The following is a 576716-nucleotide window of genomic DNA, read 5'->3' as shown; positions in this document are numbered from 1 at the left end:
AGAGGACACAAGCAGTGTACTGGCAAAGGTAAATTAATAACAACATCTAACATTTTGGAGTATTTAAATGCCACCTCCTATTCTGAATAGTTTATGTTCATTATCTCTTTAAATTCTTACTATCACCCTGTGAGGCAAACGCTATGATTAAACCCATTTTTCAGCTAAGTTAAGTGGGTCACTGAGAGGTTTAGTTACTTGTACAGGGTCACAGCATAGGGCAGAACCTGGAGTCTCAACCTGTAATTATACTGCTTCCCAAGCAATACTAAGTTACAGAAAAAAAAGATGCATATTTTAAAATATATATGGTAGTATATGGTAGTAGATTCAATATATATGGTAGTAGATTGGTAGCAACAACCAAAAGTGAAATTCAGAACTAAAGTAACATCTTATAAGTTTAACTAGTTTACTTTAAGCCATTTTAAATAATACTGATGGACATTTTTTAGGACAATAGAACTAGCAATCAAATTGTACATAAAAATATTATACATGTATATTTTGTAGAAGAGTCATAGTTTTTATTCTAGAAGAGCATACATGTTCACCTAACCTTTTATACACTCTCTGTAGCAAGTGCCAAATAGAACCAGATGTAAGAAAACTACACGATCAAAGTTTGAAGAAATAGAATTCTTAAATAATATACACAAGAAAAGACAGAACACAGCTGTATGCTGTTGCAAAAGAAATGAGCACGCAAGAATAGTTTTTTTCACTCTTACTTTATTATGGTTATCAACCTTGTAAAATGAGATTCAGCACTCCACCTTAGTATTTATTTTCTTGCTAGAATTATACCAGATGGAAGAATTTTGTGTAATTGAAAACATTGGTTGGTATGTCCTTGTGTTAAGATGTATTATTACTAATATAATTCTACTTCTTTTGTATCTCAACAAATATTATTTTTTCTTTTTATGTCATGCCATGTAACCCTTTTTCTATTGTTATGTCATACTACATAACCCTTTCAAAATAGCCCTTTCATATATTCTTTACATGTCTTTTCAAAACCAAGCCACTATGAGTCATATGTCAATATTGAATACCAAAAAGGATAACCCAAAATGTAGTCACGTAACCTAACCAATCCACCAAGCAAGAAATCAAGGATATAGTAAAATGGGAAAGGCCTGCTATTAGATTCTTAAATAAATATTTATGGAAAACAGTTTGGGGCAAGAAGCTTCCAGAGGCTCAAAAGGAATGCTATAAGGAGACATTAACCTTAACCTCATTCAATAGAGTCCAAAGGAATATGACAAATTGAGCAGTCAATGCGTCAACTGAGGGGTGCAGAAAGTAGAAGTGGGGGTATAAATGGAAGTGCCTCAGAGAGCAAAAATACAGAATCACAAATCATAGCTTCTTTAAACTTCAGATGCAAAGGAAGAACAACCTTTGTAAGTTCAACAGTGCTGAAAGATTGTTGGGCATGCATTGTCTTTACGTAATTCCCATGCACATACAAGGAAAGCAGTAGGCAAAGGATTCATATGTGTGTTTGTAATCATGGAAGGCTACAGATAGATTTATTAATATCTTTAACCTAAAAATGTCTTACCAATATTTTCCAACAGACAGGACTATACTACATCTAACATTAGCAAACATAAACAAATAATCCGTACAACACCAATGATGGTCAATGCTCAGGTATTCAGACTTTATGGTATAAATTAATTGACTATGTTTTTGTTTTGTTTGTTCATGTCTTGTCTTCTTTTTCCTCACTACTCCTTTATTTAACATAATTTATTATAGCTTGTATTATTTTCTTATTAACAGCTATGGAGACTCACTAAAACAATAATGAGATGCAATAAATAAAAAAAACATTAAAACTATCCATGTTACTACCCAAAGATAATTACTGTTAAACAACCTGTTATATAGACACATACATACAGTCGAGTTGCTACTATATGTATGTATATATGTATGTATGTACATATGTATGTATGAATAGTCTTATTTCTTACAAGGAGATCATTTTTAATACATTTTTGATCATTTAAAAATGAACAGCATAACATGCACAAATTTCCAAGATAATAAATACAAATCAAAAGCTTTACTCTTTTATAGCTATTATTTTTTTTAAATTTTTTATTGCGGTAACATTGGTTTATAACATTGTATAAATTTCAGGTGTACATCATTATACTTCTATTTCTGCATAGATTACATCATGTTCACCACCCAAATACTAATTACAACCCACTTTTACAGCTATTATAAGCAATAGGTTACAAATTGTTCCTATTGTTAAACATAGTCTAAGCATAATTGCATGGAATTAGAATTGTTAGATCAAGAGACATTTTTATGGCGTTGAGCACACTTTGCCATATTTTTTTGCTCCTTGAAGCACTGCCTTCCAAGTTATCCCCTCACTGGAAGTGTAGTAGAATTATCTTTCCTCTGCACCCTTGGTAACCTCTTAACAATTTTGCCAATACAATACAAGTAAAATATTTTGCTTTAACTTATATTTTTATTATATTTTTTCAAGTATTTATTGACTTGGTTGTTCTCTTTTTGGAATGTTTATTAACGTCCTTCACTCATTTTTAACCTGGAACATTTGTCATTTTTTGTTTTGTTTTGTGAGCATTTTCAGAGATGGGAATTTAGTGTTTAGAATAAATAAAGCAAATGATTTTTCTGGTTAATTGTTTGGATTTTACATTGTTTCTGATTTTTTTTACACACAGACAACCAAAATTAATTTTTATATAGTTAAAATAATGAATATTTTCCTTAATGATTTCTACTTGTACAGTTATTCTTAGAAAAGCTTTGAAAGATGTATATTTATATATATTACTTACCAATTTGCATTAATAATAATAATATATATGTATAGTTGCTCATCAATTTACTCAATTTGCTTAATCATAAATACTCTCCTCAATCACTTGGATTCTTAAGTTCAGCTAAATTTTCACATGCACAATGTTGCCATTCTTTCAATTGTTTACTCACTTCTAATATATATAATCTTGCTGGATATATTATATCCATCTCATTATTACAGCTCTTATTTATTGAACACTTACATTGAACTAGGCTCAAAATTGCTCTAAATTCAATTGAAACTCACCATAAACTAGGAAATATGTAGTAAAATCCCAGTTCACAGATAAGGAAGCACAGAATCAGATTATTTTTAAATAGTTGAATGACGTTTTGATACCATATCTATTTAATTTTGTTTTGTTAACCACTATGAAATGCTGCCTTTTAAGCTGTTTTAGACATTTTTGAAAAAAAATCTGTAAATGCATGAATAAATAAGTAAAATAATTCTAATGATGTGTGCTGTAATTTATTGGATTAAGTCATTATATTTTTCTAGTCTGACACTCTTATCCCCACTCCCCAAACATGAGGAATTGCCTTGGATGGCAGAGCCTAAAGTTCCAGGCTAATTTTTAACTCTTTAATCAAATAAATCTGCCAATAAGATATTGAATTAGAAAGAATTTTCCCCCATTGTATAATTTATCATATACACAATTATTAACAAAAATATTGTAAAACTTCGAGGGCAGATTTTTACATAGAGCCTATCATTCCATAGTGCATAGAGTTTGTAAGCAAACAAGATTTGTCAAATCAGTGAATATGGAAACATTAACTGCTTTGTTGATTTGCCTAGAATACACTATTCTGAGAAAACCAAATTCAGTTTTGATCCTCTACTTTCAGCGCACAGAGGCAGTGTTAAATGAATAAATTAAATAACTCAGTGTTAAATACTAGAAGATCAGTTATTTATTGGAGACTGTTCATCTAATTCCTTTCTCCTTTGTATCTGCAAATCACCATTTCAGTTCCTTTTAAAGCTAACATGAAGTAAACTATCAATGTGGCAGGGCTATATGATAATGTAAAACAGGTGAATTTCAGCCCCATGGGAATTTTCAGTGAGTGAAAAAGGGTTTTATTATCCATCTAGGCAATCATGTGGATGAATGTCAAAATACCTGACTTAAGCTCATAAATGAGAAAAACTAAGTAAACAACTTTATTCCCAATCTCTTTATAGTGATGGAGTAAACTTAAAATGAGTTAATAGATTTGATGCTTCATATCATTTGCCTACACGTGGAAAAAGAAGAGAGACCGTCGTTTAAAAATAATGTTACAGTGGAGGAAGAGCAAAGAGAGCTAAATATTTGGTTATGACCACATGAACATTCTTAAATAGAAATCTGAGTAAGAATAAGCCAAAAAAGCCTGCAAAGGAAGCCTGCATAACACAGGAAGAGAAGCCAGTTTATACTCTACTTGGTTTTAGAATAGTCAGTTACTATTCCTTTGCTTCTTACCTAACTAATAAAGAGATATGGGAAAGGAATTTTAAGTATAAGGAAATTTTAAAATATTTGTATGCAATCCTAAAGGGTTGATATTATTTTTCCAATTATTTTACTGATGAATAAACTGAAGTTCAAAATCAAACAGCCATTAGTGGCAAAATCTCAGCTCATATCCACATTTGTTTAATTTTAAAAATGCTCTGCTACTTGGCCATAAGAATATTTACAAAAGATTCCATAAAAAATACAACTATGAATATTTGCTAGCTACATGCATACTCATTTGAATGACATTACAATAAATGTACCTAAAAGAAGATATATTAGAATGTCTTAAAACATGTTAAAATAAATATGAACAACAAATTAGATTTTTGAAAAGCATCAAATCATCGTAGCAACCTCCAAAACTTGCAGTCCTTTAAATCGTGCTTGCAACTATTATCTACTTCTACATACTAAATATAGTTGCCCCTTCCCAGAGCACTTTATTCTCTAGATGCAAACAAACAAAGATAAAAATAATGCTTTTCCGACCTAAAACTTTGGATAAATACAAAGCACACCAGGAGCTAGGATTGGGTCTTGATCATTTAGCTAGAATTTTGTAAGATTTTAAAAACAAACAAGCATAAAAATAATAGTAAGGGAATCTCCAGAGTTAAAGTATCATATTTTAGGTTTTAGCTGTTGACTTTATGTTATTCTAGATTATACTGTCAGATTTTTATCTTATGAAGGTCAAAGTCAGGGAGAAATATATATATTTTGTGTACATCTAGTCATCTGGTATTATATACTCATGCATAAATCTCATAGAAATATATAGAATGTAAATTATAATCAAAATGTAACTTTGTGTCTTCCATTTTTCCTTCAAAATTTATTTAATTGATAAATCTTTTCTGGCGCCACTGGGTGCAATTTGGGCAGGTCTCATGGCTTTTCTGTTAATTTTTTGGTAATCAAGGGTCCCATATTCACTTTTAATGAAAACAGAGAGGGTCAAATCAGAAATTAAAAATATCCAGTCCAAGATGTCATTTAATACATAAATCTTCATTATAAACAAAGACTTCGGCCTTGCCACAGTTGGTTTCTCTGACGTTTGGAAGGAGAAATGTTTGGCTCTTCTGTCTTCCTGCTCTGCCTACCTCCAAGTGAAGAAGTGAGGAGGAGAAGGGGAAGAAGACACTTCTCATGTCAACTGATCCCTATTTGTTTCTCTTATAAACTAGTGGCGGGCCTGGCAAATGATTAGAATCATCTCTTTCTAGCAGGACACTCTAAAGGTTTTTCTGAGATTCTCCTGGGGCTCTCATGTAGTTCTCTCGACCCAGATAGATAAATCTCTATTTCGGAAAGTGGTTGGCAAATCCTTCCGAAGCCCATAGGAAGGCCTTGTATACCTCTGGCTTCTTGCTGCTTGGGTCGCTTTGCCCCTGTATATGAGTAACCCCATTGGCCAGGACCCGAGAAGACTCCATGCTGGCATTGGCCTTCTAGACCGTGGCTCACTTCTGGGTTACAGGAAACACACATACTTCACTCCAGCAAACTGAGAGTACTGTCTGATTCCAGCCCTGTCATGACTGTCCTGGCCCTGAAACCATGGCAGTGATTCACTCTCTTCATCCTCAAGATTTCCTGGGTCAGAGAGTACCGAAATTATAGTGTTACACACTAAGTTCTTAAGTGATTCAGTTAAAACATCACCTCCTGCTAGGCTTCATGTGACAAAGCTGGCAACTACCCCTTTGGGAGGAGGAGGAAATGTAGCCCATAGAAAAACTTTTTCAGGAAATTCACTCTCTCCTGCAGGCTCTAATCCAGGTTTCACATTCTGGATTTCACTAGGTGGTCTAGGATTCCAGGACCCAGTTCTAGAACATGTCCTCTTAAGTCCTGCATTTGATCTGGCACTTCACCCTGATGTGCAGCTCTATTGAATCTGGTGCCAGGTGGAAACTTCATTTATAACACTGGGTTATGCACAACGCTCACAACTTTAAGAAAGATATATTGTCTAAATGAGTGAGGAAAATACTTTTTTTAAAAAATGAGCTTTGAGCAAATCAAATACGTAGACCTTCATAATGATTTAGACATGGATATCCGTAGAGAGAGTACATTAATAAAACCCACACATACTTTGTATACAAGATATTTGTAGTGAAAATTATGCTTTAAAGAATCAGATAGTGTAAAATCTGCATCAGTGCATTCTAATAGACTTATTTCAGCACAAAACTGTTTAAAAATACAAATGGCCAAAATATTACGTCTCAAGTTCTGAGCTACTTTGAGAATAATATAAAGAAGGAAAAGCACATGCACATATTTTCTTGACATGTTGCTTCAGGCTATGCACAGCAGCTGGTCCAGGTGGACAGTTAGAAGATACCAGCTGAGAGTATTTGAGTCTTCTGGATGTAATGTTATGATGATAATGAGGAAATGATTAGCTAAGCAGAATTGAAATAAGAACCACAACCATTCCCTTACCAACTTTTTCATTCATTTGGATTTTTTTTTTCTGCCAGGAGGGCAAAATAATTGTCATTTAATAGGACTCCAAGGTTTTTACTATAAGTAGCTATTTTTATTCTTTCCTTCTCCAGAACAGTCTCAGAAACATTGTGAATATTGCTGATTCATAGTTTTTCTCTCTCTTTTTCTCTTTTTCACAAACACAAACAAACATCTCTTTGCGCTAACTCTGCTTTGTTTATGTTCTTAATAAATGTCTACAAATTACAATTCCTAGATAAATTTGTGTCTGGTATGTTCTGTGAGTAGGCTGATTCTGAAGCTAAAGGATAGTCAAGAGAGATGAACAGGATGGTGTCCAATGATTAATCTGAGAGAGAGCAGGCAGTTACAAAGCAGACACATGATCAGTGTTACCAGGCTGATGAAAATGGTGCCAGGAGGCGGTGTAACAGCAAATGTTCTAGTCATGATATTAGTGAATGGTTTAATATGTGTCTTACCTATATTGGTCACTCAATCATACACTCTAACAAAGTTTATAGCTCTTAGCAGAAAATATGTATTTTTTATTTTCAGAGGCCCAGCACGGTGTGTTTTCATTTATTCAAATGAAAGCACTAATTTTCGCCAGGCCCTTTTCTAAGCCCTAAGAATATAGCATTGAGCTATCCGAGGCAGTGCCTACACTCTCAGAACTTTTATTTATTGGATAAAAAACGGAGAGATCAGAATTAAGATTTATTGAGAACTTAATAAATGCACTGTGCATTTAACGTGCACCATGTATCTTTGGAGTATCTACTAAGCACTAGGTATACGTGTCTAGAAAATCATGGCTTATAAGAAGTTGAGGTTCTGTGGTCTAAAGCTAGTCTGCTTCCATTAAAATTCTAGTGCCTTTGCATACTCTTCCGTGCCTTAGTTCTTTATTTGTAAAATTGGAATAACCATATTATCAATGTCATGGATTTATTACTAGGACTAAAAGATAAAATACCTGTAAAGAGCTTAGAACACATCAAATAATATTAAATTCTAGCCATGATTTAACATATGGAAGTTTAAAAAAGGTACATACTTATAATACGTATCTTAAAAGAGATGTCTGTAAAATATGAATTAGGGTGTTCAAGAAGGTTGTAGAATATGTAGCAAAAGTCCAAGTTTTTTTGCTTAGTTAAGAAATTGTTTCTGAGGCAATTCTTGCTATTTTCCTGATTAATGGGCATTTCTTGAGTCTACAGATAACCATTCAGAGACAATTGTGTATGGATAGATAGATAGATAGATAGACAGATTCATAGTTGAGATTTTCTCTCTTCTTAAGATCTTCTCCATTTGGAGTCTTCTAGTTTTCTAGAGTAATTTTAAAAATTACTTTCAAACGGAATACTTGGGACATATGTTTTCTGAATATTTTTTTCATTTCCTTAAATTTGTCTGTGCTTACAGGGAAAAAATAACTTGCCCCATATATGATTCTTGGTTTGCAACAGTGTGAAGATGCTAGTCACTGTCTTCAAACTTTTATTGTTTCAAATGTGAAGTTTGATGCCAGAAAGAGAAAGTGAAGAACGATATCAATGTTTTTAGTTTAAGCAATCAAGAGAAGAATAGACTTGCCATTTATTGAGATGAAGAAGAAATTCAGGAGGAGCAAATTGGAGGTTGGTTTTTGTTTTCGATGTGATAAGTTTCAGAAAGCTATCAAACATTTACATGGAGAAGTAAAGTCAGCAGTTGGATATCTGAGCCCAGAATGCATGAGAGACTAAGCGGGAAATATTTGAGAGTTATAAGCCTACAGATAATATTTAAAGCCACGAGACTAGGTGAGATGAGTTAATGAGTGAATGATGATAGAAAAGGTTGAGTTTCAAGAACTGAATCCTGTGGCATATCAACCTTTGGTAATTGGGAAGAAGAAGAGAAAAGGAGAAGTCTGAGGAGAGGTAAGTAGAGGAAACCAAAAGCCAAGTGAATAAAGATTTTCAAGCACGTTATCAAATTCTGTATATAGATCAAATATGATGAGGATAGAGAATTGACCAGTGGATTTATCAACATAGAAATCATTAGTCTCTTTCTCAAGATCAGTTTGGGTAAAGTGCTGGGGGCGAAAGTCTAATTTTAAAGGATTTTAGGAGACAGTCGTAGGAGGGAAACTGGAGACAACCAGTGTAGACAACCCTTTCAAGGGGCGTTGATTCGAAAGAGAACAGAAAATGTGTCCTGGAGATTCCTGTTTGACAAGCTCTTCCTATTCCCTGCTTTCATGTTTCGTTGTGACTGGCATTCACCCAGCCTGCCGCCTGCCGGGGAACAAGCTGGTACTATTTCTCTGGTCCTCCTAATCCGCATTTCATCACAACCAATATTCAGATCTCACACCTCACTATCCTGAGGTGCCATCAGAAATAAACATTTTAGAAAATTTTTTAATTGAAAAATTTGAATTATGAATCGTAGAATTTTTAGAAGTAGAATTTAGAAATCAATTGTTCTAAACCAGTGATTCTCAATATTTTTCCATCACAATGCACACATACAGACGAAATGATTTGTACATCACTTCTGGGAACCACCTTTTTTCCCACTCAGAGGAACAAATAGAAAATTTGCTAATTTATTTGAAAAATAAAAGTAAATGATTTCCAAAGATTAGTAGATTTTGATTAGTAATAAATTCCTTCCTACTCCATAGCTAATCATGACACTCTAAATATGTGTTGACGTAACTGAAGAATTGGTTTGATTAGTGATTATATTTAGGAAGTTAGGAAAATGCAATCTGGAAGGATAAAGCTACCCACTCAAGCCACCTACCTCTGGGAACTAGGACTCAGCTCTCTTAGAGGACAGTGACAGCAAAAGTTGCAGGTAGGTAAATCCCAAAGGAAATTAAGTGAGCTTGAAAGTCGTTTCCTGACTGGAAATTCTTTTTCTCAGAGGGAATTGGGAGCCAAATCTGATTAAGGCAAAAAAGTTTTTCTGAGATCTTTAATCTTTATAAAGTAAAGTAACTGGTAAAGAACTGCTACACCTGGAGAAGGGAATCAGGCCAAAGCTGCATGCTGCAGTTGTGCTAGAAGCTGGAAATATCAGAAGCTAATAGAGTGCCACAGAATTTTTTAAGTCTCAAGGGAGGGTTCACTGTAAAATTATATTTTACAGCTTAATAATAGAGCTTTCTAACTTTCCAAGGGCTTTCACATAAAGTTTTTTTTCATCCCCGTGACAAACTGTGAAACGGCAAATTTTTATTTTCTCCATTTTACTAATAAGAAAATAAGACACACAGAATATTTGAACTATTTGTCTAAGATCACAAAAGCAGAAAATTGTAGAATTGGGATTAAGCCCAGGTCCCCTGATTATAAGTCTAGCACTGTTTTCACTAAATGAAGTTGTAAGTCATAACTGAGAAATGGAAGACTGCCAAGAGATTACATGATTTATATATCAGTTGGTAAGAGTGATCTAGGGACACTATTCATGTCTAAAATTTAATTATGTTCAACTTGTAGCTATTCATCTTACCAACAAACTAAAATGATATATCAATTAAAATTACTGTGCTCTTTCCTTTTCCACTCTGGAAGTCAGGCTATGGCTGACTAAGTAGTTAACAGGGTACTTTGGGTTTTGTGTATTAATAACATAGATGTGAAAGATTTCTCTGCCACCTGTTTCCACACCATTTCACAATTTAACAGCTACATAGCCTTGAGTGCATTAAGTAACCTTGATCCAATTTTCTAATCTTTAAATTAGAGAAAGTTTTAACTACCACAAAACATGGACGTGAATAATAAGGATTAAATATTGAAAAGTGAGTACAATGTTTGTTGTAAATGTTCATCAATAAATGTAAGTGTTTCACTTTGGACCCCCAGCCACATCATAGTAGTCATACTAGTTTAGACTTAAATGGCATATTTTGAAGACTTTGCCTTAATTCAGTCACACAAATGGTGATTCAATTAAGAAGGATAGTATAGAATAACGGAAATTTTAAATTGAGAATTTGAAAAGTTAATGTAGAAGAAACAAAATTTCAAAGTAGGGAAAAAAAGATAAACCAAATAACTGTAATATTAAAATACCTTGAGTAATAAAGGAAAAATTCATGTAATAGCAAATAAGTTATAACTTATTAACCGTAGCTAGGCTAACCCTAACCCTAATCCAAACCCTGTTCATCCTGAATTCCTCTCTTTTTCTCACAACTTCCATCTAATTGTCAGCAAATCCTATCAGGTATAATTTCAAAGTACCTTCCTAAGAGGCCACACCCACCTCGCCACTTTCACTGCGAACAAACTCCTCCCAGCCCCCATCTCTCTGCCTCCTGCCTGGTCCTCCTATTAACTCAACTCCAGCTGCCCTGGCCTCACTGCCCTGCCTCAAAACCCCAGGCTCAGGACTTCAGGGTTGACTTGGCTTTGCACAGTTGTAGAATGCTCCTCCGCAGATGGTTACACAGTACCTCTCCTCCCCTTTTCAGATCCTTGCTTCTCCGTGAGGCCCCCTGATCTCCCTATTTGAAATTGCTGCACCACATTCCCCTATTGTCTGCTTTAATTTTTCTCCGGAGCAATTAGTACCATATTTACATATTTACTTTATTTTCTCCTTTTGCAAGGATGTAAAGTTCTGTGAGGGCAGAGATTTTTGTCTGTTTTTTAACTACTGTATCCCCACAGCATGGAATAGCACTTGCCCAGTAGCAGATAATCAATAAGTATTTTTTGGAACACACTACCCTTTTTAAATAATTTGAAAAAATACATTGATAGAATAATGTAGATCTTTACACATCTAACAGTTCATTTACCTGCTGCATTTTCATATGAAATTCTACCATTAATCATTTTGTGGAAATAATCTTAAAAAAGACCTCTATAGAAAAAAATGATTTTTAAGTAAATTTTTTTTCTCAATATGTATAGTATGTTTATATTTTTGTCTTCTATGAGACAATATTAGCCTGAGATGTTAGATGACACCTTTTTATTTCTGCTTTACTTGGACTTTAGAGGCATTTTCATCTTCTCTCAACATCGTATATTAGTCCTAAACTTATAAACACTATCTAAATTAGAAAGCTATGAAGTTAGTGTACAATTAGCTGCTGTGAGGATGTACCAAAAAGTAAATACCAGTGAACCAATGCCCCAACCTGAGGGCACAAATAACATTTCATAGAGGCTGTTACATGTTTTTATCAATGATAGATTAGACATCATACACATTTGGGTTTCAGAGCCAGGAGCAATGCTTGGCAGAAAACATGTTCAAAATTCAAATTGGTCTTCATTATCTGAAAAAGGATCATAAATAAATGTAATGGAATTAAGTTACAAGGTCACTGTAATACATCTTAGGGGTAAAAAAAGAACTGAACAAAAGGAACAGAAATACAATTCAAGAAAAGCAGCAAAATTGTTTAATCTATACTACACTATTTATTAGTCACTATCACAGAATAGGATATGAAATGAGTAAGCCATGGCACCTACCCTCAACAGCTTCTTTTCCATTGCTAAGAGGCAGAAATAAACAACAAAATAAAATGCAAGTTCAAAATGTCCTTCAGTGCTGAAATAAAGGCATGCAAACAATAGGAACACAGTGGGGAAAAAATAAATATGAATGAGATCATTAATATGTGACCTTCCTCTTAGCTCTAGCACAAGCAGCCATACCATTATCACCCCTACGTCCTTATTCCAAACTACCAGGAGAAGCAAACAGATTGTCTCCATTAAGCCAAAGGGTTGGATATCTGCTGTCCAACTCTGCTCCAATTAGCAATGGGTAAGGAAGGGAAAAATAACAGAAAACAGCACGTTTACAGAGATAAGTTCCTGAAGGTGGATGGTGTGCAATTCTCCCAGAGAAAAGTTTGAGCAAAGCAGAACCCAAGAATACTGAAGCTTGAAAAAGTGCTTCTATATATATATATCTAAGAACGCTGAAGAGAAAGGACAAAGAAGTGAAAGAATTCAAGCCACTTGCTTGCGTTTTCTCCCTTGATGGACACTTAAAAATTTTGTATTACTTATTCAATCAGTACCCTAGTTCAATTCTGCTGCCCACTTGCACAATCAGCAAACTCCTAAGGAGATTCTCAGCCCTTGAGAATGGAAATAAGATGGTTTTTGAGTCATGGAGAGTGTTGAAGGAGACAAACAAATTACTAATTTCAAGAAATTTATTTGAAACTTGAGAACAGCTTCAGTTCTGTTATTGGGCTAATTACTCAGTGAGAGAAGCTTGATAGGGAAGATTCCCGGTTTTGACAGGAACCTCAATGTTATCTATGTAAGTAAATTTCGCCAGAATCAAAGAGCTATTTTTCCTATAAGAGCAAACAAATTCAAGAGACATTAACAATATCTAGTGGAGCTAACCGAAAATAGAGCAAGTAAAAAACGTCAGACCAGTGCTTCTGACATAAAGATCTGGAGTCTATGGTTTTTAAGTATTCATAAAAGAGATATTGGGTATAACAAGTACCAGGTTCAAGTACCTATTTCAAATTCCCCTGTTAGCCTCAGGTAAGTCACTTAGAAATCTCAGCTGAGATGTTCTGCCATTCTGCTCAATCATGAGGAAATGACTAGATAAAACCTCAGTGTCCTTACCAGAACTGTTATTTATGTAAAGAAAAATTAAATGTATCAAATCAATTCTTAGAGTAACAACTTACTCTTTACTATTACTTTAGTTTTTGATTTTATAATAGGAATGCTCCTTTTATGGTTCCAAAAAAATCTTACAACTGCATTTTCCATAAGTCATTTGCAAACGTTTATGTTTGGCAAGTTAACAAGTCACTAGGGAGTTTGTGGATGAGAAAAAACACAACCCTAACAGTAAGTCCATGTTTTTATAAAGAATGCCTGCTGTTTTAAGGTCATAGGCTGTGGAGCTGTGGTTAGTGAAGAAATTAGTCATGAAAACACAGCAGAGCGCAGCAGGGATTTATTATGCATAAACCATTTCCATGTTTTGTTTATTTGAAATAACCTAGATTGTGAAAGTGTTGAAATTTCCTCGTGTCACATAACTTTAGGGGAGTGCCCCTGTCTCCTCCTCAATACATCATGCTGATTGAGATTACTCAGAAGATGTGATCATTGTCCACAACTAAAAGTAAAGCAAGGATTTCAACACATGGGAAATTCCAAATGTACAAACATGAAAGTTATCACACCCATAACAGAATATTCAGTTTGTTTTTCTGAAAATCAGCAAACATGTACATCTGACTTTTAAGATTAAAGTGGATATGGCTCCCTAAACATGAATGGGAAATTATGAATTTGGTACAAGAGGCTTACTTAGAATTTACCAGTCCTAAGTGGGAGAACTTAGAAAACATGTTGAGTATTCCTTGGAGGAATAATTTTGAAGTTCCTGTAATATTTGTAACATACTTTGGAGGAATTGAATGAAGGGCTTACAATTTTTAGAACAAGTTTCAAAAAGCTCTTCAATTTGTCATTTCTTTTGCTCCTTCTACACTCTCCATGGTTCAAGCACATCTCTTTTCCAAGAGAGCCATGTGCTGCCCTGTTTTTTTATTTCAATACCATCTCAGTATACTCAGAGAATGGGCACCTTACCTTAGAGTACATGGTAAAGGATTTGATGTCATATTATCACCTGAAATCATAGTCCTATTTGATATTCTATGAAAGAAAGTATTTCTCACCTGTAACTAATGCATGATAAAAATCTTGAAAGTCTAACCTCTCTTTACATTAGATGGAGTGAGTGTGTTCTGTCAGGTGTGTTTTAACAGACAGCTCCCTCCCCCCAAATTACCCTCTCACCTAGGCGTTGTCTTCTGTTAAAATGCAGAGATTATTCTAAAAATTCCTTTTTAATTTTAGAGAGTGCCCATCCTACAAAGATGGTAACAACAAATTAGGAACACCTTGTAGGAATAAGTTTATATGAATCTCTCCCTTTGAGTCAAGGTTAGGGCACCATGAGGACATGGAAGACTGGAAGGGAAGGAAGATGGAAGCGGGAAAAAAGGTTTAGAAAAGGAAATGGAGATGTAAAATGTTATAAGGCAAGATGATTCATTATAACATCTATTCCTTAATTGAAACACAGTAAAATACATCAATAAATCATGATATATTGATACAGTATCTACTCTATAGCAATGGGGAAAAAAAGCTGATGATATACATGCAATGTATATGAATCTCAAAGAAAAAATGTTAAATAAAAGAAGCCAAAAACAAAAGACTACTTAACTATATGGTTTCATTCATATGAAGACAAAAAAAGAGGTGAAAGTAGTCTATAGTGATAGAATTCAGAAAAATTATTAACTTTGGGAAGGGAGAGGATGACTGGAAGGGGTGGTGCTGTTACCATTCTATATCTACTTAGAATGTTACCCTATATAATGTTATATAAGTATATGTAACTAATTTATCTTAAATACTCTAAGAGCCAAGTATGGCAGACAGACTTCAAGGCGGTCTCCTGTGGTCCATTTATGTCCTTGTATAATTCTCTCTCCTTCGGTGTGGATTGAACCTAGTGACTTGTTTTTAATGAATAAAATGCTGCAAATCACTTCTGTGTTTAGGTTACATAAGATTATGACTTCTGTCTTGCTAGCAGACTCACTCTTTTGCTGACTTTGATAAAACAGATTGCCATGTTGGAGAGGCCCATTGGCAAGAAACTGAGGGTGGCCTCCAGCCAATTGCAAGGAAGGATCTGAGGCCTTCAGTCCAAAAGCCCTAAATTATGCCCAGATTCCTGACCTGTAGAAACTGAGATAGTAAGTGAGTGTTGTTTCAAGATAGTAAGTGTTAGGGCAATTTGTCATGTAGCAATAAATAATATACCGAGCAAAACATGTCTGTAAGCCAAATTAGCCAATGAGCTGCCAATTCCGGATAACTAAAAATTATATAGCAGATAATTTGAAATTATTTCTTTTCTACAATTATGTTCTAATTATTAGAGGTAGGTGTGCAAACAGGGATACTTTTGGTTTGCCTTGGACTAATAATGACTATAAATTTGAAGTCTCCCTGCATCAGATGATTTGGATAGTACTCAGCCTAATTTTCTGAAGTTATTTATCAAATTAACCTGAAGATTGTCTGAAAATATTTCTTTTCTACCACTATGTTCTAATTATTAGAGGTAGGTGCGCAAACAGCGATACTTTTGGTTTGCCTTGGACTAATAATGACTATAAATGTGAAGTTGAAGTCTCCCTGCATCAGATGATTTTGATAGTAGTCAGCCTAATTTTCTGGAGTTCTTTATCAAATTAACCTGAAGATTGTCTGAAATTACTACTCCTTTTATCTTATTTCCCTGGATGTGGGTCTTTCAAATTTTAAAAGCCAGATAATCCTGGGCAAACCAGGACAGATGGTCACCCTGTATAATTTGACTATAAAATCATTTTAGCTGTGTATTTGTTCTTAGAACATAACAGAGGCTTAACACTTGTTATATGAATTAATTTTTAAAATAAATATTTCAAAAATAAATACTTCTGATCTAAACTGAAGAGATTCATGAAAAGAAAGCTATAAAGATTTTTTTCTTTCTTCTCTTTTTTCTTTTCACTTTCTCTCTCTCAGCATGAAACCAAGATATAAGAAATCAGTTATTATGTTTCAATAAAATAAAGCTTTGGGGCCCTATTTTAGAGAATCTGTCAGAATACATTGCTGTTAATGATGATAAAGCCTTGCTGCGATGTCATGAATCAAGTGAGTAAAGGGCAGTTTTGACCAGAGTAGTCATCACCAGTCAGTCTCACTGCAACAATTTCCATTTCAATGACACTTAAGGGAGGAAGGAAGGAAATAATGAGTTCTCCACACAGTTGGTCTTATAGAGGAAATGGCATCTTCCACTGTAAAACTTGTGGAAAAGACTAAGTGACTTTTTTTTAGGATCAACTCCTTTAACACACAATCTCTCTGTCTCTCTGTTTCTGTCTGTCTGTCTGTCTCTCTCTCACACACACACCCAAAAACCTATTTTTAATTCCATATACCTCTTTGTTGGATGTTGTAAATATTGTACATGTAATCTTGAAATAGGTAAAAAGCAAACGTTAATTGTTCAATGATTGCTGTGTATCCTTATTTATGGTTAAAGAAAATACAAAGTAAATCACAAATTAATGACTTTATTTCAATCTTCCATACATGTATGGTTTGCTTATTTAAAGAGTAGTGTATATTACTACATACATTGAAGCTGATGACCTTGTTGGAGAGTTCTAAATAAACCTAACAATGACTATAAATGTGAAGTTGAAGTCCACCTGCATCAGATGATTTTGATAGTACTCAGCCTAATTTTCTGAAGTTATTTATCAAACTAACCTGAAGTTTGTCTGAAATTACTACTCCTTTTATCTCAATATCTTGGGTTGTGACATTAGAAATCCTAGAAAATTAGAAAATGCTGTTAAAATGCAATGAGATCACTTGTAAGAGAACACAGTTAGCCACTAGTATTCCATTCACCCACTAGTACAAACAAATTAATCATAAACTTCTTATTTATACCCTAGAAGAGAACAAAGTTAAAAAATAAGAAAATAAGACAAATGCATTTTGCTGAGGCCAAGAAAAACTTGAAGTATATGTGGCTTCTTTGCTGGAAAATTAGATAAGAAGCACCAAGAATAGTCTAGAAGCTGGTGTGGATGATTCATCCCAAGGGAAGGACAGTATAAAGTATTAAAAATAAGCTGTTTGCATAATATTGTACTTGGATTTTAAGTTTTGTTAATAACTTTCTTCCAATTAGTTCGCCTGTGATATTTATTTATGCATAGGTGGGAAAGCAGAAACATAGTCTTGAATGCTCACATAGAAAAGTTTGAGACGTCCTCATCATGGTGGCATGACAGGATCCCTTTGTCTCCCCCACTTCAATCTACAGCGAGTAAAACATCCATAATGCGACAAAGGATACATTGCCCAACACACCAGGATGCCACACATCAGCACATACAAAGGTAAGCAGATCGGAGCACACTGAGGAGGATAAATGGGAAAACAGCAGAGGCAGAGCTCAGGACCCTAGATCCCCAGCTGCAGTTGGCTGAGCCAGCCACCCTCAGCCCCAGAGAACTGGGTAGGCAGCAGCAGAGATGCTCCAGCCAGTTGGCTGTGGCAACACCTATGACCACAGGAAGCGGGGCAGTAGTGAAGGCAGAGTCCTGTGATCCCGGGGCCCTGGCTGTGGCTTGCAGCCTGGTAGCAGGAGTGGAAATGTGCACAGGACTCCAACTTCCCAACCACAGTAGTGTCCACCGCCACGAGGTAACATACAATAGCTGAGGTGGTGCCCTGCAAACCTGGCTCCCTCCCCACTCTTCCCCTCCCCCTGCCACAATGGCAAAGCTTCTGAACCTCAAGTGATCTTGGACACAGTGGAGGCATCAGCCATCCCCCGCGCTCCCCCCCGCACCCCAAGTGGAGGCCAGCCACCACAGAGACACCAGCAATAACAAGGCATCAGTGACCTCCAACTACTATGACAAGAACACTGGGGACATCCTGAATAGAGGGGGTGGAGGGTGGACCATGCAGATCCTCAAATGTAGCCAGAGGCAGCTCAGGTAAGAGAAACCAAAAACTCATGCTATAATGCCACCTACTGAAAAACAAAAGAAAGACTTCTAATCCCCAAGCCATTGAAAAATTTGAATCAAAATAAAGCTATACTGGGGCCAGCCCTGTGGCCTAGTGGTTAAGTTTGCATGCTCCACTTTGGCTGCCTGGGTTCAGCTCCTAGGTGCGGACCTACACCACTCATCGGCAGCCATGCTGTGGCAGTGACCCACATATAAAATAGAGGAAGACTGGCACAGATGTTAGCTCAGGGTGAATCTTTCTCAGCAAAAAAATAAAATAAAATAAAGCTATGCCTAAATAAGAATCATCTTTGCTATGACAAATGCATCAGCAGAGGATTAACTCAGAAAGTACCACACAAAGCCATGGTAACGAGGTATCACAAAAGGAAAATAACAATTCTCCAGAAACCAAACATAAAGCCATGGAAGATTGTGATCTAACCAATAAAGAATTCAACATAGCCATCATTAAGAAACTCAATGAGCTACAAGAAAATTCAAAAAGGTAGTTCAATGAGGTCAGGAATAAAATCGATGAACAGAAGGAATACTTTACCAAAGAGATTAAAACTCTAAAAAAGTACTGAATAAAAATTCTGGAGCTGAAGAACTCAATAAATGAGAAGAAGAATGCATTAGAAAGCATTGGAAATAAAGCAGATCATATGGAAGAGAGAATTAATTGAGCTTGAAGATAGAAAACTAGAAATGATGCAGATAGAAGAGGAGAGAGAACTAAGACTTAAAAAAATGTAGAAATTCTATGAGAATTATCCGACTGCATTAGAAAAGGCAACATAAGGATAATGGGTATCCCAGAAAAAGAAGAAAGAGAGAAGGGAGCAGAGACCTTTCTTAAAGAAATAATAACCGAGAACTTCCCCAACCTGGAGAAGGAACTAAATATACAAATTCATGGGAAGCTAACAGAACACCCAATTATCTCATTGCAAAAAGACCTTCTCCAGGACACATGATAATAAAACTGCCAAAAATCAATGACAAAGAAAGGTTATTAAAGGCAGCCAGGGGAAAAACAAAAACAATAACCTACAAGGGAACCCCCATTAGGCCATCAGCAGATTTCTCAGCAGAAACCCTACATGCCAGGAGAGGGTGGAATGATATATTCAAAAAATTGAAAGATAAAAACTTTCAGCCAAGAATACTCTATCCAGAAAAGTTACCTTTCAGAATGAAGGTGATATAAAGCCTTTCCCAGACAAACAAAAGCTGAGGGAGTTCATCTCCAATAAACCTGTCTTATAAGAAATGTTGAAAGGAGCCCTCCTACCTGAAACAAAAAGGCAAAGGTATACAAATCTTTGAGAAAAATGATAAATAGACAGACAGAATCAGCAAATTGCAACTTTGTATCAGAATAGGTTAGTAAACAATTACAACATAAATATTAAAGAGAAAGGAAGCATTAAAAATAACTATAACCATTTAAATTTGGTAAGGAACTCACAATACAAAAAGGGATAATTTGTGACAGCAAAAACATAAAAGAGAAGAGGAGGATGGAACTTGCATAGGCAAATGAAGATAAGATGCTATCAGCTGAAAAAGGACTATCTTATCTATGAAACCTTTTATACAAACCTCAAAACAAAAGCACAAAACAAAAATTCTGCATAGAGTCATAAAACATATAAAAAAAGAGGAAACTGAGAAACACTTCACAGAAAAACACTAAACTCAACAACAACAAACACAGCGACATAGAGAATAGATTCATGGTTACCTGAGAAGAAGGGAGGAGAAGGGAGGGCAAAACTCAACAACAACAAACACATAGACATAGAGAATAGATTCATGGTTACCTGAGAAGAAGGGAGGAGAAGGGAGAGCAAAAAAGGGACATTTATATGGGGACAGATGGCAACTGGACTTTGGGTGGTAAACACAATGTAGTCTATATAGAAGTTGAAATACAACGATGTGCACTGGAAATTTATATAATGTTATAAACCAATGTTACCTCAATAAAAAAATTAATTCAACAAAAAAACTTCTTTCTTGGAAATTATAAGCAGGTGGTCATAGAAGGTCAATCTGGAAGAGAAACAGAGGCCAGAGAAAGACAACCATTTCCCCCAAGGACACAGCAGCAAAACAAGAAGCCTGAGTTCTGACTCCAGCCTTAGCCCTCTTTCCACCATCCCAGGCAGCTGCCTTGAATGGGATGAAGTCTCACTCAAAGCCACTATCAACAAGTTCCCCTTTCAAATGAATGAAGAAGGTTCTGAAAGCAGAGGAGTATGTATGTGCAGCAGGAGAGAGGGAGGTGGTTGATAAACATAGTCAATGGAGCTGGGCTCCTCATGAGGTGAAGAGAAAGTAAACAGAATCAGAAACTTCACCCACTTCCTGGTTTGCAGAGTAGTCCCACTCTGAGAATGAGAGAGAGTCTCATTCAGCCACCATGGGGTGTGAAAGGGAGAATGTAGCTCTAGTTATTGCCTCCTCTGATTCTAGTCACTGACTAAGGAGCTGGGAGTCCTTTGTAGTTGGGGACAATGTAAGAATATTGAATGTCCCTGCCAGGCCAATTCAGAGAGGTTTAGTGTCTGATTATATCACCACTCACCACCTGTCTAAAAAAAAAAAAAAAAAGAAAGAAAGAAAACACAAAACTGAAATGGCAGAGAAAAACAGAAGGAAAAAGAAACAATGGAAATATAGAAAACAGATACAGAAAACAGAAATATAGAAACAGAAAACAAAATGGCACTATTAAGTCCTCATATATCAATAATCACCCTAAATGTAAATGGATTGAATTCACCAGTTAAAAGACACAGAGTGGCTGGATGGATTAAAAAACAAGATCCAACAATATGCTGCCTCCAGGAGACCCATCTCAGCTCTAAAGACAAACAGGTTCACAGTGAAGGGATAGAAGATGATAATCCATGCAAATGGCAACCAAAAGAAAGCCGATGTAGCCACACTCATATCAGACAAAATAGACTTCAAACCAACAAAGATAACAAGAGACAAAGATGGACATTATGTAATGATAAAGGGGACAATCCATCAGGAAGATATAACATTCATTAATATATATGCACCTAACACAGGAGCACCAAAATATATAAAGCAATTATTAACAGATCTAAAGGGAGAAATCAACAGCAACACAATAATAGTAGGGGACTTTAATACCCCACTTACATCAATGGATGGATTATTCAGACAGAAAGTCACCAAGAAAACATCAGCCTTAAGTGAAACATTGGACCAGATGCATTTAATAGATACATATAGAACATTTCATCCAAAAGCAGCAGAATACACATTCTTCTCAAGTGCACTTGGAACATTCTCCAAGGTAGACCATATGTTAAGAAACAAAACAAATGCCAATAAATTTAAGAAGACTGAAATCATACCAAGCATCCTTTCTGACCACAATGGTATAAAACTAGACCAACTACAAGAAGAAACCTGTAAAAGTTGCAAATATATACAGACTAACTAACATGCTACTGAACAACTATTGGATCAATGAAGAAATCAAAAAATACCTGGAGACAAATGAAAATGAAAACACAAAGTACCCAAAACTATGGGATGCAGCAAAAGCAGTAATAGAGGGAAGTTTATAGGAATACAGGCCTACCTCAACAAACAAGAAAAATCTCAAATAAACAATGTAACATTACTCCTGAAGGACCAAGAAAAAGAAGAACAAACAAAGCCCAAAGTCAGTAGAAGGAGGGAAATAATAAAAATCAGAGCAGAAATAATTGAAATAGAGACTAAAAAGACAATGGAAAAGATGAATGAACTAAGAGCCGGTTCTTTGAAAAGATAAGCAAAATTGACCAAAAAAACAGAAAAAGAAAAAAAAGACTCACTAAGAACAAAGAGAAAAGGCTTAAATAAACAAAATCAGAAACAAAAGAAGAGAAGTTATAACAGATAACACAGAAATACAAAGGATTACAAGAGAACACTATGAAAAGCTATACATCAACACATTGGATAACAGAAGAAATGGATAAATTATTAGAATCATACAACTTTCCTAAATTAAATGAAGAAGAAATAGAGAATCTGAATAGACCAATCACTAATAAGGAGATTGAAACAGTAATGAAAAACTTGCTAAAAATCAAAAGTCCAGGACCAGATGGCTTCTCTGGAGAATTCTACCAAATATTTAAAGAAGATTTAATACCGATTATTCCCAAAATCTTCAAGAAAGTTGAAGAGGAGGGGAAGCTTCCTAACTCATTATGTGAGGCTAACATTACCCTGATACCAAAACCAGACAAGGACAACAAAAAAAATGAAATATACAGGCCAATATCACTGATGAACACAGATGCAAAAATCCTCAACAAAATATTAGCAAATCAAATACAACAATGTATTAAAAGGATCATACACCATGATCAAGTGGGATTTATTCCAGGGATGCAAGGATGGTTCAACATCCACAAATCAATCAACATGGGTCACCACATTAACAAAATGAAGAATAAAAACCACATGATCATCTCAATAGATGCAGAGAAAGCATTCAACAAGATTCAGAATCAATTTATGTTAAAAACTCTCAGTAAAATGATTATAAAAGAAAAATACCTCAATATAGTAAAGGCCATATACAAGAAACCCACATGTAGCAGCATACTCAATGGTGAAAAACTGAAAGCTAGCCATCTGAGAATAGCAAAAAGACAACGCCGACTCTCACCACTCTTATTCAACAGAGTATTGGAAGTCCTACCCAGAGCAATTAGGCAAGAAAAAGAAATAAAAGGTATCCAAATTGGAAAGGAAGAAGTAAAATTGTCACTATTTTTGGATTACAGGATTTTATATATAGAAAATCTTAAAGAATCCAAAAAAAACCTATTACAAATAATAAATGAATACAGTAAAGTTGCAAGGTACAAAATCAACATACAAAAATCAGTTACATTTCTAAAAAATAACAATGAAATAGCCGAAAGAGAAATCCAGAATACAATGCCATCCACAATTGCAACAAAAAACAAAAAATATTTAGGAACAAATTCAACCAGGGAGGTGAAGGACCTGAACACTGAAAACTATAAGACGTTATTGAAAGAAACTGAAAAAGACACAAAGAATGGAAAGATATTCCATGCTAGAGGATTGGAAGAATTAACATAGTTAAAATGTCCATACATCCTAAAGTAATCTACAGATTCAACGCAATCCGTATCAAAGTCCCAATGACATTTTTCACAAAATAGAACAAAGAATCCTAAAATTTATATGAAATAACAAAAGGCCCCAAACAGCCATCAGAATCCTGAGAAGAAAGAACAAAGCTGGACTTATCACACTCCCTGATTTCAGAATATACTACAAAGCTATAGTAACCAAAACAGCACAGTACTGGTATAAAAACAGACACACAGATCAACAGAACAGAAGCGAGAGCACAGAAATAGACCCACACATCTATGGACAGCTAATTTTCGACAAGGGAGCCAAGAACAAACAATGGAGAAAGGAAAGTCTCTTCAATAAATGGTGTTGGGAAAACTGGACAGCCACATGCAAAAGAAGGAAAGTAGATCGTTATCTTACATTATACACAAAAATGAACTCAAAATGGATTAAAGACTTGAATATAAGATCTGAAACCATAAAACTTCTAGAAGAAAACATAAGCAGTATGCTCTTTGACGGTAGTCTTAGCAATATCTTTTTGAATACCATGTCTCACCAGGCAAGGGAAACAACAAGAAAAAAAAAACAAATGGGATTACATGAAACTAAAAAGCTTCTGCACAGCAAAAGAAACCATCAACACAACAAAAAGACAACCTACCAATTGGGAGAAGATATTTGCAATCATACATCTGATAAGGGGTTAATATCCAAAATATATAAAGAATCATACAACTCAACAACAAAAAAACAAACAACCCAATTAAAAAATGGGCAAAGGATCTGAACGGTCATTTTCCAAAGAAGATATACAGATGGCCAACAGGCACATGAAAAGATGTTCAACTTCACTAATTATTAGGAAAATGCAAATCAAAATTACAATTATCACCTCATGCCCATCACAACGGTAATAATTAACAAGACAAGAAATAACAAGTGTTGGGAGGATGTGGAGAGAAGGGAACCCACATATGCTGCTGATGGGAATGTAAACTGGTGCAGCCACTATGGAAAACAATATCGAGATTCCTCAAAAAATTAAGAATAGAACAACTGTGTAATCCAGTTCGTCCACTTCTGGGTATTTATCCAAAGAACATGAAAACATGAATATGTAAAGATATTTGCACCCCTATATACATTGCAGCATTATTTATAATAGCTAAGACTTGGAAACAACCTAAGGGCCCATCAACAGATGAATGATAAAGAAGATGTGGTATATATATACATATATATATATATTGAATTGAATATTACTCAGCCATAGAAAGATGAAATCTTGCCATTTGTGACAACATTGATGGATCTTGAGGGTATTATGCTCAGTGAAATAAGTCAGACAGAGAAAGACAAATACCATACGATTTCACTCATATGTGGAACATAAAAGAATAAAATAAAATAATACACAAGCACACAGATACAGAGAACAGATTGGTGCTTACCAGAAAGGAAGAAGGGTCGGGGTGAGGGGAAAATGGTGTAAAGGGGGACATTAGTGAGGTGACAGATAGAAACTAGACTTTTGGTGGTGAACATGGTGTCTTATACAGAATTTGAAATACAACGTACCCCTGAAATTTATATAGTGTTATAAAACAATGTTACCTTAATTAAAAAAAGTTCACTTGTAGGGGTTCAGATCTCCTCAAATATAGTTATTGTTTCAACACATCTCCATAATGCCTTGTAAATAAGCATATAACTTCTCCTTTTTCTTTTATTTATTTATTTTTTGTGAGGAAGATCAGCCCTGAGCTAACATCCATGCTAATCCTCCTCTTTTTGCTGAGGAAGACCAGCTCTGAGCTACATCTATTGCCAATCCTCCTCCTTTTTTTTTGTTTCCCCAAAGCCCCAGTAGATAGTTGTATGTCATAGTTGCACATCCTTATAGCTGCTGTATGCGGGACGCGGCCTCAGCATGGCCGGAGAAGTAGTGCGCGCCGGGGATCCGAACCCGGGCCTCCAGTAGCGGAGCGTGCGCACTTAACCGCTAAGCCATGGGGCCGGCCCACTTCTCCTTTTTCTTAACCAAGCAGCATATTCTCTGATCTTTATGGCAATCTGGTGAAGGAAATCATTTCCCTGTCTGAACTAAATTTGTAGAACCCTAGAGTGCACAGGACTAACATCTTAAAAATAGGTTTATATCCCTTGGAGCTGAATAAATGAAAAAAGACCAATGACAGTTACATTTTAGCAGTGGCATATCTATAATAATTCACAATATAACTATCTCACGTAAAAGCTTTTGAGTAACTTCCTTGACGGATTGTGATGCTTAGCTGAACTTAGTGTAAAGATGCCCATGTAGCTTACATCTGTCCTGCTTTTTGAAAAGTAAATGACCACCATCATCAAGAAAGCAGTGGAGCACAGGCTTTAACTGTGTAGCATCGGGAGCCACTCCCCATGTTCCATGTCCAGATCCGTCACTTACCAGCTTCGTGATCTTGGGCAAATTACTTAACCTCCCAATTTCCTCAACTGTGGAAAGAACTATACTCATGGTTAAAACTCTGAATGGATTAAGGTTGCAACTAGTAGGAACTTTTAATTGGACAAAATGACTGAGGGGGGTCAGTTTGTGAAAACTAAAAGAGCGCTCTTCTCAAAGCCTGACAGGTACAATCTTAAATGGAAAGATAGAAGATCTGAAGGAGTGGACAAAGAAATATAGCAGGTTAGAGAATTATATTATGAAAAGAGTAATGAATACAGTTGTTGCATATGGAACTGAGAATTAGATATATCTACTGAATTTTCTAGAGAACTATACTGCCAACAGAATCATCAGCTGAGACTATATGAAATTATGTCTTGAAATAACCATTAGGCAAACCTTCTAAAAGCAGAAAGCAGACTAAGAATGCTGGTCAACCTCCAAATAGCATACGTTACTGCATAGCCACTTCAAAGGTATCTAAAGATAATAATGGAAAAGCAAGCATCTCTGAAAGAGAATGATGAACACGGAAACCACTCTTGGGGAGCAGAATCAGAGGCTTAACAAGAAACATTCTCCATTCCCAAGATGGCAAGCCCTTAAAATATCTGCCCAGAAAGATTTCAGAATTTTCAATGACTAGTTTCCACTGTGTTTCTCTGATTTTTTCTCATTCCCGGTAGGAATGTTTGTTGAATTTTTTCTGTCCCTGTTCCACCATTATGTATCAGGTGTGCTGATGGCAGCACAACTTGTGTTTTTAGTTCAAAGTTCTGTGGTTCAGGAAGAGCCATATGTGACCTGATTGTGAGACTACTAAGCATTACCTCCTCAGGTGGAGACTGCTTTAAATTACTGAAGGATCCTGGACTTTGACCTTGATACTATGACTGAATGGGACCTTTGTCTTTTCTTTGAGGAGACAATGAGTGCATTTGGCATAAAAAAAGAAAAACATGATGATTGATCAGTTGGAAAATATTAGTTCACTGAGTTATGCAGATCTTCCAAAGAATGTTGACACGTTTCCTTACACAATATCAAAAAAATCACATTCTTTAATATGTCCACCAATCCAAACACATCATCTTCAAGTATGGAGAAGCTACCAAGCTCACAGTGGCAGAAAAGTTTTCTCCAAGTTTTAATTTCTGCTTGGAAGTTTAAATTTTATCATGGGCAACAATCACTGCCATTTGTTTCCCTTGAAACAACAGGCTCGCATCATTCATTTGCAAGGAAATATCTACTAAATACCCAAGTCTACATAACCACAGTTTTGTTATAATTTCAGGAAAAAATGATGTTTCATGAAAAAAGTATCTACTTGACCTCACAACTCAATCACACAAATGCTTTTCTTCAAGATAACCTTCGAGGTTTAATATGCAGCAGAAATGATTTGTGTGCGTTGTCAGTTTCATCACACAGAATACTAAAAAGATAGAATCAAGGGTCAAGATTTAATGAAATTTAAAATTTTTGCTGCTTCATTAAGGACATTCTAAAGTGAAATTGACTTGTGTATCTATTTATTTATTTGTTTTCCTGCCCACTCCATTTTCTGGACTTTATTTGATCTGAACTGAGAACACTAAGGTATACCAGCCAGACAGACTGTTAAAGCCAGTCATTAACTTGCCTCTCTCCTGAGAACATGGTGATTGGCACATTAGAGATGGTCATACAAGACCATAAGAGATCAAAAGCCTTAGCTATCCTGAGTTACTAGGAGGAGCTTGCTATTGAGATGGCTGACTTGTTATATTTACATACCCTTTGGGAAGTTATCCCTATTATGAGAATTATCTAATTAGAATATGTGGTATAAAATCTGTCCCTGATTTTAGGTGATATAATCAATGATACCACCTTAGATGTGGAAGACATTCAGGTCAGCCTCAACTCACTCTCCAGGGTTGCTTTTGATGATAGAATTGGCCTAGACTTCTTTGTGGGTCAAGGTGGTATTTTTGCAATCATTAACACATCATGCTATATTGGGATTAAGGCCTTTGGCCAAGTGGAAAGATCAGTACAGAAAATTAAACAGGAAGACATCTGGTTTTCTAAGGAAAACCCTGAGGGTTTATGGCTTTGTTCAACTGATTGGGTCAATGACCCTGGGGCCATGAGTGAGATTAACATTGCAGATTGGTCTCATTCTGCTGCTTGTAGCCAAGTTGCTGGAAGCTTTAGTTAAATGCTGCATGAGACATGTTAAACAGATTTTGTCCCAGTTTCTTTGTTGATCAGATTAATTATTATGGCCAACATAATAAATAAACTAATAATTTTTTTCTTTCTGAGAGGATACTTTGGGAGAGGTAGAGGCAGGGGGAGGCAGCTACCCTAACCCCCCTCCCTGGGGTGAGAGGGTGGTAGTTGCAGGCAGATGTCGGCTGTAGCGGTGGTAAGAAGCCAGATTTGGGGCACTTTGATGATGAACCAGCAGGACTTTCTCATACAGCAAAGGGTGACTCAGGCAGGAAGATGAGTTCTACTCTGGAAAGTTCCTGAGACATTTTTGGGGAGATGGTGGCCCAGGTTAGGACACACCTGGCCTGAAGGCACAGGGCACTGAGTGTTCTGTATCCCCTAATAAGACACCAAACCATTAGGACAGGGAACAAGATGGCCACTGGGCCTCTGGAGATGCAGGGGCAAGAAGGGGCCCCAGTCCCAGCCTTTCCCCTCTGAGGAATGCTGGGCCCACCACCTGGCCCTGCAGGGCAGACTGCTCTGAGGGCTATGCCCCTGCTTCCTTTGCAGGAAAGTCCTTCACAAGCTGCATTTTGGTGTTTCAGAGGTAGACATCTGAAGGTGGTGGCCAACACGCCCAGGTAGACATCTGAAGGTGGTGGCCAACACGCCCAGGGCCATGGAGCCCATCTTGTGTGCACTGAGGGAAAAGGTGGAGGACGGTGCTGTCTGCGAGGACAATACGTTCATAGAGAAATTCACCAGAAGGCAAGATGATGATGTGGAAACAAGGGGAGCAACAGTCTGGAGCAATTCCCCATGAGTCGCTTTCCTTCGAATTTTCTGAGTGAGACACTATTTCCCTTTACTTCAGACTATCTTTTCAAGTATGTTTATATGGTGAAAATCCTTTGAAGATAGAGATATTGACTCCCTTTGGACATAAAAAACTTGATTTTCACAAACTCAGGATTCCTCTCTGTAATGTAAGCCCCTGTATGTGCAGGTATCATCTGGCCCTCTTTGTGTTGCCTTCTGGGAACTGAGACTGGAGGAACCAGTCCAAGCAAATACTAATACTCTGTTTTCTGCTATTGCTGTGAATAATAAGCTGTACTTTGTCTCTGACCCATGAGTCTTGTGTCTTCTCCTACTGAAAACTGTGACTGGCTAACTTGTTAGCTTTCACGCAGAGTGAGAATCTCAGACTTGTCACAGATTGTGGCTGTTATACAGTAGGGCATCATTGATGTCATTTGGTAGGGCAAAGAATAATCACCTCATAATAAGTTAGGTAATATGAAATTGTGCTTGTTGATTTTATTAGCTCTGTTTACCTATCTCATATGAGCAGATTCATGCAGACATGGATTGAAACAAAAACGACTAAATTAAATACATACATTAGCTCAAGCTTTATCATTTGTTTTAATATTTCATATCTCTATTGAATTTTTAAAATTCCTCATTTATTCATTATTAGAAATGTTAAAAAATCTACTATAAGATGTATTTTTGTGATACTTTTTATCTTTCTGTCAGTCTTTCGCTTTAAGCCTGAATTAATTGATATATAGAACTTAAAACTTTTTATATTTAATTGGTGAATTGAGCATTTTATCATTATGCAGTGCCCATCTTTATTTCTTCACTTAAAGTCTGAAATTTGTATGAAATTAATATGTACTATCTTTCTTTTGGTTAGTAATTAACTGGTAAATATAAAAAATATGCATTTATGTATGTTTGTGTATATGTCTGTGTGTAATTATTTTACTGTCAAATTTAGTTTACCCTTATAGATATATTTCTTGGAAGCACCACATTGTATTGGTTTTTGTCCTATTTAGTTCTAGTCTAAAATATTTTTTTTGAGTCATTTATTTGATGTTATTACACATTTACTTGGATTTACTTCCAAAATCTTGTTGCATGCTTTTCTATTTGCCCTTTCTTTTCTATTTCATTTTTTAAATTGTTCCTTCCTTCTTTGTGGTTGATTAAATATTTTTTTCTCTTTTGTTTTTCCCTCTTCTAGTTTAAGTGTTATACATTCTATTTTTATTCTTTTCTTGGTTATCTTAGAAACTTTAACATGCATATTTCACTCATCAACATTTAAAATTTATTAATAATTTTACACTTTATCACACCACTATAAGAATGTTAGAAAACTTCAAGCTATGTTCATTCTACCCCAAATCACATTTTACTTTTTAGTTCTTTCCTAGATTTTAATCTTAAAAAACTTTTTAAATTGTTTACACAGAAAATATTCATTTATCTATGCCCTGATGTTTACCAGTTTCCATATTCATTGTTTGCTCAGCATTGTTCCTTGTACCTCACATCTCCTACTAGGATCCCTTTCTTTTTTTTCCTTTTTTCCTTTTTTTTCCTTTTAGTATTTCTGTTATTGAGAGTCTTTTGTGGTAACCCTTTTCATGTTTTAGTTTTTTCTTGAAATAATTTTACTTTGTTGTGGGAAGTAAATTTTACAATATATTCAATGCTAGATAATGAGTGCTTTATCTCTTCATTTGGAAGATATTTTCCCTCTTCTATCTTACATTGCTGTTGAGACGTCAACAATTGTCATTCATTTCTTTTTATCTAATATATCTTTCTTTTGGGTGGTTTAAAATCTTAAGATATTATCTTTTCCTATGAGATTTGGTATAAATACTATGCTTTTTCTGTGGCTGTTTGTGTATATGTGTGTAATTATCCTGCTTGGGCATTTTTTGACTTCCTACATCAGAATATTGGCATCCCTCATTGATTCTTGAAATTTATCAACCAATACCTTTTTAAATACTGCCTCTCCACCATTTCATGTGTCCAGGCTTTGCAACACTGATTAGGTACTAAAATTTTTCATTGTATTCTCCATGTAATTTAATATCTCCACATTTTCTGTGGCAGGCAGAATTCTATGACAGCCCCAAGATCTCTGTCCCCGGGATTATGCACATTTTGTATAATTCCATGGGATAATCACTGGCACGATCAGGTTATATTATATGGCACAGCTGACTTCAGGAAGACACATTAACCAGAGTGGAACTGATCAAATCAAATAAGCCCTTACAAGGGAATGTGCTCTTCCTAAAGAAGAGATGTAAAGCTTTAGAGATGTTGGACACAAGGGAGATTCTCTGTTGCTGGCTCTGAGAATGGAGGATGCCATGGAACGAAGTATGCAGTGAGGCTTTAGGACGTGAGAGAAACCTAAGGCTGGAAGCCAGCAAGAAAATGGGTACTTCAATTCGTATCTCTGCTAACATCCTAAATGAACTTTGAAGATCTCAAACTCCAGATTAGAACAGAGCTTGCCAATACCTTGATTTCAGCCTAGAGACCTGAGCAGAGAATGTAGTTATGCCAGGACTGGACTTCTGACATACAGACTGTGAGCTAATAAATGAGTGTTGTTTTGAGCCACTAAATTTGTTATTCTGTAATAGAAAGCTAATACATTACCCCTCTTCCTCCTTATATATTTCGGTCTAAATAATTCCATCACAGCTATGTTCTAGCTCACTAATTATCTCTTCAGTTTTGTCTGATCCCTTGCTAATCATGAATGTTGAATTCTTAATATCAGTTATTGTACTTTTTCACTTCAAAAATTATATATATTAAAATATATATATCTCAAGTTATATGATCTCTTACATCTTAGTGATATTTTGAATCTCTTTAAAAACTCATTTCTAAACACAAAAACTTTTCTGTGGAAACGTTGAGGTCGGGATTGAAGATTGGTTCTTCAGAGAAGAACTGCTTGTTCTTCTGCCTGGTGCCTGGGGGTGAGAGTGAGAGAGATTTAAGCTGAATTTTTTGGCTTAAAAACTTGGGGATGATCCTAGATGAAGATTGGCTACTGTTTACAAATTCACAGGGGATTCTATTGCCTCTCCAAAAAATACAAATATTTGAGAAAGACAATCCTCATCACTGCCCTGATGGCAGGATAGGGAGTAGGATGAGGAAGACATAGTCCGAGTTTATCCTTACAAAAGGATACCGACTTTTAGGCTCCAAGTTTTACGGAAGAATTCTCCTATTTGATTCCTCACCTAGCATTTGTTTCCTATCCCCTATGTTCTAACTTGTTAGGTTGTGAAAACACAGGCTTAGATCAACAAACTTGGGAGACTGAGCAAAAACAAAATCAGGTGCATCGGCAATTACTATGAATGAATCCAGACTTGTTGCTTTGTTTATCACTATTGGTTCTGTTTTCTCTTAGTTGCAGGTTTTTGAAGATTCCTCACTTTTCCTTCAGTTTATATTCTTTAAATGTATTTTACCTAGTGTTTTCATAGAGGGTGGGTTACTGCGTTTAATTCATCATTCTGACAGAAACGGAAGTCTCTTTCTGTTCTCTGATATACTTTTTTATTAAAAGAAACTACATTTCTTTGAATATTGTTACTATATTTCTAGGTTTTAGGAAATTCATAAAAGAATCATCTGCAAGCTTTCTATTTCATTCCCGCAATTCATAAACACATATACCAAATATTAACTACATAATATTTTAATACCTCGACAAATGATATTGCTTCTATAAAGCAATATATTTTAGACACTAAGTATGCAATTAAAAATTGTGACACTAAATCCACTACCTAAACCAGTCATTAGTTAATGATGTTGTTCTATCTCAAGGCAGTAGGATACTGTATGTCAAATTGGTATTGCTATATTTTATAGAAGAATATAAAATAATTTTAATAAGAATGAAATTGAATTTAAATGTGATCTTTATGAGAAAAATGAAATTGTGATTATTTTTAATATTATAGTCCTTCAAAACTGTTTGTCCAATCACACAGCAAACAGATGTTTGAAATCTGGAAGATAGAAGAAATGTAGGCAATATGTTAATATATGATTTTAAGGCACTCAGTTAAGCACAGCTTAGCACATTACTTATTCTAGAATGTTGCTAAGTTAATTTATTACTTGTAAGATGACACTTTTTTTTTCCTTTTTAGGGGGGTGGTCTCTAATTTGTAAATAAATAAATGAATTAGACAATTCATATTTTAATAATTAGTAATTAAAATGCAAAACTAGGGTCAAAATATAATGGGCCCTATTCTTACATAACTTTGGAAAAATACTATTTGTATGTTCTCCACATATTGGTAAGTTAATGATTTTATTACTTCTAGATGCCAACTTTATTGATGGAGTATTACCAATTCACATATAAATTGAGAAATATGGATAATTAGCATCTTTAATAAGAAATAATTAAAATATGAACCTATAGTTAAAATACAATGGACCTTATTCTTACCTAATTTTTAGGAAAATTATTTTTCATATATTCTCTATAGGGTTGTTGTCTATGGTGAGTGACTATATATTTTTTTAATTAATGAATTTTACCAAGCCAATTTTCATTACCCTCAGGATGAAAAAAGAGGAAAATTGTTGGAAGCCATATCAAAACATTGGGGAAAAAAAAGAAATTAGTCTCATCCTTGGCCAGATAAGTCAAAAGATTAGTCTCTCTATATTTGCAAAAGCATAGCAGTTAAGTGAGAGAAATTCTGCTTTAAGAATATAGTTATGGTCTTCGGGGCCAGATCCACGGCCTAGTGGTTAAGTTTGGTGTGCTCTACTTCAGCGGCCCAGGTTTGGTTCCTGGGCATGGACCTACACCACTCGTTAGCCGTGCTGTGGCGGTGACCCACATACAAAATAGAGGAAGACTGGCACAGATGTTAGCTCAGGGCGAATCTTCCTCAGCAAAAAAAAAAAGAATATAGTCATGGTCTTGAAACAATACCCTTCCTCTTCAGTGAGAGATAAGAACCAGAAGATTAACAGTCTACAAGCTAAGAATTGAGTTATATGTTGGGTATGCTGGAGGATGTTCCAAAGAGAAGAGCTATAATGATCTACCATAAGGTTAAGAGTATTGTTCAGAATTTTAGAAATGAAGAATGATGAAAAGAGAGTCTAGCTACTTTTGGCCTTCATGATAACATGAGGCTGCCTAGAACATCCTATTTGGAAAAGCTCAGCCTCTGTTGATAAAACACTAAGTCTGGAAGAAAGAATAGTTGTAAGATTGTTCCTGTGACTAATCTGCTGAGGTGAAAGCAGAGAAAGGGAAAGAGTGCAAGAGAATAGAAGGATCCCTCTCAAGATAGGGAAAGTTAAATGAAGAATTAAACAATTGCTTAGAATTGACTGCTTTAGTCAGGAGGTCACAGTTAAAAATGAGGATTCTATTTTCCCCTGATAATTATAGAGCTACCCTTGCAATTATTTGGATTCTGGTAATTTTTATATTCCATTTCAATTTACTCTGTGTCCATAGCCTGAGTAAATAGGTAGGTAGGTAAATACATACATACATACATACATACATCATGCATATGCATACACACACATAGAGAAAGAGTAGAAAAATTGAAAGGCTGAAAAGAGATGTACAAGTACTCTATGATGAGACTTTAAAATATCAAAAGGAAATTAAATAAAAAACTGAAAATTTAGAAGGTTGGCCCAGTGGCATAGTGGTTAAGTTTGCATGCTCCACTTCAGCAACCGGGGTTTGGTTTGCAGGTTCAGATCTTGGGCATGGACCTACACACCACTCATCAAGCCACACTGTGGGGGCATCCCACATATAGAATGGAGGAAGACTGGCACAGATGTTAGCTCAGGGCCAATCTTTCTCACCAAAAAAAAAAAACCCTAAAAATTTAGGTTTTCAAAGTTATAGAACAAATTGTATTCCTAATACTAAATGCTGTCTGTCTCTTTTCTTTTCCACTCTCTCTCTGGGACAGTTTGAGAATCTTTCACGTATTCAAAAGGCATATTTGGACAGCATATTTGCATTTTATTTCCTCATAATTTAGTGGTTTGAATTTACTTTGTTACCCTACATTTGACTTTTATCATAAAGAGTAAATCTATTTCCTGAATTATTTCCCATAATTCTTTAATACCATACAATTTGTGGATATTCAAGAGGTTTAATTCACAAAGATAATAATAAAATTTAAGGTAAATGAAGCAACTCCTCTCATCACATATAATACAGTCGAGTTGAACTCTTAGACAGTAATGGCATTGGATGGTAGATATCAAAACACATTAATATTTTGGAAATATCAGTGCAGTATTAGCATTAGCTTCCTAAAGTTGCATATCAAGAAAAGGCATCAATTGCCAAAGGGCATTTAAATACCTAACCACATAGCTAAAGTCATAATATTTTATCCACATGTTGTATTCCTTTGACTTTTGGCTTTATCTATTACTAAAAATGTCTTCCAGATGCCATCATTATTGTTATAGATCAATTTCACATTTTAACCTATGCTAAAGGAGAAAAATGTTTTAAAATCAAAAGTTAAGGTATGAGCAAACCCTTGGAGAAAATTTAAGAGATTGTATTGCATTTATTTCTAATTTTATACTGATATATAAACTACAAATGCATTAGTTGCTTTTTTGAATTTTTATAAAGCTGTGATGTATGTTTTCACTTGTTTACCATTAAAAATAATTTTACAGGGTTCAAGTATTTTTTATTTTAATTTATTTAACCATCTAGGTGAAGAATAAAAAGTTCTGTTCCTATAAAATTGAAAGCAAAGTAAAGGGAATATTAAGTTGGTATTACACAAAATAGAACATCAAAGATGTGCTATTACTTTACCTTATGCACTATAAGCTACAATTAAATTTATTAGCATTTACTCGTAATAATGCTTGATAGGCTGATACTGTAATTCACATAAGATGACAAGAAAATAATCCTTCTTTTACATTTAGAGAAAACACTAGACATTACACTTATAATAAATATGCCAATAGCTGTTTTTATTTAAACTCTTTGACTTGAATTATTCCCCATATATCTTTTGGCATATACACAATTCTAACATAAAAGACAATGAGTCAGAATACTTTTCATTTATTAGGACTTTCTTTTTAAATAGTGATTTAAAATATTCAGTAAAAAGCACAAACTAAAGTTAATTTTTTTTTTAATTGAAGTATCATTGACTTATAATATTCTATTAGTTTCAGGTGTACATCATAGTGATTCAATATTTATATACATTATGAAATGATCACCATGATAAGTCCAGTTACTACCTGTTGTCATACAAAGTTATTACAATATTATTGACTATACTCCCTATGCTGTACATTACATCCCCGTGACTCATTCATCTTATAACTGGAAGCTTGTACCTCTTAATTCCCTTCACCTATTTTGCCCAACCTGCAACCCATCCCCCCTCTAGTAACCACGAGTTTGTTTAGTGTATCTATGAGTCTGTTTCTGTTTTGCTTTGTTTATTTGTTTTGTTTTTTGGATTCCACATGTAAGTAAAATAACATGGCATTTGTCTTTCTCTGTCTGATTTATTTCACTTAGCATAATACCCTCTGGGTCCATCCATGTTATTACAATGCAAAATTTCATTCTTTTTTATGGCTGAATAATATTCCATTGCATATATATATGTATATACATATATATATATATACACACATATATATATATATGTATATACATATATATATACACACACACCAAATCTTGTTTACCCGTTCATCCACTGATGGACACTTAGGATGCTTCCATAAGTTGGCTATTGTAAATAATGTTGTAATAAACATAGGGGTGCAAATATCTCTTTGAATTAGTGTTTTTGTTTTCTTTGGATAAATACCCAGAAGTGGAATTGCTGGATTGTCACACCACATTAATAAAACAATGGATAAAGATCATATGATCATCTCAATAGATGCAGAAAAATCATCTGACAAAATTCAACATCCATTTATGATAAAAACTCTCAATAAAGTGGGTATAGAAGGAATGTACCTAAACATAATAAAGGCCATATATGACAAGCCCACAGCTAACATCATACTCAACAGTGAAAAGCTAAAAGCTTTTTCTCTAAGATCAGGAACAAGACAGGGATGCCCACTTCCACCACTTTTATTCAACATAGTATTAGAAGTCCTACCCAGAGCAACTGGGCAAGAAAAAGAAATAAAACGTATCCAAATTGGAAAGGAAGAAGTAAAACTGTCACTATTTGCAGATGATATGATACCACATAGAGAAAACCCTAAAGACTTCACAACAAAAACCATTAGAACTAATAAATAAAAAAGTTGCAGGATACAAAATTAATACACAGAAATCAGTTGTGTTTCAATACACTTATAATGAGCTATCAGAAAGAGAAATAAGAAAACAATCCCATTTACAGTTGCAACAAAAAGAGTAAAATACTTAGGGATAAATTTAACCAAAGAAGTGAAAGACCTGTACTCTGAAAACTATAAGACATTGATGAAAGAAATTGAAGATGACACAAAGAAATGGCAAGATACACCATGCTCATGGATTGGAAGAATTAATATTGTTAAAATAGTCATACTACCCAAAGCAATCTACAGATTCAATGCAATCCCCATCAAAATACCAATGGCATTTTTCACACAACTAGAACAAAGAATCCTAAAATTTGTATGGAACCACAAAAGACCTTGAATAGCCAAAGCAATCTTGAGAAAGAAGAACAAAGCTGGAGGTATCATGCTTCCTGATTCAAACTATACTGCAAAGATATAGTAATCAAAACAGTACAGTTTGGGAAGAAACAAGCATATAGATCAATGGAATAAAATAGAGAGCCCAGCAATCAGCCCATGCATATATGGTCAATTGATCTATGACAAAGGAGGCAAGAATATACAATGGGGAAAAGATAGTCTCTTCAATAAAGATAGTCTCTTCAATAAATGGTGATGGAAAAACTGGACAGCTACATACAAAAGAATGAAACTGGAGCACTATCTTAGACCATACACAAAAATAAATTCAAAATGGATTAAAGACTCAAAGGTAAGGCCTGAAACCATAAAACTCCTAGAAGAAAATATAGGCAGTCATGTCTTTGACATCAGTTTTAGCAATATTTTTTTGGACCAGTCTCCTCAGGCAAGGGAAACAAAGGCAAAAATAAGCAAATGGGATTACATCAAACTAAAAAGCTCTTGCACAGCGAAGGAAACCAACAACAAAATGAAAAGGCAATCTACTGAATGGGAGAAGATATTTGCAAATCAAACATCCAATAAGGGGTTAATATCCAAAATGTATAAAGAACTTATACAACTTAATATCAAGAAAACAAACAATCAGATTAAAAAATGGGCAGAGGGGCCAGTCCCAATGGTCTAGTGATTAAGTTTGGTGCACTCGGCTTCAGTGGCCTGGGTTCATTTCTTGGGTGCAGACCTACACCACTCATCTGTCAATGGCCATGCTATGGCAGCAGCTCACATAAAAAATAAAAAGAGGAGGGTTGTCAGTGGGTGTTAGCTCAGGGAGAGTCTTACTCGGCAAACAAAAAATAAAAGGGGCAGAGGATTGAATTGACATTTTTTCAAAGAAGATATACAGATGGCCAACAGGTACATGAAAAGATACTCAATGTCACTAATCATCAGGGAAATACAAATCAAAACTAAAATGAGCTATGACCTTGCACCGGTCAGAATGGCTATTATCAAAAAGACAAAAAATAACAAGTGTTGGCGAGGATGTGGAGAAAAAGGAACCCTCCTATACTGTTGGTGGAAATGTAAATTGGTGCAGCCACTGTGGAAGACAGTACGGAGGCTCCTCAAATAATTAAAACTAGAGCTACCATCTAATTCAAGTTAATTCATTTTTAAAATGGTTAGCTCAAAAAAGTTTTTATTATGTATCTACAAAGTGCCCAGTACTCTGCAAATCTTTGCATAAATTCAAAGAAACATTTGAATAATGACACAAGTTCACCTTTATTGAACATTTAATATTTTCCAGGCACTGTTCTAAGCCCTTTAGATGTATCAACTCAATTGTCATAATAACTCCATGAGGTAGTAACTTTTTCTCATTTTACAGATGAAAATTAATATTTAACTTTTTGTAATTGCTTATTAAGTAAACTAAGTAAATTTACTCTCAGAGAGAAGCCAAGATGGCGGCGTAAGCCAACTCTGAACTCACCTTCTCCCACGGACACAGCCAATTTACAACTACTCTTGGAAAAATTACCCCTGAGAGAGAACTAAAAACTGGATAAGAGGAACTCCTGCAACAAAGGACAATCCTAATCGAGGTGGAAAAGGCAGAAACTCCCTTCTGAAGAGAAAAAACGCCACCTTCACAAGCCGCAGTGCCTCACAGCCGCCAGGAGCAGCCCACAGGTCTGCAGCCCTCCCTGGAGGAGCGGGGCCCTGAGCCGGGAGCGCCCCTGCTGTGGGCATTTTGTGGACCCAGCACAATCGAGACAAGTGGCATAATATCTGACTTTGCCTGCTACTAAAACATTGGGGAGTACCCCCACAAAAGCTGGTTCACAAAGAAATTAAAACTGGCTGTTAAAGGGCCCACGTGCAAACTCACCGGTTTCAGAAAGCAACCTAAAATCACCAGAAAGAAAGGTGCACAGTGCTTTGGGGAAAAGAGACTCACCTGATAGACTCTGAGTGCATCACAGTGAGAGGTGAGACGAGAGGTGAGACCTCTCCAGACACTGGGACATTGGCGGCGGCCATTGTTGTGGCCTGGTGTGGGTATGTTGACACAGACACCATTGGAGTTCTCCCTGAGGCCTGCTAGCCCAGGGTCTGCCCCATGCAATAGAGCACCGATTTAATCCAGCTCAGCCAGGGCAGGTAGCCAACCCTAGGGACTGGCCCCACCCAACAACAAGCCCTCAGGCAACTTATGGGTCTGCATGCATTGGTGACTGGATTATCTGCAGCCTGGCGACTTGAGCCCACTTCAGTGGGGAAGGGCGTGCACACGGAGCTGGAGGAGAGGAGAGGGTGGGGTGGTGGTGGAGTGTGTGGGGTTCCCGCCGTGGAGAGACTGGGTCTACTTCAGGAGGTCAGGGCGCGCACATGGGGCAGGACCGCGTTGACTGTGTGTGTGGACCTGTGGGCGGCGGGGCTTGTCAGCTGCAGAAGACTTGTACTTCTCAAAGACCCACATAGGGGGTTTGCCCCACCATCCAAAGCCTGAAACAATAGGGTGCACCTGTCCCTGAGGCCAGCCTCATCCAGCTGCAATCCTCAGAGAGCTGACAAGAGACCTAAAGGCTGGAGGCTTATAGCAATTGTAAGACCCTGAGCCTAACAACCTGGCACGCTGGGGACATACTCACTTAAAAGAAATACCGAAACACAAATGTGGTATAAGAACTTGCAGCCAACTGAGTGGGGGCTTCCCACACCTGATAAAGAGACTGAAGGGCCCACAACAACTACCAGCAGCTGAGCATTACAACAGCTGGCCAGGAGCATAACTCAGCCTCCCTGGGCACCTACAGGGAGAGCAAACACGTCACAACAGAAGGACACACATAGCCCACATAGGGGTCACTCCTGGAACATTCAGAACTGAGGGAAGCATACTGCAGGCCTCCTAAGGCATCACTTATATAAGGTCACCTATCCAAGAGCAGGAGACATAGCTGATCTACCTAATACACAGACACAAGCACAGGGAAAGAGGCAAAATGAGAAGGCAAAGGAATACATTCCAAGTAAGGGAACAGGACAAAATCCCAGAAAAGGAACTAAGTGAAACAGAAATGAGCAACCCACCTGACAGAAAGTTCAAACAAAGAGTGTTAAGGATGCTCACTGATCTGGGGAGAAGAATAGATGAACTCAGTGAGAATGTCAACAAAGAAATGGAAGATATAAAAAAGAACCAATCAGAAATGAAGAATACAATACTGGAAATGAAAAATTCACTAGAGGGACTCAAAAGCAGAGTAGAGAATACAGAAAAATGGATCTGCGAGCTGGATGAAAGACTAGAAGAAATTACCCAAGGTGAACAGGTAAAAGAAAAAAGAATTAAAAAGAGTGAGGACAGTCTAAGGGACCTCTGGGACAACATCAAGCGCACTAACATCCGTGTTATAGGTGTCCCAGAAGGAGAAGAGCAAGACAAAGGGGCAGAGAATCTATTTGATGAAATAATAGATGAAAACTTCCCTAACCTAAGGAAGGAAACAGACATCCAGGTACAGGAAGCACAGAGAGCACCAAACAAGATAAACCCAAAGAGGCCCACATCAAGACACATCATAATCAAAATGTCCAGAATTAAAGATAAAGAGAAAATCCTAAAAGTCGCAAGAGAAAGACAAGTTACATACAAAGGAAACCCCATAAGGCTATCAGCTGACTTCTCAGCACAAACCTTACAGGCTAGAAGATAGTGGCAAAATATATTTAAAGTGCTAAAAGGAACAAACTTACAGCCAAGAATACTCTACCCAGCAAGGTTATCATTCAAAATGGAAGGAGAGATAAAAAGTCTCCCAGACAAGCAAAAATTAAAGGAGTTAGTCACCAAGAAACCAGTGCTACAAGAAATGTTAAAGGGACTGATTTAAGGGGAAAAGAGAAGATCACAAATAGGAAAAATTATCTATTTCCATGATAAGAGGGTAATGGATACAACTGCACAAAAAGAGGTTAGATATGATATAAAAAACATAAAATGAGGGAGGAAGGGAGTTAAAGAGTAGAGCTTTCAGACAGCGGTCAAACTAAAGAGACCATCAATTCTGTACAGAGGACTACTAAAACACCGAGAAAAAAAAATGTTAAAAAATGGCAGTAAGTACATACTTATCAATAGCTACTTTAAACGTCAATGGACTAAATGCTCCAATTAAAAGGCATAGGGTGGCTGATTGGATAAAAAAACAAGACCCATATGTATGCTGCATACAAGAGACACACTTCAAACCTAAAGACACTCAGAAACTGAAAGTGAAGGGATGGAAAAAGATACCCCAAGCAAATGGCAATGAAAAGAAAGCCAGGGTAGCCATACTCATATCAGACAAAATAGACTTTAAAACAAAAACTGTAAAAAGAGACAAAGAAGAGCATTAGATAATGATCAAGAAAACAATCCAACAAGAGGATATAACACTTGTAAATATCTACGCACCCAACGTAGGAGCACATAAATATATAAAGTAATTATTAACAGACATAAAAAGAGAAATAGACAGTAACCCAATAATAGTAGGGAAATTTAACACTCCACTTACACCAACGGATAGATCATTCAAACAGAAGATCAATAGGGAAACACTGGCGTTAAATGACACACTAGAACAGATGGACCTAGTAGATATATACAGAGCATTCCATCCAAAAACCAAAGAAAACACATTCTTTTCAAATGCACATGGAACATTCTCCAGGATTGATCACATCTTAGGCCACAAAACAAGTCTCCATAAATTTAAGAAGACTGAGATCATACCAAGCATCTTTTCTGACCACAATAGTATGAAACTAGAAATCAACTATAGGAAGAAAATCAGAAAAGCCACAAATATGTGGAGATTAAAGAAAATGCTACTGAGCAATAACTGGGTCAACGAAGAAATCAAAGGAGAAATCAAAAAATAACTGACCTGGTGACAAAAAAAATGAAAATACGACATGCCAGAATTTATGGGATACCTCGAAAGCGGTTCAGGTCGGGTCCCATGACTTAGCAGTTAAGTGTGTGCGTTCTGCTGCTGGCGGCCCGGGTTCGGATCCCAGGCGCGCACTGACGCACCGCTTCTCCAGCCATGCTGTGGCCGCGTCCCACATACAGCAACTAGAAGGATGTGCAGCTATGACATACAACTATCTACTGGGGCTTTGGGGGGAAAAATAAATAAATGAATAAAATTAAAAAAAAAAAAGCGGTTCTAAGAGGGAAGTTTATAGCAATACAGGTCTATCTCAACAAACAAGAAAAATCTCAAATAAACAATCTAAAAATGCACCTAAAGGAACTGGAAAAAGAAGAACAAACAAAGCCCAAAATGAGCAGAAGAAGGGAGATAATAAAAATCAGAGCAGAAATAAATGAAATAGAGACTAAAAATACAATAGAAAAAATGAATAATTCCATGAGCAGGTTCTTTGAAAAGATAAACAAAATTGACAAACCTTTCGCTAGACTCACCAATAGAAACAGAGAGAAGGCTCAAATAAGTAAACTCAGAAATGAAAGAGGAGAAATTACAACAGACACCTCAGAAATACAAAAGATTATAAGAGAATACTATGAAAAGCTATACGCCAGGCCGGCCAGGTGGATTTGCGGTTAAGTGCGCGCGCTCTGCTACTGGCGGCCCGGGTTCAGATCTCAGGTGCGCACCGACGCACCGCTTGTCCGGCCATGCTGAGGCCGTGTCCCACATACAGCAACTAGAAGGATGTGCAACTATGATGTACAGCTATCTACTGGGGGGCTTTGGGGAAAAAAAGGAGGAGGATTGGCAATGGCTGTTAGCTCAGAGACGGTCTTCCTCAGCAAAAAAAGAGGCGCATTAGCACGGATGTTAGCTCAGTCCTGATCTCCCTCACAAAAAAAAAACCCATAAAAAATAACTAGAAAAGTTATATGCCAACAAATTCGACAATCTGGAAGAAATGGATAAATTCTTAGAATCATACAACCTTCCAAAACTGGATCAAGAACAAGTAGAGAATTTGAATAGACCAATCACCAGTAAGGAGATCGAAACAGTAATCACAAACCTCCCCAAAAATAAAAGTCCTGGACCAGATGGCTTCCCTGGTGAATTCTACCAAACATTCAAAGAATACTTAATACCTATCCTTCTCAAACTCTTCCAAAAAATTGAGGAGGGGGGGAAGCTCCTTCACTCATTCTACGAAGCCAACATTACCGATAGCAAAATCAGACAAGGACAACACAAAAAAAAAGAAAATTACAGGCCAATATCACTGATGAACATTGATGCAAAAATCCTCAACAAAATACTAGCAAATCACATACAACAATACGTTAAGAAGATTATACACCATGATCAAGTGGGATTTATTCCAGGGATGCAGGGATGGTTCAACATTCGCAAGTCAATCAACGTAATACACCACATTAATAAAATGAAGAATAAAAAGCACATGATCATCTCAATAGATGCAAATAAAGCAGTTGACAAGATACAGCATGCATTTATGATAACAACTCTGAATAAAATGGGGACAGAAGGAAAGTACCTCAACATAATAAAGACCATATATGACAAACCCACAGCTAATATCATCCTCAATGGTGAAAAACTAAAAGCTATCCCTCTAAGAACAGGAACCAGACAAGGATGCCCACTGTCACCACTCCTATTTAACACATTACTGGAAGTCCTAGCCAGAGAAATCAGGCAAGAAAAAGAAATAAAACGGATCCAAACTAGAAAGGAAGAAGTGAAACTGTCACTATTTGCAGATGACATGATTTCATATATAGAAAACCTTAAAGAATACACCAAAAAACTTTTAGAAGTAATAAACGAATATGGTTAAGTTGCAGGATACAAAATCAACATACAAAAATCAGTTGCATTTCTACACACTAACAACGAAGTAGCAGAAAGAGAAATTAAGAATACAATCCCATTTACAATTGCAACAAAAAGAACAAAATACCTAGGAATAAACTAACCAAAGAGGTGAAAGAGCTGTACACAGAAAACTGTAAAACATTGCTGAAAGAAACTGAAGACACAAAGAAATGGAAAGATATTCCGTGCTCTTGGATTGGAAGAATTAACATAGTTAAGATGGCCATACTTCCTAAAGCAATCTATATATTCAACGTAATCTCTATCAAAGTTCCAACAACATTTCTCACAGAAATAGAACAAAGAATCCTAAAATTTATATGGAACAATAAAAGACTCCGAATAGCTAAAGGAATCCTGAGAAAAAAGAACAAAGCTGGAGGTATCACACTCCCTGATTTCAAATTATACTACAAAGCTATAGTAACCAAAACAGCATGGTACTGGCACAAAAACAGACACACAGATCAAGGGAATACATTCGAAAGCCCAGAAATAAACCCACACATCTATGGACAGCTAATCTTTGACAAAGGAGCCAAGAACATGCAATGGAGAAAAGAAAGTCTCTTCAACACACGGTGTTGGGAAAACTGGACAGCCACATGCAAAAAAATGAAAGTAGACCCTTACCTTATACAATACACAAAAATTAACTCCAAATGGATTAAAGACTTGAATCTAGGACCTTAAACTATGAAACTTCTAGAAGAAAACATAGGCAGTACACTCTTCGACATTGGTCTTAGCAACATATTTTCAAGCACCATGTCTGACCAGCCAAGAGAAACAATAGAAAAAATAAACAAATGGGACACCATCAAACTAAAAAGCTTCTGTACAGCAAAAAAAACCATCAACAAAATGAAAAGACAACCTAACAACTGAGAGAATATATTTGCAAACCATACATCTGATAAGGGGTTAATCTCCAAAATATATAAAGAACTCATGCATCTCAACAACAAAAAAACTAACAACCCAATTAAAAAATGGGCAAAAGATCTGAACAGGCATTTCTCCAAAGATGATGTACAGATGGCCAACAGGCACATGAAAAGATGTTCAACATCATTAGCTATCAGGGAAATGCAAATCTAAACTACACTGAGTTATCACCTCACGCCCGTCAGAATGGCTATAATTAACGAGACAGGAAACAACAAGTGTTGGAGAGGATGTGGAGAGAACGGAACTCTCATACACTTCTAGTGGGAGTGCAAACTGCAGCCACTATGGAAAACAGTATGGAGATTCCTCAAAAAATTAAGGATAGAACTACCATATGCTCCAGCTATTCCACTGCTGGGTATTTATCCAAAGAACTTGAAAACACAGATGTGTAAAGATACATGCACCCCTGTGTTCATTGCAGCGTTATTCACAATAGCCAAGACTTGGAAGCAACCTAAGTGCCCATCAAGGGACGAATGGATAAGGAAGATGTGGTATATATACACAATGGAATACTACTCAGCCATAAGAAATGATGAAATCCAGCCATTTGTGACAACATGGATGGACATTGAGGGTATTACGCAAAGTGAAATAAGTCAGAGGGAGAAGGTCAAATACTGCATGATCTCACTCATTAAGTAGGACATAATAACAACAACAAACACATACAGACAGAGATTAGATTGGTGGTTACCAGAGTGGGAGGGGGGAGGGAGGAGGGCGAAAGGGATAATTCAGCACATGTGTGTGGTGATGGGTTGTAATTAGTATTTGGGTGGTGAACATGATGTAATCTACAGAGAAATAGAAATATAATGATGTACACCTGAAATTTATACAATGTTATAAACCAATGTTACTGTAATAAACAAAAAACTAAAAAAAAAAAAAAAAAGGAAAAAAAAATTCACAATAGATTGGAATGCTGCAAATCATTTGATGCTGCAATCTCATTTCTGAGTATATATCCAAAGGAATTGAACTATGAATCTCAAAGAGATATCTTCACTCACATGTTTGTTGCAGCATTATTCACAATAACTAGGGTATAGAAATAACGTAAATGTCCATCTACAGAAGAGTGCATAAGGAAAATGTGGTATGTGCATATAATGGAAAATTGTTTACCCTCAAAAAAGAAGGAAATCCTGCCATTTATGACAACGTGGACATTATTGTTAATAAAATAAGCCAGATGCAGAAAGACAAACTTTACGTGATCTCACTTATGTATGGAATATAATTAGACACATAGCAGCAGAGAGTAGAATGGTAGTTGTCAGGTGCTAGGCCAGGAGAGGAAATAGGGAAGTGTTCATCAAGGGTACAAAGTTTCAGTCATATGAAATAAGATCTGGAGATCTGTACAACATAGGGCTTATCAATAACAGTACTCTATTGTCTACTTAAAAACGTGCTAAGAGGGTAGATCTTATAAGTGCTCTTACCACATAAGGAAAAAAAACAACAAAGCGGGCAGGAAGAAACTTTTGGAGGTGATAGATGGGTTTCTGGCATTGACAGTGATGATAGTTTCACAGGTGTATACTTATCTCCAAACACATCAAGTTGTATACACTAAATATCTACAACTTTTGGTATGTCAATCATACTTCAATAAAGTGGTTTTAAAAATTATAATTGGAAGTATCTTCAACGTAGAACTAGCTCAGTGGATTTGTCTCAATAAAATGTTTTGCAGCACCAGAAACTAGTGCATTTATCTCCACACCAGGGTTTGTCTTTCACTGGGTACCTTCTATGGCTGGTGATGACCAGCCTGGATTCAGACTCAGTTTTGGATTTGTGGTCTTCATTTTTCTATTTGTCAAGCTCACTCTTCAATCATACACTATCTTAAAGTAATATAAAGTGCATTCGATTAGCTGACGTGTAATACATTATTATCAAATCTTGATTAAAACCTTGAGGATGCTCACCAAAAAAAAAAAATTTACTCTCATATAGTACCTTCGTGCTTTGCTGGCAAAATGGCATTTCAATCCTATTTCAGGTAGAAAAGATCATTAAGTTTGACCTATTTAGGATTTGAGTGAGAGATTGAGATTATAATTGTCATTTTTCCTACAGTCAGGCAAAATTGTACAATTCAAAGTAACAAATTTTTTGTACAAAATGTATGCTAATATTGTACATGGCAGTATTAAAAAGTAAAGAAACATGGAAAACACCTTTTTCCTGCCCTTGATGACGATGGAAAGAAGCTCAAAACAAGCATATGGAACAGTGGGACCTGTGATATGTGGTGGTCTTGTCCAGTAGCAGACTTGTGCAGAGCATTGTAACACTGGGATATCTTTGCAGGTAACCTATCACTAGTAATGGAAAATCCAACAGATCATATGTGGTGACACAGAAAAGTAGTCAGTATGCATTATGAAGAATAGGTGGCCTAGAAGTACTATGATTTCAGTCCCTTAGAGCTCTGGGAAAAACAAGACAAGGCCTCAACTTTGAAGGAACCAGAGTAAGAGGTTAATTACTAAGGCAGGAACTAAAGCATCAGAACATGGCTGAGAGAACTAAGACCTAGATACTATAGGAAAGGACTGCATTGCCGGAAAATCAATCTCAAAACCCAGTTATTAGACACGAGGTCTAAGCTCAGAGTTGGACTCAATATGTAGTGGATTTCATCCTAGGTCACCTGAGATACTGAAATTAGAGCCCCTTAATTACCCAGAAAGGGAGGACCATGATGACAGTGCTGAGCCTGTTGGGGTGTTCAGGTGGTCTCAGATGTGGTAGATGGAGGCAGTCAAATATATATTTATTACTCAAGTCTAAAAGAACTATGAAATTTAGGCTAGCACAGAAATAATGGTTTTCAACGAAATTTTGTATTTTCTCATAATCTGATATGAAACAAAAGTATGTACTTATATAACCAATAGCTCTCTTGCACGGAAATTAAAAAGAATAGAGTTAAGGTAAAACATAGGGTTCATATACACACAATGAGATTACTCTCCTAACTTTTTACATGGTCTCCTACAGATCTGTAGTCTTAATTAGAGGGAATGGGTGGGTTATGGTGGGTTATGGTGGTTTTTTAGCTGCCATTCATTCCCTCCACTTTAATTCACATATTTAAGTGTCAATTCAGTTGAGTAATCATTTAGCAATTGCCAAATATACTTCCAGAATACAAAGTGAATATTGGTAGAAAGAGCCTGGTATTTAGAAGAAGGTTCTTCCTGGTTCTGCCACTTACTATCTAGGTAACAAGTTAGTACCTAGTTGAACAAGTTACATGACTTCTGTAAGACCCAGCTTTCCTGTCTGTTTAATGTTAATCCTAATACCTCTCTCAAAGTTTTTTGTGAAGACTGAACAAGATGATGAGTGCCAAGCAAAAAGCAATGAATGAGAGTACCAACCTTAAGTTTCCAACTCATTAGATCTGACTCTGTTTTCTGATTTACATTAAAATACGTTTTTTGGGCCGGCCCCATGGCTTAGCAGTTAAGTGCGCACACTCCACTACCGGCAGCCCGGGTTCAGATCCCGGGCGCGCACTGACGCACTGCTTCTCTGGCCATGCTGAGGCTGCGTCCCACATATAGCAACTAGAAGGATGTGCAACTATGACATACAACTATCTACTGGGGTTTTGGGGAAAAAAAAGGAGGAGGATTGGCAATAGATATTAGCTCCAAGCCGGTCTTCCTCAGCAAAAAGAGGAGGATTAGCAGGGATGTTAGCTCAGGGCTGATCTTCCTCACAAAAAAAAACACATTTTTTGTTTTTTTGTCTCCCCTCTGTTGGAGTAAACTATCTTATTAACTTCCTTTATTTAAAACATACACTCTATCTCTTAAAAACACTGTCTCTAAACACCTATCTTAGCGCAACCCACATATCCACTTAGTCACCAAAGTCAGTCAAATGCAACTTTGACTTAACATTTGTGAGTTGAATCAGTGTCCCTTCTGTCTTGGCTGCCCATTCCCATTGCTTCTGTCATGGTCCAGGTCACTCATTTAGTCTGTTTAGTGGGTGTCTTTAATTTTTACATCTTCATTCTCTCCTTGTGTTACTGTTTTAAAACATAGCTTATATCATTTCACTCTTGAACATAAGAAACGTCAATTACACCCACTGCCAAGAAAATAAATTCCAGAGTCTTTTACATGGTGTTTGTGGATGTTCAAATTACCCTTTGATCTCAATTTTTCTATATCCTTCTATTAACCTAGATTTCCTAAAGTGCCCTAATCACTCTCTGGCTTTAAGTATGTATAAGTATTCTTATGCCTTTATTGCTATTATCCACCATCTGTCTATTTCCAACTCAAATATCAGCATATCTTTGAAGCTCTCACTGATCTTAGAGTCAACATTTATTTATTCTCCTTCTATAGTCACAAAGAAAAATATTTGAATTAAGAAGTCACTTTATTGTGCCTTACGTTTATTTATTATCAATTCTGCCTTCCATGTTATGTGATATGCTCCTTGAGGATAGGGAGAATCTGAGCAAATTTTTAATTTTTTAAATCTTCCTTCACCCTGCACAACAAGGTAGCCAATCAACATTGGTCAAATGAAATATTATAGATAAGATCAGATGCCTACACATACACCTCACAATGTCTTGCAGTGGTATTCTGGGCCAATGCCACTGTTAAAACAAGAAAAATTAATGAAAAATATAATTATCTTCATGATCTTGACTAGGTAGAGTAAAATAAAGAACTAACCGTGAAAGAAATGATTGATAAATTCTGCTTCATTAAAATTGAGAATTTCTGTTGATGACAAGGCACCATTCAGAGGGTGAAAAGGCATCACTGAGACTTGGAGAGAGTATTTAAGAGTATTCAAAAGACTATTTAACATATAATAAAATATATATGTAAATATATATTATATATATTTATATATGTATAAAAATACGAATATATGTGAATATATTATAAATGTGTATATACAAACATAATCTTCAATAAAGAACCCTTATCCAGAGTATATAAGGAACTTCTACAAATCAGTAATAAAAGACAAACAACCCATTTTTAAAAATGTGCAAAAGACTCAAACAGAAACTTCAGAAAAAAGGATATCCAGGGCCGGCCCCACGGCTTAGTGGTTAGGTGCGTGTGCTCTGCTACTGGCCGCCCGGGTTGGGATCCCGGGTGTGCACCGACGCACCGCTTCTCCAGCCATGCTGAGGCCCCGTCCCACGTACAGCAACTAGAGGGATGTGCAACTGTGACATACAACTATCTACTGGGGCTTTGGGGCGGCGGGGGGGGAAAGGAGGAGGCTTGGCAATAGATGTTAGCTCAGAGCTGGTCTTCCTCAGCAAAAAGAGGAGGATTAGCATGGATGTTAGCTCACGGCTGATCCTCCTCACAAAAAAAAAAAAAAAAAAGAACATATCCAAATGGCTAACCAATATATAAACGTGCTTGCCATTTATTACCACCAACAAAATAAAAATTAAAAATCATTATGATACTATTCTATACACAACAGGAGGCATAAAACCTAAGAGAACAATAATACCAAGTTTTAATGAGGATGTGGAACAACTAGAATGTTCAGACATTGCTGGTGATAATATAACATGATAATATACAGACGCTTTGGAAAACTGTTTGGCCGTACCTACTAAACCTGAACATATGTATATCCCATGACCTGTCAATGGCACTTCTAGGTTTATATCAAACATAAATGAGTACACATACCTATCAATGTACACATACAAGAATGCTCATATCAGCTTCATTCATAATAGCCCAAACATGGAAATAATCCAAATGTTTTTCAATAATCCATGAGTCCATTTCTTTAAAGTTCAAGAATAGGCAATACTAATGTATTGGTGATAAAATTAAGAATTAAGACAAGCGTTTATCTCTTTTGAGGATATATTGATTGAGATGCTGGAAATATCCTACTTCAACCTAGTCGCTGATTACAAAGATGTGTATATACATGTATAAACTCATCATACTATATACTTAAGAAATATGCACATTATTATATGTATATTATACGTCAATATTTTATAGGAAAGACTTCACATGTGAAGTACCTTACAACTTTTCACTGTTATTCACAGCCCTTTCAAAAGCAACATTCACTTTTCACAACAAAAAATTACTATTCTATTATGAGATTCTTAGATAATATACTTAAGCACAAAATTTCAGAAAAATGTTACCCTAATTTAATATAAAAAAGAAAACAAAATTAAAGTAAGATATTTCAAAATGTTAGTATTTGAGCATGATTAACTGGAAGACATATTGAAGTAGTCATGGGCTTGAACCTTTTATGTCTAATCACCATAAATGAAAACACTATCAATGCTAACTAATTTAGCTGTGTGGACAAACACCATGCCTGGCATCGTCTTTAGCGATGTGATTTGCGAAATGGTAAACCCTGGTAAAGTTCCAAACAAAAAAAAGGACAATCTTCCCTTCATTATACGTGATACTTACATTTCTGGAAATTTTAGTGTACATAAAAACTGTGCAAAATCTATTTTGTATTTAAATGGAAAAGAAAAACAAGATCCAGGCTCACATAATTATAAGTAAATTATTTACCCACAAAAATATGACAATGGCAATTTGAAAGTAATGAGGGACTGTGCCAAGCATTTTCAGAAGATAACAAATCTGGCCCATTCAATCTTTAAATGCCACAATGACCTTGTTCACTATAACCATCAGTAGCTCTCCATCTGTACTAAAAAGCCTCCCTAGAGGGTGATGCACCCTACTGAGAATGACTGCTTCACTAAATCAAATGCCTAAGTACTTGGACATTTAAATATTACTGACAAAGGAAAGATTACAAACATTTTGTTAGTATCTGAGTGCCATATGAAGAATCACACAATAAAGAACTTAATGTCATAATAATACCTAATAAAAATTAAAAGTCCATAGTCCTCCTATACTTATTCTCCCAAGAGTAAACTCATAATGCAATATTTGGCATCCAAAAAAGGAATGACTTGAGAGTAGAATAATTTTCTACATATGAAAATTTACAGTTTTAAATAATCTATAGGCTGCAGATAAGCAAATAAAAAATACAAATACATTGGACAGAAAAAAGTGAAAGTATCATGGGACAAGTAAAAATGTATTTCAAGTTTTCTTCCTTGAAATTGTTACTTAATGAGTCTGTTTAGTTAAAAATTTTCATATCACAAAGTTTATCAATAAGAAACAATGAAATTAGATGATGTTATTCTTTACATTTCATGCGAAAAGTTTATTTTTTACAATGTTCATACATTTGAATGCTTAAAAATATTCTACAGAGCTTTTACTTAAACTTTCTGATAAACATTTTACACAAGATATTTTTAAAACCATTTAACTCAACAGTGAAATATTCAAATCCATTTTGACAAACCCATTTCGACATAGAGTTACCTATCACAGTAAATATAGCTGCAAAAGATATTACGTGAAAGGCAGTGAAAGAGCTACTGTATGTCAAACTGTGGCATTATAAAGAAGAAATCAGTTACATAGTACATTTAATATTGGTTCAGACACAAATAGCCCTTTGAATAGGATCTAAAGGTATAACTTTCACTCCACATGTGCATACCACATGAGCAAGTGAAAGAGTGAACAGGGAAGTGTGATGACAGTTCTGTGCCCCAAATCAAATCACTCCAATATGTATTTCTGTAACTGTTATAAATCTAACATTTTCTTTTAACTAGTAGCCCACAAGATATTTAAGCAAATTAGCTTATATATCCAAAAGAAATGTGATTTCTCTATTTGATTTCTCCACATCTTTTTGATATTACCATACAAAGCTGCATGAAAATCACTTTTGCATAATATGCAACCCAAATAACTAACTTAATAATATACTAATTAAGACCATAGATGGTAGTAATATTAAAAGCAATGTATAAAAGCATTCCAATTTTGTATCACTGTCCCTAATACAGTAACTATCTTTACTTTATTTCCAAGAATGCTATAACATTGAATATATACTTATTTCACTTCTTCACACAATTTGACTCTAAGTAAATTAAATTACTCAATTTTACTTCTTATAATTGAATAGGTTTATTTTGCCTTACAATCTGTCACTAAAGATTTGCTTAGTCAGTAAAAGAGATTAAGCATGCCAGCTTCTTTTTTCTGGAATGAAAAACTCTTTAATTCTTTAGTAGATCTTTTAAAACTCTCTAATTGTTATAAACTCAGATTATAGAGCCTTCAATGATTCAACCAGTTGAGTTATCCTTGAGTTTTATAAATTCTATTAGAAGTTGTATTGTGATATAGAACATGAAAAAGGGTTTTCTCTTTACTTCTTTTTTTTACAGTTACTGAATTAGGGGCAGCTCTCAGTTTTAAGTAAAATGTGAAATAGATCAACTGTTTTCTGTACACTAATTTGGCATACTATAAAGGAAAACACTTGCTTATGTCTATGAAATATTTCAATATTTTTCTCACATCATCTAAACTACTAACCATTTTTTATAGATGCTGTTTGACATGACCCTAATGACAAGAATATTGTCCATTTTACTAAGGCTACATAGTGAAATTGAATTATATTGATTGATGTGAATACACACAAAATCACTCACCAAGTAGACCTATTTCAAATTAAAGGAAATGTCTTAGATTTCACTGGCTCTTTATAAATAGTGATGGTACAAAAGAAAACTATCATCATTGATAATCAGTACAAAAGTTGAACTTTGTGACTAAAATAAATCAAATGCATAATTTTCTTAGTGTGTTAAACATGGAAATGTACTAATTACTTTGGACAGTATATAATCAATGTAATTGTTTAGCCTAAATTGATAGGTGTGATATCAGATAATATTCAGCTAATAAGTAAATCTTCCAAATAGGTAAATCTTCCTCTTTCTCTCTCTTTCTCTCTTTATATATATACTCACACACATACATATGTTCTGGTATATATATTGGTATAAACATACGTATTTATATAAAATATACAACTTTATAAAATATGTTTATTTTACATATTCTGAGATAAAATTAATAAAGTTGTTTTAGGGTGATGAAGCTATTTCTCTTATACTATTAATAATTAATTATCTTGTTATTATTAAAGACTCCAAGAAATCATTTTCAATGCCATGGCTGGGAACCAGCCCACACCAGATGTATAATAGGTAAGCGTTGAGAGAGGAGTGCTTTTGAGGACAAGAATATTTTAAAAAGAAGTAACCAAATTAATACTGCAATTTAAAAGTCGAAATTAAGAAATTTCAGACTACATTTATTACCAATTTATCAATTGGATCTGTCACCCAGTATGCTCTAACATCCGCAGTTAATATTTAAAGAAGATATCCTATAGTTTGAAAGTGGCAGGTATATATCCTGAAAAATTTACATGAAGAGATCAGCCTGACTGAAACAGAGAGATTCTCTATTCTAGGTCCACATTGATCATGATTGGAAACTCTGGCGAGAGCTATAAAAACTAACTAAATATAAATGCAAATAAATACATTGGTTGCCAAACAGCATGATTCTCTCAAGCAATACACTCACACATTTGCTTTAATGATTTGCTTCACAAAAGAAAATCAAGAGGGCACCAGAATTCCCTAGCTCCTGCTGCTCTGTTGTGTTTCTTGGCTAATTCACAAGGAAGTGATGACTTACTTTAAGGTGTTTACACCTGGTAAATACAGACTGGAAAATGAATCAGGGGAGCAAAGTATTTCAATTTCTGCCTTTGGAACCAATGAGATTCAAGACAACTTGGAGCCAGCTATACTTCTCTTCAGATCCTACAGGAAATCAAAGGCAGAGCTTCCAGTCCCTTTTGAGTGGAAAATGGACTTCAGAAGGCACTGGTGGAAAATTCAGGACAATCTGATTTAATTCTAGCATTTATGTAACGTGCTTATTTCAAAATTTAAAACTGCGTAAAAGAAGAAACTAGGCCATTTTCACAATCTCCTCCCCCTTGAGAACACAGCCTCAGTAACTATTTGTTGAATAAATGAGTAAATAATACAAGCAACAAAGGAGCCAGAAAGAACTAGTTCTCTCCCATTGACCCTTTCTTTCTTCCATCTCTCCTGCAAATGTCTCCAGAGTTCTAACCTCAGGTTTTTCCTCTTCTAGTTCTCTCCACGAGGGACTTAATATAAATTATTTCCATTACTTCAACTTCTTCTTTTATGGTGATTTCTACCAAATTTAGGTATCAGTCTTGACATTTCTCTTATGTGTCAAATTCAATCGAGTGTTTCTTCTATAACACAATATACATGTGACCAAACACACTTTGTATTCTGCAAAATCATTCACTAAAAATAACAGGGCTTAAGGGAAAACTATGGCTGGAGTATACCACTAAAAAACTGTTACTTTGTACCAGAGCACTAACAAAACAATAATTCTTCCCATAAAAATAGCTAGCAGTTTAACAGAGATGTAAAATTCCCAATAAATAGAGAAATATTCCAGAAAACATAGGATCTAGACTTAAAAATGATGAAGATAATTTTATGGTAGCTTAAGAAGGATTGAGTCTGCTAAATTACAAAGATGTCAAAATAAACAAAGGGAAGAGAGAAGCACTTCTGAGGAAGGGCATGTGGCCTTGAACATGCATGGAGAGCACGGAGTGAATGAACATCACGTTCTGCAGTTAGCTGAGTTCCTGCACATTGTATTGAGGTGCAACTTCTTTGTGTTGGGTAACATTAATGTGCTGGGAAAATCTGCTTATGATTCAAAGCAAATTCTGCATTATAGTCATATATATCCTACTTAAGCAACAGGGAGAAGGCCAATTTGCATTACAGAAGCAATGATTGTAACGGAACAGATAGGATTGCTAACCATTTACGAGAAAGAATTTCCAACTAGATATAGGCTCCTCAAACTCAAATGAGCCCAGGGTGAAACTTACTATCATCCTCTAGACATGCTCTTCCTCTCTATCACTTGCCTGGGATAATGGCATTATTGTCACTTAGGCTTGAAATAGTGCAGCAGCAACAGTGGCAACCACTATTTGAGAATTTTTGGAGTTAGACCAGGGTTGACTCCCAGCCATACAACTGTTCAGTCGTGAGCAAATTATATAATGTTCATAACCAAAATCCACATCTACTAAAGTGAAATTTATAATATAAAAACATTTATGACATAAAACATTTTTATCATTTTTCTTGTTAGCATTAAGTAAAATGATGTTTGAAAACATTTTGACACAATACCTGACACTTAAATGCTGAATAAACCATGGCCATTATTAACAGTATCTTCAACTTCACTTTATTGCTACATGGCTTGAAGTGTGTTGTGTCGTTCACTCTACTTCCATTATCACAACTGTACTATGATCCTCATTATCTGTCTCCCAAACAATTATTAAAAAACGTTTCTAAATTTTCTTGCCATAATGATTTCTACCCTTTCAACGTATATTTTCAGTATTTTTTACATTATCCTTTTTTTAAAAAACAATCTTACCATGGCACTCCCTTGCTCATATTATTTTATACAATAGTAGGATCACATTCTTGATATCAAAATGTGAACTAAATTGCAAATGATATAACTAGATTATGATATTTATGTGTATGATTTTTTACTTTGTAAGTCACTGAAATTAAGAACAATACGTTTTTTCAAATAATCTTTTGTGCTTTTAAAATCAGATTAAAACAACAATTTAAGAATAAGTTATTAAAACATGATTAAGATTTCCAGAGGTCTACTGAGATTTAAACCAGATGATTCTGAAACATGTGCAACTATACTTAGCTACAAGGTTCTGTTTTATCTTTTCATTAATAGTATCAATGATAAGACCCAGTGTTTGAAAACAAAGAATCAACAGGGTTCTGATACTGATTCACGGAAATGTCTTCCACTTTCTCCTCTTCATCTTCTGATTTTGATTCCTTCCAACATATTCACATGCAAGTTTATATACACACATTGTTATATACATATTGTTTCCATCTGGAAAAAATAACTCTCATTATAACACCCAGGAGTATTGGCTCTCTCTAGCATTAGAATTAACCAGGTAAAGTTTAATAAATTACAATGTGGGATACCATCCATGAGCATAACTAGATAAAAGTTGCCTATCTTTTATTCATCCCCTAGGGGCTGACGTGACTTTCAGAAACCACGTTAACCTGTGCTCACTAAGCTTATGTGTTAGCAAACACTTAAGTAGAATTGGAAAGAATCAAGTGAAAAGAAACATCTTTTAAAGTTGAAAAATACATTTATGAGTGAAGTTTTATAATAAGATGAATGGGCAATATGGTTTAAATTAAATTTAGGTATTAATGTTTGTTTTTCAAATATGTGGTCCTTGCAAATGTTTGCTTTGTTGGTAGACATATTTAACATAGACTTACCCCATTATGTATTATATAAATTTATTAGCATGTGCATCTCCATTGATAGACTTTGATTTCTTTAACAGTAATAAATGTTTTAATTATTGTTATGACTAAAACAGAACTTGAAGTAAAGTTGCTATTTAGAAGTGCTTGCTGAAAAAAGAAGTAAATGATTCAATGCCAGAACAAAATTATCTGCTGTCTTAAATGATTGGTATCACAAATTTCAGTATACATGAAACTTTGGCAGAGTTTTCATTTCTTATTTCTTAATATAATTCATTTTCTTATGCAAGTAGGTCTGTCTCCTTTCAGACTGACTGACAGTTAAAAGCAGAAGAGGAAATAGAAATAGGAATCAGCAGTGTGCTAACTAAAGAAAGTCTGGGCTTAAAATCCAAATACACCTGGCGCAAAACAAACGCACTCCACAGTATCTCCATTATGTCCTACCTCCACCCCTAAGGAGGTTATGTTTAAAAACGGCTGCTAAATTATGTGCAATCCAGGGTGTGTGCTGTTATGATTCATCTTTTTCAGAGCCCTGTCAGGCAAACAGGACAAGGAGTGAAAATTACAAGGAAGCAGTACCTGATTTAAATACAGTTTTGTTCAAGACTGCACAGCCAGAAGCTAGACTAGCGTTTGTCACATAGTAGACATTTAATAAATGATTTTTTAAATATTTTCCAGTATCCTCTATGTTAAAGAGAAATAAAAACCTCCTTGGGGACTTCTAGTTTCAGCTCAAACGTGTAAAGAGCTTAGAAGTCACCACTCCCATTCTTATAATAAGTAAAATCTAAACAAACTGAAAGTCAATGACTTTTTGTGGACCCATCAGGGAATTGAATTTGCAAGGCAAACACACCCCACAATCTGTAGAGACGGGCAAATCCAGAAAGTCACAGTGAAGATCTGCTCATCTGGGGCAGAAGGCACCGAAGCTGTACACTGGTAGGAACACTTAATGGTAATTTTGATGGATTGCTGGAGGCTGAGTTTGGACTACCAGAAGGAGAAACTCCCGGGGACCATGGCTATAAGGGTCTTCCCACACTTCCATGAGTCTTTGTTTCAGGAAATTGATCTGGTTCTTATAATGAAGAGCTGGAAAAGACCCTCTGGTAGGTTTGGCAGGTGGGAGGGGAAAAGTAATCATTGTGATTACACCAGAGTCTTCTCCGTAACAAACATCTCCTCTCCAGGGGAAAATAATTTTACCAGATTTTTATTCCACCTGGGGGAAGGGCATTATTCCCATTCTAGCTCCTTCTAGTCTTCCTGCCTCACCCTAGTGGGGAAAATGCTCAGAAACACCAGTGAAGATCACAACCCAAGGACACAGGTCCACTCAAAGACTGCGATTTAATCATATCATAGAACATTTCCCTTCCCCAACCCTTACCATCACACCAACAGGGGTATAGGACAAGAGATACACTGCTATTACCAGATGTAAGACACAAACTATCTTTCAGGAGGATTACCTTTGGAAGCCCAGAAGCACCAAGGGAGATAAAAATAAGGGCAGTAGAGGGACACTGAAGCCTCTGGAAACTATAGCTACAGCAAACATTAGACACAGCCCATTGTTAGCATGGTTAACATAAGACCTCACGTTAAAACCTACTTACCTCAGTTCCTATTACTCAATGCAGCATGTCTGTATTACAAAGCATGCTAAAAGACATTGATAGAAAATACAACCTTTATCATCATAAAGTGACATTCCTTATTTTTGTAATGCCTTTCATCTTAAAGGCAATTTTGTCTGATATTAACATAGCCATATTTTTTTAATTGGTGTTTACATAGTTTAACTTTCTTCTTTTACTTTCAACCTTACTGTATCCTTACATTTAAGTTGGCACACGTTTTTAATATAAATAGCACATATTTTTAATCAAGTCTGAAATACTTTATTTTTAATTGGAGCGATTCTTCTATATGTAATGTAATTAGTGTATATTTAATTTAAATAAAACATCACTATATGTGCATTATATTTTCCCACCCTATATGTTCTGTTCTTTTTGATTGCTAAAGTATTTTTTATCACTCTATTTTCTTTCCTCTATTTGTTGTGGAAGTTGTAAGCATGTTTCTTTTAGCAATAATCTTAGTCATTATGACACATAACAGATGTATTGTTGACTTACAAAGGTCTACTGTTAAACTTGACTTTTTTTCCTTTTTCCAGAAAATATAAGGTCCTTGGAAACACTTTAATTCCATTTATCTCCATACTGATATAGATGGCATGATTATAAGAGTTTTATTTGACATAGTTTAAACCCCACATTATCATTATTTCTTTATACAGTCAATGTTTGTTTATATTTACCCATCTTTATCATTTTCTTTCCTGCTTTCTTCCTTGATACAACTCTGTTCTCCCATTCTGGATAGTTTGCTTATATCTAAGAACATCCTTTAGAATTTCTGTAGTGTTCGTTTGCTAGTAGTAAAATCTCTCAGCTTTTGCTTATCTTAAATTATTTTACTTTGTCTTCATCTTTAAAATACTTACGTGATTTTAAATTATAGATTGGCTATTTCTTTCTGTAACTCGAAACTATCTTTCTACTGTTTTCATCTTCCATTATTGCTTTGAAAATTGTCAGCCTAGCCTCCTCTGAAATAATCTCTCTTTTTTCTCCGGCCCATTTAAGATATTTTCTTTGTGTTATTTTTCTGCAATTTTATTATGATATCTGTAGGCTTGGATTTCTTCTTCTATATCCTGCTAAGGGATGTTTTGGCTTCTTGAATATTCGTGGGCATGAATGTTTTTCATCAGTTCTGGAATGTTCTAAGCCATTATGTCTACAAATATCGATTCTGCCCCCATTTTCTTCTCTCTTTCCATAATCCATTAAATATATATTATACCTTCTTGGTGTATCACTGATGTCTCTTAACCTCTTTTGTATATTATACATCATTTTGTCTTTCTGTATCTTTTGACATATCTTCCAATTCACTAATTCTCTTTTCAGCTGGAATAATATGCTTTTAAACCATCTTTTTATTGTATTTTTCAATATAATTTTATTTGCTATTCATTCAAATATGCAATATTTCTTATTATAATTTCCATCTAAAAATTTAAATTTGGCTTTCACCTCAATAAACATAAAAAGCATAGTTTTTTAAATAATCTGTGTCTAATAAAATAATTCAAACATCTGAAATTATGGGAAGTGTATTTCTGTTGTCTCTTGTTTCTGCTGAGCCTGACTTGTCTTCTTGTTTTCATGGATATCAGTACATTTGATTGTTTGCTAGAACTAGTGCTTGAAAAACGATTTTGAGACATAATTTGAGGACTAAGATGCTTTTTTCCTGAGAGAGGATTTTTGTTTTCTTTTGTCAAGCACCAGAGGGTGCTAGCAGTCCAGGACCAAGGCTGGATTTTGGTTCCTGTACCCAACTCACCAGGTCACACTTTCAGAGTGCAAGAAAAGGAAGTACACTCTTTGACATCGGTCTTAGCAACATATTTTCAAGTACCATGTCTGACCAGGCAAAAGAAACAATAGAAAAAAATAAACAAATGGGAGTACATCAGACTAAAAATCTTCTGCACAGCAAAGGAAACCATCAATAAAACAAAAAGACAACCTAACACTTGGGAGAAGATATTTGCAAACCATATATCTGATAAGAGGTTAATATCCAAAATATATAAAGAATTCATACATCTCAACAACAAAAAAACTAACAACCCAATTAAAAAATGGGCAAAAGACCTGAACAGACATTTCTTCAAAGAAGATATACAGATGGCCAATAGTCACATGAAAAGATGTTCAACATCATTAACTATCAGGGAAATGCAAATCAAAACTACAATGAGATATCACCTCATGCCCGTCAGAATGGCTATAATTAACAAGACAGGAAACTAGTGTTGGAGAGGATGTGGAGAGAAGGGAACTCTCATACACTGCTGGTAGGAGTGCAGCCACTATGGAAAACAGTATGGAGATTCCTCAAAAAATCAAGGATAGAACTACCATATGATCCAGCTATTCCACTGCTGGGTCTTTATCCAAAAAACCTGAAAACACCAATGCTTAAAGATACATGCACCCCTGTGTTCACTGCAGCATTATTTACAATAGCCAAGACATGGAAGCTACCTAAGTGCCCATCAAGGGACGAATGGATGAAGAAGATGTGGTATATATACACAATGGAACACTACTTAGCCATAAAAAAGGATGAAATCTTGCCATTTGTGACGACATGGATGGCCCTTTAGGATATTATGCTAAGTGAAATAAGTCAGAGGGAGAAGGTCAAATACCATATGATCTCACACATAAATAGAAGATAAAAACAACAACAAAGAAATACATAGAGACAGAGATTAGATTGGTGGTTACCAGAGGGGAAGGAGGGAGAGAGGAGGGTGAAAGGGGTGATTAGGCACACGTGTGTGGTGATGGATTGTAATTAGTATTTGGGTGGTGAAGTTGATGTAATCTATGCAGAAATAGAAGTATAAGGATGTATGCTTGAAATTTATACAATGTTATAAACCAATGTTACCACAATAAAAAAAAAAAAGAAAAGAAACTGTGTCACCAAGAGTCCTCCTACTGTTAGTAGCTGACTCCAATTCATGTCCTTCAAGCCTATTAGTCTGCAGAAAAAGTAGCTCCATGTCTATGTTGGCCAAGGCTCCTAAGGAATAAGCAGCCATTGGGGGCTGGGGGTAGAGGGAGAGGTGAGAGAAGGGAGCTCTTAGGAGTACCTGGCCAGCATGGGAAGAAACAGGATGGGGTCCTAACTTGTCACGGCATTTATTCCATGTGATCTCAGTCCGGTTGCTCTTTGCTATCTGATTAACTCTTTAATGTCTTCAAGAAACATTTTAAAGAGGGAGGAGTTGATGCAATTACTTAGTCTGAAGCCAGAAGTCTAATCAGCACTGTTCTTCAAATGACTATTTAATCTCTCACTTCAGATTGACACATTACTGACTGCCATGTGGAGCTGGTCCTTGGCCCTCCTTCATGTAAAACTTCCTGTCCACAAAGCCCCTCCTGATCAGGCCCAGCTCTGTGGGATGAGTGATGTGGGATGAGTGATGTTACCAGATAAAATACAGGATTTCTAGCTAAATTTGTCTTTCATATGAACAATGAAGATTTTAAAAAATATAAATATGACCCAAATATTGCATGGGACATACTTATATTTTAATACTTTTCATTCCTCATATGAAATTCAGATCTAACTGGGTGTCCTTTACTTTTTTGTTTGTTTCTTTGTTTTGTTTTTTTGCCAGAGGAAGATTGGCCCTGAGCTAACATCTGTGCCAATCTTGCTCTATTTCGTATGTGGGATGCCGCCACAGCATGGCTTGACGATCAGTGTGTATGTCTGGGCCCAGAATCCGAACCCACGAACCTGGGGCCACTGAAGCAGAGCGCACAAACTTAACCACTATACCACCGGGCCAGCCCCTGGGTGTCCCTTATTTTTGTTTGCTAAACCCAGCAACCTTAGCGATGGCTGGCAGGATAAAAGTTTGCTCCCATGAGAAGTGTGTTTCTAGGAATCCCAGAAGTTAAACACTTTTTTAAGTTTATTGCAGCAATTAGAGTGAGATCTAGTTATAGGATATGTGTAGGCCCCTCAGCAATACCTGTTTCAAGCGGAATTAAAGAATCTCAGCATATGAGCCTCAGAAATAAACTAATAGAATCTATTTATTAATGTCCCAAATAAAGCATTTTAAGAACTAAAAAGGGCGGACATCATGAAAAAATTGATATAATTTGCTAACGCTAAAATAATTATAAAGCATTCCATGTAGTTTCTGGGAAAATGATATTGAACCACATTTTGAAGTAGACTATATTAAAAGGACTTTAGCAGAATCACCATAAGAATTAATCACAGGAACCCAAATCTTCCTCCTCCAAACCTCTCACCGTTAGGGGCTAATGCTGAAAAAACATGCTCCCTGATACATATGACTCATTTGGAATTTTCCAGTTGTACTTGGTGTCTTGTATCAACTTCTTTGCAAAACATTCCCTTTTCTATACATAGTCATATGCATAATCATTATATCCATTAGTGAAATTATCTTAGATACGAGCATAACATCTGCCAGTCAAACGACTATCTTCTCAAGGAGATATACACATGCAGGAATAATAATTTAGGTTATTAATTCTACTAGGTAGTTTTACTTTGTGATAAATTGGCTAATATCATTTCAATATAGTCATGACTTAAAGGTGATACTTTGATATTTTTGAAATGTATTTTCATTTGTATTTTAAATCTGAGTTTATTTCAAAACTTGTATTTTTTTATTTAGTCTCCCTTTTACCACAGTTATGATGTAATTTCTCTACCAGGAAGATTCTAATCTCTCATTCACTTTGCCTTTCATTCACTCCAGCCTTCGTCTTTGTGTATCATAAAATTAAAGATATTTGCAGCTGGTCTCCATGTCTAGATCACTTATGCAGATTAGAAACAATAAAAGAGCCAAAACCCAGGTAGCTTTTGAACTATTCTCAATATTTTCTAAAAGTCTGACACACTTCCTTTGAAATATATTCTGCTTTGTGTTTTAGAAAGTTATTTTTCTATCGCCATATTTGCCCTTAACAATTCAATTACCCATCTCCCATTTCGTTTAGAATCACTCTTTATAACAAAGATTGAAACCATAATTGAAATGTTGCCCAACATAAAGGAAAAGAGAGCTCAAAAGGAACATAGGTTTAATTTTAGTCCAATTCTTGCTTACAGTTTTTTTTCCATCTGACAAAATCTCTAATTATTCTTCAGTGAATGAGGAAGAAAAGTCTGTTTTGTGTTCTCAAGTACCAGTGCTTGATTATCATTAAGTAATCACAATATTCCTAGAATCCCTTCAAGATGACACTATCTGAAGCTGTATTAGTTAGGATATGGGTTTTAGCTATTATAACAAGAATGCAAATATTATAATAACTTAAGAAAATATCTATTTTTCTCTCATGTCAAAATCTGAATAAGTAGACAAGCCTAATATTTCCCTCCACATTAAGAAGCCCAGCTTCTTCACTTTTTTGTCTACCATCCTCAACAGGTAGCTTTCATTTTCTGTTCAAGAGGGCTGTGCCAGCTCCCACCGTCACACATAGATCCTGGCCACTGCCAAGGGGAGGACATGTCCTTTCACTTTAAGGGCTCAACTCAGAAGCTGTAGCTTTACTGCTCACATGTCATTGGCCAGAATTTAGTCATGTGGACAAACCTAGTTATGAAGGAGTCTGGGAATGTCTTTAACTTGGCAGCCATGTGCACAGCAAAATTAAAAGTATTCTATACCAAATGATGGGGGCGTGGATATTGGGAGACAACAAGCAATCTCTAGTACAGTAGCTATACATCTTTTCTTCATTTGCTTAAATATGTCCAATATTTATTATTTTCTCTTATGTGACTGGTACAGTGCTAGACGGTTGAAAAACAGGGATCACAAAATAAGGCTCCTATTCCCAAATAGATACTGGTCCTGTCTAGTCAGTGAAACAAATATTATTAAAATAAAAATGCAAATAAATTACATTATAGACTAAATTGTATATGTAAAGATTGTGACAGAGAGATTTCATAGAGTCTTAAAGGAAAAGTAAGATTAGCCAGAGAAGAGAGGGAAAAACGTTCCATGCAAAGAGAACAGAATAAGTTAAAGATTTGAGAAAAAAATAAATTTGACTCAAAAACTTAAAGAAGGTTAGTGGGAGCAATAGCAAGAGTGACAATGTAAAGGTTTTTTATTCTTTTCTAAAAAAAAAATGGGAAGGCACTGAGAGATTTTTAAGTATTTCCTCTTTATCATCTGTTAACCTAGTCCACCAGTGGACTTCTGCATTCACCCAGTTAGGACCTTCAAAGATACCCAAACATTTTTAAAGTCTTAACCTCATTTGGTTACTAAATACATAATTTTTCAAGCTTTTACACATCCTTGGATTTTGCTTTTTCATCTTTTATAAATGTTATTTTAAAATATGGTTGTGCTGATCTTTAAACGCCCCCTTCATTTCTATTGACATCATTTGTGATTGTATTATCAGAATATTATTTTTGAGTGGTTATCTCTTGATCTTTTCATTGAGTCATCTGTCTTTGATTTTTTCCAAATTTTGGGACTAAATATGACTATATTTAGAATTCCTTGATTATAATAGTGACATTTTCTCCCAATGTTAATTTCATAAAATGCATATAACTTTCCAGAATATTGGAAAATTTGGGAATTGAGTAGATTACGTTTGAAAATGAAGTGCAAATACAGTGACTTCAATAACTAAAGCTGAGGTAACACGCATTTTCTAGGACATGCCTTTGATTTTCAGTGACAATGAAGGATCTGCATTGGATTATAAATCATAATATTTTATGTAATAAAAGTAATAGTAGAGACCACTGGTCCATTGTGCTCATTTTAAAATTGAGATGACTGAGCTCTATTGAGATGTGTCACTTCCAAAGTCACATGAAGATAAAGGACAACGCTGAAGTCACAATGCAGCTCTCCTGACTCAGTCCAATTCTCCTTCCCCACGTCCCTGAAGCTGCCATGGAGGTTTGGTCCTGCCTCTACCTACTGAGCAATGGTCTGAAATGGACAAGTAGATGAAGGAACGAAGTAAGATATAAAACTTTTGTTGTGTTTTCACTTGCCACAGACACTAATCAAGTGAGTTAAGTAGGTTAGGGCATGGATTAAAGCAAGCAGTTTAAAGGCCAAATTGAAATATTCGGTCCTATTTTGGCATACTCTGTCGCCAAATGACTCTATGTTACACCCTATTGAAATATATACATCGATTATATATATATCAACATATATAATGATGTGTATATATATATACACACACACATATATATCTGAAAGCTTGAATAGATTTACAACAAATACATTTTAAAAGATGTGTGGTTTAAAAATTAACTCAATTTGTAATTTAAAAAATTAAATTGATAATTTGATCCCTGAAAATAGGATAATTATATAATTATATTATGACATAGGCTTAATTAAAAATCACCTTTTTTATGGATAAACAGTCTAGTAATTCTCGTTAGATCTAGTGGCTTATAATATAGGCAGCTGTAGCTTAAGTGAAAGCAGAGTTCCTTATTAATCCTCTGGGATGTACTTGGTCCTCACTTAAGCATCTTGAAGAGGTGATGTAGTGCTCTCATCAAAGCTACAAGGAAAAGGTACAAAATCCAACCTTATTTAAGCAGAAGAATTAAGAGGTAATATAACTAAAGAAAAGTGACAAGAAAAGCTTCTAACAAGCTCTTCAATATTCTAAAATGAGGGTTAAATCCCACCCAGAAGGAACTGTTGTAATGAAAATATTCAAGACTATCTGCAGAGGGTAGTTTAAATGGTTTTAGGACAAATTTTATAAAACGTCTTAAAATGAAGTACCAAAATGTGTGCACACATTTGAAAACAGAACTTTCAAAGCCTCAAATATTTGTGTAAAAATATTTAATGACCATATTTCAAAGATTTCTTTTTCTTCTGTCATTTTTAGATTTATTGTTTTTATCAAAGCTATGAAGAAATATATGACATATCAGGATGGTATGTGTTTTTAAAATAATGAATATTTTAAATTTATAATCTTGGCAATTCATGTTCCTAAATCTGGTTGCAGACAAAAATATGAACAGAAAACATTAATGCAAGAATGCACAAGCAGTGAGGTACTTTCAGCCTAGATTATCAACTCTTCAATCTTGACTATTTTAGCTCTGTCTCCACTTCATGTAGCTAACCCTTCTTTTTCTTCCTAAGGATTCAACATTGAACATACAGTTTTAATAAATGGCATCTGTTTTCTCTTTTTTCTCTCAGTTTCACAAATAGTTTTAAGCTATGAAATATGAACATACCTAGGGACTAGAGATCAACAGCATTAAAATCGTATACTTCTAATACTTATTGAAGTTTTAATTGCTTAACCACTATTTTGGACCAATGCATAACAAATTACTTTGCTATTGACTGACTGAACATATCTCTGGGTAAAAGAAAAAGAAAAAAAATCCAATGAAATTTTATTTTAATTGGCCAACTTTGTAGTTTTTATTTATTTTTTTCCCCCAAAGCCCCAGCAGATAGTTGTATGTCATAGCTGCACATCCTTCCAGTTGCTGTATGTGGGACGCGGCCTCAGCATGGCCGGAGAAGCGGTGCGTCATTGTGCACCCGGGATCCGAACCCAGGTCGCCAGCAGCGGAGCCCACGCACTTAACCGCTAAGCCACGGGGCCGGCCCTGGCCAACTTTAAAATTACACAATAACAATTATTTTAAAATTTTGAAAAACAATAGCCTAGAAAGCTACCTCTGACATTTCTGTGACACATCACAATATTTTTTAAAATTTAGTATATGAAAAGACTGATATTCAATAAATTAATCTTCAATCTAATTAATCTTCCATCAGTATTTATTTTAGTAATAAAAAATATACACTAATACATGAGAAATACATATTACAAAGCTGTAATACGTGTGAATACGTTAACTAACTGATGAGCGTTTTCAATGATTACTCAATATAGTCTAAATACTATGTTTCATCTAATATAAGATGCAGATTTTTTTTTTCATATTTTAACATCTCTGAAATCAGGATGTGTCTTAAAATCACTCCAGCCAGGAAGCAGCTGTGACATGGTTGTCATTGCCTGCCCGAGTGAATCAAAACAAGCAGAAAGGGTACTGGGGCTTGAAGGTCTCAGAGACAATAGAAGAGCCTGCTTTTAAGAAATACTGCATCACCAACCCTCTTAATGCCACACAGCATGATTTACAGAGAAAACCAAAAACACTGACGACTCTGAGTCAAAATATCATTCAGACTTTGAATATGAAAGAGTTACGTAAATACATTATCTAATTTATTTTGCGCGCGCACACACGTGTGTAGAAGGGGGATTTAAAAAATTTTTGTGTAAAAAATCTAGAAGACCTTTTTAAATAAGTATAAAATAAAATATCTAAGTGGTAAAAAAAGCATTATACCATAGCATAATTGACTACATTTTTTTCCTTCCTTAGTGAGAAATAAAATAGTTGTGTTTTGATAAAGGAGACACTTTGGTGCCCACGCCCACAACTCCTTGACCTACTTCTGAATCAGCAGCAGCCATGATAGTGGTTCCTGTGCTCACTGACAATGTCCAACCTAAAGATCCCAGGCTCTATTTTTGGACTAACCCAAGCTAAGACAGATAGTATCTTAGATTTGATTAATTATGGTAAATGAAATGAATGAGTTTTATTTTCTTTTCAAGACAAAAGTAGATACAACAATTTATAGTAAATTAAATAGCTCTGAAAATTACCCATTCAAATTACTCTGTGCTTATAAAATTCCTGTGAACATAAAAATATTAAAGCCAGCTGCAATGAGCTATTATTTCCACCCTTCTAAACGCCAAAAGTGTACTTAATCTCTGACATGTATTACAACCAATATCTCCAATTAATGGAACACAGGAGTGACACATAATTCGAAACACTTGAATTTTAGATAGTAATAGAATACAGATTTTAAAGCGCATTTATATATGTTATAATCACACAGGTTTCCCATGATAAGAAAATGCCTAAAATTGCGAGTCATGTGTAAGAAGCATAAATTTCCAAGCATTGCACATTTTTTTGTATACCTCTACCCTTTCATACTGGCTAAACATGAAAATCAAATACTTCTTCAGACATGCTTACCAGAGAATTTACAGTACACACATTTACCCATCGTAATATGACCAAAAAAACACGTGCTATGCCATTCTCATAATTCTTACTTAAATATTAATATTGACAAATTGTTATTGCACACATATCATGTTCAAAGTAGTATGTACTACAGAAACTTCTAAAAAATTAGTAAGAAGCAGTCATCATAAGCACTCATGTTGCCCACTGTAGACAAATGGCATAAAATCAGCAGAATACAACTCTCAAAATATAAATAAAACATTATAAAAAATCTAAAATGAAGGTCCAATAAAAGAAGAAATCAATCATATCTCTTTAGTAAATTAGGAAAGCCTTTCTGGAGGCTGTGACATTTCAATAGAGGTTTAAAAAAATGAGTTGACACTAGCCATAGGAAGAAGGGAGAAAATTTACGCTAGAAGGACGTAACCTGTAAGCAGGGATCCAAGGATGATAGCAGCATGATGGCTCAGCAAACCAAAAGCTGCTCAGTGTTGCTAAGAAGCGAAGTGAAAGGGACCTTGAAATAGCGATGAGGACCTGTCATGGAGGCCCCGCAGGTGAGGCTGAGGAGCTGGTGTGGCAGTGATGGGCCACAGTGTAGGCGAGGAGGAGTGCTGGGGTGGTACAATATAAAAGATGTCAAGGGAGAGGATGGTTTGAAGAAGAGGAACATGCTAATGTCAAATGCTACAGAAAAAAATGAGGCTGAACATGTCTGACAAAAGGCTTACAACGTCAATATCCTCTGAGAGTTTAACAGACTGTGGAATTTTTAATGCAAGGGACAAAAGAGTGAGAAACCACCAACAGAGAAAACAAATCACTCTTGCAAGAAGTTTTGAGAAGGGAAAAGGAAAAAGGCTAAACGTAGCATTTCTTCATTTCTTAATATTTTGCCAATGGACTTGGTCATTAAGAAGTACCAGCATCCTTTTTAAAAAATAATAAATTATATCTCTGAGCCCTATCAGAGTTTCATTGATGACAGAAAACAATTTGTGCTTCAGTTTGATAGTTATTATATCATTTCTCCAGCACCAAAGACCCTATAAAACAAGTAATTGTAGTTTCCTATAGGATAAAATAAAGAAATAGTCAATAAATGATAGGAGTTAAATCTGACCAATTTTCAAATTTATAACTGCTGAATATTTGGAATTTTCTTTTTTAATAAATTTAATAACAAATAACAAAATAAATAATAGATGTTCATTATAGGAAAAGAAGAAAATATAGATTAAAATAGAAAAAAAAAAAACATTCAAGTATCCAGAGAACAATTTTAACATTTTGAGGTATAGCCTACCAGTTATAGAGAAGAATAAGTGTGCAAGTTTTTTTTGTTTTGTTTTGTTTTTAATTTATTTTTCCCCCAAAGCCCCAGTAGAAAGTTGTATGTCATAGCTGCACATCCCTCTAGTTGCTGTATGTGGGATGCGGCCTCAGCATGGCCAGAGAAGCAGTGCGTTGATGCGCACCCGGGATCCGAACCTGGGCCGCCAGCAGCGGAGCACGCGCACTTAACCGCTAAGCCACGGGGCCGGCCCAGTGTGTGCAAGTTTTTAAACTCTACATCTGTCACTTACTAGTTGTGTCATCCTGTACAAATTATATAATTTCCCAAAATGAAAATATAAATGGAACAATAACGAGTAAGAATGCTATGAAAATTAAATGAATCACACACATAAATTTCTTAAACCAATGCTTGGCACATACTACTCAATGGAGGTTAGTTATTTTGCTTATGAATGTGCATGTTTTGGCACACCTGCATAGCTCACAGGTAAAAAAGGGGATCATATGATACAGATAGTCCATCAAACTATAAATATATTTTTATTTCTACATTTATCAAGACAAAGTGTTGGCAATCTTTTCTACAAAAAGCCAGAAAATAAATATTTTAGGCTTTAAGTGCCATACTGTCTGTATGGCAGCTTCTTAACTCTGCCATTGTAGCATGAACGCAGCCATTGACAATGCTTAATATATATTCACATGACTGTTTTCCGATAAAACTTTATTTATGAAAGCAAGTATTGGGCAAGCTTTGGCCCACAGGCTGTAGACTGCTGATCTCTGACCTGCAACATCATTTTCTGGCTGTGTAATATAATATATGTAATTTATTTAGCCAACATCCAATTCTTTTTTTTTTTTTTGAGGAAGATTAGCCCTGAGCTAACATCTATTGCCAATCTTCCTCCTTTTTTCCTTTTTTTCTCCCCAAAAGCCCCAGTAGATAGTCGTATGTCATAGTTGTACATCCTTCTAGTTGCTCTGTGTGGGACATCACCTCAGCATGGCTTGATGAGTGGTGCGTAGGTCCACGCCTAGGATCCAAACCAGCGAACCCCAGGCCGCTGAAGCAGAGTGTGCAAACTTAACTGCTACACCACCAGGCTGGCTCCCAACATCCAATTCTTGAATATCTAGGGGTTTTTTTCAAAATTTGCTTTCACAAACAACCATGCCCATTCTAGAATGTTTCTTTAGGTTAAGTAGATTATTTCTTTAGGTTAATTCTTACATACATGTGAGAGCTTTTATTATGCACACCTTGCCATTCAGAAAATCTGTACCAAGTTACACTCACACCACAGTGTTCGAAAGGATCACTTTCCTAACACCTTTGTCCAAACTGGACATTTATTTTGGGGGGAATTTTCTTAGATATTTTAATTTTGCTGAATTACCATTATTTAGTTCTTTAAAATCAAAGAAATAAGTATTGATAATCTTTACTTTAAATTTAAATGTTATCTATATAACAGAAATCATTTCTGTTTATTTCTGAGGAAAGAAGCTTCCTTATTTAAATCTATTCTCATTAACTAAAAGTAGAAGAAAGAAAAGGGAAAATGATCTGAAATTCTACTTTCCTATGATAACTCGAGAATGTTTTCTCCAAGAAAAAGTGTCTTTTTATTGATCACACTTGTAAATCCAACACCTAGAACAGTGCCTGGAACGTGGTACCCAATGATATCTGCCAAAGCACTAAAGAACATTAATTTTAGCAATCATTGTTCTGTACATCTCTCAGTACACACATATATACACATAATGTAACAGTTGCTTTAAAAAATATTTGCTTGGATGACTTTTTGCCTCCCAGCAATTATTCCTACTTCCCTTTGCACCCAGGGAACACTGCTGTCGCGGCCTGGTTAAGTGTATTCATATGCACATATTGAGGGCTGTGGTTGTTTAACAAAACCACTTTTCTATTACATAGGATTCTCGCTTTTTCTCTTGGTTTTTGAATGTATCGAAACCAAACATTAATCAGTACTTTTACTCTCCTCCCCAAAAAACACAGAGAACTTAGAACACTTTAACTTCATTTAGTTTCTCTACCTATCCCCACCACATGCTATTGTTGTTTTGAATATCTGTTGCTCATTTAAATTCGCACTATTCACATCTTTCTTGGATCTTTACTCGTTCTTGGCATCTTTCCTCAGGGGTGGATGGTGGGAGTATTTTTACTTCTTGTTCTCCCAATACTGGCACTGTGCACAACCCTAGCAGGCAACATGGACATAGAACACTATATTAACAGTCCTCCAGAGTTCCACTGCTCTGGCCATCGTTCACCCTTGCCCTTGAAAGTATCAGCTTATTCTGTGGAGGATCTCTTATTTGTCTTCCCCTAAGTCTTACCTTCTGGCCCCCCTACTTAGGTCTGCCAAAACTAAAGTCAATATTTAAATGGCCTAGAACCAAAAGAACTTTTTATGCGCTGGGGCTTGTTTTAACTCTCTGGGATTCTGTCTACGTTGATATTTTGGCTTAGTGAAAATTACCATCTTGCCAGCTATTTGATGATTTTAATAAGATTTAAATAAGACGGTACTTACAAAATGCTTCAAATCTATCCTGACTCTTGTCTTCTCTCTTCTTCTCTCCCTTTTTTAACCCCCCCATCTCTAACTATTAGTCATGGCTTGGAGTTTAGTAGCATTAGGTTCTTATCATTTATTAGTTCTTCTTGTGCAATTAGTTTTTCACTTATATTTCAAGAATCTTTATCTACAAGTATAAACCAACATTCATTTTATTATTACTCATTGAAAAAATATTAAATTCCCAAAATATTATAACAATCTTCATGAATCCAGTATCAAAATACATTAAATCTTAAAGAATTATAATATCAGTTTCTTTTAATTTTTTAAGAAGCAAATAACAGGAAATTGGGGTCCCTAAAATGACCCTCATAGTTCCAGTCCCCATCCTCTATTTTCAAAACAGCTACTATCATTAATTTGATATATATATCAGACCAATTTTTTTTTTTACTTTTACTTTTTATAAGCGTTAGCATTGTGTTTTGTATTATATATTATGTAACATTCTTTAATATATTTTTCTTTGCCATTCAACATTATTATTTGAACTCTAGCCATGCTATTATACACAAATCTTACTTATTCATCTTAATTGCTCTAAAGTGTTCCACCACACAAATACACTATAAATTAGACATTCATTTCCTTATTGATGGCATTTGGAATGTTTTCCATTTTTCACTATTGTGTGTAACAAGCTTGCAATAACAAGTCTTCATATGCATATGTGCCAGAATTTCTCTTGGACGTAAACCAAGGAGTGAGTGGCTGGGTCATGGAGGATGCGCATTTTCAACGTCTACAGGTGTCGCCAAACTAGTGTCTGTGGTTCCACCACATGCAGGGCAGGGAAATCTTGTTTCCCCATCCTTGCTTTACCTGACTTAATTTTTGAAAATCTAATGAGTGAGATGCATCTTGTTGAGCATTTTCCATGCTAATTTTTCAGATTTTCTCTTCTGTAACTATCTATTCATCATCTACAGTGAGTTTGGGATTTCTCAATAATCTCCTAGTTATATACACTAAAATCCACTAGTCTATCTTAAATGGATCTTGAATCCGTATATGCTGTCTTAGTCTGTTCAGGCTGCTGTAACAAAATACCACAGACTGGGTAGCTTGTAAACAGCAAAAATTCATTTCTCACTGTTCTGGAGGCTGGGAAGTTCAAGATCAAGCTGCCAGCTTGGTTGCATTCTAGTAAGAGCCCTTTCCTGGTTCATAGCCAGCACCGTGTCACTGTGTCTCACATTGTGGAAGAGGCTAGGGAGATCTGTGCGGTCTCTTTTACAAGAACATTAATCCCATTCACAGGGGCTCCACCTTCATGACCTAAGCAACTTTCAAAGGTCCCACCTCCTAATACTGTCACACTGGGCATTAGAATTTCAACATATGAATTTAGGGGGGGACACAAACATTCAGAGAACAGCACAAGCTTTTGCAATATCATATACTGAATAGTTAGAAAATATCAATTCACTAAGTTATACTGATCTTTTCAATGTCAAAGCATTTCATTATACAATATAAAAAAAAATCATACTCTTAACTTGCCACCGATTATATCAGAAAAGACCTTAACTGTTGAGAAACTCTAGAGTACAAAGTCACAGATACCTGTTCTCCAAAATTCTAATTTTCACTTGAAAGCTTATATGTTATCATTGGCAACAACATCAGCTGTTTTCCCTGAAAGGAGAAGTGTACTTTGCTCATTTTTGAATTTTGCAGAAATGTCTGCCAAATACCCAAGTAAGCCTATCAGTCTTTTTTTTTTAAGTAAAAATTGTGTTCAATGTAAAAATGGCTAGTTATGGCAACTCAATCACAAAAGTGCTTTTTCCCATTACAAATACTGTACTTCACTATAAGCAAAAAGGCTCTATATGTACTTCTTATTCTGTCACACCGAATATTTAAGAGACTTGTGTTCCAGGGATGAGATTTAATAATTTAATATTTTTTACTGCTTCATCAAAGATCTTCTTAGGTGAAAATATTCTTTTTTAAGCACTCATGAATACAATGACAAGTTCATTTGGGACCACTGTAGTTTTACCCATCATAGCTTGAGTATCACCAGTGTAGATATCAACACAGAGAAAAAAGGCAAATCACATGTTAGCACTGTTATGAAAACAGCTTTAGCCTAACAGATCTCCTGATTGTTTCCATGGAACTCCAGGGGTCCATGGAGCATACTGTGAGAATCACTATATTAGAATGACCAACTCTTTTATTAATACTCCTATCAATCTACAAATATGTTGGTTTTCCAGGGAACACACGTTGAGAAAATTAGAAAGTGAGATTCCAGAGAAAAATATCCAGTTGTAGATTGAATCTCCTGATCCTTTAACGGCTTTCCTTCTTAAGAAAACAGTGTTGATAACTTGAATCCCTTGTTCCTAAGGGCTATTTGCTTAAAATTTCTATTTACTTCTCTCTAAGTACTGAGAAAGATTTAGCAACATAAACAAATCACTCACTCAAAGATCTTTAATTTAAAAATCCTACCAACTTACTCTTTTAACATGTATGTCTCCCTTTATACATTTAAGGAAAGTCATATTCCTTTGTTTTCCAAAATTTGCAAAAGGAAAATCAAATGATCTAATAACACTTGCCACATTAGGAGGCCAAATACAATTTTGTCTTGAGACTGTTTATGAGTAAGTTTTATCTTGATCTAGCAAGCTCTTGTTTATAAAAGATTACTTTTACAAAGGACAGAGGTCATTCCCCTAACTCCATTTGCTGGAGTGGGAGGTCAGAAATTCTCTGCAGAGTTCTGGCCGATAGTAGGCACTCACCTATGACATCCTCTCTCTATCACAGGAAACCAATGCCAGCTCAGGCACTTGACTCTTTAGACAACTGACATTTTCAACCGTGAGGCAGGTGGCTGAAAGTTAAAATCCACATCTTGTTTGTACATTGTAAAATAGAAGGAATAAAGGTCAAGGGAAGAATGCTTTAACAGGTCTTAGACTTTCATATCTTGAATTCCATCTCATTGTAATTAAACATATCAGATCATGGTATGTCCTAAGAATGACAGAAAAATAAAATTATAGAACTTTTCAGAATTAAGAAAGAACACGAACCAAGATATCAAACAATATTTTTTCCAGTGGCAATGCTTTCAAGGTAAAATCTTGAATATGAAGTTAAATCTGGCTAATAAATGAATTTATTTCATAGTTTAATGGTGTTACTCCTAGTTAACATTTTAATACCGTGTTTCATTTTTGTTTTGGAATGAAAAAGCACCTTTTTTAAAAATAAACTTTATAAACATATTTTTTAAATTTTATTTCTATAGAGTTGGTTCTTACATTTTAAGGAAAATACAGCTTGAGTAGTTAGGAGAATTACAGAAGCAAATAAAAATACTTGATTATTGTTTTGCCTAGGGGCCAGGTCATCAACTCTAGTTGATTTATCTAAATTGTATATGTCTACTTCATAACAGTTTTGGGTAAAATAATTCTAAACAACTTAATCGTCAGTGTCTTCAACAGAGATTGCTTGGCAGACCACATGGCTTATTCCGAAAATTCTTACTGCTACTGTAAATCCCCCTTTGCCATAAAAATGGTCCCATTTAAATATTATCAAGAATAGTCTACCAAAGCTCCATGCTGGAATCACCACCACCTTCCCTTTTAAAAGATGATCTCCAGGGCCGGCCCCATGGCTTAGCGGTTAAGTGCGCACACTCTGCTACTGGCGGCCCGGGTTCGGATCCTAGGCGTGTACCCACGCATCGCTTGTCCGGCCATGCTGAGGCCGTGTCCCACGTACAGCAACTAGAAGGATGTGCAATTATGACATACAACTATCTACTGGGGCTTTGGGGAAAAAAAAGGAGGAGGATTGGCAATAGATGTTAGCTCAGAGCCGATCTTCCTCAGCAAAAAGAGGAGGATTAGCATGGATGTTAGCTCACGGCTGATCTTCCTCACAAAAAAAAAAAAAAAAAAAGATGATCTCCAAGGACTAGTATTAAGGGAAATATTTATGTTTGTGTTTATGTAGCTAAATGCTTGTGTGTGTCTGTTCAAATCACGGAGTCAGCCAGCTGCTTTCTACACAGGCAGAGACCTGAGATTACCTTATACTCTAGGAGTGGATCTTCTGCATCCTCAAAGGCAATGTTTTTCAAATGTAAAAGAAAAGGAGATGGGAACTCATTAGTGGGTCATGAAATTAACTTAATGGATAGTAACCACATTTTTAATGTGATGTAAAATGTATTAAAGGATGTGGGACATCCTTTAAAAATATTTGAAAAACATCATTCTAATGGGACCATTTTAACAGTCTTTTTAGTTATGTATAATTAGGAAAAGGCAATCATTATCCCAGAATTAGTTAGTAATAGAACCTTTTCATTTCTGTTTCTCTTTTTACATGCAGAATTCTAGAAAAGGAGGTGTGCCCACTGCACAATGTTATTCTTCTGTGTGAGACATGACAGAACTCTAAATTCAGTTTCTTAAATTTGAGGTGGCTTCGAGCCCAGTGCGAAGGGAGGATAGTGAAGAACAAAAACTAAAATCAATTGAAGAAAGTAAGAACAGAGACTGGAGACTGATAAACTGGTTCGAAAAGAAAGAAATGCCTAAGAGCTTATGGGTTAAGCTGGTCTTGGCTTACAGGAGACTGATGTTGGAAGCACCTTTGCCCCTCCACTCTTGTGTATATTCATTTATTCAACACGCATTTACTGAGTGCATAATTTCTGCCCTGACACTGTGCTAGTCTCATTGATGAACAATGCAGATGTCATCACTGTTTACGTGGAGCTTATTCTAGTGGGGAGGATATAGACACTCAACAACTAGGAAAGCAAATAGTAACAAATACGTGAAGAAAAACAAAAAAATTAAGTAGGAGGACAGTGGGAGGAATAGGTGTTATACTGGTAGTCTTGCTTGGCTTTTCTAAAGAAATAATATTTAAGCCAAGAATTTGAAATATGTGAAATCAACCATGAAAAGAAAAAAATTATTTTGGAAAAGGTAGATTGTTGCAGGTAGAGAAGAGTACACAGGCAAAGGCTCTGAGATCACAAGAGTAATGAGGTGGGAGAATTAAAATGAAACCAGTGTGCCTGGAATTTATTGGGAGAGTTGAGAAGGCCTGGAGGGTGACAGTGGCCAGGTCATGCATTCAATACATATCTATCTAGCTTAGTCCCAGGAACTATTCTCAGTGTGAAGATACAGCAATGAGCCAAAAGATCAAGTTCCTCGGGTTCTTCTGATGGAGATGAATATAAAGTAAATAAATAAAATAAAGTGAATCATAATGTCAAGGAGCAATAATTGCATTTATGGAAATAAAGCAGGTTCTAAAGATAGAGAATGATCGGGTTTTACTTAAGAAATGTTATTTAAGGCAGGCCATTCTGAGAAGGTTATATTTAAAAAGAGACATAAATAGAGACAATTATCCATAAAAATATCTATGAAAACAGATTTAATGACAAAGAGTACAGCAAGTGCAAAGGAAATAAGGTAAGTAGAACCTAATTGGAGGGGCAAAAAGAAGGCTAGTGTGGCTAGAATCTAAGAGATAGCCAGGGCCAAATCAGGCATGGCCCTCAAGGCCATAACAAGGACTTGGGTTTTATCTTCAGTGTGTTTGGATGCCCCTGGATGGTTTTAAGCAGAATAGTGAAATGATCTGATTTATATTTTAAAAGGATCACTCGGGTTGCACAATTGAGGATGAACTGAAAGGGAGTAAATGGTCCAGACAACAGATGATGGCAGCTTAGACCATGGTGAGAGTGTGGATGTTAGAAGGAGTGGTCAGACTGGGTATATACTTCAGATGCATAGGGGATAAGATTTTTTCATATATTGATATTAAGTGTGAGAGATAGAATAGGTGATATTACCTAAATTCTAGACTTGAGTAACTGAAAGAAAGGAAGAAAGTGTCATTTAGATTGGAAAAACTTGAGGAGGTTCAGATTTAGGATATGCGTGGATAGGGAAAACAGGAATTCTGCCTAAGATGCCAAGAGGAGATACTGAGTGGTGATTGGGAAATGATTCATGAGTTCAGAGAAGAGGAAAGTACTAGAGACATACCAGAGAAATGTACAGATAGTATTGAATTCACGGGACTGGATGAGGGCAAAAGCCCTCCTTTTCTCCTTATCAGCAAGTTGGGAGGATGAGGAAGCTCCACAAAGAAGCCTGAGAAGGAGCAGCCAATATGGTCAATGGAAAATCAGGAGAATATCAAGCAAACAAAGAAAGCTCTTGCAGAAGGTAGAAATGATTAGCTAAGAAGTCAAACAAGATAAGAATTGAAAATTATTCATTAGATTTGATAAAGTAGAAGTCATTGTTGATAGAAAAAAATTCAATTTCTATTGCTTTCTTAGAGTCATGAGTTTTATTACTAATAGACTCTTAAGGGGAAAGTGAAAACAAAGGGTATTCAAATGCTTGCTGACTCATAAGTAAAGTCAATCCATTGAACTATGAAAGAGGTTAAAGAAAAAAGTCAGTGATATAGATTGTGAGTTAACTATTACAACTTCCTGTAACAAACATATTTACAATCTAAATGAGCAAAATATTTTTACAGGTCATATTTTAACAAAAGTCATTTCTTGTAACAAACCTTAACAGTTTCAGTTTACATTCACAATCTTTAGAAACATTAACATAACCCTTTTAGCATTGCTTGAAAGCTCTGTGCCTTCCTTAGCGAATATACTTAGACAAACTCAACTATATAAAGATATAAAAGATATAATTTTAACTTAAACTATGTGGGGGAAAAATATGCAATGGTTTAATAAATGTTTACCTTATCTACTCAAACCAAATATAGAGGCTAAGTAGTGGCTTTGTCTTCTCCAAGCATCTGTGCCAAGATCTTTCAAATTCTATTCAAGGTTCCTTGATAAAATGTTAACTGAAGTCTGTTGTCTGTGGCTTCAATTGTAATTTGTAGTCAAGGATAAATTAATATCACAGAACTTACAAAAATCTTTTCCATAGTGGAGAGTTTGCCATGAGAACTTTCAGTAGAGCAGTGCAAGCAAAAGCCTAATTGGAGAGGGATCAAAAGAATTGAGAGAAGAGGAAGTAGAGTCAACGATTATATACATCTTTTGAAGAGTTTTGCTTTCAAGAGGAGCAAAAGGAATGTGGGATCAAGGAAGTTTTTGGTTGCTTGTTTTTGCTTTTTAAAATGGAAATATAACAACATGTAATGAATATAATCATGTAAATGGTGATACAAGACAAGGACAGAGTGGCTAAGTGGAACAAAGCCCTTGAGTAGGTAAGACTGGATGGGTTCCAGTGGGCAAGGGGTGAGTTTAACCTTAGCATAGAAGTTTATTTTTGATCAAACAAGACTTTGTAGAAAAGCATAAGGAATTTGGATTTAATGGACTAGAAATCAAGATAAATTTTAAGAACTGATCAGCAAGTGGGATGTCTATTTTGGAAAATTAAGCTATGATGTAGCTTTTAGTAATCACAAGTTCCAGAAAGCCACAACCATGAGAGTGGTTGAGAGAGAGAGCAGAAGAAAATTCCAGTGAAATGGAGAAATAAAGAAAATGAAAGATCAGGTGCTGGATGGGCACGTGAATGTCAATATTGCTAAGAATGGTGTTGCCCAGACGGGAAGAGCATGTTTATAAGACAGAAACTCATTAATAAGTGAAATAACAATGACTATGGTAGGTGACACAAATAAGAGGGTTGAAAGGTTAAGAGAGTGAGTTAACATAGAAATCTCAATCTGACTGGAATGTTTCAAGATGGAGGAGATGAAATGTTATGTAAGACTCCTTCTGGCTATGAAGTCAAGGGTTGATCTTTGAAAAACTAAGTCCAGAGCACAGTGGTGTAAAACAGCTGTAGCCTTGGTGGGCAGATTGGAGCACCTCTGCGCCAAGGTCAGAGATCTGGAATAGCAGGAGCGTGTGGTTATGAATGAGTCCACAGGCCAATGCCGGGTTTTAACAGTGAGAAACGAATTTTGTGATAGACTCATCAGACCACCTGTGGATAGGCAAAGCTATGGAACTATTTGGAGTGAATGGAGACCTCAATAGAGAAACACTTCCTTCCTGTTAATAGAGCAAACGTGATCTTTAGTTATTAATTGATTTAAATAAATGAGCGTATTTCTACTCTGAATATTTTATAACTTGTCAGAATTCTTATGTATAGATATGTACATATATTTATTACTTAAAATATTCACAAGGATCAATAATCCTTGGTGACTACACATCTTTGTCAGAACAGAAGCATATCAATGCTGTGCCAAGCAAAATGGTCAAATATTCACCTCACTATCTGTTATGTCTTTCACCAACATGCCATTCATTATTACTTTGATTTTTATCAGTTAATCGTAAAGAAATATCCCAATTGATGCTTTTGATTTATTTTCCTCAAAGCTTAGGTATTATTTATTTCAATTTAGGACATTTGTTACTGAGAATATTTGTCACTTGTATTTTGTTATGCACGTTCTCTTGGTATATCTTGGGGAAAATATATTATGCATCTGTTATCAACTGCTGTTCCCTTTTCCAGAGAATAACTATTTTTTTTTGCTTTATTTTGACAAACATATCCCCCACGCTTCATTTTAGAATGTTTTACTATCTTGTAATAAGTAATATAGTAATTCCAAATTGAACATAACCTCATTATTTACTAGGAATGATATAATTAAATCTAAAATATTACTCCCTGTCACCATTGGAGGAACAATGCTATTAATCTTACTGGCTTCTAATGTGAGATTTTAAAATTCATTTCACAATCAAGTGTGGACAATTGTGAAGCAGATGTAATTTTGCAGCTTCCAAGGAGAACTTTGAGAATCAAAACTTTGCTCAGCCTCATCTCATTGGTGACATGATGACAATGAAATCAAACAAGAGGACAGAGTTATGGCAAAAACTTAGAGTACTTTATTTCCTCTAGGAAGCATACCTTGCCTCTGCAAACATACAAAGGCTGTTTTCCATATTTTATATATCTCTGTAATTGTTAAGTGTATTATTGTTTAAACTCATCTGTTTGATTTTTCTACATGTCAGGGACAATTTGTATTTTTCAACAAATCACCTGTCACTCACTTGTAGAAGATGCAATAAATCCCTTCCCTCACCCTCTGTTTTCACAATAAATCCTCTGGCCCTGAGTATCTAAAGATTAAGAAACCTAGGGAGGGATCAAGGTACAGGGGCTCAGGAAAGCTAGTACTTGGCCATCCATTTTCCTGAGCTTGTTTTCCGACATGTTGCCTTTAACATTTTAGAAGGGCAGAGCCCTGGCCATGACTCAGAACCCAGACAGGGCTTCTGCTCCTCTCCTGTCAGACATAATTTGTCTCCTAGTTTCCTGCTGTTCTATTCCTTAGAATCAGGTTTGATATTATCCAGTCTTCTTCTCTGGTTCACCCATTTGGATGCGATCTACTGCCCTGACAGCTTAGATCCTCAAATTCTCCCAGTTCTCCTATAGTTTGCCTTCCTTGGCAATAACTCAACTGGAACAATACCAACTTCACTCTTGGCCCCTGTGCTTGGGAAACTTAAGCTTCCTGCTCTCTATAGATGGCTTTTCTGAAATGTGATCCTGGCTTGAGTTGCAGACTTTGTGTTTGTAATTATCTGAAGAGTTTGCCCTCAGTAAGACATGCTACTGGTAAACCATGCAGCAGTCCAGTGGCCTTCTAGATTTGGGTGTATTTCTCTCCAGTTGACACTGTCCTTATTGCTGGGCCAAATTCTTCAGGATGTGTTCTGATGCCTGCCATATAGAGGGCACAAAGAATAACTTTATACTTTTTTTTTTTTTTGGTGAACTTAATTCAGAATTTATATGCTGACTGATAGACAAAGCAGAACTCCTTTTTAAACCTTTAATATATGAGCACCACACCAGTTTATAACAACATCTGCATCTCTCTGCTTCTTTTCTCCACACTTACCCTTTCAACTCTGTAGTCCACAGTATTTCAATGATAATGTTTTCCACAAGGCAACTAATAACGGCTTCTCAGAAAATATAATGGATGGTTTGTAGTTCTTACATGACTTGACTTCTCAGAAGTATTTACCAACATTGGCCATTTTCTCTGTTATGGTCTGAATGTTTGTGCCCCCAGCAAATTCATATGTTTGAATTCTAATGCCCACCATGAAGGTGGGGTCTTTTGGAGGTGATTAGGTCATGAGGGTGGGGCCCTCATAAATGGGATTAGTGCTCTTCTAAAATAGACCCCATAGAACTCCCTAGCCCCTTCTGTCATGTGAGATACAACGAGAAGCCTGCAACCAGGAAGAGAGCCCTCACCCAATGATACTGGCACCCTGATCTCAGACTTCCAGTTTCTAGAACTGTGAGACTAAGCCTTTGTTGCTTATAAGACACTCAGTCTGTGGTATTTTGTTACAGCAGCCCGAACAGACTAAGATGCTCTCTTTTTTAAAAACATTTTTTTCTTCCTTTTTTGGTATATCACAGTCCTAATTTTCTTCCTATTCTTCTGGAATCTCCTTAAAGATACTTTTGCATTTTTCTATGCCTCAATTATTTGGATTCTTAAGAGTTCCACTTGAAGTTCTTTTATATTCAAATTTCATACATACTCTCTGAGCAATCTCATCCATTCCTACTCCTTAAATTGCCATAGCTTTGCTAATGAGTATCTTCTCCCAGACATACTCCATAGGAAATCCATATACACAACCGCATCTGAATACCACCACTTGAGTGTTCACAAGGATCTGTGACTGAACTTAATTTATCTTAACAAAACTGCTTTTCCTCTAGCATTTCTTATCTCAGTAATGGCATTATATGCTAGTTGCCCAAACCAGACACCAGCAGGTAATTATCCTTCTTTTTTACTATCCTGCTCATTAATAAATTACCAAGTCTTGCAAATTTTATTTCTTCAATGCCTGAAATCTGTCTCCTTCCCTTTCCTTGACTTTTGCTCACTGCCAAACCCAGGCCTCCAGCACATTTTGCCTGAATTACTCCAACAGTTTGATAACTGCTTTCCTTTCTAACCAAGTCTATAACCATGTTGACCTTGCAAAATCAATGTAAAACTTCTTGAGTTTTCTGATAATCTCAGGATACAGTCCTTCATCAGGGAAATAAAGGTCCTTCCGGCACGCCTTTCCAGTTTCAACTTAGCACTCTCTACCCTCCTCCAAATTCCAAAGTACTCTATCTTGCTTTCCTGAATACGTACACTATCAAATGTAAACTTTTCAACATGGTGCATGCTCTGCCTGGCACTCACTTCTCCCTTTACAACCAGATATCTTATACACACACACACACACACAAGCACAAACACCCAGGCCTCTCTCACTCCCTCTCACTGTGCTGGTTAACTTCCACTGATCTTTCATGTGTCGACTTGCATCTGACTTTCCTTGAGAAAACATTCCTTGATTCATTAGAGGCCCCTCCTACATGCTAACAAAGTATTCTGTGACGCTTCCTTCTGAGAACTTACTTAAATAATTGTGCTTGTTTTAAATGGTCTTCCAACCAGATTGTCAGCTCAGTGAGGGACGGTGGTACCGTGTCTCACTTCTTCACTCTCCTGTTTCTCGTTTCCAGCTCAGTTACAGACACTTTGAATACTTAACAAAACATTTTTTCTTTTTTTTTAAGTAAATGAAGGAATTGACATACTTACTCAAACAATTAAGATTTATATGAAAGCCCATAAACGTCTTCACTTCTTACTGAGTTAAAAAACCGCAAAGTCCTTAAATTACATTATCCTATAAGACGCTACATGATTTAGCCCTCCCATTATTTACCTTTTGCTTTTTCTCAGTTATTTTCCTAGAATTTTTTCCTTTGCTTGTTCCCAGAGCAACCTCCTTGCCTTTCTTAAATACACCAGGCATTGCCTTTAAGGTGGTCTTATCTGTTGCTGTTCCTTCTGACTGGAATGCTGTTCCTATAGATGTCCACATCCCTTTCTGCCTCAACAACTTAAGATCTCTATGTACAGCTCAGCTTCTCAATGAGGTATTTCCTTGCCCACTATTTCAAATTGCAACTCATCCCCACCAAAACCCACACAAATATATGCAGTGTCTTCGATTTATTTTCTACCTTAACAGTTATCAACCTCTAATTTACTATATTTTGCTTGCATATCTTGTTTATTTTATATATTCTCCCACTTCCTTTAAAATGTAAGCTCTCTGTGGGCAGTGGAATTTGTCTCTTTTTGTTCACTGCCATATCGCTGGTGTCTAGAACATGCTTGCCCTTGTTGAATAAACAAATAAATTAACAATAAATAAATGTGCTAATAAAGTAAGAAACAAGTTGGTAAAACTTTGAATAAATAATTACAGAGTAGTTTTAACCTGTATATAGATATGTTCTTTAATACTTTTAATAATATTCACTTTAAATACAATTTGTGCTATTTCAGGAAACATTGTCACAGGCCACGTTCTAGTTTCTACTATCTCTTGTTTTACTTCCATTAGACAATTTTTATGTCTGTTTTCTATTATCCATAGATCACAGTGAGATGCAAGAAATAGTTTTACTCGTTAGGTTTACTGACATAATGATAAAATACATTCTTAGTAAGCATCATTCTCTGAGACTGATTCATGGTATTGCTGCCCCTTTTTCTGAAAATCTGGCTTACTGATACATAACTTCCTCTAATTAAAAAACATTTTATTAAAAAGGTTTTACATAGGGCCGGCCCCATGGCCTAGCGGTTAAGTTCGCGCTCTCCGCTGCTGGCCGCCCGGGTTCGGATCCCGGGTGCGTATCGACTCACTGCTTCTCCGGCCATGCTGAGGCCGCGTCCCACATACAGCAACTAGAAGGATGTGCAGCTATGACATACAACTATCTACTGCGGCTTTGGGGGAAAAATAAAATAAATAAATAAAATAAAAAGGTTTTACAAAGAAGCAAAAGAAATAACTTACACAAATACTGTATCATGATTTTCCACTTATCTGAATGTCATCAAATTACTTCTAGTAAAATCAGCCATTCATGAATTTGGCTATTTTTAATACAATTTGACATGATTATACTATGTCTGTTAGTGCTGTTAGCAGAATAGAGGCTGAACAGCTTTCTTTTCTTTCTCATAATGAGCATACGGAGTTCATCTCTTGCCTGGGACCTGCTATATGTCCACAAACCATTGTGCGGGGGCCAAAGGAGCCCAGTACCTTTCACTAGTACTAATCTTGCTCTTTGCTCCACAAAAGGCAAGTAAACAGAGCAAAGGGTTTCTAGGTGTTGTTGAAACACAATTTAGCTGAGCAACAGCTTGTTTGAATTCATGTTTACAGCAAATGACACAAAGAATTGGCAGCAAAGGACAACCATATCCCCACTAGCATATACTGTCCTTGAGGAATAACAGGTGTAATGTAGTGTTTCAAACTATGAATGCTCTAATGCATCTGATTTGGTCTAATATGTTATTTAATATGCATTTGCAGTTTGTGGCTCTGAATTCCTTTGACTGCCACAGCCAGTGCCACTCTCCTGCCACATCTGCTTAGCTGATGTTGCTATCAACTTTCCACTGGAGTCAGTGCTACCTCAGGATGGACTTTTCCGGGTGTAGCACAGCGGGTGTGTTCCACTTGACTGCTACTACACGTTCATCAAGAGACGAATGATTAATGATTGGACTCCCAAATGGCTTTAAATATGTGTTTTAAATGGATCTGTCTCTTACCTTTGGCCCTGGCACCTCACAGTCTTATAGCTGTTTAATGAACATGTGTCAGAAGATTCCTGAATCTTTATATGTCCATATGGAGTGTACTACTTAAGTCTGATATCACCTACCTCCTTGCTTAGTATTGAAATGTGTAACATATGCAAATTCCCTCAATAGCCCAAATCATGTAGTCACACTCATGCCCACAAACATTAACATTTGTAATGCTAGAAGTAACTTTGCAGCATGTCAGTCTACTTGGCAGACTCTATACAGAAATTCTTATTTTTCTGCTCTATTTATTTCCTTGTACTGGAGAAAAATTCTGAAATTCAAATTGCAGCTCTGTACTCGTTTTCTCTGAGTATGATCCACAGGCCAACGGCATTAAAATCACCCAGGTACATCATAAAATTTTAGATTTCTGGAATCCACTCAATATTTACTGAATCTCTAGGGTTACAGTCCAAGAATCACTATTTCTTCCTGTGCCAAATTAATCTAAAGTATATAGCAGTTTGGGAAACCTTTGTTTAGAAATGCTTGCTGGAGACTCGACATCAGTTTTTTCCACCAGCTAAGTAAGTTTACAATTGTAACTTTATATTTGCAATCATTTCGAGGTACAACAAAAACTCTCCAAACACATTTTTCTTTATTTCTACAAGAAACTATGCAAAATCATTTTGAAGATTCAAGAGAATATTTTACCAATGAAGGCAGGTTATCTCATGGCCTGTACAATGTGGCAAATTTTATTCTTGATATTTTTTCATAGTCTTCCTTAAGTATTTTCTTTTTCTTCTTTTTTTTTTTTTTTTTGGTGAGGAAGATCAGCCCTGAGCTAACACCCAATGCCAATCCTCCTCTTTTTGCTGAGGAAGATTGGCCCTGGGCTAACATCCGTGCCCATCTTCCTCTACTTTATATGTGATGCCGCCACAGCATGGCTTGACAAGTGGTACGTCAGTGTGCACCCGGGATCCGAACCTGCGAACCCCGGGCCGCCGAAGCGGAGCATGTGCACTCAACCGCTATGCCACTGGGCCGGCCCCAGCCTTAAGTGTTTTCAACGGCTGCAACTGGTCATTTGTGTTGATCACTGCTATAAAAATCAGTTTCTCCAGCTCATGTTCATGTGTGCACACCATTTGAAAACCAGACATGTGCACCTGTATATACCCTGTATACCTTTATTTATACATACATGAGAAAACACATGTGCATACAGATATGTTGATACATTTTACACATATACACGTGTATTTGTATGAAAACCCACACGTGCACACACGTGCATAAATACACCTGTATAAATGCATGTATACACATAAATGAAAACAGACACAAAGCACACACACATATACATGCCCTTGTGTACATAGACATGCACATACATATACTTTTGTGACACCCATACCTTGTACTAGAAACTCTTGAGAATATTATGGAAATCAATGTTTACTTATCATTCATAGTTTTCTTTCTATACTAATTTGTGTGAGTCTTCCATCAATTCTAGAAGACTTTATAGTGCTAGAAATGTCTGTTTATATCTTCCTCATTCTGTTAGCAAAGACCTCTAATGACTTTATAGACTATATATTATACTTTGAAGATGACAATAACTAATACCCTAGCAAATGGATGGATACTAGGAACAAGAAAATAGGGGGCAGAATAGAATGAGGAAGTGAGTCAGTGAACTGGAGGAGTAAACAGAAAGGGAATCAGGATAATGAATTTCAAAATGTACAAGCTTAAAACCAAAAGCAATAGATGTACAGTGGAGTAAAGCTCACAAAGAATTCCTTTAAGTGGAAACTTGGAGAGCGTGGAATTTAACAATTGCACATAACCCTGATTTTTCTCGGAATTAGTTTTCTTTACTTTGGATAATGATTTTTGAAATGTCATTTTTTTTTTACAAATAAATACTCCAAAAAAGATCTTGTCAAATCTCCTCCTTTAAGCATATGCTTATTAATTCATTAAAATAAGAACACTCTTTATGAGTGCATTGTACTGTGTGAATTTATTTTTCTTCCCTCTGACTTTTCTGAACCTAGGGTCAAGAAAAGAAAGAAGTGGCTTCCTATTCCGTCTACTCTTGCTTTACTTTGATGAATTCTTGAAAATATTTGAGCATATGCCTATAAAAACGTTTGAATTCCTAAGTAAAGTACTGAATTTGGGAGATAAAGATCAAGATTTGTTATTCTTCTATAGTATCATAACATTTAAATTTTGGCCAAAAGATTAAGAGCAATCATATATATTAATTAAACTTTAGTCACTGTATTGAAAAATGCTGCTTTTATTTTTGAAAATCAAAAGAAAATCTTTCCTTATTTATATGTAATTTTCTTACTGTACTATTCTTATTTATTAAAAGAAAGCCCGTGGACATGAAAGCTTATAGGAAACTTAAATATAATTAATAAAAATGAAGAAAACTGTGGGCATCAAGAATACTTTCAAATCTATCTCATTGATATAATTCTGAAATTTCAGTAGTCTAATTTAATAAAACTAAGGTAGTCTAAAAAAAACTTAATCTTGCCAGCCTGTGACACTTTTAAAGTGAGTCAAGTACTCAGTTACAAATTGCTATAAATGAAATTTCCATTTCTATTTTTTTCTGCTAGTATGCTATATTTTGATATTTGCATATGCTAAGACCCTTCATACAGGTAATTTCAGAGTTAAATTTCACAATTTATGTTCCAAACTTGGTAGATATGTTTTTTTGTTTTTGTTTTTGTTTTTGCCTGCCTCAGATAACAATGTGGCCAGCAAACAGTAACAGTAACAGAATGCTACTTGGTTAATTTTATTTTGAAGGACCTAGTAGTACCAGGTTATAGATTTTCTTCTTTTAATTTTATATTCTTGGTTTTTTTCCTCATATATTTACCCTAACAGAGTTATTTATTATTTGTCAGGCGGTATTTATAATAAGTACTAGGAAGTCATATAGTAAGACATTTACTTGTAGTAATAAATTTAATCCTCCCAATGGAGAGAATTTCATCCATGGAGGAACTGGGGCTCAGTTAAGTGACTTTCCCCGGGTTATACAGCAACTAATGGGACAGCCAGGATATAAACTGAAGCAGTCTGCCCTGAGAGACTTCTTTTCCTTTCTCCTGTTCTTTCAGCTATTCAAAGTGGACTATAAACTCCACAATACACTGTTATTATTTTGCTTTAAATTGCCATTTAACATTTTGAACCTTACATTTTGAAACAATTTTAGATTTGCAGAAGAGTTGCAAAGAGAGTTCTCTTATACCTTTCATCTGGCTTTCCCTAATGTTAAGATCTTGCACAACTACTGTACAATTATTGAAACTAAGACATTAACTTTGGTATAATATTAACTAAACTACAGATTGTCTTTTTTTCACATTTCACCAGTTTCCCCACTAATATCCTTTTTCTCTTCTGAGATCCAATCCGGGTTCCCACCCTGCATTTGATTCTCCTGTCTGCTTAGTCTCCTCCAATCAGTGACAGTTCCTCAGTAGTTCCTTATCCTTAATGGCGTGGACACTTTCAGAGAGTAATGGCAGGTATGTTGGAGAATGTCTTTCATTTCGTGTGTGTCTGATGTTTTCTCATGATTAATTGAGGTTATGGATTTTGGGAAAAAATACCACAGAGATGATGTCCATTCTTAGGCATCAACTCAGGGGTACCTAACATATATACGACTTATTACTGGTTATGTTAACATTTACCACTTGGTTAAGTTGCTGTCTGCCAAATTTCTTCACTATAAAGTTAGTATTTTTCCCTTTGTAATTAATAAATATTTGGAGTGATATACTTTGAAGCTGTAAAGAAGCCTGTTTTCCTCTTATTTTAGCATGCATTGGTAGATCTTGCCTGCAATAATTACTGTAGAGCTCTAATGGTGATATTATATTTCCCTCATTGCTTCTACATTTTTTAATTGAAATTCTTCTGTAAGGAAGAGTTGTCCCTTATCCCTCCCTATTATCTCTAAATAAATTAAACAATAAGGAAAAAAATGCCCCCACATGTTTATCAGTTTTGGCACTCTCACTCTTTTGCATAGATCCATGTTTCCACCTGCAACAGTTTGTCTTCTGCTGGAAAAAAATCCTTTAACATCTCTTACAGTGTGGTTTTATAGACAACAAATTCTTTCAGCTTTATGGGTCTGAAGAAGTTTTTAATGTGGCCTTCATTTACGAAAGACATCTTCACTAGGCAAAATATTCTGGTTGACGGTTGTATTCTTTCAGTCCTTTACCTATGTTTTTCCCATGGTCTTCTGGCTTGCATAATTCCTGGAGAAAAGTCTACAGTGGTATTTATCTTTATTCCTTCATTCCAGGGGTAAATACTGTACATGTTGTGGGCCACGTACTGTCTCTGCTGCATTTTCTTCTTTAAAAAAAAAGCGTACAAAACATTCTTAGCTTTGGGGCCATACAAAAACAGGCTACAGGTCGGATTTGGCACATGGACCATAGTTTATTTATCCCTGCTTTACATGTCTTTTTCTTTTCCTGCTTTTTTGGTTTTCTCTTTATTATTAGTAGTAGTAGTAATTTAATTATGAATTGCCTTGGCGTAGTTTCCTTCATGTTTCTTCTTGTTTGTTGAACTTCTTGAGTCTGTGGGCTTATATTCATCAAATTTGGAAAAATTTTGTCAATAATTTCTTTAATTGCTTTTCTTACCCTACTCCCTTAATTGGACTATAATTTCACATACATTAGACTATTTAATCTTGCTCCATAAGTCTTTTTCTCTGTATTTTTTTTTTTTTTTTTAGTCTTTTATATCTCTCTGCTTCATTTTGGATAGTTTTTAATACTCTGTTTTCAAGTTAACTAACATTGTTTTTCTGTAGAGTCTAATCTGATACTAATCTTATCTACCGAATTTTTCATTTCAGGTATTTATATTTTTTATTTGTCAGAGATTTTGTTTGGTTATTTTATTTATTTTCCATTTATCTTCTCATGTTCATATTTTCTTTCAAATCTATGAGCATGTTTATATTTATTTTATAGTCTTTGTTGACAATTCCCCCATTCCTGTTTATCTGGTCAATATCTCTTCTGTTTATAAGCCTCATTTTCCTGATTCTTCCTGTGTGTTTAATTTTCTCATGAGATGCTTGTGAATGTCAAGTTGTTAAGTGCTGACATTTGTTGCCTTTCTTTAAAGAATGACAGACATTGTTCTGGTAGGCAGTTAAGTTACTTGTTGATTAATTCAATCATTTCAAAGCTTTTTATGACCTTTTTTTTTTAGGGCAGGTCTAGAGAAGTATTTCCTCTAGAGCTGACTTAGCCTGACTGCTAAGGCATGATCCTTCTGGAGTTTCTACACAGTGTCCCACATATTAATGAGCCTCCACTCTGGATGATTAGGACTTGAATAATTCTCAGTTTTGTGTAATATCTGGGAACTGTTTGGCTTATAACTCCATAATAATTTTTATTTCCTTAGAAGATGTTCTTTGCCTGCCCTTTGAGGTTTTACTCTTAACGTGGGCAGACTGGAATTCTACTAAAAACGCAGGAAGACCCTTATGTAGAGTCCTGGAACTATTTCTCTGTATATCTCTCTCATCTCATGTTTTCTACCTTGTAAATTCTAGCCACCTCAGCATCCTAAAAGCCCAATCCTCATGTTGTCAATGCAGCAAAACTGCTGATCTCTGTTTGGGTTCCCTCTCATCATATTGCATTCCAGAAATTTTCTCCAAGCATAAAGCTACTGTGACTTGTTTTCCTAATTCCAGGATGATAGTCCTGCACTTCCTGCTGTCTACTATCTAAAAATTTTTGTTTCATATAATTTTGCCAGTTTTCTAGTTGCTTATTAAATGAGGATAAGGCCAGGGCCGGCCCTGTGGCTTAGCGGTTAAGTGCGCACGCTCCGCTACTGGTGGCCCAGGTTTGGATCCAGGGCGCGCACCGACGCACCGCTTCTCCAGTCATGCTGAGGCCACGTCCCACATACAGCAACTAGGATGTGCAACTGTGACATACAACTATCCACTGTGGCTTTGGGGAGAAAAAAAGGAGGAGGATTGGCAATAGATGTTAGCTCAGAGCTGGTCTTCCTCAGCAAAAAAAAAGAGGAGGATTAGCATGGATGTTAGCTCAGGGCTGATCCTCCTCACAAAAAAAATAAAATAAAATAAATGAGGATAAGGCCCTATTTTAAGTCTTATTACAGTCTTGTGTCCTAATCATTGGAGAGTTTTGAGCAGAAGAGCGATGTGGCTAATTAAACCTGAGCCTTGCTCCTCAAAAGTGTCCTCTCCCCACCCACGTCAGTGAAATTGCCCACTCTGTTTATGCCCAGGTGCTCCCTGTGACCTTGCTTTCCTTGTTCTTCTGATTACAACTATCATCCAATATTTTATTTCTTTGTGTTAAAGAGAGCTTCAGCCACTCTGCTCTATATTTTTTCATACTCCCTATGTTGAATACATGGAATATGAAATAAGAAACGTATACGATTACTTTTTTATAGTAATCATCATTATAAAAACTCATTATAATGATGAGTTTTTATAGCATCCGTGAAACTGACAGATAATCTCAACATTTATGTATGTGTGCTACGACTGAGTCTGGAAGAACTCAGCTGAAAAGATTTAACACCATCATGTAATGGAATTGTGTCTGGCACTCAGTGATTAATATGTATCTATAGAATGAAGGAATAAATGAATGCCTACAGTCATTTGCAGGTGTTGAAATACTGCCTCTTAGTTACAAACTATAATTTTCTCTGATTTAAAAGTGACCTAATTTTTTGTATATCACATCCCTCTCTCAAGTCTAGTTCTAGAATGAACTGAGTATAAAATTCTTGGTATGTAACCTGGAAGTTATCTGCTCATTAAAGCATCCCATCTTAGTATAGCATAGTATACCTGTTAGTTCAGCTGGACTCTAAAAACAGATTGCTGTGAAAGGGAAGGAAAAGGAGGAACGAGATGAAGAAGGGAAGTGGAGAGAGAGAAGGTTCTTTGGTGGACAAAGTTGCAAGTTTAGATAAAACACGTAAAACTGAATTTTGTTGCCCCACCCACCACTCTGTAAAATTATTTCATTTTCTGAGTTCTGGAGAACATATTTTTCTTTCCCACTTTGAATGCCTCAGAAAGCAGTAATCCCTATAGCCTCAAAGCCAAGCTTTTAAGCACTGACATTTGTCTTTGTGAGTTGAGGTGCTCACAAAATTGCACAGTTAGACACATGAATGAATAGAGACACTCACACTTTCCAACGATAAAGATTAAAGGCAAGCTGATATTCTTTATACTCCCTTATTCAGCCTGAAAGTCTCAGGAATTTTCCAGTTACAAGTTTTATATCCTTGAAGTGGTAAGCATGCTCAGCAAAACATGATTAACTTCTAATATTTCTGTTTTTAGTCTTTCTTGATTATTTAACACATACCAATTTCTTGTCCAAAAAATATTATTTTGCCTCTGTTTAATCAGAAATCAAAAAGTAATGATAAAATTTGCAGGATAAATTGAATGTGAGCTTATTCTCTGTTGAATTGCCAATAAACAAACAATGTTCATTTATTATTACCTGCTGGTCAATTAAGACAGTCATGAAACAGATTTATTTTAAAAACATTATTATTGAGAGAATCCTGGTTCCAAATCTATGCTATTTAATCACTTAGCAGGATCTTTAATTATTTTGCTATAATGATACTGACTTTCAAACATGAAATGTCTTATTTTCATACTAAAAAGAATTTTTTTCAGTTAAAAAACCTTTAATTGTTGGTGGTATGAATTTCATAGAACACATACTTAGATGTCAAAGAAATAATATATATATGAATATACAGACACACATATATAACTGAATTTATAAGTCTTCCTGGTAGCAGAAACCTGAACGTTACCAAATAGTCCCTTTGAACTTTTCCTAGTAAATTTGTGACTATTCACTCCTAGGACCTATTGGGGCTCACAGGGGCTCCTGGTCTTGTGTCCATCAGCCAAATAACTCCATTTAAACATCACTCTATGTTCTCAAAACTACAATTTGAGGAATTTCCTAAGTGTTAATAGTTTCCTGAACACGAAGCTGTGTGTTCTCTCTCTCATTCTGCCCAGAGGTGCAGCAGCCAGAATAACTTTTACTTCAGGAGGGCACTGTCCATGGCCGTCTTTCCTTTCTCACTCTCACTGATCCTCCTCCCAGATTCTTTATGAAGATTTACCAGGTGAGGAAAACTCATTTTAACAGAATATTTATTTTTCTATGCCAGTTATTTAGGTCAGGACCTTAGCTTTTAATGCTTGAAAGACTCCTTATCATGCAACTCCAAAGCCTTTCTTGTCAAGACTATTGTGACTCCCTTGAATTCAAAAGTACATTTTGAAATTTAGAACATACGAGCTGACATTTCTTAAATTCTTTTCTTGCTGTATCTTCCCTTTCTTGAGGCAGTCAACCTAAAATACTTTTACTTTCCCTGAAGCGGGGAGAAGGGTCATGTGGGGAAAAAATTCAAAATTAAAAACACATTGATGAATACTTCAAAATATTTTTCCATTTTGGCTTCAAAGCTCTAATTTTAAAGAATTTGAGAATTATCTCTATAGTCATCTCCAGACATCTTACATAAAAGCCGCTTAGTGGTCTCTTTTGAAAGAGCTGGGGGACCTGGTGCAAATTCTAAGAAACCTAAAGAATCATGACCTCTCCTCTGCCTTTTAAGAAGTAGGAGGAAAAGTTAAAATATTTGAGAGGAGCCAGAAGCCTGTGGTTCTGGTCTCAACTCTGCCAATGACTAGCTGTGCTGCCAAGGACTAATCACTCAAATCTTAGTCTGTGAATTACCCAATAACATTTCTGGAGCATCATCTATGGGTTGGACACTTAATACATGCTATTTGCTTACTTATCACAATTTTAGCACATTCAGAAAGTTTAAGTAATTTGTCTAAGATCTTAGAGGAAGTAACTGGCAAAATTATGATTGAAGGAAGCTATATATTATTCCAAAATAATATTTCCTAATATCTAAAATCCCATCTAGGTCAAAATACTCTCTAATTCTAAGTGGGAGTTGGTAGAAAAGGCTTTAAAAATCAAAGATTTTGTGGGGAGGCTTTAAAGGTCATATATATATATATACATATATATTTTTTTTTACTGTGATCTGTTGGAAAATTTTACCTTTGGATGACAAAACTGGATGCTTGCTGGCCAATACACTTTACCAGAGGTTTTCTCTCTTCTTTGTGCCTCTTATTTTGTATACAGTACCTGTAATTTATTGTGTCTTTTTAAAATTCTTACACACACCAGGCTTGCTAACCTCTCCAAAATTTGTTAATCATATCCATTTTCCTAGCAGTGATTGTCATGGACTCAAAAGAGTGGAATTTATCTCCAGCTATCTCCTCTAGGGCTAACATTCACATTAGCCAATGTGTAATATTTTCTCACCATGCATACTGTCAGGCTGACATCAACAGTAAAATATGTGAATTAATACTTATACAAGCTAACATGATTTTTGCATTATAAAAATGTCATTTTAAAAAGGACAATGTACAATGATAAACAATGTGTGGGCCCGTCTTGGAAACCAAATAATACAAAGGCTTTTCTAGTTCCCTTGGAGAATATATTGATAGAGAGAACTATATTACATTTGCCTTTGCACTGAAATATTGGACTGATTTACAAATGTCAGTGAATTCTTTTCCAGAACTTCTGAATGATGACTTCTTCGCTAATTGATAGCTGGAGAGGTACTGCACATAATTTAATTTCCTTAAACTCAGAGCTCAGAGCTTTGGTAGTTTGCATCTGGAAACAGAGATTTTTTTTTTTTTTATTTAAGTTACAGAAGTGAAAAGTTTAGTTGTGAGTTCTGTCAAAAATAACCCTTTAAAGATCCATGAATCCTTACTTTGTAATTTAATTTTTCAAGCCCATTTTCATTTTTTTGACCAAGGGTTTTCTCATTTCTCTATCCTCACTGTTGCAGTCTGGAAAATAATATGGGGAGGAATCATGGGTCTAGTGCAATACTGGAGAACCCTAGCAAAAGCCCATTCCTCTTACTACACACAAGCTTTAGAGAAATAATAAGCATAATAAAATCCTAAAGTTTGCAAGGAATTTGTGTCCACCTTGAAAAGATATTATGACAGCATAATAGCCCCTAATTTCACAAAAGCACGACTTCCAGTGTCCTTTTAGGTTTCTTCCTCTGCTGCAGTGGTTCTCAAACTCGGCTGCACATTGGAATCACCTAGGGAGTGTTAAAACTATGAGTCTTATAACCAGAGATTCAGATATCATAGGGCATTGCCTGGGCATCTGGGTCACAAAAGCTCCCCCAAGTAATTCTAATGTGGAGCCAAGGCTGAGAATCCCAAACCAGCAGCTGTTTGTAAGTTCTCAAGTCATGCTCACTCAGGTATTTGGGCTGCTGACCCTACCACCCTCCCAGCTGGCTGCCTCACTATCGTTTTGTTGTAGGCAATAAACCAGATGTTATTCCCAAGGCAAAGATGCTCTGTTCTGAGTATGTTGCACCTGGTTTTCTGTTTAAGATACGGCTTACGCATCATTGTTGCTTATGTATCCAGTGTTGCTTTGCCCTGGACATTCCAATAATAGGCTTATAACAGGTATGTTGCTGATTCCACTTTACCCATCCTCCCGGTTTCACTGTAACTTCTATCCAGGACAGGAGAGGGCTGATCTCTTGGTAAGTCAGTGGAAAAGACTTGCTAACTTTTTTTGTTCTCTTTATTTATCATATTAAGCACAAGCCTGGAGGACCCATCTCCTAAAGTTCACTCACAGGGTAAAAAGAATATCTCAGCTATTTAAGGCTTCCACAGAGTCAGAAAGAAGGATTTAAGATAGTAAAAATCTATCTCTTTCCTAGCATTGAGGGATGATTGAAATAGAAAACAGAGAGAGTACGAGGAAAATGAATCTGCTCACTTTCTCTTGGTCTTTGAAGCTCTTTACTGGGGAGACGTGTTAAATGGGTGAGGATCATATTTATTGCAAAGCAAAAGAATTTCAACTCATTTCTGGATTCTGGAAAAAAAGTTACCTCTTTACCAACCTGACACACAGTAACTTGGAAAGCTTGGACAGATTAAAAAACAAAACAAAAAACAAAAAAACATGATGTGGAGCATATAACCACACCTAAGCCCCTGCAGTTCCTGGATGATATGAACTCTGGAGCCTGAAGAACTGCTTTAGGACCTCCATGGAACAGTGTGAGACCTCACAGCAGAGGGTGGAGATGGGCAGTTGAGCCAGGGTCCACAGCTGGCAAGAATTAAGCGGAAACCACATCAACAAGAGAGAAATGCCCAGTAAGTACGTCCTAGTGCCGTTGCCTGAGCAAAATGAACGAACTATGAGTTCATCCACCAGGGACTTCAGCATCAGAGGCCAACATTGCTTGCAAGAATTGACCAATGAACAGCAGACAGCTCACACCCAAGGGTCAGCATGAGAGAGTCGCTTTCCCTCACTCTACAAGAAGATCAAGTCCCTCCACTCCTTCAGGAACACATTCAGATATCATCTAAGATCAGAAGCATGGAAAGGCCTGAGTAATTTTATACAAAATAAACTGAAAGATTGTTGAAATTGTGTGATTCAGACTTAGCTTTCACAGGATCAGGTATTTAGTTTATTTTTCGGATAACAGCTGTGTATGGACTCAGGAGAATCAGATTGATAGTAGGTTTTTTTCCCTTAAAAAAAGCACATTATGCTTTCTCCATATACGATCATGTTGTATCAAGATGGAGCCATATTGAGAAGATAGGGCATCAAACAGGAACACCCTTATAAACCGCCCCTCCCAAACAATTCTGGGTTTCACCCAGCTTTACCCATTTCCTTATCACAATGGGAAACACATCCTGCACCTTATCCGCTGACTCCTAGTATATGCCTTCACTGCCTGGATCTTACTCCTTATCTTCTCTCTCCTATAATTTCATCTTATCCTTTTCTATTGGCGCTTTCACAATAGCTTTTAAACATGTTCCCACAGCCCTCCTTAACTCTACATATTCTCAGTGACTACTCTATTTTTATTTATAGCTAATATAATTGCATTAGTCCATACTCATTGTTTCTACTAGATTTCTCCACCAACATCCTGAAAATATTTTTGCCAAAACTGCTAATGATTGATTTATTCCTAAACCCAAAGACCCTCTGCAGTCTTGTCTTATTTACCCTCTGCAACATGCTCTTTATTTTTTGCATTCTGTGATGTCTTTTTACACGTGGTTTCCTCTATCTCTCTGGCCACTTTGTTTTATTCTCCTTTATTAGCTCCTCTTCTTTTGCCATTCATTATATCTTCACCACTCAAGCTCAATGTACCCATAAAGAAATCATCTTCTGGGATTCCACATCTACTTCCAGAAGTACTAGTGCCACCTCTATCTTCTTGGTTAACCTTTGTAGGGGAGAAAGACTATCCTCTACCCACTCTGGGTCCTTCTGGCTGGGGTACGAATTAAATTGACATGAGACAATAATAGGAGAAAATCAAAACAAAGCTTTATAACGTATACATGGGAGAGACCCAGGAAAAACTGGGTGACTCACCAAAATGGCGGAGGTTCTCATCTTAAATACTATATTCAGCTAAAGACAAAGGAGGATGTTGGGGGGTGGGGGTTTGGGATTTCAGAGGGGAGGAAGGCAATTCACATGGAAACGGAAAAGCAAATGTTTGAGCATGTGTCCCTGAGAGACAGAATTTCGATAAGATGGGCTTGTTGGTGCTTTTCTTATCATACTTATTTTACATTATACTATAGTTGTCTCATAGACAGGCCTTCCTGGAACAGGCCTTCTATCTTAAATTCTTTTAGGCATTTGGGGGAAGGCCAAATGTTCTTCCTGAGTCTTCTGATCCTTTATTGTCTTCAGCTCAAAATAATCTGCACACCACAGTGGCACATCTTGATGCGGCCTGCCCCAAACCCCATCACCTATAATTTGGAGTCATATTTTATGTCTCTTTCTCAAAGACCTCCCCATCTACTTGTTCCATTTGTTCAGAAGCTATCTTATTCAGGCCACCAACATTTTTTTCCTTAAGTGCCGTGAATAACTTCTTATTTGATATTGTTATATCCGCTCTTAATCCCCTTTAGTAAACTTCTACTCTTATCAAAGAGTGGTTGCTCCCAAATGCAAATATAAACATGCTAAACAGTATTCAGATTAAAGAGCAATCTCCTTAATACAAGTTGTGTCATCATCTGTTCTCAGTTATGATGAAATATTTCCACTCTCTGGTCCCACTACACATGATTTTTCTTAAGCCTGAGAGCTCTTCTTGCTCCCTGGCTAATTCCCCCTTAGCCTACAGAACCCATCTCAGGTGGCTCTTCCTCCAAAAAGCCTTCCAAGTGAGTGTACATTAGGCACCTCAGGTGATAAATGTCAATTCCAGGTGTTTTCATAGCACCCAATTTCTGTTTCTAAACCGTTTGCTATAAGATGAATCCAGGTGTGTGTAATAGTCTGCATTTCCCTCACTGAACCATAAACTTTTGAAGGCAAAACACCATCTTATGCATCTTTGCATTCTTATTTCCTGGCAAATTTCATAGGAGCTGAAATAAATGGATATCTAACAAATGAAAGGATAAACAAGTACACATTCCAGGATTCTGTGACCAATTTCACGTACCTGTTACACAATAGTGTGAAACTGAGTGGATGAGAACACGTGTGCTTTTTTTTTTTGTGAGGGAGATCAGCCCTGAGCTAACATCCGTGCTAATCCTCCTCTTTTTGCTGAGGAAGACCGGCTCCGAGCTAACATCTATTGCCAATCCTCCTCCTTTTTTTCTTCCCCAAAGCCCCAGTAGATAGTTGTATGTCATAGCTGCACAGCCTTCTAGTTGCTGTATGTGGGATGCGGCCTCAGCATGGCCAGAGAAGCAGTGCGTCGGTGCGCGCCCGAACCCCGGCCGCCAGTATCGGAGCACACACACTTAACCTAAGCCACCGGGCCAGCCCACACCTGCGCATCTTAACTCATGTTTCTGTGAAGAGAAATACTCCTTCAAATTCAATAAACCCTTACTGAGATATCATCTCCACGTCTTTTTAAGAACGTCAAAGCAGCAGTGGAGCCCTGACTCATGTAGGAGAAAGTCTACATCTTTCTCCAATCTCTACATCAATCTCCAAAGGGATTAATATTTCTTACAACAAACAAAATGAGATAACTGGATCTCCTTAAAACTGTGCTCTTCGTTTGTCCTGATTTTTGTGGTGATTTGACAGTTTCCTTAAGACAGATGGAGAAAAGAAACCCATATTCTGTTGAACTGGATCAGCCCTGCCCCATCTGGTTTGCAGAGCAGACACTGTCTCTAGTTATAGATGAATACACATTGAGAAGGCCACTGTTTGCTTGTTTCTCTCTCTTTCTTTTCTCTCTCTCCTTTCCTTTCCTCTCTCCTCTTCCTTCTCTTCCCTCTCTCTCTCTCTTATTTTACTTTCTCTGCTTCTGGCCTATGGCAACTCCTCTGTCACCTGAGCGCTATCTGTAAATATGTAAATATGTAGGGCAAGAATATTCTACTGTAGAATTTAGACATATTTATGTAGAGCTCTCACTTCATCTGTCAATTAGGTGTAAAGGAGCAGATTGTGAAAGACTGAAATAGTTCAACAATGTAGAAGGGCATGAAAAAAATCAAGTATATCTGGAAGTCACCTGTAAATGCAAATTTTACTATAAAAGGAGCATGTTTTGAGGTATATTAAGTAATAATATATCCTGCTGGTTCTTTAACATCTAAAAGATCATACATCAAAACATCAATGGAATTTTACATAACTTTACATTAGAGTTCTTCAGTCATTGCATGAACGAGGATTTGATCTGTGTAACACTAGAAGCAACAATGAAGTTGAACTGTCCTACAGAGTACACAAACATTCCCTCTTCATATAAAAATGAACACTTTAATAAATTAATTTTCAACTATCCATCAAGAGCCTACTTTACACTCAACATTGTCGAATGGACGGTGGATTTAATTAGTGAGTTAATCCTAAAAATATTTACTGAGTGATTATATATTCAAGACACTGTGCTGAGTGATAGAGATACGTAGGTAAAAAAGACCCAAAATAAGGATTAAATCATAATTAAGAAGACATAGAAGATAGCTGAAATGTTGCTGCCTTAAAAATAATGCATACAATATTTAGACAGATAAATGTAAATGTATTTGAAAAGGAGTCTTCAGTATTCCTGAATACATAAATATAATAGGTATACATAGACATGAGCTTCTAGAAGGAAACAGCCTGGCTTTACTAACGTATTTCTTGAATGGACAGTCATATGAATTAAGATAACTGTAAAATCAAGTAGCTGGAATTCTGTTCCCTATTTGTTTACAAATCCCAGGGGACCAACAACAACAAAACAAAGTGGTGCCATTCACTAATCTTAATCAGATTCCATTTAGGGATTCTATGGTTTTTTATTGATCAAGTACAGCTATTTTAAAGAAAAGGTATGAAACTTTCTTTTAAGCATAATTAGAAGGGGGTCTCCTTTGTGATTTCATTTATCAGTTTACATATAATGCCATTAAACACTGCTATTCCCATTTGAGTATGAGTAACTATACAGCAAATTATTACTTTTAGCTTGCTTAAAAGAAATAATCCTAAGTAGAAGTATTATTGTTTATTTTAGGAATCTGAATAAAATGGTCAGAACAAATCTAGGTGACCATCTTGTGTGCCCTAATTATGTGATTTTTGAAAACTTAAGTGGACGCATCTAAAAAATGGTGATAATATTTATATAATCCTCATACCAATTTGTTAAAAACAAAAGTATATGATTTCTATACACATTAGAATTAGAAGTAAAGACATTTTCTTTATATATATGTATAATAAATGGGTGTAATTTTATACAAAATTAAATACAGGTCCTTGTTAAAGTGGTGGAAAAATATCGCTGTAATTTTAAACTTATTTAAGGTATATTTTTAATTCACTACATTAACACAAGGTTTGAATGAGCAATTATACATGCTTTATTACACACTACATTTTTAGTGACCAGAAATGAGTTTATAATAAGATTATGATACACACATACTATTACCCAAACATAACAAGGATATTTAGCTGAACCTGAAGAACAGCTGCTCTAAAGTTATAGATTTGATTATTCTTTTTCCATAAGAAGAATTTACTGTCTTACTGATTTAATGATATTTTTTTCCATAAGAGTTCTTTACCGGAAGCCCAATTTATATGGTAAATTCACGGTAACTGGATAAGGATATGTTATATGATGGTTGGGGACCAACTCTTGTTTCTAGTAAAGCTGGCTGCACCACTAACTTATTGCATAAATTTGAGCAACTTAAATAACCTCTCTATATCTTATTTTCCTCATTATGGGAATCATAATAGTACCTAATTTACACTGTTGTTGAGGAATACCTAAAGTAAAATATGTAAATCGCCCAGTGGCTGGCAGAGAGGTGACCCTCAACAAATATTAACTATAGATAGCCAAATGCATCAAAATTTATATTAATTTTTTAATGGAGATAAAGCTTAATCAGATGACTAAAGATAATTGAGAGAAGGACCAATTTATGCAATCTGACTTTAGGATTTAATCTGTGTAATCTCTAACTTCAATCCTGTTTCTTGACCCACCATAAATTGAATTTAACTAAAAAAAAATTTCTTTTCAGTAGCAACACAAATGAGGCAACACAATACAACATAAAGAATATGGAATTTGTACATATATTGGGCCTAAATCTTTAATTTAATACATACCAATTTTAGTACTGGAGAAGTCATTTAAAATTTCTGAAGTCATTTAAGATTCAACTCTTCTCTCATAAAATAGAGTGAAAGAAACTCTTGTATTATCTCCCAGAGATATTTAAGGTTTAAATAAGAAATATATATGAGAGGATATATGTCATTGTTGTTATTATTTGTAGTTTTCCACTAAAATGAAAGCTCAATAAATACATACACAAAATAAACACTAATTTCAAAGTCCCTGAAGTATTTTTATGAATTTTATTTTTAGGTAAATTATAATTTTGTATGAATTTAATTAATTTACACAAACAAAATATTTCTAGTTGTGTGGCTTGCTCAGGAAATTACTGGATAAAAATTCTACAGTTTAAACTTTCACAAAAACATTCAGAAATGTAGAGTTCAAAAATGATGTAGGACGTGTATAATTTATGACACTGTGAAGCAAAGTTTTGCTTAAATATAGACGTCATGATTTTCGATTTAGATTTAAAAGAAAAAAATCATTATTTTAATAAATAACTGAAAAGTGATTGAAGTTTTTATAAGGAGGAATCCAAGAAATATATTTACAGGAGGCACTTCACCTGTATGTCATATATAGTCACTGGTTTATTAACTCTAATTTACTGAATGCAAAATCTATTAAAAAGTAGTTTTATTCCAAATTTGTATTAAAAACATATGCTACTGAAAGAAACTACACTAAAATTACACAAGTATGGAAGAAATTAATATTTATTCTTTATTTAAACAAAAGTTTTTTAATAAACCTATTTCACTCAAAATTAAGAATCTTAAAGTACACTTGATACCATTTTTAGAAGATTAATTTCTTCTCTCATTTATAGAATCTGTTTGCTAAAATATTTGAATTTTTGTTGCTTGAATTTTTTAGGCAACACTCTTTTGTCAGTGGCTAGAGCTAGATATATGAAAATATATCTTCAGTAAAATAAATGCCAACAATTTTTTAACTGGGAAAAAGAGAGTGTTCCAGAGGATTTGTGTTATATGAAATATACCAAAACTCAAATTGAGTTATTTTTGAGAAACAGAAAACATTCCCCCGTAACATCCCTCCGTGCTTTTAACATCTTCAAACTTAATTTCTTAAAGAAGGTAGAGGGGTTAACCAGGAAAATAAAAGCAGACCACCATGGCTCAGTCATGAATCTTAACGGACTTTGTATTTCTTTCATCCAAACACCCTTTGATAAAGGAAATGTTGGTATGGGGTCAACTATTTGCAAGAGCAAAGTCAGTACTTTCCCAAGGCCACTTGTTTGATTATTTGTGTCCTAAAGACTCCAAGTTTTCTTTTCTTCTTTAAATTTCACATATTCCTTCCTTCTTTCTTCTCTTCCTTCCTTCCTTCATTAAATAAGTACTTTTTGAGCACTGACATATGTGAGGAAACGTTCTAGATTCTGAAGATACACAGATAAGACACAAAACTTGCTCTAAAGTTATCTCAAGAATTTTTTAAATATTTATAATTGTGTTACAATATTACGATATGAAAGAATTGTATTACAAAATAGTATGTTCAGTGCCCATACCTAAGGGCACTAAGTAAAGACTAAGATAAGGCTTAAAGGCAAGACAATCATTTAATTCATCACCCAAATGGAACAGCTATTCCAGGACAACTGGCTTGTTCCAAGACTGTCTGGAGCAAGGCAAGCCAAGATTTATGATCACCCTATTTAAAGGAGAATAGGATTGGGGGGTAAGTCAGAAGGGGGTGGCTAAGGAAGATTGTGGAATGAACTTGATCCACTTTAAAAAGGACTAAGACCATTCCCTAATGGAACGATACTACCAAAGAAGAGAGAGACTGATACTACCAAAGAAGCGAGAGACTGTAAATATGACATTATTTACAAATACAACAGAAGAGCCTCTAGAGTAGAACTGGTTCATTTTTGGATGAATCCATGAGGAAGAATTCATCTAATTACTGACCTAATAAATGCCTCTGAGAACTCTAAATCTATGCCGTATGTGCTGTTTGTGGCCATTCTGCCTGATGCTCTGCTTCTAAGTTGCAATGCTGAACACTAGTATGTTGCATGTAGACAACACGGTACAACTGGTTTTACCTCAGGGCTGCTAGCAGATATCTGGGAAATCACATTTTGAAGGTATTGTGTTTTTTGATTGTTTTTCCCCTCAGACATAACCTAGCATAAACTCAACTCTACTGTGGAAAAGTAAAGAAGAAAAATTTATTCTGAATCAAAGAATGGAAACTACTTGGAATCTAGGAAACAAAATAAATGGTAATATTATTTATTCTATTAACATCAGCTTTTTGCTTATATGCTAATTTTTAATGACATGAGAGTGTTTGGTATATGTACGTATGATTTACTTTAGAGAAATTTTTGGGAAAAGAAATCTAAAGTTGATAAAACACACATTTGATGAGATAATCAAAATGAGTTACCATTGAATAATAACGGAGTTTTATATTCAAAATTGAGTTCATCAAACATTTTTTTCCCATCTCAGAGCGCCCACACACTATAACAAAGCACAAAAAGAATGTCGGCCATAAGTGGTGCAGGTTACTTCCACTTATATTGCAATGGATACCAGTCAGTTATATGGCACACCTAACCATGAAGGAGCTTGGGAGAAGAAGCCTGGCTGTATGACCAGGAAGAAGAAGAAAGAGTGCTACAGGAGGCTACTTCAGTAATCCAGGAGTAAGGTACAGCAGACTTGGGCCAAGTTGAGTAGAGAAATGGGTAGGAATAAATAAATGGAAAATATTAGAAAAGATTAATTGGTAGAGCTTGGTTATTGGTTCAATATGAGGTTCAAAACAGAAAGGAAGACTTTTGAGACTTAGAGGTTGCAAATACAGCTAGATATTAAATTAAGAATCCTGTTTATCGATAACATGAACTGTCAAGCAAAAGTTCTAAGACCACTTTGGGGAGAGGTACAACACACACACACACACATACAGGTACATATATGTTTACATAATATATATGTGTGTGTGTCTTCTGTTTTAAAAAGAAAATTGTTATGGACAATTATTTTAGTTTATGGATACTGAAGAAGAATAGATGCATTAGTAATGCATTTCTAATAAAGTTGATAATGTTCCTAAAGTTACTTCATTTAAATCCCTTTAATCTAATGCAAAGGTTAAATTTATCCCTTGCAGTCGAGGGATGCAGTAAGTAAATCACAACTGAACCTTGAAATCTTGAATTGCAAAGTTTATATACCTAAGTAATTGTATCTTTAATGAGAAGACACCTTAACTTTAACTCCAAAAATATTTTGGCAAAGCTACTTTCAGCAATGTTATCTCTGGCAAACCACACTTAATTTCAAACTCTTAGACTTTATCTTTGGCAACATATGCCTCAGCTAACCACCCAAGCATGAAGGATTTAACCTCTGGTAGTGTTCGTGGAATATAAATTTTATAACTTCATTGATTTTCAAACACCATGGAAATCCTTTACAGAACCAGTAAATAGTGACAGAAGTGGAAAGAACACTGCATGTTTATTCAGCTTTAATTTCTCCTCTTTTACTGATCTTTTTCTCACTGTCTAAAGAAAGCAACAATACAAAAACTAGAAGGAAAATAAATCCAGTTTCCATAATCATGTAGATTAGAAAACTAGTTATGAGTTTGGTATTTTGTTGTGTGGCTAAATAGTTTTATTAGTTCTGTGAATATTATGGAGTGGAGATAGAAGAACATATCATAATATTAAGAATGTATTTCTATTAATTTGAAAAAGGAAAACCAGAAAGATTGTCCTAAAAATTTATTTATCAGCTCTGATTGTGAAGCCTCTTCTCCTGATGTTGATTGTCTCCACATGGCTATTTATCCTGAGTTTCTTGTGTGAGGGATATCTTGAGTAAGATCCTGTCATTTTTGAATCTTGGACTCTACTCCAAAGCACAGGAGAGACCGTCACCAATAATGCAAAGCACTTAAAACAAAGACAAATTTTTTGAGAAGCCATATCTTAGATTAAATTGATCCTTTCCTATTTCTAGTCTCTCATAGTTTTTTAATGAGGATCTGTAATTTTTAAGAAAAAGTTCACTTGCAGATTATCAAAGACATGCAAATTTAATTGACAGCAAGTTACAATTTTGCCTAAATTTTGAAAAGTCATCCAAAATGCCTAACATTGTTGAGGGTAATATTCAGGTAAATTGCTGCTACATACACTGTTGCTAACAATTTATACTATAGCAAGCTATTTGGGAAATATCCTATCTCCCATCTCTCAGCTCCATAAATAACACTTTTTCTTATTTCATTGAGAACATGTAAATGATCAAACAAGAAACATCCCATATCACGATCTATAAATTTGTCTGCATCTATTGCTGTATTTTGCCTTTTGTTCTGGTCAAAATAGATAAACTCTCTCAGCGTCTTCTATCTAAAACCAACCCCTCCACTGAACTATCGCTCACGTCTTTTCTTATTTAATTCTTCTTTCCCTTGTATCATAAATTTTCCTTTTCTGATCTATCATGACCAACAGCCTACAATCATTCTGAAATTTCTCTATCTTAAGATAATAAAGTCTCCTAGACCCCATATCTTTCTTTAGAAAAAAATCTTCTCTAATTAAAACTGCATTAGAACAAAACTCTTAAAGGAGTTGTCTATACTGCTTATCTCCAATTTCTCACCTCCAAATTTCTCCTCTGCCTAATCCCAAAGTTTTATTCAAAAGGTTTTACTAAAACTAGTCTTGACAAGGTTATCAGTGACCTTTTCTTGCCATTGGATTGTCAATTCTCAGTTCTCTTCTTATTTCACCTATCACCACCATTTGACACTGTTGATACTTCCTCCTTTTGTGAATGATTTTATAAATTGATTTCTACAGTTCTACACTCTACTAGGTTTCCTCTTTCATCAGTGTTTATCTTTTCTTTCTCATTTGTTCACTCGCTCTCTTTTCCACTTTGAAATGCTCGATTTCCCTCTGTCACAGTCTATTCTCTATCTACTCACTTTTATGCCAGTCCAAAGACTTCACAAAACTCCTAAACTTAGAGCTCCCAAATCAAGCCATCCCCTTTAGGTCCAGACATGAATATGTACGTTTCTGCTTGCTTGGCTTGGGAGAGTTGAAGAAAGGGGAGAAGAGAAGTGTGAGAGAAAAAAGAGAGACAGAAACTGGTTAGATGGTACTAGGTAGTCAGAAAGAATAGAGAAAAACTGTTCCCTTTGCTGTGGGACAGGATTTTCTTCTCATTACAAAGATGGTTTGTGTTCCTGGGATGTAATACCTCCCCCCTCCTCTCCCTGAATCATGCATAAGTTTATGCACAAGCACAGTTTTGGGTGAGATATTTGTGAACATTAAGAAAATGGTTGAGTTCCACATCTGGGTCCATGTGAGGCCAAATACAAATTGCACTTGGGGAAAAGTAAGTTAATCTATAAACTGAGCTAATTGAGAAGAAGTAGAAAAATAGATCCAGAAGGGACCGTGATAATGTAGAGTCCTCTTGGGACTTTTCAGAGATGTGGGGAAAGAAACACATAAAATGTGATTTAAACTTTGAGGGGTGGTGATGATAGCTGATTTCCAGATTACACATGTACGTTCCCATCTGGAGGCTATTGTCAACAAGGAGGAGGCATTATATGAAAATCTGATGTGAAATAAATTAGTTTAATAAATAGATAGTTAAATAAATAGAAATTAGTTTCTATTCAATACCTGTGCAAATAAACAGAATCTGAGTACAAAACTCAATAGGGAGAAATAGACATAACTGAAATTTTTTCATTGTGTATGCTTTACCTGGTATATAATAAAATAAGATGTCTTACACAAGACTGAGTGCTAAACATAGTCCTCTGAATAAACATATAAGGTCTCAATCACACTTCATACAAACCTGATTTACATAACTTGAGATACTTCAGATTGATGTTTAAGAGAATATGAAAGTATAAGAGAAATATTTCATGTGAAAAGATTTTAGAACCGAGTATATCTAGAAATTAATCAACTTAAATCAATCTACCTTAAAGTTTGCTTGTATATTATAATTTCATGAATTTTTCATAAGGTAAATGAATGCCAAGTTAATAAAGTGGCCTGTATCTATTTCTTTACTGAAAGTCTTTATCAAAATCACATTTATATGCAATGTATCCAAGTAATGCAGTTGTAAAATAAAATAAAAAAGCTAGATTCCATGTCTTCCTATATTCCTGTCATCCAGAGTACAGCGACCACATCTTACATCCCTTAGTTAATAAAGTACTTTGAGTTGGTGATGTTTACCAACAACAGACTTGAATTTGTAAGCCTGCACTCCAGAGGCTATTACTTCATAGACGTATTGATCTAGATTTTGGTTTGCAGCCAACAAATGCATGGGGATGCCTTGGCTTTACTTTCTGGTTTCAAACCTTTCCACCTCATTTGGGCTTTTCCCATACAAATGGAATTTAATATTAGAATAGCAAAGTAAATCAATCAGACTATCTAATTACTGGTGTAACTAGCTAGCAGACCAGCTAAACAATTTAGAACAAAGTATAAACTAGCTAAAGTTAGGCTCCACTCATACTTTTGTCCAACCATTCTTAATCTCAGTAATTTAATTCTGAATCCTCTCAGGCTTGAGTAAAACTGACTCTCTCTAAATCATTCCTTTTTTTTTTTTTTTGGTGAGGAAGATTGGCCCAGAGCTAACACCTGTTGCCAATCCTCCTCTTTTTGCTTGAGAAAGATTGGCCCTGAGCTAACATCTGTGCCATGCTGTGGGTCACCACCACAGCATGGCTTGATGAGTGATGTGGGTCCATGCCCAGGATCCAAACCCACCAACCCTGGGCCAACAAAGCAGCACACACGGAACTTAACCACTGCGCCACCAGGCTGGTCCCTCTAAATCATTCTTTTTTTTTTTTTTTTGTGAGGAAGATAAGCCCTGAGCTAACATCCATGCCAATCCCCCTCTTTTTGCTGAGGAAGACCTGCCCTGGGCTAACATCCATGCCTATCTTCCTCTACTTTATATGGGATGCCACCACAGCATAGCTTGACAAGCAGTGCGTTGGTGCTCGCCAGGGATCCGAACCCCGGCCGCCAGCAGGGGAGTGCATGCACTTAACTGCTACACCACGGGGCCAGCCCCCTAAATCATTCTTAAAGTCAAGAAAAGTCTGTCATATCTCAGCCCAGATTGGCATCAAGTTTCTAGACTGCTTTTCCCAAACACCTCAACCCTCATTTGCTGTTGTATCATTTGCCTTTTGTGCTCTTTATTGCACTCTAAACCACAGGCATGCGTCACTGAATAATGGGGATACTTTCTGAGAAATGCGTCGTCAGGCGATTTTGTCGTTGTGTGAACATCATAGAGTGTACATACACAAACCTAGATGGTAGAGCCTACTACACACCTAGGCTATATGGTCTAGCCTATTGCTCCTAGGATACAAACCTGTACAGCATGTTACTGTACTGAATACTGTAGGTAATTGTAACAAAATGTAAGTATTTGTGCATCTAAACATATCTAAACATGAAAAGTAAAATATGGTATAAAAGATAAAAAATGGTACACCTGTGTAGGGCACTACCATGAATGGAGCCTGCAGGACCGTAAGTTGCTCTGGGTGAGTCAGTGAGTGAGTGGTGAGGGAATGTGAAGGCCTAGGACATTACTGTACACTGCTGTAGACTTTATAAACACCGTACACTTAGGCTACACTAAATTTATAAAAAAAAAATTTTCTTTCTTCAATAATAAATTAACCTTAGCTTACTGTAACTTTCTTACTTTATAAACTTTTTAATGTTTTTTAACTTTTGGCACTTTTGTAATAACACAGCTTAAAACACAAACACATTGTGCAGCTGCACAAAAAAATTTTTTATATCCTTATTCTATAAGCTTTTTTCTACTTTTAAAATTCTTTGTTTTTTTACTTTTTAAACTTTTTTTGTTAAAAACTAAGACACAAACACACATGAGCCTAGGCCTATACAGGGTCAGGATCATCAACATCACTGTCTTCCACCTCCACATCCTGTCCCATTGGAAGGTCCTCAGGGGCAATAACACGCATGGAGCTGTCATCTCCTATAATAATGTGTTCTTCTGGAATGCCTCCTGAAGGACCTGCCTGAGGCTCTTCTTGAGGAGGTGTCATTCTTTTCAGAAATATATCCATGCTGGTTTGCTTGGTTTGTCCCTTTTTTTCATCATAGATTTGCTTGTAAGCAGATAATGCACCATGAACATTCCTCTCTCTTAATGAAAACCTTTCAGGGCCCATGTTTTCAAACTTTTTAAGGAGCTTGTTGAGGTCTGCACAAGCTTCTTCTAAACCCTTCCCTGTGAATTTTCTTGGAAGTTTTTCTTCTCCTGCAGTTTCCTTTTCTCTTGCTATGACATTATGACAGCTGTGATATCACTAGGTGTTAGGAATTTTTCAGCTCCATTATAACCTTTTTTCATAAACTTATTTCATTTAATTTCCTCTTTTTCTATCTGTGAAATATCATTTTCCTAATAGAATAATATGTCATAACTGTCTTTTAATTATCAGAAGATTAGATGTTTCTATGTGTTTATATAAACCTGTTTCTATATATATAATCAGGTTATTTTTAGTTGTAAGTGAAATAAACCCAACTAAAACTAGCTCAAGCAAGCAAGCAATCTATTGATTCACATAATGGTAGTAAATTCCAAGTTAGAATTAGCCATGGAAAGGACTGGATCCAACAAATGATGTTGTTGGGCTCCTTTTGTCCATTTCTGGAATTTTATCAAATTTGATAAAATTGTGTTAAGAATTTTTGTCTATATTAATGAGGAGTATTGATCTATAGTTTTGTTCCAATATATTTGTCTGACTTGGATTTCAGAATAGCGCTAGCCTTATATAGCATAAGTTAGGAAGCAGCCCTTCCTCTTCAACTTTTAGGAAGAGTTAATGTAGAATTGGTAGTAATTCTTCCTCAAATGTAGAATTCCCCAGCGAAGCCCTCTGAGACTGCAGTTTTCTTTGGAGGATGGGTTTCAACTTCAAATTTAATTCTTAAATAGACGTAGGGCTATTCAGGCTTTCAACTTCTACTCCAAAGAGCTTTCTTAATTTGTATCTTTCTAGCAATTTGTCAATTTCATCTACGTTGTCAAATTTATTGGCAAAAAGTTATTACTAATATTCCCTTATTATTCTTTTAATATCTTTAAAATCTCTAGTGATGTCACCATCTTCATTCCTGATATTGGTAATTTGTGTACTCTCCCAATTTTTTTCCTTTATTAGTCTAGTCATGTGACTAAAGGTTTATCAATATTATCGATCTCAAAGAAACAGCTTTTGGTTTCACTGATTTTTTTCTCTATTATTTTTCTGTTTTCTAATTCTTTGTTTTCCACTTTCATCTTTATTTCCTTCCTCTCACTTTGTGTTTAATTGGCTATTCTCCTTCTGGTCTCTTAAGGCAGAAGCTAAAGTCACTGTTCCGAGACCTTCAGTTTCTTCTACGTAGGCATTTGGTGCTACAAAATTTCCTCTAAATATTACAAATATTACTCCAAATATTCCCACAAATTTTGATATTTTGTGTTTTAATTTTCATTTAGTTCAAAATATTTTCTAATATCTCTTTTGAATTCCTCTTTGGCCTGTAAGTATAAACTAGTATGCTTTTTAGTTCCAAATTTTGCGTAGTTTTCCATATATCTTTGTTATTGATTTGTAAGTTAATCCATTGTGATAACATACTATATTTTATTATTTAAATTATTTTAAATTAATTTAGATTTGTTTTACGGCCCAAAATATGGTGCATCTTGGTAAATGTTCTTTGTGAACTCTGTTTGAAATAGAGGCTCTCTAAATGCTGATTAAGTCAAGTTGGTTAATAAGCGTTTTTCAAGTCTCTATATCCTTACTGATTATTTCTTTACTTGTTCTATCAACTATTCTATTAACTATTGTTAATATCTTCAATTATAATTGTGTATTTCTCCATTACTCCCTGTGGATTTTTTTTTTCAGTTTTTTCTTAGTATATTTTGCAGCATTGTTATTAGGTATATAAACATTTGGAATGATGTTCTCTTTAAAAATTGACCTCTTTATCATTAAAAAGGAAACTTTTTTATCTATGGTATTATTTTTTGCTGTAAAATCTACTTTGTCTGATACTATTACATTTTCTTTAATAATGTTAGCCTAATAAATCTGTCTCCATCCTTTTACTTTGAATTTATTGGTGTCATTTGAAGTGGGTTTATTGTAAGCAGCATATAGTTAAGTCTGATTTTTTCAATCCAGCCTACAATATCTGCCTTCAAATAGTATTTGGACTATACATGAAATGCAACAATTGATATAGTATGGTTTAAATCTATTCCATATTGTTCTCTGCTCTCGTTCTCTATTTTTTTTCTGCTTTCTTTTGGATTAATGAATATTTTTAATTGATTCCATTTATCTCTGTTGTTTATTACCACTAATGTTTTGATATTTTTGCGATTGCTCTAAGGTTTATAGTATACAACTTTAAATTATTACAACCTACATTCAAATGATACTGTACCACTTCCAAACAGTATAAGAAGCTTACACAAGTGAACTTCCATTTCTTCCACCCTAAGCTTTGTACTATTGTTACCATTTATTGTTACATTTTCCTTTTTCGTATGTTAAAACCCCACAGTGCATTGTTACTATTTTTATTTAAACAGTCTATTTTCTTTTAAAAATGTTTAAATATTAAGAAAAAAATTGATTATATTTACCCAGGTAGTTACCAGGGCTCTTCATTCCTTTGTGTGGGTCCAGCTTTCTATCTACTACCATTTCCCTTATGGCCAATAAACTTCCTTTAATATTAATTTTAGTTTAGGTCTTCTGGCAGTGAATTCTTTTGCCTTTTTGATACCCCCATTATTTTTTTATTTTGCCTTCATTTTTGAAATGGGTCTAGAATTTTAAATTGACATTATTTTTCTTTCAGTACTTTGAAAATGTTGTTGCACTGTCTTCTGGGTTGCATTGGTTTCAACAAGATGCCTGCTATAATCCTTATCTTTGCTCCTTGGCATGTAATATGTCTTTTTTTCTCTTGCTGCTTTTAAGTTTCTCTTTATCACTGAATCTAAGCAATTTTATTATTATGTGCTTTGGTGTAGATCTTCATGTTTCTTGAAGTTCGGATTAATTGAGCATCTTGGATCTGTGAGTTTATAAAAATTGGAAAAGTTTCTGCAACTATTTCTACTTTGTTTTCTGTTTTCCCCTTTTTCTCCTCTCCTTTGGGGATGCTAATTACATATACAGTAGAGTGCTTGAAATTTTTCCCAATATATTGCTGCTGTTTTTTTAATTCACTTTTTTCTTTGTGTTTCATTTTGGATAGTTTCTACTGCGATGACTTCAAGTTCACTAATCTTTTCCTCTGTATGTCTAATATGTTCCAATATGTCATTAATCAGATCCAGTGCATTTTTAAATTTCAGACATTGTAATTTCACCTCTAGAAATTTGATTCAGGTCTTCCATATACCTTCCACGTATCTAGTTAACAGGTTTAACATTTCCTCTAGCTTCTAGAAAGTGTGGAATACATTTACAACTGTCATTATGTCGTTGTATACTTGTTCTTTCATCCACTTCATTTATAGGTCAGTTATAAATAACTGATTTTTCTCCTTATTATGGGTTGTATTTTCTTGCTTCTTTGAATGCCTGATAATTTTTATTGGATGCCAGACATTGTGAATTTTACCTTGTTAGGTGTTAATTTTTCTGTATCCCTATAAATACTCTCAAGTATTGTTCTGTGTCATGGGTATATTACACTGAAACAGTTTGATCATTTTGGGTCTTGTTTTTAAATTTTTTTTCATCAGGAACGCAGAGGGGTTTAGCATACCCTATTTTCCCCAGTCCTGAGGCAAAACTCTTCTGGGTACTCCACCCAATTCCCCACGACCTTTAAGGTTTTGTGCTCTGGCTGGCAAGAAGAAGAATATTCTCAGCCCTGTAAAATCCTCAGAGACTGTTCCCTCTAATCTTCAACCAGTTCTTTCCTCCGCCTTTGCTAAGCTTCCTCACACATATGGACTGATGAATATTATTTTTTTCATTTATTTTGTTTCTAGTATTTAGTTGTTTCAGGCTAGATAGTAATTTTGTAACCTATTACTACATCTTAGAAGAATACATGTCTGAACTATATTTTTATGGGCAGTTATGATCCAAATGTGATGTATTTATTTTACTCTGATGTGAAACCAAAGATTCAACTATAGCATAAAGACCAATATATTTAAAGGTCATGAAAAGCAGAGTACATGATGTACAAATTGGAGAATTGGGTCATTTCCCTTATAATGTGACACTACACTGTCATTGAGGAACACATTTAAAATAACATTGAGGAACTGCACTGTGTTACAAATACGACAATAGCCATGTATGCCTTCAAATACCTCTCTTAGAACTGACTCACCATCTCTAGACATCAGTATAAAGAGAGTTATAATTCTCTTAAGGAATAAAAAATTCACACTTTTGAAATTTCACAGAAAAGTTTAAGGCTGAAATATTGTGGGTTCATTTCTCTTAACCTCCATGGTCAAATCTGATGCTTTACTCCAAATCACATTAAGTCTCTAGTTTAAATCCCAGCTCAACCTTATGACCTTGGGACTAAAGTTCTCATCATTTTAAGCTGACAGGATCGGTTTGACTCTTGGTTGAAGGGTCTGAGTATACCCTTGTGCATTCAGGCTGGCATTAGTTATTTTACCAAATGCAGAAGTTCTATAATCCAACTTGTATTTAGCAGTAATGCAAAATTAGCTATTGTCATTAACCAGCTGTCCAAACAAGATTTATCGAAGCTTCAATTTTCTCATTAACCTTCCTATAGAAAAAATTTCCAAATTCGGTGCCATCATTCACATGAATATGCATGTAAAAGTCTGCAGATTTGCGACCCAGAGTGAAATTCTCTGACAGTTTTGATTTGCCTGTGTCAGAACTCCTCTGATAGCTATCAAGCCAGTGTTCAAAGGCCAGCAGAGCCCAGCCATAAATTGTTGGTCTAGGAAATCTCTATCAGCATTACTGCCAAGACTGACACAATCTTGTTTACAGGAAGTCTTCAATTTTCTGTGTTTGGTACAAATATCATTTCAAGAGTCATTTGTCAGTCAATTCTTTCTCTGAAGTGATTTCTGTCCCTTAAGTATTGTCCCTATTTCATTTTTGGATGAAGGTAAGTACATTCTGCCAGGGACAGATTGACTACTCGGCAGCACTAAGCTGAATTGTCCTTGGTTACTATCTGAGGTATCATGTAGAATTTGCCACAGAATAAACCCACCAAAGGATGGGGAGGCTGGAGACCTAAATCCCTACTCTCATCCCTCATTATCTGAAAGTTGTCTTAGAAATATTAATTCCTGCATTTCATGATTGTGCAAGCCCATGGGTGAATGACTTTTTGTGGAGACAGAGTAACTAGACGTGGAACACTGGCAAACATGCGTAGAAATGTCCACCAGGTGGGCCACAGAGAAGGGACATGGTGCCTCACAGTGCCTACTACAGCATATTATTTAGATATATGTAAGTGAAGTCCAGAAGAAACAGCTAAACGGGTGGAAAATACTTGGATCTGGGGAAGAGTACTTATGGAGTTGGGCATTGGGAAGGAAGAGGGGACATTAGGGGACTTCAGTTTTTCACCTTAAGCTCCAGAGAGCAATTTGTCTTTTAAAATTATGCATATGCAATATTTCAATTAAAAATTAAACTGCAAATTGACAAATGCATGAACTATGGACTAAAAATATATTCCTTAAAAGTTGAGCTATTGCAGCATCTACTTAATTTTCCTTTAATATACTTTGCTCCTGTTCTGTTTCCTCCCATTGTTTCAGCTGAGACACAATAATCTAGAAAAGACAGGTTCTTTTTAACTTCATTTTAATAGATGGCTCAGGGTTGAGATCTGCCAAAGATCCGCCCAGGAATCCTGACTCACTGAAGAAGGGTGGAGATTTTCTGACCAAAGGGAGATTGTTTTCTCTTCCACCTCTTCTGAAGCAGCTCCTGCAGCCAACGCTTAAGGCCAGAATCAGATAACAGGAATTCAAGATCTGACTTCACTCTGAGCTACAAGATCCAAGACCTCCAGCATCTGCCCGTTTCACTGAGTTACTAATAGTCTAGGAGGTCAACAATGTTTCTCTGTTTTGCTTTAATGAAGATTAAATGAGAATTGTTGATATCGCATTATGAAGTTTCTTTTTTTTTCTTTTCAAAAGTAAAGTGCATATTTAGTCCTCAAGATTTTTAATTGGTGGCAAAAACCCAAGTACTGAATCCAGGAGTAATTTACCATATTATTATATTGCTCTGCAATATTCTACACATTCTTCTCTGGGTGCAGCTGAGACTATACATTTCCTGAGAACAGGCACTTCACCTTTTTCATCTCTGTGCACCATTTTCTAGCCCCAGAATGTTGGACATTATAATTATTGATAATTAATGTCTAATAATATTAATATCTAATATTTAATATTTGTGTAGGAATAGTAATGTTAATGAATGGCCATGTTTTAAAGACAAGAATCCCAAATTTTTGTCCTCATTATTATATAGGATTCCAAATCTGCATTTTTAACAAAGCCCATTCTTGGCAAAAGATGCCTTAAAATGTGCTTATTATCATTACTTTTATTGTGAAAATTTCAAGCCAGCAGTGCAGCTGGGGAGACGGAGGAAAGAAACTTATTTTGGCCAGGCGGAACTGTTCCACTCCTCACAAATCACACTACAATGGGTGTACCCTGGTTTGCCCAAACTGACAATCACTGCTTTCTAGAAGGATCGCTACTATGTAATTATATTCTCAAATATACTATGTACCATCAATTCCAATATACGTCCTTCAAAGAAGAGACTGAAATAGCTAAACATCTGCTACATGTATATCACATTCACAGAATTCCCAAATTGAAAGTAAATTTAAGAAGCATTAAATCAAACCACTTACTTTTTAAAATTAAATAACCATAGCCCACTCAGAAAAATAAATCTCCCAAGTAAACATGGTGAATCAGGTGCAGATTTAATATTTGAAATGAATCACCTGATTTTTGGTGCTAGTTCTCATTGTAGCCCACTGACTAATTTTTACCTGGATTTAATTGAAATGCATTTACTCACTGATGAAGTTGACATCAAAGCAGACTAAGAAATCTGTGAATTATATTATTCCATTTATAGTGTAAACATAAAATGTCAATTCTGGCTGCTGGAAAAAGCCAAGAAACTGGTAATTTAATAATATATGATTTCTAAAGAGAAATTAGCAATTATTTTATTCAAGAAATGGCAATGAAATAATAGGTAACTGCTTTTCATGAGAATAAAAATAACAATTTTCCTATTACATTCAAAAGATTAGAAATTTTGAAAATAATTTTAAGAAAACGTGTGAAATGCATAATCAGGTGAAGACTGGGTTCAAAGATTCATAATAGAAGTAACATATTTGTGCAACAATTTACATTATAACATACATTCAAGAATATTACCTCCGTTAATCCTTACAAGCCTGGGGGTATTGTTATAATTTCTGTGTTTTTATCACGTAAATAACCAGATTGAGAGCCATAGGTCATTTAACCAATGCAAATGACTGCTAAGAGCCAAGTGGGAACTTAAAGGCAAATTTGCTTACCACAAAATTCTTGTTTTGTGCGTGTGTGTTTGTTTATTATTTGTTTCATTAAGCTACTTCCCAACAGTTAAATTATATTCTGTTGTATAACCATTTCTTAGTTAGAAAAACATCAAGAGGAAAATTAATCAAAATACAAAAATTACTAAAAGTCTGATTTTTTCAATAATGCTCTGTATTTTTTGATTAAAAACCATTCCAAGTAAGCATAACGTCTGCAAAATATAATGAATTTTTAAAAAGTAATATAACATTAAAAGGTATTTAGAAATGCTAGACTAAATATCCCTACTGCCTCTGTCCATTTATTTTCAGATTGAATGATTTCCCATTTCTTTCCTAAAGGTCAAGGGGTTATTTATTTGTAAATATTTAACTACTTTAAAGCAAAAGTTATAACGAAATAGCTAACATATTACGTGATTTTGCCAAAGTACTGAGATTACTCGGTGAATGATATATAATTTATGCGTTTTTTTACCTTTGGAAGATAATTATAGCTCTCATAAGTCACCTATTCAAGAACTTCTTAGTGATTTAAAACAATCATAGAGTAGATAGTAAGTAAAGTACCTGGGAGGTAATCATTAACAAGGTAGGAATTTGTTTTCCATGTGCCATTCAGACTCCAGCAAATAGATACAAGCACACAGAAATCTGTGTATGGAACAGGCAGGAGTCTTGCTGTGAGGAATAGAAACTGACATCCACAAACAAACTAAAAAATAATATATTGTATGGATATCAAGTAGCTCACAGAATTGAGGGACATTTTAGCAAACGGGCAGGCACGAAGAGAGGAGAGATAAAAGGGAGCACAGGCAAGGCCAGGCCCAGGAACAGTCTAAACAATCTGCTGTCCGTCACAGCAGAGGTGACATTTCTGCACTGGGCACTCGCTGCTGTTGCTGGGCTCACAAGATTACCATCGATGCCCACCTCTGTATGCTGTTACCACCACCGCCGCCATGAATAGTTCTGGAACTGTTTCTACATGTTACTATCACAAATTTAAGATCCAAAGCCTCCAGCGAGCATCTAATTAGCCAAGACTAGGCACATGTCCATGCCCTAGTCTGTCACGAGTGGAAGAGGCTGTATCTGTCTCCCTTGGCTTGCTTATTTGGATAAGGAATATTTCTTCTCACCAAGACTCACACCACAGAGTATCCTCTCCAAAACAGAACAAATGTGCAGATGCCTGGTATAAACAAAAAGACCAATGCTTGCAAAGTATATCTGTATTGAGAATTATAGCTGAAACTGCATCAATCTCTACCAAAATAAGAATTGTTTTTCCTATTGGTATTTGTTATATTATTATTTTGGAAGATTTGTAAGCCCTTCTCTTGGTCTATGCCATTCATGAATAACCTTCATTTCTACAAATGCCAATTAAGAAAATATAAAAATGTTCAAAACTCAGTTTTTAATTAAAAATGAAATTAATTTTACTAAACCTTATAGAGAAAATAGAAGTACATTTTTACATGTTTATGGTATGGAAAGATATCAAGAAGAATATTTGTAGTTTTTGAAGCCATTAAATATTATGTATAATTGAGGAACAGCAAAGGACATAAGTATACAGTCATATATATATATATATATATATATATATAGCCCTTCTAACATGTTCATACTGTCACTGACTGGGTGTCTGGAGAAACTCAAAGGTGGGTTTGGAAGCAATTAACTGTTTTTCCAAGTTGTTTCTTTTTCTTTTGTATGTTAAGGAGATGTAACCACCAGCCATCCTGAAACTGACCAAGCCTAGCCACAAGACCTATGTCCATTACCTTTGCCTTATTTTATTTATTTATTTTTTTTGTGAGATAGATCAGCCCTGAGCTAACATCCATGCTAATCCTCCTCTTTTTGCTGAGGAAGACCGGCTCTGAGCTAACATCTATTGCCAATCCTCCTCCTTTCCCCACCCCCAAAGCCCCAGTAGGTAGTTGTACGTCATAGTTGCACGTCATTCTAGTTGCTGTATGTGGGACACAGCCTCAGCATGGCTGGAGAAGCGGTGCATCAGTGCACACCCGGGATCCGAACCCGGGCCGCCAGCAGCGGAGCGCACACACTTAACCGCTAAGCCACGGGGCCGGCCCACTTTTGCCTTATTTTTAATGCAAAGATCTTTCCAGGAGGAGCTTAGACTTCATTATGTGGAAGCGTGTTCTCCAACTGAGCCTGTCCAAGAGAATAACCCGCCTCTCCCTTTTGAATATTCATTCCCCAACCAAATAAAATTTCCTGCTTTCCTTTGTTGGAGGACGCCATGACTTTGGAAATGACTCCTCATGGGCTCCTATTTGCTGCAAATACACTTTACTTTGTGAGACAACTTCCACTGGTGTAGAGTCTTACTTAACTTACCAGGAGGTGAGCCCACTTGGTTCTGTTATCAATACCATGTATGTAGTATTTTGAATTTTCAAAGTGAGTTTATATAGATTATATATTTTCATCATAGAAACTAAGTAGAGAGGAAACTGAGGCTCAAGGACATGACACAGTGTTAACATCAGAGCTTAGATAAGAAAGACTTCATTATATCATTGAGCACACTTTGCTGGAACCTGTGGAAGCAGAGATATAGCAGATGCAATTCTATCTACTTTACCCAAGTTATATCTTCATCTCCTAAGGCTATAGAATGTTCTTTCTCTGAGCATTTCAGAGGAGTTCAAAACGGGTAATCAGAAGGAGCACCAACATGGCCCAATTCCAGCTGTTCCTGGAATTTAGAGGCCTCATTCTGCTATGAACTTTTGCCCCAACTCCAGAAGAAATGAGGTTTGGCATTCCCATGAAGTGACATCCTTCATCAATCCTCAGCCTCTTCCCCCTAGCTGTTCCTATTCAGCTGGAAGTATGTGGGCTTATTAAGAAACTATGTGGTTGCCATGGAGGTTCTTTATTTTTTTTTTATTTTTCCAAATCCCTCTAATTTGAATGACCAAAAGACAACCAGAAATGCTGGGCTTAAAAGCCTCTTGAGGGTTATCACTAGTCTAGATAGGACCATAATTGTCCTCCTCTCTATTCCAGTGAAATTCAGAATTGGGTCTCTGACAGATGCTGAGGATTGGCTGAACCCAATATTCCCAGTCCAGCTCCACACTTGTTTCCTCAATCTCTCTTGCAGCTAGGAATAGCTACCAATCAGATATCAAGTGGAATATGCCTGGAGAGCTGTGTAAAAATAGCTATTTTTCTAAGAGTGAAGAATGTATGGCATATACAAGGAAGAGAAAATTTAGATCTTCCTTTGAAGTTTGAAACAAACTCTCTCTCAAACTAATTTTTATTTAGTTGAAATTGATACCATAATCCTCGATGTAAGCAAACAATCTCTAGGGATGAGGAGTGACTAGTACAACTGAAATGGCGACAGGTTCTACAAGCCAACATCACAGTAAATCATATAAACACCTTGTACTGATACTGTTATTATTGTTATTCAGTTCAGTCAAGAATCTAGGGCTGCTCTAAGGATCAAAGGCATGAATGCATTTGAAAGTTCTTGGAGAACTATAAACTTCTAAATAGAAGGCACAATGCTATTACTATCTTTTCTTCTAATGACCCTTAACCTTTCACACTTCAGCACTTGACTCTACTTTCACCACCAGGGCTTCTCTGAGTAAACATTGATGATTGTTGAATTTCCACTTGCTTTAAGAGTATAGAGCATATCAGTGGCTCTATCTTCCACCTGTATCTAAACCACATGTTGGCAAAACTGTCAACTGGGCAGGGTTTGCTATGGGGAGCTCGCGCTCATCTGCAATCCTGTATTTTATTCCCTGCTAAATCGTTAACTGGAAAATTAAAAGTTTGTTTCATAAGGACATAAGCTGCAAACTTTTCAGAAGTAACACTCAGGACAATAATGAATGATGGTGGCCGACTGATAAGCAGTCAGCCAGTAGCTTCGTGAAATACCTAAGCCACCAGCCCTGCCTTTTAGGGAGCATTGCTGGGGCTTGCTTTGACCCCAGTCATTGAAAATCCCTATTCAACAACCAGGTCCTCACCTTTTGCATTTCCCCTAAGGAGGAAGCAGCCTGTGATTTAAATTCACCATTAAGATGAAGGTTTTCTTTTTCCCAACCTTGCTGCCAATTATTTCGTGGTGGCAGGTTTGGCACATTTGCCAGCCCCACAAGGCGTACAAACGGGTTCTCCATGGAGATGAAATTCCTCATTGTTGCCATTCCAAAAATGTATGCTTTGAAAAGAATGTGCTATGTTCTGTAAATACCTCCCCTACGGACACAAGTTTATATCTTTGCTACTGGAGTTTGAACATTTTCCTTTTTTGTGAGTACAGACACACATAAAGTGACCCCCCGCACTATAAGTGTCTAAGTCTGACACGCCTGCTGGCAGACACAGCTGAACTGACCTTTATTTTTTTCTCTTTTAATGACCCATCAACAGCTGGCCTCCTAAAGGGATGGGCAAGTCCGGTCATATTTTAAGCCAGATAACTTTTCAAAAAATTTGTCAAGTATTTTGCCAAACGCTCAAACTTCTATTTCCTTAAACCCTTGTGTATTTGAAGAAAAAATTTAATCCACGTGTTTGTGAATAACTTGCATTTAACTCATCAAAATATTTTATCAGAAAAATACTATCATCCAAAACAGCATATACATCTTGTTCTTTCAATTAATTTGTTAGTAAAATAAATTTATATATTATCTTATAAAATTTGGTGTGAGGCTCAAATTGCATTTAGTTCAAGGAAGTTCTAGAGTAAAAATAACATATTGACCTGAATGAAACAGGCTTTTTATTCTGAGGGGAGGGAAGTGATACTACGATTCACATATATGGAATTTAAAGCTGCATCCTTCCTTCTTTCTCCCCTTCCTCCCTTCCTCCCTTTCTTTTCTTTTCTCTTTTTCATTCCACGAATGTGGCATTTTCTGTTTGATTTGCTACAGTGCTATATTAGTTACACAATTTCCAGGAGGGCGTTCACGTTCTAGTCCACGTATATTGCACCCTCTAGAGTTGTGTACGGCATAACTGGCCAAGTCCTGCAATCTATCCCCAGAAGAAGCTACTCATATTCTAATTTAGTGTAAAATAATAGTGAATTTTAGTTCAGACTGAAGTTACCTCTCTAATAAATAGTAATATAATTGAACTGACAATAAATGAGTAACAAATTATAACACATATTGTTATAGATCTGGGACTATTTCAAAGGAAGAAAAAAAAATCTCAGCGCAGCTTTTCTGACTATTTCCCTCTGGAAGAATGTGGAGAAAAAGAATAACAGATAGATTATTGACCTCATGCAGGAAACTCTTTTTGTTTCAGGCAAATAAGGAGTTTCACCTTATTGTTCAAACATGTGGTGAAAGAGAAGCCAAGAAATTCCAAAGAAAATCCTTTTAGGCATAGATTGACCTTTGACCACTGAACTGCCTTCAACTGTTCTCAAGGAGAGGGAGAAATAGAATTTCAAGAGTCAGTTCTAGTTGTTTCATAAGAGCTTTCTTTTTCTCAGTGTTTGTTTCCTTTGGCTGGTAGTGCACAGCTTCTTGTGGAAAGTAAATCCCTTGGTGGTGTTTATCTTCCTTGTATGTGTGTGGGACTATTTGGCTCAAAGCAAGTTCAAGCCAAATCAAGGGTTCTGATGGTGATGACCCTGGGCAGCCTTTACCTTGAATGTAAAGAACAGGGTCTCTCAGTTGGACCGGCCCCTCCAGCATTTCCCCAGTGCTGCGTGCAGAAATCCATCACAGAGGAATGTGTCACTTCATTTGACATGGATCCTTGCCCAGAAACTTAGTAAAACCTAAGTCCAAAAATTCATTCAGGAGTGTGTTTGATAAGACATGGGTATTAGTGACTGTGAAAGGAAGATAGGGAAGTTAAGCTTACCTGAAACTGCCTTAATCAACTCTCCCTCAGTTTATGCCTTCCCTATAAATCATATTACAATGCTTAAAGTATTTAAAGTAAAATTAGCAACCACTAGAAGTAATTATGAACCCAGACAATGATACACAGGCTAACGCTGGAAATGGGAGACATGTGAAAGTAAATAAGACACCAGAGTGTTTCATTGGTATAAAAAAAAAAATTCTTTCTAGATTCACAAAATACGACATCATGTGGAAATGAAAGTTCCAACATGGCAATGAAACTATTTCAAATGCATTATAAATTAGGAATACAAAGAAGGGAACATTTTGAATACCACAAATCTACATATGGATTTTTGCATGTGATTGTACATAGGTATGAAAATGAGAAAAGAGACAAAGCTGAACTATTTTAAGATGACTTACCCACAAGTGTAAGAAAAATAAGACTATTACAAGCATAATAATGTAATAATAAAAGGTTTTATGTCATATTCTCCTTTCACTCAGTAAATATTATTTTTGTATAGAAAGTTCATTTTACGTATATTTCGAGTCATGGGTGGGATGGGAGGCACATTATTATACCATATGCAGGATAAGTTTAGAAAACAAAACAACCTGGTAGTTATGAATTGGTTACCAGTAGGTTATACATATTTATGTCTCTTGTCACAATGTATATGTTAGAAGGAGTCAGTAGGTTTTATCCCCTGGCTTTGGATTGTGATATTAACTATTCATGTGATAAACTGTCTTCCTCATTAACAGGAAACAAAGTTCTGATATTTTAGAGTATCTTCCTTGTTCAAACTTGAATAGGTAGTGCAACTGGTTAAGAAATGCGGCAAAGGAAGAACTGAAGAATCTAGGAATTTAATAAGATTTTAAAAAGAGAGCTCTTTGGTCTTCTCAGGAGGAGGGTCTCAGGGATCTGATTTTCATTGTTGTAGTGTTCATGTAATGTCTGCTGCTTGACCTGGTTTGAGCATGGTTCCAGCGAAAAGCAGAATCCCAATGGGACTGGGTGAAAGGAGAACCACTAAGTTATGGCTGATTTTCCCAGACCTAGCTTCTTACAGCCTCTAAAATCTTCATCTGTTTCCTAAATAAAAATTACTGAGGCCAGCCTGGTGATGTAGTGGTTAAGTTAGCATGCTCCACCTCGGTGGCCCAGGGTTCACGGTTTTGGATCCCAGGTGCGGATCTACACACTGCTCATCAAGCCATGCTGTGAGAGCATCACATATACAAAGCATCTCATATACAAAGTAGAAGAAGATTGCCACAGATGTTAGCTCAGGGACAATCTTCCTCACCAAATAAAAAAAAATTACCAATAATGTCTTTAAGAGTAAACACTCTCACTTCATATAACCCTCATTTGCCAAGTTTTTAATATTTATCCAGATAAGCAGTATTCAGAATGAATAAGCACAAAGCTCAAGTATTAAAATGCATTTCCTCTAGACTCTTCATTATGTTCAAATATCTATATAATTATTTCATGTTGTAGAACATTACTGAAACAGATTATATGTTGGCTGGGTTCTAATTTAAATTGAGAGACATCTCAAACTCTACATATAAGCATATTTAAATGTAACATTTTAACTTGTTTAGGTAACATTTACAAGCTCTTGCATTTTTAGGTTTTGGAGAGATTCAGAGTGCCCCGGTTCAATTTACTAGTTTCAATCCTTGAGCAGGTGGCTACATCTTTATACTCAGTTTTCACTTTGCACAGGGAATAATAATGTTAACCATTTATATAATGTTAACCAATGTTAGTTGCAAAGCTAAAATGCATGGATAACAGTGCCAGGCTCAGGCAAGTATTTAAACAGAAAATTGTTTGGTATGATCTGATTAATGTATTACATTATGAGCAAGAAAGTATTGAGGTTTGTGCACATGAATTATAAAATTAAAGTTGACATGGTGAGGGTATTTTCTCATTTAAAAATTATAAAAATGTTTAACAAGATATAAATATGTTGTAGAAGACTTTGAAAGTATAAATTTTTCAAGTTTTAGAACTTTGTGCTGAATAAACAACTTGATTCAAGGGAAGAACTAGTAACCAAACTTACGTTCTGCAATTTGTAAAGTTCTGTCTATGGCACTGGGAATAATCTCTGTTTTAGATATAAATGTGAGTGTACAAGACATCACCTTCAGTGTCCCTCTCCTTCAAGTTTAGAGCGTGACAGGGCAGCCAGGAAAGGATTGTGGAAACATTAAAGTAGGAAAAACTGGCAACTAGATCAAGGTACAAATAGGGGAGGTGGTATTCCTGGCCAGTCGTCTGTAGACACAACTATCTGATGACTTTTGACTTGTAACAAATGGTGTATTTTATAGTGCCTTAGAAGACTACTGAAGTTCATCAATTTGTAGTAGGAAAACTTCTTGAACTACTAGCTATTTTGACTGCTGGATAAAAAAAGTATGCTAGAAAATGTTCCCATGGGAAAGATGGCATGTCAAATAGATCTGAATTTGAATCTTATGTCTCCCATTTGTTATCTGTCACCTTGGGCAAATGGCTTAATCTTGCTTAGCCTATTTTCTCCTTCATAAAAAGGAATAACAATATTAACTCATTGAGTTTTTGTAAAGATTGAATGAGGTAATTTTTATATATATATATATATAAGCACTGAACATGGGTTTTGATACATAGTATGTATTCAGAATATGTTAGTGATTTTATGGTTAGTATTTATCTATTAAATCTGCTAACTTTATGTCTGTTATATTTTCTCTGTTATAAAGTGTGGGGTGATTTCTGAACTCCCTTTGTTAACATAAAAATTTATTCTGGATTTGGCTTCATCATGGTAAGTAAGAGAGAAATAGACTTAAGCCTTGGGGTCCAATACAATCCTCGGCTTGATTTCTCCTAGCCACTGCCTCAAAAGTATAGAAATAGTTCTCCCTCTCTCTCCCTTCAATGTATGTTGCAGAGTTATATTCTTTTTTTTTTTTGAGGTATAATTAACATATAAATTATACTAGTTTCAGGTGTACAACATAATGATTCAATATTTATATATATTGTAAAATGATTACCACAATAGGTCTAGTTAACATCTGTCACCAGAGTTATATTCTTAAAGATGAAGATTTAAATAGCTGAGAACAGGAGTCCATTATTCCCACTATCTACTGTGCCCTTAATGGGAGTGTCTTTTAATCCCCGAAGGAACACAGATAGTAGGTGATGATAATCTGACAATGCTCACAGCAATGAAAAGTTATGAAAAGAGTGACTTGAGCTCACCAAGATTCATTTCTGATGAATTTCTCTGTTTATCTTTCCTTCTGCTTATTTACATTTATTTCTCACTTTCTCTAGCTCTTGATCTCTCTTAGCTGACCATAATATGGAACTGCAATATATTTTAAAACTGTTTAACACATACTTTAATGATATTTTTTATTGCTTTAAATATCAACTGAGTTTAATATATTTCAACTGAATTATGTGCAAATGGCTTTTCTTTCCCTTCGGGCCAGACAATTGAGAGAAAAATATCCCCCCAATCTAGAACACAGGTTTAAAATAATTTTCCAGTGATAAATGATGAGTACTTCTTTGTCTTTACTTTTAAGTGAAAATGTGTGTTTAAGTAGGACACTTCCCATGTTTTCACAGTGTGATTCAGGAGGAAAAATGTGTACTATTTTATCATTTTGTACCACACCTTCATGTTTTAAGATGATTTAAAAAACAAGACATTTTATCTAAAATATAGAACCAGAGGTCTTCAAGCAAAAGAGACCACAGAGGATCTTTGTGTTAACTTTTAGCCTTCAAACAGGTAAATTTCATTATCTCCATATTACAAATGAGGAGCTTGAAAAGTAAAACGTTCAATCTATTGACTCTTGTGCAGTATTGAAAAATAAAGCCACCATATTCTGATACTCCATTATTTTATGATATCTTGATACACACTTGATACTTGAGCATTCAGCCTGAAGTATTCACAATGTATCAGATGGTTTAGTAAATAAAATATCAGCTCTTGGCTGAAACCTACTTGTAGCTGGTCGAATGACGGCTCCCCAAAATGATGTCTACCAGAATATATCTACCAGAATAAATGTGACCTTATTTGGATAAAAGGTCTTTGCAGCTGAATTTAGTTAATGATCTCGAGATGAGATCATATAGGTTTATCCAGACGGGCCCTAAATTCAATGGTAAGTATCTTTATTAGACAGAAGAGGAAAACACACAGCTACAGAAGAGAAGTCCAAGCCAGAGATGCAAAGGAGAAGGCTATGTGAAGATCCAGAGGAAAAGACCACGTAAAGACAGGGGCAGAGATTGAAGTTATGCATCCATAAGCCAAAAAATACCTGGAGCCACCTGCAGGTGGAAGATGCAAGAAAGGCTTCTCCCCTATAGCTGTTGGAGGGAGTGTGGCCCGGCTAACACCTTGATTTCTGACTTCCAGCTTCCAGAACTATGAAAGAATAAATTTCTGTTGTTTGAAACCAAGTTTGTGGTAATTTGTAACAGGAGCCCTAAGAATCTCATACATCCATCATTTGGCTTCTTCAAGTGTGTGCCTGAACAGCTAGATGAACCTTGTTCAAGAAAATCATACAACAGAGCTAACAACTTCTAATTTAAATTCATAGATATTAATAGTCACAAACTTCAAATAGACACTCAATTCTATCCAGAAAATCTAATGTTTCTCAGTTTTCTACACACCAAGAAGAGAGTTCACACCTCCTCTTCAATTATGAAACCTCCTTCATTCCCTCCTTTACCTTTTCTATCTGATTATCTATACCCATCCTTCTTGAAAAGTGGAAGACATTAGACTCAGATTCCTTCATCTGACCACTGGTAAACTTGTGGACCCACTTGTATCAACAGACATTTCATCTTTTCCCAAGTGTGACAATGGAGAAAATGCCCCACAGCCATCACCTTCTACCAAAGAATAATCTGTCCATATGTTCTCAGGACCCACTCTACTCTTGCCTTCCCAATGCATGAGCCTTAGTTTGTCACCTTTTTTTCCAGCATCATCAGACTTTTGATCTCTTCTGAAGAATTCCAATAAGCACACAAACATGTTCTAATATAGGCCAGCTTATAAAAGCCCTTCACTGACCTCATATCTGCCTTCAACTATAATTCTTTGATAGTTTACATAGAAAATATGTTAACATTTGTTCACTTCCCAATCACCTTTAAGGCGCTTCGATCTGGTTCTATCTCCACCACTTTTTCAAAAGCACACATCAAGATCATCAGTAACCTCCACGTCACCTAATCCAAGGACTAATTCCCTATCCTCAGATACTAGACTTTGAGTAACGATTAACGTGGTTGTCCCCTTCCTCCTTTCTTGAAGCTCAATTTTCTCTTAATTTCGTTAACACTATACACTGTTGGTCTTCCTCCTTGCTTTGTGGTTCCTCTTTATCTACTTGAGTTCTTAATTTTGATGCTCTTCATGAAACTCCTAGGTCTTCTCTCACACACAAAAAACTTTTTTTAGACATTCATACTCATGTCTTTAAATTACTGAAAATCTAACTCACAGATTTTTATCTCAAGCTCAGACCTAGTATCTGAGTTGTATTCCATCTATCTACTTGCCTGCTAGATATCTTCACTTAGAAATCTTACAGAACCCCCCACCCAAGTTTTCACTCACTTCCAATTTTCCATACTTCAATAAATGGCACCACTATACATCCAGCTATTAAAACTAAACATAGAGAAGTCATCATAAATTCCAAACTTCCCCTCACCCTCCACATCCCACTTCAGCATAAAATCTTGTTATGATACTTAAAAACTATATTTAAAATTTGTCTAATTCTATTCTTCTCCATTGCCACCTCCCAAACACAGGCCACCACTATCTCTTACTAGACCAAAAGCCTCTGATTGGGCTTCCCATTTCTAATCTTTCCCTCCTCCAATTCATTAAATCATATCATATCTCTGATAAAAGCCTTTCAATTATTTCTTGTTATTCCTAGAATAATATTAAAATTCTTTCCATTGGCTATAGGCGCTCCACTATGTAGGAATTGCCTCTCTCTTTAACTTAACTGCATATGCTACTCTCTCTTCATTCATTGCAATCTAGCCTCATTGGTCTTTTTTCAGGTGTGGAACACATCAAGACATTCCTTCCTCAGGGTATTTGTAATGTTCTTCCATAGCTCTTCTAGCATGAGTTCCTTTTCATCCTCAAGTTATCAGCTTAACTGTTATCTAATCAGAGATGCTTTACTTGACCTACATAGATATCTCTTCATTCTATTATTGTCTTTTGTAGTCTCTTATTTGTTTTCTTAGTGACATTAATAATTTGTAATTGCTTAATTTGAATTTTTTTTACAGTCTCCTGCATTACAGTGAAAACTTTATGATGGTAAGGGAGCATATCTCCTTTGCTAATCATTGAATGCCTCTGAGCACAGTTTCTGATACATAATAAGTCTGCTTTCCAAGGGCATACCATTTATCCACTTTATTACCTTCAGGAATTTCAAACTGCAGAATCATTTAACAAATGATGCTCAAGTGATGAGATAAGTGAACTTCTAAAGTAACACACAAGGGCTTTCTTATTTATTAGTGTATTTATTTTAAAATAACTATTGATTGTCAACCATGTATCCAGAACCATGAGCTCTGGATGAGCTCACAGACTAGTGGACTTCCTCTCAGTACCATGACTTAACACAAATATCATAAACCACTAACTAAGGGAGGAAATTACAGCAAGTGTTAGAGGGGAGCTCACTCAAGCATAGTGACAAGTCTACACTACTGTTTACCAGTGAGGAACTAGAAAAGAAAAAGAAAGCTAGAGATGAGATATGATTTCTTCAGGGATATTTATACGAAGAACGAGTCTATAATCCAAGCCTCTAATATTAGACTCATATGCTTTCCAAATACAACCTTCTGTTTCTTTCATTACTATCATCAGAGATTCCTCATAGTAACATTTTGAATGACAAAAGCAGATTAGAAAACAAAAATCATAAGCCATACATTAGATTGTTCAATGTTTATTATGTACACGATAGTTAATTTTTTCTATCTGAATTCTCCAGTTTGACAGACCTTGGTTTTTGTTGCATATAAGACTACAAGGTAGATTCGGAATATAAGAATCTGTGAATTGAGACTTGGAATTTTTGTTTTAATGTTTTATGAGGGTTCTTAGAGCTTTTGGACTGTGGTGTGACTTCAAAGTGGGGCAGTATAATAAAAAAGAATAAAGGATACAAAAGGATTTGGGGTAAACCAAAGGTACAACTGGTAATGGTACATACTGGTAGTGGTGCAAACTACTTACTTTTCATTTTCAAGTGCCTTCAAGAGCATCAAAAGACAGGTTAAATAAGTTGAGATCTTGAGCTGGAGTTGAGAATGTATCAATCCATTGAAAAATCAATGATTCTGCACTTTCTATGGCTACTCAGCTAAACTAAAGACCTCATTTTTCACGTGGCTTATAGTGCTTAAAAGTGAACAATTTATATAACCTGTCTAGGTATTAATTTTCTCCTCTATATGGTATGGTGGTCACTTTCTTCCTCCAGTGTTATTTTAAGAATGGAATGAAGTAGTGGATTCATACTTAAAGAATTCACAATTAGAACTTATGTCCAGCAAAATGCAGACATACACAGACAAGTCTTTACAGGATTGGTGAAGATGACCTACCAGCAGTTTTTACCTAAAGGCACAAGCAGCTTTCTGGGAAAAAACTCACTCTAAACAGGAAGAGAGAGAGAGAGGAACAAAAGATGCAAAGAAAAAGTCTTGTTTCCTGAAAAAAAAGGTAATTCTGAGTCTAATATAGTAATGTTCACTCAAATCTATTTACTGCCCTGGCAGTAACTCATGAGCAAATTCTAAGAAGATAATGTATAACAGAAAATAAACAAACAAACAAAATCCAAACCTGACAATAAATGGTTTCATTATGATTTTGAAGATACTGGACAACATCATTTTTTAAAACTGTAACACAAAAGTGGGAGATCTGGATATTTTCTGCTTGTACATGGAACTTGGCATGGCTATGCACATTTAGGGCACATGAGAACACAGCTCAGCTCTGTCATATCAAGGATTTCAGAGGACCACAAATGTCCTTGCCACTGACAACCAGGGATATTTGGCATGCTGACAGCAGTGGCTATAAATATGGAACCCCAGAAGCCCCTATTTTAGTGGGCCTCTCACACATTTGTTTGGTTGACACTCAAACAAATATTGTTTAATATTTTGATGTGATACCTTTTTTAACCCCAAAGGAACTATAATTATGTATCCAAACTTCTTGACAGATAGAAGGCAAACAAAATTATTTCTCTATATATACCTCTTCCTGAAGGGAAGTCTCTGAACCTGTACTTCCATTCCTAACAATAGTCTCATTGTACCAAATCCCACCTTTTTCTGATAACATAAATAAGTACATTGGTCAGTGCCAATCTAATATTTTGCCCAAGTGGATGACAGCATCCTTTGATTTTAGCTAAGTTTCGGAAATGTAGGATGCTTTAGGATTCAAGAAAAGTCATAAGGGTAGCTTAAAAAATAAGATCATTAATATTTTAGACAGCAGCACAGTGGTTAAGTTCATGCATTCTGCTTTGGTCACCCAGGGTTCACTGGTTCGGATACTGGGCACAGACTTACTCATCCCTCATCAAGCCAGGCTGAGGTGGCATCCCACACAGAAGAACTAAAAGGACCTACAACTAGGATATACAGCTATATCTTATTTGAGGGAGAAAAAAAAGAAAATAATAATAATACTAATTTTACTTTACGACATTATGGAACTTAAGGGTTTGCAAGATGGAATAACTTAAAAGAATGAGGGTTAGATGAGTCCTTTTGGAAGTGATTGTGTCCTAATTGTGGCTGGTAAGTCACAAAAGGAAACCTGCTGGAGACCACCTGCGAAGAATTTCCTCATTCTTAAAAAAAAGTTTCCTTCCATCTTTCTTCTCTACCATGGCCAGCATATTAACTTGTTGTGTTGGGCAAATTTTTTCATAGTCCTAAAAACAACATTACATTTTTCAGGCACCAATGAGGAAAGCAAAATTGAAACGTGTTTGTGTCATTTTTAAGAATCAGGAGAGGCAGCCCTGATGGCCTAGTGGTTAAAGTTCAGCACATGCCACTTCAGTGGCCCAGGTTTGGTTCCCAGGCATGGAACCACACCACTCGTCTGTCAGTAGCCACACTGTGATGGCCGCTCACATAGAGGAATTAGAAGAATCTACAACTATCATATGTACAACCATGCCCTGGGGCTTTGGGGAAAAGGAGAAGAAAAGAGAGGAAGACTGGCAACAGATGTTGGCTCAGGGAGAATCTTCAAACAAACAAACAAATGAACAAACAGCAACAACAAAAACGAACGAGGAAAGCCTTCCCAGAGGGTCTCCAGTAGTTTTATATCATGTTATGTAGATGTGATACATATCACAAGTGCAGAATAAAGGGAGAAGGTAAAGGGACCTATATGGTTGTTAAGGCTATATTTTACTTGAAGTAAAATACTGTCTCTGAGTAAAATATAAAATTAGGCATATGTATTGTAATCCACTACAGCAATGCATAAAACTGTAGAATATAGTGAAAAATTCAAAAGATAAATTAAATGAAATACTAAATTAATTTAAATAATCAACAGAAGACAGGAAAGGAGAAACAGACAAAAAAAGACAGATGGTAAAAACAGAAATTAATAATAAAATGGTGGACCTACATCCAACCATATCAATGATTACATTAAATGTAAGTGGTCTAACACACATTATTAAAAGAGATTGTCACATTGAATATATGCTGTCTTCAGATATAAGAGCTTGAAATATAATGACAAGAGAGGTTAAAAGAAAAAGAATGGAAAAAGAAATATCATGCAAACACTAATAAAAAGATGCTGGAGTGGCTATGTTAATATCTGACAAAATAGACTTCCGGAAAAGGAAAACTAGCAGAAATAAAGAAGGATATTACATGTCAATTCACCAGAAAGATCTAATAATACTAAATGTGTTTACATCTGACAACAGAGCTTCAAAATACATGAAGCAATAACTGATTGATCTAAAAGGAGAAATAGACAAATCCACAACTTTAGATAGAGATTTCAACACTCATTTCTCAGTAATTGATAGAACAGTAGACAGAAAATCAGTAAGAATGTAGAAGACCTGAAGAACACTATCAACCAACTTGTCATTTACAGAACACTCCACCCAACATCAGTAGAATACATATTCTTTTCAAGTACACATAGAACATTCACCAAGATAGAGCATACACTGGGTCAGAAAACAAACTTCTTAAATGTAAAAGATTGAAATTATATTCCTTGACCATAATGGAAATAAAAACAAAATTTAAAAAGACCAGAAAGGTATTTGTTAAAACTCAAATATTTTGATAATAAACAATATATTTCCAAGTAATCCCCAGGTCAAAGAATAAGTTGCAAGGGAAATAAAAAATATATTTGAGGGGCTGGACTCGTGGCCTAGTGGTTGGGGTCAGTGCACTCCACTTCAGCAGCCCGGGTTTGCAGATTCAGATCCCAGGCACAGACCTACAGCACTCATCAGCCATACGGGGGCAGCGACCCACATACAAAGTGGAGGAGGACTGGCACAGGTATTAGCTCAGGGTTAATCTTCTTCAAGCAAAAAAAAGAGGAAGATTGGCAACAGATGTTAGCTAAGGGTGAATCTTCCTCACCAAAAAAAATAAATAAATATTTGAACTGAATGAAAATGAAAATACCACACATCAAAAATTGGGAGATGTAGATAAAGCAGTGCATAGAGGGAAATTTATACTGTAAACGCACATATTAGAAAGAAGAAAGAAAGAAAATCAATAATCTAAGCTCCCAACTTCAGAAACCAGAAATAAAGAACAAATGAAACCCAATTCACACAGAAGGAAATTATAAAGATAAGTGCAAAAATTGATGAAATTGAAAACAGAAAATCATAAAGAAAAATCTATTAAGTCAAAAGCTGCTTGACTGAAATGATCAATAAAAGTGATAGAGCCCTAGTCAAAATGAGGAATAAAAAAAGGGATGACTCAATTAGCATCATCAGAAACAAAAATGTCTATCACAGACATTAAGAAAATACTATAAACCATTCTATAAACATACATTCAACAAATTAGATGAACTGGACCAATTCCTTGAAAGACATAAATTACAAAAACTATTTCAAGAAACTTTAGATAACTGGAATTATCTCTATCTATTAAACAAATTGAATTTATATTTTAACATCTTCTAAAAAAATAAAACTCGAGGCCCAGATGGTTTTATTAGTAAATTCTACCAATATTTAAAAAATAACACCAAGTCTACAAAATCTCTCCCAGAAAATAGAAACAGAAAAAAATATTTATTTCCCAAACCATTTTATGAGGTAACCACTACTTTAATAGCAAACTAGATAAAGGCAGTAAAAGAAAATAGTGCGGTCCAATATATAGGAACACAAAAATCATCAATAAAATATTAGCCAAATGAATACAGCAATTTATAAAAAGAATTATACATCATGGTCATGTGGGGTTTATCTCAGGAATGCAAGGTTGCTTCAACATTCAAAAATAAATCAGCACATTAAAATCACCATATTAACAGATTAAACAAGAAAAAGACACCTAATCATCTCAATAGAGATTGATAAAATTCAATACCCATTCATGATAAAAACTCTCTGGAAATTAGGTGTAGAAGGAAACTTTCTGAACCTGATAAAGAGCATCTACAAAAAACCTAAACCTATCATCATACTTAATGGTGAAAAATCGAATGTTTTTTATGTAAGATCAGAAATAAGACAAGGATGTCTCTTCTTTATACTCCTACTCCTACTGTATTAGTGGTCCTAGACAGTGTGATAAGGCAAGAAGAAAAAAAGATGTCAGTTATCCCAAAATTATCTATAGATTTCACACCACCCAATTAAAATCTCTGCAGATATTTTGTAGATATAATCAAGCTGGTTCTAAAATTTATGTGGAAAAACAAATGCACAGGAAAAGCCAAAACAATTTTCCAATAGAAGAACAAAGTTGGAGGCATCACATTACCCATTTTAAGACTGACTGCTGATTACAGTTATTATAAGATTGTGCTATTAGTAAAAAGACAGACACGTAGACAGAGGGACAGAAGCGATAATGCTGAATTAGACCCACACAAGTAGAATCAATTGATTTTTACCAAGGTGCATAGATAATTCAATGGAGAAAGGATACTTTTTTCAACAAATGGTGCTGGAACAATTGAACATTTATATGAATGAATCCAAACAAAAGAACCTCAACCTATATCTCATTCAGTACAAAAAACTTACGTCAAAATGGATCAAAAACTTAAATATAACATATAAAAAAATAAAATTCTTAGAAGAAAACATAGGGTAAATCTTTATAACCTTGGATTAGGCAAAGAGTTCCTAAATAAGACACCAAAAGCATGATTTGTAAAAGAAATAATCCTTAAATGGGACTTCATCAATATTTAAAATGTTTTCCCTGTAAAAGATTTGAAAAACTAGCCATATATTGGGACAAAAATTTCCAAACCGAATATCTGACAAAGGACTTGACAAAGTTATCTGACAAAGGTATCTAGAATATATAAACTCAACAATGAAAAAAATTAAAATTAAATGAGTGAAAGACCTAAACAGATTCTTTACAAAGAAAATAGAGATAGCAAGTATGCACATGGAAAAGATGTCCAACAACAATAGTTATTAGAGAACTGCAATTTTAAAAAACATAATGAAGTACCACTACACACCTACTAGAGTGGCTAAAAGTTTTTAAAAAATAGAAAAAAAAAAGTTAACAATGACATATGCTGCTGAGGATGCATTTTGCTGGTGGGAATGCAAATTGATAAAACACCCTGGAACACAGTTGTACCGTTTTTCAAATTAAGTGCATTAAATATGCACTCATATGACCCAGAAATCTGCCTTTAGGTATTTATCCTAGAATAATGCTCCTTATTGGTGGGTGATTTTGCGCCTAGAGAACAGTTGTTACAGTCTTGAGAGACATTTTTCCTTGTCATATCTGTGGGTGCTACTAGCATCTAGTTGGCAGAGGCCAGGGATGCTGCAAAACATCCTACAATGCCCAGCACAGTCCTCTATAATAAAGAATTATCCGGTACAAAGTATCAGTAGTGCTGAGGTTGAGAAATTCTGTCCTAGAAAAATGAAAAGGTTTATTATGCAAAAACCTGCCTAAAATTAGCAGCATTATTCATAATTGCCCCTGAACAGGGGCAACTGGAAACAACCCAAATACCCTACAATTGGTAAATGGATAAATAAATTGTGGTACATACGTATGATGCCATTTATATGACATCCTTTTAAAGAAAAACTATAGGGATGGAGAAAAATCAGTGGTTTCCAGGGGTAAAGAATAGGGGAAGTGTTTGACTATGAAGAGCAGCAAGAAGGAATTTTGGGGGTAAAGAATTGGTGGTGGTTATACCAATCTATGAATATGTTAAAACTCACAGAAGCATATAACAACAAAAAGTAAAATTTACTGTATGTAAATTTTTCAAATGATTAAAAAAGTACACAAACCTTTAAAAAAAACTGACAAGTGGAAATTATATATACATTTTTAAATGATCACACTTCTTAATGAGATATTGTGTTAAGACAGTAGACTCTGGAGCAATGATAACTGGGTTCAAATTCCAGCTCTGCTACTTATTAGCCCTGTGATCTTGGACAATTAACCTAACCTCTCTGAACATCAGTAGACTCATCTGTAGAGTGGGAATAATAATAGTTTCTACCTCATAGACTTGTTATGAGTTAATATGCAATAATTTACTTAGAATATGGCCTGATGGATTATACATACACTGTGAAAATTAACTATTTTTAATTGTAAATGACACAATATTTATGTAGTACATATTTTTACATTAATTGTTTAAACTGAAAGAAATTGAAAGATATATGTAATAAATTACTAATTTTAAGAAATTTTAATAAAATACTATGTTGGATATTAAATATATCATACCTTATAATTTTTGATATCATAATTACTTTACATCGGTAGACTTTCATGAAATCCAGCAATGTCTTCATTTTTCACTTATTATATCATGAATACTTTTCCATGTCAGTAAGTTTGTATCTAAATCATCCTCTGAATGGCCTTTTTTTTTTAATATAGATATTGTATAATTTATTTAACTGATACTCCACTACTGAACATTTAGGTCATTTCCAGATTTCTAAAAACCATATCTTTTCTCTATAAAATTAGCTTTATACTAAGTTGGAGCTTTTGGCTATTCCTTCTTCAAGACATTTTATCAACATCTTTTTCAAAAATCAAACTCCTATCATTTTGCAGTTGCTAGTTATTGAACATCTTTAGCAAAAATTCCCATTTGGCCTTTAAAAACAGTATGAGGAGATCGTGTGATAATTAATTTTGAAAATACAAATTTTTGTTTTCAGGAAGCACATATATGTATAAATTTTTTTCCAAATTTCCATCTGCTCTAAAGAATGAATTTGTAACTTTATCTAAAAAAAGCAATATCAGGTTCTGCTCTGCTCATTCACCTTTGATTCCTGGGTCCCAGCCCAGACAGCCATGGAAGATGGGTCACCTACTCTGAAAGTGGACTCTTCTTTCCAGAAGATAGCATCACTTCTATTATTTGCAGTGGCACAGGTCAGGTCTCCACCATGAATCTTTAGAAGAACATATGTCAAAACAATTTGAGCTACACCTCACTGGTTATGAATACAAGTTTTTAAGTTGTCTGAATTGTACATTTCTTAATTGTCTTATCTAAGAATAGAAACAAAATACTCTGTCCAACAATATATATTTTCCTTACTAGACTATAAGCTCTTCAAACCAGGAACTTTATCTTACTCATTTCATATCCGTGAAACATGCTTAATGCTCAAATGTTTATTAAATAAATGCCTAGTGGAGGTATTTTTAAACTAAACATATATGTACATACGGTAAATGCTAAAAGGAAGATGAAATAAAAATCTTCTAAACCTTAAACTTCACTTTGCCATATTAAAATATGATCATATAACCACATAATGAAAGAATTGTTCAAATATGCCACAGATTCTTCCATTTTTCTCAGTTGTGGTTGAAATGTGATGCCATTGTTGCTCTTTGTTACTTAAAATATATATATATACACACTTCCACAAACAAGTACTAAACAGCAAGGAAAATATACTAACTTGAAGGAGCTAGCATTTTTATATTTCGGTTATTTATCACCCACATTAAGTGAAATGTCTACTTTCTCAGTAACAGAATTTCTAATTCTCTTATTTGCTCTTGTGCAATTTTTAAATTTGCAATTTAGGGATTATGTAAACTCTACTATCTGACATTAATTATTTCTCTTCAAGGTGATGGTACTGTGGCTAATTTAAATAGCTACAAAAAAATTTTTAAAGGAAACCAGATGGATAATTATAACATAACTTTTCTGTTAAATAAACACTTACATTTTTGACAGTTTATGTAGCCTCCCAAAATTCTCAGTGGGAAATAATAATCATTTTAGGTTTATCTGGCAATCAAAAATAAAGATCTTAAGTCTTTTTTTGATTTGCCAAGTGATCGTATGCTAGGGACAATCATGAAAACTGAGCAGGAACACATTGGGAAGCATACCATAAATTTACAGCTGGGCTTAAGTTGGCCAGGAGATTGATGACCCACTTGTTAATGTGGGAGAAATATACACAGGGTATATTGAGTTACTTTGGTGTGGGTAGTTTGATGTGCTGTATTATGTTAGAACTACTCTATTTGACCCCTGTTCAGTGATGCATTAAAAATGTGAAGTATTGTACTTCCTTAGAAAGCAGACTCAATGCATTTCAACCTCATGCTGGTTGTTACCCAAAGCAAGCATGGTTAAATTATATGCATCTTTTGGTTTTAAAAGAAGAGAAAAATAGGGGGAGGAGACACATTTCTCATGGATTAGTATCCTCTGATCTATTTTTGCAACTAACCTAATATAAATTCAATAGACAATTTTTTCAGGGTTGAAAAGAAAAATGTTTTATGTCTGTGTTTTCAGTGTTGAAAAGATCTGAAAAAAAAAAAAAAAATCCTAGCAAACCAAGTGGTCTCTTTAAATACAAATGTTTCACACCATATGAGCGTACAAATCATGTTTACTGAAAAAGTAACTTTTTGTGTTTTTAAATCACCTCATATATTGGTATCCCTCAGCATACACATACGCACACATACAGACTCAGTGACATGTTTGTTCCCGAACTAAGTTTCTAATAGTTCAGAATCATTCAGTTTCATTCTGGGTAGAGATCTTTTCTCCATCCCTCATAGTATTACACAGTCTTACGCTTAAACAGTAGATTGTAAATAAATGGTGAAAGCGTAGTGTCTGTAAAAGTGAAGAAATAAATTGGGTAACTTTAACTCTACCTTTCTATACGACCACTTAAGAGTTTTTACTTATATTATAAATTTTTAAAGTGAAATATAGACTGTGAACATGAAAGGGGCAATGTGTTTGGGGAGGTGGTGGTAAAGTACATATTTCAAATAATACAATAAATATATTATTGAATTTGAATAATATATTTGAAGTTTAAATCTATTTTCTTTTAAATTGTTTAATTTTAAATTGTCATTAAAAATGACTTAAAACAATGATTATCAGCGATTGTTGTAAAATTATTACTAAACATACTTTGTTATAGAAATGGAGGAGATATTAAAAAATGATCTGCTCTGGGTATCAGATATGCAAGGTATGCTTTTGTTTAATTCAAAAGGGAAGAAGTTGGGGTGAAAAATGCAGAAGTGATATGCTACCTAACAGTTTCTATCACATCAGAATATTTCCATTTCTTTAGTGTTTTTTTAAAATTGTTGCTCTTTGTTTATGATTAAAGCATTTCACTCAGACTGAAATTATTATTCATGAAGCCTGATTAAAAGTATCTTATTTGCTCAGATGCACTGGTTTTAAGACTTGGAAAATGATAAATTCATCCTGGTTTGAGTTATTAACATTGAACTGTGTCTTCAAATTGACACTTAGGCTAGACTATAAAGGACACCTTCAGACTCTGTGTGAGCTATGCTTCTTGGAAGCCAACAGAATGTAAAGGTTCGCTTATATAACATTCAATTTACTCAATATTTTAAATATAAAGAGTGTTGTGTAGTTCCATACATGAACGCCGGAGGCTGAAGTTTCTGTTGGACTTTTTGACTTTTCTTTGAAATTTGAGAGGAGCCATTAGGAAACAGATATTAAATTATTCATCATGGGAAAACTAATAAATGAAAAAAAAATTAAAAATATTAACTCTTAATAAATGTCACTGTTAACTGGAATTTATTTATCCAACATATTATTAACTAAAATGACACATCTTGTGGAATCCTGTGATTTTCTGGGTGACTTCTCATGGGAGGGTGGTGGTGGTTGTGATTAGAAGATATTGTAGAAAGCAGAAAAGAAACCTAGGGATTGACTGGAGAATAAGAAAATAAATCAGACTTATGAGAGATGCTTTACTGGAAAATAAAGAATTAGGATTTGTTTCTAAATAAAAAACAAATCAGGAGTAGAACAATGAATACAGTATTAAGTTGTTAAAATGAGACTGAAAATCTTAGCTAAAATTCCCATCATATTGTTGATATTAAACAAAGAATAATAAAACTTATATAAAGCTCTAATCTTTTACAGTAACCAGGATTTAAGGAAAAAAACAGATATTACTATATACGAGCAGTACGTCTAAGAATATAACGATCCATCTTTCCATGACCTTGCCTAACCATGTTAGCTCTCAAGTTTTATTCTGGGGCTTAGTAAAATGAACCACACACATTTCCCCACATCAAATGTGGGTTTGCCTCTCCTCCATTCCTCTCTTTTTTTTGGCTTTAGACTCCTTCATTTGTGGGCAAATTTTCTTTCTTGTTATTCCTGTTTTCTACCTCTTCTTTTGGTCTAAGTTGGTTACCTAAGCATTCCTCTCCATCCTATACTTCGGGATGATATGGAATATTTGAGTTTTCAGGAACGAATAAGTAATCTTTGCATGAAAATGTAACTAATAGTAGAATAGCTCTCTGTTTGCTCTCATGGCAGCTATTCAATGGCAGTTATTCATTAACAAGTTCTCTTCCAGAGCAAAGTACTTGGAAACCACTGGTTCAGAATGTAGTCTTTGTTTCCAAGTCTTCCTTTTATCTTGGTTTGTTCCCTATGTCCTCATGCCTGAAGCAGTTACTCTGTTCTTGTATGTCAAACTGTTACAATTACCTTCACATTCTACTGGAAAAGCCATCACTCACAAACTCCCACTCAGTGTCTCTGTATCACTGGGAATGAAGAATAGTTGACATGATTTCCCACCAATTCAGCATTCAAATCAGAAATATAATGCATGGTTTAAAAGTCCCAGACTTGAAGCCACTCCTGTGGAAGAACACAAGTCCAAGAACTAAATATACGTGCAATGATTTTGTGAATATATGGAGCCCTGAGGATTTAAACAAGCAAAGCAAAACAAAACACACCTTATGAAAATGTGCTGGAAGAGAGGTGAAACAACCTATTGTGGCAAATCGGGAGGCAGTCATCTATTGATTCAGCTACCAAACACCATTTTTCACTGAAGATTAAAAAATACGTGGGTGACGTTAAATCACAGTTTGAGATTATTAACAAAACTGTATACACATAATGAATACATAAAACACTTTGAACTTTCATTTTTAAAAAAGTATCTTTTTAAAATTACCAAAATAATGAAAAAAAACAATATAACAATACTTGGAATGAAAAAAATAAAATAAAGAAAAAAATTACACCTTCTGTTATGAGTTGAGTTGTGTCTCCCCAAAATTCATATGTTGAAGTCCTAACTGCCAGTATCTCAGAATGTGACCTTATTTGGAAATAGATTTGTAGCAGATGTAATTAGTTAAGGTAAGATGAGGTCATTAGAGTGGGTCCTAATCCAATATGACAGGTGTCTTTATAAAAAAAGGAATTTTGGAGACAGGGGCAGGGCATGCACACAGGGAGAACACCATGTGAAAAGACACAGGAAGAAGATGGCCATCTACAAGTCAAGGCAAGAAAGCAGGAACAGATCCTTCCCTTACTGTTCTCAGAGGGAACCAACTCTACTGATACTTTGATCTCGGACTTCTAGCCTCCAGAACTATAAGACAATAAATTTTTGTTGTTTGAGCCACCTAGGTTGTGATACTTTGCTACAGCAGCCCCAGCAAACTAATGCACCTTCATTACCCAGAGACAATTTCTATAAACACTTGTTATAAATTCTTTAATCTGTGACCTTTTTCTGTTTGTTTTTTAGTATGTTTTATTTTTTTCATGTAAAAATAAATTACAAACAAATTTTATGTGAGTTTTTGTGTCCTACCCTGAAATCTACTATTTCCTTCTCCTAGTAACAATACACCAATTTTAGTGCCAAGCTAAATGGTAACATTTCCCAAGCCCCCTTGGGGCTAGGTGTGCTTATTTGCCTAAATTCTGGACAAAGGTACATTAGCAGAAATGTGTGAGACTGACAAGTACTGTAAAGTTGCTGAGATTTTACACTTCCTACAAGCAAACAAGTTAGCCTACCACAATCTCTTAGAAAGTAGCATAACATATGCGAGACTCACATGGGTCAGAGATAAAGGACTTTATTTCTCACAGCAATAACAGTAGTCAGAATATCAGCACTTTGTTTTCCTAGTTTTCTGAGAGCCTTCTAAGCCTTTCAACAAGGCTATGAGAAGAGGGTCAGGCAACTCCAGCACTTACGGAGCCTGAAACTTCTGTAATGGCAGTAAGCCTGCATACCCTTAGCCTGGGAGGAAGACACTATCTGTATCTTCCAAGCCTGCTTACTATAAAAATACATTCTTTTCTTTTTGTGTGAGGAAGATCAGCCGTGAGCTAACATTCATGCCAATCCTTCTGTTTTTTTTTCACTGAGGAAGACTGGCCCTGGGCTAACATGTGTGCCCATGTTCCTCCACTTTATGTGGGACGCCGCCCCAGCATGGCCTGACAAGCGGTGCCTCGGTGCACACCCAGGATCAGAACCTGGCCCACCAGTAGTGGAGCGTGCCCACTTAACCGCTACGCCACGGGCCGGCCCCTAAAAATACATTCTTTAAAAGATGACCAACAGCCACGTTCTGAGGCGCAGCCGTGTTCTGAGCGTGGCAGCTATGTTCTTGGAATGACAGGAGGAAGAAATTGAACTCCATAGCAGTACTGGCTTGTCTGCGCTAAGATTTCTTTTATGCATGAGAAAATTAAATTTCTATAGCTAAATCACTATTCTTTTGGAATTTTCTCTTTCATAATCCAAACTTAGTCCTAATTGATATGCAGTAAATAAAACATATTTAAAACATCATTTTTCGGGCCGGCCCCATGGCTTAGCGGTTAAGTGCGCGCTCTGCTACTGGCGGCCCGGGTTCGGATCCCAGGCGCGCACCAACGCACCGCTTCTCTGGCCATGCTGAGGCTGCGTCCCACATATAGCAACTCGAAGGATGTGCAACGATGACACACAACTATCTACTGGGGCTTTGGGGAAAAAAAGGAGGAGGATTGGCAATAGATGTTAGCTCAGAGCTGGTCTTCCTCAGCAAAAAGAGGAGGATTAGCATGGATGTTAGCTCAGGGCTGATCTTCCTCACACACAAAAAATAAATAAATAAAACACCATTTTTCACAATGGTAAAGGACTTCACCGTATAGTAACACCTTCATTTACGCATCTAATCTCTTTTTACTGTGCCCCCTCAACTGTCTTCATTTTTATTTTACTCCAATACAAAGAAGTTTGATGCACTTCATGATTCCTGCATATTTTGTTCATTAAAATTATTTCCTCAAGATTGGTTAATGCTTTTCATTTTTGTTGTGGGCTTTGTTTAGTATATTTTCATTTTATGTAAATACGTGCATATGTAGACAAAACAACAAAATCTGAAGCTTACAAAATAAGATCACCATTTCCATCTCTGCCTTCTCTCTTCTCTCTCTACATATACACAAAACAATGACCCAAAATTTAAGTCTTAAGAGGTAACAACACTTGAACTTTTTCTATTCATAGTTCTGGGGATAAACTGTATAGCTCTAAGTTGCATGCTTTTATTATGATATCATAGTTTATTAAATTTAACGCATATCTGATGAGAACTTTCAATGAATTTAAAGTAACTTTGTTTACATTACTCTTCTCCTCTCTCCCTTCTCTTTCCAAATTTGGTTACTTGCATGCATATTTGTCTATTTTTTAATTTTTACCTTGATTGCCAATTGCTAATCTCATAAATTCAAATTCTTTTATTTACTCAACGGATATGCTTTTAATAATAGCTTTCTTGATCAACAAAGAGAGGTAAATGAGCCTATTTGGACAGAATTAACATTGATAGGTTCTCTTAGTGAGGTTGAATAATAGAACTGTATTAATTAATTTAAGACTACGTTGATGTGTTTGATAATGCAGAAAAGACCTGGCCATATCCTCTGAGTAGCCTCTATCTCAGTAAGTCACAATGCTTTTAGCTCTTAAGATAATGATTCAGGATGTTAGCATATTAAATGTAGTGTGTCTTGATATATATGCTATATAGAAGGCTAGAAAAGTTATTTTAAGGGCTAATATTCATAGGCATAATTCACATCCATAAAATTTTTCTTTGTCCATTTTCTTTCACCATTGTGAATGCTTCTTTCACCATTTCACAAAATGGTGAGTTCAGATGTATTGCTGCTTATAGTTCCCCTGCACACAGCTCTGCTTGTAACTAGGAGATGAGCAGAAGAAACAGCAGCTGGGTGTGTGTGTGTGAGTGTGTCTTGCATGCCTGTACTAACAGCTGCACAAATGCATTTAGGCACCAAAAGACAACTATCTAGGAAACAGATCAAGGAAAGTAATAATTACATGCTACATTCACTGATGTGCTAGTACTAATACTGCAGAGAGGAGCAAACTAGGTCTGAGAACAAATGGCAATTTTCTCCTATCTGTGCACCAATAATACATTCTTAGTCAGGATGCACTAGCAACAACTCAGTACCATGCCTCACACCTTATGCAAGAGAGACTATCAAATAATTGGATTCTAGATCAGTTTGTTCATCACACTTTTAACTAAATCCAGTAAAGTTAAGGTTATCTTATGAAGACATTACCTTGCTGCAATTCAACTCTATTACTGATAAGCAGCCAAAGCTGAATAAGAAGCTGAAATAAAATCTTGCAATGTTTAGGAAGAATAATTTTGCCAAACAAAATTATTAGTAACAAAGAGTATCACCAATGCCTAAGAAATTCAGGAGGAGGTACAGACAACAGTTCAGAAAAGTTTGATCATTTAATTTGGGAAAAATATAATTATCTGAAGCTTCTATGCGGCCAAAGATGAGAGTCACAGTAGAGGCAGGAATCAAAATCCACAAGAGACAAACAGCAAGATCTTTCTTGCTGCTTTCTGGCTGCCTAGCACTGAAATGGTCTTCCTGTGGTTGGGCAGTCCGGAACTTTGTGAGGCCTGGGGAAGTCTTTCTTCTGCAACTGGAAGGGCCAGACCTGTGTTCTCAAAAGCCCTCAGCAGCTCAGACACAGGCTTGTGACTCAGCCTGAGCCTAGGATCTCTGCTCTACCAGTCAGACTAGCCCTGCCCTAGCCGTTGCTTCTGTACTGACAGTTTACAAATCCTCTGGAACATTGTGGTGGCAGTAAAAATAGCCAGAGTCCAGTGACCACAGTGGCAGCTGCACTGAATTCCAACTACTCAGCAGGGCACGTCCAGTGGTCCTGGCACCAGAGGCAATTTCCTAACCAGAATGAGCACATGATGTGACGGTAGCTGTGTTCTGGGCTGCCTGGTCTCCCTTTCATATGCTATTTTTTCTCAGACCAGTTCGGTAGCCTTCCTGCTGGTTCTGGAAGGTACTAGGTATCTTTCCAATAATTCATTTTTCTGTTAAACTAATCAAAGGTGGTGCCCTTGTTCGAAATTAATAACCCTTGCTTGATTACATTAACGATACTCATGATAACATGGTTCTAATCATCATTTGTAATCCTGATGAATTTAAAAAGATATCCAATGCTTTTTATAGTCTAAACTAGTCTAATCTTTTAATATATAAATCAGAAGTTTTAAAGCACACTTGAAATCTACAGAGCATTAGTGTAAAAATACATCAGGTATTAAGAGAGAAGAAAGTGAACTTAATCCAGACAATTTGAAGAATTTTCTATTTCTGAATTCTTCAGAATAATATCTTAAGAAATTGCTGCTAACAAAAGTTCTTTAATTTGGGGAAGGAAAACGTATTTACTTTTTTCGTTGTTATTCTCAGAATATATAAATATGCATATCAAGAATATATTAAGTATATAATCTTAATTTAAGTGACATTATGTGCATGTCATTGAGAATACATGAGACAAACTATAAGAGACAATAAGCTGAAGTATTCTCAATCTTTTTTTCTAACCCAATACAACTGAGGAACCTCACTATTCTTATTAATAACAATGACTGATTAAAAGTAAGACTTTTTGTTGAGGTCTATTTGATATAGTTGTTTTGGTATGATTAATATGGACCTGTTACAATGTAGAATCATTGATTTTTTTTATTATCCAGTAATGTATGAACAGACATCCCTGGCATTAGCTCATTCCATTACCCTGACCTTAGTTCTGGCTCCCCGTACCCCTGGCTTCTACCCCAGATAACCTGAGCCTCAACATATCTGTGATCCCGCGAAATGGCAATCACTCTTAGGGTCAGAGAGAGTGTATGATTAAGAAAAGGACTGAGAAAGTCTATTTCACACATTATTTAGCAATTTTTAAAGTTTCACATTTAATTTAGTTTCTTAATGTTTACTGAAATTGGCCATGTCAAAATTGCAGTGTGACATCCATCCTGGCTCATGATTGTGGTAATTGGAGAACGGGAGGCAAGGAAACCGACTGCAGAGCATAGCAGCATTTTAGGAGTAGAAGATGTGTGATTTGTAAAGCCCTTCCTCCATTCAAATCACTATGAGAAAAGCATCCCAAGAATAGGTAACAACATTAACCATGAAATGGAGCCAGCTTTGAAAGTTGTGTACATGTATCCACGTGTTTGTTGTATTTCAGGGTCTGCAATGTCTAGATGTAAAGAGATTGATCTGAATGGGAGTGCTTACACAAACACATTGAAACCTTGCCCCATGCTGTGGACTGAATTGTGTCCCCACAAAATGCATATGTCGTAGCCCTAACCCCCAGTGTGGTGGGATTTGGAGAGAGGCCTTTGGGATACAATTTGGTTTAGAGGTAGTCATAAGGGTGGGGCCCTCATGATGAGATTATTGCTCTTTTAAAAAGAGACACCAGAGACCTTGCTGGCTTTCTTCCATCACCATCTGAGGACACAGCAATAAGTGGGCCATCTGCAGCCAAATGAGAGCCCTCAAAGATCCCGACCATGCTGGCACACTGATCTTGGACTTCCCAGCCTCCAGAACTGTGAGAAATAAATTTCTGTTAAGCCACCCTGTCTATAGCAGTTTATTACAGCAGCCCAAGCTGACTAAGACACTTACATGCTAGAATTTTAACTCTACTGTGGAACTTATAACAGTTCTTTCACTGATTAAACATTCATCAGTTTTTTTCATATCACTAATGTGTTTGTTTGGAAGAGACTAAAAGGAGAAGATCTCAAGATCCTTGTTTTCAAGAAGCTTAGAACTTGGAGAAAAATTACGTGTACATGTGAGCAGCTAGAGAGCAACTCTGAAGTTATATAAACAAGTATGCAAAAGGGTGTGTGTATATATATATATATATATATACACACACACATATATACACACACACACAAATACATAAATGCTAAATGCAAAGTGATGGAAGGAACAGCATGGGCTGGGTCACCCCAGCTGCCTGGAAGAAATTCGGCCAAATAGCTGTACAACTCTGGGGGGATAGTTTAACCTTTTTGGACCTCACTGACCACATCTGTGCATGAGGAGCTTGGTTTACATACATTTTATCCTGTTTCCAGTTCTCATGGTCTATGAAATCATGATCTCAGCTTAACTCCACTGGAGTGGAAGCCATGTATTGGCAAAGAAAGAGAGTACGCCTTTCCTGAAAGGCAAGCACAAAGTTCACCAGTTAGACATTTGTTCAACAGATTTTACAAGACAGGTCTCAGAGGAAATTTGAGGAAATGGGCCTACAACTGTATATTTGTCGGCTGGCCAGACTGACTAAATGAAGCGGCTAATTTGGAGTCTTCATATTTACACAATTATGTTAATATAAACTGTCACTTATGAATTATCTGTCATATGCCAAGCATCCTACCTATTTTGTCACTGACCTTTGCTATAGCTACTAAGATTAGGTACAATTGTACTCATTTTATAGATGAAGAAACTGAGCCTCAGAGAATTTAACACAACCAGAAGCACTGGGATTTAAGGACAAACCTGACTTGTTCCGATGCATGTTCTTTCCACTTTTAATAAGATAGAGCTCTCTAACATTTAGTGAGAGTTTACTGGGGCCCTGTTCTAAGGGTTCTGCAGATATTAATTCATTTAGTTCTCCAACTATCCCATGAGATAGGTACACTTTTTATCCCTGTGTAATAGATGAGGATCTGAGGAACAGAGAGGTTAAGTAACTTGTGGGTGATTACACAGAAAGCAAGAGGTAGAACTGGAACACACTGTGTCATGGATTCTGCCCCATACAATGCTATGTAAATGCTGGCTAGATGAGTATGATTATCACTAATAGTATTAGATGGGGAAAATAACCCATTTTATCACATCTCAGTTATTTCTTAACCATTAGGTGAAATGAGTAAAATGGTGCACAGTAAAGAGTCTGACCAAATATCAGGTAAATCACTTGATCCACCAAGAGTTAAAGCAACGACTTGTGGAGAAAGCCTAATAGATTTCCATATCAGGCTGATATTACTGTTAATAAACATAGGCAAAATTTTATTTGCAATTACTACATAGCTCAAGATTGTAGCTGACAGATGTTAGCTCAAGGTGAATCTTTCCCAGCAAAAAAAAAAAAAGATTGTAGTTGAATTCAAATTTTAACTGCAATTACCTGAAAGTAGCAGGGGGTATTGTTTGCAAATAAATTACATTTTATGTAGATATTATTGTCCCATGTGAGATTAGTCAAAGACAATTCTCTCTCATTTTATTATATAAAGGAGCCGAGGAGAATCTTAGAATATTTTTGGATAAGAATGAAATATGAAAAGTGGACAATTTTTTATCCTGTCTTTAGAGTTTTTTTTTTTTTTAATAAATCTATCTGGAGTAAAATATAGCAGTATGCATAAATAGTGGAAATATGAACTTTCTCTTGCAAAAAAATAAGCCAAAAGAGATATGTATGGGACTCCATCCCTAGGGAGCTTTCCTTTTTATTTAGGCCCATAAAACAGAAAGATTACTTCCTTTCCACATCCAGATCCAGATGTCAGGGTAATGATATTCTCTGTGACTTTTATTATAAACACTACTGTATTTTTACTGTAATGTTATGGTGTCTAAAAATTTATAAAAGTATTTGGGAATCTAGGTCTAGGTACTTCTTTTCATTATCAAATTACTAAGAAATCCTTGAAGAGATTTTTATTCAAGTTTCACAATTCAAGTAAAGGAATATATGATTGAAATAATATAAAAGAGAGAAAGGAGAAGGAAGAGGAGAGTGAAGAGGGCAAAGATTTATAAATACTCATGTAAAAATGGTTATTTTAGCCAGAAAATCATGTCAATTATCAAATGCTTAGAAGAGAGGCTCTAGGTCAGAGTTTGGCAAATCTTTTCTTACTAAAATATTTAGTATTTTACTAAATATTTTAGGCTTTATGAGCCATATGGTCTCTCTCCCAACTATTCACCTTTGCCACTGTAGTAAGAGTTATAAACAACATGTAAACAAACGGATGTGGCTATGTTCCAATAAAGCTTTATTTACAAAAATAGGTGAAGGGCCAATTTGGTCCTCATGCTCTGTTCTAAATCATAATACTAAGATTATGTCCCAGTGCTTTCTGACTGAATTTTCCTCTTTGAAGGAAATGTTCTATATCTGTACTGTCCAATATGGCAGCCACTAGTCACAAGTGGCTATTGAGCACCTGAGATGTGGCTAGTGAGAGTGAAGAAAATTAAATTTTATTTAATTTTAATTATTTTACACTTAAGTAGTCATGTAACTACTGGCTACATCTTGTACTGCACAGCACATTTCTTTTCTTTTTTGTTAATCTGAAAGAACTTCAGAAGTTCCTTTTATTGTTAAGAAATAAAGAGAAACTTTTTATATTTTGAAGATTTTCAAAGCACAAAATTTGAAAAAGCAGAAAAACTTTTCACTATAAATATAGAAAAATTAAATCAAAAAGACTATTTAACCTCACTTTATAGTACATAATATGCTTACACATAAATATAAATATTTAAAATGTAGCTTATTGAGAAATATTAAAGGCTCTCTTAAGAGAAATTGTGAGAAAGGATGCAGATGTGAGAAAAATATGGATAAAATAAATAAAATATATTTGATTTTGCTTCTTCTATATATTTTCTTCTGATTAACTGATAGACAAATGAATTTGATGTCATTCTACAGAGGAGTTTTGAAACTGTACGTGGTATCATTATATTGTGAAGTGTTTTTCTAAAAGGATGATAGTGTTATTGAATGAAAAGAATCTGAGTTTTGTAATCAAAAGTCTTGCGTTCAAGACCCAGTTCATCACTTACTAACTGTATGACATTTTCAAAATATTACATCATTTCTTGAAGTTTCACAGTTTCGTTGGTGGTAAAACTGGGATAAAAATAATACCTACTATAACAAGTTGTGGTAGGGTTTGTGGGATTTCAATAATATGTACCCACCACATATACCATAAGTACATATACCATATATAGTAACAGTAATATTACTATTAGTAATATTATATAGTGTGTGTGTGTGTGTATATATATATATACTTATGGTATATGTAGTGGCTATGGTATATATACTTATGGTATATAGTATGGCTATATATAGACCATATATATACTATATATATACTATAGACTATATATAGATAGATAGATTGATAGATAGATACACTATATACTATATATACACCCTAAGTACACAGGTGTCTGCTTTTATTATTCTTAGTAAGAGAAAGGACATTCTTAGTAAGAGAAAGGACAAATACCTATTACACTCAGCCTGAAAATGTCTGAAATTAGTCATGCTCATCTCTCCCACCAGTGACTTAATTCTGCAATTAGCAATCTCAGCATTTGTTCCTGAAAAGAGAGTTATTGTACTAAATAAATTCAGGGAAAAATGCTTCTTTAGTCCCAGAATTTTTGAAATCTCTTATAACAAACTCCCTTCGGCAGGGAATGGAAGGAAAGAGGGAAGAAGAGCTTCTTAAGAGATACATAGAAAATCAATTGGAGCTCAAGTATGTTGGTTATGGAACAGGTAAAAAAAAAAAAAAAATTAATCCAGCTTTCCATTTACAGAGCAGGCCCGTTGTCATCTGGGAGAGAGGTCAATGTTGCTATGAACGGGGTTTTCTGTCCCATTCATGAGCACTCTGCCTTCATGACCTAATCACCTCCCAAAGTCCCCACCTCCTAATAACATCACCTTGGGCATTAGGTTTTCAACATATGAATGGGGGAGAACATATATTCAGACTATAGCATTGTCCAAATAAGTACTTTTATTCCAGGCTAATTTATTCTAAGGAATCTGTAGACCAGGTTTTTTCTCATCTAGATCTGAATACTGGGAACATAATTTCTTGCTAATTGGAAGTTATTAAATCCCATGCAATCAAGGAATGAACCCATCCTGTAGAAATCTTTACAATGGTGTTATTTTTCTATAGATACAAATGGTTATAACCAGTGGATCCACTTTCTGGAATATACGTATGTATCCTCTGTGCTGCATGCAGTGAAAGGATTGTGTGGTGAGAGAGCTTACCACAGATACTGAGTGTCAAAGCTCTTTCCTTATAAAGAATTGAAACTCACACAGAACAATAATAGAAAGGTGTTAAAAGATACCAACTTGAAGACAAACTGCAGGAAGTACAGCCATGTCTTATGCAGAAAGATCAGGAAACAATAACACATTTTGTTTAGTTTCTAATTCATAGTTTCTCATCCCCATAATTCAGCTTGCCCCTGGTTTTCCTTTGCCAGAGTACCAAACTAAAAATTTTCATTACCATTCAACTTTAGAGTCCATCACCGATTTATTTAAAATTCTTGACAAAGAAAAGAATTATCCCTTTCACCTGTAGTTGGATGAGTGTCTTTGAGTCAAGTGCTTACCTCCCAGCCCAATCAGTTACAACCAGGAAAAGCTGTATGTGGTGCAAATCTAACCACCCAGGTTTATTTTTTCTAAAAGGTGATCTGGGCAGGCATGAAAAAACATACATGCTACAATGGGCATGGAATCCTTGTTCATCAGCAACTGAACAATTTCTGGAAGATGAGTAACCACATATATTAGGCGTGTACGAATGAGTCTGGAGTGTGAGGGACTTATATCCAGTTAAAATACGATTCTAGAAATATGACTTCTGTAATAACTTCTGAATAAAAGAAAAATGGTGAAAATTCAATATAAAAATAAGAATCAGAGTCTTATAAATGTTTTTTGCTTATCTAAAAGAAAGACATAAAATGACTGAGCAAAATCACACAAATGCCATAAAATTCTAAATTTTTACTTAAGCCATCTTTTGTGATATAAAATATTTTTTTGGAAGATAAATATTCTAATATAAATCTAGCTAGAATAAATATAATTCTTGGTAAGTCTGTGCATAACAAATAGTTATTTCTTAAAATAATAATTTTCCCAGGGTACAAATTATATATAAATAGCTGTAATTTTGATCAATTTTTCATTAATCACTACACACAAAGGCATACATTTCTTCAATTCCACAAATATATCACAGACTTATAATTAAGGACTTAGTTCATTTTCTTTCTATATATTTTTTTTTCCACAGAAACTAGAATGCAGTTCAGCTGTTGGCTCTGAAGTGGTTTCAGGTGGATTATGGAAGCAGCAGTTTTGGGGGGAATAGTTTACGAGATAATTTTAACTGTCTCATAATGTAGGAATTCTGACAGCTGGTACATATATGTCCTTCCCAAATATTGTTTCATAAAGAAAAATGCATATAAGTTGAAATATTATTGGAGTTATATACTCAAAGGTTAATACATTGTGCAATATTTATAATAAATACTATGTATGGCTTCACTTCACTCATGAAAATGAACTTGTTTCAGAAAACAACATATGGAATTGTTTAAACAGAGATGAAATGATCACTGACAAATGAAAAGTTCATATATTTTAATAGGATTAAAAAAGAAAATAGCAATCCACTTTCCATTGTTTATTATATTTATGGAGTTGTAAAGAGCTTTATGTTTAAATAAAGAATATTTATAATACACTAAAGAATTATTTAATTTCTATACTCAATTTCATTCATTCATCTATTTATTCCACAAATATTTGCTGACATTATACTAAGCTCAAAATATTATGCTAATGTTATGTCAAACCTCACTGAATATGTGTTGAAAAGATGTTGGAAATACAAAATCCATATCTGGCATACATACTAGGTCACTTCTTTTTGTTAACACTATTTTGGGAATTTACGTCACCTGCAATTTCAGATCGTATTGTCATTAAGAGAAAGTCATTTGAATATTAGCTTCCAATTATTTTTAAAATTATTTGTCTATGAACTTTCAAGTTTCAAAAATTTAAAGAGAATTGGTTTTATAAAACAAGATAGGTAAGGTAAAATATTCAGGTTACTTTCAAATAAAGTGGTTTTTAAAGTTTTTTTTTAATGCCAATTCTCAGACAGCAATAATTTTTCATGGTAATCCAGTATACACAGATATTTGCACCTAGATATATACTGAAACGAAAGATTTATATAATACTTACCCTAACTATATGAAGTATAATCTGATATTGTCTATTCTTTTTTATTTAAAAAAAGTCTTAGTCAGGTCCAGCCCCGTGGCCTAGTGGTTAAGTTCCACTTTGGCAGCCCGGGGTTCAGTTCCCAGGCACGGACCTACATCACTCATCGGCAGCCATGCTGTGGCGGTGACCCATACACAAAATAGAGGAATACTGGCACAGGTATTAGCTCAGGGCAAATCTTCCTCAACAAAAAATAAATAAATAAATAAATAAATAATAAAAAAGTCTTAGTCACAAAACATTACATTGATTTCCTGACCCACTAATGAATTTATCAGACCCCAAATTTAGAAACATTGCATGAAATAATTCTCAGTAAGATCACAATGATGGTGGCATCAGTGCAAATATTTGTTTGAATTTTGTGCTTCTTTTCCTGTCAGTGTTATTCCAAAAGATTATTGTTGGCATTTTGGACAGGACACTCCTTTGTTGTGTGGAAGTCTCCTCTGCATTGTGGGATATTTACTGCTCATGACCCTCGCCCACTAAATGCTAGAAGTACCCCTCAATTATTGACAACCAAAACCACCTCGCACGTTTCTACAGTTTGGAGAGGAGCAGTGCTGTGATACTGCCCCAGGCTGAGAATTCACGAAACAAGTGTTGCGTATAAAAATTAGTTAGATTATTTAAATATGTATGGCATTGTAAAATCAAGACAATAGTACTGGGGAATATGTTATGAGAGGGTAATTATAGCAATAAAACAAAGATTAAATCAATTAATCCATTGATTATTATTTATTGCCAAATATTTATGTTCAAGAGCCTCTAAGACCTTGTTCGTTCCTCGCTTTCAGGAACTGAAAAAAGTTTGGATCTCAGATCAGTCAATTACTGACCCTTAAATTCCTGGTCTGTACTGTGAGAACAGCACCAAATTAACAGTGTTGCTGTGAGAATTACAAGAGAAAATATATTTAAAATACTTGGCACAGCACCTGGCACATAGCAGGTGCTCAATATATTTACTTTTAAAGAATGAGATAAGGCAGAAAAAAACGCACACATGAAGAAATACCTAACCAAGCCAGAGGACCTAAGCCGCTCGGCTGAACAGTCCTAAGTAACAAGTGGTGTCTGTGCCCAGAGCATCTTGCTTGTGCAGCAGCAGTCATGTGACCGGGAGGAAATCAAAGTATTTTTGGAAAATCATTTGCCTACGATATATGGAAAGGACTATGTCTATTTTCTTTGTTCATTGTTAAAGAATATGGCTAGAAAAAGCACCTTGCTTGCCTCTTTCATCAGAAGTTTATTCAAATGATTATTAACATGAAAAAAAGTATAATATTCTTAAATTACCCTTTTGGCCTCATGGACAAATAAAGAAAACAATAATTTTTAAGGAAACTATTTGGAACTATTTCTTTCTCTTTAAAAAATATTTCTTAAAACTCAAATTCATACACACACGTGATGTGAATATATGACTTTGTTAAATGCAAAAAATCCTCAAATATAAATTGTGTAATGTTAATTATATGTGGTTGTAAACAAAAATATGGAATGAAGCATGGTTCACAGAAAAAATTATTTTTCATAATTTCAAATGATCAAATAAAAAGACCAGGTTTTTTTAAACCCCTCTGAAGTCTGTAGACTGCTAAATTTGCTCATGTATTAGGAACACACCATCTTATTTACTTATTTAGGATGTCTCTAGGAAATATAAGTATTAGTAAAAAGTGACGAGAAAAGTCATTTTAGTGGTCATGGTCAAATACATCTCCTAAAATTACTATCTGAACAGCCTATGTTTTCTTTGAAAAAAGAAAAAAAATAATAAGTAATTGCTAATGTATCCCTATAGTATGTCAAGCATATTATTATTATAAAAACTAGGAAATTTGAGATCTGCTAGGCAGAAAAAAGAAATATTTGTAAAAGCTCCTAACAACAATCAAAACTTTTGCATCAATGAACTCTGCCTCTATGGATTTTTTTTCAGTATTTGATTTTGTTTAATAAAATGTTCCAACCACCTCTATTGTTCCAAACACTTTTAAAATCTTTTGCACTTCATTTGGACATAAAAAGTATATATGTATTATACCAACAAGAATACTTTTTTGACTCAAAATGTAGCATTTTATTTCTAGGAGATTAATGAGGCCTGTGTTCCAGGAAAGTATCTTTAATATTGGTGAATTGAGATTATGTCATATAAAATCATTCCCAACAAGACAATACTATTGCTCCTCTGGAAGAATTTTTCCACTGATTTATCATGTTTAATCAAATCAGTGTTCTACTGATTACTGACCATTCAATATAGCTTGAAGCTATTTGTTCTGAATGTGTTGTAAAAACAGGACATTCTCTCTGCTCCATGTGGGGAATGTCAGAGCTAGAAATTGAGAGGGGTCTCTCAAATCTCAACCACCAGATCAGGTTTCAGGGCCTCTCAGTTAAAGGGCAGATTTAAGTGGATCTTAAGGTTCTCAAAAAGTAAATAAATACTTGTCTCTCCTTTGTGAAGCTATTCCTTTCTACTGTCACACAAACATAAACAAAAAAGAAAAAACAATAACCAAAACCAAACTAGGTAAAGCTTGTTTCATGCTAATAAACTCTATAAATGTGATTTATATTGAGCCAAATATATATTAATTTTTTCTTTCCTATTTAACATACACAAAACTTTGTGCACAATAAATGAACAGCTCATAATTGCCCAATGTATAATAGAAATGGATGTAAAAATTTTAAAAATATGAAGACACATTAGAATACCTTTGAAAATGTATCTAAATGGATACATTTTCAGGAGATAAAAATTAGTAAAAATATGTATTTTAATATTATATATTTTTAATTGATTTTTAATTTAACTTTTTCTAGAATGAGAGTACAGGTGTCCTATAGAATTTGGGAGTTGTCCTGAAGCATGGCCAGGGGAAGTGGACTGGTGGCAGAAAGGATGACAAGGCAGTGGGGCAGTGTAAAGGTCAGAGTACTTTGGTCAGGCAAAATGATCCCACTTGGGAGAGAAAAGCTGATCTAGTGCTCCTGGGAGACACCTGATATATTGAAATGTCCCCAGAGCATGCTGCTCCAACTGTCAGAGTCATTTCAGAGATCCTCCAGGGGCACTTTTGCTTTATCTTCCTATGGCATGCACACATTTATTGAATTCCCCCTTCTTTTTTATCTTTATTAAATGGAGAAATTCTGCAAAAAGTCTTATATCAGAGCAAAATAGAGTGAATCTATACTTTTGGAAGATCATTGCTAGGTATATCAAAATTCTTGATTTTTTAGAGTAAAAATAGTGAGCAAAGACATGGGTAGTGGATACTTTACATACTCTGCTGCAGCCACACATTCTATCTCTCCTTTTGTCTAAGCAGAGGCCCAGGAAGTTGACATGTACATCAGTTCCAAGGCTAGGGAATTTTTGTCTTGAACATGTTCCTAGTTTTAATTTATGTATGTTAACACCAAGTGCTGAAAAGAGGTAATGTTTTCAAGGTCTCAGACAAGGTAGACGGAGACAGAATTACATATCCTTTGAGTGTCAATAGGATTCTGAGTTGTAGTTAATGGAATAAAATTGAATAATTTAATGCTCAAAAATAACTTGTCAAGCAGAAGTCATTTTTTTCCCCCCACAGATACATCATAGAAGATCTTACATTCAAGGAAATCTCATAAGTTTCAAAGGACCATGATCACTTTTCAGTGCATAAAAGACTACAATGAGTTCTTGTTTAGCATAAGGATTTGAAGAAAGTGTAGTAAGCTAATCAGACTTCAGAGGAATAGCACTGGAACAGAACAGTTTAAAATGCTCTCTCCTCAAAAACTACAAACTCCACTTTCTTCTTTTACTTTCTCATCTTGATGACCCTCAATTAACACCCCCTCCCTGTCCATGCTCCACAGATAGCTCCAAATCAACAAGAGAAACTCTTTCTTTTGTATCTTTACCTTGACGAAGAGCACTCCTATGCACTCTATCCCATGCAAAACTTGCAAGTTCATCCTGATTCCTTTATTTTTTTGACATCTCCTACCTGTAATGTTTCCAATTTTTGTAGATTCTACCACCAAAATATTTCTGTAATCTATTAATTTTTGTTAAGCTGCTCTGTCACTACATTATTTCAGGTTTCCAGACCCTATCTTTTTACCTCTAAACAACTCAAAAAGGTCTCCTATCTCAAAGAATCACTTTCAGTGTAGTCCAGCAGTTCCCCAAATTTACAGAGAACCAAAATTATTTACCAAGTTTGTTAAAATGCATATCCCCAGACCCTGCCTCCTACCTCACCTCTTGAGATTGTGATTGAATGGAGTATGGGAATCTGCATTTTTAATAAGCATCTAGATGGTCCACACACAAGAACAGACTGGAAGCAAACAGAGTGAAAGGATAGTAACTGCCAAAGAAGCCATGAGCCTGAACTAGAAAAGCCTGTAACTCTTTGAGAACTAAAGTAACTAACCTGTGGGTCCTCAAACTTCAATGAGCAGGAAGTAAGCTAAGAAAGTTGTTGTAGCCTCCATTTAGAATTGGTCAAAGAGGATAGTGGAAAATGAAAGAGATGAACAAAAAGCTCTCCCAGGAGAATCACATCCTATTTAAGGAATCTCCTGACCTTGAGGATAAAAGGCCTTCACATAATCTCAGAATAGCTATAGACTGTTGATTGTTTTTTGACTCCCATTCTTCCCTTTCAAGTGGGACTATTTTTAGTGAGTGTGGTTTTTCTGCCATTGTTCTACCATTATATATAGGGTGTGTATGGGACAGATAACCTGTCCTCTCAGTTCCTAAGTCTGATGGCGAAAAGGAGCCACACTGAATCGCAATGGAGTGACTGCTGCTTATCAACTGGAGATTCTGGACTTTGAGCTGCATTTATCCACTGAATGTTACCTTTGGGTGTCTCCTAGAAAAATCAACTCTATTAAATAAATTTCTATCCACAGATTCCTTGAGTAACTTTGAACTCCAATTTAAGAAGCACTGACATTGTTAAAAAGATTACAGAGCTCCCAAACCTCTTTTCAAGCCTTACTTTCCCTACTGGTACAGATATGCCCTGTGCTCTAGCCCAGGTAGACTGTTCATTGGGCCCTTCGGTTTTATCAGTTGCATTTACCAGAATTCATGGTGGCAAATAAAATTGTTAAAATAGATAATTAGCTTAAGCAAAGAACAAAATTACCCAATAGATACTTGGGTTCATATACCTAATGGAAGCCTGGAGAAGGAGACACAGAATGCAAGCACCAGCAAGGGAACTTTGGATGGCTCACCTACAACAACTACCATGAATACAACCAGCAGAAATACTTCAGCTTGGTACCAGAGAATCTAGGAAGATGCTTAAAAAAAAGTTGACTGAGCAAAGATGCATTGAAGGCTACAAATATATTTAAAAGAAAGGAGAGAGTTAATTAAAGAAAGAGAGAAGCAGAGAAATTGGCATTCTTGGTCAAGTTAGACAACAGATTTAGTGGGTGTGGAGAAATGGGAAAGAAAACAAGACAGGAAGTTTTGATTATACATGCCAAGTACAAAGTTTGAGTTGCTGGATGTGGATGTGCTGATGAGGTCCAGAGTGAGCTTGTATTACTGGGTGGTCAATCTACAGTGAAGTAAGTAAAGGTCAGGGTTATTGAGGGTAAGATGATGTGAACTTGAAGAGTTACATTGACAGCCAAAATCATTTGGAAATCATGAGAATGAGGTCAACTGAAGTTGGTTGGAAAATAAATATATAAACAATCTACTTAAGTTATTCACAGAGATAGAAGTAAATCGTGTGAGGCTGGATGATAACAGTGAAGATGCGAGGAAAGTTGTAGACTCCAAGTGTATAGCATTCGAGTGAAAATGAAAGGGAAGCTTGGGACTCTGGTTCAAAAGCGGTGCTGGGAAGGAAACAGCACAACATCTGCATTTATGCTTTCAGATGAGTAGAAGAAAACCAACTAATTCAGTCCAATCCTATTATCACACAGTGGAAGAGCCTTTTCCAGAGACATAATGGGCAGGGCAATAGTTATCTGGGGTAAACCTTATCCTCATTATTGAATCAATTACTGATCAAAGACATAATAAGTACTAAATTTTGTATTTTTATTAATTGTAAAAGCGATTTTTTTAAAAATTAAAAATCAAATGAGGTATATAAAATAGAATATGAATGCTACCCAATCCTCTTCTTACCACCACCACCACCAAACACATGTAACCCCTCAAGAATCTTCACAGTTAATGATGTGTGTTTCGATTTTATAAAGCACCAGTTTTGTGCTTGTTTTGTTTTAGCAGCAGAATTACTGTCCCTTCATATTTTATATATACTAAATATTGTACAAGATGTGGACACATTTATAACTTAGTCATGAAGAGAAAAATAATGGTGCTTTGAGGACTTCAATTAATGCTTTAAAAATAAGCATTCTGAGGAAAAATATTAGAAAAAAATTCATCAGGAGCTGGCCCAGTGGCATAGCAGTTCAGTGCGCACGTTCCGTTTTGGCGGCCCAGGGTTTACAGGTTCGGATCCCAGGTGCGCACCGACACACTGCTTCTCAAGCCATGTTGTGGCGGGGTCCCATATAAAATAGAGGAAGATGGTCATGGATGTTAGCCCAGGGCCAATCTTCCTCAGCAAAAAGAGGAGGATTGGCAACAGATGTTAGCTCATGGCTAATCTTCCTCACACACACACACACACAAAAAAACATCAAATATTGATACAGGTTATTGTGGGGAACAAGGGTAAAAAGATCAAAGTTATCTTTAAATTTTTGAAGTAATGCATTTATATAAAATTTGATCCCTTATGATATGTATATTGACTTTGTATAAAAAGATCTGAATATTAAACAATGTTAATAAAAATAGAAATTGTGCATGAGAAAATTGGAGGTTGAGTAATTAATTCTATATTTTCAAAAATTTTTGGTATCTAATGCATTTTCCTGATTTTTACACTGGCTCAAACATGTTCTTTGAATTGTTAAATAAAAAATTATTCCGACACTTGTTAAATGGTAAGGAAGGCTATATTCAAGACCATTGCTATAAGTGACAAGATTATCACAACAGGGGAGAGAGTTGGAGCTCAACTCTAAAGACAGCAAGGACAAATGGGGACTGACAGCCAATAACTAGGCTGGGGTGGGGTATCACTGGCTGGAAATTACTAAGAAGAGACATCAAGGGTGGGGGATTTCTGCTAAACCTACTTAACACAATTCATGGTAAACAAAGGTGAGGTGATCAGATATTGAAGGAGGGATTCTTTCTAAATTGATTTAGCAGGATTCTTGCTACAAGTGGGCTAGGCAAGCTTGAGGACAAGCCCTTGTCTAAAAAGAGGCAAAAAGGAGTCTGACTGAAGTTCTGTCAAGGAGAGAGTTTCTGTGAGAACCACTTCATTATATTGTGGCTATAATTTTAATTGGAACCAAGTTTAAAAGCAAAGGGTTTAAACTACAAACTTCACACTGTAGGCCTGATAATAACTTTAATGATGATTAATAAGCTTCCATGTTTCCTGAACCTAATGTGATGTTTAGCAGCAGCTATTTTATTACTTGGACTATTTATGGCTTCTTTACCCCTCAACGTAGGACAAAGCATAAAAAGCCTCAGTATTGTATTTTGTTGTTAACAAGCTACTAAATTTGTGTTTACCATGTAATGCTGTTATGCTTAGTGTTTGCTGGGAAAATCATAGTAATTTGTTCTTAACAAGTCATAAAATTTATGTTCTCCATGGCCAATTTGAGGCAAGAATGTTAAATAACGTAAGCCTTATCCAGAAACCTAATTAAAATTAACACTTCAAATTATTTTTTGTTTTTGTTAAATGTACTAAATCATTTTCAGGAAATTTGTTCCTATTGACTCTTAGTGATTTATTTGGTACAGACTCTGAACTAAACCTTAACATCTATACACAGTTTATCACCTAGGAAATGACACAAAACTATTCTGAAGTGACTAATCTCATTTTCTAGGTACGACCAAAATACAAAACAAGAAAAATTACACGAGTAATTCTCAGACTAAACTTCCTACATTGACATCACATTAATAGGGATATACATCATACTTGAGCTGGAAGTATTGTTAGCATAGATGAAGCAAACCAGAAACAGCTTGGTAGCCCATTCTCATGATGTGTCTGTTTAGATTGGTTTTTATGTTAAAAGACAATGCTGAGTCTCTAACCAGACAATGTTAAAATATGTTGTTTTTTGCTTTTCTTAGGTATAGTTGCAATCTACCTTTAAATAAAATGTTGTATTATTTTAAACTGCAAGTCTCTTGCATCAAAATTGAAAATCAGTAGATACTAGCATAGCACCACAAATATATTTATAGTATTATATTGTGAATTGGTATGGTAAAACACTTTTAACTATCATCTAATGTTTAAATTAATGATTTTTCTCCATTTTGCTAAAGGGGTTCCCAGAAGAGAAGAAAAGCAATTGTGTAGTTTTAATTTAGAGGCCATCCAAGTGCTAAGATTACTTTTATTTTTATTTAGCATTTAACGCTAAATACCAATTCATTAGGCAAATTAATGTGGCTTTTCTAATTCTTTGAAACTGAGGACTTGGGAGTGAGAACTTCACTTTAAACAAATTAACTCTAAATCCCTGTAATTAATGCTCCCTATTCTTACTTTATCAGGATCGTGTTTTTCTCACTTCTATCTCCATTCCAATGGGACAAGAACAACAGATCATACGCAAGATATTTCACCTTATAAGGTGAAGAGACTACTGATATAGTAAGAACGGGAAGTGGAAGATTTACCAATGTGAGTTTTCAAGATAATAACTGAAGCATTTATTTAGGTGGAAAGTTAGATAATTGGCAGAATCTGAGGAATCATTATACCAGACAATCGTAAAAATGAAAAAGCAAGTTGAATAACATTTTGGCTTTGCTCTCATTTTCTCCTCGATTTATAAGTATATGGTATCTTTAAAACATGGCTCCGTAATTCTTATTTTAAAACCAATATGAATCTTGTACATATAGCCAATTAAAATCATAAAAGACTTTGAAAGGGGCAAAAACGATTAGTGGATGTCCTAATTTAACCCTTCCAGGTTGTCTCCACAATTCATAGCATCGAATATTATTAATATTTTCCATATGCAAATGAATTCTCTCCAGTGAAGGGACAATTGATTTCCCTTCCTTCTTGTGGAAAACTCAAATTTTGCTTCTATTTGTAAATTTATTTTGACATTTCTGATTTACCTATAAATGTAGTACTTTGAATTCTCCTTTGAACCAGTTGTAACATCTTAGTGTATCCTTTATTAATTAATGAATTAAATATTTGGCACATGTTCATTTCATATTTGTATGAGAGTGATGATTTTATCTTTTAAGAATACTTTTTACAAGACCCAAATACAGTATTTATAGATGTAGCCAACATAAAGTCAAGTTACCCTTCTGAATATTCCTGAAAATGCCAAATGGGGATAATACTCAGCATAGCAAAATTTCTTGCAAGTCTACTTTCTCTTTCTTACACACACACACACACACACACACACACACACACACTAGGAGAAAGAGAAACAACTGCCATCACCTCTCAATTAACTCTTCATCCACTCTCCAAACTCTCCTACCCCTGTCTATTATTTCTTGTCTCACTCTTCTTTCCCTCTCCTTTTAGGTTTTATTTTCTTATCTGCACTTTACTTTGTATTTTAAACATGGGGTCTCTTTCTTACACCTCAGTTTTTACCACAGTTTTCCCACAACAAAAGTCCTCCAGTTATTCTAGTAGACAATCCTCCTGTGTTGAAATCACAGCAGTGATGTTATGCCTTTCCATGCATTAATTAAAATATACTTCTCTTGTCACATAGATGACAAAAAAGTGTTGGAAAGTGCATAGAATATGAAAGTAGTTATAGTTTATGTTATGGTTGTCAAGGGCAGGGGGAACTTTAAGGGTAGAGAACAAAGGGGCTTGTCATGAAAATTTAAAATCCAATGTACATATAAATCCTGCTGTATTCTCAAAATCTTTTTGATTACTTTAAGGTTTTTGGAACAACACTGATAGGAAAATGGAGTTAGTTTTGGTGAACCTCTGCCTCCCCTACAAATTCGGTTCTATTCTACTTGGGGTGCAAATATAATAGCAGAGCAAGGTAGCGGTTTTTTTTCTTTTCTGTAAATCCACTATCTTATGTGCCTACTGCTTACTTAATGATCCTAAACTACTCAAGTCTCTCCAAAATTAGGACGGCATTATTTTCATAAATGAAGTTTTTAAAGTGCTATATGCTCTATTTTGAATATACTCTAGTCAATTAATCCTCCTCAACAAAAAGTACACGTGGAGTCCAATAAATACTTTTATTCTGAAAACATCTCATCATGTAGACATTTAACTGATTGTCCAGATACTTCTTGTGCTGTAAACCTTCTCCGTTCCCCCTCCCCCTTCCCCATGGTCTATTAGGCAATGTCTAGACAAGTAGGTTATTTTGTTCAGTTAGCTCTGGATGTTTGGAATGCAAAATAATAATCTTTACAGAGGGAAAGAAAGTTTAGTATCTGAAGGAAAAATCTCCAGTGAAGCTAAGCTAATCCTATTTGATGGCTAGTTTCTAGCATTAACTTCCTGAGTTTGATGTTGCTTCTCTTTATAGAAATGTGTTCTACCTGTGTATGTTTTAGTGATCTTCACATTGCCAAAGGCTGTATTTAATAGCTAGTCATCAACCAGAAACATAAATCTTTCTTTAGTGTATGTGCGTGTGTGTGCCCATGTGCGTCTGTATGTCAGCGGCGGGGGCAGAGGAAAGAGAACAGAGCAGGTCTGTGAGGCAGGAAACAGACTAGTATAAATATGCATTGCTGTGTGGTTAACATAGTTTACATGAATGAGAACAAAACAACTGCGACATTTGCCTCTAAGATCTGTAAAGTCACAGGGGTCTGGGGAATACAGAATGGTGGAGAACATGCTGCAACTAGACCCTCAGAGTTAGATTTCCATTTTCCTTACATAAATTAAAAGGACTTTGCTCTAATAATTTGAAAATACATGAGTTGGACTCATTTTCATTTGTAGTGTCCTTTAAATGGGCCTTCCTGACTATGGGCTATCACACTTTAAATTCACTCTTACTGTCTCCTCTGAGTTTTCTGATATCTTTTTTACTGCTAGATACATACATACACACACACATACACCTGAAGCAATTCAACTGCTCTAAGACAAATGTGTCATCCTTTAGGAATCCTTCTCCTGCACTCCACTAGACTTAATGGCTGGACCACTATAATTGAACACACCACACGTGCATTATATTTAGTGCCTTTCTTACTAGACCATTAGCTACTTAAGAGCAAAGAGTGTGTATTATTTATGTTGATATATCAACCCTTTCACGACTCCTCATCCTGTAACTATGTAAGTAAAATTTCACTGAAATGGCTAAAGAATATTTAAAGTAATTAATCACACTTAAAATAATTCCAACTTTTTATATCTCCATTGCCAATTCATACATTTGCTGGTCTCCAAAATAGTACTTTGTCTCCAAGTATATCTCTATGAATTTACCCTAACCAGCTTTCCCAGAAATACATTTTAACTGTCTATATTTTTGGAGGAAAAAACAGAATGAGAATAACTGGCAACCTTCAAATTTAGTGTCATAGTTCTAAACACTGGCTCCTACAGAAGAGCAGTTCTTTCTTTATGAAAACGAGGGGTTGAGGATGAATAGTTAGTAGAGTGACCTTTGACTCTTCTTTCACTGTAACACTGGCATTTGTTGCCATTATAGCAATTGCGTCTGAAAAGCAGGGAGCACTTAAGAAAAGCGTAATTTATGTTGTTGATGTTTTTCTCTTTGCTGCTCCTCATTGCCATGCAGCTCTAGATCACTTTCAAGATGGGAGAAGCAATATCTTATTCTTTTTTTTTTTTTGACCCCACCTCCACAACACCTAGAGAGTCCTTTACACAGAGCAGATACTCAATCCATGTTGTCACATAGCATTGCTCTAAATTCCTCCTAATCTTCTTCCATACTCTCTCTTTGGTTTGACTCTTTTAGCAATTAAAAGAAATGAACCTTCCAGATCTAAACTGTAAGGTCCAGTGGCCACAACTGCCAAATTATTTGGCCTATGCACTCTCATGTTCATTGCAGCATTATTTACACTAGCCAAGACATGGAAACAACCGAAGTGTCAACAGATGAATAGATTTTAAAAATGTGGTATATATACACAATGGAATATTATTCAGCCATAAAAAAGAAATCTTGCCATTTACAACAGGGATGGACCTTGAGAGATTATGCTAAGTGAAATAAATCAGACAGAAAGACAAACACTGGATGATTTCCCTTATATGTGGAATCTAAAAAAACTTAACTCAGAAACAGAGAGTAGACTGATGGCTGCCAAGGATGGAGTGGTGAACAGGTGAATGTGGTCACAGGGTACAAACTTTCAATTATAAGATGAATAAGTTCTGGTCATCTAATGTACAGCTTGGTGACTAGTCAACAATACTGTATTGTATACTTAAAAGCTGCGAAGAGAATAGTTCTTAAAAGTTCTCACTACAAAAAAAAAAAGGTAACTTTGTGAGATGATGGATGTGTTAACTAATCTTATTGTGGTAATCATTTTGCAATATATATATATATGTCAAATCATCTAAACCCAGCTCTGATAAAAAAGAAAGGAATATTGTAGAGCTTTTCTTCTCTTCCTTGTCCTCTTCTCCTCTTGCTATTGTTCTTCTTGCCACTCTGTATGGTGCTATTGCTAGTACGTGTTCAAGGCTTCCTTCTGAGTTTAAATAGCAACTATGTGGTGACAGATATGTTAATTAGCTTGATTGTGGTAATAATCATTTCACAAAATATATCTATATCAAAACATCATACTGTACACTTTAAATATTTGCAGTTTTTATGTCAGTTATACTTCAATAAAGCTGAAAAAAACTTTAATTAAAAACTAACAAACTAGGGGCCGGCCCCGTGGCATAGTGGTTAAGTGTGCATGCTCTGCTGCTGGTGGCCTGGGTTCAGATCCTGGGTGTGCACCGACGCACCGCTTGTCAGGCCATGCTGTGGCGGCAACCCACATAAAATGGAGGAGGACAGGCACGGATGTTAGCTCAGGGCTAGTCTTCCTCAGCAAAAAAAAGAAGGGAGGGGGATTGGCATCTATGTTAGCTCAGGGCTGATCTTCCTCACCAAAAAAAAAAAAAAACCTAAAAAACCAAAAAAAACACTAATAATGCAGGCAATACTGAAGAATTTGACAGAGAACAGATGTGCTGAATTTGAATCAGTTAACAGCAAGGTTAACTGTGTGAAGAGGTAAATTTTCAGGTTTCTTGCAAATCTGAAACAAAACTAAATAAATTTTATTTTGTTCTAAGCATGCACATATATTCCAGAATATACTATGTAAGTGAAAGTTACTTTAATGTTACTTTAGCTATAATAGCTATCAATAGGTATATATCTATCTATCAATAGCTAACAATGGAAAGTTAGCTATAGATAGAGAAGTATAGATAGATATGATGTAGACAGATGTGAAGATTAATTTTATGTGTCAATTTGACTGGGCTCAGGGATGCCCTGATAGCCGGTAAAACATGATTTCTCGATGTGTCTGTGAGGGAATTTCTGGAAGAGATTAGCATTGAATCAGTAGAGGAGTAAAGAAGATTCATCCTCACCCATGTGGGCTGGCATCATGCAACCATTGAGTGGAACGCCCAAACAGAACAAAAAGGCAGAGGATGGGAGAACTTGCTGTTTCTCTTCTTCAGCTGGTATGTCCATGTTCTGTCCTCTGACATGGAGCTCCTGATTTTCAGTCCTTCGGACTTGGACTGAATTACACCACTGGCTTTCCCAGTTTTCCAGCTTGCAGAGGGCAGATCATGAGACTTTTCAGTCTCCATAACTTCATGAACCAATTCCTATAATTAATCTCCTCATATCTATATGTGTCTATATATATATAGTATTGGTTCTGTTTCTCCGGAAAACTTCAACTAATACAATAGGCTAACAGATATACAGATATTTCTGTCATATTTCACCCTGTTTAGATTAGATTAAGAAGCACAATCTCAACAAAAATATGCGGAATTGCTTAGTATATACAGTTTATATTAGTATAGTTACTAAAAACACTATTCTGATTGTTGTTTGAATGAGCTAAAGTGTCTTTCTGCATAGAAGGAAGCATGTATTTCAATATGAACTACAGTTCCATTTACAGTATAAGTGGATATATCTGAAAATAATTCATCCTTTTCCCACGCACATCTTTAGTACCATTTGAGACAGTATCCATAAATGTTTAAAAGTCTTTCTTCCTAATGCTCTTATGTTATTCTTTCTACCTAATGGATTGTTTTTGGTTGCATCTACTAGAATATTGTTCAGTTATGAGTAGTTATATTGTAAGTTATGAGTAGCCTTGCTAGGTTACATGCATGTGCATACTGGGAGATTACGCGCCAAGCACATGCCAAGAATTTCATATATAATTGAATTTAATTCTCACAGAAATTTGAGTGGTTAGTATTATTATTATACCCATTTAACAGATGGGTGAAATGTGGGTCAGAGAAAATATGTAATTTTGTCCATGTCACACAGCCAAAATGGCAGAGCTAGGATACAAGCTCAGTTCTTCCTGGCTCCAAAGGGCATGCTTTTTCCACTATAAGAAGCTGCAACTTGAAGTACCATTCTATCACACATAAAACATGCATTTTACTTATTTTCTGTAATCGTTCATTTTATATCCCTAGAAAAAAGAATTTTAAATAATAAGCTTATGAGATGTCAAATTAATGCTACTTAAAATATTTACATTTGAAAAATAAATACAACTAAGCAGAACTAGCAGTTTAGAAAATTGAGAATATTCTAAAAGTAGGAAAATTATATATTTTAATCTTATTATTTACATACAATTTTATCTGATGCTTGCAGCCAGAGAAGAACTTCTTTGAACTCCAATCTATTAAGGGAGATATCACAAAGAGAATGATAACACTATTCATTCTTAGACCTTGGGGAAATTAGAAATCAGTGTTTCACATTATTCTTGTTTTCTTTTAGACTATCTAATATTTACCATGTTACTGGGTACAGTAACTACTACATAGTTACTGGCTACAGTTTATTAATGTGTTTATGATAAAGCCATTAGCTGTTTTACTGAAGATTTTGTGAATGATATTCTGGGAACCGAGTTTTTAAAAAATGTTAATTTTCATAAATTTATCTAAACATTTTTTCCAAAAATTTGAGACTGCAAAATGCTTTCTTTTCAATGGTAAATTATATTTAAACATAACTAGGATAGTCACCCTTTTTGTTTTCAGCAGGTAAATACATCATAGTATTTACTTTTCAATACCTGTCTTTCTTTCTGATTCTAACCAGTCTTTGCAAAAGAACACCTATGAAAAGGAACCAGCAGATCATTCCTAGAGGATTTCAAGAGAAAAACATGTCCTTTCAGCATTTCCCCATTATGTGACAGCTTAAATGAAAAGGGTTAACTTTGTAACCTTCAAATGAGGTAGTAATATTTTTAAAAGCTAAAATTGCTAGTAATTATAAAATAACATGATTACACTTAGCCTTTTAAAAATCTGTACATACCTCAAAAGTACAATTTGGGATAAAATAGGTATACTCTGTAGAAAAATTTACATTCTCTTTTTACCGCTGAATAAAATGCAGTGGCCCAACCCTCTCAAACGGAATTTACAAAAGTGATAAACACACACACATACAGCCCCAACATTCGCATCTTCTTACACAGCAACAGAAGAACTGTCCTCTCCAAATGGATGACCCCACCTGGAAGGAAGGGTCACTGTATCACCAGCGAGTGGTGACGGTTATCTGAGGACAGAGATTCTTTCCCCTTATATGACTCAATTCTCCTTCAAATAAATTGAAATGAGTAGCACTACAGTAACTATCCTCTATATCAAACCACCACTTCAGAATACTCCCAGGTAATGCAAGTATAATTTTGTTAAATAGTACTTAAGTAATAACTCAACCTGGATATTGGTTTACCTAGGCCCTTGGGTATTCACTCAATGTCAATCCTCGGTACTGTTTCTAAAACCTGTATAATGCGAGCAAAATAAATCCCCAGAGAAGAGTCAAGAGCCATGTATTATATGCTAAACAAAACGAGGTAACGCCTTGTTAGTCACAAGCTTGGGGATCCACCAACAGCAGTAGCTGCTATGAATGAACGCGTTACACAGAGTTAGGAAGGCTGACATCTGGGGTTTACATCTCTTACTAAACATATTACAGGCTTTTATTAATTTAAATCGTTTCCCCTGGTTTATCGAGTTGTTTTTCCCGTACTCGTATTTCCATTAAAACAAAACAGGCACACTAAGATATAACTCAAAAAATGCAAAAACAGTACGATTCAATAAAATGTAAGTTGTATTAGTATACTCTAAATATATGCTTGGATACAATTTGAAGGTTGATAATACTTACACAGCGGCTCCAGAATTTCTCTAAGAGACAACCTCAGGGCCAAGGATTGGTTAGAAAGGAGTCAGGCTTGAAGATTCATTAGAATAGCAAGTGTCCCAAACTCCTCACGCCCCTGCACCCCCAACTTCCTCACATCCCCGGCCCTCACCCCACCCTCATGCCCCCCACCCCTACCCTACCCCCAAGTCCCCCACCCTCCAATCTCCTCACACCCCCCACCCCACTCACACTCCCACACCGCCCTACCCCCCAACCTCCTCACTCTCCCCACCCCACCCCGACCCCACAGCCTACCACCCCCAACCTCATCACAGCCCCCTACTCCTACCCCCACCCCCACCCTCCTCACGCCCCCCCCCTTACCCCACCCCCACCCCCCACTCTCCCACCCTCGGACCTCCTCCGACCCCACCCCACCCCCACTTCCACACGCCCCCACCCCCCCGTCCCCCTTAGGCTCTCCTCACGCCCCTCCCCACTCCCACTGCCACCCCTACACCCCACCTGGCTGCAGGAAGAGGCACCGCGGCAGCAGTGGTAGCGCCGGGAGGCCGCGGGGCCCTTCTGGCGACGGCCGCCCGACTTTGTGGACGTCACTCAGGCCTCGGCCGCCTGCTAGTGGACTCTCTTCAGGGAGTCCTCGTGTCCCTGACGAGTTCCCTCCGTGCGCCTGCGCGCCCCCCGCCACGTCCGGGCTCTCCACACAGAGGAGGCGCGGGCTCCGGGCAGCTTCCGGTGGACACGGACAGGATGGACGCCGCCGACCACGCCATCGTCCCGGCGTCGGCCACCGAGCTGACGGTTCAGACAAGGCTCCGCTGAGGCCAGGCCAACTCGACCGTCTCCACTGACCGCGGTCATCTGCTCCCCACGCCGCGGGAAGTGCGGGGGAGTTCTGAGCAGCAGCTAAAGGGGCCGAAGGGACCCAGGCGTCCGTCAGCCCTCAGCGGGGTCGCGGTGCTGACGGCTCCAGTCCCTGTGACAGGCCCCGTCCACCCGACGGGCGTCCCCCAGCCCCGCGTGCAGCCAGCAGTGCCCACTCCGCCCCGGAGCAGACCCTCTCGAGGCAGAAGGCAGCTGGCTGCGTTTCGTGACCCAGGCCGCGCGTGGTTGGCTGGTGGCTGGAGCGCACCAAGGCTGTGGGGATGGTCGCCCTCGGCCGCGGACAAATGAGAGCCCCGCACCCCTTCCCACGGAGCGGCTGCTTGAGTGCCTGTGCCTGCCCTGGGCCGCACGTCGGGACCGTCCCCTTCCACAGGGTCACGGCCCGCCTGGCCCCCTCCGTGGTGCCGCAGTTGGGGTGGCCCCGAGCATCGAGCCCGGCTCCCTCGGAGGCCCAGGAGGCCGCCACGGTATCGGCAGAGGGTGGACCCCAGCGCAGACTGCCGGCGGCTCGGGCCCACAGGCCCTGAGAAGGTGCCCCGGCCCACCCGGACACGCCTGCCTGCAAAAGGCGGTGGTCGACTGAGGACGTGAAGGCGCCTCAGCAGCCGAGGGACCCAGAAAGGGAGAAACGAGATGCTGGGAGGACGAGGCCCCCTTCCACGGGAGGAGCCCGAGAAGGCAGAGCCATCTTGGCCCGGATGGTTGCACGTCCTTGCTTGTGCCGTGGGGATGCAGTGTTCCCGCTGGATCCAGTGAGTGAGCTGCTTTCTTAGCTGTCCCCCAGGTTTCTTTTCAGTGGAGATTTGCACCTCCTTTTCTAGCCCTCACTGGTCTCTGCTGAAGGGCTTCTGAGCTCTGTTTGTTGATTTTCCTATCCACGGTTAGTAAACGTCTTTGCAGAGATGGAAACAAACAAATCATGGCTTTGCTGCGGTCCTTCTTGCGCGCTTGGGTTTCTCTCACGTCTCTCCACAGAACATCTTGAGGTGCCATCTTCCTCCAGACAGTAGTGTTCCTATTGGACTGAGTTCCTCAGACTGTCGTGTTTTCCCTCACATAGGAATTTTCCTGAACAGAGCTCCGTCTGCCTGGAACACTGATAACAATCCATCACTCCTCCTCTGCTATGTCTTACACAGCTAACAGAGTCACACATAAGGTTCCAGTTTAGACGTCAGTATGTCTTATAAGCTCACTAGGTTAGGTACCCCCCCAGTTAATAAATACATGTGCTTCTTTTCACTTTTCATATTATGTTGAAACAACTTGTAAAACTATCTAATTCCCCATTGGACTATGAGCTTCTGGAGGAAAGGTCCTGTATATTTTAAGTAGACTGAATCCAATGAGGACACAGATAAAAATGGCTTTTTTTTTCCTTCTCCAAATGTGTCTTAAAACATTTCTGATACTTCCTTCCAGCCTTAGATGGAATCTTTTGCTATAGATTTCAGTTGTAAGAACAAGTCTCATTTTAGTAATTGACTCCTTTTGGTATTAAAAAATCTAGTTCAGTTTCATTTAAAACTTAAATCTCACATACACTGCAAAGCATCTCTCCACCTGCCAGAGCAGCTATGACCCTGCTTGACTTGCGGACTGGTAATGGGAAGGCAAACATGGCTCTTCTTTCTCTCTCTCTTCTCTGCTTCTCACACTTTGCTTCTTGGTCTCATTTCCTCCTCCAGTGTATTTTGAGAAAAGATGGGAAATATCTTTCGTGAGTGGTTTTATCATCTGAGCACTCTGTGAGTCGGGCCCCAAATGCTAATACTTTCATTGATTGTCTTAATGAGTTCTTCAAAGGCTCCTGTGGATACCTGCACATTTCCTGGTCCCATTCAGTTTCCCACCTCCTGGAAGTGCACTCCATAGCGTTCCATTGCTGGAGTCCTTTTCCCTGACAGGACACCGTCTTGTGTAGGATGCTGTCAGGATGGTTTGAACCTGGCCATTTGTGCAGCATTTTCACCAGACCAATTGGTAACTCCTATATCCTTGCCACATGTCACTTGGGAGGGTGCAGGGTGCTTGCACTACATGACCTTCTCCTTACTCTGCCCTATGGACCCAGATGATAAGTGACACCAAATGCTTTGTTCATAAATATTCCCCAAATTTTGGAGATGCATGTCAAGCTCGCTCAAGAATTATCTCAGTATGCTCTAGCCTAGTAGTCCCAGAGGTGGCCTAATGAATGTCTGCTGTTTAGAAAGCATCCAGCAGTACAGTGGGTGGAGTGATACCCTTCTGAAGCTCTCTTCATTTGTATTGAGGTGGCAGTTGGGGGAAGAAAGGGAAACATCACAGCACTTGGACTTAACTCATTACTCACTGCCTCAGTTGAGTCACCCATTCAAGTGTCTAGTTTTATATACTGTGGATGTGAGTGAATTGTGTTTGCTACTTTAGTAAGTCCAACTTGGATGTAACTAGAATTTCTATTTATAGTGTGGAGGATCTTATTTTCTATCGTTTTCAGTTTTGAGGCATAAATCAAATTCCCTGGCATTAGAAAATGTCCCATTTAAAGCCAGAGAGTCAGCATGGCAAAATGGTTAAGACTATAGACTTGTGCCGCATGGACTAGGATCAAAGTCCAGCTCCATTGTTTATTAGCTGTGTGACCTTGGGCAAGTCACTCAACCTGCCTGTGCCTTAGTTTGCTCATTAGAAACATAGGGATGACAATAACAGTAACTTTCTAGAATATGTAATAACCTCGTAGAATTGTAACCAGATTAAGTGAATTTACCATATGTAAAGGACGTGGAGCAGTGCTGCTATGTTAGCTATTTGCATTATCTGTCCCATTTATCTTTACTTTTCCTGACTCATGGTGGGCCCTTCATCAATATTTATTGAATGGATGTCTTCACCAGTGTGTGTAAGACACATGTCTTAGTCAAATGATACCACTAAATGAAATAAAATATGTTTTTCAAGTTAGACATGCAGAATCAACCAAGTTGCACCTAAAATATGCTAATAATATGTTAGAAAATGACAATACTGAGGTTTAAAGTTATTATACGTATCAATTTGCAACCAAATCATAACACTCCAAGGATTTCAAGATTATACATTAAGAAGTTTGAGCCAAATATAATAAGGTTTTTTTGCAAGACGGCTAAATCTAAGAGGAAGTTTAAAAATATGAACAGGCATACACATGCATTTGGTTCATGGATATTATAGTGCATAAAAATTAATGAAATTGATTTTCCATTAGCTTCCTCCAGGAATGGGCCATCACATTCTAAAATCATATTATCCATTGCAGACAGGGTTGTATGTAATTCAGTGCTGAGAAGTTGTCCACTCCTAAGCTTTCTTCTGAGAAGACTAGTGTTTATTCTGATTAGGAAGAGCTCATACCGTTCTGGTTGTTGAATATTTTTCATATTACGTCCTTATTATAGGGATGTATATCAGATATTCAATCAAATTTATTTTATTAAAAATGGGAAATATTAATATAGCTATCTGAAGAATAAGTAATATGTCTCTCTATTTTAAAATTCTATTTTGACAGATTGCCAAAGATTTGAATTTATCCCACGGAAATCCAACTATATAAAAGTTTTTTTTGCAATGTCCTGGAAAGTTGGGCTTAACACTTAATCTGTATAATCAAATACAAATATGTACATGTTTCCCATTTAATTAGAGCCTGATGAGGTAATGTTTTAGAAAGTAGTAAAATGTATACATGTATATATATATAATCTGTTTTAATTGCAATTCAATATCAATTTAATTATTAGAAAGTATTAAAATATATTTTTATTTTTTATAGGTAATATTAACAAAACCTGGATTATATACAAATTAATTTTTAAAATAAAACACAAAACGAGAGTAATGATGTGTAGACTACATTTAATTGGTTTCCTCATTAAAGCATAATTAGCATTCCATAGATAACATGAGTAATACTATCCAAAGAAGTTGCTTTAATAAGCATTACAATATAGAACTGTGGGGCAGTCAGTTCATGGGGGAGTTGCCATTCAAAAAAAAAAAATGTTCACAGTTCTCTTTTAATTGCATTTTAATCTATTCTCAGGCCTGCTAAAATGGAGTACTGTTGTTTTATCATCAGGTAACATTTATGTTAAAGAAACCAACATTTTATATAAAGTTTTATTAAAATTTTATATGCTTTTTTCTTTGATATTCTTTTATAACATCAAGACTTTGAGGGTCGGGCCTGGTGGTGTAGTGGTTAAGTTCCCATGCTCTGCTTCGGTAGCACTGGGCTGCACAGGTTCAGATCCCAGGCGCGGACCTACCCACCGCTCATGAAGCCATGCTGTGGCAGGTGTCCCATATATAAAGTAGAGAAAGATGAGCACAGATGTTAGCCCAGGGCCAATCTTCCTCAGCAAAAAGAGGAGAATTGGCAACAGCTGTTAGCATAGGGCTACTCTTCCTCACAAAAAAAAAAAGACTTTGAGAAAAAATTGGTACATGCAAAACAGAGTTCTGATAAGAAAAATTAAGTTATCCAACTATAGGCCTAAAATCAAGTTTAATTATAAAGAAAGAATGTTTATTAATCAATCCATATCAGAAATATGGTTTCATTTAGTGATAAGTAGCCAAGGTAGAACTGAATAGAACAAAGCTGCCAATGTCTCTGAGAGGGGCATGACAGCTATACCACCTAAAGAAGCTCTTCATGTATCCTAAACCCATAATTAAACATCATCACTCCTTCTAAACGTATCTAAATTTATACAGTTCTAAAAGGAAGTGTTTTATAACTAGATAGCCACCTTCTCTCTGGAGTTATGCTCTGACACCACCCAAGTCTGAGAATTTAATCTTTACTGGTCTATACTACTGATTGTAATAGTGGTATCAGGCCATTCCTGACTTTTTGGTACAGTGAAGTATTTTTTTTAGGTTACTGTGATCAAATTTTTTAAAAAGTTTTTTTCATATAAATATATTAACTACACATCTAAATCTCGTAAAAAAGAAGCACAAAGAATATATATATTTTTTTTACATTTAGTATAACGTATTATTTAATAGAATTACAGGATATGACAATTTTTATATCACTGGAGAAAATATAATACACCCCAAAAATATTCTGGTTTCAAATATCTCACAGTTAGTCTGACTGCTCTTTAATACAAATATCACAAAAAACTTAGTTTAAATTGTGGAAAGAATCTGAAATATATAGCAATATATCCTGGTAGGAAAGGATAAAGGAGCTGGGAATAGGGGTCAGGGAAAAGAATGAACAAGATTCCTACATGGATATTTGTAGTTATTCAAGAAAAGTTTTACTCTACAGAGTTCATGGTGCTAAAAATCAACTGCATCATTTTGTAAAGTTTCAAAACAAAATCGAAAGAACAGCAAAGTTATCCAAAAAAATACCATTCTGTAGTTGTCTAGACGGGAAATAGCAAACTCAAGAAGTAAAAGATTGGCCCTTCATCAAATGATAAATTCTAGAGGGAGTTCACAAATTATATCTTTAGGAGTTTTCAATTGTATAAATGTGTTTAGGCAAAGAATTTGGTGTCAGATGCTTTATTGATTGATCAAGATGTCTGCTTAAGAGTAAGAGGATCAAAAATGAATGTCACCACTACTGAAAAACTTCCATTCATTTGCTCACAGCAGATAACTACACTGAATATAGTGAGGTTTCTTAGAAATAGTGGAATTAAATAAACATCACCACAAATCACTATTTGTACAAAGTAAAAATGGGACTGTAACCCCTTACTGCTCCCTTGCAAAAAAACAAAGTATAGTCATTTGCTGCTTCAAAATGAGCTAAATTATTTTGTAACTGCTGAATGCAATGAAAAAGATTCACATGTAGAAGACCTGGATTTCAGATTTATCTCTTTAGTTATTATCTGTGGCTTTGGACAAGTCACTTAAACTCTCTGAGTCTTTTTTTTTTTTGCTGTCTTTAAAATGATTGTTAAATGAAATAATGTTTATGAAATCTCTTTTGAATGCTATGCTTGACTTAAGTGTAAGGGATTGTTTTTATTTTTACATTTATTTCGTTAGGATGGGGTTTGTAGTAGTGGCACATGAAGAGGTCCTTTAGATCCTTGCTGCTCAAATGTGGTCCACACACCAGCATCACCTGAAAGTTTGTTGGAAATGCAGAATCTCAGGTACCACCCCAGAATATACACTTTAACAAGACCTCCAGGTGATTCACATGCACATTAATATTTGAGAAGCACTGTTTTAACATATTTGTGATATTATTGTCAAGGCAACTTCTTTTATATCAATCATTTATCTTTAAGGCAGCATTTCAATTGCCATCATCCATCCACTGAAACATCTTTAGAGTAAATAGCTTTAGTACAGGCACACTTTTATATGTAATCAGTTCCTTTGATATATTAGCTATGTTAATTAATTAGCACTGTGCACATGACTTTTCCTGAGCACTGAGTTAGTTATACCAATTCCTAAGCAAGAAGCCATAGTAAGAGCTAAATCTCTAAGGAGAAAAGAAAAACAAGCACAGTGTAGAACGAGGCAATACACATGTTGCAATGGAAAATTCACACTTTTCCAAATAAGATGTATAGAAAGTCAAGATATAACTGTAAAGCCAAAAAAAAAAAAAAAAAGGTAACAGTCTAAAAGCCAAAAGCAGAAAAATGAGACAATTATTTAAAATGTCTAGCTTTAATCATAATTGTAGTAATAATTAAACTTCCAAATTGGTATAATTTTTAAAGCCCATTTTAAAATGGAGATTATTATTTTATATTTGGATGAAAACTGTATGTTTTAGTTTCTGAAAAAAATGACAAAATTCTCACATCCTTGAGTGATTTTGGCCAAATCATCTTTATCATTTATAAATTGGTTTGATTGGAGGATAATAAGTTATTACTTTTACATAAGGATTTACTGTGATTCTAAACATTGCTCTTGCTGTTTTCTATTGCAAAATTTTTATTGTTCAAACCTTTTATTTATTTCATTTGATTTTTGCTACTAGCTTGATTTGTCTTGCATAACCAGGTAAACTCTTCTTGAAGCAAGAAATAACTCATTGTAGTAGCCTAAATAAGACAATATAAGCTTTGGACTTCTTTCCTCCTCATCTTGCCCTCCCTCTTTACCTTCCTTTTCGCTTTTCCTTGCTTTCTTTATTTTTAAAGGCTACTTAAAAAAAAAAATGAGACTTGTCCTAAGGGAATCAGAACTAATGACCAAATTATAAAAGAGATTTTTGCCAAGGGTCTTTGAGAAATCTACTCTACTCCTTTGATAAACAGATGGGTCTTCCTTAATAGAGTGAATATTCAAGACAAAAAAATAAATTATTAGCAAATAAATTATATGGAAAATATTTTAGGGTAAAGTTAAAAGGATACCACTAATTCCATGAGGCAATAAGGTGTCAAATTATTTTTCATAAAATTACCTCTGATATTATCTTGGGCAATGATCGAAGGAAAAGATAAGAAGGAAATTAAAGGATGCTCTTGGCTCCCCTTTCACATTGGTCTCATCCTCAACCAAATTTGCTCCTACATTTGCTAAGAGGATTCCATTGCCCCTAACCTGTTTCTTCATGTAACCCTATGCCCTGTTGCAACTTCCAATATTCCTTTCCTTGCCATTTTATACTCAGAAATTATCAGGAAATTAAGACTCCAAAGTAAAAACAAATTACTTTTCTAATTTTGGATGACACTACAAATTAAAATCACAAAGAATATGGCAACTTCATAGATTGTCAGACTGTTCAAGATAAAGTTCACACACATTGATAATGAAATATAACCTCTCAGTACATGATTTTTATTCTATCTGCTCTTAGACTTCTACACAGAGGGCTTCAAATAAAAATTCTATTTAGGGTGGGAATTATAAAATGAAATTCTAATATATTTTTGTTATGATAAGTACATCCTGACTCATAAATAAATATAGTATAGAATTTAATATACTGTCTAAGAAAGGAAAGAGATCAAACAAACAACCAAAGTTTAAATAAGGAGTGGATTAGCTCTCTTCTCGGTTTTCCAAGTCACTAAAATAGCAATAGCTTTTAAAAAAGAAGAAAATCAAATCATATCCCTAAATATAAATGTGACAGTCACTTCTCGACAAGCTCCATGATTCATCATGTTTAAGTACATAAGTTAACTTGAGTTTACACAGTCAATAATTAGTGATTTAACAGATTAAAGTAAAAAATCAATTTAAGAAAGCAAAAAGCAAGTTCTAACTGAAATTCTTTTTGGAACTTGACTTCTGCATAGTTTGTTCAATAAATATTTCCTGTAGGTTTGATGAATGAATTAAAGAATGAATGAATAAAGCAAGTCAAACAAAAACATTTGAGAATTCTTTGCTTATCTTAGACAAACTTACACAGACCAACCACTTCTATGTAAGATGAATGCCATTTTTTTGTACATTCTTTATGATAATTAAAACTAAATCACAGTTAAACATGGTGAGGTAGCCAGGAATTGAAAATATGCACAGTAAATTCTAAAAATTTAATGACTTCAAATCACAGATATGAGCTGTGTATAAAAATAAATGGAAACCACTGGTCTGCACTTTGAAATTTTCCACATTTACATCTTCTTATGTAAAATTTTCTCTGGAAGATTTTAATATGGACTTTCAACTAGCCAGTATGTCCAAAAGGATGGATATTAATTTTTACAGTGAAAAACACTAGAAATAGAGTAGAGCTTTGGACTTCTAAATTTTTCATTATGCTGTACACTGATTTTTAAAATAGTTTAAAAAGTACTTAGGGAAAAGTTTTATTTGGTTTATGATATATACATTGCACTTTTTTCCTTTGTTCCTATCAGCCGTTCCATGTATCTTCTCTCTTTCATCATGTTGATAGGTAGAGACCGTTAGCAGCTGTCTGCGTATTGTTCTTCCAAGTTTGTCCACACACCTACAAATGAAATCAAATTTAAAAAAAAATAGAAAAGTGAGTCCAAGTCTGTTACTAATTATTCATGAGGATAATTGTCTAATTTTTAATAGAATTGTTTTAATCAGTTAAAACATCATTCCTATAAAAAATCATAATAACACTTACTACATTTACTCAACAAATATAGAGTCAACATATTTTATGAGATTTCAAGTTTTTTTTGACATTAACTTTACCAAAAAAGTTATCGTAATTTAAATTAAAACATATTTTTCTTACAACTTTTAATATATAGGTGTAAAAGGAGGCTATACTTATATTGAGAAAATGGCTATATAGAAAGTGAATTTAAATCAACAATATGGATCTTTTTAACCGTTTAAAGGTCTGATGTAACGAAGTCTCACATGACTGACTATCATTTACATCATAAATCTTGCAATTTATTTACATTGCTGCCAGCTTCTTGCCACTTCACAAAATACTTCTGAAAATCTTATCACTTTGTAAGTGAGTAGAATTTTCAGAAAGTGTGGAAAATGATATTGGATTATATGATTATAGTGTGAAAATTATCCTAAGTATACTTTTTTTTTATTTTTATTTTTTTTCTGAGGAAGATCAGCCCTGAGCTAACATCTGCCAATCCTCCTCTTTTTGCTGAGGAAGACTGGCCCTCAGCTAACATCTGTGCCCATCTTCCTCTACTTTATATGGGACACCACCACAGCATGGCTTGCCAAGCAGTGCGTCTGTGCGAGCCCGGGATCCGAACCGGGGAACCCCTGGGCCACTGTAGCGGAGCACGCACACTTAACCGCTTGCGCCACTGGGCTGGCCCCTATCCTAAGTATACTTTTGCAGAAAGAAACTGTAATTATATATAAAGCATAAACACACCCATATACATTTGTCATATAAGTCAGACGATGACTTAGATGGCAACAAGAAAGAAAAAGTTCCATCAGGATGCTGAGAATGTGTATAACACAGGAAAGCTGACTTAAACCTTGGAGAGTTTACTATGGAGAATTAGTCACTGCACTCTCTGATTCTTTTTCATCAATTGGGGAAATAAGGAAAATTACCTAACGTAAAAAAAAAATATGGCACTGAATACTTTCTAAAGAATCTTCTTATACATTTGATACTCAAAACACCTTAATAGTTTAGAAATAAACTTCCTTAATTTTTCATTCCATCACACGTATAATTTTTGTTTCAAGTTTCAAATGGAAAACAAAATCCATTAACTCTTCAGTACTTGGGTCTACCATCTAATTTATCATTCATTGTAATATTATTTTATATTAATATTCAATCTCTGAATAAGAAAGGGTTGTTTTGAGCAGTTGTATTTTTCATTGTATTAAAATATGCATTAAGACTGCCTGGTAAGGTAAGACAACATGGTATTATTATCCTTTATAAAACAGGGTTAAATTTCTACAAAAATATGGCACCATATCTATACCTCAATTTTTAAAAGATTTCCTTCATGGAACATAGTTTGTTATAATAACTACATTTTATTGGAAAGTGTTTTAGTATATCCAATGATATCATAAGGTCATTTTATGAATATTTAGGAGTGTGGAGAAAAGGTTTAATTAAAAATTTACCACTTCCCATAAAAAAATTAAAATGTTTCCCAATGTACTTTCCACATTGGACAAAAACTCTCCTCCAAACAGTCTTATTTTTTCCCATATGATGTTTGGTATGTTCTGTGCTGATAGGACCAGAATTTTCCAACTGTCCATTCCATTGCTATTTCTGGAAGCAAGCTGTAATTTGGTTTCCACTCTTAATCCAGAACGTTAAAAGAGTTAAAGATAGAAATATCATTGAGGAAAAAAAAGGCAATGCCAAAGTATTGAAAACTACACCAGTAGTTCAATTGTAAAACAAGTTTAGGAGGTCTTTATTGGACCCATACTCTTTCCTCTAATAAAAATAGACATTTTTGATATGCTGTTTGGTTGGTTACTCCTCCCTCCTTTATATATATCTATATATATAATGAGTTTCCTATCTCAAATTGATAGGAATTTATTCCTTTTCCTGCAGAAATTATCTCTTTTCTTTAGGAATAATTACACAGAAGGGGAAATTGACCATTCTGAAGTTGTCATTTTAATCATGCCCCCTTTTCTCGTCTTTTCAACAAATACATCAGCACCAGCTAAAGAGGGAAGGGCATCAGATATGGGGCACTGCACGTTTGTCTCTGCGAAAATGAGAATGCGGCTGAGAGACCATTTTGGCAAATTAGATTGCAACTGGTTCAGCCTCACCAAATTAGTTAATAAGAAAAAAGACAAATTTTGATTCTGACATGGAGAAGGATGCCTTTTTATGACACTAAAATAGAAAATAAACAGTACCCAACTAGTTGTTGACAGCTAAACGTTGATAATGTGCAGAATTTCTCTCAGGACACAAGGCTCATTGTGGTACAAATTTGAGTCTAGGGGTTTTATGATGAGAGAGATATTCTGGTTGCCAAAAAATTTAATCTCCACCCCCACTCAAATACCCCTGCCACACACAAAGTCTAAAGAAAGGAATGAAGAATAAAAATGAATGGGGGTGAGAACTAGGTAGGTCACTTGTCTCTTTTTTTTACCCAGTAACTATAGGGAGCAAATAGCCTATTCTGATTAGGAAAAAAAAATTATAGCCAGAAGAAAAATATATATATATATATGTATGTCATAGAGACATAAAGAGAAATTTATACTTTTATGCTATATTGCCTAAGATCAAAGTAAGACTTTAGCAGATTTCTAAATATTCATTTATCGGAACTATCTAATGGCTTCAGACCAACACTGAGCAAGGGTTATGTATATCCCTCAAGATTAAAAAAAAGAAAAGAAGTAAATTGTTGACTAGCAAAGACTGATGAAGGTTAAAATTTGGTCCAGAATTGGTCATGAATGTTGAGATCAAAGCCTTCAATAATTCTTTCAGGATGGAAATACCTAGAGGTTGTTTCATTTGACTGAATTCAACTTTGATGTACTATGCTATCTCAAAAATATTTATTCTCCTTTACTTTTACTAAAATAATCAATACCATAAACCACTGGTTCATATATTTCAGGAGGTCAAGAATTTCCTGTGGTTTTTTAAATGTTTGAATAATTTTTCTAAATGACGTCTAACTTAAAGGTATATGGATCCTTTGAGTTAGGTACAATAAGCAAGCATAGATATACTTTGAAATAAGAGTGGTTTTACAGAATTTGAGATACAGAATTTTACAGAATAAGAGATACAGAATTTGATGTGCTTGGAGACTCCATACCCAAGGGCATGATAGAAGAAAAGTAACTAAAATGTTATATTAATATAATAAAAAAGACAGTTGAGAGATATATTCGAATATAATATTTTTATTGGTTTTCCTCAAAGGTATAAAGCTTATATATGGTTATAGATTTTATCTTTAACTAGTTGTATTCTTCACATAGAGGAAAATATATTTTAAATTACTTTTCATCTTTTATAATTTTAGGATAAATTTTTTAATATTTTAACAGCTATTTATATGTAAGTATGTAGACTAGTTTTAATTATCCTAGTGAAATTATAACACAGATATTATTTATTATTTAAAGATAAGAAAACTGAGACTCAGTGTAACTTGAAAGGAGGGTGCTTAATTAATGTGAGAAAGAAAACTGTCTAATCCTAGTCTGTTAATCAGAAGCCTCTCATGCCACACTGTCTTTCCAGAAGACATGTTTCAGTGAATACATTCATGAAATTAACACAGTTTATCAGCAGGAATGGAACCTGAGCAAACTAAGTAGAGGAAAGGAGGGGGGAGGGGAGGAGAGGAGGGAGGAAGGAGGAAAGGAAAGAGGGAAGGAAGGAGGGGAGGAAGGGAAGAAGGGAGGAAGGGCCAGGTTTTGGCTTTTAAGTACCACAAGCATGAATTTCTGAAGCAACCGTTGAAGTAGAACTGCCTTTCAAAGACATGCTTGTAACTACACATCATGTCTAATTATTAAAAATATTTCAGGAACTTCCTAGAACTGAAACATGGCTAAATCCTTGCTAGGGATTTGTGACTGGGGGACACAAAAATAAAATAGAGACTTGTTGCCTGATTAACAAATAAAGAGCCACAAACCTGTAAGATTCTTCCTTCCTTCAAACCAAACTTTCTCCAAATGATGCTGTTGAGAAACATGGAGCAGCGAAACTACTTCATTGGAATTCTGCTAGAAAGCAAAAAGTAACACACACGTTCACCTTGACCTAGGGACTCAGAGGGAGCTCCTGATTGCTCAGTCTGGCAATTTTCTAAGCAGAACAGCCAAAGCAAAAAGGAAAGAGATGAGTTGGGTATATCATGCAAAGAATCTCTTTAACACACACTACTGACCTCTATTACAATCTTTTCACCTCTCTTCAAATCCCCATAAAGGAATTCCTTTATAAAGCCTTACTACAGTTACGTATGATAATAGCATGTTTACAACTTAATATGTATTTGAGGCAGTGGTTTTCAATATGTGGGCTGAGGATCTTGGAAGTCCTCACAACACTTGTAGGGAGTCCACGATGTCAATACTATTTTCTTAATAACACAAAGACTTTGTCTTCTTTTTTCACTGTCTTGACATTTGCGTTATTGGGGCAAACGCTGTGGTAGATAAAACCTCTGGTGCTGCAGCATGAAGCAAGGCGGTGGCACCCAACTGTGCTAGGAGTCATTGTACTCTTCACTGTCATGCCCTTGTCATTAAAGAAATGCTTGTTTCACTTAAGAATGTCCCAGATGAAGCAGTGAAAATTGTTAATTTTATTAAATCTCAATGTTGGAGTACATGTCTTTGTTATATGCTTTGTGACAAAATGGGAAGTTCACATAAAGCACTTCTGCTGAGTACCAGAATAAGATGCCACAGTCAGACACACTTATGAGATTGTTTCTGTTTCAAACTGGATTCCACAGAACACCAGTTTTTATTGAAGGAAAACTGATAGACAAACTACAGTTATTCAAACTTGAGTATCTGGCAGATTTTTTTTTTTTAAATGATCAAAGTAAGCTTGTCTCTTCAAAGTAAATAACCAGCACTCTTTGTTATTAATGGTAAAATTCAAGCGCACAAGAGAAAATCAGAATTTTGAAAAACCTGTATCTTCCACCATGGGTACCCAATTCTTAGAGATTTTTCTGATGAAATTGATGGCAGTATTAACAAATGTGATTTTTTATATTGGATAATTTTTAAGGCCTAATTATGTCTCCTCAAAATTCATATTTTGAACTCCTAACCCCCATTACCTCAGAAGCTGACTGTATTTGGAGATAGTCTTTAAAGAGGTAATTAAAGTTAAATGAGGTTAGGGCAGGCCCGGTGGCATAGCGGTTAAGTTCGAATATTCTGCTTTGGTGGCCCAGGATTCACCGATTTGGATCCTAGGTGTGGACCTACTCACTGCTCATCAAGCCGTGCTGAGGTAGCATCCCACGTAGAAGAACTAGAAGGACCTACAACTAGGATATACAACTATGTACTGGGGCTTTGGGGAGGAAAAAAAATAAAGAGGAAGATTGGCAACAGATGTTAAAAAAAAAAGTTAAATGAGGTCATTAGGATGGACCCTAATCCAGTATGTCTGGTGTCCTTATAAGGGGAGATTAGGACAAAAACACACACAGAAGAAAGACCGTGTGAAGACATAGGGAGAAGACAGCCATCTGGAAGCCAAGGAGAGAGGCCTCAGAAGAAACCGTCCCTGCTCTCATCTTGATCTTAGACTTCCAGCCTCCAGAATTGTGAGAAAATAAATTTCTATTGTTTAAGTCACGCAGTCTGTGGTACTTTGTTATGGCAGCCGTTGCAAACTAAGACAATAATTAAACATGTTAACATTTGGAAGATCTGCAGATCTGAGTGAATCAATATTTTCCAATAAAATCCAATAACAGTGTAAGATAGAACAGTAGATTTTAATGGAACAAAGTATGAAACGTTTATTGATGTTGTTTTAGTTTAGCTTTTTCACTATCGTGCAACTAAACTTTAGCTAAATTGCAACTAACATTTTAGAAACTATTTGTGGAGTTTTGTGTGGTATCAAGAGAAGAATATTCACCATTACCTAAAAGATTATTAAAATATCTTGACCTTTTCCAACTATGCATCTATGTGAAGCCAGATTTTCTTCATAGACTTCAATGAATAAAACATATCACAGCAGATTGCCTTTTTAACATTGTTTTGGAAATATAGTTATTTTTTGTAGCAAATGTTATTTATATTAATATTTAATTTATTGTTGCTATTTAAATGAATTAATAAATATTATAAAATTTTCTCAACTTTAATTTTAAATATATCAACAGCCATAATCCACATAAACAAAGTTCTTTAGTGTTTAGTAGTTTTTAACACTGCAAACAGGGTTTGAGAGCAAAAAGTTCAAGAACTGCTCATTTGAGGAAAAAGCAAATAATGAGTAGCATTAGCTATCCTGTGTGGAATTTGTATTAATATGCCAGCCACTTGCTAAGCATTTCACATTTGCTTTCTCAGTTTATAAATGCAATTACTTGCAAGGTTAATGTAATTATCTCCCTTGAGAGATGAAGATGTTGAAGTTCTATATGATTTCATAATTTTTAAAAAATTTCACAAATGGTGTGTGTCCCATACTGAAAAACAAACCCACATTATAAGATTTCAAAGCCAAGAATGTTTGATGTGTTAGAACAAACATTCAATAAAAAGGATACATTAAAGGAATTATGTTGGTGATAATGAATCAGGTGAGGATTTGTCAGAATTTCTGCAAGAGATGTAGAAACCAGTGGCCACTGAGTCTCTAGTCTATAAGGTGATTCTGCATCTGACCTGGAAAAGTTTTGGGTCAAACAGCCTTCGTGAAGCATACTGTATGATGCTTTTCAGTATGCTTCACCAAATATTCAGCTTCCCTGTTGAGATGCTATGCACGTAACTCAAGAAAAGTGTATCTTTCTTCTATGATTCTCAAAGACGTGCGATAACAAACTTGAGTGTCAAGTAGATTTAAGTAGATGGTAGGAACATTTCTCCTTTTTAATAATGGAATTGCCTAGATCTCTTTTATTGCTCAATTCCACTATTAAACTATATAGTACCAAATATACCCATATTAACAGATTTTCTCAAGATTATCCAAGCTAGCGCAAAACTTATAGAAATCTTATATGAAGGTTTTATATATATATAACTATATTATATATATAATATATAACTATATTATATGGTAATACAGTTATTAGAGATGATGAATGATTATCCGTTATTGTTATTACTAATAATTTGAACTATTGTTAATGATACTTCGCTTCCTATCTACTGTTTTCTACTTATCTTTCAACAGAAGATGGAATATGTTGTGAAATGACCATTGTATCAATTTGACCAGTAAAGATGAAAGCAAAGTGCCTGAATAGTAATTCATAAATTCTGGAAAGTTGGTGATCATTAAAAAGTGTGTTCCAAACATACTCATTCATTACATAAATGTCAGTGTATCATCTGACATTTCTTGCATTTGATCAGTTTTTATTTCTCAAATTTCATGAATTTGTGCCAACAATATTTTTCACTAGAAATTTATGGCTTTACTTATTGTCCTCTATGCTGAATGCTTCCAGAATGAAATATAGAGTTGAGGAAAAAGTTGATTTAAAGTTCATTTCTGTTTTTGATTTAAATTGTATTTGCAAATAATTTATTTGAACTGAGAAGGCTTTTAAAATAATTTTTATAGTAAATATTAATAGTAAGAATTTATAAAACTTATAAATTTCTAAAATTATTTTTAAAAACATTTAAAACAATTCTGTGCCACAAAGCTCTGAAAAATAGTTTATCAAATTTTGCAATGTGAATATAAAATTGTTATATAATTTTGTTAGAAAAAAGTTATCATGAGATTTTAGGCACAAAGCTATAATTGTCATCCAATATTCAAAATTAAAACCATCAGTCTTTTGCAAAGAGTAAAGAAAAGAGAATGTGAGTGTGGAAGACAGTAAGGAATGATAATTGTTCAAACTAAAATCATATTTGTAGTGGAGAGGTTTTGAGTGGATATTGCATAAGAAAGAATATTTCTGTATCCTTGAAACTAAAATATCAGTTAAAATTAATTGTATAAGTCAATTCAAATCATAAAATTGTATTCTAGAAGTTCAGAAATGAGATTGTACTATCATACTAACCTTAACCTTTATTGATTTGATAAGATTTATATAAGTATTTTAAGCATGAATTTTATTTAAAATTCAATCTTAATGTTATATATTTTATTGTCACAAGATTAAAAATCTAACACATGCCATTTGGGTATGAACCCTAATTTTTATATTTAAATAACTATGACCATGTACATTTTTTTCTTAAATCTTACTTTTTTTTTGTTAACAATCCATGTGTCATAGTTCTAGTAAATTCTTAATCTACTAGAAGTTGTGCATACCTATAATTCATCCAGCTGTATGTTGGATGACCTAATGGTTTTGAATTGTATAAAGGGTATGTCTCCAGCAGTCATCTTTTTTAACTGAAGCAAGAAGGATTGGGGTTAGATGTAATGAAGAACTTCGGAGCAATGAGATTTGTAGCAATGACCTAACTGTGAGGGAGATGGTAAAATCTCTTTGGGGAGGCTTTTAATAAGAGTGCTGTTATTTTACCTTATTTTCTTCTCTAGATAACATCCGACCTGAAGAGAAAGGTTGGGGCTAGCTCAATGAGTTCCAAGTGTTAATGCATCAACTTCACAAGCTATGTCTGAGTAATACCTATAGAACTTTTTTCCCAAGATATTTCTTTAAATTGATTCATTTCTTTTAACTATAGCCTGTAATCATCTTAAGTAATGGTACTGTATCAGTGAAACCATAGTTTGATGGGCTAATTATATTTTACTGATGTGAACTAAAATATATTGTTATAAAAAAGTAACATTCATCTTTGTTGTGTCCTCCAAAAAGATATATGTTCAAGTCCTAACCTTCAGTACCTGTGAATGGGACCTTCTTTGGAAATAGGGTCTTTGCAGGTGTAATCAAGTGAAAATGAGGTCGTACTGGAGTATGGGTCCTAATCCAATGACTAATGTCCTTATAAGAAGAGGGAAATTTGGCCACAGACACAGATACACAGGAAAAACACCACGTGACAATGGAGGCAGAGATTGGAGTGATGTGTCTACAGCAAAAGTTACACCAAGGGTTGTCAGCTACCCCCAGAAGCTAAATAAAGGCAAGGAAGTATCCTCCCCTAGAGGCTTCAGAGAGAGAGAATATGGCCCTGCTGACAGCTTCATTTCAGACTCCTAGCCTCCAGAACTGTGAGAGAATACATTTCTGTTGTTTTAAGCCACCAAGTTTTTTGTGGTAATTTTCACAGCCTTAGGAAACTAATATACCAAAGTACCACCTAAACTCATGCCTTGTTGCATCAGTGGGATGCATTTCACACTTGGGGAAACGCTGGGCTGGGTGCTCTATGAAGGTCCTTTTCTGTCTCAGTGGTTGCTCACCCAGTCAGACTTTGGAATCACTGGCACATCTTAAATCTTACTTTTTAAAATGCATTTCTGGGGCCGGCCCAGTGGCGCAAGAGGTTAAGTGCATGCGCTCTTCTTCGGTGGCCTAGGGTTCACAGGGTTGGATCCCGGGCACGCACCGATGCACCACTTATCAAGCCATGCTGTGGTGGCATCCCATATAAAGTAGAGGAAGATGGGCACAGATGTTAACCCAGGGCCAGTCTTCCTCAGCAAAAAAGAAAAAAAAGGAGGATTGGCAATGGATGTTAGCTCAGGGCTGATCTTCCTCACACACACACACAAAAAATGCGTTTCTTTTCTGCTTTAATATGGAGATACTGTGTACATAACTTATACTTTGATTTATTATGTAAATAATGAAAGGTAATATTCAACTCTTTTCATTGGATTCCAGATATGCAGAAATCAATTTTGCATACTTAAGAATAAAGAAAATATTTTTTTCCAATTTTGTAACAATTTGGGAATTTTTATCAATCCTCCTAGAACTGAAATACCATTATATAATAGAAAAGCAGTTACATCTTATTTAGAACTATGCTTCAAAAATTTAGGGAAGAAAGAATACTTGTGTTCCATTTTTTGTCTATAATTAAACTAAATGTAGATAGATGACTGTTGTAGACACTTTTTTATGCTTTGCATTTCTTACAATATAAAATTTTATAAATATAAACAATATAAAATTTTTTAAACATCATTAATAAACTCTAAAATGAGTATTTCTATATTTAAAAAAAATAAAAGTATTATATTTTCCATTATAAAAATCATGGCAGTTCACCTAAACAAAGTGCTGGATGACCACAGCCCTCCTTGCCCTAGAGTATGTGGCCGCACAGCCGTGGAAGGTAATTCAGAATTTTGCTTTTTCACACATTTCTTTCATTTCTCAGACCTGTAATTTAGAAGAAGGTAGAGTTCATAATGTATTATCATTTAGGAACCTCTTATCCTAATTAAGAGAAGAAATTGTGTTTTCATGTTCTCTGTCACCAAATAAGATTGATAGACTACGCTCTTTACAGAATTCTACAATTTCAATTCATTGGTAATACCAAAACCTTTCTCTTTGGGAGTTCATCTATACTTTGTTTCACAGGTAAACCTCTAAAATTTTATTCTATGAATTTAAATTTGTTATTCTTTACCCTGAAATTTTTATAAATTACTTTAAAGAGTGAATAAATTTTTCTCACACATGTATTAGTCATAACTATTCAATACAATATATTAACCGTCTGCTTAGATGGACTTAATACTAGTTACCAAGACTGTGATGAGATTGACCTCTCACATTCTGTGATCGTAACAAAGTTTGAATTGAAATTTCAGCAGCACAGTGGTTCTTTGGTTGATTTGAATTCTAGCTTTACTATGGTAATTCATACTATTAATTTAATAAACTCTATAAATTTGCCTTCATGGGTGTATGTTTTTTAAGGACAAAATCCTCTATGCTCTCAACTCTTACCCTATACATTATATCTCTTGAAAGTGGAAAAACATTGCTTAGAATTTGTGGTACAAATAACAGATCAGATTATTAAAAATCTTAATGGCCTGAAAATATAACAGTACATTCATTCCTAAAGGCATAATTTAATATGAGGATCCTCTCAACATTGGAGAGACTGGAGCCCAGTTTTTAGAGACTCTCCTATAGTTGTTAATATTTATGGTATCCCAGTGAGGTCCATAAAATAGAAGGAAGTTTTTAGGAAATGAAGAGAAGGTACAACCCTTGCTCTCAAGGTGCATACAATTTAGCAAAAGCCAGACGATAGAAGAAACCATGAAAATGAATAAGATCATGAGGGAGATAGTGTCCCAGTGGGTTTTACAGTTTATATAAAAACTCTGATACATAATAAAGAGTATTAGAAAAGGAATTAGAAAAAAATCTTTTCAGAGCTCTCCCAAGTATCCTCGAGTATTTTTTTTAAAGTGTCTGTGATATTTAATGAATGTTATTGCTTTTCCATCTATATATTGTAGATAAGAATCCATCTATCTATTTTCTTCAAAATGTCATGGCAAAGATAATTCCTGTAGTTCATAGTAATTTATTTGGATGAAATCTCGTATTGCTATGCACACAGACTTTGTAAATTGGCCAATAGATAGTTGCCTGTGTAAAACCTGATCATCTCAACAGATATTGTTGGGAACCCTTCACTCTCAAGCTACCCTTCCCAATGTGATTTAAAACATAGGACAAGTAGTTGCATGGATACTTGCACAGAATGAAGTGATAAGAAGACCGATTCCACAAATAGAAGCAAAAGCTTTCAGATGTTAAGATATGTTAAAATGGGGTGGGGAGGTGTGTGGAAGAGGGGTGGATGGGGATAACATTTGTGATAACCGATACCAGGTGGCTCAGGTAGGAAGTAACATTGAACTACAGATCTGTTTCATGACCAAAAGAGGGTAAAACAAACAAAAAGAAAAACCTACAAGTAGGATCTTTAGCTACTGATACCCAAAATTTGCAGTAAAAGAGAGAAGAGTTATAGGAAAGACAGTCTTACTCTGGTTGAAAAGGAATCTATGAATAATTGAGATAACCACAAACAAATAATAAATAAATGTCATATACGAATACATAATTTTATATATATACATATAAAACTATATATATATAGTTTTCAGGGACAGGGATACAATTTTCAGTTGGGAAATTTCACCCAGAGATTGCTTTTTTCTTTGTTCTGATTTTACTTTTCAGTATTTGGAGTGTTTATTTATTTAATTTTTTTCTCTCTCACTGGACTATAAAATTATTCAGTATGAGGATTAAGTCATCTTTCCATCTTTCTCCTAAGTCACATAAAAAAATTCCCGTCCCTGTTCTCATTTCTCAAATTGAAGAAGAATAAAAAAGGCCAACAGCCAACTACATCTTACCAAGAAGGCTTTCTTAGAAATAATTTTAAAATGAAAACAGACTTTTAAAAGGAGAAATGTCTTCATCCATTTATTGCGTTTTATTGTCTACAGCCTGGCAAAAGTACGTTGGATGTGAAAGCTGACGTTACTAAGCAAAGATTGTTGAGTAGACAAGTCTTTATTTACTTAAACTTATTTCACCTAAAGAATCTATTATATGTCTCCAGAGAACATAAAATATAGAACATAAGAATCTAGAATGTTATTGTTGACATGCTGTGGAAAATCTCATAGCCTTGAATCTCAAAACAAAAGGAAAAATCATTTTACCAAGCCCTCCCAATATTTTTTCCACTTTTAACTATACCGTAAATCTTTAATTATCTGAATCGAGGATCAATCAATAATGTTTCAGCAATAAATGTTTTATCCCTGTGTCTAACTCATCCAGATAAAATGGTAATTGTGAAGTTGTATCAGCATTAAATTACAAGGCTATTTTGATTCACATTTAATATATAAATCCTCAGTACACAAATTGATTTAACATGTACCTTTATTTAGTTTTTACTGCATTCAAGGTATTGTGCTAGTCTTCTGGACTGTACAAAAATAAAATGTAGTTCTTGTCCTCAAAGGGTTTTAGATCTAGAGAGTCACACAGATGTATGAAAAATTAATTATAAAACTGGCTAACTCTAATAGGCCCTAAAATAAAAATGCTAATAAAATGCCTTGGCAGTTCAGAGGACTAGCAAAACATCTATTTAAAATTTCTTCCATCAGCATCAAAGTTTAAATGAACAAAGTGACAAAGATTATTTCTCGTATTTTCTTTGCATTGTATAATCCTCTTGGGACTTCCTTACAACCTAAAATAAATGCGTGTGTTTATATTCTCCCAATTAGTCTTGGCTCCTTAAAACTTTTCCTGGAGAGGTTATTATTCTGTCTGTAATATTACAGAGGTATGATATCATAGTTAGATCATTTAATTTGGAATTTTTTAAAGAAGTTGACTCTATTATTTATTATTTGCAGCCAATTGGATACTCTGACTGCCCGTCTGGTACTAGCATTTTTAAATCTTGGAACCTGCTTTTAACTTGTTTGTTATCAACCCTGCCCTGCAATGTCAGATATCAAATTTTGGTCTTTAGCAAATGAAAGAATCTTTAGCAAATGAAAGAGCAATATTTCTTGCTTTCTCTTGTTTATCTCATATATTGATTGTCTTATCTAGTTCTGGTGTTTTTAAGCTAGTGAATCTAAATGATCTGTGCACATAATAATGCCAGCACTAAAGCCATGCTATTTTGTGTTTACTTGATTGTTACTAAATACATAGTTGTGATCTTATTATCTGTGAATTTTGTTGGATTTTGAAATCTGTTTTTGGTATGTAAAAATGAAATCTTTTGGCAAGAAAGATGGAATATGTCCTTTTCAAAATTAATGTGGCCAGTTGGCCACTTTGGGGAGGGAGATGGAGAGAGAGAGAGAGAGAAAGAGAGAGAGAGAGAGAGGGAAATATAGATACATAACTAGGCAGATCTCAAGGAAATTGCTACTTTTGCCTTAAATATTTTTTAATCTCCCTTCACACCCTCTTCCCAGTTGTTTCCCTATTGCCCTTCAAACTAAATGTTTTGTCTCCATCTTTATGAAAAATGTATTGTGAGTGGAATACCTAGTTGTAGGAGCCAAATTTCTGGGAATAATTGCAGAATCATCTCTCTCTCTCACTCCCCATACCCAGTCAGATGAATCACCAGGTCATGTAAGTTCTGCCTTCTAAACAGCTCTCCTGTCTACCTACTCTACTCCATACGCCAGGGCCTACCCTATCCAGGGACTAACATCTTTCACTTGAATTATACCTCTCACTTGAAGCCATCAGAAAATTAAGCATACCACCAGCTCTAAGCTTGTTGTCCCCACTCCAAGTTACATCAAGATTACAAAATGCAAATCTGATTTTATCGTTCCTTTTAGTGGCTTCCATTGCTCTTTGGTAAAATTTAAACTAAGTAAAATGGCTTTCAAAACTTTCCCTCATTATCCATCCTTCTACCATCCTCTAGAACCTACACCATTTCTTTCATGGGACTATAATCTCTCTGTTAATTCTAGGGCCTTGTATAAACTTTTCCTCCATCCCTCCACCAACACTTTCCTGGCACCTTTACATTTGTTTGACTCTTATTCCACTTTAATGTCACTTCCTTGTTCTCAGAAATGTCTTCTTATTTTCCCAGAACACTGATGCCTCATCAATACTCCAAGGTTGCAGTGGAGATCCTAGTGTGACTGTCTTACAGATGAATCTCCATCATCTCTATACAGACTCCCTAGAATAGTGTTTCTCATGGGAGAAGTTCAGACCCCGGAAGATATTCTGGAAATTTGTGGGGGTATCTTTTGGTTTCCTGATGATTAAGCAGCACCGTTGCCAAGGGTATTAGACACCCTGCAGAATGTGAACAGTCTAAAACAACCAAATCATTTTTTTTGCAATTTTTGACAGTCCTACAGTAATTTGGGCAGGTAGAAAGCCAGTTTATAATTATTCAAGACTAGAATCTAACTCCATTATATATATAAACACATTTTTTGCCTGATTTTAATATATATCAAAATGACCTGGAATGCAACTGCAGAATAAATTGAGGAAAAATTGAACTTTGTTATGATTAGAATTTTACAAAGGACTTTGTTTTACATTTTGGAAAATCCTACCACCATTTTTGGTATTTGAATTGGCCGTACAACACATAATTATCGGTCAACATTTATAATTGTCACATTCACAGTGATTTTATCTATCAGTGAAAGTATCTGACTACCTCATTATGTCTTTAGTGAATTAGTGATTGGAGATTTAAACACTGAGATACACACTATTTTATGACAAATTACTTTCCTTTGATTCTTTCTGTATAGAAGAATTAGAGCATAATAGTGATTTTGTTTTACGATGGGAGTAGGTAGGTATTTTATCTATGATTTTCATTTTGGAGTATTAAAAGAGATATTATAAAACATGTATTTTAAAAGGGCTTGCAGTCTGCCATAGAATTCTCTGGAATTCACATTCATGTTTCTGAGATAGAGCTTGGGAAAATGGAATCTACTGTACTGTTTGGATTTTCTGTTGCTGTTAATATGATTGTCCTATGGACTTTGACTCTCTTCAAATCCACCCCCATCCCTACTAAGGTTCTGTTAACTTTGCCTTCTTCCTAGGCTTATTAACTACCAACTGGTCATGTGGCCACCCTGACCATACCCAAACAAATTGCTAGGGGCAAGGCTCTTAGTCAACAGGGATAGACAAGCGTCAACACATATTTTTATTAGTGTCCTTTAGTACTGAAATGTTTTAAGGAGCTAGGGGAGTACGTTAATCCTTCCTGAAAAGTCAAAGATCAAGACTCAATAGTTCAAGCTGACTTTGAAGGATTATTTGGAGTTCTTAATTTATGGACTGACTGATTTATTCCCTGTCACATTCCAACAAAGTATTTGTCTTAGATGGAGAGTTGTAGCAGTTGTGGAGGTGTGCTCTTCATTTGCCTTTCAAGAGAGAGCCTGCCAATCAGTTACTTTCAGGATCCACTACACTGTTTGTGCTTAGGTTATGCTTTTCCTGGGTAGTCACAGTCCCCAGTCAATATCAGAGCATGGTAAGGGTACCAGGACCTGACCATTTTTGCCTAATGTGACACTCCATATAAGGCAATCTTTATGTCAGAGCTCCTCTTTGGGCTGGCCAAGACTTATTCATGGTTGTACTGTACCCAGTCCTCCTTCCTTCCTCTTCTCCTCTGAATAAAGGAAGTCAGACCTGCATTCCAGGCTGAAGGCTTTCTTTGTTCACTTCTCTCCATACCATTTATCTTTCACAGGCATCATCCTCAATAAATCTCTTGCACTTACAGCTCCATCTTACAGTCTGCTTTCAGGAGGACCCAATTAGCACAATAGTGATGACTGAGGATCTTCCAGTCAAAATAGCATATATAGCAGCACAGAAGCTTAAAAGAACAAGGTTTGTAAAAAGCATCTGGAAATTCAGTTTGGTTGAAACCTAAGTATAGTTTTAGAAAAGACGTCAAAAATGGGACTGAAGAGTTAGAGAGAAACTATTCTTAAAGCAACTTATGATCAAATGATTGTGATTTAATTCAGAAAAATTTAATGTGGTATAAGTAAATGATAAGAATTATGTTTCAAATAGAACAAGGTTTTTCAAGGTGTGGTTTAGAGGTTGAATTATAGTGCTATGAAATAAGAAATCAAAAGAGATTCATCAGGAGTGTGTAATAATGTAGATTAAAATGATGCATGGATCTAAGGCATTGCCTGCAAATGAATAGTTGAGAAAATAAAATCCCTATGACAAGGATCAAGTAGTTTACGAAGAAGGGATGTGATGTGGCACAGGGAGGCATAATGAATTAGAAGTCCCAATTATCCATGAATTTATTATTGGGAAAATTATCATCCTGTTTTTGAAGTTGATAAATAGAAGAAATTGTCTAGAAAGAAATTATAGAAATATGCTCATTCAGGGAAAGCAATATCAGCATTTTCTGTGGGCCATTTTCAAGTTGCTTGTTGTAGTAATTTGCAGGATCTAGAGCAAAATGAAATGTGAGGCCCTTGTTCAAAGTGTATTAAAAGTTTTAATATGGTGACAACAGATCATTAAATTAAGGGTAAGGGCCTTCTAAGCATAGAGTTCTGTGTGAATATATAGGTCTCATGTCCCTGACTGAAATATAAAGGAAGTAAACTAAAATATAAAGGAAAACTGAAAAGAAAGGAATTTATGATTAAAAATACGTATTTAAATATATAAATGTTGGGTTACAAGTATATTAGAAGATATTATGAAGTAACCAGATGCTCACACTCATTTAAAACAAGTAAGTTTAGATTTAAGACAAGTAAGAGAAAGCCTTTCCACAGAGAAGGTATAGGTAGCTGAGAGAGGTGTGTTATGGGTGGGAAAACACTGGAATAAAAACAAGTGATAAGTTAAAAACAGACTTATTTGCACATGGAAGATAAAGAAAAATGATCTTATGGGCCGGCCTGGTGGCACAAGCGGTTAAGTGCATGAGCTCCACTGCAGTGGCCCAGGGTTCTCCGGTTCAGATCCCAGGCATGCACCGACACACCGTTTAGCGAGCCATGCTGTGGCAGCATCCCATATAAAGTGGAGGAAGATGGGCACGGATGTTAGCCCAGGGCCAGTCTTCCTCAGCAAAAAAAGAGGAGGATTGGCAGATGTTAGCACAGGGCTGATCTTCCTCACAAAAAAAAAAAAAAGAAAAAAGAAAAATGATCTTAGTTGAAATAAGGATATCACATCAGTACAAATTGCCAACTGTCAAGAAGCAATAAAATAAAGATACAGTACTCTCACAAACAAGATCTAACAGAAATGTAGTGTCAGAATACTCCCCTACCTATGACATTTGATAGGGTGGACTATCCTATGTTGAGTATATTCCTGTGTATGCTTCATGACAAGGCATCAGTTTTATCTCTAGTGCCTAAAAATACCTTGAATACTACATATTTTATAGATAAGTGAGAATAGGGAACGGATTAGAAAAAGAAACAGTATTATAGGTTATATACAGTATATCTCTAGGGATAATATCAGAATACTGCCTGAAAAAATTGCAGGTGATCCAAACATAGTTTCAATATAGACATTTATTCAACACAGATATATAATCATTGTGTTACAAAAATATTTTTATGAATTACTTCTAAAATGGTCTTTATTGACAAAGTTAGATGAGGTCACTGAATTTAGTGTATTTTTTAGTTTAATAATATTTTCCCTAAGTCTGATGAAAGTTGCTTCAAGTCTACTCTGTTAGACATTTGCTATAGATTACATTGATTTTGCACTGACTGTCCTACTGTATCAGATCTCCTTTTCTACCCACTGAAGGATGGTAAGCATCCCTGGCTCTGGCTCTAACAGCCATTAATTGCACTTCCAACTCCCAACTTTGGTTCAAATATTTTCCTTCTAAGAATTTCCAGAATGCCCCTTAAAGGACCCACTCTAAAAGGACATGTGCACCATAGGTTCATTATTCATAATCACTGACATGAGTTTTCTCTATCCCCAGGTGTTTAGCATGGAAAACGTTTAAAAATCAGTGGTGTGGAATGTCAAAGGGGCCAAACAGAGCCTTACCATGACCATTAAAGGAGCAAATAGAGCAAGTGAATCCCTTGACTTAAGTAAGCAGGAAGAGTCAAAGAGTTAGGAAGTGTATAATGGAACAGTGTTTTACCATTTCAGTGGTTTATGCATTTTAATGGGAAACTAAAAAATCTTAATAGAAGGAAATAAATTAATAAATATGCCATTGTGGTAGACTGGAAGAGGACAGAAAAAATCATTTTGAGACCCAGAGTTTCTTATCTCTGTACGGATGACTGCCAAATTCTGATTGTAATAATTTTAATACTTTGCAATAGGCTTTGTCAAGATCTTCTGGATACACAAACAGGAACATAGATCTTGAATTTTTTATTTAAAATTTTATCAATAGAAGACTATAAATCTACAATAATTGGCATCAAACAGATATAATATTAAAATAAATTGTAGATTATACACCACAAACTGTCATCTAAATGTACTCTGTCATTATAAAAACATGTTGTATATCATATGAAATACTTAAAATTAATCTGTCTAGGATATTTTAACTCCATAAATAATGGATCAAAATCCATCAGAATTATATTTAATACTTACGCCAAATAGTTCCTTTTCAATCCTCTAAAATATCATGGAGACCAAATAAATTGATTTCAGCTGCAGACACTTTTCTTTTGTTTTTGGCTCTTGTCTCTTCAATTAAGGTAAATAATCTTCAAAGATCAAGAGTAGAAGAAACAAGGCTAACTGACCCAAGACCAAAGTTAGAATCCTCATAACGATTTTAAGGACTGTAAGTTTACATAGGCTAAATTCTTCTCAAGAAAGTAAAAAAAAAAAAATTGATCATTTCCTGATGCCAACATTTCCCTCTTTATGAAAATTAACTTGCCTATCTCCATCCCTATCATCCCATGGATGGAAAGGAAGCAACTTCCAGAAAAAAAGTTTAGGAGGAGGTGGTAGTTGAAAACAGGGCCAACAACCAGTAGGCCCACAATGAGGTCTATTAGTATAAAAAACAGGAAGAAATATAAGATAAGTAATTGTCTGCCAAATACATCTTTTAAAAACAATAGAAGAATGAGCCAATATCAGACTAGGACAATATGGAAAAAGACAAAAAAAAAGGCTCATCAAATTTTCAGAGAGCAAGTTAGGAACTATAGCTTATAGGTTCGTTGGCAGATTGGGAATCAAAAACATCTCAAGTAACATAACAGTACAAACTAACATGGTTAAATGTAATACATGTAAACATACATCCTCAAGTCCAGATTCAGAGAGAAGACAAATGAGTGTAGTATCACAAGTCAACACCAAAAGACTGGAGGAAAATTCTGAGCTGGCACCTGGACCTTGCAAGAAAAAGGGCTATAATTAATCGTCAGTGTGTGCCATAGGGGATGGTAGGGGGCAATGATGGTAGTGTGCTATGTTTCTGTCATTCCTGATTTTAAAAGTACAGGATGTATAAAACTTAGCTTAACAGTAGATAATGGGGAAAAACAAAAAACCTAAAAAACCAAACCTACAAGCAAAAGGAGGAACAACTAGGGCAACAGAAATAATTTTAACTGCAAGGACAGTGAAACTTAATCATCTGATGGGAGTCACAAAATAAATAAAATCTTGGCTTTCATTAATTGGAATATAATCCCAGAGTGTATTTCACTTGTTTCATTTGCATTTCAGCTGTTTTGTTGTGTGCTCTGTATTTGAAGAGAGAAGAGTGTATATGGCTGTAATAAATACCCATTGTGAAATAGTTCTTGCCCCGGGAAAAGGTATTTGTTGGTGTGTTTATACTGAAAAAGTGAAGACTTGGAAGCTCAAAATAGCTATCTCCAAGTTTTATGGAGCAGAGGATGAGACTGATTTTATGTAGTTACAGGGGCAGGATTAGGGTTAGTGGATGAAAGTTAAGAATTATGTGTTCAAATTTGTTAATTTATTGTACATTTATTGAGAAACCACTATATGTGAGGACATAATATTTGATGAATACAACAGGTCAATTATTCAACAATCACTTGAAATTCCTTGGAAAAAATGAGGTCCCTGCCCCATTCAGCAGACATCGTATGACCTTTTTCAGGATATTTGTCAACTCAATGGAAGTGGACTTTTAAGATTTCTTCCAAATATAAAATCCAATTATTTTAAAGATCTGTTTATTAAATATAAATATATATAAATATAATATATAATATAAATATAATATTTAAACATTATATAAATATTAATATATAGATACAGATATATATTTGTGATACATATGTATAAAATACTGTGACATTTTAGATGTTCCAGGATAAAAGAATATAGGAAATGGCTTTTAATTTCACCAGTAATCATTTTACAAAACCTTAATGGTGTTGCAGATCTGACATCCCTAAATTCTTAAATTTATATAAAATATTTGACCTTACTTTACATGGATTCTGTATATCATATTCATAGCAGACCTGTTCTCTTGGCTTCATTTCCAACGATGGATCTAACATTACAACAAACTATTTAAAAAACAACTACTTTACCCTTTCACCCTCCTCCCTCCCCCCTTCCCCTCTGGATGGGTTGTAATTAGTATTTTGGTGGTGAACATGATGTAATCTATGCAGAAATAGAAGTATAATGATGTACACCTGAAATTTTTACAATGTTATAAACCAATGTTACTGCAATAAACAAAAAATTAAAAAAAAAAAAAAAACTATAGTTTCTGAAAAAACCTAAGCTTCTAGGGTTTTAGTGTCTGAGAACAGATGTGGAAAACAAAATTTAAGACAGGTCCACATATAAATATCTTGGTAGTCTGGGCAAAAGTGATTGTGGATTTATTTGGGAGTTTTTGGCAGGAAACACCATCTCAATCCTCTTTCTCACTTAGACTGTCAAAATAGAATTTAAGCTTTATCTCCACAAGGCCAAGCCACTTTTCAGACAGCAACTATAAACTTCAATGAAATATATGCTAAACTGGTTGTTTGGCTGAATTTAACCTAAATTGTAATCAAACCATCAGTTCAATTCTATTTGAATTATAATAAAGGATCAATTTTTGTTAATAGAAAAATCATTAAAGTAGGTTCAAATCATCATTAAAGTTGTAAATTTAAAGTCATTTGTACTATTTTACTAATTTTGAAATTCCTATTATACATCTTAAACCAAAACATTTGGAAGTCTTTCCAGTCCAATTATAAATTGAATGTATAATATGCAATCTCCATATTTAGAATTGAAATTCATTTTATCCGATGTAAGCACTAATATGTTTGTTTATATTTTATTCTATTCATTAATCCCACTATGTTAGGCAATAGAAATAAATATAATAATATGTCATATTCCTGCCTTTGAGGAATTCTTGGTTTTACAGAGCTGTTAATTTGGAAAAAAATATATTAATATAAAAGTGATCCATTGAATTTCATCTTTAAGATACTTCATTTTTAAATTTTAATCTCACTATCACCACCACTACCTGCAAAAGCATCCAGAATTATTAGGTCATAGTTTGTCTCTCCCTTGAGTTTGCAGTTCTCTGCTTTACTACATCCACGGGCTCTCCACAAGTGTTATATATAACTCTCGTTATTTTCTATAATTCAGGGGTTGGGAGGTGAAATGAAACAAATTGCATGTACATATTTTTCTCTTGAGTTCACAAAGACAGAGACAGAGATATGCAGATTTACAAGTTGTGTGGAGCATGATTGCCAAGCAACAGCATCCTTTCCCAGCCTCATGGGAATTAAACACTAAGGTAGCAACCTGAGCTCTAAATAACCTGTAATCCATCTCTACTGCAAGAGCCAATAAAGAAAATATTGGTATGTTATGTTAACAACATTAATCTTTGACAGTTTTTTCTGTAAGAGAATTGCAAAGCTGGAGGAAAACTAAAGAGCATTAGTTAACAGTTTAAACCAACCAAGGCAATGTCTTTTCAGATAGTTTTCTAACACTCTATAATACTTCCACGTTCACTGGGTTGACTTTTTTTGTCCTAGAAACTTAACTTAATCCTTAATTAAAATTTATTTTCTATTTTAAATGCACTTCTATTTCTGAAAAAAAAAAATCCTATGTAAGAACTCTGAGACGTTCATTTCTTTCCTGTCCTCCATTTTATTTTCTTCATATTGAGCATGCAGATTCCTTAATAAATTCTTGGCTGATAGTCATAATAACTAAGACTGACTATACTACACATTATCCAATGTGATGTTAGGAAAGTAATTTTATCTTGCTATATTTTAGTTTCCTTATTTGTAAAAGGAAGTTAGTAATAACTGACCTTCATAATCTTAGAGGATGTTGGGTATGAAACACTTTAATTCATGTAAATAAAAGCTCTCCCATAAAATTTTTTTTAAAAAGTCTTTTTAAAAATCTGTTTCCAAATTTGAAACCCCTTGAGCTCTAGCTCACAAACTGACTCCTTGAAGCCTCCAGTCATTTTTCCAGATCTCACTGAGCAATCTCACCTCTGACCTCTGGCACTAGTGAACCCTCATTAGCACTTAATTTTAAGGAGACAAATGATTTGCATTTTTCAAAAGAAAATATATGAAACTGCAAAGTTTTTAAAAATATATGGCCTTGAATGCTAGTAACTATAATTATGTTAAAATTATATTAAAATTAGAAGATGAATCAAAAGATCCTCTAATTAGGGAACTGAAAATCATACCAGAGGACCAATGTCCATTGCCTCTAAGTAGGCCATTCCTAAACCAGGCAACTGGGTGGCTGTCTGTACTGTGTTAAAGGTTTTCAAAGTTAAGGATATGGCAATATGCAATGGTTGACCATACCAATGTTGACTCATACTTAAAGCTGACAATTTTTCCTAACAGATGGCATATATGGTAGATTGTTTCATTTGTTTAGTGCTATTCATTTCCTTCTTTCTTGCCATGCTTCTCTATGGGTAAACTGTAGTAGGCTGAATATTGGCTCCTAAAGATACCAGCTTCTATTCTCTGGAACCTTTAACATTACGTTATTTGGAAAAAATGGTCTTTGAAGATGTGATTAAATTAAAGATCTTGAGACAGAGAGATTATCCTGGATTATCTGTGTGGGCCCTAAATGCCATGTGTCCTTAGATGGAGGCAGAGAGAGATTTGGTGCATACATACAGAAAAAGAGTCAATGTAAAGACAGAGGCAAAGACTGGAGTGATATGGTCACAAGTCAAGGTACACTGGCAGCCACCAAAAGCTAGAAGAGGCAAGGAACAGATTCTTCCCCAGAGCCTCTGGAAGGAGTGCTGCCTGGCCAACCTCTTGATTTCAGCCCAGTGATACTGATTTCAGGCTTCTGGTGTCCAGAATTTTGAGAGAATAGATTTCTGTTGTTTTAAGCCACCAGTTTGTGGCAATTTGTTACAGCAGCCATAGAAAACTAATACATGAACTATATTTTCCTGCCTCACTGATTTTGGACTTCGCCATGTAACTTGCTTTGGCCGATGGAATATGAGCAGACATTGTAGATGCCATGTGCAAGTAGAAGCTTTAAATGCATGCTTTAGCGGTCCATCTTGCTCCTGTCCTCCTTCGTTATAACATACCCCACGTAGAGTCTACTCCTTCAGCCTAGGTTGCAGAAGAAGAATCACATAGACTCAAGCCCAGCAAAGCATAGTCAAGCACAGCCAAGCCCCACCAAGCCCAGACAAGCTTAGCTGAGCCCAGCAGAACTGCAGCCAACCTGCAGTCCTTACATAATGTGAGCAAGAAATAAATGGTGTCATAAACCATTGAGATTTTGGAGTGGTTTGTTGCTCAAGCCTAAGGTGAATGATAATACACGTAATGAACCTTTGATGAATATTTTACCCACTCTTACCTTTTTTCTTTTTTTTAAATTATTATTGTTTCTTTTATTTCCTTTAACTACAGAGAGGTATTTATTCTAATTAAATATTGTTTTTCTGTTAAAGTTCTTCAGGGAGCTGAATATTAAGCATTCTCAGGATAATAAGCCCTTAGGTGCTTGAAGGTGATTAATAATCATTCTCTAGTCTTCCCTTCTTCATCAGAATTGATATCAACTTTTCAAATGTTTCCTAATCCCAGCAGAGTTTTATTATTCTGATATTCTGGAAAGGTGATATCCTTTGGAAGTATGGAAACTCTTCTATCACATTTATGACCATAATCAGACAGCTTAGTTCATGTTCAAGGATATCTTAAAGACATTAGATGACGATTTCTTCACTCTGTAGCATTTACTTTTCTCTCTTCATTTCTTGACCTATCTCTGTTTTCCTCCTTCAGATCCCCACATTCAACATTCTGCTTCTCACTAATGTCTATTTTCTTTTCCATCAAAATTTGATTTTCTGGGGCCAGCCCGCTGGCATAGCGGTTAAGTGTATGCTCTCTGCTTCGGTGGCGGCCCAGGGTTCGAAGGTTCAGATCCCGAGTGCAGACTGACACACCACTTGTCAAGCCATGCTGTGGTGGCCTCCCATATAAAGTAGAGGAAGATAGGCACGGATGTCAGCCCACGGCCAATCTTCCTCAGCAAAAAGAGGAGGTTTGGCGATGGATGTTAGCTCAGGGCTAATCTTCCTCACAAATAAATAAATAAATAAAACTGAAATAGTAAAAAAAAAAAATTTTGCTTTTCTATTCCCAAGGTTGATTCCAAGTACACAATTCTGTTTTTATTCTTAAATTTCCATGGTAAAACCCTTCATCTTTTGTTGATGAATATGCCTTGTGAAATATATGCAAGAAATTCTTACTTTCATTGACCTAATTTTCCAATGCATGTATATGTATTTTGACATATTTGACAGAGGGATTATGGGTAGGTGAGGGCAATTATTTTAAAAATTATCACAAAGACTTATTAACTACTTATAGATTGCTACCCAGAGAAGACCAATTTCAGAAAGCTGGACAAGGAATCAGGGCAGCCACACAGGTGCAGTTCATCTCCTGTACAAGAACACCCAGCCAAAAGGGAAAAGTGGTAGCTGAAATTCAGCCTGCTGCCACTTACCAAGCCCTAAAGCTTTTCCATGAGGTTGCAGCCACATGGTAAGAGAAGAAATATTATTTTCTCTCTTGCACAAAGATTCCGTGCACTCATTAAGATGTGCCTCTGTGGGCTGCATCCACCTAGAAGAGGTGCCAGAGAGCGCAGTTAAGCAAGACTCTGTAAGCCAAGTCAGACAGACTTGCCTCTGACTTCATAATTTGGAATGTACAAGACCAGCACTGTTGAATTAGTTGGTTGACTCAGAATAGCTGATATCAGACCTGTTCTTTACATTTCCTGCCTGGTGCAAGTGTTCTATGCTTACAGGTACTCATTATAGAGTGATTTCAGTCAGAAGCCCGTTGTTGAGTCTTGCTTCAGACTGAGGCAGACATAGTAATTCTAGGATAATTTCTCAAGTCTCTTAGATGTACATGTGAGTGATGGCATAAATGTGCCAGGGACACAGATTCATGAAACACATGAGATCACACATCAAGTTATACCAGTGAGTATTTCTTGTAGGTAGGGAAAACTTGTGACCTGACCTCCCCAAGTCAATATCAGCTCATGTTTACAGCCTTCTTATCCCCTCTGTGTAGGATATAGGAAACTTATCATTTTGCTCAGGCAAACAATAGACAAAATGTCTGGTTTTAGTACCTGCTGCTCACCATCGCCACCATTGCTCTTCATGGTCTTCTATTAATCAAGCATTGTTGCTGTGGTCAGAGATTCCCTTATAGTGTTCCTCTTCTCTGACCACAAGGTTGGCCTCAAGGACCATTGCTGAAATTCCCAAGGCTGGAGCCCTCAGAGACTACCCTGCTCAGGTCCCTTTCAAGCACACTCAGGGGCCCATACTCTTTCTTTAGGGGTGGCTGAGTTAACGTATGACCATCTCAATAACCACCAGGATCAGGTTAGTCTCTTCCTTTCCTGAAAGTCAAATGGCCTTCAATCCCTACAGGGGTTATCCAATAATCCAGCCTCAAAAACTTAGATCTTCCAAATTAGAGACCTGGGAAGGATGCCTTCAAGGGGCTATTCTCCCTTTTAGCCATAAACACAAACAATTTCCACTTAAGACAGAAAAGCCCAGAACTCGGGTACATAGAGTTGGGTGTAACAATTACATTTTTTTCTTTGCTGATGAGAAATAAGTCAATCATATTCCCTACATTAATAATAATAATAGCATTAGGCCCCATTAAATTAAAAAACTGCTAAACAATAGAAGAATAAAAGACCATTTGAAATCGATTTTGCTAGTTATACGTTTGTGTTTGGATTTGGAAAACACTGTCTCTGTAATTGGGATTTTGAATTTTTTGAGAGTCTGCCAAATAAGTAAGTCCAGTTCTATGACACAACTCAGCATAAGCTCCAAATTAAATTTAAAAGCAAGAACACGAGAATATACTAGGCATATTTGTGAATTCTTTTGCAATACTAAGCTACAGCAATTTCTTTAACAATTTCTAATTTTGCATTGTGGAAGCTTAAAGTGTTTTCATAAGTTATCTAGAAATAGAAGGATGGCTGAAGTGAAGAAAATTCACCGAGTATTCGTGTTGAATTTCACTAGAATATGTGTTGGATTTATCACTGGTTTTTGCTAAATTCAATAATGTGTTCTCTGAGTAAAACCAGTGATGGAACCTTGAGTCAGTGGGGTGGCCAGACTGGGAGTAGCCAGGTGCTGGATATTAATAGATCCCTTAGGAGCTGATGGTGAATACAGATGGTTAGGACAGGTTTCAACAGCAGCAAGTACAAGGAAATCCAACAAGAAAAGCATGTTCTCTCAGAGAGACCCACACCTCAGCGGCAGGCAGCACCTTGGAGGGTTGGACAAAAGTAACAGAAGTCTCAGGTTGCAGAAGGCTTTAGCAAGCAATTTCAGAAGCAGGGGCAAAATGCTTCCATGACTGACGGAAGATAACCATGGTAATAATTTCATTAGTACGTGCAAGGCTTACTATTCTGAAATTATTAAAAACCAGTGAAGTTGGTATGATTATTACCATTTTATCGATGAGGATATTGAGGCTCAGACAAGTAAAGCAACTTGCCTAATACACACAAGTAGGCAGAATGGGCTTATGCTTCTAACTTAATCTGATCCTTTGGAAGACAGTGGGTTGAAGACTCAAATGGACTAGGATAGCAGGCATGAAATCAACTGAGCGATTCCAGTATAAAGGGATAAGGTAGAGATATGGCTACCACATATGAAATACAAAGTGGAGGGGGGAAAGTGTCATGGATTCCAAGGCCTTTTCTGCTAATCATCTTCTCGGTTAATTTTCCAGCTGACCAGCCTCATCGACCCTTTTCTCCCTGACACCGGCTTTCAGAGGCTCTGTTATATAAAGTTGACATCTTTCCTCATTCATGCCTTCATTCGAAGTACAAATATGGATAAGACTGGCTTAACCTCTGTCTTTAAGGAGGTCATTTTCTGGCAGGATACCCCACACTAAGTGTAGAGAGAGATTTTCCTCAGCTCTCCTCTCTTCTCCCCCTTTCCTCCAAAAGGCTATTCTACTTTTAGACAAACATACAAGCCCCTTCCATTTTAGAGTCTCATTGTTAGAGAAACAGATGGAAGAGCAATTATGGCCAAATTTCACATCCTGTGGAGTTCTTAAAGTCTGTATATTTCCTGAGTGTGTTTTAATAAGGTGTGTGTGAGCATCCTACACTGTTCTCATGGCAGGCTCTCCTCACTCTCTGGACTAAAAGAGCATATCAAGGTGTAAGAGAAGAGAGGCTCACAAGTAAGACGTTGACATCACTGAGAACCTCCAGCCTAGGGCCTGTGGGGATTAACCTCTCATGAGGCCTCTGCACCTCACCTCATCCCATAAAATGACCCTGCACACATTTCCTCACTCCAGTGGAAGGGACCAGCAGAAAGCCTGCCTTGATGCTGAGACATGAAGCTGTCCTCATTTGTGTTTCCAGCTTGGGATGGCCTGAGGTGGGACTAAACCTGCAGGTGGAATTCAAGTGCCCCCAGGTGTGAAGGCTGGAGGGCTGGAGAAGAGGGGAGCCAGGCTGGCCATTATATTTATGATCCTATAAACAATTTTCCAGTATAAAGTTTTACTTGCTAAGCATTTCCTTCCAAATTAATAAATGGAGAAGTTAAAAAAAATGTGATTTGCTTACAACAATTTATACATTTAAATAAAATGTTTTATAGAAAGAACATTTTAGGAAAGTTTATAGGTGATACTTGTCTTACTTGAGGCCTTAGTAACAGCATGAGTGTAATGACAGTATAATTTTATCCTCTTTTTCTCAAGCTTTTCAAAGGGACAGTTTCCTTTGCTCCTATCCATTAGACTAACACCTCTTCAGGTGTTGTCTCCCATTAGAACAACTGCTTTTATTTGTCATATTGTCATAGACCAGAAGATTATTTTTCTTTGCATTTTTTAATGTACAGTCATGCATCACTTAATGATGGGGGCACATTCTGAGACATTGTCATTGTGTGAACATCATGGACTGTACTAAAGGGGAACAAAATTTGCCACCCCAAAATGTACCTTTTTAACATAAGGTTTATTTTAGGCTGATTATTTTTAAGAAACAAAAGACTCAGAAAGGTTTTCTTGTTACTTACCCCTTAACTGCCTAAAAGCATTCAGATGAAAAAGAAACAAACTTGTCTCAAGAAGTGAGCTATCACCTTAGCATCATGTGAGCTAGGTGGTAGACAGGGAGGAAACTAGAAAAGCCTGTTTGTTGGGCTCCCCTCTGTGTTCTTCTGTTTCTGTGTGGCCAAACATATGTTTTCCAAATGTTTGCTCCTTTTCACCTACCTGTGAATTGCCTTCCTTCCCTTTGAAGTCCCTGACTCTCCCCACCCCCAACATCTTCTTTTGTGTTTAGCTGAGCATGGTATTTAAGGTGAGGGCTTTGGCCGTTTTGGTGAGTTACTTGGTTTCCCTGGGTTTCTCCCACGTATACATGTTATTAAACTTTTGTTTTCTTCCTGTTAATCTGTCTCACGTCAATTTAATTCTTGCACCAGCCAGAAGAACCCAGAAGGGTAGAGGAAAATTTCTTCCTCCCTTACAGTATTTACATGAACCTAGATGGTATAGCCTACTACACACCTAGGCTATATGGTACTAATCTTATGGGACCATTGTCATATAGGCAGTCCATCATTGATCGAAATGCCATTATGTGGTGCATGACTGTACTTAGTTATTTCTAAACCTTTCAGAATAAGCATTTTTAAGCCCAGATTGATGAAATGGTTGAATGTTATGAATAGCTTAAGAAAAGAAATTCTTCAAAATCTTGCATTTTAATAGCATTGTGGACTTCAAACTCCTAAAACATTATTTTGTGGTATCACTTATGTTTTACATCTGAGTAAGTAATAAAGGAGACTGACATTTTTATATGCTTATTTGTGCTACCTCATTTGTTGCATTTGTAGACTAAAATTCATTAGAATTTTCAGAACATGCTGGCATCATATAATAAACCAATGGAAAAAAGTGAAAAGACTTATTTTCTTTAAATACTAATTTAATTAACTTGTTTCATTCATGCATTTTATTTCATTTAAGCTTCATAACCACTGAGCTTCAGCTGGGTTAAATGATTTATATGAGGACTATATTTATATGAGGAATAGCCAGCAAATATCACAACTGGAGTTCAACTCAGATCTTCTGAGTCTGTGTCTATTATTTACTTCAGCATAAGTATTTTTAAAGCCACCTACATATAAGACCTTAGATACAAAATGACCTAACATGGTTGTGCTCTGGTGAAGCAGAAGCGAGTGAGGAAGGAGGCCGAAGAGAAGAACAGACATCCCATGGGACGGAGGCCCCAGTCATCAAGTTTCCTGATGGTACAAATGTTCATATGACTCATTACATTTTGAAAGCATCAGAGTATACTTTCTGCTTCTTAGACTCAAGTCAGTCCTCCTCCTTGAGTGTTCCACTATGTGCTTGGAACAAGAAGTGCCATAGGACAAAAATCAGTAAAGGACATAAACAGGCAATTTATCAAAAAGAAAATATAACGGCTTTTAAGTAAATGGTACTCAACCACGCTCTTAATTAAGAAAACACAAGTTATAGTGATAATGAAGTGTGGTTCGCCTGTCAGATTGGGAAAGCTAAAAATTTTCTAATGCAGTATTGGCAATAATATAAGCAAACTGTGAGCGTAACTTGATACAACATCTTTGAAAAAAATTGGCAATATTTATCAGAACATTGAAAGCACTCACTATTTGAAATCTACTTCTGGGAATTTGTCCCGTAATGGATGAACACATGCAAAATGACATAAACAGTGAACATATTTACAATAATAAAAGAGTAAATATATTTCTAACAATACAGGACTAGTTAAATAATTTATGGTACATCTGTGCAATGGAAAAATATTACAAGTATATCTATAAATATACATATATACACAAACACATTTATGAAGTAGATACATATGTGTTGCTATATTAATGATATATCTTGGGGATTGTTAAGTGAAAAAACAAAGCAATGTGAAAATTAATGTTTTAGCACATAGATGCATAGAATACTCTGGAAGCATATATAAAAATCTTTTAAAATATCATTGTCAACAGAGAAGGAGACCAAAAGTCAGCAGTGATAGATAGACATATTTTCATTACATACTGTTTTGTCTTCTTTCTTTATTTTTTTTACATTTACCTATATTTTAATAAAAAACAATAGTCAATGCAAAAAATATTCAAAATGAACAAGTATTTATTGTTGTGGTGGCCAGGATTCTAAGATGGCCTTCAAGATTTCTGCCTCCTGGTGTATGTGCCCTGCATAATCCCCAACCCTTGAGTGTAGGTGGGGCCTATCAATATGATGGATTTCACTCCTGTAATTAGGTTACATTATATGATAAAGGTGAAGGGATTTGTTCAGATATAATCAAAGTCTCTAATCAGTTGACTTTAAGCACAAGTGAGATTTCCTGGGTAAGCCTGACCTAATCAAATATGCCCTTTAAAAGAAGTCATAAAGATATTCCTACTGGCCTTGAAGGAGTAGGCTGCCATGTTGTGTGGGGGCCTATGTGGCAGGAAATTGAGGGCAGCCTTTATTTGCTGGGAGCAGTCCCTGGCTGACATTTTGATTACAACCTTGTTAGGCTCTGAGCGAAGGACCCAGTTAATGGGTCTATGATGGACTCTTGGCCCATGGAAACTGCAAGAAAATAGAGTTTTAAAAATAACAATTTGTGTTATTTTGAGGTGCTCTCTGGCAATATTTTATGCAATTATAAAAAGTGAATAACTGAGTACTTACTACGCACCAAGCAAATAGGTTTAAGCACGACATGGTAAAGAAATTTTTCTCTTATTGCCAAGTGAGGAGAATTGAATTCCATAAACTAAATTCTCACAATACAGCACCCATTTAGCAACCACCACCATATCTGCCAAAAGAAATCGAACTGTGAGACAGAAAACTTGTATATTTCAGTAAAGACTGGTGAATTTAACCTCTCAGAGAACATTTGTATTTATGTTGTCTGCTTAGCTATTACTGCAGAGAACATGTCCCTTTGAAAGGGGCCGGTCTTGATGGACAGGCAGCAGAAGGGCCAGGTGTCATTCTTATCCTAGCAACAGTCATAGCCTGGGAAAATAAATAAGGATCAGAGTAGCAGCTGTGAAAAAGTAAAACAGTGTAAGAATGAAGCCACAGACATGGTTCTAAAACTTGTCTCCATCACCTGATACACTTTAAGAAACATAGTTTCTTAACAAGCCCAGTCAGTGTAATTAAGAAGGTCCAGGATGAGACTCAGGAACCACCATTTTTACAAGAATGTCAAGTGATTCTGATGCAGGGGTCTAGGGACCACAGTCTGAGCAGCACTCTTATTAGAGCTGGGGTTCTCATCCATTGGTGGCGATCTGTCAAGGGAGCATGTGCCCAGATAGAGTGAGACAGAGGAGCACTGCTCCGAGAGGAGGACGTAAGCCTGAGGTGCTCTGGAAAAGGAGGCTCCAGGGGTTCAGTCCTTTGGGTAAATGAATCATCCGCTCTACAACTAGGGGAATCTTACCTGGAAGATGTAAATAAAAACACTGTTCTCCCCTATATTTAAAGCTATTGTGAAGAAAAAAATGTAATTGTGTATACGAAGAGCTTTGAGGGGCAAAGCTTTGTTTGTTGTTGTTGTTACCAATGTATCATGTTATAATAATATTTCAAAATTATATAATATTATCAAAACTATCTTAAAATGTGATGTTTTTCCTATGGCTTTGATGTTTTGTGGTGAAATAACTCTTTTATGCATGTAGAACAGTCATTTATCTTCATGAACAAGAATAATTTGCTTATCATTTATATGAAAGTCAGTCCTGGAACTATATGAGCTTAAATAAATTGATTAATTGAGGGCCGGCCCTGTGGCTTAGTGGTTAAGTGCATGCGGTCCGCTACTGGTGGCCAGGGTTTGGATCCCGGGCGTGCCCCGACGCACCACTTCTCTAGCCATGCTGAGGCCGTGTCCCACATACAGCAACTAGAAGGATGTGCAACTATGACATGCAACTATCTACTGGGGTTTTGGAGAAGAAAAAAAACGAGGAGGATTGGCAATAGATGTTAGCTCAGAGCCGGTCTTCCTCAGCAAAAAAGAGGAGGATTAGCATGGATGTTAGCTCAGGGCTGATCTCCCTCACACACACACAAAAAAAATTGATTAATTGAAACAGTTACTCATTTTCTCATGCTTTCTTCATATACAGGTGGCAAGAACACAATATGTGCCAAGCACACTAAGAGCTGTTTTGCATTTGTCAGCAAAGTTGCAGTGCTATCTGCTAAGTGTGTAGAAGCCATATGTATAAACTTTAATGGCACAAAAGAGAAAGTGAATTCTAAGCGAGTAGGATTAAGGGACATCTTCACAGAGGAAGTGAGTATTAGCAGAGATAAGGTATGTATTAGCAAAGGCCTGTGTCTTGGGAGCTGTGGGAATGGTATCAATCAGGATGCTCTTGATGTCAAAGAACAGAAGACCCATCTCTAAAAGTGGATTAAATAATGTGAAAATTGTCATCTCTTACAACAAGATTGGAGGGAGGGTCAGTCCAGAGTTAATGCAGTGGCTTGAGGACATTGTTAAAGAGGCAAGTTTCTTTTCTTTTTCTGCTCTGCTATTCTCAGAGTTAGCTTTTGTCCTTGAGTTCTTCCCCTAAAGGTATTTAGAGTATCACATCCTCCTGAAACATCAACCAACAGTAGGAACAAAGGGGACTTCCTGTCTGGCCTCCTTGCTTTAAGAGTGAGGGGAACTTTAGCAGAAGCATTTAGAAGAGTGTCCCTCTGGCTCAGAGGTTCACATGCTTCTGCTAAAAGTGATCTCTGGCAGGAGGAGACAATAGGAGAGGAGAGAAACACCATGATGGACTTAGACTAATGATGATTCATCCCTGGGAGCTGTGGAGAGGCCCAGTTCCCCCTACTTAACCTCAAGTAAGAGAATGCTATATGGAGGAAGTGAAAAACTCAGTTGTTTTTTGTTTTGTAAGCGAAAGGGGGATGACGATGACTGTTGGAGGCAAGCAGAAATTTCAGACAGTATGTAAATGAATGGAACCATTAGCAAGTATGCACATTTAGGAAACTGTAACTAATTCGATATAACTGGGACATAGAGACCAAGCCAGTCTTAACAAGGCACAGATCATTGCGAGTTTCATATTTATCCTATAGAGAACAGGGAGCTAGGAAATGACATAGTGAAACTTGTGTTCTAGAAAGATCATTCTGGAAAGATGACTGTGATTTTGGAGGCAAGCAGACCAACAGGAGGATGTTATGAAGTTCAGGTGAAGGATTATGCCCCAGAATATTGGCAATATATGTGGAGACAAAAATGTCTGGTTCCAGAGATACTTAAGAGATAAAATTAATAGGATTTAGTTACCAGTTACATCGTGGGAGAGGGGGTAGTTAAGTCAAGACCAAGCTCAAGTACTATTCAGTTCTCTTTTATTTTATATACTTCTACATTAAAAATATACAATAAGAGGTAAAAACAAAATTCTCCCATGTAGAACTGACAAAATACTGATTTAACTAAGTGAAATAGTTTCAAAGATAGTAATAGATAAATGCATTTAAAGTTTATGGCATAAATAAGTACACATTTCTAAAATTTACCATATATGGATGTGATTTTAAAATATTCCTCTAAAACTATTGATTGACTCTATGTTGAGCATCCTAACTTTACTGTCTTAGACCAGAAGTATTTTACTTGTTCTCCTGCTAAAAAAAATCTAGTCCACTTTATTAAAAAACAGCTTAGGGCCCGCCCCGTGGCTTAGCGGTTAAGCGCGCACGCTCCGCTACTGGCGGCCCGGGTTCGGATCCTGGGCGCACACCGATGCACGGCTTCTCCGCCCATGCTGTAGGCCATGTCCCACATGCAGCAACTAGAAGGATACGTGCAGCTATGACATACAACTATCTACTGGGGCTTTGGGGGAAAAAAAATAAATAAAATTATTAAAAAAAAAAACAGCTTAAAAAATATGCATTCTAGTTACAATACTGGATGTCATTTTTTCAAGGTTGATTTACATTAATAATGATTATTTTTCCAGAAAACACTCAAAGAGATCTAATCCCATTTTCTGTGTGATTGGTTGTCTTTACATTTTGGCAGAAATTATTTGATGAGGAAGACAATTTGTATGTTGTTCGTTGGAGGACCCATCAGGTCTTTAGAGAGCCTGGTCCCTCTTTGGGAACAGCCTCACACTGGGAACTCAGCTGGTGCTGGCAGGAATAAGGCTGTAATCTATGTCTTTGTTACAGAGCTTTCTCTGTGTGAAGCAAAGTGATCTGTTCAAGTATCAAACTCATGACCTTCCACTCACTGGCAGCAAATTCCAACCAACTGGCCGAGCAGCTGAGAGTAAAATGGAAGAATTCCCCCATAAATGTCTGCTTTAGAGCTTCATCCAGCTGAAAATACACTCTGGCCTCCTGAGCTGGAACACACTCCCTGTGAGAGATCAATTAAGTCACAAGAACTGTCTTTTGTGAAAATCTGCCTTTCTAAATCTCAGAAATAAAAATCCTTTCCACAGTCAAATAAGGCAGCCAAACAAGACCTACAATTGGAGATCCAGTCATTTATCAGGGCAATTCTCTGAAGCTGATTACAGGGTCTTTAACTTACAACATGGCTATGGCCTTTTTTCTCCTCTTGAAATGTTAAAGGAAGAACCCCACCCCCCCCCTTCACACATTACCTGGCTGAATTTTCTAAAAAGTTCAGTTACTGTGTAAACATCACAGCAACTATTTAGATTACTCAAAACATATTTCCATATCAGACTCACTGGTTCAGTACTCTCTGGGATTCTTTAAAGTGAGTATTTTGCAGGCAACACAGACTTCATTAACAACTCTACAGTTTTTACTGACTTCTCTTCCCTACCCACGTCCAACGGCACGTTTTTGAAACAGTGCTACCTATCGTTTCTTGAGACCTCGCCTATCTAAAAGAAGTTGGTGAAGAAGCAAAACCTTAGATGACAGCTAAAAGTTTAGAAATAGAGGAAAAGATATTTGTATTAAATACTGAAATGTAGCTGCTTCTATATTTTGACTGAAGGTTTGCTATAAAGTGAATCCTAGAGACCAAGACAACAGCTCAGTTGTTATCTCATATGTTTATAGTTACCGTGTACAACATTGTATATCAAATAGCTCTTAAATTTGCTGAGAAGCTGACATGACAAAGGAGACCCAGTATGTCTTTATCTTTAAAAGTATTTTTAAAGGACATTTTTTCCTGAAATAGAGGCCTAAATTGTGTCAGCTTGTTGGCAACATCTGATTTTTTATGTTCTACATTAGTTGTTTTGAGTTTTCCAACACAGTTTAGTCCATTTCCCCACCTTTGGATTAGAGTGTATTTGACTATTATGCTAATAGTAATAATACCTACATATATTAATCTTAAATTTTACCCTCCAATATGCAACAGAACAACATTCAGTGAATAAAAGGAAAGTCGTTATTTCCATGGCTTTAGTTTCTTCTTGTTATAATAAGGGAAACTCTTTTTTCTAAGATAATAAAAAGGAAACATGGAAGTCTGTAGTTGGTACATAGCTTTACAGAATACAATTTCACATTTTATAACAATATATATAGTTTACAAATTATAAAACTGTTTAAGCATCACTTGTGATCTACAACTTTTTAAATTTCTTTTTATTCTTGATCTGTTTTGATTGCACTATTTCTAAGATCATTTCCATTTTGCCAGCATTAGCCTTTAGCTTTTACAATTGGATGAATTCTCTCTTCTCTAAAAGGTTTGATTCTGCCTTCAGAGGAACAGGTTTTGTATAAAAACCCAGATATGAAGATGCACAGAATCTATAATATTGCTTTAAAATCTATACAATTTCCGCTTCTCTCTTAGGAAAACACAGAGAAGAAAGATAGATGTTTGCAATCGTGGCTTGATGTTAGATGTAGTTTGAAGCCAGGCTCTGTCATTGGCTTCCTTGGGGGAGATTATTTGAGTTCCCTGAGCTTTGTTTCTCCATCTATAAATAGGGAAGATAATTCTTACCTTAACATCTCATAGGTGTGTGAGAGGGGTGGGAAGAGGTTTATACGAAATAATGATTATGTAAAGGGTCTCAGAGGACTTGGCACACGTTAAGACATGATGACTCTATTCATGTGCACTGTTTTACACAAGAAAATTTTTACAGCTCAAACCTGTCCAGATCTAAGGTTTAGATAGCTGGATATTCACAAGGACAATTATGTAGTTGTTTAATCTTCAAATAGGACTGCAGATCTAGGGATTAGAAAAACAATATTAGTCACAACTGCTTTTACACAAAAGACAAGAGGCCTTGTGAAACAAGAAACACCTAGGTTTGTGGAGGAAGACCTCTCTTGTCCTTAATTGTCGTGTCCAAGTGCTATTTATATGGAGAGAAGTCCTCAGCTTCAGGGAGCTAGAAATTCACAGAAGGCTTGAAGTTGCAGGAATCACCATATTCGGAAAAGATGGTGGTCACCTTGGAGAATAAGCTTGCAGTGCAATTTTCAAAGGATAAGAACAATGTTTGGGAACCTTCTGCAATTTAAGGGGAAAAAGAAAGTCAGGAAAATAAATCTATTCTTTTAAGCAAGTTCTTAACAATATGTATAGCTAATATGCATTAGAACTGTGGAAAGACATTTTGCTAAGCATCAAAACCAATTAGGCAATTACACTTTCCTCTCTGAATGGTGATCTCACTTCACTGGAACAGGAGAGCATAATATCAAAATTTATCTCATTTTTGGAAAAGAATTAGTTATTATTACTTACAAGAACGTGGTGTCATGTCACAGACATAATATTGAGTGACAGAAGCCAGACAAAAAAAGAGTATAGACTATATAGTGCCACTTATATGAAGTCAAGAACCAACAGAACTAATCTCTTAGTGGTTGAAGTCAGAAGAGTGGTTATCTTTGTGGAGAGGGATTTATTGAGTGGGAGGACCAGAAGGGAGCCTTCTGGGGACTGGAAGTGTGGTTACACAGATGTGTACATAAATAAAAATTCATCAAGTATAGACAAGATTTATACACTTTAGTGTTGTGTCTGTCACATTAAAAATTTTAGAAATATATGTCACAGTGTTTGGAGCATCTTCTAAAATGTGATATGGTTTCTACTTTTATCTTATGATTACAGAATGATTTTTACTCCTGATTGCATTTCCTGAGACTGTAAATGTGATTATTTTCTCCATGAAATCTCAAGAAAAATAATTGAGGTGCTTGAGAAAATTAACACATAGCATTGTATAGATAGCAATTTATTAATAAGATTTTCTTTATAAAGATAGATTTTGTACTATTTTTCCTTATCTGTACTATAGATAATTTTTTTCTACCTAAGGGGATCCATTTTTTAACTGGAACACCTTATTCTGTGACAATGAAGACAAGTAGAGAAAGCAGTTGATGTTTGCATGGCATTCTAGAGCAGTGCTGTCCAATAGCAGTCTCTGTGTTGATAGAAATAGTCCATGCTCTCCAATATAGTAGCCACCAGCCACATGTGGCTATCAGTACTTGAAATGCGGTTAGTGTGGCTAGGGAACTTAGTTTTAAATTAATTAAATTTAATTTAAATTTAAATAGCACATACAGCTAGTGGCTACAACGTTGGACAGCACAATTCTAGAGCTTAAAAAAAATGCTTCCATACATTTTCTTGTGTCTTAGAACAAACCTGTGCATATTATTTCCGGTTTACATATGTTAAAACTAAAGCTAAGAGTGGCTAAGGGATGTGAGCAAGATCACACAGGTATTGAGGGGCAGAACTGGAATTGTAGTTCTTTTATTACACACCTCACAGCTTCTTTGGCTACCCCATGGTCTCTATCATCTCCTTTCCTGTCACTTAGTTACTCTCAGAAAAAAAGTGTATTAAAAATCAGCAAAACTCTCTGTTTTTCCTCTCTGGATTTTCATAATATTTCTAATTTCTTGACATCAGGAAATTTATTTCTGATATTTAACCTTCATGTCTACAGTGCTGCAGGGCATATATGAGCAATTGTAACTCCCTATGGTGAGTCTAAATATGAACTTTTTCCTGGGGTTAGGAGTTATCGAATCACACATGAGTAATCCTGTAGTCGTGACACTACACCCACTAAAAATCCATTATTTAATTTAAAACTACTCTGAACCCTTCTGCCCCACCTGCAAGTGCCTGGCTTATGTGCAAAGACTCTTCTGAAATTCCTGTCCATGCTGCCTTTTCTGATTCTCTAGCAAAAGTGATCTTTCTCGAATTTCTTTTTATGCTTCTTTCAAAATTGTGATGCATTCTATTTTATATGATTTTCTATTTTATATACATTTTTATCCTCTTTCAGATGGTATAATATTTTATGGTAGGGAGAGAATTTTGTTCATTTTTTGTACTTCTCTTCAAAGTCCCTAGCATAGTGCATTGCCCACAGTGGAATTCAGTAAATATTTGTGGAAATTAATTAATAGGTTTCCACAGTGAATATTTTAGTGAAGATATTCATGATTAAAGAAAAGTATTTATTATATATAATTTCTTAAGAGCTGCCATATGAAAGTTTAGAAAAGCCATTTTAAATTTGTCCAGTAAATTTATCTCTAAGCAAGTTAAAAATTCTCACCTCTTCAAGCCACACCTCCTTAATTATCTCAATTATTTCTATTCTTAGTACAATGCTGCCTTGAAAAGGGATTATTTTAGATAAAAAACATTCTTTGGTAGTTATATCCTACAACTTTAATTTATTTTGATTTCTACAATAATTGAAAAGACAAATTTTCCAGACTTTACTTATTTTTCATTAAAATTATAGTGTCTTGGATCTTTACTTCTTTTTTTTTTTTTAATTTTTTGTTTATTGCAGTAACATTGGTTTATAACATTGTAAAAATTTCAGATGTACATCATTGTACTTCTATTTCTGCATAGATTACATCATGTTCACCACCACAATACTAATTACAACCCATCACCACACACATGTACCGAATTATCCCTTTCACCCTCCTCCCTCCCCCCTTCCCCTCTGGTAACCACCAATCCAATCTCTGTCCCTATGTGTTTATTTATTGTTGTTATTATCTACTACTTAATGAAGGAAATCATACGGTATTTGACCTTCTCCCTCTGACTTATTTCACTTTGCATTATACCCTCAATGTCCATCCATGATGTCACAAGTGACTGGATATCATCATTTCTTATGGCTAAGTAGTATTCCATTGTGTATATATACCACATCTTCTTTATCCATTCGTCCCTTGATGGGCACTTAGGGTGCTTCCAAGTCTTGGCTATTGTGAATAACGCTGCAATGAACACATGGGTACATGTACCTTTACAAATTGGTGTTTTCAAGTTCTTTGGATAAATACCCAGCAGTGGGATAGCTGGATCATATGGTAGTTCTATCCTTGATTTTTTGAGGAATCTCCATATTGTTTTCCATAGTGGCTGCACCAGTTTGCACTCCCACCAGCAGTGTATGAGAGTTCCCTTCTCTCCACATCCTCTCCAACACATGTTGTTTCCTGTCTTGGTAATTATAGCCATTCTGACGGGCATGAGGTGATATCTCATTGTAGTTTTGATTTGCATTTCCCTGATAGTTAGTGATTTTGAACATCTTTTCATGTGTCTGTTGGCCATCTGTATATCTTCTTTGGAGAAATGTCTGTTCAGGTCTTTTGCCCATTTTTTAATTGGGTTGGTAGTTTTTTTGTTGGTAAGATGCATGAGTTCTTTATATATTTTGGTGATTAAGCCCTTATCAGAAGTATGGTTTGCAAATATCTTCTCCCAATTGTTAGGTTGTCTCTTCGTTTTGTTGATGGTTTCCTTTGCTGTGCAGAAGCTTTTTAGTTTGATGTAGTCCCATTTGTTTATTTTTTCTATTGTTTCTCTTGCCCGGTCAGACATGGTGTTTGAAAAGATGTTGCTAAGACTGATGTCGAAGAGCGTACTGCCTATGGTTTCTTCTAGAAGTTTCACAGTTTCAGGTCTTACATTCAAGTCTTTAATCCATTTGGAGTTAATTTTTGTGTATGGTGTAAGGTAAGGGTCTACTTTCATTTTTTTGCATATGGCTATCCAGTTTTCCCAACACCATTTGTTGAAGAGACTTTCTTTTCCCCATTGTATGTTCTTGGCTCCTTTATCAAAGATTAGCTGTCCATAGATGTGTGGGTTTATTTCTGGGCTTTCGATTCTATTCCATTGATCTGTGTGTCTGTTTTTGTGCCAGTACCATGCTGTTTTGGTTACTACAGCTTTGTAGTATATTTTGAAATCAGGGAGTGTGATACCTCCAGCTTTGTTCTTTTTTCTCAGGATTCCTTTAGCTATTCGGGGTCTTTTGTTGTTCCATATAAATTTTAGGATGCTTTGTTCTATTTCTGTGAAAAATTTTGTTGGAACTTTGATAGGGATTGCATTGAATCTATAGATGGCTTTAGGAAGTATGGACATCTTAACTATGTTAATTCTTCCAATCCAAGAGCACGGAATATCTTTCCATTTCTTTGTGTCTTCTTCAATTTCTTTCAGAAATGTTTTATAGTTTTTGGTGTACAGATCTTTCACCTCTTTGGTTAAGTTTATTCCTAGGTATTTTATTCTTTTTGTTACAATTGTAAATGGGATGGTATTCTTAATTTCTCTTTCTGCTACTTTGTTGTTAGTGTACAGAAATGCAACTGATTTTTGTATGTTGATTTTGTATCCTGCAACTTTACCATATTCGTTTATTACTTCTAAAAGTTTTCTGGTGGATTCTTCAGGGTTTTCTATATATAAAATCATGTCATCTGCAAATAGTGACAGTTTCACTTCTTCCTTTCCAATTTGGATCCCTTTTATTTCTTTCTCTTGCCTGATTGCTCTGGCTAGGACTTCCAGTACTATGTTAAATAGGAGTGGTGACAGTGGGCATCCTTGTCTGGTTCCTGTTCTTAGAGGGATGGCTTTCAGTTTTTCACCATTGAGGATGATATTAGCTGTGGGTTTCTCATATATGGTCTTTATTATGTTGAGGTACTTTCCTTCTATACCCATTTTATTCAGAGTTTTTATCATAAATGGAGGCTGTATCTTGTCAAATGCTTTCTCTGCATCTATTGAGATGATCATGTGATTTTTCTTCTTCATTTTATTAATGTGGTGTATTACGTTGATTGATTTGCGAATGTTAAACCATCCCTGCATCCCTGGAATAAATCCCACTTGATCATGGTGTATAATCTTTTTAACGTATTGTTGTATGCGATTTGCTAGTATTTTATTGAGGATTTTTGCATCAATGTTCATCAGTGATATTGGCCTGTAATTTTATTTTTTTGTGTTGTCCTTGTCTGGTTTTGGTACCAGGGTAATGTCAGCTTCGTAGAATGAGTTAGGGAGCTTTCCCCCCTCCTCAATTTTTTGGAAGAGTTTGAGAAGGATAGGTATTAAGTCTTCTTTGAATGTTTGGTAGAATTCACCAGGAAAGCCATCTGGTCCTGGACTTTTATTTTTGGGGAGGTTTGTGATTACTGTTTCGATCTCCTTACTGGTGATTGGTCTATTCAAATTCTCTACTTCTTCTTGATCCAGTTTTGGAAGGTTGCATGATTCTAAGAATTTATCCATTTCTTCCAGATTGTCGAATTGGTTGGCATATAGCTTTTCATAGTATTCTCTTATAATCTTTTGTATTTCTGAGGTGTCTGTTGTAATTTCTCCTCTTTCATTTCTGATTTTACTTATTTGTGCCTTCTCTCTTTTTTTCTTGGTGAGTCTAGCTAAAGGTTTGCCAATTTTGTTGATCTTTTCAAAGAACCAGCTCTTGGTTTTATTAATTTTTTCTATTTTTTTTTAGTCTCTATTTCATTTATTTCTGCTCTGATTTTTATTATTTCCCTTCTTCTACTGATTTTGGGCTTTGTTTGTTCTTCTTTTTCCAATTCCTTCGGGTGCATTGTTAGATTGTTTATTTGAGATTTTTCTTGTTTGTTGAGATAGGCCTGTATCGCTATAAACTTCCCTCTTAGAACTGCTTTTGCTGTATCCCATAAATTCTGGCATGTCGTATTTTCATTTTCATTTGTCTCCAGGTATTTTTTTATTTCTTCTTTGATTTCTTCATTAACCCAGTCGTTGTTCAGTAGCATTTTGTTTAATCTCCACGTATTTGTGGCTTTTCTGATTTACTTCCTGTAGTTGATTTCTAGTTTCATACCGTTGTGGTCAGAAAAGATGCTTGGTATTATTTCAATCTTCTTAAATTTATGGAAACTTGTTTTGTGGCCTAATATGTGATCAATCCTGGAGAATGTTCCATGTGCCTTTGAAAAGAATGTGTATTCTTCGGTTTTTGGATGGAATGCTCTGTATATATCTACTAGGTCCATCTGTTCTAGTGTGTCGTTTAAGGCCAATGTTTCCTTATTGATCTTCTGTTTGGATGATCTATCCGTTGGTGTAAGTGGAGTGTTAAAGTCCCCTACTATTATTGTGTTACTGTCTATTTCTGTTTTTATGTCTTTTAATAATTGCTTTATATATTTAGGTGCACCTACATTGGGTGCGTAGATATTTACAAGTGTTATATCGTCTTGTTGGATTGTTCCCTTCATCATTATGTAATGCCCTTCTTTGTCTCTTTTTACAGTTTTTGTTTTAAAGTCTATTTTGTCTGATATGAGTACTGCTACCCCAGCTTTCTTTTCATTGCCATTTGCGTGGAGTATCTTTTTCCATCCCTTCACTTTCAGTTTGTGAGTGTCTTTAGGTGTGAAGTGTGTCTCTTGTATGCAGCATATATATGGGTCTTGTTTTTTTATCCAGTCAGCCACGCTATGCCTTTTAATTGGAGCGTTTAGTCCATTGACGTTTAAAGTAGCTATTGATAAGTATGTACTTACTGCCATTTTTTAACTTTTTTTTTTTTTCTCAGTGTTTTAGTAGTCCTTCTCTGTTCCTTTCTTCTTCTATACAGAATTGATGGTCACTTTAGTTTGACCCTTGTCTGAAAGCTGTGCTCTTTAACTCCCCTCCTCCCTCATGTTTTTGATATCATATGTAACCTCTTTGTTGTGCATTTGTATCCATTACGTTCTAATCATGGAAATAGATAATTTTTCCTATTTGTGGTCTTCTCTTTTCCCCTTAAATCAGTCCCTTTAACATTTCTTGTAGCACTGGTTTCTTGGTGACAAACTCCTTTAATTTTTGCTTATCTGGGAAAATTTTGATCTCTCCTTCCATTTTGAATGATAACCTTGCTGAGTAGATTATTCTTGGCTGTAAGTTTTTTCCTTTTAGCACTTTAAATATATCGTGCCATTCTCTTCTAGCCTGTAAGGTTTCTGCTGAGAAGTCAGCTGATAGCCTTATGGGGTTTCCTTTGTACGTAACTTGACATTCTCTTGCGGCTTTTAGGATTCTCTCTTTATCTTTAATTCTGGACATTTTGATTATGATGTGTCTTGGTGTGGGCCTCTTTGGGTTTATCTCGTTTGGGGCTCTCTGTGCTTCCTGTACCTGGATGTCTGTTTCCTTCCTTAGGTTAGGGAAGTTTTCATCTATTATTTCTTGAAATGGATTCTCTGACCCCTTGTCTCGCTCTTCTCCTTCCGGGACACCTATAACACGGATGTTAGTGCGCTTGATGTTGTCCCAGAGGTCCCTTAGACTGTCCTCAGTCTTTTTAATTCTTTTCTCTTTTACCTGTTCACCTCGGGTAATTTCTTCTAGTCTTTCGTCCAGCTCACAGATCCGGTCTTCTGTATCCTCTACTCTGCTTTTGAGTCCCTCTAATGAATTTTTCATTTCCAGTATTGTATTCTTCATTTCTGATTGGTTCTTTTTTATATCTTCCATTTCTTTGTTGACATTCTCACTGAGTTCATCTATTCTTCTCCCCAGATCAGTGAGCATCCTTAACACTCTTAGTTTGAACTGTCTGTCAGGTAGGTTGCTCATTTCTGTTTCACTTAGTTCCTTTTCTGGGGTTTTGTCCTATTCCCTCACTTGGAATGTATTCTTTTGCCTCTTCATTTTGCCTCTTTCCCTGTGCTTGTGTTTACGTATTAGGTAGGTCAGCTACATCTCCTGCTCTTGGATAGGTGACCTTATGTAAGTGATGCCTTAGGAGGCTTCCAGTGTGCTTCCCTCAGTTCTCAATGTTCCAGGGGTGACCCCTATGCGGGCTGCGTGTGTCCTTCTGTTGTGGTCTGTTTGCTCTCCCTGTAGGCGCCCAGGGAGGCCGAGTTATGCTCCTGGCCAGCTGTTGTAATGCTCAGCTGCTTGTAGTGGTTGTGGGCCCTTCAGTCTCTTTATCAGGTGTGGGGAGCCCCAGCACAGTTGGCTGCAAGTTCTAATACCACATTTGTGTTGCAGTATTTCTTTTAAGTGAGTAGGCCCCCACCATGGCAGGTTGTTAGGCTCAGGGCCTTACAATTGCTGTAAGCCTCTAGCCTATTAGGTCTCTTGTCAGCTCTCTGAGGATTGCAGCTGGGTGGGGCTGGCCTCAGGCACAGGAGCACCCAATTGTTTCAGGTTTTGAAGGTGGGGCAAACCTCCTATGTGGGTCTTTGAGAAGCACAAGTCTTCTGCGGCTGAGAAGCCCTGCAGCCCACAGGTCCACACACACAGTCAACACAGTCCTGCCCCGTGTGATCGCCCCAACCTCCCCAAGCGGACCCAGTCTCTCCACGGCAGAAGCCCCACACACTCCGCCACCGCCCCACACTCTCCACCTACTCCTTGTGCACACCCTGCCCTGCTCAAGTCGGCTCAGTTGCCAGGCTGCAGAGAATCCAGTCACCAATCTATGCAGGCCCACAAGTTGCCTGAGGGCTTGTTGTTGGGTGGGGCCAGTCTCTAGGGTGGGCTGCCTGCCCTGGCTGAGCTGGATTAAATCGGTGCTCTAGCGGGTGGGGCAGACCCTGGGCTAGCAGGCCTCAGGGAGAACTCCAATGGTGTCTGTGTCAGCACACCCACATCAGGCCACAGCAGTGGCCGCCGCCAATGTCCCAGTCCCTGGAGGGGTCTCACCCCTCACCGAGATGCACTCAGGGCCTATTAGGTGAGTCTCTTGTCACCAAAGCACTGTGCACCTTTCTTTCTGGTGATTTTAGGTTGCTTTCTGAAACTGGTGAGTTTGCGCGCAGGCCCTTTAAGAGCCAGTTTTAGTTTCTTTGTGAACCGGGTTTTCTGGGGGTGCTCCCCAGTGTTTTAGTAGCAGGCACAGTCAGATATTATGCCGCTGGTCTCTATTGTGCTTGGTCCACAAAATGCCCACAGCGGGGGCGCTCCCTGCTCAGGGCCCCGCGCCTCCAGGGAGGGCTGCTTACCTGTGAGCTGCTCCCGGCGGCCTTGAAGCTGGTGGCTTGTGAAGGCGGCGTTTTTCTCTCCAGAGGGGAGTCTCTGCCTCTTCCACCTCAGTTAGGATTGTCTGTTGTTGCAGGACTTCCTCTCATCCAGTTTTCAGTTCTGTCTCAGGGGTAATTTTTCCACGAGTAGTTGTAAATTGGCTGTGTCCACGGGAGGAGGTGAGTTCCAAGTCTGCTTACGCGGCCATCTTGACTCCCCTCCTCTCTTGGATCTTTACTTCTTGTTAACTGATTTTAGTAACTGAATGTCATGTGTTCTCTAAGAAGTCCCTATCATTAAGTACTTTTGAAATAAGACAAGTTCACATGTCATAAGAATGATGTTAATTCCATTTTAATTTTATGAACACTGTCAAATGAAATGTTGTTGCTATATAAACTGATAACACAGTTTAATGGTAGTTGAAAACATCAAAACTATATTACATAGAAAACAAAATCAATAATTTGTCATCCCCAAACTTCAAATGCTTTAATGGCTCATAGAACGAATCTGAAACCATCAGGACATCGCTCATCTCTAGTGTCGTGTCTCCTTATTCCCATTTAAACCTTGTGACTATTCAATTGTTCTTTATGCCTCCTGAAAAGTCTGTTCTCAGGGCTTAGCATGGCTGACTTCTTGTCTCAGTTTAAATACCACCTCTTCAGAAAGACAGTTCTTGACCAGCCTGTCTAAAGCAGAACTGACACTATCTGCTGTTCTCCCCCCACTTCTTTTCTAATACATCAAACATTTCTTTGGTTCCTTTACAGTGTTTTCAGATGAGTAACAGAAATTCGGAGTTATATTGATTTCTATAAGTGTGATCACTGGTGTATCTAACTGGATGTCCAGAGGCAGATGGAAATCAGCATGGTTCACCAAGAGCTTCATTGCTCTGTTTCTCTGAGATTCTCTCAGCCACAAAGGGATGTGGCAGCAGCAGCTACCGGGATCACAACCACAAAAATAAAGACGCCATTTTTTTCCCCTTTCTCTTAGGAGTGAGGCAACTTTTCCCCTCAAGATTTATTACAGTCTCCTCTTCATGTTTCATTGGCTAGAACTGTGTTTCATTACCATTCCTGATCTAACATCTAAAGTCAGGGGAAGCAAAAACTGCTTTAATGAGGTTTGGGTTGCTCAACTAATTGCTTGCAACGAAATGGAATTACTTTTAGAACAGTTGTGTTCATACCTAGCACTAAGGGAGACATCAGCTTTCCCAGAAGTGTATGAGCTACATGGGGAAAGAGTAACACCCCCACGCCCACCCCAAAAAATCAGAGCAAATAGATGCTGAGGAGGCAAACATAATGTGCACTACAACTCAGTTTCACTTCTTCATAGCACTGTTGCCATCTGAAATGTTTTATTTATAGGTTTTAAAATTGATTTTGTCTCCCTAAACAGAATGCAAATCCGTGAGAACAGGGATCTGATAGGTTTGGTCTACTGCTGTGTCCTCAGAGGCTAAGTTTGACACCTGGCATATTAATACATATCTGTTGTCAAAATAAATAAAGGTCACTCCATTTCTCCACTTGTACTTTTTCCTAGAGAAATTCTACTCACCCTTTTAGTCTTAACTTTGACACGTCACTTTCTTTGCTAAAACTTTACTGACCTACCAAACTCAGTATCACACAGCATCACAGAATAATTGTGTATTTAATAATCCCTGTCTACCATGAGACCATAAACTCCAAGACATTGGTCTGTCTTTCCAACCTGGTCACTGTTGTATTGCCAATGTTGAGCATTATTTCTACAACACAACAGGTATTCTCTATATATTTGCTGAATAAAGGAATAAATGAAGGAAACAATACACATAGGTTCTGTTTGAAAGTGTTCTTTCTTTCAACTAATGTTACTCTTGGGGAAGAAAAAGTGTTGGAATTGTCAGTTTAGTATTTCAATATGGCAACCCTGTTATAGTTTAAGGTGGCAAAAGCCTATAGTCACCATAAATAATATATATAAATTAAGAAATGTGTAGCAAACAAACAGAAGGATGCTGGTATTGGTGTCCACAGGAAAGCCTGCTGAAGTTTGGCTGGACTCACCAAGTAAAACATTGATTTTAGGATCTGGCCCTATGCCTTAAAAACAGATTTCAGTGCTAAGGGATGAAGAGATCTTCAGAGAACTGACAAAAGTGTGAGAACTTATTAATCTATGATGAGAAACAACTGTGCCATGAACCAGAGTAACTGAGTCCAAATTATCAGAGCATTCTTTTCCTGGGTCATGCTACATGGGATGTCAAACATCAGAAATGTGCTTTGTTAGGTGTAAATTAAAAAAACAATCTATCTACCTATGTATGTATGTATATATGTATCTATGTATCTATGTCTACCATCTATCTGCCGTAGTTAAGAAATATTAAAGTTTTTCCTATTGTATAAAACTTGGCCAATTATATGAATATAAAAGTCAATTGACAAAGGCAAATTTTAGCTACAATAATTTGGGAAAACTTCTACTCACCACAGAAAGAGCTTTGCTAGTTCAACTAGAATATTTGAATACTTAAGCAAGATTTTACAAAATTCTGCTTTAATATCCTCTTGCTTTCTGTTTTATTCTTTTCCCAATAAGCCTAAACATATTTCACTTTACACTGTTATGTATAAATACCATTTTTGTGTGTCATAGCTTTAATTACCAATGAAACTTGCCTATTCCTACAACAGCTTCCTTGAATAGAGAGAAAATTTCATCACATTCAAACTTTTTGTTTAGCTTAGTCCTTTAGGACAAGCTGACTTCTCATTGTGTGAATTTTATGGTTAAAACTTCTTTGTAAAATTTAAAATATACTTAATTCGAGCCCGAAAGAAGGAACAGTGCAATGTTCTATTTCATTTTATATTCTACACTTTCCTCTGTCAAGATATCTACTCAAGTTTGGAATTCCGTAAAACATTTGATGTCAACTCATATTACCAGCCACTTTTTCTTTTGCTTTATTCAGCTGGACTTCTTGTCACCTGGGGTTTCTGACAACTGTGAAAACACTTTTTTGGTTTCTTTGAGTAAATTCAAAAGTGGTGGATTAATTTTGCTTTGTAGTCCTTGGTATTGTAAGCCATCCTCACTATGTCATTGCTCTTGAAATGCACATATTTCTTATTATTTCCTTATAGGCACATGTTGTTTTCCTTTTTACATTTTCTTTTCTATGGTCACCTTGATGTAATGAGAGAAATGAACTTTATTTCTAAATAAACCAAGGTGGCATAATCAAAATAGCATTAACTACACAGAGGGGTATTGATGTGCTTGCCTTAGGTCCTCTAGGAGTTATGGATGTGTTTGTCATTTGAACATCTTCATTTTCATGTTTATATTTTACTTGGAGATAGAAGGGCATTTCTATTTTAAATAAGATAATTTCTTCTCAAATTTAACCAAAAAAATTTAGTAAACCTTTAAAAATAAGTTTATTTTTTTGAAAACAGGGACAGAGAATGGCATGGCTAGATTGTATGATAGTTAGTACCAGAATGTAGAAAACTGGGGATTTCTTTCCTTCCATTCTTAGACTTTCTAGGAGCGAATGAGGATGGTCTTCTAAACTATGATTGGACTCATCAGAACAATTTCTTTATCCATGCTAGCGAGTGGTAATCACCTGAGTAAAGAAGACTTGTAGATTGAATCAGAACCTAGCTTACACACACACACACACACACACACACACACACACACACACACACCCCCCAAGACTGAGACCTGGATATTTCTATCAACATATAATTCTCCAGTAAGAAAAAATGAGTCATTAGCATGTTTTGGGGTAATTCATTGTTGAAAACACTTATTTTTATCTGCATATGCTGCATCGTCACACCACCGAGGAATGAATGAACCATTGCTGCTCCTGCTGCTGCCACATGGACACCACAGCTGCTAAGACTGCCACTTCTCTCTCCTGCATCCATCAGTCTTTGACTTCCTGGCACTGTTGTCATCATCTCCACCAAAAGCTGAATGAAGGATAACCTTAAAATCACACAACTCTATAGCCATCAGAGAGAGGGGAAGAGTATTAGGAGGAGGATAAAAAGGAAGAAAATGAAGAAAAGTTGAGTGTAGCTTGATAACCCAGCCAAACAAGTCTATGAGTACAAATTGAGGTCATAGCAATATTATTACCCAAACTAGTTTGGAGTAGTTTGTCCTCCCTGGCTGGATGACCGCATCATCCCCCCTCACTGTAGGTCATGTTCTTTCATCCACAGTGCTGAGTTCTAGAACATGTGAGGAAGACACTTCACCATTGGCATGATATCAGTACCTCCTAGAAGGGTGATTGCCCTGCCTAGACTTTATTCTCCTGGTGCCCCAAAAGCAGCAAATCACTCAAGGTGACAGTGACCAAACAATATGCTTTTAGTTTTCTGTGATGGTAACACAGTCTAGACTCCTCAGATTGGCTGCTAGAGACAGCTATAAACGTGGTACTGAGGAAAGTATATTGAACCCACTCCCCCTTCCTTTGCCTTAGAATTGTACAGATACCTACCAACTCGAGCTATGCTCAGAGCAGGCAGTTCACTTTACTTAGCATCTCCTCCATCTCTGGGGTGTTTATGTACGTGTCTCAGTTGGATTCTTCTCATTAATGATGAAGAATACAGCCTTCATATCTTTGAAAATCATACTCTTCTCTTCTGCTAGAAGCAGAAGGCACATCATCACTAATGATGTGAAAAGCCAATAGACTCCCGGTGGCTGGTCATTGTCTCATGACATCTGGACTGAGATATCCATCTTTGTTTCAGGGCCTCCATTACTAAGTAGAATCCAGCTATTAGCAACCACCACCACCCCAAGACCATTTGTGTGTTTGGCAAAAGGCATGTTCTATCCTTAGACAGTTGCCCAGCGTGTCTGCTTCTTTATTCTGTCAGTTCCCTAGGAAACACCACACACTTAGCAGCCTGGTCAGTCCTGAGACTTCTTGATGACTGTCACTGTCTATGAACAGCAATAAAAGATGGGGAAATCGAAGATTTCCTCCTCCTAGATCCAGTCCTGTACTTTGTTCCCTGGCTTGTTTGTGGTTCAGTTCAACGTGGGAGGGAAGTAGAATGTCCCATTTGGCTCCATATTCAAGTCACATTTTCAAATTCAGTTTTACCCCTGCTAAAGTTAATGTGTTGATTCTTATTTCACTCCTGTATCAATTTCTCAATCGGTTTAAAGTCTAAATGGTAGAAATGGTGAGAAATAAGTTTCTCCAAACTGCAACCATTCTTTCTGTGAGATTGTTGCTTGCTCCTCTCTCTCCCGTTCTCTCTCCCCTCCTCTCTAATGCCTTCATCCCATTCTTACTCATGTTCTAAGCAGAGTAGCTTAAAGCTCTTTTTTTGTCAAACCATGCTATTACAGTCTCTCTTTTCATTCTAGATGGTTTATTGGTGTATTTTGCTAAATAAAGGAAAGCTTTTCTCTAAAAGAAATTTTCAATTTTGAATTGGGAGAAGATATTTGCAAACCATACATCTGATAAGGGCTTAATCTCCAAAATATATAAAGAACTCATGCATCTCAACAACAAAAAAACTACCAACCCAATAAAAAAATGGGCAAAAGACCTGAACAGACATTTCTCCAAAGAAGATATACAGATGGCCAACAGACACATGAAAAGATGTTCAAAATCACTAACTATCAGGGAAATGCAAATCAAAACTACAATGAGATATCACCTCACGCCCGTCAGAATGGCTATAATTAACAAGACAGGAAACAATATGTATTGGAGAGGATGTGGAGAAAAGGGAACTCTCATACACTGCTGGTGGGAGTGCAAACTGGTGCAGCCACTATGGAAAACAGTATGGAGATTCCTCAAAAAATCAAGGATAGAACTACCATATGATCCAGCTATTCCACTGTTGGGTATTTATCCAAAGAACTTGAAAACACCAATTTGCAAAGGTACATGCACCCCTGTGTTCATTACAACATTATTCACAATAGCCAAGACTTGGAAGCAACCTAAGTGCCCATCAAGGGACGAATGGATAAAGAAGATGTGGTATATATACACAATGGAATACTACTCAGCCATAAGAAACGATGAAATCCAGGCATTTGTGGCAACATGGATGGACATTGAGGGTATAATGCAAAGTGAAATAAGTCAGAGGGAGAAGGTCAAATACCGTATGATTTCCTTCATTAAGTAGTAGATAATAACAACAATAAATAAACACATAGGGACAGAGATTGGATTGGTGGTTACCAGAGGGGAAGGGGGGAGGGAGGAGGGTGAAAGGGATAATTTGGTACATGTGTGTGGTGATGGGTTGTAATTAGTATTTTGGTGGTGAACATGATGTAGTCCATGCAGAAATAGAAGTACAACGATGTACACCTGAAATTTTTACGTTATAAACCAATAAAAAAAAAAAAAAAAGAAAAAAGAAGGGGAGAATGGAGTCAACTAGGAAGACAGAAGCTGGATTCAACCTGTCAAAGCATATTTCCTGGAAACTTTAATAAATTGGATTCTATTAAGAGGAAGAATATCTGTTCTTCAAAAGACACAATTAAGAGACTGGAGAGGAAATCCACAGTGTGGGAGAGGACTTTCCAGAATATATATATATACGGCAAAGGACTCAGATCCAGAATATATAACTAATTTCTACAAATCAATAAGAAACAGACAAACTATTCAATAGAAATATGGGCAAAAGACTTGAATACGCACTTCACAAAAAGGATATACAAATGGCCAATGACCATATGAAAATATACTCAACTTCTTTAGTAATCAGAAATATAAATTGAAACATCAGTGACATAGCACTACGCACCCATCAGAATGGCTAAAATGAGAAAGACAGACAATATCAAATGTTGGGTGGAACATAAACTGGCACATCCTTTTTTTGGAAAACTATTTGGCAATATCTTGTAAAGCTGCCCTTTGGGTATACATACCCTTTGACCCAATAATTCCATATAGGTGTATATCCAACAGAAATGCATTCACCAAAATACATGTACAAAAATGTTCATAGCATCACTATTCATAAGATACAAAAACTGGAAACTCCCAAAGATCCATCAACAATAGAATGGATGAATAATTGTGGTATATACACATAATGAAATACTACAGAGCAACAAAAATGAAAGAACTACTACTTCATGCAACAATATGGATGAATTTCACAAACATGATGGTAAGCAGAAAGTAGCCAGATACAAACGAGTATATATTTGATTATACACATTTGTATAAAGTACAAAAACAGGTGGAACTAATCTATGGTGAAGTCAAGACAGTGATTACCCTTGAGCAGGTATCAACTGGGAAGGGTATGGGGAACAAGGCTTCTGGAGTGGGGGAAATGTTCTGTTTCTTGATCAGGGTGCTGGTTACATGAGGTGTATTCACTTTGAATACACCTCATCAAACTATATTCTTATGATTTGTATACTTTCTGTATATATATGTAATACTTCAATTAAAAGTTCAAAAAATAAAAAAATAAAAAAAAAATAAATGGTAGAAATGGTGAGAAATAAGTTTCTCCAAACTGCAACCATTCTTTCTGTGAGATTGTTGCTTGCTCCTCTCTCTCCCGTTCTCTCTCCCCTCCTCTCTGATGCCTTCATCCCATTCTTACTCATGTTCTAAGCAGAGTAGCTTAAAGCTCTTTTTTTGTCAAACCATGCTATTACAGTCTCTCTTTTCATTCTAGATGGTTTATTGGTGTATTTTGCTAAATAAAGGAAAGCTTTTCTCTAAAAGAAATTTTGAATTCACCTGTGATTATTTTCTCTTTTCACTGTTAATGGATCTTAGTCTTGTCTTATTCACTTGCTAAATGCATACCTATAAGTATTGATGCTTCATTCCTTGATACCTATGAAAGAATAAGTAATTATTCTATATAGTTAGCAAAATGTTGTCTGAGCTATGTAGTGCTTCAGTTTTTGATTCTCTACCTGAGAGTTTTGTGTGTACATTCTGGAGGGAAAACAAAACAATGAACAAACCAAAAATCAAAACAAAACAAAGCGAAACAAGACAAAACAATTCTCTTACTTTTTCACATTTCTGTCTTAGCTCATTGATTGGGAAAATTTTAGTAGTGGGTAAGTGTCTGCCCTTGCCTCCACCTCTCACTAGTTCTTTCATATGAGAGGAGAAATGACTTCTTTAATCTGGAAAAGTAGGAAGAGTTTCTGGGTAGACATATCCGAGCTGGCCTGAGATTGTCTCTTAGAACCAGCTTACGCACAGGTCACACTTGTTCTTCTCCATGCCAATTCCTGATGTAATCTCACCAAGACAGCCCTGCCCTTGTTGTGGGATGTCACCATTGTCCAGCTCCCCAACCTATGAATGTGTTGTTTAGTTCAATTTAGGAGGAAAAAAGCAGAAAGTTCAATATGGTCCCAAATTCAATCCTGCAATCCAGTTTTACCTCCAATTAAGTTGAAATTTTCCTCGTTATCTAACTCCTGTATCTATTTTTGAATTTGTATAGAATCTAAATGGGAAAACTGATGAGAAATAAAGCTATCCCAAACTATAACACATTCTTTTTGTGGAGTTGATACAGGATCCCTGTTCAGGTGGGATCATGGAAGAGATATTCAAACTCATTTGTGTTGACTGAATTCTTTGTCTAATTAGACAAGGAGCTGAAAATTGATACCTAAGTATTTCTATGTAGGGACACAAGGTTAATTCTTGCCTAGCAGTAGTTACCAGAAGAGACAAAGAGTACCTTGGAATTATTAAAGTTTCATGTTATAGAATGAATTGTGTCCACTCCAGAATTCATATGTTGAAGCCCTAACCCTCAATGTGATGGTATTTGGAGATGGGGCCTCTGGGAGGTAGACAGGTTTAGATGAAGTCATGAGGGTGGGGCCCTCATCCTGAGATTAGTGACCTTGTAAGAAGAGACATCAGAGAGCTTGCTCTTGCTATCTATCTGACTGTGACGACCCAGCAAGAAGGTGGCCTCACCAGAACCCAACCATGCTAACATCCTTGTCTTAGACTTTCAGCCTCCAGAACTGTGAGAAAATAAATGTCAGTTGTTTAAGCTACCTAGTGTACTGTATTTACTGTATTTTGTTATGGCAGCCCAAGCTGACTAAGATATTTAATTATTTAAATTACATCAGGAGTACTTTCTAGCTGCATGGTAGGGAGCAAGGAGCCTTGAGCTTTTGAGATGTTATGGAGCAAGTGGTTTATTTTATGCCTACTGAAGAAATTTGGGTCTTTACCTATATACCACAGAAAGCCTGTAGATGTTCTCCAGGAGTGAAGTGATTTGTGTTGGATATGGTTTAAAGGAAGGTAATTGATAGCGATGTGAAGAACGAAAAGGAAAATGGGGAGAGTGGACAGAGGTGAGAAAGATACAGTCAAATAAGTGACTGCTTCAGTGAACCAGGGTGAAATACATCAAGGGAAGTGGGGAAAGAGAAAAAAGATCCTCAAGTAATTTCTGATGTAACTATCAATAGAGTTTCTTTAACAGTTGAATACATATCATCAATCTGAGTTAAAAATAGTCAGCCCCTTTTTTCTATGCCTCTACAATGATGGATGACACCAATTCAAATCACATTAGGTCCAATAATCTTCTCAAGAAAAACAGGACGATGGATGATTCTCTCCTTACTTGAGAACTCTTTGGCTAGAGGGCCCTAGAGGTGTCTGGAGTAGGATTCTCTTTCCTGTAATTGATCATTCTTATGATACATATATTTTCTTGCTTAATGTAGTATGTTTTCTATACTCTATATTGTAGAGTCAAGAAAAGCTCTTCTTACATCTTTTCCATTGTTATTTTTTTCTCTCTACTTTCTAACATAGTGATATTCATATTTAACAGTAAGAACCTGCAAGTCATAATGTAGCTTTAAGAATTATAACTGGAGACAAAAAACACTAAACAGGAGTCAAGACACCTCAGTTAAATTCCTGTGTCAGTCACTTGCTGTGTAATTGTAGAGCAGTCATAATACTAATGTGTCTTATTAGAGCGAGAGTGAAATCCTTAAGGAATCCTCATCTGCCGCTCAATTTTCCAGCCTTTTTTTCACCCTTCTTCAATCTAGGAAAATTACGAGCTACGGTATTAAATGTAAAATGTTCAAATATTGTTTTATTGTTTTATGAATGAGTACGGCATGCTAGGCGTTGTGTTCCCTTCATTACAATATCACATTTAATCCTTATATGATTATTCTAATTTGCCTATCTATCCCTAGGACTTAGCCTGGGGCAAGTATATGACAAATGTTCAACAAATGTTTCTTGAACTGAAAACTCAAATCTTCTTGGTTTCAGATTCCTCATTTGTAAAATGAGAGTGCTGGAACACTTCATTTCTAAGATCCTTCCAAGCTCTGGAAGTTCTATAACTGAGCACAGGGTGGGGTTAATTAGTCATGATCTGATCTCAGAGGATAAAATTCAACCCATAACAAATGTAAAAGAGAGAGCAGAGAAAAGAAAAGATTTAATCCGAGTGCAAGTTGAACATACAAATGCCTCATGAAATTATTCTACACAATTTTATCAAGAGGCAATATAGTGCAGATATCATCAAGAGAATAGGAGGGACCTTAGCAACTTTCTTTTTCAACAAAATAGCACAAATAACGTTTATTAGTACATATATGCCTAGATCATAAATGCCAAAGATAATGTGTTTATATTGATTATCAATCAAAAATCCTCAATAAGCACCAATTCTATACAATCACATAGGCCTTTAAAGAAGACTCAGTCTCTGTTCTTAAGACACAGTCTAGTTAGGGAGATGAAGCATAAATAAATGAAAAGTTCCAGTACATCTAGAAAATGATAATATTTTGTTGGATGCTGGGGTAAAGAGACAAGGCTGCTCTAGGACTAGGAGACCAGCCCAAGGACTGTGGCAGAATGAAAGGTTGAGAGGTCACCTATAGGCATACCTACCACCCAAGGGCAATGAGCTAGGGGTCCAGGGCACAGCCTGGGAGGTTGTCTGGAATAAAAGCCTTCTCTGAGTGAATGAATATTGTAAAATGAATTCAGCTAAAGTTTGAAAGTTGGGACTGTAGGCTGGAATATTTCCCAGAGCTAAGTCCCCATTTGCTTCTTCAGGTGGTAGCAAATGTAACTTACGTGTTCTATTTAGACTTTTTCAAGAGGTTCATGCATAGCCCCATTGCCATCCAACAGCATGCTATACTTAATGTGAAACTTAAAAATATTGTGATCGAAATCAAGAACACTATGACATTTTTCCTGTTTATATCAAGCACATTAAAGTGAAAGAAATCCATGATTAAATTAACACACATGTATAAAATTATAGGAAAGTTTTATTGATATCATTACCAAGACTTCTGTGACCTGGTTGGAAAAAATTTTTTAAATGTAAACGTAACACATATATGATCTATAAAAATGCCTGAGAAACTGTTTTCAAAGTCAATAGAGTTTTAGATCTTTTTGTTCAATCCAGGAAAATTGAGGAAGATTTTTACACCATATTTTATGAATGTGTACTCTTTACAAGGTATTATGTTCGCTTTGATTGTGTGTGTGCATGTGTGTAATTACACTTTGTCCTTATGACAATAACTTTTGGGATAAATATTATTATCCCCATATAATTACCTAAGGATCTATAAATATATATTCTTTCCTTCTTCTCTACTAAACAAGTCTGTTATTTTGTTCTGAGTGGCTGTGAACCCAGCTTAAAGTGCTAAATTTCACAGATTCCTTTGCAGCTAGGAGTGGGCGTGTATTGTTCTGGCCAAATAGATGTGCGTAACAGTAATGGGGTTAAAAAGTATATTAAAAGGAGAAAATACCTAGTATGTAACACTTAGGCCTGTTGCTTTTCCCCTTTGTTCTTTATTTTTGAGAAGACTGCAGTTTAGAAGTGCTCAGTGATACTTTTAGCTCACATCATTATAAAGTCATGGTTTTAAGCCTCAGTCTGCCATGCTTCCGAGCCCATGTTTTAAACTCTCACAATCCAAGGGAAGGAGGAAATAAAGGGTAACATAATTGTGATTTAATCAAGTTCTACAAGCACATACGATCTGAGGGTCTGCTAGGTGCCCAGGATTTGTGCTGGCTCTCTTACTTCCATCAGAAGACCCATTCTTCTACTTTTAAAAATCTAGAAATATTTTTGCTTATATGATGAATATAAAGAAACCAGCTGTTATGACTGTTAAATTAATATTTAAGTAAAAACCCGGGGTGTCGGATGGTGAGCCATGGTTCAACAGAAGACCACAAGAGAAACTGAAATAGAGAGGTTTATTACTCACCGGTCCTGAATGAAGTCACAGCATGCATTGAGGGGCCACACAGGGAGATCAAGGCAGGGTTCAGTGCAAGCAGAGAGAGAGGAAGGACCTGGGAACACGCCTTTAAAAGGGTGCACAGGTGGAGTGTTTTGGGGCTCCCAGGCTAAGATTGGATTGGTCAATTCAAAACAAAAAGAGTGGGGTTTTGGTAAGCTCCACGGGGGTCTTATCTAAGGGTTACATAAGGGGAAGGCCCTGGGAGATGAGAGAGACTGTTGATCACAAGGGCTGTTGAGGGGTCTAGTTCTAGTTTAAGGCCCGCTGAGGGCCACTTGGCCAAACAAAATGGATGCGGAGGCAACAACACCATGGTGTAGCTTAGCTAAACTCTCAGCACCAATTATATATTTATGTGTGTGTGTGTATAAGTGCATGTGTATGTGGGTGTGTGTATGTACATATGTATACATAAAACAAAAGCATGCAAAGAAATTTTGCTTGTAAATATCTTTAGAAGGATGAAACTACATCTAATTTTACCTTTATTTTAGAAAAGAAAAATAAATATTTCAATAGTTACTTTAAAAATCAGTTTTTATTAAACCTATAAATTACCTAATTTACATAAAAGTGAATAACCTTGTGAGTTAATCTGGGAAGTAAATTACATTTAAAGAAATAATGTCATACAAAAATTAAACTTTGGTTGAGATCCAGTTATTCACCTAAACTTCTCCAGAATATACTGCTGGTAGAGTACAGTTTTAATACACAGAAAAACTTTTTAAAAATATTCCTTTTCCATCACAATGTCTCAATCTATATGATAGTTGCTCCTCTCTCTCTCCCTCTCACTCTCTCAATTTCTTATATCCCCAATATTCATCTTGTAATCTTTTCCCGTGTTCTTTCTTCCCACTGCTTCCCTACTTTTTTCTTGGATCTATCCTTCTTTGCTTTCTTCTGTGTCTTGCTCTACACCCTTTTCAATGTAGAAATCCTCTTAGACTCCCTTTGCAGTGACTGCCACTTCCACTTCCTGATGTAGCACCAAGAAGGCCAGGATTCAAGAGAAGGGAGAAGCCTGTTTTATGGGACAGATTTCCATTGGTTGGATGGGTTTGGGGCCAGAGTCTGTAAATACTAGACCATTTTTGTTCTAGTCAAAGTGAAACCATGCATATAATATTATACACATAATATATACATACATAGGACCATCCATATGCTTTTATAATTAGTTTTTTCATTTAATAAATACATTGTGATCTTTTTTCCATAATATTACATATCTATATTATTAGTTTTAATGAGTGCATATTATTTAATTAATAACCAAATTTTGATTATCCCTTCAGAATAAGGCAAAGTTTTTTTCCAATTTTTAACTGACCAACATCTATTAATGTCCATATCTACATAGTCTCATGTTCCTAGAACTTTCGGACTTTGGATGGAAGGATATAGTCATTTTTATTTTTATACATACAGTTTTCCTTTGCAAAAATGTAACCAGTTTTTAATCCCTATAACAATGTAGGAGAGGATTACTTTTCCCTACAATAATAGATATCAATGATAAATCTATTTTTATTTTCTCATTGCATTCATTTAGTTATTTGCCATACTGATAGGATTAAACACAATCTCTCATTTTAATTTACATTTATTTGACTATTAGCTGTTACATACCTTCACTATTGAATTTTTAAAATATGATTGCCAAAAAAGCCTGAACTAGTTGCTCTGTAATCCTGGTTCCCATCTTTCTGAAATATTTCTTTGAAATCCAATTAATATTATATGGTTCTAGCCCCACTGCTCTGTGTGTTTATGTCAATAGGTTGGTTGGATTTTATGTTGTTAGTCATTAAAGAAAAACGGAAATGATTAAATCTAGTCAAAGGTGATGCTGCTTTGAGAAATCACAAACTCAGCTGAGTTCAAGCCTAAAACTCCATGAGAGATTTTTCTGCCAAAACAGGATTTGGAGGAGTGCTCTGCATTCCTCAATTTGTTACGGTGCAAGGACTAGCACTGGAAGTTCATGCACAAGCTGAAAACTTGCACGGATAAAGCTAGTTGTGGAAAATACTAAACAATTAGCAGATGAAATTTTCCACGTTGGCTCATTCCTAAGAACAGCCCCCATGCTACAGCATGACAGTCACACAATAATTATTGCATGGAATTATACAGAAGGACATTTATGTGAAAGACTTATGCAGTCCAGAACTCTTGGGGCAGAAGATAGAATCCCTTAGCACAACACCCATTTTAAAGCATAAAAATCTTCATTGAATTATTTTCATTTGTTTGTTTTACTTTGTCGTGGATGTTTCTCAAATCCCTATCTCTTGTCCCCACCTCCCTCCTGAATTTTCAAATGTGCCCTGAACGTTTTCATCTGGTTGTCGTCCTTTGGCCCTAATTCACCACCCCTGAAAACAAACCCACATTCCTGCTTTCCACCTTTGATCTACATCTCCCCTAGACCCGCCATTTTTTTCAGCAAAGCTGTTTCTTTATTCTGGTCAAAAACCTGTTCATTTCTCCAATAGTCACTCTGTTTTCTTTGTTCTTATGGTTTGTTATTGTGGTTGTTTGCCAGTGTCTTTCTCTCTAGCCCTTCTTATCCATCGGAATGATAATTACCCTAATATTGAGGGTCATTACCCTACTCCTTTAACAAAAAAGAAAGAAAGAAAGAAAGAAAAAGGTCTTAAAACTCGTCTCCTTGCCCCTAGTACATAAGCTGCAAATTCTTTTTGAGTAGCTGCTTGATTGATCTTAAAAACCAAGCTATTTTCATATCACTCATCTTTAAATGGTGGTGGAAAGGAAAATTATTGGTCCTGCTCCTGACAATGATTGCGCTTACCAAATAAAGAACAAATCTGTACAGTGTGACATTCAAACTCTTCATAATGTGTTACCATATTAGCTTTCCATGTAGCTATCCACTACATACACCTACATCTGCGTTAAGCTAACCTGAAATACTATCCAAATCTTGAATGTTCTATGTTATCCAGTCTTTTACCTTTTAAACATTCTTTCTGCCCATAATAGCCTCTCCTCAACCATTCATACCATTGTTTTTCCTATTTTAAGGCTAAATTCACAATCAATGTCATCTAAAATGATAGGTACTATTGCAACATGGGGTCATTACTATAGTGACCTGTTTGGTAACCATATTTCTCTATTTCTTGCTGACTCTCTACCCTTCCAGAAATTCTGACAGCAGGAGGGAATCAACAATACAGTCTAATGTTTCAGAGTTACTCAAGTATCTACAATATACAAATTATTATCAGGATAGGATTTTTTTTTTAGAAGAAAAGGACATTTTGCAATAAATGTGTATTTTTTAACTCTAAAGAATACTGTCGTATTTAACTTTTATCCAGATTTACCTAGCACTTACAAAAGAGAAATAATATTAAGAGGAAGTATATGTTCAAGTAAAGAACCTGGCCACAGCTAGCAAACTGTAAAATTTTCAATATTCCAGACAAAATCTTAGGTAAGACTGGAAAAAATGCATGAAAAGCAGAAACATTTACATTCAACATTGCTAGATCAATTAAGCAATTTACTAAAATATTTCTAAGCAGAAGATCATTATAGTCTAGTAGATACTTATGTGAATGGAACCCATAACTACAGTAAATATACTAGAAAATTTAGCTGCAGTGTTGACGTAATAACTTGGTTTGCTTGTATTCCTTTGTAGAATGCCTTTAGGGCCTGTATTTACATTAGTAATTATCTCATGAAGTTCAAGTGTCAGGATTCCACAAGAAAAATAATATACAATTACAATTTCTAATTGTCTTTATGTACGGCAATGCAACAGTTGAAGACTGTAAATTTTATGACACAAAGATTTTCTAAGATAACATGAGGCAGTCAGCTACCAGATTTCTCTATTATCTTCAGAAAGAAACAGGTAAGAAGACTTAAAAATACATTAACAGAAACACATGTAAAAGTGATACACCATTTCAAATATAATTTGCTAGTCTTAGAATGATACCCCAAAACTCTGTGGCTTCAGCCACAAAATTATGGCTAACCAAGATATCAATATCCTGTCTTGAAATAAGATGGCAAATAGCTCTTATGCTTTTGATATAAAAGAAAATAGAAAAGTCTGAACTTTACCAAACCATCCTGGAGGATAGAACAGATCTGTGCTATGTCTTCCCCGATTTTTCTTCAGTAATAAACACAGCTTGTCTGAGGTTTATGAAACAACGACCCAGGAGACTCAATGCCTTGCTGCAGGTAGGGCCCATCTTTTGGGTAAATGGGATTTGAGCATTATTGGGAAGGTTTTCTTCTACAAAATACATCCTTACCTCCTTCTGGATATTGTCATCAGAGGTACATGATTTATCATCCAATGGTTCTGTTTTGCAAATGCTGACATCCCGTATATCAATATTTTCACTAATTATGGAGTTAGAAGGCCTTTGGGTTAGCATAACCAAGTTACTATCACTAGGTCTCATTGAAAAACTAAAAAAATAAAATAAAATAAAAACAAAGCTGCTAGAGTTCTATTCAAACCCTTCCTTCCACCCTGTGTCTTAGATAAATACATCCCAACCTCTGACGGAGGCTAGCTAGTTCTAAACCCCAATTACCTCCTAAAATCAGAAAAAGAAAATAAAATTTTGGTAGGCAATTACACAGAGGCATAAGTTGAAGACATGATCATAGACGATTTTGTCAAAAGAAAATAAGGAAATATAGAAGAAAACTTTGGGAAATATCTATATTTAGGTATTAAGAGAAGCCCAAGTGTCAACAAATAAGAGAGAAAAAAAGCAAGAGAAGTTGAGAGGACAATAATAAAAAATTAGCATCATGAAGCCAGAAACGAAGGGGCAGATTCCAAAAGTTATCTAAAATGTTGAAAATAAATCATAGAGAAAAAGGACTGCCGAGAAGACCATTGGAAGACCATAGATGATTTTCAAATAAATTCTAGAAAACTGGTGTGATGGAAGCAGTAGTATACGGTTAAGGAATTACTTGGTGCTGATTAAATGAAAACAAGTTTTATAGGCATGAATGATGCTAAGAAATGGAGAGGTAACAGCAAGGCAAGAGATAGGACAGTAGTTTAATAGGGAGAGGTTGTTGGTTTTTGTTTCATTTTCTTTGTTTTATTTTCTCACACTGTACTTGTTTATATGCAGAGGAAAACAAGTCAGTGGAAAGGATTAGCCTGGTGATGCAAGTGTGACAGAATGTAACTGATAGTGGAGGAGATGGGAGTAAGAGCCTTCAGGGGGCATTACTCATCTTTGAATTCTTAGTTCCTAGCATAATATCTGGCTCAGAAGAGAAGTGGATAAAATAGTTTTTGAATTAATGAGCACAATGGGAGAAATTAGACCAAAAAGAGGAAACCCCTTCTGTTCAGTTTAACCCATTAAACCACACAAAATGATAACAGCATAGGCAAACTTATAAAAACAGTCTGGAGGTAGGAAGGGATAGAAAATGTACAGGAATTTCAGAGTATAGAAATTTTCAGCAAAGTAGGAGGCAGGCTATTTTGTGAGAGGTAGTAACGGGGATGAGGGTGGGAGAGTGATTAGAGTAGAAAATTCTTGACATGAACCTTGTGGAGAACTAAACAGTGCTAGAAAAGCCAATTCTAAGATGCACTGACTGTTCCAAATGAAATAGAAAACTTCAGTCAATAAAATTCAGAGTAAACTACTTATGTTTTTGACAGATCTTTATAATTACATCATTTTCTTCTCAAAATCACTTTGGGTTTAATCACTAATATTTCATATTATTTATGTTCTTTTGAAGAAATGTTTATATCAATTAAGACTCATTATAGCTGCTAAATAACTTCTGGAATTTGGAAAGATAATGCCCAATTCCTGTTATTCTTGTAGTAAAATACTTTTGTGTTCCTAGAAAGCCAAAACAATTAATAAATAATATTTCACTTATAGACAATCTTACCTAATCCTTTTACATTACTTGTAATGTAAACAAAATGAAATAATATAATTCTATTTCCATATTTAATTTTGGATTAGCCTTTAGTTGAATGGTAATAAGACTAGTTTTCCTGTTGCCAACACTAGATTGGACCCAACAGTGATAGATCAAAGCTGTTAGCCTGTCCAGAAGATCAGTTAAAGTAGCAAGTCTCTCATCATAATCCTCGCAACAGCTGTCATTAGATTCCTGCTGCCTAGTGAAAGGCTGGAGCAGCTGGAAATGGAGAAAAGCAGTTAAGAAAACAATTGGGTTTTGATCAGAAATGTTTTCTTACTTTTGTCTGCTGCCTTTTGACAAGGAGTACTGCTGTGCACACACTGTGTCTAGACCATGAGTTGTCGACACTTTCTTCTCAAGTTCATTCTTTGATATTGAATGAATATGCCATGAGAAAGGAGACAGCTCTAATCTGAATTTGAGCACAATAACATTCAGCTGTGTGGATAGAAAATGCTCTTCGCTTTTCTCCACCTGAGTTCTGAACAACCAGATTACACGTGGCAGTACTCTGAGATAGCATAATAGAGTTGATAGAGAATAGACCGTGAATGAAAGTGGGGCTGTGTTTTATTACAGGCTCAAGTGCTATTCTAAGTGTGTGACCTGAAGAAGAGTATTTAATCTGATGTTTTAGTTCATCATCTTGCACATCCAGGTACCACTAAGCACATCACTGGGTTGTTGGGAGAAGGAAATACAAAGAAATCACCTCACTCGGTATCTGGCACACTGCAGGCTCTTAATTGATGTATGTCTCGAGAACCACCTCCTTTCATTCATGTTTAGAGAAGAAATCAGATTAAGTTTGTTAGATATAGGTGGTTCTGATTTCATCGGTGTATTTATTTTGCAGCATAGAGTGTTTAAAAAGGAAAATGCTGTTGGTTTTCTTTGAAGAATGCCAGAAATGCCCATCAAGTCTCTTTTTGTACAATAATTAGTTCATTTCAAACTTTTTTCAACTAGCTTAATGTAAAAAAGTCTTTCAAATTCCTCATCTTCTTTGGGGAAAAATATTCTCTTTTGACTCCAAGTTTTGTCATCACAAAAAGAAATAGCTTACATCCTATAGTTCCTATCCCAATGGATTCAGACCATTCAAAAACTTGTTTATGAAAGAACTCATGAATTTTGCCTTCTAAAAGAACTATTCTCTGCAAAGTGAGTTTTCTTATTTCACTCAATAAGGAAAGACAATTAACTTCAAATAATTTTAATTACCTTAAATCTAATATGTATATAAGTCAGGTTCTTTTGTAATTCCACAAGATGAGTTACTAGGAAATATTGTACTGAGTTTTTATAACATCAAAATGGATAAGTGAGGGGCCGGCCCGGTGGCACAAGCGGTCAAGTGCATGCGCTCTGCTGCAGTGGCCCGGGGTTTGCCAGTTCGGATCCCAGGCGTGCACTGACGCACGGCTTGCAGAGCCATGCTGTGGCGGCGTCCCATACAAAGTAGAAGAAGATGGGCATGGATGTTAGCCCAGGGCCAGTCTTCCTCAGCAAAAATAGGAGAATTGGCAGATGTTACCTCAGGGCCCATCTTCCTCACACACGCACACAAAATGGATAAGTGAATGTGTCTTCAATTAGGTTTCAATGAGTAGAGCATGCTATTTCTTTATGGGTAGTTTGAAAACAATTACAAAATTCTAAAAAGGTTTTCTCTGAAGGACAGATGGGTTTTAGGGAAATGTAATCCTTGTTTTTAAATCCCTGATATTAAACTCAATTTTTTTTAACCAAAGTAGCTTACTTCCCAAAAAATTAGTTGGATATTTAAAAAATCCTATGGGGCGGGCGCCATTGCTTAGCGGTTAAGTGCGTGCACTCCGCTGCTGGTGGCCCGGGGTCGGATCCCGGGCGCGCACCAATGCACCACTTCTCCGGCCATGCTGAGGCCGCGTCCCACATACAACAACTAGAAGGATGTGCAGCTATGACGTACAACTATCTACTGGGGCTTTGGGGGAAAACATAAATAAATAAATAAAATTTAAAAATTTAAAAAATCGTATGAATGAAAATTGTTCAGTCACAATTTGTCTAGAAAGATTTTAGTTTATCTTAGCACTAATCTTCAGGGTTGATCATGTCAATTCTCTTTCACCTTTATCACCAGTGTTTCCTAATGACTGACATTGTAATTTTCATGAGTTTTTATTTATTTCAGTTATTATCTTTTTCAGTTCTAAAATTTCCACTTTTTCCTCTTGTATCTTCTATTTCTTTGCTGAGACATTCTGTTTTTTCATTTGGTTCATGCATGTCCATAATTGCTTGTTGAAGCATTTTTGTGATGGCTGCTTTAGAATCTTTGCTGGATAATCCTGACATCTTCATCATCTCGGTTTAGCATCTGTTGATTGGTTGGGCCTTCATTTGGAGAGGAAGGGGAATTAATCTACCTGCACTGTCTTCTGTTACTTGGTTGGGAGTCAGGAAGTGCTGGGCATAGGTTTTCTTTTTCTGTTAGGTGGGGGGAGGGGTCATAAGCCACCCTGCCACTATATGGCCCTTCCAGTCCTGGGGTCTCTAATCATACTGTCTTCCTTATTAAATTTCAGAAATTCTCTTTTGTCTTTCAAAATTCTCTTGTGTTTGCCTCTTGTGTTATTTCCAGGGTTATAGTTGTACTCAGCATGGAGAAATGAATTTATATAATCTTTTCTGGACTGGAAGCCCTGCACTTACTTTTTAAAAGAATGAGTATCTGTTCTTTTATAACTTAAAAACACTTTTAAAAAAACATAAAATACAAAAATCAGTTTTGTTTGTTAATTTATTTTGTAATCTAGATGTTTATTCAGTAATATCATAAAGGGAGACAGAAGTATAATCTCCTTTGTTTAGAGTAATATTTTAAGTGAATAAAGATGAAAATGTACAGGCTATTCACCTAGAGTAATTTAAAAATGCTTAAAATCTAAGAAAACGATTTTTGTGTGCTAAGAGGAAAAATTGTCTAAAAATGAAAGCAAAAAAAAAAAGCATAACAAATTAAAATGGAATGGACTATCAGTCCAGAATCTGCATCTCATTTTTATTGCACAATCATTATATATGTTTCAGTTTGCCTCCATTTCTGCTTTCTTGGCATCAGACAGGAAATTTTAAAGAGGAAAATTAGGGAGTGGTCTACGATGTGGCTGAATTACTGAAAAGTGTTAGGAATGAGATAAAGTGATTTTGAAAGTTAAATAATAATGCATTTGTTTGTTTTATTGGAGGATTTTGAGGTTTATAGCAAAGACTTGGTTTCTTTACAAGGAAGAAAAAATCTAAATAATTATCTTTCTCTTCTCCTCCACTTCCTGATCTCTGTAATCACTGTGTGTTAGGTAGAAAGCACCTTAAGAATATGTTTCAGAAACTTGACTTATGGTGTACTGAAATATCTCAATATATTTATTTACAACTTTGTAACAATGAATATCAAATATTTTAAGCGTTCTTCCAGTACCTCTTGGAAGCAATAGACTATTTTTACCTATGAGAAAATCTTCAGGATTGCAGTACTCACCTTTTCAAAACAGACCTGATTATACATCATTTCAGTAACTTGCTTAGACGTGAACTTCTGATGAATGCTGGAATTGAATGTATTCTGCTCAAACTTGGAGAATATGCCATAAGAGAAAATGGCAACAATAAAATTTCTTGTTTTAAAATTTAACAGGACCTTATGAGATAAATTAGCTAAACTTTTCCATCTGCTTATAATATAAACTGAATGTCCTTTTTATTATGATTCACATCAGGAACCCTCATTGCAGTTCATTATATCAGAAATAAAACAATGAGTAAAATAGTGAACCTTTTTAGTTAAACTTTGACTTTTGGCAAACCTTGGTGAAAGGAACAATTTTGCTTAATAAAATACTTATTAAGCCTAACATTTGCCCATGAGAAAGCAAACAATCAGAGGACTACAGCTTTTGTCAAAAAATATTTTAAGAGACAAATTGTATTTAGACTACTGAATGGTTGCAATGAACACTTACCTTTCAACTGGGAGAAAAGGAAGTCCATCATTAATCTGTTGAGCAATGCCATGTTTAACTATTCTCATTGTTTGATTTTAATTACATGTTTGTATCAGGAAACTGATTCACATCCTCTGAGTGCCATCTAAAATTACAGCCTAAAATCTAGGTGTATTTGTTATCAAACACTAAGTACCATGTAGGAAAAAAAGAAAAGGTGCCTGCCCACCATTGTCTTTGTCATTGCTTTAAATAGCTGTTTCCTTTTTCATATGAAATATTTCAAATGGAAACGTCAAGTCACCAGCTCTAGTACCAGTCATAAAGGTTCACCTGTCACGGTAACCATTGTTCCATGACTATTCCCAACATTTGCACTTGCAAATCTAATGTTAATCTGTTGGGAAAAAAATCAGATTCTGAGAAAAAAAGGTACCTGAAACATTTCTCATTTTGCCATTTGGGACATGCCTTATGTTTTCCGCTTATTAACTAGTGTATCTATAGGTTAGAACTTTAATGGATCTGCTCTTAATTTATTGAATGAATGATATATTCACATGGTTCAAAATTTTAAGACCACTTTGATTATTGCCATTTCAGCCAATGGAAAGAGGAAAAGAGCAAATGTCCAGAGCCAGAAGTTCCCTCTTAATTAAGCAAGGCAGAAGTGGCACACATCAATTCTGCTTATACTTCAGAGCCAAGAGCTTAGTCACATATCTATCTACAAATACTACAGGGACTTAGAGACATGTTCTTCCTGGGCGGGCAGCCATGACCCAGGCCAAATTCTATTACTATGGAAATAAAGAAGAGTGATGTTGATGAACATCCGGTGGCCTTCAACCACCAGAGAACGCCTATTCCCCAGAGTCTCCAGAGCCTGTATCACTCCAAAGCCCACGCTCCTTACAGTACATTGTAGAGCCCGGTTTCATATACAAATGTACTGGCAAGAAATTTATTTTATTTTGTCACCTTCATAAATACACTTTCCTCCTAATAGCCTTTCACCAAGCTGGGATTTAAAGAAAAAACTTACCTGTTTTTAGTACAACATTCATTACTTTTGGAATACTGAATTTTCCTCTAACTGTGGGAATACCAAATAAGTTATAGTAGACATGAATTTTAAGCAGCAAGCATATAATAATAGGATATTGAATTTGAAAATTACATTAACTTAGTAGTACAACTAGCCTATCTAGGCAAGAATCTCTGCTGTAACAATTCTGGTAAGTGACTCCTTGGCCGTTGTTGAAACATTACGTCATTGCAGTAGAGCACACTGTATTCATGAGGCAGCCCATTCCATTGTTGGATAGCTCTGATTGAAATGTTCTTCCTTAATTAAAGAAAAATCGCTTTCTCATTAACATTTACTCAGTTGCTTTAGTTTATGCCTTCTAGAGCTGTGCTGTCCTATATGGTTGCCACTAGACTCATGTGGCTATATAAATTTAAATTTAAGTTAATTAAAATGAAATAAAATTGAAAATTTAGTTCTTCAGTCACACTATTGAGCACATTTCAAGTGTTCAATAGTCACATGTGGCTAGTGGCTACAATAGTGGACACTATAGAGAACATTTCATTATTGCAAAAAGTTCTACTGGACAGTACTATATCTAGAGCAAAACAGATTAAATCTATGACAATTGTCATTAAGTGCCCTTCTAACATCATAATGCTTTGTCTTTTTTTTAGAGATCAGGTTAAAAATAATTTTAATTCAGTTAAAAAATCTCAACATCTTATTATATTTCATGCTGTTTTTTGAGAATTTAGGAGAGACTAGTAAACAAAACAAAGATTCTTGCCCTCATGGAGCTTTCATCTCAGCAGAGAGAGATAGCCAAAAACAAGCCAAACAAACAAACAAAACAATAACCAAAATAAATAAAATATGTACTTTGTAAACATTGACAAATCCTATGAAAACAAGAAATGGAGGGTAAGGGGATGGGGATTCAGGAATAGGGGTGGTTTGCAATTTTAAATAAAGTGATCAGAGTGGGCTTCATTGAGGTGATATTTGAGCAAGAACTTGAAAGAGGCAAGAGAATTAGCTATTGTGACTATTTGGGGGAAGAGTGTTGCAGGCAGAAAGAACAGCCAGGGCAAAGGGTACAGCAAAGCAGACAGTGTGACTAGAGCAGAGTGAGCTAGGAGGGGTATAGAAAGAGACTAGATCAGAGCAGTGTGTGTGTGTGTGTGTGTGTGTGTGTGTGTGTGTGTACACAGCTTTGTAGACCCTTATAAGCACTTTGTGGAGCAATTGTAGAGTTTTGAGAAGAGAAGTGAAATTTTCTGACTTTTTTAGAAGCTCAATTCTGCTGCAATGTTGAGAATAGGCTCACGGCAGGGGATGAGGTAGAGTGTGAGGATAAAAGTGTGAAGTTATATTTATTACTTTGCATGGTTTATAATATTATTTCCTGACCCCTTATCATCCTGAATTTCCATTGTATCCTCTATTTGGCATGATCCAGTTTACTAATGGCCCTCTTAAAATATGTCTCCAAGAATAGAACACAATACCCCAGATGATACAAGAGAAGTACATATGACAATTACTTCTCATCATATGAACACTTTTTCTAATGCTACATTTTAAGATTTTATTGAGTGTTTTTACTTATATCTTCTGAAGGTTTTGATCAAATTAAATCCTGATAATTTTATTAGATTTGTTAACAGAAGTTGTTTCCCAAATTATACAGTTTGTTATTTTGAAATTACATACAAATCTTATATTTATCCTTCTAAATTTTATCCTCGTGTTTTTAGCTCAGTGTTTCATATTAGCCATTTTTCTGCTTTATGTAAACTTTAAATGTAATAAGTATTAGTTCTATGCTTTCACTCAAATTATCAGTAAATTTTTGATAAGACAATATAAGAACAGAGCACTGTGGCATGCCACTGCCTGGAATTTCCATTAAGCCAGAAAGATGTTAACTTGGATGAAAGAATAGAAATAATACTCATTTTCCAAGTGAACGCTGAAGCATTAATTCATTCTCATTGAGTACAATTCAAACGGTTTAAAATCACTATCTTTACTACGAATAAAGTTCATAGAGAACTTTTCAAAACCCTTAAAATGCCCGTAGATCAATAGCCCATGTGCCCCCAAGCGTTACCTCTCTGGTGGTATCTCCTATTTACTCACCTCTCTCTCTCTCCACTCTTGCCACTCAGGACTCCTTCATGTCTCGCACACACACCAGGCCTGCTCCCTCCTCAGGACCCCTGCATATCCTGTTCCCTTTGTCCATAATGCTGCTCCCTGACCAGACACCTGAACGGATCATCCAAAAACCTACTTTAAATGTTTCTTGAAATATCATTTCTTACAGAGGCCTTCACTCTCTACCCTATATAATATTGCAATATGCCCCAATATTTCCTATCCCCTTGCCCATTTTATTTTTCTTCATATTAATTTACATTTTCTAACACAATATGTTATTATTATTTTGTCTATTGTCTATCCCTTGCCACTGGATCATATGATCCATGAAATATGGGCTTCTGTTTGCTTTAGTTTATTGCTGAATTTCTAGTACTTAGAATTGTGTTTTGCACATAAAAAGCAATCAGTAAATATTTATCGAATGAATAGGTGAATAATCTTCCTATCTTCTAGGACTATTCCCTTAAATAGTTTGATTTGGTTGGTTCCTTGTGAAAATCCGAAAATAAAAATCAGTGAAGAAAATCACTAAAATCTCATACAATTTCTGAATGAAGCCAAAAAATCTACTCAGTTCCATGAATTACAATTGACTTGTCACCAACAAAATCCACACTTGTCCATACAATAAATATTAATCATGAATACAATGAAAGATGATCTTCAAATATTAATTTGACTTTAGATTTTAATATTTTTACCCATAAACATTTATCAGCTATTAATAGGAATTGGAATTTGTTTATTTGATTATGTTTATTCTTACTTCTCTGGTTTATTTTATCTGAGATACTAATGAGCATGAAACTAGAGCATGAAAAATATAAAAATTGAAGAGTCATTTGGCATGTAATTTAAGTTAAACCATATTGAGAAAAAATTTTCAAAAGAGCAATTTGATATTCATTGTTAATCTGACTATAGCGTTGGTGGTAAAGGGTGTGGTGATGGGGAGAGTCTGCACTAGAGAATGAACAGGTCAAGTGCTAGGTCAAAATATTTCAATAAATAAAAGCCAGACAAGTTTTTAGATAAATACCCACAACCCTGGTCTTCGGAGAGTTAACTAGTTACCTCCAAGAAAAATATATCAGTCCCACTCATGAATTCCAAATATAGTATAAGGATGATTTGAACAGAAACAGATGATTTGATACAAGTTAATCCTTCCTCTTTTGAACTTCAGACACTGGAAACTAAAAGGCATTGTTTAATAATTTATACAATCTTATGACCAATGCAAAAATTTCTGCTTTAATATCGGGTGGATGTCTCCTGTATTCTTTTATCAGGAATACTTACATCTCATATTTTGTTAATCTGGAAGTACAAATAGTTAGGTATGTCCAAATATTAGGAAGTTCTAACTAAAGGTTAAAATAATGGCATAGGGATTATTTTATTTCCCAGTTGGATCTTTGTTTGCATTTTAATAGCTTAAATATTTAGTTACTTCATTTTCAGTGGAAAAAGTGGTGAAGAGAATGAGAATGACGTGATGAGCACAAAGAATTTGTGAATTTGATTATGTATGTTTCAACTTAGTTTTTATTCATACAGACATCAGCAAAATATCTTTTGAATAAACTAAAATAATATTTTAATTTATAAATATAAACTTTTGATCTATATTTGATAGTATTAGTAAGAATGTAACATGTGTTTAACACGTTGATGAAGTGAAGATTGAATTAGAATAGTGCAGAGCTATTATTTTGTACCCTCAGATATACAATAATAGGATCCAGATCAAAGTATTTGCGTTGATCGAAAATTCTATGATTGAAACTACGTTTACAAAAGGAGCTCCCGAAAATGCTAATTTTAGTGATAAGTCCTACTTCTGCATTACTGCAAACTTTGAAATGTATTCTTCTATTCCACATAGTAATATTTTCACATTTTAACTATGGAATTTGAAGCACATAGATCTAATTAGTTGCATTCACACATATCGATCTAGTATGAAACAAAGAAAAAATAAATTTTATCACATACCTGGATGTTTGATGTGAATGATATCCGAATATTTGAAAATAAATGGATGATTTAATTTTCTCTTTTATCTAAATGTTTGCCATCATGTAAAACCAGTGACCTTCTGAATTTTACACAAATTGACTTGTATGTAACAGAACTCATTGATTTAGGGTATAAATTATTATGCAGTCACTTGGGAATTTATTTAAATATATAATATATTGTTTTATATAATATAGTGTTTTATAAGTTTTACCACTTTTGCTGTCAACGACAATTACTGAATAATAGATTGTATTTGCTTTGTCTGGCTTTCCAAGTCCTCACAACATATAAAAGCAAAGGAGAGAGTTTACGTTTTTTGGTTCTGAGACATACAACAAAGAAGCCAGAAAATGCACTAGAAAAGCTATACACATCTTGATGCTCACCAATGTCATGAAAAAATGAAATTCAATTTCCAAACATAAATTTTAAAAAATGGTTTTCAGTTGGAAAATATATTTTTCTATTCTGACTTAAAGCAACTAAGATCGAATTTACAATTAAATTAAAGACTTCAATGGAACAGTGAAAGGAAGAAAGCAATCTCACTGATAATGGTAAACCCCCAAAAAATATGCTTAATAAAATTTTTCAAAAATTATAAAATGATATTTTGGAAAGACATATCTATTTGAAAGATCATCCTTAGAGAGCAGAGAATCTGCTACATTTCATGCTACATTTCAGGAGTTCAATGAACATTTGGAGAATAAAAAAATGAGTGAATGAATGAAGTTTTAAAGAACTTGATCTACTTTGTAAATTCTCAGCTTTTGTTCTCTCATAAATTAGTACAAAGAGGATAAAATTGTAATGCTACATTGCATTGGTCTAGGCGAGAAAGACAAATAGATCAAAAGGAGGTATGCTTCATTACTCACAATCCTTCCAAAGTCCAAAAGGCTAAGCTGTAAGCTGGTGGAATATACTATTATATATGAAGAAATAATAAATGTTAATGAACATTTATTGAGCATCTACACTGCATTAGACACAATGAAAATCAGAAAGGGATCAGGGGAATTGTAAACATCTGTGGAAACAAAAAAAAGTCACAGTAGAAAACTGAAAATTCTCAACACTTTATGTGGTAGTGAGAATATCTTTCTGAAAGATACTTTCTAAAAAATAGCTTTTAAATAACCATTAAATGTTTAAAATTCTAATCGCAGAAACTCCCGTTCTAGTTCTGTATTTACCACAATTCTGAATTTCAGAAAGTGTGAGTTTCCCACATAACCTCAGAGGAAGAATGATCTATCTACTTATCAATAAATTTAACATTATAAATTAGCGATTTTTAAAAAAATGTTGGCCTCTTATTTGCTTTATTTTTTTAAAAAATACTTCCAGCTTGTTTTTCGGAAAGGCTATACCAGACCCCACTAGAAATATACAACAGGTCCAGTTGATCCACATCCTCACTGATACTTGGTATTATCAGGCTTTCCATTTCAGTCATTCTCACAGGTGTGTAGAGGTATTTCACTATAGATTTGATTTGCAATCCTGTAGTAATTGACGATACTGTACTTATTTGCAATCCATATCTTTGGCTAAATGTCTGTTCCGTCTTTCCTTATGTTCCCTATTAGGTTGTCTGCCTTCTTGATATTGAGTTGGAAGAAGTTTTTATTTATTTATTTGTTTGTCTGTCTGTTTTATAAATTCTGGATATAAGTCCTTTATCAGAACTATTTTTTGAAAATATTTTCTCTCAGTCTGTGCCTTGCCATTTCATTTTCTTAAGGGTGTCTTTTGAACATCAAATGTTTTTAATTTTGACAAAAGCCAATTTATCAAATTTTTTTATAGTTTGTGGTGTTACTTTGTCCTATTTAAAAATTATTTGTCTAACCGAAGGTCACTAAGATTTTCTGTTTTTATCTAGACATTTTACAGTTTTACTTCTCAAATTTAGCTCTGTGATCCATTTCTAGATTTTTTTGTTAAAATTAACAAAATGGTGAGAGAGGATGGTCTCAGTTTACATCCAATTGTTCTAGCCCCGTTTGTTGAAAAGATTATCCTCTCCCATTGAATTGCCTTGGAAACTTGGTCAAAATTCAACTGACCGTATGTGTGTATGTATTCTATTTCATTAATCTATGTTTATCTTCACGTCAATGTAGCACTATCTTGATTACTAAAGCTTTATATAGAGACTTGAAATCAGGTAGTTGGGGTCCTTAAACTTTGTTCTATAATTGATTTTTATATATTGACTTGATATCCTGTGACTTCGCTCAACTCAGTTATTAGCTCTATTTGCCGTTTGTTAATTCCTTAGGATTTTCTACATAGATGATCATGTTGTCTACAAATCAAAACAGTTTTGTCTCTTCCTTTCCAATCTGTTTGTCTTTAATTTTTTTTTTCTTGCTGTATTGCACTGGCTAAGTCTCCAATACAAAGCAGCATAGAAGAGGTAAGAAGACACATCCTTACCTTCTTCCCATCTTATGGGGAAAACATTCAGCTTTTCACCTTTAAATATCATGTTAAAATTGTCTTATATATCTTTTATCTAGATGCCTTATAGCAAGATCACCTTTGTATCTAATTTGCTGAGAGTTTTTTTATTATGAGTGTTGAGTTTTGCCAAATCTATTTTTTTCCTGCATCTATAGGGATGCTCCTCTGGTTTATTTGCTTTGCTAGTGTGAGTAATTGCATGATACCAGGATAATATAACCCTGCAGAGACCTGTCTATGCAGTCATTTGACCTCTTCAGGCAAGAGTTCTCAGTTTTGGGGGGTGCTATTACTTTTAAATTCTGTGATATTAAAAATGTATGTCATATATATTATCAGGAATAGTCATCAGCTGATCATGGTGTAATATATATAGATTTCTTTATCTTAAGATTATCTGATACATTTAAAAACACTTTTTTTTTTTTTTTTTTTGCTGAGGAAGATTTGCCTAAGCTAATATCAAATGCCAATCTTCCTCTTTTTTATGTGAGCCACCACCACAGCATGGCCACTAAGAGGTGAGTGGTGTAGGTCCACACCCAGGAACTGAAGCTGGGCTGCTGAAGTGGGGCATGATGAACTTAATCAGTAGGCTGATGAGGCTCCCCCTAAAAAACACAATTTTTTACTATAATTTTTTATTGTATAAAATTAAACCACACAAAAGAATAAAGAAAATTGTGCAATGACCCTTATATGGCCATCACCCAGATTTAGCAATCATTAAAATTTTGCTCATTTGCTTCTTCTGTTAGTTTTCATCTTTTTCCTTTTTCTTGCTGAGTTATTTTAAGGCAAATTTAAGCATATTTCATTTCAAACTTATGCATTTTAGTATGTATATCTGATCACATAAAACAATCTTTTTAAAAGTAGATAATTTCTTATATAGTTAGAATAAAATGATCACATCCAAGAAATTTAAAAATTACTCCTTAGTATCATTTAATACTTTGCTTCTCAAAGCATAGTCTGCAAACCAGCAGCAGCAGAATTTGGTAGCTTGTTAGAAATGCAGTATCTCAGCTTCACTGAGAACTTTTGAATCAGAATCTTCAGTTTTAAAAAGATCCCAGTGATTAGCATACATCTTAAAATTTGAAATCTAATACTCAGATATGTAATCACATTTCCCCAATTGCTTCAAAAATATCTTTTTTACACTTGGTTTGTTTGAAGAAGTCTCCAAACAATATTTACATGTGACATTGACTTTTTAGGCCCCTTAAGTTATTTTATATAAAGCATCCCCCACCCATTTATATTCTGCCTTTTGCTTGCTGAAAAAATTGGGACGATTCATTAGAAGATTGTCCCCAAATTCTCTATTTGCATCTTTTGGGTCATTTAAATTGTTCCCTATCTCTGTACTTCTTATAAATCTAAACATGCTCCAGAGGTCTGATTAGACTCAGGTTCAACCTAAACAGAACATCAGTGATTCTGTGTGCTTCATATTATGTCACATCAGGAAGCACACAATGTGTCGTTTCACCATTTTTAGAGACGCTAACACTGCTCATAGGTTCGTGTGGAAATTGCACAATACTTCCATTGTAAAATTTTTCATCAGTTTTTGTACCTTTTTGTTTATTCGTTGGTGATTAGTGCCTAAATCACTTATTTCATTAGGGGCAGCAAAACAGTGATTTTTTTCATTTAATTATCCTTTTCTTAATTATCAGCTGGAATATTTTTGTAAATAATAAGTTTCCCTCCCTTATCATACAAGGTTATTTGGATAGTGTGAAATAAAAATTATACAGGAAATTCAGAATAAGTGCTTGAGTCTCTCATTTTAGTTACTGATTTTAATAGTAAGGAATTGGTGTCAAGTTACGTCCGGTGGTGTTCAATGAGTTTCTTTACCCCTTCATATCTCTCTTTCTCTCTTTTTTTCACATTGTTTCTCTTTCACACTCTCTCTCTACATTATAAACTAAAATACAATTTTAATGTGCTTTATACAATACCATTAATCATTCTCTTTGATGTTCAAATTATCCAGTATTTGGAAAACGTGAGCTCTTTTATGTTGATCCCTATGTCCTTTTACACAAAATAACAGGGTTGATAAATGCTTGATTGTTGGCCCACTGAAATTCTCCAAGTTCATTATATATTTTCTGCCTTTTGGCTGAAATCAGTATTCTTTGAAAAAGCCATAGTTCATTTTAATGGGGAATCATATTTTAGTGCCATAACATGGATGAGTACTGTTTATTCCTATTGGGTTGTCATTGAAGGTATTTTCAGTGAACAGATGTTGGAAATAATAATAATCATATAATTATATAATATAATTATTATCCTAGTGCTAATTTTTAAAATTTAAATATTGCTTGTAATTGAGATAATATTCACATATAATTAAGTAACATTTAATAAATATACATGTGGAAATCCTGCTTCAGGTAATATGGCTATCTAAGTACTAAGGCTGACCCACTGTAAAATATTGTATAAAAATCTTCTTAAATGCATCCATAAGCTGATGAAAAAGTAAGGACTCAGATCATAAATAAAGGGGCACTAAATTTGGCTTTCCCTGAGGAATTTTCCTGAATTCAGTGAATTTGAGCATCGGTTTTTGCAAATGTGCAGAACTTGGAACAAGAATTCAATTTCACAACTTGAGTTGATGGGTATAATTGAAGACTGCTATAAAGCTGATACCCCACCCAAAGTTTCACCTTGTTTGTAAGGATGAGCTAGAAATACCCTTTACCAAACTGGGTACTGCTAGGCAATTGACTGTCTTGAAACTTGGCACAAAGGATTAAAAAAAAAATCACTCCTGAGAATTCGATTTGTAACCATAAGTTGGCTATTATGTAGGTTGACAACTTGAATTCACATTATAAGGTAGTCCAAAAAACTCTCAAGCCGAGAATTTAGTTTAAAATACCCTAGATTCAGTGCTCCCAGATGACTGACAGCAGTAAATACATATGCTTTCTGAAAGAACCCAGCTTCATCCCAGGCTCAAAGTATTTCCATGGCCAAGGTTCCAGTGAGCAGACTGTATTCAAAAGTCACAATACGCATAAGGATATAATACATCAGGAGCAAGAACCAGTATGAAAACATATACAGCTGAATTATACTAATGGGTGTGTGTGCATATATAATTTACAAAAGGATAAACAAACATAAAGGACCTAGAATTAAACCTAACAAAATATGTGCACAATATTTGTGGAACTGTTCTATAAAGCTATAGTAGAATATTTAAGAGACCTAAATAAATGGAGAGCTATATCATGTTTATGGATTGGAAAACTCAATATTATAAAGATTTCATTTTCCCCAGTTTGATCTATAAATTCACTGCAATCCCAATCAAGATTAAAAAAAAAAGTGTTTTTGGTGGAACTTAGATGTAAAATCTGAAATGTGTATGGAAATTCAAAGGGTCAAGAGAAGTCAAGACACTCCTGTAACAGAAGAAAAATGTGCTGGACTTGTCTTACTGGATACCAAGACTTAATTTGAAACTATAATAATTAAGACAGCAAAGCAGTGTGAACAATAGTACATTATATTGTGACCTAAAACAGATGGATGCAAATACAGAAACTTGATTTTTGACAGAGCTGAAGTTGCAGATCATTTCAGAGAGACTTTTCAGTAAGTGGTGCTTGGACAATTGGTCATCCATATGTTAGTAACAGCTTTGACAGTAAGTTTTTTTTTGTTTTTAACTCAAGGTTTTTTTTTTTTTTTTGAGGATGATTGGGCCTGCGCTAATATCTGTTGCCAATCTTCCTCTTTTTCTTTTTTCTCCCCAAAGCCCCAGTACCTAGTTGTGTATCATAGTCGTAGAGCTGCAGCTCTTCTATGTGGGACGCCGCCTCAGCATGGCTTGATGAGCAGTGAGTAGGTCCGCTCCCAGGATCCAAACCAGAGAACCCTGGGCCACCAGAGCAGAACGGGCGAACTCAATTGCTACACCACCAGGCCGACTCAGATAGTATGTTTTCTTTAAGAAGTGTATATATATATATTTTTTATTGCATAGTCAGTTCACCTGAAATACACATGGGAGATGAGGGCAACGGCAATGTCCAAAAATTACAAAATAGGTGACCAGATTTCCAGAGAACAGAATAGTTTTAGATATAAAGAAAAACTTAAGTGAAATAAATGTTAAACTCTATCCAGTTAAGAATAATGGAAGTTATAATTTGTTTACCCTAATGAAAGGAAAACATGAGATTAAATTAAATAATGTGAATTGAAAATCAGAGATTGTATATGACAAGATCTTCATTCTAAGAACAAATAAATCAAAGACTAGAAAGTGTCTTACCCAACCCAAACCAGACAGTAATGGGAAAGCAAGGATCAGATTTTGAGTTTTCTAATTCTCCCGTAGATTCTTTCCACCACAACACAACATCTATAGGAGGTTAAATCAGAGAATAACGGAAATAAATGACAGTTTGGCATCTTAGAAAGTTTCAAATGAATGGTACAGGAAACAAATATGTAAAAGTTGATAAAAGAATAGATTTACTTTCATAGAAGACCTGAAGAAGAGTGTTTATAAACTATGTAAAATAATGATCTGATTAAGTAATACCAAGTTATAAACAAGGGTGAATAAGAAATGGAATGATTGAGTCATAATTTTATTCTATCATGAGTATGTAAGTCACTAGTGAGTGAATCAGCAGCCTCCACATATACAAACCATAATAATAAACAAGTTGTTATGTCTGGAAATGTAATCCTTTCCTCCCTCCTACTTGTTGCTATTTATAGATTTAGTGCTTTTATTTAAGATGTATTTATGAATTTCTATGGTGCTAACAAAGCTTTCAATGTCTAAAATGCATAGGAATTTGTGGCTAACATTCAATTATTAGAATATGAATAGATTCATTCTTCATAATAAAAATATTATAGCACTATGAAATTTTATATACTAGACATTTTGAGTATTAAAATGTTTACTCCACAATTTCAAAATAATATTTTTCTCATTGAAAATTCTTAAAGTTTATGAAACCAAATTTTTAAAAAGTTGGAGACTGTTTTCTAGGAAAATGCAGCCCTGATGCATAAAGTAGAAGCATAGATAAGTCCTCTTTTACCCTCTGAAGCATCTGAATATTGTCCTGTAACTCTAAATTTGATACTATAGTTTGGTTTACATTTGATTTGATATTAGACCTAGTCCTAAAAAAATTAATACATAAAAGAAAGAGAGAATAGAGGTTTGATTTTTTAAAATCACATCCAAAATATTATTTCAGCTGAAAGTGATTAACAGGATTTTAAAATCATAAGTTCCTTTTCACTGTCTTAATCTTTTTGGCAACAGCCAGCTGTTTATTAATATTCTGTGGAAGAATAAAAGTGAAGCAGTTTGGGGGCTAGCCCAGTGGTGTAGTGGTTAAGGTCGAGAGCTCTGCTTTGGTGGCCCGGTGTTCGCAGGTTCAGATCCTGGGTGCGGATCTACACACCGCTCATTAAGCCATACTGTGGCAGCATCCCATATACAAAATAGAGGAAGATGAGCACAGATGTTGGCTCAGGGCCAATCTTCCCCAGCAGAAAGAGGAAGATTGGCAACGGACGTTAGCTCATGGCCAATCTCGCTCACCAAAAAAAAAAAGAAAAAAAAAGTGAAGCAGTCTGTCCAGTGGTAACAGTTCCTGAGCCCCATGATCTGCAGCATCTCAACTTCTGGAACCCTCTTGTTGCCACTGAAGGTTTTGCTTCATCTGACTACAGCACAACCCTACTTCTTGCCTCTGCCCTCGCTGGAAAACTAGTGAGTAATATTTCAGATCTCCTGAATTGTAAAGGAAATTCCTATGAACTTCAATCAGTATATTCCTCCCACTCCAAATACTAAGCGACCATATGCTAATATGTTTTTTGCCATCTTATATTCTAATATGATCTGTTGTTAGATTCTGAAAAACTGGGATTTCTTTCCGTTTCAATTATTCTTCTTTCAGAAATAAGGAGAACCATTCATTGGCATAGTGCCTTTGAGTTGCCTAGTTAAAGGATTTCACACATATTATAGCAAACATATTTTTCCTGTTTTTTTATGGCTTTTATTCAAGTTTGTGCAATGCTTGTTAAATTACTCAGCTTCTGACACTCAAAACAATATGTAAGTCTTTAAGGATCAAAACCTACTTGCTGGGATTTTCCCAATTGCTACGATAGATTAGCTTTGGCTGACTAACACTCCTGCTGAGAACAACCAGGAAAGACAGACAGAATTACCAAGGGGGAGGGGATTCATCTGAAGTCATTGGAGAGTTGCTGAGGCTATCAGGACTTGAGGGGTCAGATCCCAAAGAGAAGTGAACCACAAAGAGGTGAGCTGACGTTCTATGAGCAGCTTTTATCCTCAGAGCATTTGCTGATTCTTGGAATGTGGAGAGAGATTGAGAAACGAGGCATCAAAGGAAAAATGTTTTGGTAAACACTTCAGGTTTATAGGGAAAATATGGTGAGATTGAAAGAAAAAAATTGGAGTGAGGCATCCAGAATTTAAGAATCAAAATCTAGGAGTGAGAGAGGCAAAGAGAATTTGCCTTACTTACACTTAGTGGTATTCCTCCTTGAAGCATTTGCTCAATTCTACGCACAGCAAAAAAGCCTAAAAAACTAAGAAGAAAGTAGAAGCCATTTAAAAGTTAGGAGAGTATTTGGAAGTTTCTTAGGGCCAAGGAGATAAGAATTGAAATTGAGGACTTGTTGAGGAGGAAGGACTGTAGTAAATACCCTAGGCTCTGAGTTAGTGCCCAAAAGAATAACACCCTAGGAGCAGCGGATATAACAGAGATAAACTGATTCATACAGAAATTGCAATCCAGGTAAACCGTGATTTGCTATAATCTTCCTCCCAACTCAGGGTCTCCACCAGAGGATAGAGTAAACCTTTCTGGAGGAAATAACACCACCCAGAGCTTCTACACTATTTTCATTAAAGAGCTCCAGCTTTCAATCAAAAACAGAGCCATGGATTACCTAGTTATTCCTGTTGACAGCCACAGATTTTATTACTATGTGTTAAAAAAAATAGATGGAAATCTAGTTCTGTAAATGGAATATCTGAGAAAAGAATCAAATGGAAAGTCTAGAATTAAAAACTGCAATAATTAAAATTAAGAACTTAATTGTTGATTTTAATATCCTATGCTGTTGATTTTAACAGCAAAAGGTAGGATTAGTAAATTGAAAACTGTAGAAAATATTCAAGCTGAAGCACAGAAATGAAGAAGAAGGAGGAGGAGAAGAAAGGGAGAGAAAAGAACATTGAAGAAACATGGAACATTGTAAAAAGAAAAAAAAAAAGTCTATCATGTATTTAGAGTCCCAAAAGCAAAGAAGGGAAGATAAGGCAAAATAATGCTTGAAAAACTGTCTAAAAGTTTTCTAAAACTGGCGAAAGTCGTTAAGCCAAAGATCCAAAAGTAATATAGACTTCAAGCAAGATAAATTCACCACATTAATAAAGAGGAAAGATCATAAGATGTTGAAATGCAGAAAAAATTTTGATAAAATTCAACAAATAATAAAAAAAATCTAAGAAAACAATGACTAGAACAGCACTTTCTTAACCTGATAAAAGATGCCTACAAAAAAACGACAGCAAACGTTATAATATTGTGAAATGTTGAAAGCTTTTCTCTTGAGATCAGAAATAAGATACTATCATTTCTACTAAACCTTGTATGGGGAGTCCTAGACAGTTTAAGGCAATACAAAGGAATAAAAGGTATAATAGTGGGAAAAGACTAAAACTGTCATAATTTGCCGATAATAGAATATAGAAAATCCTGAATGATTCACCGATTTAAAAAAATTAGAACAAATTTAACAAAGTATATCTACATGACCAATATACAAAAATCAATGTGTATATATTTATAATAGTTAATTAGAGAGTGAAATTTAAGATACTATTTATGATAGAATGAAAAATCAAATAATTTAGAATAAGTTTAATGCTAGATGTATAAGAATCTAAACAGAAAACTAAAAATATCACTGACAAACTAAAAGAAGGCCGAAACAAAAGAAAGTATGTACCATGCATTTCAAAGACTCAATACTGTAAAAATATTTATTCTTCTAAAATTCATCAAAAGAAAAAAATCAATCTCAATCAAAATCCCAGAAGATTATTTTTGTATGTTTATGGAAATTGACAAAATTATTCTAAAATTTACATGAAAACTCAGAGTCAAGAATAGCCAATCTAGTCCTGAAGTAGAATAAAGTTCAATGATAGACACTACTGGATATCTAGACTTGTTTTAAATATAGTTTAGTATTGGTGCAAGCAAGACAAATAGACAAATAGGCCAGAAAAGAGAGTTCAGAAACAGACCTGCACTCATAGATTCAGTTGATTTACAAAACAGTGCCACTTGCAATACAATGAAGAAATTCTTTTCAATAAATGGCATTGATTCATTTGGACATCCATGTGGAAAATTAAATAAATAAACTATATCTCCAGCTTACACCATATACACAAACCAATGCCAAGTGGATCACAGACCTCAATGTAAAAGATAAACAATAAATTTTCTGAGAGATAAGGTAAGTGAATAGCTTCTTGACTTTGAAATAAGCAAATATTTCTTAAGCAGGACATAAAAAGCATTAATAAGAAAAATAAACAAATTCAACCTTATTAAAATTAAATATTTCTGTTTGTCAAAAGATAACATTAAGACAGTAAAAAAGCAAGTCTCAGAGCTGAAGATATTTGCAATATATCAATCTGACAAAGGACTTGAATCCAGAGCGCATATTAAAAAAAAAAAAAAAAACTACAGTCAATAAGGAAAAGGCAGAATCCCAGTTTAAAAAAGACAGATAAAACATTGAATAGGTACATCAGAAAAGATGACATCCAAATGCCCGTTAAAAATATTTTACAAGTCCTTAACAACATTACTCATCATATAAACAATTCAAACTATGAATTACCATAAAGCACCTACAAGAAAGTGCCTACAAATTCAAAACTACAGGACGTTTTATACACTGCCAATGGGAATATAAAGGAACACAATCACTCTGAAAAACTGGCAGTATTTTCTAATACTAGTCATATGCATACTCAACAATTCCATTCCTAGACATATGCCCAACAGAACTGCATACATGTGTTCATATTCAAGGATGTTAATAGAAACATTATTCAGAAGAGCCCCAAACAGAAGGAAAAAGCTGTTCATTAATACTAGGATTGATAAATTGTGGTAAATACTTAAAATGTAATACTATACAGCAGTAAAAAAGGCAAAACTCATGTTACACCCAAGGGCAGGGCAGAATCTAGCGTATTGCTGAATGAAATAAGAAAGAACCAAAAATGTTCATACTATCTGACTTATCTCACATAAAGTTCAAAAATGGGCAAAACCATTTTATATTGCTAGAAGGCAGAGTAGTGGTTATCTTTGGTAGGGGTAGTAATGATTGAGAAATACTGGTAGTTATATATGTGTACTCACTTTGTAATAATTAAGTGGGCTGCGTAATTATGATCTGTTTAATTTTCTGTCTTTGTTACATTTCAATAAAAGTTTAGAAACTCCTGCATAGTAAATCTATTTTTAATGTCAATTTCTGTTAGAAATATAAGCAACTTAAGAAGAGCTTTATGTGACTATTCTTATCCCTTGTTAAAAGAAATAAGTACTTTGATATATTTAAAATAGCATTTATAAGAAGCATCTTGAGAAATGTAAAAAATCTGTCTGCATTTTTGCAAATTAAGGACATATTTGAGTTTAGCTAAATATTTAAAGTTAATTTTGTTTTCCATTCTCACAATGACTTCAAGTGGATTATGAGAAGAAAAATTATGATTAAACCACAATGAAAATTTAAAACAAAGAACATATCTTTGAGAGAAATTCAAGACTAATGCAACCTGTAATTTTAAAAAAATTGAATTAAGAATCTAAATTTTAGAAATTGTGGAGGAAAAACAAGCTCACATGGTAACTCCAAATAAGAAATTTGTAGCTTCACTATCTAACTTACTATAGCCAGTACGTTGTTATCTGAAGCCATCATCTTGGTCTTACCAGAAATACTGGTTATGATATGGTCTCACATATATGCATAACATAATTTTCAGAATTTCAGTCATCCTATTTATTTAACTGTGATTTTTCGTTTATTCTTTCGTTCAGAAATATCTAACAAGCACCTTCTATGTGTCACATCCAGTTCTAGCCACTGGGCAGATAGATAGTTGTAAAGAATACAAACATGGTCATTACTTTTGGGGCACTTCAAGTCTGGAGGAGAGGATACACAATAAGTAGTAATCACACAAATAAATATATAATTGCAAACTGAAATTTAAAGATCTACGACTGAAATGAATATACTAAAAGAGACAAAGGGAGATCCAATTTAAACTGGACAGTTGAGGAAGTTTTTTCTGAGGAAGTGAATTTAGGCTGATATCTGAAGGATGAGAAGGTGGAGAATGGAGTTTAGATTGTTGTAACCGAGGATCAACATTAATGAAGTTTTGTAGTAGGAAATTGAGAGGGGAGCAGTGTGGCTGGGGCATGGTGACTGTGGGTCATGGACACACGGGTTTGGAGGGGTAATAAAATTCTTGATGATGTGTCTGGTGTTTGCTTTAAATTCTTTGGGAAGTTATTGAAAGATTTTATAATGAAAGAACTATTAAATATAAAATTTAACATTAAGTAATAGACTGCCACTAAACAATGTGAAAGGTTGGTTAGAGGAAGAAATAGTGGATTTGAGACTTCTAATTAGGAGGGTCAATGAGTAATCCAGGCAGCAATGAGAGTGGCCTAGATGAGGGTGTTGATAGAAATGGAGCCAAACGGACAGATTACAGGTATACCTGGGAAAGTTAGTCTTTGAATTTCACCTTTCTCAATGGGAAATGAGAATAATAGTATGTATTTCATAGGCTGTTATAGATATAAAAGGAAATAATTGTAACTGTTATTTTGGTAAGGAATAAATTATTAACTGGAAAAATAAGGACATTCATATACCATCCTAAACTGTCCAAGCTGACTGATCTTCATCTCAGCGGTGAATAGGTCTTGCTGCTCCTGGTGTCGCAGAAGTCAAGGTAGTCTTTGTACAACATACCACAAATTGGTCTGCACCTCTGTGCTAGAAAACAGTTCCCTTTTACCTTGATTCTCTTCGGGAAGGTGTCACAGCTAACACGTTTCTCATTACGGGTTCACAAGGGGACATATGTTAACATTTACTGAGCCTCTACTATGCATGAGGCGCTATGCTAGATATTTCACATACAGTAGTCTGCCCTTATCTGAGGTTTCCGTTACCCATGGTCAACTGCAATTGGAAAATATTAAATGGAAAATTACAGAAATAAACAACTCATAAGTTTTAAATTCCATGCCATACTGAGTGGTGTGATGAAAGCTTGCCACACCCCACTCTGTCCCGCCTGGGATGTGAATCATCCCTTTGACCAGCATGTCTACGATGTACGCACTACCCAGCGTTAGTCACTTAGTAGCGACCTCAGTTATCAGATCAACTGTCTTGTTATCGCAGTGCTTGTGTTCAAGTAACCCTTACTTTACTTACTAATGGCCCCAAAGTGCATGCTTTGGGGAGTAGTGGGAAGTAGTGATGCTGGCAATTTGGATATGCTCAAGAGAAGACATAAAGTGTTTCCTTTAAGTGAAAAGGTGAAAGTTCTCAACTTAATAAGGAAAGAAAAAAAATCGTATGCTGAGGTTGCTAAGATCTACAGTAACTTTTATTATAGTATATTGTTATAATTGTTCTATTTTATTATGTTATTGTTGTTAGTCTTTTACTGTACCTAATTTATAAATTAAACTTTATCATAGGTACATATGTATAGGAGAAAATGTAGTATATGTAGGATTTGGTACTATCCTCAGTTTCAAGCAACCACTGGGGGTCTTGGAATGTATCCCCCATGGATAAGAGGGGACTACTGTATATTTACTATTAATATTGCCACTTTCAGGATAAACTGAGGCTTAAGTACATTGATTAATGTGCTAAAAGTCACAGACAGGATTAAATTCCAGGTCTGCCTAATTCCAATGCTCATGCTCTTTTCACCATATCTATCCATTTCTATGTTTAAATTTTCCCTTTTCTGTGATTCCTACAACTACTAGGCTTTATGGTAGCTATGGTGGCCTGATCCTTGCCTCATAATTTTATAGCTGAATCACCCACTCTCGCATCCCAGTCTCCCAGCCTCCTAGCCTCCTGATACCATTTACCTATCCACTTCTGATTGGTAACTTCAATTCCACCAATATTAAATATTATATATTAAATATTAAAATATTGGCTAACAAAATTTCTGTGCCATCTATACTGATCTTTGGTATTCATCTGGTCCCAGATTTATACTTTGTATTCCAATATCCATGCTCCATCACCAGAGCAATTAATCACTGGCTGTTTCTCTGTCTAGTATGTGCCTTCTCCTGTCTGACAGGAGGAAGAGAATCCTGAAATCATCTCATTTCTTTTGCAGCCACTGAGACTCTACTGTGACACTTCCTTTGAAGGCTGGACTATTGCTATATAAATTGTCAGCCTATCTAAACTTGTTAGTTTAGATAGGCTAAAAGCATAGGCAAAAAAATATGCTTTAGTTCAGTTCAGTAACTGTTTGCTGAGGGTCCATTATGTGAAAGACGTCCTAGTGCAAAGAAGTAGAAAGAGAGCACAATTCTTTCTCTCTGGTACCTGACACTGTCTTCTCCAAAATAGAGTCTCCATATTTGTTCAACAAATTGTGTTGAATGGGGAAGGAATTTTGTCTATGTATATGCTAATTAAAAAATAGAGGGATAAAATAAAACAAAAAAATACCTTAATTTAAAAAATAGCATTTGACTAATTAAATTAGTCAAAACTACTGAGACGACCTGAACTTGGAGAAAATTGCCTAGATTATTATTAATGTATATAAGAACCAGAGAGTGACACTTGTAATAAATTATCTATACTTAAATGTGTTATTCTGATGCTTTAAAACTAAATCCCAAGTCCGTAGATTTGATTGGAAACATTAGGCTACCATTAGAAGACTGAATACATTCTCTGCTGGAAAATGAAGGGAGTGGCTCCAGTCCTTAGGTCAGCCAAGAGTTAAAGGGAGGAGAAAGAATGCAGCAAGAATCCAGTTATTAAACCATATTGTATGCATTTAAAAAGTATATTTATGTTATTTCTTCCAGGTAGAAAAAAGAAAAATCTGGTAACAGTTTATATTGATATTTAAACCCACCCCTAACAGTGTTAGTTAATTTGAATAATAACAAATGTATCAAGTTTTTACTTATTTTATAAAGTTTTATGAACATAATTTTTAATTTTAGACTATGACATGGGCCTCAGTTTCTTAACCCCTGTGGAACATGGCTCAAGCCTCACTATCTGGCCACTGCAGATGCAGGATATTGACACTAATGCCCAAATCTCCATGCTCCAAGAACCATCTTGCTTGCCTGCAAGAATGTTGGTGCCCGTGAATCACTTTGAATTGTGATTTGCCGCTGGGGGCAGCAGGGCTGGGATTGCGTGGTCCAAGTTCCCTGCAGATCCACAGATACAGTGCTTCTCTGAGGTCATCCCCAAGGGACATTGGATGTTGGTAAATCTTGGGCACCACCGTCTGCCTTCTTTCTGCTCTTACAAAATAAAAAGGAGCATATTTTTTCCATGTTATGCTTATTTACGACATCCAACAAAAGCTTGCTTAAGACAAAATATATTACAGGAGTTATTAAAACTGTTTTTTCCATGGTTGCTTGGAAGGCTGAGCCAGAACTGTACAGGCAGTTCAGTTTTCCAAACTGCAATGCTCATGGTTTCCAGTGCACCTTCTGAGGCTGTTGCTGTCACCTAGGAGCTAGTAAAGTTGGAAATGTGCCACTCCAGCATGGATTTGGAAAACTACCTTTGGCCCTTGAAGCAAATGAGCAATGTCTCTGCTCTAATGAAGTGAGAAAACAACACTCTTATGTAACACTCAACTTGGTAAATAGATAGTATACTAAACCAAACTTGCTTCTACTTCAAATGATTATAGCCCTGAGCAGATCTTTCCAATTATGCAGAGGGTCTCTATCTTCTGGCACTGAAATACGGTGCCACGGCACCTGGGTTAGAATTAGCATATCTTGTGAACTTGGACTTCCTTTGCTTTGCCAGCTGTCCCTGTGTCTGAATCTGGCTCACCACCCTGATTCTTCCTTTGGTTGAGTTTTCTCTAGGAAGCCCTTTTCTTGGTCCAGGCAACCTGGCGCCACAGCTATAAAACCAGTCCTTCAAAACATTTTAATATGTTTGTGCCACAGTAGTAACATTAGCTCAAATTATTTATCCAGGAGGACAATCAGGCCCAGTATAAATTAGTAGATACAAATAGCTGAACGCAGGGATGGTATCTCACCTGGCTCCATTCATTAGAGAACTTTGGTATGAGTGTGGTGATCAGGAGGATTGAAGAGGTGTAGTTGCAATGCCAGGGGTAGATAATAAGAAATCACAGAAGCTGAATGATAAAGAATGTGACGTATTCAAATGTGTGGTGGCCAAGAAAAAGATGTTTTGGTAAGGAAACACACAGAGACAACACAGGATGAAATTTCATTATGTCATGTGCAAAATGTACAAATTTGTTATTATAGAATGTGTAAACATAGAAACTGTTTTGATAGACCTTACCAAGAAGTCTAGTTTAACAGAAATTTTTGGCCTCCTTGACCTGTGATTTAATAGATATTTTCAGAAAATGCCTCTTCGGTTACTTTTTGTTATATTTATGTTCCTCTTCTTTTCAGCAAAAGTTAATATATTATTTAATAGAAATGACAGCTTCCTCAAAGTAAAACAAGATCAGCTCCAAGCAAGAAGTTAATATCCTTCTGTGGAATATTGAAGAGGAAGAAAATATATCTTCAGAGTATTTGGATCTATTTGAATTTTTCACTGGTATATTTTTTCTTTTAGAATGTTTCCATGTCATACATAATCCAAGTTTTACTAGTTAAATTTTATTTATATTTTGTTGTTACATTAACAAAAATACATTTGTGTTTAATAGATTAAGTAGACATCCTGCTATGTAAACCAAGAAACTACATCCTTTCCAGACATTATGATAAGAATAGCTAGAATTTATTCAGTGTTTTCTATGTTAAGTAGCTGTACTAAGTTGAGTCACATGAAATTGCCTCTTTTGTAGGTCAAAAAGGAAAGAAATATTAACAATTTCATATGGTTCTACCTTAATATAAGTAATCTCATTTAATTCCTACAGTAAATCTATGTGTTTGGTATTAATTCCATTTTATAGATGAGGAAACTAAGACTCAAGTTAGATCTTTGCCCAACATAACACAGTCAGAGGAAGTGATAGAGGTGGTGTTTGAATCTAGGTGGTCTGTCTCTAGAGTCCATGTCCTTAACCATTATGCTACCCAGCACCCAACTCCAAACTGTAACATCTCATACAGTAAATCAGTCCCAGTAAGTTGATGCTCGTCATACACGGGCACTGTGAAATTACTCTCCGTTACTAATGCCTTCTCGGAAAGTTGCCATTTATTCTTTAAATAAGTAAGTTTAAAATATGCCCTGCTTCCCCAAAAGGTGTTTTTATAACACCTTTATCAGAGTTATTATGTTACAACAGAATCCAAATGATAAGATAATCGAATATTCAGATGCATATTTTATTTGTGACTTACATAAAGTTCACTCCAAAGAGTTGTTCATATTAATAAAACAATTAGTATCACAACTCTTGATAATTGCAGCACATATTAAACTTTCACTGTATACTACCCACTGTTCTAGCATTTAAAAGTCTTTTATCTCATTTAATTCTCTGTGATATAGGTCATATTTTTATCTTCGTGTATGTAACTAAGACTTGGAAGGCAAATAACTTGCGTAGGCTTCATATAAGTGGACGATTTGGAATTCAAACCCAAATATTCTTAGCCACTATGTTATATTCAGCAACTTTTTCAATAGGCTAATCAGTCCTTAATATTGGAACATGGCAAAGTATATATGTATAAGTAGAACTATCATAAGTAAGGTCAAGACTATGTATTATTTTTTGAGAGAGCAATTTAATTAAACAAATATAACCTGGGAATTGTTAATTATGAATTCTTATGTTAGAGGCAATTATTCAAAATTCTTCAGGTCAAAATATTTGTCATATTAACAAGAAAAAGAAAAACTATGGTTTGGATTGCTAAAGTCTTTAATCCAGTGGATAATTATTTACATGTAAGAAGTATTACCTATGTGTGAAAACAGTCCCCAGATTTGTTTTCCCATTGCACAAAATTGAGTTCAGTAGATTAACCATGGAATTTTGAATGAAACTGTCTTCAATCTGAATGCAGACTCTGTTACTTTGGTGAGTTAATTAATTTCTCTAGGCTGGATGATTACTGAAATGGAGATGACAATAAGTACCTAATTTATAATAATAGTGATAACTTCCATAGCACTCATGACGTGTTAGGCACAGCTCTAGAGACTTTGTGTATGCTAATAACATGAAAACACAGGAACCCTGTGAGGTAGATTATTTAACCAAAATCCCACAGGTAATAAGGAGGTCACTAGGACAGAATGGAGACAGTCTGACTTCAAGTCTATATACCTAAATAATACACTTGGCTGCCTCATTCGGTGTTTTCCCAGTCAAATAAGATAATGTAGGTAAAATGCTGATAATCGCACACAGTAAAAGCTCAGTAAATGTTAGCCAATGATAAATTTGTAGATTAAAGCATTTATCTAACTTTTTGACCTATTGAAAATTTAGCACTGTGGCAGCTTTTGGCTTTATTTTCCATAAACATGCTGAAGCTATGAATCCAGTCAGTGCTCAGTTCCACACGGTAAACTGACCATGTTTAATTAGGCTGCAAAATAGCCACAAATTATTCCCCTCCCTGTATCCAAGTTGCCTTTCCCTGTAATTCTGTGCCCATCCACCCTGACGCTGGGCTTGGCTGTGTGACTTGTTTTGGCCTATGGGGCAGCAGCAGTATGAGACAAACAGACAACTGGAAACACTTGTGCATTGAGGTGCGTCCTTGTCTTGCTGCTCATGGAACTCTACAACCACCATGTAAGTGAGCCTGGGCTAGCCTGCTGGATGGAGAGAGACCCATGACCCAGTCACTCCTGTCACACCAGCCATCTACCAGCTATCCACCAGGACTATGAGTGAGGTCATTCCAGACCAGCCAGCTGCAGTCAGGTGCCGTGTGAGTGAGATTAGCTGAGGCCTGTGGAAAGCTGCTCACTAAGTTCAGCCGGTATTACGGCCTGACAAATTGTGAGCTAATTCAACAGCTGTTGTTTTAAGCCACTGAGTTTCAGGGTGACATATTACTCCCCCCAAATAACAATGAGAAAATAAAATTTCAATGAATCTTTTCAAAAATTATTTTTATTGAGGTAATGTTGGTTTAGAACACTATATAAATTTCAGGTGTACGTCATTATATTTCAAGTTCTGTGTAGATTACAACATGTTCATCACCCAGACTAATTACCATCTGTCTCCATACACGTGCCCTTTTTCAATAAATCTTTCTTGATACTATGGTATGACTGTTGTAGAAGGGAAATTATGTGGAAATTTGGCAATTATTGGATTAATATGATGACATGAGTAGAGGAATTGAGGAACTTGGATTTGTATTCTGATCTGCATTATCTACTTCGGCACTGCATAGGAGCATGTCACATGCAAACTATTAGCCCACAGGTGACTGCTCATTCCTGGAGTTATTTAAGGTCATCTGGCTTTATACTTATTTTTGAAGCTGGCATAGCTAGGGCAGAATGTAAATTAGCAACTGAAAACTATTAGCTTCCAAGTCTCAGCAAGGTTTTATCTGGCAAAACATCTCAGTTCTACTCTCAGAGTGAATGAGAAAAAAAATGTCATAGGAAATCCTGCCAATCTGGGGAGTGGATACTTTTCAATATGGTAGTCTGAACCCTGGGTATAGGGTGGGTCACTTTCCTTTGGCTATATGATTGTTACAGACTCTAAAATGTGAATCCCATGTAATAGCAAAATTGAAATCCAGAAAGATTTTTGTGTTGAACTAGCCAACACTGTCAGCATTTCTAATCTGTTACATATTTGAAGACCAGCTAATGACTATATGTTTCTAGGTGAACAGGTGATCCTTTTTACTAATGATAGAATAAAGAATTCTATCTGTGTAACATAAAATATCAAAACAAAACACAGTAACTTTCACTTTAACTAATCTAATTCATACCAATCTGGAGAAACTCTGGACCAAATAATTTTTTCTAAAACATCAATTGCACACAGCAACAGCCTGATATAAAACTTACCTCTTAGACAGTTTTAGTCATCTCCCTAATTCCAATACCCATAAAAACATGTAACTTGGCAAAACATTTTTGAATGATTTTCTGTTTTAGTTTCCATTGTGGGAAAATATTTTTTCAAAAGACTAAAGGCATTAACTGAGTATTCTATAATACTTAAAAATGTTCAGGAATAATATAGCGCCATATGCATGATCAAATAGATTTTTCAGTGTCCTAAAATTTTTAACAATTATTTATATTTTCATTGTACATATCAAAATCCTATAGTAGCTCAAAACATTTGTTTATTAAAGATAATTACATGTATTTGTTGAGCACAGATATAGAATGAAATCTTTTTGACCTGGGAACTGTATACATGACATAGGAACTGTTTGGCCATGGGAATTGCAATTGTCAATTGGTGAAAATATATTTACCATCTGTCATCTACCATGTTTCTGCTTGGCACTGCCCACTGGAACATTCAGAGTGGCTTTTAGCATTAAAATTCTCTCCAAGTTGTGATTTTCCCAAGTCAGTGTTTTTCCAGCTGTTACAATGCGTATCTGTTAAATCTATTATTTCTACTACCATCGCTTTGTCTGATGGGAGGTAAAGCACAGGGTGATTTGTACAGAGCAGAAAGTGTGCCAGCAGCAGATGGATAGGTGGGGCCACTGTTGCTGCTGCATTTAAATAAACAAAATTGGTAGAAGACTTTTTAAAAAATGTTTGGGGAAAAATAGCAGTTTGGGACTTTTCATTCACTGAGATACAAAGTAATGAGTGTGTAGTAATAATAGCAGCCACATTTTTAATAAATGAAATTAATATAAAGGTTCCATAAATTAGTTGACTCTGGTTATATATTTGCTCATCACCATGGATACTTTCAGAAATAACATTGATATTTCACTGTTAACATTGCCCAAGGGAAGAATTCTGAGAAGTATCCAGGACCACTGACAGAAATTATTTGAAATACATTATGAACCGTCTTCTGTGGCTGTACAGTACACTGATTCTATTTTTAATGTTATCTTTTAGGATTTCCTCTAATACTACCTTCATTAATTCTTTAAAAATATTTCCTTAAATCATATTTAGAACACAATATAATGTAAATAGACATACAAAACCTTAAATTGATTTTTTTGTATTGTTTCTTCTCTCACCCAGAAAGCATTACAAGCAGATTTGGCTAACACTGAGGTTATAGCTGATATAAATTCATAGATTATTATTTATTCACTCAAGTGAAGGTGAGCCATCTATTTAGGTGCCTCAGTGGTCGAGACCATCTACCAGAGCTACTTTTATTATTTTGTGATGCCAGTGATGCCAACAACTGTGAGAACAGAAATCATTGCATTGATTATGCTCTTTTATAGCTATTTCTGACACAAACATTTTAGCACACAATAAGGTAAATAATAAAAAGTAATTATATTAATGTTTTCCAATAAGGAAAACCAAATTATTGACACTAAGTGGGGAAAGAGTGATTATTTGAATAATTCATATATTAAAACACATATTTTTCCCATGTGTCTACATATCTCAAATGACATTGAAACTGGAAATGCATTAAAGACCATATATACATGTATCTGGTTAATATCATATATTCTGTAGCAAAGCTACAGATTTTTTGGTTTCAAATCTCATCACTGAGATTTTGTTGATTTTTTTGACCTTAAGAAAGTTTCCGAATTTTTGGCCTTCGTATCATCATATGTAGAATAGGAGTAATATTACTACTTATGTCATAGGGTTTTTGAGATGGTAAATGTAAAGTGCTTAGCAGAGTGCATGGAGCATCCATTTTCTACTGTTTGTAAAGTGAAAATATTCATAAGATGAATGCATATCAATGAATTAGGCATTGCCAAAAATCTCATTTGTATACTTTTCTCATCCATTTTTTCTGATTCACCAAATAACCTCAATGATACTGTATCTATTGGTGTTACCTGATTAGCTTCAGCATGCTGTTTCCTTTCCTGTAGTGCTTTTTCCAATATCTTTATATAGTCCCTCCTCTTTATTCAGAGAGGTCGGTCTGTGACCAAATTGTATTAAATAACCACACGCCTATGTCATGCTCTATCCTGTGGCTCTACCGAATTTTCTTCATAACACTTATTATCTAAATATTAACATTATTTGTCATGTATTTATTAACTCCTTTATTGTCTGTTTCTCTCGTTTTATTCACCACTGTGTTCCCCAGGTCTAGAACAGCACCTACTATAGAGTTGGTGGTCAATGAATATTTGTAGAATAACTGAATGAATATACGTCTGTGTCCCCTTGTTGCTTCTTCAGCCCCAACTCCTATACATTCACTGCTATTTACACCTTTACCACATTTTCATCTTGTGTGGACATTTGAACTCACTGGATGGAAATCTCAGCCTCTTCTGTATAGTACTTGCCTCATCATCAGTTTTCCCAACACAAAAGAGGTTATATTGTATTATATTACATGATATGATTTTATGTTAGTTATGTTTCACATACTTTTATATATGCAAGACTTTATCTTGATTTCTTTATATAACAAATTTCAGGTGTTTTATTTAAGTGTAACTTGGGATTCAGAATTTAAGTGTCTACTCAACTGGTGGGCTACATCACCCAGGAGTATTTCCTCTATTTGGTATTCTCAGAAGTTGTTTTATACATGGACTTTAAGTAAAGTTATAGGAGAGACATAGAAATGCATAATAGGATCTACTCATTCAAAATTACTTATTAAGCATCTACCATGTTTTATTAATGCTGGAGATTAGGGCCTTTGCTACTCGACTTCAGAGAATTCAGTGTCAATGGTGCCTACTTGTGCAGTGGTAGCCCTGCTAAGAAACACTATGCTATGTAAACACACAAAGTTTCTGCCTTTACAAATAAAGAGTTTAGAGTAGGAAGACAGATAAACAAGTAATGCAAATGAAATCACTAACTACCATGATAGAAGTATAGAGAACTATGAGAACATAGAGGTGGGAGTCCTAACACATTCTAGAAGTCAGGAAATGCTTCCTTGGGGAAGAATGTTTATCCTCATTCCTGAAGGATAAGTAGAGGTAGCCTGAATGTTCCTTACCTATGCCCAGGGCTAGGTCTGACATATCAAAACTAGAAGGAGTTGTATTCAGGAGGGGCTCCGAGCACTAATTGCGCTGCTTTGGAGCACATATGGCAAGACACAACAGAGGGAAAGAGACACAACTCCCATATGGTAACTTTGGAGCCTAACAATATCCTTTTAAAAGATCTTAGGAAATTGCCAATGACCAGGTACCTCCTCTTAGGACATCGCCTGGCAGGATCCATTAACAGGAAGGCTGGAGTAAAAGAAACTAAGAACTGCTGAGACAGCACATGAGGACGCCCAGAAATAACTAGCCAACATTTTCAAACATTGCACACTAGGAGGGAGAGTGACATCTTGCCATTAAGAAAGAGCCTGCGGAATTTGGGTATTAATATTAATGAATCCTTATCTAAACCCACAGGCTGGTGAGGCTGGCAGACATCCTGGGTTTCTCGCTATAACAAAAAGGATGTATTCCCATGACGCTTTAACTTGGGAAATCCCTTCAGACAAAGTAGAATTAATGCACCTTAATTTGGGGATGCTTTCGAACATCTAGATTTATTTATGGCTCTTCACTTCTGATCCCTCAGGGGGGATTGCTAATCTCCAGATCACCTTCATTTTATCTAGGCTGCAACTCTACAATCTTCTCTTTCCTAAGGAGAGGCACACAGATCCCTCTGAATTGTTTTCAATTCAGGAGCCCAGGTAACACATTCACAACTTCTAAGTTACATGGACTGTGAACTCCAGGAATATAAACCCCTTGTGAATGAATTCTATACCAATTCTTTTTCCTCCTTGTTCACTATAGCCCCTAGCCCCAAGCAAAGAAAAAACCTGAAGCTCTCCCAGTCCCTATCACACACAGATTGATTTTGCTAAATTATTACAACTTTATTTCCAGATGAATTGCTAATCAAGATATCACTAGGATATGATTTTAATAATGTTTCTAAAGTAGAATCTAAAAAAACGTGTGTACCTTTGAGTTTCACCTCTGTTGGGTGATCTGTATAGCCCATTCAGTCTTTATAAAGACCTATCAAAGTTTCCCTGTCATGCTAACAGGAGGATAATACATAAAACAAAGACTGGTTGTCATAATTGGCAGTATGGACAGCACTCTTCAATGGATTCAATTCATTTAATTAATATTTATCAAGAGCCCAGACGGAGCCTGGCAGTCCATGAAGTGCCAGCCGCTCCCATCCTCACTGCCTTTTTGCCATCTGCTGCACACAGGAATGGTAGGCAACCGGCCACCTCAGGATGAGAAAATGTTGTGTTCCTAGGTCGTCTCTCTTCTGCTTCCAATTCCTCGGCTGTCTCTGATTTTTCACATGGCTTGAGCTTACAAGTGAGTTCTATTCAAAGGTACAAGATTCAAAGTTCTCAATATGTTCGTCAACAGGATAGTTTAGCATTAGAGTTTTCTTTCTTTCCTTTGGAGCCTAGTGAATCCTAGATTTACTATAAATGGGTTTGCATGTTTCTAATGATTTATGAAAACAACTAGGAAATGGTTTTCTCACAGAATTGTAATAGATAATTTATTATACAGAACTTAAGGGGTACAAAGAGTAAAGTTCTTCACCTGGCATCTCACTGAGACATCAAAATCAAAATCTTTACATCTTTTCAAGTCGTATGAGGAGTCACAAAGTTCTGTTCTACATCAGTGCTCAGGTTTGGTTCCCCTCCCGTCATTCTTTCACTACTCCATAGATTTCCTGGTACAGAAATAAGATATATGCAGCCTGTAGTATCCCAAGCATTGAAAAGTCTATCCCCTCAAATGAGCATCATAGGGTTGAAGGTAGCTAAGCATTGTCATTGCCCAAATCACAGCCCTCCAACTCCATGGTTTTCTCTCACCTGTCATGCTTTAGCTACTGAATGGTGCTTTTGACCCTACTGTGTTCCAACTCTGAAACCCTGAGTTAGAGCCAGTCTCTGTGATGGCCTTTCCCATCATTCCTAGTGATGTTTGCCCACAGTTCTGCTGCATGCACCCTGAGATGAAGACCACTCCCGCTGCAGGATTGAGGTTCTGTCTCTGCCAGTGTTACTCCCCTCCCCATTGCCAGATACATTTTGTTCCATTGCTTTGTGGAGGTGCTCTTCACGATGGTCCCACTTTGGCCATAATGCTTCTTGTTGCCGTTACTTTTCCGAGGCTTGTTCCTATTTTTGTGATGAATCGTAGGAGACCTTTTTGCACAGTTTATTGTTCTTTTTCCCGCTTTTCTGAGAGAAGAGGGTCTGGATAATTTGACTGCTCATTAACACAGTCACCATGGGATACGTCTGACTTTCTATGCTCCAAAGAGGGAGGGGTTTCTAAGGTCAAGTGGTTGAAAGATTGAATGTAATGCAATTTCCCTGTCCTATTCTTACCGTTTCACCTTCCACCTCTCTCAGGAGTGTAGTTGACTTAATCATGGCACTGAAGTGGGAAGGAACAGTGTCTGGAATTTTCTCATGAAAAACAGAAGCACAGAAAATTCTACTCATGTTTATTCTGCCACTATTGGTAGATTCTATTTTAGCCTGTTCTGACCCTTTGCATCACTCAGTCTTCTGTGGAGAGAAAGCTCCCTTAACCAAAATCAGTCTTGGTCAGGCTTCTAGGAACCTATGTAAGTGATCTGATATCACCCCATTTCCTTCCCTGACCTCTTTCTCAGGAGTCAGACTTTTTAGGCACGCAAAAAAGAAGTTTTCACTAAAACTTGATTTTCCTGTTTTCATTTATTGATTGAATGATGAGTAACATTTATTTGACTGTTGTGGCCAGTACAATATTAATCCCTGTGAATAATTCCTCAGAGCACATTAACATGGGAGAGAAGTTGTTAATTGCTTATTCATTGGCACTTATGGTAGAAAAAAATATTTAAAGGTAAAACTAAAGCTGGCATTATACTTTTGTAAATAATTTGGGAGAAACAACTATTTAAGAAAATTATTATGATGATTATCATATGATTACTTTGATGACTAATTTAAATGTCTAAATGATTACAAGATTCTTATATGGATCTTATTCAATCCAGAAAGTCCAAAAATTAACTAATGTATTTTGAAATTAGAATAAAATAATTGTATCGCTATAAATCCTCTCAAAATTATTGAAAACATGAAAACTATTAAAAGGTGTATTAAAAATGGTACATTAAGATTTTGCTGTTCATTTTTTCAATCTAATTTGACTATATCTCAAAGTCTTTTTACATACAGAAGAAAAAATGATTCTGTATAATCAATATGAACAAAGAGGAGTTTTAATATGGCAAATTAGAATAGGTGAGAGTTTCTCAACTAGGGCAATTTTGCCTGCCAGGGGATTTGGGAAATTTTCAGACATATTGGAGAGGAACTTTTGGCTTCTAGTGTCTAGAGATCAGAAATACTGCTAAGTGTACTAAAATGCAGAGGACCAAGGTTGGAAAAACCCTATAAGAGATAAACTGTAAGATCAAGTGTAAGACTGTGATATAAACAAATCATTACATAAAAGACCAGTTTAGGTATCACCTAAAGTAGTTTAAGTTAATCAATCACTGAATATGTATTATCTGAGTTGTACCAGATAATACATTTGAATCAATAACACAACTCAGTTCATTTGAATCAATAACACAACTCATAGTCTTAAACTAAATACTCATAAATATTTATGTTCCCTAAAGCTGAGCTGATATGCACAGGGTGAGGGACATATCAAGTGACTATTTGGATGACATCAATAAAAATATATCAATAACATTTGCTTTTAAAAACTGAAATATATTGGCATTTTTATGCAGGTAAGTTTTTCAACATGATACTGTATCTAAATGAAGAAAACATTTATATATAGATGATATAGAGGATTTGTTTAAAGTTCAGATGTGAAGTGGTTTTAAAAATGAATTTGCATTTGTTATTGTGCTAATGTCCTCAGGTTACTTAGACTTTGAGCAGAGTTTTTATTCCACACTCAATTTAAGAAAATTATGAACTCCCAGTCAACTTACTATAATTTTCCCCCCTCATAAATGCAACATCCTACATAGCACTGCATATTTTCCTTCATAAATGTAAACATTAAAAAAATCAGCAGCTCTCTTTTTTTAATATATATGCTTCTACCAATCTTTGAAATTGTGTTGGATATACTGAAAGAAAGACACATAAAGACAAACAAATGAAAGGAATATAAGAGAAAAGAGAAAGAAATGCACTTTAGGATGTGTGACCTCAGAGGGAAAAATTGACCTAGAAAATAGTCTTTGTAAGTAAATTTATTTTGTAAAGGAACCTAAAACAAAGAAAATGTGTTTTTTAATGAGAGAAGACTATTCTTTACATTCATGAAATGGATGCTACAACAATTTTTTTTTAAAGATACTTTATTTATTTATGTATTTATTTATTTTGGGGGGGAAGATTGGCCCTGTGCTAACATCTGTGGCCAATCTTCCTCTTTTTTCTTTTTCTCCCCAAAGCCCCAGTACATAGTTGTGTATCATAGTTGTAGAGTCATAGCTCTTCTATATGGGACGCTGCCTCAGCATAGCTTGAGGAGCAGTGAGCAGGTCCACGCCCAGGATCTGAACCGGTGTACCCTGGGCTGCAGAAGCGGAATGCTCAAACTTCACTGCTACGCCACCAGGCTGGCCCCGATACAACAATTTTTTTTTTTTTTTTGTGAGGAAGATCAGCCCTGAGCTAACATCCATGCCAATCCTCCTCTTTTTGCTGAGGACGACTGGCCCTGGGCTAACATCTGTGCCCATCTTCCTTCACTTTATATGGGATGCTGCCACAGCATGGCAGGACAAGTGGTGCATTGGTGTGTGCCCGGGATCTGAACTCGGGCCACCAGCAGCAGAGTGTGTGCACTTAACCGCTACTCCATGGGACCAGCCCCCCCAATACAACAATTTTTTAAGAGAAAATTTCTACTGATACTTTATAACTTCCCCAAAAGTAATATTAATGTTATCTTGAGAACAGTGTTAAGAATATGATATAATAGAATTTTCTCTTGGTGCCAAAAAAAATTGTATTATCTTTTTATATTGAGTTTTTCCATACTTACTTCTTTTGAACCATTTCATTTCTTTCCTTGTTGAGAAAAAAAAAAATGTTAAATAATAATGAAAGAATTTGAAAAAGTTTGGTCCTGAAAAAGGAGACAATAACAATTTCATACATAAAAAAATAAGAAAAATAGAAATTTTGAATAATTATTCTTCTTGCATTTCCAAAGAATTTAGAGGATATATACACACAAACACAAACACACAGACTTCTCCCACAAGCGTATTTCACCAACACACACACAAACGTGTAAGTTTTTCTGAGTTTTTCCTTCTTCTTTTGAAATGAATGTAGTGTAGATTTCAGAAGTTAAATTGTAAACTTTAAAATATTTATTAACAGAATGGTTATACTTATCTTACTTAGTGCAAATTTAATTATGATTATTAAAAATCTCACAAACAAAACAAGGAAATAAAAATGTGTGTAACACGAGTTAGGTGTAGAAAATAAACTGGGGGCAGGAAATGGAGGATCACTGCCCTTTGCACTTCCGCTTCTTAGTCAGGCATTGAGTTAAATCCATGAATCAAAATATATGTTTCTACTCTTATGAGTGACCCCAAATTTTGCGTTGACCTTAAATTCCCATTCTCAGATGAACTCTTTCCCTGTGGACTGCTCGATAGAGCTACTTAAAGAAGAGGTGGACTGAGAGCCATGGCTCCAAAATCTGAAAGTGTAAAAGCACGTACGTTGCCTTAAATATACTAAAATATATTTTAACTAGAAATACTTTAGATATCTTAGGCATCTGAGACATACAATAATGAGTTTATCCTCTGCATTAAGAATTTGTAGCTACTTAAAGTTGTAAAAACTATGACAAATTAATTACTGAAACATACCAAGAATGGGGTAGTTAATAAATCACATCAGTTTTAGTTCTATAAATCTTATTCTGAATAAAATTTATCTGCATATGCAAATTGTTTATAATTACAACATAGATTAGGTTTTTAGGTTAATTTTTAGGAAAAAAAGGTGATATTTATTCATCAGACAAGAGAGCAATTGATAAGACCAAACAGTAATTGATGAAACCAGTATACATATATATATATATATATATATATATTTTTTTTTTTTTTTTAAAGAGTGAAGAGGAGTATTATTTTACAATTTTTTTTCCTCCCCAATGCCCTGGTACTTAGCTGTATATTTTAGTTGTAGGTCCTTCTAGTTCTGCTATGTGAGCTGCTGCCGCAGCATGGCTACTGACAGACGAGTGGTGTGGTTCTGCTTGGGAACCAGGCCCGGGCCGTCAATGCAGAGCGTGCAGAACTTTAACCACTAGACCATCAGGGCTGGCACGACACCAGCATATTTTTTAGCAGTTAACTTATCCCTGTGGAGGCTATGTATTCTCATAATTTATGTAATTTTAAAATCTCATATTTTTCAAAGTATTTCATTTTCAAAGGCTCATCAGCAATAACAACATATATTGGTAGAGAATATTCAAATACATTTATCTAGTAAAATAGTTTTCACTGATTTCCTAAGCCAATTAAGAACCTAAAAAATTAGGTTCTTATGAGATAAAATAAACACAGAATGTTTCTTTTACTATTTTTGTTTACTAGTCTTTATACAACCATTAATAGTAGTTCAAAACAGATGTTTTTCTACATTTTGTTGATTATTTGGCAATTTTTACTTTTACTCTCATTGCACAATCGTATTTCTTGGGTTTTACATTTGTATTGGCTTGTAAACCCTGAAGAATAAGTCTATAAAGTAAAGCATAGCCACAATCTGTACTCCACCCAGTGTAGGAATTTTTAATATCATGGCTTTAAAGTGCTTAACGCTTGATTTTGTCATCGCTTCATACTGTTGATATATAAAATTTGTTGTTATTCTTTGGAAAAGCTATAAGGAGCCATCCAGAATGATGGATAAATATTGATATCTCAGCATTCTCTAGAAATTGTGGCAGTTGTCTCAATTAATTTTTTTCCTCTCATGCTCAAAAGCATGCTATGGAAAACTCTAGCAATTCTTAGAACATCCAATGTGGTAACTTGTAATGAGCTAGCAATGGTGGTAATTGAAATATAGTGGGAAGAAAATAGCATTCAAATAACTATACGTATGTGATAAAACCCCTAATTGCCTTGGCCTCCTTACTTATAGGCAGTTAGAAAAATTGGACCCATAAAGAGGCAAAAGAAAAAAGATACATCAAGAAATACTGTGAAGATTCCATCTCCAAATTATGTCAGCAGTAAAACAAATGGATTCATTGTTCTTTACTGCTTGCGGAGGGTAAGAGTAAAGCTTATGATGGATAACAGCCATTCCCAAAGTTAAGTGGTGAGAAGAGACTCGTGCATTTGCTTGTTTGTTTGTTTTAGGTGTGTTTCCCCCCAGTTAGCCAGGTTGCTTAAATTAAACTCTAAAATTCAATGTTCCTAAAAAAGAGACAGAGGGAGCCTATGGAGAATGTGTACTCGATCCCTGAGAAACTGCATTCTCATTGCCTTTATAGATCCTAGTGGCAGGATCCAAAACAATCATTTGGAAGAGAAATTCTGCATTAAAAAAATAGTCAACATGAATCCAAGAAAAGCTTTCCAATTCCATAGTTAGAGACTTCAGTTGGGGAGATGGCAAGATATGAGATCTACTGCCACGTGACTGGAGAGCAAATAAGTCCTGCTCAGAAACAAAGAAACCCTCAGCAGTAAGTGGAAAAGAGACCGCTGCTTCTCTGTCTTAAATTGGAATTCATTAATGTGCAGATCAAATCCACATGTAGTAGTATGACTTTTCAGCCTCCCTTTTTGTTAACACTGAGACAGTCCATTGTACTTCAGATGAAAAAATCTAATGTTTTAAGGCAAATGTCATAGACATATAAATACGTGATTTTAAAGACCCTTCAAAAAACTCATAGAATATTTGATAATAAATGGCAATGGGGTTGTAATATGTCTTTGTGCATCTCTGTGAGTTTTCTTTCAGCCATTTTTTATATATTTTTAAGCATGTTTAATGATATTATATGACTACTTGTTATCATTTCTTACTTAGGATTCTAACAAAGTATTTTGGTAGCTTTACATAGCCATAAGGGAACTACTTTTTAATAGCTGCATAATATTTCATTTTGTAAATGTTTAATGTTAAAACTTTATTATACCATTAGACAATTGCATCACTTATATTTTGCTATTGCAAACACTATTGCAAGAAAAATTTTATACCATACATCTTTTCCCCCTGTATTTTACAGTATTTTGCCATAGATTAGTTTCTGAGAAGAAGAACATTGGTATCAAAGGGCACGCACATATTTGATGCTATGGATAATAACTGGATTTCTTTTCACAAGATTGTACCAATTTCATCTCCCACCAGCAATACATGAAAATACCATTTCAGAGCATCCTCATAGGGCAAAGTGTTATGGACAGGAAAGAAATGGGCTTGAATTCACTGAAAACAGAATTCAGAATGTAATAGTCTCATGAAATTCTTTTGAAAGAATACATCGTTTTCCAAGTGATTTATTTTTTTAAATGATAGCAACGGTTGAAAATTTTTAAATGTAAGGTTCCCCAATTTTTCTTTGGTGCCAATATTAGAGTCTTGACATATATTTGGAACTTGGATTGGACCTGAATTCTAAAACTTTCACTCTTAGATTCCTGAAAGAGTGCTTATAAGTTTATTAGTGATGGGCATTTTAGTGATACACACAGATGTGAAATGACTCGCGATTAGGATTTTATGCTGCATTTAAAGAAGCACCTCTGCCCCTCCAAGGCCAGCCCCTCCACTTCTGTCCCAGCCCAGCTCTTGTCTCACTCTGGGAAGTTGTCCTGCAATTATCTCCACTTTGTCCTACTTCATAAATTTTGATGTCATGATTGGATAATTCTCGGTATGTAGATATACCTTAACATCATCCCTTTAAAAATAAGTGTGGTCTTGGACAAAAATTCCTGTTCAACTTCTCCAAAAGGTTACTTGTTCTCCCTTTAGTGCCTTCACTTTATAACATTGCGTTTTCTTCTCAACTCACCCTGATCAGGCTTTTGTTCCAATACTTCATCATAATGACTCAGATAAAGGCCATTAAAGATTTCCTCAATATTGAGAGAAATTGTAATTTCTTTTTTCTCATCTTTTTCAAACTTTCAGTGGAGTTGACAAGTTGAAAAAAAAAGACCTCTATGCTGATAATTTTAAAACTCCTATCTCCCACCACCAAGCTTTTCTCCATGTCTTTTTTCCCACACAGCAGACAGTGATCTTTTAAATATGTGAGACAACATTGCTGACTTAAAAAAAAAATCCCAATGGCTTGATTTTTTTTTTTTTTTTTTTTTTTTTTTTTTGTGAGGGAGATCAGCCCTGAGCTAACATCCGTGCTAATCTTCCTTTTTTTGCTGAGGAAGACCGGCTCTGAGCTAACATCTATTGCCAATCCTCCTCCTTTTTTTCCTTCCCCAGAGCCCCAGTAGATAGTTGCATGTCATAGTTGCACATCCTTCTAGTTGCTGTATGTGGGATGTGGCCTCAGCATGGCTGGAGAAGCTGTGCGTCAGTGCCCGCCCAGGTCCGAACCTAGGCCGCCAGTAGCAGAGCGCGTGCACTTAAACACTAAGCCACCAGGGTGGCCCCAATGGCTTGATTTTGAAATTAGAATAAAATCCTAAATCTTTGAAGAATTCCCCACCACTGGTCTTCAGCATCATCTCCTAACTCCTCCAGCCAACTCAGCCTCCCTTTGGAGGTAGAGTCTGGTCTCTTCATGACTTCCATCATGCCACCTGGCAGCAGAGGCTGTTGCAACTACACTGCCTAGCGTACACCCAGCCATACACAGAAGGTCTCTGGTACCTCCAGCAGATGCCTACATAGGGCAGGGAAGGTAAGGGAGGTAAAATCCCGTGTGAAAAATCCCATTTGATCACTGAGAGACAGAACATGGAAGGAGATGAGAGATAGACTTTGCCTTCTTCCACCTACTCTAATAGACTGGTATGAGATTCCAGAGGGTCTGATAGAGATGTACTTCCTGACTGAGCGACAATTTGTAGTTAGCTTAGTAAAGTCCTAATTGTATTTGCTTTTACTCCTTCCCTGCCTCATTTCCCTTTCCCCTACACATTTACTACCCTGAGATTACATTCCTCCCAATACAGTGTTAGCATGTAAACTTGCCTCAGGCCCTGTTATCTAAGGAAACCAGGCTATGACAGCATGTGTGCCCAATTTCATAGACCACAGTCTACCTATCCTCTCTCTTCCCTCGCTAATCTGTCTGAACCATTATGCTTTAGCGACACTGGCTTATTTCGTGTTCCGGAATTGTTCTCTCTTCCTCTACCACTCTTCCCCTATATCTTCATCTGATTTCCTCCTGCTCATCATTTGTGTCTCAGTTAAAATAGGAACTCCTCAAAGAGGCTTTGCCTGCCCACCCTGCCTGAAGAAGCACCCTCCTCCCATTATGGCATTTTTTATATCCCATTTTATTTTTTCATCGCCCTTGATTAATTTTAAGAAGGGAGTATCAAAATTTCCTTCTACTAATAGTAGGACATACTACCCTCAATCCCACCAAATGGTTCTTGTGTCTCTTCTCGTCATGTCTTACTCTCGTTTCTTGCTTTACCTGAACCAGTCTTAGCAGCCTTTCCTCTTCTTTATGCTACATGGACCCAATCATGGAATATTCTCTTTTCTTATATTTCTCAAATCACATTAACACAGGGATATCTTACATAGAAGAATTTTACTATAAAATCAAAAGTAAAGGTCTAAGTGTATGGTGGAGTGGAGGGTTACTTTAAAGTGCATAGAACATAGCACAGCACAACTACCTACCATACTGACATTAAAAATTGCACATTTGTGTCCAAAATATTTGGACTGTACTCACAGCTGAGACCATCTCACAGCTGACTCCTTTTCTTGGGCCCTACGTCCCTGCCATCTTGCTGGCCTTTTTCCTTACCTGCACTCCTCATCAATGCCAACTGCTCCTGGTCCCTGGGTCATGACCTTCTCTTTATGAGCAGCCTTGGGAAACCCTGAATTACTCTAACTTTATTATGGAGAGAAATTTCGTTTTCCTATATCAATCCTAACACATCTCAGTCGTGTCAGAGGCCGGGGGTCTATCTTTACCTCACTAAACATGGCTCATAGAAGTAACACTCAGGAAAAGACAGATCCTCCTTCAATAATTCTGTCACGAGCCCTTAAACTGACGATTTATTTTTCACAGCTGTGTCTAAAGCATCTTTCTTTGTCATTGATGTTTATGAGAAAAACATTGGTTCAAATAAAAGACGAAGCAAGAATGCCCCCGTAGAATAAGCACTATGTTCCAAAAGAAAAGACTATTTGTTTACAGAGTTTGAAGTCAATCTGTTTTCTCAGGTCACGTACCATGAAAGCGTAAGTTATCCCAAAAAGTTTATGTTTGCAGCTGATCCAAGGATGTATTTATTCCATCCTCTACCTCTGCCTCCCTTCCCCTAGATGGTGGTTGGACATAGAAGAGCCTTTCAGTGCTTTTTGGGTTGAAATTGTGCAGGCAATTTTTGTTCTTTGCCTTGGTTAAAAATTCAGCTCACTTGTTTATTTTTTCCTATTTATCATGCCTGTATGTGTAACAAGTTCCAGATCCAGGATCTGGCAGAAGATTCTAAAACAAAATTCAGGAGTGATATTACTGTGAAACACTCTTAGATTTAGAGTCTATGAATGTGTGTTTGTCTTTTAATCTAGGTGTATACTCTGAGTAATTCTGTGCCATTATGAATCCCTTAGGGGAAGTAGTTATAGAATTTAAAACTGGAAAAATGTATGTGTGTAGGTATGTATTTATATGTTTAAATAAATGTGTATCCATTGTTCTTGATGACATATTACTGCACAAACATAATTCTTGTTTTATTGCTGAATAAGCACAAAATGAATGGGAGTAAGACACTGTTCCTTTGAGATCAAGCTAATTCCAAGGGAAATTGGGAAATGTTCATACAGATTGTCAACATTTTCTCCATCTGTTTTGTAATTTCCTGTTAGTGTATTGGGTTTCAGCTATTTAATATTCTTGATAATTAAATTTGCCACCAGCCAACTATACCGAAATTTTTTGTTCAGCCTCATTTGGACAGTTGCAATGTGTCATCTATAACAACAAGTTTGCAGTCAATATTGGTGTAAATTGAGTTTTTATAAAATAGTGTACTTAAAATCAGGTTGACTTTGTAATACAGTGAAGTGAACTGAAATGGGAACAAGTGGAGTCTGGTCACCTGGTCTTGGTCCTGCTTCTCACTGGATCTAGCTATTTCAACTTGAGAAAATTGACGTAAACTGTCTGGTCTCAAATTAAATTATTATAAATTGAAGGAGTTAGATGAAATGATCTCTCTCTCTGTATGTTTAACTGAGCTAACAAAAGGATTATATTTAAGGTCGGAATTAGGCTCTCTCTTCTTTTTTGAGGTATAATTGACATACAACATTATATCAGTTTCAGGTGTACAATGTAATGATTTGATATTTGTATACATTGTGAAATGACCACCACAGTGAGTCTAGTTAGCATCTGTCACCATACATAGTTACAAATTTTTTTTTTCTCCTGATGAGAACTTTTAAGATCTACTGTCTTAGCAACTTCCAAATATAGAATTAGGCTATCTTATGATTTTTTCCAATCCACCCCCCAATTTTCAGTGTCCCTTTTCTTCTCTCTCTTCTACTTGTTTTTTACTTTCCTACTTGTTTTTACCTTTACTTTCCTCTCAGTCTAGGCATGCAATACCTCCCTTCCAACCTTCTATCTAACTAAAACCTTTATAAGATCTTTCTGGGATCTTACCTCTAGGCCTGTTTTTCTAACTCATCTTCTATCCACATTAGCTAAAAGGAGAGAAAATCTAACTCAGAAAAGTATAAATGATTGTATAATATCCCTTCCAGGCACCTTTCAATGTAAACCAACCAAAACACTTAACCCAAAGAAATGAACCACTAATACAAATTTTTAAACAACTTGGTGAAACAGAGTTGAGAGGGATACTTCCCAGCATTACTTAAAAGATTAAAGAAATTTTTGTCTCATGATGGCAAATCATCTCCCCCTTCATATTTTTTTTCTTCAGGCAAAATGTAAAACGCAACAAGAAAACTCAACAATTGCTTCCACCCAAACAAGTTTTATAAAATTAACATTCAAGGTGAAACTACAGTATGCTATTTTTTATAATAACTGAATAATTAAATCCCATTTATTTAGAAATAAACTTTATCTTTTTCATTGAGAGAAATTCATTCTGATAAAATGTATTGGAATGCTTTGTCTCAAAAGCAAAGAACATTAGGCTGCATGGTCATATGTTTGGAAAGAATCAGCAGTTAAGTAATTAGATATATGTGCCATTCTTTAAATTTAAACAGCAAACTTTTCTATATAGTATTTACTGCTATCGTATATAATTATGCTTAAGTTGATTATATAATAAAATATTTATTGGCCTTATCCCATAGTGACTTCATCCTAATTGTTCCTTTTGTTGTATTCTCAACCTCAGGAGATTCAAGACATTTCGGTTATCCCTATTATGAGAAATCTGGAATGAGAGGACTCTATTGAAAAATTTCACTCAATAATTTTGGGTGCCAAAAACTTACATATAAATTACACACAGTAACAAAATGTTGAAATAAAAAGTTATTTTTTTCTATCTAGGCGTGCTACTCATTTCAGTATCATAGATGCATGAATAAAGAAGCCTGGGCATATAAAAAATGGAATAGATTAAGTCACTAAAAATTTTACCATAAACCTTATCATTAGTCATTGGCTGAAATTAAAATTCAAAGTCTGGTGCAGCACATGTCATTATATTACTCAAAATCTGTTGAATAAATGGTCTGCTTTAGTGATTTTCCAAATTACTCTTAGCAGATTTTATTTTCTAAATAAAATCTTACAAGGAACAACAATGATGAATAAAATAAAACATAAAAAAAGGAATCAGCTCTTCCTTCAGCAGAGGTAGAAGGAAGGTGAGAGTCTCCACCAACCTCACTCCTCCATCACTCTTTGCAGCTGTTTGTGCGCTATATCTGGGACGCACTAGGTCTCCAAGGAACACGGTTCCAACAATCACCTGTCAGTTTCAGTAATGTTATAGTGGCTTATATAAAACTAACTCTCCTGCAAATAACAAGAAATATGGACAAACTGTATTAAAAAAAAAAAGCAACTTAAAGCATAGGGACTGACACAAACCAAGCAAAAATTTGAGGGAAGTTGACTCTTGAAAAAAGGAACTTCACTGGGTGAAATCTATGTTTATATGGATTTTTTCCTGAGCATCACCCAGCCAACAGTGTTCAGGAGAAACTGTAGAGATCAAGCAGGAAGCTGCAGTGTTATTGGATTGAGATGCAGTGTCAGAGGACAGAGTTTGGGATTACCAGATTGAAATCGAGGAGATAAATTCAGGAAAGTAGAGAGCCACAAACATAGAAACCTGTAAATTTGCGTATGTGTCGCATTGTATCCTTGACTGACCTTTTAACTGCACATGAGTAGGAAAGACTAGATGAAATCCAGGAGGAAGCAAAAGCTGGAAAGCAGAAAATGTTGAATGAGATTTAAATTGCTAGTCACTGTAGGGGAGTTAGAATTTGAAATTTCAAATGTACTAGGTTAGGTTTCTGTTGAAACCTAAGAGAGCCCACACCCTCACGTAGTTCTATGTCTTAGAACTAAGAATTTTCCTTAAGACTAAAGGCATAACCAAAACAGCCCCTCCTTAACAAAGTGTAAAACCAAGCTTCTACAAGTTCAAGGTATTGGTCTGTAAATTAACTGCATGCCAGAAGATAAATGACTACTTTTTGGAGGGATATAACAGAATCTAATGTCTGTACAATGTATCATCCACAGTATTCAGTATACAGTAAAAGAATTACTAAATGTGCAAAGAAACAGAAAAAATTGATCCATAATTAAGATAAAAGGCATTCAATAGATCCAGACCATGAGATCACGCAGATACTGGAATTAGCAAATTTGGACTTTAATATAGCTAATAGATATGTTCAATGACTGGCTTAAAGGAAATGATTATTATCATAAGGGAACCAGACAGGAATCTCAGAGAATAAATAGAAATTGTTTTAGAAAGAATCAAAATAAAAATACTAGAAATAAAAATTACAGTATCTGAAATGTAAAAACCCATCACAAGTTCTTAATATTATATTGGAGACAGCAGAAGGGAGGGTCAGTAAACTTGAGGAAAAATTACTAGCAACCAACTAACATGAAGAAGAGAGAGGGGAAAAATGTTTGAAAATTAAATGAACAAAGTAACTGTGATCTGTGACACAATATCATTTTGTCTAATGTACTTGTACATAAAAGTCCAAAAAATTGACAATGGAGAGACTAGGAAAGAAAAATATTTGAAAAAAATGATTGAAAAGTTTCCAAAGTTGGTGAAAAACACTAAGTTACAGATCCGAGAAGCTCAGCAAAACCCAACACAGATAAATACAAAGATACAGATAAATACAAAGAAAAGCACACATAGGCCGTCACAATCAAACTGCTAAAAAACAAAGATAAAAATAAAATGCTGCAGGGGCAGGCTGGGTGGCATAGTGGTTAAGTTCCTGCACTCCTCTTTGGCAGCTCGGAGTTTTCAGGTTCAGATCCCAGGTGCAGATCTAAGCACTGCTCATCAAGCCATGCTGTGGTGGCGTCCCATATATAAAATAGAGGAAGATGGGCACAGATGTTAGCTCATGGCCAATTTCCCTCACCAAAAAAATAAATAAAATGCCGCAAGTAGCTAGAGTTTGAGGAGGGCATATGGTATGCAAAGAAGTCATGATAAGAATGATGGTTAGGGGCCAGCCTGGTGGCACAAGCCCTTAAGTGCGCGCCCTCCGCTGCAGCGTCCCGGGGCTCGCCGGTCCGGTTCATGGGGCGCACTGATGCACCACTTGGCAAGCCATGCTGTGGTGGCATCCCATATAAAGTGGAGGAAGATGGGCGTGGATGTTAGCTCATGGCCAGTCTTCCTCAGCAAAAAGAGGATTGGCAGATGTTAGCTCAGTGCCGATCTTCCTCACACACAAAACAAAAAGAAGGATGGTTAATTTCTCATTAGAAATAGCAGAGGCCAGAAGACAAGGGAAGCACATTATTATAACATTGAGAGAAGAAAAGCCAACTCTGAGTTCTATATCCAGTGCAAATGTCCTTCAAAGACGAAGGCAAGAGTAACATCAATGAAAATGGCTGAGTAGAAAAATTCAAAACTCTGTCTCTGTACAATAGCAATAAATAAGCTAGGAAAAAATGTAAAAATCGGGGCCAGCCCGGTGGCATAGTGGTTAAGTGAGCACACTCAGCTACAGCGGCCTGGGGTTTGCAGGTTCAGATCCCAGGCATGCACTGACACACTGCTTGTCAAGCCATGCTGTGGCAATGTCCCATATAAAGTAGAGGAAGACAGGCACAGATGTTAGCCCAGGGCCAATCTTCTTCAGCAAAAAGAGGAGGATTGGCAACGGATGTTAGCTCAGGGCTAATCTTCCTCACAAAAAAAAAGTAAAAATCAACTTTTGGGGGAATCTAGAATCTAATAAAAATTTACAACAATGAAGAAAGTGCTTAATGAAGGGGAAAAAAAACTGCTGAATTTTGTTAAGAGAGGTCTGTGGCATTTAACTTATTACCATCCCCAGTTCCCCAGCTCCTGTATTCCTGGTGCAGGTTTCTGGGACCAGTGAAAGTAATACAAACCTTATTCTTAACAAATTGTGGTTATGGTTTTCACCTGTCTGTGGTTCCCTGAAAGATCAACTCAAGGGCTTGAACTAATTTCACCAGCCTTGCAACTTCTCAATGATAGCAGTAACTTCCCAAGCGGCATTTTTTGAAAGCATTTAAAGGCCAATTATTAGCCACTGCTATCAAGGGCAAGGGATAAGAATTAGGGAAAGTAATAGATAGACCAAAAAATCTGAGAAGGAAGAGTCTGAGGAAGGAGGTACTTGGCATAATAAGGCCTTGGAGAAACTCCCACATATTCCAGGGAATCTAGAAGGCCACACATATGCCCAGGTGGGATGCATGCGCAGAAAAAACTGAGAAGACCTTAAGCTCTCATTTCTGGCTGACCCACAAGCAGGAAGTGAAGGCTAAAGTAGAGTTATAAAGTGCCCGGCTGTGTATTGAAAGGGTGCCCCAACACAGAGCCAGTGTGCAAAGACTGGAAGACTTGTTTGCTTATTTTGTTGTTTTTGTGGGGATTTTTTTGGGAAGGGGGTTCAAGTATTTAAGGAAATCTCTATCAAATCACTAGCTGTGCACTAAGCTAATAGAACAGACACTTCAGTGGCTACACAGGGCAAAGAATAAAGACTTAAAAAATAAAGGCAAAATAAAGACATTTTCAGATAAACAAAGCTGAGAGGATTTGTTGCCTGTAGAACTGCACTACAAGACATGCTGAAAGAGGTTCTTTGGTCTGAAAGAAAATGCATAAGCAGAAAATATGTCTACAAGACAGCATGAAGAGCACCAAAAATGTATTTATGTGGATAAACATAAAAGATTATGTTTTTTCCCTTAAGTTATTTAAAAGTCAACTGATTATGTAACACAAAAGTTTATAACATTGTGTAATGGAACTTATAACATATATAGTTATAAAATATATGCCAATAATACCACAGAAGACACAAAGGATAGTGGTGGGTAAATGGATTTATTCTTGTGTTGGAGATCCCCAAACCATCCCCAAGTTTGTTGATTTGCTAGGAGGTGTCGTAGGACTCAGCATATAGTCACACTCAGGGCTATGATTTACTACAGTGAAAGAATACAAAGCAAAGTCAGCAAGGGAAAATATGAGTGGGGCAAAATCTGGAGGAAAACAGCCTCAAGCTTTCAAGTGTTCTCTTTCAATGGAATCGCACAGGACACGTTTAATTCTCCCAGCAATGAGTTTTGACAACATGAGTAAAATGCTGCCAACCAAGGAAGCTCATTAGAGCATCAGTGCCCAGGGTTTCTATTGGAGGCAGCTCATGTAGACACCCCTTGCCTGGCACACACTCAAAATAAAAGCAGGTGTTCAACATAAACCATGTTTCTTGTACAAACAGTCTAGGCCCACAGGGCTACTCTTAGCAATTAATGGTGGGAATCAACCCAAAAGTTAAGTTCCTAGCCAAGTGCCAAATTTATAAGCAGGCCTTTCAAAGAATAGTAGTAAGATCTGCTATGTTCACCCATTTCTGCACAATACTGTTGTACATTTCTTACAGTTCACATGGTGTGGTATAATGTCAGCTCTAAGGAGACTGTGATAAAAATGTATATTGTATTCTCTAGAGTAACCACTTAAAATATAATGTGATGTTATACTGAAAAAGCCATCTGAGATATTAAAACGTAATACAAAGAGTGCTTGATTAACCCAAAGTAACAAGTGGGACAAATAGAAAATAAATAGTAAAATGGGGTAGATCTAAACTAAAGCATATCAAGAAGTACACTAAATGAAAATGGACTAAACATTCCAATTAATAGGCAGAGATTGTTAGACTGGCTAAAAGAGTAAGACCCAAGGTTAAAGTATATATATATAAGACTCAACTACTTTTGGTCTACAGAAGATGTACTTTAAATATAAGGACACAGAGAGATGGAATGTAAAATGATAGAAAGGTTTATTCTTTACTAAGATAAAGCAAATTTTGACAGAACTAAAGGCAGAAATTGACAAATTCAAAATCATATTTGGATATTTTAGCATCCATTTCTGAGTAAATGATTGGTCAATAACTAACTAAATAATAAATGAATAAATGCTTTTTAACAATACTAATAATCACTTTGATTATAGCCCTAAATTGCAGAATAAACATTTTTTAAGGGCACATAAAATGTTCCCTAAAATAGACAATATGTCCAACCATAAAATGTTTCAATAAACTTGAAAATATTTAAATCTCACAAAGTATTTTCTTCTACCACAATAAAATTAAATCAGTCACAATAGGACAAATACAAAATCACACAAGTGATTTCTAAACTAATAAATCTTTCAATCCAAATATGAAAAAAGAGTTTTGAATTTAATTTATTTGAGGAAATGGATTAATACCTTTAAGAACTGGCTAAATATTCAGGATTTATATTATATGAGGTAATTAAAAGTAAAGAATTTTTTTCAAAATGATGGTTAGGCACTCTGCTTTTCAGTAATTTGACTGAGATATTTTCTTTAGATAAATTAATTGGTTATTTGAAAATTCAAAATTTAAATAGTTTTCACTTTCCATTCCACCACCTGACTGCATGGACTAGGCTGCTGAACCAAGTTATACCTTTAGTTTAATTTTACTACTTAATACTATAAGACCCTCAAGGGCAGAGACCATTCCCTTCTGGTCCTTAGCAGTTAGTTTTGTGGTTTGAAGGTGTTCAGTAAATGTTTGGTGAATGAATGCCTATATCTTTAGTGCAGAAAATGATAAACCTTTATCAAAAGAAAATGAAACACAACAAACATGGGAAGAAATTTAGAACTAATATAGTATAAGATATAAAGTATAAGGGAGAACTACATTAGCCAGAGTAGAGAAAGCTTTTGACAACAACCTTTCATTAAGTGAAATAATAGGATTTGCTTAGCTTCTTCATCCCATTTGAAGTCCCAGTCTGCAGCAATTTGGATGATATTAGAAAAAGGTTTGTGATAAAAATGAGAATAGTTATTTCATTTATATTTTAGGATTAAAATTTATAATATAAAGTCTTGTTGTGGACAGTATCTATGAAATTATGTTTTTAGCATTCACATTTTGTTTTTCTTTGTACCATAAGACTCAGAGAATAATCCTTTGTCTTTCCTGAATTAGATGAGAATCAAAGACCTTAGGACAAATGGCTACACAAAAAAGTAATTCTCTTTACTTTATAAATAGGAAAAAAAGAATTATCCAATAGGCCTTTAGGACAGAGAAATTCTCCCAACACACTCTATTATTCTCTATCCTCCCTTTACCTTCTCTTCTCCACCAATAATCTCGCTCAGACATACTCTGTCACTATTTAGCCCAGTACTGTTACTCTTAAATTATATACCAGGGAAACTCTATTTAAAAACTTTATCTCTTACCACCTTGTCTTCCCAACAACAACTCTCTTGTGCTGTTATCCATTTGTACCCCACTATGATGAGGTGGAGAACAAAGGCAGAGTCATTGTGTGGAAACAGAAGCACAAAGAACAAAGCAATTTACCAAGAACATGTATGTTACCAATGATGATGGAAATAAAGCCTTGATGTGCTCTTTCTCAATCTCTGGATTCTCATGGTTTTCTGCTGAAAGTTGAAAATTACATTAGAAACAAAAGGAGTCTTTTAGGGATGTCAAATAAATTGTTTAATCTAATAAAGCATATAGCATATATTTAATATGGATGTCTTAATTTTTGGCTAGTAATATGTTTAGGCCCAAGTAAATAAAGTTTATTTAAAATAGAGTTACATAGTATGATTTTTAATTAATTCAAAATATTCTGACCATCCCTAGTATTATCATTTTGCTGTTTAGTGGAAATAGCTTTAAATGGGAATACAGAAATCTAGTTTACAGCCGGCTAAAACACTGCTTGACTTAGGGGAAGTAATTTCAGTTTCCTGAGACTAAATTTCTTTGTTTGTAAATAAAACTATAAAACCACTTTTAGGTATAAAATTCTGAACACTTAACTCTTGAGGTGGCAACTAAGCGATTTGGATTGGGGATATATGCTTGTGTTCTCAGTCTGGACCTAGGAAAGGAGGCAAAAGAATAACACTGCATGTTTGGTACATAGGTGGATAAGCAGAGCCCAAGATCATTTTTGTTATTGTTGTTTTTATTATTGTTGTCTTATTGTGTTATTTTGAAAAATTTGAACCTATAACAAAATGAACTCTTATTTCTCTGGATTCATCTAAATGAGAAACCCAAGTCATTATGAACAAGGAAATATGGTGAAGATACATTACTGCTGATGATTTCTGCTAATTGAAGGGAATCTTTTTGAAATTTTTATTGGGAAATTTGAGTTACTTCTCTTCCTATAGTAGTTGCTGAATATTGGTTCTTCTCTAACTAGGAACATCTTTATCTTCTATTAATTATCTAGATTTTAAAGGAGACCAAAGTGATTTGTAAAGGGAAGTAGATGGCTATGGAAATACAGAACAATGATAGTTCTTACCCCACAGACTAAGGACCCAATGTGGGGTCATGCCAACTTCCAATTATTTCTTTTCTATTCTGATTATACATTCAGGGATTGGGTAAGAATCATTAGGTGGGTTCTATCATCCCCATTGCTATCAGTGAGCCTAGTTCTGTAATGGCTTCTCTTCCTGTCATCCCTCGCTTACAGAACCATCACTTAACCCATCTTTTAGTAAAGGTATATCCTCTGGCCCTTCTCACAGTGGGTTTTCTCTATTCTAACATGACCATTTCTCTGAGTCTAGCAGGTTTCCCAACCTCAGCACTACTGACGTTTTGGCCAGATAATTTTTTTGTGTATGTGTGGAGGCTGTCTTGTGCATTGTAGGATGTTTAGCAGCATCCCTAACCTCCACCCAGTAAATATTACTAACACCTCACTAGTTGTAACAACCAAAAACGTCTCCAGACATTGTCAATCCTGGGGAAGGGAATGGAGCAAAATTGTCCCCAGTTGAGAACTGTGCTATAGCAATTCTGGAATTGCAAGCTGACTTAGCATAAGCCATAACTTTATACTTACTTCTACAAATATCCTAGTCTCAAGTTTGCACTATACTGACAAATGCTGGAGGAATGTAGGTGGAACTTAATCCTGAGGGAGCTAGAATGAATACAGAAGATTCTAATTTCAAGTTGGATTAGATTTATTGATATGGATGTCCTTAACAGAAATATGATTCAGTGTGCTAACACGTAGAATTAGGAGTGATTTAAATTGTTTACTTTGTTGGTTGACTGACAGCAGAACCCAACAAGAGGCCCACTCTGAATAACGCTGAAATGCTAAAATCATGAGGCTTAGAGCAAGAGAAAGCTCTCCAAGTGATCCAATCTGAAGTTTACATAGCTTTATTCCTGGTGCTTAGGAACTAGTATATTCAAATGCATTGTAAGCATCTAAGGCAATTTGGGATCCTTCCAACAGACAGAGCTTTAGGCAGTGCACCTGGTCATCCACTTTGTGTGAAACAGGAAGTGGCTCTAGATTAGAATGTACATGAAATCTGGGCAGGGACAGTGGCTTTCCTGGTGATCAGGGGTCTAGAAGGAGAAAGAACAAGATCAGAGACAAGAAGTTATAGAATAGAGACATGTCAACGTACATATAGAAGTAGGAATGAAGTATGAAGACCTGTATATCACACACTCATACCAACTAGAGAGCATCCACCAGAGAAGAGGTACTAGACACCTCCACAGACAAAATGATCTGTCCAGTTGTAGAGAGTCAAGCCCTTGTCACTGACCACTCTAGTGCTGGCTCGTGGGCACCCGAGAAAAGTGGCTGTGGAGGTGGAGATGGAGCTTACACATGCGCCCTAGAATTCAATCTTCCAGAAGCTTAGACTAATGTTGAGTTCCTTACATAGCACAATCCATTAAAGATTGTACAACTGGACAGTGAGTGGCAAATTGACTACATTGGACCTCTTCTACCCTGGAAAGGACAACCAGAAATCTACTCTGACAGGACTAGACAGGTACTCTGGGAAGTTTTGTCTTTCCTGCCTGCAGGATTCACTTGCGTGAGACCCCACATGAATGTGACATCAGAGCAGGAGACACATTTTAGAGCAAAGAAGATTCCAGGGTGGGACCATGAGCAAGGATCATATCACATACTACACCACCTAAAAGCTGCTGGCCTGACAGAGCAGTGCAACAGCCTGTTAAAGTAGTGATTGAAGCGGTAGTTTGAAGATGACACATTATGAGACTGGGACACCATCCTCTAGGACGCAATAGAGCAGTATACACTTTAAAGACCTTTATGTGGCTCTCTACTTCCAATAGGAAGAATAGATGAACCCAGGAACAAAATGTAGTAGCCAGAATATCCCCACTTACCATCACTTCCAGTGACCCACTTGGCAGTTTGTGCTACCTGTTCTTGCAATCTGTACATTACAGGTTTAGAAGTCCTGGTTCCCAAAGTGGGGGGAATTTCTACCCGAGAATACAGCAAGAGTTCCATTGAATTATTAAAAAAATAATATTAATAATAACAACAATAGCAAATTCAAAACATATTTCTTGAACACTTATTATATGCCAGGCACTGCCTCAGTTTTGACCCTCCTTGGGCAACTATATTCAATGACAGATCAGTGCAGGGCTATAAAGGACCAACTAGCTCAGCTCAGCTTGAGAAAGATCCAAAGGACCATTCTTATTCCATTTTGATTCACTGAATGAGTTTCCAAAACAGCATGATGAATTAACTTGAATAGAGACATTCAAATATCAAAATCAACAATTGAACATAGGTGTATATTGCCTTTTAGCTCCAAATCCACATTTCATTACCTGCTCTGCAAAAACATAGATGGGCCCTTTAAAGATTTTACTTTTACCAGCTGGCTTGATATTAAGCTTTGTTAGTAAAGGGAGCTGGAAAGATATTGCAGGTGGGAGTTTTCTAGTGTGCTCTCTTGGAAGACCTACAGTGCACAGCTTCTGGGGTGCCTGGTTACTGCAGTGAGGGCAGCTTCTCCAGCATCTGATTCCAGCAGTGCATGCAGCCTCCCAGGTGCCCAGCTTCTGCAATGGTGGTTGTGTGTTAACCATGCCTTTTATCCTCTACACTGATGCTTTGACGTATTGGGTCTTACTGACACTGGAGAGACTGCCTCTCTCAGGGTTAGCTTATTCCTATGGACAGCAAACAACTCACCTGCAAGGGCTTCTTTCATGTGCATACTAACCAATCCAGAGCCCACATCCCCAGCCATCTCCTTTATCAGGCTCTCACACTCTGGGCCACCACCCACCTGCCCTAATCATCGCAGGGCCAGGAACCAAACAACTAGGGGTGGCTCCTGTGCCCAGAGCTTGCTGAAATTTTTCAAAATAGCCAATCATAAGGCCGCTTACCCTGCCTTGTCTTTTCCTTCCCCTGGAAACCGCAACAAAGGCTCTTGCTCAGGTTTTCCACGCACTCCCTTTGCCTCTCAACTGAGGCTGGTGTGGCCCCGTGTGGCCTCCACGGCATGCCCCCTCCTCTTAGGATTCTGAGTATAACCAACTGTCTTTTCAATGGCAACCACCCCTGACGTATTGGCCTCACCATACCTGAATAAGGAAACCCTTCTTTTAAAACAGGTAGCTCCTCCAGCACTAGGCTTCTGTAGTACAGTGATCAGCAGCTTCCCCCAGCACACCCCGTGGGTGGTTTCATAGTAGAGTGCCTCTGGTGAGACATCTCCCCATGAATACTAAGAGAGTGATTTCTGGCAAGTTCTGAAGGACAGATTTCCTCCAAGTTTCACCACAACAACTTCTCTGTCTTTCAGTGAGCCAAGATTATTTTCTCACCAGCAAAGTCTGGATCTCAGGCCTGGGGAAGGGAGACTTTTTATGGACACCTTATCTCAGCCCTAGGGTACTGACTGTTCCTTACATATTCCATTTCCAAATTCGTTACAGTTCTCTTTAATTCTTACTATCCAACCCCTTGTTTCTCCAACACCTCGGTATAGTTAAAAATTCTTGATATTAAACTTCTCCTGCCCACATTACTGTGTGGTTTTATCTCCTGACTGGATTCAGATTTATACAGTATTAAAATATATGTGATTATGAAGAGATGAATGAGTTTTCTCTGTTAGCACACCCAGTAGGAATTAGACATTTTATGAGCATCAGTATTGGTACTAAGTGTTCAGCAACACTTAAAAAACACAATCCCAGTCCTATAATTAGCATACTGATTTGCCTTATAGCAGTTATTTAACTAATTGTCATAAGAATCATAATAATTCTCTTTGTGAATAAAGAACCAAATCTTCATTCCTTCTTTACTTATTTATAACCTATAACTAATGCTATTTAATTTTATTAAAAATTCCTCTGGACCAAAAAAAATTTCAAAATCTATGTGTATTATAGAAAATCAACTTGGGAAAAAAATAACATGAAATCCCCATGAGCTGCATGAGGGTGTTAGATATCTGAATGAAAGCTATGATGCTCCTAGGAATGCAAGACAAGCAATACATTTTATTCAAGACCCTTATCACAAGGAAAGATCTGATCCTTCACATCACCTTTGATATACTTTCTAGTTACCCGTTGAATTAGATAACCTGCTGTTTCCATTGCTTAACTGAAAGTTTGGCCTCTAAACAGTTCATTCCACAGAGAAAGAGGTCATGCTGTAGCCACACATCCTGTGGAGAATAAATTTTGGTAGAGTCACGCTGATAAAGCCTAAATCAAAATAGCAATAATATAAACTATCTATATTATGGCCTGGTTATAAAGTCATCTATTTATTCTATTGATGTTCTTCCAACAAGTGAACACTGGAGCAGCACCAGGGTCTGAGAGCAATTTCTGTAGGGAAAGTAGCAGTTCTTAAACGTCCTTTCTCTCCTTTTTCTGGAAGAGTCACAACTAATATTCATTTAGAATTAGTATTAAATTCTATAAAGATGTTAGAAGAAAAAGATCAGGGATCACACTTCATGAGTGTTACAAATTTCGTACATTATTTCTGCTATTGACATTCTGTTTCCCCACAGCTAATTAGTGGTAAAATTCTTTACACAAAGAGGAAAATAAAGGAGTTTATGTAAGCCATATACGTCAGAATTTGGAAAAACAGGTGTTAGATGACCTCAAGATCGTTTCTCCATGTGTGAAACACCAAACTGCTAAATGCTCTGTTCATCAACACAAGGTTTTCCCCTCCTTACCACCGCCCCCTTAACTATAAGATTTCTTTGTTGTAGCTCGGAAACATTCCATTTTGGCCCTCATATATGATAAAAATCTACTATAAGAGGAAAAACTTAACAGATGGTAATGGGGAAGTAAGTAGGCTTTGAAAAATAAGATCCCTGAATTGTAATTCTAGATTTGCTTCTCACTTACTACACTACTGAATTTCAATTCCCTACATTGTGAATCAAAAAATCTTACAAAGTCATATTATAAGAATTTGAAAAGAACACTTTTAAAAGGTATTTTCTCATAATGTAAAAAAAATCTATACTTACTAATAGAAATGCTTTTTCTGATAATTCCAAACACATGTTGTCTTAGCTTGTTAGGGCTGTTATAACAGAATACCAAAAACTAGGCGGCTTATAAATAATAGAAATTTATTTCTAACAGTTCTGGAGTCTGGGAAGCCTGATATAACGGCACCAGCATACTTGGTGTCTGGTAAGAGCCCACTTCCTTGTTCATAGATAGCCATCTTCTCCCTGTTTCCTCACATCGGAAGGGGAAGGGAGCTCTCTGGGGTCTCTTTTATAAGGGCACTAAACCCATTCATGAGGGCTCTACTCCCATGACCTAATTACCGTCCAAAGGCCCCACTGCCAAATACCATCACATTGGGAGATAGAATTTAACATATGAATTTGGGGGAGAACACAAACATTCAGTCTACAGCACATGTGATAACTCCTGTCAATACTCCCTACACACTATCACATTTTAAGGTGTGGTTGTTGAAAATGAATATTTGTTACAGTCATATGCATTCTACTCAGGCTTACAAATAAAACAGACAGAATATTGTAGATCACAGATTCCCATTTTCCTCTGCAGCCTTTAATGTATTTTATTTGTTTAGAATTAATAGTGATTTTCTTTCTTGGCCAATATTTGATTGTAACATCAAATAAGCATTAGGTCTATGTTATTGTATTGCGGATAGCTCATTGTTACTACAACCCCTCCCTTATGATAAATTTTATTCCCATATTCAAGGACCACCCACTGAGGTAATTAGGCAATTCAGTTTTCCAGCTCTTTCCTTCTTCATAAGTTAAGTGAACATCTCATTTTACTATCTGAATCCTGGGAATATAGAGAAGAGGCAGAATTTCTTTAAGATGTTTACTAAGGAGGAAAGGAGGAGAATAACTGGGAGGAAAAAAGCAAAGTGTTTAGAGGTTTTATGAGGGAAGAGAAGAATTCATATCATTTGATACGTTTAAATTGGACTGGGCAAAACACTTGAGGAGAAAGGACAGGAAGCAGATTTGTTGTGGTCTCAAGGGAGGAGGAGAAGCAACCCAAGTGGCCTTTTCCATTTCTCATTGATGTGATTAAACAGCTTGATCTTGGCCTTTTTACTGACTTTGCTGAAGAAGGAACCGATTGGTGGTAACAAGGGCATTGGCTTTACCACATGGATGCCTGTACTAGGTGCTAAGCCTAGAAATGATTAATTTCGGTATGCCAGCAACTGTCAAGTGGTAACAGTTTCAAGTCATTTCTAGTCTAATCTGGAAGCAAACCAGAGGTATAGGGATAAAATTGCTTAAGAATCCATGGATACATCAAATACCTATTAGATAAACATTTTGGTAACTTCTTCAGTTCTGGTGTTTTGGTTTAAAACCATTGGGTCATTCCTAGACTTTAATTAAGGGATTATTTACAAAAGGACTCTGGATTTCCATTTTATCAGGAATATCACACAGCCTCCAAATGTCAGCACAAAAAATGTGCTTTTGAATTGTAACGTAAAGCACTGTATAGAAACAAGATAGTGGAGAGAAGTCAAGATGGCGGCGTAAGCAGACTCTGAACTCACCTCCTCCCGCGGACACAGCCAATTTACAACTACTCATGGAAAAAGACCCCTGAGACACAACTGAAAACTGGATAAGAGGAACTCCTGCAACAAATGACAATCCTAATTGAGATGGAAGAGGCAGAAACTCCCTTCTGGAGAGAAAAAACGCCACCTTCACAAGCCTCAGCACCTCACAGCCACCCGGGAGCAGCCCAAAGGTAGCAGCCCTCCCTGGAGGAGCGGGGCCCTGAGCAAGGGAGCGCCCCCTCTGGGAGCATTTTGTGGACCCAGCACAATCCAGATGAGTGGCATAATATCTGACTTTGCCTGCTACTAAAACATTGGGGAGTACCCCCAGAAAAGCTGGTTCACAAAGAAATTAAAACCAGCTCTTAAAGGGCCCATGCTCAAACTCACTCATTTGAGAAAGCAACCTAAAATCACCAGAAAGAAAGGTGCACAGTGCTTGGGTGAAAATAGACTCACCTAATAGGCCCTGTGTGCATCTCGGTGAGACGTGAGAACTCTCCAGGGACTGGGACATTTGTGGCGGCCAATTTGTGGCCTGGTGTGGGCTTGCTGATACAGACGCCATTGGAGTTCTCCCTGGGGCCTGCTAGCCCAGGTCTGCCCCACACACTGGAGCACTGATTTAATCCAGCTCAGCCAGGGCAGGCAGCCCACCCTAGAGACTGGCCCCAACCAACAACAAGCCCTCAGGCAACTTGTGGGCCTGCGAAGATTGGTGACTGGATTCTCTGCAGCCTGGCAACTGAGCCCACTTCAGAGGGGCAGGACGTGCAGAAGGAGTGGGTGGAGAGTGTGGGGCGGTGGTGGAGTGTGTGGGGCTCCCACCGTGGAGAGACTGGGTCCACATCAGGAGGTCGGGGCATGCACACAGGGCAGGACTGTGTTAACTGTGTGTGTGGACCTGTGGGTGGCAGGGCTTGTCAGCTGCAGAAGACCTGTGCTTCTCAAAGACCCACATAGGGGGTTTGCCCCACCTTCCAAAGCCTGAAACAATTGGGTGCTCCCATGCCTGAGGCTAGACCCACCCAGCTGCAATCCTCAGAGAGGTGACAACAGACCTAAAGGCTGGAAGCTTATAGCAATTGTAAGCCCCTGAGCCTAACAACCTGCCACGATGGGGGCCTACACACTTAAAAGAAATACTGAAACACAAATGTGGTTTTAGAACTTGCAGCCAACTGTGTTGGGGCTCCCCACACCTGATAAAGAGACTGAAGGGCACACAACCACTACAAGCAGCTGAGCATTACAACAGCTGGCCAGGAGCATAACTTGGCCTCCGTGGGCACCCACAGAGAGAGCAAACAGGCCACAACAGAAGGAGACACGTAGCCCACATAGGGGTCACCCCTGGAACATTGAGAACTGAGGGAAGCACACTGCAGGCCTCCTAAGGCATCACTTATATAAGATAACCTATCCAAGAGCAGGAGATGTAGCTGACCTACATAAGACGTAGACACAAGCACAGGGAAAGTGGCAAAATGGGGAGGCAAAGGAATACATTCCAAGTAAGGGAACAGGAAAAAAACCCAGAAAAGGAACTAAGTGAAACAGAAATGAGCAACCTACCCAACAGAGAGTTCAAACAAAGAGTGTTAAGGATGCTCACTGATCTAGGGAGAAGAATACATGAACTCAGTGAGAATGTCAATAAAGAAATGGAAGATATAAAAAAGAACCAATCAGAAATGAAGAATACAATACTGGAAATGAAAAATTCACTAGAGGAACTCAAAAGCAGAGTAGAGGATACAGAAGAACGGATCTGTGAGCTGGACGAAAGACTAGAAGAAATTACCCGAGGTGAACAGGTAAAAGAGAAAAGAATTAAAAAGAGTGAGGACAGTCTAAGGGGCCTCTGGGACAAAATCAAGAGCACTAACATCCGTGTTATAGGTGTCCCAGAAGGAGAAGAGTGAGACAAAGGGGCAGGGAATCTATTTCAAGAAATAATAGATGAAAACTTCCCTAACCTAAGGAAGGAAACAGACATCCAGGTACAGGAAGCACAGAAAGCTCCAAACAAGATAAACCCAAAGAGGCCCACACCAAGACACATCATAATCAAAATGTCCAGAATTAAAGATAAAGAGAGAATCCTAAAAGCTGCAAGAGAAAGACAAGTTACATACAAAGGAAACCCCATAAGGCTTCTCAGCAGAAACATTACAGGCTAGAAGAGAGTGGCACGATATATTTAAAGTGCTAAAAGGAAAAAACTTACAGCCAAGAATACTCTACCCAGCAAGGTTATCATTCAAAATGGAAGGAGAGATCAAAAATTTCCCAGACATGCAAAAACTAAAGAAGTCTGTTGCCAAGAAACCAGTGCTACAAGAAATGTTAAAGGGACTGATTTAAGGGGAAAAGAGAAGACCACAAATAGGAAAAATTATCTATTTCCATGATTAGAACGTAATGGATACAAATGCACAACAAAGAGGTTAGATATGATATCAAAAACATGAGGGAGGAGGGGAGTTAAAGAGTACAGCTTTCAGACAGAGGTCAAACTAAAGTGACCATCAATTCTGTATAGAAGGAGAAAGGAACAGAGAAGGACTACTAAAACACTGAGAAAAAAAAAAGTTAAAAAATGGCAGTAAGTACATACTTATCAATAGCTACTTTAAATGTCAATGGACTAAATGCTCCAATTAAAAGGCATAGGGTGGCTGATTGGACAAAACAACAAGACCCATATATATGCTGCATACAAGAGACACACTTCAGACCTAGAGACACTCACAAACTGAAAGTGAAGGGATGGAAAAAGATACTCCACGTAAATGGCAATGAAAAGAAAGCTGGGGTAGCAGTACTCATATCAGACAAAATAGACTTTAAAACAAAAACTGTAAAAAGAGACAAAGAAGGGCATTACATAATGATCAAGGGAACAATCCAACAAGAGGATATAACACTTGTAAATATCTACGCACCCAATGTAGGTGCACCTAAATATATAAAGCAATTATTAACAGGCATAAAAAGAGAAATAGACAGTAACACAATAATAGTAGGGGACTTTAACACTCCACTTACACCAACGGATAGATCATCCTAACAGAAGATCAATAAGGAAACATTGGCCTTAAATGACACACTAGAACAGATGGACCTAGTAGATATATACAGAGCATTCCATCCAAAAACCGAAGAATACATGTTCTTTTCAAATGCACATGGAACATTCTCCAGGATTGATCACATGTTAGGCCACAAAATGAGTCTCCACAAATTTAAGAAGATTGAAATAATACCAAGCATCTTTTGTGACCACGGCGGTATGAAACTAGAAATCAACTATAGGAAGAAAATCAGAAAAGCCACAAATACATGCAGATTAAACAAAATGCTACTGAACAACGACTGGGTCAACGAAGAAATCAAAGAAGATATCAAAAAATACCTGGAGACAAATGAAAATGAAAATACGACATGCCAGAATCTGTGGGATACAGCAAAAGCGGTTCTAAGAGGGAAGTTTATAGCAATACAGGCCTATCTCAACAAACAAGAAAAATCTCAAATAAACAATCTAACAATGCACCTAAAGGAACTAGAAAAAGAAAACAAACGAAGCCCAAAATCAGTAGAAGAAGAGAAATAATAAAAATCAGAGTAGAAATAAATGAAATAGAGACTAAAAAAGAATAGAAAAAATTAATAAAACCAAGAGCTGGTTCTTTGAAAAGATCAACAAAATTGACAAACCTTTAGCTAGACTCACCAAGAAAAAAAGAAAGAAGGCACAAATAAGTAAAATCAGAAATGAAAGAGGAGAAATTACAACAGACACCTCAGAAATAAAAAAGATTATAAGAGAATACTATGGAAAGCTATATGCCAACCAATTTGACAATCTGGAAGAAATGGATAAATTCTTAGAATCATACAACCTTCCAAAACTGGATGAAGAACAAGTAGAGAATTTGAATAGACCAATCACCAGTAAGGAGATCGAAACTGTAATCACAAACCTCCCCAATAATAAAAGTCCAGGACCAGACGGCTTCCCTGGTGAATTCTACCAAACATTCAAAGAAGACTTAATACCTATCCTTCTCAAACTCTTCCAAAAAATTGAGGAGGGGGGGGAAGCTCCCTCACTCATTCTACAAAGCTGACATTACCCTGATACCAAAACCAGACAAGGACAACACAAAAAAAAGAAAATTACAGGCCAATATCACTGATGAACATTGATGCAAAAATCCTCAACAAAATACTAGCAAATCGCCTACAACAATACGTTAAAAAGATTATACACCATGATCAAGTGGGATTTATTCCAGGTATGCAGGGATGGTTCAACATTCGCAAATCAATCAACATAATACACCACATTAATAAAATGAAGAATAAAAATCACATGATCATCTCAATGCATGCAGAGAAAGCATTTGACAAGATACAGCATCCATTTATGATAAAAACTCTGAATAAAATGGATATAGAAGGAAAGTACCTCAACATAATAAAGGCCATATATGAGAAACCCACAGCTAATATCATCCTCAATGGTGAAAAACTGAAAGCTATCCCTCTAAGAACAGGAACCAGACAAGGATGCCCACTGTCACCACTCCTATTTAACACAGTACTGGAAGTCCTAGCCAGAGCAATCAGGCAAGAGAAAGAAGTAAAAGGGATCCAAATTGGAAAAGAAGAAGTGAAACTGTCACTATTTGCAGATGACATGATTTTATATATAGAAAACCCTAAAGAATCCACCAGAAAACTTTTAGAAGTAATAAACGAATATGGTAAAGTTGCAGGATACAAAATCAACATACAAAAATCAGTTTCATTTCTATACACTAACAACAAAGTAGCAGAAAGAGAAATTAAGAATACAATCCCATTTACAATTGCAACAAAAAGAATAAAATACCTAGGAATAAACTTAACCAAAGAGGTGAAAGAGCAGTACACAGAAAACTATAAAACATTGCTGAAAGAAATTGAAGACGACACAAAGAAATGGAAAGATATTCTGTGCTCTTAGATTGGAAGAATTAACATAGTTAAGATGTCCATACTTCCTAAAGCCATCTATAGATTCAATGCAATCCCTATCAAAGGTCCAACGACATTTTTCACAGAAATAGAACAAAGCATCCTAAAATTTATATGGAACAACTAAAGACCCTGAGTAGCTAAAGGAATCCTGAGAAAAAAGAACAAAGCTGGAGGTATCACACTCCCTGATTTCAAAATATACTACAAAGCTATAGTAACCAAAACAGCATGGTACTGGCACAAAAACAGACACACAGATCAATGGAACAGAATCGAAAGCCCAGAAATAAACCCACACATCTATGGACAGCTAATCTTTCACAAAGCAGTCAAGAACATACAATGGAGAAAAGATAGTCTCTTCAACAAATGGTGTTGGGAAAACTGGATAGCCACATGCAAAAAAATGAAAGTAGACCCTTACTTTACACCATACACAAAAATTAACTCCAAATGGATTAAAGACTTGAACGTAAGACCTGAAACTGTGAAACTTCTGAAAGAAACCATAGGCAGTACGCTCTTCGACATCAGTCTTAGCAACATATTTTCAAGCACCATGTCTGACGGGGCAAGAGAAACAATAGAAAAAATAAACAAATGGGACTACATCAAACTAAAAAGCTTCTGCACAGCAAAGGAAACCATCCACAAAACGAAAAGACAACCTAACAATTGTGAGAAGATATTTGCAAACCATACATCTGATAAGGGGTTAATCTCCAAAATATATAAAGAACTCATGCATCTCAACAACAAAAAAACTAACAACCCAATTAAAAAATGGGCAAAAGACTTGAACAGACATTTCTCCAAAGAAGATATACAGATGGCCAACAGACACATGAAAAGATGTTCAAAATCATTAACTATCTGGGAAATGCAAATCAAAACTACAATGAGATATCACCTCATGCCCGTCAGAATGGCTATAATTAACAAGACAGGAAACAACATGTGTTGGAGAGGATGTAGAGAGAAGGGAACTCTCATACACTGCTGGTGGGAGTGCAAACTGGTGCAGCCACTATGGAAAACAGTGTGGAGATTCTTCAAAAAATCAAGGATAGAACTACCATATGATCCAGCTATTCCACTGCTGGGTATTTATCCAAAGAACTTGAAAACACAGATGTGTAAAGATACATGCACCCCTGTGTTCATTGCAGCGTTATTCACAATAGCCAAGACTTGGAAGCAACCTAAGTGCCCATCAAGGGACAAATGGAAAAAGAAGATGTGGTATATACACACAACGGAATACTACTCAGCCATAAGAAACGATGAAATCCAGCCATTTGTGACAACATGGATGGACATTGAGGGTATTATGCAAAGTGAAATAAATCAGAGGGAGAAGGTCAAATACTGTATGATTTCCTTCATTAAGTAGTAGATAATAACAACAATAAACAAACACGTAGAGACAGAGATTGGATTGGTGGTTACCAGAGGGGAAGTAGGGAGGGAGGAGGGCGAAAGGGATAATTCGGCACACGTGTGTGGTGATGGGTTGTAATTAGTATTTGGGTGGTGAACATGATGTAATCCATGCAGAAATAGAAGTATAATGATGTACACCTGAAATTTACACATTGTTATAAACCAATGTTACTGCAATAAACAAAAAATTAAAAAAAAAAAAGAAACAAGATAGCGTAGCATTTAATGTGCCTTTTAACAGTTCCCAAGTGTTTACTCTTATTGTGAATGTGTAAAACCTACAAATCCTATACTGTTAGTTGACAGCATTGAGTCTTTTTCTGCATATATCATTCGCCCTGTTTGAAGTCCCCCTTTGCTTCCCTGTGCTCTTAAGGTGATGAAAAATCTCATTTATGAGGGATTATCACTAGGCTGGCTATGGCCTCCCTCTCTTTCTCCAGCCTCATCTTCCAACACATTCCCCCTCACTTTCTCTTTTCCAACCACTCTGCTCTTCTTTCAAGGTCATGTTCCTGTCTACTGCAAGATCTTTAACCATGCTGTCCCCTCTGCTAGAACACTCCTCCCTCCCTTCTTTAACAAATTAATATCTGTTCATGCTTCAGAGTTCAGTGCAAGATCACCCCTCAGAGAGAGTTCCCTTAGCTCCCTCCATAGGTCAATGCCCCATTGTAAGCTCTTACAGAGCCTCTTTATCCCCTGTTTTATTCATTTGAGGTACTGTGGATTATTGACTTTCTGCCACACTAGAATCTAAACTCTGGGAGAGTAGGGGGCTGACTCTCCTTTGCTCACCATTATATCATTAGCACCCAGAACAGTGCACAATACATATTTGCTGAACAAATAAACAAATGAATTAGAGGGAAGTAAGTAATTGAACCTCATTACAGAAATCATATGGTATATGTGAGTAGACTGCATTTGAGTCTGATATTTACAAGGCCATCATTTTAGGTAGGTTTAAACCAACATGACCAACTTCAATTTCTTTCACAACAGTGGGCTAACATCCTGTTACTGTTATATATGGGCAACTGTGTTTCTTCTATCATGAAATAAAAGTGCAGTAAGTTTGAAAAAAGAAAAAAAATCTCACAGGGAAGCAAGATCAATAAAGCAAAAGTTATTTCTCAGGTGAAATTACCACACCCTCAAAAGAAGAAATAAAATCAAAGTAAATAAATAGAAAATAAAATATCACAATGAAATGAGAATCCCTCATCACTATTAAGAACACTAAAATTCTATTGAAATGGGGGAAAATATATCTTTCTAAATCTTAAGCAAAACTCAAGAATTTTTAAATAAGAGGAGAGGATAGGTGAAACAGATAGTAAGGAGACTGGCCAAGGGCAGCAGTGGGTTTACACTAATATTAATAGATTAGATTGGAAAGTGGTGTGTGTGTGTGTGAGTGTGTTTTGTGCATTTTACACTGAGGTGTTTGGAATTTACCATGGAGGAATGTGGAATCTCTGTTATTTTTGTTAAAGGGGTTGACAATATACAATCATTTTCATAATTTAATCTAGAGAAAAGAAGCAGAATTACTGGAAACACAGAGACCATATTTTGGAATAATGAAGACAGATGGCCAGGATTATGTGGCTTACAATGGGAATGAACATAGAGGGCAGATATGTAAGACAATTTGAAGGAATAGTTGTCAGAAATTGATAACTTACACACAGGTAAAGGAGAGAAAAAGGCTCAGAACGATACACATTCAACCTGTTGAAAGGCTAACTTCTTTATAAACACATCCAAAAGGAAGATGTTTTCAGTCTTGGCTAACCTACTTATTTTCATACCTTCTTAATACTTTTAACTTTTGACTGTGCAAAGCCCCACTGATATTCTTGACGCCCTCACACTCGCAAGAATGCAAACATTTTTAGGAATAAAAAAGAGGGCATTTTTGCATTGGTGTGAGCACTTTGGACTCAGAATGAGTTTTGATCCCCATGGGAATTGGTCATGTACATCCAGATTATTTCAAATTTTACTAGATAAAAATTCAACAATATAGCATGAAAGGAACTAAGCTTAAATACTGTACTTATTCTTCTACCTGTTCCGCTTTACAAAGAAAAGTCTTATAGAAGATAAGCAAAGTACATCAGTGAAAATATCAGCCAATAATAAACCAATCCAGCAAAAAATTTAGTGGCCAACAATAATTTTTGAATTCTTTAGAATCACATAATTGGACATCACGTAAGTGATGCACTATGTTGTTTAGTTGGATGGTTTTCAAAATGTAAATTTAAGTCCTGTTGTGGTACTTGGGGGGGCTCTACAACCAACTGATTAGAATTTAAAATTTAAAAATTATATTTTAACTCTTTAAAAGTTGTAATGAGAGACAACATCCACAGCAAATGTATTTTGTGCGATATTGTAATCCTGTAGAACCACTACCACGTTAACTTGTTCTTCAGGGTTAACCCATCTTGTGCAGGTCTTATAGTGTCTCCTGCCACGCCATGCATGTACTTGAACTCCTTGTAAATGTTGTCAGCAATTAAGAAAGTGCAGGTCAGCACTGTTTCTCAATTTTTTTTTAACAAAATTCAGGCCCGGGCATACCCATTAATGCAAATCAGTATAAGTGAGTGTGTTACTCAGGCACATGTGCCCGCATCAGCCCCATTAGCAAGCCCCAGGCACATCTGGTCAGCAGTTGCTTGCGTCAGGATACAAGTGCAAATAGCTATATAACAAGTGGACAACATTTCATTATAGAGCATTACCACTGGTCAACCTGGAGGTTTCTTTCTCTGATTTTATTTCTATGATAACAGTGCTTCAACTTCAGCATTTCCTACCACCAAGCGTCCACCAAGCCTTAACAGAAGATTAAGTTTTAGTTACCTTGATTAAGATTAAGATTAAGTTACCTTGCAACTGAAATTGCAAGGTAAACTGTGTAAAAAAGTTATCTTTGCAACTACTCATTTGTGTCAATCAAGATGGTCCATACAATCAATTTTGGTTTGTACAATCAAACTAAAATAGAGCAATAATGGATATTGTCTGCAACGTGTTTCTAGACCTTGATTTCAGTTTTTAACATCTTTGAGATAACTAATTTTTTCTGGTTGATGTACATTAAATAAGTAAAAGTTTTATGTGTAAATAGAGTTTCACCTATGATTTATTTTTAAAAGAAAGCTTTTGCTGAAAAATGAAAAAAGATAACCTAAAAGCTACCAATACATGTGCAAGTGTTTGAGTAATACACTTGCTTAGAAGATGGATATGCTCAAGATTGGATATTTTTAAGAAAGGATATGGAATTTTACATTTACAGAAAATTGAGGAAATGCACAGTGATAGCAGAAGCTGCATTATTTTATGGTCTACATAATGAGTTAACTGGTCAGAATAGCTTAATATCTGGATCACTTCTTTTTTTTTTTTTTTTTGAGGAAGATCAGCCCTGAGCTAATCCTCTGTGCTAATCCTCCTCTTTTTGCTGAGGAAGACCGGCTCTGAGCTAACATCTATTGCCAATCCTCCTCCTTTTTTCCCCCCAAAGCCCCAGTAGATAGTTGTATGTCGTAGTTGCACATCCTGCTGGTTGCTGTATGTGGGACTCGGCCTCAGCATGGCCGGAGAAGCGGTGCGTCAGTCCGTGCCTGGGATCCGAACCTGGGCCGCCAGTAGTGGAGCACGCGCACTTAACCGCTAAGCCACGGGGCAGGCCCCTCGATCACTTCTGATAGATATCAAATTTATTTTATAATACACTAGGGTGTGAGAAGCACAGATTATGAAGCCAAACTGCCTGGGTTCAAATCCCACTTCTAGCATCTACTCCCTGTGTGGTCATAGGCAAGTAACCTAGCCTCTCTGTGCCGTGGTTTCCTAATCTGTAATTCAAGTTGATAAAGGTCAAAATGAATCATTGTCTGTAGAATGCTTAGAACAGTGCCAAGCACTTAGTAATTGGTAAATAAAAGTCATCTTTTATAACAGTTTTCTAAAAGGTTAAAACTATGTCATAAGAAATAAAATTCTAATTTCATGTTTGTAGAACTACTAAAATGCCTCAGTAGACACCAGGTTTTCTTTTTTACAACCATTGGTTGAACCCTACTTTTCTCAAAATTATTTTTGGACAGCCTCAAAGATAACATTACATAACTCTCAAAGAGTTAAAGTGGTTTTATATCCCCCTCATCCGCGTTTACACCAGCTCGATTTCACTCCCTGACTGGTTATAACAGACAGGTAAGTTAAGAGACACTGACATATCCTAATGTCTGATGTTCCACATCTGACACTATATGAAACAAGCTTTTCACTGCATATGAACAGCCCAAAAAAGTAGAAAACCACTGAACTAGTCCAAACGACAGTCTACAGAAGAGGTAAAAGAGGCTCAGAAAAATGTGATGGCTTACCTAAGGTCACAAAGATTGCGAGGGAAAACACACACACGAATCTCCTCATCCCCAGATCCTTGCTTTTGCCAGTACATGATGTTACCTTTTAAGATGCTCAACTCATCTCCTAATGTGACTATAAAATTATAGAAATCTAGAGGGCCATTGGTGAAAGTGACATGATTTTGGAATTCTTAACAAATCATGTTTTCCATCTGCAGAAGACCTTTATTTTAAAAACTGTATTTGTCATATCCTAATTTTTCAGTCTTTGACTGATATGGAACACTATATTATGGGGTAAAATCATAATTTATTGCTTTGTCTTTTCCCGTAGAACAGGATATCTGGGTGACAATGGATTTGGCCACAACTAGCTGTGGTGTTAGGGAATAGTGTTTCAGAGCAGTTACTTCACAAATGCTCCCATAATTTCATCCAAAGGATTATTCCAAAGCTTCAGATGCATTTGCTAAGGGCCCTAAAATTTCTCCTATTATCTAAAATGTCAAGTCAACAGCCGTTCGTTTTGATTATGTAACATGGCAGCCACGTGATTCTGAAGATACTAGTTCAAATTGGTCGATTAATTTTCCAATCTATCAATTCCACTTATACATTATGTTTCTCTCACAGGGGCAATTAACACTCCAAGATTTCCTCAAACAGTTCAGATACAGGTTGGCTTATTACATTTTAAAGACAGTATGATATTTATTTTTTGGTTTCATGTTGGAAACCACCGAGTAGTTTCTAAAACCTGTCAGCAATGTGATTTCAAGCCATATGTTGCATTTTGCTACCAATTCCATTGAAAAGGAACTATCTTAGTTCTTTATATTTGTATTTTCTACTTTCGGTTTGTAGTAAACAACTTTTATTCTCCTTAGATTGCATAGCATTTTAATTTGTTTTTATTATTGTCTTCTTTGGAATTTTAAGTTATGACTCAATTCTGACTCAATTCTGACCAATTGATTCCTGGAAGTCATTTGCACGTGGCTTGAGGGAAAATAATAGGTTTTACAAAAATCCCTGTTATATCCAAGTTGTTAGCCCATCTGTAGCCATTTTTATTAAATCTCTGATTTTTTATTAATAAGGCAGCTTGAGGGACATAGATGAATTGTTTGAACAGAATGTCCTCTTGTAGTAGACTTAAATTTCCATGCATTTTCAAAATGCCAGTTATGTTTACCTTAGCCCTTTACTTTATAGACATATTTTATATACATATTTACTCACACACATAAAATTTTAAGGCATTAAAATTTCTATTGTACTTTTTAATAAAAATGATACTTAATACTTATAGAAAGATGAAATATAGGTGACAATTAAATTCTTCAAAAGTAAAAAAAAACTCAGGTTATTTGCAATAAATCAGACAATAGAAAACACTATTTTAAGTAAAAATGATTACCTGTGTACATACTACATATGTAATCATAGGACATATTACTGAAAAAAAAAACATACCCTACATTTTAAGTATGCGCAATCTAATAGAACAGATCTATTATCCAGTTTAAAGTATGTAGACTACAAATGTTATAATAAATATTTTAGTTAACTGCATATAAATGAATGATAAGGATAATGTAAGAAGGCAATCAGAATGGGTTTGGTTTATACAGTCAAAGAAAATAAAACATGGATGGTTTGTCAGAGAGCAGGTGGAAAGGAAGAAACAAAGTAAGTCATGTTTTTAGAATAAAAGATGAAAAGGTGAGATGAAGAATGCAAACATCATTACATAAAGAAGATAATTCACGAGATGGTATAGGATGGCCAAGAGTGCAGAATTCTGGCAATTGTCCCAGTGTACCAAGCACTATTTCTCCTCTGCTGTGTATTTGCACATTCTGTTTGTTCATGCTTATACCCTTTCCCTACTCATTCTTTTCCCTATGATTCCTTGGCAAACTTTTTCTCCTTCAAATATCAAGTCAAGAATGACCTCTTCTGTGAAGCCCTCCCTGACCCATCTGGAAGACTAAGGATTTATTCTTCTAAATTCTAATTGGTACTAATAGAACCACTGTTCTAAACCACTGGTTCTCAATCTTGGCTACACTTTGGAATCATCTAGGGAATCTTAAATGTATTGATGCCTTGAGTCACCCTCAGAGACTCATATTTAAGTGGTATAGGAGTACCCTGGGCATTTGAATTAAAAAAAAAAAAAAGGAAAAAGGAAAAAAACTTCAATCTCAAGTGATTCTAAAGTTCAGCAAGGTATGAGCATCACTGGTATATGTGTTAGTAGTTTCGATATTTGAGTTGTTCATATAATGCTTCCCCTATACTCTATGTGGATCCATAGATTGGTACAGAAGATCCCCCCTGTCCTCATGGTGCTGGTCGGAAACCTGAATTGTAAACTGCTAAAGAGCAAAGACTTTACCAGGAGACCAGCTGAGTTGGAACTGCAACTCCCCGATTTACTAAAGATGTGCCTTTGGGAAAGTAATTTAATCTCTACAGACTTCAGCTTTCTCTTCAGGTTATTGAGATGATTAAATAAGATGCAATATATATAAATATTAACAACAGTGTCTAACACAAAAGTGACCTTAAATTGCTACTGTTGTTATCAACTCATTATAATTAATTGAGCATGTTTTATGTGCCAAGAACCATTCTAAGAGCTTTAATATATTTCATTAATTTTCAAAAGAACATTCTAATATAAAGTTTTAAATAAATTGTAAATATTATTTAGTCTTATTTTACATATGAGGAAATTTTGGTACAGAGAGGTCAAATAATTTGCCCTAGAAAACTGCTGAAGGTCGCATATCAAGTTAAGAAGCAGAGCTGAGATTTGAAACCAGTTAGTCTAACTCCTGACCCTATGATTGATATCACTATACTTTACTAAAAAAGGATGAAAGTAAAACTATTTTTAAAAACATACTCTATTTAATTGTATGAGATAAGTGCCACATGTGTTGGAAACAAAATATTTTAGAAGTTTAGGAGGGAAGAATTATTTATGTCCAAGAGCTCAAGAGAGGCTTCAGGGAGGAAGTGAAATTTGACCTATAACTCCTGGGCTGTTGCCAGTATTATTCATGGCAATTCGTACACACACACACACACACACACACACACACACATGCACGCATACAATCAAACCACCTTATTTAAAATATGCATAATAGTTAACTCATGAGTTGACATATTTTAGGTGAGATGCAGCCATTCTTGGAAGCATAGAAAAAGCAACAATTGAATAAGAATGAAAGAAACTGTATTGGGGTCATTATGTACACTGGATAACTCTATTATTAAAGAGCACAGGATGTGAGTCTGTGCTGGAATGAATATTTTAATCTTGAGAATAGACACAGATCGTTAGACGATCCTAAAGGAAGTCTTCTCTTTCACCGGGAATATCATTTTCCTTGAATCACAAGTGGAGGATTACTCACCATTATTCAAACATCTATAGATTAGTTCCCTTTAAAATCAGGACAAAGACAAGGATGTCCACTGTTACCAGGACTGTTAATATTACACTAGAAGTTCTAGAAAATAGAATAGGATAAAAAGTAAAGCAAAACAAAACAAAACAGTAAGAGATTTAGAGAAGGATAATCTGTATTTGCATTATTCGTAGGTTATGTGGAAAACTCAAAGGAATCAACTTTATATCTTTTAGAATGAATATGAGAGTTTGGTACATTGGAGAAAGCAAAAAAGTAAATGGCCAACACTAGCCTTTTAGAATGATAATCAGGAAAGACTGCATTTGTAATAGCATCTAAATATGTACAGTGTTATGAAAAACTTTAAAAAGAAATGTGCAGAATATATAGGAAAAATATACATATCAAAAAGAGAGAGATACGAGGTCACTGAATGAAAAGATTGATTTTGTGAAGAAATTAGTTTTCTTTTCTTTTTTTTCTTTTTTTTTTTGCTGAGGAAGACCGGCCCTGGGCTAACATCCATGCCCATCTTCCTCTACTTTATATGGGATGCCGACACAGCATGGCTTAACAAGCGGTGTGTCGGTGCACGCCCAGGATCCAAACTGGCGAACCCCAGGCCACCACAGTAGAGTTCGTGCACTTAACCGCTTGTGCCACTGGGCCGGCCCCAGAAATTATTTTACTTGATGACTGTACAGATTTAATGCTCTCCAAGTCACCACCTCAATGGACTGTTTTTGGTAACTTGACAAAACCATTTTGAAGTGTACATTAAAAAAAAGAAACTGTAAAACAGAGACAATTAGTTCAGCTATGCAAGTTTAGTGAAATTACAAGAATTAAACACCAAGGGATTGGTATAAAAAAACAGCACATAGATTAAAAGATTATTATGAATAGCCCTGAAATAGACTTTATAACATGTGGGAGAATAAATACAAAATATAGATGCCTTGCAAATTGATGATGAGGGCAATTATTATTCAAGAGATGATATAGGAAAAGTTGAGTCTTTACCTTATACTATATACCAAATTTAATTAAATGTATTTAAATAATTAAAATTAAACCACAAAAGAATGAGAAGAAAATATAGGGAAATATTTAACGGATATTAGTAAGTTAGACCATTTTCTTTTGACAATTCTATTATTTTAGGCTCAGATCCATTTGCAAATTAAGTGAATAGTTATGAAGCCTCTCTCAGGGGGAAGAAAGGAAATGCATATGTGCGTATCTAGAAAATTCTGTATATAATTACAGATAATTCATAAACACTGAGGAGGGGATAAATGAGCAGAGGATAAAGAGAGGCAGTAAGTCGTGTATGACCACTGTCATTCCACCCCTAGAAGTCAGTTTTCTTTTAGGTAGTCCCACTGGATCCCTGAATTAAATTGAATCCTGCCTAAGTTTTGGGATTGCAGAAGACAAGAAGTTTATGGTTATGAGGGGGTGTGGGGTGAGGGGGAGGGGAGCGTCAGGTGTCAGTGTAGGTATACTCTCTTCACTTCCTTTCATAAACTACTCCTTTCAACAGCTATATTCTCCAGAATAGTTCAAAAAGTGCTGCTATAGACTGAATGTTTGTGTCCTTCCAAAACTCATGTGATGAAATCCTAACCCCCATTGTGATGGTATTGGGAGGTGGGGCTTTTGGGATGTGCTTAGGTCATGAGGATGGAGCCCTCATGAATGGGATTGAATGAGATTAGTGCCCTTATAAGGGAGGCCTCTGGAGAGCCATGTGAGGACACAGCAAGAAGGCTGTCTATGTACCAGGAAGTAGGCCCTCACCAGACAGCAAATCTGCCTGCACCTGATCTTGGACTTCTCAGCCTCCAGAACGGTAAGAAATAAATGATTGTGGTTTAGAAGCCACCTAGTCTATGGTATTTTGTTATGGCAGCTTGAACAGACTAAGGCAAGCGGCGAGAGGACAACTGCATAGAATACAGACGAGAAACAGAGATGCCTGTAAAAGAGAGATGCTGCCCCCCTTCCTTGGTTAATCAGCACCTTTGATTCCTTCCAACCTGAGCGGAAACATCACTTCCTCTGGAAAGAGTCCTCTGACTTCCCCAAACTGTGTTAAGTCCTGTGTTATTGATTTCCACTTTACCTTGTGCTTCTTGTGACACTTATAACGCTCTTACAACTATTCTCTAATGCCTATCTCCTCCACAACACTCCATAGTGCCCCGAGAACAAGAAATATGCCTCTTTTTAAAATCACTATTCTTTAGAGTCTATTCAATACCCAGCACATTCTAGGTACATGAACCATAGATATTGAATAAATAGGATGGCATAAAAGATAAATTAGCATTTTCATAACTTTGCATAGTTTTGCTTTATCACTCAAAATTAGCTTGACTGCTAAGCTAGACACTGGCTCTTGGCCCTTAAAATAGAATTCAATTTCAAAAATGGAGAAAATTCTAAAATCATATGTAATGTTTACAATGCAGAAATCACATCCATTTTATTGTTGAAATAAGTTCAGAGAATTTTCATAGGTGATGATATATAGCTTTGCTTTCTTTTATGATTCTTTATGCCATGTCATATGAACTGAGTGCCAAACTATGGGCCCCCTGGTTCTATCCTGGAAACATCATCTGGGCAGGCATTGGATTAGTAGATCTACAAAATCAAAGAGGGTTTCCTGATGTGATAGACCCTCTGGAATTTGAGGATAAAGTTTCAAAGCCTCAGGCATGCTCTGGCGATTCTTGGCAATGATGCACATACTCAAAATAGGTAAGGCAGAACCAGTTATACTGGAGACTTTAAAAGATAATGATACTAGAGTTCTGATGACCTTCTGTATTATCAAACTCTCTCTCTCCTCTCTTATAGCTATTCTAAGAGTAATTCTCCACTAAGTCCTCTAAAAATATCACTGTAAAAATACTTTCTGGTAAATGACATTTTTTTTTATTAACTAGTTTGTCAGGTAAGTTAAAACTAATTGGACTTAATATTTCTATGATAACTTATTTTAGCATTTTTCAATGTTGTAAATGAAGTAGTAATTAAAGGAGGATAAGTCAGTTTTCACCTCTAGGTTTGTCCTGAGGGGAAGTTTAGATCTCCAAAATTTAATAAATCATTAGTTAATCACCCAACCCAAACTCCCAAGCAAAAACTTCTAGCAATCAATTTATGAGCACTTGTTTTTATAATTATTTTCTAGAATTTGACCCTTGTTATATATATTGGAATGTAAATAGTTCTATTTCAAACTCCATAAAATGTAGATTTAGTAGTAATGTCTAGAAAATTGAGCAAAAAGCTTTTTACTGTATCTTTTTACTCCTGCTAAAGAAAGTTACCTATTGACTAAAACCACTAACAAGGCAAAAGGGATTCCAATATGTTCCAATATGTTTTCAGGAGCATAATAGGGAACAGAATTCAAATGAAATAAAGGCTAGAGGAATTCAGAGAATAACATTATTTTTTAAAGATTCACCCTGAGCTAACATCTATTGCCAATTTTCCTCTTTTCTTTTTTCTTTTTCCTCCCCAAAGCCCTAGTCCGTGGTTGTATATCCTAGTTGTTAGTCCTCGTACTTGAGCGGCTCCACAGCATGGCTACTGACAGATGAGTGGTGTGGTTCTGCCACTGGGAAACGAACCCAGGACACTGAAGTGGTGAGAGTGCCAAACCTTAACCACTAGGCTGTCAGGGCTGGCTCAAGAATATCATTTTAAAAACAGAAAAATATATAAAATTGTACTGTATACAATACATTTATTAGGTCAATACATCATTTTACCAGGTTTTGTGGGTTCAGTTTTAAGGTATTTTCTGAATGTTTGAGTTTACCCTTATACCACTCATAGACTATGACTAAATATTGTGCAAGGGCTGAATAAGAATGAGTCTAAAGTGACTGAGCACAATAATAAACCTCCAAGCAAAAATAAGGCTTTTAGGTATGGTATTGGTAAACCAGCTCTTTAAAATGACAACAAAACCACCCTGAGTTGTTATTTTATTACATATTGTTATAATTTATGCTTTTGAGGCTATTTAAATAATAGTAATATGTAGTAAAATAATTACAAAGTGACGAGTTTTGGATGTTTATTACCTTTGCTTTTAATATAATTTAATTGTAAATTTATCTAATTTAATTTTTAATAATGTCTGTGTTTGACAACTGGCTTGTCAATACTCCTGAAAATTTAACAGTCAGTTCTACAAGGCCAGTACAAGCCTACTAGTCACGCCACTAACTCTTACCACCCACCCAGCCCCCTGCCAAACACAAGACAGCAATGGAAACCCTTGGAATCTCACCCCAAACTGGAAGATCTTTGCACAGAGAGAAGCTGAAGGGTCACTGCACGAATCTGCCAAAACTTGTACCAAGGTCACTGTCAGGATATCCTATGACAGTTTCCTATCCCTTTCCGTAAACAACAACAGCAACAAAGCTGTGATCATCTGTCATTTTAGGCCCAGAGATGTCATCAAGTTTAAATCCAGAAGTAATGACACTGGCTGTAGGAATAAGGATGCAAGCCAAGACCAGGCACAACAGATACATTCTGCTCCCTCTCGTCTCTCCATTTCCTCAAAACACTGCTGACAAACACTAGTCCTGTGAGCAGAGCCTGAAACTCAGAACACTCGGTGCTCTATGGATTGGCCACAGCTGTTTGGGAGCAGACTGATATTCCCCAGCTAAGATTTTCCTCTGCTCCAGCACTACGATAGGCTTGTCAACTGGGTGTTCTCATTTAATCTCATTACTTTTTAAATGTAAGTCTTCTATTTCCATTTTTAATAAGAAGAAACCAAAGCTTAGAGAAATCATATAACTTGCCAGGACCCACAGGTAATAAACGGCAGTGTAAGATTTGAACTCAGACTCCAGATACCGTGTTCCTAACAATTTCACTATCCTGCCTACAGTAATCACAATGATGTTTATGATAATAATGACTGGCATTTGTCGAGTGATAGTTAGGTGCTAAATTCTATTCTAAGTGCTTTACATGCCTTAACTCATTTAATCCTGGTGACAGCTAGACATTAGCACATTTCCTCAATTCTAAGATATTATCAATTGTAGACACACTATTGAATTCACAACAGCATTCAGGAAAAATAGGAGCATGATGTACTATGTTAAACGTCATATTGATTATACTGTGCATCCCAAATTAATAAATATTTAAAAATATAAAGCTTATGTCAGAGGACCAAGGAAATGTGGTACATTAACCCCTGTATTAACAAGGACACCAAAGGAAGAAAATCTGTACCAGGAAGCACAGGAAGTAAGAGAGAATGGGAAACTGATACTCTAAATTACTTGAAGACCACAGTTTCTCAAAGTTCCTGAATACACTGGTATTCGTTACACTGACCTCCTCTTCTGCCCTCCTCTTCCACATTTCAGGACCCTGTGATTACATTGAGCTCAGCTGGATACGCTAGGATTACCTCCTTATTTTACAGTCAGCATGTTAGCAACCTTTACTCTATCTGCAACCTTAATTCCCCTTTGCCATGTGACCTAATATGCTCACAGGCTCCATGGATTAGGACATGGACATCTTTGGGAGGCCATTGTTCTGCTTACCACGACGACCAAACCACAGAAAAGACAAAGATGTAGCTGTCCTTCATTTCAACTTAAAAAATATTCCTAGAGAATTCCAATCAGCCTGGCAAGGACCACTTGCCCATCCTTGTGGTAAGGATGGGATTGGGAGCCAGGCAATATATTATAATTGGCAGCCCCAAATAGAATCGTATATTTGTGAGTGAGATGAGAAGCAGATGATTGAAAGCGGAGAAGGCTTTTCTCGGGAGGGAGAGGTGCTGGGCAGACCAAACAATGGCTGTGTAGTGTGCTGCCATTTCACCCTAACCTCTTGCTACTTCCTTTTAGGCGCCCAATGCTTTAGACACACCATAATAATAGCTGGTTCCTCCAACTCCCTTTTATTTTCATACAGCCCTTCATATATTCTCTCAGATAGTACAGCCTTCCCGTCATTCTCTGCCTATAGAAATTCTCATTCTTATAAGTGTACCTCCAATGCTAATTCTTCTAGAAAAGAAGTAGATTTCTGGAACTGCCTAGCTCTCAAATATTCAAACCACTTACTATTATACGGAAGGTTTAACAATAATATTGCCATGATTCTGAGAGCAAATGTTGTCCTTTCTCATTGCTTGAATAGTTCAGAAACCCTCTTAACTCTTGACTTGGAAAAATTCATTTGGACTTGTCTGCCCTGGTCTTGTATAGTCTCCTGTTTCAAGAGTTATTGCAAATGCTTTTCAAAGCATTTGGAATATTGCATTTCCAAAGCATTTCAGAATATTTGGCTTTGCTTTAGAGAGATTTATGAATGCCAAGTTTACTTTCTGGTCCAAGTCTATTTTCCTATGGCACTAATAGACAATAGTGACAATGCTACACCTCCAGGGCATTTGACTTCTTTTTGCAAAAAACCAAAATTAATCCTCAAAGGGTATTTTTTTTAATTAGAAAGGAAATCATTGAATCAAAAATTAGATTTTACTAAGAATTACTTTCTAAAGTAAATAATTTAATTCTGACATGTCAGAATCTAAATCTAAAAAATTAAATATAAAAAGAATATCCTGGCATATGCTTCATCATATGTTATTTTTGTATAAAATGAAATTTGTCTTAAACAAACTTATCAACATCACTTCACTCCTCTAACAGGGAATTCTAAGACCAACACATTATTATGTTCTCAGAAAAAGGTGTCATCTTGTTATAGGGAGAAAATTAAAAAGCCAACTCTTACTTTTAGGCAAATGAGATGACTTATGAAGTCGATATTTAGTAAAACAAAATCAATTAAATTATCTAAAGACAATGGAGAATGTCAAAATGGTGGCATAGAGGTTTGATTTTTAGCCTGCAGATTTAATCTGCGGAATTAAATACTTCATTTTCTTCTAAGGCTAAATTTTTTAACTTTTTAATTCTTCTAATAATTGTAGGCATTTATAATTATATTATTTTTCTAATAACACAATGCTAACACTCGCGTGAATAACTCACTAGGAAAATAGTTTTGCTTCCCTTCAGAAAAAAATCATAATAAAACACCATCCATCCATATTAGATTTATATTATTTGGACCAATATTATTTCTATAATTGTTAGATATCTACTAACCATTTTCTTCTGAATTTAAATTACTTGAATGTGAAACAAAACGGTTTGTTGGACTTTGACAAAATTTGCTTTGCCAAGAAATTATTCAAGCCTTTTGCAAATCTCTTTGCAAAAGTTCTTTGCCCTCTTAAATCTCTAGCTTGCTAATAGCTGGTAAACCACTTCATGTACACTTTCAGTCTGATTAGCTGACACTGCCTTATTCGTTAAACTTTTAAATGCCGAAGTTCCTCTGGGCTCTCTCCTAGGCCTTCTTCCTTTACCTCTCCACACTTTTTACCTAGGCTTTATTATCTTCTCCAATGGCTTCATTGACCCTTTATGTGTGGAAGATTCTAAAATAGAAATCTGATTCATATAACTGTCACCTGAGCTCCGCACTAATGTAACCATTTGTTACTGAACAGCCCCACCCAGATGTACTATAGCTACCTCACACTGAGTGTATCCAGAACTGAAAGCATGATCGCACAGCCAGCAGGCCCCTCCTGTGTTTCATTGGCAGAGAGTGACTTCCACATCCACCTAGTCGCTTAAGCCAGAATGTAGATAATCATCTTTGATACTTCCTTGTACCTTAAACTTTACATCCAATTGAGCATCAAGTCCTATCAATTCTACATCAGATGTATTTCAAATATTTTCACTTCCCGTGTGCTAACTGGACTCCTCTCATTAACATTATTCATCTCCAAGCTATGATTCTTTAGCCAGAAAATCTGATGAAATCAATGTTCTACTCAAATCTCTTCCTCTTAAAGAGAAGAGAAAATGCCTACCCATTGCTTTTATAATAGAATTCAAAATCCTGGATATGATCTACAAAAGTCTGATTACTCTCTATCTACATCTTTAGACTCAGCATAATACGTGTTGTCCCTAGGTTTCTTCTTTCCAACCATATATACCTTCTTCATATCCCTGAATGCATTCTACACCACACAATCGTGGGGTATTTGCACAAGCTGTTCCCTAAGCCTGGAATACTCTGTCATCCCCTCTTCACCTAACTAACTCCTGTCATTCCTCACAACATGTCTTAAATATCAGTTCTTCATAGAAAATTTGCCTGACCTACAAGGTTCTATTGTATTATTCTATTCTAGGATTTCTTCACCTCAATTCTCAAAATTACCATGAAATAATTAATTGATTATTTGTAATTTATGCTATTGCACATTAGTTATTTATTATCTTTTTTACCCTCAGAATGTAAGCTCCATAAGAAATTATATCTATCTGTGTCAACTCTACCTCAGATGATCTTTTACACAGAGAAGATCAATAAACATTTGTTGAAGAGATAATAAATAAATGCATGCTAAGACGCTGCTTACCGTGTTACCTCTTCTAAGACAATTTGCTTCATTAGGGGAATAACTCTATTCTAGCTCTGGTCTAAAGATAATTAATAGCCAGCTCATCCCCAGGCACATCTGCAGCTGTCACTAAATCTCAATAAATTTAAAAACCGATGCCTGTTTGGAAAGCTGGTGTAAGAGGAAATGTTTATCTTTAATGCACTGACCACTACTCGAGTAGCAATGGGAAGGTCCTGTAATGCTGTTTCTTGGAGGTCCATTCTGCTGCCCTTTCTATGCCAATTTGCTTATGGCTTCCAGTGACTCCTGCCTAAACTTCACAATTGATATTGACAAAGAACTCTTCAAAGACGTCAGAGTTCAGTGAGGACTATCCAAAAATAATTAAAATAATAAGAAAAAGCAAAAGTTACAATGTGAATATCTTTGTAGCCCCAATGGTCCATGATCTTTCAAAAGACAGTAACCACATCTTATCTTTAGTACAGCAACCTAACACAGTTTAAACCCTTAGTGCTTTGTTGGCTTTTGAAAAGCTGGGTGAGTTAATAACTATCTCTGTCTGGTTGAGTCAGAGAAGACTTCACAGATGTGACTGAACTTAAAGCAAATTCTAAAATGGAAAATTGGTAGTGTGAGAGAGGAAGTTATTCCAGCTACAAGGAAGAGCAAATGCAAAGGCATAGAGACTTGAAAGGGAACCACGTGTTGATAACAGTGAGTGATTTAGAGCACACTAAGCTTGGAACCCATAATGTGACAGGCAGAGGAAGAGGCTGGTTAAGGTCGTGTTGGAAAGCCGTTCACAGTACTAAAGAGTTACCTTTTATCTTCTAGGAGATTGTACGCCATGCAAGATTTAAACAGGGAAGTGGAATACTCAGATTTCTTTTTTCAAAAAGAAACGTTGGTGGTATTTTGTAGCATGGACTAGAAGGACGAACGACTACAGTTACTGGAGCAAATAGATTGTATCTTTTTTTGCCCATTCCTGTAAATCACGGTCACTTAGATACGTCTCAAAATGAAATTTCTGCAGAAAATGTTGTTGATCCAACAGCGATGTCTGCCATATGTGGGGAAACGGACGTGGTGCCTGAGTACGGGAACATCCACACACTGGGTAGAGGGTGAGGTTCAGGGGGGAGCAGTTTTGATAGCACTGGGACATTTGCAGTAGGGGACCAAATGGACTACTTAAACTGAAGAGACATTTTAGAAGTTGACAGCAGTATGGCATTTTGAAAAAGATAATTAGGAAACAGTGAAGCAATTTTCTGGAGTCTGAAAGAAAATTTGTCCATTCCTATACTTTGGTTTTGGTACAGATGAGACTACTATTAAAATAGGGGGGCCGGCCTGGTGGTGCAGCGGTTAAGTGCGTACGCTCTGCTTCGGTGGCCCCGGGGTGCGCTGGTTCAGATCCTGAGTGCACACCAACTCACAGCTTGTCAAACCACACTGTGACAGCGTCCCATATAAAGTAGTGGGGGTGGGCACGAATGTTAGCCCAGGGCCAATCTTCCTTAGCAAAAAAAAAGGAAGAGGATTGGCATCGGATGTTAGCTCAGGGCTGATCTTCCTCACACACACACACACAAAATAAATAGGGACAAAAAGAAGAGTTGTTTTTGCATTCTTTCTGCATTTAACTGTCTCTAATATCTTTTTATTATATTTTATTAACTTGTTACTTTTTATTTTCAGATGGCTGCCCTTCTAGATAGGCAGCAGCAGAATTCTTTTGGTGGCTTTGCTGGGACAAAAATAAAATATTGGTTGAAAGGAAAGAATGCAGTATTTGTAGAACCTAACTAATACATTTCATACATGAGTCATAATGTTATTTATTAAATCAGCAAATGTTTGTTCAGTAACTCTTTTGAATCATTTTGTTTAATTATTAATATCAGCAAACATTTGTTCACTGACTCTATATTACCTAGGTATATACTCATTACTCCAAGGGAAAAAAAAAAGAAGTAGCATAGTCTCTCCCTTTGAAAAAGATGTTTTTTTCATATTTTCAGAGTAAAATTAACTACTTAGAAACTATCCCTCTGCCACAGCCCTCCAAGCCAACCTATTAACCACTATTTCTCATAGGAAGGAAGTGGTTCCATCCAGGGCTAACAGCCAAGAATTTTGCATTCCATTTCATTCATTGCTTCTGTTACTGATTTATTGCATAATATTAAGTAGCAATTCTGCAGACTTTCTCTTTGTTCTACTGAGTGGGCAATGCATTGACAATTCCACTAATGTGGGCATGGCCTTCGGCATGACAAAGAAATAGGTGGAGACCAGAAATACATCTCTGGCACGTCTCAGGAATGTCCCTTGAGATGGCTCATTGCTGAGTAGCTGAGCAGAGACATGACTCAGCCAGAGTTTCTGCAATTTGCCGTCTGGGGCAGCTACAAGAGTGCTGGCAAGAGCTGTGGGTCACCCAGTGTTTCCTGGATGTAGAGGAGAAAACTGAGCCTTTTATTCAGAATCAGGGCTCTTAAATAGCAATCTGAGTATACAAACTTACTTGAGTTTTTTGTCAGCACTACAACATTAAGAAGAGAAGAAGTCTTCTATCTGCTTACAATAACTTTCTCAAATATTATCAATGCATTTGAAGAACCTTGAAAACAATTATTGTTTAATCAGTGGACATTAGAACTCCTCTTTGGAATGGATTCATTAGAAAAATACCGTGATTTTTGCAGTTGAAAAGTGAGAAAGTCTCTGTTGGCAAAGAGATGACTAAAGGATATGTAAACTTGTTTCTTAAGAAATAAACACTGTATTGGAAATGGAAGAAAAGGGAGAGAAAAGACAAGAGAGATAAGGAAAGGACCAAACACAGCAGAGAGGACAAAAGATCTGTTGAGCAAGAGTATTTAATAAATGGCACTTATATGTTATCAATTGTGTAAATTTTCCTTGTAAGTGATATGATACACATATAGATATGTATTTTGCATTGGGGTTTTGATAGTTTGATATTTATTTTGGAATTGTGTTCATAGTCTGTAATATGAAGAAATTCAAAAATTTCTCTCTCCTTTATGCATCATTGTGTTAGTCAGTGCCCAATTTTTATGACAGAATCTGGGCAATTAAGGCCAGGTACAATCATTCTGTTTAACTTTATTGGGCAAGAGTTTCATGATCCTCAGTTTGTAGGAATTTGTGGGTCAAGGTTCATGTGACAATCTCTTTATGGCACAGAAATAAGACTGTAATTGTCTTTGCTGTGTCCCTCCTGCCTGCTTTTGGTGTCCGTATTTGTGAATTCATATTTACGAATCAAAAGATGACTAGTTTATAGCTGCAAAGTTAAGTTTAAACCCCTATTAAGGTAGCAGCTGTTTTGAAGTGAGATAATTGCCATTTTCCTCAGGCCAAAAGTTCCAGTTCTACCTAAGACAGAGCCTCGAAACAGGAGTCCCCCAAGAGGTCACTTTTGATCCAGGGATCTCTTATCAGAATGTCAATGAATTTCCACACACATGAACAAACTCATTTTGTTTTTTCGTTTGTGATAAACACCAAAGATTCTCAGAGGAAGCCATCCCAGAAGTCCTGGTCCCTGAGCCACTGCTCACAGCTAGCTTAAGCATTCCTGGTTTATTAGCCAGGACCTAGTAGAGTGGTCACAGGAACAGAAAACAGGGAGCAGATGATAAATTTTATGCTAGAGTTGGCTTACTACTTGAGAAGTATGTAGTGGACAGTGTGGGGGCTCTTCACAGAGCCATTTGGATCCTTCTACAGTTTCTTTGTGCAGGTGGTAAGTTGTTAATGCTTTGGTGTGTATTCAACAACCTATCTCCTACCCCTTAACAATGACAGAAGACTGTTGATGCCAGGAAAACTAGCTCTCTTGCCTCCAGTTGGGGCACCTCTAAGGCATAACATATACTCCAGAGCTCCTTGCAGAATTGGGCTGGAATAACCTTCTGCAGGGCTTATGCCTGAGGCTGCCTCTGCACTGCTGCCTGGCTTCCTTCCCTTCTCTCTCCTGCTTCCTCCAACTCCCTAACCAATATCCCCTGGGTGGACTTCCTTAATAAATCACTTACACATATGTCCTTGGCTCAGGATCTGCTTTTCTGGAACCTAACCAAGACAAAGGGAGAGGTGAGTGAAAGCGGAGAGACAGAGAGAATAGGAATCTCCAAGTGTGAGATAGGAAAACAGATTACCAGAAGCCAGGATGGGAGAGAACAAGATAACCTGGGAAAAAGTAGGAGAAGGGGATCAAAAAGCAAGATACTGAGGTCTGGGACCACATATATGGGGCCTTCATTTGGGGGTCCTGAAACATGGTGGTTAAACACAAAACCCTGAACTCATACTGATTGGTGATGAAATTCCAACTTTGCCACTTCATAACTATGTAACCTTTGGCAAGGTATTTTACCCTCTAAGCCTCTACTTTTCCATCTATAAAACGAACCTAAGATGTTAACCCTTAGAAATACTTTTACATATGGAGAGAAGCTTCTACCTGAAGGTATTTATTGCAGCACAATTTAAAAATATGATTCCCAACTGGGGGTGATTTTGTTCCAGGGGCACATTTGGCCATATCTGGAGACATTTTTGTCTTCACAACTTGGGGATGGATGAGGAAGCTACTATTTACTAGTGGGTAAAGGCCAAGGGTGCTGCCATACATCCTACAACTGCAAGAGACAGCATCCCACCTCCATCCCCAACAAAGGAATATTTGGACCAAAATGTCAACAGCGCCAAGGTTGAGAAACTTTAACAGGAGCTCTAAAGCAACAAAGAGTTGAAAGAAAACTAAATATTAAAAAAAAAAATAAAACTAGAGAATGATTAAGTAAATTATAATGTATCTTCTAGGTGATACGCTGTAACTGAAAATAAATTATTTTGTTAAAACTATTCATTGACCCCTAAGATAAGATTATAATTACACAAAAAGTGCTGAGAGTCTGTAAATCATATAAGTTCATTCATTCATTCAAGTCATAATTTTGAGAGCTAGTCCATGCCAGGCATTGGACTAGGGAAATTATAATCATGAAGGAGACAAATTTATTGCTCTCATGAATTTACATTTTAGTGGGGAGAAAAGACAATAGAAGATAGATAGATAGATAGATAGATAGATAGTTATACAGATAGATAAAAAGAAGTTATGGAAAATTTAATAAAAAATAAGAATATAAAGTAAATAAATGTCTGAACAACTAAAATAATGAATAACTAAAATAAGGTAAATAAACATAAATAAATGAACAATAAACAATTCTCTGAAGAGCTGACATTTCAGCTGAGATCTCAATGACTAGAAGCTGTGAACCACGCAAGGATGGAGGGGAGAGCACTCCCAGGCAGAGGGACCTATTAGGCTGAAGACCCTAAAGTAAGAACAAAGTTGGTAGTTTTGTAGAACATAAGTGTGAAGAGCCAAAGAAAAGTGTAATTAACAATACAAACCACGGAGAAAGATAGACTTGAATCTGAATTCTTGCTCTGAGAGATATGTAGTGAGATTTTCATTCAAAGACTGTTTCTTCAACATTGCTTCCTCACCTGTAATAAGTGGGGATAAGAAAACTTCTCAGGGTTATTGTGAAAATTAAATTAGATAATACATGCAAAGTTGTCAGCATTATGCCATTTACACAGTAAGTACTTAATAAATAGTTTAATTGAATAAAAATCAAGATTTAAACAGATACAAAAAAATGCATATATTAAGCCTACGTAATAGTACACATAACACACACGCTAGTAGGGTACAAAAGGTTAAGTATGATAGATTGGATGACCTCTAGGATCTTTCTTATCCTACGATACTAGGACTCTGAATTTCTCTACGATGGTAAATGAAAGATAACTTTTGACATATTTACTCCTTCATGTCAGTTCTCTGAACCAATGAAGAATGAATACCTGATTTTCTGAGGTATGAGAGTATGGTGAACACAAAGTGGAAACAGCCCTGGACTGGTGACCAACAGGTATTGATTTTATCTGAGGCTCTGCTGCATATTAGTTTTATTATTCTAACAATTCACCAACCACCACTAGCTTCAGTTTCCATAGTTATAAAGAATGAATTAGATAACATGATCTCAAAGATCCCTTCTAGTTCTAGGATTCTAAGTATTACAGATAATTTAGGAATAAAAGGTAGTTTGAGTAGATTTTAGTTTAAAAAGTATAAAACTGGTTTTTAGAAAATAATACTGGTTTCCCTTCAGATAAAAAACTAAAGAAATCTGGATTGAGGAAAGTGTCTATTGATAATTTATGTAAAGATATATTAATTATCACAACCAGAATACAATGATTATAAACTTTTTTTAATACATTTTCTTTTAATTTAATTTAACTTTATATACAGAAATAAAGATGGCCACATTTTACCATAAGTAGTTCAAAAAGACCAGGCAGTCACATAAGGAAATTCTATAAATATCTCCAGTGAAGAAAGACAAGGTGGGCAAGACCTCATGGCCATCATTAGAAATGGCCATACATTAGACAGAGGCCATTCTTGACATTGAAAACGGCATCATATGGAATGTTTGGCTCAAATGCCCTGATCTAAAATTGGCTCACCAATATTCTTTTCATGCCATAATTAAAAATAACTATCTAATATTATCACTAATTCATCATATGAGTAAAAGTGATTTACAAATAATATTTCATCACATAACAAAAGAAATGAATGGCAAGTGAGGAACATACTGGCTTTGTTTCAAACAATTTAACTGAATGAAGGACATAGGCCTAATGGTTTACAGAAAGTCACATGCAAATAAGATAAGGTCAGGGTCAGGATCCACTTAAAATCCATTAAAATGTCATTGAAGTCACCACTCCACTCCACATGAGAAGGTAATTATACTGTCTGGTGATAAAGAAAAAGATCCTAACAAGGAGATGTAGAGATCTGCATAGTCTTCAAGACTAGCGCATGCTTGAAAAATTTTACATGAATGTATTTAGTACATATATTTTTACTTAATTATTAATTATATATTAATTCATTGAATTAGAAGCTATAGTGTATAGTGAAGCCCTATTTAAGTTTATATGTGAACTTAAACAGGAAGACTTATGTGGACTAATTCTAAGATAGTCTTTCCTTTCACAGACTAAAACCATTTCTGCAAATCTTTTATAGAATGCCTTGAAAGTGCTCAAAAATATTATTGCTTGGTTATACTATTGAGATGTGAATTAAAATTTTGAAAAAGAATCTCTAACAGAGTTTATGTATAAAATTGAAAAATATTCAACTCAGAGGGGAGCTCAGATATATTTTTTTAATGCAGTAGATGAGGAACTGGGGCCAACAGTTAAATAAGAGAATATAGTCTTCTCTATATCACATATAACGTATTTCATTTTCAGAATTGTCTAGTTCTCGTGTGTAGTAAACTCTTCAAGCAGCCAGAGCTTAATAAGTAAGGCCTATTGAGAGCAATTGTATGGGCATTCTGTTTTCCATAGTAAGTAAATCTCCCCAGTGCAGAACAAAATTTTTGCCAATGTTGAGGTGAGATGGAGGACAGTAATTCCAACAAAAATCAGGCCAGAAGGGGAGAAACTTTGTTCAAAACGGTAGATGGAACATTTGTATTTACATCCTTTCCCACTTAACTTTACATTAAAGTGATATTAAAGGGATATGCAACAACGAGGTGAGCAGAATGGGGCTATTCATAAGCTTTTGACACACATCTAGGAGACAGGAAACAGATGGTAAGTGGTACCATTGTGACAGGGTAGAAAAATCTGTGTCCTAGAGAATATGAGGAGAAGGCAGCAGCTGGTGAGGATAGTCGATAAATACTGCAAACCTACAGTTTGCAGGTTCAGAACTAGAAGTATGAGCTACAATAAAAGGTGGAAGATTAATTTAAAGTAGGTAGATGGAATAATTGACCTAATCCATTTCTCACAACTGAATACAGAACACCTGGCAGCCAGCTTTTTAACTCTAAGAACAAAAACGATATGGACGAGCAATCCTGGGGACTGCACATCCAACTAATAAAAATTTCTAGACAGCATAAAGAGGAAAAATACAAAGAAGAGAATTAAAAAGAAATTAATAGACAATCACTTCTGAGAGATGTAGGCATAAGTCTGCAGATTAAAAGGGCTAATTGAGTGCTTAGCAGAGTATGTGAAAAAGATACACATTTAGAAAAGTATTGTGAAATTTCACTATGGCAAGGACAAAGAGGAGTTCCTAAAAAGTCAAACTGGTTAACTACAAAGGAATAATAATCCAACTTGTATCAGACTTCTTCACAACAAAATTGGATCCTGGAAGAAAATAGTACAATGCCTTCAAAGTTGACCAGTCTTCATCCTGGACCATACGGAGAGAATGGTGGACAGAACCCCCATTGCCACACAGGTAAGGTGTCAGAACGTGCCTTTCCACATAGCCTTTTTCAGGAAGTACCTTAAGTGTGAGTTGCAGAAAAAAGAAGGAGTAAACTAACAAACTAACACAAAAGAGGAAAATGGACTTATGGAATATAGAAAACAGGGAATTCAATACTTGAGAGTCATATGGGTATGTACGAGAACAGTTTATAGAGTGATCTGCCAAGATTGGAGCAGGAGAATAGAAAGCTAGAGAAGGGAATTATTTCATGAGGAAAAAAGAGAGAATTTCATAGGTTTGTTATTTTGAGAATTTTGAAGACCATAAAACATGACAAAGCCTACAAAAAAAAATAAATAAAGTCACATTAAACTCCAGAAAAGATATAAATGATGAAATGAATGAATGAATAAAAGTAGATAGAAAAAAAGTGTTAGCACAGCACAACATGGTTCCATGGTAAGCACTATTTAGGTGGACAAGAATTAAAAACACCTCATCTTGCCTTTCAATTTTAAAAGCTAAGCTATGGATAAAGACCAGAAAGGTTAATATAACCAGAAGGGTTATAGCACAGAATAAAATGTAACCAACCTTGACAGAATATAAGAAAATGCTCAAGTGACTAAAGGGGGAAATTTGGAGAAGAGCTGGAGGAAAGGCTGTGGGTGGTAATACCATACACATCTTACAAAATGAAGATTCAAGACATATTGACTATTGTTGATAGAATAAAGAATAAAAGTGTAAGAATATAATTTATAACAGAAACAAAACTGAAAGTAACAAAAAATAATAGCAATCTCACTCTTATGGGAAGAGACGATCGAGAGTAAATTAAATACTGTGTGAGGTCTCTAATTCCACCCATCATTCCGTGAACACAAAAGACCATCTGTAAAGTTAGGTAAGAAATATTAGCATAGACTTTTGTACATGTTTACAAGTGGAGAGTGGGACTAGGGGAAGAGAGGAATTGGCCAGAGAACTGTTCCTTTTCATTGTAAGTCCGTCTCTACAATTTACTTTTTAAAATTGGTGTTACTTTAGAAAAAAATAAACTTTCTATTTTGTAATAATTTCAGACTTACAGAAAAGTGGCAGAGATAGTGTAGAGTTCTCATATACGCTCACTCAGTTTCTCCCACTGTTAACATTTTACACTACCGTGGTATATTTATCAGCACTAAGAAACTGATATTGGTGACATTATTATTAACTGAACTCCAGACTTCATTTGGATTTCACCAAGTTTTTCATTAATGTCCTCTTTGTGTTCTAGATCCAATCCACGGTAGCACACTGCCTTTAGTTGTCAGGCCTCCCGAGTCTTCTCTGGGCTGTGGCAATTTCTCTGTCTTTCCTTGTTTTTCGTGACCTTGACAATCTTGAGGAGTACTGGCCAAGTATTCTGCATAATGTCTTCTAATCTTGGTTTGTCTGTTTTCTCGTGATTAGACTGTGGTTATGTGTTGTGGAAAGAATACAACAGAGGTGAAGTGCCCTTCTCTTCATGTCATATCAGAAGTACATGCTATCTAGATTACATCACTCGTGACGTCAATCTTAAATACTTGGTTAGGTAGTGTTTTCCATGTTTCTCCACTGTATAGTTGCTATTTCCTCTTTCATTGCTCCATTGTTTGGAAGTGAATCATTATGTCTAGGCCACCCTCAAGCAGGGATGGGGACAGGAATTAATATTTATCTCGTGTAGGGGGGAGTATCTACACACCTTATTTTGAATTCTTTTGGGAAGAAACATTTGTCTCTTCTCCCTCAATTACTTATTCGTTCAGTTATTTATTTATAACAGTATGGACTTATGTATACTTATTTTATATTTTAGGTTATAACCCAGTACTATGTTATTTACTTTATGGCTCAAATTGTTCCAGTTTTAGCCATTGGGAGGTCTTTTAAGTTAGTTGTGTCTCTTTGAAATGTCTCCATCCTTTCATTTTTGAGCATTTCTTTACTTTTTGGAACTATAAGGTGATCCAGGTTCAGCTTTTATTTTTTTCTGTGCAGGTTCTAGAGTCAGTCATTTCTCTAAGAAGCCCTGGTTTCTTCTTATTGGAAAATAGTATTTAGAAACCAAAAGTCTAGGTATTGGATGTGCTTGTTGCTACTGTGGTGTCATTGCTTCTAGGACATCTCATTGTGTATAGCTAGGTAATATATGTATGTATATTAACCCATATATACATACTGTATTAGGGTTTTCCAGAAAAATAGAATGAATAAGATGTGCGCATTTTAGAAAGAGGTTTATTTTAAGGAATTGGCTCATGTGGTTACGTAGGCTGGCAAGTACAAAATCTGCAGGATGGGCTGGCAGGCAAGAGACTGAGAGAAGAGCAATTCAAGTCTGAAGGCCATCTGCTGCAGAATTCCTTCTTGCTTGAGGGAGCTCAGTCTTTTGTTCTATTCAGGCTTTCAGCTGATTGGATGAGGCCCACTCACATTATGGAGGGTGATCCACTTTATTCCAAGTCCACTGATTTAAATGTTAATCTCCTTCAAAAACATTCTCACAGGAACATTCAGAATAATGTCTGACCAAAAATCTGAGCACTGTGGCCCAACCAAGTTGGACACATAAAATTAACCATCACACATACATATCTATAACTGTTTCTGTTTCCATATATATTTATAAATTAAGCTAAACACGCATTCATACTAATGTTTCTTACTCTAGTCCAGTCTCATTGCTATTTTTGTAAATATGTCTTCATTTTTTAAATTAAATATTTTAAGACATGAAACATCTTGACTTTCCTTAATAAATATGAAATTGAGAATTTTAAAATATATATAATCAGAAGATGTTTGAAATTAGTGAAGCAGGGAATAATCAATGATTCCTAACACATGCCAGATATTTCTTATTTTTCATTTGGCTTAAGCTACACAGTTGTGGGAGGGAAACATCATTAATAACATTGGACGAGTCAGGAATCTGAAACTCGGAGAGAATAGAGAACTTGTCCAACTCTCGCAGGATATTAATTTATAACTAGTAGTATGATCCAGAGGAAAGAAGACAGCACATTTCAGGGAGCAGGAGCAGAAAATTAATGAACGTGAATTAAATTCCTATGGCTATTGTAACAAAGTGTCACAAGCCAGGTAGCTTAAAACAACAGAAAATTCTTCTCTCAAAGTCCTGAGGTTAGAGCCCAAAATCAAAGTGTTGGCAGGGCTGTGCTCCCTCTGAACCCTCTGGGAGAATCCTTCCTTGTCTCTTGCAGTTTCTGGTAGCCCCAGGTGTTCCTTGGCTTGTAGGAGGGTAACTGCAGTCTCTGCCACTGTAATCACATGGCCTTCTTCTTTTTAAAGACACAGGCATATTGGATTAAGGGCACACTCTACTGGCCTCCTTCTAGCTGGATTATCTCTGCAAGGAACCTATTTCCAAACAAGGTCACATTCACAGGTACAGTGGGTTAGGACTTAAACATATCTTTTTCGAGGGACACAATTCAACCCACAATTCCTCCTGAGTATGTTGACATAGTGCAGAAAGCAGATGAAACTGTAGTCAAGACAATGTGGCCATGACCTGCATGGAGAGAGGACATCCCAGAGGATGTAGCGGGGCTGGATGGCGATGACATAAAAGGGATGGGGCGGGATGGAGATTCTGAGTACAGCATTCTGTCTTTCCTATGTTTCACTCAGATTTATGTCCTTACCTAGCTCTCCTTGTTTTCCTATCTTTCTTGAAGGGTGGGAGGTAGGATAAGCTGTAATTGCTAACAGAGCTTTTCCTTGCAAAATTCTTTAGGATAATAGGATGCAAACTGAACTAATATAGCTCTCTGCTAGAAAGTGTCAGAGATGGGGAATAAAGTATCTCCCTCCATCTCCCCTCTTTGGCATTATACAGAGCAAAACTTTGATTCCTTCAAGCCATCCATTTTTCAACAGCAGGCATAGGGCATTTTGACTCAGAGGGGAGGGTGAGGAGCAGACAGTGGAAAAGGAAAAGATGGTAGGTGTAGGGTAGCTGACTGTATTTATTTGTAAGAGCATGTAAGAAACATTTTGAGAAAATGCTGTTATGCTAGAGGAGGACATTATTTGGGTTAAACTATTGTATAAATTGGCAAGTTCATTGGATCATCAATGTGACTTGATTAATTACCAGATTGTGATGCTTGAGGAAAGGAGATTTACACTTAAGTTTATGTCAATCTGTGATTTTGGATCTTAACTTAAAAATGGTGAAACTGAGCAGGGAAGAGATTATTGTTTCCAAGTCTAAACTTTTAAAACAAAGGAGATTTGCCCTTCAAAATCTGAGAAGATTAAAACATGGCACATGCAAAGCTTTACTGAGTGTTAACCAGTGTGTTATTTAACCACTCATTGTTTAAAATATTGCCAAAGGCTACTTTCTCCATTAAAAGAAATCTCTTATGTTTCAATTTGCAGATACTCCCACCATATTTTGGTTTGATTCAAATAATTATTCGAAATTAAAAAAAAACGACTGATAAAGGAGGAAGGGCAAAAAAGAATAAAACAACAAATGATTATGGGGTTAGACAACCTTAAATAAAAATGAAAGACCAAACGAATCAAATATGCATGTTTGTATAATTGTGTCATATAACTAAATCATACCCCAAGATATGTGTATATATAAATGGTCAAGTATATAAAGAACATAAATCCCGTGGAGAAACAATATATTGTGACCAAAAAGCTTATGCTCACTCAAGATACTTAAATTAAATGGAAGTCAAATAGTGAAATGTTTCCTAATATTGAAGGCTGTTGCACTTTAGAAACCTTTCCAATGTGGTCTGTGTGTACACACACAGGTAAATGACAGCATCAATAAATGGATGCACAAATCTAATTTTGAGGTCATGCTTTTAGCATGCCTATGTTGTAATAGAATTACAGTATATTTTAGTGTTTATTCTTAAACTTTGTAGATCCAGGGTCAGAATATTCCTAAAAATTTTTATAGGACCCTTCTTCAAAATATATGCATGTGAATGCAGGTGGGAAGGGTGGGGTTTTTAAAGCTAGGAAGAGAAATATTTCATTTTGAAAAGAAAAGTTCTGTAGATAAAATCAACCCTTGTAGTGAATTTTCTGGAGTTATAGGTGCACATTTATGCTTTCCAAGGGATCAGTGAGAAAAATACCCAACAATGGCATTCGATTCTATGGCCACAGCTGAATGCCTCTCAACAAGGTTTACTTTCATAAAATTTTCATATTTTCTATAATCATGAAGTACAAATGCTTTTTATTCTAGTTGATATGGATTTGCTGTAGATAAATACAAATAATATACCATATATTTCTGAAGTAATATGCTTATAATTACAGAAGTTTTGCATTAGTCTATCCATCATAGCATTTTAAAACTGAATAATTGGTATCATTGATGATATTTTTATAACTCTTTCTTCATTTATAGATATTTTCTGAGAATTAACATACAATTTTTTTTAACGTGAATGCATTAGAGGAACTTCTTAATTATTTATTTATTTACTTATTTTTTGTGAGGAAGATCAGCCCTGAGCTAACATCCATGCCAATCCTCCTCTTTTTGCTGAGGAAGACTGGCCCTGGGCTAACATCTGTGCCCATCTTCCTCCACTTTATATGGGACGCCGCCACAGCATGGCCTGAAAAGCAGTGCATTGGTGCATGGCCCACTCCGAACCCGGGCCACCAGCAGCGCAGTGCGCACGCTTAACCCCTACGCCACGGGCTGGCCCCAAGGAACTTCTTAATTAAAGGAATCCTTTAGATAAATTGAAGAATCCTTTGGTAAAGCAAGTTTTAAAAAATCATGCTATTATTAATGCATTAGATAACCACAGATTTTTAATCTATGAGATTATTTGAAATGATATATACCTTAAAAATAAGTAAATTGAGATGGAAATCTACACAGTTGATAGATTAAAATATGAAAATACAATTAGTAGAAAATTTAGGTCTTAAAAGATTATGTTCCTGTTGCTTTAAATTAAGACCTTGGTAGGAGAAAGCTAGAATGAAATAAATCTAGAGTGACACATGAGAAGAAAGAAAATCATATTCAATTTCTGGAAATAGATAATTTTTCCCTTTCTATGCCACAAATTGGTGCCACCAGTTTCCTTTTAATCGTGCTTATATTTTTATGTTTAATGTGATACGATTTTCAGAGACTCTTGTTTTAAATTTTAAACAGAACTCAAAACATATTTCTAAATTTTAATTTTAAATCTCAAATAAAAAAGAATTTAAAATTAATTCATACCACCTGTTTCTATAGTAGTCGATTATCAAGAATAACGGCAGTTCAAATGTTCCCACAGTTTTTTACAAACTCAAATTAAAACTCAAATATGGCCTGTAGGGGAAAATACAAACATAATTACCTTTGGGAGTGAAGTTATGAACCTTGGAAAGTGGTTACTTAAGAAGCCTGTAAGAAATTGCATGTGTTTGAATGCAACACTATCAGTGACAATAAAATATTTTATTTAGGCTTTTTAAAGATCCACAAAACATCATTGAAAGAAAAGTTTGGTTTCATTAATTGAGCAAGCATTCATCCAGCAGCCACTATGTACCAAGGCCTGGTTGTCTCTGCTGCTGGTTACAAAGCATCTAAGATTCCTGTGTCTTGCTCTGTGGCAGTTGGGAGTCAACGGAGAAAATGTTCACACGATTGTAACATTAAGTGATACAGCAGAGGGATAAACAAACTCATTGCAATACAGAAGTGAGAGAGAAGGCGTTAACACACATTATAGTATCTTATTGACCAATCAACCTAATGGTAGTTGTTATAATTCTCATTTTACAAATAACAAAACTAAAACTGGAAATCAAGCAATACTCAAAATGATGCAGTTAGTAAGGTATCAGAGTTAAATCAAAATCTATTTGACATCAAAATTGTAAAGTTACCACTCTCTATATAACATCCAGGACTTCACTGATTTTGCCTAGGCTTATAGAAGAGAATGTTCTACAGATAGGATTTATTTGAGGTGAGTCTCAATAAGTGAGAAAGAATTTTCCAAATGGATGAGATGAGGGAGAACAGAAAAAATAGCACTCGTAAACCCACAGAAGTGTGAGGAGGCATGGTGTAATCAAAGAATTGTAAGGTAAGGCACTTGATGCAAAAGAAGTTTAAGGTGCCAGAGGAGGAATGGGTTAGAGGGGATGAGGGATTAACCTGGACCATGCAGTGAAAGGATATGGATGAGCCTTGAAAATAAACTGGAACCTTATTCTTCAGTGAATGAGCAAAAGATATTTCAGTAGCCTTGGTGACAATTGACATAACAGGTAGCCTGCGACTTATCATTTTAAAATCAGACTTGACCTTCCTTGATATTGGTGAATTTATGTCACTTAGCCTTGAATTCACCCTGCAAAGCGTTTCTGGATTGGCATTTACTGTATTTACATAAGTAACAAACTAAATATTTGAAGGGAATAGAACCAATTTATATAACTATAAATGTACTTGGATGGATGATGAAAGAGTTTACATAAATTTTTGCTTTATAATTGTGTGGTCTTTTACCTGGCCAATTTATTATTGATTCTCTCTTTTCCTCCACCCATATACCCTGAAATCCTTCTCCATCTATATGTCAAGGCCACTCATTAATCATCTCAGTTGCAGCTATTCTAAAAGATACAAAGGAGAATTAGACAGTGATTCTGCTCTCAAGTTGTCTATAATTTCATGATGAAGATAAGATATCTGCATTTATAATTCAAATCTGTGAGAGAAAATGTTCAGTACCCAACAATAACAAAAAATCTTCTTCGGGACCTAAATAGCTTAGAAGGAAAGGCAAAGGTCTCCACTGCCCTTTCCCATGTACTGGACTCTTAGGTTAATGCACCAAGAGTAGTGGAAAGTGGAAGTGTAGGGACTCTGCAACAGACACATCTGAATTCATTGCCTAGGGCCAGGGCCCAGGTGGGGGAAGGTGCCTCAAACTTCTGAACTCACTTTCTTGTTTGCTTAATGGAGATACTTATATCTTCTTTTTAGAGCTGTTATGGAGATTAAAAGAAATACTCTTTGTAAAACATCTATTAAATAACGCATGCTCTTTAAATCATACTCCCCTCTGGAACACCTCTGGTCTAAATTTCAATGAGCCCACTGCAATGGACACAGTCCATCAAGGAAAAATATTTCATTGAAATGTACCCCGAGAGTTGCATATCTTAACTTATGTCATGTGTGTTAAAAAATGAAAATTTTATATCCTTTAAAGTTATTAAATGTCACTTGAAATTTCAAATCGTTGAGTATGATGACCAAATATGAGTAAGTAGTTGATGCTTTTCAAATCCACTACACGGCCTTCCCTATCTCCAAGAAACCACTGGTATAGAAAACTGAGTTTGTCATGTGATTTTCATTATGAGAATGCCTCTGCTAGGATGTGAAAGTTGTTGTTTACACGATTTAATACTCTACTTTCTAGTCAACCATTTAAAGTCCATGAAGAGTAGGAAAAGAGTAAAATCTGAAGAATACGTGGAAAAGGCCTTTGAACCATGTTGAAGGGCTATAGATGGGAGTCAATTAGCCGTAACTAACAGTCCTGAATTCATTGCTCCAGCTGGTTATTATTTTTGAGCCTCATTACACACATCTGACAATCAGAGGCACTTATACAGGCCTCTCCTGGCTCTCCTGTGAGAATAGATCTGGGAAAGGATTTTGTACTCCCAGGTGAAGAGAAAGAGAGCTTTAGATATAATAGATCCATAAAAGCATTTGGCCTTTCTTAAAAGAAGTATGACTGTGGGTGTGTGTGCACATATTCAATTAACAAACATTACTTATTAAAAAACTGTCTGTTGCTTTGCAAGTGCAGTTGTATATAGTTACTCTCAAAGACATCAACTCCTCTCATTGAGGTTTCACATGAAATATTCCAACAAGGACAAAACAAATACACAGTTTACATATTACCCCTGTGATGACAGTGTGAGTGGTCACAACACTCTTTTACAACTTTTGTCATATGCATGGACTAAAGAAGTAAAATCACTAACAGACTCCTACTGCTGAAATTCTTTATAGTTCTACTTTTATATTTGAAATACTGTAATATATAAACATTCGAGGTGACATGCTCTTATTCTGGTTGAATTGGGAAATATGGCACTTTATTGTGTTTGAGATGTTTAAAAGTATTTAAAGAGATGTTGAAGAATTAAACTTTGAATTTTGTAAGGGCTTATACATTCACCTGGTTTAAAATTACAAAGGTAAAAAGAGGAAAACAATGAAAATTCTCTTTCTGGCCAGTTTCCCTCTCCAGACCAAACCACTGTCACCAGTTTATTTTGTTAAATGCCAGGGACCTTACAAATTGAGAAGCCTAGAGTTTCGTACAAATCAACAGAGAAAGAGATTGAGGGTCAGGGACACAGATTAGCAATGGGTTAAGAATGAGAGTAGAGATACACTTGCCTTATTGAAAAATAAGAAATGATTTTAATGGAGGAAATACTAAAGCCTATCAGCTGTACGGATAGCAATTCCACACACAAGTTTCTAGACCAGACCTGTCTGACCAGCCTGTTCTCAGAGTAGCTAAGGTAACCCAAGGAATAGGAAGGCTGATGTAAACAAAGTAAGCAGCCATTGGAAGTACAGACTTGCTAAAGATACAGTCGAGGAAATTTAAAGAATTGGCACCTGGAAGCTGAGAAAAGAAGATAGGAGAGCAGAGAGTTACAGGAAGAGGAAAGGAGAGGAAATGCCTGTAACACTTGCTGGGTTCATATTGGGAACACAAGAGGGTGAGTCAGTCATGCCCAAGTTTTTCTTTCTGTTTCAGTATCTACTATCTATGTGACTTTGGGCAAACCTTCAAGGTTCTCATTTGTAAAATAGTAACTTCATTAAAGAATGCCATTCGTATAATATACAAAGTGCCTGGAATATATAAGGTCTGTGTTCTCCCATGACAAATATTAGTTATGACCTATAGGAAGACAACTTTCAGTCTCTGAAGGATTGAGATTCTCTACTTAAAGTTTATTCATGTAGCTCATCTGTATGATGGGGAAAAATCTGAAAACAATCTATTTTCTTTAAATTTGAAATAAGAGAATTCATAGTTGCACAACTTCCTAAAGAAAAGATGAGTACTTCTCTCAAAATCAGTGCAAGAGTTTAACTGAAATGCCTTTTCTCAGGACCACCAAAAATATAAAATTTTAAAAATAAAGCCACTTTATTTCAGCAGAGAAATTTCAGTGTATAAGATGTTACACCATTTACTTAACATCTTAATGAGAGTGATTCTAGGTATTTTAGCTTAGATGTTTTTCCTAAGACATTTTAATGAAGGCAAACTTTGTAATTAGTGGCCTATAAATTTAATTGTGTCTTCACTCCTATAATCCATTTAGTGTCCCCCTTTCCTGAACTAGCTTACTCAATTAGCCCTTATTGTTTTCCACCTCTAAGGACAGAGTAAAACACTGTATCCTAGAAGAGAGGCACTGGCCACCAATGTTTCTTATGTAAGTCCTGTTTTGTTATGGTCTTTTGGGCTCCTAAGCAGTTTGGAGAAACAGGGGCAGAGATAAATCTTATAAGGGGCACCTATTGTTACTCTTAGAAGTTCACTATATGGCCCAAGTTTCAGGCAAACACGAGCATTGGTTGGGTCTTTGTGCTTGACTTTGCCTTGACTAATGCCTGTCAGTATTTTCATGAGTCATTTTGAGTGGCCAACGGTAAAGGTCTCAGTACTAAGCAAATATTATTCAGTTAACTACATTGAGAAGAGGTTTATTCAGGCAAGATAGAGGGCATCACAACACAGGTTTCATAGATTGTGATTAAATCTAAGCTATTTGTCATAGTCTCTAAAGCCTTGGGAGTATGCGTGAGACTGAGCTAATTCCTCCGGCTTTTGTAAACTGAGTTTGGTAGTAAACTCCCTTGTAAATACACCATTGACATGCATTTCACCTTGCATTTCTTTATCTCAGTTCCCTGAACCTTAAAAATAAAATGTATAAATATATTCTACCTTACGTGGATTTACCGATTCATCAGTGTCTAAGGGTTCCACATTTCTAAATTAATAATTCTATAGTTTGTTAATGCGCACATCAATCTTCCTTCTAACGACTTATTCTTGTTAATTTGTAAATGCTGACTCAGACGTCACTAGGAAGATAATAGTGTCTGTAGTAACGGGTCTTAATCAGTTTCAGGAGTATTTCAGAGCAACGGACATAATGCTTCTTCATGTTTGCATCTGGTTTTTAACACTGTCAGACGTTTTGTGGGGTAAATTCATTATTACAAACATGTCAAGGAGCTGCTCACATTTTTATTGCACTAATCATCACAAAAATTAGTTTAACTGTATTAAAATTTTTAAAATAATGCATCCATTGAATTGGAAATTTCTTTTATAAACATAGATGTTTGAAGAGAACATTGGCCCTGCAATATAACTCTTGAACTTTTACATATGATCTTATTTGACATTATCCTTTCATATCTCAGCTGTAGAGAGAGTTAGAGACATGTTTACGTCACCTAGACATGAGAGGTGGTGCTGAGACACATAGACGATGTGTCCTAATCACTTCTTCACTTCCTCCCACTTCTTCACTTCCCCCACTTCTTCACTTCTTCCCATCAACTGTCCCACTCCAGCAAGGATTTTGCACTCTCAGAAGTGTTTTCTAAGATACAGTATATAAGAATTTAGTGATCTGCTTTACTTCATAAAGAAAACTGTAAGGAACAAGGTGGAGAAATGAGACTCCATGTCCCTCTGCATAGTGACACCTGCTGGGCGGTAGCCCACAGCGACTTTTAAGCAAGTACCTGCTCATTTTACAGGGGTCAAAGCTCATTTCTCCCGCTGTTCGCTGTTCGAATATCTAGTCTGGACAAATAATTTCCACTTAAATATCAAAGTCAGTTCCAGAGTTTAACAAGTTTATCTGAAAATAGTGCTTTAAATATACCCCTGATATCTAGAGTTGTAAACCTCTATCTGTTGGCATAATTCAGAACAGCCTTTCTCCAGAAAATTGTGAAATAACTTCTTATAATTATGTTTTGGGAGTATCCTGGAGAGAAGGGTACTGGATATGAGCCAAAGCAGAGAGGTCAACAGAGTTACTGCCTTCGGGGCATTAAGGAAACGCAATAGGAAACAATACTCATTAAAAGGATAAACTTCTGCGACGAGATTGTTGGTGTATCACTACCGGTTTTAGAAAATTTGCTGCAGGAAAAGGACAAGACTCATGCCCTTTTAAAAACGCATCTCTTTGCCTTAAAAGGATGCAGTGATCCTTCTCTGGGAAAAAAAACTGGTTTGCACTTTGATGTTTACAGCCAAGCAGAGCCTGTACGCCTTCCAAGGGCTGCTGGTAACCAACCAACCCTTGGAGCGCACCCTGTGAGTCGCTCACTCCACCGCGGGCTGCGAAGGGGCAGAGTCGCTCCGCCGGTCCTCCGCTGTCGCCGCGCATTTCTGCGTCTCCGGGCCGCGTGTCCGGTCGCCCCGCCCGCGCCCTCCGGCTCCGGCCGCCCTCCGGGCGCTCTCTGGGTGGGGCCCCGCGCCCTGGAGATGCGGCCGGCGCGCCGGGCTGGGGATGCGCCGCGCGCCGCGTCGCTGTAACCGGACACCGCGCGCTCGCCCAGCCCCGGCCACTTTCCATTCACTCGGAGGTGCCGTACTGAGCGCCGCGGAGACGGGCTCCGGTGCCGCGGATTCCTTTACAAAGAAACTCAGGGGACCGGGAAGAAGGAATCTCACCGCGGGGCCGCTCCAGAAATTAAGGTCTTCTGGCGAAGGGACTGGAGACTCATTCGGAGCCCAACCGGCAGCAAATTGATGACTTTTCCGTGCTGATCTCTTCCCGCCTCGGTAAGCTGGATTCGTTTTTTCAGCATTACAGATTTCGCAAAATATGACTTTTGGGTCTGGGTATCGACTTGCACACACACCGGTGTGCTCCAGTCTGGACGTCTTCCTAAGAGCACATGCGAGGTGTCAGGAGCTGTGCCCTTGCCCGGAGCCCGGCTGGAGTCGTTTCTTTAGGTTGTGACACCTGCGGAGAGTTTCAAGTTGAGTATTTCAGTGCCTGCTAAGGTAGAATTGCTCAGGAGGACATAAAACAGTCCTTTTCTTACATATTGTTAGTGTTTGATCAGTAGAAGTGAAAACAACGAGCAGCGTGGTCTGAGTTAAAGGGAAGAAGTTACAAAATGGGGGGGGGCACGTGTAAGACACTTGTCTTGCCGTCTCTTCTCGGGGTGAGTTTGAAAGCGCATTGCTCTGTTGCTTGCTTCATTTGACCTGTCGTTTTCTCTCCAAGATTATTCTTTGCAACTTGTGGCATATGTCCCTTTTGGGAAGACATATCAGATAAGATACTGAACACAGCAATATGTAAAAATGTGTAAATATTTATCAGCTTGCTTAATAAAGAGACAAAACAGGCATATTTATAGCTTTTTCTTTTTTGGCTTTAACTTTATTATAATGTCAACAAAACCAGGGAGCAAATTACTAAGGGAAAGTCATCCCATAAAATCAATTTTCTTCTAAGTTAATTTAGGGATGACAGGGTGAAGAGGTTGTGGAAGCAGGAAGAAACTGTTTCTTTTGAGAATTACCAACACAAACATCTCTAGGGTTTCCTCCATCTGTGTGGTAAAAGAGGCATGTAATTTTGTTTGTAACTCTCATAATATATGTACCACCTAGGAAATCAATTTATAATTTTTGTGTAAAATAGTATGTTCAGTTTAACTGTGCTTTTTCTTCTGTATTAATGAAGCTGTTGTTTCTATTTTACTGGCATTTCTTTATTGAATAAAATTATAAGATTTTAATTTTAAAACCCACATGATATTGAAGATCAGCATTGTTGTAACCTGTAAAAATAAATTTCTAGATTAAACTCTGTCATGTCCTTTTATTGTATAATTATGCTAGACTCAAAATGATGGGGTTTCTTTTATGGTCCTGAGTTTATTTTGCATGTTGTGGCCACTAGAGTTCCTATAGACCTGTAGTTACACAATACTGATCTTCCTTGATACTTGGAAATTAGTTAATAGCATGTATCAATTTTACAGTTATGGTTTCAAACAGTAATACTTGTCTCTCTGATTTATCTTTTGGAATTTTGACAGCCCACTTTCTGGTTGATTTATTTTAAATATGCGCTGAGGGATACGTGGTTTACTGGATTGCCCAGGACTAGGTCATTTGTTTGAATTTGGCACGAGTCCATGGTTACCTCATCTGCATCATTATTTAACAGCTGCATGGTCATCTGTATAAATTGGCAGATAACTAATTCGAGTGATTTTAGTGATCAAGGATTGAGCACAGAGAGATTTGTGTGTAGAAACACCATTTCAGAGACGATTACTCCAAAAGAGCTAATGCATATGGAGTGAGTGGGTACATGTGAATATTCATGTGGGATTTTCCTCCTACTACTATATTTATGGTAGAAAGAGAAGTTTTCATTCACTAATACCATTCTCAAGTCTTTTCAATGTAATGTGATTTTTAGAGACAAGATCAAGTTTAAATATTGGGTTTCCTTTGGGAATCAATTACTTTTTCCTGCTTGCTTTGTTCTCCTTTAATATTAGCATTATTTTGCTAGAAGATGAAAGAGTTTCTTTCTTGCAAAGACTTCCAGACACAAATGAATCAAAGTCAGATTTTGACATCTAAGAAGCAAAGTCACAGCACCTCCTACTGTTTACATGACAGTAAAGTTCACATATGTCTTTTGTGAATAGGGTGCTCTGTCTACATTGCTGGTTTTGTGTATGCTCCTAAAATGTGAAATGAAATATAACAAACTTGTTATCTCTCTTTTAAAGGTATTTTCCCTTGGATATCAACTTGCAGATCTGAAGAAATGTCATTCCGGGCAATTTGCGTGTTGGTTGGAGTATTTGTTTGTTCTGTCTGTGTAAAAGGATCGTCTCAGCCCCAAGCAAGAGTTTATTTAACATTTGATGGTAAGAAAGTTGATAAACACTTTGGGAAAAATGTTATTTGAGGGCTTTTTTTCCTTTCTTATCCAGACTCAAAAATTAATAAATTAAAGACAGTAAAATCTTGTTGAGTATTGATTAATTTAAAAAATATTTACTGGACTGCTTTTTGGATAACATGGCTATTTTAAATTATTGGTTAATAGACACAAAGCTCTATGTTGCATTTATTTATGAAAAATGCTTGAAGTATATTCTGTCCTTTTTAAATTCTTCTGTGTATGCATGGGGAGATGGTGAAAAACTCAAGCCTTGGATCTTTGATCTTAGTAGTCACTTGGTTTTGTTCAGAAACACCCCCCTTGTGCTAATCCTCATCAGCAGAAAGAGCTATGCAGGGTTAATTACTGAAAAATTTCCCTGATAAATTTTGGGCCTTAACCTCAAAACGCGCCTCTTCTTATGTTGTTCTAATGGTGTTTCTTCTATTTCCACAAGGAGTTCCTGAGGTTGGCAACATCTCCTAAGTAACTGAAAAGGACCTAAAAGAATAGTTGGAAATATGCTTTTGATTGCTGTTGAGTACAAATGTTATCTTCAGAAGCTTAGGGAAATGAGTGTGATTTCAAATTTTCACAAACATGAAAGGTCTAAGGTCCTCTGAGGGAATGGTTTGCCAAATGTGTGCATGAGCTTTAATGTATGTGGTTCAGACGACATAGAGATGGATATTTTCAGTCAGTCATGTAACCCGTACTAATGGGACAAATGGATCAGGAAGATCATCCTGTCAATCAGCGTCATTTAGATTTTTATTGCTTCTTTCAATTCTGTCTCTGTGTAAACCTCAGTGTCACTGGGCATATTTTCATTTTCACTTGAGAAACAATACACTTGCAGACTTTTCTGTAGCAGGTTGTCTTTGAAACTCTCTGTTATCTTGAATTTGAAACAGCAGTATGACTGACACTTATCAGTCAAATGGCTATTTTTTTTTCTTTCTTACTTAAGTTGCCAAGTGCTTTCCCCAAGGTCATCATAAGCACTGAAGGAGCCTTATTTAGAACTTAGAGTGTGTGAGCTTCTAATTGCCTCCTTGGCTTCTAAGCCAAGCATTCCCCTTAAAACTCATGGCTATCCAGTTAAGTTGTGAAGAAAGGAAAAACAGGCCCTTTGAAGTGTCCTTTTTCTTTTTTTAATTACTAAAGCAGCCTGCAGTCTGCTTACACCTTTTCTCCCAAGTTGAGAACTATAAAATATCTAATCAAATAAAAAAGAAAGGTAATAAGGAGCCCTACAGCTTCCCCCCTATTTTCTGTATTTCTCTCAGTACGGAGAAAGATGGAGTGGTCTCGTAGATTAGGTATCTAAATCTATTCTCTCTATTACATCAAAACTAACCAAACTTTTTTTAACCTAAACTTAACCCAAAATATGTAAATATTAAAAACAAGTGTGTCACCAAAGATGTCATTAAGTCTATATTTGAAAAGACAATTAAAATTTATCTTTTACAGAGGAAATTAACTAGTACAATCTTTTAAAACCAAACTTCAATACTATGTAGGACAGTAGCTGCTATGTACAGAGTGACTAGAAGTTATGATGGGCTTTTAAAATATTACATGTTTAATATTTTAAGTGCTCTCAGACTCAAAACAGATTCTTGCAGAATAAGACTTACTTACCTTAATTTATAACTATGTAGAATACAGCATAATAAGATAGGCAATTGATCTGAAAGTTCTATAATTCCTGATATTTTATTTTTCCCAAGAATCTTACTAGGAAATAATCAGAGAGATAGACTATCACTTAATTTGGGTACTGTTTTAAGGAGATATATCAACAGGGAGAATAAACTTAATGAATTCTACAATTTCTAAATTAGTACAAAAAAAAAAACCCCTCCTAATATGAACTATGTATTAGGCAAAGTATCATAGGAAAAGTACCTTGGGCAAAAACAGTTGTAAAAATATATAAATTTTGGTCATTAATTCATAGTCATTTTCTTAAGAGATCTGCCAGTATACCTTCTTGAGATGCCTATTCCAAATTTCTTATTATTTAAAGTTTCTCATTGACTTTATGATGAATTCGTGAGTATCCCACTGAGTAGGTTACTAAATTTCTTCCAGAGTGGTTTAGTCTTGTGATCAAAATATAAAACTTTGTACAGGGTTCACATATATATAAATATATATTAATTTAAATACATATGAATATATACTTTAATTTATTTCATATTTCAAAATTTCTATCACTCTTTCTCCACCAAAAATCAGCAATTGTAAGATGCTTTTGAGAAAGTTCAAATAATTTCAAGTTACATCCGGCAGAGGTCATTTGCATCTTTGTATTCTCTTGTAATTACCTTGCCTCCTGGCTCATTTGTCTTGAAATCTTCTCCTTCACTTTAACTTGGTCCTCTGCCTGTCTCTTTCTGGGTGGAACTTGGGAAGAATCCTCTCAGTCTTATCTTACTCACAGTCTGGTTAAGAATCACAGTCAGTTTAAAGGTGTGTGAAACAAGAGATCTCTTCTCCCATCCAAGTTCCATGTCTTCTTCTTGTTGTGGGATGATGGAGAGATAACATTTGGGAAACAGTGATTTACAGATTTGCCTTCTCTATTGATCTAGCGCAAGGTCAACCAGATGGTCATCAGTCCTATGGGAGAATGCACTTCAGATGTTATTAATTAGTTACATTTGTGCTAGCTAAATCTTGCATGTTAAGAGAACTGTGACTCCTATTAGATATTACATTTTGTAACTTTTATAATTCTTATTTTATGCTAAATAGCTTTTCCAATGAATATAAAGTTCATGCAAATGCTTTTTGTTTAAGTAGAATTTTTGTTTAAAAAAAAATTCAATAGTTTGACAGATTCACATTTAATAGCATTATTGTCATTGTATTTTTTTTCCTAGAAAATCTTTGGAATCTATAAGGGTCATAAGGAAAGGCAAGGCTGCATAGACAGAACTTGTTTTGGTTGCTAATATGCAATGGAAAGCATTGTTACAAAGATTCTGCCTTCATCCGGTAGAGATTTTAGCATGTAGTATTTTACAAAATAAGGAATAAATATTCTATAGTTTGGTAAAAGATATCAGTTGCATGTAATTTTAAGAAAAGGTGCTGAGCTTCAGAAAAATGGGAATATTCTCTATATTTGAACAGATATAAAGTGTGATTACTGGGTTAACTGTGTTAAATATTGTTTCTATTTAAAAATGAGGTAGATTCTTATAAGATTACTTTCTCAGCTAGTAATTCAGATTGTGAATCTAAGATGTTCAATTTATTGGCACAAAGTTGTTCATAATATTAGCTTATTATCCTCACTATGTTTGTAGGATCTATAGTAATGGTCTTTTTTTTTAGTTGAGGTAAACTGGTTTATAACATTATGTAAATTTCACATGCACATCATTACATTTCAACTTCTGTATAGACTACGTGGTGTTCATCACCAAAAGTCTAATTTTCATCCATCACCGTACAAATGTCACCTTTTACTCCTTTCGCCCTCCCCCCCTTCCCCTCTGTTCTCTATGTCTATGTATTTGATTGTTATTTTTCTTATCTTCCACGTATGAGTGAGGATAAAGATGTAGTAATGTTAAGTTCTGATATTGATAATTTGTGTCTGCTTTCTTTATGTTCTGATTGATCTGTTTAGAGATCAATTTTTCCATTTTATTGATCTCTTTAAATAATCAGCTTTTAGTTTTGTTGTTATTTCCTATTATTTTTCTGTTTAATATTTCCTTGATTTATGCTCTGAAATTCAATTATCTTATTTCTTCTTACTTTGTGTTTAATTTGTTCTTCTTTTTGGAACTTCTTAGTATGGAAACTAAAGTCACTGATTTGAGAACTTTTTTCTAATATAAACAGTTATGCTATAAATTTTCTTTGAGACACTGCTTTTATTTTGATAAATATTTTGGTAAAATATGTTTTGGTTTTCAATAGTTCAAAATGTCTTCTACTTGCTCCTGTTATTTTTTCTTTTATCCATGGGTTATTTAGAAACATGTATAATTTACAAATATTTGGGTATTTTTAATGTATCTCTCTGTTATGGATCTCTAGTTTATTTTCTTGTCAAAGAACATATATCATGTGCTTCTAATTCTTTAAAATTTATTTAAACGCATTTTTATAACAGGGAATACAGTCTATAGTAAAAAGAATGTGTATTCTGCTTTTGTTACATAGAGTGTTCTATTACTGCCATTTAGATTCAATCAGGTGATAGTTTGTTATGTTTTCTGTATCCTTACTGATTTTCTATCAACTTGTTCTTTGAATTACTGACAGAAGAAGTTGAACTCTCCACCTATAATTATGGATTTGTCTGTTTCTCTTTTTAGTTCTATCAGTTTTCACTTAATGTTTTTGAATTTCTGTTACTAGGTACTGATGTATTTAGGAGCGTTATGCCTCCTGATGAATTGATCTCTTTTCCATTTTGAAATATCCTTGATTATTCCTGGTAATAATCCTTGTTCTGAAATGTATTTTGTATGTAATACTTTTATCTTTTTTGTATAATGAAAAACACCAACAAAATTTTAGTTATAATTAAGTGGGGAAAATGTTTGTCATAATTCCAATGGCCTCTAGGAAATTTTTATGAAAATGCTAGGAAATATGTTTAAAAAGACATATATTTTTGATATACATGAATGTATGAACATTATATTGGCAATGTAGTATAGTAAGAACAGCATTTACATGAAAATAAAAATATCAGCATTTTCAATCCATGATTCCTCACTAATTAACTCTGAAATTTTGTCAGGACCTCAGTTCCCCCAACCAGGTTAAAAAAAAAAGAAAAATTGAACTGGGGCTGGCCCAGTGGCGTAGTGGTTAAGTTCGTGCGCTCCACTTCGGCGGCCGGGGGTTTGCAGGTTCTGATCCCCAGAGTGGACCTACGCACCACTTATCAAGCCATGCTGTGGCAGGTGTCCCACATATAAAGTAGAGGAGAATGGGCACAGATGTTAGCCCAAGGCCAGTCTCCCTCAGCAAAAAGAGGAGGATTCGCAACAGATGTTAGCTCAGAGCTAATCTTCCTGACACACACACACACAAAAATTGGACTAAAGTTTTCTCTAAGACCCCTTGTTGCCTTAAAACTATATGATATTTAAGCTTAATTTTGTTTTATAAATATTGCTTCCTTTGAGGAAGTGTTCTGAAATAGTTCCCTTCAGTGCTTTCAAGAACATTTTGTGTGAAGGACCTGGGCGAGGGAAGAACAAAACTAAACAAATAATTTTTAAAAATTCTTGGATTTTGGAGTTGTACAGAACTGGTTTTAAATCATGGTTGTCTGCTACTTTCTGGGTATGCTACATTGGGGTAGCTACTTAATCTCCCTAATCCAGAATTTTATTATCTGTAAAATAGGAATAACACAAACCCCATAGAACTGTTTTGAAAATTAAATGAATTAAGTTTGTAAAGTGTGTTGTGTGGTATATAGTTTGCCTCCTATGACAACACATGAAGCCTTGTGTTAGAGTTAGTATTTATAAATTTTTGTAGAGCAGAAATGTGGTCTTCATTTGTACTGTGATAACTTTCCCTCCACTTAGTGTAGAGATTGCTATTTGTTATTGCTCAATAAATATTGACTTAACATAAATTTTGATACCCTGTAACACTACACCTCTCCAACCGATAGAGCCTTGGTACACTACAACCACCCTTCAGTGGATTTTGGTTAATTTAAAACCAAGACAGGTAGAGTACAACAAATGTTCATTCTTCATCATAGCGCTAGAATATAAACAGCATGTGAGGGGACTTTTTGTTACTTTGTGAACAGATGGCTTTAGACCCATCCCCTAATACACAGCTGATGGTCAAGTATTTTCTATCTACCTCCAAATTTTTTCCACCTTATATACTAAAGATTCAATGTATTCTGGGAATTCAACTTTTATATTAACCTTTTCCAGTTAATTCTCAAATCTCCTTCTAATTATTCTGTTTCCTTCCCTAATAGACATTTCACCTCTATAAATTTTAGATATTTTCTGCCAGAGAGTTTTTTGTGTGTTTTGATCAGAAGCCTAGTTTTCTAATGTTAAAGGTAAGAGGCCTCATATATACTCAGCCTTCCACAGGGCCTTGACTGATGGCCTGTCAGAGATATCGTCTTAGTCCTTAGTACCACTGGCATCTATATATGCTAGCATGACTAGATATGTCTAAACTTTTAAAGTATTTTTTGCCCCAAATGCGTGATTTTTTTAACATTCTATTTTCTTTTTTTTTTTTTTTGGTGAGGTAGATTAGCCCTCAGCTAATATCCGTTGCCAGTCTTCCTCCTTTTTTACTGAGGAAGATTAGCCCTAAGCTAACATCTGTGCCAGTCTTCCTCTATGTTCTATGTGGGTCACCACCACAGCATGGCTGACAAGGGGTGTGGGTCCACACCCAGGATCCGAACCCGTGAACCTGGGCCGCCGTAATGGAGTGTGGCGAACCTAACCACTATGCCATGGGGATGGCCTCAACATTTTGTTTTTTAAAAGTCCAATTTTTTTATGATGAGCTTGAACTTAATAAGACCCCAGTCTACTTGGTTTACTTCTTATGATTGTCATGGCATACTGCATGGCTTGAAGTTGTAGACAATCTTGGGGCATTTAAGAGTCCCATTAAACCTCAGGAAGAAGAGCATGTGGGATAGATTCTGATCCATGTCTGCACCATGATATGAAATATGTCTGTATAAATGTCTCCATAGAAATATATAAATAAAATAAAATGCAAATAGAAATCTATCCATACAAATACCGAGCATAGGTTATATACGCACACCTAAAGCAATGCTGTTAAATAGTATATTAGAGTTTTTATCATACCTGTGATGGATAAATTGAAATTTATTCAGGAATGTTTGCTCTTTGGAATACTTTGTGTGTGAAGAACCTAATAGACCTTAATATTTTAATTGGATATTTAATTACTAGATTTGTTAATCTTGTATGAGCTGATGAGGATATATATCAAGTTACTGAAAGAGCAAAATTTCTTGTTTGTCTAAGTTTTAAGATTAGATATCAAATGCAATTCAGAAGTTCACGTATCCAAAATTACACAGCAGCTCCACTTCTGATACCAAAGAAACAACAATTCAGCCATGTGGATGTTTGTCTCTCTAGTACAAACCTCTGAGTTATCAGACATTATTTTTCTAAGTAATCCTCATGAATACTGGATTACCATTTTTATTTATATGTTTTTAGGTCTAGAAAGATAATATCCTGAAATAAAGAAGTAGGATAAAACTAGGGTGCACTCCATATCCCATAGGCTTCACAAAGCCTGAATATCATTTTACTGAATAAGCAGCAGTCTGGCTCCACTTCAAGTTTTCGTTGGGCTCAAAACTCTTATGAGTTATCAAGGTGCCCATGGAAATATTTTAAAGAACTTTTAAAGCTATGACCGCTCAAAAATAAATTCATTGATAGTTAAATGCATGGCAGAAAAGTCAATTATTTGTGACTGCTATTAACTCTTTGCTTGTGTTCACTAGAACAGTAAAGACTTCCTACCACTAAACTGCTCCTCACCTTGTTTAAGCTTGTAACTAATTGCCTAAAACTCAAAAGGAAAATAGCATCTAAAAGATTAAAACTCCATAAAGATTTCTACTATTTGGATACGTTTTTCCTTAGCTAATATTGGCCAGTTTTCCAGCCCAAGGTTGAGTGTTACATTTACATTTACATGTGCATGACAGTGGTTTAAAAACATAAAAATGTCAGTGTGAGTTGTATAGTGAAACAAGTATATTAAGTGTAGAGATGAGGCTTGCGTAAGGTTATCAGTTCTTTTCAGTTATTTACATTGTGATTCTTTTTGCCTTCTTACAGTGCTAAATTTTCTTTAATAAAGTTGTCAAAGTCTCCAGGTCATCGATCATGTATAAATGAAAGACGATAGAATGTTACAAAACATCTTTTATCTTTTAATATCTGCCTCATTTGACAAGAAGCTGAGTTAATTAAGCAACATATAAAAGGACCCCTGTGAACTAGGGAGCTAAACCCAAAAGCTGATGAATTGTTGTTGAACAATAAACTCAAAATAATAAATTGCCTCTTTATGAACGCTGGTAGCATTAACATTACAAGGCACGTTTGTTGCGAACAGTTTCTTATGGTTGCCCGAGAGATAAAAACAAAGCAGTTTTTCTTGATTTCTCCATTAATCTTGGACAGTGCTCACTCTGGTTGTATTAAATCTTCTGGAATATTTAGTTCTTGGGAAAACTTGTGTTACTGCAGTTTCCTTCTTTCTTTCTTTTTTTTTTTTTTTTGGTGAGGAAGATTGGCCCTGAGGTAGCATCTCTTGCCTATCTTCTTCTTTTTATTTTTGCTTGGAGAAGAGTGGCCCTGACCTAACCTCTGTGCCAGTCTTCTTCTATTTTGTATGTGGGACATCACCACAGCATGGCTTGGTGAGTGGTGTGTGGGTCTGCGCCCAGGATCAGAACCTGTGAAACCCAGGCTGCTGAAGCAGAGCATGTGAATTTAACCACTACACCACCAGGCCAGCCTCTGCGGTTTCTTTTAATTCCCCTTCCGGTGGTCTCAGTTAAATGACAATTAAACATCTTAAATAACACCTTCATGTTTTAATAAACCCAAACTCAACGAGGGATGCTGTGTGAATGAGAAGCTGTCTGCATTCTTCCCCTCTGAGAGTGTCACTGAAATCAGGAAGGAACTGATGAGTGCAAATGTGAGCCGAGACTACCTAGAACATAAAGAGCCTTAAGCAGAGTAGCACTAAATTTGTGATACAAAGAGCAAGTTAAAACTGTTATAAAATACAATGGGACTAGAAGAGAGAAGAAATTGCCAAGAAATTCCATATGTCTATTTTTCCCTATAATATATATTGATACAAGACTCTAGAAGTCAAAATAAAGCAAAATCTATTTCATAGCCTTGAATTGCAGGAAAGAAGTTTTAAGTATTGCAAGGAGTGTCTCAGGAAATATTAGGACAGGAATGTGTTATAGTGATATGCTGTGGATATCTTTTTAAAAGATTTTTACGAAAAAATTGGAAATCCATATTGTCCTGTCATAAAAAAGTAATTCTTGTTCTAGGTGACTTTTCATGGGTTCTAATAAGCTTAATTCTGTTGCCAAAAGATGATGTTGTGATGGTAAGCCATTCCTACAGTTGAGGACAAAAGGGATGCTGCAGTGATCTGAAATGAGAAGAGTGAGCTTATGTGCCATATTGATTTAGTCATCCAACCAAAGCAAGTTCATGGAAAAAATGTGTCATATGCCATGATTATCCATAGATACGTGTAGACATTTATGATTGAACTCTCCGTCAAATGAAGATGGCTCAAGGGATGGTGGATAGCTTATTTTAAATCTGCTCACATATTGATTAAATATGTGATATGTTGCTGTTCACATATGTGGAGAAAAAGTATTTATTGTATAGCCTTTCTTTGCAATTTTGATTTAGAAAAACCTAGAACTAAAGATATGCATTTTCCGTCCTTCATAGATGTATGCTACTGTTTTATCTTCTGTGTTGCTAAAATATTTTTGGTAGTTTATTTGTATTTATTATGATAATCACTAACGTTGATATTTCCTTTGTGCCAGGCCGCAACCTCAGTATTTCATGTTATCTCATCTAGTTCTCTAAGAACACTGTGAATAGGCCCTATTTTTATCCTCATAAATGGAGATACAGAGAAAGTAACTTGCCTGAGGTCACAGGAGTGGAAAGGGACACGATTAAAACACAAGCAGTCCAATTCCAGAGCCAGAGCCATTTCTGTAGGTGCTGCTAGAATTAGTTTTAAGCTCCACAAAAATCAAAATTAAAAGAATGTTTTCTCTGGGGCTGGCCCTGTGGCACAAGTGGTTAAGTGCACGCGCTCTGCTGGGGCGGCCCGGGGTTTGCCGGTTCGGATCCCGGGCACGCACCGACACACCGGTTGTCAAGCCATGCTGTGGCGGCGTCGCACATAAAGTGGAGGAAGATAGGCACGGATGTTAGCCCAGGGCCAGTCTTCCTCAGCAAAAAAAAGAGGAGGATTGGCAGATGTTAGCACAGGGCTGATCTCCTCACGAAAAAAAAAAAAAGAATGTTTTCTCAGGAAGGCATTCTGTAAACTCGCTTTATCATGTTACAGGTGTCAAGTAGACTTTCACTTTTCTCTTAGAACATGAAGCTTTCCTGAAAATAAAGGAAATAATATTCATTCTCTACACCAGCCCTAATTCCCCCTTTAATTTCAGGTTCATCAAGATGAGGATGAGGGAATTCCCCTGGAATGTGTTTATTTTGTTGCTGTAGGTGAGGTCTCCCTTTGTGGCTATGGGAGCACGTCTGAGCTCAGACAGAGGAAAACTATAGAAAAGTTTATTATTCACTCTCCTCAGCTCACTGTGCCAATTTATGAGAGTGTATCTCTGTGAGTTCAATATGGACTACTTTACCTTAAAGAAAAAAAAGATGGATTCAGGTGTTCTTTTTTATGGATACCATTGCAGCATCAACTAAATACAGCACTGAGACACACTCAATTTTTCCATTTCCTAAATATCTTTTATATAACAAGGTTTAAGGAACTATTATTTTGGTTTTAGTTCTATTACTGTTAAAAAATAAAAGTATTGAGGAAGAGAGCTGCTTTGGGCCAATCTCAGCACTCCTGTGTCTTCTACGTGTTCATTTATGTGTTACTGAGGACTTCTGTTAACGAAAACACATGAGAAAACAAAGCACAGAAAGGTTAGATGTTTCTAAGGCAAAGTATAAGTTGGCAAGAAGGGCACATAGAAGGCAGAGCTGAGGGCTGAGCTGTGTGCTATTTTAGGGCAGCACTAGCCATGAAGCAATGTGCTGAGCTGTAAAAGATGGCAAGGACACTCTACATTTCCAACATGCATGCTTTTCAAAAGCAGTCATCTCAACTCTCCCTTCTTATTCATTGGTAATGAACTGCCTTTGAGCACTGAATAGTGATATGTTATTTATGCAAAATGCTTTTCACTTTTTGGAGAATTTCTGCATGTTACCTGGTTTGTTACAGAATGCCTATGAAGTAGGTCGGCATGGAGGCCCAGAGAGGCCAAACGTCCTGGCTAAGGACCTACAGGTTGATGGTAGCAGAGACAAGACCAGAAGAGGGAAATGGGATAAGAAGAGGAAAATTAATTGTGAGCTGTGATTGTAGAGAATCAGAGACACTCTGCAAATGCATATTACAAAATCTGTAGAAATGCCAGGCCATTAATATGAATATCAACAAATTTGCCTCATGCTGTTTGCTTCCTAAAGAATGCACAGCACTGTAGCTTTAACATACCTTCAATTTTTAATTAACTAGAGATTTTTTAGCAATAATTTATGGATTATTATATATCAGACTTTAAATATATTTAACACCACATTAGAAATTCCTCTAAATTCTCTTTGAAAAGATTGAGGCAATTCATAAATACCAAAAATTCATATTTTTATTTGTCTCTGATTCACGTAAATTAATGAACATTCTTTCCTTGTCTTGCCTTTCCCGTTACTGATCTTGTAGTCAAGAGTTTCATTTGATGTGCTGTGTACATCAGGATTCCATTTTCCTCTTCATCAACTCCTAGAATATTCTACTCTGCTCGTCTATGTATCGCCTTAGAAGGAAAGCCATCATTGGAATAATCTTATGTTCTAGTTTGAAGTGATGTCAGTGCAAGTGCCTAATATTCTTGCCTTTCTCAACTTTAACACTTGCTAGTGTTTAAGACTCTTGATAATAAAACTATGAAATATCCTACCTAACTCCTAAATTACTACCTCGCTGAAACTATTTTCTTATAAAAAAATGAGCAGGTACTAGACTTTGAATCCAAAATTGCTTATATTTCATCTTATATATAATGTAATGGCTAATGTTAAGTCTCTAATCGATATGAAATTAATAGAACAATAGAGGAGTCAAAGCAATATAATTTTACAGAAGATAATTGCTATTCCTCTAAGAAGAGGGTCGGACTGCTGATCTCACAAAAAGAAAACATTGAGTCTCTGTAGGAGTAACCGCGCTAAAAAAGCAGTGGCTAAATTCTTTCATGAAAAACATCTTTTTTAAAAAAATTGAGGTGTAATTGACATACAGTATTATATTATTTTCAGGTGTACACATAGTGATTTGACGTTTGTGTACATTGTGAAATGGTCACCACAGTAAGTCTAGTTACCGTCTGTCACCTCACAAAGTTAATACAATATTCTTGACTATATTTCCCGTGTTGTACTTTACATTCCCGCATCTTATTTATTTTATAACTGGAAGTTTGTACCTATTACTCCCCTTCACCCATTTCACCTCCTTTCTAATCCCCTTCCTCTCTGGCAACCACCAATCTGTTCTCTGTATCTATGAGTCTGGGTTTTGTTTTGTTTGTCTGTTTTGTTTTTTAGATTCCACAAATAAGTGAAATCGTACTGTATTAGTCTTTCTCTGTCTGACATTTCACTTAGCATAATACCCTCAAGGTCCATCCATGTTGTTGCAAATGGCAAGATTTCATTCTTTTTTATGGCTGAGTTGTGTTCCATTGTATATATATACCACATATTTTTTATCCATTCGTCCACTTGATGGACACTTAGGTTGTTTCCATGTCTTGGCTATTGTAAGTAATGCTGCAGTGAACGTAGGGGTGCAAATATCTTTTTGAATTAGTGTTTTTGTTTTCTTCAGATAAATTCCAGTAGTGGAATTGCTGGATCATATGGTATTTCTAGTTGTAATTTTTTGTGGAACCTCCATGCTGTTTTCTATAGTGGCTGCACCAATTTACGTTCCCAGCAACAGTGCATGAGGGTTCCCTTTTCTCCATGTCCTTGCCAACACTTGTTATTTCTTGTCTTTTTGATAATAGCCATTTTGACAGGTGTAAGGTGATATCTCATTGTGGTTTTGATTTGCATTTTCCAGATGATTAGTGATGTTGAGCGTTTTTTCATGTGCCTGTTGGCCACTCGTATGTCTTCTTTGGAAAAATGTCTATTCAGGTCTTCTGCCAATTTTTTAATTGGATTGTTTTTTTTTGATATTAAATTGTATGAGTTTTTATATATTTTAGATATTAATCCCTTATCAGATATATGATTTGCAAATATCTTCTCCCATTCAGTAGGTTGCATTTTTGTTTTGTTGATGGTTTCCTCTGCTGTGCAGAAGCTTTTTAGTTTGAGGTAGTCCCATGTGTTTATTTTTGCTTCTGTTTCCTTTGCCTTTGGAGTTAGGTGCAAAAAAACATCGCCAAGACTGATGTCAAAGAGCTTTCTCGTTGTCAGTGCAGTTGAGTCTATTCTCACTCCTAGCGAGTCTGTGTGCAGCAGAACGGAACCCTGGCTGGTGTTTTTATTCCTAGGGTTTTCATGGCCAATTTTTTCAGAAGTGGGTGAACAGATCCTTCTTCCTAGTCTGTCTTAGTCTGGAAGCTCCGCTGAAATCTGTCCACCATGGGTGACCCTGCTGGTATTTGATGGTGCAAGATAGTGGTCCTGTTTCATTCTTTTGCATGTCTCTCCATTTTTCCCAGCACCATTTAAGAAAGAGACTGTCCTTTCTTTGTTGTATATTCTTGCCTCCTTTGACATAAATTAATTGACCATATATGTCTGGGTTTATTTCTGGGTTCTCTATTCTGTTACACTGATCTGTGTCTGTTTTTGTGCCAGTACCATACTGTTTTGATTTCTACAGCTTTGTAGTATAGTTTGAAATCAGGGAGCATGATAATTCCAGCTTTGTTCTTCTTTCTCAAGATTGTTTGGCTGTTCAGGGTCTTCTGTGGATCCATACAAATTTCAGAATTATTTGTTCTAGTTCTGTGAAAAATGCCATTGGAATTTTGATAGGGATTGCACTGAATCTGTATATTGCCTGGGGTAGTATGGACATTTTAACATTTTTCCAATCCATGAGCATGGGATATCTTTCCATTTATTTGTGTCTTCTTCAGTTTCTTTCATCAATGTGTTATAGTTTTCAGGGCACAAGTCTTTCACCTCCTAGGTTAAATTTATTCCTAGGTATTTTGTTCTTTTTGATGGCAATTGTAAATGGGATTGTTTTCTGACTTCTCATTCTGATAGTTTGTTATTAGTGTATAGAAACAGATATTTGTATATTAATTTTCTATCCTGCTACTTTACTGAATTCATTTATTAGTTCTAACAGTTTTTTGGTGGAGTCTTTAGGGTCATTGAAAACATCTTATTTCCTTAGTGTAGAATTTCACTTCCTAAAGATAGAGTCAATTATGGACAGAGGATATATATCTGAGGAAAAATAGATGCACTATCTATACACATACACACACACACACACATACACATGCTCTATGAGTAAAGATCCATTATATTTCAATACCAGTGTGGTCTTTCCTAAGTATATATTCGCTTGTAAATGCATGTAACAAAAACCGAGAAGTCAGGAAAAAAGCTATTGTATTCCTGGTATCATTATAAATGTATTATTTATACGTTTTCTTACTTTAAAGCTTCAAATACCACAAATTTATAATTATATAATAATGGGATAATTGTCTTGGCAAACACTTTACTACGTAAAATATTACTGTAACACTTAGGTGTACAGTAACAGCTTGGTTGCAAGTGAGCTGAGGAACAGAACAAGAAAAAACTCTGGTGACAACATATTTGTGCATTGCCTCCCTCTCGTTACTGAGGGCTAGTAATAGTGAGAACAAAATGGCTTGCTGAATAGCAACCTGTCAGAAGGAGGTAATCCATTTTTAGTACCTGTAACAGGAATATACTGGGAGTAAATAGGGCAAATCGTATGTAAAGGCACTGTAAAATAAATTTGTTCACTGTGCTTGCTTGTTTTACAGCCAGTGAAGTCTTACAACCCAAGTTGCCAGTGTTACTATAGTTAGCATCAATTGCCAATGAGTTAGCAGAGTTCCAATTATAGCATAGGAAACATAATCTTTTATTATGTGCTTGTGTTTTCTAAAATCTTCATTGCACAAAATTTAGATTAGAAAAGACCTTTTTCTTTTGTAAATAGACATAATTTTGTACAAACTGTGTGAAGTGCAGCAAGCTGGCACTTTATTCATTACTGAAATTTGATAATGAACACAAGGGGTCTGAAGATTTGAGACAGCACTAATGAAATTAGAAACTGAGAGTAAGGGGAGTCGAACCCCCTAGTATTCCCTACTTTGCTTATTTAGGTCAGGTAGAAGTAGTATATGTGGGCTCAGAGTCTTAAATGGTTGAGACTATTACATATAAAAACACAATTCCAATAGGACTGTAATTCTTAACACAGGGACCTCTTGCTTAATGAATAAGTCAGTAGTAGCAAAGTAATTATAAAATTGGCTTGTATAAAATAAATAATATTTTTATTGAATTTCATTATGGAATTAGAGTTATGTCTATATGTATATAAATCATTCAATAGACTGAATTGAAAACTTTTAATAAAGAAACTTAAGGTGGACCAGGCTTGTAGAATTTTGGATAATATGATGTGGTGAATATTTTGGAGCTCTTTTTATAACTTTTCCAATCTCTTAAATACCCACTGTCATAATTCAAGCAAAAACAAAACCTCATGACTTAAATTATCCCTTGATTTGAAAAGACTTACTGGATAATTTATTTTGTGTCAGTTGCCAATAATAGCCTTAAGCATTCTCTAAACATTATCAACCTAGTTCTATATTCACACCTAAATGTTATTATGTCATCACGGTGCAGACAATGGGAAGAGACTGGAGTCTCAGTGCTATTATGTACAAATCTGAGTTTAAATAGAAGTGTCTTCCTGGCATCAAGGCTTTAGCTTTTCTTGGTCCATCCAGCCAGATTGTCGCTCCATAAATTCAGACTAATGGGCTTTTTTTTTTATTTTCCCTGAACAGAAATACTCGGAACATTCCAAGAGACTAGAACATTAAGCTGGAATAAAACAATGAGTGTATTATCATCACCAAAAGAGCATTTTGAATTTTATTAGAAGAAACCAATTAAGATGTTATTTTCAAGCCCAGGGCCTGGCACGGCTTCAGAAGGTTACTTTCCAGAATGCGGCAAGGGTTTAGCTGGCACAGAGCAGATCTTTAGCTTAGCGTCTTGACAGCTTTAATGCACATGCAACTGGGATTTTTTCTTTAAGCTGATTCTCTTAAAAGCCATGCTTCCTGCCACTGTTCAACATAATTGCATCAATTCCATTTTCCATGAGTACTCAAAACCTGCTGATATGACTGGAGTTTTAAAACCTTTGTGTGAAAATCCAATTATGCATAATTTTTTAAGGGGGTCTGATAATGCATATGCCTATGCAGTTGTATTTTTTATTTTAATATCTAAAGAAGGATAAGCAAAGAGATCTTTATGATAGTATGATATAGTTTGATTATTCATTTAACTGTATCAACTACAGTGGTTTAAGCAATTTTTCTGTTACAGGAAGGAAAGAATGATCAATAGGCTGTATTTCATCAAAGGAAAAAGCAGCACATATCACTTTGCTACAGAATAATAAAATATTCTGATTTCAGGTGAAAGGAAATGATTGCCTCTCTCCTTATTATGTCTGTAATATCTATGTCTCTTTTTAAATGTGTTTATTTTCAACAGTTTGTCTTTATAGAATCTTTCATAATGATCTGTATTGGTTTACTTCATCTCATATCCTTCTACTTTTCTGATATGTATTTGACACTTTTCTATACATAGAGTTATGTATAGACATTTCAGATATTAAAAGTGTAAAATATATTTACCTTGCATCTATTTTCCTCACATTGCTTCTTTGATTTTTCTTCTTTTCTTAATTGAAGTGAGAAAAAGATTACCAAGCTTAGCCTGGAATAATTCACGAAATGGTGAAAGCACCTCAGATCCCAGGTGCTGATGGAATGTGTAGCAGGAATCGAATTAAAAGTGGCCTAGAGTTAAGATGTGCATTTATTTGTGCTTTGGAAATGAAACTCAGTGCCATAAGCACTTCCATGAAATTACTTTTAAAAGAAATACCGTCTTTTGCTTTCCAAATTTTACAATAAATACTTGATACTAAGGCAAAATTTTAAAACCTTTTCTAAAATTGCTTCTGGGTGAAAAAAATATTAGATTTTTAATAACTAAGGATAAATTTGCTGAGGTCCATTAATAACATAGATATTTTTCAAGGTATGTAAGTATCTATATTAAAGCTCCAACAGTACAAGTTATGTTCACCTTAAAGTGGAAGCTGGAAAATCTGGTTAGAATTGATTGTTGGCAAATTGTGGGTCAATAAGAGAAAAAGCTTTTAGGCTTTTGTAGAGAATGTTGTGTCCATCTGTCTCTTATTCCTTTGCTCCCTACTCATGCACCTTACTTTAGAGAGATTCAGTTAAGATATTACTCACTTAAAAAAACAAAAAGACCCAAAGAACTGCATTGAGGTCACACATATTTTGGAGTGCCCGCCTTGTTCGATGTTGTGCTACATCTATAGGTACAGAGAGAAGTATGGCATCCTCCCCTCGGTGACCACCTGTTCTAGTCAGCAGGATAAGCCAACTATATAAATAACTGTTACACCAGGCATGCCCTGATGTGTGGCATGAAAGAGGCACAAACAACTCATAGAAGAGGCCAGGTTTGAAATGAAAACATTGTCTTACATTGGTTTAAAATATTGGTTTTAAACCCATTGTGGACATTAATCATTCTGCTAGCAGGGATTGCAGTTGTTACCATGACTGTAAACTGGATTGAGAGGGGAGTTCAATAGGAATGCCAAGGAAGAGGTTGTTGCACTTAACCGAGGGTCACCAACCTCTGAGGCAAAGTACTTTTGCTGGGTTTTGTTTTGTTAGTTACCTCCAAATTCCTAGCAGTGCCAGTAACTGTGCAGAATCATTGTGACTGCCTGACTGATCAATTGACAAACAGCTTGACTCCACTTTGCCAGACTGTCTTCAAATGTCCAGGGCGTTAAAAATCCTCAACGGTCTATAGTGGTGGTAGAGTGGGGGGCTGTTTTTAGAGTCCTCTCCATTTCTCAACTTCCTCATCTCTCGTTTGTTTTCTCTTTCTCTTTTTCTCTCTCTCTCTCTCTCTCCATGTCACACACACACATACACACACGCATGACAAACACACACAATCTGGTCCATGTTTGAGGGATAAAACAAAGGCATGAAGGAGCCTGTCTTAAATATCAGAGGTTCAGATTATTAGTCTTCAGAAATATCTTTTGTGCCCCAAAATGAATTCCACACTAGAGTTCCTTTCTCTGGGCTTTCCCTCCATCATAAGGCTACAAGGCAGAAGAAATTAGGCCGGGAAAAACCTATAATTCTGAGTTTTTGGAATGGCTGATAAGGTTAAACCCAAGACCTTAGAACAGTGATTCTCAACATTGGCTATACATTAGAGTTACCTGGGAGCTTTAAAATCCTGATGCCAAGGTCACATCCCAACCAATTAAGTCAGTATTTGTAGGAATGGGGCATAGAAACTAGTGTTTTTAAACTACCCCAGGTGATTCCAGTCTGCAGTCATGTTTCAGAACCACCGCCTCCAAATCTCTGAAGTTCAGTTCCTACTAGATAACACGAAATCTCCGGGGAACTCCTTTTAACAATGAAAGAGAACTCTCTAGTCTATTGCTCTAATGGTTTTCAGAGTTTAGAGTCTTTGCTAAACATTAAAATTTAGCCCCTTTACTCAACAATTGAGATTTTTCAGTGCAAGAGAAATCATCATTAGTGTAGCCACCATCCAGCTTGAGTGTTGACAACCATTAAGAGAGAACAAGTACCCTTCACTTACTTCTGTGTGAATGTGAAGATCCATTCAAAGCCATGACCTAGAAAATTGTGTTCTATTTTCTATTTCCTTTATATTTTGAAATGTAGGGACATCTCAGTGAGATTTTTGACAACCTCAACTAGGTCTTGATTTAGGTCACCTCATCAGGCCTAGCATAGGGCCTGGTGTTAAATAAAGGATGTGTAGTGAATACTCCCTCATAGATGATTTCATTGGTATGTACTTTGTGTCCAGTTGTGGGATAGCAGACTCTCTGGAAGGTGAAGAGGCCATATATACAGTGGTGGTAATGGTGGGGAAAGTGGCAGTAGATGTAAGACAGGGAAGGTTTCTTTTCACTCAGAAAAAAACATGTCACCTGCGGTAATGGCAACAGGTTCTGGTCTTTTTTGCATATCATTCTTTTTCCATCCTCTTTAATGATGTATGATACATAGTAGATGCTTAATAAACGCTTGAAAATAAAAGAATGAATGAATTATATCTGCATGAAAAATTTTAGAGTACTGGAGGGGAGCAGAAGTAGGTCAGAAAGCCCAAAAATAGTGAATGAAATCCTGTCCAGCTCTATGTTCCAGGATCATAAGGTGCCAATAATTTAGAGAGGCCTTTCTTAATATGCTTTTAATCTTCTTAGCAAATTGTCTTCGTTTAGGTCTCTGTCCTTGTACTATGGTCCTACTATTGTCGTGTAGGCAGGAAAGCCACGGGTTAGTGGCTTTCATTAGCTTATGAAACATTTCTGCATAATTGCAATCAAAGAATTTCTGGAGAAAAATACTATGTGTGGGGGTTATAAGGTAGAAATAAACTAATCAATTTTATAGGAAGGTCAATAATAAACAGAACACAAATTGAGTACTTTGGACCTTTGAAAATGTCAGTATTGGCTGTAAAGGATATGTCATGTTTACTTGTTCATATTAAAAAAAAAAATAGGGGCCGGCCCGGTGGTACAAGTGGTTAAGTGCGCGCACTCTGCTGCGGCGGCCCGGGGTTCGCTGGTTTGGATCCCGGGCGCGCACCAACGCACCACTTGTCAAGCCATGTTGTGGCGGCGTCCCATATAAAGTGGAGGAGGATGGGCATGGATGTTAGCCCAGGGCCAGTCTTGCTCAACAAAAAGAGGAGGATTGGCAGATGTTAGCTCAGGGCCGATCTTCCTCACAAAAAAAAAAAAAAATGAGTTACAAACAGTACTTGGCCGTTATCAAGAGCTTTATGGTGTAAGTTTCAGTGTACCAATGTGATGTCTTTCATTAGATGAAAAAAACTTTCTGTTTTTGTGAAAGTATAATGTACCTTATAATGCACAATATACCTAGTATAGGCAAATTCAGAAAAATATATTATGCTCACTGGATGCAGTTTAGGAAGGAGAAGAAAATCAGACAGCTGTCTTATTAAATGAAACAGCAAGTGATATTCTAGGATATTATATGTTTTTAGGATTCCAATCTCATTAAACTAAGATATTGTTTCCAAGCATCCACCTATCACTTTATTGATTGATCTTTAATGGAAAGATATATATCTTGTCTTTGAAAGAAAGGATTAGATTTAGTGTGCTCCTGTTATTTAGAACTTGGTAGCAAGTCTTGCGAAGTATATAGAAAAAGTGAAGTAAATGAGGAGCTGACAAATAAGAAATAAGTGCTTAAAATATTTCCAGGAATAAAATACCAAATCTGGCTTAGTAGACTATGAGAATACAACTCCATGTGTGTCAAAATGCAAATCTCACAACTGTACTTCCCTGAATGGTACAAAAAAATTGCTGTGCTGAATGGAAATTACTTTTGCAAAATACTAAAATAGCCACATGAGTAAATTGTAGAGTTACGAGTCAAAGGTAGTTTTTATTTTTCGTGGAATATTTCACTTGTCATTCACTTGTTTTAGAGTATTATTGATAAAACCCAAATCATCATTTAATTCTAACTTGACAGTTGGAAGCATTGCTTGACTTTCTTATAATATTCAGGTTCTTAATTCATTTCTGGAGTTCATCCACCAAAATGAAGTGCAGTAATTCCTTGTACCACCCTCTTCAGCAGGCAAAACGTGACTCATTTCCCCACCCAGTTATGCCAGAACTGTTTAGTGCAATGTACAAAATGAGGTGTTATAGCACAATATTTCCCGATTTGTTTTTAAGCCACTTAGGCAATATATCCAACATCTTCTATTCTAGGAACACACACTAAAATACAAATTACACATTTTCCATACTTCCTTCTTGTCTCTGTGTTATCTCAGTAGTAAAGAGGAAAAAGGTGGGTGTGTTTATAGTGCAGTGCAATAAACTAGTCATGAAAGAACTATGTTTTATAAATTCATTTGTTATATAGAGGGGCTTTATTTACTGATGTTTAATGGATTACTTACAGGACAGTAGTGAATAGGCCCTCCTAACTATTGTCTGTGCCTGGTTTAAACCAAAATGGAAACAGTTGATTCTGTTTTGCATGAACTCTAGCAAAGACAAATGCATACAGCCTGGGTCAGGCCCAGGAGCAGATTGCCTGGGTTTGAAATCTTATTCTACCACTTATAGCCATGTAACTCAGGCCAATTCCCTCAACTCCCCTAAACTTTATTTACTAGGCTATAAAATAAGGATAAATTAGTTCCTACCTGATAATATCATTGTGAATGTTAAATGAGGTAACATGTAAAACACTTAGCAAGACATGACACAGTAAAACTATACTAAATGTTGGGTATTATAATTGCGTTTAAAGTGAGGGAATTGAAAGATGACTAGGATATACTCCTTGCCCTTAAGAAATGTATTGTTTAATTATATTAAGAAATATTATTCTAGATGTAGAAAACATGTGGGTCACTGGCCTAGAAAAGGATGTTCTTGGCTCCCTTAATATTTAAAAATGAATTACCTGCTAACATTTAAGAGTCAGGAGATTTCAGTTGACAATGTATATTTCTCATTTTTCTGGAAAAGTCAGAGGATCTAGGAAGTACAGATGGAAGCTGAGTAGAGCTGTCCCCTTCTAGCCTGGTCTCCTTTACTCATTTATGTTACCTGTCTGAACCTCACCAACATGGAGTTTTCTACTCTTGGTCTAGAGAGGGGCACAATGACAGATAAAAAAATTATTTCTAGGTAAAGCAATAGTCTTGTAAGAATCCTACCTCCCTGGTGGTATTGGAACATAAAAGAGAAAAATAGAACTCTTTCCTTCAAGAAAAATATAGTTAGAGAAAAAAAAGAAAGTAAAAAATCATAAAACAAGGTTAGTATCATATCTTCCTAAAAAATATATATCATGTTTATGATGCCCAAACTGAACAGAATAATACATTTACTTTTGTCTCTGTTTATGAAAATATTTGTTTGATATGAAAAATATGTTGAGAAAGTAGGGCATGTAAGGATGTCTGTCTAATGAAGGGAATCAACAACAGCACAACTTCTTTTTCATAGATATACAGGTACATGTGCATGTGTTGAGGTTTTCATGAAGGCACAAATCACCTGTAAAATAATTTAGACTGTGTTGACAGACTTTGAGATGCATTGTATCAAGCCACTACTCTGATCAGCAGTTCTAGTTTTTTTTGATCTCAGAGACATTATGGGCAGGCTGTTGGCTAGTGATGTGATAATATAGGCTATTATTTTGCATCTAAAAAGTTTCTAAAACTCTATTCAGTGAAAATCTAGTGTCAGATATCCTAGCTTCCTACAGATTTCTTCTTTTTTTTAAAAAAAAAAAATCATTCTAGATCTTCGTACTTTTTTTTCTTTTCCAGGAAAAATTCGCCCTAAGCTAACATCTGTTGCCAATCTTCCTCTCTTTTTTTTCTTTTTCCTCCCCCAAACCCCAGTACATACTGTATATTCTAGTTATAGGTCCTTCTAGTTCTTCTGTGTGAGCCACTGCCACAGCATGGCTACTGACAGACAAGTGGTGTGGTTCCACACCAGGGAACTGAACCTGGGCCGCCAAAGCGGAGGGTGCGAACTTTAACCCCTAGGCCATCAGGGCTGGCTCTCATGCAGATTTCTTTAAGGAAAGAGATATCCTACAGAAGTGCCCTGATACTCAATGCAGTGTTACTGTGGAGGTCTGATGCCCATGTTGAGTGAACTGTGGGGCTGGTGTGATTTGGTTCTGCCCATATTTTGCTAAATATTGCCTGGAGCACATATGTTCTAATACATACAATAATTCTTGTTTTATGATTGTAATTATTATGATACATGTCTTGATCTTTGTTTCTGTTATTCTTATACATGGAGCTCAATGTTACTCATCTTTAATAAGAATTATTTCAGATTTAGTACTTGGGTTTATATATTTTTCATTTTTTAATCTGGGAAATTATTTAGAAAAAATAAATCTTCTGGAAATAGTCAACATAAACTACATCTAAATGCTCTCTTGTTATTCTTTATGACAATTGGCAGGAGTTTTAACAAGTCATGTCAAGCTGCAATCTCAAAGAAAAAAAATATAATTTCCAAGTTCATGAAGAGTTTAGAAAGTTTTGTGATGTATTCATTTCAGCATAGTTATGATCCATTGTTCTGTACTATCTGACTGTACTATCAATTACTAAAGGTACTGCATAACAGACTGAAAAATTCTTAATTTAAAAGTTTACAGTTAAACAAAGTAATACAGTAGCTTTAATCTTTAAAATGTAAATGCAACCTTCTTAGCCTGAATTTCCATTCACTTCTTTGTTTTCCCCTGTATCACATCTTGCAATCAATTAAACACCTTCAAACTATTTTCTGGCATTTTTCCGCAGCTAGTTGTCTTTCTGCTCTTTGATTTTCCAGTTCTCATTCCTCCCTCTTATTCACCTCTGAGCACTCTTTTCTTCTGTGTGCCCTTCATTCACACCTCCTCTCGTGTCCACTTATCATGCGACTTTCTCTTCTGGGGTTCGTGAAGGGAGGCCAGGGTCTCCCTGGGTGTGTAGATGAGTCTGAAGACTGTGGTCTAAAGCTCGCCTAAGCAGCCCTTTACTGCCAAACATCTCCTGTAGTCCCCAAACCCCCCAAAAGGAGGCATAACTTCCCTCTGAAGATCTGCTTATCCCACAAGAAACAAAAGAAAAGAAGGTTGATTTTTTTAATAGCTTTCTTGTAGTTTTAGGTTTTGATGGAAATTCCGAAGTCTATTATTTTCATTCACTGCCCCACAACCCAGGAAACAAAAATGAGTAATTTTGTCTATCTCTAGATCATTTTAGATCCTTATTTTTCTAATAATTATTAAAAAGGAAATTAGAAGAAGAAGTGAATAGAATTACTAACTTTCAGAACGTGTGGGCCAGTGGATTAATCAGGCCGGGCAAGCTGCTGGACACTCCCACAGCCCCATGCTGCCCGAAGGGGTCTGTGCACCTCCAAGCCTCGCTCACCCGCATCTCCTTCGCGGGTGATGCTTCACACACCCTGCCACCCTGCCACACACGGTCTCGTCAGCTTTCCTTTATTGGGAGGTTGATTCAAGAAGAAGCAGAATACAAAAAAGTTGGCACAGAAGGAAGAAAAGCTAAGATGCAGGCTAGCTGGGTGGCAGGATGGCAAGACTAGAGTAGGGTCCAACAGGCAACCCTGTGACGGCCACTTCTGAAGGAGCGACCACTAGGGTTGATGGAGGGGCGTGAGAGAGCCTGTTCTATTGTTAGAGCTACCAGTGTACTTACTCCCACTGAGGTTCCAGTTCACTATTAGGCTGGTCTAGGTGGCTGCTAAGGTGCTTTTTTGTTTCTCTTCCTATCCTTTTTTTTTTTTTTTACGTAGACCTTTTACAAAAGTAACCTGAAATATACCTGTTCTTAGTAGTAGGTATGCGACTGAGGCCTAGTTAAATGACAGCATCTGGAGATAGTGAAATGAGGAAGAAGTCCCATAGTTGGAGTGACTAAAGGGCAGACAACAAGAGTTTTACTGTTACCTTGTCTTGATGCAAATGATGATAACATTTGGTACCTAGAGTAATCACTTTAAGATCCTGATTTTATTGAGGTTTGAAGCATTTTCAAGTTCTCTACAATTGCATTGTTATTATAAATTAATAAATAAATCCAGTGTTTGTAGTTGTGGGGCTGTTTAAAAGACATTGGTCTACGATTTAAGCAAATTGAAAATTAAAGCAATTTAAAGGTTATACCATATTGTGAATTACAATATTGTGATTATGCTAATAATAGCGTGGGAATGTTGAATATGATCGATGTGAAAAACTAAACACAAATCTTACATCCACATTACTTTATGCTCTGTATTTTCTCTTTTTATTTCATAGCATTTTAGGGAATATTATGAAAACATTAATTAAGGAGAGTCTACATACTCAATTCATATACTAATATCATATGCCTAAAGATCAGTCAATGTTAAGAGTGGATTGTAGAAGAAAACTTAAAATGAGAGCAATTGACATAATTAATTTCAGTAGGATAAACTTTGCCTTAGACAGCTCTAAATTGAATCATCACCTTGATTCTTCCAGATCACAGAGATATTTTAGAAAATGAGGTAACTGTTTGGATGTTTAAGAGATTTTTTGAGGCATTCTCCTCTGTGTGTTTTTTAAAGTCCATCATTTTTTCTATCTAGATAATTGATTGCCTATATTACTGAGACCCATTATGTTTAAACTTAATAATCTCTGCAATTTTCTAATCATTCTTTGCTAATGTATGATCTGATGGCATATTAGGTATTTGAATTTGTTTTGTTTATCAAAGATTAGAATTTCTGCAGATTTTTATTTAATACCTTTATAAATGTTTGCCACTTTGTTAAGCATGGTCAAGAAATATATTTTAAAAGTTAAAAGATTACTGTATCTGAATATTAGATGCAAGGAACACTGCCCTGCATTGTCAGTTTACATGGGGAAAACTAATGGGGCTATAAAGAAATACTATCTGTTTTATTAGAATGTCTTTTACCAGTGAAACAGCTGGAAAAACAGAGTTAGTGGGCTGGCTTCCATTTTCCATTGCTTTCTGCCCTTTAAATTCAGATTTCGTCTTGTTCATGACCACATGCTCACCACACACAGACTCTGGTTTGTTACTTTAAGCCACATGGAGATTAAGCACCATTAGTAAAGACTAGTTTAGGAAAAATTTTAACTAAAATAAATGGCACTTTCAAAGAGAATGTGAATTTATGGAGGGTGTGTGTGTGTGTGTGCGTGTGCGTGTGTGTGTGTGAGAGCTGAGATAAATCAATAAGGAAGAAATCAAGTCATGGTGGTTGGATTGGGTACCATGGGTGAATGAGACATGTTTTATGTTGCAGTTTTATTTCTAACAGTCTAATTGTAGTAAAATGCTAAGCGGCATCCTGGTGGCCAGAATGAATATGCATCACTTTCCTATATTTAGAATCAGAATTTTATTGCAGAAAGAAAAATTAGACATCATTTAATCTGGCCTTTTATACTGGAGCTGAGGCTCAAAGAGATTAAGTGTCTTGGCCAGCAGGCAGAATAGCTAGAACTTGGACGTACTTGTTACTGGTCCAAAGCATGCCCATATCACCCCATTCTGTTCTCTACCTACCCACTTACTAGGTATATGGAGAAATTGGAAATGCAGTGTGAAGGATAAGAGAGAGAGAAAGTGGATTCAATGAGGCTTTAAAAAGACATAATCATAAAAGGTAAATTGAGACCTGTGAATTGGGAGTTTTGGGATCAGAAACAAACAAAAATTAGTTGATTTTGTAAAACACCTACCGTTTGCAGTTAACATCTAAAAAGAGAAGCAAAGAAAGCATTTATAGTCATTTGCCTCCAAAAGCCCATTAAGTGCTAATTAGCCAGTATCAGAGAGAGTCCCAATCCCTCTACTTTGGAAGCATGCTCTTTAGGGAAATATGTGAATTTTGTTTTAAAGAAAAAAAATCTGTTAGTAGAAACATGCATCTGTGACCTCTACATTTCTGAAAAATTCCCTTAATCATTGTGGGAAAAAAAATCTGAAAAAAGAAATCATGTAAGGTTTAATTCTAATAAACATTCAACTGAAATGACAAGGTGAAGTAACTGTATAACACATGAAGAACAATTTATATTCCACTTTATTAGAAAGGCACAAGGAGTGTATCTTTAAATTGCACATATACAAATCTAGGTCACTGTGTTTTTTAATATTCTTTACCAATAAAGGCCACCACATTTAAATAAGAAAAAAATAGTATATTCTAATATACTCTGTTATGCAGCTGCCGTAATTGTAATTCACAATATCCAGGAACTAGTCTGAAGTATTTGTATTGTCTACGAAGGATGGAATTATCTCACTGTTGTACTATAAACTGGATATTAATTTCACAACAATGGCAAAAATAGGTTATCTTTGGGAGATAAGGTTAGTTTTCTCAGCATTCATGTGTGACCAAGGTTAAAAATCAAATGAGTTATAACAATAGTATTCAAAGTAGAGAAATGTCTTCAGTTACCTTTCAGTCATGATACAGCATTAAAATCTTTGTAACTTTTTAAGGTTTGTTTACGTTTTAAAATGCTTGTCTGTTTCATAATGACTGAAGGGGTATTTAAGTTAATTTTTTTGATAGAGTGATTTTCTTTTGTTTTCAGGAATTATTTGATATACCTTGAAAATACCCTTAATGTAATTCCCTAAATTATTCATGTAATCTCAGAGCTAGAATCTACATAAACACAGGATGACAACTAACACAAAATACACAATGGTACATATCAATATGACACCCCTCTCGGCCTTTCAAGATATTTCCTGATTTAAAAAATTCTGATTGAAAACCTGCCATGTTTAAGGCATTATCTCCTATATTAAGCAGAACATCAGTAAATGACTGATTTCTTGCTTTCTAGGAATTTACAATTCCATTAAAGAGATAAGAGAATAATAACTATACAATAGATGACACTGTTAATGATTAGTGTTGAAGGGTAAAAAGAGAAGGATAAAACAAAAGAGGCCGTGTAAAATCTGAGTTTTACCTGAAGAAAGAGTACAGTTTAAGAATATACAGCCAAGGGCCGGCACGGTGGCGCAAGTGGTTAAGTGCACGCGCTCCGCTGTGGCCGCCTGGGGTTCGCAGGTTCAGATCCCGGGTGCACATCGACGCACCGCTTGTCAAGCCATGCTGTGGCGGCGTCCCATATAAAGTGGAGGAAGATGGGCATGGATGTTAGCCCAGGGCCAGTCTTCCTCAGCAAAAAGAGGAGGATTGGCAGATGTTAGCTCAGGGCTGATCTTCCTCACAGAAAAAAAAAAAAAATACACAACCAAGAAAGAAGGTAGAGAGTGTGTCTGATAGAGCAATGGTATAGACATCAATTTCCCAACTTGTTCTGTTTGAGTTGAAGACATCATGTGATGGATTTGAACAATGTTGATCCTAGGGATTAGGATGAAAGGGGATTGGAGAAACTAACCCAGATAATGTGTTGCCCAAATGATGAGGCAAGTTGCCATGGCAAGGCAGTTGGTTGGAGGTCAAGGTACAACATTAAGAGAAAGAGAGGAAACCAATATAGAGAAACTAGTGAAAGGAGATGATTGTGATTTAAAAATCAGTAGAAACTCTATCACATTTTCTGCCTCTTCCCTATTAATCATCCTCTGATGAAAGAGTTTAGGGACAAGAAGTTTCATGAGGTTGAAGTACAACTTTAGGCTATCCAGTGCAGCACCATTCCTAGCCTCCATTCTTTTCTGAAGAATAGGGAAATACTCTAAGAATAATCAATACCCTATATTCCTTTAGAATAAAATCACAAGAAACATAATCTTTTCTTGTTAGAGCAATGAAAAAGGGAGAAAAAAGATCGTTAATACAACCACACGTTCCAAACTGTAACAGTGGAGTCAGTTATTCAGAGTGGGAGTTTAGTTAGGAACTTGAGTAGATGGAGAGCAAAGTACTTGGGACTGAATCTTTAGAAATGCCTTTTTTAAATGCATGTTAGAGTGTACGTTTTTGAAGAATCTATATTTGTGAAAAATGATCTAATGTCTTATATTCTTTAACTCAAAAAATATCCGAGTGTCTGTAGTGTCTATCAGGTATAGGATACTCTGTCTTGCTCTTTTTTTTCCATTTGGCTTCAAAGCTTTTTAGTGCATCATTTTCCTACAATGTCTAGGACCTACTTCTGTCTCCTTTTTTAGACAATGTACACACTGAACTTAATCACAATTGTCTATAATAAAAAATAGAGAATCACATGAAAAGTGACATAGTGCATACCCCCAAGAAAAGAATCTATATAACTCTGCAAGATATAGATGACCTTGGTATTAAAATAATAAAAAAAGACCTACTTAGCTGTTAAAGTGGAGAATGATTTCTCTGTAAATACATTTCAACAATCCGTGCGAAGTCTCCCGTAAAAACATTGACATGTATTCAACTTTTAACTATGAATGGTTACAGAGAACTGTAAGATAATTAAATGTCAAAGAAATCTTAGTCAATTTGTAAAGCAATAGTTTATCGTCTCTTGTAAAGAGACTGTCTACAGAAACCAGTGGTTTTGTATGTGATCCTAAGATTCTATCATTATGCAAAGAGTGAGTGCAAAGCTGTATTTCTAAATGAAGGGGCCTGTAACTAATAGAAAAATAAATGGAGGAGTATATGTTTCTTTTTAAGATGTTTACTATTCAGACTTTTGGGGAGGTTATTAGCCTAAGCATATGGTAGGTACTTTTAGAAGAATCAAAGGAAAAAAATAAATTTTCCTGCTTGATCATTCTTGTTTGAATTATGCAATTTCTAATGCTTTTTACATTCAAGAGTAAATGTCATAGTAATACAATTGTTTTAGCATAGGAAAAATAAACTTCACTTAGGTACAATAGTTCAATAATCTGGAGAATGCATTTTAGTTAAGAGGGTGAAATTACTAGTCCTTGTAGTTTTTTAATTTCTAGTTTGATTTTGACTGTTATATTTAGCAGGAAAGGTAGAATTTTTTTTTCCCAGGACTCAAGAAAATAATTTCATAGTTTTGTTTTTTTTTAAAGAAATTTGATATTTCCCCTTTGAAAATAGTTTTTTATCAATTGATCTCTCTCATGTATTTTATTATTTAAAACAAGAAAAAAAAACTGTGAAAAAGAAACGTATTTTTGTTGCTTTTTTGTTCTCTTTTCTTGTTCCCATTCCTCTATATCGATCCCAAATTACTTGAACTTTTTTTGTGTAATGTAATGGATAAAGTCCATTTATCAGAATATAAGAGGGGCTGGAGAAGATAAGCTGGCCCAGTAGAGGTATCGTGGGAAGAAGAGGATAAGGAGGAAGAAGGGTTGGACTCACTGTGCAACAGATTGTGCATGGAGAGGAGGGACACACATCAAGAGTTTGGACTCAAGAAGGGGTACAGAGGAAAGATGACAGAGAGGCTTCAGTGACTGGTGCGATCCCTCCTGTCTCACTCATGCGCCATCTGTAAATCAGCTAAGCATCACTAACTACTGAGTGTGTCTGAAATTTCTGTAGAAACCAGCAGAAATGTGGAGCATCCAAGCCTTATCTCACATGAGACAGAAGCATGCAGACTTCTCTCAACCAAGAAGTGAAACAGAAAAGCACAAGGGAGTTAGACATGGAATTCCTGGGAGACCTTTAATTGTACCAGGCCCAGAAATTGGGATCTAAAGCAAGACTCTTTACATCTTGTTGGTGCAGGGAGGACTCAGATTACAGTTACGTGGGCATATGCTTCCCAAAGAAACACGCTAGAATACAATGCTGCGAAGGGGGTGAGATAATTGCATTGTACCTAGACAATGCATCCATTTGATGCATAGGACATTTGACTGTTGTTTTGGGTTCTAGAGAAAGTGTTAATATGCTAGTAATATTGCATGGCCTAGGACAGTATTTTTTTTTAAAAAACTTTGCTGGAATCTAAACTTGCTCTGTAGAGATATTTCTCTGACAGTGAGCTCTTGATTCTTCTTTGGTATTTTTGGACCTCCATGAATTGTGTACTTCATTATGTGCCAAGCTAGTTGGGGAAAGTGCAGTCACCACTGAACATGTGTATTCCAGCCTTCAGACCAACAGATGTAAAAAGTAGAAAGTATATGTAATAAAATAACTCAGCCAAACCTCAAGTGAAAAGCAACTTTGGTCATTTTTTAGCCTTTAGATTTGGTTGTTTAGAAGTGGTTTCCAAAGTTTAGTTTACCAAGTACTCTTTCAAGATTTTAAATTTTCTGAACTTGCTTTTGTTTTTCTTTATACGTTTTTAACCTTGTCATTTATCTTTTTATTGAGCTTTGTGGTCCATGTTGAAAAGGGTGTTGCAGGTAAAGGGAGAAAGGCCTTTGGAACCTTGGAAGACCCTCAGCTTCCTTCAGGAAACATTTGCCCATATCAGCACTAGGAGATCAAAAATAAAAATAAGCTTTCTTTTACCTTGCCCTTGTTTGAGCCACGGTAAAATTGTATCCAAAAGTGACGGCAACAAATGTTAAAGATTTATGTATTGAAAATGCGATAGATTAAATTGGGTAAGTGCCCAGATTGTCAAAGACAACAGACGTTTTAGCCACAATGTCAGTGCCTTCAATATGTTGGACTTCTGAGAACAAATGGTTTCTCTTAACACAAGTCTAATCTGATTCACTTCCATACATTTTAATTAGTTTTTCCAATTATGAGAACAGCAGATTACATATAAGAAAAGCAAACATCTAAAAACTGGATAATATGGCTGCTAATTTTGCTTCAGGGTGCTGAAGTTATCATTTGAACGATTGTTCGCCCACTCCCAACTCCACCTGGTTGACTTGACTGAGTTAGTTATTTGTGATTGTGTTACTAAAAATTGTTATAGATGAAAAAATATTTATATTGTTGGGTCTTATTTAGGAGAATGCTACAAATAAATCCCTTTTTCTTTTTATAATATCTAGCGTGCCATCATTTCTACCATCATGTTTATGCTTAAAATAACTACCTCTCTGCCTTTAAAACATTGCACTTTATTTGGAATTATATAATACAAGAAAGAGGAAAATGACACTTTATTATAAGGAAATTATGAGTGGTAAGTAATTCACAGATTAATTCATAACATAAAAGATGTTTGTATGTAGGTGATTATATGTAACCCAAAGTATACAAGATTAGGAATACTGAGACCTAGATTCTAGTTTTAATTTTACTGTGTTCTATTCCTTTAAACTTTACAATCTTTCTTTCTCTCATATCTAAATGAAAATAATAATAACTACTCTTTCTCACACAGGGTTATTATGAGATCAAATAAAAAAAGGACATTTATTTTTGTAATATAAAATTCAAAACATTTCAAATATAAGATCAAATCAAAATACATTTCAACAATAAACTATGAGATAAAATACAGCATACTTTATCTCCTTAATTGGACTTAATACATTTCTTTAATTGTTATGATTATAAATATTTTAAATGTTTATTATGTCCAAGCATAATCAAAGCCAATTTAAAGTTCCTTATACTTTTGAGACATGGAAGAAGTAGTGGCATAGACAGAAATTCAGACACTTAAGAATGATACCAGATCTTCCTCATCTTTCATTAATTGCAATATAAATAGATTTCCAGTGTATATCTCCTTCATTTCAGATGTCTCTTCACTACGTGAGTATTGTAAACGCAGTGCTCGTGTCAAAAATCTCATATCGACTACAAAATTCTTTCTTTTTAAGTTTTCCTAGAAGCCACCTTGGGAATCGTCTCTGACTTTAAGTGGTTTAAGGGGTAAAACATGCCAGTAGACATCTTTCTAAAACCTTTTTTAAATTTTATAATGTATAAATCTGTTAATCTTTACATGTAAAGAGACTTTAGACAAATAGCATTAATCTATATTTCTGTCCTCCAAATTACATTCTTTATGTACACTATTTACTATTGATAAACTAAAATCAAAATTATGCTCATTGAGATGTCTAAGATAATATAAAAAAATCAATATTTATAAAGCCTCTATACTAGACTGCGTTAAATATTTGAATATTGCTTTAGAGAGAGGAATATATTTGGAGTCTTTCAAGATTTTTCTCCATGATATGCAGTTGCGGGTAGGTATCCAATCTCAGTTACTCTTTATACTCAGGGTAGGAAGTGCTTTCAATTCATACAACAAATTTGTGTTATAATTAACTCCAAGAAATGTAAGACCTGTAACCAGCATCTCAATAACTGGCTTGACAGATTGAAGGCGATAGTCTTTAACTTTCGCCTTAAGGCTCTTGTGTTTGTTAATACTGTCATTGTTGGACATACTACCAATGCTTTGATTTGGGGATCTGATTCATTTATTGAATCTTGGTTTAGGGAGTTGAGTCAATGATCTAATCTTTCTGCTTTATTCTAAATTCAGTATGTTTACTGAAGATAGAACCTTAGTGAGAGATATTCAAAACTCAGTTATAAAATTTCAGTGGGTCACTCTTTTCTATTCATTGGCTTTTGTTTCCTCATTCTGTCTACTTCTGTTATACCAAATTGAAATAATTGTTTTGGATACTATCTAAAAATCTAAACTGTCAATCTGTTTAGATTTTTAATAACACTGTTCATTTAAAACTTTGTGGACATTTTAAATAAAGATTTCATGTGAGAAAATGTAAATTTACTTGATGTACTATGCCTTAAATTTTGGATCTGCTCTATAAAATTACATAGTTGTATTAAAATAAAAATCTTTTCATGAGATTTTAATTTAACTAGTAACTGTGTGTAAGCTAAGCACTGAGAGGCTGAAAATATATACCATATTTCAATTAACATAACCTATTAGTGATTTTATACACACATGCACACACTTGAAGATCTTAGTGGTCAGTGTTGGAATGGGAGGAAAATTGATCAATATTTGTCACCCAGAAATATCCTAATTCTTTTCTTATTGATCTTGTTATAAGAAAATATTGAGTTATTGAGACTTTTAAATACTTATATAAATTCAAATATATTATTCAGCGTTAAGGACTAGACTAAATGCTGGTGGCTTTTAAGCACAAGGCTGTTTTAATAAATTTTAAGATAGTGCATTTAACTAACTCACTCCTAGAATTCTGAATCCTTGCTCACCAAGCAACTTCTAACTGTCATTTGCCACAGGAAAGCTTGAGAATGCAAGTAATCCCTAAGAAGTTTAACTTCGGACTGGCATACACACTCAGCTGAGCCGTTTTTCATAAATACGTGAATGAAAAAGCAAATACATATGCATACATACCACATATGTAGTAAACATTTATTGCACAAATGCCAATTCAGAAGCACTTTACCAGATATTAGAAATAAAATAATCTCACAAAAGTAAAAAGAAAAATGACTTGATATGTGCAAAGCTATAATTAAGTAATTTGCTAATTGGTCTTTACTGTTAGATAGTATCTTCAATAGGAGATGCATTCACTAGTGATTATCCCTCTATTTGAATTAGTTTGAGTGGGTAATGTGAGTATGCTCTAGACTCAGTGGAATCTTGCAAAAAACACAGCTGCTCTGAAGTCTCAAGGGGGACAAGTGAAACTGAAAAATCAATATGTCACCAGCAGGTTTGTTGTAATAGATTCTTAGAGCAGCAGGTTTATGTAAACTAATGGCGCACTAGGCAGTGACAAGACAGTTAGATTAAAGGACTGCATAGGCAGAATCGCTGGGCCAGCAAGCCGTGCAGATTATAAACGCAGGATTTTTTCAGGGGAGGGTGGCTGGAGGGTAGGCCAGTGTTCATAGGTACCTATGCTGGGATATAGTATTGAAAATAGATTTTAAACATAGCAAATTTACATGGATGTAAAAATCACTTGAAATTGACTCATGTATTTATAACTCATTATCAAAGACCTGTTAATTTTTTTACTTTAAATTATTGTACCTTTATGTGAATTCACCAAGGTACAGATTTTTTAAAACAGCAAAAGTTATTCTTTACACAATTAATCTAGGGCTCAAAGAGGGAAAAGTGGAAGAAGAGCTATGTTCCAAATGTCTGAAAACATGAAAAGAAAGTGTATTTATATTTCAGACATCAGGTAATATTCTGTTCAGAAATAATATATAGGGAAAAATCCTGAGTGGAAAAACATTGAACAAGTTAATAAATTTAATCCTAAGAATCATCTTCCTGTCTCATTCTAAAGAGAAATGTTATCACATAACTTTAATCTTATGAAAGCTTACAACTGAAATGATTTCATAAAAAGAATGACTTCAACTCAACAGTGAAATATTTTACTTGTACCTTGTGGAAACCAAAGATTTCTTTAGAAGGCTTTTTTTTAAGGGCATCTATTCTGTGTTTTATAAATTCATACGTTAGCCTTAATGTTTATTATTCTCCAGTTTTTTACACAGTTTTCCTATACAGTCAAACATATTATTACAACCTGGTTTGTGTTATGTCATCACAGTTTTGTGACCTTTAAGCAGAAATTTATGGTGTACATCAAAGCAGTAATAAACACATAAAGAAATTCTTCTGCAAAGCAGCAGTCGCTTCAATATTTCTTCTGAACATGTGGCTACAGTTTACATCTTGGTCACCTTGCAGCAGCCTCCATGAAAACAATGCCACTGTGTGTATGAGAGTGGACTGCTCATGTTCTCACATCAACACTTGCCCTCCAACGCTGAAGTTTCTCTCTGCCTGGCCTTTCTGTTTAGACTGCTGGAAAATATTTGCTGCTCATCTTCACTATACAATCATCCATACAAAAGTCTATAAAGCACAGGTTTCATTCATTTCTTTACCATATGGAAGCATAGTGGTATCTGTTAAAATCAGATATTCTTACAGTATATCTCATGTTTGAAAAGTTAGTTAATGGGGCCTCAAATTTTTATAGCAGTTAGATAGAGGCTAGCTATGTAGTTAAAAGTCTTCTATGGTGGAGTCAAAAAACTTTACCTTGATTCTTTCACTAAGAGCCTTATGATCTTGGACCAGTCTCAGTTTTCTTACCTGTAAAGTATAGAAGTTCAAATGGACTTTTATATCTAAAGTATTTCATACCTTTTAAGAGAAACAAGTTTATTGAATATATGAAATCTAACTTATATTTGCCCATGTATAAAATTAGGGGTAAATTTCTTTTGCTTATAACTTTTTTATGACTATAAAATGGAAATAAGCTTACTAATAGATTAGAATTAAAACTCAAAACTAATAAAAATCAAATGAAGAGTGCTGAGTTAACATAGCAAATGTTGTTTGTTACTGAAATGAAATTTCTGCTCACAAAGTGGCCATGACACTGACACTAACTCTAGAGATGAGGGTACCACCACAGTGCCTCACACTTGGTATGGACTCTAGAAACATTTCTTGTAGGAAATAATGACTACCGAGTGAAAATGAAAGATGAGTGATGATTCTTGTGAATTATGGTTAACTGATGGTATGAGTTAATTTTATTGACATCTTGGGTTTTTCCTCGTGATTTAAAGATGTTCTTTGATGCTGTGAAGGACTGTGGAGCAGTGAATCACTCTAAAGCTGCTTCTGAAGCATGTCCTAGGGCAAATTGTGAGCCTTCATTTGTGTCCAGGATGGGAGGAACAACAAGAAGTATGCATGAGTCATAGGGCAAAAGCACAAAATGTCATTCCACAGAGAGAGTGGTGACCTTATGTCTGAGTACGCAAAAACTGAATTAGGGAAGTAAGTGGCCTATTCTCAAAAGTTCATGTAATGAGGTTAAAACCAAATTTTTCTTTTAGATGTTTATGCTGTTGGATTATACAATTACTTTAATTTAGTACTGCAAGTGAGTTACCTCTGAGTCAGTTTGAAACTATCCCACATCAGGCAGAGACCAAACACAGACCTTCCAGGGCCTAGGTCTGCTCTTCGCGATTTGGAACAAGGGGGCCTGTTAAGGTGTGTGCTTCTGCCCTCTGAGATTTGGAACAGAATCTAAATTCCATGTGTGCTGTGATGTGCTTAGACAGAACCAACTCCTCCAGGCCCCTTTCTTTTAATTTTGGAAAAAGGCCGTTGATTTGTTAATTTGTACATTTTGTATTGATTGCTAAACATAAAAAGAAGTACATGTAGGGTGCGTTGTGGCATATTAGAAAATACTTGAGAGAAAAATATGGAGTATTATAATAGTAAAACATGAAAGAAGTCTTTTAAACCATTTTACTTGATGGAACAGAACTTTTTGTTTTCTCAGAGAGTCTGGCATCATGGAATGTCATGCCATGGAGTCCTCGTTCTTTTATTTCAGGTGTGTTTGCCATCATTCCCTCTGTTTGATAAGTGGATTTAGGTGAGTGTCACTTGCTGATAGGAGCCTCCTCTTCAAGACTTTTTCTTTTTTAAAATTTTCGTACGTGTGTATTCATTTGTGTGTGGAAACTGTCCAAATTAAACATTTGTATATAACAGTTTTACAGAACTCTCGGAGAGTAGTATTGGATGTTTTTACTGTGTTATAGGACTTATACCCAAATAAAAAGGAACAAAGAATATATCCAATTAAAACAAGGAAAGAACTCTTGAACCCAGCCATGCATATAAGAAAAATAAATTGTTTGAAGTGAGACATGAGGTAATCATGATTCCTCAAGGAGGAAGCCAATACTATTCTGGCTTCTGCTGTGCCTGTCGGAGATGAAATGTTTCATTGACGTTAGTGCTTAACAACTCACCAAATGTTCTAAGGGTCAGGAGCTCTATTAAATGGCTTTTTTTCTTGTGATTGCATTTTAGCAAATATGTAAATTATATGAGGCATAGTTGACAGTGTAAAGTACCAGAAAAAAAATCCATTCCCTAAAAATTCCAGAATGTATTTTGAGGTTTCACTCAGTGTTGTACAGTGATTCGAAGTTCTTGCTACAGTCTAGCCTCCGAGAAAATAAAAATGTCAGAATATACTGTATTTCAGGCCAATAAATCACCTCCCGGGAAATGAGGACTGTGTTCATACACGTGATTAACACATTTCATTTTGTAAATTGAGATTATTTGAGATTTTGAGGGGGGCCATTTTAGTGGTCTAATCCATATAGTATTGAATCATAGCATTTTGAGAAGTAGGTGTAGTAATCTATACTGTCATTCATAATGACTACAATCAACTGGGATTGTGGTTCTTTTTCATATGATCATAGTAAATTTTGTACTGCATACACAACGTTTAAAAGAACATAGTCACTTCTTGTGTGCCTAAATGTTTCTATATGCTACAATTTTCCCCTTATTGGTATATTTATATTTTATTTCAATATGATGCATTCCAAAATATTCATTATTAGATTAAATTAACAAAATCACATGAGTAATTTATTTCATGATTTTTTCCCTAATAAACGATATTTGTATCCATATATGGATGAAATTCCTCAGCCTTTTATGATTTTCATCAAGCTTTCTTTGTCACTACAAATTTTATGTGGCTTGACATTTCCCTCTCACTGTCTTCATGTTAATACATTGGTTGATTAGAGGTCTTTAGCCCTACTCATTGGTTATCTGCACAAGGAACAATAGGAATCTAATACTCTAACCTTATTTCAACTCATTGCTGCTGCTGCTGCTGCTATGAAGCCAGTTGTAATGCAGATAATTGTTTCCATGATTACTGAGATAAACACCACATGTGGGAGAAGTTTGTTTTTTCCATACTACATGAGATAAGCTCTGGGAGAATGTAGCAATTGTAGCATTCAGTTTCCTAATCAATTACACATGTAAAACTCCTCCAATGATGCCAGAACTTGTCCATTATTTTTTGCAAGCAGTGTGTAAAACTCAGAGTGCACTCAGAGGAAGCTTCGACCTATTTTCTTCGAAGCTGGTGCTGCTATGAAGAATGACTTCATCATAAAGCACATCTTACAGGTTGTTTTTGAATATAAAAATGATACAAGATTAGCTAAGAAACTATAGATAGAGCAATATTTGAGTTTCCTTCAGAGGAATAATCATGTTGATCTTGTTGACTTCTTGGGTGATATGATTGATAAACTTGAGACTGTGTGTATGTGTGTGTGTGTGTGTGTGTGTGTGTGTGTATGTGCATATGTCTGTCTGTCCTTCCCTAGGCAACAGAAATTACACTCAGGCATAAAATTTCTTGGTAGAAGATCATTCTTTATCAGAAATACCACTGTACATCTTAGCAATCAAATTAACTTTAGTTTTTTATCATCAAAGTTATAATTCCATAATAATGATTATTATTGAATATTTACAATGCAAGAACTTCCCTAAAGGACATGCTGATTATTTATTGCTGCAGTGTGATCTACTTTTGGATGAGGTTATTGTTTATAAGTTGAGGTAAGAGGAATATTTCTGTTGCATTTCTCCCCCACATACACTAAGGGGCACAGATGTTTTGAAATATTTCTGTAAATTATATAAATATATTTCTAAGATAAGCAACCACCATGATTTTTAAACCTAGTAAATCACCACAACATCATTCAAATTTATTCATTCGTTTAACAAAGACTTATTATTTAGTACTTATAATGTGCCAGATACTCTTGTAGGCACTTAGAATGCACCACGGGACAGAACAAATACCGCTATCATAGTGGACTTTATGTTCTTGTGGAAGGAGACAGATAAAAAACACCAAACATGACAAATAAGTAAATTATCAGTATCTTAGAGATAAGTACTTTGGAAAAGAAAAAGTAGGTGGGATGATGGTGCTCTGCAGGGATGAGGGAAGGCAGGCCGCAGTCAGTGAACGTCTCACTGAGACTGAGATTTGAGCAGAGACTTGAAGAAGATGAGGGATAACCAAAGGGATGTCTGTGGGAAGAGCATTCCAGACAAAGGAAATAGCCCGAGCAAAGGCCCAAAGGCGTGAGGGAGCATTCCTGGCATGTTGTAGGAAGAAGGCCAGTGTGGCGGAAGCAGAGTGAGTGAGAGATAGTGTAGTAGGGCATAAAGTCAAAAAGGTATTAGGTTGAAGGGGGCTTGGTGCAGATCTCATTAGGGCAGGACCCTGATGAGCCTGCTACAAAGAGGAGAGCTGGATGTTCTCTAAACTAGAGAAAGAAGCCTTATAAGCCTTTTGGCTCAAGGTCACCTTGAATTAGGTTTGGCTATATGTCCAAACTCATTTTAAATACCAGCTAACCTCTTCATGGTTTGCCTCCTGTTATTCTTGCTCCATGTTGGTGTTTTACACTATGACTTTAGCTCAAAAAAAAAAAAAATCTATATATATATAAGATATTATATATAATTTATATATCTATAAAGAAGAGAGTCCATAACATAAACTAAGGCAATGAGTAGCTAAAATTCCGTGAATAATTTATGCATGGCCCAAAAAGGGATTTCACAAAGTGTTGAATGTATTCGGAATCCATGCTTCTTTGCCTCCTCTTCCTTCCACGGCATCTTGAGAGCACAATCAAGTGCCTGCAATCTTACTGGATCCACCTCTCTCTCTGCCTCCTGCCCTCCTGACTGAGAATAACCAAGTGTCCCTCTTTCCGATTCCCTGTGCTCTGGAATCCCACATCCTTTGTCTCTGAAGGGACTTTGTTCCATCACTTATTGTCCCTCTCCTGTATCTCCAACAAGTTCTGCTTAAATGACCACTTCCATTAATACATGCTCAGATGTCTCCCATCATTAAAAAAATCCCATTCTAGGTCCACTTTTCTAGCAGTGTCTGTCTTCTCCTGTTCAGTACCAAGCTCTTTGGATGCATTTCTGTCCTTGCTGTTTGCACACATGTTCTCTCCTCCCCATTAGTCTTCAGGACTCTGCAGTTGGGGCTCTTCTCCCATTTTCTTCCTGAAGGGTCGCCTGCTTCTTCACTGATACATTAAAATACTCTTCACTCCTTATCCAATTTGATCTCTTTACACTATTTGACACTGTGGAACACTTTTCTCCTTGAAAATATTCTCTTCTTTTTTTTGCTTTAATGACAATATTCTTTTAAGTCATTTCCCACCTCTATGTCAACTTCTTTCCAGTCTTTTCAAATTCCTCCTTTTGTGCCTATTCCATAAATATCAGTGTCTCTAGGATCACATTCCACACTCTGGGCAATCTGATCCCCTGGCCAGGCTTCCATCACCATCTTCAGGCTGTGATCATTCCCAGATGTATCTCCAGTTGAGGTCTCCCCTGAACCCAGTGTTCTTATAGACAATCATGTACTAGACACCTGTGTGAACATCCGCATCCCAAAGGCACCCTCAAACTCAGGGTGTCTAACTTTTAAAACACCCACTCCTTCCTCCAAATTCCTTTCTCTTCCTTGTCCTGTACCTAGTAAATGACAACCCGGTATAATATCCCAGTGTTCAAGCTAGGAACCTGAGCACCATTCTTTTTCTTTTTTTAGAACTGCTTTAGGTTCACAGCAAAATTGAGAGGAAGGTACAGAGATTTCCCATACACCTAGTGCCCACACATGCGCATAGCCTCCCCCATTATCAACGTCCCCCACCAGAGTGGTACATTTGTACAATCAATGAACCTACATTGACATCGTAATCACCCAAAACCCACAGATTACATTAGGGTTCACTCTTGGTGTTTTACATTCTATAAGCTTGGACAAATGTATAATGACATGTATTCATCACTGTAGTATCATACAGAGTATTTTCTCTGATGGGCACCGTTCTTGATTCCTTTTTTGTTCCCTCTCCTCCTTCCACACTATCAATTACTTTGTACTTTGTAGCTCACAATGTAAAACTTCCTAAATTTCTCAGTGTCCTAATGTCAATTTTTGTGAAATTATGTTATTTTTTATTCTATAGAACATCAAACAAATATAATAAATTCCATTATGAAAAAATAAAATTTATACTAATGGAAGAGGCTCTAATCATACAAAGTTATTAAATCTGAATGAAGAATATAAATTTTAAACTTGTCATTACAAAAACACTAACCAAAGGTGTGATTTCGGTTGAAAGAATAATTTCACCCTTAGTGGGAATTCATTACATAGGATCTATTGAGAGGAATTTTGCTTTCTTTCAGTCATATTGCTTCCAACTATTCTATATCCAATCTCACACATCATAAATTATCTCTTACATTTCAAAATTTGCAAAAGAGTCAATTTGGTGAACATTTTTATAACGCAAAATATGTTATTACAATCAATTTTATCAATTGAGAACAAGAGACTAGATGGGAAAATATATTTAAATTATAAAATCACTAAAACTGTGTAAAGACGGAATTTAATTTTATAAAAAGAGGAAAACTCAGAGTGAATGTATTTTCTTTAGTTCCATCTGTCAACTAATAAGCATATTTAAAAAGAGATGTAGTTAAAATACGGTTTGTAACATCAGTAGCCATTATCAGCAAATGGCATGAAAACATTGAGGCAAGATTATGTTAGGGAGTATACGGTATTAAAATCACACATCAGATTAATCTTTACAATGATTTAAAAAACAATAATCTTTCGGTTTAAAGGAAAATGTTTCTGATGAGGTTAAAGAACTTCAGGTTACAAAGAGCTTGGCAGTTGGAGAATGAGGCAAAACATTCCAGATTCGAAGAAGAATTCAGTAGAGCATGACTAACAAATGTCATAACTGAGGATACATAATAAATTAGGACACTTGTTAAAATATATGGCAGCCACTGTAGAGAAAGTTTGTAATGTAATTAAGAGTGACTTTTGCATGTTGCCTGTGATATTATGCTTTAAGTTTTGTAACTATATATAATCAATATATACTCATAATCTTGCCATGATCTTTTTCCAAGATAACTGTAATTGCTTCAGACTTTACAAGGTTGGCTCAGAACAAACTGTAGCATGTCAGAAAAGTGATCTCAACCACTTATAGCTAGCTAGTGGCCATCTAACATGACAGATGGCGCCCTGCCCGTCCTCGGCAGCTTGTGGGACAAAGCTGAATGTCAACACCACTGGGATGTAATTATTGCAATCTCTTGGGTCCAGTTTGGCATGAACCCTGAAAACAATTCCCCGGGAAGTGCTGGGAGCAATGCAATGATAGAAAGAGCAAAGAAATGAGAGCTTTTTGAGACCAGCAGCATTTTCATTTTACTGACAAGTGTTTTCACACTGCTTAAGAATAAGTATTTTGCATCTGACAGATCAAATTGACAAAGAAATTGAAAAATTTGTGGGACTTGCAGTGTGGCCTAATTTAAATATTATCAAGTGACTTCAATTTATATTGCAGAAGGAGCTAGTCAATGATCAAAATAATTTTGAAAAATACTTTTAATGATTAAAAAGCAGTATCATTTATATTTCAGTTGTGTTTGCTAAATATTTTAATGATGCTTTCTTATATTTTGCAACACAAATTATGTTACCACCCAAACTCGTTTAATCTTTGAAAAAACCCTATAAGTTAGATATTGTTATTAGCTGCAATTTTACAGATGAGGTGAATGAGACACAGAGAGATTAGTTATGCCGCAAAACAAGTGGTAGGTCCGGGGCCCAAACCAAGCCATCTGATTCCAGAGTCCCTCTTCTTAGTCATTTTACTTCTCCTATGCTGCCTTGTACATTTCTTTAAAATGCTCAACCTACCTGCATCGTGTGGTAGTACCTGTAGAGATTGTGGAGCTTGATACTGAAAACAGATAATGTGAGAAAATCTAAAATTCCAAAATTACTAAAAATATAAATCATTAGAGGAATTAGTAACACATGGATTGATTAATCATAAATTTCTCCCCAGAAAGGTATCTTTAAGTAATACATATACTGAGGGTGCTGACATATTTTTTATTACTAAAAAATTAATATCGCCAAAGGAGGTGTGCTTCCATATGCCATTTAGTGGGGAGGACTTTATAAAAATGTCACACAAATTTTTCCGATTTATGAATAGCACAGATATTTCTCTTGTCTGTGAGGACAAGCATCTGTAAGCCAGGCTGCTGATGACAGTTAACAAGAACTGAGCATTGTGTGTGTATTACCTCATTTAATCTTCACAACAGCCCATGAAGGAGGTGCTATTTATTACAACTCCACTTTACAGGTGAAGAAGCTAAGAGAAGTTAAATAACTTGCTCATGGTCTTTTAAATAATACATAGAATAAGGTAGTGTCTGTGCTGTAAAAGCAATTGCTTATAATGTAGATATAATCCTGATAATTTCTCAAAGCTTGGCCTATCCTGATCCACCAACCACTAAGCAAGGGCGTACTGAGAGCCTCGACAAAGTGAGGGAAACACCTAAGGAATTGTGAATGCTGTGAACACCACTGCTAATTGTGGTTTTTCCTGTTGGGTTGGTAGGAACAGTCAGTTCTAGGAAGTAAGAGCAGTGGAGAGGTGAGTTCAGGCCCTCAAGAATTTACAGTCTAATCGATAAGCTTACTCTTACTGTGAAAAGGTCTAAAACTGTGGATTATAAATTCTTAGTGTAAATAAGGAGTACCATAGGAGCCCCAGGGGGCGATTGTGGTCTGGGGATCCCTCCCACCTTCTCCACTCTGAGGAAGGGGCTTTAAGGTGGGTCCTAGAGGAAGAAAAGGTAAGGTGAGGTGGGAGTGGGAGGAAGGGCATCCTTGTTGGGAAAGGCAGGCGCAAAGCCCAAGTTCATTATGCACCTGGCAGTGGAGGGGTGGAGCATGGTGAACATTCCAACAGGTGTGTCTACTCTTGCTCCTACAGTGTAGTTTCCACACAACTGGTTGTCTTTTAAAAACATAAATGAGAGCATGTGACTCCCTTGTATGCCACAATTCGAGGATTCCCCATCTCATTTAGAATCAAAAACCAAATGCTACAAAAGCCAATGAGTCCCTCCTTAGAGGTGTCACACATACAACATGTCTGTGGGGCGAAGGAAGGTGACTTTAACAAGTGAATCAGACCAGGGTGAAAAGCAATGGAGAGAGCTTCACCTTTGAAGAAGCAATAAGGAGACTATAGCTTCCTCTAATGCACTATTAGGTGCCACTCAGCTCTCGTTGCCCTAGTTAGAAGCAGCCCTAGTATTGCCTGATGTTCTGCTCTATTTAAGAGAATCTGGAAATCCAGATTTTTGTATGAAATCTCCATGAAAAAATATTTGGCTCAAAAAGAATAGTTAAAAAAACACTGTGCAGACAAAATACATCTGTAAGACAGATGTCCAGATAAGAACCACAGGCCACTAGTTTATGACCTCTGCCCTGCTCAGTCTGGCTCTGCCTTGCTCTGCAACCACAGATCGTACTACCCTTTGCCCTGCACACCACATTCTCACCACAGTGGCCTCCTCTCAGCTTCTCAAATTGTTTGAGCTCCTTCCTACCCTGGGTCCTTTGTGCTTCTTGTTTTCTATGCCCACAGCTGGTTTGAATCCTTTTCATTCTTCAGACCTCAGCTGAGCCATCCTTTCCTCAGAGTGGTGCTTCCTGACCACTACCTAAAATTACTACCCCACCCTTGACTTTTGTTTGCTTCTCTTATACAGTGGTTCTCAAAGTGTTGTCTGGGGACCCCGGAAGACCCCCACGATCCTTTCAGAGGGGGCCACGAGGTCAAAACTGGTTTTATTGCAGTACTAAGATATAACTTTGTCTTTTCAGTCTCATTCTCTCATGACTGTATGGTGGAATTTTCTAGAAGCTCTATGACAGGTACTATTGCAACAGAAGCAGATATGAAAACAGATATGAAAGTTCAGCTCTTTCCTATTAAGCCAGACATTAGAGAGATATGAAAAAATTTAAAACACTGCCACTCTTCTGACTAAGTTTTTGCTTTGAAAATATAGTTATTTTCATAAAATCATATTATTTATATTAATCTGTAATGTGTTCTTATGGTTATTTTTGTGTGTGTGTGTGTGTGTGTGAGGAAGATCAGCCCTGAGCTAACATCCATACTACCTCCTCTTTTTGCTGAGGAAGACTGGCTCTGAGCTATTGCCAATCCTCCTCCTTTTTTTTTTTCCCCCAAAGCCCCAGTAGATAGTTGTATGTCAAAGCTGCACATCCTTCTAGTTGCTGTATGTGGGATGGGGCCTCAGCATGGCCAGAGAAGCAGTGCGTCGGTGTGCACCCGGGATCCGAACCCAGGCTGCCAGTAGCGGAGCGCGCGCACTTAACCGCTAAGCCACGGGGCCGGCCCCTTATGGTTATTTTTTAATACATATTTAAACTTTTTCTTGATTTTAATTTGTATTATGGTAAATATCAATAAGCATAGACCCAAAACAAGTTCTTTGAGGTACATAATAATTTTTAAGAGTGCAAAGGGGTCTTGAGACAAAAAATTTGAAAACTGTTGCTTTATAGATAACATATCAAACACTAAAATTACCTATCTTAATACTTGTTTCTTTTACTAAAATATAATCACCAATGTGGGCAGGTACTTTGTTATACAGCCATGCACCTCATAACGACATTTCAGTCAGCTATGGACCACATATATGATGGTGGTCCCATAGGTTAGTACCATATAGCCGAAGTGTGCAGTAGGCTGTACCATCTAGGTTTGTGTGAGTACACTCTGTGATGTTCGCACGACATCACCTAACGACACGTTTTTCAGAACATATCCCTGTTGTTAAATGACGCACGACTGCATTCACCAATTTAGCACCCGTCAGCACCTAGAAGAGTGCCTGAGGCAGTCACTCAGTAAACATATGTAGAACAAGTGAATTAATAAATGAACATAAGACGTCTGAATGGGAGTTACGTTTACAAGGATAGGTTTGAGCTCAATCTGTAGGAAACTTTGCATACAAGGCTGTACTGTGAAACTGATCATGCAGTTAATGCAGGAAAATTAAAGGTCTCCAAATGCGCAAGTAATAGGATAAAAGTGGTGTATTAGAAAAATAATTTTATAGTGAAAGTGAAATGAAATAAATTCATCTTTAAATTTTTCTTCCTTTTCCCATACATCTTTACCAACTCTTCAACCCACTCCCCCTTACTTTTTGAAGTTTTTGAAACCCTTGTACATTTCTTATAGCTATAAATACGTATGTGGTAATGAATGAGGTCACGTCAATTTAAATGGAACACTGACAAAAAACACAATTTAGTTCATTAGTAACGCATGACAAATTTACAGCCAGAAACTCATGTTGACTTTTATAGAGGAACATAAATTAAAGGTGGCCAGTATTAAAGTCTGAACTCACTCAGGCAAAAATACATGTATTCCTCCAAGGCAAGCTGTTAATATAAAAGCAAGAAGGTGTGGTATCTGTGGTGTGATTTGAAGGGCTCCAGGGGAGGTCTTTCTCCCTCCCACCCAGGGGTCACAGTGTCTAAACTCTACCATTAGAGAGACGTTCTTTAAACTATCTCTCTCTGTTGTGTCCTTTTAAAACACAAATCCCATACAGAATGCTAAGAATTTGGGTTCTGGTACCAAACTCCCGTGCTTGATTCTGGCTCCGTGTTATATTAGCTGCACGATCTCGAGCAACTGGTTGAATATCTCTATGCTTCAGTTTATGCGTTTGTATATAGAGATTACTATAGAGTTGTTGTGAGAATTAAATAACATGTGGAAAAATAATTAGAAAGTCCCCAACACATGGTCGTCCTCTGGCAGCGTTAGTGCTTATTATTATGGCGTAGCGGGTAGCATAGGAGGCTGATGTCAAGGAGGACTGGCTTTACAGCTACATGGCCAAGAAACCCTGAGTAAGTCATTTTAGTATGTCTAAGCTTTGATTTCCTAATCTAAAAATAAGAGAAGAAAAGTCTGGCTTTAGTTCAATTAAAAGAGGAAAATCCATTTAACAAATGAATGTGCTGGATGAAAGGAAAAAATACTGACTTAAAAAGAATTAATATTGTCCTTGGTCTCAGGCAGTTTACAGTCTAATGGGGAAAGAACTAATATAATATGAACTCTGCTTCTACGAGGTGCTATGAATCATGGAAGAGGAAGGTGATGATTTTGATGAGTGGCATCAGACAAGACATGGAAGAGAGACGAGGTTTCAGATGGACTTTGGACACATTAGAAGGGTGTTGTCATTGCTACTCAGTCTGTTTCTACAATGAGGAGTGCACAGTACTGAGTACACAACAAGAAATGGTGCAGTGGAAACTTAATGTGAGAGAAAGAGTTCAAAACACCATGGAGAACATTGAACTTGACAAGTTGTAGGCTGGGCTTTTAGTCTTCAAGAGAGAGACTGAAAATTTTTGAGCATGAGAGTTTTTGATCATCTGCTACCATCTGTTCTATAAGAGAATAAGCTTTGGTAACAAGGCAAAGGAAGAATTGGTGAGAAGAAAGAGTAAATTCTGAGAAAGCAGCTGGGAAGGGAAGGGACCTGAAGTTGGAGATCCCAGAATTAGAACCCATAGACCACGAGGCCCTTTTATGGTTTAAGGAAGGAAGGAGGAAGTGTCAAGGATGCTACTGAGGTCTGAATCCCAGAAACTGGAAAGATGCTATTAAATGAATGGCCCTTTTAGGAAAAGGAGAAGCTGCTTTGGGGAAGAAAATAATAAATCTAGCAATAAATGCTGTGATTCTAAATACCAACAGGAGGAAAAAACAAATTAATCAAAAGCATCTTTGAGGTTCTCATGGCTTCTCTGATTCACTTTCCTTCCGCCACACTGCCTGGCTTGGAGAACATCAATAAATATGAATCCAACCCTGATGGAAGGGCTCTGTTCTGGGGTCTGGAAAGGCGAAGGAGAAGAATGTGGAAATGGGAATGAGGCTATGTAGAAAAACATCACCTACTGCACATTTTTACTTCTGTGAGAGTTTTTATGAGGCCATAAATGTTAAAAGTAACACAGAAAAGTTTTGCTTTTAACATTTAAAAACTGACCTATGAACAGGTTTATACGTCAAGCAGTCTCTGCTTGTCTTGTAATGAGATGCTGATTTTCTTTGCTGCTAAAAAACACACTTTCATTAACATTTTGCTAGCTAATTACAGTTAATTATGAACATTAAATTCGTATGTGATTACTTACAGCATGTCAAATCTGTGTGTGTGAGAGGGGGAGGGAACATTCTAGTTCATTCATCCAAGGTACTAAAAATTGCACTGGGTGAACACCAGGATTTTATATAAAAATACCCTTTTGAAAAATCTCCACTATCCTCATTGTAGTTAAAATTTTCATTACTCATAATTTATTCTGTTAAAATATGCAAGGCATTTTATGCTTTTAAATATACGTTTAACTGAGCCAGCCCTGATAGCTTAGTTGTTAAAGTTTGACACTCACCGCTTTGGCGACCTGGTTTTGCTTCCTGGTCGCAGAACCACACCACCCACTTGTCAGTTGCCATGCTGTGGCGGCAGCACACATAGAAGAACTGGAACTACTTACAAGTAGGATATACAACCACTTACTGAGGCTTTGGGGAGGAAAAAAAAAGAGGAAGATTGGCAACAGATGTTAGCTCACAGCAAATCTTTGCCTGCAAAACAAATATATATATATATATACACACACACTTAACTTAGTTTGGGAATAGTAAATATTCTTTCCTAACTTTATATGTGTACTTCAGGGTCATAAAGTGTTATAATTTTAGTATTATCTTTGCTTCCAGAGAAAGGAGAGTATACAGTCGGTCATCAGCTGACTACAAATACATGACTAATGAATATCTATATTAATAATCAGTGTCTATTTTAAAATATAAGGGAGGAGTTAGGAAGAGAAGGAGTATTTGCTGTTCCTGGTGCTGCCTATGTCTTCCATTTGTTTTGTTTGTCTTCACTGGAAGAGAGAGGAGCTCTAGAAGTCGCAAATTACCACCTACAAGTCAGACTGACCAACAAACATGTACTTGACCTCCACAGTGTTAAAGAAAATGAATTAGTTGTCAATGTTTTTAAATTGCAAGATTTCATAGTAAAAATTAAATTGTCTGTTTCTCTTGAAAAATTGGAAAATCTAGCTGTACAGAGACTATAATAGCTAAGAAATGGCCATCCTCTTTAGACAGAGCATGCACTTTCCTATTTCTGCTGCCTTCATCATGCCTTACCATTATCCTAACACTGAAACCAGGACTCACTTCCTATTCATCATCACTTTATCATATCTGCTGGCCTCCTTGACTCATTTGCATTACATAGTTGGTCTCTGAATATACAGAGTGCTTCCCTCTCATGATGTCCTCCACAGGGAGAAAATTCATTTGTGTGTGTGTGTGCATGTGTGTTCATATGCATGAATATATAAAGAGATGATAAATATGCTCCCAGCGTTATAATGCTACTCTGCACCTTCGTTTTCCTCCCTGGTTTCAGTACTATCTCATGCCTCCTGCCTCTACTGGTAATTCACAAAATTTCACAAAGCACCAGGGACGACAGAACAGGCTAACATGAGATCAATGGACTCAACACTGCAGACAAAAGTGAGAACGTGATTAACTTCACAATGTCATTATTTATTAGTGATTTCCACACTGTAATATTTTGAAATATTGACATTTTTATTAGGATGCGGGTCCTAAGATCAAAAAATTGCCTTTTATATACTGCAACATAGATTCATTTTCTCTTTGTTTGGAAAGATGTATTTTGATTATTTGAAAGTATTTTCCTACAATCATTAATCAGAAAATATTATTATGAATTCTCATAATGGCATATTAAATTGGTAATTTTGTTGTTTATGTAATATGCTAAAAAATACATGCTTCTCCAAATAGGGATTCCTCCAGTAGGCATTCCAACTGGACCCCTGCCCTGGAATTCTCTCACTTTTCTCTCCTTATCTAAAACCTGTTCATTTTTCTTGGTTCACAAGCTCCATTGTTTCCACAATTTCAGCCTCACTGCATTCTCTCTGCACACATCTAGTTAGCAAATAGGTCAGCTTTTAAGCTATGTAGGCTTAAGAACTTATTTTTCTGGGAAGTTTATATTCTTGTTTAATTTTTCCACCATAGAAATTTTAGGATAAAAATCCAGTGTCTGTAAATGCAAATGAATGTTCTGTATATTTTAAATGCCTCCTGGGGCCGGCCCCGTGGCATAGCGGTTAAGTGCTTGCGCTCTGCTGCCGGCAGCCCGGGTTCGGATCCCGGGCGCCCACAGACGCCCTGCTTGTCAGGCCATGCTGTGGCGGCGTCCCATATAAAGTGGAGGAAGATGGGCATGGATGTTCGCTCAGGGCCTGTCTTCCTCAGCAAAATGAGGAGGATTGGCATGGATGTTAGCTCAGGGCTGATCTTCCTCACACACACACACACACTAAATAAATAAATAAATATTTAAAAAATAAATAAATGCCTCCTATTTTGAGTGATTATTTAAAATTACTATTGAGTTATAAGAACCTCTAACAATGAGCTACTTCAACACCAAGTTAATATTGTTTCTTCAGAATGCACAAACAGTTTTCAGACAAAACAAACACCTTCTCCAGCTGCCCTGGCACCTTGCAGGAGTGCTGATTATAGTCGTGCATAGCCATTATCATGGAAATCACTGATAAACCAGACTTTAACCAGGTGACACCACTACTTCTTAAAGAACTGTGAAAAATAAGCAGAAGTAAAAATAATTGTTAGAAGATTTAATTCTAGATCTTTGTTTAAACCAGGAAACTTCTTAAAATGTGGTTTTCATTGTGCAAATAAATTTCTTTTAATTTGAACTTTGATCATAATATCATAGAAAGAAGACTGAACTCCACAGAAGACAGTTTTTCTTTTAATCTCAGAACTGAGTATCATCATCTAGTTATATAATCTTGACAAATTACTATCTGAGAATCAATTTTCTTGTATGCAAATGAATCTATGATCTCCATCATAGTTTTATGCAAATTAATTGAGTAAATGTATCTGAAAGCACTTTGAAGTCTTTAACTTGCTGTGATAATATAAATTATTTCATTTGAATTGTTAGATAAATGTTATTAAAAAGATACTTAACTGTATGCAGAACACTGAATTAGGTACTACAGGGGATAAATGGGGAAGCAGAATATAATACCTCTTCTTAATACAGTTATAGTTGGGAACTATAATGTAAGGAATGATCTCCTTACAGAGTAAGTAAAGTAAAACCAGTATAAACTATGTGCTATGGACATTGAAAAGAGAGAGATCAGGAAACTCAGCGTGTTTGATATGTATCCTTAAAGACAGAAAGATGAATTTGGGGAAAGAATATTCCTGACAAAAGGAACAACAAAAGCCAAGACATGGAAATAGAATGCTTGGAATATGTTCGTGGCATGTTAAGTAGACCAATAGGCCAGAGTGGAAGACATGTTAGAGGCATCATGGGTGATATGGCTGGAGAGGTTGATTAAGTGTTATAGGTCTAAGTATATATTTAATATATGTGGAAATGAGGCCTTTGTAAAAAAAGTCTTCGTGTCTCTGACATAGAATCATTGACTCTTAAAGCATGAGGAGACTTTAGATATCATTTAATTTCACGTATTTATTACTCAGAGAGCTCAAGTGACCTGTTTAAGATCACAAAGCTGACTAATAGAGGAATTTAGAGAAATACTATGTTAGGAAGATTAATATTGCCCCAGAGCGTATGTAAATGCCACAAATGATTAAGATAGTAAAAACATTTAAGAGATCATTTCAATATTCAGGTGATGAATAAACCATTTAATGTGTGATGTAGCATAGTAATGAGTCCAACAGAAGGGATGTGGTGAGAGCTGGGGAAACAATAATAGAGAATGAAAAGTGTTGATCTAGGCGTCTGGGAGGACCCCAGCACCTTTAACAGCAGAAGGTACACAAGGCAAAGAGCTGGTTTGAAGGCAAGACAATGAATTCTGATCAATGTAGTCTGAGTTGGAGTTATACTTGGAGGAATCAGGAAGAGATATTTAGTAGGCATTTGGGAAAATGACATTTTTGTAGCTCAAGAGAGAAGTAGAATCTAGAGTGATAGGTTTAAGAACCATCTACATCTATGTGAATCTATGGGAATGAAAACTACTTCATCTGATAATGATATTTTGGAGGCTGTAAAGTGTTTGTGGGTTTTTTCTTTATTATTATTATTTTTTAATCTCCTACATTGTATCCAGTCTTTCTTGATAATATTTTCTAATCACTGGATAATTGAAGATTCCTTTAGAACAACATAATGACACTTGCAACGTTAAATTAAACATTGAATAAAAACTCCATGAGGAGAGAGACATAGTGTTTAATTCAACATTGTATTCTCAGAGCCTAGTGGTTGGCAAATAATACACACTGAAAAATATTCCTTGAAAGAATGAATGTTGTTATTTCAATAGTAATTACATGTTTTGAACTTTGAGATCACTTTTCTAAAGGCTTTAACCTTTTACATTTATAGCTATTTAATTTGTGTGAACAGAGCTGGATTCTGGCTTGGTATATATTTGACTTGATATATTGCCACAAATACTTCTTATAAAACGTGATGTAGTCATAAAATGAAGTAACTTATAAAGATTTGGGTATTTTATTGGATATTCACAGTAGGCCCAGAATATTGAAAACCATTGCAAGTAAATATGTGACATCATGCTATTAAGTGATGAGTTTGACTGCAAATTACATTATTACAAAAGACTGAATTATTTATAATATATTTATAATAAGTTTTCAGAGCTAACTGATCTGGAAGCAATGCCCTTTGACAATACTTTATAATATATATTTTTTCTTTTTAAGGCTAGACATTCCTATGGTTTAGGAATAATAGATGGATGAATAGATTTAAAAATCAAACTTTTGCTGAATATAGGAGAAAATAACTTTTTTTCATGTGCCCTATACTCAAAATCTGTTCTGTAGTGCTGTTGTCAAGAAATAAATGACAAAGGAAAGCTCATATTGGTATGTTCTCATTTTCTCTTGTTTGGTCAACTGGATAAAGGTCTTTGTTAATTAAGAGAAAATCCATATTATTTTATCCCTTGTGCTTTTGATTTAAAGTCACACATACAGCTATGTTAACATTACTGACACTAAATAAACAAATGTCAATTAAAGAAGAAATGCAAAAGTTTGCTTCGAAGGTACCTATGAAGGAAAAGCACTCACCAAGCAGTAGGTCTCCCCAAACAGAATTTTTCAAGCCCACAGCACCTGTCTTTACAGTATTGCATGAAAACAACCAAGCAAGCAAACAAAGGTTTGTGTGGGTGGCCTCCTACTCACTGTTCATCCCCTTTGATTGAATGTACTTGCCAGTTCTGTCTGTCACTGCTGGAAGAATAATGGCCATGGGCCCTTGACCTCTGCAGTTTTGGATCTCAAACCTCCATTCTGGGTTTCTGCCAATTAAATTTAGATCATTCTCCCTGATTGAGATTATTTTAATACTATCGAATGGAAACAGGATAGTGCCTCTGTAACAGGTTGTTGGACAGAGCTCAGGCTGTGTACAGGTTTTACTGTGTTAAGTTAATTTTCTCTGCCACATTGTAGCAGTGTTTCAAGGGGCACAGTTGAACCTATTGTATGTCTAGAGCCTGTTGTTGGCAGGAATATGATGGTGCTCCACTCTGAAAAGTAGCTGTAATAGAGATCGTGAAGTGTCTTGGGGAAGCAATAACAATGTTCATATACTCCTAAAATCTTAGTGAAGAAGCCAGAAAATAGTTGGCCATCAGGGAAGATTCATAATCTTTTTTAAAAACTTATTTCTATAATTATAAACTTAAGCTGCTAGACCATAGTCATAGTTTACTTTATTCAGTACAAACTAGACAGTAGTTTCTCCTAGGAAACAGTATTATTGTGTGAACAATAAGTGGAATAAAAACACTAGTCTATGCGCATCTGCTAGGCATACATTTACACAAGGATTATTTCAGAGGAATTAAGACATTTGAGTAAAATCCAAGTAGGTGTTATATAAATAGCCTTTTATATTTTATACCTCTTCATTAAAATATTGTTTCCCAAGTTTAAATATGAATTTGTAGCCCAATAGATGAGACATTCTTGAAAGCCAATTATTTAAAAAATAAATTGTGTTTGGCAGACTTACAAAGGGATTCCTAAATCAAAACATATGTGAAAGGTGTTGGAGATTTCTAAATTTCACTTTACAGTTGGTTCAGAAACATTTTCTGTGCCAGCCACTGAGCTGAGAGCTGAGCTTTCGTCACCAAATAAGGCGTCGTGCCTTGTCTCAGAGAGGAGCTTACCGTCCGGAGGACCCGAGAGACACTCAAATGGAGTCTGTCAACATCCTGTGGTAACGGTAGGGTGTTAAGTGTAAAAATTTGTGCCCCTGAACAATTGTTAACATAAAAAACACACACACCAAAAATCATACCAGCTGTATATTTGATTTAAATCTCCCTTTTGGTTCTTTGTTTTCAACGTATGGAATTCAGTTCATGTAGTCGTATGGTCATGATAGAGAGGACTAGTTGCTACCCTGACTTAGGCTCTTCTAAGCATTTGTGAGATTAGTGGACCCACTGAGGCTTGATGTAAATCTTTAGAATGAACTTGGAAATGATAGAGCAGAAGATCAGGTGTCCCTTCTGAGGGATGTGTTGGGTGCTTTTCCAAAACAGCCAAAAACTCTAAGACAAGCATACCAAAACTTAGCAATATGCTTGTTATAAGCAGCAAAGGAAATGATTTCTACACCCACAGATGTTCAGGAAAAGAAGTTATCTAAACATGTATACCTATACCTGTAACTAGGATAAGCCATTATAATACCTCATCTATATAGTTAAAATAAGTATACTTCTTTTTACATACAGAAAAAAAATGGAAAATTATCTTAAGTTTTCATTGCTATTTATTTTTCTTGGATTTATGGTCTAAGAACTAAAGTATGAAGAATGCCTGTTTCAAGAGGGCATTTCAGACAAAGTTTCAAATGATGAAAGTTTCAAATGATGAAAGGTGAAAGAGAGAAAAAAGCCTGAAAAATCAAAACTCTTATAAAGTCTTGAGTGTTGCAGTGAAGGGGACAAATAATCTAACTCGAAGTAAGGAGCAGAAACTTCATCCTTTTTAGATACCTTTCAGGTCTACATGTCTAGGGTTCAGTTATATTCAAATTCAAGTTGGAGTGGGAAGATTTGTTTCCTCCTTAAACTAAGACTCCTGAAATAAATGGAAAAGGAGAATGGAGAGTTACCTGTAATTCATGTGTGCTCTGTGTAAAGCTGGACCCAGTCTAGGCTGAAATGTCTTCAATCTGATTAAACATTCTAGGGCTATGTGAGAGGATGTAAACGTATGGTCTCTAATCTAGCTTCATGAACTTGGATGGCTCTACTTGATGTAACTCAAGCTTCTTGTTTCTATTTATCTTAGGCATTTTTAAACTTTCCTGTTTATCATGTGTACTCTCATTTGAGTGCTTGTGATTTGTAAACACCGATATTTGAGGCCATAGTTTACCTAAATGGTTTCCTCGTCTGTAAAAATAGGGACTGAAATTCCTCCTCAACAGTTCTATGGTTTTATGAATTTACAACATAAAACTGTAATCTCAATCTCTTAGGATAGTTCCTAAGAGCAGTTCTCTAGTTTGCTGTACATTATTCACAGATTTTTCAGTTTGGATTATACCTGGACATCTAGGTAACTAAACATTTTCCTCTGGGGCCTAGTGTAGAGTCATCAATTAAACCAGATGGAAGCCTTACAGACAAACATCTTTATTCTGTCATGGTATAGATTGGCGGGTCTCAAACCTGCTCAAACTTCAGTTTTGTCAGGAAGATTTATTTAAAGGATACGTTCTTGAGCCTCACTCAAAGAAATTGTGACCCATTGGGATCCAGGACACATATTCTTGTAAGACTCTCCTGAAAGCCTTCTTCATATTCAGATAGATTTAGGAGTCTACACCATCCAAAGTAGCAAGTGCCTAATGGTATTTTCACTATATCAGTGCTGTAAGTGTGGTTGAGGCCTTTATACACGTAAAAAAATAAGGTGAAATTAAAGCCATATCTTGGATAACACAAGAACACTCCCCATATCAGGGTCCAATATCTGAACATTAGGAAAGTTTTAGGGGACAAGAAAAAATTATTGGGCTGTTTTGTTGTTTCCTACTTTGTGAACATAGAATATCCTTGGTCATATTTAGAAACATCACATTTAATAACAAAATATTAGCAAATATATCATGCAACCAAGATGCTGGTAAATGTTTAGCTGATAAAAATGTTTGAGCTGTAAAAATTCTTAGTTTGTTTAGTTAGCAAAGAATTTGTAGTTCCTTTACATGTTCTTCATGCTGACTAAGCTGTTACTGGTCTGATCAAAATATTTCCCTCAATATTATTGTCAAGTAGTCAGGGGTCTAGAGAAAGGGAAGAGCTGGCCATACTACCTAGAAATATTTTTTTGATAACTTTAAATGCTCATAAATATATGATTTTAATTTTTTTATGATGTATTCTTGGATGGAGAGAGAACCTTCATATCAGGTTATGGCTACTAATTTTTTTTAAATTTTAATACACCTTAAGCCAAAAATTAATACAGCTTAAGCAAATATTTTGTCTAGTGATAAGCGATTCCAAGATGTTCTCACTCATTTAGCAATGAATCATGCAATTTAGAAATTTTTTTCTTTTTTGTTTTTTTCTTGCCTTTTTCTTTCTTTTAACTGCTGAACATCTATGAAATTATTATTTTATTGAGTAATTTGTTGGATTTAAGAATCTATGGCACATGAGCATGTCCTGAAAATTCAAATTCCCTTCAATAAAGGGCCTCTTGTCACTGACACCAAAGCCTGTATCATTTGAAATGTTTTGTCTTCTTCCTGGAAGTCAGGAATTTGACTCTGCTTTAAGGAACACATGTACATATGTAATATGGCAAAATAAATAAAAATGGATTAACTTCATGAATTAATTTAATGAAAGGCGTAGGTGGAGGTGAAGAGAGACTTCCTTTTCTTCAACATATATCAATGATGGAATTCGTGAGGTTAGGGCCTCAGTGACTGCTCCTCCCGGTCCTATTATCCAGTGGTATGTGGTTGTTAGGATGAAATAAGAGGGAGGAGGAGGGCAGGAAGGGGAGGATGGGGCTAATGTTGATTTTTGCTTCAAGCCTAATCCCAAGGGTTGTAATTTTCATTCCAGAGCATAGGGGAGGCAAACAGAGTGACCGTTCAGTTGATAACACCTTGAACTTCTGCCATACTTTGTGGCATGCTGGGGGTGGGGGTCCCCTTGGTCTTTCCACTGAGGACCACGGGCCAGGATAAAGGATCAGCTCCGTTTTCTTTTCAGTTGTAGCTTCTTCAGCGCTGGAGGCGTGTAAGTGGATGAGTTTCACCCAGTAACAGAAGTGTCAGTAAGATCACAGGATAATGTTTATAACTTTTTTTCCAGAAAAGAATTTATATCCACAATATTCCTTTGTTTATTAATCCTTAAACTCTAAGCCTAAATCACACAGTTTTTATCGGCATAAATTCCTTTTCTGACCTACTTTTCCCAACCAGTGCGGGATTACGTGTCCTTTGAAAGTCTCTGCTTGGGGTGTCACGGTTATTTTGAATGCTGTACAGCACGGCAGAGCCAACCTCTCCATGCTTTTACTGATCCTGTTCCTTTCAGGTTATCATTTCAGTTAGTTCACAATTAGGTCATATGCATGTTCCTTGTTGGTTTGAGTGTGGGGGTTTATTGTGTATCAGAAGCAGACACCCTGTATCTGCTTACATAGGAGAGAATGGAGAGAAAAGAGGAAATGTCCTAAAAGGGAGCCATGAAGGGGTCATTTTTTAAGTTCAGATTATCTATCAAATCCATTGTTATCCTGACACCTTTATGAAATTGGAAGAACAGTGAATTTTTACCTGCATATTCATGGCGAAGCCCTTTAAGAAATAACAACAATAATTTTAAAACTTTGAAAATATTGGTAACAATTTTTAATTAAAAATTCCTTTGCTGCTTATGAAAGACTATTAAAAACTGTGCTATCTGAATACATTTAATCCAAATACATCCCCACACACAACCTTTTTAAGAAGCAAGAAATAAATTCATAACAGCTTATCTTTTATATAACTATGTGATAAAGAGACTGCTAAATACTTGCCAATTCTAGTTAAAACATAACATGAGTGATTGAGAAAATTTTATTTTTTAAAAGAGCTTCATGGTGAAGTGAAATCTAAGCACAAGCAATAAAAGTTATCTCCCAGCTCAAACTGGTGTTACGACTGAAGATTTCAAAGAAGGTAACTGTTAATGTTATAATCTCCTTTTATTGCCGTCAGTTCCCTTGAGTTTGCATCATGTTGATTCTACCACAGTCGTCCAGGCGTGTGGTCAAGGACTCTGGAATCACACTGCCCGGGAAGCCAGACCCAATTCTGCCACTTAGTAGATGCTGTGAATGTGGCACATTATTGAAACCTCTGTGCCACAGTTTCCTCAACTGTGTAAGGATAAAAATAATTCTCACATTGATGGTAACCATCCATCATAGTCTGCCAAGGCTGGTCCCCATTTATGCCAGTTGTCCTGAAGCAATTGTTACTAGTTCCACCTTTCACACTCAAAAATGTCTCATTTTAGAGGATAAATTACAGAGTCTCTTTTCTTGTATGGCTATTGTGAAGATTAAATGAGCTGATGCATAATCACATAAAGGGCTTAGAGAAATATAAATATACGATTACTATATGTCTTGTCTATTATAATTCCAATATAAAGAAACAGAATTGATAGGGGAAATCCAAAAGAGCTGTACATGCCCTATGCAGTAACATAATAGACAGTGACGTTGCATTGGTGTCCACGATACTCTCAAAATGTCGCTTTTCAAAAAGTCTGGTTGTGTCCTGTCTTATATCTAAATACAGAAACAATGTTGTTCTATCAGTGGGCCCACACTCCAAAAATTTCAAACCGTTAGAGGGATAAAATGCAAAAATAGAAAATAATATTATTGGTAGAAAACACATATAAAAGTTAGTCTTGGTCTTTCAAGCAGATATTATTTTGGCAGATAATAGGTTATGTATTAGCCATAATATAACTGGGTTTAATTGTTGGATAAAATCCTTGCCATGAAGACATAAAAGAGCACAGTTGGCCAGCCTTTAATACAATGGATGCAGGCCTGATTCTCTGCTGATAAGTATCAATATACCTGCACTGATATTAAAATATTGAAAAACCCCAGGTGACTCTTTTCCACCTTGGTTGCCTCAGCCCTACCCAAGAACCGTGGTCTCACCCAGGATCCAACAACTAAGAGGTTCCTTTCTGGCCCAGCAGTGAGTCTCCAGAGCTGGGCTCTAGCTTAAGGCTGTGATCTTTCTAATGGGAGATACTTGTGCTATTCCTTTGATAGCCTCCCTGGTGGAAAACTGTTCCAAAGCGTGATCAGGTGAAGGAGCAGTAAGTCTCCCCTCTCCATGCAAATTCGTAAGCTGCCTTCTTGGGCAAGTTCACGAGGAGTCTGCTCTGAAGGTCATTCAAGCAAAGAAGGACAGATGAGAACCCTAGGAAAGGCTTTCTGTCATTTTCTTTGACAGCATTTTTTGGGCGAGCGTATGATTTTCCAGAACTATAAGAATATTTTTAATCAATAACCTCACTAAAACATGTAACCTATTTTTCAGGATCATTTTGATGTCTAATTTATAATCGTACTATATTAGTTAGAGCAAAATCATTTTTCTAAATTGCATAACAACCTGAGTTTTCATTATGGAGACGATGACAAGGAAATTATATCATTTTCTTTGAAAGAATGTCAGAAAATAATCTCTTTTTCTTTTTCAAGAGATTTGTGAATAACAAGTGACACCAGCTACTATTGCAAGGGGATAGACATGCATTTGAAACCTGTGACGTCGATAAGGTCAGGGGTTAAGCTGCGCATGTAACAATAATGCGAGGAGTAGACGTGTGAGAGTGTCTGACTCTCCACAGGGATTGCTCTCAGAGACCCAAATGGGGAATGGAATGAAGGGATTCTTCTGCTTCCAACAAATCGTGTCTGAGCCTTGTTCTAGTGCCAGGGTGGTGATGAAATGCTTGGTCTCCAGCAGCACTGTCAGTGTGTTTGCATTAGTAGCCTGAGGAACTCTGCGCAAGAGTAATACACACAGGCTTCTAGAGAAGACAAAGGGTTTCAGAAGTGTGGAAAACAAAGCAAAGCAAGCAAAAGTTGTTAATGACATTCAGCTTTCAATCACATTTTTATCATATTAAAATTAATATTTTCACTGGTGTAATTTCTGATGTATAAATTCTCTGTTTTCATGAAAACGTACCACATTTTAGGCACATTTCAACTTGTTTTTACTAGGAGTGGATTATGTTAAACGTGTTTTCTTCTTTGTTGCTTAGCATCCTTTGTGACTGTTTTGGACTGTGACTGCCAGTTCTTCTCTACATATTCTGACACCATTATCCATAAAAATGCGATTTTCCCTTCCTGCTCCATGAGCCTTCTCTGCTGATTCAAGTACTCCGTTATTCTTCCCTGCTCTGAACTCCAGAGTGATTGCTGTCAGTGGCACTATGTATGATAGGCTGAATAATGGCTCCCTGAAACATATCTACATCCTAATCCCTGGAACTTCACAGATATGACTAAATTTAAACTCTTGAGATGTGGAGATTATCCTGCATCATCAAGATGATCCCTAAATACAATCACAAGTTTGCTTCTAAGAGCGAGACAGAGAGATTTGACACAGAAAGGACGAGAAGGCAATGTGACCTCAGAGGGAGGGATTGGAGTGAGGTGGTTTCACGCCAAGAAATGTCAGTAGCTCCAGAAGCTGGAAGAAGCTAAGCACAGATTCTCCCCTGAAGTATCCAGAGGGACCGTGGTCCTGCCAACACCTCAGTTTCAGCCCAGCGATACTGATTGGACTTCTGGCCTCCACAACTGTGAGAGGATGAATGTCTGTTGTTGTCAGCCACAGAGCTTGTAGTAACTTGTTACAGCAACAAGGAAACTGACACACCCTGATTCAGAAACTGTGCATGTATAGATTTAAATGTGCCTTCTTTTTAAAAAAAACAATTTTAACAAATCAAACACAGATACAGAAAAAGTGCAAAAATCTACAGTACAAATGTGTTATCACATGAGTTAGCACAGAGACCATTCTTGCATAACTACCACCCAGATTGAAAATGGTCCATCTCAATGACCATCCTCTCCCTTCTCCCTGAATGCGACCACTATCCTGATGTCTAACACTATACATTAATTTTACCTGATTTTGAACTTTATATAAATGGAATTGTATAGTATATTTTATTTTTTTCTGACTTATTTTGCTTAATAGTTTATTTGAGAGCTTCATTGACATTGTTACGAGTGAAGTAGTTCACTTTTTATTGCTGAGTAGTACTCGTAGGAAAATACTGCCATGTGTTTATCCAGTCTCTGGTTGATAGACATTTGTGTCATTTCCAGTTCAGGGCAGACATTTGTGTCATTTCCAGTTCAGGGCTATCATGAATAAAGCTGCTGTGAGCATTCTTATACTCGTCTTTTAATATATATCTAGGAATTGAATTGCTGGGTCCTATGATATGCATATATTCAAACTGAACAGATAAAGCCAAATTATTTTCCAAAGCGGTTATACAAATTTATATTCCTTCCAGCAGTATATGAAAATTCCAGTTGTTCTATATCCTTGCCAAAGCTTGGAAATGACCATCTTTTATTTTACTTTTTTAATTGAAGTATAATTGACATGCAACATGATATTAATTTCAAGTGTACAACATAATGATTCGATATTTGTGTATATCGTGCAACGATCACCACAATAAGTCTAGTTAAAATCCGTCACCATACAGTTACAGAATTTTTTTTCTTGTGACGAGAACTAATAACTTTTAAGATTTACTCTCTTAGCAACTTTCAAATATGCAATACAACATTGCTAACTATAGTCACCATGCTGTACATTACATCTCCATGACTTATTTATTTTATAACCAGAAGTTTGCATCTTTTGACCCCCTTCATCCATTTCGCGCAATTCCCACCTTCCACCTCTGGCAACCATCAATCTGTTCTCTGTATCTATGAGCTTGATTTTTTGTTTATTTGTTTGTTTGTTTTTAGATTCCACATATAAGTGAGATCATATGGTATTTGTCTTTCTCTGACTGAGTTATCTCAGCACAATGCCATTAAGGTCCATTCATGTTGTCGCAAATGGCAAGATTTCATAATTTTTATGGCTGAATAATATTCTATTGTATAGGGGCCGGCCCCATGGCGTAGCGGTTAAGTGCGTGCGCTCCGCTGCTGGCGGCCTGGGGTTAGGATCCCGGGTGTGCACCTACGCACCACTTGTCAGGCCATGCTGTGGCAGCGTCCCATATAAAGTAGAGGAAAGATGGGCACGGATGTTAGTTCAGGGCCAGTCTTCCTCAGGATAAAGAGGAGGATTGGCAGGGATGTTAGCTCAGAGCTGATCTTCCCTACAAAAAAAATAAAATAAAAATATTCTATTGTGTATATATATATACATGTATGTATACATATATATATATGTATGTATATACATACATGTATGTATATATATGTATGTGTATATATATATATACATACATATATATATGTATACATACATGTATATATATATACACACACACTACATTTTCTTTATCCCTTCATCTGTCAATGGACACTGTTGTTTCCATATCTTGGCTATTGTAAATAATGCTGCAGTGAACATGGGCGTGCATATATCTTTTTGAGTCAGTGCTTTCGTTTTCTTGGAATAAATACCCAGAAGTGGAATTGCTGGATCATATAGTAGTTCTATTTTTAATTTTTTGACGAACTTCCATATTGTTTTCTGTAGTGGCTACACCACTTTACATTCCCACCAATCGTGCACAAGGATTCCCTTTCCTCCACATCCTTGCCAACACCTGTTATTTCTTGTCTTTTTAAAGGATAGTAGCCATTCTGACTGGTGGGAGTTGATATCTCATTGTGGTTTTGATTTGCATTTCCCTGATGATTAGTGATGTTGAGCATCTTTTCATGTACCTGGCCATCCATATATCTTCTTTGGAAAATGTCTATTCAGTTCCTTTGTCCATTTTTTAATAGGATTTTTTGTTTTTGCTAGTGAGTGATATAAGGTCATTATATATTTTGGATATTGACTCCTCATCAGATATATGATTTGCAAATATTTTCTCCCATTTAGTTGATTACCTTTTCATTTTGTTGATGGTTTCCTGTGCAGGAGGTTTTTATTTTGCTGTAGTCTCACTTGTTTATTTTTGCTTTTGTTGCCTTTGCTTTTGGGTGGAAAAGATGGACATGACTATCTTTATTTTTTATTTTTATTAAAACAGAAAATTTAGCCAACCTGGTGGCTATACAGTGGTATCTCATTGTAGTTTTAATTTGTATTCTCTGGATGACTAATGAGTTTGAATGCTTTTTCACATATTTATTGGTAATTTGAATATCTTATAGGATAGTTATTTCAAGACATTGCCTATTTTATTTTAGTGTATATTTTTCTTATTGATTTCTAGGAGTTCTTTATACATTCTGGATATCAGCCCTTTATAGATTATATGAGTTTGCAAATCTCCCATTATTTGGCTTGCTTTTTCACACACTTAGTGATGTTGTTATATAAATGGAAATTTTAATGTATTCCAATTCATCACTCTTTTCTTTTTGTTTTAATACATTTTTGCCCTATTTAAGGAATCTTTACTTTTCCCAAGGCCATAAAGATAGTATTCTATATCATCATCTAGGGGATTTGTTGCGCCAGCTGAGACTGAGAGTATCTTTTACCTCACCTATAGTGTTTATTTTCTTTTTTCGTTGCAAAACTGTTAGGAAAAGGCACATCATTATCTACTACATTCAATAGCACCCCCCCTTTAAGAAAATGTATTTTTATGCATATGATTTTTTTATTATGAATGAAGTAGAGACCATGGTAAAAGTAACATATAATCTAACAGTTTAAAAAATATGTTAAGGCTTTAAAATTAGGGAAAAGTATTATGTCAGCAATGGTAATTTTTCTTTCTATATATCTACTCAGCAAAAACATCAAAGTTCTTTAATTGCCACCATTACTAAAACTTAGTCTTGCTACTTCTCTGGTTTGAAATTCTAGGTAGAAAAGCTGTTTATAAATGATAGAAAATGAAGGCTATATAAGTATTCTTGTATTATTTTTCATGCAGAACAGTAACTGTAGAAAATTAAACAATTATCCACTCGGTAGAATTAGGTAGACATACTTAAAGCTAAATTTAGAAACTTAGCTGCAAAGTGATGTTTTGTATGACATTCAAAATCTGGATTAAAGAGGCAGTAAAATCTCTTGCGTTAAGAAACATGTGTTGTCTTGAAACGTGATAAGGGGAAGGCTGCTGAAGTGGATTTGTGAGTTATCTTATCATCTCCCCGTGTAAGAGATTGTGTTCAGTTTGGAGAGAAGGATTCTAGAGTTAGAAAAAGATAGAATTCCTTGATCTAGGTTCTACAACAAAATCATCATAAATAGACCCATCATAGATTGAAAAATGAAAAGAAAACATAAAATGAAAATTACTACCTTCTGTAAAATCATAGGCTGCATAAGTTATATGTAAGAAAGAAATACTAAATTAAAAAAAGATAAAGGAAGGATGATGAGAAAGAATGATCGATTTGAAGAAAATTTTAGACTTGGAGTATTTTGCCTTTGTTTTCTATACATACTTAACAAAGGAATAGAAAGAGTAGAAGTCCTCTAAAGAATAAAAACATCAAAAATTATAAAAAGGATGGGACTAAGAAGTTGTTTTGACTTATCTAGAGAAAGCTTCCCCCCTCCCCAAATGTATTGAGAGAAGAAATATTTGGCAGAGCGGCATGACCTGACCTTGGTCTTATTCTATGTCCAGAGTCTGGAGATAGGAAGGTGGTAAAGTTATAATGTAATAAATAATAATGTTTAAATTGCTTGATTTTATGCATAGTGTGTACTTGCTGTTTGTAGCCACAGTGGTCTCATGCCTGCTGCCTCAGTAAACCCTGTAGAGATTGCTTGGTATTGGAAGTCTTGTTGACTAATTACATTGTTGACTCGTTGTTTGTCCTAAATGCTTCACAAACAGAATGAGAATGCCAAGTGAATTTGCTCTTATTACTTTTGGAAAAGGAAAAAAACTAGTCTGTACAGTGCTATTCAGGTGTAGTCCCCCGTAACTGGTAGAGGGTGCCAACAGTTGCTCCCCGTACACAGTGTGGTAAATATAGAAAATCAGAGTATAGCCATTTGACAGAGTACTTTAATGTCTACTGATCTAATGTTAAGAAATCTGGGCTTGTGTTTTGTATGACTGAGTTGTTGTTTAATTTTCATTTACTTAGAAATTCACTTTTATTATATATTATAGAAATAAAACAAAGAAGCAAAACACTTGTCCTTCACCATTGATCATTCGAAAAGGATTAGTCTATACCCCTCTCACCTCAAATGCCCTCCCTGGTGAATGACAAATAATTGAAGTGAGGCAACACTATCTGCTGGGACAAGTAATCCTTTGTCTTTTCTTCTCACCCCCCAAATTTGGTTGAAAATTGAAGGATTTTTTTACATCACTTGAAACAGTTTTTGTTGAACAGGTACAGTCTTCCAGTCTCTTTAAAGCACTCTGGAAGTTCCTAAAATAAATTAAAAATTTTTAAGGAGTGCCCAGACTTGTGGGACAAATGAGTCTGGTTGAGTCTAATATGTGTAAGAATGAGTACTTAATGTGTTACAATGGAAAGAACTTTAGAGTCAAGCTTTCCTGGATTCTAATCCTGACTCTACCCCTCTCTAGCTATAATCCATCAACACATTTAACTCCTCTAAGTGTAGTTTCTTTATGTCTAAGACCTGAAGTACGATATGTAAACCTCATGGTGCAAAGATTAAATATGTAGAATTAAAACACTTATCTCAGTGCCAGTAAAATAGCATGTTATTGATAAAGGTAAGTCTTTATTCTCATTTCTCATAGGAGAAAGTGAGAATTGGGAAAGACTTTATAGAAAGTGTAGTATTGGTTAAATCTTAAACACATGGAAAAGTTAGCAAGGCAAATAAGGCAAAGGAGACTAGAATGAACTAGCCAAGAAGCATGAAGTGGCAAGATGTTTTCTAGACATTACAGGCGGCTCTAGTGCCAGAGCATAAAGATCCAGGAGGAAATACCAGGTGTTGGGGCGGAGGAGGTAAGCAAGGGTCAGGTCATGAAGTGTCTTGCTTAGCATACTTGTAGGCAAGGAATTTTCTCTTTAAGTGGGACATTTATAACCTGGGTGCATGGACCCCCCTGCCCCCCAATGGAACATGGAGGGATACTTGAGTGAATTCCAAAGAATCAGTGACACCCTGAAGTTGCAGGTCACATTTTATGATTATGGTCATATGTGAAATTATTGATAAAAAGAAAGGCCATAACATTGCTAGATTCTTAAAGTGCCCATGGCTTCTAACAACCTCAGAACTATCAGTTTAGGAAATAGGAAGTCACCGAATAGATCTACAGTGGGACAGGAGTGCTGTGTGTAAAAGACATGGCCATGCTTCGCTTTTGGGTGGTAGTAAACTCAGGTAGAAGCATAAGGCTGATGTGAGAATTCCACTTGACTTGTAGAGTAGGGTCTGAGTCTTCATATCCAGAGCTCCCAGCACACAGACTGCCCCATAGTGCCTGTGTTTTCCCAACATTCAATAAATATTTGAACAAAGGATAAGACTAAAGGCAGGAGAGCAGTCAGAGGACTCATGCAATTGTCCAATCAGAGATGACAGGACAAGTGTCTAGAATTAAAGAGTGATAATCCAGATGGAGAAGAAATGAGAGCTTTGAGAGACATTTTAGAGGTAAATTAGCAAGACTCAGCAACTGATCGATTGGCCGTGAGGGAGGAATTGAGAATGATTCCTAGTTTGTAGGTTGGATGATGGATGCTGATGCCATTCTGTGCCTCTCGTTAAAAGCATTTATCTCATACTGCCTTCTATTATATTACCACGAACATACTGTAGCTCCCCTTGAAGATTGTAGGTTTCTTGAAGACACATTTAATTTTTTAATTTTTGTGGTATTCTCAACAGCGGTTGGGTTAGAGATGTCCAGTTAAGAAGTACACAGGAAATGCATGTTTAAAAAAAGTTAAAGATGCCACTGAGGGTGTGGTCAAATTTCTAGTACTTTCAGGAATGCCAACCTCCCATTTTAAAACTTCCTGACAGTTTTTGCCTCACAATAGTTTTAAGTTCTGTGAGGGAAAAGTCTGGATCCAAGAACCTCTCATAGACTGGGAGTAAAAAGCAAGTGGTGTGGCTGCGCTTCATAAACAGTGACAGGGGTGAGGGAGGACAGACAGGGTATGGGAGCTCCTTCTGGAGACTCGACAAGAGCAATTTCTCACTGATCTATTTTACATTTTGAGTTTCTGATTTCATTTGGAAAGTTCTGCTCCTCAAACAGGTAAGGAATGAAACTCTAACAAAGAGAAACGTGTTTTCACAAAACAGATACAGAGATTTAGAGGGATATTTTCATGGTGGCTGTGTTATCCATCTTGAAAATTACTGCACTGATGTGCTAAATTAGCACATTGCATGCATTTCCTCAAGAAGATGTGGTCCACTGATGGGCGGGTAAAGTTGACAGGGCAGTGCCCTGACAGTGTAGAAAGATGGTGTGGTGTGTTGGAAAGGGCAGTTGTTCTAGAACCAGAAAGACCTAATTTCAATCCCCACCCCGGCCATTTTTAATTGTGTGACCTTGAGAAAGATGTCTGACCTGAAGAATATTACCATTATCCCTTGAAAATAAGAATAATGATAGCAGCTAATATATTCTGAGCAATGTAATGTGCGTGTAACTGCTCTAACTGCTTTAATTTATTAACTTAATTTATCCTAACAACAAATCCATGAGATAGATGATGTCATAATCCCCATTTTACAGATAAGTAAACTGAAGCTCCAAAGAATTAAGTAACTTTGCTAGATAACACAGGAATAAGTGGCAAGGAGAGTGTTTACCCTGGCACTCTGGCCTCAGGGCCTTCACTGTGAACACTGCAGACCTCTAGGACGTTAATGAAGATAAATGACAACTTATGTAAATCTTAGAAAGTAATATTGGATAAACATTTGATTCAATATCAACATTAGTAATATTGACACGATAATTGGCCAGATAGACTTTTGCAGGGCAAACCATGGATTTCAGTACAGCTTATAACATTGGGGTTTTTAAAAGAAAAATTAGTATTGAGCCTCAAGTAATTGACTTGCTCATGAATTTTTGGATTATATTTGTATATAAATTAAGGGTTCCCTGTACCAAAAAACTGGGAAGGAAACTTTTCTGTATAGGTCTTATAGCTGTGTATAGGGCTTCTATCCCTTTCCCCTGTTTTCATCTCATACTATTTTTAGACTCTTCCCAAATTCTTTGTGGAAAGAGGTGAATTGGACAAAAGTATGAATTATCTCTAATCTTCACAAAGCTTTGTGAATAAAAATAACTTCATCTTTTGGAGAGTCTTGAATTCTTTGTCAGATGGTTTCAAATAAAAATCATTGTCAAAAATTGGCACATAAATGCGCATACTCCAAAACCATTCTCTAGTACACACTGATAAGAATTCTAACCCCAAAAGCATAATATTTAAAATAAATTTGAGCCTGAAGCCCAGAAGTAATGTTAAGGCCTTGAAGATAAGAAAATAGGGCCATGACAGAGGGAATAATATGGGAGAGGCTTCTTGAGATAAAGTGGGCAGGGATGTCTTCCCAGACTAGGTGCAGTTGAGATCTGAATCACAAGAAGTAGGCAACTACAATGAGATATCACCTCACGCCTGTCAGAATGGCTATAATTAACAACACAGGAAACAACAAGTGTTGGAGAGGATGTGGAGAGAAGGGAACTCTCATACACTGCTGGTGGGAGTGCAAACTAGTGCAGCCACTATGGAAAACAGTATGGAGATTCCTCAAAAAATTAAGGATAGAACTACCATGCCATCCAGCTATTCCACTGCTGGGTATTTATCCAAAGATCATGAAAATACCAATGCATAAAGATACATGCACCCCTGTGTTCATTGCAGCATTATTCACAGTAGCCAAGACATGGAAGCAACCTAAGTGCCCATCAAGGGACAAATGGATGAAGAAGATGTGGTATATATACACAATGGAATACTACTGAGCCATAAGAAATGATGAAATCCAGCCATTTTTGACAACATGGATGGACATTGAGGGTATTGTGCTAAGCGAAATAAGTCAGAGGAAGAAGGTCAAATACCATATGATCTCACTCATAAGTAGAAGATAAAAACAACAACAAACACACACATAGAGACAGAGATTGGATTGGTGGTTACCAGAGGGGAAGGAGGGAGGGAGGAGGGCAAAAGGGATGATTAGGCACATGTGTGTGGTGATGGGTTGTAATTAGTATTTGAGTGGTGAACATGTTGTAATCTATGCCGAAATAGAATTATAATGATGTACACCTGAAATTTATACAACTTTATAAACCAATGTGACTGCAATAAAAAGAAAAAAGAAGGAGGCAACCTTGGGAAGATCTAGGTTAATCTCCCGGGCAACCACTCCCATACTACTACAACAGGTTTGATGTGTTCAACAGACAGACCCTCTGTATAAGTGTTTCTGGAAGGAACTATTTTTATTCCTAGGAATTTTTATTTTTAATAAGAAATTCACATATAACTTATGTGTGTTACAATTTGAAAACTACTGCTATACTTAGGGAAAAGTGAAGGAGACCAAATCCTCCAACTGAGCGTATTCTCATCCTCCATGAAGAGCTGGAGAGCGTGGACTTCCGGTCACACAGACTCACATTAAACACTTGGGAAACTTACCCAAGATTCATCTACAATTCTTTCATATATTTAATGCAGAAAACAATAGAACCTAGGTAATAGGATTGCTGTGAAGGTTAAATGAGACATGTAAACTTTTCTCAGTAAATTGGTAGGTACTTTGTATATTCTCAATAGGTAGCAGGCAGCGTGACTGGTAATTTAAGAGGCAGACTAGATAAAGATTAAGGAAAACTGTATTTTTTTAAATCATTTACTTTTGTGTTGGAATTTGAGAATTATTTTTGCTAGAATTTTGAAACAGCATAGCGATTCTTATTGGTACACAGATTGCACTTCAGTACAAATTAGACGGTAATTCAACGGACTTTATTTAGCAGGATTAGCTCAGAAAACAACAGCAGGGCAATGCCCTAAAGCTATGACAGTGCACGAATATCCTGTGAAATTGAAACTCTCATCTTGGCGTGGAGACTAACAATTATGAGTGATAGCTTCGATGCCCCAGGTGCTTCAAACTTATTTTCTCTTTCAATTAGCACAATTGTCCCATGAGATAGGTATTATTATTTCCATCATTCTGGTGGGACATTTAGGTACTAATAATTTAAGTAACTTGCCTAAAGCCACATAGCTAGTCAGATGCAGTGCCAAGATTTAAGCATAGATCCCTCTGTCTTCAAACACCAGACTTTATTCCAGAAAAAATGCATTAGGTTAAAAAGAAATAACAGAGTTTGATTTTAATTATCTGTATTTCTTGGGTTAAAATGATTTGAGAACTAGAATTGTACTAACTTGAACTAATTTTCCACTTGGATGTTAAAAGACAGTCTTGGTTATGATTACATTCATTCTTTATGAGTAATAAAGCTTGCAAAAGTTTTAAAATTAGGGAAGTACAACTTCTATGTCTCTCTGATGAAGAGAAACCAAAGGCAAATGCCTAGCTAGAAACCTGTTTATCCACTCTCGTGGTTTTAGGGCATAAAGTGGCTTGTTCAACTTAATCTTGCTAAGTCACTGGACTTGTGCAATATGAAATTTTTCAAATAACACTGTCCCAACTATCTACACCTGTCGTTTTGCCTAATAAAATATGTTTTGCTTTTTGGGATTCAAGAATAAAAACGGCTATAAATCAGTGGAATGAAACTTCCCTTCACGTTAAAAAGGTGACCATAAGCTGTTAATACTCAGGTCAAACTTTTGGTTTCTAATAGCTTGTCACTTCCTCCTTTAAGTGTGCCTTATTTTCACCAAAAGATTTTACTTGTACCCTGAAAATTAAAGAGATAATCTTGGCTAATGCTTTCCTCGTGGAAACAACAGCATTTTGTAAAATAAATAAGCTTTGTGTCCATATTCTGCTATTCTCCTTGAAGTGCATGCAAGAATGGTAAATATTATGTTTCCAGAGCAAAAGCAGAAAAGTGCAACACTGATCTTCTCTTTTGAAAAATTGAGTGATGCCGCGTCCACTCCATCTCAAAACACCGTCACGTGAACTTTGGAAACAAATGGTTTCCCAACCTAGGATGAAGAAAAGAGAAATGTCTTGCATATACATTGAAAAGCTATTGTAACATTGAAAAGCTATTGTATATATGATGAGTCTGGGGCTCTTCAAAGCTGCAGGAAACATGATAGGATCTTTTGTCCATCTATTGAAAAGAATCAAAGGGCGGCTCTATTACTATGTAGAGGCACACTCCCAAGGACTCTGTTAAATCTCCTCTCCAGCAGCTGAGCACTGCAGTCGCTGACCTTGTGTTTTAGACAGTGTCAGGGGAGAGAGATGCAAGAAAAGAGGAGAAAAGAGGCATCTGCACTGAATGAGTGACGAATGTGTTTAAAGTGAAATGAGCTTGTCTCCACTGTCCTCTGCATTTCCCCAAACTTGTTTCTTTGTTTTGAAGCCAAATGCAATAGCTTGGCTAAACGAGTCACGTTGAATTAAATATTGTTTAGATAAAATAGCTGTCTCTTTAGGAAAACATCTCTATATTTCTTTGTTCATTAAGTCTGGTTCTTTAGATTTGAGATTTTATGGTATACAGTTTATTATTTTTTTCCTGTGTGCAAATGAAAATGGGTTTAAGAATGCTTCAAGTGAAAGCAGAGTTCAAGAATTTTGGTTGGTGGAAGCTGGGTTATTAAATTCCGAATAGTCTGTCTTACTGAAAGCTGTGGGTGGTCTTCCATCATTCTGAAAGAATCTAGAGATTGAAAAATTTTGGCAACATATAGCTGTTTTCCAGTTAGTGATAACTGGTTTTCCTTTCCTTGTCTAGTTCAACATTTTGTTAGGTGCAGTGCAACCAGCTTTCTGTATCAGAATATGTTTAAATCAAAGGTCTGTAGAGAAAGTTTACACTGCTTGATTATTGATTAAAGAATAATTACAATTCTTTTTATTTATTTATTTTTTTTTGAGGAAGATAAGCCCTTAGCTAACATCCATGCTAATACTCCTCTTTTTGCTGAGGAAGACCGGCTCTGAGCTAACGTCTATTGCCAATCCTCCTCCTTTTTTTTTTTTTCCCCAAAGCCCCAGTAGATAGTTGTATGTCATAGTTGCATATCCTTCTAGTTGCTGTACGTGGGACGCGGCCTCGGCATGGCCGGAGAAGCAGTGCGTTGGTGCGCGCCTGGGATCCGAACCCAGGCTGCCAGCAGCAAAGTGCATGCACTTAACCGCTAAGCCACAGGGCAGGCCCTACAATTCTTTAAACTGACAGAACATTGAAGTGAGCCATCAGTATTATCAGACTCTTATGTCTAATTGAACGTATCATGAGGAAGAATATGAACAAGTTGAATTTTTCCAAGACTTTTATCTATTCATATTTATTTCTATGCAGATGTCTTATAGTTGAGTTATACGAAATATTTTTATTCTACATTATTCACTTAATAGTGTATAATAAAATAATCTTGCTCTTGAGACCTCTTCATTAGCAGAATTATTTTTCTAACAAACTTGAAAGTGATCATATCATGCATTTTTTCAGATTTCTTAATTGGTACCTCAAGCAGCTTTGGAAAAATCCAACCACTTTGTTTTGATATACAAGGAGTTTGCATCTTTGAATGTTGTTTATGTGACATTGAAGAATTTTGCATTTTTGCACGTTAGTTGACTTCTTGCTTGTGCATAGGAAAGCCCATCCAAATCCTCTTCTTTATCAGCACCAAAAACTTCTCATCATCGTTGAGTCTCCCATCTCAGGGTTTCTCCACAAGCTATTTCCACTCCCTGGAAAATGCTTCCCTTGTTATTAACCGACATTTATTCTTTAGGTCACGGCTTATATGACATTTCCCTGCAGGAGCTTTTCCTGACCCCTGATGTAAGCAGCTGCCCCTGCCTTAAATACTTATCCTGTCTTTTACTGTACTTTGTGCATTTATTACTGTGATTATTAGTTCAGTAGATAGAGTGGCTCAACTAATATTTGTTGAATGAAGGAATAAGGTCAAGCACTTGCTTCTGTTTAAGATTTCCCTGTTATTTCCAGAAGACTTAATCTTCCTTCTTCAATGCTCCCTTAATTCCCTGAGTCATCTTCTTGTTCTGCAATTGTTGGTGCACCACCATTCAAGACTATCCCATTGAGGGGAGAGACCAAGAATTTTCATCTTTTTACTTAGCCCCTGGCTCATATACTATCTATTGAATCACTGAATAAATATATGCCTCAAACAATATTTTTATATTGTGTAGAGCCTGATGCATTATGGAAAATGTAAGCTTTATGTCTTAGAGAACTGTGGCATGAAGGGTCAAAGAACTTTATGGGGTGAGGTGGAACAAGAGACCTCACTCAGCACATGGAATCTCCTACTTCTATTGCCATAGAGTGTGCTCACTAGAAGTTCCCACTGGAAGGCCACAATGTATCCAAAGGAAGTTTTATTGAAATCATGGAAAACCAGTCAACAGTATAAATTTTGTGATAGACAGGTGTTAAATGCTACTGTAAGAACCTTTCCATATGATGGTTCCGATGTGGTCACTTTGGGGATTAGAATGGGGGAGTGGGTTCTGTTGTATTCTCTGTTCTCCGGGATTTTGCTGGCACGATACACCGTGTCAGCTCTTCACCCCTGCCCACTGTATACATGTTGGTCTGAGGTATTGTCTCCCTGTCTTTATATTTCTATGTCCCACCACACAAGGACTTTTAGTATTAATATTTTAAAATGTTTCCTCCTAGTCTTATTTTCTGTGAATAATTTTTAACAATTGTTTTCATATTGAATATAGCCTGCTTTTAAAACATAAAGGCATGAGAAAATGTTTTCCATATCTTCAAATCTCTACATAAATAATTGCAATGACAGCATAATATTATATTTAGTAGAAGTTCACTAATTTACACCATTCTCCAATTGTTATTATGTCACCCTCGTTTTTTTTTTTTTGCTCACCACATCAGACCTACTGTTCTCATCTTGGATCCACTGTTTTTGAACACCTTGTCCCAAAGGAGCTTTTCCAGAAGTGTCGAGAGCTCTAGAAAGGAGGTGCCGGTTGAAGTGTTTCCTTCTCCACAAGTTTATTTCCCTTGTTTACATCTCAAGTGGGCACTCTGAAACGGAGGCCTTCCTGACAGTAGGAACACCATTGATACTGATGGCTCAGCTCATCCATGCTGTCCTCTACAGCTTAGCAATAGGTTCAGATTGGGTTCTACTTTCCAGAAGTTACTTCCTTCCATTTCAGAGGATCTCAAGACATCTGAGATTGTAATTGTAATTGTATATTCTCCATACTCTGAGATGGAATCCAGCCACCACTACCCATTCAAGGGGCCAAAGGTTGGCACCTAATGTCTTTGAAGTCTGCTTTCATGTCCCCCAAGTGAGCTTAGAGGAAGAGAAGTCAGAATTTATAATTCTCCGGCTGATTGAACCAGACAACACAAATGGAATATTCTTTAGGTAGGGGAAGAAAATTTTGGTTTAGTTTCATTTTTCCAGAAAAGACACAGTTGTATTACTGTGGTTATATTTCTAAGATAGGTTTTTATTTTTAAATTTTTTTTTAGTGAGGTAACATTGGGTTTAGAACATTATATAAATGTCAGGTGTACATCATTATATTTTGACTTCTGTATAGACCACATGGTGTTCACCACCAAAAGTCTAGTTGCCATCCTATACTGTACACTGTACACATGTGCTCCTTTATCCTCTTTTGTCCTCCCGCCACCCTCTTCCCCTCTGGTAACTATCAGTCTGTTCTCTGTATCTATGTGATTATTTGTTGTTGTTGTTTTTGTTTTCATCTTCTACATTTGAGTGAAATTATACGGTATTTGTCTTTCTCCATCTAACTTATTTTGCTTAGCATAATACCCTAAAGGTCCATCTATGTTGTCACAAATGGAAAGATTTCATCTTTTTTATGGCTGAGTAGTATTCCATTGTGTATATATATATATATATATATATATATATATATATATATACACCACATCTTCTTTATCCATTTATCCATTGATGGGCACTTAGGTCATTTCCAAGTCTTGGCTACTGTGAATAATGCTGCAATTAACATAGGGGTGCATGTATCTTTTTGAGTTAATGTTTTCATGTTCTTTGGATAGATGCCCAGAAGTGGAATAGCTGAATCATATGGTAGTTCTATTTTAAATTTTTTGAGGAATCTCCATACTGTTTTCCATAGTGGCTGCACCAATTTACATTCCCACCCAGAAATAAACCCACACATTTATGGACAGCTAATTTTTGACAAAAGAGTTAAGAACATACAATGGAGAAAGGAAAGTCTCTTCAATAAATGGTGTTGGAAAAACTGGACAGCCACATGTAAAAGAATAAAAGTAGAACATTATCTTATACCATACACAAAAATTAACTTAAAATGGATTAAAGACTTAATATAAGACCTGAAACCAGAAAACTCCTAGAAGAACACATAGGCAGTATACTCTTCGATGGTCTTAGCAGCGTCGTTTTGAATATGTCTCCTCAGGGAAACAACAAAAAAAATAAGCAAATGGGAGTACATCAAACTAAAAAGCTTCTGCATGGCAAAGGAAACCATCAACAAAATGAAAAGACAACCAACTACTTGGGAGAAGATATTTGCAAATCATATATCTGATAAGGAGTTAATATCCAAAATATATAAAGAACTCATACATCTCAAAAACAAACAACCCAATTAAAAAATGGGCAGAGGATCTGAACAGATATTTTCCAAAGGAGATATACAGATGGCCAACAGGAACATAAGACAGGTTTTTAAACAGACCCTTTTTTTCCTAAATGATTTATAATAATATGAAGGATTACATTAACTTTATAGATATTATACAACAGTAGATAATACTTGTGAACAGTAACAAAGGAATAATTTTCGTGGACATCTTTATTGCTACAGAGATCATTAGAGACCATTCTGGTTAATAAATAATCTCATTCTTCCTTTTATTTTGTAGATACAAGACTTAAGATGGGAGGGAGGAAGGGATGATGGGGGAGAGGGCAAACCAAGCCCTATATCAGCAGAGAAGCTGGTTTGCTAATTCCAAAACAGGCCCACCCTCCCATACACTTTACCTTTTAATAATAATAAATTATTATCATGAAAACCTTAATTTTTGAAATTTGATACCATTTTTTCTCATTTTATTGGTTCATGCTCATAATTTTTAATTCACCAAGATTGACAGCTTATAAAGCTCAATATAGCAGAAAAAGGGTAAAATGTGAATGAACAAAGAACTTTGTCTCATATTTAGAGGCAGTTTCAGCTGCAAAACTATACAGAAGACAGGATGAGTCTTAGCAAGTCATGTTGTGCAGTCTCCAATCCCCAACCAGTGGTATTTAGAGCATTTCAAATGATCTTCCAGGCAGCCTTTGAGAGAAGAGAAAACCACACACGGAAATTGAGCAAAGATCAGCAGACCTGAGACCTGACCTCATCTAGAGGATCAAGGAAGACTTTATGAACTAGTCCAATTTAAATTACATTGAAACTTCTGCTTGAGCTATGAGTAGGAGCTGGAAAAGGCAGGAAGAATCCTGTCAGCAGGAGAAATAACATGTACAAAGGCCCTGAGGCAGAAAAGAGGAAGACAAGTTTGAAGATGTGAAAAGAAGGCCATAAGGGCAAAAACATAAAGAAAATAGGCAAATAGTGATGACTGAGATTTTCTAGTGAGGTAACCTCGAACCAGATCATGGCAGGCCTCAAACGCCATATTAAGAATTTTGGATTTTGTTCTAAAAGTAATGGAAAACCATTCAAGACAAGAAGAGGAAGCTTAAAAGTAGAGTGAACATATAATTTAACATCCAAATCATTAATCTTTTGAGAGTGCAAAGGGGGCACTATTGATAATTTTACTGGGAAAGTAGCCACAAACTGCACTGTCTGGGGCAAACCAGGATGAGAATCGTCCTTCTGAAAGGCTCCTGTATATTGGCTAATTTTCCCTCTGACGCGACAACAGGAGATCCATTCTGTATGTCTTCACTGTTGCCCTTCCCTGGCCAGGCTCACGGAATAGAACTGTTTCCCTCATTCCTCTTTCATCCGCATTTTGCTTCCACTTAACCAAGCATGCCCATCCATCAAAAAACAGAAAAGTGGAACCATTTATTTTCCACATGAAGCTGTGTCTGACTCTGACCTCACTTTCATTCTCGGACTTGCTATGGTGGTTTAGTGAGACCATTACTGAGAATCTGATCATTTTCAAGTTGTTTGGAGTGTGATCTCCACTCACCCCCAACCCCCGCCTCGCTCCCCAAACTGGCAAAGAAAATTCGAGGGGCTGAGGCATTTCTTATACTACACTCGATACTGCACAGACTCATGTGCACTGCAAGACCGTGATAGAAACCCAACAAATAAGTGTTGAAATTGTCTGTGTGATTTGAAAAACAAGAGGGTATCGTTTTTAGATTCCACATATAAGTGAGATCATCCAGTGTTTGTCTTTCTCCATCTGACTTTATTTCACTTAGCATAATACCCTCTAGGTCCATCCATGTTGTCACAAATGGCAAGATTTCAGTCTTTTTTATGGCTGAGAAATATTCTATTTTGTGTGTGTGTGTGTGTGTGTGTGTATCCAGAAGTGGAATTGCTGGATTGTATGGCAGTTCTAGTTTTAATTTTTTGAAGAACCTTCATAGTGTTTTCCATTTTGGCTATACCAATGTCAATTATTGTTCAATAAAAAAAAGATGAAGAAAAAAGAAAAACAAGAGGGTATCCAATTGAGTTCACAGGTTAAGGAACTCACCTTGCTTTGAATTCTGGCTCTAGCCTCTTCTGTTCATTATTGCATGACTTTGGTAAGATTGCTCAAATTCACTGAATTTTAGTTTATTTTTGTATGGAACAGGAATAATATTAAGGCCTAACACAAAGGCTTTGAATGCAAATTAAATGAAATGTGTATAAAGCACCTAGAACAGTTACTCCTGCTGGTAAACCCACAAGTGGTAGCTATTTGGGACTATTATTTTTGAGCAAGTGTGGTTTTAACAACATGCCTTCTGGTCTCTGTTTGCGCTAGGAATTGGGAGCTGTAGTTTCAGGCTGCTGACATTTCACTGCCCTTGTCTATATCTGCCTGTTCCTCCTAAAGGGACAGGTGAAGTTCAGCTTCTAACTCAGTTGCAAAACAGTGAGCCTCAGAGAGAGGATGGATCATTTAAGCCCACGCTACTTAAAATTCTTCTGAGATAAGACAGTCAGGAGAGGAAATTATCCTGTCAGGAGCAATATCTCTGAAGTAAAAGATATCCTAAGGATTTACTTTGAAATCTGTAGATGCACATTCTGCTGGAGAGACAGCTGAGGTTTATGTTGAGAATGTCCTGGTGGGCTAGCCAGACAGAGTAATAGAATGTAAAGTAAGATTTGGAATTGTTGTAAGGGCATGGTATCTTCACATTTGTGTCCTCTTAATTGAGCAAAGTGTCTAGCCTGCTGTGATAAGGGCTCAATAAGTATGTATTGAATACATAAATTAATAGCACATCATGAACTTTAAATATAATTAGTGAGTAACCATTGCATATGCTTCTAATAGAGAGATCCCTGGGAATTGATTTTCAATCAAGTAATCTTTTGTCTATTTTTGAAATCTGTAAAAGGCCAAAGATAATGTAGTATTCTGAGTGAATGAGTTCCCCTACTTAGTAGTTTAATGGATATCTATTATTTATAAAAAAGAACACTAGACTCTCCACCCTCCTCCACCAAGATCACATTTGTGAGCACATGAATGAGTTCTTATTGACTTAGTCACCTCAGAAATGTTAAGGTCACTGACAGGTTTAACAGAGAACAAAGGTTAGTTCTTAATGTAGTTAGGGATAGAGTGTTATTTACAGAGACAATATATTACTGTATATTAAACTATGTTGTAATTGCTACAGCAATATATTGACGATATTCAAGTAGACCCAGAAGCTTATATTGCTAGAGTTTATATTTTGGGGGAATGTATTGTTCTCTCAGCCTTGGTTAAATTCTCAAGGCTCACAAGAGTTTCCATTACAAAGAAAAGTCCATGTCAATACATGAATTTCAGGTAGGCATATTGAGCTGCAAATTTCCCCTCAGGGAACATTGGCATAGAAGGCATTACAGTAATTTTCCATCATTGAACTCTATAACAGTGTGGATTTTGGAATAGAAGCATGCAGTAATTTTTTTTTTTTAATACTGTTTCCCAGGAGATTTTCCCAGGGACTTAGAGACCTACACTTCCCTTTATGGAGCCACTGCATTTTCTATTATCACATACTTTCAGACAAAGTTCCTTCTCAATGAGTTCAGCATATCCGGAGAAATAACACAACTAGCTGAACCTCCAATGCTATAAAAAGGATGACATCATTAAGATTTACGGAAGAGTAGGACAGTGCCACTCTTCGACTTGTTTAGATGAGGGACGAGTAATTGTAATTTCCTTCTCTCTTGGTAACCAATTCATTAAATCAGTCATTTTCTCTAACTGTGGCCAAATCATTACATTATTCATTGACTTAAGTTGGATCTACATTTAACGAAAATGATGGATTGTTCATTCTTTTTACAGATAAGAATCCTCGATGCTTTGAACTCATCTCTTTATTCTAAAAAAAATGTTTTGTTTTGTTTTCTTTTGTTTTTCTCAAGCTCCAAAGTTCAATTATGGCTACTAACAGCAATTTAAATGGTATTTTAACAAAATAGCCTTGGCTCCTAGTCTTCTAACAGGGGCACTTCTAAAGTAGATCTTCCTTGGTTAACAGCTGTCAACTGTCAATGAGCTACAGGTAATTAAATTTGAAGATAGCTTCATAGCTCAGAAAAATAGATAAAATCCTTGGACCAGAAAGGTCTTAAGTTAATGCAGTTATTGTTCCCTCTGGTATTTGAATTAATGCAAGCAATTGATTATTTTCTAATGAAACAGGTAAAGAGGAGAACTGCCATTTTTGTTACTTGCAAGTAAAATTCAGTTCAGACTATTTTCCCAGCTAAAATCACATTCTTGGTTTTATTTCAATATAGATTAGGAAGAGAAGGGAAACATTTTTAAAAAAGAACATTTTGAAAAAATACCCAAACTAAACAAACCATGGTAGAAAAAGGTGAGAAGGTGGTAGTTAGGGGTTATGAACACTCAGAAGATGGATCACTTAGTAAGAGTTTCAACAACAGGAAATGAAAACCTTAATGTGAGGTGCCTAAAAAATGCAAGGATTTTTTTTTAATCTTATATAACAGAAGTAGTCCAGTGATAGAGCAGTTCCAGGGTTAATTCAGAGATCAAATGATTTCTTAAAGACCTCAGCTTTTTTCCTAAATTTGTGCTTGTCTTTCTCAGCTAGCGATCTTCTTGGTAGCTGAAATTGCTGCGTATCCTATGTACACATACCAATGTCCAGAGGCAGAAAAAGAAATCACGTCATTTTTGTGCCAGTTTTTAAGACCCAAGAAATCTCTTCCAGTACCCCTCAGAAGGGTTCCCTTTAAATCTCGTTGAGCAGAACTAGTCAATGGCCGTATTTAAAGCACTCACTGGCTAGGGGGATGGGACCACTAGGGTTGGCATAGACCAGCTCTGTCCACAGGGAAGAAAATGTCTGTTAGACAGAGGGTCAGCAGTGTCTTCTGCTGCAAGGAGCACACACTGAGCCTCCACTGTGTGCTGGGGTAACACCCTTTGAGCTATGTATTGAGCTATGTATGTATACAATCAGTTTATAGATGAGGAAGTCGAAACTGGGAGAGATAAGGTAGATTTCTTAAAATAACATAGGTAGTAAGTGATGAAGCTGAAATTTAGACTTGGAACTGCCTGACTCCCATTCTGTACTCTCTCCACAGCATCACACTGTTGCCTATACATCGTGACTCACTTTCCCTTTCCTTTTTTTTTTTTTTTTGGAGGAAGATCAGCCCTGAGCTAACATCCATGCTAATTCTCCTCTTCTTGCTGAGGAAGACCGGCTCTGAGCTAACATCCATTGCCAATCCTCCTCCTTTTTTTGTTTCCCCCCCCCCCCCGGAAGCCCCAGCAGATAGCCGTATGTCACAGCTGCACATCCTTCTAGTTGCTGCATGTGGGACGCAGCCTCAGCGTAGCCAGAGAAGCGGTGCGTTGGTGCGCGTCGGGGATCCGAACCCTGGCCGCCAGTAGCGGAGCGCTCGCACTTAACCGCTAAGCCATGGGGCCGGCCCCCTCACTTTCGCTTTCAATTACAGAGCTGCTCGTTTCAGATCTAACAATCAGAGCATCTCTGCTTTGCTTTTTCACTTTAGATTTACTCTTCCTCTGAGCTTCCTCAGAGCCGTCTACTCTCAGAGCTTCATAACCCATGAGAAGAATTAGAACTCTCTACCTGCAGAGCTGATATTTCTAATGGCAAATTCATTATCTAATTTTACATCTTTGAGGGATATTTCTGCTTTCATTTGAATTTCATCTATCAATACTCAAAGAATCTCTCTACCAAAGAAATTTCCCTTTTGAATCCCCCAAAAGTAGTAAAGGCATGTTCATTTCTCCTGTTCTTAGTTTACAATTTTGGGAGGCGTTTATATCTTCCTTTTACCCCAAGACCAACTTCATATAAAATCATTCCAAATCCTTTATTTTAAGTGTTTCTCACATCAACTCTTCCTTTTCATTTCTAGCATATCGGGTCTTTATCAACATCATATATGGAACAACATCTGGTAGTTTTCTAGTCTCACATACTCCAAAATTATCCTGCACACTCAAAATTATTTTCCTTAAAAATGATTTATTATTTTTACTCTCCTGTTCAAATAATTTGCATAGATTCTGCATGTGAAAAAAAAGAAATATTAAATATATTAGTAAATATAAATCAGGCAATCTAGTCTTCCATATTTTCTTCCTGTGTAAGGAGTTGTTCTTCTTACTTTGCTGGCTGAAGCTTGATGTCTTGGCCCAAGTCATAATAATAAGAAACCCCTGTAACCCAAGTCACCATAGGACAGGCACTCTTTTAAGCACGTGATGTATATTGATAAGTTAGACCTCACAATACCCCTATGATGTAGGTATTATTATTATCCTGACTTTACAGGTGAAGACACTGGAATACAGAGGGATAAAGGCACTTGCCAAGTATACATAGAAATAAAATGGCAGGGCCAGCCCCAGTGTCCTAGTGGTTAAGTTTGGCTTGCTCTGCTTCAGTGGACTGGGTTCAGTTCCCAGGCATGGACCTACACCACTTATCTGTCAGTGGCCATGCTGTGGTGGCAGCTCACATACAAAGAGAGGAAGAACGGCAGGGGATGTTAGCTCAGGGAAAGTCTTCCTCTGCAAAAAAAAAAGAAATGGAATGGCAGAGGCAGGATTCAGACTCCAGTGGTTGGGCCCCAAAGCCCATGAACTCAATCACATTTTACTTCTTTAGTCTGTGTGTTTCACTGGAAAGTTGTTTATTCAAGAGGTGTTTGTTGAATATCTATTCTACACCCCAAGCTACACCCTACTCCTGATGTTTTACGGAAAAATTACACAACCATGAATCTTCTCCATAAGATGAAAAACAAGCTTTATAAAACACCCTAGATTTTAGGTAAAATTGAGGCAGCTTGAGTCTTCTCCAACCTTTGATTGACAGTTGTTGGATTCTACATTCTCTCTCATGTCCTGTGATCTTGAGTTATTTTTTTCCTGTTTGAGCAATCACCTGTGCTCTGGCAGGGGCTGACTTTTTTTCCTGAATGACATCCCTCCACCCTTCTTGCTCTCCTCATGAAGGAAGTTGTGCCAGTTTCTGGGCCAGTGGTACCACCGCTGCCAACGGCATCCTCTGTCAGTCAGTGGTACGTAGTGAGGCTCAGGAACTAGGTTAGCACGCTGCACGGTGCTCAGTGTCTCAAATCCCCCATCCAAAGATCTGTCCTCTAGTCTCTTGTTTAAATGATCTTCCAATGTCTTTTGTTCTTGTCTCCTCTCATAATTGCTTCTCAAGATTCTTCTGAAATGTTTTTTCTAACTTCTTAATGGTTTCTTCCACATGAAAAAATCCTATACTTTACTGTCATTTTATGTACAGAATATCAGAGACTATATTTTAAGATCATGTGTTAGTAATTTTAGGGATCTAGCTACTTAAAAAAGAAAAAAATAGGAAAATATGTATCTATTTTATCTAATTCCATAAATCTTTCTTATAACTAATGAATCAAACTTGGTAATACTAACAGTAATAATTATTAGAATTTATTGAATACTTTGTCACTCGTTTCAAATATTTACATGTATTAATTCAATTGATTTCCATAGGAACTCTCAGCAGAAGGTGTTATTTTTACAAATGAGGAAATTAAGGCACAGAGAAGTTAAGTAACTTGCTCAATGTCACAGAAAGTTTGGTGCCACAGCCTTGCTTCATAATTACTATGCTACTCCCGTGGTATTTTCAGATTATTAGCTAGATATAAAACTACTTGAAAGATATTATGGCAGACATTCTGAACTGGTGTGCCCAGAAAACAGCTTAAATTGTGGCTTCTCTATCTTCACATATGTGATATGGCCCAAGTCCTCACAGAATATAGTTCATGGCCTCCTATAAAAATTCTTATAATTTTCAATTTTGGTTTAAGTCAAATCACAGCCCTATCAGAGTTTCTAGAAATGTATTTGTGATTAAATGACTAAAAATTTAGAAACAGTTCATCATTGAAACAGTAATCCCTGAAAGCAGACTCTTTTGTAGAGTTTGTCACCCTCTTAAGATCATAATCTAAAGAACAAAGAAATTCGGAAACATTTGAATGGAAAAGTCTTAAATTGTGCAAAAGAGCATTTCGACTGGAAAGAAAATTGAATCTGTGATAATGGTTATTGATTTTTTTATTGTCATGGTGCATTCATCGTCTTCAAAGTTCGGCTATACAGGCACATATTTAATGTAAAAGAAGTTAAGTGAACATGAGTCATTGATCATTGAGATACAGAAAATCTAAAAATTCAGAACATCTGAAAATTCTTATTGTTCCTTTTAATATATACATAGGCATACTGTCATTTAAACAACATTACCTTCTGAATGAGAGGTAATGGGAAAAAGTAGATTTGTTTTCAAATCATTTATAGAAATGTATATTAAACTAGTTAGAATTATGTTGAGGAAGTAAGGTAAATATTTAGAGTAGGAAATAACAGTCCTAAAATGATGAACATTTCGAGTCCAACAACTGAGAACGTATTGAGTCCAAAACATTAAGAGAGGCTAGGAAGACATTCACACTGTCATCCCTTTTGTTTTTTTGTTCAGTCTGCTCACTTACTATATGTTTTTGGTTGCTCTATTTTAACGAGTTTTGAGCTGATGACAGCCAGTAATAAAATGGAGTTGAGATTCTTACAAAATGTCAATAGTTTTGTAATCAAATAGTATTACTATAAACTTTAACATTGCATTTATTGATTCATTTATGTTTTACTTCACCATAGAGGCAATAAATAAAAATATCCACTAACATATCTCTATTTTTAAATTAATTTATTATTGTAGGAGGAAAATATATCTTGACTTCTTTGGTAAATACTTCTGTAAGATAATTTTCATGCAAATAATAGACTCATAGAACCAAGATACTGTATTTTCACTTGTGCTGTTCACTGTTTCAGAGCTTCGAGAAACCAAGACCTCTGAATACTTCAGCCTGTCCCACCATCCTTTAGACTACAGGATATTATTAATGGATGAAGATCAGGACCGGATATATGTGGGCAGCAAAGATCACATTCTTTCCTTGAATATTAACAATATAAGTCAAGAACCTTTGAGTGTAAGTTTATCATTTTCATGATGGCAGTGTTGACCTCCTAGGTGCCTGTTTCTTCAAAAAATTCATAGACAATGAAAAAATTACGTATTTCATTAGAACAATAGAAAATACTGGCCACATGTTAATAAACAGTTGGAAGTTAGCACCTATTTCACGGGCTGAAAATATCATCAATTCAATACTCCCTGTCTGGTTTCATAGTTTTTAACAATCTAAAACCTGAAGCTAAATGAGAAAATACTTCCTGCGTATACACGGATAGAAAGGGAAAAAGAGAAGCATGCAGTATAGCATAAAAAAAGACAGATTAAAGGAAGACCTCCCGTGTCATCTGTGTGTAATCCAAGAAGGCATTGAAAGGAACACAATTATTAAATGTACTGTTCTTTGAACAATATGGCCCGTATTTATCATTCTATTTCACAACAAGAAAATAAATCATGCTTCATTGGAGTAAAGAAATAAAAATGGATTAATTATAAACTTATTACAGCAAGGAGACTGCTGAATTTATTGTTTTAACAATGAGCAATAGGCTGACAATTAAAAAAATAATCATCACCTCCAGACCTGACCCAAGGCTGCAGTGACTTAGAAAGCCAGCACAGTATTTCAGAGACGGAGTCTCTTAGATTTTATCCAAGTTATTTTAGCTGTCGAAGTACCTCGGGGCCCGTTTTAAGTAAATCTGCCAGCCTGGATGTGTAGTTTACCAAAAATGATATTAAACCAAGATAACAAAATAAGTGTAAATTCATTGTGATATAAGCAGTTGGGAAAAGCATACTATAAATCAAAAGGAGGAAGGTATACGTTATACTGCGCACATTAATGATGACCTTATTTTAATATTATACCATTAGTAAATGGGCACATATTATTGAAAGGCTTTTGTTAAAGGAAAAATTGATGGAGAAAAAAACATAATTTTTAGAATAAAATAGTAAAATCATTATATGAGTTTATAAAATGAAAGAAGAATTTTGGAATATAAATATAGAAATACCTTAAAGAAATCTGTTATCATAAAGTAAATGAAGAAGAGCATTGAGCTGTCATATATACAAGTGAGATTGTACAACCTTTATTTTCCTTTCTGAACAGGTTTTCTGGCCAGCATCTACAATCAAAGTCGAAGAATGCAAAATGGCTGGCAAAGATCCAACAGTGAGTGCTTAAAAAAACCCCAAAACTTAAATATTTGGTCTTTGAATCCATGTACTGTGAGTGCAGCCAAGAGTAAGACAAAGGGTGTTGGTGTTTTAAATCCTTTGCTGGACACACGGTAAAAAATGGAAATGCAAAGAGACTGGACCTCTCAAACACTACGATTTAGGAATTCCTGACTGGGTGAAAATGTCCTGCTTTGCTTTCATTATTGCACCCTGACACTTTTCATGATAGATTTCAGTAATAACCCTATTCCAAGTGGATCCAACCTGCAGAATTCTCAGCAGGCTGCTGAAATAATGATAATGCAAGTGTCTGGAGCAGTTCCCAGATACCACATGGGCTTTTCCAAAGAAAGATTCTCAGCAAAAGGGTGGTGGTTAGCCGGCACATTCCAGAGGCATAAATCACCAGTGATGACTGGTATCTTGGTTAATTAAAAATAACCACAGAAGCAAAAATCAAGGCAGATATAAATATTAATAAACGTTCAGTGTGCCACACTTGTACAAATTGTCTTCCTTTAGGTGGGATTCTGTATAGTCAAGGAGTAAATCTATATTGATTTCTACAAACAACTTGCTGAAACTGACACATTAAATTATTCTTGAATATTATAAAAGAAATACATGGAGCAGATCTTTAATGCACACAAGTCATTTAATGTTTACAAGGAAGGATATATGTCATTTCACCTTCTTGTCTCAAATCATGAGAAATAACATAATGGAACCAAGTATCAGAATCACCCACTCTTATGCAAGTAATTTGGTAAAGAAGTTTCTTTATTCATTCACTCATTCTTTCAATCATTCACTCTACAAATATTGATTAAGCACCTATTAATTGCTTAATCAGGTTAATTGCTAGAGACATAATTTGTGCCAAAATAGACACAGTTTTGGCTCTCATCAATTTTATTATCTTGTTGGAGAAGGCAACATTAATCAAATGAGCATGGAAATACATGCTAATGCAGGTATGAGACTGCAGTATGGTGACTGAGTAGAAAAACTAGTAAATGTACACAGATATACACACAATCAGGTCGGAGGTCATACAGCCTCAACAAGTGTCAAAAATGTTCACCAAGCACTTATCATTGTAAGTGTAGAGGTAAGAAATGCTGATTTCAGGAGTGAAGGCTGTGCACTGAGCCTTGGGAGTGTGTTTCTGAGATTCATCAGGTTTGTTCAAACAAGGAAAAGACCAATCTTTGTGGAAGAAGTGTGGAAATGAAACTTTTTATCTTCATTGACTCTTAGTCCCAGATATAAGGTTCTGAAAATGTCTGACTCAAGTCAGGGCCACAGAAGACTCTGGAGTGTATCATCTCCTGGTCTCATTGACAAGAGAGCTCCCCAGGTGTGACTCAGATCTGGGTGTCACGTTTTCAGTTTCATAATTCACCTTATAAGATCAATTTTAAAGTGGGCAAAAGGAGCCTGCAGGAGCATATTTGCTACCCATGGGATCTGTTGGACCACAATCTAGAGGGAAAAACCTAGAATAATGTGGAAGAAACATTCAAAAGAGTACATTACGGTTGCCTTCTAGGGAACCAAGAAAATATAATGTCTTGGAGAAGAAGGCTTTTTTTGTACCCTGAAGCTATTATTTCAATAATTGTGCATAAATTAAACTACAGTCATGTGCTACATAACAACCTTTCAGTCAAAGATGGACCACATATACAATGGTGGTCTCATAAGATTAGTACCATGTAGCCTAGGTGTATAGTAGGCTGTACCATCTGGGTTTGTGTAAATACACTCTATGATTGCACAACAACGAAATTGCCTAACAGCGCATTTCTCAGAACATATCCCCATCATTAAGTGACACATGACTGTGTTCTCTTTCATTCTCTAATGTAGAGATTTTTCCCATTAGTGTGTATCTGATCACATCTTGCCTTTTGCCGCAATGATATCCTGTGGCTATAATCAATGGATTTAATTGTCCTTTGTTCAGAAAGATTTTCATTTCCCATTCCTACAAACTGCCACAGGCAGAATATGTGGGATTTAAATACCTTTGCACATTCTCTTTCCAAAAATTCCTGTTGGTTTTCTGAAGAATCTTAGCCAAGTCATTTGATTTCCTTCTCCCTTTGGTAAAATAGAAATGCTCTGTCACTTGCTTACTTATAATTAAGTCATTAGGTAAAATCTTCAATACACGCTTACATTTTCCCATAGTTTTGTCGTGCTGTAATATCATTGATGGATATCTTTAAATTCTGCTATACAGCCAATTAGTATACGTAACAGAAGTAACTGGTGGAGGGTTCTGTTCTACTACAGCAAACATCAGTGGGTCCTGGGAAATAATCAAACTAAGTCTTTCAAATACATATTCTGTCTATGCAAGAGAAGAGGATGTCTGACAAATCCACCTTATTTCATCATGTGAGATATTTACAGAGAAGTGTCTTTTAATCAGGCCACAGGAAAAAGGCCAGTGGTAGAAAAATGATGCTAAATAGGTCTTTAGAAGTTCTACAGAACAAGACATTTTTATTACACTTTTCAATGAAACCAAATATTTAAGAATCTCTTAACTCTGTTGGAATAAATATCATCTAATTACTTAATACTTCATTTAAGAAAATGCGGTAATTAAATATTTGAATTTGCACAAATCAGTTAGTTATTGTGAAGAAGCTAGAGGTAAATAAGATGGAGTCCCTACCTTTAAGAGTCTTTACAATATGCTAGAGATGATGAGAGATATATGCAATAATGATCCAATAACAGTAGCCAACATTTAATGGAATAGGCCAGGCGCTGTTAAGTGCTTTATTTTAATCCACGTGAGAGTGCTACAAGATGGACATTGTTGTCATCATCCACATTTTTAAGATAAAGAAACCGAGTCCCTAGAGAGTGAGGGACTTACCCAAAGCTGCACTGCCGGCAGGTGGAAGGCCACTGTCTGACTCAGGCTCAGATGGCTCTGAATCCTGCACCCTTAGCAGATAAAACATGCCACCTCTCTAGGAAGAATGTGGTAAATGCTACGGATGCACACAAAAGACAAAGAGAAGACACCTTGCAGCTGGGATATTTAGCAAAGGTTCGATAGATTTGGTGGCATTAGGTCTTATGTTAGTTAACCTTTCCCATTATTTTATTTCAATGATAACAAAATTCAAATAAGTTGCACACTTTCCTCTTTCAGCCTTTGGTATATGCTACCTGTGATTCTCTTCTTGTTCAATTATCTTCTGATCTTTTTAGCCTAGGAATTCTCTACTCATCTTTTCAAGTGACAGCACAGATGTCACTTCTCTGGAGGGTCTTCTCTCCCCACCCACAACCAGCTGGCTACCCCACCCCGTGTGCGTACCTGAAACACTCTAGCACTTACTTCACTGCATTTTTAACCATGACTCTCCCCTCACTGATTGGAAATACCAGGTAGTAAGTGTCGTTATCCCCAGTGCCCAGATGTGTATGTAGGCACTTCATAAAATTTAAATGAGATCTGAAAAAAATGGAGATGGAAGCAAGCAAGCATGAGAATCTCTTCCAAGTGATGGTCTGATGTTGGGGTAGGACACTGTGGATGATGAATTTATTAATGCCTTTGGATTAATAATGTTTGTAGTAAATTCAGTATGTGCATATTTTAGAAGTCCATTTTGGTTAAATTAAAATTTTTTGTTTTTAAATATTATATTAATCATCTTCTAAGCACAACTAGTGACAAAATCCGTACTGCTGTAACAATTGAAAGAAAAAATAAAACAGCATCAAGCATCCATTACTCCTTTAGATTTTTTTTTGCTTATATCAGATTTTCAAGTTATAAGAAACACTTAATTATTCTAACATAATTCAATGCAATTTAAAAATTGATCCCAGGTAATAATTTATCATAATGCTATAACAAACTAATGTATATAAAGAAAATAAATTATCGTGGTGGGAATATAGCTAATTTTCTGCCTGAGCTAAAGAGAGGGTAACCCACCTCCCATTTCCCTTTCTGCCCCTATGTATTCACATTCCTACATGCTCCATTTATTTCTAAATGTTAATATTTTATTCATACTCTAAATAAATTGAGCTTAAACAATAGCACATGCTGTCCAATGAGACAGGGCATAATGAATGTGCTAAGTAAATACTGTAAGAGGTGGTTGAAAAATTAAGCAGGATTACGTATATTTAGACATATATGCATTACATGCACACAATGTCAAACTTGATTTATTAATTGTAGAATATCAGTTTCCCTATTTCTTTGACCAGAGAATTCTAAACTACTGGAAAATATATTTTCTTTAGGAATACATTTATCAAAATACCTTGGTTTATTCCCCAGACCAAAGAAGTGTAGGCCAAGAAGAAAAAATAAGAGGTATTTTTTTTTTTTCGTTGTATAGTAGACCATGAGGAGTCAATATTTTTAAAGCCCTATTCACCTGTGCTTCTGGATATATTTTAAAAATATCTATTTTTAAATTATATAACTAAGACATATTCAATACAGAAATCTTTGAAGGCTTAGAAAATCAGATATAAAACAATAGAAAATAATTTTTTATTAGCTCTTTGACCCTGGAGATTTAACCTATCTGTGCCTCAGTTTTCTAATCTGTATAATGGACATACTCATACTACCTCTTTTTGTTGTTGTTAGTGCCATTGAGTCAATTCTCACTCCTAGAGACCCTGTGGACAGCAGAGTGGAACCCCACCCAGTCTTTTTTGTGCATCCTCTCACCTCCTGGCCCTGTATTAGACAATGCTCCATTGCTATTCATAGAGTTTTCATGGCCAATTTTTTCAGAAGTGGGTGACCAGGTCCTTCTTCCTAGTCTTTCTAGTCTGAAAACTCCACTGAAACCTGTCCACACGGGTCACCCTGCTGGTATTTGACATACTGGTGGCATAGCTTTCAGTATCACAGCAACACGCAACTGCCACATTATGACAACCGACAGATGGATGGGTGGTGTGGTTCCCTGACCAGGAAATCAACCAAGGCCTCAATGGTGAGAACGCCAGATCTTAACCACTAGATTACCAGGACTGGTTAGTACCTATCTTATTGTGTTAAGAGGATTAATGAGTTAATATTTGCAAAGAGCTTAGAACAGTACATAGCACACAGCAAATGCTATATTTCCACTAAGTAAATTACACTACCCAAACATAATAACTTAAAAATTTGAGACATATTCTTCCAGAATTTTATTATATGAATATATAGGTATATAAATAAAATAGTATTATATTCTGCCTAATGGTATTATATTCTGCCTAATGTTAACAGCCTGATTTTTCATTTAGAATTGTACCAGGAAATAGTTTTGAAAGAGAATTAATGAAAAGAAAGCATCCATGGTGTGAACTTCACTGAAGTCTGATTCCCCAAACCTTTCATGGATACCTGCTATGGTCAGCACCTGTACTAAGCTCTGTGCAGGACAAATGCCCTGTCCACTTCACGGGGTTTGTACTGACAATTGGAACCGAAAATGCCTGTGAAAGAATCTGGTATCTGACACTCTGTGTACTTATTATGTGCCAGACACTATTCCAAGCGCTTTATTAGTCTATTGCTCACAACAAATATTATCATCACCATTTACAGATAAAAAATTGAAGCACAGAGAGGCAAAGTAAATGTATCTCAAGTTCAAACAGCTGGTAAAAGATAAAGCCAGAGTTTGAATCCAGATCATCTGGCTCTAAGATTTGTATGCTTCAGTCCACTCTCCACTGCCCATCTGAAGACTGTGGCATATTGGCAGACCAACTCTAATTGCCTCTCCGGTTCCATCACATAGTAGCCTCTATCCCCTCTAGGCACTATTTCCCAAGTACACCCTGCACCATCATGCCTCTTGTTTTTGTTCATACTCTGTTTTCTGTTGGAATATTCTTTTCTTATGTTTCTGCCTGTCAAAATCTCTAGCTTATTCCGCAAGTTTCAGCTCAAATGACAACCCCTGTCAAATCTTTACACCCAGTTCAGCATTACTCATTCTCTCTTCTTTCTTTCTATTGGCAGTTTTGAAAAGTAGAACCCTCTTATAGCATCTACCACAGCCTGGAGTATTATGCCCTCCTTTCTCTGACAGCAGGAGTTGAGCCTGTTCATTCCAGTGTTGCTGGCACCATGCACAGTGCTTGCACAGAATGCTTTCAGTCAATATTTACTGGATGGAATTGACACGATTGCAAGGGTCTAGGTCAGATATAATGTGGACGTAAACTAAGGCAGCACAATGGAGATGGAAAGGACCTAGAAAATGATTTTGAATAATTAACTCAACTGACTTCTTTTTCTTTTGTATTTTTCTCTGTGGGGAGGTTTGGAGGGGCACACTGTGGGAATCTGTCTCTTGGCTAATCAGCTCCTTCCTATGGAAAAGCTGGATGGTGGAGGGTGGCCATGGCTCAGGATCCAGCTCAGTTACTTATTAAACCTAGAGCACTTCGTTTTACCTCTTTAGGACTCATTTTCCTCATCACTAAAATGCGACTAATGCTTTAATTGGAACATTGCTGTGAGGATTAAAAACAATTAACACAAAGGATTAAGAGCTCTGTAAACATGAGTAACTGTTATAAAAACTTCCCTCTGACAACTGTGGATTCCTCACCCCATGACAGATTATAAAGTGGTTAAAAGGACAAGATTCAATGTGAGACACATCTGTGTTTGAAAATCTACTTTATCCATTTCTAGCTATATGACCTCGGGCAAGTTAACTAAGAAAGCTCTAAGCTTTGTTTTTCTAAATGGAGTTGAGTTGTTATAAAAAATTGAATGAGTGTAAAGAGCCTAAGTGGCACATAGTGTGCTCTGTAACTGTGATCTATAAAGGTAAAAAATCAAACCTCCTAGGAAGTAAAAGAAGTTAAATGTATAAAGTGATTATTCCAATGTCAAGCATATATAAATTCTCAACAAATATTAGCTATGTTTAGCATAAAATATATATATGTAGATATATACATGAAACAAATGTAATCTGTATTTGAAATATAAAAGACATATTAGTGACTTCTTTTCCTTTTACGAATACCAATAATTCATGACAGTAAACTATCTACAAAACTTAAGACAAGACAGATGTAACCTATTATTAGTAGAATTCTATTGAATTCATGTCTCATGGGAAAATATGATATACAGAATCCCAGAATGATTAAACTTGAATGTGAAAAAATAAACACAAGCCTCACTGTTCACAGACAGCCTTAACATAGACATATTACGTACACAGCATACTTCATCTGTGCTTTTCCTTCAGAGAAACACATTGTCACCTGCAGTTATGTAGTCAATTTTCAGGTACCTCTATAAACAGGTGTCAAGATACAGTGACACTATATATTTAACAAAAATCCTTAATGTCTTAAAATGAAAATAAAGTGTATAGTCTGGTCTGTAAGGATTAATGTCTTTGACAGCAGTGTTAATGATTGATTATTTGATAATAAAAATCCATAATACAAACATATGGATTGTAATCAATCCTTGAGTGATGAACATGATATAATCTATGCAGAAATAGAAGTATAATGATGTACACCTGAAATTTATACAATGTTATAAACCAATGTTACCACAATAAAAATTGAAAAAAAAGGTAAATAAAATAAAAGATTGACAATAAAAAAAAGAAATATATGTATAAAATTACTACATATGAAAATAAGCGTATATTTACTGGCAACTAACAATGAATATAAAGGGAGAAAATGGTGAGAAAATATAAAATAATATTGACTTTAAATTTAACTTCTCGTTTAGCAAACTTTCTTTTTTACTTTTCTAATAATGTAAACAATAAATATGCATTATAAAAAAATTAGTAAAATATATGAAGAGAAAAAAAATTATATGCTGTCTGATCACCCTTGGGGAAGCTACTGTTGCCTTTTGATATCTTTCTGTATAAAAAAAAATTTTCTTTAGTTTATAACATTGTTTTTAATCTTCTTTGTGAGAAAAATGACTTTGTGAAGGAAACAACAGTCAATCTCAGGCTTAGTTAATTTGTGGTCAGTAAAGGACAAACAACATGCTTTATTCCATTGGTTTATTTCAGGAGGAAGGTAGTCCAACTTAGATAATAAGTAAAATGATATGCCTCTCTCATTTCAATATTGTATATACTGTGTAAGTTTTTATGTTCTGAAACTTTATGAACTTACTCTTTACCTGAAAAGTTTAGAAATTGAAAAGTAAACCAAATTGTTTCCTCAAATTTTCCTCAAAACCGTATATACACACAAGTTCTATAAACATGTTTCAAATGAAATTGTGCTTATACGGAGTCCATATTTTCATTAGTACACAATGGCAGACACTACGGACCTTTACAAGAGGTGAATAAAACGAATCTTAAACAAAATGCCAGCATTGTTGCTTTCTATGAAAAATGATGCAATTGTTATCTCTCTACCCCTGATTCCCTAAAATTCTTTCCTCTCCCTGAAATCTCCTTTCTCACCTGCTCCCAGTCCAACCATTGGAAAGCTTGTCGTTTATTCACTCAATGAAATGCAAAATAATTATTGTAATTATAAACTGACTGTGACCTTACAGAAGTACATAAACATGGTCCGCACGAAACGCAGATCTCTGAGACTGAATTAATCACTGCGTGTTCTGCATCTGCTGGGCTCACTCAGTAAATTCATAAAGTTTCAGAACATAAAAACTTACACAGTATATACAATATTGAAATGAGGGAGGCATATCATTTTACTCATTATCTAAGTTGGACTACCTTCCTCTTGAAATAAACTAATGGAATAAACCATGTTGTTCTCTCATTATCTCCTAACAACAATAAAAACGTTACAGCAGAAAGGAAAATGTATAGCAAAGTATCACAGTAATACTTAGAAACAGCAATAAAAGCCGTTGGGTTACTGACCGCTCGTTTACCTCTTGTTTCAGCACGGCTGTGGGAACTTCGTCCGTGTGATTCAGGCCTTCAACCGCACGCATTTGTATGTTTGTGGGAGTGGTGCCTTCAGCCCAGTCTGTACTTATTTGAACAGAGGGAGGAGATCAGAGGTAAGTGTAACAATTTTTTATTCTTAGTTTTGGTCTCAGTGTCAAAGATTTCTTAAAACTCTATTTTAGAGTAAAAACTTGAAAATATCATTAATAGCCATAAAAAAGTTTTAAGCCCTTTAAACATAAAATATATTACATTTGATTCCTGTTTGCCAAGTTACTTACTGTATAGCCTTTTGCCTTTAATTAAATATATACATATATATTTCTGAATGGAAAAGCTGCAAAATATAAGGGAAAGAAAAACAGTATAATTTCATAATTACTTAGACTGTAAGGTATTGATAAAATTTGCTCTGTTATAGAAATATTGTAGTATAAACTCACTTTCTGAAATCTATTTTAAGTAATCTCTTATTTATCTTTCAAATTTGGTAAAGTTTTATGAGATACACACCTGTAAGAGATGTATAAAGCAGGATGCCAAGTGCCTTTGCTGAAAAGAACTTTATATAATTAATAAATCATACTTTCATTTTAGAGCAACATCGGTCTATGCTAGGCTATTCTAGCCTCGTTCTTTCATTGGTTAAAATGATTTGGGGTTCTGTGAACAAAAGCATTTGCTAAAGAGTAAATATATAGCCAATGTATAGTCAAATAAGGCTGGTTGAACCTCACCTGTGGTATTTAAGACTGTGTTTATCCCAGTTCACAGTTATTGACTACAGAAACTATGCATTAGACCAAAAGAGCTTTTCCTCATTCTTTTCGTCAAACAGGTTGTTTTACTTAATCTAAGTATTTTAAAAACTGAAATTTTTCAAATTATCTTGCTTCGGTTTCATTATGCAACTTAAATCTAGAAAGACCAGTTCTTAAATAGTGTCGTAATTCAATTTTAGAGATTAGAATTGTAAAAAAGATTAATATGACTACTGGTCTATCTTATTAAGTTTATTTTTCTTTAACAAGGATTAATCTACTTTAGAACTAATATAAGTAAACAATGATTCTTTCTATATTCCTTTATTATTAAATTTTTTTCAGACATAGTTTAGACATATATATCTTTTGGTGAATAAAAAGTCGTTTAAAAATAACTGAGTAATTATAATTTGACCCCAAATTGAAGCATTTCCAAGTGGTTCAAGATGATATGAAATATTAAAATTCTTAAAGAAAAGTAAAGCTGTGCTTCTTGGTAAAGTACAGTTGGCTGCATTGAGCTTGTCATTAGAACCACATGCCTGTGATCAATTGATTAAATAAACCACTACCCCAGATGTCTGCAATCTGTCAGACACTCTGCTGAAGGCTATGCAGTCACTGTATAGGCCAACAATAGCATAGTAATTTTCAGAGCACGGATTTCAAATAAAACGGTTTTCCCATGTACAAATTGCCCACTGTGAACTTCAAGGCTTAATTGGAAAGTCGGCCCCAAAAATAGTCTTGTTTGAAAAACCAGCATGGAATAAATTTTAATCACTTTACTAAGTATTAACTACTTTAGTCTCACTTAAAAAGATATGTTTCAAAAAGGAAACATTTTCATTAGTTAATCTCTTTAAATAATATGTGAACATCTTAAGAGCCAATTTAAGTATGAAAAGGGTTATGAATTTTAAGCTTTATATGTTTTCCTTAATAAAGTCAAAGGGTTTCACCATAACACCATTTTTATATATCTATAATATATAAATAATAATGTAAGTATAGAATGCACAGTTTTATCAAATATCTAATGTATTTATTTTCTTTAGTTTAGATAAAAGATCCCCTAGCATAAAATGATGCAGAAAGTTGTATTTTGAGAGAATTCTCCTTCTTACTTACCACTAACATTGTATTTTGTAATGACCAGCGGTAGTACTTGTGCTGACACCCTGTGTTAGTGCTGACATATGGCATTTTTCATGTATTTGAAACCGGTTTGAAAGTGAACCAGGTTAGGGTGGCACACTCATTAATTATTCAGCTTTATTTCTGAGACACTATCCACCACCTTTTGTCCACCTGTCAAATAGCAATTCATTGGCTCTCAGAGAATATTTTATGAGCCTACTCTACGTTTGGAACATCATACACTTTCATTACACCCTATGACTCTTGCATTATTTTGTGAGACTGATTCAGAGCTTTCCTAGAGCGTTTCAACAGTGCCCATCCAAAGAGCCTACAGTCCTTGCCACATCAATTCTTGATGACAGTTATTCTCTTCTATCCACTATCTTCACTCTCTGTCTTCTGTTCCTGGAAAAAGGTAAAGCAACACAAGTAAATAATGACTTAAAATAATGAATAAAACATTAACAAAAAGCAATTATGGTTAATTTTGCTGCACATTCTTGGAATATTACCACATCTCATCTCTGGTCAATTTTATCAGATGTCTCCGTAACATCAGTTCCAACAATTGCATACCATTTAAGCCCCTGACCCTGCCACTCATCAAGCAGATAACCTTACCTTTGGCTGACCCTGAATATCACAGATGACCAAGAATATCACAGGCATCCAAATTATTCCCTGTGCTTTTTGAAGCAAATTCATCACCAAACTTTTCTGTTTATGCATCTCTTTGTAACTTTCTTCTTGTCAGAAGAAAAACTGTGCATTTTCCTAATCAGTAAAGTTCTTTGATCAATAACCTTCATCATTCTGTTTTATATCTCCATTCCTTTTCCCCTGCATTTACTTATTTCTCCTGTTTAATAATAGGATCATATTTCCTTTCCTTAAAATTATTATCTTGGATCTGTGACTTCTTTCAACCCTTCTCCTTTCTTTCTCTTTTACTGCACCACAAAATTTCTCAGACTAGTAGGCTATATTTTCAGCTTTTATATTCCTGTTTTCCGTATCTTTATTAAACCATTCTAACCTGACTTGCATTCCCACTCATTAACTAAACTATTTCCTAATGCCAAGATTCCTCAATGACCAAATCGACTCCCCTAATCAGCATCCTTTCTCCTAGACCAATCTATAACATGTTGGTCATGCCCTCTATTTTTCAATGCCTTCATTGACATCTATAATCATGAGACATTTTGCTATGCCTTCTTCCTAATTTTTCATTACTTGTGCTCTTTCTGGTTCTATTATTTTCTCTCATTGATTCAATCCACAAATGTGTATTTATTTAATGAGAATAATGGCAGAAACGAAATCATGTCAGAACTTGTAAGCTACCTTTAAGATATTGGTCTTGCTCCTGTGCCAAAGGAGAAGCAACTGGAATGATCTTAAACAGAAAATGGCATGAACAGAATTGAGTTGTTACTGTGTATTATGTTACAAAAGATTTAGGGTGGGGAGGAGTTGGGAGGGCTGTGGTGAGATCAGCTAGCAAGTTGATATAGTAGGCAAAGAAAGAGATTATTATACTCAGGTGGTGGCAATGAAGACAGAGAAATAGGCACCAAATGTAGAATAGAATAAAATAGGTGATACTGATGGCTTTTGCTATGGAAAAGGAAATATATAAAAATATAGATGTAGACATTTATTGTTTGTTTGCTTTTGTTTGTTATTTTTGGCCTTTTTAATTATATATTTGCCATGAACTGAAACGAGAAACAATGAAGAGAACCATGTTTGAAGTTAATATTATGAGCCTGGGTTTGCTTCTGTTGAGTCTGAGATGTAGAATATAAAGTAAAAATATCAAGTAGACAGTTGAATAAAAGTTGACCATATAAATCTTTGAGTCATTATTTTATAACAGTAACTGAAGCCCAAGCAAAGTGTGGATTTAATCATGCAGAGAGAGTATAGTTGAAAAGAGAAGAGTGACTATGGTTGAGACTTGAGGATCTCCTAAGTTTAGTGGCCAGATGGAGGAAAAGGGATCTTAAAACAAGACTAAAAAGAAACAAGAGAAGTAGCAGAAAAAAACAAGAATGTTTTGGTTCTGAGAATAAAAATAAATCATTTAAAAAATATAGAAGTGGGCAACAATCTTGGATACCATTCAGAATCCAAGTAAGATGAGGTCTAAAAAATAAGCACTGAATTGTGTAGCATTATTGTCATTAAGTCTTATCAAAAAGGGCTTCAATAGAACAATTGAGATTAGATGCCCAATTGAAATGTATTGAGAAGAAAGTAAGAAGTCAGGAAATGGTGATTAAGAAATGTGATTCTCTTGGGCCGGCCGGGTTGCGTAGTGGTTAAGTTCCTGTACTCCACTTCAGCGGCCCAAGGTTTGCAGGTTTGGGTCCTGGGCACGGACTTCTGCACTGCTTATCAAGCCATGCTGTGGCAGGCGTCCCACATATAATGTAGAAGAAGATGGGCACAGATGTTAGCCCAGGGCCAATCTTCCTCAGCAAAAAGAGGAGGATTGGCAACAGATGTTAGCTCAGGGCTAGTCTTCCTCACCAAAAAAAAAAAAGAAAGAAAGAAAGAAAGAAAGAAATGTGATTCTCAAGGAGAGTTATGTGTAAGAGCTGAAGGCGTGGTTCAAATGATGATGTAAAGGATCCAGTTAATAAGATCAAAGAAAGAGAAGAGATAATGGAAAGTATAAGTTGCCTAAGAAGACTGGATAAGGTGAGATCCAAAGCATTAGTGGAAAGATTGGCCTCAAAGTGAGAGAAATAGTTCCACTCATGTACTAGTGGATGTATTAGTGTATATATATTTATGTGTTTGGTAGTGAGAAGTTGAGGATGTCTCATTTAAGGACTTCACTTTCTCAGCAACATGGTTGTCAATCATGTGAGCTGAGAATAAGTCAGAAGATGTGACTACAGTGGCAATGGTTTGAAATTATTAATGGAAGAAGCAGTTGACAAGTTTCCTTGAAAGGTTGCTGAGCAGTATAGAGGGTCCATTTTGAGTTGGTGATCACAAATATGTACTAGGTTGAATTTACTTTGTTGGATCACCTTCTGCAAAATATTTAAAAGGTTGGAGGCAAGTATGGAGAATGTGGATAGACCTGTCCTTCCAGGCTGTGGATGAAGTAAAAAAAAATCATGGATTCAAGGAACTTAATAGTTTTGCAAAAAAAAAAAATTAAATTAAAAAGCATGGAATCTAAACTTGTTAATAAAAACGTCAAGAAGAGAGAAAGCTGATGAACTGGAAAAAGATACAGAGAGTTCTTAGGAGATGAGTTTGAAGAATTGTTGCCAGGTGCTTGAATTAGTGATTATTCCGGTGGACCACATCCCTTCCTCGTGATGACAAGATCTAGACTATGTGTGAGTATAAGGATGCTGGCCAATGGAGAAGTTGGTCAATGGAGAGCAAGTGGTATCTAGAAATCTTGTCAATTCCTGCAGTTCCCTGTAGATTTTAGTTCAAATCTATGTATGTCTATGACTAAGAATCACAACCAGCCTTACTATATTTTATTGTTTTTCCTCATGTTTATCATTTATTTATTTATTTTTGTCAATATATAAATGATGACCTTTTGGAAAGCAGATGTAGCTAGAAGTCAGGAGACTAAATTTTAGTTTTGCTTTTGTCATTATTTAGCTAGGTGATCTTGAGCAAGTCATATTTTCCTCATCTGTAGAGTTAATTTGTTGAAGAGGATCATGTTGTAGAACATTTCCAAGCTAGAGGACTGTTACTCTTTTTAACCTCTGTGATTCTCTCTTGCCTCAGGGATGTTCTGCCAATACATCAAACCCAATATAAGAAAAATGAACTATATTTATTTTCTTTGAGGAGTCAAAACTTCAGAATCATCTTTGTTTTCTTCATCTTCCTGAACTACCTCCAACTTGTAATTGATTGCCAGCTCTGTTGATTTCTACTTTACAAACTCTGTTGCATCTTTACTGCTCTTACCATGACCTCTGAGATCCTGGCATGTTGGATTATTATTGCCTAATTCCTGGACTATTGCAATTGAAAAATCTATTTTCTTGAATCCAGTGTCTGTTTTTATAATTGCCATTCTCAGTCTTCTTAAAGCACAAGGAAAGGTCCAGTCTTTCTTTTCCATACTCAAAAATGTTGAGCCTGCATTTCTCTCAGGATAATTTTGAAAAGCCTTAGCTTGATAATTAAGGTCCTCCATCATTGAATGCAACCTAGAAAAGTGATCATTTCTTTCTTGGAATGTTGCTAGTAGCTTTTACTAACTTTATATAAGAAAAAGATAAATGTACCAACAAAATGTTCCCTCTTAGTGAGGCTACACTGATCATTATATTTCAAATTGAATCCATTGCTCCCAATCCCTGGGCTTCCCTAGTCCCATTCCCTGCTTTATTTTACTCCTAAGCACTGAGGACCATCTAACAAACTTTATGTTTTACCTATTTATTCTCTTTACAGTCTATATTTATGTATTTGTATTCTCCATCATTAGATTATAAATTACTTGAGGGTAAAGATTTTTGTCTGTTTTGTTTACTGTATCCCCAATGTTTTGTCAGTGCCTGGCATGTAGTATAGCTCAATACTCAAAAAAAGCTCCATAAATTTTTGTTAAATAAATAAATGATGAGTAAATGAAATATTTTTATCTAAATTATAAATTATTTTGTTGAATCTATTATAACATTGTGTAACAAAATTAAATGATAACATAAAATTTTATATTTGAAAAATGTCTTGAATATTTTGGAAATATTGTAATCCTTATACACATTGTTCCTCTGGGGACAATTTTCTTCTTTTGGCGAATGTCTAACATATCTAGTTCAGGTTTACAATGGTCCTTGATTTCCAAGTGATTTTTGCTGACGTCGATTTGAGGAGAACTTGTTGGATCAGCTTTATGGGGAGTGTAATAGGATGAGAACTCGACCTGCTGAGGTTAGCTTGTAATTTACAGATGGATTCTTCATACAGGCCAAGAAAGTCTTAGTATAGTAAATTGGGAAGGTGTAAACAACCAAGTAGAAAGCATATTATTTATGATGATGTTTTGTTTTACTAAAGAACAATTGGCTAACTAAATGTAACGTTATTTATTGTTACTACATTTTCAATTTTATTTATAATAAAGGACCAAGTTTTCATGATTGACTCCAAGTGTGAATCTGGAAAAGGACGCTGCTCTTTCAACCCCAATGTGAACACAGTGTCTGTTATGATCAGTAAGTGGAAAATAAAAGAGGGAGGGGGAAATATAAAATATAAAAAAAGAAATTAAAGAAAATAAATTCATGACACTGACACGGTACACGCATTTTTGATAGTTGCATGGGTGATAGTACATGAATAAAATAATAGGAAGAAAGTTGTGAGATGATAAATAGAAATTTTAATTCCTCATTTCCATTTTAATTCCTCATGATTAAATGATAAGCATGTATTTTTTCATCTAATATGACAGTGTTGTCATTTCTAGAGCAAGTCAACCATTTACAAAAAAAAGTGTGCTAGGGGCCGGCCTGGTGGCATAGTGGTTAAGTTCGTGTGCTCTGCTTCAGTGGCCCAGGGTTCGCAGGTTCAGATCCTGGGAGTGTGTACACTGCTCATCAAGCCATGCTGTGGCAGCATCCCATATACAAAATAGAGGAAGACTGGCACAGATGTTAGCTCAGCGACAATCTTCCTCAAGTAAAAAGAGGAAGATTGGCAATGGATGTTAGCTGAGGACCAATCTTCCTCACAGACACACACACAAAGTGGGTATATACATATATTGATATGTTATAAAGTAATTTTCAATGTTTTCTGTAGTTGTTTTTCTAATATTAAGTATACCCACTTTTTGTCATGTTTTAGTAATCTTTTACAAATGATTAAAAATAGTGTTTCTTTCAAATGAAAGAATAACAAAGTACATGTGTTAGCCAATTACATCCTCTGTGGATTGTCTAGAAGTTGCAATACTAAAAAAGGAGTGGTGGTAAAGTCACTTTTTCATTTTCTCATTTTCCATAAAATATATCAGTTAAGAAGCAGGCCCAATTGCTTGCTGCTACACACATTGACACTTTAATGTCTTTGATTCTCAATCACTGAACGCCTTTCTATAACTCACTTAAAAGACATTCTCTTCTGGTTAATTAAGACACTTCTAGAACACATTTGAGTTAACGTGAGTTGACTGTGGGGACACATCTTGACTTTCAGTATGTCAGATATATAGTAGATGCTTTTCCCTCTTTGCTTTCTCTGTGTATTGCCAGTGGTAAAATTGTATCTTTTGACAACAGAACAGATGGAAAAATAATTATTGTGTTCAAAACACTTTGCTTTGATTCACTTAAAGGGGCAACTCATCTTTCTTTCTCATGTCTGGAAACTAAATTCAGACAGGTACATCCAGCATTGACTAAAATGTGAGCTTAGAAGTTATCCGGTGATTTCCATATGGTCATTCAGATTGGGCAAGGAGGAGATGAAAGAGTATCATTAGGACAGAAAATTAGAAAGCTTCGAAACTACAAGATATCCGATTATGTCTGATGCAGGGCCTTTTCAGATAAGTTTCTAAATATTATTTAATAGAAGCAGTGTCTTGGAAGGTCTTTTCTTCATTAGTAAGGAAATTTTATTCACCTTTAGAAACTGTATGATGTATATAATACTAGTTAAATATGTAGAGTTTTCACTTATTTCAAGTTAAATGCTGTGGAAATAGACTTCAAAGATCTGTTAACACCAATACTGGAGTTTATCTCATCAAATATTGTTAGACCAAAAAAGGGTTAGGACAAGGCATTATAAACTTTCCTGTTGAACTGTGATAAGTCATTTCATAGATTTGCCCTTAGAGAATTGGATTTGTTTACAAAGTTCAAGTTAGTTATTGGCTTTCATTTTTCAATTCCCATGCTCATGTTCCTATCCTAACTCTTAATATTTTGATTAACATGACAATTTATGCTACCCAAGAAAGTCATCAAACAATTAGGTTAACTTAAAAACTGAACCTAAAAAGAGCACGAAGCTTTATAAGCTTGTATTTATCATTTTATTTGTTCTGTTGATTATCCCTCTAAAATGATCTCCAGTGCTGTCTCCAGTGTTGCACAGATTTGTGCAGTCATCTCACTTTGCCATATAGTACTTTATCATTTCTGTTCAATTGCAACGCAGTAAGTAACATAGATTGGTTAAAATATCTCTCTGTTAAAGTGCCAAGAAACATTGAGAATTAGAAGAATTCCAGATTTCACAATATAGTTATGACATCTAACCCAATGTGCAAGTTTAGCGTTCTTTTGCTATTTTTAGTCATTGCTGCAGCACAAGGAAGAAGTCAGATGATATCTCTCAGACCTATCAAAAACCTTGTGTGGTTTTTGTGGTCAGTGAAAGTACAATTGAAAAGCAAAACATTTTTGGATTAAAGTTAAAAGGCACAAGTTTATCTCTACGTAAACCCTACAAAGAAATTCTGAAAAAAAATTTCCTACTCTCAAACAAAATTCTTTCCAAGTGTCATTAATTAAATATTTTTATACAAAATGAGCAGAAACTTTATTATTCCTAACTTGCTATTAAAATTACTGAGAATTTAAGACATGAAGTGAAGCCAATTAGACATGAAGACTTTTGTGATGTTTGACATAACTAATAAAGTGGTATGCAATATGATAACAATCAGCCCTCTCCACCATACACCATCCTCTGAGTATCCTTTTTTCTTTCCTTCCTGGAAACAGATATGATCATTGATAGCTGTGCTAATCAATCTATCGAATAGTAGGAATTTAAAACCCACTGTTTTGGGGAGTAATCAGGTATAATAAAAATGTGAAATGATTAATTACAAAGTTATCTCAATTTAACAACCCTTGTGTCTACAGAATACTTGTGTAGATGCTTCACAAGTGTTTACAGAATTTTAAAGAAGCTAAATTGTTCAAAATGCTTTCATGCACATTTTGTTATCTCCCTGTAATCTGTTCCCTTGGGCTTTAGACCCCTCATAGGCAGCAGAACTGGGTGTCACAGTGCCCACCATACCTACTTGCTAACTGGTAGGGGTTCAGTTCATGACCTGGTGAGCACATATTGAAAACATTTCATTCTCCATTCTATCCTGGGCCAACTAGTATTGTTTATTACTAAACAGTGAGCTTAGAGTGCCTCAAAATGTTCTGGTCCTGCCAAAATGACCACAATCTGAAGGTAGCCAAGGGAGTAACTCTAGAATGTCAGTCAAAGAACCAGCTGCATGGTGGTTCAGTGGGTCAGACCTGATAAATTTTATTCTTTTTAAAATAGATTATTTAACTACTGTACTCCAGGGTCACACATACTAATTCAATGCTTACTCTCCTTACTATGATAAAAGTTAATATGGATCTTAACAAATAAGCTAAATGTCTAATGTTGTGTATATACAGATTAAAATATCTGATTTTGCCATTACTAATGGTAATTTAACTTGATTTAATTTAAAAGTATCCTTTCTTTCTTGCCTCTACATTCTATTTTTTAAGGCTTAATACGTTAAGCCATACGTGGCTTATTAACATAATATTACATTAAAGTAATGTTATTATGTTATGTATTGCAATTGAAAAGTAGCACTTTGATTACCTTATAGAAACCTTCTAGCAATAAAAATCAAAATATGTACTTTAAACAATGAAATTATTTTATCATGAATAGTATTTTGATAATTTTTTTTTTTGAGGAAGATTAGCCCTGAGCTAACATCTGTTGCCAATCCTCGTGTTTTTTTGCTGAGGAACATTCGTCCTGGGCTAACATCTGTACCCATCCTTCTCTACTTTATATGGGACGCTGCCACAGCATGGGCAGCAACAAGTGGTGTGTCGGTCCACACCCGGGATCTGAACCCATGAACCCTGGGCCACAGAAGTAGAACGCTTGAACTTAACCACTACGCCACTGGGCCGGCCTCAGTATTTTGACAATTTTAATATGGCTGCTATATCATGAAATAATAATTATTATTATTATTATTTTCAATTCATTTAGTAAAACCATAGAATTTTTAATATGTGATGATAACTTTTGAGATTATGATCCAATTCCCATATTTTACAAATGAGAATATTGAGATTCAGGGTGCTAAATGACTTGGCCCTAATTCCCAATTTGTTAATTACTGCCAAGATTAGAAACCAGGTTTTCTAACTCTTCTAGTATTTTTTACTTATTAAAAGAAAATAATAATTAAGCCATTTTGTTATCTTTTGTACATATATTATTTTTGCCATTTCTGATACATGCTATATAAACATAAGTAAATAATTAAGTACAGACAGAGGAATTTTTATTTCTATATAGAATAAAGTTGTAATCACACAGGCAATAATGAAACTAGACTAAACTTTATCTAACTTTTTGATTTGGTGGACAATGGAAACCAATTAACGATTATAAACCCTCTGTAATGTGTGGGATGATCTAATAAGCAAATTCTCCTTGATTTTTAAAATAGCCTTAAAAAACACTTAAAATCGTGTTGACATTTTCTTACTTTTTCATAGATGAAGAGCTTTTCTCTGGAATGTATATAGATTTCATGGGGACAGATGCTGCTATTTTTCGCAGTTTAACCAAGAGGAATGCAGTCAGAACAGATCAACACAATTCCAAATGGCTGAGTGGTAAGAACACATTTTATGCATTTTTTGAGAATCATGCTTTAAAGTACTTTGTTCAATTCCATAATGAAAATTGGGTTAAAATGGTTCAAAAATTAAAATATCGGGCCATGACATGAATAATGACAATTCTTATTCTATGATTTTAAATATTTAGGATAAATAAATAATTGAAATAGTCCATAGTTCATATTCTAGCTCTTTATTAACTATCATACAATTGTCATGGGATATATGAATAAATAAAAGTGACAGTGATAGTCATCACACATGCCCGTACACAAGAATCTTCTCCAGTTGTTTAATTGTAACATATTACAATGAAATATCTATTTATTGATTTAATCTGCTTGTATATTTTAATAATGCCAAACTGAAAATTTTCCTAAATTTATGAATGTTAGATATAATGAATAGGGTATATTCAGGAACTCTTCCTCTTTGTTTTATACTTAGATTCTAAAATTATAAAGCTGGTATATATTATTTTTTCATAATTTGACTACTACTTAATAGAAATAACAGGTATGATAATTTTATGATTATCAATATTTGACTAATTTCAATTCTTGAAGTCACATGGAATTCACGTCATGAAAGGTGCTCATTTGACTTTAACGTACAATCGCAGTCAGTTGCTGTTGTTTAGAGGAGAAAGAAACCGCTAAGATCTTTGACATTTCATGCTGGGGAAAACTTCTAGCTGACCCTAAATTTGGCAGTTCACTTAGCGTTGCACAGTTAAGCATGAATCACCACATTAAGCATCTTATTTCACTGATAGACCAGCACAAGAAAGCATTGATTGTCCGTTTATTTCTTCAAATTGTTCCTCCAGTACATCTGGAAATAGAGTGTTCTAAAAGTTGTTTTGTTCTTGAAATAAGGAATCCTTCTATGTCTTCAAAAGACTGCATTTTTCCTTGAAAAGGTTCCCCTTCATTTCATATGCTGCATTTTAAGAAAAATGTGTTTTTCAGATCTTGGACTCCCGACTCCTCACTCTGCTTCAATGAATTTGAGTTTATATGCACTAGATTGAAAACCACACTTTGAAAAAGAAACATTTTTTTCTATAAAACGACCATCAGATTCCATGGGAAATAACTAGTAGAAAAGCTTTCCCATTTTTTAAAACTTATCAGTGCACAAAGAATTTTTGCATTTACTGCACTTCCAGAATGTATTGCAGACAGAGAAAAATAGTTTAAGCTATCACATTATGGCTATACTTTGTGGCACTTGACATTCCAGATGTGGTATGTTGAGTGAGTACAATTACTGCTTTTAGACTTTTTGTCTATGGACATCAAATTGTTCTTTTATACCGAAGGTGGAGAAGGCATGTGCCTGTGGTCTACTTGGATGGACCATAGATGGATTTTCATCACGAGTATATGTATAGTCTTTATATTTTTTTCCAGAACCTATGTTTGTGGATGCACATGTTATCCCAGATGGCACTGATCCGAACGATGCCAAGGTGTACTTCTTCTTCAAAGAGAAACTGACCGACAACAGCAGAAGCACAAAACAGATTCATTCCATGATCGCTAGAATATGTCCTGTAAGTATTAGTGTTGTTCTAATCTGAAGAAAAACTAAGAGTTCAAATTATATAAAAATGTTTTCTTTTTCCAATAATTTCTCTCCCTACTTTTATTATCTACTGTTAAAAATTAATAAAATATTGAAGAGACATTTTAATTTAATGTTTATTCACATCATTCATACAAGATAAACACCCTATTTCAGCAGAAAACTTAGTTAAAGGAAATATTTCTGTCGTGGTTTTACACAAACAGTTTTGATTAATTTTTGCTTTTCTATTTAATTCCATTAGTATTAAAAACATAGCTAAATTGTGTATTACAGAAAGAAACAGAACATTTCTTGTTAAGTACAAGAATAAAATACAGCAAAACCTCAGTAAAGACAATTATTTGGGAACTGTCTAAGACAGTGAAAATTAAGAAATTCTTTGGTAAAATAGAGTTCTAGTTCTAAACAGTAACCAAAATGTTCTTGTGTCTAAACAGTAAGTATACACAGCAACTCAAAAAACTCATGGTGTCCTCTCATGTAGGAGTTTTACAGACTTGTCCTGACTTCTTTATGATTAGCATCTTTTGTGCAAAAGTATTTCTTAAAGGATTTAGTGTTTTAAATAGTTTATTTTTAAATATTACAATATCCCACTGACCATGGAGCTCATGTGCTTCTCAATCATTTGGAACAAGGAGTTAAAGCCAGCAGAAGAAGTGAAAGGCTTCTGGGTGTACAGAACAAAAATATCATCAATAGAGACTGTGAATGATCCAAATGCCATTCTCCCTGCCCCAGCTAGAGTCATGTATATTAATGCATCCGATTAGAAATACTAAGGACTAAATGATAACTCAGAGAAATGAAGGAGAGAAAACAAAACTATTGGGGACCACTGGTGTAAATATAAACCCACTCTCCTGACCACAGTAGAATTTGCAAGCTTCACTGTGTACAGTAATTTATGTTCATATTGAAGACAACAAGTTATCAAGAAAAGGTGAATTAAATTGTGTATTCTCCATAACATTTTAAGAATATTTTCATCATGTTTGTTAAATTTAGAAAGCTTTAGGGCATATATTTATTAATTTCTTTTTTTGAAACATTTTCAGTTGTACCATACTGTAGTATAACTATGGCTATTTTATAACATACTATAGATCTTAAATATTCCTCTCTAACTATTGATATACAGATGTGGTTAACATTTCCATCCTTCAGGTTATAACAAATCTCCAAGTAGTAAGAATCCAAGTTGAGTTTTTAATACACTTCACTATTTAGTTAAACAATCTGAAATGTGTTTACAAAATGCTTTCAGAATGACACTGGTGGACTGCGCAGTCTTGTCAACAAGTGGACTACCTTCTTAAAAGCCAGGCTGGTGTGCTCGGTGACTGATGAAGATGGCCCAGAAACGCACTTCGATGAATTAGGTACATAGATGTGAGATTGAAAAATGTTTTTGAAAGAGATTTTGTAAAGTTTATATATTTTAATAAGCTCTCAGAAGAGGATGTATTTTCTGTGGATGTTTTCAGTATAAATAATATGCCAGTTGGAATTAATGATCTGGATACTGTTCATAAATTTCCTTGAGTATTTTTTAAATCTGTTTTGCCCCTGACTGCACTGCTAAAATATGTAGTTCACTGAATTCACCATGATATATCAATGAGTGTGTGTGTGTGACAGAGAGAAGTACTTGTATAATATATATAGGTAATATATATTTGTGCTCCTCTAAAATGGATGTGTATTTCATACATGTCTAAATTCTAATATTCTGATTTGAAATCAGTTTGTATGAGAATACAGCTGTATATTTTTACTGTTACTGTTAATAGATGGAATAGAGGTAAGATGGAAGAGTGTCAGAGTAGAAGTTTAGACTTAGGCTCCAAGTTTCATTCTTCTTGGTGACCCTGGGACTAAGTATTCTCAGCATGTGTGACATGAGGAGAGTTATACTTCTCAGGTCAAACAAGGACTAACAATCTGATTCCTTTCTACCAAGGAACAGTTCTCTTTTGAATCAGAATAATTTGGTATACATCACAGTGTCATGTTTACTAACTGCCATTTAGAAATGAATTTCATTTTGCTTTAATCCACTAAAATGTAAAATGCTGGTTGTTCTCAGATTTTGAGACAGGTGATGAGGTAAGCAATAAAAGTGTGTTACAACGTGGAAAAATTTCTAGTTCTAACAGTTATAAAAACTGAAGTAGATAGTTCATCTCCTCAAAAGCCATTATGTTGATCATAGAAACAAAAGTTTCTGTGTCAGCTTTTCTAGAAAAAAGTTCTAAGTATGATTTTGTGTTATAACCTAGTCACTTATTATTTCCTCCCAAATTCTTTGTAAGTATGTTTATGTTTCAGTGACTTAGGATATTTCAGTCTCTCTTGTTTTTTAGGGAGAGCTAGACAGTGTCAGTCTTTGTTCACGTATGGAAAGCCTAGGAGTTATTGATTTATTGCTTAAAAGATCCTAAATTCATTGCAAATTTAAAATAAATATGTCTTTCTTCGTATTCCTCAACAAGAATCTTATTTGCAAAAAGGTCACTAAAGGTCACTACAGACCTCTTTTGTAATCATGACAATTATTAATTGGAGTTTCCTATCAGAAATCTACTTCCAGGTTCTGTTATGTATTACTGTACCTTACTATCTGTACCTTTGTCTTTGCCTTAATTTACTTTAAACTTCTTGTTGTTAGGGAAATTATTAAATAAAAATATCACTAGCAATTTTGACCATAATCCAAAAAAAACCTCTTATTTTACAAAGAAAAAAAGTCACTGTGAAAAAGTTTTCTTCCGTGTTCCATCTTCTAACCCTAGGTCAAAAAGAAATTGAGAGTTGTAATACTTTTTAAATTTTAAAAAATGTAATGTATTATCGTTGAAGGATATTTAGAAAATGGTCAAATTTCAAATTACCATGATGCTGCAGGAGTATCTTTCTGCATAATGCTTTTCATAGTTGAAATTATTTTCTTAGGGGTAAATTTTTAAAAATACGGTTAATATTTAGGAACTTTAAAAGAAGGATATTTCCCTTTTGTAGAGGATGTGTTTCTGCTGGAAACTGATAACCCAAGGACAACTCTAGTGTATGGCATTTTTACAACATCAAGGTAATTATTAAACAATTACATTTTACGAGTTAAACCATAAACTTTATTGAGTAATAGTAATTATTACAAAAGCTTTCTTTTCAACTTTTACTTTTACATAGCATTTAAGATGTCACCCTCCTCTTTTATTACTTTTGCCTGATTACCAAAATATATTAAAGGTAACTAACGCTTAAAAATATGAAAACTAACGCTTTCAAAATAGTGTTGTACAGAGTATTTATAATGATTATATGCTATTTTTCTCAAAGAAAGGGAAATATGAATTATAGTGCAGGAATAAAGTATATAAGATATTTTGTTTTAAGGAAATATTCTGAAGACTCGTAATTCAATTAAAGCTTTTGACATTTCTATTAAAATAATTTTTACTCCTGGAGCAATCTACAGTGCTGACTGTTTAGAAACTAGCAAAACATTGAATGAGTTTTCATGTTCCATATGACAGTATTTCATATATTTGCAAATAGGTTCAATGTTTTCTAATTTATGTGGGATGCCCAATCCCAGTTATCATATATTTCAAGACAAAACACCATATTCTCACTCTTTCCTGCACTTATTTCTGTTTACTCATTTTACACTGGGAATATTATACAGAATTCAACACACTACTCCAGCTGTGACGTGGCCAGTACAGAATGTAATGGGTCCCTTTCATTAGACAATCAACTACAAAACAAAAATCTAAAGATTTTAGCATTGTTTTCTAGAGGGGGAAACATAGTATAATTGTAAACTGTAATGAGTCATTCAAAGTCAAAGAAAATCCCAGGGATATTGATTATAAATCATATTTACATTTTCCCTATAATATATTTAAAAAGATGTCCTTCAGGATGAGTTTAACTCCTGTTCTAACAAAGAAAGTCGTCTTGATTTAACTAGCAAAGAATTGAACAAAGAAAAGAGAACCAAATTCTTAAGGAGAAAATGCTTGTTTCAAAAAAAAAAAAATATTTTCCTAGTTTCTGTTTTTCTCAACACCAATAGCTTTAATATTGAAAAATTCAAAATTGTCATTTCTGAATATTAGTGCTAATGATTAATAATATATCTTGTTTTTTTCAATGGGCATCTAAGTTTTCCATTAGGTGTGGAATTTAAGAGAAATATGTGAGTCAGAGAAATGTTGGTTTCCATCAATCTCGCTTAGTGACAATGGAAATAGTTTTTAGTAAGGATCCAAATAAATTTTACGAGATTTTATTGACTACAGGTAATTTAATAAATCTTTTTTGGACCCTATTGTTTTTTTTCTGCTCCTAATAGGGAAAGTACACAAACAACAACAATTTTGACTTCCCCAGCTACTATTTAGGATAACATGTGAGAACACTCTCACGTTAAAATAATCTTAAGACAAACAGATTTGGTGGGGGCCAGCCCCGTGGCATAGCAGTTAAGTGCGCTTGCTCCGCTGCTGGTGGCCTGGTTTGGATCCTGGGCGCGCACTGATGCACCGCTTGTCAGGCCATGCTGTGGCGGCATCCCACATAAAGTGGAGGAAGATGGGCACGGATGTTAGCCCAGGGCCAGTCTTCCTCAGCAAAAAGAGGAGCATGTATGTTAGCTCAGGGCTGATCTTCCTCACCAAAAAAAAAAAAAAAGAGAGAGATATGGTGTTCCCTTAGTGAGATTTATTTCTATGAGTTAAATTATGATAGGTTGTACTGATAGTGATTTAGAATTCAAATTCATTTTTTAAAATAAATTAATTCATTTTTTGTTGCTAAGATAAACTAGTCAGAAACTTCTTTGACTTGTCCTCTATTTTGTAAACATTGAGAACTTTTCTGTAACTTATTATTGTTTACTTCCTCCATGGAGGAATTAAATGTTATAATGGTTTACATATAAATGGCTTATTTCAAAACAGTGGAAGATTTTTAGCTTTACAATGTGTGCCGTAACATTCAACCTTTCCATGATGAATTATATCAAATTTTTATCACAAATTTTGCCATCTCTTTTTTTAAATCATATTTAAATTTAAAAAATAAGAAAATGAATCTGTTTTCTTTTTTTAGCTCTGTTTTTAAAGGATCAGCAGTGTGTGTGTATCATTTATCTGATATACAGACTGTGTTTAATGGGCCTTTTGCCCACAAAGAAGGACCCAATCACCAGCTCATCTCCTATCAGGGGAGAATTCCATATCCTCGCCCTGGAACTGTAAGTATTCAGGAAAGTTTCTTTGTTATTTTGCTTTTTTAAAAAAAAAAAAATTTAACAAGAAATGAATATCATGTTGATGTTTATTAAATACAACCATAGACCTACTGGTATACTCATCATAATTTTTCAGCTCACAGGTTCCCAGATTTGGGATTTTACAAATATGCTATAGCACTCGCTGCAATTTTTTCTAAGTGGTATTGCTGATAAAATCTCATTTAGATTTCAAGACAACTAGGTATGTTAAACAGGGGCAGGGATATTTTCCTAATTTTATTGGCATAAAAATCATAGCTTAGAAAGTCTTAAACATTTCAGTGGTGGCCTAAGATTTTGAACACTAGTTGCTTTTCACAATTCTTCCTTGTATTAAGGATTCTCATCTATTTTAATGAAGGAATAACCATGTAAGAATTAATTCAGAGATAAATCATGTGGCGATATTTCAATTTTAAGGGATATTTAAAAATTATATGTTGTATATTTCTCAAAGAAAGAAAATGGTATGTGTGAGCAAATAATTACAATGAATGTGATGTTATAATTCAAATAAAATGTTTATAAACTCTAAAGTTTTGAGGCCAACAGATATATCCATGTCTTACAATATTAGTAGTATGAAGGGATACATTGAAAACTAGCTTTTCCAGCTGAAGTTACAGATGGTGGACTGGCAGATTGGAATTGAAAGTTTTCTATGACTACAGTGATCACAGTCCTACTATTTGTTTTTCATTTGGCTCATAATAATGCTGTATTGCATTCTAGAATATTGATTAGAATCTATCTCTGTAAAATGTTATACAGTACAATGATTGAGAGGAGATGTTATACAATTGACCATCAAGAGGAATATAAGTTTCTTATATCTTTGTATTTTACAGGATAGGGTTATAATTATAAAATGGGGTGGATATAAGTAAAGAAGAATGATTTTATGGAAAAAATCAAAAGGTAGTTGTTAAAATAATATTTAAACAAAATGTTTCTTTTTCCTTTTTACTTGAATATGAAATTCCTTTTGCCAATATACTTTCAGAAATTCATCCCAAATAATTTTTACTAATTGTTGATTCACTTTATTTTTGTGTTATTATTAGAGTTTATTCACAATGTATTATTTACTCCTTTATTTTCTCATCATCTTAAATTAGACTTATTAGCCTAAGTCTTAAATTAGTCAAATTTTTTAAAAATAAAAAAAATAGTTTGCTAAGCCTTTAAAGAATCTATTTGTATATTCAAAATTAAAAGGGCTCAAGTTTGGTTCCCTGGCTAGGAAGCTCAAAGATTAATCATTAATATTTAGGGGCCAGCCCCGTGGCATAGCGGTTAAGTTCAGCCGTTCCACTTCGGCAGCCTGGGGTTCACCGGTTCAGATCCTGGGCGTGGACATGCACACTGCTCATCAAGCCACGCTGAGGCAGCATCCCACATAGAGCAACTAGAAGGATGTACAACTACGATATACAACTATCTACTGGGGCTTGGGGAGAAAAAAGGAAAAAAGGAGGAAGATTGGCAACAGATGTTAACTCAGGGCCAATCTTCCTCAAAAAAAAATAATAATTGTCTAAAAAAAATCATTGATTTGCATTTTATTAGAAAAATTAACTTTTAATTAACTTTGGAAAGATTATCAGCATTGCTACTTATCCATGAAAGAATTAAATTTAAAAAGGCATACTTAATCATGAGTGGCAACAAAGTCCTATCGTACAATCCACAATCACCTTTTAAATGATCTCTTTGATGCTCATAGTTCAACAGAAGATGAAAAAAACATTTATTTATTTTGTATAACACAAGGAAAAGAGGTCAACAGATATATCTGTTTTAGGCTACCTCAGGTTGGGGTGCGTTGGGTAAGAAGCAGGGATTACATAAGAGAAGGGAATGCGAAGGGGGACGCTGAGCAACTTTCAAATTCCATTGTAGCTCCAGGCTCTCCTTATTTCACTCGGTGTATTCCATGCATTTCCAGATGCTCACTGAGAATATATGCAAAGATCAATCATAAATTTTGAGAATTATTTGCTTTTTGAAGTTGACCAAGTTGTTGCTTCATCTTAATACAGAAAATTAAGAGATGGCTGTGATTGCATATGCTTTCATCAGTTATTCTTTTGGACGACATATATATGGGATTAGTATAGGAGCGATTGTTTTGTAAATTCAACAAAATTCCATTTTCCTGCAAATAATACCTTAAAAGAAACCTCTGAGATAAACAAATAAAACAGATGAAAGAGAGGCACACTAAGTGAATCAAGGTTTGAGGCCTCAGAGCCTCAGAGTGTGTTCTGGAGCCGGCTCACTCCCCACTCACAAGAGCGGATTGTGTGCACCTCGTCTCAAGTAAGGACATCCCCGCAGAGTCCCTTGAAATCAGCATGGTGGGAGCATTTACAATGTGGAAATTGGTGAATATTACAAATTAGGATTTTTTCCCTAAAGAAAAGCCACCCCGGGCCCAAGCATCATGAGACTCTTCTCCCAAATGGCAGCTCAAAAGAACTCAGAATCACAGTGAGAAAACCACTCATGTTGAATAGCAATTATTCTTCATAAAATGTGGGAATAATTAAACCCTTGTTAGTAAAACAAAATAAACCAATGCTAAATTAGAAAATTAGACTAACTCCCATTTTTCACTATTTCTGAGCTCCAAATCATAAGTATTTTTTTCCTGTTCTAAAGCAGTGTGGTATAAGCCAGGGCTTAGCAACTCACATCTGGAGCAGACTCCGTGAAGAAAAGGAGTGGTCGGTACTTGAGACATATTTCTATAACGTGGTTTCTTACATCTGGTGCTGAGACCAGAGCAGCTCCTTTAACAAGAAAATTGTCAGATGAGTGATCCTTCAGGAATAAAGGAGGCAGGGTGGGGAATGACCTCTGGAACTCCTCCTGGAAAAGCACACCTCCCTGAAGATTTGGTCCCTCCACCCTGCACTGAGCAATACACAGTGAAGTCAGCCCTCTGACTCAGAGTGGCCAGCGTGTCTTTCCTGGGCTTCCAGGGCTTAATATTCCACTCATGTAGCCAGAAGACCTACAGCCAAGCAACCCTCTTCTCTAGGGTTAACGATGTTTCCTCTGAAGTCTTCTCAATGAAGGATCAACTGTGATTGCTGTACTTTATTTCTCTACACAGTAGGGAAACGGTTGGGTCCAGTTTATACTACACGGTAGTCCAGTTGCCAGGTCAACCTCATAAATATATGACTGGATTCTTAAAGCAGTGACACTGGCAGAAATCTTACACCCTCATTCTAATGTTCCCTGTAGGTGCTTCTTTTAGAGCAGGGTTGATGGCTGTGTTAGCACACTGCCCCAACCAGCAAGCCCAAGGCAGTAGGAAGAAGCCTGCCAATTGTGTCATAATGTTTTTCCATAAGTAATTCAAGTTTGTGGAAGAAACAAGACACCTTTGGTATGTTGCAAAGGGCAGCCAAAGACTGCAGATTCTCTCTGTAGCTGAGCTAACATATTACATTATTCTATTACAACGTGTATAAAGCTTCTGTAGAGGTGGTGTTTGCTTATACTCTCCTGTTAAAGCAGAACCTAATAAAGTGTTCAGTTTTAACATCTATTTTTAAGTGGACCAGAACCATCTGATTTGAACACCGTGCTTTGAACAGGTTTGGTACCTGGTGCAGCAAAAGAACACAGAAAACTAAGGATTCACACAGTCAGTAGAGGCAAGAAAAGAGGTTTATTGCTGGCACTTTTGTTGATTGCATGCATCTTTTGGTTGTTCTTACATTAGAAGTATTTCTATTCCTCATATACGTTCAAAAACATTCAGTTAGGAAAGTTTATAATAAAATTGAACACATAAGGCATATAGACATGCAAAGTTAATTACATATTGTTTCATGTCATTATTCAAGGCGTGAATAAAATAGACAATAAATATTATTGAAGTCTGGAGGAGAGAGAGGCTGTGGGACAGCCTTGTTTGGAAAAGCATATAAAAAATATGAGATTAACCGGCCCTAAAGGGCAATTGGATGTGGATAATTTGGATAAGTAAGGAAGGTTACAGCATACATTACAAGCAAAAATAGAAATTAATGTGAGTTATAGAAGATCTGCATGGGCTAGTAGGACTGGAGCAGAGGGCTCTTGTAAGTAGTAGAGGAGAAATGTAAAGAAGATGAGGGCCAGCTGGTGCATAAGTAGAAATCTTCAGCTATGTAATTCTTTGGGCTTTAAATAAACCCTAGATTACCAAGGGTTTAAACATAAGTTCAGTTTCTCTCAGGACACAAGTTTCAAAGACTAATGCTAGAAACTAGCCCAGATTCTGGAATACTGTTTATTTATGTCCATTTATTTAACCATATACCACTCATCTTTCAAGTGTTAGGTCAAGCTCCCCTTGACCATGCCAATCACTCCTTCTCCGACTAGTTTTGCATTTATTTTCTGCTATCTTTAGCCTCAACTCCTACCTCTTTCCTCTACTTTTCTTCTATGATCCAGCAATGCCCCAGGAATTACAGTTCCCTAAATACTCCAAATTTTGTTGTCTTTTTTTAATCTCTAAACCTCTTCACTAATCCTGGCGACCTTAAGTTCTCTACTTTCTAAATTCATTTAAAAAATATTAGCTCTTAAATATATATAGCAATTGATCGTGAACCAAGTTCTGTTATTTAATTTATATTTGTCTTAAATTATTATTATATGTCTTAATTGTTATTTTGCTTTGAATATGTCCATCTCCCTTACTAAAATTCTTGTGTCTAGAAGACAGTGGTAGCTTCTTATTCTTATGTCCCCTACTGGGCACATCAAAATGCTTTCTGAATAAAAGCTGTCCAAAGAATGGACATATGAATTAATATATGAATATATGAATACTGAAGACTAGCATAATGGATGTGAGGATTAGGAGAACATTTAGGAGCATCAGAGGACAGCAGTTGCTCAAGAATACCCAAGATTAGGAAAGAAATTAGGTAAGGGCAACAATTGCTGATACTTCCTTACCATGGCATTCTGATTATTCCTAGCATTTCAACTAACACTTTAGTAATCAAAACACTTAAAATGTCTTGACTCAAAAAAGGAGTGCTTATCGCTGCTTGATAGACAGAAAACTAGAACTGGAGAAAAACAGACACTTAAAGGAGAAGTTTAACCAAAATTACTTAGTGACTATTTGTAGAGCAAAATTACCTTTCTGAAGAATGAGACTCCAGCCTAATTAATGGACAAAGGCTTTATTTTATGGCAGCACATGGATGTTGTATTATCTTGAGGCTTCAATACACATGCTTTCATACATCACAAGGTGAGGGAAAAGTTAATCGCATCTTATTTATACTTGGCAGTGTGGCACTGAGCAAACTCACAAGTCCAGATAGAGAGTCTGCAAAGGGTAATCAATTTTTGTTCTTGTTACCGTCACTGTCGCTCATTCTTTGTCTTATCTGCAAAGTTTACACCATGAATCAGTGGAAAATTAATTATTGACAAAAGAATTCTTTTGTAATTTTGAAAATAAACTTATACCAGGAGACACTTATTTCTAAGCAAGAAGTTCGTTGTGAATATGACAAAAGACTCAAATGGAGGACATTTGAAAGCATATAAAATAGCTGATTTGAGTTGATTTGTTTGGGTTACCTATTTAATAACTACAGGTTTTGGTTTTTTTTTTGTGAGGAGGACTAGCCCTGAGCTAACATCCTATGCCAATCCTCCCCTTTTTCTTGAGGATGATGGGCCCTGGGCTAACATCCAGGCCCATCTTCCTCTGCTTTTTATACGGGACGCCGCCACAGCATGGCTTAACAAGCGGTGCGTCAGTGTGCACCTGGGATCCGAACTTGCGAACCCCGCGCCGCCGAAGCAGAGCACACACACTTAACTGCTTGCGTGACCGGGCCGGCCCCAATAACTACAGTTTTGAGCAACTAAAACATAATTTTTATTTGAATTTCAATTACCATTAAAACCCAGCACTAGACACTTATAATTTAATAAGCTTATCACACATGAAAATAATTGCTAACTGAAAGTTACATAAATTGCCTGGTAATATATGCTAACTTTGGATCTTTCTGGATCTTATAAATGAGAATGCTTGCAAATATTTAAGGAGACATCTCAGCTTAGCAAACCATAATTAGTGGTGTTTTCTGAAGGGCTGGAACTATTTAAATTGCCCATGCATTTGTTCTTTCCATGTTTTCATTCAGTGAGCAATGTATTTCCCTTTTTCCACTTTGTGTAAGGAATGAGGGTAGAAAACACCCATAATTCTATTCTTTTCAGAAGTATGGAACACATCCATTAGTTTAGAACACCCTCAAATGAAATTTTTTGTCTTAATTTGGTCTTTTTGGGGGAGCAATTTATAAACATGTATATTTAAATATAATGCTTTTTCCTAAGAGAAAAGCATATGAGCACCAGATGAAAGTTGAGATAATGGGATAACAAATGAGAGGTTTAGTTTTATTATTATTTGCCTCATTCTCTCCCTGTAGTGAAGTCATTTAATTGTTCCTTGTTCCTTTCTACAAAAAGAAAACTATATTTACTGAGCCTGTAAAAACTTCTAGTAATGCTAAGTGGTCAAAGTTTGTCTAAAAATTGCATTCAGGATGACACAGTCTAAATGAGTGAGGCCACATTAGTAATTGGCTGAGACTTATTTGCAAATGTGGGTCTGCCTGGCAATACTAACACAGAGGCACTCACGTTGTGAGACAGCTGTTGGAAGGATTTAACCCAGAGGTTGCTATGTTTTGTTAGGTCCCTAACGTTGTTTTTCTTCTTTTTCATTGAGTCAATGTTAAATTTTGGGCCGATTTCACATAGAATTCCACCTTTCTATCTTCTGTTGAAATCTGTCTACAGTAGGCTTATATTCCTGCACAGGAGCAATCAGCTAGAAATAAGTGCTTATTGCCACTTTCGAATAAGTATAACTTTGCATTTGTTACTGTCCCCATTACGTCCTATTGTTTACCGTAGATACTGTGCCCACTGCTGTGATCAGGAAGCTTGATTTGTTGCTTTCTTTTACCTCATACCTCTCTAAAGAGGATAAATGGAAACTAGAACAGGAGTGCTTCTGTTTCAAGAAAAATATGACGAAGTATTTTTGTTTCTGAAAGTAGAGATGTTGACAGGTGTTTAATTGGGTTAGACAAATAGCGCTTGTGTGTGTTAAAAGATTATACGCAACAGCTCTGCTTGTATAATGTAAGGCATGGATCCTATTTGTGAGTGAGTTTGAGTTCCAAGCTTCAGCAGCTCCCAGCCTACCCTTGAGTTTGGCCTCAGGTGACCTGTAAATGGAATCTTTTCCTCAGAAGCCCTTGTCACGCTCCCTTTCTGGAACTGCTGAAGCTGACCAGCAGTCCTTTTTCAGGCCTCGTCATTGCTTCCTATCTGCCCCTTTGAACTTGATGTTCTGAATCTTTCCTCTCCTGGCCAGAGCTGAGTCCCCTGTTTTATATAGCCCCTGCACCAAAATTCAATGCCAGATGTGATAGACTCATTTACTCATTAAACTACTCTTCGTCGAATATCCGCTGTTTGTCAGCTTTGTTATCAGTCTAAGAAACAATGAACAAAATACACCTAGTTAGGGGAATACACAGCTTACATTCAAGAGGAAGAAACAGACAATAAAGACATAAGCAGCTAATATATAATATACAGTTTGGTAAATAGGGCTGCAAAGAAAAGTAAAGCAGGCTAAGGAGATAGAGAGTGGAGACTGAGATGGGGAACTATTTTTATATGTATCATCACCTTTAAGGAAGTAACTTTGAACTGAGAACTGAATGAGGTAACAGAGAAAACCATGGAATTGTCTAGAGAAGAGTATTGTCCTTGCGGGGCAGCTAGTGCCAAGGTCCTGGAGGGGGGGCATGCTTGAGGCTCAGGAAGAGCAAGAACTACTACGGTGATGGTAGACACAGGCTAGACATTCAAGAGCTTGTAAGGCCGTGCTAAGCTGTTGGGATTTTGTTCTAGGAGTAATGGAAGTCACTGGGGTCTTTTCTAGTGGGAAATTATCAGGTCTAATTTACCGCATCCAATCCAAACTCCAACTTCAGAGATCTCTTTTTTGGGTGGGAGATCAGATAGAATAAAACTTGCACATGGGAGTTCTGATTGAATTTGGTAATGATAATGTAATTTATTTTAGCCAGTAGCAGCATTAGATTATAGCCACAAGATTTTTTTTTTTTCTATCAGCACTGTATTTCGCTCAGAATAAGAAATAGAAAAGTGATGCATGAGAAGGGTGAAAAGTAATATCATATACAAAATGACCTTATTTACAACATGACTTACAATAACTTGAGCTTCTAACTATCTTGAAAAGTAGAGGCCTTGTGATTATTACTATTAATATTTTATTAACTTGATTTTATCTATTTAATTAACTTGATTCTTTTTAAAATTGTTTAGTGCCCAGGAGGAGCCTTTACACCCAACATGCGAACCACCAAGGAGTTCCCAGATGACGTTGTCACTTTCATACGGAACCATCCGCTCATGTACAATTCCATCTACCCAATCCACAGGAGGCCTTTGATTGTTCGTATAGGCACTGACTATAAGTACACAAAGATAGCTGTGGATCGAGTGAATGCTGCCGATGGTAGATACCACGTCCTGTTTCTCGGAACAGGTAAGTATTTGAGCTCAAACTACACCTTAGTGTGTAGTAAACAAGCATTATAGGTAAGAGCCATGATACTGGAACTAGAAAGACTCCAATGTTTACTTCTGTCAACATGCTTCATTGAGGCATTTAATGTTTCTATGCCTCCATTTCCATATCTGTAAAATGGAGTCAATAAAATAAATTACTTTATAGAGTTGTTGTGAGGAACAGATGGTTTGAGACATGTAAAGCACCTAGAGCAGTTCTGGCACATATTGTAGTGAAATATAATAATAATGAGCTGAATGAAGGGATGGGAAGAAATTTTAAGCGAAGGTAAGTGTTTGTCTCAACTGAAGCAAATTCTGTGACTTTTTCATAAATATATGGAGCCATTTTCCAGTGATAATGATAATGATAATAGTAGATAAGTTCTAGATAACACTTAAAAGTGAATTTAATAACTAAAATACAGATAGGTTTTTTGAAAATATTAATGATACTGTTTTAATACATCCACAATTCTAGTTTGTCATTTTAATAGACAAGTTGAGTGAAAATACGCTTGTTTATAGACCTACGTGAATGTGGAATGGCTAGATTTTAGCAGTGATTCTCAAAGTGTGGTCCCCAGATCAGCAAAATCAATATTACCCAAGAATTTGTTAGAGATGCAAATTCTCAGGCTCTAACCCAGGAACTCTAGGGATGAGACCCAGCCATCTGTGTTTTAACAAGCCCTCCAGGTAATTCTGATACACACTAAAGTTTGAGAACCACTACTCAGTAGAAACAAACTCTAGTTTGCCAGGCAGGCAGTAATTAATACGATCTTTCAAACATTCCCAACTACCTTGAAGGAAGTGATGAAATCTCTTTACTTGTCTTGTAATGTCAGAACTATTTCATGAAATTAGGCAGTTTCTCTACTGGTTTTAGAAACAGATATAAAATGTGTCTGTAAACCTCATTATAAGATGTGCAGCAGTGGAATATGTATTCTGAGCTAAGGAGTGAATTGCACTCAGACTTAAATCAGTTTAAGATGTGGATATATTTTCTTGGCTAAATAAAACTTTCAAAGTGTGTTTTTCTTATAAAGTTCTTATTTTATCCATGTTTATTCTTATATTTAAAACCCCAGATCTGAGTCTTTCACTCTCATATAATTTTGGCTTTACTGGTCTGAGGTTGAGAATCCTCTGACATATACTGTTTGGCATCCTTTCCCACACTTGGACATATCTGTGTTTTCACTGGTCCTCTCTTTGCATGCCCCACACCTGAGGAATAATCCATCCTTCCCAGATTAACCATTCCTCCCTCGGCTCTCAATTTTATCCCCTCCTGCCATCTCCAGGACCTTTCTCTGTCAATTATATTCTTATTCACTTTATTCTTCCATTTCATCCTCCACTGAATCCTTGGCTTAGAAACCTTATGCTAGGATAGAAACTAGACCTACACCTTCACCCACTGCCACTTCTGCTATACTGCTGATTTTGCCAAGGTCTTCAATGTTCTCATGATAAGAATATCCAATCGCCTTTAACCATTGAAATACCTCCATCTTCTCTTTGCATCGTTTGGCGTTGTAAAATCTCTCTTTACCCATTGCTTCTGCCGGAAGTCACATAAGTCCCCTCTTTCTCTGGCAGCTTTCTCTCAGTTTCCTTCGTTAGCCTGGCTTCCTCCTGGCTGTGAGTTGTGGGTATTCCCAGAGGTTCTGCATGGTCCTCTTCTTTTTACATATTCTTTGGCCATCTCATTCATTCATTTGGTTTTAATCATCTATTCTGTGCAAAGAAATCCCAAATATATATCTCTAGTCGTTTCCATTTTCTAAGCTTAATATTTGCATTTAAACTTACTGTTAGATAACACAAGCTGTATGACCCATTAACACTTCAAACATCGTGCTTCAAACCAATTTAGCTACTTCTCAGACTCTCTAACTAATGCGTAATCCCATCTCCTATATTTGTATTCTTACCACACATTCTCTCAAGAATCTATTTATCCTTGATATACAGTTGTGTATCTCTTAACGACAGGGATAGTTCTGAGAAATGCATCGTTAGGTGATTTCATGGTTGTGTGAACAACATAGAGTGTACTTACACAAACCTAGGTGGTATAGCATACTACTACCTAGGCTATATGGTACTAATCTTATGGGACCACCATCATATATGGAGTTCATCGTTGACCAAAACATCATTATGCTGTGCATGACTGTATAATTTCTCTCTAGGCATGTCACTGTACCTGGTAAGCTCAATAAACATTTGTCAAAATGAATTGAAAATTGTTAACTATGTCCATTGCTACTCATGTAATAAAATGAATTCATAACTGATTGCAAAGGCTAATCTTCATTTGCATATAGATTGTGTTGTCCAAAGACATAGCCTCCATATAAATGACTACAAAGAGTTGCTTTTAGACTTGGCTCAGATCGTCCAACATGGAGTTTGCATTTGAAAAAAAATTTTTTTTTTCCTGAAGTGAACTGGACCTGTTTCTTTCTATAAGTGACTTGTCTTAAAGGTGGACTCTGATGTCACAATTGGGTTGTTTTTTCATGAAATTATATGTAAAATATGTATATTTCATGGATGGAAGTTTCAAGGCTGAATAAACTGTACAGCAGTATTTATTCAGATAGAAGGCAGTAAGAAACATACTTTTGCATTTCTTACCACGTAAGTATCTGGCACCTTTACATAGATTTTTTATGTTGGTATTTAAACATTTGTGTCATTTTGAAAAACAGTATTTAGGCATATGTTTTTAATTGTACTGGGAAGCTTCCCTAATGATTGCTTACAAAGCCACAAGTCTCTCAAAGACTCCACTCTAATAGGAAAGTGCGTGCTGTGGCAGTGCCGCTGCCAACAGCATCTTTCTGAAGAGATGATAACTCAGCCACTGAACCTCATCCTCCTGATCACATCAGACTGCACTATAATTTAAAAACAGTGATTTCAATTTACCTGAAACTCTAACAACCAGTGTATTGGTATAAAATATTTGCTGCTCAAGTAGTTCTTGGATTGCTGGTGAAATTTCTTCTAAGTTCTCCGTACTTGGTTGCTGCTAAAAGTGAATAAAATAGCCTTTTCTGAAATAGAACTTGAGAGAATCATAGGTCACTGTTCCCAGGATTTCTTACCTTTGTGTATCTGAATGTCTTAGGAAGGCTATAATGTGTCTTGGGTGTTGCCAATCCCCAGAGAGCCCTTCAGCTGTTATGAATAAAGAATTATGCTCCAATTATTGCCACAATGAGGCAAGCTTCTCTCATGGCTTCCCTTTCCTCTGTACCATCATGGAAAATTCGGGGGAATTCGATGAAGACATTAGTTGTCAAAGAAGATGCAAATAAGTGTAGGAAAAACTTATGTGACAGTTAATTGGAATGTAAATACGATATTTTGTAGATGTATTCACTTTGAATATTATGAATGATTTTGTAATGCACAGAATCTCCATGGTAGTTGTGTGGGCGCAATGCCTGGTAACTGTTAAAATTAGCCCATTACAGTGTACTACACTAGCTGAGTTTGAGAGGCTGGTAATCTGGCCTTCCACTCTTATGGGACTGCCTCATTATATTTTGTGTGCTGCCAGATGCCAAGATAAATAAATACATAAATAAATAAAAGAAGGAAAGACAGAAAGAAAGAAAAAGAAAAAAGAAGGGAAGGAAGAAAAGTGAGCTTTGCCCTTTCATCTTTTATTTCTTACAGTTTGCATCATCAATGTCTGCTCTAGGAGTCAACAAACTACAACCTGGACCAAGTCTAGCCCACTGCGCATATGGTCCATAAACTAAGAATGTTGTTTTACATTTTTAAATGATTTTTAAAAATAACAAGAATATTTCGTGAGCAGTGAAAATTATTAGATTTTTAGATTTCAGTGTGCATATAGCTTTATTAGAATACAGCCACATCTGTTCATTTACATTTTTCCTGTAGATGGTTTTGTGCTACGACAGAGTTGAGTAGTTGCCACAGAGACTACTTAACCCACAAAGCCTGAAATATTTATTATTTGGCCTTTTATAGAAAAAGTTTGCTGACCCTTATTTTGTTTGATAATCAGATAATTTTAGAAAAATTAAGACTTCATAAAGAAACTATTTTCTGGGCCGGCCCCGTGGCTTAGCGGTTAAGTGCACGCACTCCGCTGCTGGCGGCCCGGGTTCATATCCCGGGCGCACACCGACGCACCGCTTCTCCGGCCATGCTGAGGCCGCGGCCCACATACAGCAACTAGAAGGATGTGCAGCTATGACAGATAACTATCTACTGGGGCTTTGGGGGAAAAAAAAAAAAAAAAAAAAGAAACTATTTTCTAATATGTAGCTATAATACAGGAATTCATAATGTTACCCAAAATAAATATTTCTCCTTTAATCTTGAGTAAAAATTATCTTGCTAGTCTATGAAAACTTGATCTAGACACTAAGTTTACTTAATTATTTTCCCATTCATTCCTGCAACTCCTCCTTCTGAAAAGGAACACAGGTTGAAAAAAATGTATTTTAAAAACAGTGCTTTTTTTTTTGTTTGGTAGTATTTGTTGATGACTTGTAACATTTTTTTAGTTTTTAGTATTAGGGCTGTGAGTATTTTTATGTTTCTTACTCCTTTTTTTTTTTTTTTTTTTAATCTTTAGGAAGGGCTATAAAACAGCAGGCAAGGGCTCTCATAGGATTAACATTTCTATTTTAACTTTGCCACCTACTGCTTACATCCAGGCCATTTGTTCAAAGCAGACTGTATTGCACAGTGAAGAGATTTTTGCCTGTTTTCTTTTTTGCCTCTGGAGTTACGAAAATACTTAAGAGTCTGGGTCAGATTCAGCCACGTTTTGTCAAATTTATATTTTTAGCACTATATATGAGTCAGAATGACATGTGGTTTCTGATGAAAGAATGAGAGTATTCTTGTGAATGGATGTTAGAGGTTTAGGATGATTTAATGCCATTATGATTTTTTAATGTAAGGTTGATACATGTGGTGTTCTGCCAGAATTCTTATATAGTGTGTACTGTTTCAAGCTTCTGATTAGCTTCTGTTTAACTGGATGAGTACTAAGTTGGAATGTTGGCTCCAGTAAGCCCTTTGAATGTGTGGAGTTTTAAAGTGTCTGCCACATATGTGACTAAAGCCTTAACGTGTTTGCCTGGCAGTGTTACAGGATAACTGCCTTCCTAGCAACCAGTCAGTTCTGGAATCGCATCTCCTGGCGTGGCACACTTAATGAACTGCAGAGCCAAGCATTTTGATTTTTAAAGAACTCCCTAAAATACTCCACGTAAAATTTGATAGCTGGAGCAGTGCATCTGAGTTCAGGAAAGACTGCCGTCAGTGGGAAGTTGTGCATGAATGTCACTCTAAGGATAATGTCTAGACTTCCCCCTCGCTGAGGAGTAAGGAACAAATCCCTTTATAAGTCACTGGCTTTTAATAACGTTGTGGTTCACTGCTTTCCAGAACAGAATCTGGAAACTTCTGAGAGTTTACCAAGGGTTCTACAGGGATTTTCACAGCAGGAAATACTAATGGAACAGAGTGGAATGATGGCAAATTGACAGGAGAAAGATGATTAATCACGGTGTGATGATTGCTTGATTATGTAGAAGAGTAGAAAAAGGGATATGTGACGAGAAAAAAAAAAGAAGATAGCCCCTACAGAGATTGCTAATCCAGAGACAAACGTTCTCGTTTAAATTTTACCTTAAAAAGACAATTTATTAAAAATAAGTATATGACTAATTGCTGAAAAAAATGTGTTTCAGAAAGCAGAATTATTTTCCTTTAAGCTACTCTTCAGAGATACATTCTTTTGAAGACGGCATGAAATTTTACATAAAGATTATATAAATTTTAGTGTTGCTAGTTTGCCTGAGTTACCCATTTATTTATTTAGTATTCTGCGTATTATGCAAATAAGTTTTCAGGTTTCTAAAATACTTTATTAGTATTATAATGATGCTAATTAAGTTTATTTACAGTGCTTACCTTTTGCCAGATATGTTGTTGAATCTCGTCCAACCCTTGTAACTATCCTATGAGGAATTGTGAGAATGTAGACTCCATGGGAGGCAAGAATATTTGTCTGATTTACTCATTGCTACAGCCTCAGTACACAGACACTATAGTGCATCACTCGGAGTCATCACCCAGTAGATGTTATCTGAATGAATGCGTAAATAGTTGCAATTGTCCTCCACCATGTTTGGACAGAAGCTGAGATGAGTTAAGATCACATAGATATTTAGTGCATGATACAATGAGAATATAAATTCTTGCTGTCTGATTTCACATCCGGAGCATTTATCCTCTTCCCATTACTGCCTCATTTACCATCACCACTTTACATTATTTTCCTTTTATGAAGTTAAGGTAATTTCATTTGTATTTCTCATTTTGCTATGAATTAAATGTGTCATTCATATATATCAAGATGATATTGCTGATGTGTTGACATTCAACATTAGCATCGGCGTTGCTTTGTTTGAGTGGCAGCCTTCACTTTTGCCCATCCACATGTTGTCGCCAAGTCTTACCTGTGAACAAGATGTATCTTACAAGGTGACAGAGAAGAGCTGGGACAAACTGGATTTGTGTGTGAGTTAAGTTACCTGTGCTGGAATTTAGCCTGTGACTGATATCTTTTTATTTCAGTTACCATATATTTAGGAATGAAGGAGGTGATATTTTGGGGCGAGAGGAGAAGATGCGTAAATGGAGTAGGACTTCACTTTCATTTCTGATGTATCACTAAATCTTAGTGCATTTCAAAATTTCTTTTGCAATGGTGCTTACATCTGTGTTCAAAATGTCTTACACACTCACCAAAATGCATATAAATCTCTTTGGTATGCTTCCCTTTACTAATTAAAGTGTATTCTGTATATTAGATTGATATATTTGGAGGAGTTCAGAATATCATTACAAGGACATAGTGCCTCTCAGCGGGAGAGATGGCAGTGATTTGCTCTGTAACGCTGGCTCTTTTACTATAGAATCACTGATATTTTTGTAGATGACTTGAAAACAACTACAGTCAAACCTCATCCCTTCATGTTGCCTTCATTTAACCCTTTACTTTTATCTGAATGTAAGAAAATTTTCTAGCCTAAAGACATTAATTTATGAAGTCTTTCTGGGGTGTGTTAAGAAATAATCACACTATGTTCTTGTTATTGATGTGCTGCCAAGTTTTCCTGAGGCAGGCTTGACAACCTTTGTCTCTAGAGGAAGAATTTCAGCCAGGCCAGGCCTTTTCCATGTGGCTACCTGAAGGAGGTCTATAGCCAGCAGTCAGTTGTGGGTGGGGGGGTGGGGGGGGAGCCAGTTCTTAAATACTTTTTTTATTGAACTGGGAAGAATTCACAGTGTAGAAAATGGAAAGAAATGTTTCATTTTAGAATATGAAGTGTAGTGTAAATTGGAACAAGAAGATTTGAAACTAGATATTCCGAGGTGAGTCTGTGGTATCAGAGTCATGTATGTTTTACTTAGTTGTATGCTTATTTTTCTCTTCCACTAATGATGTAGGTAAAATAATAGCCCCCTAAAGATATGTCCTAATCCTCAGAATCTGTGGATATGTCATCTTACATGGCAGAGGAGATTTTGCAGATATAGTTAATGTTATAGACTTTGAGATGAGGAGATTTTCCTGAACTGTCTGGGTGTGCCCAATCTAATCACATGACTTCTTAAAAGCAGAAAACCTTTCCTGGCTATTGTCAGAGGGAGAAGTGACAATGGGAGAAGTGTCAGAGAGATACTTCTGGCCTTGAAGATGGAGGAAGGGGACCATATGCCAAGGAATTCAGATGGTCTCTGAAGCTGGAATATGCAAGGAAGCAGATTCTCCTTAGAATATCCAAAAAGGAATGCAATCCTCCCGATGACTTGATTTTAGGCCAGTGAGCCCCGTGTTGGACTTCTAGTCTACAGAACTGTCAGATAATAAATGTGTTGTTTTAAAACACAAAATTCATGGTAATTTGTTAGAGCAGCAATATAGAAATTAATACAACTGGGTTTTGTATTCTAGCTTAATTGAAAGACTAGAATAAGACTATTTGATGTTTCTCTTAAGAATTTCTAAAATAAAGAATAACCAATTCTGATGTTTTAAAACTCTGGCAAAGCCCTTATTGATTAATGCAAAAAGATAATATGCTATGTTCTATAGCTCTTTCTCGACCTGTAGAGAATAACATAGTAATACATTACAAAGATGTTATTTATTCACTCATTAGAACTTACTGAGCCTATTGCATCCCAGGGTTTATGATGTATAAAGAAGAATAGCAATAGCACTTTTCTTTAAGGAGCTCATGGCCCAATGGAGGAGGCAATTCAGTCCAATTCAATAAATATTATTAAGCATCTGTTATGTGGCAGGCACTCTTACAGGTGTTTGGGATACATCAGTGAACCAGAGAGACTAAGATCTCTGCCCTTGAGGCGCTTACATTCTACTAGAAGAGAAAATGACCATAATAAATAAGCAAATTATACAACCTGTTTGAAATTGATAAGTTCTATGAAAAAAAAATGCAAAGCCAGTGAAAGGAGATTTGTGGTCAGGATTTGCCTCCTTGAGAAGGTTAGAGTTGAGCACAGACTTGAAAGAGTAAGAGAATTAGCCAAAGAGATATTTGGAGAAAGAGCATTGTAAAGTCTTCATAGAGAGCAGTGTGTTACAATCTATAATGTAAGGATCTGTAGAGTCCAGGAAGGGAGTGGATGCCTGATACACGTTTGAGATAGTTTTCTATTGCTGCATAACAAATTACCACAAAATTAGTGGCTTAAAACTACACACATTTATTATCTATCTTACAGTTTTTGTAGATGGACACTTAATTGGACTCTCAGTTCAAGGTCTCACAAGACTGCAATCGAAGTGTAAGCCAGACTGCATTCCTTTCTGGGGTTCAAGGTCTCTTCCAAACACACATGACTTTGGAAAAATTAAGTTCTGATGCAGGAATGAGGCCACTACAGTTCCCTGCCACATGGATCTCTTCATTGGCCATTCAAAATATGGTGTTTTGCTCCTTCAAGGTAAGCAGAGTCTCTCCTTTCAATCTGCTAAAATGGGGTCTCATATAATGTAGCATAATCATGAGATTGATGTACCATCATCTTTACATTATTCTATTGGTTAGAAGCAAGTCACAAAATCCACCTGCACTCAATGGAAGTTATATAAGGGCATGACTCATGGGGGGGGGGCGTCACCTTAGAGTGGATCAGCTGCTACTCATATACATTGTAAATAGATTGATTTGGCAATGATGTGGAGGATACATTACAGACAGAGTAAAAAAGGACGTTTAGGAGACTTTTAGTTTGTTATAGGCAAGAAATGATGAGAGCCTAAATTAAGACAGTGGTTAGAAGTCAGAGGTTGAGAGGAGTTTTCAAATTCAAGAGATGTTTAGGAAGAGGAAAGGACCTGATGATAACAAATTGATTTGGAAAAGGTGGGAGGGTAAAAAAGTGTCTAGAGTGTTTTGTAGATTTGTGGCTTGGCAAATAGGTGGAATGAAGTACCCTTCACTGACTAAGGGAATATAGAATCAGCAAGCAGATTTGGAAAGTAATGAATTCCTTACTGAATGGCACACTTATCCTTTCCTTTGATCTGTTATGCATCAGAGACTGAATTTAACACCTAAAATACGTTCTCTCTTTAAAAACTCACAGCAACCCAATGAGATAGAATCATTATCCTCATTTTACAATTGTGTAAACTGAAGCTTTGAGAGGTTAAACGGCTTGCTTAGGGTTGTGAAGCTATTATGAGCAGTATGTAATTAAATTCAGGCCCAGGTCTGTCTTGCATTGAGTTAAAGATTTGGCGGACCATCCAGATCGATAAGTCAAAGTGGGTGTTATTGTAGATACACTTCAGCAGAGAGGGCTGTGCTAGAGATATAGATATGAGAGTCATTAGCAATGTAGGTGTTAGCTGAGTCCATGACAATCCTTGAGGTCACTCTAGGAGACTATGCAGATAAGGATTTGACTCTGGGGAGCTCAGTTAAGGGGTAGGAAAATAAAGAGTATTTATCAAGAAGAGGAAGGAGTGATCATGAAAGTAACAGGAGCATAAGAGGAAGTAGTATCATGGTGGCCTGAAGAAAAGAGAGTAGCGGGCAGGAAAGAAACAGTGGTCAAGATCATCAGACGTGGCACAGTTATGTCTCAGTGCCCTTGTTGTAATATGCTGCTTTCCTTGTTATCCTGTCTTCTTACAGACAGCAACGTTTGAGAGGAGACTACAGTCCAGTGGAAAGAATGAGATGTGAAGAGGATGAAGTAGGAAGGGATTAACATGGGCAAATAAGTGGTGGGTGAGAAATGACCAAATGAAGAGGGGAAAGCTCCTTTCTTTACCCGAGCATCCAGAAACATGGGTAGATGTTCCAGGCCGATTTCTATATGTGGTATAAACTTTGAAAACTAATACAGAACAGCCTATCTTATGATAAAAATGGTGCAGGAGAATAGGTTAATTAGTGACCATATAATTCATTAATCTCAGATGAGTAATTCTTCCCCCAAACAATAAAGGATTAATTAGAAAGAGTTAGCCCCAAGGTTGCATCTTTTGAAATTTAATTGCTGCATCATTTGTAGGATCAGTAAAACATTTCATAGAATGTACATCTGCATTATTGAAAGTAAGTCCATTTGTTTGAAATTGAAATGTAAATAAAAGATTCATAACATAATACAGTAAGGGATACTAAAAAGTGATATGTAAATTTTAGTAATTACAAAATCCTAAAACATTAATTTTAGTGATTTCTGAGACTCTATTTGAGTATTCTTTAGCTGTATCACCAGGAAATAACTATAATAATCCATATCTTGATGGATTATCACTTGCTCTGATACTGTTATATTTTTTTAACACTCACAGAGAATATTAGCTTCTAGAACCAACATAAACAAACATATTATGTTGTAAACTTATTAAACACATTTTGATACGTTAGATACAGCAGATATTTTTCCTGAGGACAGACACCTTAGTTGAATAAATAATTAAGTCAAATGTTTAAAATGACACATTTTGCTATTTCCTGATTTTTTGGTAAGCCTCAACTAAATCAAGACTTATAATTTAGTCACTCCTTTTATAAGTGCCAGTTTAGTAATATCATTGACCTTAAGATTTCTCTTTCAGCCTTGCCCCAGAAGTCGACTTTTCAATTAACCTATCTAAACGTATAACTCCAGAACTTTTCACAGCAGTGATGGATACAAGCATGCATGTGTTTACCTGTAAGATTCTAGACCTACATGTGCAGTACGGCATGGCAAATGACAATTTCCAGAGACTTTACTCGTAATGACCAGTTCTAATTTTGGTTGGGATTTTTCCCAAACCTTGTTAAATACAGAATAACTTGTTAGAGTAGTTGTAATGAGTTGTTTTTGGATGAATTTTCGGGTAGGAATTAGGGAATATGCTTTGACATTCAAAGGACCTAGGTTTAAATCTTGCCCTCTATCAGGTATCAGTTTTATAACCTTGAGCAAATTATATAACATCTCTAAGCCTAGTTTCCTTAATTGTGGACTCATTCTAAAGATTAAAGAGATGAGATATGTAAAATCCAGAGCATACTGCCTAGAAATTAGTAAGCATTCAACAGGTACATTTATGCTTATACCTATATAGTAGATATGTATTTATTGAAATAGAGCATACATATCTATGAATATAAATGTATATTATGGGTATATAAGTATATATATGCATTCGTAAATATTTTTGAATTCCTATTATATGCCCTGATACTATTCTATTTGCTAGACATAAGTAGTGAACAAAACACACCCATGTCTCGCCTTTCATAGAGTTCATATTCTTGTGGGAGGAAACAGGCAATGAACAATAGGTGCATAATAATTATACAGTATTACCTAAATCTGAGTACACACTCTATTAGGAAAAGTGTAGAGAAAAAAAACTTTAATGACAGATCATAGATGAATCTGCTGGTAATATATGGGAGGCATTTCTTTTGTTTGGAAATTACAGATATAAGTAAGGCACTGGTATATAAGAATAGTAAATAAACAATTTATGTAACAGGCAAAGAGTGGGCATAAGGAAGGACAATTTCAGACCATGGAGAGTAAAATTATACCCTCTGAAGAGTTTACAAGAAAGGTTCACACCGGCTCTCTCCTTTGATCTTGAACAGCCTTGTCAGTTACGTAAGGCAAACACTATACCCACATTTTATAGAGAAATAAAAAGGATCACAGGAGACAGGTTTGCTCAAGTTTACACCACTTGCAAGTGTAAACCAGAATGGGTGAAATGGAAATAGAGGACACTATTGCAGATTTGGGGGAGTGGATGTATTTTTTCTGTTTAGTAGTGGTATAAGAACTGCTATTAACTGGCAGTGAGCAAAGTTATTTACTCCTGAGAGATAACTGCAAAAACAGAACCATCATAGAGCACAGTTACACACATACCAAGTGTTCAGCATATGGGAGAACAGGACTAATTGATTGTATCCCTTCTTATGTGACTGCTGTTAGGCAGGCTCAGTAGCAGTGTCCTGAATTAGCAGAGTAGCTTTAGTAGGTCTGCTTTTGAATATTTACATTCTACTTTATCATTTTAGTTATAATTGGAACATGATGTCAAATTCTAGCTTCACTTAATTATATCTCTTAAATTCCTATTTTTTATTGCTCAATTTACATATGATTAAAAAAATCTAGAAAATAAATGAACAAAAAAAGAAAAATAATCCCATTTTATATTCCCTTATTTGGAAACAAACGTGTTTCAGGATGCAGAAGCATTTGAATAGGAAAAGGTAATGTATACATATATATTAGGTAAAATGGCTGCAGAACCTTGGACCACACCCCATGAAATACACAGTGCTATTTCTGCAGTGAAACACAGAAATCTTCAAACCAAGTGCAATAAATAAAGACCATAAATAGCCTCAAGTAAGTGCAGGTCAGATTTTGTGACCAAATTAGTTCAAGTCAGGACAGGTTTTTACCACCAAAGAATTAAAAAAAAAAGGAAAAAGAACTTTTGAAATTAAGAGGTGCAGATAAAAGATAATGGGCCTGCATTAAAAATAGAATGTAATCTCCTACCCATATTGAGGGATTATACTCAAATACTGATTGTTTTTTCACTCTGTAAGATATCACAAATAGCTCTGCCTGGCCTTTTTTTGGGGGGGTAGGGGGTGGGGATATTTTATTTTACTACAACTTAAGATTCTCAGAAATGCCATTGTTTGTTTACTTTTTCTTTGTTTTTTTTTTTTTTGTGTGTGAGAAAGATCAGCCCTGAGCTAACATCTGATGCCAATTCCTCCTCTTTTTGCTGAGGAAGATTGGCCCTGAGCTAACATCCGTGCCCGCCTTCCTTTACTTTATATGGGACACTGCCACAGCATGGCTCGACAAGCAGTGTGTTGGTGTGCGCCTGGGATCTGAACCGGCGAACCCCGGGCCGCTACAGTGGAACGTGTGCACTTAACTGCTTGCGCTACCCGGCCGGACCCTGTTTACTTTTTCTTAAAGATCATTGGTTCGCAAAACTGAACAACACAGTGGTGTGTGGTTTTAGATGTGCTTTGACTGGGGCCTCAGCTTCTTTCTTTGGAGTTTCTGGCTTTATCCTCCTTAGCAGGGAGCAGGGATCAGCTTTATCCTCATGTCAACTTGTCTCATGCTTGCAAACGGCCACAGCAATTCCAAAACCTACCTGCAAGCCCGTCAGCCCTGATAGAAAGAGGGTCAGGTCTGATTCTCTTTATTCTTCCTATAAAACTGAGTTTCCGTTTTGTATTATTTCTCTTCAGATTAAAAGACATCCTTTAGCATTTCTTCCAATGCAAGAGGTCTTCAGGTGACAAATTTTCCCAGTTTTTATTTATCTAAAAAATGATTGATTTTTTTAAAGAATATTTTCACTGGATATAGAATTCTGGGTTGACTCTTTTTCTTTCAGCGTTTAAAAAAAATGTCATTCCATATCTTCTGGCCTCCATTGTTTCTAATAAAAAGTCAGCAATAATTATATTTCTTGTTCTCATGACATAATGCCTTTTTTCTCTGGCTGCTTTCAAAGTTTTTTTCCTATAAATTTTGTTTTCAGCAGTTTAAATATAATGTGCCTATGTGTGGCTCTTTTCATAGCTATTTAGCTTGGGCCTCACTGAATTCCTAGATCTACAACATAATATTTTTCATCAAATTTGGGAAATTTTCAGCCATTTTTCTTCATTTACTTTTTTCTTCCCCTATCTCTCCTTGTCTTTATCCTTCTCCAGTCTCTCCTTATTCTCCTTTCTAGTAATTACACATGTATTAGACTATTTGATAATGTCACATATGCCCAAATGTCTCTGCACACTTTCTTCAATCATTTTCTCTGTGTTCTTGCAACTGGATAACTTCTATTGATCTGACTTCAAGTTCATTGACTCTTTCTTCTTTCAACCCCAATCTGCTATTAAGTCCATGGAGTTAATATTTATTTCAGTTGTTGTACTTTAGTTCTAAAATATCCATTTGACTTTTGTACAGTTTCTCTGCTGAATTTTTCTATCTGTTCATTATTAAGACCATATCTTCCTTTAATTTCTGAATAACCTTTTAATGTTTTGAACATAGCTATAATAGCTGCTTTAAAGTTGTTATTTGCTGAGTCTAACATCTGGATATACTTGAATTCTTTTTCTTCTTGACTATTGACCACACATTCATTCATATTCTCTGTCTTCATATGTAATAATTTTGGTTGTTGTTGAATACTGGACATTATAGATGATATCTTGGCTTTAGAGTCTATCTTCCCCTGAAGAGTGGTAATTCTTGTTATAGCAGGCAGTCAATTATTAATGATCACCTTGAATTTGTTTAGACTTGTTTTACCCTCTGTTAAAATTTTTAAGCTCAAGGTAAGTCACTCTAATTTAGTAGGACTCAAACCTCAGACTCTCTTCCTGATATATCTTATCAGGTCTTGGTTATAAGTTTTGTTAGGACAGGCCTAAACTAGGTCTTGCTCTAGAATGTGGCACTTACTCTTATAGGCTCAGCCTTTCTTTAGTCAGCTGGATGCCAGGAGTTTTAACAAGGTGTTAGTGAGACCTGTCTACTCTGATATGGCCAGCACTCCAACTTCACCCAGCATTGCTCTTCTTCAGAACTGCTGAACCTATAATTTATCCATTCCACTCTCCCCATAGCAGCTGCAATCTGTTAAGCCTAGGGTGGTCTCATCCTGCAAATACACAGCCCAAGAATCAGCCAGAAACTCACAGGGGATTTCTACGTGGACTTCTGGAACCCACTTTCTGGGCACCTCTCTCTCTGATACCACGTGCCACAAAGTTTATTTGCTTCAGCTGCACCAAATTCTCATATCTTTCTCTTCATTTAGTGGGACCAACTTGCACTACTTGGACACCAGCTCTCTGCACATCTTTTGGGAAATTGTTCCCAGGCATAAAGTGAGGTAATCATGAAGATTATCTTGTGAGTTTCCCTTCTTTCAGTCTTGCGCTGTCTGTTATCTGTCACCTAGAAAGAGTTACCTAATACGGTTTGTCCAGTTTTATAGTTGTTTACTGCAAGAAGGCTATTCTCATGTCAGTTACTTCATCATGGCCAACTGCCATATGGCCCTCCAGGAGGATTTTTCTGATTGCATTTCTACCAAAGTGTTTGAAAACACCTATTTCCTTATATCTATGCCAACTCTAGGTTTTATCATTATTTTAATATTTGCAGATTAGGTGAGTATTTTTGTCATTTCGTATATATGCACTTTTTAAAATACAGACATCTGTATATATATAAATATATACAAACCATATATATATACACATATACACACACACTTTGATTTTCAAAATATCTGAAACTTTTTATTATGATTTTGCTTAGGACTCTCCCAGAGTATTTTAGTACATTCCAAATAAGTCATTAATTTTATATATTAGTAGAAAATATGTTATTTTAGCTAAATTTAAGCAGGAAGGAAATAAAAAATTAACAGATATACAAAAAATTAATTTAGTAGCTTCTTCTTTGACAAGTACAGACAACTACCAAGAAATGAAATAGCTTAGAAAGAATTGTATTGTTCATCTTCTGTGATTCTCAAATATTTGAACACATATATATTTCCTCTGTAAAGCTTATCTAAAATTAGTGCTTCTAAAAATTTATAAGTCTATGGTCTTAGGGGACCACATGGGGACCAACATCTAAATTTTTAGTAAACTCCCTAGGTGATTTTGAGTGAGAAAGTCTGAACACCACACTTTGAGAAACTACTTGTTTAACAGAACATGGTCTTTAAAAAAGCATGGATTGGGCCGGCGCCGTGGCCTAGCGGTTAAGTGCGCGTGTTCCGCTGCTGGCAGCCCGGGTTTGGATCCCGGGCGCGCACCAAAGCACTGCTTCTCCGGCCATGCTGAGGCTGTGTCCCACATACAGCAACTAAAAGGATGTGCAACTGTGACATACAACTATCTACTGGGGCTTTGGGGGAAAAATAAATAAATAAAATCTTTAAAAAAAAAAAAAAGCATGGATGGTAGGTGCTTAGGAGTCAAATGAAATCAATGGTATCAGCAAGTAAACTTTCAAGTCACTGAATAGTATATTTTCCTTACAATGCATATCATCATTTTAACAATTCTGAAAGATTCTGCAGCAAAGTACAAAGTATCCTGTTTAACTTAAGTTAACCCAGTACTATCTAAATTTATTTGCCCCTACACGCTTTTTAACAGCATCACACTTTGAGAGATGCTGAATAGGCAGTAGTTATTGATACTACCTTTCCAAGGGCCTCCCCTCAAATAGAGACACTTGAGATGCCATTGATGACCAACTGGGGCTCTGACTGCACCAAGGGCTAAAGCTGAAGGTGTTAACATCACAACATTTAAATGACCTATTGAAGAGTTGCCAGGTGAAAAGTGTGGCTAAATGTGAGAAAGTGTGCTAAATGACCTAGTTTAGACATATTTTATTTTGTTGGTAGCAGGGGACCATTCATGAAGAGAATTGCCATCTCTTTAATATTCACTAAACTTCTAATAAAGATGTTATAAACTCGTCAGTCAGTTTTATTCTCAAATTTAAAAAAATGCTATTAAAAGAATGTAGTAGCAGTCTGATAACCTAACAGGAAAAAGAAATCTATTGTAAATATGTATTTTAACTAACATGAAATAAGGCAGCCAATTGGTGAGATCTAATTATAGAAACTAACAATGTAAGATGGCTAGTCATCCTTCCCTCATTTATCTATACAGCTTTTACTTGCCGAACAACTTCTGCAGGTCTTTTTTTGGATTTGAAATGTGCTTCTTTGTTTTAATAAACAAATTAGTTCAGAAAATTATAATAAAGGAAGACTTGTCATTTAACAAATATAGTGATTTTGTCTTTTACACTATTAATTTTAATTCATAGATACTAGTAGGAATTTTCCTGCAGTAATTTGCCTGTGAAGTCATGCATGGAGTTGCTTAGGTTGACATCTGGGGAGACTAGATGAAGATAGTGATGAAGACAGAGAAAAGGGAGGAAACAGTTGAAGATATGACATTAGGATTTATATGTTTATCTTTACTAAATTGAATAAGGTGACTCCTTAGCTGGTACAAATTGATGTTATTTCACCAATACCTAGAATCAGGCTGGTTACATAATTTGCAGGGCCCAGTGAAAAATGAAAATTCAGGGTCCATGTTTAAAATTATTAAGAATTTCAAAGAGGTGACAGCAGAGCATTAACCTAGAATATTTTTAGAGTTAGCAACAGGAGGAAGGGACTAACCAGGTCTGATTAGGAGGCAGTATTCCCCCAAACCTCCAAGAGGCCAGAAGCCCAGTGGCAGGCAGACAGTTTCCTACACCAATTTCCAGGGAAAACCTCTAAGGACTGTAGTTTACATAACACTCAGCAGATAGATGTACAAATGACTATTTGAATGCCCTGCTGGGTAATGAGCTTTGTTTGATCACTTGTTTGAGACAGCCAACGCTTACTGTGCTGTGAATGCAAGCTGTTCTCCTGTCTGGAGACAGCGGAAAGGTTTAAGAATAATATTGCTATGTTCCTTTATATTACAAAGAAAAAATATATAAAAATAAACTATATAAGGCAGGAAAGAAGCTTGTCTGGGGAATTTTCTTTAAAGATTCAATGAAACAAAAGAAAATTAAAATCACTAAAGTGAGTGATAACAGTATGTTATCTTTATGTATAGATTTACATTGTGCAAATCACTTGTAAGGTTTGTCTTGCTTGATTCACACCACATGCTTTAATGTGTTCCAAATGTCCCTATTATCTGTATCTCATAGATAAGAAAATTAAAGTTCAGAAAAAAATGGTGACTCCAGTAATGTCAAAAGCTTAGTTAGTGGTCAAGCTACAACTAAAACAACTAAGTGACTCACACTTACTGAGGGTGTACTATGTGCCAGCCATCATGCTAAACAGTTTCCATGTATTATTCATTTAGTTGTTATTAGTCAGAACTCTTTCAACTGAAAGTGACCACACATCTTACTTGAACTAGTTAAAACAAAATAATGTTTTTTTCATGTTCAACTTGGAAATCCAGGAGACAGCCTCAGACGTAGCTAGATTTGTGTTAAAATGATGTTGTCAAGAACTTATCTCACCATCTTTCAGCTCTGCTTTCCTCTGTATTGTTTATTCTCCAATGGAATCTCTGCATGTGGTAGCAAGGATGGCCCCAGCACCTCCAGATTTATAGCCCTGATCTCAGAAGGAGAGAGGCTCCCACCCATCTAATTCCCAGGGAGGGCTGGGCCCTAACTTGTTTCCTTGCACACTCCTGCATGAATCACATGGGCAAAGGGATGCTCTTATTGGATGTACCTAAGTCTTGTGCGTCTCCCTGGAGCTGGGAGAGAGATGCACCATTCCTTAACCATGTAGACCAAGAATGAGAGAGGTGTTGTTTCCAAATGATGCCTTATGGTGTTCTTACCAGAAGAAGGGAGAGTGATTCTGGCCTTACTAACAGATATCCATTACAAAAGGTATGATTATAATTTACATTATACATACAAGCAAACTGAGGCTTAAGGAAAAAAGAAGATACTCTGCTTCACTGTAACTATATTGTAGGCATGGTGCTTTTCCCAAGAAAATAAAAGCACTATCCCAATTCTGCAGAACAATAAAATGGATTTGTAGTTATGCGTACATTCAAGGAATGCCATTCTCACTATCCCTAGAAGGAAGACATTTGATAACTATATTATCATCACCTTCAAACTAAAGGGTACAGAGATGGTTTTATGGAGACATAAGTAATTGGGAGTTTTATGGACATTCTGGAATGCATATCTCTCAATGACTAACATTTTAATGGGAACACACTTACTACTCAAAAAACCAGGAACTCTAGACTCTGAACTCTTGACTGTTACGCCTACTTATCTTTGCATCCATTCTGGACATAGTGCCTGATGCACTGAAGGTACTCATAATTTCTTGTTGAATCAATGAGTGAAAATGGATGGAAGGCAACACAGTCTGCTTATTTACTAAGTAGTGAATGATACAGCCCAAGAATACCTCGGAGGTATTTCCTATACAGGGAACTGAAGAATTTGTGAGTCTGTTTTGAAAAGCTATAGGTGTCTACCATGACTGCATTTTGAGAGAAACTGTCTCATTAACATGTGCCTGCTTAGAGAGCAGCCATGGGTGGTTCCATAAGTATTGGCTCTTTCCCAGTGCCAAAACTGACCGAAATGACACTCAAGCATTTGACAACTGATCTGTCCACTAAGTATTGGTTTATGATATGACTTAGTCGTGATTAAACTGGACCAAATTAAGGCTCCAGAGTGGAGCCTTGTAAATGGTGTACAATAGAGTTGGGATGTTTGTTTCTGAGGCCCCGAGTACTAGAGATCCTTCCCTAAGTTATTGATCAACTGCTAGAACTATCGCTGTGTCTTTTGAATAGTCCAGTCTCAGTGAGGTCTTGCATTGTGGTAAAACAACGGCATAATCATGTATAATTCTGAGTCCTACATTTTAAATGGGATGATACCAAACCGCCAGGTGTTCAGAGAGAGGCAGGGAAAATGGTTTGGTGTTGACTTTGCATAACGTGTGCCTGAAGGGAGTGCTCATGCTTAGACCAGAGCAGGAGAATCTGCGGGGGTTACAAAGATAAACTCAGAGAAATGTGAAAAAGAGATGGCATGCATTCTCGGTAGCTGTAGAAGAAAGGCCAATAAATTGAAGAAACAGGGAGGTAGATGTGTTTACATTCAATTAAAGAAGAAATTTTCCAACCTTTTGCTGACCTGTGAGAGAGTGATCTTGGATGATAAAACTGCAGTGATAAGATATTGCAGATGAGATTTCATTGGATAATTAGAGATTCTTCAATTTAAAGAATGTATTATTGTCCAGTTTATAGGAACTTTTTTTTCTTAGAAAACTAGGCTAATTATCAGAGGTGGAGTTACCATAAACTTTAGAGTTCCTCATTTTTAATTCTTCGAGAAAGACCCAAATAACTCTGTTTTTTGTATTTTTGTGTTATTTTACTTAAAGTCCCCCCCAGATTACATAAGTTTAAGGTCTCATGAAACCTGAAATGATCATTGTTAATAGTGATGATTCACAATACCACAAGGATGTAAGGCTATTCCATTCAGATTTGAATGCACAAATTTGAATTCCTATTCTAATTTATGCATATAAAAACTTTAATATGTGGAGCTAGCCCTGATGGCCTAGTGGTTAAAGTTTGGTGTGGTCTGCTCTGGCAGCCCAGGTTCGGTTCCCAGGCATGGAACCACAGCACTTGCCTGTCAGTAGCCATGCTATGGAGGCGGCTCACACAGAAGAACTAGAAGGACTTACAACTAGAATAAACAACTATGTACTGAGGCTTTAGAGAGGAAAAAATAAATACAAGAGGAAGACTGGCAACAGATGTTAGCTCAGGGCAAATCTTTCCCGGCAAAAAACCCCACAAAACTTTAATATGTGGAATTCTGATAAGAACAAATATGTTCATTTGTGATACAGTGATGAAAACTGAACCATTGTAATGAAGGGCTCTGCAGAAATGCTAGCTCCTAAAGCACCAATACAAGTAAAGGAATTAAAATGGATATTTATTTTCTGGAAAGTCAGATTTAAATAATACATTTTATCATAGAACCAGACACATAGTAGGCATCCAATAAATATTTGCTTCTCCATGGAAATCTTGCATTTTTATGATTTTATTTAAACTTGATTTTCAGGTAGAATCATTACCAATACTTAAGTTTACTTATATTTTTGCAAGGGGTTCAGATAAGTTGACATCCAGTTTTATTTTGTAGAAAAATATGCTTTTACCTTTAATTGTCTGAAAATAAAATGGAAATCTACTCATCATTACCAGCAAAACAAAAAATAACTAAAAAGACAAGCAATAAATGAAAACGGTCTTCTAGTTTTTATTGCAAATGAGTGAACAGCACATTTTGCACTATCTTTTTATTGGCCCATTTTATAGCTGCTGTTTGTGTAATATTTTATAAATGTCATGAATAGAGTATGTTTGTTGTGGGTTCTTTCAGACAAAATGATCATTTATGTAAAACATTGCTCTCATAGTAAGTTAAAATATTAGGTGAAAAAGGAGCCAGTTATCTCATATGAGAATACTTAATTCAGGGCCAGCCCTGTGGCTTAGCCGTTAGGTGCTCGCGCTGCACTGCTGGCGGCCTGGGTTCGGATCCCGGGCACGCGCCGACGTACCGCTTCTCCGGCCATGCTGAGGCCGCATCCCACGCACAGCAACTAGAAGGATGTGCATCTACGACATACAACTGTCTACTGGGGCTTTGGGGGAAAAAAATAAATAAATAAATAGAGAATACTTAATTCATGTCAGAGTGGATAGTTTTATCTTTGGGAACTGCTGTAACCAAGATTCCCTTCCATGCAGTTTTATTTGGGATGATGGTTATGCACAATTTCTGCTCGAGGAAGAGGTCATTTCTGTCATGGAGAATGGCAGGGATCCTTACAAGCTGCAGCAGGGAACCGTAAAACTCTGTTGTGACTTCTTAAAAAAAAAAAAAAAAAAAAGAGTATGACCTTTCGGATAAAATGATCTGACAAAAAATGATTTTACACCCTCATCCTTCACACACACACACACACACACACACACACACACACACACAATATCACGCAAATCCTGTCCTAGCTATTACAATTTCAAGGCTTTCATTTTAGGTTTTTTGGTATATTCTATTCCCCTAGAAGTTTCCACTGCTCATTGTGATGGATTTTTAACAGAAATTGGGGAACACCTCCAACCACATTCATCCACTTTCAATTGTGACACATCTCTGCACCGCATTCTCAAATATTTTTTCATTTACACTTTATATGTGCGTTACTTATCGTCCAAGAAAATAGCACAAATTGTTCCCAGGGCTGATACTAAGGAAGCTGATCAGCGAAACAGAAATTTCAAAGCTTTTTAATCACATCTAGAGCCTGCAACACTTTGGGATTATTATTGAGTATGGTTTAACAAGTAAAGTTTAAATTACGGAGTGTAGTTTGAAACTTCTAAGACCAGATGCTCATACTTTCTACTCTTACAAGATTCAGAGGTTGTTCTGGCAAAATCTAAGTCTTGTTCTTCTGTATAAACATTTTTTTTATTATCGTTTAGTAGGTTTTTATTTTTTTAGTTGGTAACATTTTAAAGTTGAGTTTATTGTTTATTAAGAATTATTTTGAGACTTTCAATTAGGTTCATAAAATAAAAACTATAAACATGAAACAAGATCTTTTATGTCAGAGTAACTCTTGCCTGTGGAATAGATGCCAATTTAAGACATGAGATTTAAGATTTGTGGTATTCATCACTAAATGATTCCTAGTTGTAAAGTCCTGTACAATTTGGTTCAAGATAACTCTTCTTATTGACATTTTTTAACAGAATTAAAAAATGTTTCAGTATATGTTGCTGATAATTCACCTTTCCAAATTATAAATTCACAGTTATGTGCTCAAACTTTACAAGAGTAAGGACTTGATATTCATGATGCAGTTCATTAATTATTTTAATAGAAAACATATTTTGGTGATGAAATATATTTTTACTTTATCAACTCACTCACAAATTTGCTTTAACCTCACATTGCTAAATCTCAACTAGTTTCTTTTAAACCCCAAATTTATGTGATTGGTACAGTGGTATAATTATATGCTTAGAAAATGCTTATGTGACATATGAAATTATCTTAATTAAAAATTTCACTCATAAGTAACATTTTCTGTATACATTATATTTATTTGGGCATCTCTGTTTTTGGCAATCTCTAATTGGGAAATATGAGTAAATTTTTTATCTGCTTCAGTTTATTTCAAATTTTCCCTTACATTTTAAGAATATCCAAAGAAATATTCCCAAGTGATAAAGAAAATTGTGAAAACAGAATTCTTCTATGAATATGTTTCCACATCTGAAATAAAACCACAGTATGTTTCTGTTTTGAAAATTGTTTTGAATTGTGAGTGAAGCATTTTGTTGTGTCTAACCTCTCTCACTGCTACAGATCAAATGTCAATTTCTAGTACTAGTGATTTATGATACAATTATTATGAAAATTAATTCCTAGTAATCTTTTTTCTCAGATAATCACATCATTATGTGTCAATGTTAAAAAAATATGGGAATGTCCCTTTATAATGTTGATTTGGAGGAGTAATATTCTTAAGGACAAAACAAAATTCTGTATTAATATTTTAAAAATACACACTTGGTTCAGAAACAGAACTTTAACTTCATAGGATATTTGGACAATTTTTTCTTCTTTCATAGTTATGACTACACCAAATACATGGAAAATATAAAATGTTCACTGTAGTTCCTTTTGAATTATACATAATCTCAATTTAAACATATGAGATTTGGAATAAAATCAGTGCATTGCAAATGGTACTAGCTCAATATATACAATATCTTTTTGATAACTAAGTAATTACATAAAGAATATTCTAGGGACTGGCCCTGTGGCGTAGCAGTTAAGTTTGCGCGCTCCACTTCGGCAGCCCAGAGTTCATGAGTTTGAATCCCGGGCATGGACTTATGCACTGCTTATCAAGCCATGCTGTGGTGGCATCCCATATAAAGTAGAGGAAGATGGGCACAGGTGTTAGCCCAGGGCCAGTCTTCCTCAGCAAAAAAGAGGAGGCTTGGTAACAGATGTTATCTCAAGGCTAATCTTCCTCAAAAAAAAAAAAAAAAAGAACAAAAAAGAATATTCTAAATTCTAAGCCAGTGGTCTTATGTCTTTCTTTCCTTTTAAAAAAAAGTATTGTACATCTCATTGTTTCTTTCTTTGCTTTAGATCGGGGTACTGTGCAGAAGGTGGTTGTTCTTCCTAGGAACAGCTCTGCCAGTGGTGAGCTCATTCTGGAGGAGTTGGAAGTCTTTAAGGTTTGAACTTCTATTAGTCTCAGAACATGCATGATGAATGGATTCTTTAATCTTACAGCCACTTGGGAGAAACAAATACTTGATAAAAGATCAAATAAATGAATGTAATAAATTTTTGAGGCTAGGAAGCATCAGATAAAATGAGAAATATAGAACAAATATTTTTCTCAAGTATTTTTTTATGTTTCAAGTTATCTTAACATAAAAGGATTAGTTTTTTCAGCTATCATCACAACTTGAAGAATTTTGGTCATCATTATTTTTAAAAAATGAGTTCTTGTGGTCAAGGTCTAGAAGATTTGCCATGAAAGGGCTTTTATCATTTGCTTCACAAGCCACTGAAACCCAAATGCTTTCACATTATTGATTGTTACATAAACTTTCTCACATTTTTTTAGCCAGGAATTTCAAAGAAAACAGTTTTGTTTCCTCTGTTTTATTGCTTTCAATTCAAATGTCACTCTAGTTAAGTAAAACAAATGTTGTCTCTTTACCACTCGAAACTTCATGTTCTATCTGAACTTGAGATTTCATTGTATTGTTCTCTGTCCTTGAATTTGGGATTTAAAAAAAAGTAAAAACAGGGCCAGCCCCGTGGCTTAGCAGTTAAGTGCGTGCTCTCCGATGCTGGTGGCCTGGGTTCGGATCCCGGGCGCGCACCGACGCACCACTTCTCTGGCCATGCTGAGGCCGCATCCCACATACAGCAACTAGAAGAATGTGCAGCTATGACATACAACTATCTACTGGAGCTTTAGGGGGAAAATAAATAAATAAATCTTTAAAAAAAAAGTAAAAACAAAACGCACCAAAAAAAGCACACAGAGGGAAGTTCAGTCCTGTAAGATCTCCCCTCCTTGGGGCAGAGTGTCTGTTCTTCATGGATGTTTGAGCCTGGAGAGCAGATTTGTGGTTCCTGCACACCTTTCCCTCCTTGAGGTGTGGTCGCTGCAGTTCAGGTGGTCTCTCTTCTCTGCATTTGGAAGGATGGGGAAAGCACAGCCAGAGAAACTATTAGGGTTGCAAAGAAACTTCGGCATATAATCAATCCTACTGTAGACTCCTATTTTCAGCTAAACTAATTAAGAAACGATGGCCCACAGACACCGCAAGACCAGGGTCAGCCTATAACTGAGTAAAAGTAGCACTCCAGAACCCCAGGGAAAGACTATTGCTAGTTCAGTAAGTTGTTTTGCTTAGTTGGGTGGACTCAGAGTGTATTAACTTATTACTACACATTCCCACAGTCAACAAAAATATTGAATATATAAGCATATAAGTGATCAAGATGAAATGCTATTAGATTATGCTAATAAATTTTAAATGTGAAGAAATATAAAAAAAGAATTAAATCAAATACGAAATCTGAGGAGCTCTGGCAAATGTCCTAATATGTTATTAACTTTACAATTTTTAATGCTAGACTCACTTTGCATAAGGTTCTTTGTGATTAGTGCACTAAAATTGTGCTCAAAAATGTTAACTGTGTGCATTGAAGTGCCTTTTATATGCCTTGCTTTGTAAAGAAATAGATTGTTTCACTAGATTAACCCAAATTGCATTATATAGAAAATATTTTTTTCTTATTCAATTCAGTAGGGACAACTTGGATGGCCAAAATAATATAATATTTTTGGCCAGCCAAAATAGTTCTGGAGTTTTCTTAAAGGTAACTAAAATGCCATATTGCAGCACTTCATTTATAATTCTGAAATATCTTTTTTTGATAATCAGGAAATGTTAATTAAGTGAGTTTGACACAAACCCAAACATATATGTTATGGAAAGGTCTTAAAGAAATGTGAAATTACGATCATGTGTTGACTACTTATGGTCTGTTATATGAGTTATGGGGGTGTTATCATCATGAAGAATAAACTCTCAGTGGAAAAATAGAGTCAGTCAAAATGTATGTGGGGGACATCAGCTCAAGAGAGACCAAAAAAGTTTGAGCTTTCTTAGGGATGCGTGTACCAGTGATTGATACGGCTAAATCGAGAGACAGTTACCAAATACAGTTACTGTCTTCAACATGGTGTTTGTGTCACATTTTCTGAAGTGAGGTAAAAATAATTGGGTGTGTATGATATACTGCAATGGGCACATGAGGAAATAATGTATTTAAATTGAAAAAATTCCTTAGCTAAGTGTCACACTGATGTACTGCAGAAAACTCAATGTAACTTTTGAAAACCAGGCTCTTTGTTTTCATAAAGTCCAGAACTGTAATCTCTTCTTTTAATCCCCTGTTCAGAATATTTTCTGAAAATGTGTCCAGCTTCCCTGAACTTAGCTTGAATTGGAGGTACAACTATTAGTAGTTGCCTAGGTGGATGTAAGTTGCAATACCTTTTTGTATGTGTATGTATTTCTAAGCAGTGGTCAAAGCTCGTCGCAGTTGTTAGAGATATCACCGTTTTCTCTTTTAAATTTTCTAAGAACACACAACTCTAGAAAGTGAAATAATTGTAGCTATGGTTGGTTTTGAGAACTTGCTCCCACTTGAGTTGTGTAAATAAAACTTAACAGATCTTCATCAGGTTATCACAAATCTAACTTTTAATCTTTAATAGGAACTAATAATATTTAAGAATTAAAGTCATGAATAGAGTGACTTTCAAAAAGGATTACTATTTCAGAAAATTGTTAAGTTCTTTCACTAATTCACATTTATCAAAAGAGGATCTTTTCTAACAATATTTCTTCCTTTGCAACAAAGAGAATTAATAAGCGTGGTTTAGGCTAATTTGTCTTTCCAAAGCCACGTTTGGCAGGTGAACAATAGTGTGTTATGCAGAGCGCTTGTGTTGTCGAGAAGATGGGGTACCATTCCACAGACCCCACCCAAGTACTCAGACTCAATCCTGAGTCATTCATTGGATTCAATATTCCAAGATATACTTTTTTCAATCCTCTCAAATTTTCATTTTTTTCTAATGACTATATTATAGATGTGTTATCATTGATACTTTTTTTAGTTTAGGTGTATATTTGTGTAACAAATCTATCCTTACTCCCAACAGCAGAAATAATGTACTTTACAGACAAGTATTGCTAAACTTTGAAAGTATATGTGCATATAGAGAGGAATGATGATATCTTGAATTTTAACAGAAAGAAGAAAAATGTTTGAAGCAAAATCCATATGAAGGATTATTTGAGCAACTGACATAATGTTTTTCTAATTTTTCAGAATCGTGCTCCCATAACAACAATGAAAATTTCATCCAAAAAGGTAAAAATGACCCCGTTTTTATTTTCTTTGCATGTAAAAAGTTTTACTGTTATGAAAAATATTTTATAATTTCTGAAAAATTAACTTTGACATTAGCAAAATAATTAATGCTGTTTAAAGTATACCACAAAATCACCTGTAATTTTGATGTAGAATTTACTAGCTATCAGTGGAAGACAAAATAGATTTATTTTTGTATAAAAGTCCATCAGAGCAGACCATATATACAGCAAGATATTCCAACATTCTGTATATTCCATAGTCTCAAATATTGCAGTGCATGAAGCCAATCAAAATAAAAATAATCTTTCTGAAGGAAGAGTTTAGCATAAAGTTTGGGCTACTATAACATCACAGACATTCTTGGGGGCTTGGAATGAGTAATCAATCCTCTTTTGAGTTCCCGCTGCTGTCACATGTTTGAAATGTGCAATGCATTCTTTTATGCTTGTTTCTAAGAAAGTGCTATTTTTTAGGGTTTATATATGTCATTAAAAAATATGCATGTCTCAAATCTAAGCCATGTCAGCATTCAGGATTTGGGGAAGAAATGTTTTGACTATGATTATCAGAAATACTTAATCTTCTAATTCGTGCCTGCACATGCAATACAGATCTTTGTCGACTTATGGTAGGGTTATATCCCAATAAACCCATCCTAAGTTGAAAATATCGTAAATTGAAAGTGCATTTAATACATCTAACCTACCAAACACTTAGCCTAGCCTACCTTAAATGTGCTCAGAACACTTACATTAGCCTGCAGTTGGGCAAATCATCTAACACAATGCCTATTTTATAATAAAGTGTTGAATATCTCCTGTAATTTATTGGATACTGTACTGGAAGTGAAACAGAATGGTTGTGTGGGTATAGAATGTTTATAAGTGTATCAGTTTTTTACTCTCATGATCACGTGGCTGACTGGGAGCTGCCACTGCCCAGCATCATGGGGGCGTATTATACCGATAGTTTGGGAAAAGACCAACATTCAAAATTCAAAGTACAGTTTCTACTGAATGCATATCGCTTTCACACAATTGTAAGGTCGAAAAATTGTTAAGTCGAACCATCGTAAGTTGGGGACCATCTGTACACAATGATCAGGGAAAGGAAAAGCCCAGTTCCAATTTCTACATGTGCAAAACACACATCTCTCCAGACCCCAAAGGTGTCATCTCTGAAACAAAGTTCTAAGGGGCAGTGTAGTATAGTCCAGAATGGAGTAGGCTTCCGAATGGGCCTGACATGCTTTGAATCCCAACCTGACCATAAAATATGAGCAAGTCATTTAACTTCCCTGACCTAAGTTTCTAGATTTGCAAGGTAATGCTTTGCTCACAAATGCTTTAATTTATATCAATTGTCTAAAATAAAGTGGGCCTTTGGTAACTGCTGTTTGTAAGAGCCTAAGACTTATTTTTCTTGGAATATGGAATAAAAATTTTATGTGTTAGCACAACTGATGACATAACTTTAGTGTTCTTTACCATATTTGGTCTGTTACAGTTGAAGAAGTATTCCACAGTCAGCCTTGTACTCTTTTCACTTGACTAAATTTTATGAAGAAAAATAAATAGGATACAACAGAGCTCAAGATCTCATCTGTAAAAATGTTTGTATGGTGCATAACAAACACTTTCCCAAGTAACAAGAAGCCATTTGTCATTTTCCCCAATGTCCTAGGGAGCTGATCCCAAGTCAGAATTGTCTTTGAAGTCGGCAGGGAAGCCCTTTGTTGATGATAGTTTAATGGAAAAAGAAAGTATCAGAGCAAAACTAAAAATGGACACAAAACCATTTGTGGGGCATAGTAGTCCAGTATACAGTTACAAGTTTCACCTTGTAATTCAACTTGTGAACTTGTAGTTCACAATTCATTCCGTAAAACTGCAGTGTACAATATACACATACACACGGGGAAAACTGAGTATTAGTCTGTCTTTAGCATTTTATATTATAGATAATTAAAAATGTTTCATTAAACCAATTAGATTCAGGGAAGGGTAATTATTTGATTTTTTGGAAATTCATTTGCACAACTGCATACTGCATTATTGTTTCAGTGTGAAAGAACCACAAATTGCCAATGGTATTTTATAGATATTGAAATACAGTGAATTTAGTAGCTTCCCTAGTGCTCAAACTATTTTATTGTTCATGTTCCTTTATTCTCTAATTTATTATTGCATTCCATAATGCAGAAAATAGTTAGATTAATAAAAAGGATAATTTCCAGAATGAAACTACCTGTATCCTTTCCTCAAATAAACTTAAAATATTTTCTCAAAATATTTTCATGAAACTGATGCATTCACTATATTATTTATTAATGTACTCAATAAACACATTTCAAATGTTCCTAGAGAAATCATCATCATCAAAATGTGCAGTTGTTTTCATATAGTTTGTCTCAACTAAGGATTAATCATTTTCAGCCCAATTTCTGAAAAATTAACTGATCTGAATAAAGTAAATATTTTACATTAGACATAATCGAGTGAGATGTGATTCAAATAATTAGAATTGAAAATTTATAAATTGATAATTTGTTAATTGATAATTTACTACTTCTATTATTTAACATTCATTGAGCAGTTATGAGCCAGACGCTATTCTAAGCATTTAATGTGGAGTTTGCCCTTACATTTACTTCTTACAAACACTCTATAGGGTAGGTTCTATATTAGCCCACTTTTACCAAAGAGGAAGCTGAGATTGAAAAAAGTTACCCAGCAAATTTGTGGTTGAGCTGAGATTGCAATCCCAGAAGTCTGTTTCCAGAGCCTGGTGGACCAATGGTGCCCCCACTGATTTAATTTTTAAATTGTCTATGTACATGTATGTATATAAATATATGAATATGAATAGATGTGTGTATACACAGGCACGCATGTGCATGTATTCAGGTTCCAGCTTAGAGATTCTATGCTAACTTGAATTATATAATATCAGTCCTTTGTAAAATAAAGAGTCTCAGTTAAAAACTTATCCCTTCTACTCCTGAGAACTGTTTTATGAACAACTAAAGGAATTAGAGCCACATCATAAGAAGCTCTTGACACCCTACAAATGAAGGAGGATGAAATCTTTATGACTTAGTTTAGGGTGATTGCTGGATCATACAGGAATTTTAAGACATGTCTAAATATAACTACTGATATTCTAAATAATTTAAAAATTGCTATAATGAATAATATGTCACTTTCAAAGGCATGTGAAAAAAATCTTTGTTAAATTTTATCTAATACTTACTATCTCCTTTTTTTTTCTGATCTTAAAAGTGCCTTTTATTTTAGACTTGACTTTTTCAAATTTACAAGGTGATGGGTTGCCAGACTTGAAGAATAATAAAGCTGCCTTGTGCTTTGCTAAGAGACAGCATTCAAAGAAAAAAGAAAACATCATAATTTAAGTCTGTAATATATTAGCTCAAATCTGAGAGAACAATGAATCCCAATGTCTAAAACACATTACCATTCTACATGGTGCTCTGAGCTTTTTTTTTAAACAGGAAAGTGGTAATGTTATAGGCATATTAACGTAGAAAAATTCTATTTATTTTGGCTTTATACCCTTCTGTACTTTGCTTCTCGTTTTTAGTCTATTTCAAAATGAATCCAAGGGTTTATGGGCATATGTTATAATGTGTTCCTGCTGAAAGTCTTCTTTTAACTTCCACATCTGAAATAAATCATCGTCATTCCTCTAATAGCAACAGTTGTATGTGAGCTCCAATGAAGGGGTTTCCCAAGTGTCCCTGCATCGCTGCCACATCTACGGTACAGCCTGTGCTGACTGCTGCCTGGCAAGGGACCCTTACTGTGCCTGGGACGGCCATTCTTGCTCTAGGTTCTACCCAACCGGGAAGCGGTGAGTATTAAACATTAAGCTGCAGATCGAAATCGATGTCACCAGACAATGGAGCAGGGCTTCACAGTGTTAGAATCAGTTCTATTGTGGTATTCTTTAAAAGTGGCTGTGTTTAGCACCACAAATAGTCTTTGAATGAAAACAACGGCCATGCTTTATGACTTGAGATTCTCACAGATATGTTAGAGTACTATACTTTGGAAAAGTTCCTTTCTCCCTTTAAAGCTCCTGTGCAACACAATCCCCCACTCATGACCCAACAAATATCAAGTAGCTCTTAACTTTTGTTTCACATTACCTAATTTTTATCTTTTTTCTTTTGTATGATTTGGTATATCCTTAAATCTTACCTTCCTAGGATTTCCCTACACTGCTTAATTCTCCTGTAATCAAATGCTTGTCCTAGTTCAGGCAACAGGAGCATTGCCCCAGGATGGGTACCCTGAATTGCTTTCAAACCTTGATGCCCATGCTTTACCTTTTAGAATGGTGAGCACATGATTGCTGGTTAGATTAAGAGAGAAGGCAGTCTGGGGCTGAGTGCCTTTTATCCAACAAAAACCTTGGCAGGAAACTGAACCAACTTGCACCAAGTTAGTAGGAACCACCAGTAGGGAAATTGGTTGTAGAACAAAGAATATACAGAATTAAGTGTCAGCCAAGGTCACAGCTATTTTCAGTCATACCATGATATGGGTCATGATGGTGACAGGTCCAAAACCTATAAAAATTAGGGTCAGCAGGAGGGAACAAATAGGACCAGCCATGAGCACCAATGATCCTTCAAGTAAGACCATTGGGGTGATGGTGTTTTATGGCTCTTTTATTCTGTGTTATAGATATGGGCCTTTAAAAACCTTGATAGATTAAAACAACCCCAGAACGTCTGTCTGTCAAGATTATTCTGATCCTTTTATCTATTAGTTCAACAAATACATGCCGTGGGACAATTATTTGCCAGGCAATGTTCTAGAAGCTAGGCATATAACATGAAAAATAGCAACAACAAAAAGACAAAAATCCATGTTGTAAGGGCTATTAAATTCTAGAGGGGGAAGACAGACAATAAACAAATAAATAAAGAAACCCTCTAGTAGATCAAATAATGGTAAAGTCTATGAATTTTAAAAGAGCAAAGAAGGGAGAGAGGGCATGTGGGAAGCAGGGGGCTGTAATGTTAAATGAGTGGTCAGGGAAGGCCTTACTAAGGATGTGATATTTGGACAAGGACTTGAATGTGATGAGGAATGGCACCAAGGCATTATTTGAGAGAATAGCATTCCAGAGAGAGGGACCAGAAATCCTAAACGGTGAAGTGTGCCAGGATTGCCCAAGAAACAACACCAAAGCTAGCGGAGCTGTACTGGAAAGAGAAAAGGAGCGATAGCAAGAAAAGAGGTCAGAATACCAGATGACATAGGACTTTGTAAGTCATTGAAGGGCTTTTATTTGGAGTGAAATGGAAAACTACTGAGGGTTTTTGAGCCCATGAGTGGTATTATTTGACTTTGGATTTAAAAAGATCATTCTAGTTGAGTTTGGCTGGCATTGTAGCCCGGGGGTAGGATGAGGATAGGGGAAGGAGAGGCAGGAGCTGCAAGGCAGTTAGAAGGCTACTGGGATGATGATCCTGGTGAGATGCAATGGTGGCTTGCACAGGGATGGTAGAGGTGGAGGTGGTGAAAAGTCGTCTGATTCTGGACAGAGTTCACAGAATCTGCTGATGTATTAGATGTGGGGTGTTAGAAAAATAGAGATCTCAAAAATGAACCAAGTTCTTAGAACTGAACATTAGGAAATATGTAGATGTCAGTTCCTGAGAAAGGGAAGACTGCAGAAGGAGCCGGTTTGTGGGGAGAAAGATGATGTTAAGTTAATGATGCCTATGAGATATTCAAGTGGAGATGTTGAGTAGGCAGTTAGAAATATGAATCTGGAGAGAGCAGTGGACTGGGCTGGATAATTTGAGTCTTCTGTATTTAAGAGCATGAGATATGAAGAGAACTCCCACGTTTTAAACCTGGAGTCTTTAGTATTTGTGTTCAAAGACCCCATGTTCCTCCACGTCATTTAAAAATTTAGTCAGGAGGTCTATGGCCCCCTTTGATTTCTACGTAGAATTTCTGGACCTCATTACTCTAAGATCTTCTGTCTTTGCCTGGGGCTGGAGGTCTGAACCCAGACACAATTATGAGGGAAGCACATGTAATCTCAAATTTAAAAAAATGATTTTTATGGCCACTGTTGGTATTTTCTACCAGATTTGTTTTGCATTTTCAATTATTATACCAGTGATATTTAGAAATTATTGCCATAACTTTTTGTAAGGCAATGCTTTTCTCTTAGTAAGCAGCTCTAAAAATTGGCATTGCTAACACCTGGACTACAATCTTCACTCTATTGAACAGATTTAGTGCTGAAGGAAGCTGAAGTGACCACAGAGTGAATCTCACCACGGTCCTATAGGCATCCCAGCCTCTTCTATAACATGAGGAATTGGAAGTCAGTACTTCTTCCCTACAGAACTTTCAGACCTTGGCTTTGGCCAACAAGCATTTTTATTTAACAAAGATTATTTCTCAAGCAAAATTCCATATTATACATAGACTATCATGGCATATTTGAGATTTTTTTTTTTACATTTTAGAAGTGTCTGCTGAAATATGAGTTACTCATTTATTCTCATAGTCTCCCACCTATTACAACCCTGGTTATCCTTTCTAAGATGTGTACTTAAATTAGATTCCACATGGTCATCCTAATGCCACCAGTCATGGTCTTAATCGTATCCTTGTAACCAACAAAGAACTGAAACTACCCTGCAGTTCTTTAATGTTACAATATCGTGCCTGGTATTAAACCATGTGTCATAGGTTGAGAAAGAAAATAGTAGCCATGCAAAGAGCTATCTTGATGATCTCCAGCAGTGTCTTAATTCTAACACAAAGAGCCAAAAAATGCAATATGTCCATAAGGTATGCCTTGGCCTCCCCATACTCATCTTTGATTAGCATACTGGAATTTTCATTCAAAATATCATTCAAAATATCTATACTATTTAAATTCTCCAAATTATTTCCAAACTAGGTTAAGCATGTCCTTTTAGTGAATAGAAAACATGTTTGCTGAATGAATGAACTATTTTCTAAATTACCATAAGTAGTATTTATTTTCTTTAGAGATTAAATAGTGATGATGAAAATGATCATTTGGAGTATTTTCCACGTTCATTTTCTTTAATAGCGTTAATTTACCTGGTTTTATTCCAATCGCACTGTCTATTTAGCTGGAAAACCAAGATCACTTAGAGGAATTCATAGGAATGAAAAACAGAAACATGTCCTTTGTATAGAAACATGGAAGTACAGTTATACCCAGAAATCAATGGAGTCCATACTTTGACAGAATAAAGTTGTTAAATATCATTGGCTCAGTAGTTTCTCTTTTTTTAAAGAAATTTGTTCATAGTAAACAATATAAGCATTTTTTTCCTCTTCACCCTCAAGTATCTTAAATATTTGTGCATTTGTATCAAATATTGCAGTTTAGTCTCCAATGTTATTTATTCTAGATTCAGACATGTAGTTAGAAGCTTTATTTTAAGACAAGATAATCAGTTAAATCTTCAAGTAAATATCTGTTTTCTATACAAGAAGAAAATGATTTCATTGTTTATCCAAAGGAATAGACTATAATGGAGGAAACATTGGCAAAGTGAGCCAAATCCCAAATCCTACATGCAATATGATATGACTTTGCCTCCCAGCACGCTTTCGCAATGCTGTATGAATGTCTTAAAGGGAATCTACACATACTAAAGGCTCAGATGGCTGCCTTGCTGATCTCGTCATTCAAGCCAAGCCATAATAATGTTTTTCTGTATTTGAATGTCTGGAAGCTATGTGATACTGTAAATTCAGATTGCCCAGCCTGAGGGTTCGTGTACATGAGTAAACCATAACATAGTGCTGATCACAGGACAATAAATTTAACCATTGTGAGTGATACTGCTTGTCTAGATGGCTGAAAATGACCAGTTCAGCCATAGAAACTCTCATGTGGTGCTCATATAATATACACTCACAAGCTGGCTGGTAGTAAATGACGCTGTGACATCACAATATAGCAAGTGCAGCACAGTAAAAACCTGGTGTGGGAGCTACTCTAGAGTACAGTGTTTATCGTATTTCCTGAGACAAGCGTGACTTCCACTAGTTTGTGTGTGCTTGTGTGGTTGTATAGAAATATATAATTGAATAAGGATCTTGTGACTTTTTTGGAAAAAAATATTTAAATGACACAAAATTTTATGCCTGTATTTCCATAAATAGATGTATATGATCCATTGAATACATAAATTATTAATTATTTGCTATAACCTTAAAACGAATTATTTTCATTATTAATGACTTTGAGATTAGTTTTGCTTTGTAAGTTTGAAAATCTCTGTGTGATTCTAATATTTCTGTTCTTCCTACTGAATATTTTAATGTATCTGTAAGGTTAAAAATATTAAGAAACTTAACAACTAACCCAGTTAAGTGATATGCTCATTCAGATACACTTTTCAGCATTGATAGTAAACAATCAATTTACCCCGGTACTCCCAATATTTAAAACGAATTCCTTTCCTTCTTTCTTTTAGCAACGTTCATGTCCACAATTCATTGCTAAGAGAATTTTGCTTGGTCTATTTTGATTTATTTCACTATGTAACACAATTGAAACTAATATATATAGTTAATCTAAGACTCAGGAAATTAAATAATTAGTATTCAAAGAACTGAAAACATTTTTTTAATAATAACCAGCTTATAAAGAATGTAACTAAATTTTTGAAATGTTTAAGCCAGTGATACATAATGACTAAATGCCATGAATGAACTTTGATGGGATCCTGAGTAAACTTTATTTTTGTGTGTGTGAGGAAGATTAGCCCTGAGCTAACATCTGTTGCCAATCCTCCTCTGTTTGCCGAGGAAGATTGGCCCTGGGCTAACATCCGTGCCCGTCTTCCTCTACTTTATATGGGACGCCGCCACTGCATGGCTTGATAAGTGGTGCAGAAGTCTGCGCCCGGGATCTGAGCCCACAAAGCCCGGGCTGCCAAAGCTGAGCACACAAACTTAACTGCTACGCCACGGGGCTGGCCCCCAGAGTAAACTTTTAAAAATCCATAAGAGAATTTTTGGGAAAGTTAGGGAAATTTTAATATAAAATCTGTGTTCTATGATATTATTGAATAAATATTAATATCTCTAGTATAATAATGATATTGTTGTATGTAGGAAAATTACTTATTCTCAGAAGATACATGCTACAGTATTTGAGTGAAGCATTATCATGTCTGCAATTTATTTTCTAAAGATTTTCATATATGTGCATACACAGTATACACATGATGACATACTTCCATATGAAAGAAAAAATAAATATGTCAAAATATAACAATTTATGAATCTAAGTATACCAGTGTTCATTGTACTTATAGATCCACTTTCTGTAGACTTGACATTTTTCAAAATAAAAATTTGAAGTAAAATGCTTATTCTAGTAAATGAACAATTTTGTTTAACTTTATCTTAAATGTCCACGTTCTATCTCTGTATCACTTGTTTCAGAAAAGTTTTAACATATCTGGACAGTGTTAGAAAGTGTTGACTTTTGTAAGAAAATTATGTTTATTCATGAAAAAAATTTATAAGAAGGAAGATGCTAGTGAGTTTATGCTTTGGAGGTTATCATCTTAGAAAATTGTGGATGAATGTCTCTAAACTAAAAATTTACACTATTAATTTGGAATCTAGCATTTACCCAGGAAATGCACATAATAGGAGTTTCATAGCCATTCTATCACAAGTGGTAGTTGGGGAGAGACTGAATTAATTCAGATTGAAACAAGGTTAAGTACACACCCTATCACTGAAGCATTGAATAAGAAATGTCAGATAGCTATGTCAGATAATCAGACCTCTTTTCTTTATGAAAAGGCAATCAACAAATTGTATAATTAAAAACGCAGTCTTTTAAATGTGGTGTAATTTGGGATGTTAGTTCTAAGTCACTTTTACGTATTTCTTTACTTATAGGAGGAGCCGAAGACAAGATGTGAGACACGGAAATCCGTTGACTCAATGCAGAGGATTTAATCTAAAAGGTTAGTGAGCAAAGGTCAAACTTAGTAAAGAGTAACAATACTCCATATCTCGTTTCAGTAAGGGAAACCTCGTAATAAATTTAAATCTTTCATTTTAAAGAAAGAGCCACTATAAAAATTATTGGTATTCATATATGGAAATTCAAAACTAAATATTATTTGTATGTATACTAAGAAAAACAAATGTCTGGGAACACAGATGCCTTGGGTATGTTTGTTGGTAGGTCTTTCACGTAGATAGATGGTAATTACAGATTTTCTTAGCTGTTATTTTCTTTCCGAAGAAAAAAAATTTTGCCTTTTTAAAAATTTACCACTGAAGAACAAATAGAATAGTGCTTTGTTTGTCTTTTATTGTGGTAAATATATATAACATAAAATTTACCATTTTAAAATGAACAGTTCTGTGGTATTAAGTACATTCACATTGTTGTGCAAACAGTACCAACGTGCATCTCCAGAACTTTTTTATCTTCCTAAAATGAAGGGAGGTACCCATTAAACAGTAACTCCCTATTCGCCCTTCTCTAGCCTCTGGCAACTACTGTTCTACTTTCTGCCTCGGTGAATTTGACTACTCTAGATATCTCATATAAGTGCACTCATACAATGTTTGTTCTTTTGAAACTGGCTTATTTCATTTACCATAATGTCTTCTTCAGGGTTCATTCATGTTGTAACACGTGTCAAAACTTCTTTTCTGTTGAAGGTGGAAAAATATTCCATTGAATGTCTATATCACATTTTGTTTATCCATTCATTCATCACTGGACACTAGGTTGCTTCCACTTTTTGGCTATTGTGAATGATCCTGCTCTGAACATGAGTGTACTACAGGACCTTGGTTTTACAATTCATAACCATTCCATATACTTTTGACAGTCCTGCCTTGTGTCTTACAATTAACCTAATCCATTTCTTCCCATCCTGACATGGAGATATCATGTTATCACACTTTCCCACTAATCTCCTCCCCCAATCTCAACCCCACCCACAGATGTCTCTCCAGTCTCACCTTCCTCCTGGCTCACCAAGGTGCTACAGATGTAGTGTTGTTAGCAATTAACACTGAGACTCCGATTGCTAATCTTTTTGAGTCTGGGCTTTTCTTTGGTAAAGAATGACATTCTGTCACTAAGTATGCTACCTACAAGGAGAAAATTCAGACACATTTTGCTTAATTGTTCCATACATCTAATTAAGGGAATAAATCCGGGTTACCATTTCTCTGTTTACTGAGTATTTTATAAATCTGTGTGTCAATTCCCATTATTAGTAGTAGTAGTCCTAGCGGTAAGAGTGTTGACAGTGGAGATAATGATGAAGCAGCATCCAGGTTGATTTTGTGTCAGAACCCGAGCGGAGTGCTTTTTCATGAATTATCTCACTTAACACTCATGAAACTACAACAGTAGAGTCTATCACTGTTCCTACTTTATGAGTGAGGATTCTGTCCATGTCTAAGCTACTACATGATTATACTAAATGCTCTTCTTAATTTAAGAATTTCAGTCAAGAACCTGTATGAAAATATTATAATCCATGTTTTAGAGCCGAGTAAAACTGAGACACAGAGAGATTAAGTAACTTGTCTAAAGCTACACAGCCAGTATTGGTGAAGCCAGGATTTTACCCCAGGTACCTCTGATTCCAGAGACTGTATTCTCAGCCACTGCTACCCACTGCAGCCACACCTTGCTTTCTGCCTTTACCGGTGCTTCTGAATTTCATCTTTACCATGTTGAGTAGGGAGTTAGGGGTGGGATGAACCTGGCTTCAATATTGCCTGCCACTTACTAACCCTTTAACTAGGATATATTTCCTTATAACTCACAGCCTCAGTTTGCTCAACTATGAAAAGCTGAGACAACCTAATTCACAAGGACATTGTAATAATTAAATTATTAATTTATACTTAAAAAATACTTAAAAAATTAAGTGCAATCCTTGGTGTAGAGCAATTCTTGAATAAATACTGATTCCTTTACGTCTTTCTCTCCGCTTCAGATTAAACACAACAGGTGAACAATATATAATAGTCCGTTAAATAATTAAGACCGCCTTCTGAGAGTCGCCATAGTTGATCTCAATTTTACAGGGAAATAAATATTTCTATAGGAGAACATGCTCTAAATTCCATTGTTTCTCTCTCTCCTTTTATTTTTGCTTTTCAGCATATAGAAATGCAGCTGAAATTGTTCAGTATGGAGTGAAAAATAACACCACTTTCCTTGAGTGTGTCCCCAAGTCTCCGCAGGCATCTGTCAAGTGGTTGTTACAGAAAGACAAAGACAGGAGGAAAGAGGTGAGTGACTGAGCAGAGCAGCAATCAATGAGGGCTTCGGAAAGGGCGTTAAATCACTGTCCCTCAGTGAGGCTCAGATCAAACGAAAAAGGAAAGGCATATGAGCATCCTTTTATGTCTTTGGGATGACAAGTGCCACCTTCTTTAAATCCTTTGTCCACACAGCTGATGGATTAATTAGAAATCCTCTCTGCCTGCTCACCTCTGGAACACGGTGATTGAAACAAGAGCTTGGGCGCTCAGACAAGGTATTGACATCAGCAAGCACTTGTAAAAGAAACAAGATGTGTGCAGATCCAGAAGCCAAGTTCTCACACAACAGCACCTTTGTGTGATTCACAAGATAAAAGGGGCTTTAAAACAAGTTCCATTTTCTTCAGCAAGGAATTATGCTACACTATAACCTTTATGGTAAAGAGCATTTTTCTGCTGTGTGGTAATCTGTTTCCACTGCTTTATTATTCATAACTCTTGGGTTTTGGTTAGGTAATATATGGAATCATTGTTTATGGGACCATTGCCTTTTTTTAATGATATGGAAAAAATACTAGATTTTCAAATAAAAGGACACTTACATTAACCTTTCACTGATTGGAAAGAGCTGTTTTAAAAGGGAAACATTGTAAAACAGCATAGGGTGAAATATTATAAACAATGAATTCCATAATATTGATGTCATGCTATCTTGATAAATGAGAAGACGAAGAAGAAAAATGTGTATGTATATATAAAGCCTTAGAGTAGTCTAAGATGTGATGCTGTTAGCAGTACATCATGAAGCCTGATGGAGCAAAGGGGAAAATGGAGCCTTTTGCATTTATGTGCAAGAATGGGCAGTTTTGGTACCACATCTTAAGTTAATTAGGGCTATGTAGAGTGAACACAATCCCAGGCTATAGAACACAGACACTGAGTCAGAGTTACTGAACAGAATGTTGGCTCCATATGAGAAAATACTTTCCAACTCTGAGACCTGCCCACCCAAAGATGCTATGAGCTGTTTAGGAAATTGTGTCCCCTGTCAGTGGATATTAAACCGTGGGCTGATGACCACTTGCATAAGAAGAGGTTTAACTGTCTGGAGGAAAGGTGAGCTAGGTGGACTTTAGGGCCCCTTCTTGCCCCAGAATTCTATGATACAAAAAAAAATATTTTTAAAATTTTTTATTAATAAAAAATTATTGTTTATTTGAGATATATTTTCTTTGCTACAAAATCTGTTATCAAATTTCTACACTCTAATTAATTTTAAATTCTTTTGAATGGATGTGGATTATAATAATAATTGTCTTGAAAAGTAACCTGGGATAGAAATAATGCATGGTGATGATTATCATACTGAAATGGAATTCTTAGGCTGGAGCATGACACATGGTCGTGAACCATCCTTCCTGAGAAAGTCTGTATGTATATATGTGAACTGGAAATGTAAAACTCAAACAGGGATTATCTAACATGAAGAAAATGTTTTTCTTTTATTCAGTAGAAAGTTCAATAGAATAATATGCAATAAGTGAATATAATTTATATTATTTAAAATTAAATTAATATATACAGGCTTGAATACATGCCACAGAAATTAAGAAATGAAATTAAACATGGAATGTGTTATAAATTTAATGTCTTTTGTGATTATTCTAATTTCTATTTCAGAATGCTCAAGAATGTGGAGACTCAAATATTACTATCTTGGTTTTTCTTCCAATCTCAAAAACATAAGACTTCTATAATTTAAGATTATGAAAAAATTAACTCTAATATAATTATGAAAATCTATTCTGTCCAGAATTTAAGAAGAGCACAATTTCACTCATTCTTAGTTTAGTTGAATAAACTATCAATATTTTGTTAAATTTATACTAAGTCTTCCTTAGTAGTTTAGGCAAACATACACTTATTTCTCATAGTAATGATAACTAAATATTGAACTTTTTTTTAAAAAAAGTAAGACAAATGGTAAAAGCTAGTGGAGAAAAATGCAAATTATTGATACTGAATAGCATAAGGTAAAGACTAAAAGCCCTCACTGCCTCCACTTCAATACTTATTCCCACCTCCCAGAGTATAAAGCTACCAAGAATTGTATATTCAGTCATTGTATATTCCTCCAAATAGTCTCCATAATTTTCCTATTTCTCCCTCTCTCTCTAACACATGTGCGCGCACACACACACACACACATTTGAATATCAGTACACATGGAGCTACTTCATTTTTATTGGCTGCATAGTATTCCATTGTATGAATGTACCTTAATTTTTTAAAACTGATTAGGTTATTTCTTGTTTTTCTTCCTATTGAAAACATCATGTAAATGAATATTTGCATACTTGTGAGAGTATATCTTCTATACAAATTCCTGGACATGAAATTTTTGCACCACATATTATATACATGTTATGTGGATATTATCAAATTGGCCTCCAAAGTTTTTCCCAATTTTGCACAAATAGGAAAAAGCTTTCTTTTCTTTCATTTTTGAATGTATTTCTACATTAAACTATTTCTGAGGCACATTTAAACTATTTAAATGGAGCACATTTAAATTTAATTTAAAAATTAAATTAACATCAAAACTTTATATATTTCAGTCCTTACCTCCTTCTCATCTCTCTTTTTTAGTTCTATTCTATTTGTATTTCAATACTACACGTTGCCTCTTTGTGCTTTTGCATGTGGGTTACTTTTTATTTGAAACAACCTATCTTTGATTTGGATTTCATTAACAATAAAATATGTAATTGCACAGAAATTTACCATTTAGAAAAACATTTCACTTGCGTTCCTTTATTTTGATTTGGATCAAATTTCTTTTTTCCTCGGTGAAAGAGCATTCCAAAGTATACACGTCAGGGAACTTCTTACATCTTAGGTTTTTATCTGTTCGTTGACAATGCTGTAGCTGGAACTGTAAGGAAGATGGATTTCAAGCATTTAGCTGATATCCACCAAATGATAGTTTTTCAGTAGAAGCCTGTAAAATAATTAAATATTAACCTCATAGCTTTTTATTACCTTTCCATGGGATGTAAAACCACTTAGAAGACTTACAAGACAATGACACTCCAGCTTATTCTTAGTTGTTCTTTAGTTTGGGATAATTGGAAACATCCCTTGATAATGTTCAAAACTCTGCCTCTGCTTATATAATTTTTAATTAGGAGAATATTCATTTATTCACCGAAAAAGGTGAATTCAACCCTTTAATTGTGGCTTCATGTTTTTACTAATAAGTGAGTATTTTTGTTACAATAAAAGGTAAGAACTCTAGGATGAAATAGATATTTTAAATTATCTGTGAATTTCATTTATATATATTGACTATGACTCACATTCCAAAAGTAACCAAAACTCTGGGCTTACATGTGGAGAAACTACTTCTATCCAAAAGGGATACACTTTAAGCTATTTTTGGCAAAATGGATGATAACTTCACCCTTTCTTTAATAGATTCGGTGCCCCTGAGACAAGATCTGTGCAAAAAATAGGCAATGAGATTGACCAAGCATTTGTGTCCACTAAGATGGAAGCTAATTAATACTCACTGCTTTTGTCAAATTTGTGCAAGTCAACAATACTCCGTGTATGTTGGTCATATCTTTTTAGGCGTTAGAGAGTTGTGTTTTGAAACTTTGACGTCTCTCTTTCAGGTCAAGCTGAATGAACGAATCATAGCCACGTCACAAGGACTCCTGATCCGCTCCGTTCAGGATTCTGACCAAGGACTGTATCACTGCATTGCAACAGAAAATAGCTTCAAGCAGACCATAGCCAAGATCAACTTTAAAGTTTTAGATTCCGAAATGGTGGCTGTTGTGACAGACAAGTGGTCCCCATGGACCTGGGCCAGCTCTGTGAGGGCTTTACCCTTCCACCCGAAGGACATCATGGGAGCATTCAGCCACTCAGAAATGCAGATGATTAATCAGTACTGCAAGGACACTCGACAGCAACATCAACAGGGAGAAGAATCCCAGAAGACGAGGGGGGACTACGGCAAGTTAAAGGCTCTCATCAATAGCCGGAAAAGTAGAAACAGGAGGAATCAGTTGCCAGAATCATAATGTTTTCTTACATGGGGCTTATGCTTCCAGTAGCAATGGTCTGTCTTCAATGATCAAATTTTGAGCAAAGAATCTCATGCTTTACCCATGGAAAATTCCTGAGAAAGGTGGTTACTCACTCCTGAAGTGAGTGTTACGTGAACTGAAATGAGCATGCATTTTCTTGTATGTATTGACTAGCACTAGACATGTCATGGTCCTCATGGTGCATATAAATATTTAACTTAAGCCAGATTTTATTTATATCTTTATTTACCTTTTCTTCAAAATCAATATGGCGGCTATAAAACTAGAATTCTTACATCCCTTAATTGAACAAGGGCCATAACCCTATGATCTTCCTTCTTTGCTTTAAGGGTTTAGATTTCTAATTGTCAGTGATTTTTATGTATGAAAGCAAATGCCAGGTTAACAACTTTTACATGGTGAAAGTTGTATAAATGCGTGTGACAGAGTAGCTGTCAAAAGAAATGTAACATAGGAAAAAGACAAGGAAGAGGGCATTTAGGAGTCGTGTAAGACATGAGTGATTCATAAAGAGAAAGCGAGGAGTTTATATGCTTCCAGTGGAATGTATTATTGGTTACTTTAAGATTGTAAAAACCGTCAGTTGCTGGTATCTGTCGTTGATTTTTGTTCCTTGTTTCAGGAAGATAAAATGAATGACCCTCACCATGAACATCTTTAATTGGAGTTATGTCGCTGAAGGATTTAAGTTCATATTCTTATGTTATCGTCTTCCAAACAAAAGCACTTTCTTTTTTTGGAAGTTACTTAAGTTATTCTAGACTCAGAGAATATAATCTTATGTTGTTTAATTGATTACTGTGTTTGTTCTACTTTTCTAATCTGTGGGGCAGATTAAACAATATGAGAAGAAAAATTTTTGAAATATCAAACTTGAGTGTGAGGGGTGAAACCATGAAAATGGAAAAAAATGAAAAAACAAAGTAGAAAATGCAATTTTGTTAAGAGAAGTTTATAAAAAAGTGTGACTAGTTTTTAACTTCAATAATTAATTTTGATGATTAACACATTGTTTTTTATTCCCCAACCTCAGATATCATACTGCTTTTTAAGTCACCAGGTCATTTTTTTATGAGCTTTTGTGTGCACTGGAGAGGTGCTCATTTTGTGGAGAAATGAAAAAAAAATTCTAATATGAATAAAAATAGACATACTTTCTTTTAAAAGAATGTTGGTGCATTATTTTCAGTGGTATAGAAACACAAATGTGGTAAGTTTTGATGAATAAAATAATCTTCTAATTGTATGTTTGGATCATTTTATTAGAATAACTTAATATTGAATTTTTTACTTCAAATAACCATTAGATGGGATAAATATGAAAGATTTCTTCATATTCTCATATTTCTTTTAAAAACACAACTTTTGATCTTTCGTTTTATTTACTTTTAAATTTATTTTCATGTTCCAGGTGCAAACAGAAATTGTATCATAGACCTAATTGAAATCTGGTACAGAATTCTTATTCATAGTTAACAGGAAGGTAATCAAAGTCGATCTATCACCTTTTTAGGCAACTGCAGTATAAAGCTCCAAGAACTAAAATCATTGTCAAAATGAATGTAATCATTAACCGAATCTAAGAATATGATTTATTATTTAAGTGGTGGTAAATCGTGATATTTTAAGAGGCCTCAATGGAGGAGGCAGTGAAAATACACAATATAAATAATGTTCATTCAAAAAAAAAAAAAAAACCTGTTAAATAGAAGCTGTTGTTCCAAATGTGTGTGATTCTGAAGTAGCTTTAAAGCAGCTTATTATACAAATTGCTTGCCTGCTTAAAGGGTGTAACTAAACGTCTTCATTTCTCCTCTATGTGCACAAATAAAAATGTGTGTAGAGCTAAAACCATCTTCTGCGTTTAAGGCCAATCTCTTCTATGTACAGAGTTGAGAGACAAGTTGTGTCAGGGTCAGAGGATAGGGTAACTACACAGGTCCCCTTGCTTCATGTAAACCCAAACTGATAGACAATAGGGTGTTTAGTTTTGTAATATTATTTGTGCTATTTAATACTTTCTCCTTTGAACGTTGTTAAATTGTATATATTTTTATTACTTTTCTTTTAAAATTATAGAAATCCTTCTTGAACATAACAGCCAAATGTAAAGAAAATTTTCTTTCTCAAAAGTATCATTAACGTATACTGAATGTTTGTGGTTGATTGGTTTTATTTTGCATAGTTTGACAATTCGGTGACTTAATATGTTTCCCATTTGTATTGTACATAAAATTTCCTAGAAATGCACTTTTTTTCAAAGTGTAGGTTTGTGAATAGATTTTAGCATGATGAAACTGTCATTACAGTGAATGTTCACTCTGTGTAAGAAAGCAAACTCAATGTAGTTAGCGCATTAATATTTAATTGGATCTTGAAGAAATCATTTGCCTGGCAAAATAAAACATGTTTAATTCCCCAAGGATGTCTTTAACTTTTGTTTTTAATGTCAGGTTTATAATTGCTTGTTGACGTGGTAGAATCTACTGAATCTTCTAGTTGTTTCTTTTATGTTTTATTTATCCATTTTTGTAAAAGTAATGCGTCTAGATATTTCAAAATTCAAACTTCCAGAAGGATGTACATAGAGAAAACTGTCCTGGTACCACTATGCCTCGTTTCTATGTGTTGTTTCTATGTTGCCGTCAGTTTCTAAGTGTATTTTCATGATATTTTATACATATGCAAGCAAATTCATATTTGTTTTCTCTTTCAGGGGTACTGTACATCCACTCACTTCTGTAGATAGTTATTCAGACCATGTTGTCTATGGTGGAAAAAAGGTATAGTTTAGGGATGCTTGGCTTTGGGGCCATAACTGCCTGTATTTGAATCCAAGCTGACTATCTTATCTTGGGAAAGTTGCTGAATCTCTGTCTGCCTTACTTCTCTGCCCAAGTTCATACCAGGAAAGTGTTAGGACAGAACATATGATACAGTAAGTATTCAATAAATGTCTTAATATTTTCTTTATGTAGAAAGTGAAATCTTGTTAGAATAGGAAGGAATCTTTCCGTTGTGTTCTTTGTCAAGTTAAATGCCAATGGTCCAGGTTGGGGATCCTGCAGGCAGTGGATCAGATAACACCTTAGCAGGTAAAAGGAACCATTATAAAATTTAGGGGAAAAGAGCCACAGGTTAACTCATAATTCTGCTAACACATTTGAATGACAGAAGTATTAGAGGTTTCTTCTGTCTACTTCTGGGCTTTCAATCTGGAGTAATGTGAGTGGAGAAAAAAGAAATAACAAAAATTAAAAGTTATCTCAACAAATCTTCCAATCTGATGATTCTGCGCTACTCGCTAATTGCCTCATTATTTCTCAGTATCTCCTTTGCTTATATTTCAACTTAACTTTAAAATAATTTTAATATATTTCTTATAATTGTAATGCATTTCTGATGCCTTATGTCTCCTACCTAAGTGAAAAAAAATTTAAGAAAAAGATGACAGTTTCCTATACCTATTCTTCTAGCTAATGTCAAGAGAGACATTACAGCTTGTTTTGCAGCATAGTTAAGCCTGTACAAAAGTTAAGTCCAGGCAAGGAAATAAACAGACTAAGTAAAAATGTTTGCTTAATTGAGTATTGAGAATTTCATTGAATTTTATGCATCATGACAAAGCTGTGGAACACCATTGTGGAAAATAATTTTTTTTCCTTAGAGTTTACCCCACCATCATTTTATCCCATCACCTTTTGCACAAGAATACAGCCCATCTGCAAAATCGAAGCAAATTGCAACAAATTCTATATATGTGCCATTCAGTGAACTTCATCATCGATAAATTGTTTTTCGTAAGGGGCCTCTGGTATATATTTCAATTTTTATGTTTTCATAACTGATAATTTCCTAGTGCACAGGTATTGAGACTTGGAAGAACTAGCTCCAAGGTAAGAAAATGCCATCTTCATTCTAGTGACTAATGTATTTGTCTATTCACCTCGTTAAATAATACTTTCCACACAGTTTGAATTGTATATTTCTCAGGGCTATTATGTTGCCGTGCTTGAGTGTTACTTACGTAAAGTGCTGTTGAAGAATGATATTATAACACACACATAAAAACTGTTTATTCTATGTAAGGTTACCTCTCAACCTCCAAGTACAAAAGCAAGATGAATTCTGTTCCTTAAGTGTTTTTTTTCCTATCAACTGTTTATACAAAAATATCATCAAAACATTTTATCAGATCAAAAACATATTGACTTCTGCGTGGCAAAATGCATATATGATGGAATTATTATGAAAATAAAAGTCATGCCTATTGTTTCTCTGGATATTTTTTAATATACATATGATCCTTGGCTCATGAGGGGATACAATAAGATGAAAGGAATTTCCTACTTTCTTAGGTCTTTTCAAAACGTTATTTCTACAATTCTATGTAGGAAAAATAACTTATAACTCCTTGTTTTATCTTTTTCCTGTTACTGATTTGTGCTGGGGGGGGAGTGGAGTGAGGGGTTAATAATCATCTTCCCTTCTCTGCTACATCATGGCTCATCAATCAGAGAACTTAGACCTTCCAAGTATCTTCTTTTGAGTTGATGTGAACTGGCAGTTGTGAGCTGTGGTTTGTTGTTGAGAATTGGCTTGACTCATGAGTAGGAAAAGCAGCCATGAGAAACAAAACACTGAGGAGATGCTACCCAAGCCACATCAGCCTAAGATATTCAGTGGAGTCCCAGTGATGTTTTTACTTATGCAGATGTATGTGTGTTATATCCACGGATTATGCACACCCAAATCCGCAAACCAGCTACGTTCAATTTATTTATTATTTCAAAATGAATCTCAGTTTCTGCTTCAAGTTCCCATTCCAGCTTCTCCGATTATAAATGATATAACCTGGGAAGATTACATCCTTCTTGATGAATTGTTGCTTTCTCTAAAATTTGAATTATCATAATATCTATCACATGTTGTAGTTGTGAGAATTAAAGGAGATAATACATGTGGAATTATAGTGCCTGACGCTTAGTAAAAGCTCAATAAGTGTATGCTATTATTTTTCCATCAGGAACGCAAAACTATATCTTTCAAGTATTTGAGCAGTTGTCTCTTTTTTACCTCAGATTGCATCTAAATTGGTCAACTGCTATTTGATGTCCTTTATCTGTATTGGCATCTATGGTGTTATCATTTTTCTATTTAACCTTTGCCATCGGTTCACAGGTGTCCTCTGAGCTGTCCCTTGTTGCTGATGCAAAATCCTTCCGTGGCAGGTGAGCTTTCCACTATGTCCAAAGACACTTAGGGAATAGGAATTTTTCTGCTATTCTTTCTTACACCATTCTGGGAGACAAGCTGAGGGCCGTTCCCACCTAAAACTACTAGGAAGTAAGTGTGTGTTATTTGCCCCTCCAGGATCTTGTACCTTCTCAAGACACAACCCTAGAAGATAGGTAGAAATATAGGACCCACAACCCTATGTGCTCATCGTCCCCTTCCCCAATGCACTCTTCATTGCTGCAGCCACTGACAGCGAGGATTATTCATTAAAGATCTCCCATGAGCTGGAGTGGTGGATTTCACCCTTTGGCATTCAATTTCACCCCAAGAGAATTTTGAAAAGCTATGTACCCCTAACACGTTTCTACATTAACATCTAAATTTTTTATTCTAAGCTTAAGTAGTTGCAAAGGATATAATTTCTAATACAATATGAATTTTGATGTTTTAAAATAAAAGTTATATTCCTCTCTAAAATGATGTAATCGAATCAAAATATAGGAATTTGGTGCCCACCATCATATTTTTATTTATTTATCTTTTTTTGTGAGGAAGATCAGCCCTTAGCTAACATTCGTGCTAATCCTCCTCTTTTTGCTGAGGAAGACCAGCTCTGTGCTAACATCTATTGCCAGTTCTCCTCCTTTTTTCCCCCAAAGCCCCAGTAGATAGTTGTATGTCATAGTTTCACATCCTTCTAGTTGCTGTATGTGGGACGCGGCCTCAGCACGGCTGGAGAAGCGGTGCGTCGGTGCGCGCCCGGGATCCAAACCCCGGCCGCCAGTAGCGGAGCGCGAGCATTTAACTGCTAAGCCACGGGGCTGGCCTCATATTTTTAAATAATAAAGAACAAGCTCTTATTCAACAGTCAGAAATTTTAGATTATTCCTATCTCTCCCTATTCATATTTCTATTCTACTTGCTTCACAAAATTTTATCCTAATGTAAAAATTTTATACTTTAAAAACTTAATATTGATTACTCTCATACAGTTCTGCAACAAAAATATGTATTGTCATTTAATTCTTACTTAAAATATACCATGACCATAAGACTCTAATTATTAATATTTTTCTTTTAATCTAAGTTAAAATTATAAATTGTCACAATTTGGCCAAAGAACATAAATATATTCCAAAGTTTGAAAATCATTAAACATAAAAACTAAAGTCTTAAATGAAAATGTATATGATATGGATGGAGCATATTTTTCTTCCACTAATTAAATTACCTGTGGATCAATATTACTTGAGAGAGTGAAATAAGGTGCAACCAAAATGCTATTTCTAATTTTTAGTTAGATATGAAAGTGTGAGCAAATGTGCTCATAAAATTGGAGATGGAAGAAGTTTCATTATAGTGCTGCTATTCAAATATTTAAACATCTTTTGAAGAATAGGTGTCACATTATTATCGTCAAAATTTATTTTAATTAAGAGCTCATATTTGATTAGGTTCTCTTACAATTTTATTTAAAGAATATTTCAAAACCATCATTCCTTTCAGGACTGGTACCGACAGTTCCAGTCATGCCTTGGATGGCTATCCGGCTCAGTGGAGCCACCTCCACGGTTTTTCCAGGACATCCTCTGTGATACAGACTCCTAGGAGCTACTTGCTTACTGAATGGCCTTGAGAAAGTTTCTTAACCTCTCTGTACCTTTTGGGTTCCTCATCTGAAAAATGAGGATAATAATATTATTCACCTCATAGGGTTGTTGTGAGGGTTAGATTCATGTTTATATATAAAGTGTTTATAACATTCCTCCCACTTGATTAAGACATCATTATTAGTTGAATTACTGCTCTTATTACATGCTGTTACAAGACCCCCCGCTTCATTCAGAAGCTCCAGTTGCAGTTTGCTCTCCTTGTTCTCGCTCTTATTCTTTTAGCTCCCTGCCATTGGCCAGCAGACACCCTGCTGATCATATCATGTTATGCCCCTTGTGGGTATTCATTTCTTACTCTAAAGTTTTATCTTCCCAAGTTCAGAGCAGGTTCTTGACTCTCTCCTTCCTCAAGTTGGATTCCTTTCCATTCACCTGGTGACCTTGGAGTTAGGATTGTTTTCTCTCCTGGAGCTTAGACTTCTTCCTCCTGGATGTTAACTGTCATCTACATTGTTATGAACTTGACCTTTTTCATAAGCTTCCTCAATATTTCCATTCTAGAGCCTCTTGTCGGTTCTGTCCTGGCAACCCTCCAGGTGTGGTAAACCATGTCTGAGTTCGTACTGGCAGAGAAGATAAACTATGTGCTAGGCAACTCCCAGCAACAGTTACAGTAACATCAAATCTAACACAATTATCATTCTCATAAAAATAACCATTTATAGAGCATTTTCTGTGAGAATTCCTATATAAAGATGCATTCTATACCTAATTATCTGCTTCCTTCATAGGGTTTTCTAAAGCAGATGGTATTAATCTGTTTTGTAAATGGCAAAACTGAGAGTCTGATGCATTTAGAGACTTTCCCTGAGTTAAATAAATTTCTGGAGGCCCAAAAGCATGAAATGCAAAGAGTCTAGCTCCAAATTTTAAGCATCTTCCATATTTCATTATCTAGAGTCTCCTAAGGAGTAGAGTCCACTACAAAAATATTCATACACAGCAGCCATTGTAATATGATTTAAAGGACTCTAGGTCATTCAGCTCAAGCCATGGAGCTAGAATTCCTAGACTCAACTCTCTTACCCAGCTTTACAGGTCTGAGATCATTACGACGTTATAAATCTCATGGGACTGTCAAGATTGAGATCATTCATGTAAAGTGCTTAGAACTTACCTGATACCAAATGAATGTGAGATACTATTGGCTATTTTATTACTATGTCTTTGCTGCTGGAAATGCCGTGTATGAATTCTTTCACCAAATATTTATTGTGCTATGTGTCTGGCAGTATTTCAGGCATTGAGGGTACAGCAGGGAACAAAGCAACGTCCCTGCTGTGGTGAAGTGTGCTTTCTAGGGGGAAAGAAAAGAAACAAACAAGCAAATAATGATGTTAAAAAGTCAGGCTGAGATAGGTGCTATGAAGAAAATTAAAGAAAAGTAAGAAAATCATGGAAATATTAGGCAAAAGAGCATGTCAGGCAGAGAGACAAGCCAGGAAAAGCTTGAGAGTGGAAAAAAGCTGGCGGATTTGAGGAAAAGTGAAGAAAACCAGTGTGGCTGGATCTAAAATGAAAGAGGAGAAGCCAAGTATGAGACTGTGTCCAAAAGATAGAGACACCAAGTAACGCAAGTCCTGACGACCACCGTGAGAAGTTTAGGTTTGATTCTAACGGTTACAAAAGTCATTGGAGGCCAGTGATGTCACACGACTGATTTACATTCATTACAAAATATTTCTGGCTGTATTTCAGAGGACTTTTTCTTTTTTTGTGAGGAAGATCATCCCTAAGCTAACATCCATGCCAATCCTCCTCTTTCTGCTGAGGAAGACCGGCTCTGAGCTAACATCTATTGCCAATCCTCCTCCTTTTTTTCCCCCAAAGCCCCAGTAGATAGTTACATGTCATAGTTGCACATCCTTCTAGTTGCTGTATGTGGGACGCCGCCTCAGCATGGCCGGAGAAGCAGTGTGGCAGTGCATGCCTGGGATCCGAACTGGGTCGGCCAGTAGTGGAGTGTGCGCACTTAACTGCTAAGCCACGGGGCCGGCCCCTCAGAGGACTTTTAAGAGCAAGAATGCAAACAAAGAAAACAAACCAACTAGGAGTCCAAGGCATATTTTTAAAAAGAATGCATAACTGTGGTAGATTTCACAATTGACTTCCATTCACTTGGAGGTGTAAACAACTGGTAAGAGACCCCTCCTGGAGTGTACTTTTGAAATAGAAAGGGTGATATGAGAAAGTACTCCTCCCCTGAGATTGAGGAAGAATTGTTTGGGGGGCTGTGCCCCAGAAGGGAAGAAGGGACGCCAAAAGAGGTCAAGAGGTGGCTAGAAGAGAGCCCTAGACATGGTCCTGGAACTAGAATATACAGAAACTGTCAGAACATCAGAACAAGGGATTTATTACCCAATGATTTCAGGAGGAGGAAGTGCCTTAGGTTTCAATACTGAGAACCAAAACAGTCATGGATAAAAACCCAAGGGCCATTAAATACCATGTCACGAGGATGCTTTAAGACAGGCTGTATCACACGGGCAGTAGCTGTAAATAACTGAGGACGCGAACAGCCTTTATGGCTGAGAGTCTACCCTAAATAACCTTACTGAAGATACAATGCGACATGATTAAGAGACCAACTGTTTGCAGAGACCAGCTGCCTTAATGGCCCTGTTACTTAATCCTGACTTTATTTCCTGGGAAAGTGATGCACTTTCATCCTGCTTTTAGAAACGAGCTGTCTGAGTGAATGAGGACAGCTTAGAGAATGGAGTGTGCAGTGAACTATCCCTTTCAGAATGGTGAAGTTACAATGCAGGTCACGTAGGAACTCGACCTTCAATTATGGCACTGGGGTCGGCATTGAAGCAATGATTCTGGACTGTTATGCTCCTCACAATGGACCCTCTACCCCCACCCCAGATTACTGCTTTCCTCTGCCATGTAAAAATGGGAAACACTAAGTGTTTCTAGAAGGATGGTCTCTGGACTGACTTCCTTGAGATGCCTTCATCAGAAGCTGGTATTGAGGCTTTGAAAACCGAGGTAAATCCAGGTTACTTCTCAGGAACAGAATAATTATGGATACTTGCAGATAAAAACATTTATGGAAGATGAATTTAAGGAAGGAAAAGAAGGCATAGAAGACTGATTCATGTCTTTACCTCTCCTTGAAGGACTACCCTGCACCACCCCTACCACTACCACCACCAAAACCACCATCTGGGTCAAGAAACATATTTACAGCCAGAGAACAGCAGGGGGAGTGCTGAACATTTTCTGAGATTGTTAGCACGTGTTTTTCCTTTTTTTATTCGTCAGGAGAAATCATGAAAACCTTTTTGCAGGCTTTCTGGAAATACTTTCATTTAGGAAAACAGCACAGCTCCATGAGGCTGTCTTCCACTTCCCAGGGCTGGTTTATCCCTCCTCACTGCGCCCACATGGCTTGCCATACTACATTATAGCATTCACCCTGTTGATTACATTTAATCTATCATTTTTATCTCCTGCCAGCTACAGTGTGAGATTCTTACTTCAATCACTTCCTATTTCTTGTATCTAGGATATTGCTGACCATATAATAGGTGCTTAATAAACATGTGAAGCCTTTGATAGTACATAGTAATAAAAATTCTAATATCTAATGAATAGGGAATCATTAATACTATATACTGGAATACAGATTTCAGAACATGAACAGTTATTGGTTTGAAAATCCACAGACTTTTCATTATGTTAAGTAGACTTTTCATTATGGTATCAACAAACAATTAAAAATCTACCATGTACCTCCATATAAGAAATGAATAACACCATCTCAAGTTTCCAAGGGAATGCCAAGACAAATATAAAATATCTGTTGATAAAAGATGACACTTGAAACAATAGTCAAATAATTTACCCTATATTACAAGTGCAACAAGAGAACATGATTAAAATATCTACTTTGTTCTATTAGCTATGTACGTCTTATTTATTCACTAGTTCATCTAATTCCCACTGCAGTGTTTGTTTGGTCGGCATTGATATATGAATTTCATAGATGGAAAAAGAAGCCCAGAGGTTCCACAGCCAGCAAGTTGCTAGACTAGGACTGAAAACCACATCTATTTTTTGTCCTATACCTTCCAAGGAGTAAGAGTTGAGAGAATGGAGACCTTACTGCAGTAATCAGGGAAGGTTTCATGCTGCAGGAGGATCTTGAAATGGACTGTGAAGTATAAAATTCATATTGGTTAATGTAGAGGACAAAGGACACTTCCGTAGGTTTAAAAGCGGGAAACAATGAGTATGCAAAAAAGAATCCACTGACTGATTCTGAGAGTTGAAGTCATGGAAGAGTAAAGATCAAGTTATACGTATGCGCAAGCTAATGGAGTAAATAACGGAATAAGTGTGGTCTGCTATTTGTGTTTGAGGACACATCTAAGAAGGGAGAGATGAGAGGCAAACGTTTATTTGGATTGATTAATGGATGCTCCTGCTGCTTCTCAAAGGAATTCAAAGGGAGACGATATCATTAGGAGTCAATAAGGTTAAAGTGGTGGAAGAAGAACGAGCACTTATCTTTTCTCAATAACTCAGTGGGCACACTGAGACTAGGTTTTATTACATAAATGTGTCAAATCATACAAGGCCCTTGATATTTAGATTTAGGTTAATTGCATAATTATTGAGTGCATTGGAATATTGCCAACCTTGTGTTTTAGGTTTTTATAAGAGAAGTAATAATAATAATGACATTATAGCTAACATTAATGGGATTCTTATTCATTGCCAGGCATTGTTGCTCACATGCATTGTCTTATTTAATTCTCATCTTAAAACCCAGGAACTAGGTACTATTGTTATTTACCTTTTTACAGATGATGACCAAGGCATAATGATATTAAGAAATTTAACATTAATCAGAGAGTTAGAAAGTAGAATATTCTAAACCATCATGCTCTGTTACATAATAATGAGTGATCCATAGGTGCTCTATGAGACGCAAGGAATCCTTAGTGTCGGTGATAATTTTGGGTACAAAACATTAAAGTAACATCTATAAATGAGGACTTTCATCTTTGTCTTCCTATTTATAGATGTTTGTCTCTGGAGAAAATATGGTTTCATCATGTGATATCAGAATTTCTAATAACTAGCAATTGTCCCAGCAGCAATTGTCATGTCTCAGGACATCACTTTGATCACAAGAAAAGACAATGGTTAAGATTAGGTTAAAATACCACCCACGTGTAGAATTATTCACAATGTCCGTGCACAATTTAGTTGAGAAAATCTTTCTGACAAATGTAATAAATGTAGGGCTTAAGAACCCAAAAAATCTAGGGCAAGGGGAAGACATTCTGAGGACATACTGAAGCAACTGGAGCCAGAGAACAAAGTGTTTTTAGTGAAATGGTTCTTGCAGATGAGAATACTCCCAGGTGAAAAGTGTGAGGACAGGTGGGAAGACCAGGGTGGTCCCAAGAACTGTCACACACAACCATTTTACAGGCGATAAAACTGAGACCCGTAAAGAGGTCACCCATTTTGTAACTCAGCCACGTCTTCTATTTCTCAATGCAGTGCTTTTTCCACATACATAAGTGACCTAGGGATATGGTTGTATTGTGCAGAAAACTGCACACAAGACCAAAAAATCATTCTTTTCAGCTGTCAGCATCAAATAAGTTAAGAGCTTGAGTTTCTGGGATTCCATTTTCTGGCCTGGCTGCTGTTCAATCACACTGTTGAACTAGACCAGATTTTTCTGGTCAGTCTCATTTGGCTTTGCTCAGCTACACATGGCCTCGCTGTAAAGAGGGCCAAAATGAAAAGAGAATATGCTTTTCCTTAATCCACGTTTTCTACTTGGTGAAAAAATGAAGAGCTTCACCCTCAGGGTCACAATGACAACTTTCTCCAATTTTCTCAGCAGTAGTTGGGAATTATCTTGTCAGCATCACTGTCTTTTTTAACAGGTGCTGGAATGAGACAACCAACCACAGGTGTAGGGGATAGAAAAGTCATCCGAAAAAAGTCATTAAAAAAGCCTAAGTTTGTCTTTTGCTGTGCCTTTCCTTTCGAGAGAAGCCAGCATACTACGGCCTGACAACAATAAATGGATGGACCTCTGGCCTAACCCAACATCATCTTACCCTCTTCCCTAACCCCTTCCTTTTTCTACCTCCTCGTGACTCCATCTCCTCAATTCTAGGGCTTCTCAAACTTTAATGTGTATATGAATTACCTCTGAACCTTGTTAAAAAGTGGATTTTCATTCAACAGGTCTAGGATTGATCTGGAGGGTTCATATTTCTAGCAAGCTCCTGGGAGATGCCCATGCTGCTGGTCTGCAGACCATACTTTGAGAGGCAAGATCCTATTTTACTTTCTTACTCGATGGTTAAGAGGATGAAGTAGATCTGGGGGGAAGAGAAGAGGGAATTATTTTCTCTTTTCTTCCTATCCTTCACAGTGAAACTAGTATTCCTTTTCTTTGCAAACAATTGGAAACAGTCTTCAATTGGGACAGCTGCAGCAGACCTGAAGAATATACAATCTATCTTTGCATAAAATTAACTGTCTCTTTTGCAGTTTTATAGGGAGAATGTTTCTCTAAGAAATTTAATTTTGTTTAATTTTCATAGCACTAACTTGTTTAATTAATATGATTTTCTGTATGCTTATTTTAAAAACAAAGGAAAAAAAGATAAAAGTGTTTTCACCAATACTTAACCTGAATTAGGATAGGATTAAAACCAGTGATGTTCTGGTCTAAGTTTTAACAACTGGCTCTCCAGAAGAAAAAAAAAAAGCCCTGATGTGTAACATTTGCCCATTTCCATGGGATACATACTACCGCCACGGCCACCAATATGAGGTCACCGAATACAAAACTAGGAAGAGATTCACATAACGGCCTTCAGAGCTGGCAGTAGGAACCACTGAGAGACTCTGCACAAAGAGATAGTTGAAGCTACAAGGGAGGATGACACAACTCAAGGAAAATTACAAAGGAGGAAGAATGTTGATGATTCTATCATCTTATATAGAACTTTGTATCTATATTAAGTCTTCTATTGCATTTATCTTTGCCTCATAGTTAATTTTGGATTTGTTTCCCAGACATCAGATCATAAGTCAGTGTTCAAAATGTCTTTGGTCCTTTATATTTATAGTAAATGATTTTTAAAAATAGGTATTAAATTCCAAAAGGAGACCATAAAAATTGACTCCATTAAAACTTTTTGAAGGAAAAAAAGACTGAGTACATTATAAATTTTTAGTTAAAAATAAGAGGACTGATAGAGTAAATTTCTACGGTGATCTCCTGTGATTTTTAAGGACAATGTTTCCTAAATTATGGATAGTCTAAGCAAATTTTTGTATTTCTGAGACTAAAGTAATTTCACCTAAAGTTGTGAGGCAGCCTTCCAGATTTAAGTTAGAAGAAAGGTGAACAACAGAATCCTGAGAGAGGCAACAGGTAGTAAGGGTCTGTTCATGAACCAAGATTAAATCTAGTTGAGGAAGCAGAGAACAGAGAGATCACGGGACTTTTATTGGGAGCTAAGGAGATAGAGTCACATGAGGATTTCTCTTCTAATAATTTAAGCAGATAGATAAAGAATCAAGTGATTGTGAAGAAGAAGTATTGAACAAAGTGGTGTTTGACTATAACTCACAGACATTCATACCTGGAAATACGGAGTATAAACAGAAAGCTTCTGGGTAGAACAATTTTGAAGTTCAAGTACAAAGTTATATATTAAACTTTTCTAAGCTGGATGTTTTATTGAATTGCAGACTTGTCGACAGTTTACCAATATATAGGTTTCCTACCTGTACACACACATACAGTCTAATGCCTCATCATTTTAAATGGCTTCTTGAGAATGTTGGGATTTAACTGATTTATCCTGGAGAGTAACTGGAAATGTTATCTAATATTATCTAATGTCAAGGGAAAGGCTATGACCTAAAGATTCTATTTGATAACATACCTGCTAGTTTTGTCGCAACATCCAAGCACCAGCATAAGCAGATGTCATTATTTTAGAATGATAAAGTATAGCTTTGAATCATCTATTCTCTTCCATATTCTCCATCTCATTGGCCATCATGGGACACAAGTGGAAAAGTAGGTACATGTTACTTTTTATAAGTAGGATTATTTGCTCTGCTACCATCATTGCCCCATACTTAAAAATATATAGATTTGTCTATTTAACATCTGCTTCTCCAATAACAGTTACCCAGAGGTGCAGGCTTAGATCTTTCCTGAGATAACCAACAAAAATATTTTCTTTAATGGATTGATAATGATGCCATCAATTTTATCACTTCTGCAAATGCATCTCTGGACACCGTATTCAGATTACCTTCAAATGTGCATTTAAGTATCAGATACCACCTAAATGTCAGAGGGAGGAAAACTAGACTAATCTTGGCAGTCTGGAAGGACAACGTTGTCAAAGGTCATCAACAAGTCCGAAAAAACAGGCTTCATTAACGGTGTCTGTCGGCACCTCCATTTGGAAGTAATTTGGGTATTTGCAGTGACCCCATCAGTTCTGATGGGCTGGGCAGTGACCTTGACCAGAGTGAAACCTGTTCGGTGTAGCTCACATAATGCACTGTAGGTAGAATCCAGGATGACAGATGGCAGTGGGATCAGTGAAGAGGAACTTGTCCATCACTGCTATTGAAAATGAAGCCACTCAACAGTAGAGTTCAACTGGCACAGGAGCTGTGATTTGCATATGCCACAAGAGAATTGTTCAAGTTCCTTTATTTTTAAAGAAATGCTATAGTCTCATGGTCTCAGAGTTCATGAGACTGATGAATAAGTGGAAAAGAAAGCATAGCTGTTGGAGTTTCGTAATAGACTAGACATTTCAAAACTTGTCTGGGACTCAGTCACCAAGGCCTGAAAAGTCAAGCTGGCTGTCTTTATTGTGGGTAAATTCCTGAATAAAAACTAGTGCCTGTGATTTTTCTAACTAACAAACTGGGTTAGTAAGAGTGATTACCTCACTCTTCTGGTAGACGCATCCCTTTCTTTTACTTCCTTCACATGCCACAGAATCGATATGAAACATAACTATGATAATAAATTGTATTACACTTTTTAAGTGCTACACTACCAAGACTATAAAAGCAATATATTATAAAAAGCAATTATAACATATTCTGGAAATAATTAACCTTTGATAAAACAATCTGGACCTGTTTTTGTAGTTTCAGTAGCACTTTTCTTAAATATAAAAAACTAGGAATGAATAGGATATTGAATGACATATAGCACAGCATTTTGATCCTGGCCTCTGAGTCTCTGTCATTCAAAACACACAAGATACAGTGAAAGGCTAAGGACCTAATGGAAAGGCATGTATGCCCAACCCACATGAAATGATGAATCAATAAGAAAATACACACAACTTTCAATTACTCATAAGATGTTTAATAATCTTGAAGAAACTCTCTTAGAACTGAAGACTTTCCTCCCCACTGACTGCCTGAGCTCACGAGTTTCTCCCAAATCTTTCCTTGGTTTCTTCCTTGTAATGTTTTTGGACCAAACATCCAATCAGCTCCAACCAAAAATGAATAAAAAATGACAAGTGAATTTATTTCATAGAATAATAAAGTATTAAAACTAGAAGGAAACTGACAGATGATGTAGTTAAATTGATTTCCTGCCTTGTGGATTACTCAATGTCCGTATCTAGCCTTTAGATGTGCCTCAGAGATGTTTAGGACAAGATGAGAGTCTCTGATAAGAACGCAGTGAACTCTGCTTAGTAATTAGACATCATCATTCTTCCCTATTTATGCTAGTTTAAAAAGGAGTTTGCTGCAAGGCAAAATACTACCCTGCCCATCCAGACCCCAACATACAGACATTTATGGTTTAGTTATCAATTTAATTTTTTCATTTGGTCATTTTATACATAACAGATAATATCATCCAAATGGCTTTTCGGATAAGGCATCTTTTCACTGAAACACTTTGCTAACTGAATTTGAGATACCTCCCACTTGGGTAGAGCAGCTTTTATAAAAATTACCTCAACCAGGCTCATTCCAGCTAAATTTACACCACCTGTTTTAATGTGCATATTGTCATGACCCACAGAGACTGCATTAATTAATTAAGAGACAGACCACATAGTGTCATTTGCTGTAACTGGATGTGTGGATTCAATTAATAACCACCTGAAAGGGCCTAGGGCCACAGGATTAGGGCACAACCTGCTGAGTCACACCCTGGGGGCTCCAAATGGGAGTGCGTTAATTTGTGACACCATTATGCAGTTTTCAGTCCCACTTTAATTCATCATAAAACGTAGTATAAGCCACATTGTTAACAAAACCATCCAAGACAGATTATTCCTTTCCTTCCAGAAGATTCAAAATAGAGCTAAAGATAAAAGCAAATAGCCAGTTGAGCAGAAGAAGGAAAGACATTAATCTTATCTGCCTTTCTAAGGCATGGTTTATCTCCTAAAGAAGAGCTGAACCCTGTGATTGCTGCAGGCTTTCTTATTTTCTGCAGACTAAAAGAAACAGCCATTTTTGAAGTGCAAATACCACTGTAAACACAATTCATTTTATTTGAGTTTTTATAGTTCCACTGGTGAAAGGGCTGTGCAGCTGTTGTTTGCTAAATTGTCATTTGTTGGGTTAAAAGTTCGTCCTACTCACCCAGAGTATGGTCACTGCTCAGGAATCAGATGACCACACCAGAGCTACATACTCTATAGATCATATAATTCGTTTTGGATCAGCTTCCTTCCAGATGCTAAAATCTGTTGTATTTATTAAGAATTGGCTTAAGCCCTGATTCACTCTGGAGTTCAACTGAAACAGAATAATTGAATGGGACCCATCCCAACACATATGTCTCCACCAAGCTGAAAGTGATTTAGGGTTTTCATGGTGGCTAGTGACCACTGGGTAGACTTGTACTCACTCTAGGCAGTTAGAATGCAGTAGTGTTTCCACCCTACGGGAAAACCTGAGATGAATATTTCCCGGATGGCTTTTCACACAGAGGTCTCTTACAGAAGAAGAAAAGAACACTTTTACAAAGTCCAAAGAGCAGCTCATATTTAAGAATTTTTGATGGACAAATTCAGGGGTCTTTTCAAACTCTACAGGGTGCCTTTGGAATATGTTTGGACTGTAAACACACACTTGCATTGCCCAGCGGCCACCAGGCTTAGAGTGTGAGCTTTCGTAGCGTTTTTGTATTTTAGAGCAGAAAGGAATCTTGCCGATCATCAGGGTCAGACTCTTTCTTTACAGAAAAGAAAAATGAGGCTAAGGTAAGTTAAGTAACGCACTCACATGAACCTGATTTCCATCCCAGCCTCACGTTCTCTCCCACTGCAGTGGGCACGCTGTGTTCTGGGGCACGGATGCCACTCAGCAGCCTGGCGCTTATTGGTGACAATCTCTCTCTCTTGCTTTTTTTTTTTTTATAATTTTTATTTATTTATTTATCCCCCCCCCCCCAAAGCCCCAGTAGACAGCTGTATGTCATCGCTGCACATCCTTGTAGTTGCTGTATGTGGGACGCGGCCTCAGCGTGGCCCGAGAAGCGGCGTGTCTGTGCGCGCCCGGGATCCGAACCCGGGCCGCCAGTAGCGGAGCGCGTGCACCCAACCGCTAAGCCACGGGACCGGCCCTCTCTCTTGCTCTTATATTTGCTTCTCTCCCTCTCACTTCTGCTTCTTCTGCTTGCTTTCCCCTGCATTTACTCCTGCTCTCCCACTCCTTTTTTTGCCATTTCCTTTTATACACACACCTCCCAATTCTAGCCATCAGTTTTAACTGTGCTACCGATAAGATTAGCCAGCTGAAACAAAACAAAAGGGCTACTGAATAATTGCTTACATGATTTCTGATTTCTTTCAAGTTTCAACTGAGAGTGTTATGGTCTACAGCAATAGTTGGAAAAATGTACTACCTTACAATGTTGGGGTTTAATTGTTGTATATTGAATTTTAAGTTTTTATGTGTATACACAGAAGCAAAGACCTCAGACTATTTTGAGTCCCTCGCAGCACCTAGGACTGCTAGAATATCTGATTATTTAAAGAGGTCGATTATCTGCCTGGATCTTTGAGATCATTGGCTTCGATTTAGAAATTCTGTCCAATTGATCAAATGGTTACTTACAAGTAGGTTAGGGGGAAGAAAATCCTTCTAAAGTGATTTACCTATATTTCTTGAATGGGACAGGAATTTGAATGCCCCATTTCATAGTAAGGTGAGTTAATCCTGGTATTTAATTAAGGCATTTTAAGATTTTAGGGATTTAACGTCCCTCCCCAACTGAGAAGTTGTCTCAGATCTTTTACTAAATCTTTGCTTTCACTACACACACACACACACACACACACACACCACTACAGCTGGATTGCAAATGTGCAAAAGAAACAAGAAGTTTATTTTAATCATGAAAGTTTATTAACGTAACCTTCAGTCCTATATGTTCAGAATTTGTGTGATAGCCACAACAAAACGAATGTCAGAAATCCCACGCTAGAATTACAGAGATACGATGTAATCCTGATCGTTACTCATAATGGAGTCTATAAATGAAGGAAATGAGAGTAACCCAGGACGATGAAAAGTCCTTGTGAAACAGCAACAGGAAATAGTCACAGTAAGACAGACGGGGAAATGTGTCATATGGAGCGCAAGTGTGATGAGCAGAAGGTACGGGGCCCGGAAGAGACTGGGGGTGAGAGAGCAATGCAGAGGCCAGAGGGAAGGGGACAGAGTCCACTGGCACAAGGTGCAATGGCTCATGCTGATGGGGCGGCTGAAAGACACAGCCAGGGAGCAAATTGCCCAGTGTCAACCAGTCGTCACTGCTGAGGAATGTGGGTCACAGGAACTTGGAAGGTCAATGAGTTGCCAATTGGGTGACACGGTGTACTCTATAACTATACAAGTGATGGGAGTGAACTGTTAAAAGAATGTGTGTGTGTGTGTGTGTGTGTGTGCGCTCAAATATGGCAGGATAAATTATTGAAATGATTTATTTTGCTCTCCAGTGTTTGTTCTCCCCATGCCTGGCCCTCATACCACAAGGCAGGTAACCAGGCCACGGTACTTCCTGCCTCCTGGGGAGGTTTGTGTAGCTTGACTGAAAATCAAAATTGCCTTGGAATTTTTTGTCTTAACTCCAAATGTTTATCTTAACTCCTTTGCTTTTTTGTCTTTAAAAAAATAAAAGAAACAACGTGCTAAGGAAGCCTAATAAGAAAAGAAAATTATTTTCTTCAGAGCAGGAGTAAATCCAGCACCATTCTCTTGATTTTCAGATCACCAGTGTGACACCAGCTGGGGATGAGAAGGGCCTTAGATGGAACCCGGAGGAAAACCAACATCTAAGAGATAGGCAGAGAAAGAGAAGCTGCAGAAGGGACTAAGCAGTGGCCAGATAGGGAAACCAAGAGATTCTAGTGTCAAGGGAATAATCTCACAGAAGCTAGAGAAAGAATGTTTCAAGGAAAGAGTGATGGCCAAAGAATCTAATGCTGGGATAAAGTCAAGTAAGATAAAATCTACAAAGTGTTCATTGGTTTGGACAAAAAGACAGGCATAGTTTTAGTGGAGCAGTGGAGAGGAGAGAAGTACTCCACACAGATCCCCCTTCAGTGCCCAAACATCCATCCCCCAGTGGCTCCAAATATCTGTGGTTGTTAGCTCTCAGCTGCACCCTCAATGGGAATTGCACTCAGCCACAGAGAACTGTTTTACACGAATTATACCCTCCCCCAATGGTGGCCCATGACCAAATCCTTCCTGAGGTGGGAACACAAAGACTTCTCATCTCAGTTTAGGATAGTGCTGAAGGGCCATCTCAGTTCCATGGCTCTCACAGTTTGGGCTGAGATCAATAAATTTTCTGCTCACAATTCCTCATATCAGAGTTCACTTCAGGAAATCCAATCTAAGACAGCTGGTACCAGAAGTTGTCCTACAAAGTAGATTCCATAGTGGATTTTGGAGATAGATCTCTCACTGCTAGTAGTTGGGGTAGGGATAGCCCCTGGCAAGCTGTGATAGTGCAATGGTTAAAACTTTCACTGATGTGAACTGGGATGGGACACCAGTGCAAAAGTATGTGCTGACTGATGGAACATCCCTGTCTTGAGTGGCTATTGCTGATCAGCACTGAAAAGAGATAAAGATGGTCTCAAGGTGATAAATTATCAATGAAAGACAAAGTGTGGGAGTCAGAGAGCCTCCGTGGTGTTCTCATGAAAATCCTAACCTCCTGCAGCCAGAGGGCAGAGAGATGAGAGGACCAGGCTCACAATTTATTTGTAAGAGTAGAGGAACTTCAAAGATGTTGAGTTCTCAGCTCTGAAAGTTCTTCTGTACCATGTGGAAACCTAATAGGAAAAGAGTGGGACTCAGAAGGGGTAGATGCTGTTGAGCGCCTTGAACTCCCAGAGTCTCACAAACCCACTGAGGCTGCAGAAGTGGCCCATTCCCTCCTATTCAAATATAGTACTGTTCCCTTTGCTTAAAGATCACACAGAGACCTCGAAAGATCATACAGAGGCCTCGAATGAGGCAGGTGCCTCACTACACAATGTTTGCCCTCTTTAGCCTCTAATCCCACTTCCCCAGTAGGCTACCATCCTAAGGGTCAAATCCAAGCATAGCTCAGTGGGTATGTGCTGGGCCTGCAGAGAGAGGAGAGAAGCTATATACTAATAGAGCTGCAGGACGGGAATAATGTGCTGGCAAAAGGCAGGAGAGTGTGTACAAGACCGGACCCTGAGGAGCTAGATCAAGGGGGACCTAACATAAAGCTGGAGGGTGAAAGTTTATCAATATGGTACAATCTTGTATGATACAAGATGGATTTTACAACAAGCCCAATAGGAGAGAACATCTGACCCTGGACCATCCAGTGACTGCGTGGCCAGAGTTTCCCTCAGGAGCTGTAATCACCAAGTCATAAGCAGTGGGGGAAGGCCCAGCTGCATCCATTGTATGACGGAAGTGGTACGTCTGGAACTGAGCCTGAGCAGAGCCAGAAAGCACCAGTAAACTTCGTGAGCACCTGGCCCAGATCCCCAGTCATCTGCCACTGTTGTCTGGCCCTTCTCCCTCAGCTCACTCCTACTGCCTCACAGAAAGCCCGTAATGGCAGCTACAGAGAAGAAAAAAGGAGGAGCAGGGTTAGTGGATGGGTCAGCTGGGATGGTAGGTACAAGCTAAAAATGGGTGTTTCTGCACTACAGGTAACTCAGGGCTGGTCCTGAAAGACATCGGTGAGGAGAAATCCTCCCAATGGGCGGAGCTCCCATTGGTGGACCTGCTCAGCCATGTTGTGTGGAAAGAGAAGTGGCCTGAGATAAGCACCACAACCCTGAGATCGATGCCTCCTTTCATGTCGCACAACCCTGAGATCGATGCCTCCTTTCATGTCGCACCCTAGGTGCCTCTTTTGCCTCGACTAGTTCCAGCCCTGCACAAGATCATGGGATCCACTGGTCCCAACACATTACCACACAACTCATTCCAATCAGCCTGATAGAGATGGATTGGATTCTTAAAAGCACAGCTGAGGTGCCAGCTTGGAAAGGATACCCTGTGAAAACAGTGTCACCTTCCACAGTGTCATAAATCCACAACTATTGTATAGAGCTGTGTTCCACATGGGAAGAATTCAGGGGCTTGGGAACCAAAGAGCTAAAGTAGGAGTGGCTCTGATTACCATCACTCCCAGTGATCCACTTGGAGGGAATTTGTGTTTTCTACCCTCATAGTTTTAGATTCTATAAATCTAGAGATTCTGGTTCATCATAACAGTAACATTGAAATTTAAACTATTACTGCCACCCAGTCTTCCAGGATCCTCACGCTGGGAGACCAGCAGGGAAGGAAAAGAGCCACCATTCCAGCAGGGGTGATTGAGCCCATCCTCAGGAGGAGGCAGGACAGCTGCTACCCGATGCGGGCAGGGAGGAATGTGTCTGGCCCTCGGGTGATCCACCGGGCTGTCTGCGGGCACTGCCAGGCCCCGCTGCGATGGTGTATAGAGAAGTACCGCAGCCACAGCCTGGGAATGGCACAGTAACCGGGGGCTCCAACCCCTCAGGGACGATGGTGCGCCTCACCCAACCAGGCAAACTGCCTAGACCAGCAGAGGTGTGAGCTGAGGGGAAGGGGACTCTGGAAGGCGTGGCAGGGGAGGGAGAGGGTGAGGATCAGTTGCAGCTCCGAGATCAGGTGCAGCAGCAGGGACCGTGGTTCATTCCACAGTCACCCACCCTCCTCTCATAATTTCCCCCAGGAAACCAGACCGACCAGAATCCTGGCAAAGCTTTTCCCTGATGGGGAGAAACTACTTCAAAGTGGTTGTGAGCCCCTCAAAGCATAGATGCAGTGGGTGCTGTCGTGCGCCGCCCGGATCCCCTCTGTGGGCCAAATACTCCATTCCTCAGCCGGGAACCGCCACCTGCCTTGGGGGTTGCCCTCGGTTGCGGGGCTGCCACGCACACGGCAGCCCAGGCCCACGACTGTCTGACGTGGGGATTTAAGGGCCGGCCCCCCTGTTCCTACTGGGAGAATTGTGGTGCTCCCACAGGATCAGCGGAGGCCTCGGTAGGAACCACCCTGTGGGCCACCTTCTCCCCCTGCTTAATCCCGCCTTCGTCGCTTCCTCACTAGCACATCGCCCGAGAGCATGCTCCCAACCCTGTCGTCCAGATCCTCTGTGGCAGAATCTGTCTCCAGAGACCCGCTGTGCGGCTTGGGCTCAGAAGGCGGCTGCTGTAATTGGAGGGCCAGAAGCAAGACAGCGACGGCGGGCAGCTCGAGAGAAAGCAATATGGTGGCAGCTCGAAGACGCAGCGGGGTTTGAGAGCTTTTCTTTTATTGTTATGAGCTGTTTGTTTCAGGTGGAAAAGACTTAAGCATGCTTAACTGTTGATGGAACAGAGGGAGAGAGGCGGGACGCACAGAGAAAGAGGAGGAAAGTGAATGGAATGAGGTCGTGAGGTGAAAGGAAGGACGGGAATCAAAGGCTCGAAGGGCAAGCTAAGATTTCACCCTATTTTAGCTCACAGAATGGTTTATAAATCTGACAATGTTGTGCGAATAGTCAGTCACTCGTTTCAACACTATTCTCAATGAGTTCATTCTTTTCCCACTTATATAAATTGCTCCTTTCATCACAAACTAAATCTTCATATATTCATGAGCCTGTTTCTAGATTCTTCTATTGCATAACCTCTTTAGTCCTTATTCAGTATTAAATTGATAAAATTACTATAGTTTTATATATCATTTTGATAACTGGTAGGACAAAACCTTTCTCCTCATAGCACCCTTTTTTTAAAATTTCAAAATTATTTCATGTATGTCACGTGCTTTACTTTACTTTTTAGGTTTATTTCCAGGATGTTTTATCTTTTTGTTGCTATTCAGAATTTTCCATTATATTTTCTAATTTTTGTTTGTTGAGATGGGGAGGGCTATAGACTTTATGGTATTGATCCCTTTATGGAATTTTCATGAGTTTTTCCATTTGCACATTTCTATGGAGTTTTTTTTTTTATAGCAAATTTTCTCTTTTCAATAATTTCTATCTAATTTATTTCTAGTTAACTTTATTAGCTAGACCCTACTATCCTATCCTCTGCGATGGAGATCTGAATGCAGGCGGATTGGGGGGAGTGCTCCTGGAATGAACACTGTGGAGAGGAGAGAGGGGGACGAGATGGGCAGATAGAGAAGCGGGATGTGATGGAATGAGCATCAAGTCCTGAGCAACTCCCGTGGACTCTAAAGCTTAGAGGATCCTTCCGAGCTTTGGCAGGGGACCCGGGACTCCCAGTACCTGGATGCTGGCTGTCCCTGAAGGGGGCATGGCCTTAGGCCAGGTGACTCACGTCCAATGATGCAATTCCTGAGGGGAGCTGAGGGCTGCGGGCTGTTGACCAGGCGGCACCCCCGCAACCTTCCGGCAGCAGGGAAGTGAGTGCGCCGTCTGAAGGGGGGTCTGGGTACCACATTACAGCATTCACTACACTCTTCACATGAAACACGGGGACATTTTTGTGTTGTGTTTTGATTATGGTCAGGGATTAACTGCCTTCCACGTTTAGGGACAAACTACTGCTAACACTTACCTGCACATTTGTGCTACCTTTTGTGTTGGCAATTAAACACAATTTCCCCTTTTACCTTCTCACCTCTACCATCCCTCCATCCCCCCCCAACCCCGCCCCACGCTGCACCCACCCACTGTAACAACTAGAAGCCTGGGAACTACATTGGCCAGAATCTCTACCAGGAGGTTCCAGTTTAGGTTCCTCTAATGAGAAGCACCTGCGTAGGGTTTGGAGGCGAGAAAAGCAGCGGAGGCCATTTTATTGTTCTTCGGGCAGCGGTAGGCAGATGCGTGGGTTTCGGCAGAGATATCGCAGCAGCCCCTGGCATCTTCCTGTGCATCCTCTGCCTCAGTTTGCACAGCATCATCCAGCCCAGTGGTTTTCAAAGCACCATCAGCATCACCTGGGAACTTGCGACAATGCAAATTCTTGGACCGACTCCAGACCTACGCATCCAGGAGCTCTGGAGGTGAGTGTTTTATTGAGCCCCCTAGTTGACTCTACACACGAAGCTGAGAACCGCTGAAGCCTGCTTTAAAACAACAGATCAGGGCCGAGTTTGCAAACTGGGTTGGTTATCAGAATTAACGGGAGTGATTCTGAGAACTGCAGATCCCTGGGTCCCACCACCTGCCTTCCATAAACAAGACTCTCCAGGAAAAGGGCCTCTGACTCTGTATTCTTACAAGTATCCCCAGGTGATTCTGATTGTTAGTCCAGTGTGGGAAGTTGGTCCAGTATTGCTTGGTGGCCTCCCAGTTTCTTGTTGAAACAACATTCCCTTTTCCTTACAGTTACAAAGGAAGAGAAAAACAATTTTATTTTAGTGAAAAGACTGTGACTTGTTTGGAAAAGTGTGAGCACTCAGCATAAAATCCCTTTTTAAAACTTTTACATTCTACAGTTTTGTATTTCTGAGCATGATCCAAGGATGGCTTTCATCATAGTCACTGTTGAAATGGCAGAGACGTGGGCTCCGTTCAGACTTGTTGAACTGGATCTCTGGGCACGGGGCATGTTCAACACATATGTCAACACAAAAATTTGAGAGCCACCAAGCAGTTTTTCCCTAGTCTATTCTATACCATACTGGAATGTGTCACCAGATGTGCCGTCTATACTACAGGGGCAAGTGATAAAGGGAGACCTACAAAGAGGACTGAAACTAGCTCTTGGCCTCAGTTTCTTCCTGGGTGAGTGAGGGTGTGGAAATAGATTATCTCTAATTTCTCCTCCTGATCTAAAGTGCTGTGATCAGATTGTGCATTTATCAACCTACACACACAGCCACTTCCAGGAACCATAAACAACGTTATATGGTTTTCCTGGGGCCTCCTGCTTGACCCCATCATTTATTGCATTGACTAGAGGCAAATATTTCAATTTTATCACCCTTGTTGGTGCAAAACAAGAGGACAGAGTCAGAGAGGAGTGCTTTAAATATTTTGTTCATTCTTTAATCCATTTCTTACAAATTTGTTATTTTTTACTCAAAATATTGAAAATGATAATCATATTCTTAGATAATATTAGATGACTGAAATAGATTTTACTTTCAAATGAAAATATTAAATACTTAAAGAAAACATCAAAAAGTCAGTAATATCCAGGGGCCGGCCCGGTAGCTTAGCTGTTAAGTGCGTGCGCTCCGCTGCTGGCAACCCGGGGTTCGGATCCCAGGCGCGCACCGACGCACTGCTTGTCCGGCCATGTTGAGGCCGCGTTCCACATGCAGCAACTAGAAGGATGTGCAACTAAGACATACAACTATCTACTGGGGCTTTGGGGAAGAAAAAAAGGAGGAGGATTAGCAATAGATGTTAGCTCAGAGCCAGTCTTCCTCAGCAAAAAAGAGGAGGATTAGCATGGATGTTAGCTCAGGGCTGATCTCCCTCACAAAAAAAAAAAAAAAAAGTCAATAATATCCAAAAACATCCCATTTTATCTCAGTCTAATCTTATTCATAAATATTCTTTATTGTACAAATACAAGATATTAATATTCTATTAATTGCTAACGTGATTACATGTTTAACCATTGACGATGTTTATTGTTTGACGTTAAAATGTGTCTTCTTAGCCTATGAATTAGTGATGATAAACCATCTAGACACTTAAAGGGAAACTAAAACCATGTGGAGAAGCATCTGGCACCATGTCTTGCATTGATATTCAGTAAATGTTTCTTGAACGGTGATTAGGTACTCCACAAATTATTTCTGACATAAATAATGAATTTTCTTGTGTGTGAGGAAGATCAGCCCTGAGCTAACATCCATGCCAATCCTCCTCTTTTATTTGCTGAGGAAGACTAGCCCTGGGTTAACATCTGTGCCCATCTTCTTCCACTTTATATGGGAGGCTGCCACAGCATGGCCTGACAAGCGGTGCATCAGTGCGCATCTGGGATCCAAACACCGGCCGCCAGCAGCAGAGCACGCGCACTTAACCGCTACGCCACAGAGCAGGCCCCACAAATAATGATTTTTAAAACCACCATTTGCATGATTTGAATAATGAACAGTAAATATTTTTATGGGCTTACAGAGGCTTCAGTTTTCTTTGTCTATGATTTTAATGTATCTTAAAATAACTTCCCATTGCCCTGAAATTACTCTTGATAAGTTAAAAGTTCTTAAGGATATGAAAGTGGCAACTGTGGGATTGCAGAAACCACATTATTTCTCTTTAATGGAATTTTGGTGCATGCAGGGACCATCTTTGAAGAAGGATGTATCAGGAAAAAATTGGGTAAAGATAAAATTTAGCAACCATCCAAAATTGATTAAAAGTTTTCATGTTGTTTTGTCATTTAATCCGGAATGATTTGCTGACTTTTCCTGTCAGTTTTTAAGATGCTCCCAAAAGCTAATTTAATAGTCACCTTATGTCTGGACTATTGCAGTCTGGTAATGTGTTATGAGCTAACAACAAGGGAAGGGCAAAGCCATGGCTAATGGTCATGGTCCAATGAATACAAGTCTATTCATCTTCAGGGCTCAGAACAGGATCCATCTGTTTAGTCAGATATTTTTTCCTAAATTAAGGAGAAGTCAGTCAGTTTCTTAATTTCAAAATTGCATCATTTCATTTTATTTTGACAGTTTTACTTTTATATTCATAGTTCCAGGGATGTTTGATATTGGTCCATTTTTAGAAATAAAAGTCTGTAGTGATTATGTTTTTGGCCTTTGAGTAGATTTCATTTTTTTACTGCTAAAAATAATACTGGTGCAATAAAATGTATAGTTTGTACAAAACATGCCAAACATATTTTAAAATGTATTTTTTGTAAATTATTCAGTATGAAAATTCCTTGCTGTCTGTAAGAATTTATTCACAAATTTGCATTAGAAATGTTAATGAGGGGGCTGGTCTGGTGGCCTAGTGGTTAAGTTCACAGGCTCTCCTTCAGTGGCCTGGGGTTCGCAGGTTCAGATCCTAGACGCAGACCTATACATCACTTATCAAGCCATGCTGTGGCAGGCATCCCACATATAAAGTAGAGGAAGATGGACACGGATGTTAGCCCAGGGCCAGTCTTTCTCAGCAAAAAGAGGATTGACAACAGATGTTAGTTCAGGGCTAATCTTCCTCACCAAAAAAGAGAGAGAGAGAGAGAGAGAAATGTTAATGTGCTAAGCAGAAAGAGTCCTAATAAGACCTTTGACATTGTGCAACTCATTTTTTTAAAGAATGAAAGTTATTTTATATAAAAAAATTAAATTCCTGACCTAAGTTATATCTGAACATGATTAAACCATGCACAAAGAAAAAATAGATTTTACTTTTGACTAAAACTTTGAAATGATTTGTGTGAATCTGAAAAACACATCAGACTTGACTACAAAATCAAATGTTTCTTGCCAATATTTTGCTGAAAGAAAAAGAGTCTTTGTAAACTATCAAGGTTCCTAGAGAATTGAAAGATCAGTGATACCACCTAAAGAATAATGAATTGGCATGATCAGAGTAAGATGTGCTTGATTCTGACGCTGAGTTATGAGACAGACAGACAGCCCCAGGAACTGGGTTTTGTCCTAAGTTGCAGACTCATTTCAGGTAGAAACATAGGTCAGACATACTACTCTAATGATTATGATGGACAAGCTTTTTCTGAATCAGGAAGAGTGGTGGTGGACCATCAGATTATTATATATTCTCTCATTGTATTGCCTCATCCTAAAAACTGCTTTCCTCCCTTATTTGAATCCAGAATAAAAGTTTTAAAAGCAAGAAGAATCAGCATAGAAAGTATTTTGAGGAAAACTTCAAAGCTCTGTATTTACTTCTCACATCTATAATAAAATAAAAACATACCATAGTTTCTTAATCTTCCTTTCCATTTTGGAGTTTTCGTAGTACTCAAGGTGTGAAACTAAAAACACTCCACATACCTAAATTAATAAAAGAATAGGAAAACTTAGTTCCTCCAGCAAAAATGAATTATTTTTAAACCTTCTCTTTCCAAAACAATTGCCTTAGACTGGTGGTTCAGAGTCTGGTCGCGGGACCAGCAGCAGCATCACCTTAGTGCTTGTTATAAATGCAGATTCTCAGGTCCCACTCAGACCTACTGAATCAGAAACTGTCAGAGCGGAGCCCGTCAGTCTGAGTTGTGACAGGCTCCCATGTAATTCTGATGCCTACTGAAGTTCAGAACAACTGCCTTAGACTGGGGAACATAAATTAACAGAGCTGAAATAGATAGGCCTGAATTTCCGGGGAGACTCATTGATTCTCATTGGATCTCAGTCCTGCCTACTGGTCCCACCTGGGGATGTTTTCAAGACCTCAACCCAGATCGACTGAATCAGAATCTCTGTCTTAGTGTCAGCATTTTGGAGAGCTCGCTCGTGGTTCAAATGAGCAGCAGGATCTGGAGACGCCGTTATGGGTTTCGAGAACTTGTTCTATAGGTCAGCCGCTTGCTGTGTCTTCAGCATTGACTAACGTGTGGTTATTCCTGTCGCCCTTTTCTGTTGCCCCTGCTTCCCTGCTTTTCCTCGTGACCCTGTTAGCTGAAGCTACAGAGAGCCAAAGAAAGCATGGAGCAGCTGCCAGAGTAGTTTATATACGATTTGCTCCCATTTTGGAAATTTTTATATTCGATTTAAAAATCAGCCCACTATCCCTTGGATTATTAGACAGACTCCACTACTGTTCTCCTTGCTCTTAATCTTATCCCTTTTTAACCCATTATCCACATTGTAATCATCATTATATTTATAAAATGCAAATCTGATCACGTCCAATCTCTTAAAAATGGCTTGCAAGGCTCTGCTAAGCTCCTGCTTCATCTATCCACGATTCCCCTCTCCAAATTCCTTCTATGCTGTAGCCATACTAAATGTTTAGTTTAGCATGTTGTCTGAACCCCACTTGTTTTCTCTTTCCTCCTGTCAGCAGAACACACGTTATTCTCTCTACTTGGAACATTACTCCCTGACCTCCCCATCACTCATTCATCCAAGTCTTGATATGGTTTCTTCCAAGAAAACTTAACTGCTCTTCCGTGCTTGAGATGACACTCTCTGAGGTGCCTTAGAACCTTATGGCACTTGGCTCTAGCTTGCTTACTTATCTAAAATTCCTGGTGGACTGAAAAATTATAGAAGGTATTGTTCATATATTTGTTGTTAAATTTTCACTCCGATATCTAGTACAGAGACTACATGATGTGTTTTCAGCAAACTTTTATTGAGTAAATGAAAGGATGAATTTAAAACAATCTCAAGACAGATAACATAACCAAATAGCAAATTAAACGTAAAGAAGAAATGAACCAAAGAAAAAACCAAAAAGGTAACGTAGAGTCAGGAGTGAAAGATGTGCATTAAATGTGCTCTGAAAGAGACAGGGCCCAGGTGACTGATCTCCAGGGTAAGCGTTCTTTTTCTTACACCATCCTGACACTTTAATCCTTTTCTTTCCATCTTGAGTGAAGTAACTCTCTTCTGGGAGAACACTTTGGAGATGCCATTGTCTTATTAAAGGAAAGCCCATATCTCTTAGTTAACATTTCCATACTACGTTCCTCGAGCACTAGATTCACAAGATTTTAACAGACATTTCACACAAAAACGTTCTCTTGTCAAAAAGTTTGGGAGGTACTGGGGTAAATTAAGTTAAGCAGCTTTCTTTAGTGCAGACACATCCAGAATCTTTATTATGCTAATTTACTCTGTATAAATCTCCAAAAGAGAAAGATAGTAACCATTTCTGTGGAATTATGGGAGGAGACATCTTGCAGAATTTATTTATCGAAATAGTTTGAGAAACATTAGTTTAAAAGTATCAGTAAATTTTTCACTCCAAGTAAGTGCAGGGAAAAAGGAGAGGAGTGTGTTGCAGAAAAATTTCCTCCATCTCTCAGGAAACTAATTGAGCAGAATGATTTTCTGAACTATGTGAACTTTGTGATCTCAAAAAAAGAAAATCTATATATAAAATGGTTTATTTTTTATGTATTTTTATATTTTCAAGGTTATTTAAAAGTTTGCATTCAATGCATACAGTGTGCAATTGACAAGTATAAGATGTTGATCTTTCTGTAACTACACACTCTTGTTGAGCATACAGTTCACTGTGGCACATAGTGCTCTGAATTGTAAAGACTACAAATGCATAACAGTTCAGAGAAAAAGTTAGCAATGCCGGATGAAGCAGACAAGGAAAAGAGAAAGATATAGGAGGGACCTAAATGGGCCCTGAGGGAAAACAATATGGGACGTTTACGGAGTCTTGGAACTCTGGTTCAGATCATATTGAACAGTGGAAAGAGGCACCATTCTTTCCAAAGTTAGGCTTTGCATGTCAGTGGGTGGACATAGTGGGCACCCTACCCCGTGTATGCATTTACATGTAGGAGCCTCCTGGGAGAAGAGGCGCTGACACCTCGATCACTAAGCTTTAGAGGCCTCAAAGCCTATCTAATTGACCGGAGTGGAACCGGCGGAGTGAAGCTCGTTCTCCAACTTGAGCTCCTGCAAAGGAACTCACTTCGTCAGGGAAGCTGGACCAGAGAACTGCACTTAGTGCCAAGGTCTAAGTTATCTTAGGAAAGTGACTTTTCAGGCACATCGTGCACTGTCTAAGCAGCCATTCTGGCACTGAAGGGAAATATAGAGACTGACAGTTGACAAGTTTGTGCCATAGGAAAGAGCCACTAAAGAGCTCTGATACCTGGGGCCATGGAAGTCTTTAGTGTAGGACCCCTAACTGGGCTTAGTTTAGAAGGGCCTAGTGGATACTGTGTGTGTGTGCGTGCAAGTGTGCACATGTGTTCATGCCTCATCACTACTACTTCCATTGGGGAAATGTTCCTCTTCCATTCAGTGTGGTTCTGAGGGGACCTGTCAATCACATAGTCCCACCATCTGCTAGCCATAGGGATGGGCTCCAGATCTGGCCTAGTTCATCACGATAACCTATCTCCCTAATCAACCAGTGTGATAGTCCAAGGGGTGGACATGCAACTCAAGGAGGACCTCGCTGAGTCCTTCATGAGATTAGATAGACACTGGGAAAGAGAGAGGCTCTCTTTCTTTTGGTTCATAAACTATGGAGATATTGACCTGAGGCTGACAGCAGTCATCTTTCCTCCATGTGGAAAAGCTTGCGTGAGAAGGAAGTCATCACATAGTGGGAAGCAGAGCCCAGATGTAGAGAAACTGAGTCTGACAGCTTTGTTAGAGACCTGGATTGAAATGTGCTCAGTCTGTTCCATGCTTGGACTTCTCAGGAATATGAGTCAATCTTTATTTATTTACTTACTAATTTGCTTACTTACTGAAGCCGGCTTGAATTAGCTTTTGGTTTCTTTTAGAGAGGGGCTTTTATTAACGGATAGACCATTCTTCTTTTCACAAGAAGGAGGCAAGGAATGGACGAGGCCACTGGCAGACATTTTCATCAGGATCTTGGGGAGCATGGCACTAGGCGATTCAGGAAGAGCTGATTGATGTTTAGTGAGCCACAGACTTGAAGAATTGGTAGGGCCTCCAGCAAAGTTATCAGTGACATTTTATCCCAGTTGCACCACTGGGAAGAAGAGCAATCAGTCACTGGCAATGCCACATGGGCCATGGTCAGCTGATGGAAGAAAGGGGTTTGGAAATGGAGTTTGACCTCCAGGAGCTTTATTTGAGGTATTGCTCCCTTGGAGTCTGAGGTATAAGACCAATAAGAAATATTTCATAATTCACCACAAGCAAATATTGGAAATTTCTAGAAAAGGGAAGTTCTTACAAGTACTGGAATTTTTGTAAGCTAAGTTGGTAGAGGCTTATAGCTATTGTGATTCAAGGTACAGTTTTAAGTGTAACCCCAGACTACTCATATCGAGAAAGAAGTGAGGAGAGGTCATTCCAGAGAAAGGGGACTATTGACTGTGGAACCCTGGCATATTCATGAGGCTTTGAGAAGACGAGACTGACAAGACAAGGTGAAATTTTGGAGGGGGTTGTGAGAAATAAGGCTGGCTAGTTATAAGAAGGCTGGGTTAAGGTGCAGCTTGTCAGAGAAGTCTAAATTGGGTATGAAGTAGGAGGTAAGAGGAGGGTTTTTATATCACCAAATATATGAATTTAGCATCACCTGTTTAACTTGCTTGCAATATACATACAATTATACTTATTTTCCAGTTAGTTTGAGTTTTCAAGTTTCCTTGTATAGCCTACCTCTATCTCCCCTTTTTAGATGGCCCCCTACACTACTGCCCGAATCCCACATGGAATTGTCCAAGAACCAAGGGGCTTGGTACAAAGCAGATTAGTTCTGCTTCCAAACACCAGACAGGAAGAGAGAACTATAAAGTCAGATTAGTCCACATCCTCCACAGGCATCTCTCACTGTAGAGGCTGTCGCTCCCCTCCTGCAGGCGTGCCCTTACTGGTCCAGACACCTGCACAGGCTGGAGTGGTGACCTTCTTTCAGCTTCAGGGATACAGATCTTAGATTAATATTTATTTTCTCAGACACTGTTTCCTAAAACAGGACACCGTACCACAGTGGCTGGGTCTAAACTCGTGCTGACTCACAAGGAAGCAAGAGCACAGAGATGTTCTTAGAGGGTAAACTCAAAATTCCGCAAGCTCTGCCTCCTGGCAGCTGATCATGAAGTAAACTTTGCTGCTCTGCTGAAAATTAGCTACAAGTTTAACAATGCTGAGTGTTCTGGAGGATGTGAATAAACTTCAGGTTTTATAACATGCCGGTAGGAGTACAAACTGCAACACCCACCTTGAACAACAGTTTCACATCCAGCCAAGTGCCAGATGTGAGTATGCTGATACTCCATAATTCTACTCCCAAAGTATGTGCTCAAGTTGGGCATGTTCACAGCGGTATTGGAAAAAGAAGGGGAAATGACCGAAATGTCCAGCAATGGAAAATGACTGCATAAATTATGATATGATCATATGATGGATTAAAATTCAACATTGAAAATAAATGAACAAGGGCTACACATGTCAACATGGATAAATCTCACAAACGATGTTGAACAACAAAAGCAAGTCTTAGAAGAACATGTGCAGTTTGAGGCCATATATCATTCTAAAGGTATGAAAAACGAACCAATATATAGTTAAAGGATACGTACATGCATGGTAAATTAATAAAGAAACACAGGGAATGATAAACACAGCTTCAGGATCCTGGCTAATTCTGGAGGGGATGCAGAGAGCTGTGACCAGAGACAGGCATATGGGGGCTCCAAAGAACTTTGTGCGTCATAGAGAACACAAGTGTTTGTTTTATTCTTCTTTAAACCACACGTGTACATGATATGTTTTGTGCACACCCATATACATACAAACACATCTGATTTCATAATTAAAAATTTTCTAAAGAATCATTGAAGTGGGCCCTCTAGTTACGTAAGTGCAAGCCCAGTCGGTGGGTAACTCTTCAGGGCTCTCTCTTGACTCCCCGGCTTGCAAAACTCCAGGGAGGTGAAGACCTATTTGCATAAGAATCTCAGGGGCTTTCTGAGAGAGGAGAGACCAGAAGGCCAACTCCTCCCAGCTGTTCTCTGCGAACTACCACAGACGTTGGTGCGCATGTCGTTAGACGCGGAGACAGCTTCCTCACGAGGAAGCCTTCCTGTGGGTGACCACCAGCCGCGTCTACTCCCAGTGGTTTCACCTCCCAGTCTCTCTCCGTGGTGACCATGGCTCCAGAGTGTAGCCTCTCGTGTACCCGTCTTCTCTACACCATTGAGCATGTCTACTCTTCCAACTTCTTTTCTCCTTCTCTCTTCCTTCGCCTACTTCTTGATTTTTTTTACCTTTGGCCTCTACTTCCCAAATTCTGAAAGCTCAAAGTAATAGGGAAGAGATGGAGGGGGAAGAAGAGAAAAGAGAAGGAGGCACTTCCAAAAACTGTTCTAAACGTACTCATTGTGCCCCCCTGGGTGTTGGGGTGGTGGGGGGAGCCTCCATTATCAAATAAGTATAGCAAATGTAAAAAATGTTGGGTCTTCAAACACATGGATAAAGAGAACAGATTAGTGGTTACCAGAGGGGAAGGGGGTTGTGGGGATGGGCGAAAGGGGTAAAGGGGCACATATATATGGTGATGGATAAAATTTAGACTTTTGGTGGTGAGCATGATGCAGTCTGTACAGAAACTGATAAATAATAATGTACACCTGAAATTACACAACGTTATAAACCATTATGACATCAATAAAATAATTTTAAAAAATAAAAATAAAAATGTTTTATCTTGTTTTGTAGCAGAACTTATCAAAGTCTTTAGAACTCTAAGAGGAGGGTATAGTCTGTTGTTTATTTCCAAATTTGTTTGACAAAAATATTTCCCTGTTTTCCAAATGCCTGTCTTGGGCAATACTATGTTCAGTGGAAAAATTATGAGAAATACTGAGCTTGAATTATAACCAAGAATGTTCTCATAGTAAAAAGAGAAGTTAAATATTATACTTTTTCTACATTAAATATTGGTAATAAAAAATTTTAATTGAATTCTCCTACTTTGTACAATGGATTCTTTGTTGATACTGATTTAACAAATGCTCTATGGTAAACATTGCAGTTTAGTGAATAACCACTTTTTAAAAATGTTACATTTTGCTTTCTCCCCTAGTACTGAATGAGTCTCTACTCTGTATTAGATACTATCTTAGTGCTAGGGACACAATAGTGAACAATATAGACATAATTCCTGCCTTCATGGAGCTTATAGGTAAGAAAAAAATCATTAGTAATTAGTCATCTCTCTATTAAATGTCCTTAATATAATAGCGAAATAAGAAACAAAGTTTTAAGGCCATTTTAATGTGATTTTTAGTTCCAAATATTTTTTTTCCAAGTTATTGCGACTCTATTCAAGTAAGAGCCTGAATTGGTTACCTGGGTATTCATTATTTGAGTTCCCCATGGTAAAAATATTGCACAAGAGGGAAAAAGTCATCATCTGATGAAATACGTTTAGAGCTTTTGCTTCAGTAGCCCCTGCTCAGACACCCCTCCTCTATTATGGGAAGTACATTATGTCTACATGACAGAAACATCTTTGCTCATCCAGGCTTTTAATTATTATATTTGCATGTTATGTCCTGATGTTCTATGCAAATATGATTCAAATCAACTATGAAGTAAAATTACCAATGTCATTGAGAATATAAGGTTTAATGCAATTGATGAAAATAATATTGGAAAAATAGTATAATCAAATCCCTTAAAGAAATGAAGATCTGGCAGAGTAAGGATTGTTAACAAATAAGATAAATATTTATAAGAGTGATAACAAAATAGATTATTCAGAGGTGAATCATTAAGAGAAGTGCTTGAGAAATTTGGTCAGCTCTCAAATATATTTTCAGAAATACCTCTTTATGATCATTCCATAACAGCCAAATATGAAGGCAGTCATACTCTATCACATTTTTTTGAAGGTTATTACACCAAAAGAGTCAACTTGCTTTACTCTTTGTTCAACAAATTAAAGCACAATTGAAATTGTAATCTAAATTTTATTAAACATACGTATTTTTAGAATTTTAAATTTCATTTGTCAAGAAAACATCCAGTCAACCTTGTTTATCATTACTTATTATGGATTTTTCTTCTTGTTTTAAAAGGATTCACTGTAGGGCCAGCCCTGTGGCTTAGGGGTTAAGTGCATGCTTCTGGCGGCCCTGGTTCGGATCCCGGGCGTGCACCGACGCACTGCTTCTCCGGCCGTGCTGAGGCCGCGTCCCACATACAGCAACTAGAAGGATGTGCAACAATGACATACAACTATCTACTGGGGCTTTGGGGAGGAAAAAAAAGGAGGAGGATTGGCAATAGATGTTAGCTCAGAGCCGATCTTCCTCAGCAAAAAAAGAGGAGGATTAGCATGGATGTTAGCTCAGGGCTGATCTCCTTCACCAAAAAAAAAAAAAGAAAAACAAAAAGATTCACTTTAAAAGCCTTTTTGACTGTCAATTATTCTCAAATACTGAAGATTTCCTACACTGGTATTCTAGTTTAAATATATATCTAAAAGTCATACTGAAGTTTGGAGCCCTGTTTTCTCAGTAAATGAGTTCGTGATTCTGGTTTTGGGAATTGGAGTTAGCTGACTTAGCCGTGTGCCTGAGATTGTTAAAATATTGGAGCTTTCATCCTTAATAGGAGGGTGTTTGGCTCTAAGAACCATGCTCTTGACCCCAGAGCAATGAGAACAGCGAATCTCTGTGGTAGGCGGGCAGCATAACGGCTCCCCAAGGATGTCTGTGTTCCAATCCCTGGACCCAGTGGTTGCATTACTTTACATGGTAAAAGGAACTTTGCAGATGTGATTACATTAAGCATCTTAAAACGAGGGTGACTATCCTGGATTATCCAGGTGGGCCCAGTGTAGTCACCAGGGTCCTTATAAGAGGGAGGCAGGAGGGTCAGGACATTTATGGAAAATGTAAGGATGGACGCTGAGGTCAGAGAGAAGAGGTTAGGCTGCAGGTTCTGAAGATGGAGGAAGGGGTCGTGAGGCGAGGAGTGTAGGCAGCCTCCAGAAGCTGGAAAGGCAAGGAAATAGATTCTCCCCTAGAGCCTCCAGGTGACACACAGTCCTGTGGACCCATTTTGGACTTCTGACCTCCAGAATTGTGAGGGAATATATCTGTATTGCTTGAAGCCACTAATTTGGCGGTAATTTGCTATTAGAAGCAAGAGGAAACCAATATAATCTCGTACGGAATTTTTCTGTTTCCTGCTCTGCTGAAAACTCAAGGAAAACAGCATTCCCCATCCAGTTCCCTTTCAGAAGGAGCTTGGCAAGGAACAGAGAAATGGCTTTCCTTTTCTAACGGTTCCTTTTATGGGTCAGTTTGAAAGTCTTTTCGCCCATGAGGCTTTAAGTCCATCCCCTGGCCTCTCATATCAGGTTACTTTTATTTACAGTGACCGTAGGTCAATTCTGAAGGTGCAATGGGGTGAAAGTAATACTTATGCTAGGAAGACAGGGATAAACTGGAACTGTGCTGGGACGGACGGTCACCCTACTTAAATTCCACTGCAGTACTCATTTCATTTTGCTTTTGAATTACAATTAAACACTTAGTTGTCTGTCTCCCCTATCTCCCTCCTCCTTCTGCCAGACCTAAGAGAAGTTTTGCTCGTTGTCTCTATTCTCCATAATTTGTTCGTTACCATCATTGCCATCATCATCATCGTTATCATCACCATCACTATTGTGATCATTATAATAGCTAACACTTCCATCAGACCTGCTACATATCGGGCACATTGTGCATGTTACATGTAATAACTGAATCCTTGCAACAACTGTGGAGGATGGCACGAATGTTACACTCATTTTATAGAGGAATTATTGAGGCATGGACAGGCTCATTAACATGCTCAGGGTCACACAGTGGGAGGTGGCAAGACCGGGGTTCGGTTTCAGACAGTTTGGCTTCTTTGTCACTATTTCTTCCCCAAACAGGACTTTTCACAGAGAAGGTGCACCTAGTCATTTGAAAAGTAAAGGACACCTACGTTCACAAACTTACACCCCTATTTCTAAATATTAATGGAGAGGAGCGTTTAGGAAATAAACAATAATTTCAATATAATAATTTGTGTTCTATCTAAACCTCAATGGAAAATTTAAAAAATAGCTATTCACCCAAAATGTTGTCCTTGGTCTTTTGAGACCTTAATTAAAATTATTAGAATTGATTTGGGGAAAATAGGATTATTGGAAGGAACATATGCGTTTTTATTTATTTTTTCCAGTTTTATTGAGATATATATAATGGACATACAGCACTGTGTACGTTTAAGGCGTACAACATAATGATTAGACTTACATATATTGTCAAATGGTTACCACAACAACTTTAGTCAATGTCTATCATCTCATAGTGATACAAAAAACAAGAAAAGGAAAAAAATGTTTTGTTTTTCCCTTGTGATGAGAACTCTTAGCCACTAACTATACTCTTGACAACCATACTCTTAACAACTATCAAATATACCATTTAGGAGTGTTAACTTTAGTGACCACGTTGTACATTGCATGCCTAGTAATTTTGTTTATCTTATAACTGAAAGTTGGTACCTTTTGGCCAGCTTCATCCAATTCCCCTTCCCCCCACCCCCACTTTTGGTACCCACAACTCTTGTTAACCACAAATCTAGTCTCTTTTTCTATGAGGTTTTTTTTTTTTTTAGATTCCACATGTAAGTGAGATCATACAGTATTTGTTTTTCTCTGTCAACTTATTTCACTTAGCATAATGCCCTCAAGATCCATCCAAGTTGTCACAAATGGCAGGATTTCCTTCTCTTTTATGACCAAATAATATTCCATTGTGTATATGTATATATGTCATCAATGGACACTTAGGTTGTTTCTATGTCTTGGCTATTGTAAATAATGCTATGAACATGGGGGTGCAGATATCTCTTCCACATAGTGTTTTCATTTCCTTTGGCTATATTTCCAGAAGTGGAATTGCTGGATCATATCATAGTTCTATTTTTAATTTTTTGAGGAATCTCCACACTGTTTTCCATAGTGGCTGCACCAATTTACAATCCCACCAACAGTGCACAAGGGTTCCTTTTTCTCCACATCTTTTCCAGCATTCGTTATCTCTTGTCTTTTTGATGATGGCTATTTTTTTTTTTTGAGGAAGATCGGCCCTGTGCTAACATCTGTAGCCAATCTTCCTCCTTTTTTTTTTCTTTTTTATCCCCAAAGCCCCAGTACTTAGTTGTGTATCACAGTTGTAGAGTTGTAGCTCCTCTGTGTGGGAAGCCGCCTCAGCATGGCTTGACGAACAGAGAGTAAGTCCATGCCCAGGATCCGAACTGGCAAACCCCAGGCCACCGAAACGGAATGCGCAAACTTAACTGCTGTACCACCAGGCCGGCCGGATGATGGCTATTTTAACATGTGCAAAATAATATCTCATTGTGGTTTTGATTTGTATTTGCCTGATGATTAGTGATATTGAGCACCTTTTCACATATCTATGGTATGGACAGTTCATATATCTTCTTTGGAAAAATGTCTGATCAGGTCCTTTGCCTATTTTTTCATTGATTCTCTGGATTTTTTTACTAATGAGTTGTATGAGTTCTTTACATATTTTGGATATTAACCCCTTATCAGATATATGCTTTGCAAATATTTTTTCCCATTCCTGAGGTTGTCTTTTCATTTTGTTGATCATTTCCTTTGCTGTGCTGAGGCTTTATAGTTTGATGTAGTCCCACTTGTTTATTTTTTATTTTGTTGCTTCTGCTTTAGCTATCATATCCAAAAAATCATTGCCAAGACCCATGTCAAAAATCTTTTTTCCTATATTTTCTTCTAGGAGTTTTATTGTTTCTAGTCTTACGATTAAGTCTTTAATCTATTGGGAGTTAATTTTTGTGTATGGTGAAAAATAGTGATCCAGTTTCATTCTTTTGCATGTGGCTGTCCAGTTCCCAGCACTATTTATTGAAGAGACTGTCATTTCTCAATTGCATATTCTTGGTTCCTTTGTTATAAATTAATTGACCATACATATATGAATTTATTTCTAGGCTCTCTATTCTGTCCCATTGACCTATGTGTCTGTTTTTATGCCAATACCCTGCTGCTTTGATTACTATAGCTTTGTAATACAGTTGGAAATCAGCAAGCATAATGCTGCCAGCTTTGTTCTTCTTTCCCAAGACTGCTTTGACTATTCAGGGTCTTTCGTGGGTCCATTCAAATTTTAGAATTGTTTGCTATATTTCTCTGAAAAATGCCATTGGAATTTTGATAGCGATTGCATTGAATGTGTAGATTGCTTGGGGGAGTATGGACATTTTAACAATATTAATTCTTCTAATCCATGAGCATGGAATAACTTTCCATTTGTTTGTATCATCTTCAATTTCTTTCATCAACATCTTATAGTTTTCAATGTACAGGTATTTCACATCCTTGGTTAGAATTATTCCTAGGTATTTTATTCTTTTTGGTGCAATTGTAAATGAGATTGTTTTCTTAATTTCCTTATCTGCTGGTTCACTATTAGTGTCTAGAAATGCAACAGATTTTTATATATTGATTTTGTATCCTGCAACTTTACTGAATTCGTTTATTAGTTTTAACAGTTTTTTGATGGAGTCTTTAGGGTTTTCTATGTATAAATTCATGTCATCTACAAATAGTGACAGTTTTAATTCTTTCCAATTTGGATGCATTTTATTTCTTTTTCTTAACTAATTGCTTTGGCTAGGTCTTCCAATACTATATTGAATGAAAGTGGTGTGAGTGGGCATCCTTGTCTTGTTCTTGAGCTTAGAGGAAAAGCTTTCAGCTTTTCACTGTCGAGTATGACATTAGCTGTGGGCTAGTCATACACAGTCTTTATTAGGTTGAGGTACGTTTAGCTATACTCACTTTGTTGAGAGTTTTCATCATGAACAGATGTTGAATTTTGTCAAATTCTTTTTGTGCACCTGTTGAGATGATTGTATTATTTTTTTCTTTCATTCTATTTGTGTGATATTTTATGTTGATTCATTTGTGTATGGTAACCGTCCTTGCAAACCAAGTATAAATACCATTTGATCATGGTGAATGATCCTTTTAATGTGCTGCTCACTTCAGTTTGTTAGTTTTATTGAGAATTTTTGCATCTATATCTATATTCATCATGGATATTGACCTGTAGTTTTCTTTTCTTGTAGTGCCATTTTCAGACTTTGGGTCAGGGTAATGCTGCCCTTGTTAAATGAGTTTAGGAGTGTTCTCTCCTCTTTGATTTTTTTGGAAGAGTTTGAGAAAGTTTGGTATTAATTCTTCTTTAAATGTTTGGCAAAATTCACCAATGAAACCATTTGGTCCTGGGCTTTTATTCATTGGGAGATTTTTGATTACTGATTCAATCTCCTTTATAGTAGTTGGTCTATTTTGATTTTCTATTTCTTCCTGATTCAATCTTGGTAGGTTGTATGATTCTAAGAATTTTTACATTTCTTCTAGGTTGTCCAGTTTGTTGGAATATAGCTGTTATGATTCTTTGTATTTCTGTGGTATCAGTTGTAATGTCTTCTTTTTCATTTATAATTTTGTTGATTTGAGTTCTCTCTCTTTTTTCCTTGGTTAGTTTGGCTAGAAGTTTGTCAATTTTGTTTATTTTTTCAAAGAACCAACTCTTAATTTTGTTAATCTTTTTTATTGTTTTCCTGTTCTCAATTTCATCTCTTTTTGCTTAATCTTTATTATTTACTTTCTTCTGCTAACTTTTGGGTCAGTTTGTTCTTTTTCTAGTTTCTTGAGACATATAATTAGATTTTTTATTTGAGATCTTTCTTCTTTCTTAATGTAAGTGTTTATTGCTATGAACTTTGCTCTTAGAACTGCTTTTTCTGCATCCTGTATGTTTTGCTATATTGCTTCCATTTTCATTTGTCTCAAGATACTTTTTTATTTCCTCTTTAATTTCTTCTTTGACTCATTGGTTGTTCAGGAGAGTTTTATTTAATTTCCATGTGTTTGTGAGTTTTCCAGTTTTCTTCCTGTTATTGATTTCTAGTTTTATACCATTGTGATAAGAAAAGATACTTGATATGATTTCAATCTTCCTGAATTTGCTAGGAATTGTTTTGTGGCCTAACATATGGTCTATCCTAGAAAATGTTCCATGTCTACTTAAGAAGAGTGTGTATTCTGCTATTGTCGGATAGAATGTTCTGTATATGTCTGTTGGGTCAGTTTGGTCTATAGTGTTGTTCAAATCTGCTGTTTCCTTATTGATCTCTGTCTGGATGATCTATCCATTGTTAAAAGTGGGTTATTAAAATCTTCAACTAATGTTGTATTGCTGTTTATTTCTCCATATAGCTCTGTTTTTGCTTTATACCTTTAAGCATTCTGATGTTGGGTACATAAATATTTATAATTTTTATGTCTTCTTAATGGATTGACACCTTTATTATTATAAAATGACCTTCTTTGTCTCTTTTTACCATTTTTAGTTTAAAGTATATTTTGTCTTATATAAGTATAGCTAGCAGTCCTTTTTTTTTGGTTACCATTTGCTTGAAATATCTTTTTCCATCCCTTCACTCTCAGTCTATGTGTGTCTTTAAGGCTAGTGTGAGACTCTTGTAGGCAGCATATTATTGGATCTTTTTTTATCCATTCAATCTTTCTACATCTTTTTATTGGAGAATTTAATCCATTTACATTTAAAGTAATTATTGATAGGTAAGGACTTACTATTGCCATTTTGTTAATTGTTTCCTGGCTGTTTTATAGATCCACTGTTCCTTGTTTCTTACCCTGCTGTCTTTCTTTCTGTTTTGATGTCTTTTGACATCAATATGCTTTGACTTCTGTACCATGTTTTTTACATAATAACTACTGATTTTTCTCTTGTGGTTATCATGAAGCTTACATAAAATATCTTAAAATTATAACGCCCTATTTTAAACTGATAACAACTTAACTTCAATAACAGTTCTAAACTTTACACTTTTACTTCTCCTCCTCCTGACAATTTAGGTTATTGATGTTACGGTTAACATATATTTTATATTGTGCAATCAATAACATATTTTTGTAGGTATAGTTATTTTTATTGTGTTTGTTTTTTAACTTTTAAACAAGAGTTGTAAGTGATTTATGCACCACTATTACCATATTACAGAATCTAACTTTTACTATATATTTACCATTACCAATGAGTTTTATTCTATCTTCTTATGTTTTTATGATGTTAATTATAGTTCTTTTACTTCCACGCAGAGAACTCCCTTTAGCATTTCTGGTAAGGCAGGACTAGTGGTAATAATGTCATTCAGCTTTTGTTTGTTCCAGAAAGTCTTCTCTTCTCCTTCTTTTCTGAAGGACAGCCTTGCTGGGTACAGAATTTTTGGTTGACAGTTTTTTCTTTCAATATTTTCAATATGTCATCCCATTCTCTCCTGGCCTGAAAAGTTTCTGTTTAGAAATCCACTGATAGTCCTATTGGGGTTTTCTTGTATGTAACTTCTCTCTTTTCTCTTGCTGCTTTCTAAATTCCGTCTTTGTCTGTGACTTTTGACAATTTAATTATAATGTGTCTCAAAATAGCCCTGTTCGGGTCAATCTATTTGAGGCCCTGTGGGCCTCATGGGTTAGGATGTCTGTTTCTTTCCCCAGGTTTGGGAAGTTTTCAGCCATTACTGCTTTAAATATACTTTCTTTCCCTTTCTCTTTTTCTTCTCCTTCTGGAATTCCCATAGAGCAGATATTGTTTCTTTTGATTATGTCCCAAAAGTCCCATAGGCTTTCTTTACTCTTCTTTATTTTCTTCTTTTGCTTTTCTAACTGGATAATATCAAATATCCTGTCTTCAATGTCACTGATTATTTTTCCTGCATGGTTGAGTCTGCTTTTGAAGCTCTCTATTGGTTTCTTCAGTTTAGTGGTTGTATTTTTCAGCTTTAGAATTTCTTTCCCCCTCCCCCAAAGCCCCAGTAGATAGTTGTATGTCATAGTTGCACATCCTTCTAGTTGCCGTATGTGGGACTCGGCCTCAGCATGGCCAGAGAAGCAGTGCCTCAGTGTGCGCCCAGGATCTGAACCCGGGCCGCCAGCAGCAGAGCGCATGCACTTAACCGCTAAGCCACGGGGCCGGCCCAGAATTTCTTTTTTTTTATGGTTTCAATTTCTTTGTTGAACTTCTCATTTTGTTTATGCTTTTCCTAATTTTATTTAATTGTCTGTGTGTTCTTGCAGTTCACTAAACTTCTTTAAGAGAATTATTCTGTCTTCTTTGACAGTTCATAGATCTCCATTTCTTTGGGGTCAGTTATTGAAGCTTTATTCGTTTTTCTTGGTAGTGTTACATTTACTTGATTTTTTTGTAATCTTTGAGTCTCTATATTGGTATCTGCACCATTTGAGTAAGTGGTCTTCTCCTCCAGAGTTTACAGTTTGGTTTTCTGAACATGTCTGCTGGTAACATCCTTGGGCAGGTGGGGCTTACTGTTAGGGTCTATTTTTGGGCAAGGCCACTGTCTGAGCTCTGAGGTTGGGGGTGGGGGGTACCGCTGGCTGATGGATAGGACTACTGGCTTGGTTCTCTGCCCAAGCAAGGCTGTAGAATGAGCTCTGCAGTTGCCTGGGTTCTCTGGTCAGGCTCACTAGATGTCAGACTGAGTACTATCCCTAGCCATAGGTGGGGCTACGAATTATCTTCTCTGTCCTGGTGGAGCAGCAGAACAGGTCCTAGGGCTTGCATGCCTCATTGTTTGGGGACCTGAATCAGGCCAGACTGCACTGAATTCCCTGGCCAGACAGGTCACTGATTTTGCTCTGCAGATGCGGAAGGCAACAGGCTGTGCTTTCTGTTCAAGTGCCTCTGTAAGCAGTGGTGATGGATGGGCTATGCAGCTTCCAATGTGCTCTGGTTAGGTTCCCTGGTTGGGGAAGCTGAAGGCTGTATTCAGCAATGGGAGGGGTTATGAATTAGTTTCCCTGCCTAGGTGGGGTAGAGGAACCAGCTTCAAGTTCAGCAGGGCTCTTTGTGGTCTTGCCTCAAGTCCAACCCACTCCCTGATTTCCCTGGCGGCATGATACCCTGGCTTTGCTCTGTAGCTGATCAGCTCTGCCTGCCCAACTCTGTGCTCAAGTATTGCTGAACTAGGCAGTTTCCAGGTGTTTCCAATCTGGCTTTTAGGGTTTGGAGGGGCCCAGAGCGGCTAGGAGGGGCCAGGAGGGGCCTGAAGCTACACTCAGCAGTGGAATGAGCTATGACTCAGCTCCCCTGCCTGGGTGGAGGCAGATCAGGCTCCAGAGTTGGCAAAACTCTTCATTTGAGGACCCGAATTAGGCAGACCTGCACGCTACTGAATTCCCTGGTTAGACTGTGCCGCTGTCTTGGCTGTGCAGTGGAGCAAAGATGCTGGCTGGGACTACTACTTGGGTGCTGCAGGTAGGAACTTGGTCTGTCAAGATCCAAATGCTGGTTGTTGCAAGCCCCTCCCCCTTCTCCAGCACAATTGGATTCCCAGTGGTCAAGGCCAGAAGATTCCCCTGCAATCCTTGTGGCGTGAGACCAGAGTTGAGGCTCCCAAGAAACAACCCACAATGCTGGGTGGCTGGATGTCCAGCATAGGCTCTCTTTTCCCACTAGAGGAACCATAGGCTCAAGGGAAATCTCTCAGCATAATGCTGCACAGGCCCAGGGAAGGGGCAATATGGCCAGTGTGTAGCTGCTCTTCTTACCCTTCTATGTGGCCTGTCTTGGTCTCCGTGGTGCAGGGGGTGCTTCAGCCTCACCCCGTGTTCTAGGATTCTCTCAGTGGTGTCTTGTCCATGAATAGTTGTTAGTCGTTCTTCTTGAGCAAAGTCAGGAATGACCTATGTCACCATCTTGGTGACGTCTCTCCTAATTCATACTTTTATTTAGTGTTTTCTCTTATAAATATTTTATACAATAAATATATTTAAATTGTGTATAATATGTTATGTAATGAATATATAATATAGGTATATTAATTTATATTATGTGCATTATATTAAAAATTCTGTCAAAATAGATTAATATTTAGTATATTACTATAGCTTATAGTACTCACATTCTTGCTTCCATCAGTTATCTAGACAATGAAACCAACTCAGTGATTGCTGAGTCTGAGAGTTTTCAGTTCTCATCTCTTTGTTATTATACCCTCTAAATTTGGAATGAGAAAATTGGACCCCTTGCTTGCTGGGCTTGAAGGAACTGTTGTTGCCGTTGTCAATTTGTAGCAGTAGATGCTGTTTTGAGGAACACTATTAAATGACACCACTTAGTGGCAACTCATTAGTACCAGGACACTAGATCCTGAAATAGTGGTACCCACAGGTCCCAAGGTAATGCTGATCCTCAAGCATATGAGATGAGTAGAACACTCATAAAATTATCTTTTAAAACTTGAGGCTAATGTGATACCCTCCTTTCTAAGAATGTGAAACCTTTTCACATATAGATAAGAAAACCTGATATTCTGTTTCAGTACACAATTCAACACTGGGAAACAGGAAGGGCAGATTCTTCCTCAGCTTTTCTCCCCTGCCACTTACCCCCTTACCACAAGAATAACAGCAGAATCTTTTCACCTTTTGTGGTTCTGTAGGTGAATCATTCTTAGCTATGTTACTGGAAGGAGATAGTTCACCATGATCTCATTTCATGCTTTCAACATTCCGTGATGTATCAGTTGATTCAGGAAATACATACAGAAAATCTGGCCATGAAGTGAGAAATACCAGCTTTTTATTTTTATTTTTATGTATTTATTTATTTATTTTTGCTGAGGAAGATTCTCCCTGAACTGACATCTGTTGCCAATCCTCCTCTTTTTGCTTGAGGAAGATTCACCCTGAGCTAACATCTGTGCCAATCTTCCCCTATTTTGTATGTGGGTCACTGCCATAGCATGGCCTCTGACTAGTGGTGTAGGTCTACCCCCAGGAACTGAACCCAGGCTGCTGAAGTGCAATGTGCTGAACCTAATGACTAGGCCACAGGGCCAGCCCCCTTTATTTTTGTTTTTAAAGGATATTATTCCTGCTTGGACATAACTTCTTTTTCAAATTTCCTGTATATATGGATTCATGAGGGATAATGCTAGCTAGCTAAAGTGCTAGGTAGGGCCATGGAGATGATTAACTTTGCTCTACTTTCAATCTAGATAGAAACTCCAAGTACAAATTTATGTTAGCATGATTAGCTGATTGATGCCTTTGGTATCCATGATCTAATACGGTCAATCAACTACTTAGTTATTCTATTCTGCCAGAGTCCACAAGAGCACCAGAGAGCAATGCAGGTGATGGTCCTTCCCCAAGGAAGATGATTCTTTCAATCTTGGAGGTAAAGCAAATTCAAAACCATCAGCAATTTGATAGTTCATGCATATGTATGACCTGTGTGAGCCTATCAGTAGTGATACTCTTGGAGGAGCATTTTTCTTTCTTTCTTTTTTTTTTTTTAAAGATTTTATTTATTTATTTTTTCCCCCAAAGCCCCAGCAGATAGTTATATGTCATAGCTGCACATCCTTCTAGTTGCCGTATGTGGGACGTGGCCTCAGCATGGCCGGAGAAGCGGTGCATCGGTGCACGCCCGGGATCCGAACCCGGGCCGCCAGCAGCGGAGCGCGTGCACTTAACCGCTAAGCCACCGGGCCGGCCCAGGAGCATTTTTCCTAACCATGTTCTGTGGAACACTCACCACCTAAGAAGCTCCAGCAAGAAATGCTGCACACTGCATTCCTGTCTTCTGAAGTATTCACTGTGCACTGTTATTTACTAACAGCTGAAGATTCCTGCAATAAAGCAACCTGTTTAATTTTGTATACTTCATCCAACTTTGCTCAGAGTTATTCTTACAGACTGCTCCTCTCTCTCTCTATTTTTTTTTTTTTTTTTTTGAGTAAACACCATTAACATTCTTTGGGAAATAGTATTCAAAGATCATGTTTGGGGAATACTGCTTGTGGCCATTTAAAAGTTAATCATATCTAAAGTAAAATTGGCCTTGCTAAGTTAGAAAGCTTCTATATTGATTTAAAATTATTTTACCTTGGCTTTTTAATTCTCTGACAAGATAGAGTTCTTTTAGTTACATTAAGTGTTATTAACCCCATTGTGTAATATTTAGAATAAAGAAGAAAATTGGAGTGTCCTAGTACAATAGGATGATGGACAAAAATTAGGAATTCTAAACCCTGGCTGTGTGCTAAAGAAGGCTGAAACTTTGCTTGGGAATTTAGGACTTGGTCAGCTGTCATGCTGGACACACTTCGGTCCACTGCACTCCTCAGTTCATAGAAGCTGAAAGCATGGTTAGTCTAATCCAAAAGTTAATCCCAATTGGCAGTAAGAGCTCTCCAGGAATTCTGGGCCTGACTCCTTATTCTCCAAGTCCCTGGACCAGATGCAAGACCAATGGGGAGTAGTGACTCAAGAAGATGATGATGAGGTTGGCAGTATCACATGTAAGTCAGGAGGAGAAAGCGTCCAGGTGGGTGTGCCTGACAATGTGATGTGCAATGTGCTGAATACACCATGGAAAGACTATGTGTGAGCAGAGAGCCAAAAGATGCCCCAGGGACTCTGAGAAGCCAAGTGAGTCAATTATGTGTACAAGAAGAGGACGGTTAGGTCACAGGGAGAATTCGATTGTAGGCTAGAGCTGCTTGGTAATAAAAACTGTAAATTTACAACAGACATGACAGCGGTATTTATCACACTTTCAGCATTTGGAAATGCTTGCTATTAGCATGAAAATTACAGCTCTGACCAGAAATTACCACTATTTGCATATAGTGCAGTTATTGAAGTTGTAGTCTTCTTGCAACACTTCCCATTTTATTGTCTTCTTCTTTGGCATGCAGTTAGGAAACTTCTTGGCTCTAATTCTCCAAAAGCCAGTAAACTCTTATTGAGAAACTACCACGTGCAGAAAAACTTGCCAGACAACACAGGGGAGATAACGATGTGGAATGAACTCTGCTCTCAAGAAGTTTATCCTTAGTAAACTTCAATTTGGGTGTGACTTAAATCTTTCAAGATTCTGAAATGCTTCACTTTGTTTAACAAATACTTATTTATCACTTATTATGCACTATGCACCAATCTAAGTTCTTTAAAAATATTCACTTATTTAGTCTTCGTAACAATCCTATGAGTAAGATTCTACTAATATCTGCATTTTACAGATGAGGAGACTGAGGGACAGAAAGGGAAACTAATTTGCCCAATGTCATATACTTAATAAGAGATGGAGATGGGATTTGAACCCAGGCATTTTGGCTCAAGATTCTATGCTCCAAATCACAGTGTTCTAATGCTTCTCAAAGATATGAAATGTGTGTTAATTCTGGTGAATCCCCCCCTTCCGGTGACCTATGCCAGATCAGAAGAGTTTTTTTTTTTTGTTTTTTTTTTTTTTTTTTTTTTTTTTTTTTTTTTTTTTTTTTAAAGATTTTATTTATTTATTTATTTTCCCCCCAAAGCCCCAGTAGATAGTTGTAGGTCATAGCTGCACGTCCTTCTAGCTGCTGCATGTGGGACGCGGCCCCAGCATGGCCGGAGAAGCAGTGCGTCGGTGCGCACCCGGGATCTGAACCCGGGCCGCCAGCAGCGGAGCGCGAGCACTTAACCGCTAAGCCACGGGGCCGGCCCCAGAAGAGTTTTTAAGTGAGGGAGTGACATTCACACAAGCATACCTGGATAACTGATTTAACAAAGTGTCCAACAAAAGTAGCTGAAACTTGGCTGGCTTTTGAACAAATTGAGATACTGTAACTCAACCTCAAATGAGACTCATTTTCTGTTTCCTTGAAGTACCAAAATTCTTTGTCCTATCTGCAAGCAGACTGACTATTTTGAAGTGGCTTTTTCTTACCTAGTTGAAATTCGACTGTAATACGTAGTCATTTCAATCAAAACAGTTAATTCGAATGTATTCACAGAAACAGACAAGTTGCTGGTTAGATTTATATTGGTGATAGGTTATCCTGAGATTATAGTATCAGAATCCATCATGATTACCAAGTAGCTTTGCCTTCATTACATCCAGAATAAGGAAAAGTGAGTAGGACACTCAATTGGGGAAGCTCTTGACATGGAAATAGCTGTGTTTATCCCTTCCAAGAATATAAAAAGAGGCTGTCCTCAAGTTAATTGGAAGAAGAGTCTTGAGATGCCTCAAGAAAGCATCTCCTTAGGTTTAGTCTCCAGCTTTCACAGTATTGAAATGCCATAAAGCCCTGGCAATGTTAAGGTTTATTTCCATTGTCCCTGAGGTCTCCAAGTGAAGTTCTTCAAAGTCTCAGTTCTTCCTAAATGGGGTCAGAAGAGAGAAAAGGAGAGACTCTCGCCCATCCCCAACTTGAGTGACCTCTTTCACATGCCACCCCACCCTAGTCACACAGGATGAGCCGATCTTTGGTTGATTATGGGTGGAAGGAGAAAGGCAAAGGGTTTAGGAACTGTAGCTTCAGTTGGATGAGGGTGTGAGGAACACATACAAGAGCACGCACCTGTACGTTACTGCTGAGTTGAATTTTATAGGCTTTCTGAGGCTCCTCAAGATAATCTGCTTGCACAGAAGACAATGTGCTCACTTAGGTTGCAGTAAAAGAAGGACAGTTAGGAGGTTTTCTACGTGTTACAACATTCTAGCTCCCTTCTTTTAGTTTTTTGATTAATGTGTATGCTGAGATTTAGTTGATTACCTCTTTTTCTCTGCCAAAACTCTTGAAAGAGTTACATATACTTTTTTTACACTTCCTAGCACTTTTCTTGAGCAATCTGGTTTCCACCACCACCACTCCACTGCCCCTGCTCCCCTCCAAGGTCTAGCGTAAGGATGGGGGCTGCTAATCACCAATGCTTCCTTCCTAAAGCACACTCTTTTCTTGGTGTCCATAGTGGTTCTCCTCCTACTATTCATGGCATTCCTGCTAAGTTTCTTTGGAAATGCTTCCTCTCCCAGCCAATCCTTTAAAGTTAGGGCTTCTCAGGATTCTGTCTAGGCTTACCTTTTCACTTGACACACTTTTTCTGGATGAATTCATTCACTTCCATGGCTTTAATTATAGCTCTGTCCAGCTCCATTTCTTGAGTTCCACTGACAAATTTCATATGCACCTGAAAAAATCAGCACTTCTAAGGCTGAGCACATCGCTTCACCCAACTGAAACAAGATCTACTTTTGTGTTGCTTATGTCAGGGATTGGCACATCTGTCCATCAGGTTACCCAACCATCTAAAATTCTCTTACATCTCACAAATTAATCCAAGATCCTATCAGTTCAACCCCTCAATATTTCTTGAATACTTTACATATTCATTGCAAACTTTATTTTAGTTCAGATCACTAATATCTTGCACTGAGCTTGTTATAACATCCTTCAATTGATTCTCTACACAGTGGCCAGAATGATCTTTCTAAAGTATTATCTGGACATATCACTTTCTTACCTAAAAGCCTCAGTGTCTCCACCTTGCCCTCAGGAAGTCCAGTACCCCTTGGCCTGCTTTTCAGATTCTTTCGTATTCATCTACTGTTCGTCTCTTCAGCCCACTCTTGCAGATCCCTAACTTGCACTTGAGACTAGCCATTCACCTGCTCCCTCAGGTGAATCTCCCTTCTCTCTAAATCTTTTCGTGTGATGTTAATTCTGCTTAGAATTCTCCTTGTTTTGTTTTCATTAACATTTACTTTTTCTGATTCTTTTCCATTTCTCTCAGTCTGGTTGTTCCACAGCCTTCTGTCCTGCCCTGACTATAGCAGTTACAATGTATTACAATTTCCTAATTACTTATTTGTATTCCCACTAAATTGAAAGCTACTTAAGTTGATCTTCTTGACAGCTGGGTAAGTGATGGAGCTATTCACTAATATAGAGAGTAAAGGAAAAGGATAGGGACAGGTAATTAGTTTAACACGTTTCTATCTGCTTCCTCTAATCTCTCCATTATGCATCTGGTGTATTTTTTTCTGATTTGGCTTTTATATTAACTTCTCGTCATATATAAAACTAAAAACAGTACAATTTTTGTTGAGA

At 36.2% G+C, this 576716-nt stretch overlaps 1 protein-coding gene and 1 pseudogene across 4 annotated transcripts; one reads left to right on the top strand and one right to left on the bottom strand.

The window, feature by feature from the left end:
• Positions 1 to 117084: 117084 nt before the first annotated feature.
• LOC131422816 (voltage-dependent anion-selective channel protein 3-like) lies at positions 117085 to 124395 on the bottom strand (annotated as a pseudogene).
• Positions 124396 to 230027: 105632 nt separating this feature from the next.
• SEMA3C (semaphorin 3C) lies at positions 230028 to 526075 on the top strand. 4 transcript variants are annotated; one of them, XM_058524356.1, is made up of 18 exons: positions 230028 to 230109; positions 356064 to 356204; positions 442039 to 442199; positions 443304 to 443366; positions 452304 to 452423; positions 459349 to 459439; positions 463766 to 463885; positions 465307 to 465449; positions 466752 to 466866; positions 468506 to 468575; positions 470606 to 470750; positions 479205 to 479427; positions 503904 to 503992; positions 507186 to 507227; positions 510943 to 511100; positions 517190 to 517257; positions 519432 to 519562; positions 523213 to 526075. In XM_058524356.1, the coding sequence occupies exons 1-18, from the start codon at positions 230052 to 230054 to the stop codon at positions 523624 to 523626; spliced, it is 2352 nt and encodes a 783-aa protein (XP_058380339.1). In that variant the 5' UTR covers positions 230028 to 230051; the 3' UTR covers positions 523627 to 526075. The 4 variants fall into 4 exon arrangements, with proteins under 4 accessions (XP_058380339.1, XP_058380369.1, XP_058380358.1 ...); XM_058524386.1 differs by lacking the exon at positions 523213 to 526075 and adding an exon at positions 523013 to 523097; XM_058524365.1 differs by lacking the exon at positions 230028 to 230109 and adding an exon at positions 353877 to 354081.
• Positions 526076 to 576716: the final 50641 nt, after the last annotated feature.

This window comes from Diceros bicornis, chromosome 3 (genome assembly GCF_020826845.1).
Source record: "Diceros bicornis minor isolate mBicDic1 chromosome 3, mDicBic1.mat.cur, whole genome shotgun sequence".
NCBI lineage: Eukaryota > Metazoa > Chordata > Mammalia > Perissodactyla > Rhinocerotidae > Diceros > Diceros bicornis.
Note: the sequence above shows the minus strand (reverse complement) of the source record. Positions and strands in the feature narration are given on the sequence as shown.

Coding starts and splice junctions, on each gene's coding strand:
- SEMA3C (XM_058524356.1), top strand. CDS start 230,052: ATGTCCCAGTCCCTGGAGGGGTCTCACCCCTCACCGAGATGCACTCAG. Junction 470,751..479,204: donor CATATCCTCGCCCTGGAACT/GTAAGTATTCAG, acceptor AAAATTGTTTAG/TGCCCAGGAGGAGCCTTTAC. Junction 507,228..510,942: donor TGAAAATTTCATCCAAAAAG/GTAAAAATGACC, acceptor TTCCTCTAATAG/CAACAGTTGTATGTGAGCTC.